Source organism: Podarcis pityusensis (genome assembly GCF_964106645.2).
Source record: "Podarcis pityusensis genome assembly, chromosome: 7".
Lineage (NCBI taxonomy): Eukaryota > Metazoa > Chordata > Lepidosauria > Squamata > Lacertidae > Podarcis > Podarcis pityusensis.
In genome coordinates this window covers 23,733,095-24,309,810 of record NC_138031.1, presented here as the reverse complement: position 1 = coordinate 24,309,810, position 576,716 = coordinate 23,733,095, and the positions used below count along the sequence as shown (strand labels likewise).

General features: G+C 40.6%; 4 protein-coding genes and 1 long non-coding RNA gene across 17 annotated transcripts; 3 read left to right on the top strand and 2 right to left on the bottom strand.

The window, feature by feature from the left end:
• Positions 1-9,197: 9,197 nt before the first annotated feature.
• Positions 9,198-116,601, bottom strand: STK3 (serine/threonine kinase 3). Of its 3 annotated transcripts, none has more exons than XM_081013868.1 (11): positions 116,362-116,599; positions 109,409-109,489; positions 108,094-108,222; positions 103,883-103,997; positions 101,035-101,199; positions 99,912-100,079; positions 78,419-78,556; positions 75,237-75,362; positions 65,816-66,017; positions 55,223-55,398; positions 9,198-14,033 (listed from the first exon to the last, which is right to left on the bottom strand). In XM_081013868.1, exons 1-11 carry the CDS (start codon positions 116,382-116,384, stop codon positions 13,875-13,877), a joined length of 1,482 nt encoding a protein of 493 aa, XP_080869994.1. In that variant the 5' UTR covers positions 116,385-116,599; the 3' UTR covers positions 9,198-13,874. The 3 variants fall into 3 exon arrangements, with proteins under 3 accessions (XP_080869994.1, XP_080869995.1, XP_080869996.1); XM_081013869.1 differs by lacking the exon at positions 9,198-14,033 and adding an exon at positions 45,507-45,545 and having other exon boundaries at positions 116,362-116,601; XM_081013870.1 differs by lacking the exon at positions 9,198-14,033 and adding an exon at positions 45,889-45,921 and having other exon boundaries at positions 116,362-116,600.
• Positions 116,602-122,140: 5,539 nt separating this feature from the next.
• Positions 122,141-123,399, top strand: LOC308481514. Its single transcript, XR_013988729.1, has 3 exons — positions 122,141-122,235; positions 122,532-122,604; positions 123,077-123,399. It is a non-coding gene; the product is annotated as an uncharacterized lncRNA (long non-coding RNA).
• Positions 123,400-138,778: 15,379 nt separating this feature from the next.
• OSR2 (odd-skipped related transciption factor 2) lies at positions 138,779-150,324 on the top strand. 2 transcript variants are annotated; one of them, XM_081013214.1, is made up of 4 exons: positions 138,779-139,188; positions 145,664-146,448; positions 148,047-148,146; positions 149,853-150,324. In XM_081013214.1, the coding sequence occupies exons 2-4, from the start codon at positions 145,742-145,744 to the stop codon at positions 149,925-149,927; spliced, it is 882 nt and encodes a 293-aa protein (XP_080869340.1). In that variant the 5' UTR covers positions 138,779-139,188; positions 145,664-145,741; the 3' UTR covers positions 149,928-150,324. The 2 variants fall into 2 exon arrangements, with proteins under 2 accessions (XP_080869340.1, XP_080869339.1); XM_081013213.1 differs by having other exon boundaries at positions 138,781-139,188; positions 149,771-150,324.
• A 58,375-nt stretch (positions 150,325-208,699) lies between these two features.
• On the top strand, positions 208,700-559,538 carry VPS13B (vacuolar protein sorting 13 homolog B). Of its 7 annotated transcripts, none has more exons than XM_081013853.1 (62): positions 208,737-208,985; positions 210,298-210,464; positions 217,672-217,815; positions 243,065-243,182; positions 243,393-243,560; positions 243,972-244,153; positions 246,825-246,999; positions 251,580-251,836; positions 254,175-254,270; positions 255,125-255,247; positions 255,714-255,851; positions 258,702-258,789; positions 261,430-261,627; positions 263,229-263,398; positions 263,981-264,175; positions 265,251-265,375; positions 276,099-276,280; positions 312,892-313,026; positions 315,776-315,949; positions 345,367-345,476; positions 360,659-360,800; positions 366,156-366,286; positions 374,256-374,490; positions 378,660-378,880; positions 385,749-385,955; positions 391,659-391,830; positions 395,756-395,870; positions 398,555-398,696; positions 401,251-401,659; positions 405,562-405,673; positions 424,075-424,278; positions 428,826-428,952; positions 430,584-430,727; positions 448,936-449,638; positions 457,353-457,490; positions 462,862-463,266; positions 479,759-479,961; positions 482,432-482,639; positions 482,941-483,125; positions 492,148-492,344; positions 496,733-496,914; positions 502,300-502,649; positions 514,109-514,270; positions 522,184-522,339; positions 523,730-523,993; positions 524,623-524,706; positions 524,870-525,045; positions 525,516-525,686; positions 526,310-526,511; positions 528,252-528,440; positions 529,211-529,357; positions 531,118-531,401; positions 533,137-533,264; positions 533,579-533,778; positions 538,789-538,904; positions 540,010-540,833; positions 544,722-544,898; positions 545,674-545,844; positions 551,950-552,126; positions 556,024-556,126; positions 556,750-556,999; positions 557,092-559,538. In XM_081013853.1, exons 2-62 carry the CDS (start codon positions 210,318-210,320, stop codon positions 557,338-557,340), a joined length of 12,087 nt encoding a protein of 4,028 aa, XP_080869979.1. In that variant the 5' UTR covers positions 208,737-208,985; positions 210,298-210,317; the 3' UTR covers positions 557,341-559,538. The 7 variants fall into 7 exon arrangements, with proteins under 7 accessions (XP_080869982.1, XP_080869983.1, XP_080869979.1 ...); XM_081013855.1 differs by lacking the exon at positions 398,555-398,696 and adding an exon at positions 397,962-398,028; XM_081013851.1 differs by having other exon boundaries at positions 360,656-360,800.
• A 2,415-nt stretch (positions 559,539-561,953) lies between these two features.
• COX6C (cytochrome c oxidase subunit 6C) lies at positions 561,954-570,146 on the bottom strand. 4 transcript variants are annotated; one of them, XM_081013901.1, is made up of 5 exons: positions 569,996-570,124; positions 567,896-568,068; positions 562,964-563,091; positions 562,720-562,845; positions 561,954-562,072 (listed from the first exon to the last, which is right to left on the bottom strand). In XM_081013901.1, the coding sequence occupies exons 3-4, from the start codon at positions 563,075-563,077 to the stop codon at positions 562,726-562,728; spliced, it is 234 nt and encodes a 77-aa protein (XP_080870027.1). In that variant the 5' UTR covers positions 563,078-563,091; positions 567,896-568,068; positions 569,996-570,124; the 3' UTR covers positions 561,954-562,072; positions 562,720-562,725. The 4 variants fall into 4 exon arrangements, with proteins under 4 accessions (XP_080870027.1, XP_080870026.1, XP_080870028.1 ...); XM_081013900.1 differs by lacking the exon at positions 567,896-568,068 and having other exon boundaries at positions 569,996-570,146; XM_081013902.1 differs by lacking the exon at positions 567,896-568,068 and having other exon boundaries at positions 570,003-570,121.
• Between the last annotated feature and the right edge of the window lie 6,570 nt (positions 570,147-576,716).

The following is a 576,716-nucleotide window of genomic DNA, read 5'->3' as shown; positions in this document are numbered from 1 at the left end:
AGCTAGTTTGCTAGCAGATTGGTTGGGAGGCAAGTCTGAGTTATAGCAGAGGTGGACAAATTGTGGCCTTCCAGATCTTGCTGCACTACAACTGCTCCCATCCCTCCCTATTGGCCAAGCAGGTAGGCGCTCATGGGAAATGGAGTCCAACAACATTGTTTTGTGTGTGTTACTATGTTGTGTGTTCTTTCCCAGCCAGCCAGATGGGCGGGGTAGAAATTAATAATAATAATAATAATAAGAATAAGAATAATAATAATAATAAATAATAATAATAATAATAATTTCTGTTTATATTGTAAAATGCCCTGTGATCCTTGGATGAAGGGCAGCACCTCAAGGACCAATATCTGCCCACCTCTGAGCTTCATGGAGCTTTCTGTCTTTCTGTATATGCAAGTTTGGTTTTTCCCTTTTCCTCCAGTACTGGAAATACTTATTACCTTATTTAAGGGACCTGGGCCTGACACTGAATAGAAGCAACAAACTCATTTATACTTGCAGGAAGCTACTGTAATGGAGCAAACACTAGAAATGTGTTCTCTATAATCAGTTATGGCGGACCGTGGACTCCACAGTCGCAGAATAAAGTCTTACCCAGGCCCAGATATAGTCACAAGGGGCAGACAGTAAGCACACTTTCCTATGCAAAGAATCCCATACCTTGAAATCTGCTATCGTCTAGAGAGTGAAGTAGTTGGATAATGGTTCAGAGGAGATGAATTCATGGTGGAACAACCCAATGCTACTGAAAGTGACATGTAGCAACCCAAAATTGTAATAGATACAAAAATAAAAATAATTATCACCACCCACCCCTCACTTGCACATCCCAGGGCAGGTTAAAACAATTTAAAATTCAGTACAGTGGTACTTCGGGTTAAGAATTTAATTCGTTCTGGAGGTCCGTTCTTAACCTGAAACTGTTCTTAACCTGAAGACCACTTTAGCTAATGGGGCTTCCCACTGCCTGAGCACCGCTGCCACACAATTTCTGTTCTTATCCTGAACAAAATTCTTAACCCAAGGTACTATTTCTGGATTAGCAGAGTCTATAACCTGAAGCATCTGTAACCCAAGGTACCACTGCATTAAAACAGTTAAAACAGATTACATTAACGGGAATAGGGTGGGTCCTGAACATACTAGTATTCTAACATATATTAATGTTCAATAAACATGCTAATTTGCCAGGATGTGGACAGGCGGAGCCAACAATGGGAAAAAACCCAAGTTTTATACATGGGTATAGCCAGGATTAGGGACGCGGGTGGTGCTGTGGGTTAAACCACAGAGCCTAGGACTTGCTGATCAGAAGGTCGGCGGTTCAAATTCCCGCGACGGGGTGAGCTCCCTTTGCTCGGTCCCTGCTCCTGCCAACCTAGTAGTTCAAAAGCACGTCAAAGTGCAAGTAGATAAATAGGTACTGCTCCAGCGGGAAGATAAACAGCGTTTCCGTGTGCTGCTCTGGTTCGCCAGAACCGGCTTAGTCATGCTGGCCACATGACCCGGAAGCTGTACGCCGGCTCCCTTGGCCAATAAAGCAAGATGAGCGCTGCAACCCCAGATTCGGTCAAGACTGGACCTCATGGTCAGGGGTCCCTTTACCTTTATAGCCAGGATTTATTGGGGGGGACAGAACCGAGTTGTCTGTGATGCAGTTGGTCAGTTAAGCTGGCATTTCCATTTATTTACTTGATTTGGGGGGGGGCAGCTACGGCCATGGCACTTCCTGATTGCTGAGGGATAACAGTGTGAATGAGCTAATGGCCTCATGTCCAGCTTGTGGACTTCCCATAGGCATTTGGTCAACCAATGTAAGAACAGAATGCTAGACTCATTTACCGGCAACAGCAAAGAACTCCAGCAGAATCTTAACTAAGTTGTCTTTCTGGAGGGGGGTTGTATTTTATTAAGCTGAGTATTAATGAAAAGTGGTCCCTTCTGTTCCACATCCTCCCCCCTTGCCAGTAAACAGAAGGCACAGAGTTCTCATTTTCTGTTTGGTAGATTGGGGACTCGGCAAAGCAGCAATAATACTCAGAGGTGCTAAATCAATATGACATGACCTTTCGGCTCTTGCACAACAAGTCCTCTCCCCCCAGGCCCAGCTGTGCAACTGCTCCTAGTGACGTGCTTCTCAAACTGACTGTCCTTTACTGTATCGGTTATTTACTTTCATTCACAACAGGCTTTGTGGTCGTTGTTGTTTTAAGTTTCCTAACTTTGTCTAACGGCACTTGGATAGCATTCATCTTGCTGTCACCATTTCTGTTCCTTGGAAAGCTCTCACACCACAGCTCTTCCTTTGGTTAGCTTGCCTGACTTTCAACAGAATTTCACCTGGGGCGAATTTGGTCCAGTGTTTCTACTTTCCAGCTGTGTGCAAGGAGGCAGGGATGTAATGACATCCCCACCAGGCTTTTAGAAGTATCTTAAGCAAAACGTATCCTAAAGAGAGAACAAGTATTTTCCATCAGAGAATAATAAGGTACTGTATCAAGAAAAGAAACAGCACATAAAGAATTATATAGAACAAATTGCTGGCTTCTTTTCTATCTAAGAGTCTCCCCTAAGCCTTCTATTGTTTTGTTTTAAACACTGGATTCTGTGCTGGTCCAGAAGAAACTTTTCATAATCCACAGACAGGCAAGAGCAACCAAAATATCACAAAAATAGCGAGCCAGCTTTTGAGTTCTCTGCAAACCTTATGTTAAGCAAAATGGGGGAGGTGTTGGGTTGATGTTGAAACCTCAAAGACTTCACTTAATACAAGGCTGAAGGTGGCATATGAGAGGAGATCATATACTTAGGGTGCAGTCCTACATCCACTAGCCTGCGAGTAAACCCACGAAACTCCATAGAACTTACAGCTAGGCAGACACCAAAAGATCTGCACTGTTAATTGAACTACAGTGGAACCTTGGTTGTCGAACGTAATCCGTTCTGGAAGACTGTTCGACTTCCGAAATGTTCAACAACCGAGACGCAAAGTGCTGTCAGCAATTTCCATTGAGAAAATTGAGAAAAGCGCCTCGGAAGCCATTCGACGTCCGACCGTGTTCAAAAACAGAAGCAATTACTTCCGGATTTTCAGGATTCGGGTTCCAAAACGTTCAGCTTTCAAGATGCTCGAAAACCGAGGTTCCATTGTAGTTTCTACTATAAGAATGGGGAACCTGTGGTGTTCTGGAAGCTGTTGGGCATTGACCACGGTCATATAGAATCAAATTCTATTTCAGCCAGGAAGCTCACACAGGAGCATGGTTGAAACAGCCACTTTTGCACCACATTGAGGTGCCTCTTTGGAGCTCAGTGTTGTCTGGCTTTCAATTTCATCTGGATATTTAAAAAAAAAATGTTTCTTGAATATATTTACAAACAGAAGCATTCTGCTGGGTAACAGCTTGTAATACAGTCCTTGTGGCCTGGATGAGATATATATCAACTAAGCTACATATACTCAAATCCCTAAATAGTTTGGTTATAAATTCTGCAGTTTTAAAGAGGAATAATACCCTCTATATCTATTACACAAACACTCATATACACATTCCTGTTAACATTCCTGATTATTTCCCCTCCACATTTGACCATGGAACACCTGACAGCTTTGGGTATATAAACAGAGCTGATCATTTCATTTACCAGTTGAACAAGGTTTAGGTTCAGCAAATCCTTGCACAGAACAATCGAGTAGCTACCAGTAACTTAAGGAATATTGCATTATGGAACATAAACAAACCCGGATGCCATCGGATTTCCCTTAAAGTAGAGCAATCAAGTCTTCAATATCCTTGACTAATAGAAGGGACCACTACGAAAACAGCCTATGGTTACATTCAGTCAACAATTTGTATCATATGTGCACAACCACAATCATCACACTTAAAACTTTTCTCCTGTTCAGAAGGATTTTCTACCAACAGGGCAGACATTTCTCATGCCCAAGGACAAATGAAAGCTTATAGTCACAACAAGATATTCAATTTTTATTGATTACTAATTAATTATGACTATTGTTTTTTATTTGCTAAGCAGCAGATCCTCAGCAAGCATTGCATTGGGCCTCCTGTTACCCTTCACACTAGCATAAAGGCAGGTATCTGAAAGAATTACCATCAAATGGCATTAAGTTGTTTCAACTTTACAAATGTATCCTGAGAAGTATATGGTGCACAGTGGCTCTTTCCCATCTCTTCATAAAGGTAAAGGTAAAGGTAAAGGGACCCCTGACCATTAGGTCCAGTCGTGGCCGACTCTGGGGTTGCAGCGCTCATCTCGCTTTATTGGCCGAGGGAGCCAGCGTACAGCTTCCAGGTCATGTGGCCAGCATGACTAAGCCGCTTCTGGCGAACCAGAGCAGCGCACAGAAATGCCGTTTACCTTCCCACTGGAGCAGTACCTATTTATCTACTTGCACTTTGACGTGCTTTCGAACTGCTAGGTTGGCAGGAGCAGGGACCGAGCAATGGGAGCTCAGCCTGTCGCAGGGATTCAAACCACCAACCTTCTGATCAGCAAGTCCTAGGATCTTGTGGTTTAACCCACAGCGCCACCGTTGTAGAAATGCTCAGTCCAGCATTCCTTGCTGAGCTAGGAAACAGAAAACAGTTTAAGGAAATCCAAGAAGCACTGCAAGTATGTGGTGGGAATCTACAAAAAGCCATACAAAAGAATGGTACCCTTTGGTTGTATCATTTTATACCCCCTGAGTGTTTAAAATAACTAACAGAAGGCTGTAGATATAGTGCAACAATGGTGTACAGTCGTACCTTGGAAGTTGAATAGAATCTGTTCCGGAAGTCAATGTATGTGGTGGACATGTGGGAATGGGCTCCATTCTGAGAGGAAATATTTGTTGAAATGAAAATAAGTACCAGACAAAACCCTTTTACATGTGCAGATATGCTCTGCTCAACCTTTTTACGGGAGAGAACACCTTAACTTGCAGTTCAAACCCCTAATAAGTTCTCTTTCACTAGCGGCCAGGCTTGTACTAATGAGATACTGGGAGGGTGCTTCTTTGACAAATTGGTGTAATAAAGGATGGCAAATAGCACTTGAGGAAAAATGGACTAATAAATAAAATTAGCACAAGGTTTGAACCATAAAGACTCTTGAACTAGATTAGAACAGCTTTATTACATTCATGGCTAAAAATGGAGGACTCCCCATTATAAAAAAAATTGTTTAGCATAAACTTTATATTACCTGCTCTACAAATGGTTGTCTGGGATAGGAACTTACTATCTTACTTGGATGTTGTTTTTGATGTATTGCCAAAACTTCATCTTCTGCCTCAGTATGGGGTATTTTATTGTATGTTTGTACAATGTTGTAATATGATGTCATAATTTAACAACACCATTTATATATGTAAAAAAAAAAAGACGCTATTTCAGGGATGATCGAATTGTAAAGCAAGAATGTTTGGAAGGCCACAGATTCCCCACCCCAACCTATCGTTGACTAAAGTGAAAATGGGCCAGCTTTTTGAGAGCACTTCAGAAAAGGAACATTTCGTTCCCTGTTTTACTTCATTTTTTTTAAAAAAAATGATGTTCCAAATTACCATTTCCCTGCTTTTACGTTTAGCTGTTAACTGGTATACAAATAAGCACCGACAATTCTGTTTTGTACTAGGGGGGAAAAGAGAAAAGGCAACACAAATTATCTCTGAAAGAAAAATGTAGGCTCTCAAACTTCCAACATGTATACTGTTAAAATGTCACAGTATTCTCGATGGTAGATTGCATTTTTAATACAGGCAGTCTTGTGCAAAAAGGTATAATAGTTATCTGAAGGGAACAGGCACACCAAATAAACTATAAATCATCCACCTACTTCCACATGTTGCAATGTAATTTAACTACTAAAATCATCATAAAAACTTGATCAGACAATGTAATCACAGCTTCTTTCACTTTGCAGAATAGGTTTTTGGAATAGGTGCTTCTGACTTGATTTTGCTTCAAATTCAGGATAGAAAATGAGCTTCAGAAGTAGTTGTTGGGTGGTTTAAAGGCCACACAAATTCCCTGTATATTGTAGCATGCAGTTCTACCGTGCAGTTACACCTAAGGAAATTATTCTCAAACAATACTTTAAAAACAGGGCAGTAACCCAAATTCATAAGCTTTAATAGCAACTGAGTGAGATCCAACAGAGCACAAGGTGGTGTCCACTCATCCAACATAGCTTCTCCTTACTCTCTGCCCCCACCCACCCACCTGCAGCTCCCTGCATGCCCCAAAGAGGTGGGGCTAGAGGATTTCCTTTTGCTGTCACCCACTGTGTGACAGAATTCATGATCACACCTGAACTCCACTATCAATTTCCCTCCTCCTCAAGTTGAATGGAATTGACTTTCTCACCAGTATGTTTTCCAAGTCATATTTTGGCTTTGTATTACCAAGCCTCTGCCTTTTGTAAGATGGGCAAACTAAGAATAGAGGAAATGTGTTATTTTTCTGATCATTATAGTCTCACTTTTTGCATAGGTCTATTTAAGGAAATTAACCAAGGTAGCAGAACATTCCTATCCAGAGAGAAAATAAATATTTCTAATTTCCAGCCGCTATGTACAAATTACAAGGGATGGTTCTACTGGGCCCTTCTGGTCTGAAGGCACAGTATATCACCTTGAGTTCTACTGAAGAAAAGGGTAACACATACATATGAGCTTCCCAGGAACATTTCATTGACTGTGGCAGATGTTGGAATAAATGTTGGAATAGATGTTTGATCTGATCCACCAAAGCCATTCCTATGTTTTTAGGCTGGGACATCCCCTTACTCAAGACATGCCTTCACTTCCAGGGTTGTGTTATGAATTCAGAACCAAAATCAACTACCCAGTGACGGTCCATCTTTCTGGCTTGTCCAATGTGTCTGACAACTTTAGATAAATAAGGTTTTATTACAGAATACACAAAACAATGAGTACATCATTTTAAGCATTTTTCAAAAGAAAGTGCTTATGTCCAGTGTTGTTTTAGACTTTGTGCAAACTATTCAAGGTCCTTGTGACTGAAAATTATTACAGGGTGGGGTGGTTTTGTTCACAACACTAGGCTGGATTCCTCTGTTCAGGAGATATTTCCCTGATGAGTGGTTAGATAAATTACTGTGGAAGAAGTTTTAAATGGCTGCAGCACATTTTGTAAGATAATCCATCATGCTATATTGTGTTAGCAACCTATAATTATGTTTTCCATTGTTAATCAAGTCAGTCTTATTCTGGGATCTGTTTTCATCAGCTTAATAAATAATCATGTTATTGAAACTAGTATGTGTAAGAATAAAACTGCATTGTTGTACAAAGTAGTTAGTTGGCAAGCAAGATATATGTCTGGAAATCCAGTAGTCTCTTGTTCTTCTAAATGACTTGCCGATGTTGAACAACAAATTGGGACATAGGCAGCTGCCATATGCTGAGTCAGACCAATGGATCCATCTAGCTGAATATTGTGTAAATCAACAGTAGCCAACATGCCACTCTCCAGCTGTTGTTGGTATACAACTCCCATACAATCTTTCCACAAGGGCAGACATTGATGCCGAAATCCAGCATTGCCTGAGCTCTGCGAGTGCAGCTTTATCCCGATTGAAGCACAAAGTGTTTGAGGACAGGGACATTCACAGGGAAACCAAAATGCTTGTTTACAAAGCTATTGTACTTACCAACCTCACTGTATGCTTGTGAAACATGGACCACTTATAAACGCCATCTTCAACTCCTTGAAAGATTCCATCAATGGTGTCTCTGAAAAAAATTACGTATCACTTGGGAAAACAGGTAAACTAATGCTAGTGTACTGGAAGAAGCAAAGATAACCAGTGTTGAAGCAATGATTCTTCAACATCAACTTTGTTGGACTGGTCATGTTGTGCGGATGCCTGATTATCGTCTTCCAAAGCAACTACCCTATTCCGAACTTTAAAATGGAAAGCATAATGCTGGTGGACAAGAAAAGAGGTTTAAAGACTCTCTCAAGGCAAATCTTTTAAAATGTAGTATAAACACTGACAATTGGGAAACACTGGCCTGCAAGTGCTCCAATAGAAGAACATCCTTTACCATAGATGTCATGGACTTTGAAGACACTTGAACTCAGGATGAAAGGGAGAAACTTGTTAAGAGGAAGGCACGCTTGGCAAATCCTCACCATGATCAACTCTTGCCTAGAAACCTATGTCCCCACTGTGGAAGGACGTGTGGATCCAGAATTGGCCTCCACAGTCACTTACAGACTCACTTATAAGACCATTTTCATGGAAGACAATCTTACTTGGCTACGTGTAATCACCAAAGAAGAAGAAGACAAAAACCACCATTATTCCTGATCATTGGCTGCAGCAGATGGGAGTTGGGAGTTCAACAACATCTAGAGAGTACTGCATAAGCTACTCCTGGGTACACTGACTGGTAGCAGTTTTTCAGGGATTCTGGCAAGAAACAGCCCTGCCTGGAGACTATGGTGACTGAACCAGCAAATTTTTGCATGTGGAGTATGAACTCTACCTCTAAGCTATGCTCTTCCCCTTGAACATGCATTTATTGTGCCCGTTCACTGTGTAATTTCCCTCTTTCAACTTTTTGTTTGAAGGGGTCTTTCAGCTCATGTATCTTTTCTACACAACATTCTTCAAAAATGTTGTGAAGTGTGTCCAAGAAATATCACAGCCTACTAAATGGCCAAAGAAGAATTTCTGGAAGTCTCAGATGGACATCTACCTCCAGACTGATCTGTCTAGTACTTGGTATGGGATAAATGGACACCATAAGAGCAATTTCTGGAGTCAGGCAGTACAACCACGAGGCTACTAAAAAATAAGCCATACTCTGATTAATCTGGAAGAGAATTCTTAATCTGATTTTCAGAATAGCAGCTAAACAGGCCTTCCACTGATGTCTATTAGAGAAAACTTTTAATTCAAGACTTAACAGTCAAGCAAATAAAGAAAACAGAGACAACAGAGTGTGTTAATTCCAAGACACACACACACACACACACACACACACACACACATATACATACATGAGTGGAAGACTGCTGAAGACTGTAGCCACAATCCTAGGCATAGTTACTCAAAAGTAAACCCCCTCCAAGTTCAGTAGGACATTATCTAGTAAGTGAGTTTAGAAATGCAACCTAGCAAAGCTAGAATGAATAGTATGACAAATTGAGGCATAGATGGAAAATAACTTTTATTCAAAATGTTTGGTAACAAACAATTGTTTTTTCCAGAGTTTAGGGCAATTGTACTTTAAAACTTTTATATACAAGACAGGAAACAAACCATAAACCAAGCTGGGTTAAAATTTCACTAAAGTTAATAATAATCAACTCTACTAGATTTATTGCAAGTTTTAGTAAAATAAATACTTTACCAAATATGTATGTCTTCAGTGGAAATAAAAGTTAAGGACATTAATAGTATATGATTCAGTAAATATTAATAAATATGAACTAATAAAAGGCCAATTGCATATAAATTCTAACCCCAAATTCAGTTTGTAGCACATAGCTTGTTGTTTGATCCAATAAACAACATTTCAAAGTTGCTATATTCATTTCTGTACATATACAATTCCAATGGCATGTTTTGTGTGCCACTTTGCAGTCTGATTTAAAGGTGTATTAACTGTAGTTTAGTTTAACAAAATAAAATAAAACTGAGAGATTCAATTCAGTTCCATCTTTCTGGAGGAAAAGGCTATTGTGAAACTGAGTGGTTGAGTGTGGACATATATATCCTCGCTTCATAAACTGTGATGTATACACAAGCCCTATGCTTGCATATTCCATCTTCATATCTCCCATTCCTTCTTTGGTACACCATGATTAACCTGAGAAGTCTTCCATGAAACTCAGTCCCATTATTTCCAAACTGAGAATCTATAGTTAACTGGTTTGGAACAAGTCATGATCTGAAACCACAGTTTGTAGTAGATTTAACATACTGGCTTGTTCCAAGCCTGGAAATCATATGTTCTCAAACTGGACAGAGCAAGAAACTATGGTTAACTTCCTGGATTAATCAAGGAATGCTGAAAAGCGAGGAACAAAGGGGCAATATAAGGCAGTACTATGTTTGTTTATTATGCAGATCTTTGTACATTCAAAATGGGCCAGTATGTGAACATAGATTTTACAGATTCTTTGCATGTGTATTGACCTGCTCACTGGTTCTTTAATACTGTCTTTCCGGGTTACAATGTGCAACAGTGATCAAAGCAACATCAAGCGAGGAAGTCAGAGAATGTCCTATTGGTCAAAGTCAATTATGCATAAGGCACACCAGAGGAAGAAAAGGCTGATCTTTTTAGTAATTCACTTTGCTTAATTGAAAAAGGTGTGACTTATAAATTCATTAAAAACTTTAAGACTTTGGTGCTGCTCTGAAAAACTGATGGGGGCCTCTCTTGACACCCCTTGATATAATGATGCCGAGTAACAGAGGCACTCACCTTTTTAGTAAACCCAGTGGAGGACAAGTATCTTGCTGTTAGTGGCGGGGGTTCTCACGGAACTAAAGCAGAAGCAATAAATAGTGCTGCTATTTCAGTATGGAAAAGCCTTTCTCAGGGCAGAAGCACAACTGGACCCATGCATTCCATTCCCAATGCCCACAGCCTCCTAGCTTTTGTACAGCCATGCATTAGCTAGGAGCTGCATCAAGGAATTATTCTTTACTGTAAATATATCTGTGCAGCTCTGCACTGTTCATCTCATACAGGATGTTGCAACCACATGCTAGCTGCTATAGTGGAGGATGATCATACTGCCAATGAAGCAGTGTGCATGATTCTTCTTTACTGTAGATTATTATAAAGCGTATAAAAAGAACGGTTCTGGAAGTCATGCCGTAATTACCTATAATTAACAACAAATCTGTATTTTATTTAACAAAAGGTTTTAGAAATCTGATTTACAACTAAATGACCAACTATACTTTCACAGAACATCACAACAGCTCTGATGTGATGAAAAATAGTGGCATACCAGGAGCGCACATTTCCAATCAAGGTATCTATTCCAATCAAGGTTTGCAACCACAACTTTCCCCGCCTCCTTCACAAAAGCAGTTCAGGGTTTGCAAGAGCATTTCAGGAGAATATAAATTATATTATATTATTTTAAGGACAGGTACACAGAGCATGTGTTAAGATCATACTCAGCTGAAACTTAAAGATATGGTCTCTCTCTCTCTGCTGATCATTTCTTTTGACTGCTTAAAGGCTTTTCGGAATGTGTGCTGTATGGTTTGTACTGTCATGTGTGCTGTATGGTTTGCACGGTACATATGGAGCATCTGGTGTAAAGCCCAGAAATATTTGCAGAATAATATCTACATAGTGGTCACTATTAAAATCTTTACCAGCACTGTGTACAAGTCATTGTCAATTATAGCAAATGTTCCGGGAGGTATAGAAACACTACAGCTACATTAATTGTTAGTCAGGGGGAAAAGTCAAGATGAAATAAACCTGTGATCAATATGAAAGTAATTGTACAATGACTTATGAAATGGATTGCACAGTTGTACAGAAGGAGCTTACTATACTGATTGCAATAGGATACTTCTCCCCTACCGTATATAAGCACAAATCAAGGACTGAAAAAAGTAATAGCAACTTATTAAGAGGCAAACAGCCTGGTTTCCTGGCTGGCTAAGAAAAGCTCCTGCTGCCACAGTGAAAACTCTAGCTGCTATGGGACCTCACACATGTGGGTTACATGAGAAGTGCTTCTTCACAAAGCCCATGGTTAAACTATGGAATTCGCCAGCTATGAGATGTGGTGATGCTACCACCTTAGATGGCTTCAAAAGGAGCTTTGACAAACTGATAGGAGGGTAAGGCTGTCAATGGCTACCAATCATGATGGCTAGATGCTGTCTCCAGAATCAGAGGCAGAGAAGCCAGTTGCAGTTGACCTCGCTTGTGGGTGTCTAATGGGCATATGGTTGGCCACTGAGAGAAACAGGATGTTGGACTAGGGCTCTACTTGCACTAAGCAAAACCCGTTGAGGTTGCACTGTTCCAAGAAAACCCCAGACAACAGGGCTGCAGTACCTGTGCTGGTAGCAAACCTGTTACTTTGCAAAAGCCAGATTGCCTAACAGTTACAGGAATTTTGCTGTGCTTTTTATCGTCACACACACACTGTTATGAAAGGCTACCTGTCTCTTAGGATACTGCATTTTTCTCACAGTGGTACTTCCCTACAGAAAATGTATTTCTTATAAGAAAATACAACTGCATATATGCAGTTAGGATATTTAAAAGGTACTGATATGCTCTGTCTCCTTAGGGGGATTATTAAATTAGGATTCCTATTTATTGCTCACAATGCAGCAAGGTAATTAAGGCCACAACCCTATGACCACTTCCATGGGATTAAGACCCACTGAACTCAATGGGACTTACTTCTGAGTAGACATGGATAGGATTGCGCTGTAAGACACATACTTGCCTGGGAGTTTTCCCACAGCTATTTCCTTTGCTTGAACAGCAAAATGCAAAATGCATTTTAAAACTAAGCAGTTTTTTTTTTTAAATGGCTTTGGCATTTGTCGTGAAAAGCTGCCAAAAAGGAGAAATACTAAGGGGGGGAAGCCACCTGTGCATGCTTGTAGCTATGGACCAAAATAATTTTCTTTGGCTTTTCAATTAGTGTTTCTTAACGTATGTTTATAATAAAAATATTTCCAATACAAGGAGGAAAAAATGAGTGAGGATATTGAAAAAATAAGAAAGGGTTCAAAATGGTCCATTTAGTGTAACAGTATTTTTTTAAAAAAACTGTGGAACCAAGTAGGATATTAAAATAGCGTTTGTAAATGAAAAGCAAAGGCAGGCAAAAATGTGAAACAAGAATGAGTGACCTGAATTTTTCCTGCATAATGTTGGCGGGGGGGGGGGGGGAGAGAGAGAGAGAGAGACAGAGAGAGAGAGAAAACTACCTAGGCACTTGTCCCTTATTTTGTAGGATCCTTTTCAACAAAAAGCGAAAGTGGCAAGCTTAGGGGGAAACCTGCTGGGGACGTTTCATATTCAAATCTTTGGGTGATGAATGGAAGTTGTTTAAGAGTGCATAAGTCCCATTCATATAAAAAAAAAATTGCACAGGAAAACCTTTTAGTGGATTGTGCCCTATGTTCCTATGTGAGCATTTTCTCTAGCACTGCCAGTGTTATCACTAACCCCCCAAAATCTCCACAGTGCTTAAAACGCATGAACTTCAAGCTCAAAGAAAAGAAGAAGCAAAAACAAAACCAGGAATCCCAAGTGTGCACTTACAAGCCAAGTAGAGCTAACACTCGAAACCTGAGCCGGATCTTAATATATAGCTGTAACTTTTGTTTAGAGTGTGGCCGCACACATACATTTTACTTACTCTATCACGGCTTCCACTATTAGTATCTGCAATCACTATTTATAGCTAAGAAGCACCAAGCATAAAAATAAATAAGATCACCTACGTGTACACAATAAATATGCTTTTAAATGGAGGAAAATATATTGCAACTTAAGGCCCTGCATTATTGTGCAATTAGGAGATAGTTTTAGGTCTTACCAGGAACTAGACACTACTCCTTATTGTACAACACAACACACATCATTACTGCAACATAGCCAAGTAAAATATCAGGAAGTGGAATGTGAAATTTCTATTGTATTAAAACATAAAAATAGGACAGGGTTTTCATTCAGGCTGCCAAACATACAATGTGCCTTCTTTAAGGACTTCAGCTTAAGTTGTTGTGGAGCTCAAAGTCGCAAATTTTCAAGACTTGTAGTTATGTACAGTTTTCACCAGTGTCCACTTCGCTTTGCTGCATTATCTTGCAATGTAGGAAGATCAGAAGTTCTGTTGCCTTCGTTTTTTTGCATCCATAGCATCCAGAATCGGCTGCCTCTTGGCTGTGTATCTTTGACGAAGTTCTTCAATTTCTCGTTCCATCATTGGATCCAAAGCTTTTAACCTCATCTGCAGCTCTTCCAAACTCAGGTTTTTCAGCTATCCAGATAGGAAAACAAAAACAAAAGTCATAAAGCTTATTTAAAATAAGAGTAAGACTGAGCAATAAATAAAATAAGGGTAAGACTGAGCAATAGCTGTGCACAATGCAGCAAAATGCATAACAAATAACCTAAAACTTAACAACATATGAGCCTATGAGGTTCCCCTGTATCTTAGCTTGTTTTTAGCTCCAGTTTTCATATAGTTTAATGGTTAACAAACCATGAGTTAACCACAAGTTGTCCTACAGTAGATCAAACAAACCATGGCTTTTTTGCCATTTGGTTTGGTTTGCAGTTTCTCTCACCTCGAGCCTTTGTAGTTTCATGAGTATATGGCAGGGACATCCAACTCCCAAGAGACTGCGATCTACTCCCAGGGAGGGGGAAATGGCAGTGGGGGGGCAGGTCAAAGTTGTGAGCTTTTTTTAAGGGGGCACATCAAAGTTATTTACCGTTTGGGGGGTGCCAAATTTGCAGTCCTAATTTGATAACGGGAACACCGAATAATGCTCACCAAAAAAAGAGCAGGGCAGCAATTTTTGTGATCCTGCACGAATGAACGACACAGCAAGGGGGCAGGACTGGAAATGAGCAGCGGTTGACCGCGATCAACCAATATCACCCGGGGATCGACCTGTCGATCGCAGTCGACCGGTTGGACATCCCTGGTATATGGGATGGGGTGCTCAAACAAAGCATGGTTAAGTAAGGGTTTTGAGTTTACCCTAAATCTCAGTTGGAACAAACCAAGGTTTGTTAACCAACAACAAACCATGGTTTCATACTGCGGTTTGTTGATAGTGTACAAACAACAGTTCAGCTTCTGGGTTAGGTTCACATGCTATCTAAAAATTTGGGAGCTTGTCATGCCTAGTTTGGCCCTAAGGCAGCTCCGTATGTTAGGAGGCAGGAACTTCTAACTTTATTGTGATGCAGAAAGCAACTATTTACTCTTGCCTTACTCCTAATTTGTTTCCTATTATCTTTGTTAGCAGGGAATGGTCTACTCACTGCTATACAGAAACAGCAAGCTATTTTCAACATGCTCATATGGGCCTTCTGACAAAAATTCAGATCCTTCACTGGGTCACTGTTGCACCTACTCAAGGCAAGTTGCCTTGGATGATCAACACTGCCTAAAAACAATGGTCTGGATTCAGAAAAAGGAGACTGTTAAAATCAACTTCCTTCCTCTCAGGGCAGTAGTACATTAGCATTTTTGCAAAAGGAGTGCTTGATTAATTTCTCAGGAGCTATCCAAACATTAATAATAACGAGGGCTATTTGCAAAGAAATGGCTTATTTGCATGCCGGCTAGCTGCAGTGAAGGTTGAAGCGGGATTCTTGCCAGCAAGTGGGGGGGTGCTTTAAGTGGGGGCTCCTCCACCTGTACTTGCAGGAAATAGTACAGTTTCCAAACGGGAAATGAACCCTGGGGTTCATATTTATTACATCATCCGTCAGAGCTGTTGCTGTGTGTGCAGGCATGCCAATCAAGTTTCACTGGTGGTAAAATTTTGTCTATTTTAGGGGAAACAAACCATCTAAAAGAATCAAGACAAAATCATACCCTTATATGGGGGAAAAACAACAAAAGTTTGATTTTGCAGTAAATTCCCTGACATTTTGAACACATGGGCCTAAGAAAGAAGCAAATGAATAAAAGCATGGTATCTGAATTGACCTGGTTGTGAATCAATATTGAATTCAGTGTATTTTTCCATCATCAAAGTCGAACCTCTTTCTGTTGAGGATATAAATATTATCTTCAACCTTTACTTCTATTGTCATCTGCAGCATACAGATTCACAAGAACCATGAGTGTTGGGCAAGCAAAATACCATGTGGTCCTGTAGTACAGCAATGTACACAAGAGTGCTTTAGGATTGGGTACAAGTACCCTACCCAGTAGATCTCGGAAATTTGCCACTGGCAGGCACTCCTGGCGCATTTCCAGAGATTCACCAGTCTATGCCTACTACAATGAAAAGGGCCAAAACGAGCCATATCAGGGACATGTCAAGAGAGGAGGGGTAACAATATGACATGAACAACTGTAGTACACAATGATTAAAATATTTTAAAACAGAACAGCTAAAATAATAACATTATATAGAGGTTCGACAATAATGCTAGTTAAGACCCGGGGCAAAACTCATGTCCCCAAAGTCAGGGTGAACAAAAATGTTTTCAGTTGACAACCGAAACTTAGCAGCATGTAGAAGGATCACCCTTCCCCAGGGATTGCAGTGCTGTTTTTGACCTCTGAGAAGGTCCTGTCTTTAGTCACCACATCATGGGCCACTCCTGTTGGTAGGAGCACATGTGGGACCTACCCAGTCAATCGCAAAGCACAGGCTGGGAAGGTGATCGTTCAAGTTCTTGGATCCTGAGCCATGAAGGGCTTTGTGTACTAATACCTACACCATGAACACCGATCACAGACAGGGAGCCAGTGCAGTGTTTTAAGGATCAGTGTTATATGACCCCATTTAGCTGCTTTACTTAATAGTCAATAAGCGGCATTCGGCATAAGCTGCAACTTCTAGATATTCTTCAAGGGTTGCCCAACATAGAGGGCATTGCAGGAACTGAGCATAGGCATTCCTCACCACCAAGGATGGTTGTGTTTCCTTTTAAGAACCCCCAAGCGATGTATAACCTGTTCCTTCAGGGGAAGTAAAACACCACCCAGGATAGGCCAACTTCCCAATTCCTGGACTTGAGAACCACCCACCCACAACATTGGGTAGATAGAAATAAAAAATAGCTAATGTTCATGCTTTGATTTGTGCATACCTCATTTCAAAGGGCCAGTCAAAATATGTGCTTTGCCTCAACAGAATGTTTTTTGGCTTGATGTGCACATGTGTGTGTGTGTGTGTGTGTGTGTGTGTGTGCATACATGTGTGTGTACACCTGAAACAATGTTATTGTTAACAGGCACTCTCAGAAACGACAACCTTCCATGAATAAAGGATTGAGCAGAATGCACGAACAAATCGACTTTACTAAAGGCTCTCATGCAGAAAATGTACAAACATTTATTAAAACATTCAAGCTCATAGCTCATTCGCTTCCACTTTCCGTTTGCTATTAATTAAGTAAAAGCTACAAATAAAAACCCATAAAACCCTTGGTTCAGCTTGGGAAGGGTAGGCTAAAGCTATTGATTTGATTATTTTCGTCATGATTACTTAGGAAGGATTAAACAGAAACTCTGTTTCCTGCAGAACAAAACTCTCTGGCATCGAATACGCCATTGCTTCATCAGATAAAAACAATTTCCTGGTGAAGCTACTCTGTAGTCCAAAAATATCCTTTGTCTACAAAATTGAAAACACATATCATACTTTAATTATGTTGTTACACTAGAAAACAATTCTGGAATGCCAAAAAGTCCTTTGTTTTTGTAAAATATCAATTGAAACAATGAAATTGCTGTTGAGAATCTCCTAGGGCTATCAACTTCTGCTACAAGAAGAGAGTGTAGAAGCATTCTCTTCCTGTGAAGGCCGCGGGAAATAGAAAAGTTCTTTAAATGACATTTTTATAGCTTTTTTAAAAACCTGACTAACCACAACAACTCACACAGACCCATGTATCTTTCTAAATCAGACAACAGCACTTGGTGCTACCTATCCCAGCTATGAAACCATTTTCCCTTTCAATATTTTTCAGGACTGAAAGTCCACAATCCAATAATCCAGTGGTAGGGCAATGTAAACTACTGGCCAATGTGAAGAAAACAGCAAGCACAGCACAGAGCAATGTTCAGTACTATTCTGTAAGAAGACATGTAAATCTTGCACATAGGCCTGCAAGGCTTTTGTGTACCTCCCATCAGAACTTTTTTTTGGTCTTATCTGCAGACAGCACACTAAATTTAGGCAGCGGTCTTCCCCCACGTGCATGTTCTTTGGGTTACAGCGACCAAGTCCACCTAGTTAAGGTTCATCTCATTTTGCCTTCAATGGCAGTCCCTAGAAGATCATTATATTACATGCTTATTTGCTCCCCTTTTTCAAAATCTGCAGAAGGACAGACATTACTATTTTCTGGTTAAAATGGTCTGTGGCCTAAATAGGTAACTTCCCTTGATATAGCTGATGGCCGTTTCTGGTCTCTCTCCTGCTGCTTTTATAAAGCAGATGCTTTCCTTTAGGGCCACTACTGTTTCTCCTTCTTCTGCATTAAAGGGTAGAGAAAGGGGAAATTACATAAACATTCATTTGTCATTTGTTGCTGGAAGCTAACTAGTGTAGTTCATAATATTAATGCCGCACGTTTTGAAAGTAAATGCTAGCTGGGAAGAGACAGAATTGTGGAAATGAGTCATTTTCCTATTTGGAATCAGCAATATGTGTTTTCAAAAAACCCTCCAAAGCAACGCTTGTAGTATTCAAGTGCCAGGGAGGTGGGCAGAACGAAAACACAAGGGAAGCCAACATTTGAGTGAAAAGTGGCACAATGTGATGCACACAGATAGACTGTTTTGTTAACAGCAGCAATGGATTTATGAAATTAAACATGGAGCTCCATAGCCAAGAGCAGATTGTTAAAAATGACATTTAAAAAATGTTAGATTCCAAGTAGAGCAATATACCCCAACTCATCCTGACATGGTTTGAAAATTTCCCAAGACACTGCTCATGAAAAACCCATCCCCGGTACTGCATTTTTTTCTTGTGATAACGAACACAGGATTCTAAAATTTAAAATGAACAGAATTATCCACAGTTGAGAGGTTGGCTGAATATTGTATTTAAGAATAGCACTGTGATCCCCATTTTCACCATCTATTTTGCATCTTGCAACAATCCTGCCTTCTATATGTTGCCCCTTCCAGCACAATGAGACGGTAGTCAATTAATTACTTACATGAAACAAACCAAGTTATGAATTAAATATTGCATCTTATATGCAAACTATTTAAAGAAATTTCCATGCCTGGAACCCCAATGGAAGAGTTGAATGATATTAAAATTACAATATACTTAACAGTAATAACCTTTGCTTATAAGCAGAAATCTCTTCATTATCTAAATGATCCAATTTGCCCTGCCTTCAAGAGCCAACTTGTTTCTTCTGCAAAACACTATTAGGAAGGTGATACCAACTAGCATCTCCCTGGTAGCCTCTAGCAGAGAAAGCACGTGAAGTTACATCAACACATTCTTAATTTATCTGCCATCTGCAAGCAACAGCCAATGAACTGGGAAGATGATAGGGAAATGCTGGAACATAATTATGTTTTTGTCATGATTTTATATTGATAGACATTACTAGGTAGATGTGGGATTTGGTAGTAGTCATGGCTAGCACAACATCCCATTAGGTCTTCATTTCATCCACAGCGGGTAGCGCTATGGTCTAAACCACAGAGCCTAGGGCTTGCCGATCAGAAGGACGGCAGTTCGAATCCCTGGAACGGGGTGAGCTCCCATTGCTCAGCCCCTGCTCCTGCCAACCTAGCAGTTCGAAAGCACGTCAAAGTGCAAGTAGATAAATAGGTACCGCTCCGGCGGGAAGGTAAACGGCATTTCCGTGCGCTGCTCTGGTTCGCCAGAAGCAGCTTAGTCATGCTAGCCACATGACCCGGAAGCTGTACGCTGGCTCCCTTGGCCAATAAAGCAAGATGAGCGCTGCAACCCCAGAGTCGGTCATGACTGGACCTAACAGTCAGGGGTCCCTTTACCTTTACCTCATCCTCAAAACTATCCTGAAAGTTATGTTAAGGCCAAGACACTAAGTGAGTTTCATGGCTGAATGGGGATTGGATCCCACAGTTCCCTTGTTCAGCACATAATGGTTGCCAAAGCTTCCGTGTCTGAAAAACATTCAAAACCTTGAACAAATTATTCAAGTTTAGGACATTTGTCTAGGTAGTTAGAAAACGTAACAGTTGTATACCATCTCAGCATATCAGAATAGTTTTTTACTTACCATCATAGCTTTAACCAAACAAAGCTAAAGTCATCCAGAATTCAGCTAGGATTGGGTTTTAAAGTTTTATATACAAGGTGGTTAGCATGGTCTCATAGAAAAAAAGGGGGGGCTGTAATAACTAGTCAGTGATAAATTAAGTAGACTCTGATTGGAGTTGTATACTATTTGCCTCTATTCATCCATGTTACAGCCAATTTCCAGGGAAAGAAAGGGGGGGGGGGGAATAAATAAATAAATGCTGAGTTAGAGAGGCAGTTCACTCTTCCAGAGATTAGTAAAATGTACTGAAGAAAAATTGGTGCAACTCCTATTTTTGGATCAGCTTGGATCAGATCAGGAAATAAAATGTCCATAGTGCTACTAGTTTTATCTATATATTTTGAACCCACTTATGAATGCCTTGTTAAAGAAAGTTCTTTAACTCTAAGATGACATTTCTTTCTGGTCAGTTAGGCAGAAGGTTGGGTATTCACCCTTCCCAGCATGCAAACAAGTATTGAGGTCTTTTGCACTGCATCTTTATTACAAAACTTTTGAGAAATTTCTTATTAAAATCTGAGTACCGTAGTTTTCGCTCCATAACACACGTTTTTTTTCCTCCTAGAAAGTAAGGGGAAATGTCTGTGCATGTTACGGAGCGAATGCTTCCCTCCTCCGTGGTTTCCAGAGGGAGAAGAGCTGCTGAATGGGGAGGAGAGAGGGACAGAGTGCCTGCTTCTTTAAAGGAGCAAAGCGGGAGGGGAGAGGAGCCGCTTACACGAGTGTAAGCGGCTCCTGTCCGGTTGGCTCCTTTAAAGCAAGCAGGTTCTGCTTCTCTCCCTCCTCCCCACTCAGCGGCTCTTCTCCCGCTTTGCTGGAAATAGCAGGAAAGATTTTCAGCTCGCTAAGGGGGGGGGGGATAGAAGCAGAACCTGCTTGCTTTAAAGGAGCAAAGCGGACAGGAGCCGCTTACACTCATGTAAGCGGCTCTTGTCCGGTAGGCTCCTTTAAAGCAAGCAGGCTCTCTGTCCCTCCAGCAAAGTTTTTCAGCTCGCTAAGGGGGGGGGGGGGGAGGGAGAGAAGCAGAGCCTGCTCCATGCGTGCTCCTTGTCCCTTGAGTGCTTTTCCTTCCCTCCCCACTTAAAACGTGGTTACAAAGCACAGATCCACATGGATCCTCAGGATTTTTGCACTGGGTCACCCCAAATTCACCATCAGATCACATAGCATGTCCATGGCTACAGTTTGCACCAAAAAAATCACGCACCCACTGTTACCTGGGGCTGCAGTGGTGCAAAAACATGGTTACAAACATGGATCCACATGGATCCTCAGGATTTTTGCACTGGGTCATCCCAAATTCACCATCAGATCACATAGCATATCCATGGCTACAGTTTGCACCAAAAAAATCACGCACCCACTGTTACCTGGGGCTGCAGTGGTGCAAAAACATGGTTACAAACATGGATCCACATGGATCCTCAGGATTTTTGCTTTGGGCTACCCCAAACTCACTGTCAGATCACATGTCTGTGGCCACAGCATGAACCACAAAAATCATACATCCACTGTTTCGTTTAGAATATTTTTTTTCTTGTTTTCCTCCTCTAAAAACTACATGCGTGTTATGGTCGGGTGTGTGTTATCGAGCGAAAAATACGGTATGTTATACTTTTACTTCAAAGGAAGCAAGGCATTCTCTATGATATAAAATACCGTTTGATTAGATGTGGCTAGTTACCAAGTAAGAAATCAGATCAATTTTGAGTTAGACAGCTATGAATCAAAGCAAAGCAATTGCCATCTCCAGCAACACAAATACTGGTTAATTCTCGTCAATCCTACAACTTTTTGATTTGATTCATTCAGTCCAACCAACATAAAGATACTGGGAGGCAGAGCCCAGAAATTGTTTGAACCTCTTTGTTTGCAGTCTTGAAACACACTTACTTGGAAGTAAGCCTCAGTGAATCCAGTGGGATTGATCTCTGAGTAACCATGCGCATAGGATCACATTGGCAATCAATACACCAATTGTCACTGAGGAATAGTTTTTAACATGTTGCTCACTTATTGCTTAAAACAACAATGGCAGGAATGCACAGAAGCTCCAGTCCATTTCAGCAACATTCACAAATAATCGATGTTCTGATTTTAGATTAGATACTGTTATTAAATGGAAGACATGGAAGGCATCAGTTAACATTTCCAAAATAACTGGTGTTTCAATTTTTAAACAAAACAGACATTCACTAAGAAACAAATTATATAGACAGTGTTTTGTTTGCTTCAAACACAATTTCTTCCTAGCAACTGTTTAAATGAATCTCACAGATGCTACAGGCTTTATTAGAGGCCTTTGATTTAAAAAATATGGATAGCTAATACTGTATTTCTGAGTCATCTATTTTCCCATCTGCTAGTAATTCCAACAATGTGAACTATCAACATAACGACTAACAATAATTTTCTATGGCAATTGCAATGGTGGGTTGCCTGTAGCACTTTCTAAGATTTAACTAGTGCATGCCTCAGATTGTTTTGAGTTGTTAATAGATTCAAGTAACAGGCAGCCTTTTCTTTCTTTCCAAATCTCCATTCTAGTTCATTCCTTTGCTGCTTGTAAGAAGAATATGGTTTTATTTTATGGAGTTTAGTCCATCAAGGAGCTCATTTTATTAAAAACTGTGCTTGAAACAAGAAAAAGCAAGTTAAAGGTCAAGCAGTTTATTTCTTGATCTGAGGTCAAAAGCCTACAGCCAGAATCTGCTTATTTATAATGCCATTAGTCTCATCCAGCCAAGGACATTTCTACAAGAGTTCACACAATAATAGCTAACTGTGGCTGAGGTGACAGGGATAATGATGTAAATAAAAGCATGGCGCTATTAGATCTTTTAAAAAGCAGTATGTTCTAAAGATTTGCTGACAATAGGGAAGCACAGTACTAGCATTAACTGCAGCTGCAACCCAGAAACACAGGCACCCCACAAAGAAGCCACCCACACAATTCTGCCAGGATGTGTCCAATGCACCTATTCACCTGAAAGATGTTTGGGGCTGTCTATCTGCTTTGATAACAACTATTTCCTGTTAGGAACGGATGGAAGGCTGACCTCTGTCAACGGTGCACAGTAGGGGCAAGGGATAAATTTAGTTAATCCTCATATATACAGTGGTACCTCGGGTTACAGACGCTTCAGGTTACAGATGCTTCAGGTTACAGACTCCACTAACCCAGAAATAGTACCTCGGGTTAAGAACTTTGCTTCAGGATGAGAACAGAAATCGTGCGGCGGCAGCGCAGCAGCAGCGGGAGGCCCCATTAGCTAAAGTGGTACCTCAGCTTAAGAACAGTTTCAGGTTAAGAACGGACCTCCGGAACAAATTAAGTTCTTAACTCGAGGTACCACTGTAAGATTTACACTGATCTGTTACTTTCCTCAGTATATTGTGCATGGTTCCTAATTTGCTATCAGGAACTCCATCCAGCCTCAAGTGTTGGCTGCAGATCTAGTATTGCAAACCCTGCACATTACTTTTTGGACCATGCATAGGGCACATCTTCCATGCGTTCTAATATGTAAAATGGCTTTAACTGCAACCAGGAATGAAGCTGCAACTATGGCAGGAAAACCATGTGAATTCTGGAGGAGTCCAGTAAATTGGTGAGAAAAGGGGATGGAAAGCAAAGGCATTCGACTTCAAAGACAAAACCCAAGATGAATTAGTAGAGCAAGTTGCTGCAATAAAAATCTTTTCATTAGCAAATTGAGCACATTAATCTGCAAGCTAAATCAACACCAGTCTCTGTGATGGCCTTGATCCCAAAATCAAGGCCACCGATCCCAAAATCACATTATAATAGACATTGCTCTTTCTAAATCCTTCCCACGTTCAATAAATATACTGAGTAGTGTAAGATATTCAACTGGATTATACTGAAATATGTATTAAGGCTAAGCTTTCACTCCAAAACTATAGCAAAAAGAAGAGAGACTTGCCTAAGGCCACTTAATAAAGAGAGATTCAAACCAGTGACTTCCAGATTCACAGCTCAGTTAGCACACACTTAGGAGATTAATAGTTAGAAATAACTAGGTAAGCAAGCCTTGCATTATGGAGACTGTATTTCAATAATCATCAAGTTAGCTTGCAGCTTGGCTCAGCATAAAGTTGTCACTGTATAATTTTCAAAATTATAGTTTACTACTATACTGTTATTTCTCCAAGTAGAAATTCAAGATTTGTTAAGTTTCTCAAACATAAAATGGAGGGGTGTCAATAATATTACAGATCAACAGAGAAATAGTAATGCTTACAGAACAGAGTGTTCTGAAATAGGTGGCTAAAATTCCTGTTCTATGTTGCATTTCTTAATCCTGTTAAAGTTTGTTTGAAATTCCAGCCCAGTTGATACCTCAGCATACAGCTGTCAACACCTGAAGTCGATCTGAAAGCAAATAATTTTGTCTCAGATATGTTCAAAAATGTCTAATAAGGCTTTCTTCAAAAGAAAGCTTTAGGGCAGGGATGGGTCACCTTTTGCAGTCCAAGAGTATCATTCCCTCCTGGGCGACCTTCCAAGAGCCATGTGCCATGTGGTGGGCAGAGGCAGAGAAACAAAACGGGCAGAGATACCGCTTGCCCGAGAAACTTTTTTTTAAAAAAAATCACAACAGAAATTAAATGCCAAGACAGTCCTACAACTGAAATGTTACTTAAAGACTTTTGAAAATAGCCATACATTCAGTCTTTACTGACATAATTTAGACAATAAAATCATAAAAAACATCAATAAAACATTCACTTAGATAGTCAATTGTTATGCCTGAACAATCTGTGATTAGCATTAACTATGGTTTACTGAAACAAACCAACTTCAATCCTTGCCTTTTTAAAAAAACACCAACCACGTAATTAATATTAGCCACAGCTGAACGTTAAGACATGACAAATGGCAATTAGTTAAAAATGGAAGTGGATGATTACAATCTCCTCCTTGTGACTACATCAGCAGAGAAGATAGGAGAGGGCTGGAATGCATGAGGCCAAGACTGCTACACAACACTAAATTATGGTCTAGTGTTATGTGTGAACTAGGCCATTAAAAGGGATGCCATTTAAACTGCCTTAAAAATTCTGAAACAACCAGTATTAGAGGCACGTAGTATTGCATGGGTGGTATTCAACTAAATTTTACTCGGCAAAGATCCACTAAAATTAATTGACCTAAATTATTAATGCTCATTAATTTCAATGACTCTACTCTGAGTAAAACTTAAGTTGAATAGCACCCCGTATTTTCACTTCATTGTCATTAAGAACTTCTTCAAAAACCCATGGTGATGGTCCTCTATTAAGACGTATGTTGTATTTGCATGGTCTATGTAGAAATTATGCAATCAGGGCTGCCTATTCTGAATGTGGAATAAGTGAACCAACAACCATAGATGAGTATTAGGTTACATCAGTTCTCTAGCTGTGAACAACAGAAGTTTGATTTTGAAAGCACAAAATGTTCATCTCCAAAAATGGTTAACAAAAATTGTTACAGTAAATCTCCCTCATCCTAACTAGGAATGTTTGCTGGAGATCTCTCTCAAGTTCTTCTGAAAACTATTTGAATATACGAATGTATCTTAGTTACTATGACAAATCTTGACTTATATGGAAGTAGGAAAAATCAGCAGTTTAAAATCTGCCAATTTCAGAAGGGTCTAGGAAAACAAAACTTAATTTAGGCAATATTATCTACATATTGTTTGTTAACTGCACTTTATACAGGTGGTCCCTTAGAATATGATCTTCTGTAATAAATATTCCAGATGCCTACACAGGTCAGTCTACTACTCCTGGATCGTTTTAAGCACAAAAGATGAGGGAGAAGGATAGAGGGAAATGAACAGATGAGATGGAGGGGTGAGTACAGCAGCAAAGACAGTTAAATGGAAGGAGTGGGAAGGATGAAAGAAAGGCAGGGGATGAGATAAGAGGGGATGGTGAGCAGGCCAACAAGACATGGAGAAGACAGGAGTAATCGTGATGGTGACAAGTGTATGGACTCCGTAAGCAAAACAGGGAACAAGCTAGTCAACTACAAAACTAAGCTATGCTAGGGAATACAACATAGCTAGAAGCATTACACTTCAATGGGACAAGGTCTATGGCTTCTGATGACTTCTGTTTCTATTGTATCTTATTGCGTTTTTATTGACTTGATTGTATGTTTTTAGATTATAGCCTTATTCTCTATTTTGTTCACCATCCAGAGAGCTCAGTGGCTGAAAGTAAAGAATAATAAATAAATCCATTTTCCTTCAGAAAAATAAACTTATGGGTAGAGTGGAAATTCAAATGCAGATATGCAATCATTGTGTACAGCCCAAGTTCATCCTCCGACTGCCTAAGGAGCCCAATCTTTCTTTGCCCTCACTAATAAATGACTTGATGCTGATTTCCAAATGACTTCAGGATGGCAAAATGCCCCCAGTGCTGCACCTGGTATGCTTCTTCCCTTCCCAATTCTGTGCTATGTTACAATTCTCATCACTCACTGGTATGTTACTTCTGACAAGACAGAAGTACTGTTTTGGGGGGACAGGAGGCGGGCAGGTGTGGAGAATTCCCTGGTCCTGAACCCGCTGAAGGACCAGGTGCACAGTCTGGGAGTCATTTTGGACTCACAGCTGTCCATGGAGGCACAGGTCAAATCTGTGTCCAGGGCAGCTGTTTACCAGCTCCATCTGGTACGTAGGCTGAGACCCTACCTGCCCGCGGACTGCCTCGCCAGAGTGGTGCATGCTCTGGTTATCTCCCGCTTGGAATACTGCAATGCGCTCTACGTGGGGCTTTGAAGGTGACTCGGAAACTACAACTAATCCAGAATGCAGCAGCTAGACTGGTGACTGGGAGCGGCCGCCGAGACCATATAACACCGGTCTTGAAAGACCTACATTGGCTCCCAGTACGTTTCCGAGCACAATTCAAAGTGTTGGTGCTGACCTTTAAAGCCCTAAACGGCCTCGGTCCAGTATATCTGAAGGAGCGTCTCCACCCCCGTCATTCTACCCGGACACTGAGGTCCAGCACTGAGGGCCTTCTGGCGGTTCCCTCACTGCGAGAAGCCAAGTTACAGGGAACCAGGCAGAGGGCCTTCTCAGTTGTGGCGCCCTCCCTGTGGAACGCCCTCCCACCAGATGTCAAAGAGAACAACAACTACCAGACTTTTAGAAGACATCTGAAGGCAGCCCTGTTTAGGGAAGCTTTTAATGTTTGATGTATTACAGTATTTTAATATTTTTTTTGGAAGCCGCCCAGAGTGGCAGGGTATAAATAATAAATTATTATTATTATTATTATTATTATTATTATTATTATTATTATAAATCTTAATTGTGCCCATGGTCAGCGGAATGGCACCTATTAATCTTGTTGCACACTGCACATTTGATTGCTTATTTGGTATTTTAATGGACAACAAGAACAAAGGATGCATAAGGTGAAGAAAATGCTAAACTATTAATATAAACTGTTATTATAAACTGTTATAATAAACTGTTATTATAAAATAACCCCTCAATCAGTTTATACAATAATTTCCATGGAACAAAGTAAGAATGCACTGCTTGCAACTGTTGCTAAATGAAAACAATAGTATTTAACATTTTAGCACAATTATTTAATTAAAATATAATATATGTTGGGATAGACATTTACATATAGGGTTGTGGGGGAAGGGTTCCAAATCCAGAATTAGAATACCATTATTATCTGTTATATTTGTCTCTGACTTAAACCCAAATGAGCAATCCTTTCACAAGCTGGTAATTGTGATGCTTTATTTAGAATTAATTCTTTGAAAGCGCCATAGTCTATCTGACAACTTATTCAATGAAGTACAAAATAACATCACTTTGTTTGATTAGCTCCTTTAGATTAAATTCTGTAGATACATTAGTTACTTGGAAGGATGGGGCAGGAATAATACTCAGCTGAAACAAGTGTAATACAGGCAAAGCCAGTTTTTGTTTTTCTACATAAAAGCATGAATCATAAGAATATAAAAATGAAGAGAACATAAATATCTTCATTTTCCTGTAGCATTATTGCTCATGAATTGATACACTGATAAAGTTATAAAGGTTTACTTCAAGTCTATAAAACTGGACAGGAGGCAGGTTTATGCCCTACCTAGATAACTGACTGCAACACCCCTCTCATATGTAACCCTGTCATTTCATTTCTCTCTCTCTCTCTCTCTCTCTCTCTCTCTCTCTGTGTGTGTGTGTGTGTGTGTGTGTATGCACACTATTCTTTCAAAATGATTGTGGATGTTTTAAAGGAAGAAGAAGAAGAAATATTCCTCTCCTGCCACTTTTGGATCTTGCACAAAAGCAAGCAATTAGGGGTCTCCCAACACAGGGACACAATGCATTTCTCCCCAAGAAGCCACAATACAGTAAGTGATGGGGGGGAATCATCAACATATACAGATTACTTGCAGCTAGGGATGAAAAAGAATTTGATTTGGTTAACACTTTTAAGCAATCTAATTCACGCCTCCCACACTAATACGTGGCTCAAAACATCTTTTGGATTTCACAGTTCTCTGAATTTTAGAATATAATTCTTAGCTCAAAAAAGTACCAAAATGCATATTTTAGGGTAAAATATGTTTACAAATGCATTTACTGAGACGAAATACATATCTAAATAAGTATTTTGTATTAAAATAACATTTAAATAGGAATTTTGAATAGATTAATATGGAAATGGGATGGAATGGTCTTATGAATGTGAAACTGACATAGACAGGAATTAGACTGACCAGTCCATCCCTAGCCTGATGATGAACTTAATGTGGAAACAACTCAGTGGATGACAAGAGGACATTTTGTGGTTCCATCTCAGGCATATCAAGTCAAAAGGCTCTCAGGTAGCAGGCTAGGAAAGGTTTGTCTGAGAATTTGAGAAGCCATTTCTAGTTGGCCATTGTCCAATAGTCTGACTTGTTATTAGGCATTCATATGGCCCTCACTGATGACCCTACTAGCAAATGCCTTAGTTGGAGGTATTTAAGCAAAGGCTGGGGGAGGGGGGTGTCATCCGTATGAGATGCTGCAGTTCCAAGATTTCTGGACTGAGCAGAGGATTGGACTAGATCACTTCCATTGTCCCCTTTCAACTCTAGCACTGGATGATAATATTCTCAAGTAGGTATTGTAGGGAAAAGCTGGGAACAAGGATCATGTCACAGCAAGGACTGAAACTTGGATCTCCCCTGTTCAACATTTTCAGTACTATACTACAGGTGAGCAACACTGGGGGGGACCCAATTCTCCTCTTCAAGTAATTTTATTTCTCTTTTTAAAATTTTAATCTGGCAAAACTCATACCTTCCCAACTTAACAGTTTCATGCCCCCGCCCCAGGGCATGAAACGTGAAGAAAACAGCTCATGTCTACCTTTTGGAGAAATAGGTCCATAGCTTTCAGAACTGACAAACAAAAGGAAAAGGAAAGGAAAGATGCTCTGCTTCTACACTAAGAATTACCTTTGCCTCTATTTTTAGCTTCCAAGCACCTGATTAAGGATGACTCATCTTTCACCTTCCTATAACAGCCATAGAGAACCTCAAAGCTCCAAAACAAAAAGCAAACCCTCTTCACCTTTTCATCCAGAGGGACCACCGTATCCATCTTCATCACAAACTCAGGCTATCTAGATCTTGGGTATTTCACAGTATCAAACCCTTCCTCAGGCAAATCAAGCACCATGGCATCAAGTCACCAAACTGTGTCTACCACTTGGGAAACTTCAAACAGCTGTCTGGGGGAAACGGAGGCATCTTCTGAGATGTACGTCCTTGGAAAAAGGCAAGTATGCACCCACGCCTCTGGTTTTCAGCTTTAATTATTCAACTCCACAGTGTGTGAGGCAAACTGAGCATCATTCACCAGTCTGAAAATGATATTAGAACCTGAGGAGTGATTTAGCCTATTTACAGTTGCTATAGAAACAAAAAGGCAGCTATCTGTCTATGGCAATAAAGCAGCAAAAGGAGCTTGACACAACAGTTAAAATGACAGGAACAGAACAGGTTGAACCAGGAGCCTCTTCAGTTCTGCATCAAAATGTTGTGTAGAAATACATCGTGAATTACAGATCTTACAACAACTGCATATGTTAAACCAAGAGTGTTCTTTATGTGTCTGTTTCTGTCTGTGCTGGAGGATATCGACACAGGGAGTACATAGAAAACTGCACCAAGGAACAGCTTCCAAACACATTCTTTTCCTTCAGTTCTAGACCTTGTTTAATCTAGATGTCCCAAGGGTAGAATATTGGCACAATCCAAGTAGTCAGAAGTTGGATGGTATGAAGGAGGAGAAGCTGCAATGTGCATGACTCCTATAACAACAAGGCCAGGTCTACAGAAACCCAGAAACAAGCAAATTCCTTCCTCACCAGTCATCCCCAGTATGGGTGATGGCAGCAGAACAGTCATGAACTGGTGTCATTGGAGATGAGGAAAGAAAACAAATCAAATATAAAATGCATAAATTGAAAAACACAAAGAAAGAATGCTGTGAGAACAGGGCCTTTGGCAGAATACTATGTACTATCTTCCCCTGTTGAATGCCACTGTAAACAAAAACGGCTTACTCAGCCTAGTCACAGTCCATCTTGGTAAATCTTGTTTCCTATAAACTCATAAGAGAGCTGTTCTTTGGAATCCATTTCTCCTCCAACTTAATTTGTTCATCTGCTTTTCTGAGGCTGTGCCTGTACATTTAGTTAAGACATCAAGTAATCTGCTTACGCCTGGCTCAGAGATTCAGAAGTCCCTGCTGACCTGCGCATATCCTACTGCTGTGTATTTCAAATGACAATGATCATATGTACAAATTACCGTTGAACGTGAACCAACATAGTTTCTCCCCAAAGTAAGAGCTGGGATGAGTGTCAAGGTTGTATAGTTCTTTCACACCTCCGTGTATTGTGTATAGAAAGTAACATTTAAAGAGAGAGGGAGATATCCCACATTTATCTGAATGCAGAATTTTACTTGCAATATACGTAGAACCTTCTAATAAGGTAAATACTGAGATCTGACGGCTGGTATGTTTTCTATGTGCCATCACACTCTGCCCTCATATGATGCAGAAGGAGAAACAAGCTGTATCAGTGAGGTGCCGATACAGATTGTTCCTCCCTCTGCATCTTTAAACTGCTATACTGAGGAGTGTGCAGCTGCCCTTACCTCAGCCGAGCAGTTACAGGAGCCCACAGATTGGTTCTGGCTCCTGTGAGCTGGTGGCAGGGTGGGAGCTCTGTGAAACTGCTAAGCAGAGGGGAATGCGGTTGGCACTCCCCACAGTGAGCAGTTAAAGGAGCCCGATGCTCTGCCCGTGAGCGGGGGGAGCACTGGGGCTATCTCAGCTGGGGAGGGGGAACCTTCCCAATCCCCAACTGAGCTGCGCAAACAAGCTGCGCTGTCCCAGCCCACTAGCGCATGGGTGAAACTGCTTCAGTTCCCGAGGTGAGAGCTGGGGCAGTTTCACCAGGTGCAGAGGCCAATACAACTTGTTTTTTCAACATCGAGGTATATCACCAAACCGCGATGTTTAGCTGGCGATGCACTGTGATGTTGAAAAACTGATATCGCCCAGCCCTATCAAGTGGAGGCCATGGAGGTGTGTGCAGTTCCAGCATTGTGACCGTCTACAAGAAAAAAGGTGACTGCTATGGCTGGAACAACTTCCATGGAATGCCAAGAGCAGAAATGCTTGGACATTGGACATTGCCTTCATAGACCTGACAAAGGCCTTTGACCTCGTCAGCCAAAAAGCAGCCTAACTGTATTAGAAATCAATTTATCTGTATGCAAAACAAATAAGATATACCCTAATAATCTTTCTCTGAGTTCCTTCGTTAGAGCAAACTCTCTCAAACTCTCTGAAGACTAAACACTTGGGGTGGCAATGTTGCTCAATGATACAGCACATGATTGACATACAGAAAGTCCCAGGTTTAACTGCTGGCATCTCGACTTTAAAGGATGAACAGCAACTGATTGGAAAGACTTTGGCCCAATACCCTTCAAAGCTCCTACAAGCTGCTAATAGTCTAGATGGACAATTAGTCATAAGGCAGCTTCCTAAGCGCCACATTATGCATTCATCATCTTTTTTATAATCATCTGGCTTGATTCATATGTGACATGTTGTTGCTGAGTCTTTCTTAGCTCTCTTTCATAGGCTAATTCCATAACAAACTGCATAGGACAACTGCTCCACGTGGCTAACCATTTGTGTTCATGTTGCCATACTGTTGCTGTTGAGCCGAGGTGCCAGCTTGCAAAGATGATGGGGGGGGGGAGACAACATGTTCAGGACATTGGGAGGAGCTGGGGTCAGAACTGAGCATGGCAGCTGTGCAGCTCAATGGCCGGCAGCTCCTCCTCTACCTCCTCTTGGCGCTACCACTGACAGGAGGCTGCTTCAACCCTTCTTCCCCTCCACAGGAGGAGGAGAAGAAAGAGCCGGGCCCTGGAAGCACGCCACACTCTGCTTTGCTCTTTGGCTCCATGCTTTTGGGGCATGGGGAGCCCAGCCCCTACGCCAAAAATATAGGGACCCTAGGAGCCAGCGCCCTGCTGCAAAGGATTCCTCTAGATAGTCATGCAATATGTATGGAGAAATATATGTATTACAGACTGAGGTGTGGCAAAACTGCCATGTGGAATTAATGCAAAGCAGCCTCCATGCTGATTGTTGTTTGTGTGAAATGAGACTCGCCCTATGAAATCATAAGCTTCTCCTCGTGTTTCACCTTCACTTTCCATCTCAGACTTCACAAGCTTTGGCTTCCATGTGAGGCCTACCAAACTGATAAATGCTAGAGAGCTTCATTCAGCCAATCAAGATTATTAATGGCAAAGATCACCAGCTGGTTGTTATTTGACATAACTGTGCTACAGAATGATTCTGTAAAAGAAAATTATTTCTTATGATCCTTAAACTTGCTTGCAACAGCATAAAGCCAACCGTTGCTGAAGAAAGCAGAATTGTGATGCAGCAAGCCATGGAAATCCCAGGCAAGAATCAGCTCTGAACTTACTTTTTCCTAAAAAAACAAAAACCCACTGTATTTTGTCTTCAGCAACATCCTTCCTGCTGCAGAATGATACATATAGCTAATGGCATTCAAAAACACAGCAAAGGAATAAACTGCTGACAGTTCAGCATGGTTCTCTACAATTCCCTCCCGCTGAACGAACCAACAAGTGGCTTAGGAAGTTATGAGGAAATCCAAATGAAGTGATTTTTCCAGGTTGCCCCACTACTAACACTGTATAATAAATGTAAACATGAAGAGCGATATCATTTCATCTCTGCTGTTCACCTTTCCAATGACCTTTAAGAAAATACCCTACAGCCAAATTTGGAAGGGAAAAAAAGCATACGAATCATGCAGGCGGGATAATATTACATCCTTACCTACCAGCGGAACACCTTTAATACATTAATCTCTCCTGAAATAAAAATAAATATAGTAATATGTGAAAGATGGAACTAATACATAGCCATATTAATTAAAACAGAACTTGTGCATGCAAGCATTTTGAATTTTATTTATTTAAGCATCGTTGCTGAGGCAATTATAATCTATTAGAAGGATAATTTTTAATTTCATTGCATTTATTAGTAGCTAGAGATGGGTAGAACATTTTGAAAAGAATGGTGAAATCAAAACTAAATGGGTAGCATCCACAACTCTGAAGATAAGCAACTGTAATTCAAAGAAAAGCAATTGTAGCTACAAAAAATAGGATTGATAATCCAAGAGGCTAAACAAGCTAGTACTATGGAAACAAAGAAAGACACGCTTTGCCAGTATCAAGCAAGAGAAGCAAACTATATCAGAGAGATAATACAGCTTTGGATCCTACCCCCCCCCCCACCAACAGCATTTAGACATCCTCTCCAAAATTAGTGCTGTTATGTAGCTCCAAGGACGAAAAACAGTCTACAAAGAAATTTGTATATTATTCATAGCAGAAGTGACAGCTAAGAAGGTACAGAGCAGCAGACCACTCACCTATAACCACAGTTTGCAGACAATCTTTATGAATTATTTTCATTCATGATTTTTAAAATAATTTTATAAAGAGAGCCAGTGTGGTGTAGTGGTTAAGAGCGGTAGTCACGTAATCTGGGGAACCGGGTTCGCTTCCCAGCTCCTCCACATGCAGCTGCTGGGTGACCTTGGGCCAGTCACACTTCTTTGAAGTCTTTCAGCCCCACTCACCTCACAGAGTGTTTGTTGTGGGGGAGGAAGGGAAAGGAGAATGTTAGCCGCTTTGAGACTCCTTAAAGGGAGTGAAAGGCGGGATATCAAATCCAAACTCTTCTTCTTCTTCTAAAGGTGCTGCCTACTATCCTGACATAACTGTTTCTTATTTCTGAATTTATTTATTTTTTGGAAAAATTGGTCACAGCCATGCCAGCTCCCTCGTCCAATAAAGCGAGATGAGCACTGCAACCCCAGGTCACGACTGGACCTAATGGTCAGGGGTCCCTTTACCTTTATGTCTTATCTACCTATCATTTGCTGACAATGTTTTTATGTGTTGCTTATGTGTATCTTAAGTATTATAACACTTACAACACTGTCTGGAATGTTGGCGGGCACAAAATCTGTTTTACATGAGTGTACATGAAGTACACTCTGGGTATTTTCTTTTCTATCATGTTTGATGCTGTTAAATCAAATAAGGGGGGGATGAAGGTTTTATGGTCATATTTGCAGGGGTTGGAGTAGATTACCTTTGGGGATCCCTTCCAACTCTACCATTCTATGGTTCTGTGGTTCTATAATATTTGGGGGGGGGTTAATCCTGGTGTTTATTTTGCTCTAGGAGGCTTAGTTTGGTCAAAATAGAGTATAAACTTCCAGAGTTAATGCAAATTACATTACTTTTGTTAAATGAGTCACCATAGATGCTAGAGGGCTGTGAAAATTTGTGTCCCAGGCTTTTTAGACTTGTCTACCCATGTACTATCTGGAACCAAAGTGTTGCATTGGTTTCCAGATGTGAAATATTTTGGCATTATTTTCAGCTCTCCCACCTCACTAAAGTACCTGCTGAGAGAACTAGTCACAAAGTGGGAGCTCTCCAAGGTCCTGCAGGCACTTTGGGTGCCAGGAACACTCAATGGGACACAGCTGGGCTTCTGCTGTAAGCCTTAGAGCAGGGCAATAGCAGATGTTCTTGCACAAACTTGTGCACTTTCCTCATTTGTCAAGGTCAGACTTTCATATCTCTCTGTCATAAAAAATTGTTTTGTTATTGTCTCTATTCCAAACCAGAGTCCACCTGGCAGTGTGCTACCAATCATCCTTGTCTCTGATCCCACTCAGAACTTTGTTTGAAATAAAATATTGTCAATTTTTGTTTACACATAAGCCTATATCCATACATTAAAAAAGCATGTGATACCCCTTCTAGAACAAATTCTCAGAGCGCTATATACTATTGAAGTTATTATCATTTTGATAAAGATGAAATCTAAAAAACTATAGGGCCAAAGCATGGTTGTGGAAGCTAGCCAATGACAAAAACCTGACAATTTAATCAACTCTCATTACCCCAATGTATACAATGTATGTCAGATGACGTTTGCCACTCTTAAAGGTCAAGCTACAATTGACAAATATTTATAGCTTCAAAAGGAATGTGGTTTCACTAGAAAGGAGTTAAGAAGTCTGTTTCTTACTTTGTAGACTTGTTACACTTTTTCAAATTCATTTTATTATTTTCAAATGGCACACATATGTCTTGATTAAAATTTTAACAAATTGCGACACACACTGATATTATATACATTTAACGAGCCACCCAACAAGATGATGTGCCGAAAGTTTTATCTGTTACAGATTTTCTATTTGTGGCTTGAAACTAATTGAGCTTTTAGAACTGAACTGTCAATTTTTGAACTTTAACTGGGTTGTTCTTGTTCTCTGAGAAGTTATTAATATAGCAACATATAACAGAGGCCATGTTCTCAAGTAATGTGCTAGTAAAGGTAAAGGGACCCCTGACCATTAGGTCCAGTCGTGGCCGACTCTGGGGTTGCGGCACTCATCTCACTTTACTGGCCGAGGGAGCCGGCGTACAGCTTCCGGGTCATGTGGCCAGCATGACTAAGCCGCTTCTGGCGAACCAGAGCAGCGCACAGAAATGCCATTTACCTTCCCGCCGGAGCAGTACCTATTTATCTACTTGCACTTTGACTGCTTTCGAACTGCTAGGTTGGCAGAAGAAGGAACCGAGCAACGGGAGCTCACCCTGTCACAGGGATTCGAACCGCCGACCTTCTGATCGGCAAGTCCTAGGCTCTGTGGTTTAACCCACAGTGCCACCCGCGCCCTCAAGTAATGTGCTAGAACTAAATTATTTGGGATGAACTTACTGCACTGTCATTTCCATGTCAAAGTTATACTCAATTATATCAATTTAAACATTGCTTTAAATTAGTTCATTCACCTAACTTGAATGAACTAAAATTTCAAAGATTATTAGTTGAAGACAGAGGGTGGGAATTACAGCATCTTATCTAAAAGAATGTTTTAATGCAATACAAGTGCATGTTTTAGTAAACTGCTATTATGATTATTACCCATTTAGATATGGCTGAAAACTACATGGTCTCCAGCTTATGTTCAAGAAGAGATACAAGAACATCATTTTTCCAGGTATGCTTATAAAAATCTGTGAGTAGTTTAATTTGGAAGTCCTGGACAGTAACTCCAAGCAATCCTTGACCATGTAAAATGTATTATAAATAGTTCCATGTGCAACATTCATTTGGAAGCTCACTGGAGACGAATAATGACCTTGTATTTTGTTCTCATTTACTCTGAATTAGCCAAACCTCCTGTTTCCAATACACCTGGCATGGTTTAATTACAGCAAACAAAACATCATTTAAACAAAAGGTGACCTTGAACATAATCTATCAAAACACTAGTTAGCTTTAAAAGTTCGCAGTTTTTAACAAACTGCCAAGACATGCAAGAGCAATTTTCTATATAAGTTCATACATCTTTTAAAGCAACAGATTTACCACATTTAAGAAACATCTGTATATGCTTTTTAAAACTGCAAGGGTTTCTTCTTTATTAATTCAAACCCTTAGATTTCAATAGCCATATAAAATACAGCTTGTGTGTAAATATTAAGGTCATACTAAATACGGTTCAAAATGTTGTAGAGTGATGGTTTGTTAACCTTGGTAACCCCTTAAATAGCTTTAGGGTTTTTGTTTTTTATAAAAAGGCAGTCATGCCCCTTACCCACATACTGGAATCCCTGTTCTCCAATGAGACATTAAAACTTAAAGGAAGTAACCAACATTATTTCGGGAATATATCTACTTTGGCTCAATGCATGAGCAACAAACAGTGATGTTAACAATGTCTCAGCCCTTAACAAAAGTAAACAAAACAGATCCCTGCTGAAAGTTTGTATATGGAACCTAGACAAGGAAAACACAACAGAGGGGAATGGGGGTCAGAGAAGCAAAGGGAAATTTGCACAGGGTTATGACAGTGCAGTTGTACCACCTGAAGGTAAGTTTACAGTGAACAAAGATCAGTACTTCTGTAATAGCTACCTCACTTGAGTACTGCGTACATGTTCTAAATTACATCAATAATATCATGGCAATCCATGGTGAGCTATTTATTTGCATGGTGGGCTATTTATTTGCATCTGCACAATGGGAAACTACTCATGCATGTCTACACCTTAATTCTGCATATTCTGACAGATGCATATAGGATTTGGCCATATGTGGCCAGTTTAAATCAGTGGGAAGTGCAGCAGCCAATCTGAATGTACATACTAAGGCAACTTAAGGGCATTTTAAAATCACTGGTCATGCTCCTGGAGTGTGTGATGGCTGTAGGCAGATCATTGCCCATATTATGTACTGTATGTCTGAACTTTGCAGATAAAATGGGTCACATTCACTTCCAATGTAAATGGCTCATTAACTGTAAATCCTAGGCAGGAGATGGCCATCGCCTCCAGCAGTCTGATTTGCTTGGTTGAGCTTTTGTCATTGCTTAAGGGTGCAGACAAGGCCCTTAGGATTTGATCAACTACCTGTTCACTTGATCTTTACCTTTTGTGGCTGGTTCATGCTAGGCTAGGAAGCTTGCCTGAGATGGTACACAGGTAAACACCTCTCCAAGATCAAAGGAATGGCAATACCGCTACTGAAAAGATCACTGTTAAACTCTGACCCAAAATAACTATCAGTAAATTTCCAACCTACTTTTTTAAAGCAAGGTAGTGAAGTTTTCATAGTCAATCGTTCTCCTCTCCTCCCTCCACATCATAATTGTTCACAGCACTTTAACTATGTGGTCTTTATTACTGCTACATGGAAATCCATTGGTGCTGGCATAGACTAGTTGGTTTATTCTGCACATATATTTGTCTCCAAGTTTGGCTCAAAGTATTACTTGGAGCTGCAAAGACTAAAATTCAAGCTAAATTATGAGAGACAGTTTCAAGGCAGCTCTTAGATTCTGCTATTCCAGGCACTACCAGCAGCTGCCAATCTCAAACAGTTCCCAGGAGCAGTTGGAGGGGGGCTTTCTGTCCATTGAAGTCCTGGGACAATTGCTGTTTACATGCTATTGGGCTCTCATGTTTACGGTTAATTAGTACAGCAGATTTGAAGCATTAAAGCTTCTAAACAACCACGGGTATGTTTCCGTGGGAAATCTACCCATATGCCATGTGACTTGCAGGGATCAGGTAGACATCTAATCCTCACACATGACATGGTGCCCATTTCCTAGCCATGGTAGAGCCAATATGGATAGTAGCATCATGGGACTTTGTCAGGCACAGCAACCTCCTCCTCTACCTGGAGTGCTTGAACACGCAAGAAAAGTACTCTACGCATGCTAAGCATCAATATACCACCTTTGCTTCTTCCTTTCTAATAAATGGGACTTCTACCGCATTTCCTGTGGAGTACTGGAGTGCAACCTGGGAACCCACAATTCTTCTATGTAGATGATCGTTAGAAATGCAACAAAGCCACATGCCCCACAGCAGGAAGCTGTGAAAGGGGTTCAAACAGATTGCAGCAATATGGCAGAAGGGCTAAGAGCTGTTATTCAGTTCCTCGCTCTCCCCACCCTACACCGCCCCCGCGGAAAAAAGCAGGCTTCAACTTGAATAGTTTCCAACTTCTAACAGTTAAATGTTATGAAAATAATTCTGAGCTGGAATCATTAGGAAATATGATAGAGCAAGATTTGGACTGGGCATTACTCAGACAGGACATTACTATCTCACTATAGAAAAACTAATTGCCCCACTGTAGGTGTTCACTGCTTTCTATCTCACTGCTCTAATCTGTCACCAGTAATCACCGGTTGGAGAATGAAAGTAAGCCATGCCCACTCCAAGTGAGTGGCCAAACAAATCATAGTTTTAAAGCAAAGCTGCTGGGTTCGGGCATAATGCCAACCCATAGTTCATAAGCCTAACAACAACCTATGTCTTCACATCATGGTATTGTTTCCAGAAAACAAACTATGGCTTAGCATTATGTGTAAACTAGACCAATGTACACAAATTCATGAGGTTAAGAAGAAGAGAGGGGGGAATTCAACAGGCTCACAAAAGTATATTCACATACGGATTCTCCTCCTCTCTCTGGAAATGTTAACACATTTTATAAAATGCAACTCATTGGTTACCTAATAAATTAAAATGTGACAGAAAAGGTAGGTCACTGATATTTTAATTAATGTTGTGAATACCATTTGATTAGCTGCCTCTTCAAACAGTAATCAGCCTGGCAGGTTTGAAAGCGATATTTTTGACAAGCGATTATACAACACTAATAGAAGACAATTACCTGTCACAGAACAGAGTACCAGGGTGCTGTCGAGAAGTACCTGCAAGCCTTCAGGTACATTTCAGATTAAGGAACTTGTGGTCCTTAAAAATACTAGCAGAAAAAGTAGCTCAGTGCTATCAAAACTTTGTTTCCATTGAAGAATTTAGAATCCTTGGGGAAGTCATTTAATTAGAAATACTGAAAACAGTTTTCAGCTGATGGCTTATTAGCAAGCTACCTGAGCCTGGATTAGAAAGCAAAGATCTTTCTAGTGGAACTTGTTTAAATAGTTTTCTTACTCTCAAGCATGAAAGCAAGGGAGCCAATTTAAAATTTTATTTATTATAGAATTTATATCTATACAGCATATCCTTATACCTTATTGTCACTAAGCCAAAGTACATGTAATTGAAATAATTGTATATTCTTCTCCTGCCTCCCCATTCCTCCATTTCCCCCTTTTTCTGTTTTGTTTCCTTATAGCTATTTTAATCTGTAAACACAGGCCTGTCATAACTGTTATTTGTAAAGCACCAGGCACATGGGTGGCCCTGAATAAATAAATAAATGCAATTTTCAATCATTCCCCAACTTAAGAGAAAAAGGCAGCTAAATTTGACAAGTAATTTAAACAAAGACAAGGTCTAAGAAAGGATCCACGTTGCAGTCTTTATTTCAGGTTCAATGCTACAATTTCTTTTTGTGCAGTACAACAGATGGATAATGTAATTAGTTCTCTCAATCAGTGCAGATTATCACAGCAAATCATTGCAGTGGTTAGTAATTTTTGCCCAATCAGCATCTGCTGCAATCACAAAAATACACCGTTTCATGAAGTGCCTTGTATTAGGGCTTGCTTACACCTCCATTTTCAAATCAGCTGCCATTTGCAATTCAGGACAAGTAGATTGATCTTCAAGGTTCTTCCTATACAGTGGTACCTCGGGTTAAGTACTTAATTCGTTCCGGAGGTCCGTTCTTAACCTGAAACTGTTCTTAACCTGAAGCACCACTTTAGCTAATGGGGCCTCCTGGTGCCGCCACGCCACTGGAGCACAATTTCCGTTCTCATCTAAAGCAAAGTTCTTAACCCAAGGTACTATTTCTGGGTTAGCGGAGTCTGTAACCTGAAGCGTATGTAACCTGAAGTGTATGTAACCCGAGGTACCACTGTACTGGACCTTTTTCTTTAAATTCTTAATATGGTGTGAGAAGCTTTACTCCAAAGGCGGGTTACCTCCACTCTGCAGGCCTAATTAGGCGCTGATCCCAAAGGCCATTTTCCCCAAACCACACCTACTTTTCCCTCACCAGATGTCACATGGGAAATCGAATGTGGACCAGGTAAACTCGTGACTCTGAAGGATAAATCAAGAGCTTAAAGCAAGCTCCCAGTTGTTCATTTGCAAGTGACAATCTCAAACAACTAACAATGAGCCCCACTGGGATTGGCTGCAGAAGCAAATTCCCTGCCCAGTTCATTCTGGGCCAATTATTCAACTGGTGCTGACAGTGTGCCTTCAAAGGGGCCCCTTCGAAGTTGTCACCTGGTTGTTGTCCCTGGGGTGTTAGAGGAAAGGATCCTGCCCACCCACCCACTGGATCCCATTCCCCTCCCTGCTTCACACATTGGGCTTCTGCACAGGAAGAGTGAAAACCAATATAGCTCAGCCCAAAACAAACAACTGAGCTTGCCTGCGACGTGGCTCCAAACTGCCATGCCACATAGATTCTCTGACATGGCTGATATATATACACACACACACACACACACACACACAAGCTAGAATTTTACTATAGCAAGCAAATAGGCTGACAGAGCTACTGAATAATGTGTTTCAGATATTCTGCTAAGCAAGAATTAAACTGAATCAGGTACAAAATATTGGTAAAGGGAGCTAGAAAGAAAACAGCCTAGCAGTGGGCACCACTTCGAAATCAACTCCCTTCTTATCTCTGCTAACCAAGAAGATGAGTCCAGAAACTTCATTCTCTTTGCTCTGCTGGAAATGGAAGATAGAAAACCCTGTTAAATTCTGCTAAATTTTAAAACGGCAAACTCACTCTTAATCTCTGTACTCAACAAGAGCACAGATAGAAAAAAATTGTCCTGCCTCCCCCTGGATTAGGCACACCACCCCAGGTGCTGTTTGTTTCCAGAAGCTTTAATGCTCAATCAGTACCAGACATATGCAAATCACCAGTCAAAGCAGGCCATACACATCTCTACTCAAAGGCATAGGTATACAAGGGCACAAGCAAAGAAGCTGATCCAGCAACACATCCCTTGCTTTCCTGTTAGGCACAACTTAGCACAGCAATTTAGCACTGCCCCTTGAAAGCTGTTCTGTTCATGTCTGCACTAGTGTCGCCGGGAACTGGGTGATGGGGGCGCTGTTCCCACTTCCAGAGAGGCAGAGGGGTCAAGCACAGCATTCCCCTCTGGAGAGACAGGGGCAGACCCTGTATCTGACTCCAAAGGTAGGGTGGTCAGGGCAAAAGGCACAGTAAGAGCTTCAGAACAGGACTCTTGAAAACCGTGGGGCTCGCAGCTCTCCACTCTGATTGACAGGGCATGACAGCAAGTTGAGGGGAATTCCCACCCACCCACCCACCCACTTTGGGCCTCCCTAGGATTCTCAGCATCGAGCTCCTCTGGGTCAGAACCTCCCAAGCCCACTGGAGCCTTCCCTGGGGTCCATAGCAAACCACCCCTTTGCAATATCCTGACTTGACCAATCAGTGATGTCTTATGTTCTGTTTGGTGAAAAGACTTTTACAGATTGCTCAGTGGTGTAAGATTCTACAAAAATAAACCCCAAAGCACCCAAAATACTTGGAGTTCCTTTAAAAAAAAAGTTTGTGTGCTTTTCTTTTCTTAAAAAACCCAAAACTTTATAAGGGTTATAAGCATGATGAGATATGTACCGTATTTTTCGCTCTATAACACGCACCAGACCATAACACGCACATAGTTTTTAGAGGAAGAAAACAAGAAAAAAAATATTCTAAACGAAATAGTGGATATATGATTTTTGTGGTTCATGCTGTGGCCACAGACATGTGATCTGATAGTGAGTTTGGAGTAGCCCAATGCAAAAATCCTGAGGATCCATGTGGATCCATGCTTTGTAACCATGGAGGAGGGAAGGAAGGGGAACCATGGATCCTCTGCTCACGACTGCAGCAGATCCCCCCTGCCACCCGCAGGCATTCGCTCCATAACACGCACAGACATTTCCCCTTACTTTCTAGGAGGAAAAAAGTGAGTGTTATGGTGCAAAAAATACGGTATATATATAAAGTACAGTGACTGTGATGGAGTCTGCAAAACAAACATTTTTCCTAGCTCTCCAGTTTAGAAATGAATTTAAACAGATTTTTAAATAGATTTTGAGCTATTCTTCTCTGAAACGCCTCAAGCAAAAAAGCAGCTCTAGGTGTATTTGGCCCCTTGTATGGATTTGAGATAAAACAGTTCCGAAAATTCCTGGCAACGGCAAAAATATATGCACAATGAAGTTTTATCCTTACAACACCCCCAACTTTTGAAAAGAATACATTTTAAGTGCTTGGTCCTAAGTATTTTAATAAGAAAGCTGTTCACCTACACCATTGTAGAATTCAGGAAGACATAGTAATCAGCACTTTTTCCCTCTCTCCGACAGGAGTGAATGAGGAAATAAGAGTACTGTTGAACACAAATTCCAAAGGAGGGAGAGGCTGAAACAGTTACTTGGGTGCAGGACCAGTTATCTTTGCTAATCAGGGATTCCAGGCTAAAAGGGAAGGTGCTGAGAACGTGACCAAGAAAATACTTGTATACCACAATTTCATAAAAATATCAAAGCAGTTTACAGCAATCATATATATACACAATAAAACCACATAAAAATCTTACAGGGCTGGATATCTCTTCCCTTCCTTTGATGGTAGCTCCTTCAGCTTGCTTACAGCAATTCAAAGGATGAACTGCAGCTAGTAAAAGAGCTTTTCTTAAGTAAATGTCCACTGCGCTTTACATCCTAGCCAGAAGTAAGCCCCGGAGTTCAAAAGAGCTTACTCCCATGGAAGTATGCATAGGATAGTAGTCTTAGAGGAATATGGTGAAGAGCCAAAATTTGTAATCAATCAGTACTATAATGAGAATGCAGCAACTTTTCAAAAACAGGCTTTTAATCGTTTTACTTGAATTTCTGGAGTATTCTGAAAACCCTAAATGATCCCTAAATGAAGGATTTTACGTGCCAAAGGGTTAATCATAAATTCTGATTTTTAAAAAAGTCTAGAAGAGCTTTTACAAGCACTGTGGAAGCAGAGTTTCACAGTGATCTAACTTTAAAAGCTGCAGCTATAGACTATAGCATAGCCTGTGAAAATTCACAGGAGTTTTTCTTTAAGGTGTTGCAGGACTTTCACTTCTTCAAAAACTCATCATTAGCTGGTCCAGAACAGAGCCGCAAGATTATTAATGGGGCCAGGGCATTATGTCTGAGTTTTGTCAGCTACTCCAGCTCTTAGTCCGTCTCCTGGTCCAATTTACAATGTTGGCTTTAACTTTAAGAGCCCTAAATGGCTTGGGATTTAGTTACCAGAAGGGCACCTACTCAGTCCTGATCATCATCTTTTCAAACACAGCTCTGAATGTCGCCATCAAACGATTTTTGGTAGAGGCACTCTTCTTCCCGGAATGGTTGCCTGGCACCATCTTTGTGGTCTTCTGAGCCTTTTAAATAACATGCATCTGATTGTCTGGCCTCATTTTAAAATATGTTTTGTTGTTGTTTACTTTTAATAAAGTTTATTGCTTTATGTTGTATTTTTATTGTTGTATCTGTTTTGTGAGCCACCTATAAAACATATTTAAATACAATACATAAATATTTGAGCCTAATATAATATATTTGCAAAAGCAACAAAAAGCCATAAAAATAGAAATAACAGTTAAAAGCTAAAAAAATGAATCATGGTTTCAAAGTTTTTAGAAAGTCATATGCTCATTAACATAGATAAAGCCTATGTTATTAATATATCCATACAGTCAGAAGAAACTGGAATCTATTCTGAAAATGCATATACCGTATTTTTCGCTCTATAACACGCACCAGACCATAACACGCATGTAGTTTTTAGGAGGAAAATCCGTAGGCATGCCACCCGTAGGCATTCCCTCCATAACATGCACAGACATTTCCCCTTACTTTCTAGGAGGAAAAAAGTGAGTGTTATGGTGCAAAAAATACGGTAAATGTTTTGGCAGTGTCATGGTGGAATTGGACATCACAGATAATAAATGTTGACTACCAGGGGCAGCCAGTATTTTCTGGAATGCTGTAGATATAGCTATATAGATGCTGTGCATTGTTTCTCTTGATACACATGATTAGGACAGTCAAGCAAAAATTCAAAATAAATCTCAACTTGCAGTGCCAAATTAATGTGGCAACTCCCCTATGACTCTGCAAAGCCTGTGAAAACTTAAACTAGAATTCTGTTCTCTTCTGGCTGCTGTTCCCATGACAACAGCTCTCTAAATCACAGAAAACAGGTCAGGTTTTTAAAACTACCCACAGTTTCCCCCACTAGTTTTATACTAACCAACCTGTTTAAGATCATCAGAGGACTTGTTGCCATAGCAGCTGCGGGAGACAGTGGAAAAAAGAAGACCATTATGTATTCAGAGGGACAACAGAGAGAGGCAGCTGCCTATATATTTGCCACTTCCTCCCTCATCATCTTTTCCCCCACCCTCATCTGTAAACCTCTCTAGGCTCTTCATTACTTTTCAATTTTAAATCCAGTATCCAAAGCACGCCGAGGAAAGGTGTAGACTCCCATACCCTAAATTTAGCCTGGAGATGAGGATCCCAGTGCTATTAAAACAAATTTACAAGCCATGGTCCCTCACGAATCATTTTTGTGTATATATACTGAAGAATGCTAAATATAAGTTACTTTCCATACCATTTGCACTAGAGCTGGTCTACTTTCTCACTGTCAGTTGGTTTTGGAACCCTAAAATGGGAGAAGGGTGTCAGCAAAATGTGAATTCTTCCATTTCATTTTGGGAGCAGAGGGGTGGGAAGGGAAGCTTCTTAATTTACTTCACTTAAAATCTACAGACTGTGCAGCACAGCAGCAGATAAGCTCTGGTCCACCACAGTCACAGTCTTTCCTTCTCAGAGTGTCACCTAATGATATATAAATTATTTTAAAGATGAAATAAATAAAGTGTTATTCCTTTAGCATCTTTCCCAGAGGCACCCGAGGAAGACAAGATGGCAAGCAGTTCTAACTGCTACTGCCATAGTACCAAAGTTGCCAGTATAGTGACACCTTTTATTTAAAGACAGAGAGAAATATAAGCATCCTCCCCACACCTTGAAACTATTTTAAGCTCAATTTATGGTCTCCAAAATGCCCACCACCAGTTAACTACCTGTGGGTAAGAGTGGCAAAGGGGGGCAACCATTTTGATCCATCCAAAATACTGCAACACAGAGAATGGGATTCGCCTCTCACCTGAATAACTTTAAAAAGATCTGGAGCCATAATCTTTTACATTTGGTGACAGAGTATGGTCTGAAGGTACATGAGGATACCACCTTGATGAAGCTAAGCAGGCCAGGGTCTGGGTAGTTCTACTTTGGGTTCCATGACAGAAGAAAGGTGAGATATTAATGTAATACAATACAAATCAAGTGGGGACTACTAGCTTCTGGGAGCCAAGAGGAGGGAAGCAAATTCAGGCAAATGCCGAGGGCCTTCTGGGTGGGGGGCCGCCCTGTGGAGCGGCCTCCCATCAGATGTCAAGGAAATAAACAATACCTGACTTTTAGAAAACATCTGAAGACAGCCCTGTTTAGGGAAGCTTTTACTGTTTGATGTTTTATCGTGTTTTTAATATTCTATTGGGAGCTACCCAAAGTGGCTGAGAAAAACCAGTAAAATGGGCGGGGTATAAATAATAATAAATTGTTGTTGTTGTTGTTGTTTGCAAAGCTACATTAAAGAATGGTTAGAGAATAATGTTGCTTCCAAGCTCCCAATGCATTCTTATGTAAGACATGGTGATTCTGATCCAAGCCTTTAACGGTGTAAGAACTATGTATTAGCAACCACTAAACTGGTACTATACTGGTATAGTAATTCATATTATTATAAACCTTTTAAACTGGGGTGGTATTGTTTTTGTTTGTTACTATGTATTAATATTTTTGTGTTTTTATATTGTAAACCGCCCTGTGATCCTCGGATGAAGGGTGGTAAATGAATGAATGAATGAATGGTTGGGCTACAGATTCTATGCTACGTGGATTCATAATATGTTTTTAAATGTGAAAATATATATATAAAAACTTGAAGACAACAAAGTAACACACGCACAGCAACAATTAAAAAAAGCAAAACTAATTCAGCTAGAACACATCCAATGATGTACATAATTAAACTTAAAAAGCACAAGTTCATTTAAGATGTAAATTACAGTGGTGCCCCGCAAGACGAATGCCTCGCAAGACGGAAAACCCGCTAGACGAAAGGGTTTTCCGTTTTTGAGTTGCTTCGCAGGACGAATTTCCCTATGGGCTTGCTTCGCAAGACGAAAATGTCTTGCGAGTCTAGAGATTTTTTTTTCGCTTCCCCCCCCCCTTTATCTAATCTGCTAAGCCTTTAATAGCCTTTAATAGCCTTTTAGCAGCTAATCCCCTAAGCCTTTAAGCCTTTAATAGCCGCTAAACCTCTAATAGCGCTAATCAAGCCGCTAATAGGGTTGCTTCGCAAGACGAAAAAACCGCTAGACGAAGACTCTCGCGGAACGGATTAATTTCGTCTTGCGAGGCACCACTGTATCTCAGAACTAGGCTCATGATAGTCAAATTGCCTGAAGTCCAAAACCCAAATCACACTGATGTGTAGGGGGTGGGGGCGGCTATGAAATATCTGGTCTGGTCTAGTTACAAACATTTCAAAGCTGTCCCTGAACTCAGAAGGCTACTGAGCTATGTGCATGAGATGTATTAATATGAACAATTAGTTACCAAGGCAACGAAGACAAATATAACTGCTGCTTCATCACACTATTCTCACCATTTTATTTTATTCATTAGAGTCCTCAAACTATTCATGAATTATGAACCTGTTATGCAACTAAACAGATGTTAACAGAGCTGGCCAGCAACCTTCACAACCTACCGATTCTCCTAAGAGTCAATTCACTACAAAAACCATTCTAGCTTGTCTTATGCGCCCAAGGCCTTGTTTTCATTTAATCTTGATGTTCTAGGAAAGATAGCATTTCTGAACTTTGTGTTGAATCTTAAAAGAAGCAGGAAAGGACTGTGAAATTTGTTGCAGGAAAACCTGCCTTATCTCATAAGTGAGGAAGGAAACACATGAGATGGAGTGAAAAAGGAATCCAAAGTTTATTTCTGAGCAGAAACACATGAGATGGAGTGAATAAGGAATCCAAAGTTTATTTCTGAGCAGAAGATCCAGCGGGATCACTCCTCAAAGACTGGACCCTGAACACACCTACAAGCCATCTTTTATAAACATCCCAATCAGAACGCATGAGTCCTGTCTTTCCCTTATACGGTAAGAAAGCTTAGGCTATGCTGTCGGCCTGTGATTGGTTCCCTTTTGCCACATAGCAGAGCGTGCGCACTGAGTCGTGGCCTCTATGTCTACATATCAAATGCCTAGCTTTCCTGTACTTTCAAGCTATGGTGCAAACAAATCATCACCTATAGCTTGATCCTCCGTAGGAAAGCTTTTATACATCAAAAGCAATTTTCTAGACATTGTAGCTTCTACGGTAGATTCTATCATGAGCCTAAGGGCCTGCAGAAACAAAGGTATAATACATGGCAGAATCAACAACAACAAAAACATAACCAATAATCCTCCTATCAAGGTTTTAGGCCTCCCATCTGGGGAAGCCATGAAGACAACCAATCCAGATTCCAACTCTCCCAAGTCTGTACTGGAACATGGGCTACTGCTTCCATATGATCAGCTAGAGTACGAATAGCCTCACCATTATGAGATATGTTGAAACAACAAACATCTTTTGTTAAATTCAGTGCGTTACACATCCTGCCCTGTTTGACCAGGACATAATCCAGGCCCATTTTGAGTTGCAGAATGGCAGTTCTACTTTCATCTAATTGTGGAGCCACCACCCGCAGAGCCTGAGCGGTTGTGTTGGTGACTAGTTCCACTACAGCCTGCAGCCTAATGATGCAGTTCAGATTATAAATAGGCTCCTGGAGCCCCGCCACCAATTCATGAGGGTTTCATGTAGCCAGGCCATAATGTTGTATTATCCTTTCTGGAAGCCAACCATTAGTCCCATACCAACTTTGAGCCGAGCCTCCAGCTACCGTCACTATGGTCCCTGCCACATTCTGGATAGTTCTCCTCCTTCGGTGGGTCAGATAAGGGAGAACCCACATGGGGGGGGGGGAAGGGTGGCTAGATAACAAGCCCCGTGCCAACTGGAAGGAACTTCCTTATATGTTCAATGTCTGTACACCCACCACAGAAAGGAGGCATTCCCTCGGAAGGTAACTCTGGCTTCAAATATGACCTTGTGGGTGACGCTGCCTCCTGGTAGTGCTCCACTAGGATTCCAAACGTGGCTCAATAATTTTGAACATCTACAATAATCAAATGTCTTTTGGGTCTGGTTCCCACATGTCCAGTTGTTAACATCATGGCGCCACCAATTGTGGGTGCATGACAAAACTCCCACCCCAGTGCTGTTTTGAGTCTTCTTCTGGCACACACACAGCCCACCTTTTAAAGGCACCACTTTAATTCTTTGCCTTGTTATACATTGGGGGCCATTCTTTGAGGTTCCCTTTGGTGAATCCCACATCCAATACTAATCCAGTGGTGTTTAAAGGATATAGTAGGAGAGGCACACCTCCCAACAAATCACAGAGTCCTAGGGAGCAAACTAGACACTTTCCCCCATTTGTTGCTACCTCTTCTGCCATTGCTGCTCATTTATGATATTTTGCCAACTTTCCCCACTGCTCATCTTCTCCACTTCCTTCCTTCCACCTTACAGAGAAGAATAAAACTACAATACAGAGTAAAATGAAAATGAGGAGACAAGCATCTTGCTTCCAATCTTCCCCTGTGCATTGATAGCCAGCGTCTGGAGCAGCTACTGCAGAGGGTCGTCACTCTCACGGTGCACGTGACCCAGTCAGCTCCCGGTGTGACTAGGTACAGGGGGTTTCCTTGTCAAGATTACCTTTAAATCAGTTTCTGGATGTTGGGCACATGACCACATGCCTTCAGCTCTCTTGATACATGTGTGGTGGATCAAGGGCGCAATCCCCTCCACCCTTACTGCTGTTGGTGAGGTCAATAAGACAACGCATGGGCCACACCATTGTAGTTCAAATGGGTTTTCTCTCCACTCTTTGACCCACACTTCGTCACCAGGCTGGAACGGGTGCACAGGCTCCGTTAGGCTAATGGGGGTGTGCTCAATGGTCCACCTGTGGAGAGAATACATGACACGAAAGAGAGACTACACTTGCTTCTTTAGCACATGGTCACCCCATTCCATTAATCCATGGTATAAGGGCTGAATAACAGGTGGCGGCCCGCCATACATCAATTCAAGTGGTGAGACTTTTAATTTTCCCTTAGGGGAACACCTAATGCAGAATAGGGCAAAGGGCAACACTTCAGTCCATTTTAAATGAGTTTCTTTGCACAGTTAGGCTAGTTGAATCTTTATAGTCTGATTCATATGTTCGCTTCTTCTCGAACTCTGGGACCTCCAGGCCAATCACATCTCCCAGTGGGGTCCCATCCACCTTCTCTCTAGTTGGTTAGTATCCAACCTCCACACCACTGGCCTTGTCCTCTTCTTCTTCCTCTCACTACAATTCCTCTATCTCTCACTGAGCCACGTCCTCCTCTTCCTCCGCATTCCACTCTCGGGCATTCATTCTTCCAGTGTCCTTCTTCTCGGCATATAGCGCTTTGGTTCGGGCCTAAGCCCCCACTTCGCCAACCTCCTTTTGCTCCCCAGCCTCCTTGGTATGTGGGAAGTCTGGCTGCTATGGCCGCGGTCAATAAATCCACTTCCCTTTTAAACTTCCTTTTTGCTTCCCTTTTCTCTTCCAAATCTCTATTCGTATATACTTTCCTAGCTACTGCCACCAACTGTTCTGGATTCATTCCAGCGAATCCTTCCAGCTTCTGAAGCTTCCTTCTAATGTCTGGTGCACTTTGCTCCACAAACTCATATTCACCATTCTGCGGTTTTCAGGAGCCTCTGGGTCTAATGGCCTTTAGTTCCTATAGACTTCATGAAGTTTCTCCAGGAAGGTGCCCGGAGACTCATCTGTTCTCTGTATGATTTCCTTCACCTTGCTAATATTCAGTGCTCCAGCTTTCAAGCCTTCTATTATGGCCTGGTGGTGTCGCTCAAGCTTCCTTCTTTCCCCCCCTTCGTTGGGGTCCCAATGGGGGTCTTGATCTGGATAATTCTCCGCCACCCAGGCCTGTGTGTTGGCTGCCCCATGCCTCTCTGCTTCTCGCCTGAGCCATTCCTGTGCTTGTTGATCGACCCTTTGCCTTTCCTCAGTACTGACAAAGGTCATCAGTAATTGCCTGCAGACCGCCCAAGTGGGATAATGTATTTCCATAATTGAACTAATCAAATCCGTTATGGCTTTGGGCTTTTCAGAATAGGGTGGGCTATGTGTTTTCCAGTTCAATAGATCCATGTATGAGAATGGCACATACGTCCATATCCTAGGGTTATATTTTTCCTTATCATCTAGAGGAGTTGTTAGATTAGGCACTTCCTTTAAGGGGAAGATTCTTGCCCCTGGTATCTTGTTGCATGGACTGCCCAAGGATTCCAGTGCCACAGCACTTGGTTTGGGATCTGGGTGGAGACCATATTCTGAATTTTCTCGTCACCCTTCCTTTTCAGTTTGCTCTGCCGCCCCTGTAGTCCCAGCCTCTTTTTGTTCGTTATCATCCGATCCTTCCTTTCCTTTAAATAGTTTTGGATAAATGAGGGCATAGGGAGGGGGTTGCTTCCAGTGTTCCTGGTCAGGGTGAGCTAGGATAGCAGGGGCTATAGGCTGTAAGAAGGATTAAGGATTAAGCACATAGCAGGTAACTTCAGAAATGTGTGTTGCTAAATAGCCATCAAACCCTGTGAAGCTTACTTCTGAATATATCTGCATAGAACTGGGAATATGGCCCCACAAGGGAAGGCAACTATCAACAGAAAAAGTTGCCCACCCCTTGTATAGTGTTAGGTGTGTAAGCCTATATATACCCTGGACCTGCACACACACACACACACGTACACACACACACACACACACACACACAGAGTGCAACATGGCTATAAGATCAGAAGCTTTTGCTTCTGCTTTTAAACTAAATTTATCTACCACAGATTTATTTTTTTTAAGTTGTGCAGAAACGTGTTTACAGAAATCATTGCATTTTTAATTTCATTAGGGTAACGGCAGCTAAGCTATAATACAGTAAGACTCTAATAAAATACCAATTTACATTGTTTCTGAGATTTCTATCTAAATGCTGTATATTATCCTTAATCTTTTCAATGATTAAATCATGTTATTCTATTACCTAATCAGCTGTCACATTTAACATTTGTAGCACTAATTAAATACTTGCTATTTGCAATGTCATCGTTTTGCAGCGATTGTTATGTTTTAATGTATTTGTTGTTCTAAGAATACATTAAAGAATCATGCCTTTTAGTAACAGATGGCTTTAAAAAAAAATGCTCAAGGCATCAAAAGTGTACTTAAACAACAGTGTAATGCCAACACATGATATGCACGTTCAGTGTTTAATGTTAAACAATCTGGATACCAGACCTGTTTGGTAGTAAGTTTAGCAAAGGCAGGAATCTTTCCTTTGGCACTGATGTAAAATGCATTTGCCTTCTCTATTTGAATTATTCTACCCAGGGAGAAAAAGAGGCACTTCACTTAACATGTAGATGCAGTTAAGATAATTGATTCAATCAGCACTGATGAGACTTTTAACAGTTATCTTTCTAAATTAAATCAATTCCTAATACTAATGCCTGCATTTTGAGCCATTAGGAAAACTTATCTCTTTTGGAGAATGTAGACTCTCATTCATCTGTTAGAAAAATAATGCAAAATTTAATAACTTTTATTAAAGAATGTGCTTTTAAAATAATACTATACTAATTCATGATCTAGCTAGCATGTTGACTGTTTTATTTTTCAGCAGATTTTAGAGTATAGATTAGGTGGTATTCCTTTATCATTTTAAAGCAGTAAGCAGATGGGGAGACAATCTCTGCTAGCCAACTACAATCCTAAAAGGCAGGCAAAAGAACATCAAGATACTTGCAATTAAGTTTTCTTTCAACCTCCGTACTGCTATCACTGATGTCCAATCCTCTGAACTGACTCTCATGCTTGCACTCAGAGGTGCCAGCTTCTCTGGATGATTGAGGGGGCCCAATGCAATGTCCTGATGTCACATGCACGACATTGTGTGACATTGCAAGGAGCCAGGGGGCAGAGCCCAACACCCTCTGAACACTGAGGGGGCCCAGTACCCTAAAAAAATAATAATAATGAGGTCCCCAAGTGTCTTGACCGTCAGGAGCTGGTGCCTATTCTTTCACTTAGGTGATCCTGGGTGAAACTCAATCCTTCATTTTTAGAAAGAATGAGGATATTGACCCCTGTAATGGTCTGACAAGAATTAAACTTGTATCTTGCTAAGAGCAGCTACATTGTCCTAAAATAACACTGGGTGCTGATTCATTTTTTACATTTTGGAGTTTAAACTGCTACCCTATTCTTTTAGAACACACAAAATTAGTCATTCCTGATTGCATTCACTGATAAAATCCTTAACTAGATCCCATTAAGGCAAAATCCAACAGAGATAGAACAGAGTTCCTTAGAACTGAAAGTTATCCATTATTTACAATTTTCATGAATTACTTAAAGACTGTATGTCAGCAATCTAAAAAATTGATGTCAATTTTAGAAAAGCATGAAATGCATGCTCCACAATGAGTTATCCTTTAACAAGTGTCAGTATCTATAGCCACTAATATGAGTAAAGCAAACAACTAGAGAAAATAATTGAATTTTCCACATACTGTACTACTCAGAACACCTACAACGATTATTACAATCTGTCAGCTCATAGGAAGAGCTACAAAGTGTGATGGTTAAAATAACTGATAACAAAATCTATATACTTAATGCATGACTACTGCTATCACAAAAAAATAGATAATACTTCTTACACAAGTTTAACTCAATTTTCTAATGGGTGGCCTTAATGTATACTCCCATACAGTTAAGGTGGACAATACAAGTAAAATATTGATCAATTAAGTTAGCTTAAAGATGTATATACAACAAACATTTGCCTGGTTAACACACTGAAAAGTGGGCGTTTGTTTTTACACTACAAAGTGTGTACAGAAAACATTCAGCAGGATAGAAGGAACAGACCTATGATTGAGTACAAGTGAAACTGAAACAGGGTCTAATAAGCAGCTAGTCATAGGATGTTCACAAACTTCCTAAATGGCTGAGAATGTAGAGTCAGATTCATTAGTTATTTCAGTGGTGATAGAGAGAGAGAAAACTGATGGATCACAAAGGTTTCACATGCCAAATAAAGAATTTTATCAAAAAACTGCAGTTTGCTATTCAGAGAAGATGGGAGATGCTGTCAGAGACAAGAAACCAAAAAGATAAACTAGGCCACTTCTACATTGCTAGGTTCAAGTTCATTTGACAATATGTAATTTTGCATGCACATTGGGAGAATGCACACAGTGGCTGAGATAAGTCTCTAATAGTACAGAAAACGATGAAGAGAAGGGACCACTAAACTGCAGAACACGGAATTCACAGTCTGAAAAACCCTACAATGCATCCTGGATCAGTGTTTGAAACTCCCATTGTTCTAAGCACATTTTGCAACAGGGAATTTCATTAGGGAACCAGTTTCTGAGCTCTGGGCACAGCACTGCACCTAAGATTTCAGATTAAAACAGCAGAGTGGAAGGAAAGGTGGACTTTTTTCTGCCTCCCCGCTTCCAGCTACTCTATGAAGACTGGAGAAGAGACCCTCTAATACTGTCCTGGATTATGCTATGTAGGTGGCCATATTCCTAAGCGATTGCTACACTGCTAAGAATTCTGTATAGTGTTCATGTTCGCTGAACCTCAGTTAGAATTACTACACCATGCAAAGATACCAGGAAAGCAAACTGTACAGCAGTACTTACAAAATCAAAATCGCCATCTTGAGGAACCTTCCAGTTATCGGGAAAGACATTCTTTGATATATGGTAAGATTCATGCATATTCTGGTTGCAGTTTTCATGGCTTTTATTCTTGGAATCCTGTTTATCAAAGTAGTCCATAAAAGAAGGTCGTTGAGCCTGTGGTGATGTTGCATTTCCTAGTATGAAAATTAGAAGGCTGTGGTTAAAATTTAAAAGAGAAAAGCAGTAAGTTCCAAGTAAATTGTGTTTATAACGGAGCTGCTCAAAAGATACCAATAGGCAGAGTTAATGTTTGTTTCCTAGAAATTGGGTTCCCAGGATAGGGTGACAGGGCAAACAAGAAAGAGGCATGTAATCAGAGCGACAGAAACCTAATGAAATACCACTGTGATGCAAATGAGTGCAAAAAGTGGCTTATGGCTCAGTTAACTCAGGATACATCTACAGAATTAAACAAAGTTGAACTACAGTGGTACCTCTGGATACAAATGGGATCCGTTCCGGAGCCCCGTTCGCATCCAGAAGCGAACGCAACCCGCGACTGCGCGTCTCACAATTCGCCGCTTCTGCGCATGCACGTGATGTCATTTTGACCGTCTGCGCATGCGCAAGTGGCGAAACCCAGAAGTAACACACTCCATTACTTCCAGGTCGCCACGGAGCACAACCCAAAAGCACTCAACCTGAAGCACATTTAACCCAAGGTATGACTGTAATATAACTTTTGCAAATCCTGCAACTGGAGTCCAATATTTCTTTTCAGTTTTTCACATTGACACTGATATAAATGTTCCTCACATGAACAGAAACCCTCCAGCTTCACCCATAGCATATAAAGATTCTGGCAAAACAGTGCCTCCAACTCCCATCCCAGCAAGGGTAGTACAGAAGGATACCATGGTTGATGGTATCAAAAATTGCTGAGAGGTCCAGGAGAACCAACAGGGACATACTCCCCTAGTCCAGTTCCTGGCACAAGTCACCCACCAAGGTGACCAAATCCATCTCTGTCCCATAATCAGGCCTGAAACAAGATTGAAATGGATCTAGATAATCAGTCTCCTCTAGAAACCCTTGGAGCTGAAATACCACCACCATGCCCAAAAATGGGATATTGAAGCAATCATCCAATACGGTGGGATTCAGGGATGGATTTTTCCATGGTGGTCTTATAACTGCCTCCTTTAGGCATGCTGGCACCCTGCCTTGTTGTAAGGAGAGGCATTGACCTCTCCCTTCACCCACTCAGCCAGTCCGCTGCTGACTCTTTTGATGAGCCAGAAAGGGCAAGGATCAAGCACACATGTGGTAGCTCTCACATTTCCAAGGTTCCTGTCCACATCCTCAGGCTGTACAAATTGAAAAGTATCCATTAACTCTGGACTAAGGTTGTATCCAACAGCGTGTGAGGGAAGTTCCATTCATGCAATGGGTCTTCTATTTCCTCTACTCTACTCCATATGCCTCCCCAAATCTGCTCTAGAGGGGCTCCCAATCCCCCAGAGCAGATTTTAAGGGCATGCCCGGAACAGGGAGAGTGGAGGCGGCTTTCACGTCATTCCCAGAAGTATGTTGTATTAGCAGAGCTGCAGCATTGGATACACCCCTAATATCCCCTCTTACAAGTGGGACAACTCAATGACAACATTCTAAGAAATGCAGAGGTGCAGATCAACCACATTCCATTTATGCTGAAAATTTACAATTCAGTGTTTGTAAATAACTGCATTGCCAGGATTTTTGCTTCTTATAGTTAAGTTTATGGCTTTACAAGCTGATCTTTAAGAAACTATTCACGGGACAAAAAAAATGTCTACTTTACCTAAAGAAAAAGAACCAACTAAGAATCTCAAATTTGTGTATCAAACCATATAGCAAAGTCAAGAAGACCATAGAAAGCAGGAACCAATAGCAGCATCGTCCATATGTTGTGAACTACAACTTCCATAATTCCTGATCTTTGATTGTGTTGCCAGAGCATGATGGGAGCTGATAGCCCACAACAGCTGTAGGACACTACATTAGCTACCCTTCCATAGAGTAAGGGCAATTATCTCTTAAAGAAAGGGAATCATAGGCTCATGAGGAAACTGTAATAAATTGGTCTGACACATGTTATAAGGTAATCTTACAAACTATTTAAGCGATCGTTTGGAATACAGCTTTGGTAGGAACAGCTAAACATTGCTGCAGGAAAGGAAAGTCATGCCTCACTAACTTCTTGATATTCATTCCTATTACTACAATAATCCACAAGAGAATTGCACTGACATCACTTGATTAGATGCTCAGAAAATGCAGAAGTTCCACATTAAAGGATAATCTCTAACTTGCAGAGTTTCACAATCATTTGCAGAATTGGCTGATTACTATCTTAAGCATAGCTTGGGAGAAAGATTAAGCATTTTCAACTCCAAAGAAGCTTCCAGATACAAAGTTTTTCAGAAAGAAAGAAAGAAAGAAAGAAAGAAAGAAAGAAAGAAAGAAAACCAACATTTACAGAGAGTCCCTACCTGCACCCTGAAACTGTATTGCTAATTTCCCCAAAATGTGTTAAATTGTTGCTACACTTTGCTAGATATAATGGTTTAGGTTCTCTCTCTAACACAGGGGTTGTCAACCTGGTCCCTACCGCCCACTAGTGGGCATTTCAGGATTCTAGGTGGGTGGTAGGGGGTTCTACGGCACAAGTTGAATCCTCCTTCCATCAAGCACTGGTGGGCGGTAAGGAAATTTTACCATAAAGAAAGATGCATTAGTGGGCGGTAGGTATAAAAAGGTTGACTACCCCTGCTCTAGCATTTCCATTTAAAAGGACTGCAGGGATGGGAAAGATCACCACTGCAGACCTTAGAGAGCCACTCAAGGTCAGAATAGTCTGTACTGTGCTAGATGGGCAAATGGATGGACTCAAAATAAAAATGCAAAATCAACTAACACAATTCTTGTTGCCAGAGATGTCACCTTGACATGACCTTAATCCTATGCCCTTGAAGAAGGCCATCATCAACTGAAAACACACTGGATATTTTATCAAGACTATATGAATTTTATAAAGGTTTGCCTTTTAGTGCTGTTGTGAGATTTCCCCTCAATTTTCTCTCACACACAAAAGCAGTCACTTTGGGGGAAACTGGGGGGGGGGGGCCACAAAAGACCCTAACCCTAAAAGGTGGGAGAATGAAAATCATTGTGGAAAAATGCCTTATGAAAACATAAACTTGTATAAGCGAACTAGCAAGCGTATTTAGTAAGGATGTGGGCTTTCCAAATTAAAGCCAGATGAAACTGTAGAAAAGCAAGCGCAGGTCAGTCAAACTGTACCACCATAGAAGGACTCTAGTGCCTACTTGATTTTCCAGTCTTCCAGGTTCTGTTTTCTTGTATTGATATAGTGCATCCCTTTCTCACCAACAGCTTACCCACACAAGCCCCTACTCCTGAAAAAATATAAGGCCAGAAAACACAATGCTATTTATTGCTAGGCTGTGTATTAAAATGTTAGGTTAGAATGTCAAGCTTTGTTTTGTTCCAGATCTCAGCTTTATTTGGGCACAAGTCCCTATTTGTTGGGGGGAAAATATGTTTTTACTTATTTTTTTGTCATAGCGCCCAGGGGCCTCCAAGCATGGGCGCCTATAAATAAAAAACTTATTATTGTTACTTATTTTGTCCTTGAGCAGGAAAATAGAAAGTTGAGGGAAATATATATACAAAATCTAATGTTAGCAAAGTTTTAAAAGATGTCCAATAGTTTTGCATTGCTAGGAGAGGAAGAAAATTCCCCCTCTGTCGAAACACATTTATTTCTGCAGTTGTGTGGCTTGCTGCAAAAAAACCATCTGAGAATGCATCACCCAAAAATCTACACATTTTAAGCAATCTGAAAGGGAGATCTGACCCAAACTAAATCCCAGTATGTCTGGGGCTACTCCTCCCTTAGTAACATTGGAAACCATTGTTGTAAAGCTCTCTGATAATTTTTATGATAGAGCAGTATACAAAGACCACCAGATCATAGGTCCCTCCAAATGCATCATCTATAGATTGCCTTTTGCTTCTACTAGAATACAATTAATTCCAACATGAGGAATAAAAATGCTTTCCTCCACTCATTTCTGAACCCACCCTATTCCTGTGATTGTGGTTTGTTTTAATGTTGCATTTTTTATTATTTCAACATGCCCAGGGACCTGCTGGTGAAGGGTGGAAAATAGGTTTAACAACAACAACACACAGTACTGGGCTGAGAAAAAGCAATCCTGCATCACTGGTGGAGTAGAATGAATGATTTTTAGGAATATTTAGGGTTAGCGACTCTGCAGATTTATCAGTCACAGCGTTTCACATCTTCATTGCATCCTAAAAGAGCTACATTAAGAGACAGAGAACAAACAGATACAGAGGGCTGCCAGTGAAGGGATCACAGCAACTTTGCTTCTACCCAGTCATTTTTCACCTCAAGCCAGACCTCATGGCTTTGTTCTCTCCAGACTAACTATGAGCCATAGCCAATAACAAACCTTGGTCACAACATGATTAGTCTGGAGAGAGCTAAACCATGAGCCTGGTTCAGAGGAGACAATGAGCCAAGCAAACTATGAGGGAGAAATGAAGAAGCTGCATGAAACAGGCCAATGAAATCATCTAAAAACATCCTGGGGTTCTCATCTCATGCTCTGGGAATAGTCTTTCAGCTTACGGTGGGCAGACACACTGTGGGAAGACACGGGAAAGTTCCTTCCTCGTAACATGCACAAGACCAAACAGATCACATGTTAAGAGAATGTACGAATTCCTCTCTCAAACTCAATTCACACATAACTCATGAGCCATGCTTACAACCAAGACCCAAACTGCATGAATGCAGGAGGCAATGCCCACATGTGCTGGTATAATTTTTAACGTATTTAAGAGAACCATCTGAAAATAAGATATTTCACAGTCGTTTAAAAAAAAAAAAAACTGCACCAAACCAATCCTAAGAGCTGCTTTACTGAACTGCTTCCCCGGCCTTTTAGCATCTAAATCATATTTCAGCATCATTATTAATATTTTAGCCTCTACTTTTATGGCAGCTGGGATAAATTTTAGCCCTTATGGGGTTGTTTTTGTTCTCTCTTGATTAAGACATGTTTGTGGCTCGTATTGTGTTTATTTTCTATTTTGGTACTGGCCTCTGTCTTAATGGACTTGAGTGTTGAACTCTGATTGTTTTATGTGGATTTTATGCTTTTAAATTTTTTAAATAACTGTCATCTAGAGAACTTGGGTTTTGGAGTGACTGGTAAATATGTTAAATAAATAAATAAGTTCCAATATAACACAACTTAAAATGTGGTGGCTTCAAAACAGAACACATGTCAAAAGATGCATCAATAATTTGTGAAGTTGAAGTAACATCCACGTTCCTTGGACACAATTTGTTATTAGGGGCAGATCATTTCTTTCCAGAGCAATGACATAGTTTAATGATTAACACAGAAACCAAGTATACTGCTGAAACAGCACAAAACTATTAAAGAATTTCACATATGACCACACTGCATTATGTGGAAGAAATTTATCACATACTGGGAGGAGATAAAAGGGTAACACTAATTGAGGACACACCAAAATCACAACGATGACTCATTCCAGTTTTTCTACACAGAACAGAGTCCTCTTTTCAAATAGGCAGAACAAAATCATATTTCCAAAAGCTGGAGAACTACCTCATCAAGTTTCATTATTGAAGCTAAGCAGTTTTGAGCCTGGTCAGTACCTGACTGGGAGAATGTCTAGCAACAAGATGTTGGTAGCTTCAAGTTCAGTGTAGGAAGTAAAAGATGCATATGTAAATAATAGGAAAATTAAATAATTCCTTATACTATATAATAGTGAAATTAAGCATTTTATGACAAAGCTGCATGATCAGTCCAGTTCACTACTTTTTATACTTTCAACAGAATCTGGTGTCACCTCTTAACTGAGGAGGCAACAGTCCTCCATAAAGTATGGTTGGTAGCTATCTGAAGGGTAGATTTCCTTTGGCTTAGGCAGGGATGGTATGTTGGGTTATGGCTGCACATTCTGGGCAAGGCAGGAAGTAGGAGGGTGCTCCCATGATGCTCTAGTTTGCAGACTCGCCAAGCTTGATACAAGAATCATGAGCCCATGAACTTAAAGAGAAACTTAAGAAAAACAAGCACCAGAAAATAAACAGTAGTGGAAAACCTGCTTCCAATACTATCAGCAAAATAGCTTAAAAGATCAGTGGATGTATGGTCCCTATAAAAATATGTGTAGTCAAATATGACAGGGTGCAGCCATACCATCCGTGCTAAAGCGAAGGAAATCTACTGTTCAGGTAGGTACCAATCAAACTATTTATCTTCAGCTATCAGGGATGGTATGTTGGGATACACCAAAGCTAATCTTCTTCTTTGGAGATCAATCGTAGTCGAGTAAAATTGTCTTCCATGAAAAATAGGGCAGGTCCCTGGACTGCATCCAGCTGTGCAATGTTCTATGGAAGGACCTGCTGAATGGCATATGAAATTATTTGGCAACGCCCATGCAGTCACTTCACAAACATCAGGAAGAGGCCTATTAGCAGTGAAAGCTGAAGAAGAAGCAGCCATCATGGAATGAGTAGTCAGTCTCAAAGGCGCTGGTATCTTTAACACCTCATAAGCCATCCATTTAGACAAAGTGTGCACACAAACCTTTCTACCCAGAGGTGCTGGATGGAAAGACACAAAAAGAGAATCTGCTTGTATGAGCAATTGGTTCTGGCTATGTACATTTTAATGGCTCTCCGTACATCCAAGAGATGTACCATGATCAATTAGATCCATTAGATCCTCAAAGATGAAGCTGAGGGAGGAGAGGAAGAACACTCAAGATGAAAGTCTGAATACAAGACAGAAGAAAGATCAATAGCAACTAGCCTGAGAAGATTACACAGGTGCCAACAGTGATCATAATTGAATTCATCATAACAAAGGCAGGAAATGAACTAGAGCATCATAGGAGCCTCAGTCTGTTTCCAAAACCTTCTTTCCTGCCCTGAGGCATAATCCAACACACATCCCCTGCTATTTGGAGGGAACTTTTCCAGCCTAAATAATATAAACAGAGTACCGATTAAAGAAGGGCTCTGTGTTCAGTGAAATGTAGTGATGATCTACAGGATAACTAGTAAGTGACACTCAGTGCAAAAGGGGGGCTGTTTTAAAGCCTGTTTCAACAAAATGTAAGCGTGGGCAGGTTTGAGGCATCCAAGTGGCAGGCTCTGTTCCTGACTTTATTAAAACAATTACAGAGAGCATCCGCTTACACTGTTATATGTGCAGAGTCTTCTATCCAAGCCAGAGGTCAGTAATATGGCACCCATAGGGGCACCTGCACCCATAGAGACCTTCCCTGGTGCCCACAGGATCCTCTCCCCCAATGAAATTCAGCATGAAATAAGCTTTCTATTGTAGCAAATAAAATAGGTTGTAGTGTGCAAATATGCACATGGGTCCAAAGGACTGCTGAACCCTGGTCTATGCTATCAGGAACACTGCTTTTCAGTTATGCCCAAATGCCCAGAGAGAATCCTAAGACTTCCTAAGATGTACAGCTACATGCAGGGCAGCATTCTACAGAAATCTCATGAAAGTGCAGAAGTTCAGAGGTAGACGGACTACTTGAAAAGTATTTGTGAAGATCAGACAACATTTGTAGGTTTGCAAGAAGTTTTGTGAGGAAGTTTTATTGGAAGTACTGCAAAAATGGAGAAGGGGAAGGATGATTTGTTAAGAGATGTAAAAGCAATATAAAGTTAAGAAATGCATAAGAAGTGGTTAAAACGGTGGATCATGAGAGGTGCTGATGGAAGTCTAAAAAGATTGTATAAGTGATAAGTTTTGTGGTACGTTTTATAATTTATGTGTGTGTATGTATATATATATATATATATGTACGTGTGTGTGTGTGTGTGTGTGTGTGTGTGTATATATATATATATATATATATATGAAGTTCAGAGGTAGAACCTGCCACCACAATACCAGACTTTACAGACTTTTACAAGTCTGTAAAAGGTTATAATGGACCACAAACCCATGGCGTTGTATATTTTCAAAAAATAAGAGAAGCTAGAGTATGTATGGGAAACTTAACATTAAAAGAGGGTACTCATTCTGCAATTAAAAGAAATGTTTTCTTAAGAGTTGCACAGCGCATCTTGCACATAAAAGATAAAGGTAAAAGGTAAAGAACCCCTGGACTGTTAAGTCCAGTCAACGGTGACTATGGAGTGCAGCGCTCATCTCGTTTCAGGCCAAGGGAGCTGGCGTTTGTCCGCAGACAGCATTTGCGGGTCATGTGGCCAACATGACTAAACCGCTACTGGCACACGGAAGACCATGACGAGTGCCAGAGCGCACAGAAACAGTGTTTACCTTCCTGTTGCAGCAGGAACTATTTATCTACTTGCACTGGTATGCTTTCAAACTGCTAGGTTGGCAGAAGTTGGGACACAACAGCGGGAGCTCACCCTGTCACATGGATTCAAACCGCCAACCTTCCGACTGGCAAGCCCAAGAGGCTCAGTGGTTTAGACCTTCTCTTTCACATATACCATGGACTGGAAAGTTGTGCCTGTCTCTTTGTGAATATATTTCCATCCAGAATAATTCATCCATTATTCTTCTTGGAAATCTTACATTTGCTTTACATAACATTATCTTCATGATGTTTTATAATACCCTTCTACCATATGTTAAATATTAGTTCAAGATTTTGATAATAAATCTCTCCATTATCCACAGAAGTTTATAAAGCAAATACCTATTTCAGCATCGTACACAAATTAAAATGTGTATTAAGTGTTTTATGGATTGAATCATTCTACTCAAGAGTCATCACTCATCAACAGAACTGTTTATTATCTTTTAGCTGGAGATAAAAATCCCTGGTCTACTGTACATAAGCACTGCAAAATAAACAAAATCCTGTCTTAAATTGCCAGCTCCACTTCTACAAGTCACAACAAGCATGTTTCTAACATTCAAAGAAGTTAAATCTTTTCAGACTTTAATATGGCACATAAAGCTGCTTCAGTTCATCCTAGCAATGGATTATATTAGGCTAATTTTGTCATATGTGTATGGCAAGATAGCCATCAGATGGGCAACTGATGTTTCTTCTGCATTTCTGGAGAGAAAATATTAAGACACTTTACATTGCCAGGAGTTATGACTGAACAGTCATACCACCAATGTTTTAACTAACTTCCAGCAGTGCTTTTGCAAAACTTAATTCATTCAGCTGAATGTGTTGGGAGAGACGAAATGCTTTTGGAAACCTCAGTTAATATTTGAAGGCACTGGGCAAAAGGCAAGCAGTTATAATAGCAAAAGACAGAAAGTTTGTGACAAGGAGTTAGATTAATGCCAACATTGTACATTTACCTTTTGAACAGATAGTGAACACATTACACATCTCACGACACATTAAGCCATAAGCTATAATAAAATGTGTTTTTTCACCAACTGGCAGCATGCTAATGCATACTGCTCCATTCTAAGTTTTAATTTATATATTTTTTAACTGTTGCTATATCTCTATTGTCCCTGTTATACCTAACTGCAAATTCAAATGTATCCCTATTGTGTTTTATGACTTCCTTGATACTGTATGTAGGCTGGAACTACATACTGCTCCATTGTGCCTCTTTTGCTCCTCCCCGCACCTCCTTTTCCTCAGCCAGACTCCTTTCCCTTATTTCTTCTCAGCATTGCAGGACAACCAGCACTTGTGGTTTGTTTCTCTTCAAACAAATCACAAGCGGAAACCAAAGTGGCCAAGCCAACATCCTGGTTTGTTTCCTCCCAACTGCAGAAAAGGAGGGAAAGGGGAGGATTGAAGCGAGCATGATTGAGCAGCGTGCACCAACACACTTTTTTGCTTGCGGTAAACCATAGTTTATTTTTAACCATGGCATAACAAGATGTGCAAACCAGGCCAATGCTTTATGACATCATTTTTAAAAATATACCCTTTACAACCATTAACTCCTGGCTATAAATCTATATGACTATCATAGAACTGGCTCCAAATGGCTCTGGATTTGACTGATGTGCCCTTAATGAAAAGTGTTCTATAGTTCTAAAATATATTTTAATTTTTCCAGTTATCCTACGTGAAATGTTATGTGAATGACTTAAATAAAAATGAAATCACACTTAAAACTTATATTTAGTTCCATAATATAGCATGAAGTAAGCACAGTATTTATAACTAATATTACTAATAAAGGCAATCCAGAGGTCGTAAGCCATCTTGCAGAAGAGATCTGTGAGTTCATGAAATTTTCTGCCCAAGGGCAGACATGTTGTCAGGGAAAACTAGCTCAAGTACACATGTGAATCTCATCTGCACAAACCACAAGAATGTAGCCAATATCTACATGGACAACTTCCTTTCCCAAGGTTTTAACTCCAACATTCTTTTGTAGAATCCATAACATAACTGATTTTAAGTGTGTATTTATTGATAACAATTTATATATCTAGAGGGAAAACAGAACATGCTTTAAACAGAAAGGAAAATTAAACATACTTTTCATAGTTCCGTCTTCATCTTCATCATCATCATCATCATCACTATTTATCACCATGGTCCCCAAATCGGATTCAAGCATGGTGCTATTATGTTCAATCATTGTCTGAGCACTGTCACTCATAGTACTTGTGGCTCTCATTGTGCCGGCACTTTCTGAATTTGTCTTCACCATGGTATGGGAGTCCAGCTCATCCTCATCCTGTAAAAATGTTTAAATAGAAATTACTTCCAAACATATACTGATCTTGAGGACAAAAGAATTTCCAATCACACACTCTGAATGCCTTAGTTCTTTCTTCACATCATGGCTTGTCACATTTAAATTCTGGGTGATACCCAACTAAGTCCTGCTTAGAATAGACTCATGGAAATCAATGGACTTGTGCTCTATAACACTGTGAAACACTGTAACATTTCTTGTTTCTCATATTGAATTTTGGGGCATGTCAGACTTAAGATTTATGGTCATTTTCATGGATAGGAGAAGGGCTGTAGCTCAGTGGTAGAGCATCTGCTTTGCATGCAGACGGTCCCAGGTCCAAACCCCAGCATCTCCAGGAAAGACAAGGAGAGAATGCCGTCTAGAATCATAGAGAGATGTTGCCTAGAACTGTAGACAGTGCTGAGCTAGATGGACCAATGCTTTGACTTGGTATGTGGCAGATTCCAATGTTCATCATTTCCATTCTTCTCCTTCCCCATCCCCACTCCACAACTTGAAGCCAAATAAATGTTTAGTTGTTTTGCTTGGTACACCTTTTAATTCTCACTTTCTCTCTCTCAACTATTAAAGGAGCTCAGAGCAGCAAACACACAAGCAGTAAAAAACCTAAAAACCATTCCAGTACAGATGCAGTAGGGAAAGATCTCTACTTAAAAGGCTTGTCACTACTCCAACATTGTTGCTCCTTCCTCATTGCTCCTCGATAAATTAGGCTTGGTTAAATGTTACACGGGTGGCGCTGTGGGTTAAACCACAGAGCCTAGGACTTGCCGAGCGGAAGGTCGGCGGTTTGAATCCCCGCGACGGGGTGAGCTCCCGTTGCTCAGTCCCTGCTCCTGCCAACCTAGCAGTTTGAAAGCACACCAAAAAGTGCAAGTAGATAAATAGGTACCACTCCGGCGGGAAGGTAAACGGCGTTTCCATGCGCTGCTCTGGTTCGCCAGAAGCGGCTTAGTCATGCTGGCCAGATGACCCAGAAGCTGTATGCTGGCTCCCTCGGTCAATAAAGCGAGATGAGTGCCGAAACCCCAGAGTCGGCCACGACTGGACCTAATGATCAGGAGTCCCTTTACCTTTACTTTAAATGTTACACAGAGAGAACTAACATGGTAGTTGGGGACAACGAGCAACGTTAAGGAAAAATTTAACGCTTTCCCCTTTTTTGTAATAGCTACCTGAAATATAACCTACAAGGATTTTTTAAAAATATGTCATGTTTTCCACTGTATTTTATTGTCCTATCTACCTAGATAATTCTTCAAAACTTTCCCTAGTAAGCACACTTGGTTATGCCCCACACTGCCCTGCAGCCCCCAGTGCATCCTCAAAAGGGGGAGCCCCCAGGTGCAGATCAGGGGGAGTACAGTGGTACCTCGGGTTACATACGCTTCAGGTTACACACCCCACTAACCCAGAAATAGTGCTTCAGGTCAAGAACTTTGCTTCAGGATAAGAACAGAAATCGGGCTCCGGCAGCACGGCAGCAGCAGGAGGCCCCATTAGCTAAAGTGGTGCTTCAGGTTAAGAACAGTTTCAGGTCAAGAACGGACCTCCGGAACGAATTAAATACTAAACCCGAGGTACCACTGTACTTGATACAACCCAGTTTTTACACATCACCAGCAACACGACAAAAACAACTGGAAAGCATTCTGTGAAAGAAGAATCTCAAAAACAGAAAGAGGATATATGCATCTCCCTTACTGTTAATTCACATGACTTGCCCACCTTGCCTGTTGTTTACTCTCACTAACACTAGCTCTTCAATGCCTCAGGCAGCAGCCCTTTCCCAGTCCTGTTACCCAATGTAGTTTTAACAGAAATTTAACAAGAACTTAGAAAGCTGCCTTATAGAGTCAGGATGTTGCTCCATCTAGCTCAGCACTGCCTTCACTGAGTGGTAGCAGCTCTGCAGGATTTCAGACAGGGGTCTGCCCCACTCCTACCTGAAGATGCCAGGGACTCAACTGCAGCCTTCTCCATGATAAGCAGTTGCTCTACAAGTGACCTAAGGCTCCACCCCTAGGGACATGTATAAAAACCTCAATAGAAATGAGTCCAGGAGATCAAAAGGGCATTGCATATCATGTAAAAAAAATTTTTTTTTAAAAAAAATAAAATCTCAATGGGCAAAGGCAATTCCTTTCATTTGTATGTACTTAAAGGGTTTGTTAAGCTATGATAAAAGGGGGAAGAAGAAAACCCGTTGATACTTTGTAGAGAAGTATCTGCTGAGCAGATGCTTCGGGACCGTGGAACAGAGTTAATTCCAGCAAAGGATACAAAAGCATTTCCAATCAGTGGCAGTAATGTGCCAGGAATGTAAAACAGAGAACTGATGATAATCCAGTTCATGAATCATAAAACCCATATGGAATAGAAGTATTTGAAAACATTATTAGGAAATCCTACTCTCTTTCTGAAGTCAGATTTAGAGGATGTGCACAATATCCCAGCTATTTAAGGACTAACATGCTGTTCTATGCCTCAAGTCCTGTTACAAGGGCACATTCTACAACCCACAAAAAAACATCAGAATGCAAAAGAGCTGCTTGTTGATTGTATAAAAGCTTCCAATTAAGTGTTTAATTTTAGGTGACTCAATAAAAAGCAAATTCTTTGATTTGTAGCCCTCTATGAGGGCCAAATAATACCAGCCAGATACGCTTCAAAAGTCTATCCTAACACTGAGTTTACAAAATAGCCCTACGGATTTCAATGGCTAATGAAAAAGCCACGTACCACTAATCAGTGCCATCGTGAAGAAAACGATCCTGCTGTCCTTATGAAGCACTGACTGTGTCTGATGATACCCATGACACAGACTAAAACTATAAAAATCAGGGTTGCTGGCATTATTGTATTTACTTTTTTTTAAAAGTTGCAAGTTAGTAAGATAAATTCAGCTTAAAGTGCACTGGCTGTCTTTCAGGAATAGTTATTTTTCTCTTGCCTATTTACAGACAGATAGACAAATATTTTCATATGCAAAAAATATATGTGGAGTGTAATTCAAATGCCTAAATGTGTGTTCTACTGATTTATAAATCAATAAAATCACAACCTTGTTTCGGGGTGGGGGGGACCCTAAATACCACATTGTTAACGAAGTTTCTTTTAAAATAAGTGATTAAGTGAGCCACAGTTTCAGAGATAAGTCTCAGTTTATTGGCCATAATGAAAATCAGCAATTAACAACAGCACCACAAGAAGAAATTCATGGGAACAATTTGCTACTATTCACAATTCCCTGCTGAGTTTGTCTTATAAATCAAATTTCTACCTTTTGCCCCTTGCTGTATATGTTAGTCCTCTAACATAAGATCTCTTTCAAATGTCTCCTTCCACACTTTTTAATATCTCTACCTCCATTTCTTCAGATTCAAATACCTTCAGGAGTTGTATACTCTCCTTTATATAAACAATAATCAGAGTTTTCTATTTCACGTCCACGGAATAGCACTAATACAATTTGTCATTCGAATTTGGATCTAAATCCATAAATTCAAGCAAATTTATTTACAGGTAATTAAAAAGAACAACTCAGGACTATTGTAACCAATGGAAATCCCTAAATTCCTCTCATTTCATGTTTCACTATAGAAAGGTTGGCAGAACCCTCTAGGTCAGGGGTCAGCAACCTTTTTCAGCCGCGGGCCGGTTCACCACCCCTCAGACCATGTGGTGGGTCGGACTATATTTTGAAAAAAAATATGAACGAATTCCTATGCCCCACAAATAACCCAGAGATGCATTTTAAATAAAAGCACACATTCTACTCATATAAAAACACGCCAATTCCCGGACCGTCTGCAGGGCGGATTGAGAAGGCGATTGGGCCACATCTGGCCCCTGGGCCTTAGGTTGCCTACCCCTGCTCTAGGTTTTCGCTCCATCATGAATGTAAGGGGCTTCTGTTCAGTGCAGTATCACTCACAAAGGGGGCCTTCCATGAATGCAACTCTCCTTCAGCTCAATGAGTGAAAGCTGTATTACTGAACTATGCTAAATTATATTAATCTTGCCTATCCTCTCCAAAAGAAACATGGAATCAACAAGAAATATTGGTTGAGTGAGCAAGAAAGCAATGGGTTTTACGGGCCTCCTTGCTGATGGATTATTTCTGTTGAGTGCTCCAAAAACAAAACTTTTTGTTTCCAATTTGTTTCTACTCAAAATAAATATGTTCACAAGCCTATGTGTTTGTGCTCTTCCCAAGGGCAAGTCTGCAAGACTGGCAAGCCAGAAAATTACATGGAACCATGCACAGTCCATAATGCACTGTTAATCGCACAGTGAAATCCACGCCTTGTCAACCAGAATACCTACATTTCAGATGAAGTGAAGAAGGTAAGGACGACAACAATACCACCTACAGAAATCAATTAAGTCTCCCATTTATCCTAACATAGCTCCTCATTACAGGATCAACATGCTGCACCCCTTAGTATTCGAGTTCCTTCCATTTTAAGCAAGGAACGGATAGCATTTCTAAAAGAAAATTCAGTTGCTTCAGATCTTTTGGAGAAGCCTTGTCTTTTTGTCCAGGCTTTCTCTGACCCATAAGATTGGTACATGTTTGAGTCCTCTGAATTTCTATTTTATTTGCTTTCATCTACTTTTATGTGTTTTTATACTCCTGTTTTATTAGTTTTAGGTTGTGCTTTTGTTTTAATAATACAGTGTTTGTTTTTTAGACTGTACACAGCTTACAGATTTTTGAAATATGTAGCAGCCTATAAATGCTTTCAAATGAATTAATGAATCAATATGGAACTCTTTACATACTAATAAACAGAATATCATGTCATAAAAAAACAAGTTTGGACATTCCCTCAAGACATGTTTAATGCCTCAGTACTACACCAGGTAGGGCCACGATATTCCTTATACAAGGAATGTATATGCACTCCTCCTGATGGGAGAAAAATTAAAAATATAATTGTAAGTTCCCATTGAAGTTCCCTTAAGAACAGTTTCAGGTTAAGAACAGACCTCTGGAACAAATTAAGTACAGTGGTACCTCAGGTTAAGTACTTAATTCGTTCCGGAGGTCCGTTCTTAACCTGAAACTGTTCTTAACCTGAAGCACCACTTTAGCTAATGGGGCCTCCTGCTGCTGCCACGCCGCCGGAGCACGATTTCTGTTCTCATCCTGAAGCAAAGTTCTTAACCCAAGGTAATATTTCTGGGTTAACAGAGTCTGTAACCTGAAGCGTATGTAACCTGAAGCGTATGTAACCCGAGGTAACACTGTACTTAACCCAAGGTACCACTGTATAAGGCAGCTTCCTATATTCTTCCTGCACATTCTTTAAAAACAATTGTGTTCTGTAACTTAAAGTAATTAACAGTTAATGGATTGGATGAACTTGTGCTTTTTAAAAACACACACATACACAGACATGTATTCTAGGAGAGATTTCAATAAATTTGTGTTGTGTTCATTATTAGGGTCTGGCATATTTTCCAGTCAGGAAAATGTTTGAATAGGTTAGCTTGGCTACCGATAGCCTTTATCTTCCCCTACAGTATGTTCATTCTATTAGTTCAACAGGCAGAACCTTGCTTTGTAAATATCTGAAGATTCTCAGAAGATGTAATGCAGAGCACAATTTAACAAAATGTATCTCTCCCCACCCACCCCTTATCGCTAGTAAAGAGAAAAGAATTTGTGATCCATCTTGGATCTCAGTATCAATTTTAACTAATCTCTGTCTTATATACGCAAGATCACTAGAGGGCAGCAAAGACAAGTAGAGTGTAATGCACAACTTTGCGGACTTAAAAGAACTAAATTTAATACTCTATACAATAAACACCTCATCACTGCTTTGGGGTGGGGAAAATGTGAATATAATTACAGTTTGCTTTTTAAAAAATTACTAGAGTAGCCTATGATCGCATAAAAGATGAGGAAATTCAGGAGCTCTAAAAACTGAGCATTTGAGCAAGTTTTTCAACAAATAGGACAACGTGTACAAATACTGTAAAGTGAAAGAGAACTATATATCAGATTCACTACTTCTGTGGGTTAATCATTATTGTCAATTAGCACATAAAAAGTTATTGTGCTATTTTACAAGCTATCGTAATAATGGGCACACTTCAGTGCTAGCTAAAATTGTATTGATTTCTCTCTCTTCTTCAAGAAGTCATAGGGATCCAATTATTTGATTAACATTTAGAATAACTTAAATGAATGGAGCCATAAAATGTATATGGCATTACAGCAAAGGTGTGGAGGGGGGGGACTACTGCTCTTTATTAAAAATAAAAATTAATTCCTGGCTCTAAGAAAATATTTCATAAGAAAAGGCTGCCTTAAACAACAACTGGACAGCATATTTACCCACATCTTTTGAAAGGCACACAAAATTCAAAGAATCCTGGCCTGACTTAAAAATAAGTAGGTTTCCAGCTATAATAGTTTCAGAAACACTTTTGAAATACATGATGGCAAAACAAGAAGGCTAGAAACAGGAAGGTGATTCAGCTCTTTTTAAACTTCCCTGATTTCTAACTCTCTCAAGAGTTAATATCAAGTAATTAGATATATAAGGAAGTTGAACTGTAGGAATTAGTAACATAGAAGCAAGCATACTACACCAATAAATCTAACTGCTTTTTTGTTCTTAGTTATTACCATAAAAAGCACAGCATTTTATTTTTGTCATTAGGAAGTGTTTTCAAACAATCTTGTGGTAATGTAGATATTGAAATGTGAAGCAAAAAGATACACTAAGAGTTGACTATTAGTTCATTTCTTTAAAGATCCTTTGAAATAAATATTTGGACATGTTTCTTGGGCGCTGCCAGGCAACGAGTTGCTTTACGTTTCCATAATACAGCTGCCTGACATCAGAATCAAATTTGCATCACACTTCAAAAATGCATAAAAGAAGAGATAGATCATGTTTAGTAATGCTTAAACCAACATTTAAACTTTGATATTGGGATTAACCTTCTGTAGAGTACTCAGCTTGGACTTTTTACTTAATTAAAAAAATCTGTAAAGTTACCTCAACACCTATCAAAACATGTCAGTTTGTCAGAATACATTCTCATCAGACAAGCTATTCTTGTAACATGCCTAAACTCAACTTCATGAGCTCTATTATTGACCATATTCCACATAGCTTTCAAAGAAGGTAGACACTGCTACTTGTTTATAAAAGTTGCCCAGACTACAGGTGTGCCAGTTGAACTTTTGAGGATATACGATATGCTGAAAACAACAGGCTTGTGGCACTAACAAATGAAGTGTTATCTGATGAAGTGGATTGCAGTCCCAGAAATAATATGCCATAATGAATGTGTTACTCTGTAAGGTCTGCAAGACTGTTGTTTTTGCTGCAAGAAACTAATGCAGCTATACCTCTGGGTAAATAATTACCACGGGTTATTTTTCTCTAATAAAATTCTAAAGGGCAATAGATCATTTCATTTTATTTATGAAACCTGACATCAAGCAGCTCAAAATTTGGCAGCCTTTTCTTCAACCAAGGTACTAGTTTTAAGTAACTTTGCAGCTGGTTTGTCATAACTGTTTCTTTAAAGGTGTCTAATAAGAGAGGCACAACAAGCTAACTTTTCATAAAATCCAGTATCTCAATAGCGATTATCTCTCAGTATTACATGGACAGAAGTGCTAAGAAAGATTTAGCGTGTCTGATAGATGAAGAAACGGTTCTAAACTCTGCCCTCAAGGAAAAGATGTCCAGTGAAGGAAAAAATGACCACTGATCATGCTACTTGAATTTCTCTCTCTAGATAGAACGACAACTGGTGAGAATGCTGTGTGTCACAATAAATATTCTTGTCTATATAAGCAGTCCAATAATATAGGATACAGTGGTGTCCAAACTTTTTTCAATGAGGGCCAGATTTGGTGAAATGAAGGGCTGTGAGGGCTGACCAAAGGGCCAACTAAAGTTGTTAAACTTTTTTTAGGGTTGAAGTTGATGAGGTTTTTTTAGGATTTTACCCTAGGAAATAAACTGCCACAGGGGCTGGATTAAACCAATCAGCGGGCCGGATTAGGCCCCCGAAACAGACTTTGAACATGCCTGGGATATAGGAGCAGGGAAGCAAATCCCTTTTACTTGACAAATTGAAGAATGCACACATTTTCAATTTTTTGCAGAAGTCTCTGTCAAGCCAAAAGGGAATGCAGATACCAGGAGAAATCTATTTACTAATGTAAATGCTTTGAGTCACCTCGGTAAGATTAGTCACCTAGTCACAAAAGACACAGCACGAAACACTGATAGAGAGACATTCACAAACTGCTGCTATACTCCCATTAGATATCTACTCAAATTATTGCTTGTATTTGGCAAGATTATAAATTTAATTCTCTAACATGTTCTTTAAAGGTTGTATGGCCAATTATTATTAAAACAAGGGCCAGAACAGGTAAGATGGTCATACCAGAGTTACTACATGTCCACACACACCATGCCTTTGTTTATTGTAGTTTTTCTATGAGAAAGAATATATTTACAATCTCAAGCACGTTTATGTTTTGGCCATGAGAAACTGAGCAATCACTTTTTCCCCATAGTCTTGATTCTATCTGCTCCCGAATGCAGGTAAAATATCAAGACTGCATTCCCACTAAAATGGAGGGAGCCAGACTGCTTTTGAGCCAACTGCCCACCCCTTTCTAATAATTAAAAACTTACAACAAACCTACAAACGGCTTTTGCAATCTGGGGTTTTACGTGGCACTTGCCAGGAATAAAACTCAGAAAAACCCAGGGGCAACTCTCTTGATCACAACTGATCATTTAAATATGTTGATACTGGCTGGTTCATATGCAACACTAAACCATGACTTAGCGTGGCATGACCAACCTCAGCAAGCCTGAGCAAGCATCAGCTTGTGTATTCCATCTCCTGAACAGCTGGGAGGAGTGCTGGTGAGATTATTTTCATTTTGGAAGAAAAAACTAGAATGGTTTTTTAAACAAGCTAGCTTCATAAACCATGGCTTGAAGATGGCTCATTTAGCAACCACTGGCTTGTTTTAAAGCAGGATTTCCAATGCTAAGCCACAAGGGGGAAAAGCAAGAGGGCGGAGCACAATGCTTCGCTCAGGCTAATCTCTATAGCATTATACCATGGTTTAGTACCACGTGAAACCAGCTCCATGGAACTGGCTACAAAATACATAATTAAATTCTCACACACCGAGTTTTCGTCTTCTTCTTCAAGTTCCCTCTGCTGTTCTTCATGTCTTTTCGCCTTAATTTCCATAGCTTCAGTAATCAAGTCTCTCAGGATTGAAACTGGTTTTGCATTCTTAATAAAAGGATGCTAGAAAATAAAATTATATAGTTATACAAAACGGAGCCCACAGACACTGTACATATAGTATAAATATGGTGTAACATGTTAAAACAACATGTCAATCAACTTCACAGACCAGTGCATGAAAGAACATTTCCCTTTGGACAGCAATTAAAATTTGGAATAAAAGAACATATGATCTATTTAACCGCTTTGCAGCTAAATAGGATTTTCCATTTTGTTTGTTTAGGTAAACAGCAACCATGAGGAGAATGTTACTACAAATCACAACTGCTTTACAGTTAAGGATATAATTGTCCAAAGGAAATGTGAATTAGGTGGTAAATAAACAAAGAGAAGATAGCCTGACATAGAAAAATAAACTTTTTAATGCATTCAGTTACAGTATTTATTTCATCTTAACAAGCTGACAATGCAAGTTAGTGGCCATAAGCAGAGCAGGCAATATAATGATCCACATAAATTGAATCACTGAGCCACTGAACTGGTTCACACCAGCCATGGTTTGGCTTAGCATTCCATCAAAACCCAGGCTAGTGGCTTGTTTTGCTCCAGGCAAACCATAAGCTGTAACCAAAGTTTGTTCCTGGTTTACCACCTGTGATTTGTCTGGGGAAAACAAACTACAAGTCAAGGTTAAGTTGTGACATTACGCCAAACCATGGTTAGCCATGGGTAGCAGAACTGGAGGGAAAGTGCTACAACCACAATGTGTAATCTGGGAACCTCCATGTTTTATCATTCTTGCTAAGCCACAGTTACATGAGCGCTGGGCCACCTACAATGATGAAATAAAAATGAAGTAAAATTAAAACCCTCAGACTGTCCAAATGATATTGAAGAAATCAAGAAAACCCACCTATTTTGATATAATTTACACTCCTGTTTAAGAACTGGCATGTATTCTGTCACTAGTGTGAATATGGCTGTTTACGATACGATACGATATCTTTATTGTCATTGTCCCATACAGAACAATGAAACTGAAAAATCTACAGAAGATATTCAAGACATTCATTATAGATCACCTGCTTTCCTATTCTTTCTATTAACATTTGTACATTAAAATTCCAACTGGAATTTTAAACCACTTTATCTAATAAAAACCCAAGAGAGAAATTCAGTGTTGCATTATGTCAATTATACCACCCATCAGGGCAAGCATGTCACCTTGCCAGATTGAATGGTCCCCCTCTCCTACCCCTGCACACTGTTCTGGGGTTTTTCCCAACCCCCAACAGCCAATTTCAGGAGCTTGCAGAGAGAAGATGGAGGAAGTCCCCTTGTGCTAGTTTCCACTGATGGGACTTTATTAGTGGACTCCTGCCCCATAGGGTTTGGTGCTTGTTTGTTTTCTGGTGTGTTTTTTTTAAAGGAGAAAGCTCATAAATTGTGCTCTTGACTCTTGATATGTCCTAATGGTCCTTGATATGTCCTAATAGGCTATGCTCTCAAAAATATATTTTGCTTCGCTATTAAAAGTTGCTAAAAATATTGCTGATTTTTTCTCTTACAAAAGTCAGAGCAAACTCTTTGTAACTTCAGCACAGGAACTTCCCACACAATCACATTTTAGTGCAAGTAATGCACCATTATCCATTTTCTGCACAAAGCCTGGATGTCTCTCCTCAAGGCTGTGTTTTTATTGCACAGATATCACCTTATTCCCAGCATCAGATTTGTAAACTATAAAATGAAGTTCTTCCCCCATATCCCATGCCACATGGAACATGGTTGCAGGACTATTGTGGTCACAAGGTGGTAATAAGAGAGATGACCTTTTTCAGTGGCGGCATCTCTCCTCTTTAACTGCTGGTTTTTATTGCTGTGGTTGAAAGTGGGGGGTGAATTTTAGCTGAATAATTTATAGCAAGCATGTCTGTGTCGTTGGGAAGAGGATTTGGATCAATGAATTGTGCCTTATTTATACATATGATCATTGACGTTATTTTACTCTGTTTTAGTATTTTAACCTTTATATGTTTTAAAGTGTGGGACACGGATGGTGCTGTGGTCTAAACTACAGAGCCTCTTGGGCTTGCAGATTGGAAGGTCAGCAGTTCGAATCCCTGTGACGGGGTGAGATCCTGTTGTTCGGTCCCAGCTCTTGCCCACCTAGCAGTTCAAAAGCACATCAAGTGCAAGTAGATAAATAGGTACCGCTCCGGCAGGAAGGTAAACAGCATTTCCGTGCGCTGCTCTGGTTTGCCAGAAGCGGCTTAGTCATGCTGGCCACATGACCCAGAAGCTGTATGCCGGCTCCCTTGGCCTATAGAGCGAGATGAGCGCGCAACCCCAGAGTCGTCCGCGACTGGACCTAACGGTCAGGGGTACTTTTACCTTTACCTATGTTTTACAGTACTGTTGTAATTTTGTCTTGATTATCTTGTTTTATCTTTTTGTAAACCACTTTAAGGCTTTTTTTTACAATCAAGCAGTGCATAATTTTTATGAAATAAATAAGTTTCTAGCGGATTGTTGTAATTGTGTTTTTAATCTTTAAACCAGGTAAGCATGGTTACAATTAGAGTCTTAATATCCATCAACAAAGCTGCATGAGGACAGGACAGTGTGCTTCCTACCTGTGTAGAAACACAGTACTAAAATGAAGTTGGGCCACACTTGGATTTGCATTTTTTGCCCACTGTCACAAAAGAAAAGAACTAAAACCCAAAATTATACTGCAACAAAAGTATTCAAGAATGACAAAGGTAAGTAGGAAAATAAGGAACGATGGAAAGCAGAGGGTTGGAGAGGACAAGGAGGGAGAAACAGTTCAAATAAAGCAGACTCAGATTTGCTAGCTGATAGAAATGGTTTGGGGAGTTCCAGAATGAGGGCAGGAAGAATGAAGGAGGGAGCAACATGCAAAATTCAACAGTGACTAAAACCAATACCAAATATTTTAAGTTTTTAAGAAAGCTGGGTAAGTGGAAAAGGTTTCCCAGAACTGTCTCTCTGGATCAGGGAATAGCCAATATGGTGCCATCCAGACTATGTTGGATTACATCTGCTGGGGGCATAAATCCAAGCTTCCCTAGGGAACACAGCTGAATACTGACCTGCAAAAGTTGGGTTGCAGTTGCTCTCTGCTCAGGATTCTTCACCAAACATTTTTTCACAAAATCAGTGAATTCATCAGACCAAAGCTCTGGCTTCCGGAATGTTGGAGGGGGGTTCGTAGGAATCATAAAAATTGCCTGTTTTTTTAAGGGTGAAAGAAAAGGTAAGGATATCAGTATTTCAGCAAATTAAAACAACTTTGTTCCTTTTATCCTTATTTTTCAAGTGGAAACTGGAAGGGGGTGAGGGGAGTTTAGCTAGTCTTGAATTTCCAGTATCACCAAGATAAAGGAACCAAATCCATCTGCTACCAATGTAGCTACTTCCCATTACAATTTCCTCTATTTAAACCGTACCTCATTGTGCACATCATTCTTTATTTTATCTATTATTGCTAATCAGTCTCAAGAGAAGATTTTGTATTTCACAGTCTTTTGGCTGAGAAGCAAAAGCACTTCCTGGTTAAGCACATAAAATGTGATCTTGCAGCTATTATATGCCACTTTCATACATACAAAACAGTTAACTGGGTAAATCAAATGGGTAATATTTTAGAGCACATAACAAACTGATTAGGTTTCTGTTAATCTGCCAATGCAATAAAACTCTCGATACATAAAAATAGATAAAGAATGAGAGGTTAATTGTTAAAGCAGGTAAGCTTGGAACCAAACTATATATTTATCAGAATGAAGTGGTATGCCAAGTCCCTCTGTCTTATATTATATTGTGGGAGCTCCTTTTGCATGACTCCTTCAGAGGCTAAAAAAGAAGGTAGCACAGGGCCATTTCCCCCGCAAGTTTTGTCTTTCCTGGAAACGGAAATAACAATGGGAGGGGAGAAGCCACAACCTGGATTCCTCCCATACGTCTAGGGCTCCTCAGTTTATTCCAAAGGCAGAGGAAAGAATTGTGCTAATACTGCAGCTTCCACATCACCACCTTAATGGGTGTGGGGGAATGGGGGAATAATGCAATAATAAAATGACTGTAATATGCAAAATTGCAGGGTGTGTGCTTTTACTACTTCCCAATGTAAGAATCTCCCAGAAGCTGCCAAACTTTCCTAGAGATAAAGATTTAGCAAAACACTCTCCCTAAAGTGCTAGTTTATTGAACTTCTATGTGGGCATGCATAGAAAACACACATGCACTGCAAAAAAGGAAGTACTTATTTGTGTAGTGCACAGTTATGGGACTTTCTCCCATAGTAGGCAGTGACGGTCAACAACTCAGATGACTTTAAAAGAGGATTGGATAAATTCATGGTGGAGAACAGTACTGAAAGCTACTGGTCATTATGGCTATTGCTCTGACCCCACAGCTGGAGGCAGTAATGCTTCCTAATACCAGCTGCTGGAAACCACAGGAAAGGAGAGGGCTCTTGCACTTGGATTCCGCTTGCAGGTTTCCCACAGGCATAAGGACTGCCTCTCCCCATATGAACTGACCTGGACGCTGCAATCATCATCTGAGGCCCTTCTTCATGTGCCACCACCACAAGAGGTCCAGAGGGTGGCAACATGAGAACAGGTCTTTTCTGCAGTGGCTCCCCATTTGTGGAATGCTCTCCCCAGGAAGACTTGCCTGGCACCTTCATTACACATCTTTAGGTGCTAGGTGAAAACATTTCTCTTTAAGCCAGGCTTTGGGCTCTTTAACATTCCATGGCCTTTTAAATGTGTTTGGGGGAGAGGGATTATTGGATTGTTCTTGTTTCTATTATGTATTTTGTGTTCTCATTTTGTATTTTCATCCTGTGAACCAGCCTGTGATCTTTGGAGGAATGGCTGTATACAAATTTAATTAATATAATCATTGTTGTCATCATAATCATCTGGTGGGACACTGTGAGAACAGGATGCTGGCCTAGATGTGGCAGGTTCTTCTTGTGTTCTGATGTTACACCCAAAATGTACTTACATTGTGCACAGTATGTAGTGCGACCCTGAGCCTTAAGCATAACAACTGTGAAAAGGTCTCAGAAAAATTGTGACTATTATAACAGTCACAACATTTTCACAAATGGGAAAAGCTGCCATCAACATAAAATGTAATATTCTTTCCCAAACTCCATTCAAGTATTTATTTTTCATGAATAATTCAGATAAACTATTAACTTGAGAGAAATCTGGCAACAAGCCAAGCTGTTCATCTGGTGTAACATAATAATCCCTTCTACAATGATTTTCTTTATCAGGTTTAATAAAGATACTCTAATTTAAGGCATAGTATCTTCCAGTCAGAATTTCAGAACAGGCTTAGCAATGATCAACAGATTCATCTTAGAAAGTCTGCAAATCCAAACTAATTGTTTAGCAGCATACTTGAATTTAAAATTAAGGACATGCCAAGATAAAGTATTTGCTTGTGACCTTGACAATAACCAACATTTGAACCTGGAAAGTTGGAAAGTTGTCACATAATGTTCAAGTTAGAATGGCAGTTTTGCAGTAGCTTAAAAAAAAAACTAAAGGGAGAAAATGGTCTAACTACTGTTTTCTTTAGTATCATCATCATCACAGAGTCAGCTGAAGTTCCATATAGTAATTAACAGTGACCTATGACACAACGACTCACTATAAAACTTATTATATAAACCACTATATACAGGATAATTAGAGTATATTCCAACCCTTCAGAGTTTATTTCACTTTACAAGGTTGTTTGAGAATCAGCTCCAAAGCAGCTCAGAACCACACTACAAAATTGCTTTGGCCATGTGAAGGAAACAAACATTCATTACAGTTAAATGCTCAATATACATTGCTCAGTTTACTACAGAAGATAGCTGAGTTACTAAGCTCGCACATAAAAGTTGATAAAAACAAATCCCGTTGCTAGACTGGAAGCGGAGTTGGGGCCAAAGCTTTCCTCTCGCCGTAAATAACCAGTGTGGGGTAAGAAGGAAGATTCTGAACAGGAATGCAGCAGACTCAAAGGATTAAAAAGCCCACCTCTCTCCACACCAGTGATGATCCCACTTATCCCCCAGCCCACATAAAGTGTGTGTGTGAGAGAGAGAGAGAGAGAGAGAGAAACACATACAGTGGTACCTCAGGTTAAGTACTTAATTCGTTCCAGAGGTCCGTTCTTAACCTGAAATGGTTCTTAACCTGAAGCACCACTTTAGCTAAAGGGGCCTCCTGCTGCCGCTGCGCTGCCGGAGCACGATTTCTGTTCTCATCCTGAAGCAAAGTTCTTAACCTGAAGCACTATTTCTGGGTTAGCGGAGTGTGTAACCTGAAGCGTATGTAACCCGAGGTACCACTGTATATACACACGCTATAAGACGAGGGGCTGTAGCTCTGCATGCAAAATGTCCCAAAATAAATTCCTAGCAATTCCAGATAGGTTGGGGGGGGGATCCTTGCATGAAAACATGGGAGAGCTGCTGCCAGTCAGTGTACACCAGAGAAAGCTAACATTGTGCCTCCAAATGTTGCTTAACTCCCCCTCCCCCATTAGCCCATCAGCATACCCAATTATCGGGGATGATGGGAGTTGTAATCTACCAACATCGAGGTGGATAACTTATTGGCTATCTATGCTGCAGACAGTACTGAAGCAAGAGACATCTCTCAGTCTGGCTCACAAGGCAGCTTCCTTGTACAGTGGTACCTCGGGTTACATACGCTTCAGGTTACAGACTCCGCTAACCCAGAAATAGTACCTCGGGTTAAGAACTTTGCTTCAGGATGAGAACAGAAATCGTGCTCCGGCGGCGTGGCAGCAGCAGGAGGCCCCATTAGCTAAAGTGGTGCTTCAGGTTAAGAACAGTTTCAGGTTAAGAATGGACCTCCGGAACGAATTAAGTACTTAACCCGTGGTACCACTGTACATCTCTTTTGACCCTTAGCAACCTGGCCATCCCAACAAGTGTGGAACATGTATTATGTGGCACCTGTAACAGCGAGAGTTCTGCCAATCAAAGTGGCTGAAAGGGCTTATATAGGGTAAGTAAGGCAATCTCATATGTAAACTGGTCCCAAGTTGTTATGGCCTTTATATACTAATAGTAACACCTTGAACTTGGCCCGGTAGCAAATCGGCAACCACTGCAGATCTCTGAGAACAGGTGTTATATGCTGACAAGGCCTCACTCCTATCATTGCACCAGTAGTTTAGCTGTCCATAATTTGCACCCATAAACTGCAAATACTCTTAAAATTATGACCTTTGGATATTATTTAATGCAAACTATGATAGGATGGTACAGCAGAAAATGTCACAGGAGGAGGAAAAAGATAAGGGAACAATTGTCACATGATTAAGAGCAAAGATTACCAAAGGATAGGCATTTTATCTTCAACTACAAGATTATTCTGCAGTTTTGCACATGCTATGATAACAATTCAAGAGGTCAAATGTGTAAAAGTAGCTTTCTAGCACTTTTCAAGCATGATACTTTCAAAGAAGCTCAATTTGATTAACTTTAGTTATACATGCTAGCCACAATGGACATGTTCTACCTCTGTGTGCTAATTGTTGGTAATTACCTGAGACCTCCGGATATAGGGTGGTATATAAATTCTAACAACAACAACAACAACAACAACAACAACAACAACAACAACAAGTGGGGAGAGTGTAAGATGCACTCAGGTACATATTGCAGATGTCCTATAGAAATCTGGCTGGCCACTATGAGAACAGGATGCTAGACTAGATGGGCCTCTGGTGTGAGCCAGAACGACTTTTTAAAAGTTTACACTAATGAAGCTGTCTAGAGACGGGTTTGAATCAAACTATATGTGAAGGCAAAAGAGCCATTCTTTGAAAATGGATTTCCCCTGATCATATGTAAAGCAGAGGGTAAGAGTACAGAAAGGGCCCACAGGTTGAGGGTGTTGAATTTTTGCCACTTTTTCATATCTGGCTCACTCACCTGCCCAACCCCTGGGACATCTATTCTGCAACTAGACTCCAATACCAGAAATGAGCCTGCAATAAAGGAAGTGCTATGGGGAAGAACAGTGTGTGGGGTCTGTCACAATCACACATTGTCTGGCCCACAGTTTCTGCATTATTTCTTGCATATCAAGAACAACAGTTTTCTTTTCTCTCTCTTTTATTCTTAACTGAATGATCTAGCTTCCATAATAACTGCAAATAGAAACCTAAGCACCTGTGTGTAAATATTCCCCATGTGATCTTTAATAACACCTAAACAAGCCTGTCGCATGTTGGCTACAACATACAAAAGATCCCTAGGGATCAGTGTACTTAACTTTTTGTGGATTGTACATGGATCAATTGCTATTAGTGGGTTTCAAATAATTACAGAATTACAACATTCTATCCCGGATCTCTGCAGAGATTCCCTGCACCAGTGACTGTTCAGGCTTCATATAACCAGAACTATAGAACCAAAAAGCCAGAAAAAGACACTGTTTCTCTCTCTCTTCTGCCCCTACCTTCTTCTGGCAAAGTCAATATAAACTGCACATGAAGATAAAACATGCCACTTGTATTTGTACTAGTCTTCTTAAAACTACCAACAGTATTCACCTGGCTCTGGTCTAATTTATCTCTCAAATTGACCATTTCTTGATCACCTGCCTATCGCTCCTAGGGGGGCACTGCCTAGGACTGAGCCTCTTGCATAGGTAACAGACCCTTCTTGCAGGTGTTTGCCACACTCCAACCTACAAGTCCATTTTAAAAAGGATTAAATTGGCTAAAATAACCCTATACTGATGTGAGACAGTCAAGTGAGTTTGAGGGAGGAAATGTTATTTTCCAATAGTAAAGAATAAAAAGTAAAAATTTAGTATTTTAAAGAGTCCCAAACAGGTAAAACAGATGTCTAAACCTGTTTCATATCTCAGATTTTATTTATCAAACAGGGAATTTTTTCCAACTTTCTCCTTTCCTGTATGAGACCCAAACTATGTGATATTTTGTTTGTGTTACAATTATACTAATTCAATGCAGGTCATTTGCTTTTTACTGAGTCCAGATGACATTTAGTAAACTAAACATGGAACAATTAGCTTTGAAAAAGTAAGGATTGCAATTGCCGTTGGGTAGGTCATACAGTGGCTACAGAACACTATTGCCTTGGATAACACCAAAACAAAAGAATTAAGAGCAACTAATATTTCTGCATTGTTTTCCTGTTTCTCATCTTCAAACTGACATTTAAACTGAAATTGCTTAATCGCTTGACAGGCAAGAACAGTAGCTTTATACAATATTTTCTTTTATATATCTTGGCTTAAACATGGATTGTTGGTACCTCTAGGACACGAATAATGTAATTTGCACTTCTGTTTAAATGTCAGATGACTACCTAATTTTCAAGCTACTCTAATAAAAGGGGGGGTGCAGATTCAGTGACCATTAAAAACAACAATAGTCTAAAGCTTGCGCCCTGCTTTTCCAATAACATTTGTACTTTTAAGTCAACCTAAACAACTGTATTAAATAATTAGGAATCTAGTCAGTTTTAGTGACATCACTGGCTATCAACGTGGGAGGGTGATATTCAAGCTTATAAGCTTTGAATGAAATGACGTAAGTAGCCTGGAAGTTGAAACTTAAAATAACACTAGCAAAGGCTAGCACGCTAGCTTAGGAGGCACACAGAAGGTTGGGTGACACACAGTTCTGTCTGCTGCCATTCTTCCCACATCTGCTGTCTGAGGCAGCTGCCTCACTTTACCTAACAGTAAGGGGAGCCTTGAACAGAATGCAAAAACAAATGAGATTGTAAAGTAAGGCACTTTGGGGCAGCAGCAGTAATCATAATTTTACATATAATCTGAAGTAACTCTTGGTCATTCAAATAAAAATTGGTCAGCTGTGAAGGAAGACAGTCACAGCGTATTTTGATTTGAATACACAAATCAACTTTCAGGTTGTGCTACAATTACAATTACAATTACAATTACATATATAATCTTGCAGGAAAACATCAACACAGATAGCAACTATTTGGAAACAATTAAGAAGCATGTTCTTGACCAAGAAGCCTTCCTGCTGACCAACACCTTTACATACCAACTTAAGATCCAGGTAAAGAGCTATCTACTCTAAATAAGTTTAGCAAAAATCATCCAGTTTCCATTACTTTCCAAATATATCTTTAACCAGTACAAAGTCTCTTCACTTCTGAAGAAAAAGTTAGAAAAACCACTCTTATCTTTATAATCAAACACAATAGGAAAGAGTGTGTTTTATATAAACACCAATTTCTTAAGAACAACTGTTTCAGCATCCTGCAAGTCTTGTGCCAGCTTTTGAGTAAGGTTGAAGCCATCCAAGTTCAGAAATAAGAGTTTCACTATCAAACAACATATGCAGTATAGCAAAGAATTATAAATCTAGAGCCACCCATCATATGCAGTTTTTAAAAATGTGTTAAATACAAATCTATATCATAGAAAGAAGATTTCAAAATGTGTTTAACTGAACTACCTCAGCAAAGTTGCATTAAATTATAAATTGAATAAAATTAAATTTAACCTTAATGCTAAATTCAAGGAGCACTCATTTTACAATTCTGCTGATTATATTTCAGTATGTCTTACTGGCAGATCTCTGCCATTTGGACTTAATAACATCTCATAAATGATCCTCAAAAAAGGAAGGAAAAGACATCTTTAGTTGACTGTCATTGAAATGGTTATTTAAACCTAAGCAATCACACAGTTCTTTCAAATTCTTATCATATTACCAAAATTTCATCAGAAGCATATGTTAGCAGCACAATTTAGCTAGAATTATTGAACAACTTTTCTTTCACTTTCATAACAAATTAGGCAATGCATAGTTGATGCATCTGAAAAAAGTTACAGAATCACAGCCGTAAGGCAAAGCACTGGGTGTCATAATCTAAACCATCTCTGGCTAAAATTCAAAGGGAAAGAAAATCAACATATTACTTCGTACACTAAATTACTTTTATTGATTATCTTCTTTATTTGCTAATCCCCAATGGGAAACCATAGGCTGCCATTGAAGCATTAAAAGCTTAAAGGAATTCTGAAAATCTAATGCAAGACTCAGTAAGATTCATAAGCGAAGGGAAAACCAGAATCTACATAGCAGCTCAGTTTACACACAGTGTTAACCCAAACCGTGGGTAAATGTGAATGTGTCAATGTACAGGTACTCTCAGTAAAAAAAAAAATCACAGCCACTTCACTCTTCTCTGCTGCTGTTGTACCACCCAGAATTAAGCCATGGCTTAATGTGCCACAAGAACACTGAGTATGTTGTTATTCCATTAAATTTCAAAGCAAAGCTTATGGGTCAACCAAGAAATTCCAACACCCATCATATGACACCTTGTATACACACAAATAAATGCAATGCCTGACCATACCAGAGACAAAATGAATGCAAGTTTTGATTTAGATGCCTGGACACCACTTTACTACCTCAGCAAGGGAATTTTGTAACTGATGCAAAGCTTTGAAGAGGCTTGCAGCACTCTTAACAACTCTCATAATTAACCCAAAGTAGAAGCAGATACCATACGTATGTTGCAATGAGATGCTGATCAGTTTGAAACAAATGGGTATACTTTTCAAGTTAAGGCATCCTACAGAAAACATAACTTTCTATCAAAATACAAGAGCAGTCTCTCATACAAATGTGGTTTTAAAACTAGTATCAAATTTATGTTTTGAGAATGTGATTAGGCTTGAAGGTAGGTGCAACATTGCCCATAGAAAACCTTTTTATGTGTGTCCAGTGCAAAAATTATGGACAATTAGTATTGCTACTGCTAAAACCCTGCTTTTCAAAGCAAAAGCCTTACAGCCTAGATTACAATATAAATAAAATAAATGCAGACCTACTACAAGCTAAGAGCATAACCCAGCCAAATGTTGGCTGGATGACACACAATATGAGATCTAGTTGGAGAAACTATTTGAATTGTTTTGCTTGTTTCCAACAGATAAAATTAGATATATAATATAATTAGGTGGGCCTGGCTATCAATGCATTTATTTACCATTTAATATTTCTAAACTTTCCCCATTGCAAAGGAAAACAAATGCTACAAAAATGTAACAGCAGCAGATACAATGTGACATACTATACCAATATTTTATTTAATGCAAATAACCTGCTAGAAATTTTTTTAGACACAAACTCTGCTCCAAGTACTACACATCAGAAATAGACCATTAGGATATCAGCAGAATTCAGAAAGGTGGTCAAACCACTCTTTGTGACATAGGAACCTTTTATTCAGAGTTAGGGCTAGCAACTGGAAAAACAACTCCGTGGCAGTATCTTCCTTTGTCTCGAAATTAGAAAATGGGTAGAAAAAAATTGGAAAACACTGGCTGCCAGTTTACTACCGTGCTGAGTTCAATGTGGTATTATTGAATTAGGACCAGTTTACTTAAGGGATCACCTTAAGCCAACATGCTGACTCGATCACTTAAATCTGCAGAACTGGCACTTCTATAAGTGCCACACATTGTCCATCCCGCAATTTGGAACTCTCTACCTATTTACATTAGGCAGGCACCACAACTGTATTCCTTTGTAGTCCTTTATTGATGTTTCTATGGATACTTTTTGCTGATTTTATTCTTCTGTGTTATATACTGCCTTGATATGTTCTTTTATGAAAGTGTGGGTTATAAATATGCAAATAAACAAAATAGATGCCTGCTGAAAACTTTTACTCTTTTGCTGCAAGTATCCAGACTATTTCGTTGCATCAGTCTTTAAATTCGCTTCAGGTGTTTTATTGTTTTTATCAGTTTTTAAATGTTCTAAGTATGTGGGGGTTTTTTATTCTTAATTGTATTTTTATCACCAAAGTACTTACTGCCCTGGGCTCCCTTAGGACAGAGGGCAGGATATGAATTAAATAAATAATTTGTGTAGCCAAGCAAGACCATATGCCCTCTGCCTTCAATATGCAGATTGTAGGGGCTGGATCGTGCCCAAAATTCACTGGGCCAGGCTTCCCCAACATGGTGCCTTCCAGTTGTTTTAGACTGTAACTCTCACCAGCCCCATCTGGCATGACCAAGGGTCAGGAATTGTAATAGGTAACATCTGGAGTGCACCAGGATAGGGAAGGCTGTTCTGGGCCAAGTAACGCCTGAAAATGCTTGCTCCTTAATATAACTGGGTAGCCTGGAACAAAACTGGAGAGCAAAAATGGTCCTGAGCCAGGCGCAGCAAGTGTTTTACACATGATGGAATCAGAGCAGATCTGCTCCAGACCAAGCAAGGGAGTAGCTAACTTGGCTGATTTGGGAAAGTAGCAAGAGCAAATTACATTAGCAGAGAACTATTCTTCCCAAAGGGAAGGGAAAAACCCAACACATACTATACAAGAGATCAGTTCACCCATGACTGCTATTTTTTAAGGGACAATTCTGGTGTTATTTAATACTGCAGAAGAGTAATAATTATTTTAAAAAGGAATAATCCCCTGTCCAATTTCCCTTTGGCCACCAGCATACACTTAGATACCATTTTTAAGGAGGGGAAGCATATGCTATACAAAATCCGTGTGGCCTTTAAGACAGCGTGGCATTTTCCATTTTACTAGTTTATCACCATCGTTGCAAAGAGAATTCTTCAACAACAACAAAAATGGTACCTGGAATGGCAGCCAAGGTTTTCCAGGTTTTACTGTCCTTCCCTGCCCCTGCCTTTTCTAACATACCACCCAAAAAACAAAGCTAGGGACTCATAATGCTTAAAATTCCATACACATCTTTAAACATTTTAACCCATGCTCATAGTCAATGTAAACTTACTGACACTGTCAAAAAGGCACAAGAGCAAAACTCTGGAGGTAACATTTGTGTTGGCTCTCTCTCTTTCCCATGGGAACCTCAATAATGAAAACTAACTCACATCTGGAAGCAACCTTGGATTCATACAATGTTAAAAATAGACCATGCAAGCTAAAAATATGAACTTTTAGGTTTATTTCTCAGGACAAGAGCTGCTTATTGCTTTAAAACACACATTCTTACTTCTTGCCTTGTAAAATGTAAATCATAGTTTAATTCTCTTTTCATTTAGAGTGCTAAACATGAAGACAATTTTAAGATTAATCTGTGTTTTAAAAAAATTGCAAATTATGCACCACAAAGTCTTGCTCTACAGCTATGTCACAAACTATAACAGATGTGTTATACCTCTGTTTAAATATTTAGTCAGCAAACTAAAGGAATAAAAAGAAAAGGCCAGAGTGATTTCATCCTTTGCTTAAACCAGGGTGGTCTGCTGGTAACTTTTGGTACCAGTGGTGTTGCTGGGGGAACAAAAATGAAACCAGGTGCCATCAAATTCAAATTAAAGATTTTGTGTTCTTTTAAACAATCCTAAACCAAGTTTCCATAAACTCCTTAACTGATACTACTACAAAATTTGACTATTTTATAACAAGAAAGGAATGATAAGTTATCCTTAGACCATCAAATTCTAGCTACAACAAATTTAGATTGATTGGCACCTCTTTTTAAATAAGACTCTTACATTTAATATGCATCATATCCAACAAAACATAACTTGGAATTATGTTGTCTTTGAATAAGCACAGACATTACATGTGTACAAATTTTAAATAGACTTTATCCCAGTCTTATATTTTAACCAACTTGCAGTCCAAATAACCTTAACATTTCAGCAAAGTCAATCATTATATTAAGTTTCGTAAAGAAAATGCGGGATGGAAGCTTTAGATATTCTTTTGACTATAGTTTTTTCTCCTTTGAAATTTTACAATCTTAGGGGGTAAATAAGTGTACTGCTACATTTTAAAAGCATAGTGTTTTGAATGTGGATGTTTGCTAGTCAGGTCTCTGTACTTTGCTTTCCCAAATAATCAGTTATTCTGACAGAAATACTTAAAATGCATAATGAAAACACTGAAGAATCTCACTTTTGATCTACGTTTTCTGTGATATTGATCACAGAAATCTCGGCACTCTATCTCCTAACAATGAAATGCCATGTTGTTCAACAGAGTTCATATAACAAGAGCACCTGGGCAATTGTGAATCAATGAAATGTTATTAACAAAACACATATATAAAAGGTTACAGAGAGTAAATACACATAAACACTAGCTGGGAGAGCAATCCTATAAACAAGAAGATGGCATAAAGCAAGCCAAGGTAAGCTGGCATAAATTTACAGTGGATCCAAACCAAATTCAGCAGGATAGAGGGAAATCAAGCCTTTAAAAATAATGTTCTGCGCTGGATTGTCAGGTGACATAATCAAGCTTAGCATCCAACCACTTTGTTCCCCATGCCACACCCCTGGAATGCCCCTTTTGCTGGCTGGGCAAGTTGTGCCAGCATATCATTGGCTGAGCCACAGTTAAGAGACTTAACACCAGCTGAGTCAGGAATCATCTGGCTAAGCTGGAGATCAGCTGCATTCTAAGCTGCTCATCCTGGTGAATCTTGCCATAGGATTTCACAGTCTATCACAGAACAGTCTACTCCAGAACAATAGGCAGCAGAGTCCTCAACTGTGAGTTGAAAGAGGGGCAAACAGCTGATTCACACATGTATATATGTGCATGCACACCTGCTGTTTCTTAATTATCTTCAGAGAATTCCGTGTTCCATGTTGGTCCCTTTCCATGAAAATAATAAAAGATCTTGTGCCATCTTAAAGACCAACACATTTATTACAGCATAACTGTTTTGTGGACTCAAGCCCACTTTGTCAGATGAATGAAGTGGAATCTTAGCTGGCATGTACGTAAAGGAGAAACTTGTAAAGGTGCAAGTATACTGGCAATGAGATGCAAAAACTGAAGTCAGTGATCATTACAGCTGAAACTTATGTTAAATATCACACCTTTTATGGTCTCAGATTAGCAATAATTTATTCAGCTGAGTAAACTGCCATGTTGCAATGAGCGAAGTGTGCTTGAGTCCACAAATGCTTATGCTATTATAAATATTTTAGCCTTTAAGGTGCCACAATGGCTAAATGTTTCAGCCAACAGGGGTGATATAGAATCTTTATCTGTAGTGTTTTGTTTGCAATGACTATTTTACAATTGCAAGTAATAATAGGATAGGGAGGCATGATAGGGAGGGGTCTCTACTGACTTCTGACGGAAGCAGAATGAACTGCATCTTTGCTCCAGAAATCAAGGAAAGCAACCCACCTTTCAATCATCTTAAAGGCATGCCAATCACACCAGAAGAAGAAGAAATTGAAATGTAAGTTAATGGGACTCCCTATCAGTACTGCAGGGTGAGCAATGGACTGTTTGCTTTCTTGATTTTCCAGTTGGCCTCCAACCCCCAGCCCAGTCAGATTTTCTGCACCATCAGGAGTTCCCAAGATTACAGATTACCTTGAAGGTGTAAGCAAGCAGGCAAGGACATCTGCTATAGCCTTACCAATCCATGAGATCAAAAAGTTACACCTTGGAAATGGCCAAGCTGAAGAGCACAATGTGGCAGAAGATCCTGGTCACAAGCACCTGTGGCCCATTTTGACCTTCATGTTGCAGAACAGTTTTGTCTTGCACTTTGATCCAAAGGGAGACTTAACTCTTTCTCATTACAAGCAATCATGCTCTGTAGCAGTTTTAAATTCTTTCAGCTTGTTCAGAGTTTTATTTATAACTTTTCTCTTGGGAAAAGGAAACTCTTGCATTACCATACAATAATAATTCACAATGAGCAAGATTTGTTGAATACTTTAACCACAATGACTGTTCCATCAAATATATCTTCAACAAAGCTTAAAAGTTGTAGGTCCTGATCCAATGTGTATAGAAGACCAAAGCAGACATCTATCGACATCAATGGAGGTTGAATAAGCTCTTAACTATTGCTACAGTGCCTTTGAAATTAATATTCCCATCTCAAACAATTTCCTATTAAAACATCCTGAAAATAAATGAATAGAACCATGGAACTGCTCTTTTTTCAGATTAGCACTTGTAAGTATTTGAATTATGTAACAAAAATATACAGCATCACATGAAACTAACCAACATCATACTTCCTTTACAGTTATTTTAGTTAAGGTTTCAAGTTAACTCACTGGCGTGTAATTATGAAATTATTGTTCTGATCCTCTGCTTACTTTGAAAGTGATTAATCAAAGTCAGAGAAAGCCAACCATCAAGTCAAGTATGTTTCAAATTTCCTATTCAAGGATAAAACTAAAAAGATGAGCTAATTTTACTTTAATTAAATCCTCATTTAGATGTCTGAAATAAATGTTTTCTATTTAAGTTTCAATTAGACTCAAGCTGTAGTCCAAATTTCATATATTCTTTCCTTCTGCTACTTTATTACACATTCCCAATTAAGTTTTCCTACTTATGCACTCAACGACATAAAAGGTTTAAAATATTTTTCCTTGACTTTGTAACAATACAGAAACACATTTTGAAATCCTGCAATAAGGTCTTTTTTCTATTCTACTCACTACCTGTGGATGGTTGCATGAAGTCTCCTCTAAAAGGAATTCAGTGGGAAATTCCTGCCCATAGTTTGTCATACCCTAGTTCAGCCTAGCATGCACTTCCCCACTATGGACAGGAAATGGGGAGGGGAGCATAGTAGTGAATGGAACCCCAAACAAATCAAGAGTTACAGATTCAGGAGAGAAAATGGTCGCTTGTTGGTAAGTCTGATTTGCTCAGAACAATCTTCCTTGAAGCTGTTACAGTTTATACATAGTATAATACACTAGAGAAAGACTGCACTTTAGAGAATGGGATTCTTTCATCCTTTTTCCAGTGTCATTTGTTAAAAGAAAAAAACACTCTGCATGGAATCTGGGGGAAAGACCATGGGTGAAAAAAACATAATCTCATGTTAAACAATTTCTGCAAAACTGTAGAAAAAGAAATGTTGGAACATTAATATGGGAATGTTCACTATACTTACTAGACTACAAGCACAAACTGTATGTCTGTATTGGCCCACTTGGCTGGTTGTATTAAGCCAGGGGTAGGCAACCTAAGGCCAGGGGGCCAGATGTGGCCCAATCGCCTTCTCAATCCGGCCCACGGACGGTCCGGGAATCAGCGTGTTTTTACATGAGTAGAATGTGTGCTTTTATTTAAAAGCTTTTATTTATGCATCTCTGGGTTATTTGTGGGGCATATAAATTCGTTCATATTTTTCCCCAAAAAATATAGTCCAGCCCACCCCATGGTCTGAGGGGCGGTGGACCAGCCCATGGCTGGAAAAGGTTGCTGACCCCTGTATTAAGCCATAGATAAAAACAGTGATTTAATGTGAATGAAAAGTTCTTGCTCTGCTATTCTCCCACTTCTGCTGCTGCTGCACTGCCAGGAAACAAGCCAGCATCTGGCTTGCTGTGATGTTCAAACCCAGGCTTGTGATTTGTTTCTCTCCAAACCATGAACAGCAAGCCAAGAGCAAACCTTGGTTTCTGCTCATAATTTGTTGGGGTTTGTTTTTCAGTGCCATGGCAATTGCCTGTGTTGCACCTTCTTGTAAGCTGTCTACTTACATATATCAGGCACCTACTCTTTGGAATTCTTTTGCTTTAAAAATCAAACAGGTGCTTTTTCTGTTCTTTTTGTCACCTACTGAAGGCCTTTATCTTCCATCAAGCTTCAGGGGGTCTTTCCCAGTCAGAAGTGAAACATTTATTTAATTAGAATAGAATAGAATAGAATAGAATAGAATAGAATAGAATAGAATGTTGAATTTTGTAACATGGTAGTAACTGTTCCTAATCAATTCAGCAACACTTACATCTCACACCAGCTCATGGGCACCACTTAACATTAAGTCCAGGGTTGCTGTCTTTGGTCGGTTCCATGCCCAGCTTTTCGTGGGCACAGTCATTTAGGGTTTCCAGACATGTTACCTCTTTGTCACAATTGGAAGATATACCCAACTAGCCTATGTGAGGGTAACTGAAGGCACTCATAACTAAGAAACTTTCTCCTTTGGATGCCTGCTTTATTTTGTTCTTCATCTCAAGAAGACCCTGGATGTTTTGGCCAGAGGGGCAATAGTGTATCACCAATACAAAATTACTTTGGGGACCTGGTATTGCCACTAACAGTGTTTCCATGGAGGAGTATGCCCTGTTTGGGATTTCTAGCTACTTGGGCTGTGCACTCTATAATGTAGAGTTGCACACCACCTCCAGAGTACATTCTTCTCTATATTTCCTATAGAGTTTGCATCCAGAGATAACTGTGTCCAACTTAATTTCTCCATTCCACCAGGTTTCCATTATGCTCACTATATATCCGCACTCCAGCTTACCCATCTTGGTATGAAAGCTTCTAGTGTTAGTATATCAACTAATCAAGGGAATGTGGCCATGAGAGAAGAACATTTGTCCACCCTTGTTTTAGGCAATCATGTAACAGACATGATCCAAAACCACCTTGGGGATGTTGAAGTGTATTTAGTTGCCAGGTGCTGTCTTGCTTGTTGAAAAAAGGAAAGGGCAACATTCAATAGCTAATAATGTTCAAAGTAAAATAAAAAAAATAAAAAGTTAACTTTTCAGTTTATACAGACACTGATCCCCAGCAGAATGCCCAAATCTAGACTAAGGCTATATGGCAATATAAACAGCATCAAGAGTTCTGTGGCAAAAGGCAGCTGCTTATAAGATACATTGGAAAGAAACTGATCACAAGCAGATTAGTCCATGGTGGCAGTGACACAAGCTAAGCAGGAGGTATGGATAATCTGGGTAAGTGCCATGGAAAAATAAATATCATGATTGGACTTAAGGCAAATGGAAACATTTCAAATTGGCTTCCTACGGTATTTTGTGGAACATATGATGTCCACATGTCCATTACCAACAACTTCAGCATAGAAAACAATAAAGGCAAACGCTGGATATGTTTTCAAGAGCTTACATTACTAGCCTCTCCCAAGACAAAACAGCATAAATTAGAGGGGGGGGCAAATTTGCAATGCTAGATTGCTTATACAAAAGGTTGGCAATGTTTTCTTGGAGTGCCACCAGGGCTGAAGCCTTCTTGGAAAGCTTATGTGGGTGTATTCTAAAGGATAAAGGAAGGAAAAGGAAAGTAAGCCCAGGGTTAGGTTCCAGCTGGGCTTCAGAGGCCTCCACGGTGTTCCTCACTTTCCAAGAGATTTGCTGGGTGACACTAGGTAAAGCACAAATGCCATTCTCTAGACAATATATGTGAAGTACCTACTTCAGAGTGTAAGATATACAGAAATAATTATCTTGGGACTATATACATAGAATCACCAAGGCTTCAAAAGAGGATTTGGAGATCATGTTTTATATTTTTATTGCAAATTTGTTTATCAGATCTAATCCCCCAAACCATGAAAAGCAAGTAAGGTAAAGGTAAAGGGACCCCTGACCATCAGGTCCAGTCGTGGCCGACTCTGGGGTTGCGGCGCTCATCTCGCTTTACTGGCCGAGGGAGCCAGCGTACAGCTTCCAGGCCATGTGGCCAGCATGACTAAGCTGCTTCTGGCGAACCAAAGCAGCGCACGGAAACGCTGTTTACCTTCCCGCCAGAGCGGTACCTATTTAGCAAGTACTCATCATGAAAAGGCATAAACTATATTGTAAGAAAAGTGAGAGCTAAGTAAAATACTAAGGAAGCAGTTCTGGGTGTAGAAACATAGAACCGGCCGAAGCACAGAAGAAGTGTAGGAAGGGGGTTCAATTTTAAAAGCAAAATGTGGGTACTCCAGAAAGAGTAGGAAAGGGCAACATTCAATAGCTAATAATGTTCAAAGTAAAATAAAAAAAATAAAAAGTTAACTTTTCAGTTTATACAGACACTGATCCCCACTGATCCCCTGTTGAAATGTTGAAAGTTTTTTTGCTCTATCACAAGTTTTGACACACTGGACATTTCCACATTCTACAAGTCACAGAACCATACAATTGGAGGGAGGCATTGGAGGTCATCCAACAGCCTGCTTGATACTAGAAATTCAGAGCTAGAGAGCATCCCCAACAGAAGGCTGTCTAACTTCAGCCTGAAGACCTCCAGTGAAGGATAGCCCAACAGTCCTTTAGGTAACTGGTTACACTGTTGAGCTGATATAACTACAAAGAAGTTCTCCCAATATTCATTCATTCATTCATCCTGCCCTTCCTCTCAAAGAAGCCCAGTGTGGCAAACACATCAATATATATTTAAGTATTCTAAAAAGTGTTAAAAACATTATCTCAATCAGTGATCTGACGCTTGCCAGGAACAGTGTATTTCAGACATCAAGTGCCTAGGGTAAACAGAAATGTTTTTTAATTCCTCTTGAAAGTTAATGAAGAGGGAGACAGAAACACCTCACCAAGGATGGCATTCTGTGAATGGGGAACTGCCACTGAAAAGGCCCTGTCACAGGTCAATTCCAACTGGGCAGCCCCCATTGGTGACAGCACCAACAATATTCAACCAATGTAATTAAAGCAATCCAAGTTGGCAGCTATCAAGAATAAGACAAATTCTTAGACTATAAAGCTGTCAACAGCTACTAGCTACAATGGTTATGTTCTCCCCTCCACTGTATATGTGTATGTCTGAATACCAGTTTCTCAGAATAACAAACATAGAGAGTGCTATGGCACTCAGGTCCTGCTTGTGGGCTTCTCATAAGCATGTGGTTGGCCAGTGTGAGAGCAGGATGCTGACCTAAATGGCCCTTTGACCTGATCCAACAGGCTCTTCTTATGAAACGGACCGTCTTGTAACTGAAGTCTTGATAGATCTAGTTTTGCCCTATAAGGCAGCAGAGAATGAGACTTTGCCCTCTTCTGCATGAGAGGCCTTCAGATATATGAAAATAACTGTCTTCTCCAGGCTAAACAGATCCTTCAGTCTTTCCTCACAGAGTTTGTTTTCCATACTGTAGACCATCTTCATTGTCCTACTCTGACCCATTCCTATTAGTCTATAATTTTATTAAAGTGCAGGGACCAGAACTCATAACACTATCTCAGATTTAATAGGACAAATTTACCCTGCCCTATTTCACTGGCTATCATTTGTGGGAGCAGGGGAAATTGCAGTCTGGTGATGTCAAGCTGTATGTTTGGTCATACTAAACCATGGTGATGAAACTGTGAGGCTCTTCAGATGCTGTTGAACTACCAAACAGCATGGCCAATGGACAAGGACGATGTAAACCATAGTCCAACCATATCTGGAAGGCCGCAAGTTCCCTACCCCTGTACAAGAAATGCTGGTTTTTGGTGGCAGGCCACCACACAGAGTTGCCACAATACTGGAACAGAAACATTTATGCAATGTCCCCATTATAGCCATCTTTCATATTTCAATCTGTTTCACCATTACTTCAACTCTGATATATGAACAGGAACTCTGAAGCACTTCCACTAGAGATTGCAATCTACTACTTACACCAAGTAAATCTTTTCCCCTTTGAGACTTCCTGCCACAAAAAGTTGATACTTTAAAGGTTTTTAACATCTAAAAAGAACATTCACTGATGCCAACAAAGCAGGTGGCCCTTACATCTGACATTCCTAAAACTACTAGTAACATTAGATCAAGTGTGGAAAGTAGCCCCAGGCATACTGCACAGATTTTAAAATATAGTAAATAGCCTACTGCATTGGCTGATTGTCAACACCTTTCCAACCGCGGCAAGAATGGGTTAGTTTTTGACAAAGATCTGATATATATTCCCAAATACTGAGCCCTAAAGTACTTTTATTGCCATCTTTCAACCTGAAATCCTTTCCTTACCTTCGCACTCTCACAAGATTTAGTACAACTCCTTGAGTAGCTAGTGTGTGGTTAGGGAGAGGAAGCTATGCTTGTTTGCTTGGAATCTGCCATTTCCGCCCCTGCCAAAACACTTGTTTAAAAAGTCATGTAATATCTCTATTAGATTGTAAATGCAATTGACAAGGAAATGGCCTACTGGCAATGCATTACCTTTGTGGCAGTGCCAACGAGCCTACAGCAAAATAGCATAAGGAATAACTTCAGCATGCATTCCCAAGTAACAAAACAGTGTTTTACATAAATACCACAGAATCTAAGCAAGATCCAGAAAAAGCAATGAAAATTTGCCCGAGCTTTCATGCTTGCCTATATCAATTGAATGTCTTAACGAAAACAAAATAGAAAAGCATCTACATATGTCCAGGAATCTTGTGAAGTTGGATCATATAACACTGGGAAAACTATCACAACTGAAATCTGTGTATTTCTTCTCAACCACTGTAACAACTCTCTAATAAAAATTAAGAAGAACTGTAGGGTATCAAATATACAAAAGAGTATTAACTGCTTACAAGCCCTTAAAAACCAGAACACAAATTATTAACAAGAACATGTGCACCATGTAAGCCAGAATTGTTATTTTTAAAATGAATTTGCCCTTTTGATTTAATACGACTGATTACAAGCATTACAAATATTCACATTCTGTCAAGTTAAAACACTAACCCTTAGTTTAAAAGCAGCTATTATGCTTAGAAAATACTCTCCAATAATTTAAGCTCTTACCTTTCATTACCAAGTGCAACTACAAGCAATTATGTCAAAGTTATCCCAGATGTAAAGAGGATGATATCATTAAATTTTAAGAAACCATTGTAGTCATCACTAATCATTATGTCTCCAAGAATAAGGGTACATATTTCTTTAAGATTCAAAAAATCATTAAAAAAATATGTTTCCTTTTCACCCTAAACATAAGACCAAAATAGCTTCATTATATAAGAAAAATCAGCTGCTTCTGTAAGATAATTAATAGTTCAAGTTCCAAACTCAGTTCACGCACTACAAAATACACACCATTACCCTTTAACAAGACACATGAGTGATGGAATATCCTTTTTCACAGCTGATCCCTTGACAAGCCAGAATGATCAAGGGTATCACCAAAAAGCCAGAAATACAGATTGCCTATGCATTTTCAGTGCCATCAAAAGTAGCAGCTGGACTGCCTTTTTCACATTCCGTGCACACATAAATAATAACAGACAATAAATAAAGGTTTACAATTAATTATATCATGCATAGTATGTCCAAAGTTACAGCTTTGTTTGTTTCCTATTGGAACAAAAGAGGTGACATCGCATAGATATATCTAATCCAACAACATCTGGAGAGAAACAGGTTCTCCACCCCTGTGCAAAGTGATTAACTCCTAAAATGCCCAAAAGAGCAGAATCATTAGATAAGCAAACATCAAAATATCCTTGGTGACAGTAGCTGTCTTTTTGGGGGAAATCAAAGCAGCAGGTGTAATTAAACTTAAGATTTTAAACCATGTCATTAACAGCAACAGCTGCCTATTAAATGACATGAAGTAAAGGATCACTTTTGGACTATATTAACTGTTGTGTAGCATATTTTAGTGCCTTCTACCACTATAAAATTTACACTTTACTTGCAGCAGTTTAGTTTTAAATCTCCAATCAAAGTAGCAACTGGACATTCAACTCAAGATGACCAATGTAACCACTTGTTCCACTTTTCCAATGAGCAACATTATACAGCGTGTAATTAATAACAAAGTCACAGTGTATGATTCTTACCCGCATTGGGTGTATATCAGCATACGGAGGCTTTCCTTCTGCCATTTCTATTGAGGTAATGCCAAGGGACCAGATGTCTGCCACACAATTATAACCAATCTCTTGTATTACCTCTGGAGCCATCCAAAATGGAGTACCTATGACAGTGTTGCGTTTTGCCATTGTATCCTGTAATGACATTATTAAGAAGCTTAACATCTCTCAATGTATTTTCATCTCTCTCTCCCATTATAATATCACATGGAATCTGTGCAACTGAACTTTAACACTTGTGCCTCAAGAAAGCTCAACAATGCGCTTTCTCCTAAAAGGCATATTTCCAAGAAAAACAGCCTTATTTTAGATAGGTACAAAAGAGTCTAATACAATGTTCTGGAGGCCATGTTTGTGCCTTTAATAATTAAACAATATTTGAAGCCGCAAAGACATGCATAGTTTTTTCATACATTACACATGTTTGTGTGTGTGTGTGTGTGTGTGTGTGTGTGTGTAAATGTATATAAATATATATATATATATACACACACACACACAAACACACATATACACAACCTCTGTGTGTAATTGCAATATGTGCTTACAGAAAATGTGCATCTAAGCACAAATAAATTACAGTCATATGCACCAGGGCATTGGGACCGGCCACAGCTCTCTACACAAATACATCTGCCACCATATAATGTATGAAGCACCCTAAATATCTAATCCCACATTCAACTTCAACAGTCCATAATCCAGTGTATTTTTCAGTACATGGTCTATTTGCAACTTGGATAGAGAAAGTATTGTCAGAAGTTAGGCCTCCATCTCTAAAGGCAAACCATTGTTCACATTACTTTCCCAGCCAAGTGACACATGCGGGACTGGTTCTGTGAATGGTTCAACACATGCTCTGAGCATAACAAAAAGTCTGGGCTCAACCCACTGTTCAAAAGCTCTGCAGGACACTGTTTGGACAAGATTCAAAAGGCACACACAAGAAAAGCTGACTTCAGTAAGCAAAGACTGCCAAATTAACTGCACCTTTCAAATGGGAAAAAGCTCCATCTCTCCCTACAACAGACTGTAGGAAGTGAAGTGCATATATATAAAATATGACTCTACCCATACACTTTATACTTACAGTTAACTGTCCAGCCACTCCAAAGTCAGCTAATTTAGCATGCCCTTCGGTGTTTAAGAGAATGTTTCCAGCCTTTATATCTCTATGTATTTTTCTCATGAAATGCAAATATTCAAGTCCTTTAAGCGTAGATTTAAGAATGGTTGCAATTTCATCTTCTGTAAGCTATGGAGAAACATAAATAACATTTTCTTCTTCTGTGTGTACACACACTGATTACACACTTACGTAAACAATTTGAAAGACTGAGAAACTGTAACACAAAATTATGCAAACTGCCTTATAATTACTACTTATACGGCACGCATAAGGTTATGCAAAATGTTTTACAAATACAGAAAGCAAGACCCCCAATTAAGGTCCCACTCCTGCAATCCAATCCACATGGCTTGACCTCCTCGAACATGAATTAGATCCCACAAAAATCAACAAGCATCAAACAGGAGCAGAGGTCCCACAAAAAAAGACTGTGGACGGAGGACCTAAACAAACAGGACATGAAAAGTGAGTGTAAGAGTTTATAATGTACTCAAAGCCTGGCTTGTGTTTTATTTTGTTATAGATACAATTCTCCCTGTCTTTCCAATTTATCAAAACAGGATTGTATTACAAACTTTTCTGACCATATGCCCTTTGGGTTGTGTATTTACTGACTGCAGTAGAGTTTGAATTGCTGGTTTTGATCTTTAAGGTCCTTTATTGCTTAGGGCTGGGGTACCTGAAGGATCAGCTTTCTCTATACACCTACCTAAACTTTAGGATCTACTTAAGGTAGATAATAAGAGCCTTGAACACATTCAGCACTAAGCAAGTAATTTTTTATTCCCACCCACCCCAAAAATTTAAATATATTGCTGCTTTAAGTTTCATATGGCCCGTGTTTTTTATGCATTTTTAATGTGTTTTGTTGATTTATTGTACATAGCTTTAATATTTTTATCTCTGTTGTAAACTGCCCTGAGAATATGGTTACAGGGCAGCAAACGAATAGATAAAACAGGGCCCAAATACGCAAATTCATGTGCATCATTAAAATACAAGTAATGCCATTTTCATCAGTCTAGATTGTTGAACTACTCCATCTCTGATTACAGAATTCATGGTCTAGCTATGACGGCCCACATTTTCAGGACATCTTACTTCAGCCTTAGGATGCTTCCATCAGAAGTCAGACTGTGAAAATCTAAGTAAATGCTATGTTGCTGGGATTCTGACTAACACACAGCCTCCAAGACACAGGAGCACAGGACTGAGCTCACAACCACACTGATTCTGGTGACTGCACTTAGGAAACACTAGTCTGTGAGGACATATCCATGGACAGCTCTATAGAAGAAATATGACTGGAAATGTGAGAAGAGGCTCAGTCCTTCCTAGTCATATGTATGCTGCAAGGCTAGTCTGACTTCTAAGCTCCAATTCCTTGTGATGGATATAATACATGTGCTTCTAAATATGAAATAATAAACCAGTCAGTCCATCATTTTCTCTCTTTCTTCCCACAACACTCAAGCATGTCTCAAGTGGACTCTCCATCCTTATAGGATTTTAAACAGAGGTTGGGGGCATCTATCATGGATGCTTTAGCTGAGATTCCTGCATTGCCCGGGGTTGGACTAGATGACCCTCAGGACCCCTTCCAACTCTATGATTCTATGAAATTCTTGACTAAACTAAAATTGTTGACACTGAGTTTACTTCTACTAGGTATTTTCTAGTGGCTTCATTATTTCCTTCATGGATAATTAGCAATAGGAAAGAAAGGAGGACAAACTGATTTTGTATTTTACCATATCAAATAATTTTAAAGAGAATAAAGAGAGGAGAAAAGGTAAAACTATCATTCTGAACCAGATACAGGTCTGATTTATGTATAACAATAAGTCATTGTTTTAAATAAACCATGGTTTAATGGTAGATAGCAGGTCCTGACAGAGGAACCTACACCCGTGGTTTGTTTTTCTCCAAACTGTGACTGGAACTCAAGAACAAGCACTGACATCCAAATGTAATGTGTGTGTGTTTTCCAGTGAATTTCACATTTAAAAACAAAGGTCTAAGAGCCAAATAGCTTATGAACTACAGTCAGAATCTGTTCATTGAAAGTTTATGATCTTTAAACTTTTAAACTATCAGCCTGGCAATAAATATAAATATTAATGTTAATAATGAACATCAGCTTATAAATACAACTGAATTTGCACCCTCATCCTAGCAGCCAGCAAAGGGTTTCCTCTCTTGCCAGTCTGCCCCTTCCATGACCCTCCTGAGTCAGGATGACAACCACTGACTGAGCATCAGCTTCTCAGACTCAAATTCCTACTTTATGCATCCCAGTTCATGTTCCTACCAGCCCACAAATATGGTTTTTTACTTTAATGTCCTCTACAGCTTGAACACCACATAAAAGAGAGAGAATATCTTCTTCCTTATAAACAGCCATGAAGATTGGTTGATGCAGGCCTGCTTCACATTCCAGCAACCCAAGAGACTCAGCCTTACTCCTCTGACATGTTGGTATATACTAGTAATATGATTTGCCAAGGTTAAGTCTGTGGTTCTCTGAAAAAACAGTGGATAAGTCTTATTTCCCTTTCATAAAATTCTTACATTTTTATTAGACATGGTCTGAAAAGATTATTAGACTCTGTCATGGCATGTTATTGTACTTTAAACAGCAGCAGGAGAATCACTATCACTAACAACTAATATAAAAGTAAACAGGGAAAGTATGGGGCCCTTATGAACATCCTCCTCAAGTAAATAAATCTTTGTTGGGAACACTTTTTTATGCATGCAAACAACTGCAAAAGTAACAATATTTTATAAAAAATAATTAAACACTTACCGTTTTATTACGTAATCTAATTATGTCCGAGACGGAACCAGCTCCACAGTACTCCATAACAATCCACAGGTCTGTGTTCTTAAAATAGCTGCCATAGTACTTGACAACATAAGGGCTAAACACAAAAACATGGGTTATCAACATACAGATGTGAACCGTCAAGAATATTAAGAAGCAGTAGTGTCCAGGATAAATTTTGCTAGAATCAGAGCTTGGTATCATTTTTCCAAGCAGCTGCCTGAGTTTTATGATAGGATTTAGAAAACAGAACTAAAGATGTTGGTGCACGTGCTAATAATTAAGAGTGCAAAATAGATAGGTAAAGGTAAAGGGACCCCTGACCATTAGGTCCAGTCGTGGCCGACTCTGGGGTTGCGGTGCTCATCTCGCTTTATTGGCCGAGGGAGCCAGTGTACAGCTTCCGGGTCATGTGACCAGCATGACTAAGCGGCTTCCGGCGAACCAGAGCAGTGCACGGAAACGCCGTTTACCTTCCCATCGGAGCAGTACCTATTTATCTACTTGCACTTTGACATGCTTTCGAACTGCTAGGTTGGCAGGAGCTGGGACCATCGCGGGGATTCGAACCGCCAACCTTCTGATCGGTAAGTCCTAGGCTCTGTGGTTTAGACCACAGCGCCACCTGCGTCCTTTGCAAAATAGATAACCGCTCGCCATTTTTGTCTATGAATAAAAAAGTCACACACTCAGGCCTCCTAGGCCTCTCTATAAGCATTTCTCGAGGCCTCAGGATTTTCTCCAGAGGCCACACACCTCACAAGCCTCCTTCAGTGTTTCTGCCTGGCCAGAATGAATCCTTGAATTCTGATAAAGTTGCCTACTTGCCTGCCTGCCTGCCTAGATGACGAACAGAGAGGGTCATGTGACTGTAGAAACTAGCCTATGGTAGAAGCAGTGCTTTTTTTCTTTAAAAATGTTTAGGGGTACTCTCATTTTGACTCAAGAAAATCACCATTTTATAGTTCAAATCAGGAAAAATAAATACTGGACAAAAGGACAAAGATTCAATAAATGTTTAGGGGTATGCGTACACCTGCTTACCCCCAGAAAAAAGCACTGGGTAGAAGGTACAAGTCATATTCATTGCTCTACCCACTTTCTCCCCCAGCTCCATTCTCCAAGGCCCCCAGAAGGGAATGTGGCCCTCAAGCTGAAAAATGTTCCCCACCCATGTCACATACCAAACTAGAAGAGAAGAAAAAGAATCCTAATTCTGGTTTCCCCAGCAGATCCCCGAAAAATCTGTTCTGGTTGGTCCCCCAACCCTTCATAACAAATTTTCAGGGACAATGGAGGCTACAAGGGGAGGGGGAAATTAGCAAAAATCACCTCCCAAGCCTCTTCCATCAATGGACACCTTCACTGGATCAAAAGCCCTTGAGCTCACAAAACACCAATGGTTAGATACAAGCCAATATGTTCCTGCCCCCAATCTACATCTTACTGCTCATGCTTGCCAGCCAAATTGTTGGTTAAAAGCATGAGCATGGATAATGGCAACCATTTGCTTGGCGCTACATATTCATTCCCAGGGGAACTTCATATGTAACCCCTCTTTTTTATTCATACTCCGAAGCAGCAAGCGATCCACTTAGACAGCTGCTTCTGCACTATATTAAATGTCACCTGATTAAGGTAACTGTATCTAAAAAGCCCCATAAAATATGTATTTGAACATACAAGACAATACTACAATCTATTCATACGGAAATTATCTCCATTAATTAGGAATTTTAAATACATAGTGCCACCACGCTGCATTAGTCTCTTTGCTTAAGAGAGTTTAAGACTTTGCTTAAGAGAGTTTAAGACTTCCTTTTCTCCCTAGGTCAAGGAGCTCTCGTTGCCTCTAGATTTTAGTGCTTAACTTTTATCTCTCACCACTACTGAGTTAAGCACAACTACTACTACTGACATATCAGTGTCAACAGGACATCTCCATCCAAATCCAACCCGGAGATCTACCAAACTCTGAATAAATACATCATAAAATCCCATTTCATCCTTATCAGCGATATATGACAGACTTTAAACCTTGCCCCTTACAATTGTGCTATTCCTAGGATACAATATTTTGGGACAATCTCCATAACAAATTCTGAAGACCTTACACTAAAGATTAACAAACTGCAATAAAAACAAATGATAAAAGCCTGCCGAAGTATATATGATATTTAAATATTTAGAGCTGAGCAACATTCTTGCAATCTTCTAATTCAGGTCAGTTAGTCTTACTTTAACTACTGTGTGTTTTGGGGCATTTGCATTTGTCCATAAAGATCTTCACTGATAAAAAAGCAAGCCTCTAAAGAAAGAGAGGTATTCTCCACACAAATATTTTACAAGGGAGTGATTCACAAATATTTTACTAAGGGCACACCCTTATCTACCTATCACTGCCAACCTTCTGCATGGATGGAAACCCCACTTAATCCCTCTTACTGCCTCATCTGAAGAACCAAGGCTCTCATCACCAGTGAATAACTGCAGTATAGTTTAAAGGAGTTCCAGCATCTTGATGCTTGGCTCCTCTGCCTTGCCCTTGCTAGCTAAATAGAAAGCAGCTCAAAGCAGCTGAAGAAAAATTCAAACACAGAAGCCTACACCAAGATACGACCTGCTCTCAATCCATGAGATAGGGCAGACTGTAAACATTTATTTGAAGAAGGATATCCTCTTTGCTCAAACTACTCCAGACATAGTTCCAGCTTCTTAGTCCAAGGAAATCTATTCAATGCCATCTCAAAAACAGAAACACCCATGCACTAAGGAAGACCACAAATGAGGTGTAGTGGACCCCACTATATCATTGATGAATGGAAAGGGAGATTGGGATTTTTTGTTGACCACCCTACATGCAAGTTTCCTAGACAGCATTTACCGTATTTTTCGCCCTATAGGATGCACTTTTTCCCCTCCAAAAATGAAGGGGAAATCTGTGTGCGTCCTATGGGGCGAATACAGGCTTTCGCTGAAGCTTGGAGAGCGAGAGGGGTCGGTGGGCACCGACCCCTCTCGCTCTCCAGGCTTCAGGAAGCTATCAGCAAGCCTGAGGAGCCCGCGGGAGTTCCCACAGGGCTCCCTAGGCTGCGGATAGCAGCCTGCCGCCCGGCGCGCAGGGCGCCCTGAAGCAGAGCACCCCGCGCGCCGGGCAGACATCTGCAGCGTAGGGAGCCCTGCGGGAGTTCCCGCAGGGCTCCCCACACTGTGGATAGCAGCCTGGCGCGCGGGGCGCCCTGAAGCAGAGTTCCCGCAGGGCTCCCTAGGCTGCGGATAGCAGCCTGCTGCACGGAGCGCGGGGCACGCTGAAGCAGAGCGCCCCGCGCTTCGGGCAGACATCGGCCAGCCCCACAAGCTCGGGGGACAGCGGGGAGGCGCAGCGCCGCCATCCCGCTGTTCCCCGACCTGGTTTGGGGGGGGAAATAAAGGGGGGGAATTTCCTTTATTTCCCCCCCCCAAAAAACTAGGTGCGTCCTATGGGACGGAGCGTCCTATGGGACGAAAAATACGGTATGTATTCATACATCACCATATTTGCTGTGCTAAACAGCATTCTTCAATGAAACCTTTCTTTAAATAAAAACAAATTGGTCCACTATTTGTTTCATTCCAATATTTACCTTGCATCTAACCTGAACTGTAACTACCTGATGTCAATTCTGAGATAAACTGTGGAATTCATTGCTTTTGTATATTAGACAGGGGTCCTCTGTGTTCAGCCTTAGAAGTCAGCTTAAAACAATTTTGTTTACACAGTACTACCCTACCATGCAACCTTGTTCTATGTTCTTTTGATCTTTGCACTTTTGTGCGTATAGCATTTGAGAATATTTTTCCTTCATTCAGCAGTAATTTATGCATAAATAAATAACGAACATGAAACATGATCAAGCTTTGTCAGGGCACCAGAGTCAGCACCAAGGCATAAAAATACTTCAAAGAAAGAAGAAAGGATGCATCAGTCCTCTTCCACTCACCCAACTGCATTAGCCAGTAGGTAGGAAAGGCGTGTAGCAAGATTAAAAACCCAATAAAACATCCACATTTCTCATAACTGAACTGTGAAGACTTTAAAGGAGACTTTGAACTTCAGCTTGAAATTCTCAGCAGATTCAAACTTACACTATCAAATACTTTAGGCATTAAAAAAAAAAAGACAGAAGAGCTCACAATAAGTATGTACTTCATACCTGTCACATTGTTGCATTATAGAAATTTCCTTAATAATTTCTTGCAGATCTGATTCAACAGGGACTTGCTTAATTGCCACTACTTGACCAGATTCTTTATGAATGGCTTTAAATACACTCCCATAAGACCTAGAAAAGAAAACAGTTTCCAACTAATTTAAGCTCTGAATAATAAAATTGCAGTTCATTCAAACCAACCTATAAATAGTTAATGCAAAAGCCACGTTTGTTCATTGTAGAGGCTTCATTTTCACATGCCTCTAAAACAGGATGCCCTGGCTTTAAATGTTTGTTTGTTTGTTTGTTTGTTTGTTTGTTTGTTTTCTTTACTGCCTTTTATCTGAGGATCACAGGGTGGCTTACAATATAAAAACATAAAAATGCTCAGCATAGTAACAAACAAAAGCAATAACCGGGGGGGTTTAAGAGGCCATAGATTGTTTAATTAGCCAAAGGCCTGGGAGAAGAGCCTCCACAGGGAGAGGACTCCACAAATGGAGAGCAACCACAGAATTGTGCAATAGAAGTAATGAATATAAAGATCTCAATAGTATTCCCTGATTTTAGGAAGTACATCGTTTTCTTAGATGGAACCGACACCCACATAGCAAATTGCTGCCAGTGAAACAGGCCTCAGTCAATGCTTTTTTCAGTAGAGCAGGCTTCCTCAAACTTGGCCCTCCAGATGTTTTGGGGCTACAACTCCCATCATCCCTACCTAACACGACCAGTGGTCAGAGATGATGGGAATTGTAGTCTCAAAACATCTGGAGGGCAGAGTTTGCCTATGCCTGCAGTAGAGTGTGAGCATTAACATATTTCCTTGCTCTGTGAAAAATGCTAGTTAACCTGCATTAGGTCTTGTTGATGTTTCAAAGAGAAAGGAGGATAGGGAGGTCACATAGTGGCAGCTTCAGCTATGACAGCAACAGAAGTTGACTTAAGGGGCAAAACACCTGTTTAGAAGCATGCAAAGGAAAAGAGTTGTGGGGATGAAGAAGAAATGCAATCTGGAACATAAGAATGGCTAACAGGAGAAAAGATAACTAGCCCCTTCTCCACTCAAAATCACCAAATCGTGTTTTCATTTCATTTTTTATTTTTAAATCTCTATCAGAGCATTGTTAGACTCACATGGGTAATATGGAGCTTTCCCACAGCTCCAAAATATTTCTTGGCTGTGGGCACTAGTCCAAATAAAGAAGCTTTTCCAGCTCTAGGTCACTTGTACTATTCTTGCCTGTGTTTGTGCGATGTTTTGTTTAGAGTCTTCCCAACCATCCCACCTCTCTGCAGCACATAAAGTAATACATACCCTTCACCGAGCTTCTCCAATACATCAAATACTTCTTCAGGCTGTTTAGTCAAGCTGTCTTCGCTTAGCTTTTTCAGTTTGCTATCAAAAATATTTCAAATAAACAAAAATTAGTGATTTGCTATTTCTTATTGTAGACTCATTGGGTCGTATTCAACAAAGCACTGTGCAAATATGCAAGGATTTTTCCTTGTGCAACAGAACATTTTCTCCTTCTCCTCCCCTGCACACCCCCTAGATCCATGGTTCCCAACGTGGGGCACACAGGAATGTGTGGGTGGGTTGGGGGAATGTATAGGCTAGTGAAATGTTGGAACCTGCTTGCAATGCTGCTTAATGATTTGATTCCTACTGTTTAATTCTAAGTTCTTATCAGCACACCAATGCATGCCAGCCTCATGAGACTTTCATGTATGACATGTGCTCCTGCTGATTACTAGACAACAGTTAAGAACCACAATACAGTCATACCTCATGTTATGTCCGCTTCCTGTTATGTTCTTTCAGGATACGTCCTGCGGTGATGTACCAGAAGTACCAGAAAGGGTTACTTCCGGGTTTCGCGGCTCGCGCATGCGCAGATGCACAAAATGACATCCCGCGCATGCGCAGATGTGCCGCTCCGGGTTGCGTTCTGCTCATGTTACGAACGGGCCTCCGGAACGGATCCCGTTTGCAAACAGAGGTACCACTGTATCCCCTACAGAAAGGCATTATACTGAGTCCCCAGAAGTTCCCAGAAGTTCTAGACCCTCCTCTGCTCTTTAATTCTTACAAAAGATTCATGTTCTGGACACGCAGGACAGAACAGTTCAATCTCAATATTTTCTCCAGCCCTGTTCTGTGAGTATCTTAACGCTATACTTCCAGTCCCAGAAAAGGTGAGAGCCTATTTTGTAAAATGATTAAACTGAACACTTGAAGCAGCTGCCAGATGAGTCTTAGTTGCCACCAGAAATTCAAATTCAAATGTTTGGAGTGGGGAGACCCTCCCAGTCGAAGATGAGGAAATTGTAGTCTGCTTTCGTGCTTCATAAGAGCAGGGGGCGGGGGAGATGACAACTAAAAAACTAGTACAATAATAGTATAGAGCTACAGAGTTGCACCACAACTTTGTTTACAGATGACCAGAAACTAGCTAGCTCTAAATGTGTATATCCAGTTAATCTTTTATGTTGGTTTTAAAATGAGAACTAGGGTTTTCAAGTGTTAAGGAGTTGAATGAGGGCCAAACATGGAAAGGGGAACTGTACAGTAGGGGTCTTGGTTTGAGGAGGCAGCAGTGGAGGAAGAAACATCTGTCCAAGGAAAAAGCAAGGACAGAAGAACAGTCATCCCATTGGTATCATTTCCCTTTCATGTACATGCACCACTAAGTCACCAAAGCAGATATTTGTCTTCTGTATTGCAAGTTCCCTCATGAAATCAGGAAGCTAAGTTGATCAAAAATGAAGCTAATTGAAGAAATCAACCAATGAAAATTTTGCCTGAAATCCCCTTGCAAGTTGTATAAGATGTATGAACATTCAGAAAAAGTACAAAGAGCTGAGATGCTTCTTCTATAATACAGTACTACCCAGTCCTGCCCACATAACAATGCAATCTTATCACAACATGGTGCTTTGATTTTAAAAAAGGAAAAGGATGCTATTTACTTTGCCGTTTTATTTAAGGAACACTATTTCCGTTCATTCACATGTGTGATATGTAGTAATGGACATAAAAATTAAAATAATTCATGAGAGCCTGTGTGGTCTAGTGGACATCAGATCAGGGCTTCACAATTAACTTCACAATTAAGTTGGTGATAAATAGAGCTCTTCACCAAAGCACATGCTTTGCATGCATCAAGTCAATCCCTGCCATTTCCAGGTGGTGATGGAAGAGTCACTACTATGCATAGTACAGTGGTACCTCAGGTTACATATGCTTCAGGTTACATACACTTCAGGTTACAGACTCCACTAACCCAGAAATAGTACCTCGGGTTAAGAACTTTGCTTCAGGATGAGAACAGAAATCGTGAGGCGGCTGCGCAGCGGCAGCGGGAGGTGCCATTAGCTAAAGTGGTACCTCAGGTTAAGAACAGTTTCAGATTAAGAACGGACCTCAGGAACGAATTAAGTACGTAACCAGAGGTACCACTGTACAAGGGCTATGTGGACAAATAAACTGGACCTCATATAAGGCAGCTTCCTAAAAACCATGGTTGTCCTCAGTTTTATACTTTTTGGGAGCTGCAAAAACCAATCACAGCTCTTTAATCAGTATGCCATATAACACATTTCACAAACAAATCTTTGCTATATTCACATATTAATATTCTATAAGCATATGTAGAGGATTTTACATGTAAAAAAGTAACATGATCGGGGCCCAAATCCCACATCTGGGTGCTTTTATAATTGTTACTGAACTGAATTTCTGCATTCTTTAATAAATTTTATTGCGTTTTGTTGTATTATATATATTGTAAATAGCTTTGGGACTTTTAATATATAAAATTACATGCAGGTCTGGAAAATCACTATATTGACTTGAAGAAATTCCTTTGTCACAGATTCAATACCTCATCTCTTCAAAAAGAAGAAAATATACTTATCTCTTACTACAAAAGCACCACACATAGGGACTATACAGCACTGTACCTATTTTAACAATCTGCATTATTTTACCAGTGGAAGCGGTGGTTCTGAAACCTTGCACCTCTTGGGAAGCAGCAGATTCAAATTCACAGAAAAAAAATTCCAGCTGAGTTACAGTGGTACCTTGGTTCCCAAATGGCTTAGTTGATGAACAAATTAGCTCCCAAATGCCGCAAACTCAGAAGTAAGTGTTCCGGTTTACAAACGTTTTTTGGAAGCCGAACATCCGTTTTGGCTGTTAGCATTGTTTCCGGGGCCAATCAGCCAATGAGCAGCCGTGCCTTGGTTTTTCAATGTTTTGGAAGTTGAACGTACTTCCAGAACGAATTGAGTTCGAGAACCAAGGTAAAAAGGTAAAGGTAAAGGACCCTTGACAGTTAAGTCCAGTCGCGAACAACTCTGGGGTTGCAGCGCACATCTTGCTTTACTGGCCAAGGGAGCCGACGTTTGTCCGCAGGAGGTTTTTCTGGGTCATGTGGCCAGCATGACTAAGCCGCTTCTGGTGAAACCAGAGCAGCGCATGGAAACGCCGTTTACCTTCTTGCCAGAGCAGTACCTATTTATCTACTTGCACTTTGACGTGCTTTCGAACTGCTAGGTTGGCAGGAGCTGGGACAGAGCAACGGGAGCTCACCCCGTTGCAGGGATTCGAACCGTCGACCTTCCGATCGGCAAGCCCTGGGCTCTATGTTTAGACCACAGCGCCACCCGCATCTATTTTATGAAGTTGCAATATATTTGATGCAGTTCATACAGAACTGGGTCCAATGTAGCATTGATTTCCCCATTTTTCTGTCAGGCTTACGGAATGACTTGCCAGATGACTAGTGCCCAAGGAATCATTCTAGACCTCTTCTTACAACCCAACGTCATTCTTCTTACTTGCTTGGGGGAATCATTTTGTATATTTGATCCTTTGAATCTGCTTTGGCCAAACTGTGTTTTATACAGCACATGAAAGTATGCAAACCGGGAGAAGTTTTTAACATAGCCTACATGCCAAAGTTAGTCTAAAATAAACTGTATTTAGTTTCTAAATGAAGCTGGGGAATTTCCATTAATTGCTGTGTTGTCTCTATGCTCACTACAAGGATCTGTTGCAGACATTTGTTGGCCCATGTTCATTTTAAATTAAAAGTGGCATCTGACCCAAGAAATGGAGTTAAGAAAACTAGTCTACAGCAGAACAAATTGCTTATGGATACTTGAATATTTATAACCACATGTAAAAACAAACAGCTTCCTTAATTTAAAAACATAGGAAGAGAAGAGAATATATATGGAAATCATAGGCAGTTCTCATGTTTACAAAAGCCAGGAATGAATATTTTCTTCCTAAATGTAAAAAAAAAAACCTTGAATCGAAGTTTATATAAGCTTATGGATGAAAAAAGGCATGAACTACAAAAAAACCTCTTGATGATTAATAATTTAAGCATTGCAATTGTAAAATAACACAACACATTGAAAGGTAAAGACAATTTAAAGAGGTGCAATCTCAAAAAAGCATATTATGTTTTGCCATTGTTAGAAATGCTCAAATTCTACCCCAAATAAAATAAAAATACTTTATACTGCATATAATTCTAACCACATCTACCATTCCTATGTAAGCCAGTAACAAATCTTGGTGCATGGTTTCTTTACAGAGAGGCAAACCACAAGCCCAGGTTCAGACATAAAGCTAAGCCTAGCCATGGCTTAGCATAGGAGTGGAAGAGAAGCAGCTGTGATTTCTCCCCATGCACCAACATGCTGCTCATTTACTTTTAACCATAGCAAGCTTAACTGCCAAGAGGCTAGTAATATTCCATGAAAGGGCTTTTCTTCTTCCATGGCTAGCACAGAAACCAAGTACAATGGTACCTCAGGTTAAGAACTTAATTCGTTCCGGAGGTCCATTCTTAACCTGAAACTGTTCTTAACCTGAGGTACCACTTTAGCTGATGGGGCCTCCCAGTGCAGCCGCGCCACGCCGCTGCCGCGTGATTTCTGTTCTCATCCTGAAGCAAAGTTCTTAACCTGAGGTACTATTTCTGGGTTAGCGGTGTCTGTAACCTGAAGCGTCTGTAACCCAAGGTACCACTGTATGAAAAGGGAAGGGGAAACAAAGTGTTCCATCTCTCCTCTGTCAGTCTGCTCCACGCCTGCATAAAACTTCTAGTCACCAATGGCTACCAAGCAAGTTGCTGCTAAATAAAAGGCTGCCTTCTCACAATAACAGCATCAATGCTGGCAGCCCTAACATACCTTACTATGATTGCAAAGTGGGTTTGCTAGCCATGTGTGGATCACAGCACCAGCCATCACTGAACCTCTTTCCGCTGCAAGTTACTTTAAGCTTGCAGCTGTTACTTTAATGTTGGGGAAAGAACATAGCTCAATAGTAGAGCACATACTTTGCATGCAGAAGGTTCTAGCGCCAATCCCTAGCATTAAAGAGATCAGGAAGCAGGTGATGGGAAATACTATCTGTGGACAGCAACCAGCCATCCAAGTAGCCAATACTGGACTAAAAAAACAGCTAGGAAATTGTCTGAATACAGTTTAAAATCAGCATCTCCCCAACCCAAAAATACGGCAGACGTTTATTATCTATCAATTACAGGAAAAAATACATAATCTGTTTTTAGTCCTGGTCAACTTGAAGATTCAATACATCCTAAGAAAGTGCACATAACAGGGCATACAGAACACCTACAGTCTGCTTCCTATGTAGATGCTGGAAAGGGAAGCTTGAGATCACTATCTAACCAACCCAACAGATCACCACAGATACAATGAGGTAAAATATACAGTAATATACCAATAAACATAGCTTTTAGGGTATGTATGTTTTTACCTCCTATAATCTTTCAAATATAAAATAAGATGTGTGTATTACAAGATTCCCAAAATCATGTTTTTTTTTAAATAGATGCTGTCCCTTCAGGGATTTCATTTCTCACAATTTAGCACTCTCTCCTAAATCCATAACTTGAGTAAACGAAATCCAATAGCCTAAATTGAAGCATGTTCTTGACAATGAGCCAGAACCTACTGTCGTTGTCTGTTTCAAACATACACTTCCAGAAAGATTTGTAATAATGCAGACAGGCCGTAATTCCCCAAACTTCTATTCCCACACCCCTTCACTAAGATACAGGTCAGATGTTTCAGCAGGCCTCTTCCAAGGGGACCAAAGGAAGGACATTCAGAAAAATGCAACATTCTCTATGCCCCATGGGAAGAACCGGCAGGGAGGTCTAAAGTGGGTGGCGTACATGCAAGTATGAGAGAGAAATTAATTTCTGCCCCACTCCTACATGGACTACAGATGGGACCACGTGTGGGGTCTTTATCCCTCCGTTGGGACTATGAAGACTATATACACCGAGGGGGCATGTTATCAGACTGACCCAAAGCAAACCAGTCATGTCTTAATGTCCTCTAACAAAACTGTCAAACCCACAAGCATCATAGTACAGTGGTACCTCGGGTTATATACGCTTCAGGTTACAGACTCCGCTAACCCAGAAATATTACCTCAGGTTAAGAACTTTGCTTTCAGGATGAGAACAGAAATTGTGCTCCGGCAGCGCGGCAGCAGCAGGAGGCCCCATTAGCTAAAGTGGTGCTTCAGGTTAAGAACAGTTTCAGGTTAAGAATGGACCGACAGAACGGACCTTACAGTGAGGTACCACTGTAAAAGAATGGCAAAGGGGGGAGATGCCACAATTCCTGCTATGAAAGGCAAGCAGTACACATCCCACGTTACTAGTGCCTACCTGGAAATATTAGCCCAAACCTGTGCCACTCTGAGGCACAGAGATCTGGGGAAGGCATGATCCAGGCCATCATGTCTGTCTGTGTGTGTGTGTATGTGTGTATTTAACAGACATGATGGGGCATCCCCTGCTTTCCCACATGGGGCATCGGCTTGGTGGAGGGGGAAATGTACACGTGTATTTACACGCATTCACACAGCAAAACTGTGACAATGATGGGGCGTCCATCGACGCTTAGCTAACGCTATAATAGATGTCTTTAAGAGGTGGGAAGTGTACATTTGAAACACACACACACATTCAGGATCCCTCCTCAGAGGGAGGCCTGGAGCAGGGGGATGCGGGGAGGAAATGGTGGCCAGAGGGGACGAATCCACAGGGAAGCCTCCCTGGGAACCAGGAGCCGGAGCGCTCAAGGGAGGCGCCCGGAAGCTGCGCGGTGCGGCCTAGCCTGGCCTCCTCCTCCCTTGCGCCCAAAATACACCTCGCCCCCGCCCGCTCCCGCGGCCTCTCGGGAACCGGGGAGGCCCTCGGCCGTTACCTTTTGGGCGCTGCCTGCTCCATGGCTGCGGCCGGCGGCTCCTGTGATTATTCCCGCCCCCCTTCCCCACAGCCCACCAAAGGCGAGGCGCCGTTTATCCACCCCTCTGACAGGACCTAACAGAAACTCTCCGCACAACTTTCCTTCCGCAGCTGGCCCTTTAAAAGCGACCCTCCCCTCCCCTCGCGCCGCGTCCGCTGCCTGACTTCAGCGCTACGCACAGGACGGGGCCTTTGCTGCTTGGGACGGAACGCGCCGCCCACCCAGCCTCTCTATTGGCTGAGGCATAAGAGATGCGAAGCGGCCATTGGCCTGCCCGAAAATCAATCGGGAAACCCAGAAGACGGAAGAGAAAGTTACACTTTACGTCGGCTGGAAGCGAAGCGGGAGCGTTTGCTATAGTGGCACGCAAGGGGAGTGGGCGGGGGGTGGCGAGCAGAGTGCGTCATGACGGAGGCACGCAAGTGGGGAACGTCCCCTTTGCGTCGCTAGGGTCCCTGCGTGAACCGGTGCATGTTGGATTATGTAGTATTCTGGGCCACATGTGTTCCACTGCCTCCCGCAGTTTGGTCAAACTCTTGCTGGTAGCTTCGAGAAGACTGTCCAACCATCTCGTCCTCTGTCGTCCCCTTCTCCTTGTGCCCTCCATCTTTCCCAACATCAGGGTCTTTTCCAGGGAGTCTTCTCTTCTCATGAGGTGGCCAAAGTATTGGAGCCTCAGCTTCAGGATCTGTCCTTCCAGTGAGCACTCAGGGCTGATTTCCTTAAGAATGGAGAGGTTTCATCTTCTTGCAGTCCATGGGACTCTCAAGAGTCTCCTTTGTTGTTGCTTAGTCGTTTAGTCGTGTCCGACTCTTCATGACCCCATGGACCAGAGCACGCCAGGCACTTCTGTCCTCCACTGCCTCCCGCAGTTTGGTCAAACTCATGCTGGTAGCTTCGAGAACACTGTCCAACCATCTCGTCCTCATCCCCTTCTCCTTGTGTACTCCATCTTTCCTAACATCAGGGGCTTTTCCAGGGAGTTTTCTCTTCTCATGAGGTGGCCAAAGTATTGGAGCCTCAGCTTCAGGTTCTGTCCTTCCAATGAGCACTCAGGGCTGATTTCCTTAAGAATGGAGAGGTTTGATCTTCTTGCAGTCCATGGGACTCTCAAGAGTCTCCTCCAGCACCATAATTCAAAAGCATCCATTCTTCTGTGATCAGCCTTCTTTATCGTCCAGCTCTCACTTCCATACATCACTACTGGGAAAACCATAGCTTTAACTATACAGACCTTTGTCAACAAGGTGATGTTTCTGCTTTTTAAGATGCTGTCTAGGTTTGTCATCACTTTTCTCCCAAGAAGCAGGCGTCTTTTAATTTCATGACTGCTGTCACCATCTGCAGTGATCATGGAACCCAAGAAAGTAAAATCTCTCACTGCCTCCATTTCTTCCCCTTCTATTTGCCAGGAGGTGATGGGACCAGTGGCCATGATATTATTGGTGGGTTAATCCTTAGTTATGGCTACCATCGGACACTTGCTGGAAAGTTAAGCTTCATTGAATGTAGTGGCCCTTCTGCGAGTAAATAAGACTTAGGATAGTGCTAGAAAGATTCTGTTTCATAAAGGTGCTAGACCAGCAGGCATGGCCAAACTCAGCCCTCCAGATGTTTTGGGAGTACAACTCCCATCATCCCTAGCTAACAGGACCAGTGGTCAGGGATGATGGAGATTGTAGTCCCAAAACATCTGGCGGGCCAAGTTTGGCCATGCCTGTAAGAGCAAAGGGGTCTTCCACTTTTTCTCCGGGGGGAATTTGGCACAGAACTTTTCCTGGCATCTTGTGTAAACAGTGCAATGCTACACTTCTACTCCAATGTAAGCCCCACTGAGTTCAGTGCATGTATAGCTGCTGCCTAAGTGATGAAATGAGCTTCTGCTTGCCAACAGGGAACTTACTCTGAAGTTGTGTCCTACCTTTAAACAAAATAATCCCTAAGCATCTTAACGATTTGTACAGTACAACATATGATCAGTTTTTTGCATTTCTTCTTCATTTTTTAATGCCTGTGCCAATTTCATCCTGTTTTAGGGCTCCATGGTTGCAATCTGGAAAACCTTGCTTTTCCAAGAGGAATAATGGAAGCAAGTGTGGCTTCCTCCCCACCTCATTCCTCACCCCACTGCACCCATATAGCAAAATTATATTCAGCTTGATTTTCAGGAAATGAGATGGGAGGATGAGCAAAGAAAACTGGTCAAGAAGTTACTGCCACATCCTCTTGCAGGGTTGCAGGGCTATTTGACAAAAGCATTCTTCCTATCTTCACAGATATTGCAGTGACTCCAAGTATCACACTGGAAAACTTAATTATTTGGGGGGGGGTTAATCTCTCCAGGGGATTGGAGTGTGTATGGAAACCTCTGTTACAGGAGTCATCTGAAATACTCCGAAGCAAAACTTTGAGAATATACAAGTGCTGACATAAATTTTAAATATCACGTGAAAAGCTGTGATCCTGAACACTTGACATGAATGGATGGGCTAGAGAGGGTTGTCAAAACTAGCCTACTGAGCCTGAAGGATAAATTTTACATTCATTGTTTTGCCTCTGGCATCATGTGCTACTGACACATAGCCCTCAGAAGGGAATGCAGTGTTGGGAATCTGAGGGGAGATACCCATGTAGCAAAAGTTGCCCCAAGTTTCAATCACCACACAAAGGCAGCTTAAGGTCCAAAATAGTTTACTGCTATAGAAGATACAGTTCCAGACACGCGGAGAGAGAGAGAGAGAGAGAGAGAGAGAGAGAGCTTGTCGGCTTTTGACTTTGGCAGATGCAAGCAGAAAGTATTTCTGTTGCTCCAGCTTTAAGACGTAACACAGACTCCGACTCCCAGACTCCCACGGGGAGGGGGCTCACTGACTGACCCCAACACACAGCGCAAGACCACAGATGCTATTGAAATGACATGCCTTAATTACTTATGTAGACAACACTAGGTTGTTACTACAGTGGTACCTCTAGTTACGATCTTAATTCGTTCTGCAGGTCCATTCTTTCCTGCTGCCACTGTGCCGCGGGCAAACGATTTCCGTTCTCATCCTGGGGCGAAGTTCTCAACTCGAGGTAACTCTTCCAGGTTAGCAGGGTTTGTAACCTGAAGCGTTTGTAACTCAAGGTACCCCTGTATAGCAACTGACTTGGCTGATCTTGCACCTGTTGACTTATATCAGACCATGGGGTGAGTTATGCTCATTAAGGAAATTAACCCCTTCCTCCATGTCCGGTTCCTCCAACATGCAGCCCTCGGTTTGAAAAGGTTACTCCACCCCTACAGGAAATACTGCCAAGAAGAAAATTAGCGGTTATAATATGAGATAGGTAACCACAGGAGGGAAGAGTAATATTGCACTCAGGTCTTGCCTACACTGTTCCCATAGGCCTATGGTTGGCCCCAGTGAGAACACAATGCTGGAATAGATGGGCTACCTGCCTGATTCATCAGGCTCTTCATATGTTCTTAACTGCCTTTCAATTATATTTAATGTATATAGATTGTGAATTATACATGGTTTGATGTCAAGTTAATATTTCAGGTTTTTGTATTTCCAAATAGTCAGTAGAGCTGAAGATAAGCTGTTGGCATTTTATTCAAGGTTTTATCTTGGAGATAAGAGAAGCATATTTCTTCCTCTCTTTTGTATTTCTCCTCAGAGGGGGTAAATTCCAACCATCCTGTCAAACAAAAAATAACCTTGCAAGCTTATCTTAACATGTACATCCTTAACCCTGGTTATAAATAATACTGTTGCAATCAGAATCTGAAGGCTCTTCAGGGAACAGATTGCCCTTCAATATTTCACACAAAAATTAGGTTTGATTGAAACAAACTGTTGAAGAACCTTAGGATTATATTGAAACTGATCCATATAATTTGTACTTGGCTGTCCCTTACTTTCACATTGGCCATTATGACTGATAGAATGGCTGCTGATTCAGGATTAATCCAGCTCTAAAGCAGTAACAGCCACAGGTTGCATATAGCACACACTGATTTGCAGTGTACAAGCAGCCTGCAATCCATGGGGAGAAACAAGTTTTATTTTAAAATATTTTTAAAATTATACACTTTTTTTAGTCCCATCATGGATATGTTGTGCAGATTTTTGTTCTTAATTATCACACATTAATGGTGGTTGGACTATTAAGGTAAGTGTAAAATTTGGAGGAGAGGGAATCCTAATTTAGAATGCAGACCTAACCCCAGTTAGCTATGACTAGCCATTCTATTCCAACTTGTTGTTATAAGAACTCTGTAACTAAGAGCTAGTGTCTGAGCTTGCTGTTTTACTCCTTCTCCCTCACAATTCCCTTTCCTTCTGAGTTGTGTCTTTTATATTGTAAGCCTATGAGAAGGGTTTGTCTCACCACTGACATTCGTAAGGTGCTCTGGCAGCTTTGCTTGGCTAAAGACCAGAGTTAAAATGTTTGAAATAAATTAAGAGCTATGGTGGAAAGCTCAGCTAAAATGCAGTCCACAGTGCAATACATGTGGAAAAGATTAATTCCATTCTGGGAGTCTTTAGGAAAGGGAACAAATATGTAACTGCTGATATAATGTTTTCATACAAATCTGTGGTGTGGCCACACTTAACAAATACTATGTCCAGTTAGATGCCTCTTCTCAAAAAGGTTATTGTAGAGCTAGGAAAAGTCCATAAAAAGTCAGCCAATGTTATCAGGGACCAGAGCATCTTCCACAAGAGGAAAAGCTACGTAAATCATGGGAGGCTTTTTAGTCTATTTAAGAAAATGCAACAAAGTAGAGACATTATAAATTTATGCATAGTGAAAGTGGAGAAAGAGAGAGGTCTTTCAGACCTTCTCATTATAATAGAACCTGGGTGTTGGGAGTGTCAGGTGTGCAACTCTGCTTGCACTGTTGGGTGATATACCTGCTTGGGGAGGGCTTCTTAGACTGTCCTTCCCATGCTGATCTCTTGATCTTCCTTCAGTGTTAAACTGACACTCTTAGGGTTGCTGATCTGACCACCTTTCTTCACTTCCTCTTTCTTCTTCATCATGCCTTCCTCATGAGAGGAGACATACTTGAATCTCTCCAGCCTAATGCGCAAGAGCAAGCATGGCTTTAGGCATCTCCAAGAACTGGATAACTTTCCTATCAACCATGTACAGTGGTACCTCGGGTTAAGTACTTAATTTGTTCTGGAGGTCTGTTCTTAACCTGAAACTGTTCTTAACCTGAAGCACCACTTCAGCTAATGGGGCCTTCTGCTGCCGCTGCATGATTTCTGTTCTCATCCTGAAGCAAAGTTCTTAACCCGAGGTAATATTTCTGGGTTAGCAGAGTCTGTAACCTGAAGCATATGTAACCGGAGGTACCACTGTATTTCCGGTAATAAACATTGCTTTCTTATTTAACAAACTCAGAGTTCCAGTGTGATTGTATGTAGCGTACGGTGTGTTCCTTCTGCAGGGATTTCGTAGCAAGTTTATGTCTGCTTATAATGTAAACTCAAAATATCATCACTGGGATCATCCAGTTAATCTGACTGTGTTTCATGACATGGCACATAATTCGTTTATGGAATGCTGTGCCACAAGATCTCACATCCAAGATGTACATCACTACATCTTAAAAGGGGAATAGACAAATTAATGGAGAATCAGGGCATCAGTAACTATTTGTCATGATAGCTGTAGAGCACCTCCTTGTTCAGAGGCACTGTCTTGTTTGGTTGGTCACTGCAGAAAAGAGGATGCTGGACTAGATAGACCTTGGGTCTGATGGTGTTGCAGGGCTCCCCTTACACTCTTAAGCCTGTGGATCATCCATACAAGGAATTCAGGAAGAAGAAGCAGGTGGGAAATGGTGTCCAAAAAGTTAATATTTGTGTGCAATCTATGTATGCAGGAAGTGGGGGTGCTGGTTACATGTCTTTAAGTAATTCCTGATCAATTATGTTGCTGATTGTGCATCTTCCTTTCATCCCAGTTCTGTGTTCCTTCCAGTTTTATTCTTCTTTGTATTTCTTTGTACAAGCAGGCTGGAATAACTAGCCACAGTTATTTTCAGTTTAAATCAAGACACTGCTGTAATGATTGGTCCGTTCTCCTTTCATACAAAATATTTAAACTTCTTCTTCTTCTTCTTTAAGGGGATGGAGTTACTTTATCTGAGAACTGGAGTTTGACTTCAATGTCAGAAACCTGCAGCTGCAACAATAAGAGGTAGAAATTTGACCCCCTCCAGGTTGAAGGTGATGTGGATTAGAAAAATAGTGTTAGAGAACCTTGCCCTGTGAAATTGTAGCCACCGCATAAATCAGCCAATAGCCTTGGCTAGCTTTTCCACAAATAACATGAAGATCTGCAGTCTCCCTGCTACTATCAGTACTGGTCATCTTGTTCACTCATACTGAGACACCAGATGTAACTAAGGGGCCCAGAGGGAAAGTAGGAGATGAGTTAAAATTAATAATTGCAGTGGCAACAAACATGTGCTATTCTGATATGAAACGGAAACCTCTGTGATATTTGGGGGCACATTAAAAGCTCCGATATTGCAGAAAACCTGCTGCCGACTTCAAAACAACCCCACTTTCAAACACTGCTGATAACAAGAGAGCAGATGAAAATTTGACTGGATTTATGTTTTCTTCTGCTTGTTCATTCCTAGATCACTTTTTCTTTTTTTTTGCAGCCGCTTTGATCTACACTTCAGAAGTCCTTGTACATCTAACTGGGGGGGGGGGGGAGAAGAATTAGCAATACATATCAGCCCTATTCGCTTCCTAGACGTGGTGTTTCTGTCACTGTGAGTGGATGGCATTTTAATGAATGAAAAGGATGGGGGTTTTCTTACATTTCAGTGTTAAGCCAGTTCAGGTTGTTGTGAGAGGTTTCATTTCCTGCTTCTGCATACTGAATGAAAGAGCCAGGTAGAACCAGAGTGGAAATTATAATCCTCACTACCACTCGGGATAATGCCTTGTGCATCTGATGAAATCTGTTCCACAAAAGTTTATGCCGCAATGTGTTTGTTGCTCTTTAAAGAGCCAAAAGACTCTGCTGTTTATGCATTTATAAATATATCCCTGCATCCAGAAGAAACAAGACTGAAACATATGATAATGTGGATTCTAGCCCATGAAAGCTTATGCCATGGTAAATTTACTAGTCTTTAAACTAGTGTCCCAAGATTCTGTTGGTTTTGCTGAAACAAGCTAACAGTGCAGTCCACAGGAGCCAACCCCTAGGGGCCAAGGTCCCTTTGCCCCCCCATAAAATATTTGAGGGGGCCTGGGGCCCCCAAAGTTGATGGGCGTTGCCATTCAAATGGTGTTTGTGTGCCAAATCTTGTGATTGATTACCTGCCTCCTTCTAAAATATATTATTCAAGTTGACACCCCGGTGCAGTCCTAATCCCATCTACTCAGAAGTACCGTATTTTTTGCTCTATAAGACTCACTTTTTCCCTCCTAAAAAGTAAGGGGAAATGTGTGTGTGTCTTATGGAGCGAATGCAAGCTGCGCAGCTATCCCAGAAGCCAGAACAGCAAGAGGGATCCCTCTTACTGTTCTGGCTTCTGAGATTCAGAATATTTTTTTTCTTGTTTTCCTCCTCCAAAAACTAGGTGCGTCTTGTGGTCTTGTACGTCTTATAAAGCGAAAAATACAGTAAGTCCTTTTGAATTCAGTGAGGCTTGCTCCCATTTAAGTGAGTCTAGGATTGCAGCCTAACAGGGCTACCCCTCTGGAAACTAAGATTAAAAGGCATACTTAGCCTCCACTGAGAAATCAATAAGTATTCATGACCAACTAAGGCTTAGTCCTACTAATATTATTTTTAGACTGAAAGCTTAGAAGGAATAACTGTGCTATTAGAGCTATTAAAAATGCTCACTCATAAACCACAGTAGGGTAATACTTTCATTAGGACCAACCAAAATGTCACAGCAAGGTTTCACCTTTTCCATAACTTTACTTCAGCCTTGTATGTTAAGCAAAAGTTTCAGCCCTTATACACCCAGTCAATCACAGTAACTCTGTGGGTGAGGGCCTCTTGCAGATATCACCTTATTAGGAGGTCCATTCTGATGATACAGGGATTAGGAGTTGAGTGTGGAGACACCTACACTTTACACATTGGAATTCCCTCCTGTTATATATTAGACAGGTGCCGTCTCTGTGGTCTTTTCAATGTCTAGTGAAAGCCTTCCTCTTTCAGCAAGCCTTTCAAGTGGAGATCTTTATCCCATACCTTATTCATATTGGAACTATTTTTAACTTTTTTAATGTGGAAGTGGTTTTAAGGATTGTTTTTTTATATATGGATTGTTCTTAATTGTTATATATATGGATTTTAAATTATTTTAACACTTGGTTTTATGGTTGTATATGTTTTCATTTCATCTTATTATACATCTGTGTATTCTGTTTATTGTTTTAACCTGCCCAGGAACCTTATGGTAAAGGGCAGGTAAGAAATCTAATAAATAAAGATATAAATAAAAGTTTGTTCACCATTCCACAACATTTGGATCAGCTCTAAATACTTAATAATGGACCAACATGACTACTTTTGTTGACCATACCTACTCTTCATGATAATCCTGTTTCTCTTCAACTGAGGAGATTTCAAACCTTTCTCTCTTGGAATGCAAATTCACAGTATGACCATGGCTGCTCTCAGGAGGTGCATAGCACAGCAGAATCAGAGTCTGGGAACTAGGAAATAAGAACTAGGAAAGCTTGGGAATACCATGTGGGAAGCTGCTCTAGGTGATCATATAAGAATAAACAGTAGGTGGAGACAGTAGTGTCACCAAGGCAGGACTTTGAGGCAGATGTTGAGGACCTCTAAAAAAAAAAACAAAAAAAAAACAAAACAAAACAACCAAGAAGAAAGGCCCTCAAATTTAGTACTGGATTATTTTATTTTATTTTATTATTTTATTATATTTTTTATTATTTTTTAAATTTTATACACTGTTTGATTGTACAAAAGCCTCAAAGAGGTTTACAAAGAAGATGAAATTATCAATTAAAAATTACAATAATTTAAAGCCAATGCATGCAGAAAATGAACAGCTGCTTTCAGAGTAATTTCTGAAGTAAGTGGAATAATAGACACTATCATTAAAAGAGGCCCCTCCCGTAAATGCATTAGGTCTAAAAGTAGTCCACAGTAGTCTAACTGCACCACTGGGTGGAGAAAGCAACCCTGTCTACTTCAATTCCCCTTTCTAAAGCTTCATTCTCGAAGGAAAAGCAATCATTAGTCCCGCACAGTGGGAGAGAAGTCCTGAGTTCCCTCTTCAGATGTTATTATATGCACACACAAAAAAGCAATTTCATATGTTAGCCACTCATACTTTTGCTTTCCCCCATAACATTTAAAGTCACTTAAAATACCATAGTTACATTTGCACAGCACTTATAAATTTCCTACATTGGAATCACTACTCTCTAGAAGAGAAGCACGCAAAACATATGTAGGTTGTCATGTATGATTACTACACAAGCGCAGAGTTTGCAAGATGCACATGGAGGGCACACATGCTGAAAAGCTGAGACCAAAGGTGGTTTCTGGTGTGTGCATATTCAGAAAAAAATAGATGTGAGTGGAGGTGATTGTACACAGGAAGCAGAAAACTTGTAACATATGAGTGGCGCTTGGATGCAGTTGTTGGGGGGGGGTGATGCTTAAAAAATAATAATTAAGCCACATCCTATGCACCAGCTATCCGACTTCTGAGGATTTAAAAAAATAATTTAGGAAATGTAGCTGTGACATGACTCCAGTACCTCAAGCTTTTTACATCTTTACTTGACGTTGCTTGAAACTGGCATTGGTTCCCATTGAAGTTACTTCCAGGAGGACATGATAAAAATGACATAAAAACTATTCCACCATATACCCAATCAAACGGTAAACCTAACAAACCAAGTGTCTAAGCAAACAAATAATCAGAGGCTTCCACGCTGCATGATGTTACCCAACTTTTCTTTTTGTTTAATTCTAGTACAGTATGTTGAATTGTGGGGGGTGGCATAAATTCAGACAGGGCGCGCGCTGAAACTTGCAACGATTTCCTTGGCAACATTGTTTTTGCTGAGCGATTCCACTTCCCGCTGCAGAATGAAAAACTTTAACCCAAATGGCAACAGTGGAGAGACTCGCCTTGCCCCAGCCATGTGCTGTGGAACATGGAACAAGCGGTATCCCCTGCCTTGTTAGACTGTTCAAAACAAAATTTGTGCGCAACGCGGACAAAATTCTACCGGATCTCCTCGCCGTGTATAAGAGCTGGACACAGGAGGACCAGGGAATGTGGACTTTTTGCATCTCCCAGCTGGAGTTGTGGGCTCTGCACATCCGAATATAATAACCAAAGCGCGGGTGCATAAGGTGTACACTGATCAGCGTTGCCTCCTGCAACATCTCTGCAACCCCAAGAGCAGAAGCCAGGAAGCCTGGAGAACTTGAGACGTCTCACGCGATTGGCTGCGCGCCCCTTTCTATACGTCCAATGCTACGTCCTCAACTTGTTTCTCTTGGTGAAAGTCGCTTAAGCGAATAACAGGAGGCGTGCAGAGGCTCGCAGGGCTTCCATCAGATAAGGTGCCCCAATACTTCGCTCCTCCTCATCCCATACACGCATAACCTTCATCTCGGCTCGTTTGTCCTGGGATGGATCCGTAGCCGCCCAGCTGATTATGGGCCGAGATTAAGATGGCAATTAATCAGCTGATCGGTTAAGATTCATATAGCATATTTGAAGTGATTTAGCAACGTGTGGAGCAAAGGAAGGTCGTGGCTACCAAATGCCGATCGTTTTTATTGTCTCCATAATTCATAAACGCTGGGGAGGAGAGCATCAGTCCAGTGATTGGAAGCATTGATTCCTTAACGCCTAAATTAACATTTTGATCTGAACTGTTTTACCCCATTTAGAAAGTTTTGTTACGTTCGCTCTCTTTTTCTCCTCTTCAGATCGGATTCCTCTTTCCACTGCTGTGGTTGTGGACTCCGTAATAAAAAAATCTTGAAATAGTCAGGTGCTTTGGCGTCCCGTGGCCATTTTAATTGGCTAATCCACCAGGCAAAAACTAGATCCTTAATCTCCGAACATCTTAAGGGATAGGTAGAACTGTAGTAGTAGTAGTAGTAGTAGTAGTAATATAATAATAATAATAATAATAATAATAATAATAATAGCAACAGCAGCAGCAAATCAGCAGCCTAACAAAGTTAAATAGTTGCATCGCCTTGTTCTTGCATAAAACAAGTATTTCTCCATCAAGGATTTATTTTTTGTATCTTCTCCTTTTCTTAGTTATGCGCACAGACCACTTAAGGGCAACTACAGTCTGGGTTTCCGCTCTCTCAAATCCCAGCCGTCCCGTTTAACTACTTTGTGGCTCTCTGTCTGCAAGGGTGTTCAAAGATTAAATTCCTAGTGTTCTCCGTATTCAACCTGCTTGCAGATTCTCTTTTCCTCGACTCTTAAAGGAGAGAAAATAGAAGGTGGGATCGGACGAGATAAAAACTGCGGAGCCTCGGTTCGCTTTTCCCATTTCCCACATCGACTTGTTTCCAGGCTGGGCCTTTCTGAAGTCCAGACCCAGGCAAATTCCTACCTGAGCGCAAAAAGCGCAAGGCTCCTGGAGCCCAATTCTCGTAAAGCAATGCTACCAGAATGTATGGATTATGATTCTTAAACGGATCTCACATTCGCCCTCGGCTGTGTTTTCCCCCTGAGCCAAGACGCAGCTGCAGGTTCGGGAGGGCTGCGCTCCTGGAACTCTGCCCTAAATCTACTTGCAGGTCGCTCCCTGCTAAGTTTACTCAGAAGAAATCCCATGGATTTCCATGGGACTTGCTTAGGTTTGCAGTATATTTAGGAAACAAATCCCACTGAACTCGGTGAAAATCTATTTAGGAATGGTCTGTGGGTGATCTTGGTCCGAATGGTACGTTCAGAAGGATTAACAGCGCACAGCTATCCAAATGGTTAGTGTAGAATTAGGGGCGCGGAGGGGGTGCTAATCAAATCCATGCCTTTTGCGAGTATGGGGGGCGGGGGTTGGCGGAGGAGTTAGAAGAGACTTGCTTCGAATTCATGGTTCACGGTAAAAGAAAGCAGCCCTTTCCATGTCTTCCTTTCCCAATAGGAATAAATAAACCTAAAATATTTTCGTGCTTCTGGGACGAGGTCCAGAGATTATACAAATGTTGTTTAGAAAACTCAATAAATTGAATTAAAGTAACAAAGCTCTCTTGCAGCCTGTAACGCACGTTTCGCAATGTAAAGCCTGCATTCTTAGGTTTTGCTCTCGAAGGACGTGGGAAGCAACTTAAAGGCGAGAGATTCGTTTTAACCGGGTCTGACGTCGATCTGGATTGTTCAGTGGAGTGGTACGTTAGGAGCAACAAGCGCGGAAAGGCAAGTAACTACAAAGTTCCCGGGATTTGACTTCACCAGAAACTCGAACGCAGGAAATACGTGTAAATCCAGATACTCCGCCTGGACTCATTTGGGGATCAAAGGATGAGTTATATAGGGAAGCTGCGGGCTGTTCCGGGAGCCTTTTTCCTCTCGGGAAGGAGGCGGCCAGGTGGGCGAGGATTTTAGCTGTAGTGACAGATTCTGCAGCGCAGGAGCTTATTTACATTCGCCATAACCACGCCCCTTCTAAGACTATATAGAGCAAAAGTTAACTTCCAGCCACGTAGACATGAAGGCTTCAAGATCAAGCCAAACCTTTTCTCATCGCCATCCCTCCTCCAGCTTTACTGAGCATCACCCCGCCTAGCGAAGAGTTCTGATAGTCTCAGAAGCTTGCTCCCTGTTTTGTTACATTTTCATTGGTGGTAATAAAGGCGCTGGGGATTTCCCAGAGTAAAAGTAGCAGTTTAGCTGGGGACCAAGAGCAATCTGCAGTCGCTCCTCTTCTTCCCGTGGGGGTGTCTCGACTGAAGTCGAGCATTTTGAATATCCCGGGGGAAATTGTGGTCTCCTTTCCGGGTGAAGAAGGTGTTAGTCCTGCTTGTTCCTAACTCAATCCCATCCCGAGACCACATAACACCGGTCTTGAAAGACCTACATTGGCTCCCAGTACCTTTCCTAGCACAATTCAAAGTGTTGGTGCTGACTTTTAAAGCCCTAAATAGCCTCAGTCCAGTATACCTGAAGGAGCGTCTCCACCCCCATCATTCTACCCGGACACTGAGGTCCAGTGCCGAGGGCCTTCTGCCATATCCCTCGCTGGGAGAAGCCAAGTTACAGGGAACCAGGCAGAGGGCCTTCTCCGTAGTGGCACCCGCCCTGTGGAACGCCCTCCCACCAGATGTCAGAGAGAACAACAACAACTACCAGACTTTTAGAAGACATCTGAAGGCAGCCCTGTTTAGGGAAGCTTTTAATGTTTAATAGGTTACTGTATTTTAATATTTTGTTGGAAGCCACCCAGAGTGGCTGGGGAAGCCCAGCCAGATGGGTGGGGTATAAATACAGAAGAAGAAGAAGAAGAAGAAGAAGGAGATGGAAGAAGATGGAAGAAGCCCTACAGACACTGGCCTGATGTTATCACAGCCCCATCTTTTATTTCTTCATCGTCCGGGATGGAGACACTCCTTGTGTTTTTGTTTTTGTTTTTTACTTTGAAAACGTTTTATTATTTTCTACAACAGATTGGTGCTGCCACCTAAGAGACCCAGGTTCAAATTCCCCACTCAGCCATAAAGCTCTCTAGGCGGCCTCTCCACAGTCTCTCTCCGCTTCGGCTTCCTCGCAGGGCTGTGGTTGTGAGAATAAAACTGGAGAGCGGGCATTCCGTGTGTCGGCCACCTTTGAGCTCCTGGGAGGAAAGACGGGAGTATTAAGAGAAATAATAAATGTGCTTAGCCTCGGGGCAGCAGAAGCAACTCAGTTCTATTCCTCTAGTCTACAGAGTGCGATGATTTATGCGAGAGCAAAAGGAGAAGCTGTGTGTGCGCTCAGAGTGCGCTTTTTTAGCAATTTCGGGAACGAAGAAGCAGTGGAACGGCTGGGGAGAAATAAATGTTAACGGTGTGCTTCGCAAGTGAAGTAATGCACATGGGTCACCTTTAAGGGAGGAGCCGTCAAACCACTAAACCCAGAATTACCTATATGCGCCACGGATGGGATTGGGTCCCGTTGTGCTAAGGACCGCAGCCTGCATCAGACACGCCTCTCGGTTTTTTGCTCTCTCATCTCTGAATCGCCGACGCTTCTGCAAGCTAAATGTGTGAACCTTCCCCCTGAAAAGCACAGCAATGATTTCATGAAAAAGGCTACACGTGGTGTTTGACCCTTAAGAGGTATTTCGCCCTGTATCACCGGGCGACTTGCAAGCCGTCTGGGCATGTGTGAATCAGCTCGTGTAAGTTGAAAGAAGGGCACCGCTTCTTACAAGCTCTGAATCCCTCGTTTCCTTTTGATTTCACGACACACACAGGTCTATGAGAACTGTAATGCACTTAAGTAATTTTAGACTGGGGGCTTAAAGGTCTAAAAGCCCCCTCCCATCTTAATATGGCAACGGATATTGTTTCTCTTGCTTCAAAACTTAACCAGACAGCCCTGCTGCGGGGCAGAGACCTGAGACGCAAATCGAGTTCCTTCAGAAAAGTCTCAGTTGGGTAAATGAAGCTGCCTCAAAAATTATTAGGTGTCAAAGGGCTTGATTTGTACCAGCGCCCAACCACATAATCTGTTTTCCGCATGAGAGCCCAGTTCTGGGATATATGAAGAGCGTATCTGAGCATGGGCAGAGAGCACTTGTGACCACCATACTGGCTTAAAATCGTCTAACTCTGCGCAAGTCCTGATGGGAAAATCTAAACCCTATTTAGTGACCTAACACGGGTGTTTAAGCCACGAGCAAATGTGGTTGAATGTTGTTTTTCCTTGGGCAAGTAGTTTGAGAGTTTTTATTCAAACGCAGCTTGGCAGCGCTATGAAATCGAAAGCGTGGAGATTCTTCTAATAATCTCCGTTTGAGTTGCAGCAGAAGCCGGGAATCTGGATTAAATGTACCAGAAGCAGGTTAGGCAGCAGATGGGACCTCTGCTGTTTGCTGGTTCCCAGGCTGTCGCGCTGGGAGTTTTTGCCGGAAGCGCGAACTTTTGAGGTCTGCGCAGGAGAGGCTTCAGCGGAGCTCCACGCGCTGAGACCTAGATCCAACCTCCCAAGCAGAAACGCATCTGGGAAACGCGCAAAGCTTCAGCGGAGACAACAGGTCCATTCAAAAGACAACGTGGGATGAACTGAGCTGCAGTCCACGGGTGTCCCTCTGGGCAAATGAGCCGAGGCCATTTTGCCTTCAGTCATTACAGCTTTATACATTTTGACACTTATTCAAACCCACGCATAAACTAGCCCCGAATAATGTTGCTATAGGGAAAAATTGGTAGCAAAAAACGGGATAACAGACACCAGAGCATCTATACTGCATTGGATTGTTGCTACAGCGCCATCAAAGTAGGACAGGGCAGTCAGATTAATTTGTTTGCTTTCACACGTGTATATGTAATGGTTATTTCTTCACAGTTCTTTTCTATGCGTGTTTATTTCGAATTCAGGTCGCTGTGTATAATGGGATTAATTCCTAAGGGAGTAAGCCTTGTGTGGCGACTTTTATTTCTACGGGTATTTACTTGGGAGTAAGCCCTCTCGAGCTCAGTAGGGCCTGCTTCTGAGTAGGCACGTTTAGCGTTTAGCCCATTGAAACCAATTGCCTTAATTTAGTCATGGCTAACTTGATTTCAGTGGGTATGAGTATGGCTTAGTCGGATACCACACTATATGTGGAACGGTCCTGCTCCTGTTGTACTGAAAAACAGCCACGTGTGTTTATCATATTTAACCGTTTCCAAATATTTTAAAAATACATTTTTATTTGTATTATAAAGAGAGTAAAAGAGCTGTCACGACACCCCTTTTAGAAAGGAACTCAGGGGGGTTAATAAGACCCAACTCGGAAAGTGAAGTTCAGGTCACCAGAGTTTGGTTTTAAACCTGAAGGGGGCTGGAGTTCAGCCAGAGGTGCGACCTTGCTCTTGATTCCAGGTGTCTGAGGAGGACCGGGTTTGTAGAAAGAGAGAAGCACTCTGCACATGCCTGGATGCACGCCCATCTTTCTTAGGCCCTCACGTCTCCCTCCAACTCAAAAGGCGTTCTAATCTGAGGGCTGTGCTCTGGGTCCTTACCTGGAGACGAGTTCACCTGCTGTAGGAATTGCCACACCTTTGTCCCGGGTTGGCTAGCGAGAAATAGCATTTGCGTCATTGGCTGCAGGGCAAGGAGCTACTACAGTACTGTATATAACCGGGCACACCCAGTTGGTGCCCTCGCTCTGTCCTTAGGGCTTGTTTCCCCCCCATCTGTCCTTCAATCCGCTCATCAGTCCCCATGGAAAGTCTTGTGGTACCTTAAGAACGTGGAACAGAAGAAAAGCCCGCTGGATTGGGCCAATGGCCCTCCTCCTCCAGCGTCGTGGTAGCGCAGTGGCCAAGCAGATGCCGGTGGGAAAACCCGCAAGAAGACTTCGAGCGCAAGAGCCCTCTCTCCTCCTGTGGTTCCCATTTTATTTATTAGATTTATATACCGCTGTTCATCATAACATCTCAGGGCATTGCTGCCTCCCAGCTAATAGTAATCGATAGCCCCCCTCTTCCTTGGATGTACCTAAGCATCTTGTAAAGTCATTTAGGTTGTGGGCCATCACTGCCTCCCATATAGTTTAACTATGAGCTGCCCTGAAGAAATATACTGTACCGCCTTTTACTAGTTCTAGGGTTATGAGAGAGGGAATAAAGCTTTTCTCTAACCGCTTTCTCCATGCAATGCATACTTTTGCAAGCTTCTATCCCTTCACCTATTTCACAGTAGGCGTCGATCCTTGCAGAGCATCCTTTGGGGGCTGCTTCAGAACAGCGTTTTTGTCTTGTCTCAGATATGCCATCCTATTGTCTATTCAGAAGTAAGTCGCTCCGAACTCAATGGCTGCAATCCTAACCCCACTCTACCAGAGAGTAAGCACCATTGAATTCGGTAGGATTAACTTCTGAGTAGACATGTCTAGGATTTTGCGCTTGGCACGTCAACTCTATGCCCTGCCAGCGTCCAAACGAAGAAGTGTTTACTCAAGAAGTAATTAAGTGGCACTGAAATCAATGGGCCTTATTGCTCCCGGAGAAGCAAGCACAGCAAAGCAAGGCGCACTCAGCTCAGTCTGCAACCCCAAATGCACTTTATTGGGAGTAAGATCCAGCGAGCTCTGTGGGGCTTACTTCTGAGTAGGCATTTATTGGAGCGCGCTGTCCGAGTCAGCCCTTTTGAATTCCATAGGATTTATTTCGGAGGGGATCGCACTGTCCCATAGTCCTGCGAAATGCTGGTCCCGAGCCCTTCTTTATCAATATCTATGTAGATAAAAGTCTCTATAGAGTGGCTCGATTCTCTCTGCTTTGGATCCTTAGTCTTTCGTGCTGTGGTTTTAAATGCACACAACTCCCCGCGCCGCAAGGGGCACAAAATAACCTAAATACAGTGACCGGGGATCCTCAACCATAGTATCCTTTAGCGAGGAAGCTCAAGAGTGAGCCGGAGCTCCGCCCAGCCGCTTCTTTCTCGCGTGTTGCGGAAGCATCCTGAGCCTTTTTCTGCCCCTTCCGCGAGCCGCAAAGCAAACAGATGCCTCCAGGGGGCGCTGGAGCTCTTCGTTTCCCTGCTGCTGCCGCTGCTTCCTAAGCAGACCTGGACCGCCGCTCACCTCCCCGCTTCCCTGCCTTGGCCCCCCAGCCGAGCGCCCGCAGGCATTTCGTGTCCCCCAGCCCACCCTGCGGACTCCGTCCCCGGTGCTCAGGAGTCGTCCTGCTCCCCTCGCCGGCTTCCTCTGGTCCTGCCTGAACCCCTGCAGAGGAGGGCAGGGGCGTGAGGAAGGGGGCGGGCGCGCCGGCTCTGTGCAAAGCAGGCAAGTAAGTGGCCGCGTTGCGCGCGCCCGCCGCACCAGGCAGCTTGGCAAGCCGGGGAAACCACGCACCGGGAAACTGCCCAAGCGCCGGGTGATTCCGCCTGAGACTTTTTATTTTATTTTATTTTATTTTATTTTATTTTATTTTATTTTATTTTATTTTATTTTATTTTATTTTATTTTATTTTATTTTGTCGGAGGCTGATGTCCCTAGCCACGATCTATTTGGGCCTAACCGCCTTGGGCAGCTGCCTACTCGCTGCCTGCCTCTACAGCCGTCCTCCTCTCCCTACCTGGTGTCCCACCCACCCGGCTCAGCCAGCATGCCTAGTGGTCAGGGATAATCGTCGTCAGTGGAGCCCAGCAGAAAAGGTCTTGGAAGGTCACGCAGGTTTCCCCACGGCTGGTCTCGCAAACGGTGAGCTTCCGAGGCCTAGAGCGCGTCGCTCCGACCCAGTGTCTCCTAGCTTTTAAGAAAAGCGTAGCGGCGAGAGAGCTTCTGAGCATGGGCAGAGCGCCTTCCGCTCGTCGGGTGCGAATCCCACACCGCACTCCCCATCTAGGAGATCAGGGCAGAAAGTGGAGCGAGGAAAAGGGCCCAGAGCGCGCCTTCTTGATCTTGCAAAACGAAGCAGGGCGCTTTTCAGTTTGAAACCCCCCTCCCTCCCAGCTTCCCTGCAGGACTCCGGATCGGGCTTCCTGGGTGGCATCACCAAAGGGGAAACACCGGCTCGGCGAGAAGGGGGTCCCGCTGCGCTTGCTTTGCTGCCCCCAGGCTCGCGGGGGGGGGGGGAGGGAGGGAGAAGAGGGCTGGAGGCGAGCAAGGGGTGTGCGCGCTGCTTGGATGGGAAAAGTCAGCCCCAGCGAGCGAAAGCGGCGGGTTTAGAATGGGATGCCCTTCCCACCTCTTTGCCCTTGGAAAGGAACGCAGCCAAGGCCAGATCCGCTCCCGGCGGGTCTCATCCGGCTCCTGATTCCCTGACAGCGGCCACCGGTGAGGACTTGCAGCCGCTTCCCCAGCGCGCGGACTCGGCTTCGGGAGCGCCTTCTTGCTTGGAAGTAGAAAGCTCTGCTGCAGCCAGAGCGAGCAGTTGATTCCTGGTCCTGGGTTCCAATCCTGGGCACATGAAGTTCCTCGGGTGGCCCGGGGCCCCTCTCTCTCTCTCTCCCACCCCCGCCGCAATCCCCTCGGCCTAACCTACCTCACAAATTTGTTGTGAAGATAACACCGAGACACACACCGCTTCTCTGCCATCACCAGCAGCTCCCTTGCGCACTCAAATGCCCTGCAGAGATTGCGCACCGAGAGAGTGCGGAGTCTTCCTCCCAAGGTGTAGGATGCCGCCGGTCTCGACTGCGCCCAATGGGGCTTCCTCGCAAGTAAGTGTGCGGGCTCAAGCTTCGTCCATTCAGAACCAACAGGACAGGTCCCAAATCAACTCTACAGTATTTAGGGACTGGGAGGCCGAAGCAGTCGTGCATTTGTTTGCGTGTTTGTATATTTGCTTGTGTTTGTCTGTTGTCGTTGCTATTCAGCGGCAGGCCGTAGGAGACACACATCCAACACCAGTTCAAACGTCGAATGGATTCGACCCGACTTTGCACCAGATGCTGGGATTCGCTCTGAGGGTCTGAAAGAGTGAGCGGAAAGTCTCTGTTTGGCAAACCAGAGCGAAGGAAAAGCAAAATTTGTTAGCTCTCGCCCAGCTTCTGCCCCGCAGAGGCACCTGTTGTGCCTTGTAAATTAAAACAGTCTAAGCCCAAGGATTGGGGCCCAAAACATTGTGCTCTCATCGTCGCCGTTGCTCTCTACTACTTGCGACTTTGATAGTGGCATATAGGCAACGGCAGATTATTATTATTATTATTATTATTATTATTATTAGCCTCAGCAGCAGCAGCAGGAGCAACCTCGTGAATTGTTTTGCAGATTCCTTCTTTCACTCCAGTGCCAATACCTTACCCAGCCACCGCAATCCGTGGGTGATTTTGCTTTCTATTATTGCTGAACCTACATAATATAGAATCTAGAAAAAACAGCGGGGAAAGATGGTCAATATATTTTCCCCCTCTTTTCATTGGGGGGGGGGGATCCCAACCAGCATGGAGCGCCGATGGGAATTTAATTTATTATGGATAAGGGAGTCAATATTGCGCGGGGTGCGGGGCAGAGACATTTGCCGGCGACGGGAATTTCGCTCAGATCCTGCTGCTCTCCGGACATGGGTCATATTTTTAAAATGATAAAAGGTAGGGATTGTTCTTCCTAACTTACGTAGCCATGCCAACACATTGCAGCTATGGCCACGCATGCATTTATCGAATAAATATAGCGTAGCCTCGCCCGGTGGGTCGCTCCTGTTTCTCCGCGCAGTCCTCCGTTCACCTTTGGAGTCAGCCGTCGAGGGAAGAAGTCTCACTCTGCGCCCACGGTGCTTTTGCTAAAGGCCGCTGGCGCGCAGGAGCAGAGCCACCAAGTCCCACTGCTCTCCATGGAACTGAATTAGAAGGTTCCTTAGGACTGCAGCCATTGGGGTCAAGGGGCCAAGATGATGGCCAGGGAGTCCCTTTAACCCCGAAGTTGGGGACGATAAAATTGTCTCGCTGCCTGCCCTGATCGTGCATTCACATCCATTATTATTTTTCTTCCCACCCCTTATTTTCCTGCTCATTGCTATTCTCCCCCTACCGCCCCTGCTCCCCCCGCCCTCGGCATCTTCCTTCTCAGTTTCTAATCATCTCCTGTTTTCTTTTCTGTGCAGGGAAATTCAGGAATCCTAACTGCTCTAGGACAGGAACGGATCCTTCACTGCCCACTCAGTTCCTTATCAATAGGAGGCTGGAATCAGAGAGATCTGACTTTTTTTCGTTGCCTCACTCAGCATCTCACATTTTCCAAAGTTTCCATCGCTTGGCGTGTTTGTTGAGAGTATTTGTTTCGCGCTCATCGTTTGAACCAAACGCGCTTTCTCATCTGGCCCATTTGCCCGAGATCTCCCTTTCTCTCTCTCCCCTAGCTCTTAAGCAGCACGATCTTGCTCCAAGTCCCGAGAGGTGGAGGGTGATGCGTGTGTGTGTGTGTGTGTGTGTGTGTGTGTGCCTTTTAACGTCATTTCGCCATGTGGATTGTTTTAGGTTTCAGGGAGCCGGTCCTGCACGGTTCCGTCTGGGGGGCATAATCAGCCCTCCGCGCTGCGCTCCGTGCCATTAATGAGTAGTTAACAAATATTCGTCTAAAACGCCGCTTGCATGCAGGGAAAAAGGAGCCCGACCGCAACTTAACCACGAACAGTAATGTGTTTCTATTTATCCAGGGGCTCAAGTTAAACAACCTGTGATTGGTCACTTGGGATAAGTAAAAACAACAACAACATAAAAATCCCTCTTAAACTGAAAAGGAGGAAAAGTGGTAGCAAAAGCCCCCGAGGTCCCTATAATCTGCATGCATATGCTTCCAACAATTAAATGTATATAAAATATATTTTTATGTATATATATTTGGGGGAACTTTCTCATCTAACAGAGGAAAAGCATTTCCGAATTATAGTCACTCGGGAAGTTTAAAAACTACCTTTCAAGATTTTCCTAGATGCCAGATATTTTTATTTATTTCGCCCGGGTAATGTTGGCGGTTCCTTGGGATTCACCTGTTTCGGGTAGAAGAAAATCGTTTGCTCACGAAAGCCAGGTTTTGAGAGAGGATTTCTTCAGCTGGGAGATGATGATGATGATGATGACACTAATACTTTGAAATGGCTATGACAAAGTGGCGCCCTATAATTTTGTTTTAAAAACACGATTCTCTCGGGAACCTTACAGTCTAACAAATTAAATAAAGAAGAGGCAAAGGGGGGGGGGAGAAACAAGGGGAGGGAAAATATAAGATTAGAGAATTCAAAGAAGCCTTCTAAACTATCGCGTTCACACTGATCTGCTTCACACGAAGCAGGAAAAAACCGTTAATGGTCTGAAGGTATTACTCGGAGTGTATAGAGAACATATATTTAGTCCATGAAAACGGTGTGTTGGACACGTTCAACTTCTAGGGCTTAGCCTGAGGGACAGCTACCGAAGTTTCTGCAGTTGGAGTAGCCAGAAGCATTAAGGAAGGAAGATCTTGATTTATGCACTGATCGTGTTTTCTCAAAGGGGAAAAAGTCACCTTAGGTAACGTTGGGGGTGGGGAGGGAAAGTGTGGGGCGGGAGGGTGTAGGGGGATAGAGAAAGGAGCTCTGCCCCTTTAAAGCCAAGTTGCTATCCAAACAGAAGTAAACAGTGGTGGTGGTGGAACGGAGAGGCGGGGCTTCGAGGGGCGGCCCTCGGAACGTTCGCAACCTCTCGAGCGTTCGGAGGGGGGCGTGGCTTCGAACGCTGGGGCGGCGAGCGTTCGAATTGCTGGGGCTCGGGGAGGGACTGCGGGCGGGGACAGAGCCCGCGCCGCGGCGAGCGCTGAAATGCGATGGACCCGCGAGGGGGAGGTCCAGACTCGCGCCGAGCTCCGCCGGAGCCGAAGGCAGGACGGGGCTCCCGGGGAAGCTCTATGCCGGCACTTGACTCACTGCCTCCCAGCCGCCGGAGGAGCCTGAAAGCCCGGGCCGGAGGCCTCCTGGAGCCGCCCCTCTGACTCCTCGGAAGCCGCCCCTCGGAACATGCCCGGAGCCCCCGGGACTCGACGGCTCCACTGAGCGAGCTCCTCTCTCGAGTGGATCTAATGACACCGTCAAGGCACTTGCTGGCCTGAGGAGCGCCGGGAGGACGTGGGTCAGGGGACGAGGCGGAGGCCCCGTCGGAAGAAATTGGCAAGGGGGAGGTAGGTAGTAGAGTGGCAGCTCCGGAATGGTCGCCCTGCTTGGGAACGGGGCACCTGCGGGTGGGAAGTGAGGGATCTGGGCAGGAAGGGGCTTTAGCGGGGCAGAACAGGGAAAGGACCCGATTCTAAGCTCCGCAGGGAACCCCAACCCGGAGAATTGCCCTCGGAACCGTCCAGGAACGGGCTTCCCCAACAACCAGAACCTTCTAGCCCTTAGTAATGTGACTGTTAGGATCATTTGCGCGTTTTACCTGAGAGTAAGGCTCGCTGAGCGCAGGGAGACTTCCTTCCGAGTAAGCGCGCGTGTAGAGCTCGGGCTGGCCGCAGAGGGCTTTGTCAGCCAGCTCGGTCTCTCGCTGAGGAGGAGCGAGCAACTCCTCGCCTTTACTTTCGGTTTGAATCCCGGCGGCTCACACCAGAACAGGGGCAGACCTGTCTTTCGGTGCACAGAGCTGGCTGTGTTCTGCGCGCTCCATAACGCTCCGGGCAAGTGGAAGGGCCTCCAGACCCCCCCCTTAGAAAGTTCGCACTCCAAAGGCTTCCAGGAAAGCCAGGTGAAGTCGCATTGCTAGTTCAACAAATCTTGGGCGAAAGATTTCCTTTCCTCCTCTTGATTTGTTCGAGATAGCCCTTGGGAACGCCGGAGCGGGACGGAGGTCTTGGTTTTGGCGAGGATAAACAAATACAAATCTGTGGGATCTGGCAGAGATAGTTTCCCCTAACTTCAGCCGGCGTTTGCCTACCTGATAGCTGAGACCCTCGGCGGGCTCTTAGCCTTCTCCCACCAAGGGCGGTTATTTATTTCCCTCTGACATCCAAGCAAAAACTCCTTTCAAGTCCTTAGCCGTCGGAAGCCCTTGAAAAAGCAAGGGAGAGCCAGCCAAAGATCACGCCGGGAAGACTCTTGTTTCTGCAGACACTGGCCTTAATTAAATTAAGGATTCGGAGTGGAAAGGGAAGTGACAGTGTGTCTAAATAACATCCGTGTTTGATTCGCACCCTGACTACCAGTGGGCTCTCAAAGGAAAACACTGCACTTTCTGGCCTAATTTCTCCCCCCATCCCACCCCCACACTTTCTCATTGTCAAGTTTGGCACCTAAACGTATTTACTTTGTACTGCGCTGCTTGCTTTCCGTGGAAGGAAGGTTGTGAATATAGGACTGCAGCCTGCAAGATGGCTCAGAGGGCAGTAAAGTCTATATCTAACGTTGTTCGGGGTGCAATCCTCCGCCTTGTTTTCATTCGATTCTGTGAAATACTGCCTTATGCAGGGTCAAATAATTACATCAGTATGGATACAGCAGGTAGAGCAATTCTGATATGTCTTATTTTAAAAAGACACCACCTTTGGGTTGTGCTGAAGCAAATACAAGATCGGTGTGAATATTACACAACTTAAACACGTGGTTTTGAAAGTAAACTTTAGCATTTTTTAAAAAACTTATAGGCTGTAATGGATATCCCATTGAATCAAAGAGCAAACGTGTGCAAAATCTTGTTGTAGAGAGGCGATCCCATGTAAATGAGCAAGTTCTTCTAAAACCTGCGCCACTATTTCCCACGTAAATTTATAAAATGTACGCCTAAAGATCAAAGTTGTATGAACACTTACTAGGGAATGAAGTTGCAGTGGTTTAACTAGTATCAAGCCCCATTGAATTCAACAGAACTCATTTCTGAGTAGCAATGGTTAGGATTGTGCTGAAATAAATGGAACCTACTTCCAAATAAACATTAATCGAATTGTCTTTTTTTCTTGCAATGGGAAACTCTGAATATATTTGCTTTTTTTAATAAAAAAACTAAAATTATATTCGAAAAGTGACGTATTTTTTCATCATATGCCTTTAATCAGAAACGAAAATGTCGGTGTTAAACAAAAAACCCTCAACTTTGTTGAGAACAATTAATATAAAATAAACCATAACTGGATTTTTATGTGAGCGGCCTAATCCCCGAGTCCTGGCCCTCGGTCTTAAAACAGGTTAACATTAAAAGTAACTCTCGCTTGATTCATTGGGATTGTTTCACTTAATGTGTGTTAAGCAGCACAGCAGCAGGAAGTAAACTCTGATTAGATCAGTAGCACTTAAGTTTCTGATGGATGTGTTTTTAGGATCTGTGAGGGAATCATTTAAACCGACTCAAATTTTCAAGCCGCTTTGGAAGGAAAATGCCAAAACGAAATTGGAGTCTCTATCCTTAGCACATTTGCTTGGAAACAAGGACCATCGAAATCCACAGGACTTCTAAAAAATGTGTGCGGTGAAAGTGTTTGGGGGCAAATTGCGTCGTGGGCGTGTAAAAGCTGCACATCTGAAATATAAATACCTAGGCATAATACTAGTACTTTGGTGCTATGCATTACAGCTATTTTAATACAGAACAGAAATAGTTTTTTTAAATTAAAAAATCACGTGCTTTCTGGGTGCCCCCCCTTTTAATCTCCGATAAAACATCTTTTTTTTGTCGAGCGTACATTTCAATTTTTTGTGTCAAGGTCCTGCAGCATGATGTTTTATCTAAATCAAGCAGTCCAGCCCAGATGGAGAGGGGATCCCCTCCCCCCCTCGTTAGGAAAGGACCCCCTTGAGTAAGTCTGGAAGCCCCTTGACCCTGGCACGATGGGAACTCCAGCAGGAAAAAGTAAACGAACCTCTTTCCTTTTTGCTTCCCATCTCTGCGTGGCGATGTCTCTTATCAGGATAGCCAGCCCTTGTGCGGTCGCGTTGCAGTGTCGAGGGGGTGGTGGTGTGGGCGCCATGATTGTGCATTTATTTATTTATTTGCAAAAGGGAAAGTGATGAGTGGTGGGAAAGTCGTCGGGGGGGAACGGGAGTTAATAGTTTCGGTTGAACGGGCTGAGTGAAACCCTCTGACTGTCACACACCTCTCATTAACTCCCTTCCCTGCGCACTCGGATCGCATACCAGAGGCAAGGAAGAGGCTGCGTGTTTTGTTTGGGGTTTTTTTTGCTACCCCTTTTTAGCGTTGCATTAATTTAGAAATGGTCCGTCCCTTCCTCCAACCCCCAGAAGCAAAGCTCTGCTCGGCCTGGGCGCGAGCGGGAAACCGGGCGAAGGCAACCAGGGCACTTCGGCCCCTTTCGCCCATCAGATGTTGATGCAAGAGAGGAAAATAATGCACGATCAAGTGCGCTTTACGTTGGCACACGAATAAGACCCTGATGGTCTCTCCTCCTCCTTCCTTCTTTGCAAACTGGCGGTGCAGAGGCCTACAGCTGCCATTGGAGAAACCAATGAAGCCTTTTGCGCCCAGGAGCGCTTCTATCCAAACTCATAATCCAGGTTCACGATCCTCTATTTTTTTAAATACAAAAACAAAAGACGATGCCTTTAAAGAAGGGGGGGGGGGTCAGATTATTTCCACTTCCCGCCCCGGGTTTGTTAATGGGTCGCAAGGCGCAATTCGGGGATAGAGAACCGGTAGCTTTTTTCCGACCAGGCATTTGAAATAAAGCTCAGTTAAGCTCCTGTGACCATCTTCCAACCGGATTATTATTGCGTTTTTTTAGAGAAAAGTATCTGGGGATGCCTAGAAAGAAGCATCTGAAGGCTTTATTTCTTTTCTTTCGAAAATGGCCTTGTGAGAGCGAGCGGGACTAACAGATGTGGCCGAGCCCAGCCCGTCCCAGAAGCCCGTTTAAATGCTTAACTCCCAATTGGATTTTAGGGCCGCTTTTATTTTTCTCGAAGTATCACATTTCCCACACTCCTTTCGGGAGGCTGCAGGGACGTTCCAAATGCAATAAGAAAGCGGAGCAAGGAAGAGCCGCCAAGATCCTGGGGCAGGAATGGCCGCGAAACTGCAGTGCTGGATGAGAGAAGGGCGGGGGGCGAAAGAGTAAGCCTCGCCCGCCTCCTCGAGCGAGCAGGGCAGTGCTTGCCAACGCTGCTTCTGCGGGGCTACAGCACCCCCCAAAAATAACCTCGACCCCAGATTAAGGTCCGGCTGCCTGCTGGAAGCCTGGGAGCTGAATCCCATGTGGGAGATCCTCGGGGCAGCGCCCTGGTGCGCTTGCCTGTCGCAGAAAACCATCCCCGAGCGAGGTGGCTCTTCCTAAGGACTCCCAATGGAGGGGGCGGGTGTTTCCCCTTGCAAAGAAGCGCCCAGCTGGGCTACTACTCTCCTTTCCCTGAAGGCCGTCTGGGAGAGACCCTGGGGGTGTCCCTCTTGGGTGGCGCCTTGGCCAGCTGAAAGGGATCTGCGAGAGAGGAGGAGGGAGAGGGGGTATTCCGAGCCTGGAGCGCTTGGCGTCGAGGGGCGACGGGGGAAGTGTTGCTTTTCTCTCTTTCAATTATCTTGATTAATGAGTTGTCGCTGAGGGAAGAAAAATAAGCGCAGCAGCACCGGGGAGGGCCAAGGCGGGCAGCGCGGGCAGCCCCACCGCGGAGAGCCACCAGCCCCTCCTATCCAAACGCCCCCGCCTTTCCTCGCCTCCCGCGTCGAACCTTTGCTTCCCCGCCCATGGAGACCCCTCTGCTCCCCTCCCCCTGACTTAACCCCGCCAGGCCAACCTCAGCCGACGACTTCCAAGGCCCGGGAAAAGGCGCTATACCAGTTCAGGGCCTCGCCATTGAAACCTCGTGGACACTTCCGACGGAGCCGGTGGAACTGGCTTCCATCGGCGAGGAGGATCCCAGGCGCTGACCCCCCCCCCATATAATCTGTAGATGCGACGAAAGAAACAGCCCCCAACGTGTGAAGCGCGTTGTAATTGTTCTGGCCCTTTCATTCAGCATCGGCCGGCCCTGATCGGTTGGCGTTTTATACCCCCTTTGCCCTCCTGAGATGATGGGGGTCTCGGGCAAGCGCGCCAATTCGAGGCCCAGGCTGTGATCCTGGGTCCACCTGCTTAAAAGCAAGCTCCGCCAAGGCGAGCGAGCCCTCTACCTATGTTTCCTCGGAAGTCACGTCCATTCATTTGAACCGGATTTCTCTTCCATGAAAGCATGGGCCAGGTCATCGGCCTTACCCGTAGGTGGAGTTGCTTACTTGGGAGCAAGCCCCCTTGTAGTCAATGAGACCCCTATTTATTACATAATAGGATTCTTTGGTGGGAAATGCACTGGATCGGGCTGCGCGCGTTTGGAAGTGTTTCAAGATGGGGCATCGGCTTCTTCATTCAGTCTTACAACCCAGGCCAGCTTCCCAAAGGATTGCTGGTAGTAGGTAGCTGTGATCCATAATACAGCCAAATTCAAAGTAGCAGCCGTCGTACCGGTTGGACCTCGTGTGCCCTTTGCATGGTGGAAGGAAGTTAAATCGACCCAACTGAGCCTTACTCTCGTGTAATGTGTTTGGGATCGGGGGCCCCTCCGTTTTCACTGGTTAAATGCGTCGGGAGCCATGTTAGATGCACTGTGCTCGCCCTTATTTCCCTGTGAAGCGAGGGAATCAGCGAGTATTTATCACTTTCCCCTCTCCGCCCCCTCCCCCGCAAGCCCCTGACATGACTTATCGCTTCTTCAGACATCATGAGCTCTTAAAGAGCCTCCTGCTCCCCACCTAGGCGCATAAAAAGCCCATTCGAACAAGCAGGATCGCAGCCAAACGCCTTAAAAAAAATCTATTTGTGAAGCTCGCTCATGTTGGACGGGAGTCAGTAGCTCGCTTGTAAGGGCGCGCGAACTTCCCTGCTTACACCACCACTGTGTGCGCTATGGCAAGGACGCAGAAACCGCACACCAAAGCAGCCCCCGCTTCCAAACGGCTCCTGTCCTGAGCCTCCAGCCTTGCAGGACATCCGCTTCGAGGGTTAAGTGGCCGGCACATCGCGCTCCTCCTGGGTCCTTTCAAAAATATGGACTTTGTAGTCAGTTCTGCCATCAGTACAACTCGCATTCAGAGGGGGCGTTCTGAAGAAGTCGATGAAATGCTGGATCTGGGATCCCCCCGCCGCCGCCGTTTTCAAAGATTCTAGTCCTCGTGACCTTGCCCGCAGACGCAGCCCTTGCCAGGGAACGCGGCTTTGATTTCTTGATCCATCTACGATATTGGAAAGAAAGAGTCACTCTGCCTAAACGAATTGCTGAGTGTGTGTGTTGCAGGGATCCGTGCGCTTAATTGCTATTTGATATTTTCAGGTGATATTTTATTTGGGTCGGCCTCTTCCAGGTAATGCCGTTCGCTCCCAACTTTGCTTGCATCTCTCAACTTTATATATGATTCCGCCGGTTTGGGGCCCGCTTCACCAGCGAGATCAATTCGGAGTCTGAATTATTCGCCGCTCTAACGACAGCCCTCTCATTCGGGTCCCCTAATTATTTATCCTGGTTGCGCATTATTATTGCTGTGAAGGTTGTTTAATTCTACTGTACTTCGTCTTAAGGGGACCTGCAACTGTATTAGAACCAGGCCCCTCTTGTCAAAGCCACGTGTAGACGCTGCCCTTGCAATAACCTGCCTCTTGTTTTGTTTCTGTCCCCCTCCCTCCCTCTGTCCCTGCTCAGGACCTGCGCCCGTGCGTGCGCCCCGAGGAGCCGCGGGTCGCCTCCGGCCCTCCACGGCCAGGCCCGGCCGCTGGGACGATGGGGAGCAAAGCGCTGCCGGCGCCGATCCCGCTGCACCCGTCTCTGCAGCTGACCAACTACTCCTTCCTCCAGGCCGTCAACACCTTCCCGGCCGCCGTGGACCACCTGCAAGGCCTGTACGGCCTGAGCGCCGTGCACACGATGCACATGAACCACTGGACGCTGGGCTGCTACGCCGCGGCCGCCGCCACGGCCGGAGGCGGCGGCCCGGCCGAGATCAGCCGCTGCTCGGCGCTGAGCGAGATGGCGGCGGCGCAGGGCCTGGTGGAGCGCTTCCCCTTCCCGGCGCTGCCCTTCGCCACGCACCTCTTCCACCCCAAGCAGGCGGCCGCCATCGCGCACGTCCTGCCGGCGCTGCGCAAGGAGCGCCCGCGCTTTGACTTCGCCAACCTGGCGGCGGCGGCCACGCAGGAGGACCCGCCCAAGGCGCACCAGGCCGCGGCGGCGGCGGCGCACGGCGAGCTGGCCAAGCTGAGCGGCCCCCTGTCGGCGGCGCTGGGCAAGCTCTCCCCGGACCGGAAGCCGGCGCGCGGCAGGCTGCCTTCCAAGACCAAGAAGGAGTTCATCTGCAAGTTCTGCGGGCGCCACTTCACCAAGTCCTACAACCTGCTCATCCACGAGAGGACCCACACGGACGAGCGGCCCTACACCTGCGACATCTGCCACAAGGCCTTCCGGAGGCAGGACCACCTCCGCGACCACAGGTCAGCTCCGCTGGAGATGCAAAAGGGGGACTGTTTGGCTATTGCCCTCGCTCCAGCCTCTTTGGAGAAAAGGGTGCCCACGGGGTTTTGCCATGCAGGATCCAGCCCACTCCCCAACCCTCCATTTCCCTTGGAAATTAAGCCTTATGATGGATGGCCTAGTGGTGGTTCTGAGGTTGAGCCGCATAGCTGTCAACTTTTCCCTTTCCTTGCGAGGAATCCTATTCGGAATAAGGGAATTTCCCTTTAAAAAAGGGAAACGTTGACAGCTATGGGTTGAGGTGCCAACCAGCAAGTCCTGGGCTCCAGTTTTTCCCAAAACCCACTTAGATAGGCCTAGAGGAGAAATGACTGTGTTTCTCAGCCTCTTGTCAGCAATAGGGAGGTGGTTGGTGTTATTAGTATATCGCCCTAACTAACAGTGCAGTTCTCAATACGTAGGATGGGCGCCGGTAGGATTTATTTCCAAGGGAACAAGGTTGGGACTGGGAGTGTTGGGTTGATTTGCATAGAAGCAAGTGACATTGATGAGAAGCAAGTCATCTTCCACTTCAGTGGGCCCAACTGAGGGTGAGGGGTGGCTTCAGGGTGGTTGGCTTTCATGACACTTCTTTCCAGGGTTCTGCATCTGATCCGTACCTCCCGATGGGCTTTCCAATATTTTCCCTTTTGCTTTCTTTTCTAGTCTGTAGGATTTGATAAAGGCTTGGTGATCCCAGCAAAAAAGCAACAACAAACTACATTACCTCTGTAGGAATAGCACTTGATAGAAGTCCAGTAAGGAAGCTGCAGAAAAAATTCAGTAGATTTATAGCCTAGCAAATGTGGATCAAAACTCGAAGGGGGAGGGGCAGAGAGAAGGCAGTATGTTCCTTGAAATGAATATTTCCTAACACTAATGGGATGTTTGTTCTTTTCTGTCCCATACATGCCAGAGAAACAACATTTACAATGTGTTTGTAACAATGTACAAATGGCCCTTTTCCTCTGTTTCTTGCTCTGAGAAGCTCAAGGGCTTTCTGCCTTTTCTCATCTCATCAAACGATAATGAACTGTGGGCCAGATCCTGTGGGGCTCTATAAACTTAGTAAGGCAAAGTTCCAGCTGACCTCAGCTGGAACAAGTGGGACCACAGCCTTTACATGTTCACCTGAAAGCAAGTCCCAGTGCACGCATGTGAAAGATTGCATACTTACATAGGACTTTTGTGCATTGCTACTCAGAAGTAAGTTCCACTGTTCTCAGTAGAACATACACTGTAGTAAGTGTGTTTAGGATTGTCTCCTTAAGTTGTTAGCAGAAAAGGGCAATGAAGCCCTTTGGAGAAACTACTGTCAAGTCGCTGTGGAAAAAAACCTATGAAAAGAAAATTGGAAAAGTAGATTTCAGTGTTGAGTTAGGCTTAGGCTGCAACCGTGTACCCTTACCTGGAAGCAAGCTTCATTGACCTCAGTGAGACTTCTGAGTCAACATTTATAGCATTGTCCCATTAGTATAATTTCCCTCCAGATATTGAGCTACATAGAGACTACTTTTAACTGTTATGGCTCTTTCTGTGTCTACACATACTGATTCCAAATGCCTGTATTGGCTTTTAGGTATATCCATTCCAAAGAAAAACCGTTCAAATGTCAGGAATGTGGGAAAGGATTTTGCCAGTCCAGGACTCTAGCAGTTCATAAAACTTTACACATGCAGGTAAGGTTAGATCCATATTGCTTTAGACAGTTTATTTTTATCTTAATTCTGTTTCAACTCTTTATACATAGCAATATTCATAATGAATAAGTAAAGACATGTAACTGTACCAGAGGAGTGGTGTTGATGGTTATTTAAATTAGATAATTTATCCACTACTGACCTCCACTTCGCTTCATTGTGCAGAAAATATGACACAGTCGGAACTTTTATTTCAGTTGTTCAGAGTCATTTAATTCATTTTTGGGGGGTGTAAATTGTCTTGACTCATTCTTTATGGTAAAGAAAAAAAGCACACTGGGATCTTAGAAGGATTAAAGAAGCCTGCAGAAGTTGTTTATGGTTGTGATCCAATGCACAATTACTTGAGAGTAAGTCACATTGAGTTTAACAGGATTTTATTCTGAGTAAACGTGTGTTGGCTTGAACATCATTTCATTTAAGACTTGCATATTCCATAGCTGGAAAAGATTCATTGGGAAGTCTGACACTTCTGAAGCAGATGAAATGTATGCTTTTTTTTTTAACAGCTCAGATTAAAAAAGACTTGCTTTGTGGAAAGCTTTTCACTGATAGAGATGATGCAAGTATCCCTGGGAAGCTGGGTGGATTAGCAAGAAGCATTTTTCAGTAGATCCTAGAGATGGGGAAATGTGATGAAGTGAGGATTGTCCTTGACAGGCAAGAAGATATATCCACACTGTTAAGGCTGTAATCTTAAACACATTTACCCGGGAGTTAGTTCCAGTGAGCTCAGCTGGACTGACTTCCGACTAAATGTCTATAAGGATCAGGCTGCAAAGAATTGTGATCTTGTACCTACAGCAGATACATGAGCTACCCCTGCCCCCCCCAATGCATTTACTGGGAAGTAAACTGTTAATAAGTTCAGTAGAACTTGTCTTCAAGTAGGGCTGAACTCCTAAGCATACTTGTTTCCTCCCTCTTTGTTTATTTTTATCTTCATAACAACCTTGTGCAGTAGGTTAGCTAGAGATATAGGGGATTGGCAGAAGTTCACCTGGTGAGCTTTCTGGCCAAAAAAGAATACGAATCCACATCTCCCTGGTCCAATCCAAGCTTATATGTACTATCCCTGACAAGCTCTTTAATTTATTTTTAGGGACTTACTTCCAGTTAAATGTGCTTATGACTGGGCAGCAAGCATGCTAGGATCCTCACCTTACTTTCAAGACTCTAATCATCATCAAACTTACGGATATTTACTTTGGAGTAAATCCCACTGAATGCCATAGGATTTACCTCTAAGTAAACACACATAGGATCAGGCTACAAATGCACATACAGCCTAATCCTGTTTTGGGTTTATTTGTTGTTGTTTTTTAAAATAACTAAGAAGTAAACATTGTTTTCCGTGGTGTTTACTGCCCATTTAAATGTGCCTAGAATTGCAGCCTTATGTGGAAACCACTTCCATGGCATTTAGGCCTGAGAAGGGGCACTTAGGATTTGTGAAGATTTATTTCCCACTATGGCATTGGTGTTTTGAAGGGTAACAAAACTGGGGAGGGTGTGTGCATATAACGAGAGAAGTTTTGAGAAACTCAGTAAACCAGGTAGTTTGTAAAGGGTTTAATCCTTTGCTTGCTTCAAATCTGAACAGGAATCTCCACACAAATGCCCCACATGTGGAAGAACCTTTAATCAAAGAAGTAACCTGAAAACTCACCTTCTCACCCATACAGACATCAAGCCCTACAACTGTGAGCAGTGCGGCAAAGTGTTCAGGCGAAACTGTGATCTGCGGAGGCACAGTCTAACTCACACCCCGCGGCAGGACTTCTAGAACCCTCCACAGGGAGCTAACTCTGGCTCAAAGGACTTGAACTGTAGAGAAATCTTTAAGCCCATGCACATGTGGACAGATGTATGCAGGGCCCCATCCTCTCTCCCTTGGCTCCTGCCAAAAGCAGCTGGGGTGGGCAGCACAGGGGAAGTGACAGCAGCCCCAAGCTGCTTTCCTCGGCCCAAGAGCACCTCTTGTAGATAATAACATCGCAGCTCATTTTAGAGCTCTGTACAGAAACTGTGGCGTCATGTGTGTTTGTGTACTTCCTTTTTTTTTTGTCTTACCAAATGCACATTGGTAACAAGGACAACGAGAGTGAAAAACTATTTTTAAAAATGTATTGCAAAGTAAACCAGTTTTCCCCCCAACTCTCACGTTTGATAATTAATGATTCCACGGACAGTGTGGTTATTCAGTCCTTCTTTCCGTGTCAGTTAAAAAGAAGGAGAGTACAGTAACTGAAAGGTAAATGGCGTTTCTACTTAAGCTGGGTTGTTGGTTTCTTTTTTTTGTAAGAACGGTTTTGATTTCTAAATATCGTCTGTACGTTTGTAAAAGGGATTTACATTTTCAAGTGTTTTAATGGTGCAATCCTTTGCATGTTTATTCAGAAGTGAACTATTATTAAGAACAGTTAGACCTCAAGATCAGTTTAATAGTACACCTCAAGACATGACTCCTCTTGAGTAAGCTCACTTGTGTTATATAGGATTTACTTTTAGGTAATGGATTTAAAGGTGCATATTGGGCACTAAGCCTTATTGAGCAAATATACAGGGGAAAATGCTGCAGAACTGCCGTTTCTTTACTTGAGAAGACATTTTACAAGCATGCATACGCACAGAACATTTAAAGTACACCCCAAAGAATTCTGGGGACTGTAGCTTTTAAGGGTGCTGGACTTTGTAGCCCTGTGAAGGGCTAAACTACAGTTCCCATGAGTCTTATTTTTTTGGGGGGGGCGTAAAATGTATGGTATGAATGGCACGCATAGGGCCAGGCTGCATTAAATCTGTAATGCAAAAAGCAAGCAAGCCGGGTATCTTTCCATAAAACATTAGCACGTTTACCTATATATTTCCTCTCCTACGATTCCCCATGCAAAGCTTTGAAAGAAAGAGAAACGGCAGGACGGGTGGTGGGCTGGCTGGGAAAGGCTTCAGAATCCTAAACCCTGAAGTTATTTATTAGTAACTTATTGGCAATCGAGCCTCAGAAGCAATAATCAGCTCTTCTCTACAGATTGCCTGAGATAGCGCCCCTGCTTAGACTTTGAACGCGGGCGGCGATTTGCCCGGTTTGAGACAGGGACTTTACACCGCCCAAGACGAGGCTGCGGGCCTGGCAGCTCCCTCGAAAACAAATACAGCGCGGTGGGGTGGGGAGAAAGGACCCTGCCCCCTCCAACCCTCCCGGCAGCCGAGCGGGGCTCCGCGGGGCCGCATCCGACGAGGCTGCCCAGGGGGAGCGCGCGGGAGCCGCACCATCGCCAAGGCGCAGCAGCGGTGCTCACGCAGAGCGCACGGGGCTGCTGTGGGGAAGGGGAGCCCATTTCCAAAAACGAGGATCGGGGCGGAGGGAATCGGCGATCACGAAGCGGAGGAAGGGATGCAAAGCGAGCACAGCGGCAGCCGCCGAGGGAAGCCAAGCTGACAGCTCCGGGCAAACGCCTCTAGGCGGAAGGCTGCCAAGACGCGCTCTGGCCGGCTTCCCGCGCTGGGAAACACGCGGCGGGGGTGGAGAGCGAGCTCGAGGGAGCCTCGGCTCTGCCCGGGAAAGGCGGGGAGGTGGAGGGTTTGGTTGCTATTGGGTAGAACTGGGTTGTTATCGAAGGTGAGTTTTCTGAGGTGGGTCCTTCTATATTCTTAAGAATAGATTCGGTTGCACTGCATACCATTTTCCCCTAAAACATGTGCTGCGGTTACTTGTTTCAGCAACTATAGTATAGCAAAGTTATCAATGCAGGCCTAGACATGGGCGCAGCCAGGATTTTTGTAAGGGGGAGCAGTCCTTTTGTTAGAGGGGGAGAGCCTCAGTTAGCTATTTATTTTTTAATATATATATTGGGAGGGGCAGCTGCTCCTCCCTGCCTCCCCCCCCCTTTGGTTACACTTATGGGCCTAGAAGCCCCCTGTGGAAGGGAGGGGTAACCAAAACAGCTGTGTGCCAAATTTAATGGCCTCACAGCCTGGATGTCCCCAAATGACCGCCCAGAGAGCGACCAATGTTGGGGGCAGAAGCATCCAGGCCCCACATAAGTACCTGGACTGGCATCTGGGCACATGGGATCCAGCAGGGCCTACGCTGATTGGCGCAGCATCTTTTTTCTAAAAAATAAATAAATCCCACATTTTATAGTTCGGTGGGTTTGATGGCCATGTCTCACTCTGACCAGGCACATACATGCTAATGGATGCCTATTTTATAATTTTTATTTTAAATCCGCACTATCATTTTCTACAAAGTGGTTATTACTCCCAAGTGAATGTGCTTTTTACCAGATGCAGAAGCAAACCCCATTTTGTTCAGGATGGTGCTATGATTTAAGCGAGTTTAAAATGAGAAACTCCATGTGTTCAGAGTATTCCCCCCCCCATCACGGTTGGCAAACTTTTTTATTTGCTCTAATGTATCAGGAATGCAGAAGCAGCTGTAAAACATGAAGTGATGGAGGAAGTAGAGTAATGTTAATTTTGTGCTTCACAACCAAAACAATACACGTAAAGGAGGGAAAGGTTGTAAGACCACTGAGTCTGGGGACTAAAATTTTTGAGCTGTATGGGAGGGTGGGGATTTGGGCCTTTGACATGCATATGTAAACTCATCTGACATATGTATAACCATATAGGTCTACTCTACGCATTCTGAAGTGGTAGCAAGAAGGGATTGCTACCTATATATACGAAGCTGCCTCATATTGAGTCATACTGAATTGTCTACACTGAAAATTGAAACTGGAGTTTTTTCCAATCCCACCTGGACATGCTGGCTAAAAAACCAGGGACCTTCTGCACACAAATTATGCATTCTCCCACTGAGCCAATGCTTATCTGTTTTTTTCCTTAAAAAAAAATTCTCTGAAACTCGAAATCTCGCACAACAAAGAAGCAGGATAGAATACATGTCTCCCTAGTCTGATATGTTTTTGCTTTCAGATTTTTAGTGTGTGGTGGTGGTCATGTAAAGTATGGGAGCATATAAAAATGGCACACACACAACTGCAGTCTCAAAAAGTGGTAACAGTGTTCTGCCACCTCATTCTGCTGCAGGTGTAGACCAGGGCCCAGTGTGAAGAACCATTAAGTTGTCCCAAGATCTAGGTGCTTCTGTGAAACAATGCCATGAGATCTGAAAGACATCTGTGTGTGACATTGCTGCAAATCGGTGAGGACAAGATGTGGTTACTCAGTAATGAGGGGGCAGGCTATTCACGTGCTCAGAATACTGTATTATGACTTCACATGCTCCAAAGCTGAGCCATAGTGTGGAAAAAGAAAGGCTGTCTTGGAGCCCTGTCTCAGATTAAGTATAATAGTCACAGGGTCAGTAAAATATTACAAGCCAATGTTTCCAAAGTCAGCTTTGGCGTGACAAACTCAGAAGCTCATATACTAGCTGCATAACTGACACTGCTTTCTCCCTGTAAGTGCATTATTTCACAGAGTGACCCTGCAAACACTACCACTGTTGCCAGTGAAGATGTTTGCCATATCTCCATATTATAGATTTAACCCAAACATGTGAAGCATTTTACATTTACACTTTAAAAACTTAAGCAGGAACCCCAAGGCAACTCTTTCCCTCCACACCCAACATTTCAAACCACACTTACTTATTTCTTAGGTACTATATATAAGACATTAAAGGTAAGCACAACAATATCACTTAAAATGCAATATGTTGGGACTGTTTAATCCTGGATATAGTCAGCCTTTGAACGCTGGCCATTGAAATCTCTTCTTCGCCCATCAAAACATCAAAGAATATCGTTGCATCCAAACTAAGCTGCTCTGTAGTTCCACTGAAATCAACAGAATAAAGACTCTGTGACAGCTAAATTGTCAGAAAGCGTGATGAACAATCTGGATCCAACAGATTTCTCCTCCTTCACTAATCTAGTTCTCTCCCTCTCTGTAGATACTGATTCCTATGTTCAGCCTGCATTTGAGGAGTTAATAAATATAATGGTATAAAAGAGAAGGAACATTTGTGCTCAATATCTTCTTTAGCGTGGGTATTATGTAATAGCCTTGAGGACAGACTTGTATACTTGGCAAAGCACCTTGACATGAGCAGAATGGAGCTGTCTTTGCTGTTTCATTTACAACACTAGGTTTACAAGGCTTATGTTTGTAATGCTGACCTAAACATTTAAAACTCACATAAGACCATTCAAGTGCCCTTTGCTAAAAATATTCACACAGCTGGGAGCAGCAGTTCTATGAAGTGCGAAGAATAAGCCACTCATCCCCCTGTAAAATATTTTTTTTGCGTAATCCTAAAATATGGACCTTTAGGATAAAAGGTAAGGGGACCCTTGACCATTAGGTCCAGTTGTGGCCGACTCTGGGGTTACGGCGCCGGAGCGGTACCTATTTATCTATTCGCACTTTGACGTGTTTTCGAACTGCTAGGTTGGCAGGAGCAGGGACTGAGCAACGGGAGCTCACCCCGTTACGGGGATTCGAACCACCGACCTTCTGATCGGCAAGTCCTAGGCTCTGTGGTTTAAGCCACAGCGCCACCCACGTCCCTTATGGACCTTCATGATACATGTTACCAATTTTAATCACAAATGTATGCTATATGGGGAGACAGATAGCAGAGCGTTCAGCATCCCTGGTAAAAATGGAGGGCAGGACCCAAATCTGATGATTGAAAATTATTACTGTTATTTTCCCACACTTTACACTAAGATCCCCGGATAGGTTACAACATCTTGGGGGGGGGGGGATATTTTTAGCCCCAGAAACGGGTGAGAAATGTTGGTTGGACCTGGAATGTTTTGAATTTGGAAGAGGGAAGGGGAGTCTTACTACGGGAACGAACAGCAGTGGTTTCCTCTCTCTGCCTAAAAAAAATGTATAAAATATATATTTGTTGCTCCCTGTGATAGTGGCAGCTGAAGAGTTCTTCTCAGTAGTCACCAAGAAAAGCTATGCAAAAAATGCATTTTAACATTTTTTTTCAAGAAAGGAAAGCACTGTCGCCTATTGCTAAAATTTCCCACAAAACTAGCGGGGTAGTCCCATTCCTTGGCAATCTACAAATCCCACCCCTCAAGTCTGCCACTTTTTAGCATAGTGGTGTGATGGAGTAATTAATTTCAGCCCTAGTACAGTCAGGGGGATTCCAGAGGAGTATTGGTACAGATTATGAAACATTTCAAGGTGCTCCCCCTTTCTATTCTAATGTTCCATGAAAGTAACACATAGGGGAGCAGCTAGAACTCTTTAAGAAAAAGCAGTCTGAAACTGACAAGTTTTAAAGGCATCCTTAAATGCTTATAAATAAGAGGCTAAGCACAATTAAGTGGAGAGGGGATTCCATAGCTATGGGGCCACCACAGGGAAGCTCCTGTCTCTCAGGCCTGCAAACTTCATCGATCTTACTAAATGTTGCATTGTCTTCAACAGGCAAGGAAGAGCAGATATTTCACAGCACATATGACAATGGAATCCTTATATATTCACTCAGGGTTCAGTCTAAACCACTTTAGAATGTAGGTAGGATGGCTGTCTTCCATGAAAGAAAACATCCTTGCACATAGAAAACTAATGTGTCACAGAGAGGGCTGGAGGGGGAGAGTGACTCAAACCTCTCTAGTTGATGTTTTGTGTTCTGAGGAGTTAGTCAGTTATAGGAAACAGTATTCCATCAGGGAGCCACCACCTTCGATCTGAAATAGTACAGCCTAGACCCACGTTTGCTATTTCAGTGGGCTCAAGGATAGGACTGCACTAAGTCATGCTGTTTGAAAAATGCAGAGCAATTTGTCCTTGACAATCACTCCATAACCATGGAGAGCAGTCATCCGGGATGAATAGTGCACCCTGCCTTAACAAGTGCTTCCAGCTAATGGATGAAGCTAATTTTCTGTGTCCTGAAAGAGAGAGGTTAAAAATTAAGAACCAGAACAGCAGGCCTGTGGCTTTATCACACTGAAGTGAAAAAGAATAGCAGTGACACAGGCTATCTCATAGCTGGATATAGAGTGCCTAAACAGTGCAACTACACATGACAAGGAACCAAATCAGTCTCAAAAAGAATATATTGAACCAGTGGTCTATTGAATGAATTATCCAAACAGAGAAGCAGGCAGCATATCCACTTTAAATGTGAATTCAATACTATGAATTCTAGAGTGAGAAAGATTAGCAGCTGTAGCAGAATCATACTTCTGCCAAATTATAAAAAAATTAAAGGTATGAATATCAAGGACCTTTAAAGCCTCCTGCTGCTACAATTACAGCCCTACTAGACAATTTTCAAAAGAGATTTAGTTGGCCTCAAATCTGCTATCGGGCAAGTCAAGATTTCTTGCAGCAGATCTGGGGCACAATTAAAGGAGATAATGGTTCTCTGTGTGGAGTTGGTTAGATTTTCTGTCCCTGGAGATGAAGCACCTCCTGCTTGGCCCTTTTGGAATGTCACATTCTTTGAGCTGGAAGCCTTCCTCTGTCTTCTGAAGCGTGCTGCAAGCTGTGGTTGCTCAGTGATGATAGGAAATGCATTCTGCCTATGTTTAGAAACACACTTTTCTGAACTACCGCTGTGTAGTCTGGTATCTAGTTTTCAGCCTAAAAGTTTCTTCTCTTCCCTGCTCCACTGAAACACACATTTAACAGCAGGCATTCTGAACCAGCAGGCCAAGTGAAGTTATATTTTTTCCTCCAAATTCTTCACATCTCTTTGGACCAAACTCTCTTACAATTCAGTGGATCAAAACATGAGTTTGATAGCTTACTCAGCATGATGCCTGTGTCATTTTAGATCGCTTCTCACACTGTGGGCAATATAAATGACATGAATTTGTTAGGACAGTGGTTTTCAGTCTCTGGTCAATGGATCAGGGCCAGCCCACAGACTGCTTGTTGCTGGCAGTAGAGGACTCACAGTTTTTTGCTGCCAGATGGAAACTTCACTTCTCTCTCATTTCTGTATTCTAGTACCAGAGATCAAGCACTCAATATCCTAGCACTGGGAATCTGAACCAGCCTCGATTGATTGACTGGACTGGAGCAACATGTTTTCTCTCATTAAAAAGGACCACTGCTGTATGGGGAGAGTGTCTAAGATAGGGATGGTTGACTATGTCAATTTCAGTTTCTCATTATTCTACACTTAAGTTCAGAATAATTTTTGCATCAGTTTGTGATTTTTATACCAAAAAAGAGAACTGGCACAAAAGTTCATACACATTTTACTGTGCATTTCTCAGCAGACCAATAAGTGCGGGAAGGATTCACTGAGGCCAGGAAGTCTGAAAAGACAGTCATATTTCAGTGCCAATGAAGAATCATATCCAGTCCTCGTCCTACTCAGACTAGACCCACTGAAATGAATGAACATGACTACCTTAGCTCAATTAAACTTAGTAAGTCTACTCTAAGTGAGACTTAGTTGGATATAATCCAAAGTCATTATGGCTGCAACCCTATCCTCCTTTACCTGGGAGAAAGTCCCCCTGAACTCAATGGGGATTGCTTCCAAGTAGCCATTATAGGATTGGACTGTTTAAGGCTCACAGAGATAACCACTGGAACTTGGCTGTGTCCCCCCCCCCTTAAATTTCCCCAACCACAAACATAAAACAAAGGGAAATATTTTAATTAAAAATCAATAGAATACTGGAATAGGATACTAACACCTTTTGCCTACTGTCATTTTACACTGAGACCTCAATAAAACTCCACTGCTTAAGCACCACCATTTAGAGCAATGCTTTTTTGACATTGAATGCACTGGGTTGCAAAAATATGGCAATATCCTTGTTGCTCATTTAGAGAAAATGGCTTCTGTCTCAAGCTTCAGTAGCTCTTAATTATGAGGTTAAAAGGTCTCGTCATTTTCCAGTAGTGGGAAACCTTTAATGTTTTGTATGTACACATAAGTGAATGGGGCTGAGTGATTTTACTAAAAAAAGAGAGGAAAGGTAGCATTTTTCTTAAGAAAAAATAATCTGCAGTGGTTTACAAGGTGCAATCACTTGACATGTCAACCGACATCCTTTGGAGCATTACTCGCTTGGTGAAAGGGTCAGGATCATTGCCCGGGGTGTTTGGAAGGTGCTTCAAGGTGTGTCAGCATATTCATGTCAATTCTGCACCTCTCTGGCATGGATTGAAAAGTACAGTTTCGAAATCTCCCCGTGACCCATTATCTATGGATCACTGATAAGAGAGAATGCAATTGCTCTTGTCTGTCATATTCATACAAGTTTGCCTCTGTGCAAAGCAATGCAGCTGCATTTCAACCTTGTATCTGGAGCTTCAAAGCTAGGGCAGAAACGTGTGAATTTATTTACAGACTGTGCATTAAGCAGTTTCACTTACATTATGCAATGTTTAGACTAGATGTTGCATAAGTAAGTAAAACAGACTCCAGCTCTAATCCTAAACATATAATTTATTTCTTACATGTGCCTCTGCCCTTTTTCCAGTGAACTCTGGGTGCTGCACACTTCGTTAATTTGTCTTATACTCTCAACACCTCAGGGAAGTAGGTTAACGAGAAAAAGTAATAGTCACTTGCCCAAAGCAATCTAGATTGCTCACAGTGTAGTAGGGATTTCCCAACTTCCTGGTTTCCAGGTTTACCCCTTCCTGGTCTAATGCTTTAACCTAAGGTTGGCCATATGTTGTTGGTTCCAGGTGCTGCAGAACTACAGCTCCCATCATCCCCCACCATTGGCCATGCTGTCTTAGGCTAATGGGAACTGGAGTGTGATGAATCTGGAGGATGCCATGTTGGTTATCCCTGCTGTCACCAGTACTGTACACCACACTAGCATCAAATACTCACTTACTTGAAAATCTTATTCAATGGAATTGGGGCTGGATCACATGACCACCTCTGGCATGGTTACTACCTGTGTATGCTCACGGGCACCATGCGCTAAGATGGTCATGTAACTCCATGCACACAGAATTCTGTGCAAATTGGATTTTTGCACATGCTTACAAGAGCTTTTAAAGTCTTGTTGAACAGCACAGGTGTCAACAGAATTTTCTGGACCCAGCACACTCTATTATACGGATTAGGCCTTGAAACCCACTTGCAAACAAGGGCACAAATTTGCATTTGTTTTGTGCAGTATTCAAATTTATGTCCTCTTCTGCAGGCGGATTGGAGGAGCAAAAGATAAATCAGTGGCAACACATGTAATATATTGTCTGACAGACAGAATGTGAAGCTTTTCCTTTAACATGTTAAACTTCTGCCTGCCACATACGTACTGTAGGTGTTAGAGGCATAAGAACCCTGCTTTCCCCCAATGCCAACCCTAAACTAAAGTTTAGGTTGCAATCTTGTGGCTACTTACCTGGGACTAATCCTCATTAAACACAAAGAAACTTACTTCAGGGTAAACATGTTTAACAGTGTACTGTATTAACTATACAGTGAATTCTTAATGAGTGTTTGATCTTTAGCTCCTACCTGGGAACTATTATAGCAGGAAATATGCCTGAGCCTTATTGCAAAGTTTTGATATTTTGTACTTACTATTGGAGGGAAGGATTCTTTAACATCCCCCCACAGTTGCTGTATAGCAGTATTTGAAGAAAATAACTTTTATGGAGATCTCGGATGAACTCACCACGGGAAAGAGGTATATTGGTTGCTATAAAAAAAGGAACTGCAAATTATGCAGCTTCCAATGGCTAGAAAATAAGACAGAAGCAGGAAACATTCACTAAAGGAAAGGTGGGAAAAGACATCTCTTTGGATCCCAGGGATTCCTGTTGGGTAGCTGATGGTTCTCAAACCCTCTGGCAGATTGAGATGATGAGACCAATAGTGGATCCAATGGTCAAGAAGGTGGTTTCTGCACATGCTATAGAGGGAGGTGAGGGGCCGATGGGACTCGTCAACCTAGGAAGATAGACCATCTAGGAAAAGGAAAACTCCGATCCTAAGCCTCCACTGCCTTGCAGGACATATTTGGGAAAAGAAAAGGAATAAACCCTGCAGAAATCTGGAGCAGAGTTCCTATGATGTTTGGATGGTGTTTTGTACAGTGTGTCTCCTTCCAGCAATTCCTGCAGCCAAGCTGGTGCCAAATGTCTCGCTCTGCTTTCCTTCGGACCACAAAGCCCAGGACCTCCACACACACTGCCTGGGTTTGTGCTCTGGGGAGGTCACTTTGGTGCTGCGAATGCAGTGGTTTGACTTCACTCCCAAAGGCGCACTCCATTTTCTCTAGACAAAGATGGACGCCAGCAACAACTGGTGTCTGAACAACTCACTTATCGTTGACAGCTCTGCCTTCACTCATTGGCTAAAAACGCAGACAGGTGACAGTAGTCAGGCTGGCTCGTCTCGCAGTAATCACTTAGAATAGTATCTACATTATACCCGCCTTTCAGCAGCCCTGCTCAATAGTAGCATTAAGAAGGCTTTTCCGTGGGAATTCCTGAGCCACCTCCCTGCGCAGTACCAGGAAATATATTCAGTGCTTACCATGCCAATGATGTTTGTGTGGCCCATCTCTTCTTCCCATGCAGTTAGTTAGGATCTAGCTATTGTTCTAGAGTGCCAACCGTCTATGATCATGCGTCACTGCTTCCTTTGAGAGATTGAACCACTGATAAGCTGCACTTGTTACAGTAGTGTTGACAAGCCTCTTCCTTCAGCCCCATGCTAGTAGTGAACAAAATTCAAGCCCACTTTTGATCAACTTGTTTGGTGGCTCCACCTCTTCAAGACTGCTGATATGAGCATTTTTCTTTTACCCGGCTTTTTTTCCACACTTTCCATGACTCTGAAAGGTCTTGTTTTATTTGTTGCTACTCCTTTTGCTGCACACTGCTATTTTGCATTTTGCCTTATAGTGACACATCTTGATTTATTGCTCTTGATTGTCGTCAGGCACCTTGTGCACCTCTGATTGGAATAACAGCCTCTAGACATGTAAGAAAAATAAAAAATAAAAAGTTGTCTAAGGATGAAATGGCAGCAACAGCAGGTAATTGCCTTCAAGCTTCATAACCGGAACACTTCTACTCTGTGGATAAAAAGTCATATCACTGAATACCTTGCTCTTCTGACAGTGCATATAGAAACTCTGGCCACATCTAAGCAAGGTCCATTGAATCACTCAGCTTCTTTGGTCTCTCCACTACAAGGTGCCAAGTTGCCCCACTCTGGCTGCAATCCTGTGCACACTTACCTGGGAGTAAGCACCACTGAACACCCAGCGGGACTTACTTTCAAGTAAGCATTCAAAATATTGGACTGCACAACTTGATTGCTGGTAGCATTAAAGAGCCATTCTGTCAGTGTACAGATCTATGTAAGCATCTGCCTTTTAAAAGTCAGACTCCTTGTCAATTTCTCCATATTGTGTGCTTTCTTTGTGTGCCTCCTTTGCAAGAGGTCAGGAGGACAGCAGTATGAGAACAGGTCTTTTCTGCAGTGGCACCCTGCTTGTGGAATGCTCTCCCCAGGGAGGCTTGCCTGGTGCCTTTGTTCCATATCTTTAGGTGCCAGGTGAAAACATTCCTCTTCTCTGAGATCTTTGGCTATTTAAACCATTGATGGCTTTTTAAAGTGTGTGTGTGAGGGGTATTGTTTTTGTTTGTTACTATGGTATGCATTTTTGCATTTTTATATTGTAAATTGTCCTATGATCCTCGGAATAAGGGTGGTATAGAAATTTAAACAACAATGATGATGCTTACTCTGACAGGCAGCATGTCTCTGTTGTCTTAGGCAACACCTGTAACCGTATCCTTTTAACTGGAGACACATGAAAGGGTGTGCTCCACCACAAAGCAATGGTCTCTCCTCAGCTTAACATAGGGGTTAGAATCCTCATTGTAATAATAATAATAATAATAATAATAATAATTTATTATTTATACCCCGCCCATCTGGCTGGGCTTCCCCGGCCACTCTGGGCGGCTTCCAAAAGAATATTAAAATACTATAATACATCAAACATTAAAAGCTTCCCGAAACAGGGCTGCCTTCAGATGTCTTCTAAAAGCCTGGTAGTTGTTGTTCTCTTTGACATCTGGTGGGAGGGTGTTCCACAGGGAAGGCGCCACTACCGAGAAGGCCCTCTGCCTGGTTCCCTGTAACTTGGCTTCTCGCAGTGAGGGAACCGCCAGAAGGCCCTCAGTGCTGGACCTCAGTGTCCGGGTAGAACGATGGGGGAGGAGACGCTCCTTCAGATATACTGGACCAAGGCCGTGTATTTGTATTTGTTCTACCCGCCCTGCATGGCAATCCTTGCTCTGATCCAGTACGATTCCTCATGGTGGGTGAATGGAGGTGGAACACTCACAGATATGTTGAGACCTGTGCTTTCAAAGCAATGTGTCTTGTATCAAAGGTGAAGTAGCTGAGGGCTAGACAGCAAACCTGGTGGGCCTCTTCTGTCAAGCCCTTGCTGCAGGTGGATGAAACACGGCCCCGTGCTTCCATTCTCACCTTTTTACCTATTGTTTTTCATCCTATCTCTGCAGATCAGCTTTGATCAAATGTCCTAACATATTACTATAACACCTGCCTCTTCATCAACTCTTTTTACATATTTCGCTGTGATTTGCCCCCCGCTCACTAGAATGAAAGCATTTAATTTTAGCAGATACTAATGAATGCACAGTGTGATTAACAGTGCAATCCTATGTGTGTATACTCAGAAGTAAGTTCCATTGTTTTCAGTGCAGCTTGCTTCCCGGTTAAGTGTTCAATTTACAGGAGGTCAACTTGCAATCCTGCAGATGCTCATCAGGGAATAAACCTCAGTGAAAATATGGCAGAAATTACTTCCAAGCATCGGTCATACTGTGCGGAGGCTTTCTCTAGCAAGGATTTTCTTTTCTTTTAAAGCACCTTTAGGGCTGATTTTTATCATCTGAGGTCCATCTCTATGTGCCCTCAGCAAGGGAAATGTGTAGGGTGGCAACAAGAGAATGGGCCTTTTCAGTGGTGACTCCCTGCTTAAGAAATGTTCTCCTCAGGGAGGCATGCTTGGTGCCATCACTGGCTACTTTTAGACACCACCACCACCAACACCACCACAACTTTATTATTTGTACCCTGCCCATCTGGGTTTCCCTAGCTACTCTGGGCGGCTTCCAACAGAATATAAAAACACAGTAAAACATCAAACATGAAAAGCTTCCCTTCAGGTGTCTTTTGAGGCAGAAACATTTATCCAGGCAAAAGCATTCTCTTCAGCCAGGCTTTTGGCCTTTAACATAGAGGGTTTTAGATATTATGATTCCTTTAATATGTAGGATGTGTTAGACAGACTTTATGCATTGTTGTAGTTTTTATTTCGTTTTATGTTTTATATTATAACTCTGAGTTTACTCTTTGAAAATATGTGACTAATACTATATGAAAGAGAAGTAAGCATAACTGTCAATGTTTCCCTTTTCTTGCGAGGAATCCTATTCGGAATAAGGGAATTTCCCTTTAAAAAAAGGGAAACGTTGACAGCTATGGAAGTAAATGAGATGGATTGAAGAGTGGCAGCACTAGTGCTAGACCACCAGGAACAGGTCTGGACCCCCCGCAAACCCTGAGAGCCATTGACATCATAATAAACAGCAACCTTTGGGGTTGACTATGCGGCTTCAATTAGAGGAAAGCTTCTGGAAGTCATTGTCTGCCATATTTTATTCCCCAGGGAGCTCCTGGGTCCCATTTGGGTCCCCTGGCACTCTGAGAAAGAGACATATAGGGGGCAAAGCATCTAGAGCTTTGCTCCACTTGATACAGCAAATATACTCTCTAAAGGACTTTTTAAAAAGGAAAATGAGTTGTGGGGCCCCCCTTAATCACCATTCCCATCACCTGATAAACAGGAGGGGAAAGAGAGACTAGGGAGACCGACCAGGCAAGTTTTGAGGTGAAGTGAGGTAATGAGTAGGTCAGCTGGGACTTCCAGGAATTTGGAGTCAACATGTAGACCACACCTAATTCTATCTCTTTGTTCTGTCAGAGCTGGGAGAGGCATGGCTGAGGCTCTTGGAGGCAGTCCTTGGAGATGGTGATGGGCTGCATGTGGGACAATAAATTGAAGCTGAATCCTGAAATGACAGAGGTGTTATATTTCCTGAATTCTCAAGTCAGGGAGGTGGGGAGATGGCCTGTCCTGGAAGAATCAGGTCTGCAGATTGGGAAAAGTTCTGGATTCACTGGAGTCTCAGGTGTCCTCAGTGGCTAAGAGTGCCTTTTTCAGCTGTGTCCAGTTTGCCAGTTACAGTCCCTTTTGGACAAAAATGACTTCAAGTGGTTACTGGCTGAGGGTTCTGTTTAGTACAGTACTAGCATAACCTTTGGCTGCATTGGTTGCCAATTAGTTTCTGGAGCCCAAATTAGTGTTTAAAGCTCTAAGCATCTGAAAAACCACTTATTTCCCTACAGAACCTCTCAGGTGTTAAGATAGAGAGAGGTGGGCCCTCCTAGTAGTTCCACCATGCTCAGAAGCTCAAGGTGTGTAAGTGTGTGTGGCCTAGGAGAGGGCATCTGTGGCAGACATTGGGCTCTCAAATTTCAGCATTGCCTAATAATAATAATAATGATAATAATAATAATAATAATATATTTATACCCCACCCTCTCCAGCCAAGACCGGGCTCAGGGCGGCTAATACCAGGTATAAAAACAATTGATTACAATACAACATTAAAATGCAGCCTCATTTCAGTAGAAACTCAAATCAAAAACTTTTGGGGGATGAAAACGTCAAATCTTCACCAAAGCCAGCTATCCAGACTGGTCCTACGTGGGCCAGAAAAAAGCCAGGGAAGTCCCCATTTAGGAGTTCCATCACAGAAGGAGAAAGGAAAAAGGAAAGAGGGGGAGGGGATCAAGTTGATTCCAAGACAAAGGCCAGGCGGAACAACTCTTGTCTTACAGGCCCTGCAGAAAGAAATCAGATCCTGCAGGGCCCTGGTCTCATGAGACAGAGCGTTCCACCAGGCCAGAGCCAGTGTTGAAAAGGCCCTGGCTCTGGTTGAGGCTAATCTAACTTCCTTAGGTCCCGGGACCTCTAGGGTGTTACTATTTATGGACCTTAAGGTCCTCCGTGGGGCATACCGGGAGAGGTGGTCTCGTAGGTACGAGGGTCCTGGGCCGTGAAGGGCTTTAAAGGTCAAAACCAGCACCTTAAATCTGACCCTGTACTCTACCGGGAGCCAGTGCAGCTGGAAAAGCACTGGATGAATACGCTCCCATGGCAGGGACCCCGTGAGGAGGCTTGCTGCAGGATTCTGCACCCGCTGCAGTTTCTGGGACAGCTTCAAGGGCAGCCCCATGTAGAGCGAATTACAGTAGTCAAACCTGGAGGTGACCGTCGCATGGATCACTGTGGCCAGGTTGGGGCGGGAAAGGTAAGGGACCAACTGCAATAGTGAAATTACTTTCCCCACCCCGGCTTCCACTTGTGCTCCATTCTACAGCATTGTTTACTGCCCCTTGCAGTGTGGTGCCCTGTGTAACCACACTAGTCACATTACCCTAAAACCACTTCTGAGGGTATTCCCTGTGGGAGCCCCTAAATTGTGAGACTCCCTCTGTATGGTTGTACATCTGGCACCTTCACTAAACAACTTTTACCTTTGCCTTCCTGCCATTTGCTCTCACAAAATAACCCCTCCTGAGCTGTATTGTCCCCACAGGTGAATAAATTACGAGGTTTCAGTCAGGTAAGTAGGAAGTTATAAAGGGGGGGGGAGGGAAGGGTATATTTTGAATGAGCAAGGAAATGGTTAAACAGATCCTTACTTCTACCATTATGAATTCAGCATCTCACAAGTAATTTCAATTTTTATTTTTATTTTAAAGAAAACCACAAATCTTGACAGGAGGAAAAACCACTGAACTGCCCATCACATGAAGTTCAGCCCTACATTTTTAGTTTTTATTGGCTTGCTCCATGTGCGTTTGTGTGGAACTTCAATTCCAGATAATCATGATACAAATAAAACATTTCCTCACTGGAGTGAGGAAAATGAGTCAACTGAGATTTGAGGCAGCCTGTCTAACGTTATTTTGATATGCAACAGGCCCAGAGTCCCTGTTTTTATTACCTGCAAAAGACTATCAGAGAAAGCATCAGCTATTCTTACACTTCTGAGGTTTGGCCTGTTCATTTGCTATTCTAGAAAAAGCAGTTAGATTGCAATTTCTCAATCACTACCTTCGCAAGATGCTGCTTCAGAGGACTGTTTAGTCTTGTATGGGTTCCATCTTGGAAACATCTACACACGCTTTGCTGATGAGACCAAGGAAATACAAGGAACAATTTGCATGACGAACAGTAGCTAGACACGTGTACATGGAACCAGGATAAGACCATGTCAAAATTCTAATGCATTTTTAAGAACAGGTGGTTGGGCTCCTACCTAAATTATCACAAGACCAAACTAGGCAGAACTTTAGCTCCATATTTGTGCCCTAAAGTCAGTGCTTTTTTTCCTTTTCTAAAAAAATGTTTAGGGGTACTCTCATTTTCCTACACATATTGAAATACTGCCCCTCAGTGAGGCCAAACTTAGATTCACAAAATGTTTAGGGGTATGCGTACCCCTGTGTCCCCCCAGGAAAAAGCCCTAAAGTGCAGGATTTTTAGAAACATAGATTGCCTGTGTGTGTGTGTGAGAGAGAGAGAGAGAGCGAGTGAGCGAGCGAGCGAGAGATCTGGATTAGGGGAGACTCTAGTATATGGCTCTAGTGTATGGCTACGTAGTTCCAATCTAGATCACACCTTTTGCACAGAAGAATAAAGGTAAATGACCCCTGACAGTTAAGTCCAGTCGCAAACTACTCTGGGGTTGTGGCGCTCATCTCGCTTTACTGGCCAAGGGAGCTGACATTTGTCTGCAAACAGTTTTCCTGGGTCATGTGGCCAGCATGACTAAACCGCTTCTGGTGGAACCAGAGCAGTGCACAGAAATGCCGTTTACCTTCCTGACAGAGCAGTACCTATTTATCTACTTGCACTTTGACGTGCTTTCAAACTGCTAGGTTGGCAGGAGCTGGGACAGAGCAAAGGGAGCTCATGCCGTTGCGGGGACTCGAACTACCGACCTTTCGATCAGCAAGTCCTAGGCTCAGTGGTTTAGACCACAGTGCCACCCGCGTCCCTTGCACAGAAGAATAAGCTCCTGTTAAAGAGAATGGGGCTTCCCCTCCTCCGTGCTTGCCAGTATTTGAAGTACAGTGGTACCTTGGTTTTTGAACGTAATCCGTTCCGGAAGACTGTTTGACTTCCGAAACATTTGAAAACCGAGGTGCAAAGGGTGGTCTGCAGAAAACTGAAAAAAATAACAGGTGCATTCGAAAACAGAAGCATTTCCTTCTGGGTTTTCTGTATTCGAAAACTGAAACGTTCAGCTTCCGATATGTTTGAAAACTGAGGTACCATTGTATTCTGAACTAATATTAAAGGGGAGACAAAGGATTAAAGTCCCATTACTGACATCCAGATAAGGCATCCTGTGTAGCCAAATTGTGTGTTTTAGAAACCAAACAATCCCTGTAGTTAAGGAGCTAACATTATCAGCTAGTGTGGCCCTTGGCTTTGGGGCCCTGATTTTTAAAAATTTCATGCTGACAAGCACAACTTAATAATTAGATAATAAGGCAGCACACCATGTTGTTATTGCTGGGTATAAGCAACCTTGCATACCCCCGGCCAGTAGAGGGCAGGCTTGAGACTAACAGACAGTCAGGGGAAAATACACTTTGTGGTTTCCCACTAGCTCCGCCCCTTCCTCCCGTCTCTATCCTTGAAGAAACAGCCAAGAAACTCACTCCCACTTGTAGGCTAAGAATAGGAACTCATCCTTGTAAATATGAAGAAACAGTAAGTAAAGAACCTTTCTTCTTCTTCTTCAGTGGGACTTCTATGTGTTTTCTTTTACTTTTTTAAGCAGTGCTGGTGAATTAAATAGAATGTGAGATACACTGCCATTTTGGCAGCAGAACAGCTGCCATCTCTTAAACCAGTACATCTAAAAAGGCGGGGAAATGGCAGATATGCTCACAGCATCTATGGGAACACAGCCAAAGCCCACCAGTCAGGGACTGTGTTGGTGACAACACCCACACATAGTGAGAGCCAATGAACCCACAAGAGCAAGGGACATGCCCCCTAGCCCAAACTACAAAATGACACCACAGCACCACAAGTCCATCAACCTTAATAGTACGTGAGCGAGCGATCCGGTGTGGTGTAGTGGTTAAGAGTGGTAGACTCGTAATCTGGTGAACCGGGTTTGCTTCCCCGCTCCTCCACATGCAGCTGCTGGGTGACCTTGGGCTAGTCACACTTCTCTGAAGTCTCTCAGCTCCACTCACCTCACAGAATATTTGTTGTGGGGGAGGAAGGCAAAGGAGATTGTTGGCCGCTTTGAGACTCCTTAGGGTAGTGATAAAGCGGGATCTCAAATCCAAACTCCTCCTCCTCCTCTTCTTCTACCAGCCACAAGCTAGCTACATCTGAAGGCAACCCTGTATCTGGAAATTTTTAATGTCTAATGTTTTACTATTTTTTATGTGCTGTAAGCCACCCAGAGTGGCTGGGGAGTGGCAGGTGTGCTTCTTCCCTGGGCCAAACCTATCTCACCCACAGCTCCACCCTATTTTAGCTGTGTCACCAGCACATCTTTGCCAGTAGAATCACTATGTTTTTAGAGCGTTCCACCAATGCATCTGTCATGATGTCCAGGGATAAATGTGATGGCCACTAGATTTTGTTGGACTACAACTCCCATCAGTCCCAACTAACATTGCCAATGAGCAGACATGATTCAGCAGCATCTGGAGGTCTCCACACTGCCTTGGCATATTTGTGTTCTGTCGGCATAGCGGACATTCTGCCAAATCGTAGAGCCCTTTAACCAGCAGAATTTGAGCATAGGACTGTAACCTAATTCATTTTTGTGGATTCTGAACATGCCTTATCGCTGATTGCTCATCAAAGACCAGTATAATTTTTCCACAACTATAGCTACTCATGACACCAGAAAATTAAACCTGAGAATATGACACATTTTCACAAAACGAAGTAAAAGCAAATAAATGGATTTATATTTGTATTTTTTAACTCTGATGTCTCCTGTGGGTTAAATTATCAGAGCTTGATCTGGCTCCCATTGGAAAGAAAGGCAAAGCTCACATACATTTTCAATGTTTTGCTTGTAGAACTATGAACAACTTTGCCTACGGTCTCAGGAAGGCAGGGATTACACATGATTGGAATGCTGTTGTTTATACTTCCACATGAACATAACAGGAATGTGAGGAATGCATGGTTTCATTAATCATGCCCAATCAAACCTATCACTTTTTTAGCATTTTAATTGCAGAATTATTCCAACCACAGAGTTATTTTGTTTTTATCTACTGAGAATACACATTTCTTTTCTAACAGTCTGCCTCTTTTTATTGGCTCTGACCTAAAAGCCTGTCAGTGAAAATAGAAACTACTGTGAGGGTGTGATCCTATGGGATGGATTAGTTTGCTGAGCGGCAGAAGGACGCTTGGGAAGGCCTCGAGATGCCCAGGTTTTGAAACCACTCAGTCTGCCTGTAGGGCAGCTGTGGGGCAGGAAATGCCTTGCTGTCTAACTAGTGGATATACAGGGCCCAGAATTTGAGTACGCCATGGGCAAGGTGGAGGCAGATATCCATAGTGGATACATGGCTGTTGGGGGGTTGAATTCAATGCTAGTACTACCCAGCGTAGACACACTGAAATTCATGACCACGGTCAACTCCGTTCCATTAATTTCAATGAGTCAGCTCTGAGTAGCACTTAGCTACAACCATAGGCAGTACAGTACTACTCAGGGAAAGTTTTACAAACAAGAAACAGGGATCCTGCATCAAAAAGAGAAAACTGAATTGCTATCATTTTATTGCTGTCATTTGATTTAATTTATACGTTGCTTCTTTCCCTACTGTAAGATGCTCAACACCTTACTAAAATAACAGCATTATAAACCCCACAGTTATCTGAATCCAACATAAAATTGATAAGCGTGTGTCAGGGAACTGCCATCGGAAGGAAGGGAAGTGAAAGGGCTCACACAGGTTGGGAGAGACTCAGCAGCTGAAGAGGGAACCAGTAGGGGGAGAGGAGCTGGGCTGAGGGAAAGGGAGCTGGAGGGATGGCTCAGAGACACTTCCAGCGAAAACAGTGGGGAGGTTTCAGGACCTCCTGTAGGGACACCCACTCCTCGCCGGAAACTGTCACGCAGAGAGTCCAGAAGACGTGTTTCCGTTAAGGAGCTTTTATGTTGGAAGCGATTCCGAAAGCAACCACTGTCGGAATCTGCCAGCGACTGACGGAGCCATGTTTAAGGGGCTCCGTTACAGACAGAGGTTTGCAAACTTGACCAAACTCTGAGGGACTAGGATTTTACACACAAGCAGCTCATCGTCCCATCACAGCATTCCGACAGTCTTCGTGAGCAGCTTGTGCAGGAGAAGGCATCATGAGCAACCCAGCCGGAAACGGAGAAGCAGGAGCTGGAGCGGGTCCAAGCCTGGAAGAAAGGTACCGGGTGTTGGAGGTCCAGCTAGCGCTGCAGACGGCGAGGCTTGAGGAGAGGAGGGCTCAGGATGCAGACAAAAAGGGGAAAGACACCCAGCTCGTCAGAAAGGTACCAGGATTGGTGCAGAAGTTTGGGGGGGAGCCCAAAGACTATCATGGCTTTCGGACAGAGATGCAATATGCCCTCAATCTGCAGTTTGATGAATTCCCTGACGAGGAATCACGAGTGGCTTTCGTGATTGGGCATCTTGAAAAGGGGGCGAGAGACTGGGTTAGACCCCTGATGGCAGCGAATAGTGACGTCCTAAAGGACACGATGAAGTTCTTTCGCGCCATGGATCTGATGTTTTCCAGCGATATTGAACAGGGAGTGGTCCGCAGACAGTTAATGGCTTGCAAACAGGGGAGCCGATCTGTCCGTGAGTACTGGACTGAGTTCACCATGTTGATCCATAAATTGGGGTGGGATCTATCGGCGGAACCCATTCAAATGCTCTTTGAAGAAGGGCTTTCTTCGGCTGTGAAAGACGAACTTTCCCGGGCGCCCAGGGCGGAGTCTATGGACCAGCTGACCAAATCAGCGCTGACCATAGGAGCGCGCCAGGAGGCGAGAGCATTGGAGAGGCGGGAAGGGAAGGGGGAACGTTGGAAGGAGTTCCGCATTCCAGACATTCCAGAGCCAACTTTCCCGCCGGCAGAGCCGATGGAAATCGGAACAGCGCGCGCGCGCGCAGTTTCAAAGCCCAGTGAGGGGGGAAAGAAGGAGGGAAAAGGCGCCCGGAAATGCTATCTCTGCCAACAGCCAGGTCACTTTGCCAGAGTCTGCCCCCAGAGGAAGGAATGGCAAGGGATGGTAGGAGCTGTGGAGGGAAGAGAGGAAGAAATACCGAAGCAAGTAAAAGCCAACGCCTGGCTGCCACCGTCGGGGCACAGCAGCCAGGCCAAAGAGCAGTGAAAGTGCCCACGCCAGAACCTCCTAAACCCGCCCTAGTGATAGAAGTGGCGCTAGAGCTGCCAAACGGACACCCTCTAAAGATAAAGGCGCTGTTGGACTCAGGCAGCTCCTGCAATTTCATGAGCAAAGAGTTTGCAGCTGAACACCAGATACAGACGATCCCTTTAAGCAACCCCCTGCAGGTGACCACGATCGATGGCAGGGAGCTGTTGGGAGGAGAAGTCAGCTTGCAGACCGTCCCAATGATAATGAAGGTGGCAAGGCACACCGAACTGATAGCGTTTAATGTGGCCACCTTGGGAGGAGCTCCCATTATATTGGGGATGAGCTGGCTAGCGTTACATGATCCGCTGGTGGGCTGGCATCAGAGAGTGGTTTCTTTGGTTCAGCACATTGCTTAGAACACTGCAAAGAGGGAAAGGGTTTGGCAGGGGCCCAAGCCACCCTAGCAGGGACTGAAGTAACGGAGAACGTGAAGGTACCACGACAATACGCAGATCTCCGCGACGTCTTCAGCGAAAGGGAAGCTGACCAATTACCCCCGCATAGACCCTTTGACTGTCAAATCAATTTACTCCCTGGGGCACAGCTCCCTGTAGGCAAGCTGTACGCCATGTCAGACAGAGAGATGCAGGAGCTAAGAGAGTTCATTGACAAGAACCTGAAGAGAGGGTTCATCAGAGAGTCCAGGGCGGTGGGGGGCAGCCCAGTGTTTTTTGTGGATAAAAAAAACACGAACAAGCCGAGGCTTGTGTGTGACTTCAGGGCCTTAAATGCAGTGTCAGAACCAGTGGCTTTCCCTATGCCCAGGATTGACGACATTTTGACAAGGGTCAGGAAGGGAAAGATTTTTACTAAACTGGACCTAAGGGGGGCGTACAACCTGATACGAATAAGGAAGGGGGATGAATGGAAAACCACCATGTTCACCCCTTTGGGGGCATTTGAATATTTAGTTATGCCCTTCGGCCTACAAGGAGGCTCCGCGTGCTTTCAATCGTTTATGAACCACGTCCTGGGGCCTTTGCTTTACAAGAATTGTGTGGCCTTCTTAGACGACGTGTTGGTGTATTCTGAGAATGAGGAGCAGCATGTGAGAGACGTCAGAGAAGTGTTGAGCAGGCTGCAAGCCAACCAGCTGTGGGTGAAACTGGAGAAGTGTCAGTTTCATACCAAGGAGGTGGAATTCCTGGGGTATCGCCTGTCAGACAAGGGATTGGCCATGGATCCCGGCAAGGTCCAGGCGGTGCTGGAATGGAAAACACCCAAAACAAGGAAGGATGTGCAGAGGTTCCTAGGATTTGGGAACTTCTATCGTAAGTTCATCCGAAACTTTGCCCACCTGACGGCGCCCATTACGGACTGTCTCAGCAGTAAGAAGAAGTTCGTTTGGACTGAGGAGGCGGAGCGAGCATTTGAGGAACTAAAAAGGGCCTTCGCCTCGGAACAACAACTCCTGCATGTGGATTTACAAAAACCGATGAGAGTGGAAACTGACGCATCAGACAGAGCTATTGGGGCGGTGCTTCTGCAGCCAGGGAAGGAGGAGTCAGAGTGGAGACCGTGTGCCTTTTTTTCGCGAAAGCTGAACAAATCCGAGAGGAACTACACGGTGTATGACCGAGAACTACTAGCCATTCATGAGGCGTTCCGGAGATGGAGGCACCTGCTAATTGGCGCACAACATAAGGTGCAAGTGTGCACTGACCACAAGAACCTAGAGTATTGGAGGACGGCACGAGTGCTCAACCAACGGCAAGTGAGATGGGCCCAGGAGTTCTCCAAATTTAACTTTGAGATTTGTTACGTGCCAGGCCCAGAGAACATTAGGGCGGACGCTCTCTCACGCAAACCTGAATATTTGGAGGGGGAGGGAGCACCCGAAGAGAGACATGTCATTCCAGAGGACCGCTGGGTGTGTGGGGCGGCATTGGTGGGACAAAGAGAACTGGTAGAGGAAACAGAGAATGATGAATACGCCCAGAATAAGCTCAGAGGTCTTAGGGGTGAGGGAGAGGAACCAGGGGGTTTCGAGGAAAGAAATGGAGCTTTGTATTACAAAGGGGCACTGTATATCCCTGAAGGAGACTTAAGGGGGAGGGTACTCAAGCAGTTGCACGACAGCCCCACGGCGGGGCATTTTGGACAACACAAAACCATGTGGTTGGTCACCAGGGAATTTTGGTGGCCTAAGGTGAGGGAAGATGTACGGGAGTATGTAAGAGGGTGTGAGCAATGCCAGCGAGCCAAAGGGGAGAGGCGGGCACCGGCGGGGCTATTAGAACCCTTACCAACCCCAGAACGACCTTGGGAGGCAGTGTCGATAGATTTTATGACTGATCTGCCGAAGTCCAAGGGGAAAACAGCCATCATGGTGGTGGTAGACCTACTAACAAAGATGTGCCACTTTGTAGCCTGCTCGCATGCAGTCACGGCGGAAGAGACAGCGAAGTTATTTGTAGAACACATTTTTAGGTTGCACGGGGTGCCATTGAGGGTGGTCTCAGACCGAGGAAAACAATTTACTTCCAGGTTCTGGAGGAAGCTCATGAGCTTACTGCAGGTGGAGGTCAACTTTTCGACTGCCCGGCACCCTGAAACCAACGGGCAGGCGGAAAGAGCAAACGGGGTCCTCCAGCAATACCTGAGGTGTTATGTCAATGACAGAGAGAATGACTGGGTAGAAAAGTTGGCGCTGGCGGAATTTGCCTACAACAATGCCGAGAATGTGTCCACAGGGATGAGCCCCTTCTTGGCTAATTATGGGTGTCATCCCAGGGCTTTCCCAGGGGGAGAAGGGGAGAGATGGGGTGTCCCGGCAGCCGAGCATTTTGTAGAAGAAATGGAAGCAATCCATCGTCAGCTCCAACTCAACTTAGAAAGGGCGAAGGAAGAATACAAGAGGCAGGCAGACAAGAACCGAAGGGAAGGTGAAACCATAAGGGTGGGAGATAGGGTGTGGCTGTCAACCCAAGGGTTGCCGTTCAAAGGAGGTTGTAAGAAATTAAGACCCAGGAGATTGGGTCCCTTTGAGGTCATTCAACAGGTCAACCCAGTGGCTTTCAGGCTCCGGTTACCCAACCACATGAAACTGCACCCAGTATTTCACAGGTCGTTACTGTCACCGTATGAGGGGGGACGAGAAGGGATGGCCACTCGGGGACCGGTCATAGAAGAAAGGGAATGCAGCAGCCATGTGGCAGAAATCCTCGACGCCAGATGGAAGGGGGATCAGGTGGAGTATTTGGTAGCGTGGGAAGGAGAACCGGAGTCAGAAAACACTTGGGTAATGGCAGAAGATATCAATGACGAGGTATTGATAGAAACGTTCCATCAAAGGTTCCCAAGGAAACCTCAGCCTGTGGAGAGGTTCCGGAGGGAATACTTTGGGACCACCGATGAGGAGGAGGAGTTGGAAGGATTCTCGGAATCGGAAGGGGAAGGGGAGATGGACTCTGAGGAGGAGGAGTACTTCGAGACCAGGAACCGCAACAGGTGGAGAGAAGTGTTCGGGACATCGGAAGATGAAGGAAGTTCATTCCGGGGTTTTGCCTCCTCACCGCCCGTAGAGGAGGGGGCGAGAGGGGATGAAGGGGGCCCTGGAGGGGAGGTGGATGTCAGGGAACTGCCATCGGAAGGAAGGGAAGTGAAAGGGCTCACACAGGTTGGGAGAGACTCAGCAGCTGAAGAGGGAACCAGTAGGGGGAGAGGAGCTGGGCTGAGGGAAAGGGAGCTGGAGGGATGGCTCAGAGACACTTCCAGCGAAAACAGTGGGGAGGTTTCAGGACCTCCTGTAGGGACACCCACTCCTCGCCGGAAACTGTCACGCAGAGAGTCCAGAAGACGTGTTTCCGTTAAGGAGCTTTTATGTTGGAAGCGATTCCGAAAGCAACCACTGTCGGAATCTGCCAGCGACTGACGGAGCCATGTTTAAGAGGCTCCGTTACAGACAGAGGTTTGCAAACTTGACCAAACTCTGAGGGACTAGGATTTTACACACAAGCAGCTCATCGTCCCATCACAGCGTGGATAAATAACACTGCATGGATCCTGCTGTGATGCTTCCATAGAATTACAGGGGGAAATGTTTCAGGGCAGCTTCTCCTGTTCCTGTCAATGGAGCATATCTTGGTAATTTCCCTCTGGAGTTTTTCCAGAACTTCCTGCCTATATATCTGGGTGCTGAAAATGCACCATTTGCCATATGCTGGACGTCTATTGTCACAGGCAACAGTAACTGTAAATTTGCATTGGCATAATAAATAATGTTATCCTTTACTTGGTTGACTCCAAACTCCCCCCTGCTACACAAGCACATACAGTGGTGCCCCGCAAGACGAATGCCTCGCAAGACGGAAAACCCGCTAGACGAAAGGGTTTTCCGTTTTTGAGTTGCTTCGCAGGACGAATTTCCCTATGGGCTTGCTTCGCAAGACGAAAATGTCTTGCGAGTCTTGAGATTTTTTTTTTGCTTCCCCCCCCCTTTATCTAAGCCGCTAAGCCTTTAATAGCCTTTTAGCAGCTAATCCGCTAAGCCGATAAGCCTTTAATAGCCGCTAAACCTCTAATAGCGCTAATCCGTTAAGCCGCTAATAGGGTTGCTTCGCAAGACGAAAAAACTGCTAGACGAAGACACTCGCGGAACGGATTAATTTCGTCTTTCGAGGCACCACTGTACACACTTTCACACATCTCTGTTAATATCAGATAGGATCCTAGGTCAGTTCTTTTTTATCATAATGTGTCTGTTGGGGCCACTTTTCCACCCTGTCCAGTTTGGTGTACAGAGAGGATTTGTCAATGTATGTATATTTTAAAACAGGGGTCAGCAAACTTTTTCAGCAGGGGTCCTTCAGACCTTGTGGGGGGCTGGTCTATATTTTGGGGGGTGGGAAAGAACGAATTCCTATGCCCCACAAATAACTCAGAGATGAATTTTAAATAAAAGAACACATTCTACTCATGTAAAACACAGTGATTCCCAGACCGTCCGCGGGCCGGATTGAGAAGCTAATTGGGCCGGATCCGGCCCCCGGGCCTTAGTTTGCCTACCCATGTTTTAAAATAACACCAACAGTACAGTATCTTACTTTCATTCAGCTAAGCTTCCTGCTGATGTCATTCTTACATTACAAAGGTCTTAATTTAAACCATGACATAAATGCTTTTCATCAGTTTAATTCTTTCTTCCTTCCCTCCCCCCCCCCCTTTTTGGTTCTTTGTGCCAAAGTCTTGCATTTTTAAAAATAAAGGGTATGCTGTGTAATAATTGCTGCAGGACAGGCGGCTTTATTCTTAAATATGAAAGACAAATGGGGTGTGACATGCATGTGTTTCAACATGCAGAAGTTATTTCTACAGGACCTCACGTTTTTCCATTCTTCCCCCCCCCCCCCCATAGAATATTCAACTTCCTTTGAATTTGACCTAATAATAACACTAGATTTCAAGCACAATTCCCAGAAATGATTGGACCGGGAGGTGAAAACTAGTTTGCCTTTTGAATTCTCCGTCTCACTGTCACACATACTCACACATGCACACACTTCCACACAGGTACTTTTGGATTATATTTAATGACAGCCTTTTAAAAGAAGAGATGAGATGTTTCATTACACATACATATTCTCCTTTGTGTGATGCCAATAAAGGCCCTTTGCAGCAATGTCAGGAATAATATAAGTGGTTTCTTTTGCTTTGTTTGACGTACGACAGACATACAGCACTGATTACCGCCTTTCAAAGGTAACACTCCCCACCCCCCACAGAATGGACCCTAATTCAGCTTATGTACTGCAACACTTTATGGATGTTTCCCAGGAGTTTTAGAACTCATGAATATAAATTATGAAATGTACTTTGCGTTAACACCCAGATGAGGACACCATTCAGCACTTTCATTTTAAACCAATCTTTACGTTTCTTTTTAGACAAAAATTGATAGCCGTGGAGTTAGATGTATACTAGACGTTGATTTAAAATTTATCTGAGATATTGATTTTGTTTATCCTAATTTATTATATTGTCTTTCATTTTGTCTGTCTGTGTACACACACATGCAAACATATAATGGTTTTAATTGCTTTTTGTTCTTCTGAATATTAGTGATCTACTGTGTTTCTGTGAATCTTTAACATTTTTAATTGTATTAGTTATTTTATAATCTTAAAGGCTTAGATTACCTTGGGAATGTGTGCATATAAACGGACTCACAATCATAATATGCCAGGGCTTGTCATGACTTTTAGTCTTTGTAAGGGACCTGGCTTTGCCATGCCGTAACTTTCTAAGAATGTGTCTCAGATTGTTTTGTCTCTGTCCTTCCTTCACTACACTGAATTTGGAATCTTGTTGCCTTCCCTTGGAAACAACAAGGTCTGAAAAGAATATCAGATTATTAATTCACTTACAAAAACAAATAAGGCGGAATTAAAGCACAGAGGAGGAGACTGAATGCTTGCCTCAAGACAGAGCAGGATGGGAGACAAGTTGCTTGTGCTTACAGTTCTCTTTGGCAAATAGGAATGATTAGGGCAGCAGTGACTCAGTTGGTTCCATTTAACTTGGAATTGTAGAGTTGGAAGGGGAGCTAAGGATCATCTAGTCCAATTCAATGAAGCAATCATAGCTCAATAATGCCAAGGGAGTGTGTTCCACTGTCAAGCAGCTCTTACCATCACAAAGTTCTTCCTGATGTTTAGTTGGAATCTCCCTTCTTGTAACTTGAATCCATTGGCTTGGGTCCTACCCTCCAGAGCGGGAGAAAGCAAACTTGCTCCAACCTCCATGTGACAGCCCTTTAGAGATTTGAACATGGCTATCATATCTCCTCTTAGTGTCTCCTCTTATCCAGGCTAAACATACCCAGCTCCCTCAACCATTCCTCATAAGGCTTGGTTTCCAGACCCTTGATCATTTTGGTTGCCTTCCTCTGCACACCTTCCAGTGTCTCAATGCACATCTTAAACTGCGGTGCCGTTAATGGACAGGCAAAGAGAGACAAATGTTTAGCCACGTGGTCTTAGTTTATTGACCACATCAATAAGTCAGCACAGTTATTGCAAACTCCTATAACATATGTACCCCGTATCTTTATGGAGAGCACTAATTAATGTCAGGGACTGGCAGGGCTCCAAGGAAGGGCTGAAGAGGCAGGCACTGCGACCACGTCCATTTATGAGAAGTTGCAGGTTTTTTGCATGCGCCCCATCAGATGAGGTTACTTAAGCTTGTGGGTGGGGAGACGTAGTGATGCTGTTGCTCCAACAGTCTAGCTTGGAGTGCAAACCTGGGGACGGAATGCCAGATACTTTGTCGCCCGGAATGTGTGTGCATGTTCTGTGCACCTTTGGAGCTATTGTAAATGTGTGCTTTGCCAATGAAGAAGCAAACTACTGGCTGTTTGTCCTCCCTGGGTTGGGTGGCCTCAGGACAATTAATCAGTGATCCTACTATGTATGTACCTTACTGTTACTTTTTGTAACTGACAATCGAATAATATGTATGTTACGTTTATGGTGTTGCTGCTGAAAAATTTAATACAAGTTAAAAACAAAACAAAACTGTGAAGCCCAGAACTAGAAATAGTACTCCAGTTGGGGTCTGACCAAAGGAGAATAGAGTGATACTATTATTTCTTCTGATCTGGACACCATCTTTCTGCTGATTCAGCCTAGAATTGCATTAGTTTTTTTTGCAGCTGCATCACATTGCTGACTCACATTCAGTTTGTGGTCTATTAGGATCCTTTTCACATGTAATGTTGTCAAGCCAGATGTTCCCCATATTATATTTGTGCATCTGATTATTCCTGCCTAAGGATAGAAGCTTATATTTGTCCCTGCTGAAATTCATTTTCTTAGTTTTGGCTCAGTTCTCCAATCAAGACAGTAGACTGTTCTCCCATCACCCTTGATTTATGATAGTGATCTAATTCATTATTTAAATTGATTTTAACAATAGTGAAATTTCCAGTTTCACCACTTTTGCTTTGAGCAATTTGTATTTGTACTCTTGCTGCTCACTTTAGGAAGAAGCAAAGCATACAAAAATTCAAATTATTTCCCCCTTTTTAGAAGAAAAAAAAAGATTCCCTCCACAAAATAAAAGTGGCATCAAAATCTTCTACCCTGAGGTTTATCTCTTGAGGTTTAAATAGGGTAGGTAGGAACCTGTGTGGAATACTTAACAGGTACTGGAGAGTCTTATGTTTAAGATACAACCTTATCTTGTTCCAGAAAAGGAAACAACCACAATGCTCCTGAATACCACAGATTATTAAGTTTCTATCTCACTCACAACATAATGAAATCCACATCTATCGCTGGATGGCAAAAGAGGACAACAATTGCCCTAACAGTCACAAGTTGATCTCGTTTGGGCAGATATTTCTTCATGATCTCAGGGATGGCAGTTAGAGGAAAGGAAATTTCAGGAATGCATCCCTATAGTGAATTACTCTTGGGTAGAGCTATTTCACACATTACAACAGTGGCCCTCGGTCTGGGCCTCTTGGGAGTGTAGGACACTTGGATGGGGGCATGAACTTCTAGGAATAGATACAAATGTGGTAGATTGAGCCTTTGTTTGCCCCAGTGCCTAGAGCTGGGTGGTTAAATGCCCTTGGCAGAGAACCTACACTAATCAATGTTGGATTTCAAGGCATGACTATACCTGTGTAGCCCCATCATGCCATGGGAAGAAGAGAAACTTGCAATGTATTCCTGGGCATAATTTTAAGGGGGGTGTCAGAGAGACAGAACCTGTTTTATTCCTTTTCTTATGCCAGTGTTTGTTGGTGCCCCAGTCTGAACACAGCAGCAACCTGGATATATTGCCCTTTGCAGCCTCTCAGTATTCAGGTACTCTGTCATGCAGCCAAATCTTTTGTTTATGTCTTGTGGTTATCAGAAAATACATTTCTCGCCTTTATTTTGAGCAAGATTTTCACTCTGTGTTCATTAGATCTTACCACAGATCTTTGGCAGACACTCTTAAGTCACAATAAGATATAGAGAGAGTGTGGCGGGGGGTGGGGGGTGGGCTGATCCCTGACAGTTAAGTATCTTCTATGAATGCCCTCATAATACTGGCATTCTCATGTTTCAAAGAAGCGCTAATTTCCATGGTTCTTGACAAGCCATCTCTTTAGATCCACTATCACATTCTGATAGGAAGCTACAGGGTGTAATGTCATAAGAGAGATAATAATTCAAAGGCCTTTTCTCCCGTTATGAAGGGAAAGGAAGAAGCCCATAAATCTAAGAAGCAGGCATGTACATGCAAAGTATCTGTAACTGCACCGATGCTTGTGTGATGTCAGCCACTCGACTCATTCAAGTGTAGAAACTATAAGCTCAGTTGAGCAGCATTTGTTTACATTACTGAGGTGCAATGGAAGGGCTGGAGCCGGTTTTACTCCTCTGTCAAGACCAGAAGAGGCCTAATTTGGTTCGTAATAACAGAAGAGATGTGCGGCACCAGGCTCAAGGACTTACCTAGTCCAGCTCCTATTTCCCACAGTGGCCAGTCAGATGTTTATGGGAAACCCAAAGCAAAGCAAATATTTAATAAAAACTAATTAAAAACAAAAGAGATCCCAGCAACTTGTATTTGGAGGCAGGCTGCCTCAGATCCTGGAGGCAGGATATAACCATCATGACTAGTAGACGTTGACGGCCTTATCCTTTATGGGTTTGTTTGATCTCCCTGTAAAGCCATATAATCAGCAGAAGTGTGTCTGCATTCTCAGTGTCTACCCAGTCTCCAGTCTAAGCGATTTGTCTTGAAAACCAGTACACAAAGTTATGCAAATAAAAAAACAAAAACACTCAACAAGTCACTCTGGGTAAAAGGTGCTGTTTCCTGTATCTATCCAATACTGTAGGCTTAGATTTCTTAGGTGAGGAATTCTGTCTGCAGACCAGAAGATCGACTGTAGTTCTCAAGGAGGTGGAACCCAGGAGAGCTGGTCTGGAGGCAGAGGCTCAAAAGGCCTCTAGACTTCATTGGAGCAAGTTGCTCACTCCATGGTGCTGCCATGTGTTGTGGGCTTCTCTGCATGGCAGAACAGGGTACTGGTTATTTATTCTCTGGTCCTGTCTTTGGGTTTGCCTTGGATTCCCCCGGCTCACTCCAGACCTCTGCCCATGACTGAGTCCTGGTAAACACCCAGCAGACTAGCAATACAACTTATGAGTTCCTTTGTGTCTGACCATTTGCTGAAGAAACATCTGCCTTCATTGGGAGCTCTCCTTGGTCCTGAAAATCGTGACCATGACCTTCTACATGGAAACCACTCCCTACTATCTGATTATTCCAGCTTAAAGGCCTGCTCTCTTGCTGAGTGTCCTGGAGGATATTATGGGCCAGGAGTTGGCTTCACCTGCAGAGCAGCAGCCTGAAGGAGCAGAGGCAGGAGATCAGTAGGGGGAAAACGCCTCCCACTTCACTTTCCCAGGGCCTTCTGTTGTTCCACAGTCTGAAAAACAGCCACTAGGTTGTTCTACGGTGTCTGGACTGGATCCACCCTTCTGTATATTCTGCCTACTTTTTTTATTCTGCTGTTGGTTTCTGTTCACCATTGCTCTATTTGTCCTTGCCTTGCTGAGTCAATGGCACTGAGTCCACGAGAGTCCCTGACTTTTTCACAGCGCAGGTTCTGTGCATTCTACATTTCCTAAGAGATTGAGCTGTGAACCAGAAAGTCTGTGCCTCAGACCTCGTCTATATCAGGGATTAGGTGGAAGCCTTAGGCAAGCCACTATCTCTGTCACACTTTCCATCAGCAATATGGCAATAATAATAACCTACCTTGTAGGTGTGGTGTAAGGGTTATTGAGAAAACTTATGTGGAACACTCTGAAAATAGCTGCTACCATCATCATCTCATCTACATAACTGTGTTGCAAGAGCTCATATTTATCTAGGTGGTTTTTTAAAAAAATTAGTCAATGTGTCTGGAACCCAGTCCTTTAAAATGCCACAAATCCCAGAACCAGAATGCTGAAATAACTAAAATACATTTTGTCAATTAATCAAACTTCCATTTGCTTTCGAAATTTGGAGTTTATTTACGTGAAAGTTTTAGAATATGGTGGAAATGAGGCTTTGTATTTAGCAGAGCAATTTCCACAGTTGTGATGTATTGAAAGTCAGCCCCCAAGTCCTAAGGCAGCATTCTTCAGATAGGTAATTGCATTTTTAATATTCTATGGAGGGAAGGATCCTGCAAGTAGAAAACTAGCAGAACAGGGAGTTGGTACAGTAAGAATCTTGCTTTTAGATGGGCTAGTGTTTTTAGGGAGTTTAAAAATAAAAATAAAGAGAAAATTATTCAGAAGTAGCTTACAATGTCTGCAGACTGAAATTAGAGTCCACTATAGCACCAAAGGATGCTACCATCTCTTTCTGCTGGGAATAATGTTGTATTTTCCAACTCATTGAAAACTTTTTTTTAAAAAAGTGGTTTCAGAAACAGAGAGACTTAAGTGGAGAGCCTCAACAAAACATCACAAGTTATTCAGATTCATCAACAGAAGAGAAAACACCAATCTGTGACCTATTCATGTTAGTTGTGAGAAACTTGTGTGGGGGAAAAGGCTTAAAGATCTGTTGCATGCAGAAGCTCAATCCCTCAGTGCTTCTAAACTTTTAAGAAAAACACCACATACATTTTTAGTGTTAATAATCAGGACTAGAAACTTGCTTTTTAAAAACCTGATGTTCCCCGAATTCTTCAGGAACTGTTTTGTGATATGCCACTTTTAGGGGCATGTCTGTATGGGAGCGTCCCTCAATAGAAGTTTGGTAAACACCACAGTGCTTGAAGCATGGGAATGAATCCCTGAGAAAAGTAGGGTAGGCTGTAGCGTGGGGATTAATATGCCAACACGGCTCCTTCCTATTTGTGAATTATGATTAATGTTACTGAAACGGAACAACCCACCCCCATGTGGGGACATGTCACCAGGCACTTTGATGTGAAGATACCCTGAGGCTCATCAGTCCTGATTCATAGATGGTTTTCTGTATTCCAAGTTACAATATGTGCATCTGATAAGGCTGTATCTTGGAGATGTTTGTCCCTAACATTGGAAGCTGTCAATACCCAGGGCAAAATAAACAATTTAAAACATGAACAGACTACGGTGTTTAGTAATCATGGAATGTTTCTAGTTCATGCAGGGATTGTCCTCAGGCAATTCAATCATCATAATTGCAGTTTCACATTGTCTTCTGACATATACTTCTCTGTGTACTCCAGAATCTGGGATACTTTATTTTGAATAATCATGGTTGTCTCCTTCAGGGTCTAAAGAAGCAAAAAAACCCATCAACTACATTCCAAAATAAACTCTCATAAATGAAAAATGACTGCTTGCAGCACTACTTCTCAACATCCTCTTTTTTTTAAAAGTGTTTACAAAATGTCCTCCTCTTCAGAAGCAGTGAGGCACAAAGGTGATCACCATTAGGCTTATAATCAATTTTATATTTGGATATTTGCTAGTGTTGCTGAAGTCAATGGGAGATTTCCCATTCAATGTCACAGAAAGTAGCTTTTCACCATTAATGTGCTGATTTAGCAATTTATTATGACGCACAGGCCAGTTAGTTGCAGCAGGCTGCAGGTAAACAGAGACATTTAAAGATTGGGTTACAGGAGCAGGCATTAGTGTCTGCTTGTCAACACGCTCAACAATTGAAAGCTCCCTGGCAGCCAATAAATTGTTAGGAAAGTGGCCACAGGAAAACTGATGGCTGGGGGCTGCTGCTGACATTATTATTATTTTCCTAGGGAGTAGAGGGAATAAAACATCCAAAATGTGCAAGCTACTTTGCAGATTGCATTCAGTTAAACTACAAAATTCTCTAGCACCACAAGGTGTAGTAATGGCTGTCAAGATGGATGGTTTTAAAAGAGGATTAGACATGTTCATGGAAGACAAAGATATATGCCATCTGTAGGGTTAGAGGTAGCATGTTTCCGAATACGAGTTGCAGGGGAATAGCAGCACCTGTGTCCTGTTTCTGGGTTTCCCCATAGGCATAGCTATGAACTTCCTGGACTTGGGTGGACTTTTGGTATAACTGGGCAGGGCTGTACTTATGGAAGATTAACAGGATATAATATATCACTTCAGATACATACCAATAGTTTGAAAAGTACACAGGTAAGCATTGAGTGTTTCCTCCCAATTTATTTTTTACTCACATGTGTGAGACCTCACGTGTACAACTCACGTAGCAAGCAGCCCCCAGCTGACTTTAGAACAGTGTTTCCCAAATGGTGGGTCCTGGTGTGTACCTGGGTATGTTGCACAATGTGGAACCCCTACCTGCATTTCCAGCAGCTTTTCAGACTCTGGACACACATGCTTTGGTCGAGAAAGGATTTTTGAATTATACGAATAGAAAGACTGGAATTGTCCCAGCGCAAGCATCATCCTGGATTCAAACAACTTCACAGCAGTTCCACATGCCCAAGGGGCCCCTGAGCTTAGGTCTGGCTGCATGCCAAAGCTTTTTTTTAAACTACTGAGAGAAGTTTCTCAAAAGCAGCTTGTGATAGGGCATGAAAGTCTGTCATTCAAAGAGCAGGGGAGTCAAAAGTCCCACAGGGGATGCCGAAAACCATGGGCACACCCAAAATCCAAAACAGATTGTTGGCCATACAATGCAGGAATATTAGACCTACATCTTCTGCCCCTTCTATTTTCCTTCTTATCTCACAACTATTCAGTTTTTAGGGCATAAGGATTATCTACTTACTTTTCTTTCTCAGCTCTCTCGTTACTTCTGTTTTTCTGTCGTTCTCATGACTGGGCCAGTGGGCTAGGAAGAGTTGAGTACAGTGGTACCTCGGGTTAAGTACTTAATTCGTTCCGGAGGTCCGTTCTTAACCTGAAACTGTTCTTAACTTGGAGCACCACTTTAGCTAATGGAGCCTCCTGCTGCTGCCGCACTGCTGGAGCACGATTTCTGTTCTTATCCTGAAACAAAGTTCTTAACCTGAAGCACTATTTCTGGGTTAGCGGAGTCTGTAACCTGAAGCGTATGTAACCTAAAGCGTATGTAACCTGAAGCGTATGTAACCCAAGGTACCACTGTAATTCATTCCTTGTTGGCAGTAAGCCTTCTTTTGTATGATATTGCTGAAAAATAAAATAAGATTACAGATATGTGGCCCAGGACCTTAATACCTCAAGGACCACCATTCCTCACGTAAACCAACCCAGACACTGAATTCATCATCTGAGGGAGATGCAGAGGGAGGTAACACAAGAACAGACCTTTTTAGGGATGACTTCCCATTTGTGGAATGAATTCCCCAGGAAATAACACCTGGCACAATCACTGCCTGCTTTTAGGCAACAGGCAAAAACATCAGTATTTACTCAGGCTTATGTTTTTTAATTGAGAAGGTGGTTGCATAATGTCAGTGGATTTTGTTATGACCGTCCTTTAAGTGGGGTGGGTAAGAATTGTTCCTTTAAAATATGTTGTTGGAAGAGTACTTTAGTTTATGTTTATTGTTGTTTTTGTCTGATTTTAATGCCGTCGTTATTTTATTTTTACTATGCGCAAGTCATTTTGAGGCACTTGAGTGCAAAAATGCAACTAATAAAAACAAACAATTTGGACTGAGCAACAGCAGCACACATACAATCACAGCAGCTTTTAGCCACAAGTTCATGTGGGTTTGACTAAAAAAACAACCCACACAATTCTGTGCCATAAGCCTAGAAGTTTGTGCAAATTGGCATTGAAATTATATGTCACATGTACAGGATATCTACAATGTATACTGGAATAGATAAAGATAGAAGCTTCACCATGATGCTAATTTGCTCATTGCACCCCTGCAATTCCCATTAACCACATCTGCAGATTATAGGTTGCCAGTCTTCTTAGTCATTTTTGTCCCTTCCAAGGGAGTGTCCTTGGCAGATAGCATGAATACATACTACCAACACACAAACATGATGGGTGGATCTGTTTACCTTATTATTGAGGACAAACAGATGAGCTTGAATAACAGCCCCAATGCCCAAGACATATTTTTATTTAAAAGTGAACTGAAACTAAGGAGCTTTGCAATATTTAAAGATGCTAGGAACCTAGGTTTCAACCTTGAGTTTCATGTTTTGCCAATGAGATCACATATTGAATAGCATTGAAGCTGAAAGTACAGTAAAATGTTAACAGACAAAGAATGGGTGGGAACTGATTAAATACCTACCTACCTACCTACCTACCTACCCCCCCCCACAAAATTATAATATAATGTTGCAGTTTCTGTACAATTGGACTTTGTAGGAAGCAAAAAAGGGACTGACAGCTAAAATGATAAAAGTGAAGTATAGGCAGAAGCCACACGTATTTGCAAAGAGAGAGACTCGATAGCTGAGTTGGTTAGAGCGTGGTGCTGATAATGGCAAGGTTGCAGGTTTGATCCCTGTATAGGACAGCTGTATATTCCTGCATTTCAGGGGGTTGGACTAGATGATTCTCAGGGTTCCTTCCAATTCTATGACCTTTTTTTTTTTTTTGCAGTTATGGAATATATATTTTTAAATAATAGTTTTTATTAATTTTAACATATAAATTATAATACATACCACAAAACTTCATCACTTAAATAATCTTTTTTTTTGGGGGGGGGACTTCCATCAGCACCTCTGATGATCTACCGTTTTGACCACTTCTTATGCATTTCTTAAATTCATATTGCCTTTAATTATTTTGATTAATGATTCTATGAACTTCTAGTGGTATCTGTTCCCTGGTAGGCTATTGAATAAACTCAGCATTTGGTCCTGGAGTTACATTCTCTGCTGATGCTCTTAGGCCTTCATTCAATCAAAATGTTCAGAAGTATAGGAGAAAATCTTGTTCTTCAAGGGGTACCAAAATTACTTGGGAGCTGGAGCAACTGCCCTGTGTATATAAATTTTTATTAGTTTTACAAAATTTTTAAGACAATACAAACATACAAAAAGACATACAGACACGTATAGTTTCATGACCTTTTTTTCATAAACCTTCTTTCTCGGACTCCCCCATACCTCCCCTTTCTGGAGCAACTGCCCTGTGAGGAAAGGCTGCAACACATGGGACTTTTTAGTTTAGAAAAAAGGTGAGTTTTGGGAGGACATGATAGAGGTATACAAAATTACACATGGTATGGAGAAAGTGGTTTAAAAGTTTTTCTTCCTCTCTTATAACACTGGAATTTGGGGTCTTCCAACATTCAGCTTCATTGAATGATTCACTAGTCTTCTTCACCCCTAATCTTTAGCACTTCTGAGAAGATATACATGCACTTGGGCTGTTAGTACCTCTTTTTGTCTGTCCTGAATCATCCAATGAAGTCCCATTGGGTTGAATGGGCTTACTTCAAGGTAAATTCATATAAGATTGCAGCATAAATGATTCAAAGATGTCTCATTTACAAAATCTAGCGTACCTATATCTATAAAAATATATGTGCCTGGCAGTGTATTCACACAGCTTAAGCAGAAGAAAGAATAATAATTTTGTATTATATTTGTTCATCACTATTTATGAAACATCTCAAAGTGAGTTACAAGACAATTAAAATACAGTACAACTTGCAATTGTTCCTTATCAAAACTTGCACTAAGTATGGAAGTAAAATTCAGACCCAATTTGAGACACATGGCTCTACACCTGCTAGAGTTTACACAGAGGGCAGTGACTGCCCTCATTCCTTGTGTCCTGCCGCCTAATGAGACTGATGCTGGTTCCTAGTTCTCAGTTCCTTATTCAACACGAGCTGCATAAGCTGCCTGAATAGGAAACTCAAGCTTCCTCAACTTTGCATCTCAAAATCCTTGGGGACATACCAAATTGTATATCCCTATTTCTGGAGACAGTCCCCTTAAAGAATTCCCAGTATTATTTTTTAGCTTTAATATGTCCAAGCCACTGAAGGGTTTGTGCCACAAATCCAGCTTCAACATCATCCCATCCTAGCACCTTTATTATAACTGTTTGGGTGAGTCTCCCTCCTTCCATGCCACCACTGCAGTTTCACAGCTCTGGGCTGTGAAAGGTGCCTGTTCTGTGCCTAATGTCAAGATGACAAAGTTAACTCTCCAGTTCCTTGGGGGTGAGGGGAGTTTTGGTTCTGCATAAATCAACCTGTCCCCCTGTGTGTCTGCATGCGCTTCCCAGCCTTGGGGTTTACTTGCGCTGCCTTTGACAAGCGCTTTCATCAGTCTTGTGGTTCTGTTTTCTGACCTGTTCAGTGGGAACAATGGAATGCTCTTGCGATGAATTTGTGATGTTTGTGCGGCTCTCCTGGGAATGCATTGTCAAGCATGGCACAGGGTGGCATTTAGGTCTTTTTACCTCATCATTATTTGCCTGAAATCAAATAATATTGGCAAGGAAACAAAGAAACAGATCGGGCGGGGTGAAGACAGTGCAGCGATTTGCTTTTCACAAACCAGAGGAGCTCTTGAGAAGCCCTTGTAATTTCTCTCTATCATCATTCATTCATTCATTCATTCAGCCTGCCTCTCAAAGTCAAGCACCACCATTCCATACCTGTATTTACACTTCTCAAGTATCCTTTACCCTCAGCTTTTCATCACTTTACAACATTATGTAAGATGGAACAGTGAGTACTCATTTCTCTTATTAGGGAAGGACATCATACTCAAACGTTACAGGCATAATTGCAAAGCTGTTATAAATCATGGACTGTCACTGAATCTTAGCCTCCCATGGTGCCATATCCCTTTTGTGTGCTTGTTACTTTAGTGCCTTCTTCTGTGTTGGAAAACTATAAGGCTCTCTTTGCTCTTCTTTTCCACATTAACGAAATGCATTTCTCCCATTTGTACAACACAACGGCATTGCTGACAGCTGTGAACCCGTCCTGATCCACACCCACACACTTGTCAATCAGGCGTAATATTGCAAAAAAGGAAAAAAGTTTGTGTTGCAACATTAATCAACATTAATCAATGGCTAATGCAGTCATGGTATGACGTTAATGTTATAATATATTTACTTTGAATTTGCTTTGATTAAGCAGCAGCTACAAGCTGAACACAAAGTATGTTGCCACTCCTGTTTGATATGCTGTAGAAACGGGGCTTCAAATATGACCTATCTTGAATAGACAACATAAGAAGAGTGTGCTGGATCAGGCCAGTGGCCCATCTAGTCCAGCAGCCTTTTCTCACAGTGGCCAATCAGATGCCTATGGGAAGACCAAAACCAGGACTTGTGTACAAAGGCACTTTCCCCACATGTGATTCACGGTAAGTGTTATTGAGGGGCATAGTTTTGAGATACCTTCTGGTTCTCTAAGCCAGAGGTAGACATCTTGGTGCCCTCCACATGTTTTGGACTCCATCTCTCATTAGGTCCAGCCAGCATGGCCAACGATCAGGGAAGAATTGGAGCCCATGACATCTGCTCTAAGCTGTCATTTCACACCCATCCTCATCTTCCTTTGCATTTACACAATATGCACCATAGCAGACATCTTTCCCCTTTGCTGTTGAACATTCCAGTGCCATGCCAGGCTATGCCTGGTCATTTGCTACCAGTGTTTTAAATTTCTGCAGAACTGGGGACTTGGCATGGCCCTCCATCATGCAGTAAAGGAGCAGCTGAAGTTTTAAATAAGCTTGGTTTTAAGCTTCACTTTTTTGGCTTTAAGTATCTCTCACAAATACAGGCATGGAAATGAATTGATTGGGATGAAGAAGGAACAGATCTAAAATCTGTCTCCTAGCCCAGTGTGGATATATATACATCTTGAGTTTGAGATAAAGAGGTTTCAGAAGAAGCTGACATATTTCCCTAACTCAGCTAGGGAGATGCATATCCAGCTTTTGGAACTGTGGATTTTTTAGTGCCTACATAACTGTTAGCTTGCATAATGATTTTATTCAAGGCAATTAGCTTTTAATGTTCCTCAAAATAGAAGCAGAACTATAAAATGTGCAACCTTACGAAGGTAGAATGCTTTACCTGGACAATTCACAATGCAGGTATGTCTTTGGAGGACTGAACCCAATGAAGGAAAAGGCATACTGGACAAATGCACTTTACTTAAAAAACAGTATTTTGTTTTAGCTTTTAAAAAAGTCATCTTAATTAAGCATAGCTCAGAGATAGTTAAGCTTGCTATCAGGAAGAAAATATGAAATAACTGGGAACTCCCAAGTTGAACTGTATACCGCTGTCACCTGTGTGATAACTTCATGTATGGTATTCACACCTTGATCTTTGCACAATATTATTGCATTCCTGGCACAGATAATACATGGTTTTTAGGATATATATTATAAATCAATTCAAGATAAACTCAGCCTATGGACAAGGACTGATAGAGTAAGCAAATACTGTGTGTGTGTGTGTATATATATATATTGTTACATTTCTTACTAGTCAAAGTTGAGTAATCTCATATCTTTGTAAAATGCTATCTTCACTTAGATCTTCTTTAGTAGGCCATCCGTCAATCACAGAACAACAGGGTTCCAACTAAACTTTTTTTACCAACAACACTCTTATGTCAACGCACCACTGGATTCTGTGTTCATTAGTGACTTCATCTGAGTTACAGGAATACACGATCTTGTGCAAACAGGAAGTAAAGGAAATCATCAGCATAAGTACTTCCCCTTTTCACACGGCAGTCCTTCCTTCCTTCCTTCCTTCCTTCCTTCCTTCCTTCCTTCCTTCGTGGCACTTGCCACTTTTACCTTTCCTCTTAGTGAAATTGACAACCTGCTTCAAGGTACTTCCTCAATCTGTTTTCCATCATTAGAATGTATTCATATGAGGCAGGCAACTTGCAGCGTAAACTTAAACACATTAAACTTGTGTGTATTCAGCTTTACATGCATGACAAGATTTTTTTAACTTTTAAAAATAGGGTGGAAAGGGAGGGGGCATACCCCTGGGGGGACTTTGGTAACCCCACCTGCCATTGCACCCAATGTGTTTTGACTATATGCAATTTTGGGTTTATGTGCTATCTCCAGAATATAATCCCCTGCATACAGTAAGAGTTGCCTGTATGCAGAATCGCAGAGTGATTCTGCAAAGACCAAAATGTGGTAAACCCATACTTTCAAGTTATCATCTGGATAAGCTGCCAAGGTTGATAGTACTGGGCCAGATGAAACACTGATTTTTTCAGTATAAGACAGTCTATACTCTATAGCATCCGGTTATCAGTATATATTTTAGCTACTGCACAGACTTCCTTGGTGTGGACCAATGTTTGCTGGCATAACATCTGAGCGAGTCCTGGAAATGGGGAATGGTGTCACTGTGGATGTTGTTGGACTCAAACTCCCATCAGCTTCGGACAGCAATTCCAATGGCCAGGGAGAATGGGTTTGTAGATCAACAATATTTGAAGGGCCACATTCCCCATTTCTACTTTAAGCACAATACAGCCTATGCAGTAAGTGGCATCTTGCACGTGCAAAACTATATTAATGGGGTTTAATGCAATAGAAACAGCTGTATGGAACTTTACCTCCATTCTAGCATGGGCAGCAATTTGTCTTCTCTTTTTTGTTTGTTTCATTCTTTTTTGCTTGGTTGGTACTCTCTTTTTCTCCCCCCACCCCTGTAGTTCATATTTATGGCACATAAAGTGGATTGCTTAAAACGCTTACAAGAGCAAGTCAGGCAACAGTTTAACCTTTGACAAAGGGAGCATTTTTAGATTTAACTGAAAGCACTTAGTTAAGAAAAATCTGTTTCCACTTTGCTGATGAGATATTTTTAAACAAATGGCAGGTTACAGCTACATGTGGCAAAGCTATGGTTTTTCTAAAAGCCTGAACTTCCATTCTTTATTCCTGAGAAGTTCGGGGATGTAATCAGAGTCATATGACCAAGGGTACAGATTACATTTCCAAACAAGTTCAGAAATGGTACTTCATCACAATGCATGCCCTACAAACCCATTAAGTGTCCTCTGATTCTTTGCCAGTGAGACTATGAATGCAATCCTATGCATACCTAAACAGAAGTATATTCCATTAAGTTCAACAAGATTTTTGCCCAGGTACGTTAAGTGTGCCTAAGGCAGCAATCCTGTACCCACTTACATGGAAGAAAGCACCACTGAACTCAATTTGGACTTTTGAGTAGACATTAACAAGATTGGGCTATAACTCTCATAAGATTGATGCTTAGTAATCCAGCACATGAGTCATAATGTAGTCGTAATATACTAATATAAAACCCTGCATGGTGGATTATATGTATGTTTGATATAGGTGTTCTTGTAAACCTGTTGAAAAGTCAAGAAAATAAAGATATTACCTGTCAAACAGGTCAGATCTGGAAAATGCAGCACATCCAATTTGCATGCCCAGATCACTCTCAAAGCTGGAGAAACAGAAGTAACTCATTGTTTCGGCTAGCTATTTTACATCTGAGTTCAGGCACAGGCTTTCCTGGATATGAAGGCTTCTGGGATTATTTTTTTCTTACCCACCTTTTTTTTAAGAGATACAGCACTGCTATAACATAGATGTCTTCAGAATTTTTATCCACATTGTTCTGAATTCCTGTGCAGTTTCTACTCTACATACGAATGCAGTCAGATTTGGCATTTGGAAGGCATATGTTCCAAGTTATTTGAGAAGCACCAGCTTACTCCATTGGAAGACAACATGGCCACCACCCTGGTTAAACCAACATGCTCTGGCATATCTGCCTTGTAGGAAGTGTGGGAGCGGGTAGGGGGGTTATTGGTTTTGTTCGTTCGTTTATTATGTATTATGTATTTTGTATTTTTATCTTGCATTTTTATGCTGTGAACTGCCCTGAGATTTTTGGATGGTGATAATAATAGTAATAATAGAAGCATTATTTACAGTGGTGCTGTAAGGGGATAGCTGGGGTGGGGGGTGTTGAGCCATGGGTCTCTTGCAGTGGGTCCCAAAACTACTGCAGGAGATTTGCTTTCTCACATTGTCCCAGTCCATGGATTTTCCTTGTAAAATCCAACTACAGTGGTACCTCGCGTTAAGAACTTAATTCATTCTGGAGGTCTGTTCTTAACCTGAAACTGTTCTTAGCCTGAGGTACCACTTTAGCTAATGGGGCCTCCTGCTGCCGCCGCCGCAAAATTTCTATTCTCCTCCTGAACCAAAGATCTTAACCTGAGGTACTATTTCTGAGTTAGCAAAATCTGTAACCTGAAGCGTCTGTAACCTGAAGCGTCTGTAACCCGAGGTACCACTGTAGACATGGAAACACCCCCCTCCCAGTGCAGTGTTGTTGATGTTGTTTTTAACTTGCAATGATCTTTCAATGAATATGACTTATACTGAGGGAAAACATTACATCAGAATCTATTCTGAGCTGCTGATTCCCTTTGAAACATATCATCTTTGTGTCTCCATTTGCACATGCAGCAAAAGCAGCTGAAGACACATCTCTTAACACAGAAATGTTTCAAAAGATGCTGGGAGTGGAATGGAAGGAAAATCTGTGTTACTGTCATGCTAAGCTGGAGTGTGCAACAAATGATCCCATCCATATTGGTATTTGGGATTCAGAACAGGCAGAGCCAGCTGTTTAGGAGTGTTGACTTTTTGAGTGTTAAAAGACACATTATGCCTTCTTCTGTGACCTCCTTTCAAAACTGTTCTTACTGTTCTTAATATATCCAAACCGATAGCGCTTAGGGAATTTGAGGAAACTATTCTACTGCTTTGCATCATCAAGCAAAAATGTATTACAATGCAATCCAGTGTGTGCCTATGCAGAAGTAAACTTCTAGGTGTGTGTTTATTTATTTAAATTTTTTTTATTAAAAAAACACATTTCTAAACTGCACCTTCATCCAAAACATGGATTCCGATACAGTAGCAAATGTAGCAATACATTTTTTTAAAAATCAAATCAATATATCTGAGAAATAATAGGATGTACAGAATTGCAACTTTAGTTTAATTGTTGTGGAATCTTTATTTTGAATGCTGACAAGAACTAGAAAAAGGGTACTGGGCATGAAGTTACAGAATTAAGTGGTATATAAATGATTAAAGCAAAACAAGTAAAAATATGGGAAGTTCTGGCCTTCGCGTTCAAGCCTCTGCCTGCCGTGCAGCTCACTGTCTTGCAATTGGATTTCAGCCCAACCTGCCTCGAACGGTTGCTTTTGCGATGAGAAAATGAGATAAATATGACAAAGTGCTTTAAAAGGATTATAGAAGCAATTAATAATAATCCCCCCAAAGTTAGATTATATTCACAAACCTGTAGAGCAATTCTATGAATGTTTTCTCAAAAAGTAAGCAGAAGTAATTCACTTCAGTTAAACAATACACTGTAAAACATAAAACATGCACCGAATTCTTCATACTCTTAAGGTGAGGATTGGGGCAGCGGGGTGGGGGTTCTGCTGCCAAGAGCAGTGGTGACAATGACAGCCGCTTGTCATTTGGATGGTGGCAGAAGTCACCTGCCTTTTCACAAGAGCTAAATGTTACTAGGAAAATAACCTGGGGGATGTAGTAAACCAGACTTTTCTGCGTAAATTTAAAACTGGAGACCATTAAACAAATGCATATCCAAACAAGCAGAAAAATGAGTCTGTGATGTCTGGTGGTGTAGAATTGTGTTGTTCTCTTTTAACAGGAAATTGTCTTTTTAAATAATGAAGAGTTAACCTGGAATGAACAAAATCTAGATTTCATGTTCAATGCCGCTGACTTGAAAATGGTTTAAATAAAAATTACAGATTGTAGCCAAGTAAATTTTACTCAGAGTACACTTATTGAAATCAGTTAACCTAATGTACTCCCTCATTGTCTCCTGAGGTGGATGGATGTCAATAACAACAAGTAAATCATGTCCAGTATTTTCAAGGGGCCCGCTTTGAGTAGGACTACACAGATACAGCCGTGTATTCCTCCACATTAACCTATATATTGGTCCTCGTGACGCTTACATTAATGCAACTACAGCTATTAAAGCTTCAAAAATAACCAAATATAAAAAGGCTATTAACATCACCAGCAAATAAAAAAAGAACGGAAGAAAGAAAGAAAGAAAGTGGGGGGAGGGAAGAGGGGGGAAAACTCTACTAAACAGAACTATCTTTGCCTAAGAATTGACCAAACGGGTCTCCCTTGGCATGGAATTCCACAAAAAAGTCTCTACAACTTGAGGGGCCTTGCCACCAAACATATACTGTACCTTACATGCAAACAGTCCCAGCAACTCCAAGTAAGGCTGAGCCTAGGAAAGACTCTCTGAGGCCCTTGGAGAGCTGTTGCCGGTCAGAGTGGGCAGCACAACAGCTGATGAACCATGTTCTGACTCAGTATAAGGCAGCCTCCTATGTTCTTAACTGACTTAGAGACTGTTCACATTCTTCTGTTTTTCCTAATGTAAGAAGTCATTGGCTGTGTGCATGTGGTCACAGGGATAAATGTTAAGTGTGATACAGGGAGAACGTGGATGCAGTCAGACTTTTATCCAGCTGCATTGATCACAGGAAATGCTACTGGCTGTGTTCATGCAGATCAAAGACCATCTAGCTGTGAGACCTGCTCCCTGTTTTCAGTCCGACTCATCTTCCACCTGGCCGGGAAGGGCCCTCACTGACTCCAGCTATGAAGTCTCCTCCTGCTGCTGAAGGTCCTTAAGGACCATCTAGCCGTCAACCCTTCAAGATCTGGTCCCTGCTCTCTGGCTCATTTCCTTCCAACCTAACCAGGTGGGGCCCCAATCTGATGTAGGTGTTGTTGCTTGAGGCAGTGTTTACTTTCGTTTTAAGGTTTATGGTTTTTGTTGCTATTTAGATTTCATTTTTCTATTTCTGTTATTGAGTCTTAGTATGAATGATCAGTGGGTTTCATTGTGTAACAGCTCCGTCAATATAACATGAGACTCTTAATCTCAAGGTTGTGGGTTGAGCCCCACACCGGTCGAAAGATTCCTGCATTGCAGGGGATTGGACTAGATGATCCTCACTGCCCCTTCCAACTCTACAATTATATGATTCTGTGATCTTAGTGCACATTTGTTAACATGAGACTGTTTTTGTAACGGTTAGTGGATTATCTTGAAATATTGCTAGGTTTTATTATGTGAGCTTTTCTAATGCTGTGAACTGCTTTGAGCATGTTTTACCCTGGAAAAGTAATACACAGTACGCTGGTGGTAGTGATGTGTTGTTTTTAGTGATGATTTGCTCATACATATAAAAAATGTCACGAGACACTGGAGTTTCTGCTGCAGTTAGTCTCATGCTGTATCATCCAATGCCACTTGACATGAAGACATATTAAGGTTCATGTTTGGTTTAAGATTAAAATCTGCTGATACTGGTATCCAGTACACAGCACTCTCTTCCCAGTCTACCACAGACCTTACGTAATCCTATCTTCAGGTAAGCAGAAATCAGCAAATAATTAGCATAAATATTCCCAGCTTTGTAACACACAGAGACCTGTGTCCCTTTCACAGGATTTCCTTACCTCTACACACAACAAATAAAAACTACTCGAAGCACAGTTGTAATATTATTTATATATAAACCAGAAACTTAACTTTCCATCCAGGACAGAAGCAATGAAAGCAAGCAGACATCTTACTTGCTACTAGTGTTAAACAAGAGCAAGTCCCCAGCTGCCACATTGCATTGTATGGGGATATTTTTGGAGTTTGTTTTGTATGGGAACCCAGGTTTTATAGCCAGATTTCCTGGCAGCACGCTGTGCAGGTTGCATGTGAAATCTGATTGAGGTGAGTGAATTAATGTGGTGGCGGTTTGGAATGTCGTCCAGCTGCCAGTTAGAATTATGTTTGTTTGCCTTTGGCATAAGTGTGAACGGAGCAGCCATACATTTCAGAAGTGTGAGCGTACATTTTTACATCTCACACTAATGAATACATTTTTTTGTATCCTTCTCACTTGGGAGAATGCATTTGTGGCTGTTGTTTACCACTTGTGTGGTACGGGGTGGGGGACTTTGACCTCAGATTTAATGCGGCAAATACAGCACTAGATAGATGAACAAACTTAATTATGTCTGCAATTAAAAACATAAACGTGGCCATAAGATTTAGGGCAAATTTTGGATGGCTGAAAGGCAGTGTTATAAGAATAACAAATCTTTAGAGACAAGGTTATTGAAAGATTTATTTATTTATTTAGCGCAAAAAATGTATTTTCTTTAGAGGGATTTTTAAAAATAAAATAAAAAATCACCACTTTCACATGCACACCCTGTGTCTCATCCTCATGCACAACCTCTTTCATCAACAAGCTGATGGTAATACAATTTACAGCGTGTTTTTCATGTGGAAGGTACTATATAAAATTAAATTGCTGTTGCTGCTGATATGGCCAGAATTTTCCCCCCAACCAAAGCTGTCAATAACTGACACTAAACCAATAAGTTACAAAGTACACTGCAATAGTGTCAGACACCATTGGCTTCGCTCTTTATCCTAGATAAACTATTTTCTTTCTTTCTTTAAACAGATTGGAGGGTCAGTAGGAGAGATTACATTTATATACGGTGTAACCCATTTTTATCACCTTCTAATTAATGCATACAAAATCCCCTCTTTTTATGTGTTTTGTTGACATGATTTTTCTAATATAATGTAGATGTGTCTGCCTGGCCCTGTCTAAATTACTTCAGGACATGAACTTGGGGATTTGAATATGTAACTCACTTTCACAACAGCTGACATGCCAAATTGTGTAATAACAATTACAATTGGAAATAAACTCTCTTTGCTTGCAGTTCTTTACGCTGAGCAATTATATGCAGTGTTTTCTTTATTTGTTTTTAATCAGGATATTTCCTGCGTACAGTGTGTCAAATACTTGCAATCTAATCAGTTGTGAAGGACACATTAATGTGTAAATCAGCAGGAGAGGATCATGCCCTGGCCTTCATACATTTTGATTTTAGAGAATGTACAAATCTTCAGATATTACGTAGGGCACATGTGTTTTGGTACTCAGACTTGTAGTACAAGACTATAAAATGTAGAAAGTCCCGTTCAGACTGTTGCAGTATGAATGCTTTCCAAGATGAAAAGAGGGTTTGCAATGGTAAAATATACAGCATTCAATTTAAAACAAAATGTGTTCAGTACCTACTAGAAGAATGGGTAAATCAATCACAACAGATATAAACAGAGGCAATTTTGACAAACATGTTCTATAAAATATGTACAAAGTTCATTGCTTCTCTGATGTAACTATAGTTCTGGAATTTTTGGCACTTTACCCATCATTCTGTTTTCATACACAGAATAAGTCAGGGGGGGGAAATATCTCCAGATATTTGTCTTTGACCATCTCACCCCACCCCCCACCCCAATCCATTTTGGACCAAATGTGGACTGTTGACCTATGAAAGAAAGCTAAAGTTGCTTTAATATGAAAATAGGGACATTTGATTGATTTGGAACAGAGTGTCTTCATTTTCATGCAGTGTTGGAGAGTGTGTGATTGAGTGATAGCCAAGAGGTATATATGCAGATCCTGTTAATTCACAGGCCTGTGGAAACACAATTTAAGGACTGTAGGATCACATGATAATAGATTCATCTTTCCACAATGAGCTCATTCCAAGTCCCAGATATGAAAGCACTTGGAACTGAGGTTCGAAATCAGAATGCAATGTTTCCAAAAATTCGTAGTATATGGAACTGGTATTGAGATTTGATAGGTAAGTCTCAAAATGCTAACACTGTGGATTCCATTTCCCCCCTTTTCACTTTTCCCCTTGTAAGTTCAAGAACATTGCGATTATAGTGTGTCTCATGAACATGGGAACTCCTCCTACGTATCCTTTCTTTAAATTTAAACTTAGACCAATCCACCTCTCCTTGGGTACTTCCTTGTTTTTGCCAAAATGGCTGCATTTGTCAGCAGCAAAACCTGAACAGAATTTTTAGCTGACCTGCTCCCTCTTCTGGCTGGCATCTAGCTTTGCAGCACCAGTAGGAAAAATAAACAGACTACACAGGCATACTCCAGTGTATCTGAAGAAGTGTGCTTGCACACGAAAGCTCATACCAAGAACTAACTTAGTTGGTCTTAAAGGTGCTACTGGAAGGATTTTTTTTATTTTTTTGACTATGGCAGACCAACACGGCTACCTATCTGTACACAGGCATAGGTTTATTTAAAATAATGTTTTGTGTTTATTTCTTCTGATTATCCGTAAGTTTAGTGGTTGGTTTTATTTTTTTTTAATGAGAGATATTAATCTTGAGTGTGACAAGAGAGGACACTGGTGTATAGGTTGGAGTAGCTTAATGTACCGTTGGGTATATGATATTTAGTTTCATTTTTTGAAACAGTGAATAAGTTGAGGTGTGGTGTGATAGCACCACAGGAGTGCAAGATGAGAAGTCACAACTACTGAGGACCTGTGACCAGTAGTGGCCAATTTATCCTTGTTCTTTGCGGGTCTCTGTTTGGGTTCCCTCATCAAAAACTCCCTTTCAAAGATGGCAGATTTCAGTCCCACTGTGTTTTAAGGACACAATAGACGCTACAGTGTCAGGCTTCCTGGACACCCAGTCAGCTGGCCCCCAAGGACCATTCTCAGGACACCAGGCCCTATACACCCTTCTGCTTCAAAGCTAGCTCCTCAGTCTAAGGAACTAAGCTCTGGAATTGGACTTTTGCCTAGCCCATGCTCCGTATTCCGGGTTGCTGCTCTGTCTGAGCCCACTCCTGCTTCTGGTCCATTTGGGTGGATAGTCAACTCCTGAAACCTGATGGGCCAGATCCAACTGAGGCCAGAAACACATCAGACCATGTACGCTTTTTGCTCAACTTGAGATTAAATTATCAATATTTCACAGCTGATTCAATTCTGTCAATAGAGCTAATAGGAGTTTGGATTTGATATCCCGCTTTATCAATACCCGAAGGAGTCTCAAAGCAGCTAACGTTCTCCTTTCCCTTCCTCCCCCACAACAAACACTCTGTGAGGTGAGTGGGGCTGAGAGACTTCAAAGAAGTGTGACTAGCCCAAGGTCACCCAGCAGCTGCATGTGGAGGAGCGGAGACGCGAACCCGGTTCACCAGATTACGAGTCTACCGCTCTTAACCACTACACCACACTGGCTCTCTACTCTAATAGAGAGTAATTACCTGTGCCCAGGGTGGTGAACCACCAAGCCTGCAATCCTTAGGCAGAAGATGAGAAAGAAAAGACTGTCTTGCCTCTTCCAGTGCTCTGCTGGAAGTAAGAGAGAATGAGCACTCTTGTGCTTCTCTGTAGTTTCCCTGGTTTTTATATATATAATTATTCTCTACCGTTGGGAAGACTCAATATACTCAATGCCCAGCTATTTGAATATATTGAACACTTTTCATACAATTTATATTGTTTAATTATGCAGTGACTGAATACTTAGGATTTCTTCCCACCCCTTCATCCTCACTTATACTTGGAAGCTAAACAGTAAAGAAATTCTTGGAAGTCAGCATAACAGTAAGTTAAAAAAAACACACCAGAAGTTGAACAATACATGCAAACCAATGTACTGAATCTGCATAACTCAAAGAACAAATTAATACAATTGCACTCAGACAGAAGTGTACTCTTGTGTATATATGGGCCAAATTAGGATCCCTGTTCATATTAAGCATATTAAGGCAACAGGAAAATACTTACTGCTAGTCACTGTTGTTTTCCATAATTATTGTATTTCCTACAGCGTGCTAAGTTTGCAGATTACTAGGATCAGTCCCAACCCATGCTTTTGTAAAAATAAAAACTCTTCCCATGTATTTGACTGTAGTCTCCATATTTTATGTTTTTAGTGAAATAACATTTATTGAAACTGTCCATGTTCCAATGGGATCCAATGGGATTCCAAAGTGCACAATTAAGCAGATGGAAAACAAAGATATTGCTGTTGTGTCAGCGTGAAATAAATCTGCTTAACTTCTTCACCAATCTTGTGAGATACAAGTAGCCCTTTACTTCTGTTTTCCAAGGTGTCAAATGCACTTACTGCCTTTTTCAAAGAAGCTTGATGTTTCTCCACAAAGCTCATTACATTGTTTTTGGATAAACTTGGGTGGTATCAGTCATACTACAAAAAGACATTAAGTACCTCCCTGGAAAGCAACAGAATCATGCACATCATGGAGTAAAAAACTCTTTTCAGATATTTATATTGCAGTAGGATAGGAGGAGGAGGTGCTGCTCTGATTAGAAAGGAGTAGGAGGAGAGCAAACCATCAGGATGTCAAGTCCATTGAAGAAGAAAAGGGAAAAAAGAACACATCTGTTCTCCATTCTCCTTCTCCCAGTGTCTGGAAACACACAGATCTAATTTCTCATTGCAGCTGGCCACAGGGAGGTCAATTTGAGTGTATTCCTATTCTCTGAAGATTATCTCTAGAATTCTTTGGTTCCAGTCCCAATTTCTAGCTGTCTTCTGCTTTCAGCCCGGTTTGCAGAGTACATTTTGCTCAAATGCACTTTGTTGAAATTTGTATGTGATTCTTGAATCCACTACAAAGTTGACTCCTGAGTTCCGCAGAGAGGAATCTACTTCCCCCTTGTTGGTTCACATGTGGCTGTTGTTTCGTATGATTGCCTTTAAGCTCTCATCCCATGCGATTCTCCATGAATCACTGCCCACTTAGTTGCTCTCAACTTCCTCTGCTTTATGTTTAGATTTTAATCATTTTCCTTAGAATGTTACAAGGGGTTCATCTGTGCTCCTGAAAAGGAACTCTCCAAGGCTATTGACAGGATGTTTTGGTATTTGGTCAATAGGTTGCATTTCAGAAACAGGCAGAAAGAACTCTTGTCCAAATAGCACATGCTCTGAGCTGATTGGGTAACGTCCCAAAGCTCCCCTTGTTGAGGGGGAGAAGGTTCAGCAACGGACCAAATGACTTTAGCGTGCATGTATTGCTCCTTTGGGGTTCCGATTATTTTTAGACTTTCAGGTTCAGATTACGCATACTGGAAGATGATTAATGAAACTTTGGAAGGATGGTGCAGAAGATGATTTGCTCCTGAATACTTGTTGGAATTATGTGGCCTCAATAGTTCTTTCCAGAGTGATTTCTATATATTCGGCTGCTTATATTCCAAAAGTAGTTGAATAGACATTTCCTGGTTGAAAGGATAGGCTCACCAGCACAACCAAATACTTTGCTGCCCCAGCCAGTATGGCCAATGATCAGGGATGATGTCAGTTGTAGTGCAGCAACATCTGGAGGGCATCATATTGGCTTACCCCTGCTCTCTACCCGTGGGCTCTAAGTAGTAGAAATGCATGCTGAAAAATCATTAAAAAATAAATAAATTCTGGAACACCAAAGTGGAAATTCTTCTTTTTTTGAGATTCTAGTTTGATCAATCATATGTAGCCAGAGCTTCTTGGCTCTACTTTAATCCATTTAAAAACAATATAACCTATAAATTGATTCAGCTGGATAAAGAATGGCTGGGTGGTGGGGAGACAAAATGTGTTAATGGATGGATTTGTCTAGTTTAAACAATATTTTCGAATTGTTTGGCATTAGGGTGAAAGAATAAGAGCCGGTAGATGTACGGTGGGAATAAAGGTTTTAATTCTTTTTGGGTATCAATTTATGATACTGTCAGGCTGTTCTTAGCACTTTTGGCTCAGGAGAGGAAATGGACTTTAGTCTAACCTTAAAGACTTGAGATTTGGAAAAGTCAGCAGTTCCTTAATGTTTGCTGCTCACACGGGAGTTTTAACTGTTTGCCAAATTAGTGAAGCAACCTTTCCATCTCCTTCTCTAAAGATGGCAGAAAGTGTTTTGTTTCTGGAAGAAGGAAATGGGGATGTTGACCCTATGCATTGGAAGCATTTTCCTTCATCTCCTCTTGAGACATACATTTACATATGAGCAGGATTTACACAGCATTGTAGGAGGAAATGGTCATGCAAAAGCAGCATTTTTGAATAAACACAAATAAAAATGTGAGATCACTGCATATGTAGTATTTCAATAAGAAATCTACTATTTCTAACATCTATGTGATACACTTTGAAAACAAATGGTTTCTCAGAAATAAGTTGTCATTCATATTTCACTCTGCAATAACGTTGTCCAACTTTAAAAAACAGAATGAATATTTAATACTGGTAGAAATGTTTCATTCAAAATGCCAATTTCCATTTGGGAATAATATTCATTTGTTGTAGCTCAAATCTTCCCAGAATATCTAAATGAGTATGTATTTGATTAAAAACAGGGTAAAGCTGCTTTTGCAAGTTCACAGATTTTATTTCTTGTAAGACCAAGGGCATAAATCTGAGGACATCTGGAGGTTACAATAAATCATGGACCGTTTCTTTAAAAAAAATATTTTAAGGCTATTTATCATATTTGTACATCGTATACTGCAACCAGAAACACTTTTGGGTGGATGCTTCTTGGTTTCAGAAGTATTCACTCATGAGATGTTCAAGTGAAAGATTTTTTTTTTGTCCAACGGAACAATAAAACACAAAATGGAAAATTGCAAAATAACTTCAAACATTTTGGTCACAAATCTGATAAGAAGGTTGAGAATTACTGTGCATATCCTTAATCCTCACAATCAGTTTTATGTTCAAGATTATTTTGCCAGCAACACATTGAAGCCTAGCCCCTGGAATACTTTTTTTTATTAAAAAAGTTTGATTAAGGATAAAGATGTTTATGATGTTTGTTATAACATCATAAAACACCCCAGTAGAATTGTGATTCCCCCTTCTCTTTCCACTGCATTCATGGATAGAAGACTGAAGGTTGTAAAGATATCAATAAATTTCCAAAGTTTAAAGCTTCAAATGTCTGTCAAAGGGAGTCATATCTGATAATAACTTTTAATAGTCTGTTATGACGTCCAAATGTCCAATGTAGTTTGAAGATAAGCTCCCTGTCCGTGATATTAGGTGCAGAAAATAAAGGACCACTATCTTGTGTGAAATGTCTCTGGTTTTTCTTTTCCATGGGAAACCTTAATATTATGGGTAATCTGGAATACTTTACTGCATTTCTAATCAAAGGTGCAATATAAGAAATGACTGTTTATTGCTGGCAAAATCTAAAAGATTTAAGTTCAAGATACACAGCCTAAATTATAAGTTATGTACAGTACTACTTTTCTGTAGTGTGGAGGAATCATATTATTTCCTCCACACTAATAATGTGGTTTTTTTTATTCTGCGTAGAATGTAAGGATTAACAGTTCTGTAAGATGTCTTGTGTTCCTGCTAATAAATGTGGAGATACATTATGTCAGCAGGAGGCCAAGAAGTTGACTCAGTGACACTTAACTTGCCATTGCCTACAATTGTTTTAAATATTAGATTGTTATATCTTCTTATTCCTCTTCCTCAAGTTACAATGGCGTTTCAAGGCCAAAAGAAGATACCCTATTATTGCCACCTACTGGCTATAACATAATACTTCTCAATTATAATTGCCCATAAACTATTATCTTCTAAGAACTTCCACAAAATTGGCAGCACTTGACCCTAAAGATTTTTGTCCTGAAAGATATGACCCAAAGCTAAATTTAAATGCTGAAGTTATTCATCTTGTGGAAAAGAAGCTCCCTCTCATCCCTGCATTTCAAATAACCCTATACTTTACTTGATTATCAACTCATTCTTCTACCCTGAAAACTTCGCAAAGTGCCAACCTATCCAACAGTGAGATAGCTATATGAGGTTATATAAAGGCACCAAGACATCAGAAGCTGGTAAATTCTAGTTGGCCAGTTGGTATACATCCTATTGGATCATAGTTCTAGGCCAATGATGTGACAGAATCCAACCAAAAATTGAAATGATTGGCTGTGGGGACCATGGCTGGAGACAATAAAAGAGCAAGCCTTGGGCAAGGAAAAAGTGCTACTGGTGTGCAACTGTTGGGTAGCTGAAGGAAGAGTTGGAAGTCAGGTAGTGGGTATTGAGGAACTTCAGAAGTGGCTTGGACAGGCTTGGGAACCAAGAGCTATCATCACTAGACTAGGACTGAGAATGTTCATAGGGAAGAGTTTATGACTGTAGAGACAAACCTCAGAAGAATTCTGTAGCCAATTGTCAGCAAGATTGCTGAAATATTGAGACAGAAGTGTTGGCTGGACCAGGGTAGAGACGGAAGCAGAAGTCCTGTGAGAAGTATGAGAGAATCTGGAAGGAATAGGGCATTAATCAGTTTGAAGACTTCATAGTCCTGAGTTCAGAACTGTTATAGGGAAACTGGCTTATGTTTGGATAGGGGGAGGAACTGAAGTGCAAGTGGCAGGAACCCTATATTGTGTTGGTTATACTGCTTAAAGTTATAGTAACATATTACTGTAGTGTATACATACTTATTTAAAGTAATTGTAGCAAAGTAAAGTTTACTAGCAGCTGATTAAGTAACCAAACATACATACATCACAATCTGTTTATGTTAAGAATTTTAAATAAAATGTAGTATACTCTGTATTTATATTTGGATAGCTGTGCTGTTTTGCCCTGTGCTTAACCATAGCTACTGATGGATAAACATATTAAAGTGAGATAACATGGTGGGTAGCAATAACAAAGGGCGAAGAAAGAAATTGATGGGTCATAGCAGGGAAAACTAAAAGTGTGAAATAACCCCCTCAATAATAAATGAGTGAGGTATTTTCCACGAGGACAAGTACATGGATTGGTTTAAAACTATAACGTGAATAATATTCCAAATTCCTTTGTCTCAGAACCCAGAAAAGGATTTTCATCAGAATTTTTTATGTTACATTAAAATTAAATGTATGCTATGCAGTTTCTTATAATCCTTGCATTTGGCCCTGAACATTGTTGCATCTGCACATCTATACTTCAGCCCAGGATTTCTATCCCCCCCCAGAAAGATTTTAACCCTTTTCAAGAGTTTCCTAGGGCAGCTTACAAAAAAAGTTTAAATTACAATAAGATTAAATCAAAACAAAACATAGCAGTATAAATGAAAATATACCCACACACCAGCATAAAAGCAGTGTACAAATTATAAACCCTGGGAAAATAAAAAGGTCTCTGCATAGTGCCAAATTTACATCAAGGTATTTGCCAGGTGAGCCACCCTGGGAAAAGCTTTCGACAGCCAGAATGCCATTCCACTGAAGCTACCCGCCACACCTTAGAATCTTACGTAACTGTAGATTACACGAATACTGAAACACAGTTGTAGTTAATGACAAAATAAAAACTGACAAATCACTAGGTCTGGATGGCATCCAGGTGAAAATTCTTAAAATGAACTGACCTGGGCTCTGCGATCATCATCTGAGGCCTTTCTTTGTGTGCCTTCTCCATGAGAGGTCCAGAGGTTGGCAACGTAAGAACAGGCCTTTTCTGTGGTGGCTCCATTTGTGGAATGCTCTCTCCCCAGAGTGCCTTAATTACATATATTTAGGCATCAGGTGAAAATGTTTCTCTTTAACCAGGCCTTTGGCTATGTCCTTCTAAATGTGTTTGTGCCAGGGAGGTTATTGGTTTGTTTTTGTTATGTATTTTGTGTTCTCACTTTGTATTTTTATGTTGTGAACTGGCCTGTGATCTTCAGATGAAGGGCAGAATACAAATTTAATAATAGTAATAAAATTAAAAGAATGTGAATGTGAGAATATTCAAAAATATGCAACTTGCTTCTAAGACCAGGCTCCATACCATAGAACTGGAAAGTGGCCAACATAACACCAATGATAAAAGGCAGATTTACTGGGATTCATGAAAGTGAGACCAATTCGCTTATTATCTATACTGGGAAAAATCCCATTTTGTTTTAACTACCTGGTATTGGGGCCTGTGCTTTTTAACTTGTCAATGTATTCATTATGATCTAGAGTTAGGGGTGAGTAGTGAGGAAGCCAAATTTGCCTATGATATCAAATGGTTCAGGGTAGTTTAAACAAAATGGGATTTTTCATACCAAGTGAATAGATAGCACAAAGGCAAACACAATTTAATAAACACAAATGTAAAGTGATGCACCTTGGGGATCTTTAGGCAAAAGGTGCACAAGGAGGAACATGACTGAGGTGTATAGAACTATGTATGTTGTGGAGACTCACTCCTAAACTTCCTTCCTTCCTAAAACCCTCATCAGCGAACAAGCCAAAAGCCAGTGCAAAACTGCATAAAATCAAGATAAACAAACCAGCACATGGAAAAGTAGTGCGGGTCAATTACTTAATAATAATAATAATAATAATTTATTTATATCCTGCCCTCCCCAGCCGAAGCGGGTTCAGAGCGGCTAACAGTAAAAATAACAATTTACATAAAATCACAATCAATTAATTGAAATACATTCTAAAATCAATTCAGGATCAAATCAATTCAGGATCAAATTAATGGCAACCATTGGGCTAGAGTTCTATGAGGATTACCAAAAGGAGGTACGTAAATGCACGTAATCAAAAATGACTGGGTGTGTGTATGTGTACAGTGGTACCTCGGGTTAAGTACTTAATTCGTTCCGGGGTCCGTTCTTAACCTGAAACTGTTCTCAACCTGAAGCACCACTTTAGATAATGGGGCCTCCTGCTGCTGCCACGCCGCTGGAGCACAATTTCTGTTTTCATCCTGAAGCAAAGTTCTTAACCTGAAGCACTATTTCTGGGTTAGTGGAGTCTGTAACCTGAAGCGTAACCCGAGGTACCACTGTATTTCAAGAGTCTTCCCGCGGCTCTAGGCAGACCACAGTGCAGCGGCCAGGAGAGCCTCTTCAGGAAGGCCCTTCCACCACCGGAGCCTTTTATGTTCCCCGAGGCTGTGCGGGCAGCGCGTGGGAAAAGCGGACAAAAGGCGCTAGCGAGGGAGCCCAGGGCACATCCAAGAGATATGAAGAAGTAGTTAAGAGAGGTGGCCAACGAATACAGCACTTTCCCCCCTTTCCCTCCCGCCTTGCACAGCCTCAGGTCCGGGCAGGAAGCCGTCGCCGGGAGCTCCGCGCGCCTCCTCTCCCTTCCTTCCTCCCTCTCTCTCTTCAGCCCTTCGCGTCGCCGGCTGAAGCCTCTCTCGGAAGCTTCCCGCCGGATGGTGTCACCGCCAAATGCGTCCGGCGAAACGGAGGCGGCGGCGGTTGTTGTGAGGCTGGAACCCGGAACTGCCTCGGCGGCCGACCAAACAAACCAACCTCAGGCTCTCTTGGCCCTTGGCGACGCCTTCTGGGCTGCTGAGCATGAAGGGCCGGGCTGCGGACGACGGGGCTCCTCGCGGGGAGTGAACCACCGCCGGCGAGCCGCGAGCCGCGTTCCGGGCAGGAGGAGAAGCCCCATGAGGAAGCCGAGGCCGCGGTAGGGTGAGGGGCGTCTCGGTGGGGGGCGGCGAAGGGCGGCGCGCGCGCTCAGCTTGAGGGGGTCTCGGGGTGCCTCGCGGGGGGCGTTGAAGCAGGAGGAAGGCGGCGGGGAGAAGTTGCTGAAGAGGCGTGTTGGAGAGAGTCAAGGGTCCTGAGCCTGGGGGGCAGGAGAATCAAGGGTTGGGTTCCCCGTGGCAGAATACGCACAGGGCGACTTGCCCTCCCGGAGCCCACGTGGAAGAAACTGCTAAAAGTTTACACCTGGTTGGTTGGTTGGACGCTTCCTTGGTTTGGGTCGCGTTTCAACTAGGACGAAGTTTGTGTGGTGGCGTTGGCCTTAAGAGAGAATAGGAAAATAGCTTACAGCTGTCACCTGTGACGCTGTGTGCCGAATGCATTTGGTTGTGCATTTGGACATTACAGTAATCCCATATGTTCTTCATCCTAAACAGAACCAATGCATTATTATTGTAATAACCTGCAGTTTGAGTATTTATTTAAAGTTGGTGAATAAATGAGGAAATTAAGTCATTTCGGATATGCAGAAGATATTAAAAATAAATTTAAGGAACCGCAGAAAGGGGGGGGGGGAGGAAGTCAAGTTTTGAAATGTTAAAATGATTGTAAAATTGGTGAAATGTATAAACCTGAAAAGCATAAATATTTTAAAAAAGAAAAAGAACATTTGGGACAGAAATGCCACCTCCCACAGCAAAAACCCATATATGTTTGCATGTGTTGCTTCAGATTTGTTCCCTCCTACTGGGCACTTTAAAAGGAGTTGTTTTAAATTGATACAATAGATGCTTTGGTTTTTTATTATGGGTCGCATACAAAACTTATATTATTATATTATATTTGGGCTGCAAATTGTCATTGGAAGTGATACACAAACAGGTGGTGAGATTACATGAGCTACAAAATTTACAGCTTTTGGAATTGCCTGTGCTGCAAACCAGTTAAGAGAGAGTATAACATTATTTAAGTGAATATTGTGTTCAGTCATCTGTAGGTATACTTTAGTGCTGAGATACAAAGTTTAAAGGGGCCTGCTACGATAGTCTAAGCCTGTGAATGCTTACTGGAAGTCTGTATTTGCTGTTCTTAGTATAAACCTTACTGAATTCAGTGGGACTTCTCAGTTGAAATGTATATGATTTGAATGATGCATGGCTGTTAAACTGCATCAGTTTAAATCCAAGTACAGTACTCTGATTTGAAAGTTTCTGGCAGTGGCAGTAGGTTTGCTTTCTACAGTATTTTTATGCATACTAGGAAGATAAAACATGAGTTTCTTTTCTTTTTTAAAGGTTCCATCAACAAAGACACAATGCTTGAGTCGTATGTGACTCCTATTCTAATGAGCTATGTGAATCGCTACATTAAGAACTTGAAGCCTTCTGATCTACAGCTATCACTTTGGGGAGGAGATGTCGTTCTTAGCAAGCTTGAGTTAAAACTTGATGTACTTGAACAGGTATGTTGTTCTTTGTGCATAACTCAAATAAATTAATGTAACTTTAAATAAGCTGTCCTCAATTTACTTTGGGTGAATGATACCCTTTTTTAGCATTATTGAGACGTATATATTCCATGTTTCTCAGGAGTAAAATCATGTGAATTTAGGGTGCAAACGGTGCCTTACTACTCTGGCATACTTTTCTATGTTAATGCATGAAGGTATTATATATATATATATATATATATATATATTTCTTCCATGTTTGTGAAGCCTGGTCTCCATTCCTCTCTCAAGGCCCTCCGTTGCTTAGCTCAGGCTGCCTAATTCTATATTGGTGGCATTTCTTTCCCACAAACATCAAGCACCTTTGTACTTACATCTTCTGTTGCTCAGTACGCAAGAAGCCTTGCGGTACAGCACTACAGGCCAATTGAAGTTGTCTTCCTTGCAGTGAGTTGTTTGAAAAGACACACTTTATATTCCCCTGCATATTTCCAGCTGAATCTGGCTAATTTAAGCTGTTTCTCTTCTGACTATTGTGTTGAAAAGATAAAATGGATTTTCTACAGAAAAGACTTGCACAATATAGCAACAGTCTTGTGTTGAATGTCTGTAACATCTTGTTTCTGTAACTGATGTTGCATCTTGTTGACTTGGGGAAAATAACTTTGGTTGGGATCCAGTGATGCAGTGTATGTATACCATAGCTGTCAACTTTTCCTTTTTTTAGGGGAAATTCCCTTATTCCAAATAGGATTCCTCGCAAGAAAAGGGAAAAGTTGACAGCTATGATGTATACAGGGAAGAACCATACCTGCACCTGTTGCTTGCTTTGGTACAGCAGTTCTGTTGCTGAAGAGACAAGTTGCAAATCCTCAGATGTGGGAATTGTTGCATCATAACACAGAATTGTAGGGATGACTGTGTGTGGTTCTCCTGCTATGTGTGCAAATCTTGAACTTTATGTCTTTCCTCTGGAGCAGTGTTAGAAACTGATATATGAAAGCTAGAAGCTAAATGGCATCTTAAACCTAGGTTATGGGCGCAACAATGGATTGTCTAGGCACACTTTTTTATAACAAGAATACAAAGCTGACAATGAATGAACTGAGGCTAAAAACGTATGTTCATTTTTCACATGATCTAGTCCTTATCTGAAGCCTGCAAAAAACAAAGCCATGCTTCCCCTGCCCGTCTCCCTAATAGGGTCTCTTCTCCAGTATTCAGAGAGTGGCTAGAAGTGGGGAGGAAAAAAATGGTCCTCCTTTTCTCCCACTCTGCAGACAAACTCTGGATTCTCCATATGCCCCCTTTCCTTCATATAAATATATCTTTTTTTGGCACCACAAACAACACATATTAAAAGCTTATACAACTGATGGCAGAGACACCCACCTTGATAGTCCAGTTCGCAAACCTAAGACCTATCATATTTTTCCGTGTATAAGACGACCCCTAGATCTATCGGAAGCCTAGCGAGGAAGAATTTCTCCTCCCACACTCTCAGCGCCAACAGTGGCAGTTTTGATCTGAAATCTTAGGTGCAGTACTGCACCCAGAGCTCAGAAATTCCCTGACGCAAAATGTGCCTAGAACAATGGGAGTGTTGAACACTGCTCTGGAGAATAAACTCTGTTCGTCAGTGGATATTACTTCTGCCTCACTGTGCATTTTTATAATTGTCCTTTATAATATAAAAACACTTGCTTTGGCATACTTTCCTTGTACATTTATCTAATTACTGTTAGGTTTTTTTTCCTGTTGCCAAGTGTGTATTTTTTTGAGAATTAATTTGATTCAGTGTTGTTGGTCATGTGTTCTGTGTTTTATGATTTTTAGAATTTTATGATTTTTAATTATTTTTTAATACAGAACCATAATAGATAGATAATTTATTATGGTCAGAGACCAGCTTATAAAACACACTTGGGGGGTACAATCCCAGAAGGAAAACAAACATTTAAAACAATGTACAACAGTAAATTTAAAATTTATAAATGTGATAAGCGTATAGATGTTTATAAACTGTAAGATAAGCTACCGCCGAGAAATGACCCAGAATCACCCATGGAACCGAGTTTGGGGATTTTCTTAACAAACTAGTTTGAATCGGGGGGTGGTCTGCGCCTACAGATCTGTACACAGAATCTGGTGGCCATCCGAGTCGTCTTATGATCTTTGCCTAACAGGAAAAGGTCAAATTTTTGCTTTTCCAGGAGGTCAGTGAGCCTCACCAGCAGGGGATCAATGGTCTCACTACGTACCTCTTCATAAAAGGGACATCTAAAAAATAAGTGCTCTGGACTTCCTATATTCCCCAATGAACAGGCGCAAAGTCTCTGAGCATATGGGACTTTTTTAAAGGATCCTTCCAGGACCAGTGAGGGCAGAACCGAGCTTCTGGCGAATGTAAAAGCCCTTCTTGCATTTTTGGATATGAGAAAGAAGAGATATGCTGCTGGTGCGGCTATATATCTCTCGATTTATCTAATTTTATAGTCTGTGCACCTTGAGCAGTCCTGTTGTCTCTCGGTGTCTATGATTCTTTGCCTAACTGTAGCTTTTGCTTGGTCCAACACCAGTCTTAGAAAGGCTTGAGGGGCAAAACCCACTTTCTGAAGGGTGTTCAGGACTGTTGTCTGCCAGCCTGACTGGAACTGGTCGCAGAGGATCAGTGGGGCTATTCCTCAGGGAAGCAGATTCAATGACAGCCATTTGTAGATTGATGTTAGGCAGATATAAGCCTCCCCTCTCATCATCCCCGTTTCTAGTCTGACCCATGCGTTTGAAACACATCTAGGGACTTGTAGGAGAGCTCTAACAGAACCACGATACATTTTTATGAGCTAGAAGTTTATAAATGGTCTTATAAATAATATATATATATGTCTACATCATATTCATGTGATTAAAATGAGGAATTTTTTAATCTCATATGGAAGTAAAAAAGATTAGTAGATGAAAATGACCTTTGTTGATCAATGTTTATGAAGTTTAAAATTGCCACACATTGGTGTATCTGAAACACAATATAAAGAGCTACAGTAGAGCTACATTATAGAAAGGCTTTTGAAATTGAGAAAAGATTCAAGATCAAGTGTCACACATGGTGTGGAGGAGGCTAAGGAGGAGGCTGCTTTTTGAGGAATATGTTCTGTGTTCTAGCATAAACATTAAAATAATAACTTCTGAAGGATTCTCAAATTGCTTGGCTAAATTGAACATATTTCTAGACCTAGAAATGAGTTTTAGAAAGAATGTGGGTATGATGTATCTGTTTAAATTTGCTTGTCATTAAAATGGATGTACACATTTGTTCTCTGTAGCATCAATCAACATACTTAATAAAGATAAATTCTAGTGTAAGATGTTGGACTATATTCTTTTTTGACATATGTATTCTTGGCAATCTTGCACTTTCGGTCAGCATATTAAAGAAGCTCTCTTCATCTAAACAAAACAGAGCATACAAAACAGATGTTTTGCTTACTCAGGAGTAAGTTGTTGTTCAGTGGACTTGCTCTCAAAAAAGTGCATTGGATTGCAGCTTTAAGTGGTGTCTCCTGGGTTGTCAGCTTTTGACATCTGACTTGATTCTACATTTTGACAACTTCACTTTGTTAAGTTGAAAACGTTTGTTGGAAAAAACACCAACCTGTATTTATACAACAAAGAGTGAGTCAGGCAGCTGTCATAAAAGGCAAACAAGTTGTTTTCAAACTTTCAGCAGCTTTCTATTATCCACTTTTATGTTTTCTTCACTTCTATTCTCTACCCTGATGAAGGCTGAGCACCTGTGTTTCCTCTTGAAGCATTAGGACAGTGGCATTGAATCTTCTATCTTTTCAAAAGTTGTGAAATCGCTGTACACAATAGTAGTAGTTCATGGGAACCTGTATACCTTAAAACCTAGCTTATAAACACAGTGGACCTGAACCTGATCTCGAGAAACAGTTGCACATCTTTCCATAAAAACAGAATTGAACAGTAGCCCCTAAAGTAACTTCTGTCCCCTGCACCATGGTGCTATCTCACAAACTGCTGCTGTAATACTGTGCAAGGGAGTTGGTGTGTGTTTGTGTATGTGTGTGTGTACACACACACACACACACACACACACACTGGCCTGTGCATGTGTACACTCACACCCTTGCCTGAATGGTTGCAAGTCTATGTGTAAGAACATATGACCTTGATGGATTATCAGGCAGGTTCCTTCGATATACTCTTTTTGGTGCCTGCTTAAATCATTTTTGTTTAGGCAAGCCTGCCCAGTCCCTAACATATAGATGTTAACATGTTTTAAATTATTTTAACTGGTTTTATGTAGAAGTAGATCCCATTTCTCATTGGCATTGTATCTTGAGTACATGCATGGTGATTCCTTGTTCATTCAGCCTCTTGTTACTCAATTCAACAAACAGCAGTTCATGTATATGCCAGAGTGCTTATGGATCAAGGCAATTTTATGTAGGATCAGAATATAATGTTTCCCCTAGGCTTGGCTAAACAGTAGCTTCTAATGTCTGATGTTAGTGACTTGTCTGGAGTTCCTTTTATATGTCAAAAGTGAACTGCAAATGTCCCATGCAATTCACAGTGCAACATCCCTTATTCATGACACAGTTGTGGAATAAGGGGCTGACTTGTTATACATTATTGAAACCTATTGGGTGAGCTAACTGGGCCTCACCTGACTCAGATTGGCCTGCCTGAGTATTTGGTGTGGCACCAATCCAGAGGGTGGAGGGCGTTGCTCCTGGGGGGGTGTTCTTTAATATTCAAACTGAGTCCACCTTGTTAGGACCACCTCAGAACTTTATGGCCACCTTAACAATTGTGGGGCTGTCGCAGTATACCATTGACCCAGCACATATTGCATGTCTGACAACTGATCTGGAATTTGCTACAGAGTGAATTTGGAATGATCCAGTGGCACTGCAGAGTTTGACCCTATGGTGGGTGGAATCACTCACTGGTGAGGTTTGGATTGGCTGTGGCTGTCTCCCCCTGTGGAGGTGTGGGACCTATTAAGATGGATCTTTGAGCAATAAATCAGCCCAGTTCATGGCTAGGTCTCAGGCGGTACACATCTCAGAGCAGCTACAGCCAGGCAGAGGTGAAGGTGTATAATCATGCCTACCATGTGGCAACATTGAAAACACTTATTCCACAACTGTTGCCTCCTCAGTGAACTTTTTTTAGTGGCAAATGGTCTGGTTAAATCATGTTTGGTAATAAAGACAGATAATTGTGGAGGATGCTGAATGCTGTTTGTGCTGACTAGTAAGGAGGAGACAGACTACTGCCGAAGCCATAGGTATATTGTATAAAGCTTTCCAAGGAGGAGCATGATGGAAAGTTGGATTTAATTACCTCTGAAGTTTTATTTTAGTCACTGGAGAGTAGAGCATACAGGAAAAGGTTGCCTCTCTTCTGCAAGGCAGGGTTAAAACTGGAACAAACTGTTAAAGGTGGCAAGACTGACAAAGAGGGAATCTTCTTAGCAGCCTTACAGGCCTCAAGGCCTGTGAGTTTTGTCAGGACCTCGGAAAGAGGAGAGAAACACCAGCTGTGGCATATTGCCACCTTTCTCTTTTGTGTGTGTTCTGTTTCTACTATGGAAAAGGAGTGGGAGATCTTTGCTGTTTATACTTGTGGGCGATGATTCATACCACTCAGGATAAGGTCCTGGATGAGTTGGAGAGAGGGGTGAAAGTTGTTAAGTTGCGCAAAGGTCACAAAGTAGAGTGGGGACTTCTTGCTGGGTTTTACCCAAGTTATTTTATTAAATTGACATTTGTAATTGCTGCCCTTATTGCAGTTGCTTTGTTTGCATTATCATGGAACTGTTTGTTGTTTACTGGGCCTGTTGATATGATTTTGTAACTGCTGTACATGGTTATATTTTTCTGTATGTCCTTTCTACTTTGTTCTTTTGCTTATGCACTCTTGGATTGGAAATATTCAAAGAATAGCAGGTTATAAATATTTTAATAAAAAGTAAGTCACTCAGAAGCTCATTGTGGTTTATGTAGCACAAAATTGCTCATATTTGCTTCAAACTTGTTGTCATAATTGTAGCAAGCCCATGCTTTTAAAATCTGGAAGGAAGGCCCTGCATTTCCCGTTGATGGGGATGAACCCATGTGCTGATTATACGGGGCAAGGACTACTCTGTGGCAAATGCCCTGTATGTGGAACTCCGTTCCTGGGGATGTTTGGTGGTTCCCTTCCCTTAATGGCTTTCAAATGCCAATGAAAGATGTGCATCTCATCTTTAGCACATGGTTGAGGAAGTTGTGTTATGTTTTTATATTTCTACTTCGATACAGAATTTTAATTGATCTTCTAATTATGATTTTGAGTATATTTTTGAATTTTTTAAAGCATTCTGAGCTCCTTGGGGAGGAAGGGTGGCATAGATATTTGATAATAAGTGTTTATTTGAAGGCAACCTCAGGATCCACTTCCTAGCTTGAGAATTCCTATTCAAGTTTACTTTAAGCCTTTGAGTCTTGTGTGTGTGGGGGGGGGGGTGGATTGGCAGTGTAAGACCATTTCATTCATTCATTTATTTTTGTTGGATTTTAGTGGCCATTGATAATTAGGCAGAGGGCCTTCTCGGTGATGGCGCCCACCCTGTGGAATGCCCTCCGATCAGGTGTCAAGGAAATAAATAACTATCTGACTTTTAGAAGACATCTGAAGGCAGCCTTGTTTAGGGAAGTTTTTAATGTTTGATGCTTTATTCTGTTTTTAATCTGTTGGGAGTTGCCCAGAGTGGCTGGGGAAACTCAGCCGGATGGGTGGGGTATAAATAATAAATTATTATTTTTATTATTAGAAGTTTGAATTAACTGTATATAGTTTAAGGATTTTATGTTTTATAAGTTGTGCTTGTTTTTTTAATGAGTCTTCAAGCTCAGAACTGAATAAAAGCCAAATGAATGAATGCTGTTTGTGTGTGTGTGATGTGTCAGAATAGATACAACTTAACACACATCGGTTATGTTCTTGGTTTATTTATATGAATGAAGTAGTTCCCCATTATCTGGGAAACTATTTTGAAATGCACCAAAATTTATGTCAGATAGCTTGCAGCCGAAAAACTTCTTAAATTGCATTTGGATAACTGTAACTACATGCTCAAGCCGCTCATTTTATTTCATTTTGTTTTTAATAGCTAGCTTGGTAATTTGATGTGACTTTTGTTTTCAAGGAGCTGAAACTACCATTTACATTTTTAAGTGGACACATTCATGAACTGCGCATCCACGTACCATGGACAAAGCTTGGTTCCGAGCCAGTTGTGATTACAATAAATACAATGGAGTGCATTTTGAAGCTGAAGGATGGAGTCCAGGTAAGAAAACAACATGCAATCTTTAAAAAGACAATATATATATGAACTTATTGGATTTTACAGGAACTTGGATACATGGTTAGTTTCCCTAGCAAAAGGCTACCTTGATGCTCATCTTATCCTTATGGGGTTTCCTCCTGAAAGTCACTTTTTATTGCTGTCAAGTTGTGATTGGAAGCTCACTTTCTTCTTGATTCCACTGAATCTTTGAAGAAGGTGAAATGTGTTTCTTGCTGTAGCGATCTTTTGGACTAGCTATAATTGTTCCAGTTTTCTACTAACTAAAAATCTGGATCTCATTCCTGGAGTTGAGTACTGGCATCCTTCCAAAATGAGGAAGTGATGTAGGGAAAAACTAGCAGTTTTTTATTATTGTGCTTCAATATTTTCATACCAGTGCACTTACCACATTTAAATTTTGCTTTTAATTTTTATTTCAATTTTCTTCTTTGTCATCCTGAAATTGATCTTCGTAGTTGAGTTTTTTCCTTTAAAAAAAACAACTTTCCCATCAGTAAGATGTTGAATGTGCAGAAGGGATGGGAGGGATGTTGAGATGGAACAACAACAAGAACTTTATTATTTGTACCCCGCCCATCCGTCTGGGTTGCCCCAGCCACCCAGGGCGGCTTCCAGTACAGTGGTACCTTGGGTTAAGAACTTAATTCATTCTGGAGGTCTGTTCTTAACCTGAAACTGTTCTTAATCTGAAGCACCACTTTAGTTAATGGGGCCTCCCACTGCTGCTGCACCGCCACCGCACAATTTCTGTTCTCATCCTGAAGCAAAGTTCTTAACCCGAGGTACTATTTCTGGGTTAGCGGAGTCTGTAACCTGAAGTGTCTGTAACCTGAAGCGTCTGTTACCTGAGGTACCACTGTATAGTGAAATAGATTCCGGTGTTGTGTAGTAGCCCAAGTTTTACTTTCTCCTAGCTGCTAAACTTTTGAACATGTGCTTTGGCACAATGGTAAACAATTATTAAAGGGTTTAAAAAATAAAAATAATACTGATTATGAAAGAAGGTGGCCAAGGAGTAGAGCCACACGTGAGCTTGGTTTAAACCAGTAATGCACAAAATTGTGTTTATTTAATGAAGTTTAAGATAGAGGTCTCTGGTACATTCCAAAAGTGGGAAAGTACCTTTCTCCTAATATCTTTCTTCAGTTCTGCTATGCAAAGCTCCTTCTACCTGTTCTGCCCACACAATCCATTTTTGTAACCCACAATAGTAAAGGGAAACTTAGTGTTGAGACGCAGTACATCTCTGAATGCAAGACATGGAGTGGGGCTGTGGAGGGAAGACTCTTGGCTTCATTCCCTTCTTGTAAGCATCCCAGAGATGCTGGGTGGTATCCAACTAACTTGTCCCATCAGCAGAAGGAATTATGCTCATGCAATGGAACGTCTACCCTCTCCTCCCCGCACCTCTCATTTCCCCCCTGCGCAGACTTGCCAATAATCTCTGGAATTCACCATCATAAGGTGTAACAATGGCCACTAGCTTTGATTACATTAATTATCTCCCCACCCCCTGATTTATGGAAGATAAAAAACTGCTAACAGGGAGTTTCAAGGTGGAACACCACAAAAAAACAGATGCTAGGAACTAATGGAGAAAGACCATTGCTTTCATGCTCTGCCTTTGAGCTTCCACCAGCCAGACACTGTTGGGAGCAGAACCCCAAATCACTCTTAATGCCTCATACGCACTGAAAAATACTTTTTTCTTTGAAGATTACCTTTCCACACAGATTTACTTAGAACATTTTTACTCTGCCTTTCAATGCAATAGTCTCAAGACAGATAATAAAAACAAAAATAAATGTTCATTCATTTGTAGTGGTGGTTCTCCACCCCAAGGGAGTTTTGAGTATATTCTGAAATGGATGCAGTGATAAGGCAAAAAGTGGAAGCATTCAGGTGCTTAAAGTCTTGCACAAAGACTTGCATTCCTTCCATGCAGCAAGCTCTACAATAGCAACCAACTGGAAAGGCTTATAAAATTCCAGTATTTCCGGGAAGTTTAAACACCTCTGGAGCCACTTAATGTGGAAATCTGGCTAATCAATGAAATCAATGAAAAGCAAAGGGATGGGTTAAGCCAGAAACAGTTTGAATCCTTTTTCTAAATTATGCTATTCACTTATACATCGTGGCACATAGAAAAACACCAGGTTGTTGCAGTATCTTCAGTGACACATGGATTTCTTACTAGATTGATATAATTGTGTCCAAGTTTGTTTTATAGCTGTTTCTGTCTTAGATACATATATATTGCAAAAAAACAAAACAACCCCCAGTGAAATAAAAAGTAACCATTTGAAGCAGCAATGACAAGCAGTGATTGCAGCTATAACTGGTATATTTAGTGGTCAATAGTTAATCTGAATGAAAATATTTTAAGTCCCTGAAATGGACTGTGCTGCTAGATTTGGCAATTTCTTGTGGGAGATGGTTCTATAATCTCAGGGCAACATTCTCAGCTGTTGCCACTAATTTTTAGAAGGCAGTTGAAATACTATTCTTCAAATATTCTACACCTAGGCTTTAAAACTAACTCTCAGCATCTAGAATCAACCTGGCATCTAGTTGATTGTGTACTTAAATAATTGGTTTATTAAATCTCTTTACTCCATTATATTCTCTATTCTTCTGAAGCGTCTGTAACCTGAGGCTGGAAATTGCCCACATTTGTATGCTATGTGAGAACTGGTACTTCTTTTGGTTGGGTTGGCACATTGTGTACATTGATTAAGAAATTGCCACCGCGTTCCCTCTTGAACTGTAAAACCAAAATGATCACATGACTAGGAAGGGAATTTCTCCAGTTAGAGTTCTCCTCCATTGCATGAGTTTAGTGTATAAAATTGATATGTCCTGTCCTTCATACTGAGAACTGTAAAAGTGCAGAAAGTTCAGCATAGAGTTGCTATTATTTTTCCTAGAGATGAATTGATTTCAGAAATGATATTCATACTTGGACAAAAATATCTATTGTGTGCCCATCTTTTAGCAAATAAGTTATTTGCTCTTGTAGCAAATAGGTTCTTCTCACCTTCTGCAGAATAATTTATGTAGGTAGATTATATGAAAGGTATGAAGATGTATCACCATAAAACTCTACTACAAATGGGCTGATGATACCTGATGTGCTTGTGATGGCTCTGAAATGCTTTGATATGCTTATGATTTGTGCTGAGATACAGGAAAGCACATATCTTCATCTAAGTGCTTATGCACTAGTATATTTGGAGCAGATAGCACAGTGCCTTCATTTTCTTACAGTGAAAAATGTATTGCACTACTAGGCACAACAGCATTTTGCTCTCCGTTTTAAAAATTAGGAGCACTACTAAATAAATACATCTATACGTACTATATATGTGTACATTTTATTCATTTTGTATTTGGATTATCTACAAAGTACCAGTGCTGCTGCATACAATGCTCTAATCTCCTTAACAGGCTTCTGTTTAATAATTAGCCTGGAAAAATCTGACTACCTCTGAAACATTATTTGCATACATTTAGATTATTTAATATTTCTGCATAATGATATAAATCTCTGTTTAAGAAGTCTGGTCCTAGTTATGCCACCCATGCAGTGACACAAACACACGTATATGTATGTATTTAAAATATTCAGAACACTAAGTGTTTTTTTCAATGCAAAAGGTAGACGTTTCAAGGCCAGATGTCCCATAAGAAACACATTTTAGAAGCAGCAAATTACAACTAATTATAGAAGCTGCAGAAACAGATTTGTAACACATGACTTTGTGCAACCCAGAACTAATATTTGATATTGGACCATGCAGATGGCTACTGCTGGAATGATCATATTTCCTGCTTGCATGGTATTTGAAACTTGAATTTTGTGGTGCATACGGCAAAAGGTCAAATGTCACAAATGTAAAGCACTCTCAAAACAAGTATTTGTTACAGATGTTTAAGAATCTATAGTAAGAGGGGGATTTTGAAAATTACAACTGACATTTGGACAAATTATTCCATGGTATGTACAACCTTAGAGAATAACATTTGGATTTTTGCCAATGATAGGATTTATCTTTGTAATAATAAGAATGTAAATGAAAGCAATCTCTTCTCTTTTTTGAACATGTATTTAGGAAGTTATAAATTCACTTCATTTCATGACAAATAACTCCTTTTGGATTTCTGGTTCCCAAGCTCCCCCCGCCCCCCGCCCCCCACCCCAAGCTGCCTTTAAGAACTTCAGGTACCAGCTTAAGCCCCTTCTTTGTATTTTATAATATAATATATCTTAAATTTGTAAAGGTTTTGTAAAAGTTGATTTATGCATATGGCTTCCATGTAGCCCTTTACCCTGATAAGAGATGTAATATCTCCAAATCCACTTCCATATTATTTATTTATTGTATTTCCCTGTTGGAGAATAAATCTGATAAGTTCATAGGTTTAAACATCTGCACCAACAGATTTTTTAAAACCTGCACTTCTGTTTTATAGTTAATCGACATTTGACTTTAAGTCACCTTTTGACTATAAATTAACTTTTGAGTATATAATATAGCAAATAGCATTGTGTCAAGAACCTTGTGGAAAATTACAGTAAGTAGTTAATTGGCATGAACTTAGTTCAAATTTGGCTAATTTTGAATAAGGCTATCATATCATAATACTTTATTCTGCATTTTTCTAGTTGTTCATGAAGCATATTGTTGTCATAGTAAAGTCATAGTATGCAGTATAGAAGAAGAAGAAAGAAGATAAGAGTATAACTAGATCAGAGGTGGAGAACTGGGTCTGGTCTGTGTCAGAGTTTTATTTTCCCCAGCACTCACAGGCCATGGTTGACAGGTGGAAAGGGCCATCCACTTGTTAATCACATGATGTCACAATGTCATCAGATGACTTGGTTTTGACCAAGTAAAGTACTGCAGATCCTGATTGATTGTTGGCAAAGTGCTGTGCACAGAGTTTTTCAGGTGTCATTGATCACCTTCAAACCCCATTTGACACTGCCATGTCTTTACCTGCTTCACACTTGCAGGGCAGGTAGGTGTGGCTTGGCCAAAATGGCACCCCTGGCCAAATTGGGAGGTGTGGACTGAAGGTTCTTGTGATCTATATATCAGTATAGATCAGGACCATATGGACAAGCAGTGAGAGTGTGTACTTGTTTTCTAAATAGATGGCTTCTTGTCTCTTTATTTTTCAAGCCTAATGTTGTGCAGAAAAATACTCAAGGGTTGGGGGAAATAATATTTAAAAATGGGTTGGGATCACAAATGCTCTGTGACCTGTAGATATGACAGTGGTTTGCTTTGGTCTTCAGTTGCCTGCAGGTTTTCCCATTATTGTTAGTGACAGTTCCTCAACCACAAAGTTTAGGGTGGGTATCTTGGGAACAAATGGAAGAGAGCCGAAATCTTCATAGTGTCATTTATTAATGTGTACACACACCCTTACTTCAGACCATTTCCCCAGGATTTGAGTGGGGTCATGTGTGTACTTTCACCAGTTTTATTGATGACCTTTTTGCTGGGAAGTAGAATATGGAAAGAGAGTGAAGGAGTGTTCCCAAGCGAGGTGGACCTGCAGAAACCTTACAGATTTCAGCTAACTAGCATGCCAGTCATTGCAATCCAACCTTAAAACCTTCTCCTGTATACAGTATACCTACTATGATTATACTTCCTGCATCTGAAGAAGTGGGCATGTCCAGAAGAACTTATGCCATATTAGTGCCATAAGACTCCTTGATTGTATATGTGTTGTGAGTAATAAATGTGACATTTCTCAAGTCCTCATTTCTCTGTTCTGTTACTAAACTTACTAAATTGCGTGCAGTTATGATGTTGGAGCACAGACTTGGTTCGAGTTCCAAATGAAATGAGTACTTCTGTAACATCCATCTCCAGTTGTTCAATTTGCTTTGAAATTGTTTTAATATGTTGACCTAGTAAACAGTGATGAAAGTTGTTGTAGACATTGTAATAATAATCAAAATGCATACTTTATGGCAAAACACTGATTCCTTCTCCCAAGTTCTTTGGTAAAAGCTTTCAGAGTAAGCAGTGCTGTCAGGAGAGGACAAGAGGAGCAACCATTTAAAAAGCAATCAGCTAAACTAGTATGTCCATTTGCAGCAACGTAGATGTTTTGGAAGAGAAAGTAACCTGCATGTTGCAAAACACATTTATCAGTTCCTAACACATGAAGGGTGTGTGGTTCCCATTTATGGGGAGGGGAATGCTATCTCTGCCTACAGCTCTGGAACCAGTCTGCCTCAAGCCATTACACCAGGCAGCTGAATTCCTCCATCCCTGTTTCTTTTCTCCTCTGCCCCAGCCAGCTTTTAAAATGCTATTTTTTTCCTGTTTAGTTTCAGAGTGGCAGGAGCAACCAAGTTAGATAGGTGGGGTACAAATGATAAAATTATTAAAATTATTATTATAAGAATGTAAGAAGGGCAATATTTTAGTTGCTAAGATAAAGGGTAATACCCAGTGATGTCATACTCCAGGTAGACTCCTTGAAATCAGTGGATTTGTCTTTGAATTTCATTGAGTGTACTCTTGAGTATGACTCAGTTGGATATAATCCAAATCAATGCTTTATAGAATTTTATTCTGGTTGTGTTGCTTAGGGGCAAAGAAAGTCACTTGCTGAAGTGAAACAGGACTGGGCACTGTCAGTACCAAGTTGGGAGATGGTTTGGGAACCCCTTGTATGCTGTTTTGAGCTTCATGAGTGAAGAAAGGACGGGAACATGAATGTAAATAAGTAAATAAGTACATCTAAGTTGTCATATCTGCATAGCTAATAAGAGCAAGAGATGTAATGCCCCCAATACCTTGGCATGTTACAATGTATAATACTAGGACTGAGTCTTGCCCATCCTTTTGCTGTGCGAAAACTCATACATGAACATATGCTATCAATGATTTAAGGCTATATTTAAGTGAGTGCACAAAGTGACATTAGAAGCAAGCCTATTCCTTTTCTTATCAATATAGTCAGGTTACTAGAAGTAATGGGAGGACTGTTCAGAATTAGACCTAATCCTTTTCAAGCTTAAACTTTTAAGATGACTCTCCTTTTTTTAGCATGCTACGAGGCATGAAAGTAGGAAGATGCTTCCAGAGGAAAAAAGAGAACTTCATCAGGAGTTCAACTATAAAGGAAAAGAATTAATTCGCTACAGTAATAAAAGAAAAAAGATTGCCTCAAATAATTATTGTAAATTTGCAATGGGTAACTCAGAGGGGAACAAAATATGGTCCAAGAAAAGAAAAACAAACAAAATCAGCAACAGAAAGTGAACAAAATTAAGGAAGGAGGAGGGAACAATTCAGAGTATAATTACATGCTTAAGTCTTTACAAACAAACAAAATCTGAAACACATGTAAAAAATGAATTTTGTAAGAATATAACTTGGCTTGAAGAAGTGAGGGAATTGTGTATCATAAAAGCAATGTGAAAGAAAAAAGTCCCAAGGACCCTTAAAACATTAACACACTTTGGTTATGTAATTTTTCCAAGAAATCTTAAACGTCAACCAGTATGGGATGCACCAATTTAAACTACACATTTAGCCTTCATTTGCATGTAAAAGTTAAGCAAAGTTAGTATGACTGTAGTGCTAAGATTGATAGCATTTTAATAATACTTACATATATATTTCTTTATTTTTGAGGTACTATTGTATTTTGTAATCATGTTCACTTAAGAAGGATTATGTACTATTTCTTTCTCTTTGGGTCTGTGCAGACAGAATGCTGCTGATTGCTTTTGGTCATGGCTAAACACTAAATACATGGATTGAATGTATGGGAATGGTTAAAACTCTCTCTCCTTGTTTGCTTTTGATCCTAATAGTGAATTCCCAATACTTTGGCAGCAGTGTTAATCACAGTAAGGGCAATCAGGAGCACTATTCAGGTGTTAACTACAATTGCACCTAAGCAGATCTGGGATGGGGAGTATATTATCAAGTCTCGCTCCTCTGGCTTATTGTCCCCATTCTGTGTACAGCTGCCCACAAGTCTGATGTAGGTCTTCATCTGCAAACATGGAACCAAAATAATGTGACAGAGTAGGGGGTTGGCAGTGCACCCCCTTGTGTTATTGCTCACATGCAAGTGCAGTCAACGCTTGAATCGGCTAGGATTTCCTCTTACAATGAATTCAAAAACCCAGGTTAAAGCTGCTTTTAAAAAACCCACTGTTCAGTGGAAATCTGGGTTAGAGCTAGGTGGGATTTCAGTTTCACTGAGGACAATGTTACTACCAATGTGGTGGTTAACCCAAGTTAGGTCTGGTAGGAGGGCATTCACATCCAGAGGGGAGAGAATGGGAGAAAGAAGGGCATATGTTTTTGTAGCTTGCTTTCTATTCCTTAAACATGAGTTGGCCCTTTCCATTTTGCTGGTTCAATAAGTTCCCATTAAAGGGACTGATGTGGTCCACCCCTTCTTAGCTTCAGTAGTTCTCTGCATCAAGGATTCCCATTTGGCTCTTCTTAATCACATACCAGCAATCTATCATTTTACTTCTTTCCTGTGCCATAGACTCTGCTGTCCAAAAACCCATAACATTCTAAAACGATGAACTTACCAATAAACCTGTGGTATTTTATAGCAGTTCAGCCAAAAATATATATACTGCATTGCTTTATTTTTTTAAAAAAATGTTCTTCTAAAGAAGAAGATTTTTTTTTTGCCCAATATGCATTTGAGAAGGAAGACTATTAAAAGAAAAAAATAAATTCTAAATAAAGTTTCCTTGACTTGATAGCTTCATTTTCTTGTCACTTGCCTAGCCATAACTTTGTGCAGTTGTTCCATACATTAAAAGCTGAATCATGTCAATCTGTTATTTCCTGCAGTGCTTACATAGTTCAGTTTCCACGTATTTACTTGCTTTGTAGGCTCTACTAAATCTTGGGTGTATTTCCTTTTATTGGTTTTAGGAAGCCGCCCTTGGGAAAGAATGTATAGAATCTTCTTAAAATTTAAATTTATTTCTCTTGCTGGAGAACATTTTATCAAAGAGGAAGGTTTTGCCATATGCCCTAAAGTTGCTTAAATTCCAAGTGTTTGAGTTCCTAGGGGAGAGCATTCTGTAGCTAGATCCTCTCAACCGATAATGCTTTAGCTCCGGATCGCATGCATTTGTCAGGAATTCATAAATGTCATTGTCCCACAAGAGTGCAGCTGTCTTGATGGGTCATGGGGATGTATTTGCAGATGTATTGGAGCCCTAATTAGTGTGTGTTATTTTATGTAGCAATTTTAAATCTTAAATGGAATACGTTGCAAACTGTTTATGTTGAGCTGATTTGTTCATGAAATAATGATTGCACTAAAGGGAATGTATTTAATGTTGGCATTAGTTTTAGCAGTTCAGTGGAAAGCAACATAATGCATCTTATTTAAATAACTGATTGGTGATTAATAGCATAATGACCTTTTTTTTTTTTAAAAAAAAGGAGCATGACAACCTCCTTATATGGATCAGATTCTTAACAATTTTGTTGATTGTTAAAATAACCTTATTTGCAGTCCCATTGATTTTCAGTAGGACTTAAGGCTGCAGTCCTAAACATAATTGCTAATGAATAGTTCCCATTGAACAAAGTAGAACTTAAATGTTTACTCAGAAATATGGAATTGCACTGTAAGCATTCCAACTTCTGCGCTGAACTGAGTCTGCACAGTCCTTTCAGCTTTGTGTCTGATCCAACCAGTTGCAGGTTTTTATGCCCTTGCTATGGGAGACAGGTGTTCCCAGATCCTTTCTCTTGTAATAAATTTTATTAGTTTTCAATTAGAGTCCAATAATAGCCTCATTATAACAATACCAATTTATAATAAAATTATTAATACCAAACATTCAAATACTGAATTACATAATTTAGTTAAAGTGCCTGCTAGATTTGATGGTTTGATGATTTTCTTTATTTCTGCGTTCCAAAATATTACTAGTTTCAATTACATTCCAGTCATAATAATAATCCCTTATACAGCAACTCCAATACTAATAGCTTCTATTTGTATTGACACATTAAATGGTTTATAAAACTGCAAGTGAATAACTCAAACTATATCCTTGTTCATCCTATGTGTGGCAATTATTCCGTCCGTGGTGTTTCTTCCTGTCCTTGTAAGATGTTATGTCTTTCTTTCCCCTGATTGTTGCTGTTATCTGTCATGCCTTGGGCAGAGCTGATATCCCATTGCTGTTCCAGAAATTTATCCATGTTCCTAGATCCTTTCTGCCGTTTTCCTGCCCTTCCACCTTATCAAAGTCCACTATCCACAAATGAGCTAGCGGGACCTACTCACAAATAGGAGGGAGAGGGAGGCAGATATGTTATCACTGTGGACAAGAGGAATTGGAAACAAGTGGTGGCATCTTCAAGTAGGAAGGGCAGCAGCAAGGCTGGGCTTGCCTATGACACAGTTCTGTGTTTGCCACATATTACTTTAGCTCATAGCTGTCAACTTGCCCCTTTTTTAAAGGGAAATTCCCTTACTCCGAATAGGATTCCTCGCAAGAAAAGGGAAAAGTTGACAGCTATGCTTTAGCCGGTTAATGTTCATGGTGCTCTAGAACCTGTTTCTTCCAAGTTTAATTAGTGCCAGATGCAGGGAGCATGGAGACAGCAGTGAAGGAAATCCAAGGGCATTGTCTGCTATCCAGCTTTTAACTTTGACCCACTTTGGGTGGATAGTTGGAAGCGGAGGGCCAGATCTACCCACTTTTGTTGCCCTCGTATGCTAAGTTATGCGGCCTAACTACTAATACATTGTGCTGGAAAAATATATGACACCAGATGCTGAAAGTTGGTATCAATGTATTTCTCCCTATGTGTTACAATATAATAGATTGTCTTTAAAGTAAACAAATCAATTGATAGCAGTCAAAAGCGTTAGTGCATCTGCTTTGCATGCCGAAGGTCTGTGGTTCAATTCCTGGTATCTCCACGTAGGGCTAGGAAATCCCCTGCTTGAAACCCTGGAGAGCCACTGCCAGTCTTTGCTCTGACTTGGTATAAAGCAGCTTCCCGTGCTACTAAATCCTTGTGCTTCCTTAACTTACACCAGGCATCCCCAAACTTGGCCCTCCATCTGTTTTTGGACTACAACTCCCATCATCCCCTAGCTAACAGGACCAGTGGTCAGGGCTGATGGGAACTGTAGTCCCAAAACAGCTGGAGGGCCAAGTTTGGGGATGCCTGACTTACACAAAGGAGAAAGGAGAACTATGCCAGAGGTTTCATATTTGGTAGTTGGAACAAAAGCTGCAACTAAACATTTGCATCTTAACCAAAAATTTAAGTGTTTCGGTAAATATGAGTGCTTATTGGCAAATTGTAAAATGTTCTGAAAAGGAGAGCTGACATTCTGCTTTGATTGAATGTAATCTACATAATATATTTCCAGGCTGAACATTTTTTTGGCATGCCAATCATCAAAAAGTAGGTGGGATAAAATAAGAATTGGAAAAGGCAAAATAACAGCACTTTAGTCCTTCACAAAGTAGGTTGGCAACAGCAGGAGCCACATTTTTCATCTGTTTCCTACTTTGAAGAGGCAATAAAGTACACATTGCTGCCCCTTCAGCCTTGCAATCTCTTTAGAGACATTGCCATTTGTCCTTACTGATTTTCTTTCCTTTTTTGGCTGGGTATAGAACTTGCAGAGCTGAAGTTTGCAGAGGATGGTAGAACTAGGCACCCTTCTTGACTGAATCCTAATTTCATGCTTGATTTTGAGGATCCCATTAATCATGTAACTTTGGAAATTGCTTTATTTGTATGTGTTTTTGAATGATAGTGTATCTTAAGATCACTCCAAGGAAAGAAGTGAGTGTCTATTTACTGGCAGATTTTGAAGGGGCTTAATTTACTCTCTTGGCATGCTTACAAGAATTTCATTCCAAGATTAATGCCTATTATTCTTGTGTATATCTTCAGTGATTTATACTGGAATTATTCCAGATTTACATTAGTTCAGGACAGATCAAATTCTGGCCCTTAGTGTCCCATTATATTTTGCAAATGCCTTAGATTGGTGCAGTTTAACATTGAAAAGGTGAGGTAATGCATTTAAAATTTTACCTCTGAGAGGAAGTGGGTTTTCCTTATTTGATGATAGATTAAGGAAGAGTTAAATTTCTGGGAGTGTGTTTTTAACATGTTTCTATAGCAGAAGTGGTAGTTGTGCATTAGGTATAACCACAGATTTTTGTAGTGGGGAAAAAGTGTAATGTGCCTTAGTTTAATTCTTTAAGTGCCTTCTACAGGTCTTGTTACAGGTCTAAATATAATTTCCTTATACTTGAGAATAAAGTGGGTAATGACTCATTTCTATACCAGGCCAATATGATTCCTTCTTTCAATTATAGTCTCTTAAGACGGTAGGGTGGTGTTCTCTTAACCATTGTTAAGAGATTGGGTGGAAGGAAGTGCTTATATTGTATTTGGTTTAATTTCCTATTAGATCTATTTCAGGGCATGCAACTGGTGCTCTTTAACTCATGGTAGAGCTTTTGATTCAGTGGATGCTTTCGCTAACAGAAGTGGAGTGCAGGTCATTTTTGCTGATGCACCCTGCCACCAAGTTCCCCTAGAAAATCAGCTCTGGATAAACAGTGGGGAGGGTGGTGTGGGGCTTCAGAACCAAGGGAAACAAGCAAAAATTGGCACCCATCTTCTGTTCATGGATCAGAGCCTTTCAGTGAATAGAAGGGCATCAGTTGTAGTCCACTGTCATTGTATTTTTCCTTGTTAGGAGATGGTAGCCTGGCTAATAATTAATACTGTATTGGCCTGAATATAAGCCACACCTTTAAAATTCAAGGGGGGGGGGGAGACAATACCCGAATATAAGCTGCTCCCTTAAAATTCTGCAGGCACTCACACCCGTTTTACCATATGTCTGTTTCAGCAGTGATAATGTAAAAGCCAATTTTTGTAAGGTCATAAATTTAAGCCACACCTTAACTCTTAACGGTCAGAGGGGGGGTGAGTGAGGCTTATATTCAGGCCAATAGGGTAATTTGTTTACTGGCAACACTTTGGTAGGTACTTGATGGAGCACAGTAGATCATAGAATTGTAGAGTTAGAAGGGACCATGACAGTCACCTAGTGTAATCCCCTGCAATGTAGGAATCTTTTGCTCAACGCAGGGCTCAAACCCACAAGCCTGAGATTAAGAGTCCCATGCTCTACTGACTGAGTTATTCCAGCTCCAGTCTGTCCCAGTCAGTCATAACATTTAAAGTAGAAAGGTCATGGAACGTGGAATAAACATAAAAATGAATCCCACTCTCTCCATAAGCATGCATTGAAAGGGTGAGGGGAAAGTTCAAAAAATAGTAAAACAACAGGAAAGTTTTATTTCCCAGTCTTAGAATGGTATGGCTAATTCATGATCCTTGTCTGCCAAATGCCCATTAATCATCTGCTATCACAATGATGTCAGGTGATTGGTTGCTTTGAAGTCCCCACTATTTGCAGTTAAGTGATTAGATGCAGAAGGGGGTTCCTTGTGCAGAACTCCCTCATGCAGGGCGCTTTGGGCAGACATTATGTATCCGAGGGAGTTCCTTTGGGAAGCCAGTGGGTGCTCTCCCCTGCAAATACACAACCAGGAGAGCACTTTAAGGCTCCCAGTTTTTATCGACAACCATGTATCTACCCGCCCCATACTGACATCACATATATACATCCACTATACATTTTTCACTGTATGCTGAAGATGCACCTCTTTACCCTGGCCCATGACACTTGAAATGTATATTTTTTTAAATGACCCACCCAGTTATTGTGATTGCAATTTGTTTTTAATTGCTTTTAATCTTGAATTTTAAATTGTTGTGACCTGCCCTGGAACCTTAAGTCAGGTAATAAATAAATAATGCCGGTTAGGTGACTGTGGAATTTGAATCCCTGGCAGACCTGGTTTAGCCTGTGGGCCAGAGCGCCGCCCCCCCCACCTCTGGTTTATTGGAAGCGAAACAAGCCTTGTTCCAGCATGCTTCCTTTTTGGCATGCCTAGATTCAGCATTGATATAGGCAGGCACGTCCTACAGGTAGATCGTGATCTACCGGTAGATCACTGGATGTCTGTGGTAGATCACTGGTAGATCACCGCCAGTTTTTAACTCTGTTTTTGACCTGAACCCCAAAAAAGGGGTAGATCACTCCTAGTTTTTAACTCTGTGAGTAGATTGCAGTCTCTTGGGAGTTGGCCACCCCTGATAGTGGTTTATTAACCGTAGTTCTCCATGATACCCAAACCAGGAAACTTTGTTTTAACCAATCCTCACAGAGCAAGATATCTGCCAGATAATACCGTAATAATAATAACTTTTACTTCTATCATAGTCTAGCTGCTTCATGAATGTTGCACATACGCATGCATACACAGTCTTCTATTCTGGACTACACCTGTGATAGACTTAGCGCAGGAACTTAATATCAGGACTTAATGCAGGAACCTGTTTCCATTGCTGGAAATTGATTTTAGAACACTGTAGGAAAGAAAAAATAAGTTTGTAGCTGGTTGTGTGCAGAATATTCTAATTTTATTACTGAATAAAAGTAACTATTCACGTAAGACATTTTAAATTACTGGTTCCTTTGAGAGTGAACAGTTTACGTTTCTTAATATGTTCTGCTTGCTTAGAAAACTGTGGTTTAACAAACCACCATATGTGGGCAAAAGCTAGGTGTGAAAGACAGCACATGAGAACAAGGCTTGTTCTGTATTCCGTGGTGAAATTTAAGAGCTATTTAAGTAGCACTTCAGTGCTAGCGAAAGATATAAAACAACAGAGGTGTAACATACTAAGGGAATTTTCTCTTTGCAACTGAATTGGCTAAGAAATTTAAGAATCAATATAGATAGATGCAAAAATATGTTAGGGAACAGTGATTTTCCTTGAGATTAAGTGTATACGGCTTTGGAAAACGTTTCAGCAAACGTAATAGGGTTTTCTATGCTGTTTAAACATTGTGGAATCTATTTTTCATGAGCCTAATAAACTTTACTTTTATTTGCCACACAGAAATTATTGTAACCACTGCTTTGTCCTCAATAAATCAAAAACCAAAAACTCTGCATTCTTTTTGAGGCTGTGGTAACTAACAGAGACCCACATCATTGTGAATAACATGGTAATGGCCTAATTCAAACCAACTTTTGAGAAAGAAGCCAGTGTGTGCTAAGTGAGGTATTTGGAGACAGTAAATGAAGTGACTTAATGATTCACGGCTTTAGAAAATGAATCCTTTCCCACCAGTAGTGTCAGGATTCAATTAATATATTGCTAAAGTGGGCCTGTGGTGTTCATAGAAGCATGTGATTTATTCAGACTCAGATATGTTACTTTAACATTTCTAGTTTCGACGCATGGGTTCCATTCCTGATAAACACAGAAGATTAATTCTATGGGCAAGGAGAAACCCTTGAATCCCATGGCGTTTTGGCAGGTGGAGTGCAGCTCATCAAGGATTTTTGAAATGAAGAATTCCAGCCCAAACTGGATAACTCACTGGAGATCTGCAATGGGAGCTCCTGTCTCTCTTATGCTGAGGGCTGATAATGAGCTGAAAAGCAGGATAGATATGATAAAATTAAAATAAAATTGAAGCAATGCCATGTCTTAAATTTCTTTTAGAAATCTAATGTAATGACTCATTCTGTGGCTATTGGTGGTTCTACGTCTTAACTTTCTAGCAGTGTTGGCCTTATGTGTTCTCAGATTATTTTTCTGCCTTTACTGGTAACAATCTTTGCTGGTAATAGTGATCAGTAAGCATTGTACAAAACTTAACCTTTTTACAGAGAAGAATGAGAGGCTAAATCTGCTCTGCGCTATGGGGGCCTAGGAGATCTTGCAGCTCTGGAGTTCACAAGGCCTAGAGCAGGGGTCAGCAACCTTTTTCAACCGTGGGTTGGTCCACTGTCCCTCAGACCATGTGGTGGGCCAGATTATATTTCTTTTTGGGGGGGGGATGAAGGAATTCCTATGCCCCAGAAATAACCCAGAGATGCGTTTTAAATAAAAGGACACATTCTACTCATGTAAAAACACGCTGATTCCTGGACTGTCCATGGGCTGGATTGAGAAGGCGATTGGGCCACATCCAGCCCATGGGCCTTAGGTTGCCTACCCCTGGCCTAAAGTCTAAAAGGAATTTCAAGAGAGAGAAAATATATGGAAAAAGAACAGTTACCAGAATCCAAATTTTGTAGAAATTTTACACTTTTTCGGCAAGGAGTCTGAACCCACCTACACACTACCCATAATTTGAGGCCATTCATTTTCATGGTAGTACAGATCTTCAGGCCAAAGCAGTGTCCTTATATAGTCCCTGTAAATCCACTTGGGAGTCATTAGGACCTGCTTGGTGAATAAAAGGGCTTAAGGCTGCAATCTAGACCTTCCTTATGCTCTCTGCTCACTTCAGCTGGCCTCCTGCTGGCTGATCATATCTCACTGAGATGTGGACTCAGAAGCAGATAGCATATTCCAAAGGGATATTTGCAAATATATGGGAACTGCACATGAAATAAGAATAGCGCATGAAATATCTCGCCCTCCAGGAAATAATATTGTCAATGCCAACTGAAATAAGCAAGGTATATGACATCCTTTAGCTTTAAAGTTGAGACTTTCAATATTTTGGCAATTATTTGATGTGTAGGAGAATAATTCATTAATGTTTGTTCCTGCCTTTGATTTAGAGATCTGCCAATGGAACTATTTGATTTCTGGCAACTCTGCAATAGAGTTGAGCTTTACAGCGCCGCATATATAATTGACTGAAACGCTGCCATGGGATGCCTGTGGGAGTTCTTTTCATACTAGTTGGTTTGGCTGTCGCTCAGGGAGTTGCTTTCAAAACTGTTTCAAAACTATTTTGGTAAACTTAAGGATCATATGAATAATGAGTCACATTGTAAAACCGAGAGCCCTGAGCTCTTGCAGTCAGGGGATCACTTCAAAAGTGGACAGGAGAGCGTTAAAGGATTCGAGATCACTTGTATTCTTGAATCCAATGTTTTGATTACCTTCATAAAACACATTTTCTTAACTGAACAAAAGTTTCTGCTTTAAGTGGCTTGGCCTTCTAATTGTAAACTTGTTTATATTTCTCTAGTTTTTTGTGAGACACTGAATGCCACAGTCCCTCTCACAAAGTAGTTGCTAAAGGTTATCATTTAGATTTTTAAAAAGAGTTTGGTGACTGTATATTAAAACGTAGGGTTGCAGTCCTTCTCACACATTGAATTCAATAGGACTTACTTCTGAATAGATGTGTAGGCTAGCACTAATAGCTACAAAAATTCCCAGATATTGCAATTCTTACATGTTTGGTACTGTACACATTTTAGATCATCAGTTAATTTTATAATAGCATTTAGCATGTCTGTTTGCTACACGTTGCTGTTACAGTAGATCATAGAAAACTGTCAAGCAAAATTATTTTGCAACATATTTAATGCTACTATTTCCTTTATAAATTGCTTCCCATGAAGTATTCTGAAGCAATTTACAATATAATAAAACACAAACACACACACTGGTTATAGCTCATGGATTGTTTGGAGTGAGACAAACCACGAGCCTGGTTTGAATAGTGTGTTAAGACAAATCATGACTTTGCTCATGGCAGCGAAGCAGCAACAGGACAGGAGGAAGAGCAAAACCGCTGCAGTCTCCCATCAGGGAGTCTGTGTGTTTGCATGTTCACACCAAGACATAGGTTGACTTTGCATTCTGTGCCAATCAGCTCACTGTGTTCTATCATTTAAGGCTTTCCCCTCTCAAATTATATTTTTATAAACTAGAAGAAAGAGGTTCCTAAATCTTTACTCCACACTTAATGTGCTGTTATATCCTGCAGTATCTTCACATAGTCTCCCTGCAGATGTAAGCACTATTAACTTAAAATTCTTTTGATCCAAGTCATCCTCCAGAGTCATTTTTAAAGCACATTTTTACTACTCGCTGTTGCTAAATCTAGCAAAATATTTATTTCTGGGTAGAGAAACATGATCCGGCATCTCCAGGAATATTTTGGGTTTATCAAGATTCGCAGGATTTGCTTTTCTGTCTTTTTTGGGGAAAGTTCTCCATACCTATACACTACTGATTAATTTTCCATGGCATTAAAGATATCCCTGACTGTGACAACCTAGAAATATAGAAAGGCCAAAGCTGAGGTTCAGTAACTCATAATGGTGTAAAGTGATACAGATTTTAAATTATTTTGGTATCCAATTAAGTCAGGAGTAGACCCATTGAAGTTAATGGACTTAAGATCATCATGACATACCACCTTTTGTTTGGGCTTTTGTCATCTTTTGATACTGCATATTCTCATTTAAAATATCCTGGTAAATGTTCTAGGTATATGTTATGTCTTTAGTAGCTGTTATAGCCGTCCTAATTCCAAAGTCCATGATCCTAATTTCTCCATTTTGTTGCTCCAGTATCAATACTCTGATTGGTCCCTCTTTAACCATACGTACCAGTACATATTATTTTAAACTCCATGAGCTATGACTTACCTGTTAAGACCCAAAATATTTTATTATTATTATTCAGTGTGTTTGTTTCCACTCCAAATTATTTTAAAGCTCTCCTGGGGTACATTATGAAGACTTCCATAGACATTTCACCTTGCTTTTAACTAGGTGTGCTGTATTCCTTTCCAACATAGCTTGGGATCTGTGTAGTCTACATGCCTATCAAATTGCACCTGGTTTTCATACATCATTATCTCCTTCCGACTTGTGAGAATATTACTTCTTAAGGTCGTGTCATTGAGTTTGTGGCCTTATCCTTCCATTTCTACATCAACTGTATTTGTCTGAGGAATTAAGTGACACCAAAGGATATGAGCCATGCATTTGCATGCTCAGCAGAATGTTTGCTTTTCTTTTGTTTCTTCCTTTAAACATGTGGCTCTGTTGTTGCCTTGTAGAACCTAGAAAGCAGGAAGCTATTCCTCCCCTTGATTTACATACAATGGGAAATCTAAATTAGATTCTTAATCTGGACCATGGAGAACTTTGTGGTACCCCTAAAAAGATGTATGTGGGAGGAGTCAGTCATGCGGCAGAATGTCAGTATATAACATGAATTAAAGCAATTTTAACATATATAATGACAGAATAATACTATAATAGTAAAATTTGACTCTACCTTTGCTATAGACTATTACTATGGTTTGCTTTAATTTGAAACATTATATTCTCTGTAAACACTCAGTACTCCCCAAGCTGCTTCTATCTGGCATTATGTACGAAAAATGGAAGATGCACCCAAAATTTTACTTTCCCACACTTCCCTTTTCCCCTATGTTACTTGTAAATCTTTCTTACTCCATTCTGTTCACTCTGCTTTCCATATTTTTAGTAAACCTAGTTGAATACTGGAAAGCAACTCTTTGTTTTTTCCTTTTCCCAAAGTTTGAAGATTCCCCACACCCATTCTTCTTCTTGGTTCATCTGAAATAAGTACTTAATAAAAGAAATTTTTTATTTGCTGTAATTATGGCAAAATAATCCGGATAATTCAGTAGCAGAGAGAGAGACATGTGAATATTGCTTTTCATGTATGCTGTAAAATCTTGCAACCTTGTGCATAACTTTTCAAATGAAATTATTTACAGTTAATGGATGATTATGTATCTATTCAAATTATGTAGCATCCAAAAATAAATATTGTAACTTTTAACAATTTAGAGTGCAGTAATCAAGACTGGGTTGGATCCAGAGGAGAACAAGCAAACTTATCTAATGCAACTGTGTTTTCCTGGCTCCTCCTCCCAGTGAACCCTCCCCAAACTCCTATTTTGCCTGACTGACACAATTCCAGAAGTATATTGGCAAACCGAATTCAGAGAAAGGTTATAAGGATGGCTAAATATCTGACCATCAACTTATATCAGAAAAGTCTGAGGGAATTGGCTTGGGCGTTAAAAAAAATAATGGATCAGGTTCTTATCTCAGTGCTTTGCCACACCTCAAAAAACTGAACAAGGACAGCACAGGAAGCTTTCAGCAGGTGGCTACAAATGTTGGCTAGGCTTGGTAAGCAAGTGTTGGTTTCTGCAGGTCAGCTTGTAACGTCCAGTCCCACCATAATAGCACAACATTACATGAATTTATTAACACAGATATTCATTGAATGAAGTGATGTAACTGTTGATATTTTTAAACAAAACTTTTTATCTAAGATTATTTCCACCGCTTTTGACATGGTTTTCCCCTTTCCAATTGTACAACTATTTTTCCTTCTGCCCCCCACCCCCAAATAAGCCCTCCACATGTTTTACACAAGTTAAAATACTGAACAACATTTTTGTTCCTTTTTTTGATACAGTCACAAGTAACGTGGGGAAAGTGTAGCATGAATTAAGGTAGAATACAGAGGATTTCTCCCATTCACCCCTTTTTGAACTGAGCTCTACATTGATTTGTTTTAAATAAAAATGTGTGCTGTTATGAATGTTAATAAATGGAAATATAGTTGATTCAAGCTACAATGCAATATAGCTTTTCTAAGTTGCATGGACAGAGAGTTTCAGTGATACAATCAGGGAAAATCTGCATCTAGAAGTAAACTCTAGCCTTAGCCTGTGAACATTCATGCTATAAAAGTGTTTGCTTGGCAATTCTAAACACAACTCCTAAGAAGTAAGCTACACTGGAGAAATTAGAACTTACTTCCAAATAAACATGCACAGGACTCCTTTTTCAAATGCATCTCATTCTAATGGTGAAGCATTGCCAGGATTACAGGATTGGACTTGCTTCCCTTTACTTTTTTAATAAACAAAACCTAGGAGCACTTATTGCACTAGTAAAAACTGCTTGTAACCAGTTTGAAACCAGAGTTTCAGATATTAAATGGGGTGTGCATCCTCTGGGTATGTATTAAACATGGTTCATGCTGGTGCAAACCATGATGAACCATGGCTAAGGACAGTGGGAGGAAATTCCTGGGGGGTGGATAGGGGTTGCAGAAGTGAATTCATGACCCTGGGACCAGCTTCTAAACTTTAATGACATTACATCTTTATTTCACTCGATGCTGATCTGTATTCATGGGACAGTGCTATTTGAAATTGGTGTGTTTAATGTGCCTCCTTGTGATTTATATTTTTAGCATAGCATCAAAATGTTTAAGCCTTTTAAAGTACTGATGATTATTTTTCCAAATGTCTATGTTTTCATTAGTGTGCCTTAGCTTTTGGTGTTATTTTTGGCAGCAACTGAGCAGAAATAATCTTGTTTTCAGTTATTTGATTTGTATGTAATCCAGGACATTTTATTTAATGTTAAGCCACTTTAAAATGCTACTTGTCTCTGCTTACGACTTATGAAGGAAGTACCAAGGCCTGGCTCTATCAACTTGGGATTGAGGCCCTTTGGATCTTAGGCCAAATTGATCCACTGAGGATACAGCCCATTGGTTGCCCTTTCCTTATCGAAACCACTTTCTGTCTCAGGAAACATGGAGGAGGGGAATAATCACAGAGGATGCAATAGGAAAGAGAAAGGGGGGGTACACGTGTATGAAGAGGGGTTGCTTCTTTAATGCATATATATTGCTGTTTTTCCTGCTCCTGCCTCGAATCTACAGAATCATTTTAGAAACTTACTGGGACCTGTGCTAACAAATACAGGATAAGATGCTGGCATGTATGGACATAACACTAAGTTAGCTGGCATATTGTCATCAGATCACCTTGCAGCCCCCGACTCTTATTCACTGACATCTGTCTCAGGAGAGCACTTTGAAGATGCAGAAACAAATAAATATATAAAAATATACAGTGTTACCATATTTTTCTGTGTATAAGACACCCCCGTGTATAAGACAACCCCTGGTTTTTTAAACCCAAAATTAAGAAATTAAGTTGTTTAGCTTTTTTGGGGGGTGGGGGAGGTCACTTCTACTAATTGCTCACCTGCCTGCCACTGCCAGTCACATACCTCGCTGCAGCCACCAAATGTCTGCTTGCTCACCGCCACCAACAGCCCCCCGCCCATTTGCCGCAGCCGCCAATCGCCTCCCCGCCTTGCCACAGCTGCCAATCGCCTGCCCAATTGCCGCAGCCGCAGCCGCAGCCAGTCACCAGCAGGCCTTGCTGCAGCCACCAATCACCTGCCCAATCGCCGCTGCCAATCTCCTGCTTGCTGCTGCCGTTAATCACACGTTCCCCCCCTCTGCATTTATTATCTGTGTATAAGTTGGCACCCAATTTTTGCCTTTTTTTTTAGCAAAAAGCATCTACTTATACACGGAAAAATACGGTATATTGTGTGCTTATAATATATATGTAAATATATACAAGCGTAATATATGTAAATAAATAGTGGGCAAAGTAGCATTATTCACCTCAGAAACCAGCTTTTCTCCTTTGTGAGCTGTCCCTCAAATACTGGAAGCACTGACATCCCCTTTATCTTCTCTGTATTTCCAATAATAGTCATGCAGACAGAGAAACCTTCCATTTTACTTACTAGCCACCTTTCATCAGGTGGCAGTCCCAGAAGTGTCAACGCAAAAAGACTCTTAAATATTTATAAAATTAAAGTTTGTCTTTTTTTTTTTTTTTTAAATAAAACCTGCTTCATCATGAATGCCATAGTTACAGGGGGAAGCTCGGCAAAAGTAAATATGAGAGAGGTGGATTGTGAAACGATTATAGAGAAAATTAGAGTTCTTTCAGATTTAGGCACCTACAATCACGACTAAAGTTTTTTTGGAATAATTCCTACAGTTATTGAAACCTTTTCTTTTATGAAATCCTCTATTTGAATTCAAGCTAATAAAATGGGAAAATATCATTTACATTTCTTAAAGTTTAAAATGTTTGTCATATGCTGTGACCTAGATTTATTAGACTGTAGTAGTTTTAGTGCATTTTGGCTGGGAAGTGTGTCATGACATCAGTGTAATCTATGCAGTATGTGATTTCAGTTGGTCCCAGTGTTAAATATTTTCATAATTATGCTGGTTTTGGCAGTTAACTTGGAACTTTTAATGAACATGTTTTATTTCTGGGCTTGTGAGCAGCCACATATGTTTCAAAAATTAATTGTGTGTTTTCAGAGTTAACATTGAGCAAAAATATGTATGACTGCAGATTGCTTTGACATAAAAGGTCTAAAATAGCAAAATAGTTCTTGTAAGGTCATGGCCACATGAGTTGTCTTGTAATAATTAGGGTTTACATATTGTGTTAAAGATATCATTAGCCGTTGTTCACTTAAAAATAATATTTTGAGAGCTTCGCTTTGGGGTGATTCCCCCCCCCCCATGTTGATAAGAGCAAGCATAACTTGGTCTGCATGTCACATGAGCCAACATATCAAACAGGTGGGAAAGTAGATCTGGCTAGTGGGTCCCGTTTTGCCAGGTGGCAAGCTGTGCTATAGAAGAAAAGCCAAGCCAAGCAAGGCTTGAAGTTACCGCCTGTGGTGGTGACTCAAGCCTGCTTTCTGCAGGGATCGGCTGTGCGACTGAGTTCTTCATGGGAATCTTGGTAGCACGGCTGACCCAGTGGGCTTGGAATCGCTGCCCCTTAGCTGATAGTTGGTGACTTCAAGCCCTCGTTGGGCAGAGGTCAGCTGTGCTACCCAGCAGTCTTGTTCTCACTGCCAGTCAGCCGATCAGCCGTGACAGCAAGTCTTCTTTGCCAGTGAACCATCAGGAGTACGGCTTGAGGCTTTTGATTTTCTGTTGACAGCCACATCTGTGCTTGCCCCACATATGACATCCAGTTTGGGGCAGATGTGCATGGTTTGTGGGAAGACTGTCTCACATACTAAATTGGGATCCGTGCTGCGCCTTATTAGGTCTGTGGGTCAGAGTGCTACTACAGCATTCCGTAGAAGCCAGTACTTTTGATTTCTTTCTCTCCCAAACAAACCACAAGGACAAACCTTAGCTGCCTCTCATGGATTGCTTTGAGAGAACTAAAGCGTGAATGCTTTTTTGCACAGAACGCTAAGCTAGTTCTGCGGTTAGTTTTCTCCTGGTTTGGCAAAAGTAGGTGTGGCGTGGCTACACTTTGAGCAGCATGCACTTGTATGCTGCTCTTGCATGGAAAGCTATAATGTATTTTAGGCTATAGCTTCCTATGATGTGCAAACAGGGCCAGAATTTGATAACCTTAAGATACTCCTTTTGAATCCCACATTATTCAAATATTAATTAAATAAAGATACAGTGGTACCTCAGGTTACATATGCTTCAGGTTACATACGCTTTAGGTTACAGACTCCGCTAAGCCAGAAATAGTGCTTCAGGTTAAGAACTTTGCTTCAGGATGAGAACAGAAATTGTGCTCTGGCGGGCGGCAGCAGCAGGCGGCACCATTAGCTAAAGTGGTGCTTCAGGTTAAGAACAGTTTCAGGTTAAGAACGGACCTCCGGAACGAATTAAGTACTTAACCCGAGGTACCACTGTAAACATAAATGCAGGGTTTTTTTTAAAGCTGGAACTCAAAGGAACTCAGTTCTGGCACCTCTCAGGTGGGTGCCATTGACATTCTAAGAGAACGAGGGAGTCATTCATGGTGAGTTCTGAGCTCCTCTTTTTCTAGAAAAATAGCACTGCATAAATGACTTTTTCACATCAACAAATACAAAGAATTGAAAGAGGTGTCAAAATACCAAGGTTCTTTGTTTATTACATTAAATAATTTTATATTAAAAAGAGATATTTCCGTTGAAAGGGAGAATTCTAGGCATCTTACACTGTACAGATGTAGTATCCTTTCGTATTGTTGTAAACAAGTACAAATGGCCATTGTGGCGGTCGTGTAACTGTAGTCTGAGAAATTTAAGCCGTAACCCCCTCTGAGCATGCATATATGGTTCTTTGAAACTGTTCTGACCAATCCAAGTATTATAAAATGTTTAAAATGAGATAAACAATTATAGAGCACAGTTGTCAAATTGTTAGCACTTTTGTTTGTTTTCATTATCTCGTGGTCAACAGCTTTTGTTTCTATCTAAGGTATTAGACCCCAGCTTATCCATTCTGCTGTTCATTCTTTCTCCTATTACATATTTAATTAGTTTATATCTTTCTTACCTTTGTTACTTTTCACCAGCAATCTGTTTTTTATTCTTTATTTTCTTTTTAGTTTTTTTTTTAAATTCCACCTTTTTTTCCGTTGTGAATTCAGTATGAACATTTGTTAACTTTTATAGGATGATCATGAAAGCTGTGGTTCAAGTTCAACAAATCGTAGTACCACGGAAAGTGCAAAAGCAGCAGTGAAACCAAGAAGAATTCAACAGACCACTCCTGACCCAGATTTACCACCAGGTACTTTGTGATAAAAAATAATATAGTTATTTTTAGGACTCTGTTCTTTTGGCGGTTGTTAGTTTGCTTGAAGCGCAGGAAGCCTGATGTTTTGTTTTATTTAAACACTTGATATCTCTTCAACTGGCAATTTTATTTTTTTCTGTATTTGGTAACTTGTTAGTAAGGTTCCCAAGCAAAGGGTTTAATAAAACCATGATTTCTTTTTAGGCTATGTACAGAGTTTGATCTGGCGGGTTATAAACAATGTCAACATTGTCATCAATAATCTCATACTCAAATACGTGGAGGATGACATCGTTCTGTCAGTCAATATCACTTCAGCAGAATGTTACACCGTGGATGAATTTTGGGATCGAGCATTCATGGACATATCTGGTAGGCAGACTATTGAATTTTTAAATGACATTGGACTTTTTTTTAAAGATAATGTTCTAAAATAATTTTGCAGAAAAAGTGACCAGAGAGACAAATATTGATCTATTTTAGAAGTGAGCTTTATTCTCTGAGTTTCCCCATTGATTTCTTACAACACAATGCATTGTACACCTTCAAGCTTTTCAGATTCTGCACAGACTTGAAGCAGATACCAAGTAGGAAGCATTTGAAACTTCCTCACTCCTGCAGTCTCTCCAGTGTTTCGAATAAAACTTTGGATATGTTAAACATGTGAAAGGTCCTTTAAAAATGTTTCTATGTATTAAGTAGTGCGAAAATACGAGCGTTTGCATAGTATTTACTTTGCTTTATCTGCTAAGAACTGAGCAACATTTTTCTTCCTTTTGAAAGCAACTGATTTGGTCCTAAGGAAGGTGATAAATTTTTCTGACTGCACGGTTTGCCTAGACAAAAGGAACGCTAGCGGCAAGATTGAATTTTATCAAGATCCCCTGCTTTACAAGTGTTCGTTCAGAACTCGTCTACATTTCACTTACGATAATCTTAATTCTAAGATGCCATCCACTATTAAAGTAAGTACTTTTCTAGATCTTTTAAATTTGATGTATGAATTGTTTTTCACCATGTACTCCTAAGAAAAATGAAAATCGACCACCTAAAACAGATTAATTTCTGCTCTGCCTTTGGGGACCACTCATTTTTGAGCCTCCAGATGTGAACATTGGGTGGCTATAGCCATACCAGGACTTTGTGTCCCAGGAAGAGTAGTTTGGCTGTTAACAGGTTACTTCAACCATTCTATACATTTTTTGAGATACAGCTTCTAGCATTCATCTTACTTAATTTAGCTACTTCTTCATAGTGTGAGCTTAAGGATACTTAATTCTGGTACTTGTATGGATAATAAAAAGGCTTACTGGGGTAATAGATAAGTGAGAATTCAAAAATATTATGATGTAATTCAAGGTACTTAATAGTCTTTAATGAGATTGTGTATTCTAATCTACTTCAAGAGAGGATGCACATACTGTATGTGGGAACAGTGGTGCCAGAGCAATCTGAAAGCCTATAACAGCATGTACTGTGGGTGTTTTGTGAATTTTTGAAATTAGATTGAGAAAGCGAAGTATTGTCTGTTCTGAACATGTTTCCAGATGTGTCCATGAGTACTGTAGTTTATCTGTCCCTGTGTGCAGCTAATTATCCTGATACTATTGATGCCAGATGCCACATAGGAGTTGTTTTGCACATACATTTATCCAGTAGCATGTGGCTGTAGGGTCTTAATTCAGACTAACAATTCATTATTAGGTACTTAAAGCTATTCAGTTTAGTTTCAGTTTGTTTAACTGTAACAAACTTTCTCCTGTTTCTAAGCCAAGGATTGGAAGCAGATATCCAGAGCTTTCAGGATCTATATGGCTCTTTCTAATCAATACACTTATCAGTCTGGCATTCTCTGTGGCATTTATCCGAGCTTAATGTTCTCTTAGATCAGGCATAGGCAAACTCCGGCCCTCCAGATGTTTGGGACTACAATTCCCATCATCCCTGACCACTAGTCCTGTTAGCTAGGGGATGATGGGAATTGTAGTCCCAAACATCTGGAGGGCCGGAATTTGTCTATGCCTGTTTTAGATGTTCACAGTTTGCACTGCATGCTTTAGTTTCTAAATACAGTGGTACCTCGGGTTAAGAACTTAATTCGTTCTGGAGGTCTGTTCTTAACCTGAAACTGTTCTTAACCTGAAGCACCACTTTGGCTAATGGGGCCTCCCGCTGCTGCCGCGCCACTGCTGCACAATTTCTGTTCTCATCCTGAAGCAAAGTTCTTAACCCGAGGTACTATTTCTGGGTTAGCGGAGTCTGTAACCTGAAGCGTCTGTAACCCAAGGTACCACTGTACTAAAACGGCGATAGGGAACCTTGTGCAGTCCAAGGGCTGCATTGCCTCAAGAGCAACTTTCTGGGGCTTCATCTTGGCAGGCAAGAACCATTATCACAGCTCAGTGACACATTCCAGCCTGGCAAAAACACTCAAGGAGGGAATTAAGCTGGCCTAGGGAGCAGTGTTGAGTGGTGAGAGTATCAAGGACCAGGCACTCAGCCTCCAGCCTGAGTTCCCCACACCTGTCCTAAAGTCTATGACAAGCACTGTAGACAAAATTACTTGTCAGATTCTGGAATTGATATTTTCTCAACTTGTCTACAACTTTGCTATGCATACTGTAACACTAGATGGAAAGAGATGACAGCTAAAGTCATTTTGAGATATTTGTGCTCAGCAGCTTCTGAAACATAAACAGGTTCTTGTCTTCTATTAATCATAATAAACTCTGACATGCTAAATGCACTTCACTGCAGTACTATGTGGCTATTGTAGGTAAGCAGAATATTAAATCTTGGCCTTCTCTCTCTCTGAATCTTAAAGTTTGCCAAATTTTTGTTTTTGATCGAGGAATGAAGTTCAGTTGTGGGCTTGATCATTAACTTTCATGCCAGGTTTTAGCAGAGGGGATATTTTAATGGCAGAATCACAAACTTCTGACAGCATATAATGGAAATTTTGACACAGTCTTCACTAATGTCAATTGGTGCTGTGGTTCTAATAAGGAATTCTGTGTTTTCTATTCCTTCATTACTTACATAGATGGTTTTAATGAATTCTGAGTTACCATAAAAAGCATGCCAGGGAACATAGATTAGTGTGAGCATAATTATAATTACGTTTATAAATAACTTGCCTGGTTATCTCTGTTGGTGGCCACAGTTCCTCATCAGGGTACCCTGGAATATCTGTCATTAAAAATGAAATTAACACAATGTTTAACATACTTCATAATTACAATCTTCATTTGCCTTAGATGTATGTTAACATTTACTTTTAAAATCTGAATTTTGTCTCTTGTTGCTTATGTGGAACCTGGTCCTATATGCGTGTTTAAGTCTGACTGTGTTCAACAGAATTTATCCCTTATTATGCACAGGTCACCATCTAAGACTGCAGGAGAAAGGCACTACTGCTTGTGCAAGGCAGTTCAGCTGAATTCTTATAATTTCCCTGTCCTACTGCAACTCGGGTAGCCCACTTATGCTGTTCCAGAGGATCCATTGTTGCACAATTGGAGTTCCATTCATTCTTCCTTTCACGTATTGTAGGGGATTGGGCCAGATGACCCTAGCCCCCCCCCCCAGCTCTACATTTCTTCAGATCCAACTCAATGCTTTTCTCTGTACTTGCAGATCCACACTTTAGTAGAAACCCTGAAGCTCTCCATTACTGATCAACAACTTCCTATGTTTATTCGAATAATGCAACTTGGAATTTCACTCTACTATGGAGAAATAGGCAACTTTAAAGATGGAGAAAATGAAGACTTGGTTTGTCACACTAAGGATGTTTTGGGGAACATCTCAGGTAAGACAGACTGAATTTGTTCACAATCCTCCAAAAGGATCAGAGAAATTACAGTTCAAGTGCAGATAATGCAAAACTAGTTGTTACCTAGGTTCTTGGGCAATTTTGTAGATTGGTTTGAGACGATTTAAAGACATAATCACAACTTCATGTTTAATTCTCCTATTATGGTTTAAATAACAAGTAATTATTCTGTTAGCTTCCTAAGGAAGCTAGATGTAAGATTGTGAAGGCAGGTCTTCTATGGAACAATTTTTCCAAGGTTAAATTGGAACTTTGTAAACCATTCAAAGGGACGCGGGTGGCGCTGTGGGTAAAACCTCAGCGCCTAGGACTTGCCGATCGCATGGTCGGCGGTTCGAATCCCCGCGGCGGGGTGAGCTCCCGTTCTTCAGTCCCAGCTCCTGCCCACCTAGCAGTTCGAAAGCACCCTTAAGTGCAAGTAGATAAATAGGTACCGCTTTCTAGCGGGAAGGTAAACAGTGTTCCGTGTGCTGCTCTGGTGCCGGTTCGCCGGAGCAGCTTCGTCACGCTGGCCACGTGACCCGGAAGTGTCTGCGGACAGCGCTGGCTCCCGGCCTATAGAGTGAGATGAACGCACAACCCTAGAGTCTGTCAAGACTGGCCCGTACGGGCAGGGTATCTTTACCTTTAATCCATTCAAACAATAACATTGTGTATTATTTTTAGGGCAATGACAAATATTTCAAATTGATTGCAATCTGTGTTGTATTAAGGGCTTGATTCTTTTCTTGGGTTGGTTAAAAGAGCTCTGTAACTGAGTTTGAGGGCCTCTGTACTAAAGGATTGCCACCAGTCATTTTCAAAATATGTACCAAAACATGAAGTAAACAGTTCAAAATTCTTTCTTATTCTTACCTTAAAAGTACCTGGAATAATTTTACTCTGATACTCTAGATTATTCTGTAAATCCCATATTTTAATTTATTTAGAAGTAGTCAGTCCTCAAGTCACATCAACTAACTTTATTAAAGAATTTATTTAATAAGTCAATAGAGCAGTTTGCATCAGAAACTATGTACTAAGTATTCTTTTTCATTATTTATGGCACCTCATTAGTATTAATTATCTAAAATGCAACATGACTATTTAGGCATAGTTGTTTGCCGCAACCTGCCATTTTTTGTGTGAAAAAATAGATATTTGCAAGAAATAATGTAGTTACAGATTGGTGTGGTATCCCATGGTGCTGCTTCTGCTAACAGAAAGCATCTCTCAATGGAATGGGGAAGGAGGTGGTTTTTTATGACGATCCCTGCAGCCCCATACAGAAGCCCAAATTTATTTAACAACGCTTATATACCCTTTGATTGTAGTAAAACCTCTTAAGTAGTTTACACGAAATGTCAAGATTATTAATAAAAAAAAATCAAAACATTTTGAAATAATTAAAATTAACAGCAAAAGAGATTAAAACACATCAGCAGCTACATGCCTGGATAGGTTTGCCTAAACAAAAATGTTTTAAGCAGGTGCCAAAAAGAGTACAGTTGTACCTTGGTTGTCAAACACCTTGCAACTTGAAAGTTTTGGCTCCTGAACTCCGCAAGTGAGTGTTCTGGTTTGCGAACGTTCTTTGGAACCTGAACGTCCGATGTTGCCTCCGTGGCTTCCAATTAAGTGAAGGAAGCTCCTGCAGCCAATTGGAAGCCGCATCTTGGTTTTCAAACATTTTTGGAAGTCGAACGGACTTCCGGAACGGATTCCGTTTGAGACCCAAGGTACGACTGTACAAAGAAGATGCCTGTCTGCTGTCAAGAAGCTGTGAGTTCTAAAGTGTAGGTGTCATCACACTAAAATATTGATTTTATACAACAGTGGAATGAGTATTATGTGATACTTGTATCAGTTCTGCAGATCAAAGCAGCTGAGAGAGCACATAATGGGGTAAAGTTATCCTGTAAGTAAACTGGTCCCAAGCTACTCAGGGCTTACTGAAGAGGGTTGAGGAAATCCCTTGGGACAGATTCTTGAGGCACTACCAGTCAGAGAACACAATCCTGACCTCGATGGTCTGACTCACTGTAAGGAGCCCTTATATGTTTGATTTCATTGTCCTAGTAACTAGGTTAGGCTGGCTGCTTTCACAGTTTACATTGCCTTTATTTTCATTGGTCTTTCTTATAGGCTCTTTAAAAAGCACAAGATTCTGGAGGCACAGTACTTTTAAAGGGTTTACACATCTTGCAGAAAAATTATGGCCTGAGGCATCAGTTTGTCCGATTAATATGCCATGTCACTCTTGACATAGGAATCAAAAATAATCCCTACAGTTCCTATCATGTTCGGCTATGAGACCACCAGCTAATTCAGACTAATATAGCGATGTTTTATTTGCGAGGAAAGGCCATTTATAACAATGTGAGCTTTTTCCTTTTAAAAATATGCATCTCGACCATAGCTCTGAGCAATGCTTTCACTGCAGTGGTAGAAAAGCCAAAAGCATCTACTCTGGTTGCTACTCATGTAGGAATGTGTTGTTGAAGACTTTGTCTGCTTTTATTATGACCTATATTAAATCCAATATAAATATGTATAGACAGGACCTGTGCCTAGGCAACATATCACATACCATTCAGTCTGTACAGCCTCTACTTTTTGCATTGTTTGTACTGCCTTTCTCATGAAATAGAATAATGAGTAGAACAAAAATGATAACAAAGGAGATATTAAGATGCATAACTGATTGTGCCATTTGTTCCAAATTAATAAAGTGTGCAAAAAAGTTGCTGCATGTATCTGTATGGTGATGGTTAGTAGATATTTTCTTGTTGTGCTACATATTCTATGTTTACTCAAGTGTTTCATTTTCATATTAATTATAATTGCCTAATTTGATAAGCTTTGTGGTGTCTAGTTTGTATTGGTTAATGTTAGGGGAAGAAGCCAACTCTACTTCACTCTTACTCAAGTGGAACTACTGGTATCTGTGGTTTGTGTATATGCTGGTTCAGGCTCAAATGCAAGCAGGACCCCCTACCCAAGCCATCTCCTGTTCTAAAATGTTCAGGATAAACTCTGCCTTTTATGTAAATGATGGGGAAGATATTACAACATTCAGATGGTACTGCTGACTGTCCCATCTCAAAATGCGCAGTCCCAAAGTGTCTGCATTAAATTCCCACCATCCCCTTCCTGACCTACTTCCAGATGAAAAAGATACCCCAACTGTGGTGAATTTGGGAAAATGGCACCCACTACCCACAGTTTTCCAGGCTCTTCTGCATCATCTCTGCTACAAACCATAGTTAATTAAAAGTTCACACAGGTTTCTGAAGGTATGGATTTGATAACTTTATCCATCAGCAAAAGGTGACATAAATGAAACCTAGCATTTTCCTGCTAGTCACAGATGTCAATACCTTTAAAGGGATAAATATTGGGAACATTTCTGCTGTTGAAGGAGGCCTGTTTGGACATAATATACTTGAAATTGTTCAAGAACAGTTAATCCTTGCGTTAAGACTGTGCTGGTGATGCTGCCAAGGCCGGGGTCCAGCTTGTGTTAACAGCCATCTAAGCACTGATTGCATAAGTTTAGGGATTTTGCCTGATGTTTGATATCAAAGAACCTTTTAAGCATTTGCAGCTCATTCGTTTACTTTTTCTGTTCATCAGCTCTGGAAACTGAGTAAACATTATCAGCTAAATTAGGCAGGGATTTTAAAAAATATTTCTAAATTGGTATAAAACACAGTATTTTTTGCCGTGTCTCCTCTGAAGAGAGTTTAATGTGAATCGCTCAAGTTCACTATGAGAATTCTGACAAGGAATGCATTTCATGACTTACGGAAGAGTGTATAGGGTCTTGTAATTTGCTGCTAATTTAATTGTGCAGTTTTTTATTATCCTGGTTATTGTGTTCAGTAGTACATTTCTTTTTTGTAGTCCATACCCTCCAACATTTCTCCAATGAAAATAGGGACATTTCATTCCATAATGATAATTTTACTGTTTATACGCTGCACACATTACTGGGTTGCCGCAGCCACTCTGGGCAGCTCCCAACATATACAAAAACATAAAACATTAAACATTAAATAAAACTTCCCTATACAGGATTGCCTTCAGACAGCTCGGGGGTGTGTGTTGGATAACTCCATACCCTCCAATATTTCTCCAATGAAAACAGGGATACCCTAAGGAAAAGTGGGACATTCTGGGATCAAATCAGAAACCGAGGCAGCTTCCCTAAATCAGGTGTACCTTTATAGTTTGGATCAAAGCAGATGATTTAGGACAAAATGAAAGCCAGATTTCATAATTTTAATTAGAGTTTTAAATGTAAATTATTTAGTGTTCATCAAATATGACTTGGTTTTAAATGATTCCAGGAATGTAATATAAAAAATATATTATAAATGCAGGGCGCCCAATCCACATACAGTGTACTGGGCCCAGGAAATATTGTTGGCATTCCTGTTCATACCACAAGGTATAGTATATATTGTTTAAAATACATGTTGTATGTAAGTATAAAATAAAATGCCTCTTGTTTCTAGTTTGTGGCTAATATTGTATTTCAAGCTGAATAATCCTTGCTTTCCTTTTTTTTAAAGGTGCAGAAGATGAAATAGGCCATGATATGCAATATATTTCTCCAGAATCTTATGTTCAACAAGATGATGATCAACAGCAGGGATGGGTGTCGTGGGCCTGGTCGTTTGTACCTGCTATTGTGGGTAATGATGATGAAGAGGGAGACTTTCTTGGAATAGATGATGGAACAACAATGAATCAGCATAAATCGCCAGCAGTTAAAGATCCCATTGTTTCTATAGGATTTTACTGTACAAAGGCTACTATTACCTTCAAGGTAACATTAAAAACAAACAAACAAACAAACAAAAAACAAACCATAAGTATATTTCTAGTCATTTTTGCAAAGTGCTTGGACAACAAAAATAGATGGCAATATATAGTCATTTGTTCTCATTGAGGAAAACAATGTATGCTGGTTCACATATAGTTGAATACCTTTAACAGTGCAATCCTACATATGTCTATCCCCCTGTCCCCCATGATTCCTACACATGTGTGGATCATCTGAAAGCTAAATTGGTTAGTTTTCAGATGATCCAAATGTGTAGGCATCAACTTTAATGCTTCCAGTCAAGGAAGCTGATTGATCATTGGGTGCTCACAGCAGATCTATGTTCTACTCGGGGGATATGAAGAAGGGAGCAAGTATATTTTCTCCCAGAGTACCAGTCTCAAAGCAATGGTTCTTCAACATCAACTTTGTTGGACTGTTCATGTTGTGCGGATGCCTGATCATCGTCTTCCAAAGCATCGTCTTCCAAAGCAACTACTCTATTCCAAACTTAAAAATAGAAAGTGTAATGCTGGTGGTCAACAAAAGAAGTTTAAAGACTCTCTCAAGGCAAATCTTAAAAAATGTAGTATAAACACCAAAAAATGGGAAACACTTGCCTATGAGAGCTCCAATTGGAGAAAAGCCTTTACCAAAGGTGTCATGCGCTTTGAAGACACTTGAACTCAGGACGCAAGGGACAAATGTGCTAAGAGGAAGGCAGGCTTGGCAAATCCACACCGTGATCAGCTCCCGCCCGGAAACCTATGTCTCCACTGTGGAAGAATGTGTGGATTCAGAATTGGCCTCCACAGTCACTCACGGACTTATTGTTAAAACCGTGTTTATGGAAGACAATCTTACTCGACTGCGAATGATCACCAAAGAAAGAAGAAGAATGTTCTACTCTGGGGCTATGAAGAAAGGAGGGAGTATATTTTCTCCCAGAGCACTCACATTCTTCACTATCCATGCATTTGTTCATACCTTTGTTATTTTGTACAGTAGTTGCCTGATCCTGTCAGTCACTTCTTACAGCAGACTTGTAGGATGAGCCTGCCCAGTTCAAGAGGAAAAGGGCACTGCAGCACTGTAAAAATATGTTTTATTTGTAATCTAACATGGAACCCAGTGGCCTCAACTCTAGTTCGGATATTATTCCCACTAAATCTCATAATAAACTGCTAGTGTATACAGCGTCCTTTGCTGAAGTAGGTAAAACCCATTAAGAGACTTTGTTTTTATTCTTGTGCATTTAGCATTATACATTACAATAATTTTACCACATCCTAACATCTTGAATGTTATATTTTTTACACTATAAAATGGTATGCATAAGAGAATTATGCTGGCACTTAGAAGGAAAACATTAGAATTCATTGTTCTGCTTGAATGCTAAGAATGTATGGAATTAATTTGTGGTTCATATTTTGGTCAAAAACAAGCTCAGGTTTCTGCATTAGCATTCTGAATAGCTGATACCACTCCAGCTTAAAAAAAACCCCATGCCAAATTAAATGTTGCATTTTCCTAATAATGTCGAAAATTGTTCTTGCAATGTTTGAGTTCTTTTAATCAATTAATTGCTTTTCCTCTACAATGATTGCAGACAGCTGAAGGGCGGGTTTTTAAATCCTGTTTTCCTTGAGCATTTGCTTTATAGAACTTAGCTTCAAAACAGCAACCATGTGTACACCCAGTTGGAAATAGCTAAGTAATGAGAGCTTCTAGGAATTTTATGTTATAAGAAAATTAGAAGGAATTATTTCAGCAGTTAAAGATGCCAGAGTTAGGAGCTGTTAGGGCTAAACATTTAAATGTTTCATTATTTTGCCCTTGTTTAATGAATGATGTTGAATAGTCAAAAGTACACTATTGATCTCTTTTTGCTGCTTTATTCATGGTGATCAGAGCATAGACAAAAAGGTAGTATATTTACTTATGATTGAGGTTTGCAAGGGTTGCTTAAGTACATCCATCTTGTGAATTACTTCCTATGCTATTATAACAAACTGTCAAGTTTATTCTGTCAAGTTCATAAACTGAGTTGCACCTGCGTATCTGTTAGATTACCTTTTTATTCATTGTTTATGTAACCGAGAAACTAAAAATGTTTCAGTGTTGTTGTTTTTTTAAATTGTGCCAGTACATAGATTAAAGTTGTTATTTTCTAGTGTGGATAATATATTGCAGCTGTTTTAGTACACCTGTTTCCTGCCCAATCATAATCACCAATAGTAAAATTTAATTTGTCATCATCTTTTCTACACAGTAATAATAACTTATATGCAGCTAATACTAATGTTGACTAATGGTAAGTGTTTGGCATATTGTTACACAGCTCACAGAAATGCAAGCTGAAAGTAGCTATTACAGCCCACAGAAAGTAAAATCCAAAGAAGTAATATGCTGGGAGCAAGAAGGAACTACAGTAGAGGTAATTTTCCATTACTTCTGTATATTTATAGTAGATTTCTTGGCATCAGTATTTATTTCATCAGAATCATTACTTTGTACTGGCAGTTGCAGTATTGATTTTATATTCACTCATTATTGGATGGCTATAATAAAAACATAACTGAAATAGAGCCATTCTTGGACTTTAGCTGTAGTACACTAGGCAGTAAATAATAAGCTCTCAAATCTGGTGTACATTATTATTGTGCTTTTACTTCATTTGTTTCTTAATTAAGTGCAAAAAATGACCACAATATTCCTGCTTATACATTCATCCACATAAATATTAATTTTGGATAGATAGGTGTGCATTTATTTATGTATTAGATTCAGACCCTGCCTTTCGTTCCAAAGGTGCCTAGGGTGGCAAACAAGGCATAAGATGATAAAAACATATTTAAAAAATCTTAAAAAACAATTCCAGACTGGGAAAATCTCAACTTAGAAGCTTTGTTGATAGATGAGAATCTTCAGTAGGGGCCGGAGAGACAACTTAGACAGTGCCTGTCTAATATTCAAGGGGAGAGAATTCCAAAGGATAGGCTTGGAATAGCCTTGATTCTCATTTTTCTCTTCTGTCCTTGTCCCTTGTCCTGTTTGTTTTCTTTTCGTTTAGATTGTAAGCCTGTGGGTAGGAAATGTCTTGTTTTGATTTTATGTAAGCCTCTCTTGGAGTGGAGTGCAAATGCTATAAAAAAATTTAAAAAATAAGAATAAAGGCAACAACATGAAAGTTAGATAGGTGAACCCAACAATGTGTTGGTTCTTGGCTAGAAGCTTAACTCTCTTCCAGTTTCCTTATACACACTCAGCATGTTAACATTTTTTCCCCAGGTCCTCATGAGTGGAGAACCTTTCTTTGATTGCCAAATAGGCTTTGTTGGTTGCCAAGCTCTTTGTCTCAAAGGAATTATGGGAATTAAAGATTTTGAGGAGAATATGAATAGAAGTGATGCGGTAAGTACAAGTTACGCTTTGCTAGCTTGCAGACATGCTTTGTTAAAAGAGGGCATAAAATATTTTTACAATTTTTCAGAAGAACCCCAAAAGCCACATGACTGGCTCACACAAAAAAGACAGGTAGCCGTGTTAGCCGAATTAGACAAATCATGAGCCTCGGCTCACATGTAATACTAAGCCAAATCATGGCTTAGCCCTTGGTAGTGTGGCAACAGCAGAAGCGGGGTGGTGTGGTAAGGAGTGAAGAAGCTGCAATTTCCAGCTGTCTACCAGCAAACTTGCTTGTTCATGCTTAGCTGCGGTTTGGCTTATCATTGTGCAAAGACCATGGTGGGGAGGGGGGAACAGTTTCTTCAAGTACCATGTTTATAAAGAAGAAATCAAATAACATGTTCTTTTGTTTGTTATGTTTTGTTACTATCTTTCTATTCCCACTGATATATTTTTTCCCCTTTTATAAAAGGAGGCCTACTTTTTCAACTGTGGTGAAAATCTGAGCACAAAAGGGATGACATACCTCACCAATTCACTATTTGATTACAGAAGCCCTGAGAACAATGGTGTCCGTGCAGAATTCATTTTGGATGCAGCCGCTCATAAGGTCTTAAATAAGTTTTCTTTTAAAATTTTGGATTTGTGCTCAGTGTTCATATCCTGTTGCTTATTTTGTCCACATCTATGTTCAGCAGCTCTGATTATGGAGTCAGTGTTAACACCTTATTTCTACTAAAGTATTTTGTCACTTAATGAGTAGATGAGTTATGTCACAATGAGCTGCTTGATTTTACTTTTCTTGCACATTTTACTTGAATGCCTAGAGGCCATAACTAATTTAGACCTTAGTCTTCTTAGATTAAGCCTTATTGAGCTAAGTTGGAAAATGATTATTCGATAGCTGGGATAGCTCAGTTTGTAGAGCATGAGACCCTTAATCTTAGGGTCATGGGTTTTGAGCCCCACGTTGGGCAAAAGATTCCTGCATTGCTGGGGGGTTGGACTAGATGGCCCTCGTGGTACCTTCCAACTCTAAAATTCTATGATTCTATGAATGAACCACTTTTAGGGCTTCCACTGGGATAGAAATTTGAAGAGTAAATAGATAAGAGTCAGTCTTTAGTAGTGGGCAAAGGCACAGAGTGTTCAGTCTGGAGAAGAGAGACCATGGTTCAGATCTCCTTCAGCTATGAAGCTCACTGGCTAATTATTGAAGAGTTTATCTCTTTCAGCATACGCTACCTTTAAAAAGTTGTTGTGAGTAAAAAGGAGAGCACTGAGAAAGCTGCCTTGAGCTTCTTGTAAGCAGGGCAGGCACCTGATAAAAATGAACATAGCCTTAAGGCTTATTCCCCCCTATAAGTTTTTGTACTCGGGCATGTGTATCAGAGTACAAATTGCTCAGGGTCGTATTCAGCTATGTTTTACTCAGAGTAAACCCATTGAAATGTATTAATATTGACTAAGGTCCATAAATTTCAATGGACTCTGAGTAAAACAGCCTCCAAGTTTTCACTCAAATATAAAGAGGTAGCAGAGGTAAAATTAGATACCTCTTCTTTTAAAATATTCAGTAGTATGGCTCAGATCCATTCCTAGTTGCCGCTTGCAAGTACTTTAGAGAGCTGCAGTTGATAGGAAACTGTGAATCTATACTCAAGTCTAAAATGCTGAAATTAATACATTAAAAAGAGATCAACTCTTTAATCCTTAGTGTGTCTGCACGTTGAACTGGATTGTCCTTCATATTTGGTTTCTCTGTTTTTGTTTTTTAATGAGATGTGCCCTTGTGAATTGGACTAAAGGTCCATTAAGTCTAGCTTCATTCAGTGGTAAACCACAACAGCACAAGCAGGGCAAAAGCTTGTAAACCGCAGCCTTCTTTTGCTGTGGATCCCCAGCAACTAGAATTCAGTAGCATACTTCCTTTGAACATGAAAGTTCTATATAGCCACTGATAGATTTATCCTCTGTGAATTTGTCTAATCCCTTTTTCAAGCCCTCTAAGCTTGTGACCATTACCACATCTAATTGAAGTGAATTCCATAAATGAATGATGTGAATAAATACATTATTTTGTCTGACTTGAATCTATCAATTTCATTGGATGATCCTGAGTTATAGTTCTATGAAAGGGAGACAGACTAAACTTTTCCCACACCATACATCACAACATTATGCTGTCCCTTTAATTGCTTTCTCCTGAAACAAAAAAGCTCAATCTTGTAATAAAAGTGTTCAGCTCCTGAGTATTCTGGTTGCCTTTTCTGTGCCTTTTATAGCTCTATGATGCCTTCTTTGAGTTGCGGCAGTCAAAACCACACACAATTTTCCAAATGTGGCTGCACCATAGATTTCTACAAGGGCATTATGATATGGGCACTTTTATTTTTAACCCCTTCTTAATGACATCTAACACAAAATGTACCCTTTTCACAGGTGTTGTAGTGGTTGATGTTTTGACTGAGCTGCCTGCCACACAGCTCAAATTGTTTGCTGGTTAGTCATCACCTATTTGCGAAGTTAGGATTTTTTTGCTGCCTTGTTCATCGTTTTACACTTTTTCATATTGAGCTGCAATTCCCATTTTGCTGCCCATTCACCTAGTTCACATAGATTCTTTCAGAGCTCTTTATAGTCTGGTTGGGATAAATTGGTATTATTCATTAATCTGGCCTCAACTCACTGCTCATTCTTAAATCCAAACCATTTCTGAGCAAGTTAAAAAGCACTGGTCCCAATACACATCCTTGTGGGGCATCACTCTGTTTTTTTTAATGTGTTTATATTATATACTTCTTTTTAGTTTCCTCATCCTTCATAGAGCAGGAAAAAAGAGAAACACTGAGAATTCCATGTATCTCATTACTGCCCAATAAACTCATTTTGTTAAAGCTGCAAATTCTCCTTTTATTGGTAGTAATAATAGATTCCATTTACTTAAATGTCAACCTTCATGTCTAATGACGTGATTAGAATGTTACTTACGACTCACTGCTTCCTATGGAGACAAGAGCAAACAAATACCTACTGAGTCCAAATAAATCTGATTGTTTTCTAGCTAGATGTCCTAAAATGTTTCGGAAGTAGCAAATGTTAGATATGAAGTTTGCCCTAGTTAGCTGGTTTACTAGTGAGTGAGAGGTCAAGCTGAAATAATTGACTCCGCTAAAGATACTAATTAACTAGCTGCTTTGGAAAAGTGGACAAAACATCCAGAAGAGTTATAGATGTCCTTTTGTGTGGTCTAGTCTAGATGTTGCATTAGCTATCTGAAGGATGAATTCTTTGGCTAACCTCTGTCCTTTGTTTTGATAAGGTTTACCAAGTATTCATGCACAAACCCAAACAAGTATATCTCTCTAGTACTTGACTATAGCCCTGATACCATTGGGTTGTAATCTCAAGATTCTTTCTTAAGAGAACATTAGTTGTATGTACTTTGCTTTGTTGGTAGGAGATGTACACAGAGATAGCTGGAATGCAGAGGTTTGGGGCTTTCTACATGGATTATCTGTACACAATGGAAAGCACCAGTGGCAAAGGTACTTCATTGCTTTGTTTGCTTACTTTTTGAATAACAGAAACAAAGGCTTCTTCAGAGGCACCTGACAGTCCTTGACCGACTGTCCTCAGATTTACCTTTTTGACCTATTTTAAAATCTGGATAGACTTGCTGAAAATTTTGAATTCTAGCGTGCTTGTTTGCTTATATACCCCTTTTCCTGATTTTGCCCTAAGAAATACAGCAATGTACAATTTGATATGACTGCTTTGCCCATGTGCTTTGTTATCGTACAACGATTTAGCTTGAGAAAATCTGGGTTCAAATTGCTGTTCAGCAGGGTTGTTATGAAGGCAAATCTGGAGGTGGACAGAAGAAGATCCTTGCTGATTCCCTTAACCCCTGTGCTACACCTTACTGTTCAGCAAATGTGTTTTAAGGCAGCTTTGCAAACTTTATGCTGGCTTAAAGGAAATAATCCAGCCTGCAAAGGAATAAACTGTGATGATTATGGTGATGATCAATTAAATTTGTATACTGTCCATTTAAGATGATAGGGCAGTTTACAGCGTTAAAATGCAGAATGAGAACGCAAAATACCTAACGAAAACAAACTAGTAACTCTCTGAGAGAGCATTCCATAAACAGGTGATGATCAGAGAGTTTGGGTTGGTTCATATGGGGAGATTACATTAGAGAAAGACAAAAGCTTCTCTTCTGTGTGTTTATATTATAGTTACAACCAGTGCTTTTTTTCTAGAAAAATAGGTGTCGGTACTCACCGTGAAGTTGTTACAGTGAGTGCCACACTTTTTAACAACAAAAAAGAGGTGCGAGTACTGCGTACCCTTGAGTACCCCCTGAAAAAAAAGCACGGGTTACAATATTACTTACAGTGGCATCCTATGCATGTGTAAGCAGCAATAAATAATAGATGCCTTCACAGTATTAGGGCAGATGAATATGATCTGCTTTATATTAAGGGCAGGAGTCTAATAATTTCTCCAAAGTCAAGGTCCTTCAAAGTGAAGGATATGAACAAGCCTTGGGCTTCCTTGCTTGCTTTCCGCTTCCCTCTATGAGGAGGAGACTGGAAGCTCCCATTTCTGTTTTAGGTTAACCAGAATTTAGAGCCCTATCTGAACTATGCTCTTAGTCCACCTCAGTGTGCAAGGGCTCTGCGTGATCAGAGCACTCATGCTTATGGGTGTTCTAGTTATGTGGAGTCCCTGCACATGAACAGGGGTTTGCATGCTGGGTCTTCTTTGTAGACAACTGTGTTCAACGTGAAGCTGAAGGAGGAGACTTGATATGTTTGGGGCAGTACTAAAGGCATGGCCCTGCTACCAATTAAGTACAGCATTGCCCTATATCTGAGTAACATAAATAGGGTGGGAACATACAGTGGTGGGAAACTTTTCCTAGCTCAAGGGCTGCATTTCTTCCAGGGGTTGCATGCCACTGGTGTGCAGAGCAAGTCCTTCCAGGGGCAGAGCAACAGATGTGTCTTCTAACTTTGTACTGTAGGATACATTCCACCCATGCAGAAGTTAGAGATTTCTGTGCCCCCCCCCCCATTTCTTTGTCTTCCAACAAAGCAAATGAGGCATTTTCACAGCTTGAAAGCACATTCCGGCCAGGCAGAAGCACTAAGGAGGGTACTGAGCAGAGCCTGGAGACAGCCTCAAGAGTTAGAGGTAGAGGCCTGGAGGATCTACATTTGACTCCCAAGCCTGAGGTTTCCCAACCCTGACTTAAACATGTTGTAAATTGTGGTTAATCTTGACTGTGACCAAAGTTCTAATGAACTTGAAATCAAAGCAGCTTTCTCATCCCATTAAGTGGTTATTTAAAAACACAGCTGAGTTGGAGTTGGCAAAAAAGCATGTGCACTATGGATATGGGTGGTTTAAAACCCTGTCTCCAATTTTGAGTATATAGTGTAGTACAGTTGTTGAGAGCATGTGATTTGAGCTTTAAGCCTCCAGTTTAGTTTTCAGCTCAATATTGCTATTCACCACCTACTTCATCTTTCCTTCTGTAATGGACATGAAGAAGGAAAAGTGGGCCTCCCTGTGAAAATGCATTGGTGATCTTGCTTGTATTAGTTTATCCTGAAGAAACAAAGTGCAGTTAAGGCTATTGTGTGAGTGTTTATAGCTAACCACTGATAATTGCAAGAAATGTTTTTTCATAGGTAGTTTTTTCTGTCTCTACCATTGTCCCAATGAGTGTTAGAAACTGAGATATGAAAGCTAGGAGTTAAATTACCTTAAACCTATATCATGGGTGCAACAACGGAATGTCTAGGCACACTTTTTAAAAATAACAATAATACAAAGCTGAAAATGAATGAACTGCTGCTAAAATCTTATATTCATTTTTCACATGGTCTAGTTCTCATCAGAAGTCTGCAAAAAGCAAAGCCGTGCTTCCCTTGCCCACCCTGCTAATGTTCTTAGAGAGGGTCTAGAAGTGGGAAGGCAGAAGAAGGTCCTCCTTTCCTTCCACTCTGCAGTTTTTATCTGAAATCTTAGGCACAGTACTGAGGCCAGACCTCAGAAACTGTTTGCGTTAATGAAATTCCATGTAGCAAAACACACCTAGAACAATGGGAGTTTCAAACGCTGGTCCTAATGCATGTATTAACTATATGTAAATATATATATATATATTGTAGTTTTAGTGTCTGGAAACCAGCCAGATGTGACTTCAGTAAAGAGTGAAGACTTTGGCCACGTTCAGGAGATGTCTACGAAAACCCTTATTGTGGGCCCTCTCAGTCTTCGGCTTGATAGCAGTGCAGTGCACAGGATTATGAAAATGATTGTTTGTGCTCTGGAACATGAATATGAACCATATAGCAAGTCTAAGCAAGGTATGTCGTGATTTAATTCTTTATTCTTTCCTTTTTTTTTACAAATAAAGTAGGAGAGCTTCAGTGGAAAAATGTTAACTGCAAATAATGTGTCTGTGAAAAAAGGAAAGTTTGGTAGTGGTTTATTAGAATCTTTTCATTGTTGTCTGTGATAAGAGCCCAAACAGAATCTGTTTGTGGCACTGCTGATCTGTCCAATGCGGTGTTCAATTATAGTAGCCATTTGCAGCATTTTTGAGAGGGAAACTTGGCATGGGGTCAGCGGATTGGGCTCCGACTCCACTCTGATCAAGTGCAAAGACTTCTTGGGAAAGTGGGTGGCTCCCAATCAGATTTTTGCTCCTGCCTGATTGAAGCAGTCATGTCACCTTTAGCTCCCATTTCCCCAACTCCCACTCAGGCTAGTTTCCCGAATCTTTTCTTTATCTGTTTCCTGTTTGCCTTCCCTCCCTCCCTCGTTAGCTATCCCTACTAAAAAATACTTTACATAAAAAGGTTTCCTTTTCCACCCACCCCACTCCTCTGTTAGTTCTGTTAGTTTTCGTAGTTCCATTGGTTGTTACTATATTTGGGGAAAGTGGATTCCTGTTATTTCCTTAATTATGCTGTCTCCATGGGCTGTTTGAACTTGGCAAGTCTGCAAAACTTTCTCAAAGAATCTTTGTTCCTGCCTCATGATCATGGTGGAGTCAGAGCCCAGTCGGGTGACCCCCATGATGCCATTCATGATCTGCACTTCAGATGAGTACCAGTTGTACTTTTTTAGGAAACTGGAGAACAAGCAATCGCTAACATAGGAATATCTTATTTACTTATTTAGCTAGTGCTATCACACTTTACAACAAATAAGAGGTCCTTTCCCCAAGAGCTTGCAGTCAATCTAAGAACTGTCACACAGGGGATAACCAAAAAGCAAACAACAACAACCCAGAACATCTGAAGAAGTGTGCATGCACACAAAAGCTCATACCAATAACAAACTTAGTTGATCTCTAAGGTGCTACTGGAAGGAATTTTGTTTCGACTACGGCAGACCAACACAGCTACCTACCTGTATCTAACCCAGAACTAAGACAGTCTCACAGTCTAAAAGGATGTGGCACATGAGGAAAAATGGTGGTAGAAGGGAAAAGCAAGCTCAAGCAGAAGTTCTTCCAAGTTATAGTTCTTATAACATAGTTATGGAGTTCTGTGCATGTGGAGTCTGGCTGTCTAGAAGGGCAGCAACTCCTCACCAATAGCAATGGCAATTCTGTCTGTCCTGCCCATTCTTCTTCCAGATCAGATTTAGGAACAGAGCAGGTGACAATGTCCAGGCCAGAAGGACAGGAGAGCTCCTGCCGCACAGTTCTTCCCTCATACAGGTGACTTGAAGACAGCTAAAATGAACTGTGGTGACAATTTAAAGGCAAATATGTAAAGAGAGCCAGTTTGATATTCCTTGTGAGAAATGCAACAATGGAAATCTTTTTGCCCTTTTGACATTTAGAGGAGCAGAGAGTGATCAAAAAAATAATAATAGTTATAGTAGTAATTATGGAAGGCTATGTACATTCCCATTGATAATTATGTTAAATTTGAGTAATTATAATTTATTACAGATTCTGTAGATGGAACTAAAGCTATGCCAAGCGCAGAAGAAGTAGCAGCTTTGGAAGAATATATTCCAACTCGGATCACAAACTTCACAATTCTGAAATGCACTGTGACAATACCTATGGCTGAATTCAACTTGCTGGGCCACTTGTTGCCTGTTATTATGGGTCAAAAGGTATTATAATGTAGTCTGTCATGAACTATATTTGGAATGAAAACATATGCACCCAGTAAGTTACATACAGTGGTGCCTCGCAAGACGAAATTAATCCGTTCCGCGAGTCTCTTCGTCTTGCGGTTTTTTCATCTTGCGAAGCACGGCTATTAGCGGCTTAGCGGCTATTAGCGGCTTAGCAGCTATTAACGGCTTAGCGGCTATTAGCGGCTTAGAGGCTTTAAGAAAAAGGAAACAAACTCGCAAGAACTCGCAAGACGTTTCGTCTTGCGAAGCAAGCCCATAGGGAAATTCATCTTGCGGAACGACTCAAAAAACGGAAAACTCTTTTGTCTAGCGAGTTTTTCGTCTTGCGAGGCATTCGTCTTGCGGGGCACCACTGTATGCTTATTTCATATAGGTTAATTTAGTGTGTATGTATTTGCATACATGATAGACTGATTTTAAAAAAACCAGACTGTGCAAACATTTAGAATGAAACTTTTTTAAAAGTTAGATTTGGAAATGTTGGGCTGTATTTTTAAATGTATGGGGTGTTACATTAATTTGGCTTGTATTTTCCCCCTACTATATTCCCTGAAGAGTTCAAGCAGCCTCTTAAATACTACAAATCTTCAGCCTTTGCGTCCTCTGCCTTGTATCCAAATACTGGTGGACAAAATGGCCCTGGAACACTCCATGCCAATGTATGCTGAACAGCTTGTGCAGACCGTCAGCAGACTTAGCCAGCCATCTGATAACTTACTTCACTATTGTTACTCACACTGCTATCTTAAGGTAAAACATTTTCAATACTTCTTTTTAGTTCATTGAAAATTGCTAAGACTTCTCAGAAACATTATTACAGAGCTATCCTAATTCTGGCAGGGAAGCAGCAGAGTGGGAAGGAGTGGCAGATCATCCACCACATTCCAAGTCCTGATGGACGGGTGGTTCTGGTTTTCTGTTCACTGTTCGCTGTACCATTTCTAAGCTTGTGCAACCGAGGACCCAAGGATCAGGCCTCTCGGGTTAACAGCAGGGCTTTGGATACAGTAAATTCAAAGGCTCTGGCATCCGAGACCTGACCTTAGGATGCCCTTCTTTGTGTGCCCCTTCCACTAGAGGTCTGGAGGGAAGTAACACACTAAAAAGCCTTTTCCGCAGTGGCTCCGTTTGTGGAATGCCTCTCCCCAGGTAGACTTACCTGGTGCCTTCATTACATAACTTTAGGCACCATGCAAAAACTTTCCTCTTCTCCCAGGCCTTTGGCTAATTAAGCAATCTATTTGGGGGAGGGGGTTATTTTTGTTTTGTTACTATGGTATATACTTTTGTGTTTTTATATTACCAGCTGCCCTGTGATCTTCTGATGAAGGGTGGTGTAGAAAATGTTGTTGTTGATGATGATGATCACCATCATCGTCATCCCAGGCAGAAGCCCCCCTGTTTTGCAGCTACTATTGGCAGTAGCCCTCTGTCTGCTAGGACAAACCTGGTGCCTCCACTATGGTGGAAAACTGCCATGGCACTCCTTTCTACCAGCAGAGGTTTATACTGCTGCCCCCCACAAGCCATCAATGTGGGTTGTTAGGATTGCGCTGTTATACTGACACCATGATAATATCATGTAATTGCAATATTCATTGTGGTTTAGATTTGTTAATGTTTAGTCAGTTGTTTTAAGTCAGTAGGGCATACTGTTCCTGTGATATAAATTGTGTGTGTTTTTATAGAAACATGATTTTCTATCTTACATTTTTCTTGGGGATAAAAAAAATGGCTTAAAATTGACATTGGTTTATATTAAAGTAAAATAATTTGTAGTGATATTTTTTGTTACTGTACAGCTTGATGTTTTGGTTTGTTTCAGATATTTGGTTTTCAGGCAGGGCTGTCATCACTGGATATTAATGGATCTTACAACTCACCAGTTTCAGTTGTTTCTCCATTCAGTACTGCTGTTTATGGCAAAATGCTTAAGCTTCCTAACTACTGGTGAGTATTAAATGCTTTATATTCACAAGCACTCTATGTGTGGGTGCATCATGGGTACATTTTTATTTTTACTGTACTGTACTGTACTGCATTATATTATACACCTCTCCCTTTCTCTAGATACAGATACATGCACACATACACATATACAATTTCTGTTTATTAATTTTCTGCATTAATATGTTTTAAATATTGCTGTCTCTGACCATATTGCTTAGACTGCCATTACCAAAAGTATTCTTTTTCTTGTTGGAATTTTAGACCAAAATGTTTGCTACTAATGCATGGATATTGCTATAGATTTGTTTTCATTTGTTCTGAAATGAATACCATAACTTATAGGTTGACACCAAGAAAAATGTGTTGAAGATGTCTCTTCTCATTCAACAGAGTATCCCTTAGCCCTGAGGGCTGATGCCAGCTGCAGCAATATCTTAAGTAATCTAGAGAGATGAGATGTGTGTGTTCCTTACTCACAGCATCTGTGAATGATATTTTAATCCAGATATTACTAGTACTTTGCCATATTTTCATAACTGTCACAAAAATCTTGCAATGTACTCATTGGCCGCAACCTCATTTTCTTCATATTTTGTATGAGTCTTGTCATATTTTGCTTCATTGGATAGTTCTTCTTGTTTTATTGAGTAAAACCTTTGTCCATTCAGGTCTGTGGACAAATTCTGCTGTAAGTTCTGTTACAATATCAGATATTCAATGGACTATTTCTGTATAATGATTAATAATCACATTTGAACTTGAACAAATGGTAGCAGTTTACACTTGAACAAATACTGCCTATTTAATTTTCTTGCTCATCTGTTTCATTGGAAACAATTAATTAATTCAAAGTGATTGCTTTCCATTCAGCTACTTTTCTTAGTAAAGGAAATGCTTCATGCATTCAAGTTTTGAAATTATGTCAAAGCTGAAAATAGTATTTATCTTTCTTGTGATGTGTATGAATACAAAAACTACTTTCCAGTGGATTTCAGATCACTGCACATACATGGATCTGTGTGTGCATGTGTCATCTTTGTTTGCCCAGGTGTTTATAGATTGCTGGCTTGTTTTGCCAATCTTTACTGTACTAAGTGATTTCTTACTTCTATTTTGATTGTTTTAATATAATAGTGTTTTAGTCATGTTGTACACTGCTTTGGTATGCACATGAAAAGTCACATAGAAATCTGTTTTTATAAATCAATAATATATGTATATGAGTGATTAATTCATATTGGTTACTGGTATTTTAAAGTTAGTAGGAGCAGTTCAATGGAGAAAAACATTCCCAAGCTGTAACAGATGCATTAGTTAAGCAGAGGGAGAAATTAATATAAAAAAGGTTTAACCTGACATTTGTAGCTAGTGCAGTGATCAAACTGGATTAAATCATTGCCTTTTAATATGTGCATGTACAAATGTGTGTGTGCATGCACACAAACACACATACAAACATTAAATTGTACTAAGACCAAAATATAATAATTTGAGTATAATGAAGTAGAAACAAATGAATACTGCAGCCACATTGTTAAATGAAGTGCAGTATGAAGTGAATAAAACACCAGATGAAATACATCAAATAGCACTTGAACTAAATCGAAATCAGCATGCGGACTGAGAGCTTCATTGAAGTCATGAAATGAGTGGGAACTAGTCTGGTAGAATAACCTGGTAATGTCATTAAACTTCCACTCTTTTTTTCTCCAAAAAAATTATAGCACCTGCTTTATTTGGATTTTGAGATTTCGCATTCCAGAGTTGCCTAAAGTGCACACATCTGATGATACATATGTTCTATATACACAACAGGTCATAGTTTTTGAAAACAAAGACACTTTATGAACTGTTATAGAATCCCCTAGGTAGTATGTTTTGAATTAGCAGTGAAAATCTCAACTTTATTTCTGACATAAATCTGCAAAATAGCTTTCATTTTTCTTGTTTAAAAATAATTCCAAGCGATATACATCCAATATATGGTATTACTGTAATATTTGCGCTTTTCAAACTGTATTTGAAAAACTTGGATAACATACTTCATTGCCTGGATGAAATAGCGTCATTAGAAAGGAGCAATATTAACTTGTTTTTAAAATCAGCAAAGAAAAAAATAGTTCTGTAAAGTGTACAACTTGCTACTATAGCTTTCAGTGCTAAGATATACTGAATATCTCAGAACAATAAATAATGTTTACAGATATGACTTCATTGTCAGAATGATAACACTTGCCTTACTAATTCCACATTTTATATATTTGAATTTTCAAACACTAAGTTCATATTTTGCAGGCAAGAGAGTTGCTCCCCCATAAGCCATTTGAGTGCTGCTGCTTAAGAGAAGTAAAGTACCACCATGAGAATTGTTTTCCCAGAGAGAACTAATTTTCAAGATACTGTATTGTTCCATGTATAAGACTATATTTCCCCCCAAATTTTTTAAGGTTAAAATTGGGGGCTGTCTTATACATGGAATGTTTAAAATACTTATTTCTTAATTTTGGGCTAAAAAAATAGGAGTCGTCTTATACATGGGGGGTCTTATACACGAAAAAATACGGTACATTACACTTACCAATACATAATGGCAAGGGAACATGTGAGTAAAAAATTGGATTATTTTTTGTTTCTCCAAGGAAACATTCTCAATTCTCCCAGGGAAGAGACATGTCCAGGATGCTTAATAGGCCATTGGCTCTCTTGAAATGAAGCTTGGGTCTTTCCAAAATAGAACGTCTTTTGACTAAACTTTTAAAAGATGCAGCCTAGGTTCATCACAGTGATGCCAACTGCGGTTGAGAAGTGATCCCCACACCTTTTTACATATCAGTCTTATTCAGCTTTAGTTCCACATGCTGAGGAATGCTGGATTAAACATTCCAGGGCCAGAAGCATTTGGTCTTTCAAGATGCTACTGCATACCTATGTCACATTAAAGACTCCATTACTATTCAGTATCATATAATTAATCAAATACATTTTTTCATTCCATTCCAGGCTCTCTCACTGATCTGAGGAATTGTTTGGTAGTATACCTTCCATAAAGAAATTACCATAAGTTTATATTTATTATTTTATTCGTTTTTGACACTTATAAATACTTCTACACCATTTTCTACTGCAAATTCAATATTGATAAACAATATATCAACACACTTAAAGTAATTATGGAATCCTCCAAAATCAGTAAGGACCATCAGTTAAAATTAGTTGGTCTTATGTTATTTTTCTTAACGTTTGGAAAGCTAAGAGTGCATGTTTCTTAGGTTCATTCACAAATTTTAGCTCAGTGAGTAGTCATCTTCTGCTTGCTGTTGCTGGACTGAAGCCCAGAAAAGAGAGACTACTTCCTCATCCTCAGATTCCAGGTTTTTGTTTTTCTGTGCAGCCTTGAACATTTTCTCCTGGTCTCACATAGCAGATAGAGTTACAGTAATTTTTCCTCTGAGACTACAGCTTCTGGCTTTACTGTGCATTGTTATTGTGTAGTATTATTCTTTGAAATAAGGAATCTGAATGTCAAGGTCTGATAATTTGAATATTTTTGACAAAACCAAATATTCCAGTTGTTATAGCCAAATGATCATATCATTTCTTAGGATTATGCCGTATGTTAGGTTTTTAATGTTTTGTTTGTAAGGTAAAACAAGCTTGGCGTTGCAAAATATATTTTTGGTACTGGTGTACACAGTTGGAAGGTCAGCAGTTCGAATCCATGTGACGGGTTGAGCTCCTGTTGATCTGTCCCAGCTCCTGCCAAACTAGCCGTTTGAAAGCATGCCAGTGCCAGTAGATAAATAGGTACCACTGCGGCAGAAAGGTAAATGGCGTTTCCATGTGCTCTGGTTTCCATCATGGTGTTCCGTTGCGCCAGAAGTGGTTTAGTCATGCTGACCACATGACCCAGAAAGCTGTATGTGGACAAATGCCAGCTCCCTTGGCCTGAAGCGAGATGAGTGCCTCACCCTATAGTCGCCATTGACTGGACTTATCCATCCAGGAGTCATTTACCTTTTAACCTTTTATGTTTACACAGTTGGAAAAATGTTTTTTGGTCTCCCTGACATGTCTCCCCATGTTAAATGTGAAGCTGCTCTCACACCAGATTCCTAAAACCATTTTTATTTCATAGTGGTAGTATAATATAAATCAGTATATTCATAGTGGCACACAGTTTTTCATAAAACTAATTGGTTGAATGATAGCATATTCTACTGCATTCCCTTTTTTAGTTTGAGTTGCTTCCTTATCCAAAATCTATTTAGTTAGAAATGTGTCTCACTTATGTTTTTGCTGATCTTGTCTAATCCTCTTTTAAAGCCCTTCAAGTTGGTGGCCATCACTGCCTCTTTTGGGATTGAATTTCATAGCTTAATTTTATACTGTGTGAAGAAGTATTTTCTATTGTCTCTCCTGAATCTTCCAACATGCAGCTTCACTGAATGCCCCTGAGCTTTACTACTGTGAGAGAGGGATAAAAATTCCGTATTTACCTTCTCTGCTAAATATAAGCACCAATTCTGTGAATTGGCCATACTTTTGCTGTTGCTTGTGGCACAGCGCTGCTCTTAATGTCATATTTTGTGAATTGCTTCCTGGTCACTGACCGTATTAAAGATATTTGAATTTTTTACCTTCTCTGCTCCATGTATAATTTTACACCTTCATCATGTATTTTCCTCTTTTAAACCAAAAAGCAACCAAACTTTGTAGCCTTTCCTAATAGGGGAGTTGCTACATCCCCTTTATTATTTTGGTTGCCCTTTTCTGAACCTTTTCCAGCTTTATAATATCTCATTTTCAGGTGAGGCAACCAGAACCATGCACAATATTTCATGTACAGTTGCACCATAGATTTCTATAGCAGCATTATCATAATGTTTTCAGTCGTTTTCTGAATGATCCCTAGCATTGAATTTACCTTTTTCACAGCTGCCACATACTGGGTAGACATCTTAATCAAGCTATACATTACAATCCCAAGGTCTTGTTCCAGGTCAGATACCATTAGCTTCAGACCCCATGGGTGTATATGTGAAATTTATATAGTTTTGCCCCAGTGTGTATCATATTACATTTCCTTTCTTTGAACTGCTTTTACCATTTTCTTATTTCATTAAAAATGCTGCCCATTCACTCAATTTTGAGAGATCCTTTCAGAGCTCTTCACAATCTATTTTTGTTTTAACTATGCCAAACAATTTGGTATCATAGGCAAGCTTCTTACTTCTCAGCCCTAACTCTAGATCATTAATAAACAAGTTAAAAAGCACAGGTTGCAATACTGATCCTTGAGGGACTCCACTTTCTACACCATTGTATTGGGAGAACTGTAATATATAATAGATTTGTGAGCCAGAAGCAATAGCCCCTTTCATGAAATATCCATGTGGATTTTCAATTGTGGACATGTATTTTAGTTAACTTACCCATCAAGCTCCTCTAACAGCCAAACCATATTAGTTCCTCATGAAACAGCATTAGAAATGGTGTTGTGCCTGCCTTAAACAACAAGAGAAATATGTTGGGAAGTGTTCAGCATCTTTTCCCCACCTTAAGTGTTTGCCTCCCTACAGCATCTCTGCCTGAATGCTTTTCTCCTTAGCCAGGCTGAGCCACTAAAAGACTGGGCCTAAACCATTTGGGATATTTGCTGTGGAATGAAATTGGCACTATGCACCCCTCCTTTACACATGCCTTCTGCTGTTAAAATTTGATCTCTTCCTGCTCTTTCTATATTAGCCTTTGCTAAACTGAGGGCCTCCACATATTTTGTACTACAGTTCCCATCAGCCCTAGCCAGCACAGACTAGGACTAATGCAAGTTGTAATCCAAAACATGCAGAGGGCACCACCTGGTGAAGGCTGTTCTGTATGGTTGGGGAAGTTCTTTGTTTAAATGAATTGAACTGTTCCCACCACACCTAGTTGACACCATTCAGTAAGTATTCTTGCGAACAAATATTTCATCTAGGGAGCACTGCACCCTCTCTCTTACAACACTGCAGTACTACTAATAACGATACAATGTTATAATTTTATTAATTGGCATTGGTATTTAATAGTTGGATCCTACATCAGCCAATAATCAATCAATCCGTCTGCTTAATTGGCATAGAAAAAGTGCATCGTATACATGGATCAGTCTTTAATACCAGTTTGTTACCCTGAATGAACAGATTTATATGGAAAGTAGATAAGAAGTGCATATATACATGTATATTTAATTTAAAGACATGGTGTTCTGTCCATAATTTCTATGTTACAAAATCATGAGCATGTTTCTTCTTGTAACAAAAGAACCTGTTCACTAGTGATCCTTGAAAACTGTAAGGTACATGATGTTTGAAAGTGGTAAGGGAAATTGTGATTGGATTTACAAAGTTAAGTGTGACATTCATATTCCAAAGTGTTGGTCTATCCATATGTGCTTGGGTATAAGTAAAAAATGGCAGACCTGCATATCTCTCTTTATCATCACCACCACTACCATTATTAAATTTAAATTAATATTATTTCAAAGATGGCAAGGAAAAACAAACGGCCTTGTGACTGTAATGCACATTATTTGGCTGCTGACATGTGTTAAATGAAGTTGGTGTTTTAACTAAATGATCAATACCACTATCAGTATACTTGCAAATATTTCTTTTTCCAAAGAGCTAAGCACGTTAAAAATTTTTTTTAATCAATTGTGTAAGTGCCAACTGAAATGTATCCATTTTTTTAAAAAAAGCAACACACACACACACCCTGGCCCCAAGTCATCACTAGGTTCTGGTAGCAGGTTACTGGTCTTGTGTTGGAAAAAATGAACTAATCTTATTTTACTGTACAGGATATGAGTAATAAAAAAAATTAATTTTTGGAAATACTTGGCAGGTTCCAGTCTTACATTTAGGGACTCTGTATAAACTTTTGGAGCCAGCTGTTCGCTGCTATGTTCATTCAATCACTATGAGGTGTTGATTTTAAAGGAATGGGTTGCTGTTTCTAAAGGTACACATTGCTAATATTTCACAGCGAGCCTGTGGACTTGCATGGCTTGGTTACATTAGTCCCTTCACATAGAGGGTCAATTCATTTTCACATTCAAGAACAGGGATTAGAATTGCTTTAGCAATATGTCAGATTTATCTAAACTCTTTAAGGCAACTTGCATCAGGGTAAGCAAGTTAGAGAGAAAAACAAATGAATTTTAAAGTAATTCACTTAGGACAGAACCTTTTTTTAAAAGAAATTCCATGCCAAAGCATGGCAAACATTGTGTGTTCTTCTTTCCTTAAATTTATACTGGAAATGTTCCAACTTCAGCTTTAATGAGTGGCAGATTCCCTTAGCTCTACTAAGGTTTATTTCACCCTAAAGAATAATAATTGGATTGATAGTTTTTTAATCTGTTCTGCTAAATAGGCATATGTTGAAGGTCCATTTTTAAGGACAGAAGTTGTGGAGCAGATGCTTTATAGACAATAAATGGAAATACCTTTTAAAACAATTTGGTGTTACAACAAATTCATAGCAAAACATTACCAAAACTAAAGATAAAAAGATGAGAGATCTGTTTGACATGATGATGATCATTCTTACATTCATTTGCATTTTACTCTGACTACAGGAAAATGTTTTCAAAACTTTATATTTCAAAACAGCTATAATAAAATTATAAAATAGCTTTTCATCTAAAGGCAGTTGAAGCTAAAAAAAAATCCTCTCAGAAACATTTGCTGCACATATGGTACAGTAGAATGTACTGATTTTTTGTGTGTGTCCTGCTTTTGAGTGTGTAATATTTTCTTTAAGTTCCCCCCATTCACTGAAAATCAGTATCTTTCTCCCAAAGGAAGTATTAAAAATACAGTAAGTTTTAAAATTTGCATATTGTTAATTTTTTTTATTTAATACAGTGTTACTAGCCATCAGGGAACTTTTTATGTGAAAGCTGTAAGTGTAAACGTCACTGTAGTTCAGTACAGTAGCTGTATTTCACATCAAACCAGAGGCTTGTTCTAAAATAAAGTTACTCAAAGATTCTGCATTATGAATAGTTGTTATTGCTACTGATGTTAAAACCCACATGCGTTTATTTTCATGAAAATGCTTCTTTGGAATTTGGAGATTCTCTGTCAATGCTTACGTCCATGCTTAGTTCATGACACTTTACATTCCCACTATGTGGTCTGCTCACAAATTACATGTAGTATTCAATATTCAGAAGAGCAATTTGGTCCAATAAAACACAACTACGTAAAATATTTAAATTAGAATAATAGATTAGAATCAAATAATTGTAGAGTTGGAAGGAATCCTGCCTTGCAGGAATCTTTTGCCCAACGTGGAGCTCGAACTGACAACCCTGAGATTAGGAATCTAAAGTTGTTACACTTCAGATATGGTATTGTTGTTGTTGTTTAGTCGTGTCTGACTCTTCGTGACCCCATGGACCAGAGCACGCCAGGCGCTTCTGTCTTCCACTGCCTCCTGCAGTTTAGTCAAACTCATGCTGGTAGCCTCGAGAACACTATCCAACCATCTCATCCTCTGTCGTCCCCTTCTCCTTGTGCCCTCCATCTTTCCCAACATCAGGGTCTTTTCCAGGGAGTCTTCTCTTCTCATGAGGTGGCCAAAGTATTGGAGCCTCAGCTTTAGGATCTGTCCTTCCAGTGAGCACTCAGGGCTGATTTCCTTAAGAATGGATACGTTTGATCCTCTTGCAGTCCATGGGACTCTCAAGAGTCTCCTCCAGCACCATAATTCAAACAGATATGGTATAGATTCTTAATAACAACAACAAAAATCTGCCCTTCAGCAGCAGCTGCCAGGGCAAGTTACAACAATATAAAAATTTAAACAGTCCAAACAGAACAGAATCACAGGAATAAGGTGGAACCTGAAAACACGTGTCAGGTGTCAAAGTGCACGGTAAGGGCTGCGTCTTTAACATTTGCCGAAAGCTCTATAGCGAGGAAGCCACAGACACTTCTACGATCAGTTTATACCAAGATCTGCTTGTTCCAGAAGTAATAATTAATGATAAATAAATAGCGTTTGTATGACTTTCAAGTATTCAAAGCACTTCACATACTTTATCTCTTTGTATGGGAATCCTTGCAAAACGTTGTAAGGCAAGTCAGTATTATTACTGACAAGTTAAAAGACACTGGCCACCTAGGGAGTTCATGGCAGATGCAAGATTCATTCTAGGACTTCCTGATTTGGAGTTCAGCCTCTTAGCAATCAGCTCTCTGTTTCATGACTTTGGCATGGGCCTTCTAAAATCCTCACTAACTTACCTTAAAACAAGCTTTTTGCAGACAGGCCCCGAAGCAACTAACAACATGGTGGCTAGGTTTTAGTCCATGAAATTGGCATCTTGGGGCCAATTTTCTGAGAACTTCTGATGAACTAGAGGTAGAAGTACACATTTTGATAAATACAAACACGCTGGAGGAAAGGGCAGCCCTCTGTTGAGTTGTACCTTTCCCTTCTCTCCATAATGTATCATAACACTTAATACTTCTCATTGGGCCAGTTCGGATGTAACAACCCCATGGTTTAGCAAACCGGGAATAAACACCAAGTTGGACCCACATGCTCTTGCCTCAGTTCTCTCATCCTCCCATTGCAAGCTGGCTTCAACTCCATGATCTTAGTTTGTTTAGAACAGAGTTCCCTGTTAGATCCCAGTGGGGATACCTGGCTTTAACATCACTTTACAGAGTTCTCAACCAGAATTTATTCCTGTCTCTCTCAATGAACAATCTACATCAGTGGCTGTTGGGGCCAGAGAAGGCAGAAAATGAGAACACAGTAAGTTTAATATGTGTTACAGAGAGGGAGAACTTGACTTAGGTTTATGCTTTTTGGCAACAGCTCCATGTTGCTTGTAGTGTGAACCCTTGTACAAGTTGACGTCCTTCTGCCTTAGTACGTGTTATTGTCTTAGTATGTGTAGAACTTTTGAATTGTTGAAGAAGTGTCTAAATTGTTATATGCTGTTCTCCTTGTCTACATCAGGGGAAGAGGTGAATATTGTAAAAAGGTAAAGGGACCCCTGACCGTTAGGTCCAGTTGTGAACGACTCTGGGGTTGTGGTGCTCATCTCGCTTTACTGGCCAAGGGAGCCGGTGTACAGCTTCCGGGTCATGTGGCCAGCATGACTAAACTGCTTCTGGCGAACCAGAGCAGCGCACGGAAACGCCGTTTACCTTCCCGCCAGAGCGGTACCTATTTATCTACTTGCACTTTGATGTGCTTTTGAATTGCTAGGTTGGCAGGAGCTGGGACCAAGCAATGGGAGCTCACCCCATCGCTGGGATTCAAACCGCCAATCTTCTGATCGGCAAGCCCTAGGCTCTGTGGTTTAGACCACAGCGCCACCCGCATCTCTGTGAATATTGTAGACTGGTTATAAACATGGAAGTTCTGTGGAATTCAAATACAAACTAGCTATAGGTTTTGTGAGAATGTGAGGTTCGGAGATTCATTTTTGGAACATGTTCACATTCAGTGTATAATCTTTAGCAAAATAATTGTACTATTGCCTTATGTTTGTTGTAAACCACTAATTTTTTTAAGTTCACATAAAATGAACATGAACTAGCCACGTTTTCAGTGAGCTTTTCCAGTGTTGCCTCTCCTAGGATTTGCCATTTGGCATTTCTGCCAATAAGCCTGTATACAGATTTAATCATATTTTTGTTTCTGTTGTATTTTCTAGGTCCAAGCGTTCTCATGTTGCAGTTAAAGAATGTATATTTGAGCTTCCAAGTCTGACAATTCAAGCAACAAGAGCCCAGACCTTCCTAATGCAAGCTATTTGGCAGAGTTGGGCTTATACTGGAAATGTTAGCTCACCAGTTGTGAATGAAGCTTTAGTGAATGAAGTCTTTCAACCATCAGGTAAATACAATTTTTTTTCTTACCAGTATACTTAACTGATATCTCTGCCCCAGTACAGTATTGCTTTTAGTTGGAAAATCAGTTTGAATGTAGTATCAATGAAACTTTCTGCTTATAGATTAAGAAGTCACCAGGCTTCACTCTTTGCAAAAGCTTCTACATGCTTTTAAAATTGCTTTTCTTCATTTTGGATGTGTCATAATATAGTAACCTAAGGAAATTTACATGTAAACCTTTGGAATAAAACGTATAGATCTTGGTTCAGTGTGTTTCAACCAGGAGTGACTTGAACCAGGACAGAGTATATATTTTACTGTATTATACTGGTTGCAGAATTGTAAATGTTTAGAGGTTGCAATGTTTGGAGGGAGGGTATGATGTCTTGTCTTTAAAGTATGAAGACAGGCTTCTGTAACAGCTTTATATGCTGTAATGAATGTTTATGTCTGTCTTATAAATGTGTTTCTATCTTGCTCTGTTGTTATGCCTGGGAAAAATGCATAACAACTTTTAGTGTAAAGAAAAATATGGAAGATACTCTGTTCCTTTCACTACATGCGCCATTGCACCCACTCTACCTTGGACTTTTATGGGTTGTGAATGGTGGTTGGGGCAGGTATTAAATTGAATGAATGAGTAAATAAATACGGGCACCCCCCTCACTTACGTGTGACCGTGTATACGCATGGCACCAGGAATAGAATCATATCAGGAAATGGCGGGAGCTGGAGAGCCCTTGTAGCTTACGGGGAGAACCTCTGCAGAGCCCAAAGGGGACCCTAGTGAGGGCATAGGAAGCCCCAGATAGAGGGGACTTCCGGGTTGGTGCCTCTGGCAATGGCGGATTTCCACCGATCGGGAGGAACCCGCTCTGTGGAAAACAGGGTCTGAACCGCCACGGCGAGGCGGAGACCCATCAAAAACCACAGGCGGGAGAAGCCTGTGGACGTGGGATTCGGCTGGCACCTTTGCGCCCCCTCCACTCGCGGGGAAACCCGGTTTTGGGGATCCGGAGCGACGTGGGGTGAGTGGCGCGGTGCTTTGAATCAACTGCTTCTTTCACGGAGTGAAGCTGCATTGCTGTTGCCGGAGAGCGCTGACTTTTTCCTGTGGACAGTTGGATTTCAAACAACTGCCCGTGAGTAGAACGGAAAATTGGACTGTGAAATTTTTTAATTAGGCACCGAAAGCGGGAAGGTCTAAACAGGAAGTCCGCCTTCCGCTTTTGTAGATAGATTGAAGCAAAGACATGGCAAGCTAGAGTTCAGAAAGTCTTTTGTAAAGGACTAAACTTTCATCATTTAAAATTACTGAACCCCCCTTGGAAGCAGGAGAAGAGGGGGAAACCTTTTTTAGACTGTTTAAACCTGCAGAAGAGAGAGTAAAGAAAGGTAATTTTCCACCGTCTTGAACCTGGGAGCGGGGTGTCAGGACAGACGTTTTGGAGAAGCTCATTGACTATGGACAAACGTCTTTGACAGATAGTTAAAAGAACCAGAAACATATTGATTCCATTGTTCCCTTTCGCTTTTAAAAGGAACAAAATATCCGAAAAAGGAAAACTTTGTTGCTAAATCTGCCTTTAAAAAAAAAAAAGGAAAAAAAGATGGATACAAATAGAAATTGTTTCCCCTAGAGGGAGCTTGTGAAACTTATTAAAGTCGAACTGGGGAGTTTTGCAGCTGTAAAAGATTAAGATCGTGGGACCAGACTTCGACCTTGAATAAGAATGTGCTCAGAAGCTCTGGTGCTTGCCTTTTGCAAGACAAGTGCTTTATTGGAACAGTTACATGAGAAAATGGATTTGATGACAGTTGCGATAGGAAATTTTGGACAGGCAGTGCGTACCTATATAGAACCCACTCAGGAATCAATCCAGGAATGTGCTTTGACAGATGAGATGAAGGGGGAGGCTGTTGTTGGACCTCGGGTGGCAGAGATGGAGGGAGCTGTGGCCCAGCAGGAACATGAGTCGTTGGATTTGATGAATGAGCCTGGAAAAAGACAGATTTGGAAAGACGGCATTCTGCTTGGTTTGGAGATGGGGGGCTGGATGGACCCCCCTATGAAGAGATGTTTTGATTTTCCAAGTCTGGCTTCAGGCCGGGGGGAGCTCGGAGTTGTGGGGGCCCCTAATTTTGGAGGGGCCTTGAAACATGCCTTTAAATACCACATGGATTTCAGTGTTGACTATGGAAAAGGGGCTGACTTGTCGAGAAGGGACAAAAATATTGTCAAGCTGGAGTCTCCCAGAGTGAAAGGAGCAGAAGACAAAGTAAAGTACAGGTATAAACATGAAGAAGACCTGTGGAAGGGACATGGAAAAGACTTAAGAGCCTCAGATTTAAGGTCACCAGGTTGATGGACTAGATGGATGGGATAGAAAGGACTGATAAAACCCGAGACCAGGAGAAGAGACGATGGATGAAGATTGGAAGAAAGTTTTAAAAATTTATTTAGAAAAGTATCGTAAAATTAATGAGTATCAGAAAAATGATGGAATGAAATTAATTGGCTTTAGCAGAAATGTTAAAAAGAATTATGTAAGAATATGTTATGGTTAAAAGAATTCGGTATAAATAAGATTTAAGTTTTAAGTTTTAAGGTTTTTTATGGTAAGATAAGGTTAAAATAGATTAAGGTAATTTAATGACAGAATATTGTGAAAGATGGAAAGGATTTGCTGAGATAATTAACAACTAGAATACAAAAAAGGGAGGTGTGAGGAGGTCGATGAAATAAGTTAATGAAAGTTAAGGATTTGGGAATATTGGATTTGTTTTTAAATTTGTTGTATATTTTTGTTTTTTGATTATGTTGCATTGTGTGTTTTTTTTCTTTTTGATTTTGGTTCTTATTGATTTGTATTGTTTAATTGTTACTCTTATCTACTTTTTTCTTTCTCTTTCTCTTTTTCTTATTTCTTCCTTCTTTTTTTCTTTGTAACTTTAAAATTCTCAATAAATATCATTTAAAAAAAAAAAAAAAAAAAAGGAAGCCCCAGATAGACCTCAGGAGCACCAGAACTTTATTTAGGCTGCTCAGCCTCCCTGCCTAACAGCTGACACGCAAGTTAGCACAGCAGCAGCAGCAGCATTCCTGCACATCCTCAGCTGACTTTAGAGCTTCAACTCTAGATATTTTAGTCTGGATTGGAGAGAGAGCTGGAGAGCAGGGGAAAATAGGCATTTTCAGGCTTTTTAGAGGGTGCTGCCCACTTTATGTGATTTCGCTTATGCACACTGGATGCAGAATGTAACCTCCACATAAGTGGGGAGTACACTTTAAAAGCGTGAGAAGAAAACAGCATTCATCAGGAGAGATTACCTTCTGCCCCGTGGCTTACCTGGCTTGGTTTTGCGCACTTGTGCGCAGAGCAGAAATACACCCATTGTGCTGAATCAAAGAGGCTAGTTAGAACCATTGGGGGGGGGGCTGTGCATAATTACTGTTCTTTATTAATTTATATACTGTTTAATGCCAAAATAGGTTTCAAAGTAGTTTACTTCAGAGGTTTATTTTTTCCTCTCTGCTTTCCACCTGCTTGGGAGTAAGTGTTAAGTTGTGGGTGAACATATCAGACGACACAGCGATTCTTCAAACAGCTCTTGTTTATTCACAGGCCAGAACAGAACTGACCTGAAGGGTTCAGTCAGCCTGCGTATATAGAGCTCCAGTACAACGTAACTGTAACAATTTTCTAAAACTATCCAATCACTGAATGTCACTTTCGATCCCTTATTTGCATAACTATCTACAGTATCCCCCTGCTAGCCCAGGGTGAGAACTTCAGTACATAGCAGTCAGGGCTGAGCAATAGAGCAGCATCACGGCACCCCCTGCAGTTGTTCCCTCACAGAGTGAGCCCTTTCCTCTCCTCCTTTGGGGGAGAGAGATGAAGGGACCACCCAAGATCCATGGCTGTGGTGTGACCCACCCAGCTGCCACGCTCCCACAAGCGTGCTCCAAGATTTCCCGTGGTTGAGGAAGGAGAGTTGGCATGCCAATTCTGGTCCAGCAGCTTCCAGAAGCCTTAAAGTGGCACCCAGCAGCAGCAACTAGAGCTCACAGATGCCAAGAGAAGCAGTAAAGGTGCTGCAATTAAGACCCCCCAAAATAATACTCCTGGGAATCTCACCTATTTTCTCACCCTTTTTAACCTCAAGAATTTTACCAACAGCATCCAGTCTGTTTTTTCCCTTTCAGTGTCTCAGAGCAGGCATATGGGAGAAGCATTGCTCCTATTAGCGTTTTCTCTTTTGAAGCAGTTGCTCCCCCTTCCCCTCATCTGTGGGGAAAGTGCCTAACTGCAGTACTGAGGCCTAGCAAATTTGATGGGAAATGGGTAAGCAGTACTGTTCTGTTAGTGAATTGAGGGTTAGTATGTTTCTTAATGGAGTGTAGGCTGCAGCACCTTGTGGTGGGTGCTTAAAATGGCTGCTGGATTTAAGCGTCATGAGAAGCTCAGGGTAGTTTCCCATCCAGGACAGGCAGGATGTTACCAGAAAGCTGGTGTCTCTCCTTTGGTGGAAGCTTGGCAACCCTCTTAAACTCCATTGCAGCTTTGTGAGGAAATGAATGGGTCATCTCGCTCCTTATTCGCTCCAGAAAACAGTACAGTGGTGCCTCGCAAGACGAAATTAATCCGTTCCGCGAGTCTCTTCGTCTTGCGGTTTTTTCGTCTTGCGAAGCACGGCTATTAGCGGCTTAGCGGCTATTAACGGCTTAGCAGCTTTAAGAAAAAGGAAACAAACTCGCAAGAACTCGCAAGACGTTTTGTCTTGCGAAGCAAGCCCATAGGGAAATTCGTCTTGTGGAACGACTCAAAAAACGCAAAACCCTTTCGTCTAGCGAGTTTTTCGTTTTGCGAGGCATTCGTCTTGCGGGGCACCACTGTACATTTTTCCTTTCAATCTTGAGACACAAAGGTAAGAACAGCATGTAACAGAAGGTAGCTCTTTGTTACTCCTCTCATGAGCAGATAAACCGCCCCCACCGCCTTTTTGTCCTTATGTGGTGCAGGGTGTAGTACAAAAAGGGGGGAAATGGCAACTCTGAGGGGATAGCCTTTGAGGAAAGGAATGGTGGGTCCTAGACTTAGACTCCCTTCTTCCCTCAGCAAAGCTGACCACCTCCCTCTGAAAAATTAGCACAATGTTGTCAAGGAGCTCAGGCACACGCTGGAAACAGGCACACAAAGGGACGTCTCTCATTCTCTCCCTCTCCCTCTGTGTCTGTCTGTCTGCCTGCGCGCGCGCTTGTGTGTGTGTGTGTGTGTGTGTGTGTGTGTGTGTAAATCCAAGGACCATGCTGTGCTCTTTCTCTCTCCCCCCTCCCTCTCCCTTCTCCCCCCCCCCCTCTGTGTGTGCAGGGTAAACTACTCCCCCTGCAGACTCCCATGTCCCCTATTTGTGTTGCTTTTCCATGTTCAGGCATCATGCTATAGGGCGATTGTTGTGTTGTGAATGGAATAGAATGCTAAAAAGAACGTTCCTTCAGAATGGTGGGATGCTCGTGGGGATGGTCTTATTTGTTTAAAGTTAGGCTAGCCCTCTCCAGATAGGAGGAGCGTAACTGGGCCACCAGCCGAGGCTAGTGTCCCCGAGAGGCCACTTGAGCCTCAAGTGACGCTGGTGGAGCCGTAAGTATTCCCAGCCTAGTTACCTTCTCCTTCAGAGGGAGTGTAACTCCATCAAGAACAGGATACTTCCCACCCATCTGGTCTAGGGAACCACTCTAAACAGTGCCTTAGTCTTGTCTGGATTAAGTTTCAGTTTATTGGCTCTCATTCAGTTTTCCCCCAACCAATTTATTCTAAAGAAAAATTAAAAGTAGTTGAATTCTCTTTAATACTCTTTCTAAGGACCATTCAAAATCAATGAATGATTTTTGCCCAGGGAATGCTAATTGGCTGTTGAAGGACATACGTTTCATAAATAAATAAATAAATAAATAAATAAATACAATGGGATATAAATATATTGCCAGAGTTACAAGAACTACTCATGAACATTTATGTTTCATAATCAACTGTTATTGTTAAAATACGTTTGGGTAGAAAATGGAAATTTATTTTTTTGCCTAAGTAAAAATCAATTTATCTCGGGAAAGTTATTAAAGTATATTGAATTAGTAGAGTGTGAAGTGGTCAAGCTTTTGTTTCAGCCCTGAACTTCTTAGGTGACTTTAGGCAAGACACTATATTTTGGTTTGCCTGTAATAATTATATTAGTAGCATAATTTTATTTGTATAACTGGGAAGAAAGCTTAGCAAAAAAAATACTTGCTGCATACATTGCACAACAGAATGAGTTTACCAGCGAAAGATTGCCAGTGGCAATTCAAGACCTTTCAGTATGCATTATGCATTATGTTTTCAAATTTCTGTTTACCACAAACCTACTTTACTTTTTATGTGTATCCTAGAATAATCTGTACTAGAAAGGTACTAGATAAAGATGTCTGAAGTGAAGATCTAGGTTTAATATTATTTGTTTTAAACTGAATAACTACATTAATAAAAGCTATCATCTCCTGTTTTAGAGTTCTCATTAAATGGTTATATTTAGTGCACCTAAAATGTCTGGCAATAGGCCTGCTAGAATGCTAGAAAACCATAGATGCAGTTGCACATGCTTTGGTTTTCTCAGGAAACTGGAATTGCTGCTGCACTCTCCTTGTACTGCTCAGGTAGTTCATAATTTTGTTGACAGTCCAGTTCCATTAATCTGGTATTTTTAGGAAAATTGCTTGCAGACCTTAAATTTCTCTGCTTAAGGTGATCAAATAGGCATTTGCATCCTTCATGTAAATGATGTATTAAAGTTAAAATAAAATCTACTTTCCAGAAAGTAACTGCAAAACTATTTTATGCAAGACTTCATGTGGGATACCTTAATGGTTGAATAATAAATTTTACCTCATAAAAATGAAATTCAATAATACAGTAGCTTTCTCAGCGCAGTAGCATCTGGTTAAATCTCAGGAGAGCCAATATTTTCCAACTCATTAGGATCATGTCATTCTGTATGTCGTCAACATTGACTTAGCCAAGCTACCTTTACTTACATAACCACCAAACTATTAAATAGGTCTCTTGTGGAGTGAAGTCAAATATTCCTCTTATTTTCCTTTTGCCTTAGAAGAAGAGAAGAAAATGTACATGTTGTAACATTTAAACATCTGGTCGAAACCACATCAGGGTAATGCTGAGGAAAGTAACAGGATTCAGAATTCTTCCCAGGTGTGCATATAAAAAGGGTTTTGGAGTTGCTGCATAGTTCTTTAACCACTTAGGAAAAAGATTGAAATATAGTGATTTGCTGTTCTAATGCCCCTGTTTGAAATCTGCTTTCCCCCTCTTTCTCCTCTTTTTAAAAAACATTTCTGAGTTCAGTTGTAATGCAGGTTGTTGAGCTTTAATCATTTCCTTCCAATGTACTGGTTGGAATGTGTGTTCCACATAATACAGCCAAGACTGGTGCTTATTTTGGGCGCTGCAAGTTTTGATTTTAAGCAGTGTGCAATCTGTGTTCAGGGTTGTGTTTTCATGAGTAATTGCTTGGTTGTGTTCAGAGCACATATGGAAGAGCCTTGCAATGTGTAAATGTTTCGTTGTCTCCTGTAGATCATTGTACTTCCAAGAGTTTTGATCCCTGAATAGGCTCCTGTGCTCAGAGCTATTGTGCTGTCTTAAATCTGCGTTTCACTGATGGGTTTAGCATGCCATTCCAGAGAAACTCATGTTTTGCCTGTGGCTTGCTAGAAGTTGGTATGGGTTGATATCTGTCACCATAAGGACTCTTGGCATTCCCTAGCCTCTTAGAAGCAGATTTTTTGCTGCTGGCTGAGCAGCAAAGAGGTGATCAGAATAGCTTGTAGCAGGGGTGCCAACTTGAATAAAATATTGTGGGGTCCCAGGTAAGCCCTTCCCCACATAATTGATCACATGATGCAGTGCACACGCTCCATTTGAATGGGAATGCCCATCAACTTTGCGGGGGCCCAGCCCCTCAAATATTTTATTGCGGGGGCCAGAGCCCTCACGCCCCCTAGGAGTTGGCTGCTATGGTTTGTAGGGATACCTCAGAGTGATTTAAATGGATCTTCTACCTGGTCATGAACTTGGATGAACACTTCAGGTATTTTTTCAGAATTGGGTTGCAGGTAGGGGAGGAAGTGGGAGAGATAGGCAACACTGCACAAGCAAGATAGATTCAGAAAGAAATATAGGGAATTACAGTGGTACCTCGGGTTACATATGCTTCAGTTTACATACTTTTCAGGTTACAGACTCTGCTAACCTTGGGTTAGTACCTTGGGTTAAGAACTTTGCTTCAGGATGAGAACAGAAATCGTGCTCCGGAGGCGCGGCAGCAGTGGGAGGCCCCCTTAGCTAAAGTGGTGCTTCAGGTTAAGAACAGTTTCAGGTTAAGAACGGACCTCCAGAACGAATTAAGTACTTAACCCGAGTTACCACTGTACATAGAATACGTGTGGTAAGCCTGCTCAGTTTTGCTATTGGATGAGACCATGTCTCATGTAACCTAGTTCTTAAGCATTTAAAGGGCTTATGCTTAAAAAGTTTTCTTCAGTTTCTGTAGAAGAAAGGCAGGATATAAATTTTAAAAAATTAAATTAAATTACATTATTGAGAACCCAGCTTCTTCACTGATCACTTTGGTAGCTACCCACTTTGAACGCAAACTGCCTGCCTTTTTTTCTACTGTAAAGCCATTGTAAATGTTGTTTATTTCATTTAGTTCTTGGAAGTCTAGGTGTTTTGTTAGCTATCCAGGATATTAATGCCCCAGAAAAGTGAAGTGTAAATATTGTAATTAGCAATCTGAAGATAGCACAGCTGATTTAAGATGACTGCAACAAGAAAATGACAGTCAAGCACAACTTCCTTGCAAATCTGTGCAAGAAATACACACTGTGTAGTCTTGAGCCAAGATAGATGCTGACAGCTGAGATAGCTTCAAAGAGTTGCTGTTCCAAATGCTCGCAGTAGAAAGAGCTTCAAAGGCAAACTGACTCAGCTGCCCCCCCCCCCAAAAAAACGTATTCTCACACTCTTAATCCTGTGCTTTCATTACCTGTCACCTTTTCCCATGCAAAGTTGAGTAGTTAGTGTGTGCTATCACTTAAATTGGTAGAAGTAAGCTCTGAGATTGTTGAATTGTGTGGTACGTTGTGGTGAAAGAGAGAAACAGGGTGCTTTGTTAAGCAAATAGTTCTGCAGTTCTGGTCATTCTACTAGGTACCCCACTGGTTATGTAGCATTGTGTGTTTTCCTGTGCTCCTTGAACCATTAATTCATTTTGCTGTTTCCCAGCATCCCCTACCCCAGTGGATTTTTCATTTTCATTTCAATTCATTTTGCTGTTTCCCAGCATCCCCTACCCCAGTGGATTTTTGATTGCCTCAGTGTTAAGAACTGGATGAGAGCAGCAGTGGGTCTCGTGCACAGGAGGCATAGAAGGCAACAGAGAGAGGCCATCCTAGCCTTCATTGAAACTGCTCTACTTGGTGCTTTTCATGGGCAGTGGGCAGGATTCCCTCTCAAAGTTATAATCCTAAGTTTAATTATGTATGTGTAGCTCCTAATTTTTGGCCGCCTCATGAGAAGAAAAGACTCTGTGGAAAAAACTGATGTTGGATAAGATTGAGGGCACAAGGAGAAGGGGACGACAGAGGACAAGATGGTTGGACAGTGTTATAGAAGTGACCAGCATGAATTTGACAAAACTCCGGGAGGCAATGGAAGACAGGAGTGTCTGGCGTGCTCTGGTCCATGGGGTCACGAAGAGTCAGACACGACTAATCGACTAAACAGCAAAAGCTCCTAATTTAAATTCATTAGCTTCATACCTGTAAGCAGGAATACTGTTTTTGTTGTGATGATGATGATGATGCAATATTCAAAACATCAGTGATCAAATCACAATAATCAATAAATACAAGTAATCTTGCCTGAATTTCAGCAGTGCATGATTCCACAGCTAACAGTATTGTTATTATAGGCGACCAACTTGATTATGAGTCCTGGAATACCTGCTCCCTGCCTTGCAGGCCTTTTCCCACCTGGCCTGGGAGGGTGGGGTTCTGGCTGACTCCAGCTACAAAAGCAGAAGCAGCTGAACAGAATCTTGGGCTGGGGTATTGTTCAGCAGTTTTTGTTGGAGGTGAGCAGTTGTTGCCTATGTCAATGTTTTGTAGCTTCACTTTGGATCTTAAGATTTATGTGTAAATTGTTCAGTGTGGCTGTGTACATTTTATGTTTTGTTTATTGTTTGACTCCTTTCGTTATGCTTGTAGCCAGTGCTTTCTTTCTTTAAAAAAATGTTTAGAGGTGCTCTCATTTTGACTCAAGAAAATCACCATTTTATAGTTCAAATTGGGAAAAATAAATACAGTAAATGGATAAAAGTACAAAGATTCACAAAATGTTTAGGCGTATGCGTACCCCTGTGTCCCCCCAGAAAAAAAGCGCTGCTTGTAGCTATGTAATTTTTTAGTGCTAGAAGCCGCCTTGAAGATGGTTTTAACTTTGGCAAGGTGGCATACAAATAAAATGATTGATTTCCAAACCTCAAAAAGTTTGTACCTCCAAATACTTGGGCTAATGTCAGTCTGGATCTGTGTACTTTGTTGCTGAGTCGTAAACAATAAATAACCCCAGCTTTCTGATAGATAGTTTATATTGAATTTGCTGGCTTCAACGAAGATAATTTTGGCCAGGCCTTCGAAACTTGCTAACAGTACTATCTATAAAGGAATGGAAGACTAAAACTTGAGATAGGTTGGTTTTTACAGCCAGAGTGTAGGAATCAAAATACAGGATCTGTTGCTCATCAGAATTTCCAAGCTCTTACTACCAAAACACTTTAAGTTTATTCTTGAACCCGAGTTTCATCAGTATTGCTAAGGGCTGTTTAATGCTGTTACTTTGTACATTTCGGCACCTGTTTCACAGAAAAGAGTCTTCTTTCTAGGATTTATGTGCACAATAGAGTTGTCTTCTAGATTGTTTTCATCTGTGTTAGGAACTGTTTGATATTTAAGTTGCACAACTGTTTCCCAACAAAAGTCATGTGACATCAGCACTGAGGTGCAATAAGAGCTCTCTTAGGATTACATTAAACAGAATGGAAGACTTTGAGTATGTAAGGTTGTGTGGCCTTGAGTACAGTTTATATTTGATATATGAGCTGTCACATAGCTGTTGCATGACTGAGATGTGCCTGTAAGCAATGTACTATGCAGATGGGTTTTCTCTGAAACAAAGCCAGAGACTAAATCTGAATGTGTTCATTTGGAGAGTAGAGAAGACTTCATAAAACATATGGAAGCATTTCTATGTTTTTATTAAATAGGCCTTTTAGTATTTAAGTGGTTTTGATAATAAGGTTGATGCCAGTTACCTGAAATTTCAATGTCTGAATCTAGATGTGGGGGATATAGTTAGAATAATATGGTGAGGAATTAATTTCTTTATCAGTTTTTTTAAAAGTATGGTTAGTTATTAAGTATTAAGTATTGCAGTTAGTAAATGCCTCAAACGAGTTATTTTTTGTCTTCACTAAGCATATTTATCCAAGGACTTCCTAGGTAAATTTCTTCCTACTATTTTTGCTTTGGATGTAATCCTTTGGGGTCCTATGTAATTTATGGACCAAATTCCACCCATGCATTGTGTTTCACTGTGGTTCCCAAGACTGACTGGACAAGGCTTTCTTTCATGTTTCTCAACTGTTTTAATCTGTAATCTGATCTCTGATAAATTTCCACTCTGACTTGCATAAGCCCTTCAAGCTTCCACATGTCCTCACCCCTTTTCCTCTTTATTTTCTAATTGTACTGTGGCTTGCTCATGTTCTTTATACTTTCAATTTCCCCTCAGTATTATATTGGACTAGTCCTCAGTTTCCTAGAATGTGCTCTATTATACATGATGGCCTCTTCTTTACACTTGGCACCAGTCCTCATCCCTTTCCTGCTTCATCCAATATTTATTGGTTAGTTTTCCTTTCTCAACTCACTTTACACATTTTTCTCTAGCACCTCCATCCTTCTTCCCTTTTTGGGTTTCCCCCTAAAGCTTAAGTTATTTCTCTTTTCAACATAGATTGATTTTTAATGTCTTTTACCATACATACTCTGTTTTTGATTTCTGCTCTATATCTTCCAACCTCTGTTAAAGTGAGCCCCAGGTATATCCATTGCAACAGACAATTTCTTATCTTTTATTTCCTCTTTATTTCTGTTTAATAGATCATGCAGCTTTTATTCTGTGTCTACCATTACCTTTTGTTTGAATGTAAAATATTCAAACCATTATGAGATCTTGATTAGTTGCGGCTCCCATTTTTATAGCAGTGCTATACTGCTTACTGGCGGGAAGGTAAACGGCATTTCCGTGTGCTGCGCTGGCTCGCCAGATGCAGCTTTGTCACGCTGGCCACGTGACCCGGAAGTGTCTCCAGACAGCGCTGGCCCCCGGCCTCTTAAGTGAGATGGGCGCACAACCCTAGAGTCTGTCAAGACTGGCCCGTACGGGCAGGGGTACCTTTACCTTTTTACCTCCCTATTAATCCAGCCTAACGTACCTGAATAGAATTTTGTTTTCTTTCCTAAAGCTCTGCCTCAAGCCGGAGATTACATCCTTTTTGAGGACTCTCAGTCCTTGTCCATATCAAATAGCAGTGCTCTAGGGCTACTCACCTAACATCTTATGGATGTCAGTGAAGGTGTGGAGCATGCAGGAAAGGGTTAACTCCTCTTCTGGAAGGCAGGGTCAAAACTGGCCAGTCTGAAGAGGAGTGAACCAGCCTGGACTCTGCCTTTGTTGGAAGAACAGGTTTAATTCGTGGCTTCTACATGCCATTTCTGAGGGTGCAGGGCAGCTGCTTTTTCTTGAAAGATGTAGGGAAAGGGGTTGTTTTTGTTTGTGGTTTGTCCTATTGCCTCCTTCACTTCTGGTATTCCAGTTACTGATGTTGTTAGGAAAGGCAAAGAAGGGTGTTTGAGTGGGAATAGCAGGTATTTACGCGTGGAAAATGGGGCCCACAAAGTCACAGAGGTAGACAGCAGCATGTTTCTAAAAAGTGGCATGCCGCAAACCAGCACCACAAAGCAGGTCCAAGGAGGAGAACAGTAGAGCGGCTTGGCACCCTTACTGCTCACATGGCAGCAATTATTTTCCCAAAGCAAGCAAGGTAGCAGGAAAACAGCTTAACACACTTCTTGCTACCCTGCCAATGCTTGTTTCCCTATCACTCCTTGGAGGGGGTTGATCTCCTCCTGCTTCTGTAGCCCACCCTCATGCTCACTGGGATTCAGGTGGGGGTTTCTGAGGAGAATCAGGCACGAGGACAGTCTCTCTCATCTCTTCCTCCACTTTAAAGGCTTCTATTACCTGCACACCCCTGCTTTGACTAAAACGTTGGGCTGCTACAACTTCTTGCTAAGTCATGTCCATGAGGGAAAGAGTAGGCTATGTGTGGTAGGCATGTGTCAAACTGGCTTTTGTCATGGGCACCATTTTGCTTCCCACTTCAGGGAATGAAGGAGGCATGGACAAGGACTGAGAGTCCTCAAAAAGGATGTAATCTCCGGCTTGAGGCAGAGCTTTAGGAAAGTAAACAAAATTCTCTTCAGATACGTTAGGCTGGATTAATAGGGAGGTAAAAAGGTAAAGGTACCCCTGCCCGTACGGGCCAGTCTTGACAGACTCTAGGGTTGTGCGCCCATCTCACTTAAGAGGCCGGGGGCCAGCGCTGTCTGGAGACACTTCCGGGTAAGTGGCCAGCGTGACAAAGCTGCATCTGGCGAACCAGCGCAGCACACGGAAATGCCGTTTACCTTCCCGCCAGTAAGCGGTCCCTATTTATCTACTTGCACCCGGGGGTGCTTTCGAACTGCTAGGTTGGCAGGCGCTGGGACCGAGCAACGGGAGCGCACCCCGCCGTGGGGATTCGAACCGCCGACCTTTTGATCGGCAAGCCCTAGGCGCTGAGGCTTTTACCCACAGCGCCACCCGCGTCCCAATAGGGAGGTAGTTTTCATGTAATACCTCAGGCCCCAGTAAGTGATGTAGAAATAAAAGGTGTAGAGGTCATGGCTCCATTTCATCCTTTGTACTCTTCCAGTTTCTCATCTAGGAGTGTCACAGTAACGCGAAGGGGTAAAGCTACGTGGCACAGAAGTCATAGAAACAGCTGTTCCATGGGGACTGGGAATAGGAGTTCTTCTCCTTCCAAGTCCAGATGTTGTCTTTATGCCAAGGACTTAAACACTAATTCACGAGGAGAGGATATTTTTCCATTCCCTGAACAGCCACTATCAGCTCCAGTTCCACCCTCTATCTCAGGAGGGGGTGAGGAAGAGACTTCTCCGTAAAAGTTTGCTTCAGGGAGAGAAGGGTGCAAACTGTCAAGTGAACCATTATCTCCCCCTGCCATTACAAAAGCATCTTTTCCACACTGAATTTTATCTATTTCTACTCAGTAAAGCTATAAAGGCCTTGCTGATAGAGCCATATAAGTAGGCCACCAGTATTCCTGAAGGCGGAGGAGATAAGGCTTGGGGAATCACTCAAGGTTTTTCTTAGAACAAGTCTTTTAGACCCAGTAGTTTATTAATGTCCTCAACTCATTCATAGCATTTTGTCTCAGGAATGGGGAGAACCAGACAAACTCAATATGCCTTCCACTTTCACAGAAACTTTTTGTATCTTACCCAAAGCAGTTATGGACATTCTGAATGCGTTTCCTGTTTCAATTCCTAAATCTGTGATTTCACAAAATGGTGTCGAATTTCTATTTGCTAGGCCATAGAATGCACAATGTTGTTTATAGATATCTTCATGACTGGCCATTAGGCCAATTTCATCATGACAAGGACTTCTTTCCTCTGTGAATTGCTGTTCTACTGAAGTGCCAGCTGAAGCATCTTTCAAACTCGTGTCTGCAACACCTCAACTAGCTCCATCCATGGGGCAGCTGCCACAGTCAACCCACACACTGGTGCTTCTATAAAGCACTGTATGGCACCTATTTTGACTCACCAGTCCACCAGTTAATGTTTGTCAAACACTATTCCTCCGCTTTTGGCAGAAGGGTCCTTCAACAGGTAACAGAAAGTTCTCCCTTTCTTCTGGGCATCCCTTTCTTTTATCATCTTCCTGTTCCACTGACCAAGAATGGCAACTTCGATTTACAGTGAAGTGTTTTTCCGGTCAGTGGAGAGTGGATAGTTAGGAGCAGCAACAGCAACCCTCCTGTTTAGTTCTGTCTACCTGTTTGGTTCCTTGTTTTGTAATTAAATTGGTCTGAGTTACAAGGTTCTTTGAATTGCAACTATGTTCTTTGTTGAGGCTTAATCTGGAGACTGGTGGAAGGTTGCTACCTCTTTGGGTTGGTCACCACGCTTGAGATGGTAGACAATTTTGTCTGCCTGGGTTCCTCCATAACCAACAACCTCTCCATCGATGCTGAGCTGGATAAGCATATTGGCAAGGCAGCTACGGCAATGACTCACCTCTCCAAAATGATATGGGAAAATGTGATGCTAATGTCCAATACCAAGATGGAAATCTACCAGACTTGCATGCTAAACATGTTGCTTTATGGAAGTGAGTTGTGGGCAGCTTACAACTGCTAGGAGCAGCACCTCAGTGCCTTTCAAATGCACTGCGTCAGGAGGATTTTGGCCATCACATGGCAGGAGAGTCTCAAACAAAGAAGTGCTCTCGCAAGCCCACATTCCCAGCATGTTTGCACTCCTGTCTCAGCGACGTCTACGCTGGCTTGCTCATGTCCACAGAATGGAAGATGGCAGGCTCCCCAATGACTTGCTCTATAGGAAGTTGGCTTCAGGAACGAGGCCAGTTGGCAGACCAACTCTGCATTACAAAGATAACCTGCAAGGGCTGGCATCATGAAGCCTGCTGTGTAGAAATCCCTTGCAGACAACTGCAGTGCCTGGAGACAGGCAGCCTGGTCATGTATCCATAGCAGTGAGCAGAGGAGGAATGACTGCTGGGAGAAGTGCAGAGAAACACCATGGTGCATCTGCAGCAGCACAACCAGGCACCTTCATCTGCCCCTGCTGCAACAAAACATGTCTCTCCTGTAGGTGCTGTAACCTTCAACAGTTTGACTTCACCCTGAAAGGCGCACTGTTCCATTGTCTCCCAAGACAGACAGATGTCAACCAAGTACAAATTCAAGTCCTCCCAGATGGCCTGGCATTTTGCACCTGGGAAGCGCATTTGTTGCTCTTTGTAAAAAGAAAAAGAAAAGAAAAGAATTCTATCAGTTCTGAAATGAGCTGGGAATGATGTTATGATTCTCTTAATCCCCTATTTTTCTTTCAGTGTAAGAATCATCATATTTCCTTGCATATGCAATGAACATAGGAACTCTTTGTAATAATTGGTGTGTGGTATAGATTTGTAAATAAAGTGTATTTGTGTAAGTAAAGGTAATTCCCCCAGCTCTTAATCAGCTCTAACTCCCCCAGTGCTTAAACATCTCATACTGCTGTTGTTGCGGCTCAGGGGGCTTTCTTTGTAATGCATACTTTAGTCATTTTGGGGGTGTTGAGCCAAACAGATTTTTTCTCTTTGTTTGATTTCCACTTTTAATTTCCCCTGATATTTTTTATTTCCTATGGCAGGGTTAACCTTTATTTCAAATGCTTGCATATTTAGATTTCCCACATACTGTGTAGTCACTGGGGTGGAACAGTAACAACTGTTTTCTATTGTTCCCATCTCCTCCCCCACCCCTTTTCTCTCTACAGTCAGTGTGGGCACCACAATGGAGTGTCTAGGCACACTTTTTCAATAGCAAGAATACAAAGCTGAAAATGAATGAACTGCAACTAAAAATGTATGTTCATTTTTCACATGGTCCACTCCCGTAATATTCTCGTGAGGGTCCCTTTTCCAGTCTTCAGAGAGTGGCTGGAAGTGAGGAGGCAGAAAAAGGTCCTCATTTTCTTCCAGAAGTGGCAGTTTTAATTTGAAATCTTAGGCTCAGTACTGCGCCCGGAGCTCAGAAACTGCTTGCATTAATGAAATTCCCTGTCGCAAAACGCACCTAGAACAATGGGAGTTTCGAACACTGTCTACAATATATCTTTTAATTTATAGATCCTGGTATGCTCATTTTAAAATACCAAGATAATGGCACAAAACTGATAGTTCAGGTTGTAAAAATGGACACAATGCCTGTTATATCTTAAGCACATTTTCTCTAAATTCTTTTGTCATATGTTCTGGTCCTGTTTAACAAAACTGCTTTCTGTTTCTTTGAAAAGTTAGAAGAACTGCACACTCTTGATTTTTATGTTGCTTATTGATCAATGTGTCATCTAAAGATGAAATATTTGGAATAAGTGTTAGTATCTAGGCCTCCATGGTTGCAGTCCTGTACACACTTAGATGCTAATAAGTCTCATTCAAATTAGTATATCAAAGAGTGTCCAACAAGTTAAAATCTTCAAAGAGAGCAGACTCTTCCACATAATCACCGTGGGTGTTACTATTGGACCACAGTAGTAAGTTAGTACTGGGGGCTTACTGTTGTTCCCCTAAACAAAATGTCTAGGGTAATAGACATTCTGTTTTTGATAGAATTATATGCTGGATGGATCAGGGGGATGCTGTGGATGTAGTGTATGTCAGTATGGTGTTTGACAAAGCAAAGTCCCTCATCATATTCTTGTGGAGAATATGGTAAAATGTGGGCTTGTTGATGTTACTGTTGGTGTATTTGTAGCTGGATGACTGACTGAATCCTGCATCATTCTGGAAAAAAGTAACAAGTAGAGTGCTTCAGGGTTCTGTCCTGTGCCTATAGATGTTTAATGTCTTTATAAATGTATTGGATGAAGGAATTGAGAGGATTCAAATGACCGTAACAGATTGGAGAACTAGGCCAAAACTAACAAAATGAATTTCAATAGGGACAAATGTAAGGTTCTACACTTTGACTGGAATAATCAGTTACAAAAATGTAAAACGAAGGGCACCTGGTTTGCCAGTAGTATATGTGGAAAGAATCTTAACATGAGTCAGCAGTGTGATGCAGCAGCAAAAAAAGCTAATGCAATTCTAGGTTTCATCAACAGAAGTATAGTGTCCAGATCAAGGGAAGTCATAGTACTGCTGTATTCTGCCTTAGTCATACCAACTCCTGGAGTAGGATATCGACAATCTCGAACATGTGCAGAGGAGGGCAACCAAGATGATCAAGGGTCTGGAAACTAAGCCTTATGAGGACGCTTGAAGAAGCTGGGCATGTTTAGCCTGGAAAAGAGGAGACTGAGAGGAAATAAGATCGCCATCTTCTAATAACTAAAGGGCTGTCACATGGGAGAAGGGGCAAGCTTGTTTACTCCTACTCCGGAAGGTAGGACCCGAACCAATGGATTCAAGGTACAAGGAGGGAGATTCTGACTAAACATCAGAAAGAAATTTCTGACAGTAAGAGCTGATTGACAGTCGAACTGAATCCCTCAGGAGGTGGTGGACTCTCCTTTATTGGAGGTTTTTATGCAGAGGTTAGATGGCCATTTGTCATGGATTCTTTAGTTGAGATTCCTGCATTGCAGGGGGTTGGACTAGATGACCCTTGGAGTCCCAACTCTATCATTCTGTGATTCTATACTGTGTTTAAACTTTGTCGTTGCCTACCTGGGTTACAGTAAACCTGCATACCGTACTAAATGCTCTTGATAACTGGATTCTAAATGCAAGTTTAGATGTGTAACATTCTGCTTAGTATTTTTGCTTTGAGGAATTTGTATGTGAACGGACTCATACAAATAGCCCTAGTTTTAAGAAGTGGTACAGTTGCATGTTTTAAGATAGTAAAGTTATACACTGGTTGTGCATCACTCAAATTGTAGGCCTCTTTTTGCCAGACAGAATGGAGACCTTGGAAGTGACACTACAAGTTCTGAATGTAGTGGTCTCATTGCAAGTGTTCCTGAGAGAAATGTGGGTAAAACTCTTAGTGTGATGCATTTCAATATTGAATTAATTTCTAAAAGAATGTCTGCTTCTTATTTTGAAGATAATGCCATATTAATGTATGCTTGGCATATGAAAATGATTATGGAAATAAGGGTGTGAGATCTGAGCTGCATTTTCAGTTGGAATGTAATACAGCTTCTGTTAAAGACCCATGTAATTCAACACCTCTGCTAATAGAAATATTAATGTTTCTTGTTAAGGGTAATGATCTCTTCCATCTTTATATGTCTCTCTTGTTGTTGCTGGGAGAGGTATTATCGTACATAGGCATAGATAAATTGCAATTTGATTTTGACACATTTCCTCCATTTATTGTAATTAGGATAAAATGGATTCAATTTTGCTTCCCTTTGAAATGTATCTTGTAGACCTTCCTTTGAATGGAGAACTGGTGGCTCTTTCTACAAAGCAAGATATTAAAAGCATTATATATCATAAGAATTTCACTTTCCCAGTATACTGAAGAGCAAAAAAAGTACAGTGATTAGGTTTAACTGGGTGACCTTGAGCCAGTAGTAACTGTCTCTCAGCCTAACTTACATCACAGGGTGGTTGTGAAGATAAAATGTACACCACCTTGAGCTCTTTGGAGGAAAAGGTGATATATAAATGTAAGAAAGAAAGAAAAATTGAGATTGTTACTTCTTTTTCAACTCACTAAATGATCCAGGGTGGCATGTATGTACCTTTGCACTAGAAAAGCACCATGAAAGTTTACATTGTTTAGAAGACATCCGCCCAAATATTTATCTATAAATATATCTTAGACCTGTGTCTCAAGTGACAGGATCCCAGTGCTAAAAGAGGAAGGGAGCCTCCCAAGTCTCAATCCTGAATCTGCAGCTTTTTCCCTTGTACCTACCTATGTAGCGAAATACTGGCGTCGCCCCCCCCCTTATGTGTGATTGACTTGCATGTGACCTCATGTGCACATGGTGCTGGGATAAAAATAGATTCAAAACAGGAAATGGAGAGGAAGAGAGTTCTCGTGGCTCGTGAGGAGACCCTTCCCGGAGCCCAAAGAGGACTTTATTGAAGGCGGAGGAAGCCCCAAAGAGACCGGAGGCACAGTGGGGCTTTGTTTAAGCTGCTCAGCTTCCTGCCTGGCAGCTGACACGTATGGTAGCGCAGAAGCTGATGCTGCTTTTCCATGCATCCCCCAGCCTCTATCCAACCCCAGAGCTTCAACTCTAGTTGAAAAGGGAGTGTGAGACCAGGATAAAACTGGTGTCTATTGGCTTTTTAGAGAGTGCTCCCCACTTACGTGATTTTTGTTTATGGGGGTGTGACTGCATAAGTGCGGGGGGACACCTGTAATGTGCTCTTGTTTATGAGGCAGAGCAAGGGTCAGGGTGTCTCAGACCCTTTCACATTCAAGCTCAAGGAGTATCAGAGTAATACAAGAGCGCCAGCTTCTCCATAAAATTTCCCAACATAGTGCCCTCCAGATGATTTTAACTATAGTTCCCAGCAGACCCAACTGGGTTGGGAAGGCTGATTTAGGAAGTGGAGGCAATACGTGTCAGCCTCTAGTGTAGCTGAGGGCAGGAAGGGGGCAAAGGTGTAGTGGGAGTAAGTGTCTGTAGCTAACACGACCAGATCTTCTCATTGCCCAGATTAGGAAGCATCCTAGAAATTTTTACAGGAGGTTGGGGAATATTTCCTGAGCTGCTCTTGTCTGTTGGTGTGTGAAAGCGTCCTTGTCAGCACAAATGGGATTGGGTGGTGGTTGTTGTTGTTTAGTCGTTTAGTCGTGTCCGACTCTTCGTGACCCCATGGACCAGAACGTGCCAGGCACTCCTGTCTTCCACTGCCTCCTGCAGTTTGGTCAGACTCATGTTTGTAGCTTCGAGAACACTGTCCAACCATCTCGTCCTCTGTCGTCCCCTTCTCCTTGTGCCCTCCATCTTTCCCAGCATCAGGGTCTTTTCCAGAGAGTCTTCTCTTCTCATGAGGTGGCCAAAGTATTGGAGCCTCAGCTTCACGATCTGTCCTTCCAGTGAGCACTCAGGGCTGATTTCCTTAAGAATGGATAGGTTTGATCTTCTTGCAGTCCATGGGACTCTCAAGAGTCTCCTCCAGCACCATAATTCAAAAGCATCAATTCTTCGGCGATCAGCCTTCTTGATGGTCCAGCTCTCACTTCCATACATCACTACTGGGAAAACCATGGCTTTAACTATACGGACCTTTGTTGGTAAGGTGATGTGTCTGCTTTTTAAGAGACAGAGTGGGTGGTGGTACACAGGCTAAATTCCCACCTGAGTGATTTATGTCACCAGTTCAAGACCTGCTACGTGCTTGAATCCTGAAAATAGGTTGGGTTTAGGTGACAGTAATCAGAGGTGAAACATAATTACATCACCTCACTCTGTAGTTCTCTGTGTGTGATTTACCCTTAAATTAAGTTCAGACCTGAGAGCTTGAGATCAGGCCTATAATAAGGTAGTTACTTTAATTAAATTCACTGTGTTCACTTTTGTCTCTTGGATGAATTCTGCTGATATAATCCTGGAGTGGAAACAAATACTCAACACATAATTTTGCATACCAACAGGCAGGAGCAGCACTATTTCCTGAACACCTGCAAAATTTTCTGTGATGTTTCTTGCTGATCTGGGCAGTGAGGAAATCTGATCCTTTGTGATATATTATAGGAAGCCAGAAATGGAATGAATGAATAAATAAATAAATAAATAAAAACGTGCTAGAGAAAATGAGGTTCAAGCCATGTTTTAGGTTTCACCAAGTTTGAAAACCATGGTTATGACTAAGGTTATTTAAATTCTACCTAAATTTAGAACTAAAGGTGTTTCATAGAGCTCACCTCTTAGTTTTTAAGTATTTCAGTATATGCATGAGAAATTCTATGGATGAGATTCCCCTAACTAGCCCCATTAGTGGAAGCCCTAGTCCAGGCATAGGCAAACTCTGCTGTCCAGCTGTTTTGGGACTACAGCTCCCATCATCCCTAGCTAACAGGGCCAGTGGTCAGGGATGATGGGAGTTGTAGTCCCAAAACATCTAGAGGGCTGAGTTTGTCTATGCCTGCCCTAGTCAATAACCTTTCCCTGTTTAACAGGACTTTCTGCTGTCTGCTCCCCCTACAAAGCCCCCTGCACACCCCAAAATTGACTCTGGGGGGTCTGTACTGTATGCAGGGGGAGGAGAGGGAGGATGTTCTGTCTGTTAAACTGAAATGCTTGTGCATATGGGATGGTTGTATGAGCATAGCATTGAATTCCATCCTGTCTGACTAGTATTGGTAGATAATGTATTAACATGGACGTTTCATATATATTTTTAGTGACAACAGACAATTGGAGATTTTCAGCAAAGTGATAAGTGCAAATTGAGTCACAGTGTCTGCTGAAAGAATATACTGTACTTGGATGTGAGACTGCATACCAGTTTCTGCTGTATCCAGCAGAATCTGTATCCAGATTTTCAAAAAAAGAAAGAAAAGATAACCATTTTATATCTCATTGATCTTCCCTCCACATCCATGAACCTATTCAAGACAGATCCATGAATATATAAACTAAGTCTGTAGAAACAAAAAAACCCTCAACCCATTTGTATTGTTCTTTCGCATTATAATAATGCAAACTCAAAACAGTGGTAGTCCACTGATTTAATTATGAAGAGATGCAAGAGATAGTATTTACTGGAGGCGAAGGAGTTCTTGAAGATTAGGCAGTTGTGTAGGTTCCAAACAAGTAACAGAGCACACATTTTGCTAACTTAAGACATGGCTTAATTTCATTAACTGTGGTCTAATATGTTGTGCATCCCACTCTTGGTAAACCACAGTGGCATTTACTGGCTATTGCTTCAAAGCACTACTGTTTTTCATCCATTTTCATTGACGAAATGTGTCATAGCAACATTAACTAAAGTCTGGAAAATAGTTCTCAAGGCTTTTGCTTTAATGAAAAATCTAACATGTACTGCACTTGCTGATATAATCAAGTCAATGGAATTTCCAAAATCTTGACTTAATGTCTTCTGAGTATGAAGCAATAATGTTTTTATGAAGTAGCTTTTAAAAAGCATTTGTTAAAGCAGAGAGCAGATGGATTAGAAGGGTCTGTTTGTAACAGCAATCAGCAATGATCATGGTATACTATTACAATCACCCTATAAAATAGCCCGTATTAAAAAAAAAAGTGGAAAAGGAAAAGAGAGGTTGTGGGAGAAGGGGAAACATCCATATATGTGAAGCCTGTGAGGGATCTGGAGCTCCTTATATTTTGAGATTGTTTCTCCAGCTGTCTTGATGAACATTAGTTTTCGGTCTGCAAACTTCTATGACTTTAGCTTTCATTTTAACTTTGTTTATAGTAATTATGGTTATGGTGACTAGAGAGATATTTAATTATAATGTTTCCCAGACCCCTGTTCTCAAAGAAAAAATGCAAAAGCTAAGTTGTGTTTTAAAATGCTTCCATTTTTTTTGCCTACACGGTCATGACAGGGTAAAATATGTTTGCCGGTTTCTGACTCTATATCTACTGCCAGTTTCTAGAATCATCGGGCCCTTTCTGAATTGTCTGGTCTGTTTAGCTCAGGTTTGCATACTGCCTTTCCTCTGTTATTTCTTCTGTTGTGTCTAATAAGATAATCAAGCAATCCTATGCTCTATTTAAGCTGTGGGGGCACCTATTCCAGTGCAGTGTGTGTGTGTGTGTGTGTGTGTGAGAGAGAGAGAGAGAGAGAGAGAGAGAGAGAGATGCCACAGCAGAAAACAATGTTAAGGAACATTATCAGCCACACTTGGTGTTGGCACAAACCACTGTCCCACACCAGTTATGGGGTTCATGAGTGACAGTACCCCATGTCATTCTATCAAGGAAGGAACTAGTCAACTCACAGAGATAGAGACACACTCTCCAACACCTCTCTATTTCACCTCACACACAACCCAGCTTGCATGACTAGGTCTCTGGCACAAGGAAGAGTGACCCATTCTGTCAGAGTTCCTGGCAAGCCCTGAACGCAGTGGCTCAAATGCACAGGTGCATTTGACACGTGTACACTCCTCAGAAATATCTTTTTGACAGATGGATTTAGGGCAGCACAACCTGTTTCCCTGCACAGGGCTCAGAGCCAAGAGGGGTGCCTTCATGCCTTCTTCCCAAAGCCTAGTATGTGCCTGCTTCAGGAAGGAGGTGTGAAGGCTCTGACAGGGTCCTAGAGTCCTTCCCAATGGGGTAACTCTGGTCCCCAAGAGGTTGTTGCTCCCACGTAATCCAGCTAGTCCCTTTGGCTCACCCCTCACCTAGCAAGCCATGTGACCATTCCCTTCCCTACTATTTTGTCTGACAGGCCGCTGTATTATCAGTGCAATTGTGCTGTCCTTGGAATGTGGTTGGCTTCTGAAGGGATATAGGATTTGACATGTCTGCTTCTTCCCTATTACATCCCTGTATGTACCCCATTTTGGGATTCAGACAGGTAGAGCAAACACTCCATGTATTGCTGTGGTTGTGTTGGCATAATTTATTTCTGCTGGCACAATGGGGCTTCCGCTATATCCTTTTGTATCTGACTCTCTTATTTCTGTTTAGGCAAATGGATCTTTTCTGTCATGCCAGTACTAATTTAAATGGCCTCTTTCTAATTTATTCAGACAGTAATGAATGCCTATTAGGTTGCAATTTTAGGGGTAATTTCCAGTGTTCTTTCTTAGATTGCCACATTCATTTTATTGAAATGTTTTTAGTTTCTGTCTATTAAATAATATCAGGTCCCCCCTCAAAAAATTTGAATTTTCATGAACACATTTTGTACAGATGAAATGTGATCTCTGAAGAGCAATTGTATTAAAGTGTGTATTAAAAGCGCCAATGCAGACATAATCCTAAATTACTGGGGTGGGTGGAGAATCTCAAGTTACTTTATTGGGCCTTCTTTTAATTAGGATTTATTTGTATGTGATGAAATCACTGATGCAGTTAGAAAATGCACAGCAAAAAGGTTCACTGTTTCAAAAACTCACACAGAAAAAACCCTGAAAACTCAAATAGTAATAAAGCAGTATAGTTTGGGAGAGACATCTCAAGTGATTGTAGCTGTGAATGTTGAGTTTTGCATCTTTTAAAATTATTAATTAAGCAGACTGAATGTAAGAGAAAGCAAATATAGGCTCCGAAATGTTACAAATAACAGCACCAAATAAAATTAGTATTTCATTGTGTAATGCATTTAGCCTTATAGAGGAACAGTAAAACTAAGTGGGAGGTAAAGCTCTTGTAAATAACTTAACATTTGTAGTTGTGATCACCATACACCCCTCTAACTTAGCCTAGGATTGCTTGTGCTGGGCACATTCCTAAAAATGTTTCCTACTCAGTAGAAATAATGATTTGATTGAAATACCAGAAAGCAGGATCCAACTATAGTGACTCACTAGCAGACTTGCTTGCTAACTTTTATTTCCAAGAAAGGCCACTAACCCCATTGCTTCAATAATCCTCTGTGTATGTTCTGGCAGGAAGGTGAGCCCCACAGCTGTTTAGCCCTCCGTAGGGCAGTCCTGCTCTGAACAAGCTGCTACTTACACATTCCGGTTGGGCATTTGTCTTGCATTTTCACACATCACACCCTTAAAGGATCTTATGACTTAGACTGGGGAAGGTTGGCTTTCATATTCTTAATAGATTTGTTCAGAGTGGTGAAAAACAACACAAGGTTATGTAGACGCAAGGAAACATCTTTCACCCAGATGACCTCACCCTTTACAGAAATGTGGTGGTCTAATGATAAATGGATAGACAGATAAATACATAGTGGTGTTTACTTCTTGGTAAGTGTGTTTTGGATTGCTGCTAAATGGGAGTTAGTTCTACTGAGCACAGTGAAGATTACAGTATTGCTGAATACCAAATTTGGCTCTTTATTATTGTATTGCTACATTTCTTCTATTCTGGATACACTGGGTTCAGGTTCCATCTTTAGAAGGACATTTGAAGAAGTAACACACACCACCTCCCCTGTGTAGCTTAATTTATATGATAGAATAAAGCAAAGATTCAGAGAACTTGCTCAACAACATCCTTTTATGTTGTCTCCTTAGAAAACATTTAAGTAAAATCATTTCCCTTAAAAAAAATCATTTCCCTTAAAAAAATTCAGATTATATTTTCAAAGTAAAGTATGTTAAAAGCCTAACTCCAGGGAGAGTTTTCACAGTACAACTTAATATATTATTAACTAAGCCTTTAAGTCTCCACATAAGGATCACAATATTTAAAACATGCTTGCAATTGAGATCCATCACACAGAGAGATTCACATTGCCAGGCATGATCAGTGCTGTCTTGGGATTTCATCTCCATGCATCTTGTTATGGCGTCCTATGAAACCATCATTGTCATACAGATATGTTCTTGACAGGCGCCTCATGACAGTTTTAATGTGTAAAGCAACCCAGTGTCTCCCTATGTCATCTCTCTGGAGATGGTATAGCCTATTATGGTGATTTGTTAGAGATCAAGGACATCAGATTCTAAAGCTGTTCTGACTTCACTGTCCTTCTCTTCATATGGTAAGCAAGCTATATTCCACCAGTTAAGGAGAAACCTGTTGACTCAGCTGCCTACCCTTAAAATGTATCCTTAATTTTTGGCCTTGGACGCTGGAAATTTTTGGGTGATTTTGTAATTGCCAGATTCAAGCCAAAATCAAAGCTGTCAAAAAATTTGCATAAACACATGATACTAATATGACATTTTACAAGAGAAATCTTTTCTCCATAATTTTATGTAAGGCTCAGAACTCTGAAATATTTGTGCTCACCAAAAATATGTACAAACCTCTGAAGTCGATTGATCTTAAAAATCCATAGAGCAGAAAACTTTGTATAATTATGGCAAAATAAAATATATACCAACAGGAAGTTTCACAATATACTAATTTGAGTTGATTCCAATGATCCTGCTAAAGCCAATGCAAACAATTGTAACATCTGTCAAAAACCACCTCTAGCGTAAAACCCTTTTAACATTTTACACATAATAAACTATTTTATATATAAACTACCTTATTGTTTATATTGCAAACTAAAAAATAGCCACTCTTTTTCCAGCATTCAAACAAAAACTTTAGTAAGTAGACATTGCATAAAAATGACACAATCCAGCAGTTATTTCGTAAGGCCGGCATAATCATAAATTTGCCATCCATGCTTTTCCAAAAATACTAACCCATATTGTTCTCTCTGGACCTGTTGCAGAGATGATTAATCCAGCTGCTGAGGTCTCCCTTTATGCGTTTGATGGAACACTTGGCTTGCTAGGCTACAGCTGTGTGTTTATGTGCAGTGCACACCTGCAGGGGCCTGACAAATAGCTGTAGTATGCACAGTATACAAAATTACCCTGGCAGTGCTGCAAATAAGGAAGTTTCTGTTTTGAAGTCCATATGTGTGAGAGCTTGAGATGCCAGCTGGGGTATTTTTGTTGCGTTGCACAGATGTAAAACTGCCAACTGATTTTATACCAAATAAAGGCTAATCTTTTTATACATACTTGGTGTCAGAGTTATGAAGTGGTACGTAAGAATGTTCTCACGACTTAAGCGTCTTTTAAAATAAAAGCTGATGTTTAAAAAGGCTCTAACTTAGAATGTGAGTAGAAAAATAGAAACAAAAATAGACTGCATTTGTTTAGATAAATGCTACATTAAAGTTCCCTAAAGGGGTTATTATCAATGATGTATAGTTATTAGGTGCAAATCATGATAAGGATTTGATTTATTGTATGCATATCCACTATATTACAGAACCCTTTTTCCTGTAGGTCACTTCATCTCTGTGTTGAATCCATTTTATGGGCTCTGAAATGTGAAAGCCAAATGTATATTGCTACTTAACTTGAAAGCTTTGCCTTCCTGTTTTCAGGAGTATAATTTGTAACAGACTGAAATGTATAAAACCAGACACTGTGTACATGTTTAGCATTTATTTTAGTAAATCAAACTTATTAAATATATTTTATTTTTCACAGAATAGAACCTGGCGCATTTCTTTTGAATGTGTGCTTAAAACAAATAAGTGTAAAGGTAGTAAATATTAGTCAAGCTTCTGTAGATGTTAACAGCCAAATTCTTGTTAGATATATGATTAGGGCATATAGCAATAAAGAAGATAAAATATATCAAGTGGCTTGTTAAATGGGGGGGGGGGGGACTTGCCTCTTGTAAATGGTTCTGTGCTGAATCTTGAGAGCATGTGCTCTAAGGTTCTGACTTCAGTGGAGAAGTTAAAAGTTTGAGGTCATATGAATTCCAGTGGAAGGCAAGGTACATATACAACCCAAAAGGTTCTATTGAGCAACAGAAGAAGAGTGCACCATTTTTCTATGCAGAAACAGAAACTAGGGAGTAAGGATCAGAGCAAAGTTTGAAAAAAGGGGAAGCAAGTCTGGAAAGCAAGAAAACTAAGTCTAATGTAGCTTTGATGGGTTGTTCAGATAGAGAGGGTAGTATTCAGCTAACACAGGATTCTCATTTCCTGTTGGCTGGTGGTGTGCAAAGAGGGAGAAAGGCAGCTTGGATAGGAACGTACCCCTTATTACAGCCATCTACTGTGATCTACAACCTGTCCCCCAACTGTTTTCCCCACCTACCGTTACGGGACATGCATAAGTGGGGATTTCCCTCTTTGGCCCTGCCCCCTTTCAGTGCCATTTTGGGCGAGTGTGTGAGTGCATGTGTCAATGGGAACTCAAGCAATGCCACTGCTCTGCAGGGCCAACCTAAGGCACTCCACATGGGCGCCCCCGCTCCTGAATCTAGTGTGTGCATGGTGGGTGGGGGGTGGAGAGGGCAAAACAAGATTAAGATCAGAAGCAGAAATATTTCATTGTTATGGGGAAGGAAAGTAGAAACACAGCACAGGACACACATGCAGACATGGTCCTTTCCTGCAACATTCTCCCTGTCCCCATAAAGCTGGATGACTGTTAAGGAAGAGGAAGGTTGCCTGCGGGGAGAGGTAGTGAAGAAGAGGGTAGACGGATGTTGGGGGTAGAAGGAGAGAAAAACACAGAAGACACTGCTCACTTTCAGAGTTATTTTTAAATCCCTACTTATAGCGCACACATACATCCAGGTACACACACCATCAAGCTGATTTGCTATTTTTTTGCATTTCTCAAGCCCTCTGTGTAAAACTAAGGAACTGTTAGTTACGAAGCAGGGGAGGATTTTTGTTTGTGTGTGGGGAAGAAGATTTTAAGAAAATGCAAAAGTGTTTCCCCACTTTTTTGCCACTGTTTTATTTCGGGAAGATGATGGGCTGCAAGTTTAAGCTGCTGGCTCCCCTGAATGTTTCTCGGAGAGAAAAGAGAGAAAGAGAGATAGATAATCCAGAAAGTTGTGGTCTGCAAGTTAATGAAAGGACAGCCCCACTCCCCTGGGGCTCCCCTGAATGGTCATCAGGTCACCCCAAGTGCCATGGCACTCTGCTTGAAAACCAATGTCTTCGTTATTTTGATGGTTACTTGAACAAAAGCCACCTTTTAGCATATTTTGTTTTCTCATTATCGGCAGATTTAGAAAACAAATATTTGTATTTGATACACAGCATGGGGCTCACTTAAAGTCAGGAGACTGAGGGTAGATGGTGAGTTTAAAAATTGTGAAATGAAATTCTGTTGGACTGTGATGCTGGACTCAATTAGGCATTATTTCCTTTATTGAGAATACTTTATTAATCCATTTAACATAGGTTATTTAAACAGAATATTGGACCTCCTGTGAGAGGCAATACTACAAAGATGGCCATTTTACTTAGTGACAACTTCAACACTTCTAAGAAGGTTTTCACTTCAAACAGCTTGCCGCCACTGCAGGTTGCATGTATACAGTTGAGAGTTTCTAGTTCTTGGCTCATGCACAGATGTCTTTCAATAATGCTGGCCTGTAATTTCGTCAAATTGCTTGGTTTATCAGCAGCACATGTCATCAATCCTAGAGTGCTTGCTCAAGTCAAGCCTCAGAATTCTTAGCTTACAGATGCAGCTGCAAACAGGTGAACTGGCAGAAAGTAATTTGTGCAGCTTGGTGGCTGTCAGACAAAAGACAGACAATCTGTGTTTTAAACAGATTGCAGGCCTTGCATGAGCCAGACAAAAGGGATTTCTACAACTGCAAATAATTCCAAGGTTGACATATTTTCCTTTCTGCCATTAGGTGATTTGTTAAAATTGGAAACAATGAATGTAATAAATCTACACAGAAACCGGAGATAAGATGAAAGAAAAAAGGAGATCACTAAATAAGTTTACATTGCTTTGTTGAAAAGGATACAACTGACATTCATATAGCTTATTCTCTTGCCAAGTTACGGAGTTAGTCTTTGTAACTCACAAAGCTACTTATAGGCACATGCAGATGTTACACAAAGGCAAAACATCAAATAACAAGAATTATTTGTGCATTATATTTATGAGACACCTCATAAAATAAATTCTCTCGGCATCATACAAATAAAAAACCACACACCTTACAACAAAGGTGGTTATCTTATACCCATTTACCTTGTAGCAAACCTATTGAACTCATTAGGTCTTACTTTAAAGTAGACACATATGGGATTACACAGTAAATGAGTTTAAACAACAACAACTAATAACAGGTGATAAAAAATTAAAGAGCTTTTGTGAGGCAAATAGTGAGCTGCTCTATTTTCCAAGCTGCAAAAAGAAAAAAGAAAAAAAATGGGGGTTTACTTCCGAACTTTATTTAGATATTATTTCTTCTGATAGCTAATTGTGTCAGATGAACATTTTATACCCATGGGTATGATACAGTGTGCTGTGTGATCTGTGCCCAAAGGCTTGCATTGCATACATTTGCAGAGAAGGTGAGATCATCATCTAATAAAGAATGGTTTCAATTTGTCTTAGTGAATCAAATGGATACCGTATTTAAGGGGGGGGGGGGAATGCACTCCTACAGGTTGCTGTCTGCAGTCCAAATCGCTGATCAGAGAGTCTTTATACACATTGGTAATGTGCTGTGCAACATAAGCTGAAATATATTCCACAAGGGAGGAAAACGGAATAGTTTACATACACTGTTCCTAAGTGTAATGAATATAAAACTCCATTACTCACTTTAAGCAGGTGCTTTTTATATGAGGCTTAAAAAAAAAAAAGACTTCTGGTGAAATTATTGGTTTCTACAGGCACTTAACTTCCAGTGGTCTGACCAGATAAAGAGGCTAAAAATACTATCAAATACATTTGTTTAATGCTTTATGGGATGAAAGGTTAATATCTTTTTGATAGAAGGAATTGTCATTTTGGACAGTAAAGTCAAAAATCCAAAAACACTACTGTTGTGTACTTCTGTGGCTCAGCAGGTGTATAGATCTCTGATAGGATGGGGTAAACGGAAACACTTTAAGCTTTTTTTGGATTAAATTCTAGTAGTGATTTCAGATACTCCTTTATATTAACATCCATGCCAATGACTGAGGAACAGGGATAATCTGTATGTGTTTTACTTGTTTTCATAAGTGTATATTATATTGTTGTGTTGTGCTGTGGGATCTTACGGTGAAGGCCATGGAAGAAGTCGTAACCAAATTAGAGCTGCTGAAGTAATAGAGCAGCTATGACCCTGTTTAATGGCATCTTGGACCATTTGCTCACTCCTCTTTTCCTTACCTTCCACAGAAGATCATGTGTTTCTGTGGGGGTAGCAGGGGAGGAGTGCTTCCCCCTTTGGCTGGGTATGTATTTAATGCCTTTACGTCTGCATACCTTGGGGTTCCCTCTTGTTTATGGGTGGAACAATTTTGACTGCAGTGTTGTAGGTACAGCCAACCTGAATTCAGTATTAGAGGGAGTTTGTTCCTGTTTCCTATTACCTGTATTAACAAAAACACTGCACAGGACTGTGCATATGAAAGGGCCAGTACTAGGTAGATAAGGACTCCTTTGGGTCTCAGTGCTCCTGTTCGGCTTCTGTGTGACTGCCTGTGTAGGTTGCAATCAAAGGCATAGCCGAGGCATAAAACTCTGTCATTTCCTTATACTCTGAAAGATCAAGGACGTATTTAGTCTCTGTTCCATTATTTTTCCCATTTATTTTCTCCTGTATGAGCAATTAGATGAGCATTTGCCCTCATTGGAGGAAAGCAAAGCACTGGACATAGCACTGTAGTGGGGGCAAACCTTTTCCACCACCCTTTTCTATTGTGTGGTTCACAGACACATCACCACTCCTAAATGAACATCTTACTAGAGCCAGTGGGGTGTAGTGGGCAGAGTGTTGTGCTAGGACCTCAGAGACAAGGGTTCAAATCCCCTCCCAGCCATGCAGCTCATGGTGGGACTTTGAAAAAGAATAAGACAGATTCAGGGAGAACCCCTGTGGCTATTAGTTGTGATAAGTAGAAACAAAAACTCACAGGCAAGTGAGACGAGCTGTTCCCATCATGACTCATTTCTGAGCTTACTTGATGCATTTGTTGAGGATAGTATGCTACGTCATACTTTTTGATTGACCGAATGTTATTATGATAGAATACTTTAAAGTAATAGAGATGACAGAGTCAAAGCAAACCTACCCTGCCAGCAGGGTGTTTTAATATAGGATTCTGAAAGCTAATTTAGTGTCCTGGCCCTCATCCCTGGGTTTGTATTTCTTTTCTTTGACCCAACTCTTTCTAATTTGTGATAGTGTTCAATTCTCCAAGAAGTCCATAAATAATTATAGAAATTTATAACTGCTGTAACAGGGTGTGGTGTGTTGTTAGGTATTGCTGCCAAATCAGTATTTTTTCCTGTTATTTTTGATTGCAAATTCAGCAATCCACTCTCCACTATAATTATTCATTTTTATAGACCTTCTTTGATCTATTTTCTCTTATATTTTCAGTATCAACATTTTGTTCTCCATTGAATCCATAGGGTTGAATTCAACACTGAACTATGACAGACGTTATGTTGGCGCAAGCATTTCACATTGTTAGATGGAATGACACCCACTCCCTCTCCTGCTCCTGTACATTGTTCTAGAGGATCTCCTGACATCCTCCAGAATCAATTTTGGGGGTTGTAGGAGGAGAGTGAGGAGAAGGAGAGGGGGAAAGCTGTGTTGCTCAAGCTGAAGTTTTTGCATGGATGGGGCTCATTAGATTAATCCCACCCATAATTATTACTATCTTATGATTTTGTTATGATAATTCCACATGCCCAGACATCTCAGTGAATCCAGACTTCTATTCAGCAAAGCACTATTGCTTTATACATACATGGAAGCCAGTTGTGGGATTTTGTCATCATCTAGATCAACCTTTCTCCCTAGATGTTGTTGGACTACAACTTCCATCATTCATAGCAAGTACGGCTGATGGTGAGGGATCGTGTGAGTTGTGCTTCAAGAACATCTGGGGACCTAGGGTTGAGAAAGGCTGATTTAGGTCCTAGATCAGGCATCCCCGAACTCAGCCCTCCAGATGTTTTGGCACTACAATTCCCATCATCCCTGATCACTGGTCCTGTTAGTTAGGGATGATGGGAGTTGTAGTCCCAAAACATCTGGAGGGCTGAGTTTGGGGATGCCTGTCCTAAATGCTGGGAAGGTCAAGATCTGGAGCACAGAGCTGAAGATAGGGAGATGAGGTGCGCTTTGTTCTCAGTGTCATATCAAGTCTTATGGGACAAAGTAAGCAACCTCCAATCACTAAGCATATATGTACATGGGAGAGTATTCACAAAATGCAAGGGCAGATTCCTCTTCCATCCTTGAGAACACCAGAAGAGTCGCACCCTTTTGATGTCCTTCATACAAATAAATGGTTGTTATTCATTCCAAGTAAAGCCTTGAGCTTGAGGATTCTGGAGCAGTGGAAGCAGCATATGGACATGCTTGACATTAGATGGCCCATCCTCCATTGAGAAAAGGGACTTGACTCAGTGGTAGAACACACATGTTCAGCTTGCAGAAGTTCCCAAATGAAGTCCACAGCATCTCCAGAATGTCTTGGAGAAACCCCAGTCTGAAACCCTGGAAGGCTGTTGTCAGTCAGTCTAGATAATACTGAGCGAAATGAACCAGTGGTCTCACTCAGTATAAGGTAGCTAGCTTCCTGTGTGCTTTTTATCCAATCCTTGGGAGGCTTTAGAATGTTTTTTGTGTGCAGAGCTTTACACACACACACACACGGGCATTTTACTTCTACTTGGTGTTGAGATCAAGGTTTATTCTGGTTACGGCATTTGTATCTTGCTGTTTCACAGAGGAGTTCAAAGAATGTCAAATAGTTCTCTCACCTCTCCCAGTTTATCATACCCTATGAGGTAGGCAAGGCTGAGAGATAGTGACTGACCCAAGATCACTCATGGTCAAGTGGAAATTTGAACCTGCGTCTCTCCGCATGGGCTCTAAATACAGTCATACTTCGGAACTTGAATGCCCTGGTACACATATTTTTCGGCTCCCAAACAATAAAAACCCGGAAGTGACTGGTTTCCGAACATTTTTCAGAAGCTGAACGTCCGACGTGGCTTCCGCTTGACTGCAGGAAGCTCCTGCAGCCATTTGGAAGCCACGTCTTGGTTTCTGAATATTTCGGAAGTCAAATGGACTTCCGGAATGGATTCCGTTTCAGTTTCGAGGTACAACTGTTTTAGTTTCCATGATGATGTCCCCTCCACCTTCTGAAAGCATTGAATTGCAAACAAAAACTGATCACTTAATTTTATTTTGTCTCTGCTACTGAAATGGGATTTGATTCATAAAAATGGTATCTGTACAGTAGTGCAGCCTTATAACTGCTCCCTTGGGCCTTGTAACAGTGTTTGATTACATTGTCTCATGCTATTTTTCCACAGCAGGGATGGCTCTCTTGAAAAAGCACTGTTCTCATCTTTCGGTATGTGGCCCCATAGCTTTTAAATACCAGCTGGCCACAAGAGTTTATAGTGGAAAGAGGCCCACTCATTTATTATATAGCAATCAGTGCAAACTCACCAGATTTGGTGTGCATGAATCTGCTACAACACCAATTAAGCAATTGGGAAGATATGGCCTGGAGAACCATGTGAAAGGAAAACCAACATTTGGTATTAGTGGTGTTGACCAAGTAGTAAGTTGGTGTGTGTTAATGCAAAAAGTGTTGCACACTGTGCAAATACTGCAGCCTACTTTAGCTAATGTGAGGGGTGTAGGCTTCTCTAACGGGTTTCATCTATGCTCTGCAGTATGCAGCTAGAGACTTTGTATCTAAATTTTAAAAGGCGTACTTTCCGGTTAGGGAATCTGTTCCTGTGCAGCATGCAGCTTAACAGAGCAATTATTTTATGTGGTTAATGGATGATAAGGTGCATCATTTGAATATAACAGTCAGCCATGACGACTTCAAAGAGTCAAGCAGATTTCATTCATTTGGATTTTTGAACGTTATTCAACACCCTTCTTTTGTTTTGTTTTCCTGGTACATAACACGGAATATGATCTGCACCCCTTATTTCAGACAATGCACAACTTGTGGATCGTATTCAGTGGGTGGATGAGCAGAAGGCTACCTGTGCAATCAGTCTCTCTCTCCTACCACTGCAACCTCCTGTACCCCCAAAAAGCGAGTCCAGAGGGTGTGGGAACCCGCTGTGCCATGTCATAAGGGGCTGCAGAAAGAAGGGGGCATTGCTCAAGATTGGGCTCTGCTGTGTTTGGAATTCCCACTTTTGTACAATGGATATTTTCCCTCCTTCCCTCAACTCACTTTTTCTCACAGGTGCCCAAGCTAACTTTTCCAGATACTGTGAGTTAATGCAGCTTTCCTGAATATTGCAGTTTATGAAATAATAGCAATGGATACAGCCAAATGTAATGTGGGTGGGTGTTCAGTTAGCTTTCCTGTGTGACTGCCAGAGTTGTGCACTCGTGACCTGTTACATCCCCCACCGTTGCAGTTCTAGGTCTCTCTTCAGAAACAGCTGCCAGTAAGTGCTGAGTTGTGCCAAACTGTGTGGTAGCCTCCTTCAGTGTACAAATGGAGACAGAAGAGACCACCAAACCAATTTCCACTTCTGACCTGAAGCAAAGTTTGAACTTTGGTTTCCGTAAAAAGATGACACGTGTAGTTACCTGCTGTGCAACTCAGCTGCATAAGTTTAATTTTTATTTTGCTACTGAACCAAATGGTTTTAAGTGAAATCTTAGACTTTTTTTTTTTTTTTAAAAAAACCTCGTTTTAACACTTTGAAATTACAGGATTAAAAAGAGGAGCTAGAGGAGCCTGGCTTGCCTTTATATGACAATGAAAGCAAAGTTTAATTCATATATGAATATGACTAGCTAATTAATTTAATGCAACGTTCTGTGTTTTTATGTATAATAAAGAACTGTATTCTTGTGTAGAAGAGATATTTGTATAGATCTAAGCATATAATAATTGTATACTATAAATAAATTATCTTTAGAATCCAAACAAAAATATTGTAAAGCAGATAATTAAAGTATAATTAAATTTAAATGGCTTGGTGAAAGAATATAAAAATATTTAAATTCAGCAGGCTAGTACATTTGCAGTTTTCTTTTATTAGGTGTGAAATCTAAGAATCCCCTGCCAACTCTTGAGGGCTCAATCCAGAATGTTGAATTGAAGTACTGCAGCACATCATTGGTCAAATGTGCCTCTGGGACCATGGGATCAATAAAAATTTGTGCCAAAGCCCCAGGTATGTGCAGCTGGACCATGTAAAAGTTTATAGCCTGTGTAGGAGAATTGGCCTTGCTTTTTACAAGGAGAGTTACTGAAACAAGAATTTATTCATTGTTCCTATGAATCAGATGTATTTTTAATTTTTTTGTTTTTAGAAACAGGATAGGATGATGTAGCATGGCATCGTCAAAGGTAAAAAATAAGAAACTATGTTAAGGTGTTTTGGTCACTACAATTTTAAAGGCATTCAAAATCAACACAGGTCAAAATCAAGAGTCTGTTTGATAATACTGTGAATGTGAGTGTAGAAACTGAATTCTGCATCTCCATAATGATTACGTTTTTGGGGGAAGAAATGAAACATTGTTTCCTCGAACGTTACGTAATGCCAGATACATGAAGTGTACAACATTTAAACTGTTTCGCATATGAATGTAAGATCTTTGCTGAGTATTACCTATATCTAAAATTGGATGGATTCTGTACCTGTGCTTAAATATATTGAATGCTGGTTTTCCTGTGGTTTTTTTGGACTAAGAATCACAAAATGTCAGGTAAGAGCTTCCAATTTATGCATATGGAGAAAATGACAACTAGATAAATTTAAGTGCCCTAACAGAATATGATTGTAGTCTTAGAATTAATGATCCATAAATAAGATTCAGTTAAATAATAGAAAAAATAGGGGCAGGGAATCAATTGCTAAAGCCTATTTTGGATCCAGTTAAGAGAAAACAACATGGCTACTTGAAAGTGTACCACCTGCTATAATTTACTCCTTAGGTAGATTTGTTGCTGCTGGACAAAAAAGGAAAGAAAAAGCCCTGCTTCTGATTTCTCCCTAAGGCCCCTATAAATGAGTCCAGTACTATAATTGCAACCAGAAGGAGTGCAACACCACACAGCAGAAAGATGACAAAAAGGCCAAAGCCAATTTGTGCAAAAGGAGATAATTGAAGTATTAGCTTCAGTCTTTTATGGCAAATCAAGAAAACTGATTTATAGCATATTAACAAATGTTCCTGTAAATTCGCAACAATATATTTGACTTACACACATTTCAACTATTAATCAAGTATAATAATTATTCCTTCAGACTAATAACTTATTATTCACCATTTGTGATCAAAACTAAGTTGCACCCACTGCAAATAATACTACCTTATAAGTCGCTATATTATTAATATCATGCAGACAAAACCAGTATAAATTTTGTTGTTTATCTCACCATTTTGATTCAATACACATTAAATAAGGAGCCCTAATTTTGGCAGCTCATTTTCACCTGCTGGCTAGACATGCCAGCGTCCTTTGGCTATTCAATGGCCATAGTAATTCCATATTTAATAAAGAGGATACAACCAGTCTGGCCATCTATTCCCTAGGGATATCCATGCTAAATTATACATACAGCATCTCTTAAACAAATGAGGTATAGACAATTCTGTATTAGCAGCCCAAAAAGTGAGCGGTAAAATCTACAAATAATCACTGTTTCATACTGAAAACATATGCCAAAGAGAGAACAATGTATTCAGATTTTATGTCTTTGACCTCAGTTTGACCATATTGATAAATCAGATTTATGTCAGAAAATTGAAAAACTGGTTTTAAAATGTTCAGCATTCCTATGTTCTTCCTCAGGACACTGGATATAGAGTAGTTTAGTCATGGAAAAAGCTGTTTTCTTCTAGTTAGTTTATGTTGCCATGGTTACACACCGTGTCAACCCTCACGGTTTGCCGCTTACCACCCAGTTACAATATTGAAATGGCAAAACTGCAAAATCAGCCTAAGTTGGGGAGAACAGTGTTTTCTATGACCTGTCACTGTGAAACAGCAGTACAGTGTCCTCTGAGGAAGGCATTTCAAATGTGTTGGGAATTCAGATACATTTTAAAGCTAATCTTTCAATAAATCTGGAGTCTTTGCGCTGATTGGCCTTGCCCTTCACTTGTTTTCCGTATTGTTCAGGTATGTAGCTGATCAGGAGAGCAATGTATTGGACAGTCTCTCAGTCCTCTCAAAATATTTTTCTCCTGGTTTTGGGGCAGTTTCTCTAGTTTTTGACAAGTGGGTGCGGCAGCCAGCAGCTGTCTTATCCAGTTTGTCCCATATGCAAAAGAAGCAGTCATAATAATTATTTGGAGCAAGTGAATATTTTCTCTCTGATCTTTCAAGAGAAATTGCCTTCCACCTTACAAAGTCAGTAAGGCTGAGGTATGTCCAACCTACCACAGCATAGTGGACGGCTGGCAGATTAGTCCTAAACTTGATTCACTTATCTTTGTCCTTTAGTCTTCATAATAGGGAGGCAGTAACCTCCTCACGAACTTTTGCTCTCTTTCCAAAAACTGATTTTGAGGAGGCTTCTATTATAAGTGAGCATATGTATGACTGGAGCTCATATGTTCAAGTAACACCGAGAAGTAAACATTTTAAGATGTTTATTTTATATGTTGAACTCTGAAATGTAATGAATTTAATGCTTCTGTAGAACGTAGCCCTGAAATACTTTGAATATACTTAAAATGTTTGCAGGTAAACTACTGATATCAACTTTTAACCTATGCAAATTATTTAATACATTTCTGACCATTTTTTTGGAAATTATTATTTGCAGATTATTTCTGTCCTTAGTAATAGAAAAGGCAGTGTTATCTGGCTTCTTCAATACAATAAATGCCATTGTGATTATATAGTTCTCTGAGGTTCACTGAACATCTATTCACTAAACCACAATGTTGTTGTTATAATACACTTAGGAGATGGTGGAAAGGAGAAGCTGATCCCTTTAATTCAAGGCCCATCTGATACCAGAGATTTATACAGCAGCAAATGGCTTAATGAAAGCAGAAAGCCAGAGTCAATCCTTGCTCCAGATTTGTTTGCCTTCACAATTCAGATCCCTCAACATAAAGACTACAGCTACAGTTCTGGTGAGTGCAGAAATTATGAAAAATATTCGTTATGTTATCTTCCTGTATTTAATATAGTATTCAGAAGGATGGTAAAGAGTGTTAAGGGAACCCATGGAAGCCAATGGAAACTACATGTTTCTCACATTGTTTGTGAAATACATTGAGAGGCACTGCAGTCTCATTTGGAAAGCTGAAATTCAAGCCAGCTGTTGGAATCTTCTTGTGTTCTGCTAAGGTATAGTATCTTAACACGGTCCAGGGTTGCTTTGCATATATATTGTCCTTGTGCTACTTTTATTTTTTAAAGGCATATGATTCATGCTTTACTGTAGGGGTTGCCAGCCCATTGCCTGGCAGGTTCCAATGTGCCTTCCAGTCCCTTTTATGAAGCCTGTGAAATGTTTGAATAAATCTCCTTTGAAACCCATAATGCACATGAGTTTCTGTTTGCACTGGTTGACCTCTCCTATGCTGACCCCTACACATGCCCGCATTTCATTGGATGCCAGGATTGGGCACCTACCCTCCTTCTTTTCTGAACTGAGTAGGGATGCAAAAAGCTTCTCTCTTTCAGTGAGCACAGTGGTGGCTGACCTAGGTGCCTTTTTTTCCTTTTCTTTTTGTGGCCATTCCCATGCAATTTTGTGTTTCTCTCTCTTTTTCTGCTCTCTTAAATGTGGCAGAAACTCCTGCAATGGCTGTTTTGTGTCTGGTGCCTATGACACTTTCACAAAATTCCAGGTGGACCTACTGGCCCCAAAAGATTGGCAGCTACTTTAATGCTATGTGGACAAGCCTGAGCCAAATGTTGAGCTCTCATGCTGCCCCTTCTTCTCTAATCGATTCCATAGCAAGTCAACTTCAAACCGTAGGTCGTAACGATGACTTGTTAAATTAACCAGGATTTCTGGTTCAGACATGACATTAAGAAAGTGATCTGTAAGAGTCAGAATAAACCAGAATAAATAAATAAATAAACCAGAACAGTCAGAATAAACCAGAATGAGTCCTCCTCCCAACTGGGGGGGGGAGGTGAAAGAGGAATGGGGAGCAAGTTAGCTTGATATTTCACTCAGGCTTGCTCAGGCAGCGCTAAACAATGGTTTAGCATAAAATGTGAACCCAGTCTAAGTGTTTTGCTACATTAAATGACTGAAATGTTATTAGGAGCTCTTTAGAATTCTGTGCAAACTAGGTATTTAGCTTTTAGTCTTGCTTTTAGCTGTACACATTTTGAATGTTGTGTGGCAACTCTGAGCCATTCCTTGCCGCTTTCCATCATTTTGTTTATTTAATTTAACAAAATTTATATACCGCTTGATTGTAATGAAACCTCTAAGCAGTTTACAAGAAATCATACCTGTTTGCAGGATGTCATGGAGACCCCTTAATTGGGCAAGCATGAAAAATGAGGATGGAATCCAAGAATTTTAATTGGCTGAAAAAAGCCAGGCTTTGGTTTTAACTCTCATGCTCAGCATATTTTGTTAGTAATTCAATATATTCTTTAAACATTGAGAGCTGCCTCCAGTTTTTGAAAGAAGGCCCCCCCCCCCTTTAGATCAGACCAAGAGGCATGATGAGAGGAAGTGCTCCCTTGTCATTTCATTTAACCATCTGAAGTGGTTTCAGGCTAGTGATATGCAGTATACATACTCAGACATAATGCTGCATTTCATATTTGCAAATTAGCCTGATTTGTCCACCTGTTTTCAGAGGGCAAAAGCAATCAGGAAGGTTGTAACAAGTTTTGAATGTGAAGACTCAGAAACTGTTTTACTTGCAGAAAGAATGAGACAGTAAAAGTAATAAATGAGTTGGGAAAGCAGATTGAAATAAAACAAATCAAACCATAAGATACTAAAACACAAGTTTCTTATTTTTACTTACGTAGTTTGGAAAATTTGTTCACCACCCCGAGGTGGCTATTGTTCCTAGTTACTGGAGTCCATTGCATGGGAATCTCCCAATTGTGCATATATAATGTAATAAGAAATCACTTGATTTTGCATTAATATTAAACTATATGCCATATTTCCTTAGTAATGTTGAAGTTTGATCTTGTTTGCTTTTGTTAATCCTGTAGAAGTCATGCAAAAAACAACACTATAAATTTGTTTCAAGTATTTGCAATGCAGCAGGTCATACTTTTCAAAGCAATAACTTCTTTTTCTTTCTTAAATTTTTATGGGAAAATCTAGGCCTTTCTGCATCCTAATAATGTTTGGTGTGGTAGGATATTTCACATATTACCTTTTTTACTTCTCCCCCAAAGTAGAAGGAACAAGTCCCATACTGCAATCTGCAGAAACACAAATTATAGCAGCAACAACAATGTTACTTGATACTTCCATACTTTGTAAAGGTTAATTTTGTTCAGTGGGGTTAATTGGAAAGGAAGGGATGGGCATAAAATCCAGGTTTGCTGCCTCACTTTTTTTTTCCATTCAGGAGAGGGCAAAATGAAGTTGCCCATATTTCTCATTCGTAATTCAGGTCCAAGATGCCATCAACTCTAAAAGGGTCTAGACTTCAAACAGTGTTGGTTTAAAAAATATATATATTAGGTAAACACACATGATCAAAATATTTAATACATTAACTGATGGGCTTTTAAAATGTATAATAAATGCATTAAAACATTGTAGTAATTAAAGACAATTCACGTTTATGATTTGGGCATAAAAGCATAAAAATGATACCCATCTATCTTGTTACATTTCCTCTTCTCTCCCTGAGGACTTAACAATGTATTTTATCTGTAATTGTTGCCAGTTTTCTATCACGTTCCCACTGGATTTCTGGTGCAAAAAAAATCTTATCCTCCTGCTGACAGAGCTTGCTTGAATGATTTCATGCTCTTAGCATTTTTGTTCACGGGAATTAGGAGCAAAATGTAACTGCAGCTGAACATAGCATCTATTTTTGTAATTTTGAAGTTTATATGCCATTATTGGAACTAAATGAAGAGATACAGGTGTTCTCCAGCTCTAGTCTGTTGGGATTTCTTGATGGCCGAAGCTTGAAAAGAAAATGCATGTGTTTTCAGAGTCAAACAGCAGCTGTGAGACAAGGATTTATGCTTTTCTCAGAACTTTGGGATTTCAAAATGTTACATTTAATCACAGGCACAGAAAGAGAGCAAATGTTAAAGATGTTACATCTGAAAGTAGGGATTGATCTCTTTACCATACCAGTCAGTTGTGGGAATAGAGGAACAAAATAGTCTTTAATCTTAATATGAATAATTTCAAAAGTATTATGATAGCTGCCAGTACTCCGTAGTCAAGGTACTTTCACTGGGGCACGGAATAATTTAATCTTTCCCACAGAATTTGATATATTTTCATTACTTTATCTTTGAATGCTTGGTAAGAGTCCTGTAAAGTTTGATGAAGCCAACAGTAATTATTTTAAAGTCTCATTGAATTTAAGTCCCTCTGAAATCAGTTGGACTTAAAAATGTCCTAAAGTAATTTTGAAGAGCAGATTTAAAATAGTTTAAATTCTTACATAGGGTTTGCTTAGGTAAAAATAATATCAAGATGAGTATTTGATAGTTCATTGTCCATAATCTCCATGAGGAATGAGAGCCATTTACAATTTCTAAATTGCTTCTGTCTCTCTTAGGGAGATTTCCAGATGGCACTGTGTGGAAATATATCATAATATTTTGTGTGAAACTAATAATAAAAAAATGTACATAATATAACAGAATACACTGGCAATAACAGAAAGTTGACCACATAAATGCTAAATAAAATGGCTGTGGCACCATTTACTTTCCTTGGAGGTGTGGCAGAACAGATAGAGTTTAACCTGTGCTCTATTATTGATGGTGTTTCTTGATAGGCTTTTTTTTGGAAAAGAAATTTCACAGCTTTGTCAACCAATGTGCATGCACACACATGCAGCCCAGCTCCAAACCAATACAGAATGAGTCTGTCTAGAGCAGAGTTTAGGAAAAGAGCCCCATCTGATTATGTCAGTTGCCCAAGGGAAAGTAATCTCTAAGGTACTTGGTGTCCAGGCCATTTCACACTATATAGCACCTGATGATAGTAATAGACACACACACATATGCTTAACCTTTTTAAAGGGACGACAACATTCCAACAGCAGTCATTGAATTAGTACATGCTTTGCTGTGGTATGTTTCTGAATTAGGCTCTGTGTTTCATAGTTGCTATTAGATACTTTTATGGGTTGAAGAAATTGTTTTTTCTGATGCTATGCAGGTTCTCCTCCTGCCAGATCCTGTGGTGAAGTCATAGTTCTGTATTTATGATGTCATGTTCTGTTCCTATGGAAATTGTGATACCGCAAATTCAGCATTTCAGATTTATAAAGATTAAATAGGAGAAACAGAAGGGATATGAGCAAATGCAGTACTTTAAAAATGAAATCTTGCTGATTTAGAAACAATAGCAGCCATAAGAATTAAATTATAGCTATTCGAAAGGTTTAGCTAATGTAAATAGCTATAATCTCCTTTAAGTTGTTTCTACAAGTGTAAGTGATTTCTTTTGTACTCTGTAAAGGGGCTTTGGATACTTCAGAGAACCTTGTTCAGCCCCAAATCACTTCTGCATCTGCTAGCTTATAAAAATCTGTGACAGTTTTAGGGTTATGAAATGTTGTGATCTAGCTACCTATAGCAAGTGAGAAACAATGCATTTCCTGTGTTGCTCCTGTTGCAATTTCAGATTATGTTAGGGGCATGTTGTTGTTGTTGTTGTTTCGTCGTTTTGTCGTGTCCGATTCTTCATGACCCCATGGACCAGATTACGCCAGGCACTCCTGTCTTCCACTGCCTCCCGCAGCTTGGTCAAACTCATGCTGGTAGCTTCGAGAACGCTGTCCAACCATCTCGTCCTCTGTCATCCCCTTCTCCTTGTGCCCTCAATCTTTCCCAACACCAGGGTCTTTTCCAGGGAGTCTTCTCTTCTCATGAGGTGGCCAAAGTATTGGAGCCTCAGCTTTAGGATCTGTCCTTCCATTGAGCACTCAGGGCTGATTTCCTTAAGAATGGAGAGGTTTTATCTTCTTGCAGTCCATGGGACTCTCAAGAGTCTCCTCCAGCACCGTAATTCAAAAGCATCAATTCTTCGGTGATCAGCCTTCTTTATGGTCCAGCTCTCACTTCCATACATTACTACTGGGAAAACCATAGCTTTAACTATACGGACCTTTGTTGGCAAGGTGATGTCTCTGCTTTTTAAGATGCTGTCTAGGTTTGTAATTGATTTTCTCCCAAGAAGCAGGCGTCTTTTAATTTCGTGACTGCTGTCACCATCTGCAGTGATCATGGAGCCCAAGAAAGTAAAATCTCTCACTGCCTCCATTTCTTCCCCTTCTGTTTGCCAGCAGGTGATGGGATGATCTTAGTTTTTTTGATGTTGAGCTTCAGACCATATTTTGCGCTCTCCTCTTTCACCCTCATTAGAAGGTTGTTTTAATTCCTCCTCACTTTCTGCCATCAAGGTTGTGTCATCTGCATATCTGAGGTTGTTGATATTTCTTATGGCAATCTTAATTCCGTCTTGGGATTCATTCAGCCCAGCCTTTCTGTGAATTCTGCATATGTTAAATAAACAGGGAGACAATATACAGCATTGTCGTACTCCTTTTCCAGTTTTGAACCAATCAGTTGCTCCTGTAGTATCCAGTTCTAACTGTAGCTTCTTGTCCCACATAGAGATTTCTCAGGAGACAGATGAGGTGATCAGGCACTCCCATTTCTTTAAGAACTTGCCATAGTTTGCTGTGGTCAACACAGTCAAAGGCTTTTGCATAGTCAATGAAGCAAAAGTAGATGTTTTTCTGGAACTCTTTAGCTTTTTCCATAATCCAGCGCATTTTTGCAATTTGGTCTTTGGTTCCTCTGCCCCTTTGAAATCCAGCTTGCACTTCTGAGAGTTCTCGGTCCACATACTGCTTAAGCCTGCCTTGTAGAATTTTAAGCATAACCATGCTAGCGTGTGAAATGAGTGCAATTGTGCGGTAGTTGGAGCATTCTTTGGCATTGCCCTTCTTTGGAATTAGGATGTAGACTGATCTTCTCCAGTCCTCTGGCCACTGCTGAGTTTTCCAAACTTGCTGCCATATTGAGTGTAGCACCTTATGTTAGGGGCATATTATAGTGCAAGTCCAAAGTTTTCTCCATAGGCACAACTGTTGGTTAATCAGGGAATAGTGGTGGTTTTATAGACAAAGGAAGTTAGTTCCATGCACTGCAGTTCTGTGTATGTAGTTCTATGCTTTATGGAATGTACCTGTATTTTTGTCCCTGTTCAGTGTAGTGGCTGTAGCCTCAATAATCTGCCAGGACCAGGTCTACTACCCATACACTGAAATGTACAAACCCTTCCCTTGTTGTGCTTTTTATTTACTTGATTTATTTCTCAAATTTCTATCCTGCTTCATGATACATAAGGACCTACAGGGCACTTTATGTATGAAATAATACAGTGCAATTACACTAAGGCAATTTTTACCATCTCTAACAAATAGCATAGCTCTGAGGTAGCATATCCTCTCCACCTCACCCCACCCCATGCAGCTTTCATTAGGTCATTGAGGCTTTTTCCACTGCTATTTCATTCCCTCAATTGCTGGCAATGGCTGTGTGTTCCTTACTGCCTTCCCCTGTGGACTGCTGATCTTTTTGCTATCTAAGTGCAGGGAAGGAGAAGCCTATGCAACTACTGTGAACTGCAGAATGATGGCAGCTAGAAGTTCTCTTGCCTTTCTGTTTCCTCGTTAGTCCCTTCCTGAAGGATTTCAGGTCCTTTTGCCATTCAAGTGTAGAGGACAATTTTAGCTTGACTCCATGAGCTAGTAGTGGTGACAGGGAGGGAACTACAGTCATACCTTGGTTTTCAAATGCCTTGGGAGTCCAGCGTTTTGGCTCCCAAACAAAAACCAGAAGTGATTGTTCCATTTTTCGAATGTTATTTGGAACTCCAACGTCCACCACGACTTCCACGGCTTCCAATTGGCTGCAGGAGCTTCCTGCAGCCAATCAGAAGCTGCGCCTTGGTTCCCTAATGTTTTGGAAGTTGAACGGATTCTGTTTGACTTCCAAGGTACCACTGTAGTTTGGACTGGTGGGAAATTTAGGACAGGAGTGGGGAACCTGATAAAATGTTAGCAGTGTTGTCTCCAGTTCCGTGCCTGCTATTAAATATATTGTATCCTCTACATCTGGATTCTCAGTTCTGTTTGGATACATTCCCTTGTCTGCTTTTTGGTCAATGCTACAAAGTACTACACTAAGGGTAGCTCCTATCTTTTGGTTAGTTTACACCAGATCTCTTTTGATATAGACTTCCTACTACAGAAGTGAGATGGTGGCAACAAGAAACAGGCACATTCATTCCTTACGCATATTAATTGGAGTGGCAGATAAATAGCTCACATTCCAAACATTGCACATGTTTACTACTTTCAGGAAGAAGGTCAGGTGGACTAAAACTCAGAATGAGCTCAGGGAGAATGACCTTCAGGGAGGGAGGGAGTTGGCTATGTTTAGCTTGGAGTAGACTGAGAGGTGATGTGATGGCCATCTTCAAATATCTGAAGGGCTGTCACATGGAAGATGGAGCAAGCTTGTTTTCTCCTGCTCCAGAGTGTCATACCCAAATCAATGGATTCAAATTATCAGAAAAGAGTTTCCAACTAAACATGTTTGGACCCATGTTTGGTTATAATGAAGGTTCTTACGCCCTTAATACCAAACCGACTGGGACTGCACAGCTGCTTTTTCTCTAAAATAAAAATGGCCAGGTTGGACTCCTCTTGTGAAGCAAGAGTTCATCCAGCTCAGGCTGTGGAAGTGACAAAGCAGGAACGAACACTTAACACACTGCTCATTCACAGTAAACTACAATAAGGCACAAAGTCTGGCTATTTTTTGCATGTAAATACAGTGGCTGCATTCAGGCATATCCATGTGCTATGACCTAGTGTTAGGATCCAGCCTTAGCAAGCCTTGGTATTGTGGACTCTCCCCTCCACTAGCATGGCTGTGATTAGGAATTCAGAAGCTTTCATTTCCTTTTCCCAATTAATCAGTGTTTGCCATTCTATCCAAACACTAACTCTGAATGGTCTTCATGACAGTTTATTGAAACAAACCAGCTTTTTAAACCTAGGGTTGAAGATAGCTTGTTTTAATAATCTATAGTTAAGACTAACCAAAGTTGGTCTAGGTTTGCATGAAACGTAAAACTTGGTTAGTCAACAGCAGATGTGAAAGCTTCTGCCCGGGTGGGGGGTATATGAGCCTTAGACTCATTCCTGTAATGATAAACTCTAATTTATTATTATGTCCAAATGCAGGTATTGGCACAGTTACTTTTCGGTGTTACTCTCCAGCCCTTGGGTTCTTTTGGCTTTGAACCTCCAGTAAGGCAAAGTAAAATATATGTGAGAGGCAGAAATATTTGAGAGGGAGCTGAGGATGTAGCTGCTTTCAAATTCCCGTGCCTCTTTCTGCTTGTTAATAATTACTGCTATATTTGGGTATTAATGATTGTTTTAGAACATGTTTGTATGTGAACTGGTATCCAAGCAGCTGCATATGAATTGTATGTGTTATAATTTGCCTTCAAGCTGTGATTGTATAATAGATACTTGATTATTTCCATTGAGAGAACAAGGAAATCCTCAAGGCAAACTGCTGAGAGTATGAACATTTTATATCCCTCTAACCTAAACATTTTCTAGTCATTGGACAGACGAGGGAAGCCCTCCATTCTACCTCTTTTTCACTCATTTTGAGGACCTCAAAAAGCACATTTAGTGCTGAAGTCCATGCTTCTCATTTACTTAAATGGTGAATATTTTGTCAGTGTGGTCCAGCAATAATATATTCCTTTTTTATGCTGCTGACTGAAATGTAGTAATTTGTTTGCATGCAACAAGTAATTTAGCACATATTTGGCAACTTGCATTCTAATTTTTGATGGTTTATATATTGGGCAATATTTGCAGAAGAAAATAGTACTCTTGTTAAGTGTTTTGGATATTTTGGTAATGCATTTAAACATATGAAATTATCAAATAATTTTATATCTTAAGTCTAAAATTAATAAAGAATTAAAAATAATTTATCTTAATTTCTCCCACTATTAGTAAAATATGGTATAAGGCAAACAGACCCTCGAACAGGGATGGCTAAACACAAATGTTAATGCATTTGGAGTGAAACATCTTTATTAAGTTAATACAAGATGTAGTCGTGCCCTACGTGAATTACTCATTTATAATAGCTGAGCAGCAGCCTGCATGTGGACTTTGAAATCCTGGGAAAATAAGATGCATGCATGCATTCTGAAGTCTTTGCTTTAAACAGCTGGAAAATGTTCCAGTGAGTAGTCAGCTACTAGCTGGTGTCTATTGTTTCTGTCTTCAGGGAGACATGATCAGTTTAATTACTGACTAGCTTCATTATTCCTTAGTCACATTCTGAGTTGTGAACTTGGTCAGTTTATATAACTTCAAGGTTTAATTGGCCGTATTACATAATTATTCTTCTCCTTTGTCTCTTCTTTGTGACTGTCTACAAACATAAGCAAGTCCTTCAGTAACTTGAACTCAATTACAGTTAAGTTTGACAAGTGAGTTGTCATTTTTGACATGTGCAACCAAGATAATATCCAGAGCCAATGTTTTGGCAGCTAGAAAGCCAAATAAAAGAGCAAAAAAAGGTTGTTCAATGTTTTTTATTGTACTGTGGCACATAATTTTAATAATGATACAAGTTGAGGAAAATATGTACCTATTCTATATCCAACAGTGTGCTTCGTGTGGTGCAAAATACAATCTTTTCCCCAAAGGGATTTATTTAAGAAAATTGGCCCTAAAGTGGGAAAGCAGAAGAAGGGAAAACAATTCAAAGAAGTTATCCAAATAGTAGTTGGCCAACTGTTTGGTCTTTGCTTCAGAAGCAAATTTTCTTCCTTCTTTTGCATCTCCAGAGAGCCAGTGTCATGGAATTTGACTGGAAGTACTCAGGCTGTTCCAAGTCTGTCCATTTCCTCAAGCAAAGCAGAATGAGAATATTTGATTTGTTGTTTTGAGTTGTAGAGCAATTTTGACAATTCTTGGTGTTTTGTGAGGTAGAACAATGTGTTGGGTTCCATGACATACCACAGTGATTTCCATTCCTGATATTTATTATCTATTATTTTTGGCGTTTTCTACCTGAGGGAGAGCCCTGAAGGAAACTGAATGTGATGGTTTAGTTTCTCTGTGCTTATTCTTTTTACACCATACCAAATAATTTCAGCCTTTAAAGGCGTTAGAGTTATAGCTTTATGGATATCATAGTACACATAGTGGATGCAGAAAGACAGAAGCAACTGTGTTACGTTCAAGGATTTCTAGACAGATAAGGATTTTTAGACTTCAGCTGTTCATATGTATTCTGTATTCTCATCTGTTCAAAGTGGGGCTAAAGCTCAATGAATGAGCATCTGCTTATCACACTTAAGGTCCTTCTCACTGTTCTCTAGGCAGCAATAATGGGATTTTTGAGACTAAGGGTTATCTACAGTGGGAATATTTCGTCTCTGCAAGGATAGGCTTGTGCAACATAATGTTCTCTCTCTCTTCTTTGCCCGGGTGCCCCCTAATTCTGTTCTAGGGGTTTCCCCTGGAGCAGATTTGGGCTGCACATGTAGGGGAGGGGGAGGTTCAGTAGTGCAAAAGGAGGTCCTTGCACTGATGGAATTGGTTAGTTGAATAATTTACTTAGAGCTTTTTGAAGTGGTTCTGTGAGTGTTACTGTATTATCAAACAATTAAGTATGAGTGGTTAGGTCTCTGCTTCAAGAGAGTTACGATATACAATTCAGTACGGGGGAGACAAATAGAAAGAAGATGGAAATGGAGGAAAGAGTAAATGGGAAGAGATGTTGCCACTACAGCTCAAGTTTCCAAGGTGCCAACATTAAAAAACAAACACACACCAGTCCATACTCACATGCTTACAGTTAAATAGATGTGGTACCAAAGGGAAAAGGAACAGTGAGGAAACAGGAAAACAAGCAAATTCAGGAGCTAATTCTTCATAAAGTTTCATACTACATATAAATATTAAAAGTATTGATGAAAGCTCTTAGTGATGAAAAAGGTACATTTTGAAGCCTTAGATGTGGTTGAAGCAGCTGCTATGGCCGTTCCAGTGTTTGCTCATTGAAGGTCCCGTGGTCAGGAATATATAGTTATTTCAATTACATGCACTTAGGCTTATTTACATTAGGGTGAGGACACTGTGATCACCTCAGTTCACTGCCCATTAACTGCAGAACACCTTGTATCCAATTATAGGAATTAAAATGAGGTTATCCAAGGGTACTAAAAGAATATGTAATCTCAGAGCCTCTGTCTATAATCTTTGAGAATTCTTGAAGAACAGGTAAGGTCCCTACACACTGGAGATGGTCAAAATTTGTCTCCATCTTCAGAAAGGGTAAAAAGGAAGATCCAGGCAACTACTGACCTGTTGGCTTGATGTCTATATCAGGAAAGGTCCTAAAACTTATAATAAAACACTTGGTCTGTGACCATTCAGAAAAGAATGCCGTGATTTATATGGGTTTCTCAGAAAGAAGTCTGGCCAGACAAATATCATTTCTTTTTTTTTATAGAATTGCAAGCTTGATGGACCAGGGGAATTCTGTGGACATAGTGTATCTTGATTTCAGTAAGGCTTTTGACAAAATCCACTGTGGTACTCTTGTGGAGAAGCTGGTAAAATGTGTTCTGGATGAGGTAACCTTTTGGTGGATTTGTAGCTGGTTGACTTGCTGAACCCAAAAAGTACTCATTAATGGTTCCTCATTATCCTGGAAAAAGGTATAAGTGCGGTGCTGCAGGGTTCTGTCTTAGGCCCATTGTTGTTCAACATCTTTATAAACAACTTGGATGAAGAAATTGAGGGGGTGCTCATCAAATCTGCAGATGAATATAAGATGAGGGGCACCTGGCTTGCAGGTAAAAAGGATAATGTGAAAAGGAAAGGATAATGTGAAAAGGATCTAAGGGTCTTAGTAGACCACAAGCGTAACACAAGTCAGCAGTGTGAAGCAGTAGCAAAAAAAAGAAAAAAGAAAAAAAAGAAAGCAAATTCAATCCTAGGGTGCAGCAACAGAACTATGGTGTCCAGATCAAGGGAAATAATAGTACCACTCTATTCTGCCTTGGTCAGATCCCACCTGGAGTACTGTCTCTAGTTCTGGACACCACACATTAAGAAGCTTATGGACAACCTGGAATGTGTGTAGAGGAGGGCTACCAAGATGATAGAATCTGGAAACTAAGCCTTATGGGGGTGGGCTGAGGGAATTAGCTTTGTTTAGCTTGGAGAAGTCTGAGAGGTGATATGATAGCCACCTTTAAATATCTGAAGGGCTGTCACATGGAAGATGGAGCAAGCTTGTTTTCTCCTGCTCCTGAGGGTCTGACCTGAACCAATGGATTGAAATTACAAGAAAGGAGTTTCCTACAAAACATTAGGAATAACTTTCCAATGGTAAGAGCTGTTTGAAAGTGGAATAGGCTACCTCAGAAGGTGGTGCACCATAAGCAGGAGTTGGATGGCCATCAGTCATGAATGCTTTAGCTGAGATTCCTGCATTTCAGAGGGGTTGGCCTGCATAATACTCGGGGTCCCTTCCAACTCTTCAGTTCTGCTTCATGACACTTCAAATAGAGGACTGTCCTCTGTAGAGTGGCAGACCTGGCAACACAAATGAATGAGCTAGCACAAAAACCAAATGAATGAGCTAGCCACAAAAACCAAACTCCTTTTCTGGCTCAGCAGGGAAACCTCAAACACACCAACAGACAAGTATCTGAAGCAGCTCTTTAGTCACCAATCTAGCTAAAACAGAGTAGGGCCTTATCCTTGTATTCCCCAGTAGTTTCTCTCCCCTCACAAGGGATTGTGGCAGCAAACAGCAGGATAATTCAGAGATGTCCCACTATTATTGCCTTTTATATGTGGGTTTTAAGGGCAGTTAGACACTGCCTGGGCATGGTAGGTATGCATCTTCTCTGGATGTTAATCTTTTTTTTCATTATTGGATGCCACTGAGTAGAGCAAGCTCCTCCATGGAATTTCTAGACATAAGAAAGATTATTAAGACCTTTACGAATTTAGAAAAGACTGCAGGAAAGTGATCAGCATTCCTGCCTAAAATTTCAGAGAATGCAGAAGGGGAAAACAATTTATTGCCAGCAGCTGAACCCCGTTTTCCTCTTGAATTATTCTAGCTGTTTGTTCAAGTAGCACGTATACAAGTTGACCCTATAAAATAGCCTGCCACAGTGTCAAGGAAATTACTAACAGCCTGATCATATCTAGAGCTTAAAGTGATGTGCCCAAAATATACAAAGGAAAGTGGCACATCTGTACAGAGCTTTGTTCCACTTGACTCCCCAAATTGTTTTTATTTCTGCTACAACTATGACAGCATTAGATGGACGGAAATATCCCCAGGCCTTTCTGGAACCAACCAATGGGCAATGTGTGACCCTTGTTTTGACAGGGATCCCTCTCCATGTTACTGCTAATTATGACTGCTGTCTTCTTGGTACAAGGGAAGGGGACAGCTCCCAGTTCACGTGGCAGATTTTTAACTTTGCTAAAAATCTTAGCATATGCATCATTCTGTTATGGGGAAAAATGCTTTTAATGAGCGCCATTCAGGGCTTATTTTCAGCCATAACTCACTGGAACTGAATTCCGGCACCTCTGCAGAATTGCGGCACGTTGGCACATCGCTCAGTGCTGCACGACGGAGGCTGCTGGTGGCACTGCGATAAGTTCAGTGTGGCAGGTGGTGGTGGTGGCGTAAGCAGAGAAGCTTTTTAAGGGGAGATCTCCAAAGCTCAACAGCTTCAGCTGGGTGCAAATTTCTGTACGCTAGCGATTACAGAAAACAAACATGCAACTTTGCAACTAACAGAAAATAACCCAACTTAAAATATTCTCTTAATTGGATACATGGAAAAAATAAGCATTCAAGACTCAATTGTGTTGAGTGATACATTTTAAAAGGACATTTGCTACTATAAGTTTAATTTACTATTATATTCCATTTGCCATATACGTTCATTTGAATGCACTTAGATCTGATACAAATGGTATACCTAATGTTTTGTTTGCTCAAAATCAACATTTAAATATACGTTACCACTTTAGAAATTAAAAAATATATAAAAAGGCTTTATATATTTTGAGTCCAAGGAGATACTAGTTTCTTTCAATGCGTTTTGTGTATCGTAATTGTTTTTGCTAGTAGGTGCAATTCAATCTGCGTTATCTGTAGTGCTCATTATATTTGTTATGCTTTGGATCAAAAGAAAGATAAAACAGATTCAGTTACCAAGCACAGAATGATTTAGGATTTTGTCCGTACGATAGAAGGGAGCTGAAGTTTAGACTTACAGTGAATAATTCTGAGTAGTTTTCTGTGCCATTAGCGGAACAAATTAAACTTTCACTGGTTGACTGCATATACCAAAACAGTGCAGTGTGGGAGGATTATCAGCCAGTTAGTCTTATTGGTTTATTGGCAGCAGAGCAGATTTAAACCAAATTTTCCCATGGCAGAGGTACTGTACTCAAAATTCCAAAAGTTGTACTAAGAAATTTATGAAGTGGTATGAAAGTAAATTACTGAAGAGCCATCAAAGTAAGCATGTTATTAATTGACAATTTATTGACTTCATCCTCAGTGCCAGTTTTTTTTTTAAAAAAAAGAGGATTAGCTTACAGACTCTGCTTTGAAAGCTGTGTGAGGTCTTCAGTTTAAAATACTTCAGTTAAGCTGTAATTAATTAACTTAATTAAACAAATATTAGTAAAAAAACAAAAGCACACTTATTCTTATAGATCTGGAAAAGCAGTAGTCACGAAATCAGCATAAATACCTAATCGAAAGTGTGAATCTGGATCTGGTTAGGATTGAATGCAACACTGGCTATCTTTGATCTTCTGAGAAACTTGGGACTCACTCAAGTGAATCTTTTGCTGACAGCACTTGACTAATTGCCTTAAATTGCATGATACGTAGCCCCCTAGTTGCTTATGGTTAATAATGTATAACTTGTTCAAACTGCTGAGCTTGCAATTTATGTTGGCAAATTGTTGGAACATGTATAGCAGTAAAAATACAAAATCTGCTTTCCCAGCTAAGAGGCTTGTATGACTTCATTGTGGCATACGTTTTGGTAGGCAATAGTCTACTTGGTCGGTAAGACTGAGCTGCCAGCTGAGACCGTTACCATGCAGTGATAAGCTTCATGTTGTGAAGGAGCTACGACATCTCCACCATGCACCATACATCCTCTCTACCATACACCTGAAGTAGCACATTGTGCAGGTGCTGTATATGGAGGCTAATATGTGCAGCCACATAGTTAGCATATTAATTTGCTAGGGGAAGGATTGTGCAAATTGGGCAACAACACCTTGAGACCTTCATGGTGGGCATATCATATGTTATGTCAGGTGCCTGCTGAAGAAGAGGGCTGTCATTGCCATTTATCCACCACACAAAATTCTGTTGCTACTTTTTAAACATCAAAACATCACCTATGTTGAAATGAGTTCATTAGATGCAAGTAGCAGTTTTCATAGAAGCATAGAATTCTGGAGTTGGAAGGGATCCCTGCAGTGCAGGAATCTCAGCTAAACTATCCATGACAGATGCTCATCCAACCTCTGCTTAAAAACCTCAAAGGAAGGAGAGTCCACCACCTTCTGAGGGAGTCGGTTCCACTGCATACCTGAAGGAGCGTCTCCATCCCCATTGTTCAGCCCGGACAATGAGATCCAGCTCTGAGGGCCTTCTGGTGGTTCCCTCATTGCGGGAAGTGAGGTTACAGGGAACCTGGCAGAGGGCCTTCTTGATAGTCAGGCCCACCCTGTGGAATGCCCTCCCATTAGATGTCAAGGAAACAAACACCAGACTTTTAGAAGACATCTGAAGGCAGCCCTGTTTAGGGAGGTTTCTAACGTTTGAGTTTTTTGTGTGTGTTTTAATATTTTGTTGGAAGCCACCCAGAGTGGCTGAGGCAACCCAGTCAGATTTTCGGCATATAAATAATAAAAATATCATCATCATCATCATCACAATCACCGTCAAAGAGTTCTTACTGTCAGAAAGTTCTTCATGTTGTTTAGTTGGAATCTCCTTTCTTGAAACTTGAATCCAGTGGTTCAGGTCCTACCCTGGAGAGCAGGAGACAGCAAGCTTGCTCCATCTTCCTTGCGACGTTTCATAGTTCAAGTACTTAGTTCCTTATTACAGTATAGGTTGGATGTCTCAGCATATACTGGCCTGTTATGTATTTTATTAATAGTATTTATAATCCTCCCTTCACTCAAAAGTCCCAGGATAGAAATATGTGCAGTCTAAACCAAGATTAAAGGGACGCAGGTGGCGCTGTGGGTTAAACCATAGACCCTAGGGTTTGCTGATCAGAAGGTTGGTGGTTCGAATCCCCGCAACGGGGTGAGCTCCCGTTGCTCGGTCCCAGCTCCTGCCAACCTAGCAGTTCAAAAGCACGTCAAAATGCAAGTAGATAAATAGGTACCGCTCCGGCAGGAAGGTAAACGGCGTTTCCGTGTGCTGCTCTGGTTCGCCAGAAGCAGCTTAGTCATGCTGGCCACATGACCCGGAAGCTGTACGCTGGCTCCCTCGGCCAATAAAGTGAGATGAGTGCTGCAACGCCAGAGTCGGCCACGACTGGACCGAATGGTCAGGGGTCCCGTTTACCTTAAACCAAGATTAAACAATGAGATCAAAACAGCTTTACACAAAATTCATACTTCAGTTACATATAAAACCAGCAGTACAATCATCATCATCATCAAACAGCTCCCCCTCTCCAGAAGTGTGGCCAAAGAGGTATATCTCCACTTTCCACCAAAATCACTTTCTAATGTATTCAAGTGATATTGTGACACCTCCACCAGATCATTATGTGTTTTTCCATTCTTTTTAATACTTCTTCTTCTTTGGCGATCACTCGTAGCCAAGTAAGTTTGTCTTCCATGAACACGGTCTTAACAGTGTGTCGATAAGTGACTGTGGAGGCCAATTCTATTTCATTTGGGGCTGATGATGATCTCCTCAAGTTCTAGGCAATTTCATATTAATGGGAAATACATTAAAATGATATGCCTTTTTCTGTAACATCAGACTACATGAAATGATTTGAGAGGTCATTGCAGTCATTACTTAGGAAAACTATGATAGTGTGGGTTAGGTTTTTCTTTTGGAGTTTTGAGATCAAGAAGTTTTCCAAAATATTGCAATAAATAAAAACTAAAAATGGAAGAAATCACTAACTAGACAAAAGTAAAAGAAAGAACTGGACTTCTTTTGTTGAGTTTTGTAATAAATAAACTGTTGTATTCAGGGTGGGGTTAGTTTTTAATAAAAATAAATCTTGAAAGATATTTTCAAAATCTATAGTTTTCCAAAATTTCTACATGGCTAGATATAGATACAGATATAGAAGATTATCCACCCAGTTTTCTAATCATCAGCAAGTAATTGGGAATGATCCTCATTATCTGTTCTCATTCTCTACCTTCTAGAGTGAAATGTTATGTTGTCAGAAATATTAGGAATGATTAAAGATAATTGCTGGTCCCATATTTAGCATTTGAAATCAAGTTTGAAGGTACTTGTAAGTGCTGATCAACTGTGACCGCCGTTTAGCCTGAATTGTGGTTAACATTGTTGCTGGTATAATGTTTAACCATGATTGAGGCCTTTAGTGGGAATTTGTGCTCCAGAAGATAACCTGTAGAAAAGGAGGTGTATTATCCCATGCCCTACTCACATGGTGCACTGTGAAGAAAGACCCAGAAATGTCCAGAGAAGCAAAACAAGGGGTTAATTGGTTCTTGGCCTTGTATTTCACTATATATGTGTACAACTTACAGCACAATTCTATATATGTTTATTATATTCAAAAGGAAGTCCCATGGAGTTTACTCCTAAGAAAGTGTACACAGAATTACAGCCTTGGTCTTTCAAGCTGTGTTGATGTTAACAGGTCTTGATCCTTTCAACTTTTATACCAAAGGAAACATTTAGCAGCGTAAACTTACTATCTATTTAATTTCAAGGAATTGGATATTTTATAGGATACAGAGATCCACTTTGGTTTCTGAATCAAATATTAAAATGTTCACACTCCTAAGCAGTTTCAATCTTTAGAGTTATCAAAGCATGCCTTAAACTTTGAAGCAGATGACCGTGGCTAATTTTTCTGCCTTACAGACCTTTTGAGAAACAAAAATCACCAAAAGGGGAAACTAGCCCACCATTTTTAAATGGACTACCAAGGTTCTCCTTTGAAGTTACAGAGCAAGTAAAAAATACACTTTTCTCAGTAATTATGTTAAAGAAAGGTTGGTAGGATACAGTTTAAACTGTTTATCAATTCCACTTTCGACAACAAGTTGCTGAAAGCAATTCCTACAGCTTGACTTAATGATTTTCTGATGTTCACAGCACTGTTTTGTTTCAGAGCCTGGGTCTCAGCAAAAAACTTCCCCCTGCTTTTATCTGTTAATGAAGCTACTGTGTACTATGTGCCCTTCTCCCTCTTTATGACAGTCTATTCTATCGCACCCAGCCCAGATTCATTACTTCACCCCATTAACAATCCGTGCAGAGTCCTCTGCTAGTTTTATGAGGCAAAACCACAAAATGTCAGGTTAAGAAAACCCTCTCCCAAACTTCTCTCATAAAATACTGACACATAATACATTACCTGTCAAGTATCTGTTTACACAGATTCTCACCGAACTAGCAACATGAAGTTTAATATTAGAAAAGGTAAATAATGAATTGCCTACTACTTTTTTTTTTTTTTAAAGGCAACTGGATGTAAAATATTTGGTAACTTTCTAATCATAATGCTGCAGCGATCCTTACTTTAATTAAAGGAAATAAAAAACACCCTCAACACACAGCAGCATGATATGGTCTAGGATTGTGTTCTTCAGTTTGGATTCCTAGGTAGTTTTGGAATTATCCTTGACCATTGAGATAAGCTGGCTAGAGATGATAGTTGCAGTCCAACAAATCTAGGGACCCAAGGCTGAAGAACACTAGCCTAGGACACTTTATTCAGAAACAGATGTCTTGTAGGAAGGTACTTTAATCATCAGCATTATTCTGAGGAAAAACCAAATGAATTTCATTTTCTTTTGGAAAGCAGCTTTGCCACACGTAAGTGAGAAGAGAAACGTAAGTCACATATGTACACTTTTAATGGATTGGCTGGATAAAAATATTGATATCCCACCGCTTGGGCCTGAAGAAACATTTGAAGTGGTTCACAGTATAAATGAAAAACAATACTAAGTACACATACAGGTATACCCTTATATAAGATATAAAACTAAAATGTCTGGTGTTCTGTGTGGCTATGATACATCAAGAGATGCCGAAAGGTTTTTACAGAGCTGTACTGAAGATGATGTGATGTGTGTGCAGATTAAAATTTTTAAAAATAAAGTTGGAAAGATGTAAAATGAATCTTCATTTTTAGTTGCTTGCGGCATTACCTGTGCAAGTGAGGCATACAAAGCAGCATCACTCACTCGGAACAACCTGCTGTCTAAAGGCACCTAAGGCCATCAGCTTGCTGAATCCGAGTCTGTCTGTCTCTGAATGGGTGACTCTGCCTAGGAAACACCTGTGAGCTGCCTTGGGTTCTATGATGGAAGAAAGGTGGGACAGAAACACACTTCAGCTTTGGTTAAATCTGTGAGACTGGACAATTCTAGGAGTCATTTCTCAAGCCAATTACTGCCCTGGTTCCAGAATTTAGTACTCCCCCCCCTTTTTTTTGCAAAAGGTACTAAAAAAAGTATTTGCCTTTACTTCTCCAGGCAGTCATATGGTCTAGAATTTATTAATTCCTCAATGTCCATTTCAGTAGAGCAGAATGTGACTGACCTGGGAGTAACACAGTGGTCTCCCTGTAGGTGTGAAGCATGCCAACAAATTGTCTCAGATCCCCCTGTGAGGGGAGTGGAGGGGAATAAAGGCAGTGGTTGCCATGGGACAGAGCAAGGTTGCAGGAGAAACTGATGGACAAGATCTGAAAGTGTTCTCTAAACAGGGTTTAAAAAGGCTCAGTCATGAGAGTGGAGCATTCAGCCATATGATGCCAGGAAATTTCAGTAGATGCTAGATGGTGTCTTCTGAGGTGTGTGTCTTAGAGGGTGGGGCTGTGCTTGCTAGCCTTACCTTCTGTTGCACCCTCTGCTCCCCCTCCACCAGGTTTTGTGTGGGAAAGTCCAAAGAGGGCACCTTGCTCTACATGCATAGGCTCCGCATGTGATTTTGAATGTTGGTTGCGTATGGAGCCCATGGATGAATATGGGAGCCTATTCCTGCTTCAGACTTCACCCACCCACTACCCATGCATAGATGGGGATGGGGACTGGGCTGGCTGGCAAAAGCAGCAAGAGGAACATTGGAAGTTGTCTTCTATGGAGTCAGATCCATCTAGGTCAGTATTGTCTACTCTGACCGACCATAGCCCTCCAGGGTTTCAGACAGGGTTCTCTCCCAGCCCTTCCTGGAGAATCCAAGGATTGAACCTGGAACCTTCTGCATCCAAATCAGATGCTCTGCTACAGAGCCAAGGCCCCTCTCCATCTCAGGGATAGGCTAGCAAGCATGGCCCTGCTTTTCTTGCCATACGATTGTAACCACATGGGACATGTTTGCAAATCTGTTTAACCAGTTAAAGCCGGCAGTGGAAATTTACAATCCAGAAGGGAGGGCCTGAAAAGAAGGGAAATTTTATCTTATGTCTCACTCCCAATTAACTTAAGGATAATAATGAAAAACAAAAACAAAAAACCAGCAACCTTTACAACCATCTTATCTCTGGTCATCAAAAATTGACATAATTTTAAAAATGTCCTTCTGTATTTTAGGAGTGCCACAAACAATTTATGTACAATCCCATAACATTTTGGAGAAATTATATGAGAGGATGGCTAGGCAACATTTATTTCTAATGATGGTCCTGATGAAAGGCCTTCTCCAAAATGTGTCAGTCTTTGAAATACATTATTTGTGGCATTCCTGAGAACTTTTTTCTCTTTGTTTTGCTGGCTGGTGTAGTTCCCTCCCCACCCCCCTTTTTGATTTCTTCTGTATTTAAAAAACAGCAACCATGCTTCCAGTTTTTTCCCTGGAACAAAACAGAGGAAAGGCTCTTGCAAAAACAAAAAACACCTGATCCTAGTTACATATGTTTAATCTTGCTTTAATGTAATTTGTAACTGTGAGCAGGATTATAATAAAAATTTGCAAAGGTTGCAAATATGGAACAACAGGTTCATAGAACAGAGGGTTGTGAATGTCTGAGTTGATCTTACTGGTTATTTTGATATTCTAGATTATTCCTGGATCAGATTTGCAATTGAGAGAATTGTCAGCTTTCTGTTTCTGTGACTATACTTAGCTTCAACTGTTAAGGTCCTGCTCCAGTAGGCAGAGAAAATCCATCTGCCATAGAGGAAACTCCTTATTAGTTCCAAATTATGAAGAAAACTGATATCTTTTCAGTCTTTAAGGCAACTTCCATCTGTAATGAACCCTACAGTTCCTTCTGGCAGTCAGCTGGAGTTATAGCTATCAGCTTAATCACCAGATATGCTCCATAGCTTTGACCCTCTTCAGCCCTGGATAGGGCAGTGTCTGTTCTTTGAGCTAACAACCTGACACAGATAAACTTTTCCTTTCTCTGCACCGGAAATCTGCATTAGTCTTAGTCTTAGCCAAGTCAGGTTGTGATTTAGTCATAGTACTCTTCTGTGACTTAGAGCAAACAAATCTTTCCCATCTTTGACTTGCGTGCAAACCAAACTTTTTGCGCCATACCTTTTAAAAAAAACAAAACACAAAAAAAATTCTGTGGTTGACTCCTAGTTATAATGCTTCCTGGCTTTTTGTACACCCCAATAAATTTGACTAGTGGGTCTTTTTAATACATAATACATTTTCATCACATCCATGAGTAAACTAACTTTCTTTCTTTCTTTCTTTCTTTCTTTCTTTCTTTCTTTCTTTCTTTCTTTCCATTTTAGGTACAGTGATCATCACAACTTAATGCAAAGATTGCAGATTTGATCCCCTTAAGGGACAGCTGCATATTCTTGCATTGCAGGGCGTTTGACTAGATGATCCTCAGGGTTCCTTCTAACAGTACGATTCTATGACTTAGAGGCTTTGCGTGTGGAATTGACATAGGTCCTGAGTTAAGATTGTGAAGTAATATGGAAATATCTCACCATCTCTGTGCTAATGGACCTTTGAACTCTTGAGAATCCAAACAGGGAGATTTGAGCACTGTCTCCTGATTTTGAATTCCCCTGATCCTACTAACTGACCCATCAGTGTATATAATGACATAAACAGCAGGCCTCCATTTGCAAATTACAGATGGGAACTTAACTTACCTGGTGGCAAGGATTATTAATGTGGTTAAGAAAGGAAAAAATTATTATCTTAGAATAAAATGTGCATACCTAGCCATTTTAGCTGTTAAATTGTATGTATGGAAAATGAAAAACAGCTCTGTACATGATTTATGTAAAAATAATTTGTAAGCATTATTCTCAGGTTCCATCGCTGCCCCTATTCCAGCCATCCGTTAATGGTATCTTGTCAGTTTGGGATGCAGCACTCAGATAACTGGTTCTATCGCTTTCAAGGGACACCATATGCAGTCCAGTGTTTTTTGATGATTTGGGACTTGCTTAGTCTTGTTGATAAGGCATGCATTATATCTTACCATGACCAATCAATACAGGTTCATATACTTGGCAGTATTTCATGGTAGAAAAGTAGAGAGAACTGGAGAAAAAGATGGTAGAATCTCTTAACCATCTACTGTGATGTTTTTATGTTGCCTTATAGAACAGTTGCAAACACACACAGCAGTGGCTAATCCCAGGAACATACTTCATCAGGATAACATCATGACTGAAGCTCTGAGGTAGACATTAAGATGTGAAACTGCCAATATATTTTGTTGAGAGGAAAATCCTATACACACTGGAGACATAGCTGGACACTGGGTGGTCTTAAATATAATTCTTCAGCGGCATTTTAAAAGAGGGCTGTTTGGTAGGCCATAACCTTAATGTTTTATATTTACTTCTTTCTGATGAGCAGCTTTATATATTTTTTTCATTGAGAAAACCCAAGGCAGTTTTCTGAACAAATAATTAAGGTAACTATAGTACAGTTATTATTTTTCTTAAACGTTACTGCCCCCATATGGACACAATGATGAACATACGCTAGCATTGTAGGTAAAGCTTCTCCCTAGGTTGCATGGCTTTAAAATGTCTACTTTAAAGTTTTAATCCAGACAGATATAAATTAAGTTTGCGTGATTAATGGTTAAATCAAGTTGATCATGTCTCCAGACTTTGAATTCGTGTTTGCCGTAATTACTTGTTTTCTGACATACCAAATATACTTCAGTACTCACCTAAACTGATTGCACCTGCAATTGCTTAGTGTAGTTTACTTTCCATAAAACTTACTCATTTTTGTGTACTGACCATCTTTCCTTTCTGAGGATAAATTTATAATGGGTTTTGAGGTGTTTAAGGTTTGGTAAATGCTTTTCATGGTAACTTGGACCCACAATAACTACTGCGTTACTTTCATAACCTGTAAAGCCCAATTAGAGGTGGCTTCATAAACCCCTGAAATTGCAAAGTCTACCCATCCTTATCTTTAAAAACATTTGTAGCTGCATCCATAGAATAGAATTGCTGACAATTGCCAGACATTTCTGAATGAGGCACACACAGTTTGCACCTCCCATTATTTTCTGGGATTCGCTAGATTGTTATAAAATTTCCAGGTTTGAAATAGGTGGGGTTTAAAGATTTTTAACAAGCTATGTGTGCGTGCAGGGATTATAAGGTTTTAATAACATTAAAATTTACTGCTACTACCACAGCATTTTTAAAGTGGAAAGCTACAGAACAGTCATACTTATTTTTAATCAGTTAGAAGTACTGCATGCCAAGTCAAGTGTTCTTTATTTATTTCAAGTAGTTCATTCACTGAATTCTTTGACTGTCCCAGAGGGCTCAGTGTGGAAAGGATGTTTACAAGTACAAAGTCAGAGTTATACACACTGCCTGCTCAACTCCGGTTTGTTTCATGTGCTGTGGAATTGGCTGTTCTTTTAAACTTCATAGCTGCATTTTCGAAGACAAAAAGCACAGCTGCATTTCAGAATAGGCAAATAGTTACAAATTCTATATTTTCGCATACTTTTTGCTGTGATCAATACATTTCAGTACAGAAATATGGCATTAACAAATGTAGCCTATATGTTCAGTCTTGGCAGAAAAGAGTTTGCTCCATCTCTAGCTGTGTCTGTTAATGCACCAGAACTATAATCTTCTTAAAGCCCACTTGGAAATGATAATGTGTGTGCCACCTTCTACATTTATAATGTTTAATGACAGTAGAATTCTGTTTGTGCCACTGTTTAGAAATTTGTCCATAATCATCCAGCATAGGAGGTATTCACATTGATAGGTGCATACATGCATCTAGATTAATGTGTATATCACATTGATGTCTCCGTTTGATCATGGCCAGCTTTAGGTCTGGTGCCTAAAGGTATACAATGAAGGTGCCAGTCAAACCTCCTTGGGCAGAGCATTCCACAAACAGAGAGCTACTGAGATCTTGTGAACTGCCCTGAGATCTTTTGATGAGTGGTGGTATATAAATATAACACATAAATAACAAGTAGTAAATAAATACTTGTGTTGCCACCATCCAGACCTCTCATGGAGGAGGCGCATGAAGAAGGGCCTCAGATTATGAGGGTCCAAGTGTGAGTAGGTTTATATGGAGAGAGGTGGTCCTTAAGGGTATGGTGGCCCTGAGCCATTTAGGGCTTTATAGGTCAAAGCCAGCACCTTGAATTGGACCCAGCAACTAATTGGCAGGGAGTGCAGTTGGGCCACGATTGGTATAATAGGCTCAAACTGTCTTGCCCCATTGAACAACCTAGCTGCTGAATTCTGTACCAGCTGAAGTTTCCGAAACGTCTTCAGAGGCAGCCCCACATATAACACATTGCAGTAATTTAACACAGAGGTTACCAGAGCATAGACAACAGCTGGGTCACCAGCTGAAGCTGGTGGAAAGCACTTTGCATCACTGAGGCCACCTGAGCTCAAGCGACAGCAAAGGATCCAGGAGTATCCCCAAGCCGCATACCTCTCCTTCAGTGTAACCTCATTGAGAGCAGGCAGATGGTAAGGAGTGAGTTGTGTGTCATCCATATACTGGTGAAACTGCACTCCAAACCTTCCAATAGTTTTGTATATAGTGGTACCTCGGGTTAAGTACTTAATTCGTTCCGGAGGTCTGTTCTTAACCTGAAACTGTTCTTAACCTGAAGCACCACTTTAGCTAATGGGGCCTTTTGTTGCCGCCGCGCCGCTGGAGCATGATTTCTGTTCTCATCCTGAAGCAAAGTTCTTAACCTGAAGCACTATTTCTGGGTTAGTGGAGTCTGTAACCTGAAGCGTATGTAACCTGAAGCGTCTGTAACCTGAGGTACCACTGTAAATGTTTAAAAGCATGGGAGACAAATAGAACCTTGTGTGGACCCTACAGCATAGCCACCATGGGGCCCGCAGAAGTCCCCCAGTGTTACTCTCTAGAAGCGGCTCTGCAACCAAGACTGAAGCCAGGCTGAAATGGGTTTAGATAACCCATTTCATCCAGGAGAATTTCACTGAACTAGCACCACTCTCTAGATCACTTTCATGGATGATATGTCTAAAACCATTTGGACTTGTCAAAGACATTTTGATGTCTGAAGTGAAGCAACAGACAATGTCCCCTAGCCAGTCAAGGTGCATAGTAACTGGAACATGACATTTTCTGTAAGTTAGAGCAAACATAATCTACATTACTCTGCCTCTTGCTTTTCTTTCCAGAGGACTGAAAGCATGGCTTTACAAAACCTACATATAAAAAAGTTCCACCTATCACTGTGTCTGGCCAGCTTGTGCAAGGCAGCCCATGAGGGAAGGTGGTCATTGGGCTGAAAAGGTTTTAACCACCCTTGATTTAAAGCATTTATACTCTTATCTTTTCTTAATAGAGCGCAAGGCAGCTAACAATAATTAAAATAACGAAAAACTAAAAAGCCGCACACTTAACGAAAAAGATAGGAAGTGGAAACAGCCATATAAAGCAAATTAACCAAACTTGTTACAGTAAGTTAAAAGCAGTTCAGTGAGAAAGCTGTTATTGCTCATGGCCCAAAGCCCAAAACGGAAGGTTTCTACAATCCATCTGAAGGACATTAAAGAGGGGACAAGATGAGCGCCTTTGTAGGGGAGTTCCAAAGCCTGAGTACAACCAGTGGAAAGGCCTTATTGGTCCAACTTGACATACTGGTATGCCAGTACCTACAGCGCAAGGGCATCCTTGAAAGTAGTCTTTAGAGAGCAGCAGGGATATCAGATTTCTTTTTTCACAGAAAACTTTATTATTGCAGAAAATAATTTAGTTTCTTATATTACGCATAGATGCTTAACAGGAGAATTGTTGATTTCTGGGAGTTCATGGTTTCAGAATGAAATGCAGGCACATTCCATTGAAGTCTATGGCAAAACCTCATGGAATTTTGATTCTTACGTGATAAAACTTGTGTGTGTGTGTGTGTGTTTGAATTTTCATGCTGTATAAGAGACTCTTTAGCCTCTGCTTCAGCTATAACTGAAAATTATCACAGTACTCTGGAGTATCCAATTGGAAAAGTATGCTTGGAATGTCAGTGTTTTGGCAGTATGCAGTAGCATCAAAACACCAAATGTTGTCTGCTATACTAAAATTAGAGACAGTTGGATATTTCCTTTTAGTGATTTATAGATCTGTTATGTACCAGATGGTCTTGTATACAAAATGAATTTTGTTTGCTCACATTCATACGGGATAAGTTGTGCTATTTATAGGCTCATGTGCATTAAAATCACACTCAGACATGCACCCACCCATACCCTTTCTGTGTTACATAGAGAGCCACCTTAGTTTTTCCATTGGATATTACAGGCATGGGCAAATTCGGCCTTCCAGATGTTTTGGGACTACAACTCCCATCATCCCTAGCTAACAGGACCGATGGTCAGGGATGATGGGAGTTGTAGTTCCAAAACATCTGGAGGGCCGAGTTTGCCTATGCCTGAACTGTATTCACCTCTCCTCCAGTGGATCAAGGTTCCTTCCAGTTTGACTATGCCAAGGATATTAGAAGCTGAATATGTTTGATTAGCCATATCAACTTGTGTAATACTAATAGACTATGATTGTTTAGAATGCTTCTTATTAGTTTACTGGAGTCTCTCGCTGCCACTTCCATTACTAAAATATATGCTTGCCAGAATCATATTCTTAGCTACAGAAACCTTTCACGTTATCAGAACAGCAAAGTTTGCTATGCTGTGTAGAAGACAAATGCCATGTAGTTTCATACTGAATATTTATACTGAGTATTAGATTACAAAAAAATGCATTACTATTTTAGCTTTAAGAAGGTTAAATGCTTGGGAGTCATTTAAACTCTAATTAATTTCTCTTAATAGCTGTCTACTTGCAAAGGACAGCAGTATGATAATTGTTTTATGATGGTTAGTGTTTTACTTAGAAGCCTCCTCCCCTGGATCACGTGAGCATGAAAGAATATGACACTTCATATGAGAAAAACCCAGGACTTCTGTATACATGAAATAGATAAACATTTGCAAAAATATTTTCAAGTCTTAATATTTTTTTAAGTAAATGGGTTTTTTATTCACATGTATATTTATATACTGCCTTATTCAACACAGTATGGATTTTGTGGTTGCAATAATGTTTCCAATATCTCTTTAATAAAAAATGTGGAAGGTTTCTGAGCTGGTATATGTATGGCTACTTCTGCACCAGAGGCAAGTGGTTTTAGCCCTGTATATTCCATTATTTGCCAGATACAAGAGTGGCCAAAAAATCGACAACAAAGGCTGACTTGCTACTTGTTTGGAAACTGCAGTAAATTAAGGGCCATTGCACTCATACTACAATCATACATTGGTTTATTGCGAAAAAATCCTATTGAAATCCATGTAAGATTTATTAATAATTAAATATGCTTAAGACATTTTGGAATGCATTTCAATAAATTTGAGTTACTATAATTATTTCTAAAAAAGAAAAGGCATTTGTCTAACACCTGTCTCTAAAAATCTTCTGCAAATTTATGATGAGACCCTGATACCAGTAGAGCTGATAGAATTTTTTTCTTCTTCTTTTACTAACTTTTAGGAGAACAAGATCAACTCTTCAGTTTTTGGTATTTTAATTGAATTAGATACTATGTAACCATGACCTAGAAGTCTTTTATGTTTTAATCTTTTGATGTAGTATTCCCATGGCAATGTATAAGGGCTCTCACTAAGTGTTGCTCTCACTAACACACACACACACACAGAGAGAGAGAGAGAGAGAGAAGAGAGAGAGAGAGAAGCCAGTGCTGTTGTAAAATAAACTTGCCAGCTCATTATTATAGGAAGTACCTTACTTTTCCATCTATAAGACACCCCCATGTATAATACGCCCCCTATTTTTAGGGACTCAAATTTAAGAAAATTGGGGGAGATGGCACAGAGTTGTTGAGCTTGGGGGGGGATTGCTCACCCGCACGCATCACAAAATCTGTGTCCCATCACTGGTAGAAGCTGCCTATCGCCCGCCCAACTGCCAGAGCGTCAGCCAATCAACACCACCCACTGATGCAGCAACCAATAACACACACAATAGCCACTGACAGCCGCAGCAGCAACTAATCAAATGTCTACCCTATGCACTACCCATGTATAAGACGACCTCCACTTTTTAGCATGATTTTTAAAGAAAGAAACATAGTCTTATACACGGAAAAATGTGGTGACTGGTGTGCATGTAAAACCACCTGATGCTCTAACTCAGTAATTCAGTTTTCAAAGTGTATTCTGCCTGTGGCTACTCAATGGAAAATAATTGGAATTTTTGAACTCAAAACCATGGAATGGGTCCCTACAAAATGTACTATATAATGATAGAGTACCCAGCATTGCAGCTGCCACTCCTCAACCTTCCTTCTAATGTTGACTTTTATACTGTTTGTTTTGTATTGTAAACTGCCCCAGAGTTATATATGGGGTTCTGTAGAAAATAACGAGTATAGGTGTTTGGGGTATTGCTACCCACGGTGTGTCCAAGATGAAAGGGATTTTTTAAACCACTTTTTCCCCATGTGTGTAATCTGTACATCTTTGTTTTTTCTGTTGTTATGTAGGAGCCGTGCTTTTGGCCAGCATGCAGGGATTAACAGTCAATATTGATCCGATTTTATATACTTGGCTCACGTACCAGCCTCAGAAGCGAAGCAGCAGACCAATGCAGCAGGTGAGAAATACTGAAATGCCTTCTCTTTGTGTGTACTTAAGTAGAATGTCTTGTCTACATTAGTGGGAGAGAAAATGAATGCCATCATCCTGCATCTCTTATAAGTATCTTGCTGTTCTTCAATAGTAGAAGCACAGCTGTGCTTATTGTTAAAAATAGGAGTCTTCTGTTTTGTTTGTTGTTGCCTTATTTTATGTTCACTGTATAAGTGTGTGCTTCTATCTATCTATCATCTATCTATCTATCTATCTATCTATTATCTATCTATTTTAGTTTACCCCCTTTAAGGACAACATCATTGAAAATGTAACTAATAAAATCAACAGAACAAAATCCCCTTTAATGTAAAAAATGTATCTTTAAACAGGTAATTTGTGTGAAAACTGACTTCATTTTAATTATTTATGCCCAGATTAAAAGAAAAGGTTACATTATTTTTAGAAGATAGCCAGATATATCTTTGGCTGTTCTCTAGGGGGTAAGCATGCCACCATTGAATGGCAGCCACAAAGAACAGTTTTCTGACTGTGTGAAGTTATGTTTTCTGATCCCTGGGAAGTAAGGAATGAGGTCCACACACATAATTTGACTCTCCATCCTACTTTCCCTTCATGCCTCCTAAATCTTCTCTACAGAGTTGGGGGAACTCCCATAACAGGTTTAGGGGGTGCAGGGGGTGAAGTCCTTACCCTGCTTAGTGATACATTGATAGTCACACTAAGTTTTCTGACCCATGTGTAATAATATACTGTATAGGTAGCATACTCTGCAGCAGGAGAGGGTAACCTGTGGCTGTCCATATGTTGTTGGACTCCCAATTCCTATCAGCCCTAGAGAGAATGGCCAATAGCCAGGGAAGATGAGAGTTACACTTCAGCAACATCTGAATGATATATTTGCAAATAGGATTAATAAGTGTTTTAAATCAAACTGGTAATATGTTAAGCTGCTTCTTTAATGGGTAGCTAAAAGTTGAACGTGGCATGTATTGTTCATGAACATTCTTCTTTAAACGTAACTTTAGTTAGGAGCCTTATGCTTTCAGAATATAGCAACATATGTCATATTTGTGCTTTTCCCACTGCAAATGAAAATGCAAGCCAAATCGTAGCGGCTGTTACATATTTCAATAAGGATCTATGTAGTTCCTGTTGCAACTATGTGGTTAGTGCTTTAGGGGCAAAAGAGGATGTTTTCCCATATCTGCATTTGGCTTCCGCATGTATCTGAACATTTCTCCCCATTTTGAATAGTGAACAATGTGGACATTCAGCTTTTTAAAAAAATAGTAAAGGTCCATGAAAAAGTTTATGAATGCCTGCATAAATCTGCATAATACATTCTGACTTTTTTTACTGATCACTAGTAAAATACAGTATTTCTTTCTTTTTTAAAAAGGAAAAACAGATAAAACTTAAACTCAGCTAAAAGTGTTGATTTATGGAAAACCAGGTTCATAATCATCCAGTATATCATCCAGTTATGATTATTACCCAGGCTGTCCAGAGTCTAAGCTGTGCTGCTGATGCCAGAACACCTGGGGACGCACCCTATCTTTAAACAGTATATTCATTAACAAAGGGGAAGATTCAAGGGGAATATAAAGTTAGTGGAAAAAGTTTGGACGTTGATGTCGTTGCACAAACTTAACCGTCACAGAATGTAACAATAACAACTGCTGCCCTAGTGGCTGTGTAGCATCTGTCACAAGCAAAAAACACTTGACAGATTGGGCTGTTGCACTGTGCTGAGAGCAATGTTCCCAATAGTGAAATGGTGGTTGTGCTTGTGGGCTGCAAAAACAGGAGATGACCCAGTGTGAAATATGCCTTCAAAGTATAATATACTTATTTAATGGGGTGGCCAGTGCCACCCCATTAGTGGGGCTGCTAGGAGGTCATGGACGCATGGGCAGCGAGTTAGTGGGGCTGCTAGGAGGTCATGGACGCATGGGCAGCGAGTGGCCAAGTTGTTCTGGTTCCCTACCCCCGCCTTGCAAATCACTGTGGACACTTCAAGCATTGCAATTTGACTGAAAGCGCCTAACTAAAAGTGTCTTACTTTGGTTCAGAAGGGGTCTCTGCTGTCACAATTTTTGAGTAACGTACATTACTCAGAAGTAAGCCACACTGAATTCTATGGGGATTACTTCTTGGTAAGTATGTACAGGATTGCATCCTGAATTGGTTAATCTTAAAGGTACTACACAGGACTGTTAATAAGGGGCCCCCATAATTTTCCAGGCCTACGTGAATAGATTATTTCCTTCTCTAGCTTATTCACTTCTATATCCCACCCCCCACCCCCGAATGCAGGATATGGTGGAAGGATATTTAAGTGGAGTAGGACCTAGGAGACCAGGATTAAAATCAGCCATGAGACTCACCATGTGACTTAGCGCCAGTCACCATCTCTCAGGCTAACCTACCTCACAGGGTTGCTTTGAGGATAGCATGGGGAAAAGAAGACTCATGAATGTCACCTTGAGCTCCCAGGAAGAAAAGTGGGATGGATATAAACGTAATACGGATACATAAGAAACAAATAAAATAAGTTTCTCTCCAGCCATCTTGCCCCTGATTTTGAACTGGGGTAGGGGGTCAGGTTCAAAATAAGGAAAAAAGCCTATCCTGAAAATCAAAGGAAAAGTAATCAGAGACACACTCAAGATACTCAGGCCTTGTAGGCCCTCAGCAAATCCAATTTGTCTGCTGGGACAAGCTTGCCTAAGTGTGTAAGTCATGATCCCATACGACATATGGGCACTGCCGCCAGAGTTCTCATCGCAACTGTCCTATTTTTTGTAATAGCATTTTAAGTTTGCCAAGGTGTCTTTTTATCCTCACAACAACCCTGTAAAGTGGACTATAGTCCAATTTTAGCAAAACAAAAACTGCAGCGCTATCAAATTTATTTTATTTTATTTTAAAATTATGGTATAAGCTTGGGGAGGGGGCCAAAGTCCACTTTATCATGTGCAGTAGGCTTGGCAATCCATGAAAGTTCATGGAATAAAACATTTTCTAACCTCTAACGTGCTGCTTCACTATTTCATTTCCACTGTAAGCCATGGTTAGTTGGCTGCCCCTTTGACTGAAAGAGTACAAGAGTAATGCTCCCAACACTGCAAAATGAGCCAGTGACAGAGAGGAACATTAAGTTCAGTCCCCAGATCCTCTGGTGTGGCTCTTTGTTAAAGTTATGAGGACAAGGAGGCACTTGCCAATAGGCTTATTGAGAAGGAAAATGTGTAGGCAATATTCTACCCAATCAAAATGCTGTCTAAGTGGTTTAACGATTAGCACCACTGATTCCTCCTCTTCTCAAACCACATCTTCCTCTCTCAGAGGAGACAGCATTAGGAAGTATAAGTCCCAGAAATAAATGCCACGAACATGTACAGAATTCACCAGCATCACCAGTGAGGAACCTCTGCTGCTATGTAATAAGATGATTCCACAACAGGTATCCTGTGCATACATCATATAAGCACCACAGTATAAAATCCTGCAGGATAGACAAAAAGCCCGTCTAGTCCAGCATCCTGTTCTTCTTGTTGTTTAGTCGTTTAGTCGTGTCCGACTCTTCGTGACCCCATGGACCAGAGCATGCCAGGCACTCCTGTCTTCCACCGCCTCCCGCAGTTTGGTCAGGCTCATGTTTGTAGCTTCGAGAACACTGTCCAACCATCTTGTCCTCTGTCGTCCCCTTCTCCTGTTCTTACAGTAGCTTAATATACAACCCCCATGTAGCATTTTTAAACCTAAAACACAGGAATGCAGAACCTCAGAACCTGTCTCAAACCTAAACACACATGGACAAAACCTGTAGTTCCAATTACCCACAAGTGTTAAAACTTACAGCACACACAGAAGCCACCCACCATTTCTTCTCCATATCCTTCTCCCCCAGTCACAAAATATTTGCAAAGTATAAATTGAAAAGTTGATAATATTGAAAGATATTCACACACCTCACCATTGTTCTCTTCCTAACAAATACTAACGAAAAGCTAGCTGCTCTAAACTTGCAACCACACCGTTCGCCATTCTAGCTAAAACGAATGTGCTTTGAGGTCTGGGCATTGCCCTAAGGCAGCCATGAGCATGCTTGGACTGCCCTTCAAGGCAGCCCTCCTAGGCCAATACTGAGACTGAGTTAGCCTCATACTGAGTTGTTATAATAATAATAATAATTTATAATAATAATAAGTTATTATTTATACCCCGCCCATCTGGCTGGGCCTCCCCAGCCACTCTGGGCGGCTTCCATAGAAACCAAAAATACACCAAAATATCACATGTTAAAAACTTCCCTGAACAGGGCTGCCTTAAGATGTCTTCTGCATGTCAGGTAGTTGTTTATCGCTTTGACATCTGAAGGGAGGGCGTTCCACAGGGCAGGCGCCACTACCGAGAAGGCCCTCTGCCTGGTTCCCTGTAGCTTTGCTTCTCGCAATGAGGGAACCACCAGAAGTTAGCCTCATAACAACAGATAGAATATAGTGTGGCTGACTTTCAGACCATCCAGTCACATGGTTTCCTGTTTAGAGACACAGGGGAGGGACCTGTGTGCCCTCTGTACTTTCATAGAGACCTGATTGGCTAGAGAACTGTAGATTGACAGAAATGCTTGCAGAACTTCTCCACGTCCAAACAGAAGTATAAAATGTGTCTGGGACAGGAAAGGGTGTGTGATGTTGACATTTTGTGGGGGATATGTTTTTTTAATTGCTTGACATTTTCCTTGGGAGGGCTGTACCATAGTGGACCTGCCTCCACCAAATGTTTTTGATATTGCTTTTGTTATATAATTAATAACATCAATTTTTCTAATATACTCCTTTATAAATCCACTTGGTTACTTTTGTACTTTTACATGCTGATTGCAGCATCTGGGCTTGATGAGGCATGTGGCCCTCACCTGTTCTGTACCTCCTCCAGTTGAGGAATCACACACCTCCTCCCACAGCTAGCGAGCCTCACCTGGCCAGCTAGAGAGCTGGGCCATGGGCCTTTGCCTGACTTAGCCAACTAAAGCACCCCTCCTGTTGTTCCCTATGCCTCAGAGCCTGCCGTGTTTGTGGGGACAGGGGCCCCTCTGGTGATGGGTCCTGCTACTCTGGTTTCTGTGAATTGACCCCCATTGCCTCGCCATCCTCCATCACCCTGTGAGTACTTCCTTCCCCATCCCCAGCTTGCTCTGGTATGTCGTAGTCCCGGCTGCACCCCTCATGAGATCCTCTTCCTTCTTCCCATCATCCTGCCAATTCATGACAGATATTGGAGTTGAAAAGAAATAATAATTAGTTTAAATGCCGTTGCTGAGGTATAAAGAAGCTTTTTAAAAAAAATTATGAAGGAAACCATCAATAGTATTGCGTTAATTTTATACCATGTGGTGAACCACGAGGTAGGAAAATACTATTTTTATTCATACCAGTCTTCAAGGAGCTTAGAATGGCAAATTTGTCTTCTATCCAAAGTACCAGCAAGGCCCAGACTTCATTTATTCCCTTTAAACATCCTTAGACTGGTCTCTGATGTGCTATGTGTAATATACAATCTGTATACCAAACACTTAACATACATACATACATACATACATACATACGTATGGCACATGTTTCCTCCAAGGAGCTCAAGGTGGCACATGTCTCTCCCCTATGCATTTCCCCCCCTCAAAACAACTGTTTGAGGCAAATAAGGCCAGAGATGGTAGCAGGCCCAAGTTCACCAAATAGCCTTCACAGTTGTGTTGAGATTTGAAATTTGGTCCTCCTAGTCCTGCGGTGACACTCTAGCCACCACACCAGCTCTCTCTCAGCATATGTCTTTTTTAGCATAAATAAATAGTTTATTGATCTATGGCTGGATACTTTAATTTAGGACTTAAAATAGTTAACATTCATTCAGGGGAAATGTCAAATTGAGTACCCTTGATAAAGCTCACTTTTGAGGGTCAGTCTACTATTTGCTACATTTTAGTTAAAACAAACACATGTGGGTTTGGCCGCATTAATCCCATTGACTTCAACAAATAGAAAGCCTCTTCCACAGCTTTGAAAATATACCCCGATAGCTTGCTCTGTGGCTTTAGCTATTTTCCACAGTGATGCATTAAAAGGTTAGGTAAAAGCCATGTAATTATTGTGCATTCTATACAATCTTGCGACTGTTCAAGAGAGGGGGAAAAGCATATGTCCACATGTGTTCTCCTCTAACCATCTGGTCTACATCAAGACAATATCTGCATTAAAAATAACTGTAGTGTTCTATATTTGTCAGCCTTCCTTGAAATACAGTTTTCTACTGGAGATCAATTTAGACACAAAATTAAGACACGTGTGCATTGCGTGAAGGGGAATTGTGAGTGGAAGGAGGCTGCAGGGCTGTGCAGCGTTAGGTGTAGATGTCTGCTAGAGAAAGGCTTTCCTTTGCAAATGTCTGTGCCTGACGCGTTGCTGTCAGAAACAGAGTCAGACACACCTCATTACCTTGGGGCAGACCAGAGTTCTCCACTCACATCCCTTTGTTTGTGCGATTCCTCTTCATGCAGCATACAGTGTAGTGAAATGTCCTGTATATACTTGCAACTACCATAACACTTTTGTTTGCACAAAGAAATGAGAACAGTGAGAGTTAATAGTTTATAGACATGGAAGGTTTATTTGTTTGTATGAGGACCAGTTATAAATCATCTCCATACTATTGGTGATTCTGTGGTTCTCAACAACAACAGATGACTCTTGCTGTTCTTTATTAAGCTTTGTCTTAGGGTCATCCAGAGAGGAGGAGGAGGCTTCATGTCACAAAAAAGGTCATTCAGGTCCCACTTTTCTGTGTGTGCAATTGGCACACAAACACTCAACCACTCTATGGGTAGATAATCTGGACAGTAGTGTTGAAGGACTATGGCCCACTTCAGATGTTAGGTACTCCAGTCAATGAACCATGACTAGGAAATAGTTTCAGTCTCTTGTCTGAGAGCCAACAATGGTTACATTGGTTCAGACATACAGTGGTACCTCAGGTTAAGTACTTAATTTGTTCCGGAGGTCCGTACTTAACCTGAAACTGTTCTTAACCTGAAGCACCACTTTAGCTAATGGGGCCTTCTGCTGCTGCTGCGCCGCCGGAGCACAATTTCTGTTCTCATCCTGAAGCAAAGTTCTTAACCTGAAGCACTATTTCTGGGTTAGCGGACTCTGTAACCTGAAGCGTATGTAACCTAAGGTACCACTGTATTGTAAACCATACATATGAGTGAGACCCAGGGTGTGAGCTCTATAGAAGAGGGATCTGTGCCAAAAATGTGTCAGACATTTGCCCTACTTCCCCTTAAGACAATTCCAATGCTACACACCCGTTCTCCTATCGCTGGGAATTGGTAATAATGGTGGACTTGGCCCCTTGGCTCCAACTTGAGGCACCAAATAAATATGTAAAAATATGCAATTTAATTCTGAAATAAATGCTAATTCGTGCTCCGGTGGATGTTGTACAAAGGATACGTGCAGAATCAAAACAGAAAACGTGAAAAGCTGTTCTTATAATAAATATGCTATTGGATATTTTGCCGTTTCTTTATTGCTGTTTACTTTGCTATTAATTAGGTGAGTCACCCAATTATATTCTCTCTCTCTCCCCCTCCCTCCCATTTATATTCCATCTTCCTTCTATAGAACTCAGAGTGGTATAAATAGGATTTCTTTTTGGTCTCCCATTCAGGCATTGACCAAACCAGTCCTGCTTAGCATTAACAAAGTTGCTGTATCATGTGTCTTCAGATCATGTCCATTATAGTGGCTGAGTCTAGATTTTTAATGTAAAAACCCCGTAAATTGCCTTTGAAGAAAATGTAGCATCAGTAACTGCAGCTTGATAGTTGGCACGCATCCATTTCTTTGTATACCAGGAAATGGCTGTGACTTTATATTGAAAAGTATAAGGTTTTATTTTTATTGTTGTGTGACTCTCTTTTATTGCCGTCATGTCAGTTCCAAAGTGGTAATGTAATAAAGGTAACAGTGTATTATTCTATGTAAGTAGAACTGTTTTTGAAATATGGAGCTATTCATTATATTTTGCTCAGTTGTAGTAGCCTCCAGTAGAAAAGTGTTTCCAATAATGATGTTGAATAAGTAAGCTGAAATCTCACTTCATTCATTGCTTTTGTTTTTATTCAGTTCATTTTGGATTTCAGAAATAGTGCACTAGTCTTTGTTATTTTAACTCATTTGCAACTACTCATTCTACATGCATATTTTATGGCTTTGTTTTTCATCTGGTAATTTTTGCCTGCTGTAATTGTTACCTCTGTTTTATATACATTATAAAATGAAAGAATAATACAAAAATACAAAAAAGAAATAATGCATTAGTAAAACACACTGCATTGTTCAGGTGCCTAATTCAATTCTCTCCCTTCTGGGGAACAAAATAGCATAAATCCGTCATCACAACCCTTTCTGAGCCATGAAATTAGTTTTTTTTTTCATGTGGGTCATACATCCTTAGCATTCCAGAGATGAGAATTTGAAATTTTTAATACTTCATACACGGTGCCATGGCACAGATGTTTTCAGAGCCCTAAAAATAACCGAGCACTTCTTTTAAATGATGCATTCTTTCAGAAAGCTCATGTGGCTTATTGAAGCAGAATGTTGTGACTGAGTCAGTCCAAAGTGCACATGCCAGATCTTCCTGTGTCCTCTGGCTTTTCCTTTCCTTTTGCTTCACAGCTCCTGTTGTTGAAGTCGCAGAACCTACTTTCCAAACTTGGAGAATTTTAAAAACAGTTTGTGGTGTGGTGTGTGGTGAGGAGAGCTGCTGAAGAAAACGAACGCATGCAAAAGCCATTGCATGCTTCCCCTCCATTTCACTTTGTGTTATTGGCTTGCCAGAATAGCAGTCTAATATGTTTGTGTTTTAATGTGGATTTAGATTTTGTTTTTATGGGCCTTTGCCCCGCCCCCCATTTCAATGCTGATCCTAAAGTTTCTGCATGGAACTAAGTCAGGGACAGCCCACCCATGAAGTAGGGTGAAGCAGCTGCCTCAGGCAACACCCATGTGGGGCCCACCCCCAGCCTGCTGCTTCCACCACTGGCACCAGCATTGATTTCCGGAGAGAATTTCCAAAATACTGCAATAATAATAATAATAATAATAATAATAATAATAATAATTTATTATTTGTACCCCGCCCATCTGGCTGGGTTTCCCCAGCCACTCTGGGCGGCTTCCACAGAAACCAAAAATATACTAAAGTCATTCATTAAAAACTTCCCTGAACAGGGCTGCCTTAAGATGTCTTCTGAATGTCAGGTAGTTGTTTATCGCTTTGACATCTGATGGGAGGGCGTTCCACAGGGCGGGCGCCACTACCGAGAAGGCCCTCTGCCTGGTTCCCTGTAGCTTTGCTTCTCGCAATGAGGGAACCGCCAGAAGACCCTCGGCGCTGGATCTCAGCGTCTGGGCAGAACGATGGGGGTGGAGACGCTCCTTCAGGTATACTGGGCCGAGGCCGTTTAGGGCTTTAAACGTCAACACCATCACTTTGAATTGTGCTCGGAAACGTACTGGGAGCCAATGTAGGTCTTTCAAGACTGGTGTTATGTGGTCTCGGCGGCCGCCCCCAGTCACCAGTCTAGCTGCCGCATTCTGGATTAGTTGTAGTTTCCGGGTCACCTTCAGAGGTAGCCCCACGTAGAGCGCATTGCAGTAGCCCAAGCGGGAGATAACCAGAGCATCCACCACTGGCGAGACAGTCCGCGGGTATGTAGGGTCTCAGCCTGCATACCAGGTGGAGTTGGTAAACAGCTGCCCTGGATACAGAATTGACCTGCTCCTCCATGGACAGCTGTGAGTCCAAAATGACTCCCAGGCTGCGCACCTGGTCCTTCAGGGGCACAGTTACCCCATTCAGGACCAGGGAGTCCTCCACACCAGCCCGCCCCCCTGTCCCCCAAAAACAGTACTTCTGTCTTGTCAGGATTCAACCTCAATCCATTAGCCGCCATCCATCCTCCAACCGCCTCCAGGCACTCACACAGGACCTTCACCGCCTTCACTGGTTCTGATTTGAAAGAGAGGTAGAGCTGGGTATCATCTGCATATTGATGGACACCCAGCCCAAACCCCCTGATGATCTCTCCCAGTGGCTTCATATAGATGTTAAAAAGCATGGGGGAGAGGACGGAACCCTGAGGCACCCCACAAGTGAGGGTCCAGGGGTCTGAACACTCATCCCCCCCCCTTTCTGAACACGGCCCAGGAGGAAGGAGCGAAACCACTGTATAACAGTGCTCCCAGCCCCTCTAGACGGTCCAGAAGGATGTTATGGTCGATTGTATCAAAGGCCGCTGAGAGATCCAGTAGAACTAGGAAACAGCTCTCACCTTTGTCCCTAGCTCGCCGGAGATCATCAACCAGTGCGACCAAGGCAGTTTCAGTCCCATGATGAGGCCTGAATCTTGATTGGAAGGGATCCAAATGGTCCGCATCCTCCAGGTGTGCCTGGAGTTGTTCAGCAACCACTCGCTCAATCACCTTGCCCAAGAATGGAAGATTTGAGACCGGGCGATAGTTGGCCATACTGGCTGGGTCTAAAGATGGTTTTTTAAGAAGCGGTTTAATGACCGCCTCTTTCAGCGGATCTGGGAATGTTCCCCAACAGAGGGAAGCATTCACCACACCGCAGAGCCCATCGCCCAGCCCTTCCCGGCTTGCTTTTATTAGCCAGGATGGGCAAGGATCAAGGAGACAGGTGGTTGGTTTCATGCGTCCAAGCAGCCTGTCCACATCCTTGGAGGTAACGGATTGAAATTGATTCCATGCAACTTGACCAGACAGGGCTCTAGCACTCTCCCGCCCCAGCCCTGCTCCCACGGTGGTGTCTAGCTCCTTCCGAATATGAGTGATTTTATCTGCAAAAAACTTTGCAAAATCATTGCAGGAGATCTTGGGGTCTTTACAAGGCCCCGGTGGTAAAGGTGGTTCCGTTAAATTGCGGACCACCTGAAAGAGTCTCCTGCTACTATTTTCTGCAGATGCAATAGAGGCGGTGAAGAAAGTCTTCTTTGCCGTCGCTATCGCCACTTGTTAGGCTCAACGTTGAGCTCTAACCTGTGTCCGGTCAGATTCGGAATGAGTTTTCTGCCACCGAGGCTCTAGCCGTCTCAGCAATTGTTTCATTGCCCTCAGCTCCGAAGAAAACCACGGGGCTGTCCGGGCTCCATGCAATCGGAGAGGGCGCTTCGGAGCCAGACAGTCGATAGCCCTGGTTAACTCCGCATTCCAGCGGGCCACCAGGGAATCAGCTGAAAGGCCATCAACATGGGATAAAGCATCCCCTACCACTCTCTGGAAACCATTTGGATCCATTAAGTGGTGGGGGCGGACCATCCGAATTGGTCCCACCTCCCTGCAGAGGGGAAGGGTCGCGGAGAAGTCCAGTTGCACCAGGAAGTGATCTGACCATGGCACTTCTTTTGTTTCACTTTTACTTAGTGTCAGATCACCCATGTCACTAGAGGTGAACACCAGGTCTAAGGCATGTCCATGACTATGAGTTGGGCCAAACTTATTCAGGGACAGCCCCATGGAGGCCATGCTTTCCACGAAGTCCCGAGCGGCCCCTTGTAAGGTCGTGTCGGCATGGATGTTAAAATCCCCTAGGACAACCAAACTAGGTGTCTCCAGGAGAACATCCGCCACGACCTGAAGCAGCTCGGACAGGGAATCCTTGGTGCAGCAGGAAGGTCGGTACACCAGTAGGAATCCTGTACTGCCCCTATTGCCCAACTTCCAGAACATGCACTCAGAAAACTGGGTCTTCCCAATAGGACGCCTGGCGCAAGCTAATGACTCCCTAAAAATCACTGCAACCCCCCCTCCCCGCCCACATGACCTGGGTTGCTGTGCGTAAGAGAAATCTGGTTGGGCAAGCAGCGGCAAGGACAGGCCCATCTGCTTCTTCCAACCAGGTCTCTGTCACACATGCTAAGTCAAATCCTCCATCCACAATCAGGTCGTGGATGGCAGTGGTTTTATTCATCATTGACCTGGCATTACACAGCAATACCTTCAGGTCATGTGGGTTTCCCCTGTTGATTCCAGTATCCATCCGGTCAAGGCCAGACCCGGAGGCAGGGATAGTCTTCAAACAACGACTAAACCTGCTTCCTCGGTAATGGCATGGTCTGGTCTTAGCGTAACTCCTCCTCCTGCCCATGATCACCGAGATCGGATGTCCCAGTGCTTCCCCCCCTGTGGAACTTGTCCCAGCCATCTCACTGATGCCGCTTCTCTGTGGTTGGTGCTGTTGGCAGAGGAGGGGGCAGAGGTGGCTACACGGCAGAGTAGGAACAGTACTTTGCAGCAAAATGGGATGTGCCATCCCTTAAGTAAGTGTCATTTATTCCACTTGATCTTGCTCTATTCACATTCAATAGTCTTGTAGCAAAATTACTAATTTTCTTTTTTTTACAGAAAAGAGACATGTAAAAGTAGGTGGACTAAAAAGACTCAACTATTTCTCAGTATTGAAAAACAGGGAATTGTCGCTGAAGCAACTGCTAGGCAACTGTAGTGTATATTTTGTTCAAAGGACACTAGCAGCCTCGTACTTGGTGTTGCTAGGGGATTCTAAGAAACAAAAAAAAGTTTTGAAATCAGATTGTCCTGCCATGTGGATGCGAAAGATGGATCCTGATCTAGTTCACTTGATCTAGTGAAGTATGTCAGGATCTACTTTGGGTGTTTGTTTGTCTGGCAGTTTTATGTGATGCAACTAACCAAAGAGGTGACAAGATTTAAACAGTAACTTAAAATTTAAAATGAAACCCTATTGATCATATCAGTGAAATGAGATGTTGTTAATTTTGTAAGACATTTCTGGCATCAATTAAATGTATATCAATACAGTTGAGTATCTTCATATGTTTATCAATTATTGTCAGATACGGTACATCATTTTCAAAATTAGCAGGAACTTTGGTGTGGATCTTTTTATTTGCCACATGCAAATTGCCATATTACCTCCTCATAATGCAGAACAATTCTGACTGAATGTATTTTCTCATTATTAAGCAGTTTTCTAGAGATAATTGACATAATTAGCATAGTTATATTTGAATAATTGAAATCTTTAATTCTCATAAATACACTCCAGTTGCTTAGTTTTCTGTTAACTGGTGAGTGTTTTCTTCTTCTAACGTTAAGGTGGCTGTACAGAAGTGATAGAGATAACAAATCAATGTTGTATCACTTGCATAAGAATCCTTCTCATGTTCTCCAGCTGTGGTGCAGTTGTCATTTGCTATTTTTTCCAACTGCAATTTCCTTGCTGGTTTGTGGCTAAAACCCAACATCTTGATCATTTTCCACCCAGTTTAAGATTGATCTTTCATTTACTTTATAGTTACAGCCAGCAGTGCCAAAAAGCTGGCAAAATTGTATTGGGTGTCATCAGCTTCAGCTTCAAGCCTGAGTACAGTGAGCAAAGATGAAACAGCTGTTTCATTGTCCAGATCAGCACCCAGTACATGGCCATAATTTTTTCCATCTTTCTCTGGCTGTGATCATTTTTATTTCTCCCTCATTTCAAATAGCATAGTGTACAATATTTACCCTTCTCTACTGTTATACCAAACTGACTATATTTTCAAGTCATATTTTTGCATCAAACTAGTTGTACTGTCTCCAGCTTTTGTTTTGCCAGGTTTTCACCTTTCTTTTATATTTGACATAGTAGCATCTTGGCAACAGTATGGTCAGTAGTTGAGAAAGGAGGGAAACACCTTGTTTCGTACTTTTTTTTAAGAGGACAGTTGTATGTGGGGTTTTTTAGAATTGTAACTCAGAATTAAAATGACATGTAGCAATCCTATCTTCTGTATATTGGCATCCAATCATAGAATTAGGAGCTAGACTTCAGGTGTCACTCCAATCCTCTAGTCTTAGTATGAAGAACTGGCTGCATACATAACTGCCCAAGAGGAGAGCTACTGTTATGGATCAGGAAATGGTTAAGCAAGTGCGAAGCAGACAGTAGGAGTAAATTGACATCTTTCCAAACAGAGGGATGTACAGCGTTGAGTTCGCCAAGGATCGGTATTGGGAACTGTGCTTTTTAACTTGTTCACAAATGATCTAGAGTTAGGGGTGAGCATGAGGTGGCCAAGTCTGCTGATGATACTAAATTGTTCAGGGTCATTAAAACAAAAAGAGATCGTGAAATGCTCTAAAAGGACTTCTCCAAACTAAGAGAATGAGTGGGAAAATGGCAAATGCAATTCAATGTAAACAAATGTAAAGTGATGTGTGTTGGGTCAAAAAATAAAAATCTTAATTTCACATTTATGCTAGTGAGGTTTGAAGCGGCAGTGAATGAGAGCTTGGGATCATAGCGAGTATCTTGAGGAAGATGTTGATCCTGTGTTTGGCAGCTGTGAAAAAGGAAAATTTTGTGCTAGGGATTATTAGTAAAGTTTTTCTTCCTCTCTCATAATGTTAGAACATCCAATGAATATGAATGCTGGAAGATTCAGGACAGATAAAAGGAAGTATGGGAAAGTTAAACTGTGGGACTTGCTCAGATAGCTGCCATCTTGAATGGCTGTACAAATGCATTAGATAAACACATGGATAAACACTGTTTATCTGGGAGCCTGTAGGCTTACACATTTGCACTAAGCCATGGTTTGTCTTAGCATCTTAGCATGATGTGCAAACCAGGTTTCTGACTCCCATAGCTGTAACTCTGCTCTACAATATGGGGATAATAATCCTTTGGGACAAATTCTTAGACTGGCATCCAAAACAACTGCAGGGCTACCAAAACTGTTGACAGTGACTAACATTACAATGATGTGTAATGTTAGGGCTCTTTCAGTGGAAACTTAGTAAAAGCTTGTTTTCTGTAATTGTTAGGAAGAACAAATGGAGTGGAGTTGTATACAAGAATGTGACTATTAAAGCTTTTCATCATTCCATTTTCACAATTTGCTTTTGCATTCTACTGTATATGCTTTAGTTATTAAGTCAAAGCTTTTCCCTAGGAACTTATGGTGATAAAAGTACTGCTTATAGTGCCCTTCCTATTATATGAAGTATCTTTTCCTACGTACTGCTCATAGTTTCTGAGTAAGTCACTGTACTTTTCTTCTTTTTCTAGCAGTCTGGATCTGTTTCTCTGGGGACACCAGTGGCTAGGAAAAAAGAGGATGAGGTATCAGTTGGAAGTACGCCTTTGGCTAAACAGCAATCAAATCAGGCCTCTGAATATGCCAGCAGCCCTGTCAAAACAAAAACTGTAACAGGTATGTTTTGTTTTCAGTTAAATCAACCAATTCTCCAGGAACTTTTTTCCCCCTTGACATGTGTACATTCCTGCAGGGTCAGGTGTACGTATCGGGACACATTTCTGCAGTTAATTTAGAAAGCTTCATATACAATTTCTGCAGTTTTAATGGATATATTTTCAGTTCAGTTCTACAATGTTAGATCGCATTTTCTAACTTTAATCCCAAATTATTTTTATAGTACTTCATTTTAATACATCATTGGGTCAGCTCAAGTTTGCTGGCCTCTCCAAAAAGATAGCTGTTCAGAGAATGCTTTAGTGAACATAGTGTATCTTAATTTTTTCAATGCTGTTGTATAAACAAGACACAATGTGGTATAATGGCAAAGAGTGCTGTGTTTGGTTGCAGGAAACTTGAGCTGAAATCCACACTTTGCACTGAGGCTTGCAAGATGGGTTTTTTGCAAGTGTAGAGGGAGATAACATATTGTAAATAATAGGTCACCTGGTACATAATGCAGGAGGGTTATTATATAGCATGCCATTCTTTTGGGCTTCTTGGAGGCACCTCTGGGAAATAGGATGCTGGACTAGATAGACCTTTGGTCTAAAGCAACAGGGCTGCTTTATTTCCTTTCCATTTACATTAACATCCCTTGCAGTGGAGGCTTCTCTGTTGGACGAAGTGGAGCATAGCCCGCCTGAGATTCTGAGCCACCCCAAACTCCAAAGCCATAGTCCAGTTTTTCTCCTGTCTCCCACAATCATTATTAATGTGTTATCTACTGATTTAGAGGCTTCCTATATACTTTTGCCCATCTCTTCTGGTTTGTCAATCAAAACAATCACCACCAGCAGGTTCTATCCCTTCCCTAGCAGCTCTTTCCCACAGAAATGACTTCAGTAGGGCAGTTGATTCTTTTGATGCTACTTAAGGAGTGGTCAGTGACTTAATTTCTCTTTATTTCTCAAGAACAGTCTCAGAGAACCAAAGTGTTGATGGCTGCATTAGCGGAAGGGAATGCCCTGGGTTTTATGCCCTGCTGCTGTATTTTAGCACAGCTAAGGGTTTGGCCACTCATCTCTTTTAATTCAGCTATGAAGAGAAAAGGCCACAACAAGTGTCTTTAATTTGCTGTCTCATCTTTTGAGGAATAGCTGTATCTTAAATCAACCCTAGAGATGGATGGAATCAGTTTCAAATTATTTAATGAAATTAATATTTGCTCATGAAGAAGGAAACTTTTCTTGGTGGGACTGATACATTTTAAAAACGTTTCCGTTATAATAACATACTTTCTTTTACCAGCTCAACTTAAATCTGTTTCTTTTTCTGTTAATTGGATCTTTAGTTTTATTGTAAAATAATTCTGTGGAACTGAAACTTGCAATTAATGAACAGCATATGGTAGATTTTATTCTCTTAGGAGATTGTTTGGTTTGATAGCTGTTAGACTTTATTGTAATTTTTTGGACTGTTTGCATTTGTTGATTTAAAAGTCTGCTGCTACCTATCAAACCTTAAAATTAAGGTAGCAAAGATTTTTGGAGCCCATTTTTATGCATGCTAACTTGAAAGCCCCAGTGAGTTCAATGGGGAAATATTCCCAAGTGAGTGGGCATAAATTGCAGCCTTAATTTCACAAAAATTGTATATTTTAGAAAACTTTTGAGTGATTAACAAAATGTCCTGTGCACTGTCTTAAAAATCCTTTATGACTTTCAGTTACAACATGAGTCTTAGGGAGCTGTCTTGAGAACTGCTAGAAACTGATATTGTATATTGTGCTCTGTGATGGCAACTTTGGTCACAGCTGGTATATAGCTTAAACTCCTGTTCTTTGATTCTAGTAGTTTGGGAAGTAATGGCAACTGAAACCTTGTTAGAAATAAAGGGTGGGAAAATATGATTTACTCGGGAAATAATAATACAAAGCCCAATGTTTTACAAACACACAGAGACACACAGCTCTTGCCCTTGCTCTCAAAATAAATGGCCTTGTCTCTTCTGAATTCCCAATAATTTTCTCAGCTGACATTTTCTTGTCCCTCTGCTGTTTGGAGACAAACAAAGGTTATGTCATCTTGAGGTCAAGACTTGCCACTTTGAAAATATTCCCTAGTTCCATGTTTCCATTACTGAGCATTCAGCAGAGAGCCTTCCATCCAGACATATATCACTTTTTAAATATGGTAGAGCTTTTTATAAGTTCAGCTAAAGTTTTTGTGCCCGTAAACTATTTTTATTGTTTGATCACTATACAACAAGAGTTGAACATTTTCACAAAAAGGAGTTTTAACAAAATGACTCACTATAGTCCTTAGGTATCTAAATTTATTTTGACATTTTTGCAATGTGATTTCTCAGAATGAAAAATGTATAAGGATAAGAAAAAGGGAAACTACTTCCCTTCATTTCAAGAGATACTAGAAATGACCACCACCTCCAGTATGCAGTTTTCAGTCCATGGCTAGAATTTGTCAGTGGCTGAACAGAATATGTGAATTCTTATCTTCTTCTTTTTAATTTTGCTGGACTTCTGCCATCCTTCTCCATTGGCCATGCAGGCTGCGGCTGATGGGGGATGTAATCCAGTATTGCAACCATCATGTTGGCTGTTCCTTGGATTAGAAAATTGGCTATGGAGAGGGACCCTTTAACTCTTTCCCTTGCCTGCTCTGCCCTGAATCCTTTAGCGTGCACGAGGACATCCTAACTGGAAGCTATTTGAGGAAATTTAAAAAGTGCTGCTGGCATTTTAACCTCCATATCTTATGTATCATTAACTATGTGCTATCATGGTCATGAGGGAATAAAATGTGGACACTTCAGGAGGCTAATTAGATGGTGAGACTTTTATAGTCTTTCTGCAACACTCAGTGGGGTTTGAGGTGTCTTAGAGTATGGTGTGTAAGTGTATGAGTTAAGTCTGAGCCCTGAAAGTGACATGTTCAGTCCAGCCCTGACCGATGGAGGCAGTGATATATTGAAATAATTCAAAGTTTCATCCATGCTTTGTAATGCGATATTTAATGTTATTTTTCTGTACTATAAAATTTATTCATGATAAAATTGCACCATTATGTTAAGCTCCTCCTTTAAGCTTTTTTTATAAATCACAATTGATTTATATTCCCTCTCACCTTTGTCAGTGACATTCCCACACCTCCACTTCACCTCTGTGACTAAATCCTACCCTCTTTCTTTCCTTGCTGGGTTTGTCACAATCTTAAAAGGATTTCACATCCTAATTAAGAGGAAAGCCTAGTTTGTGTTAGGTTTGTTTAACATTGGGGTTGATGTAATACTTAATTGCAGAAGTGAACAGTACATGCAGTCCTGTGACCCTCTAGCAACTGAAAGACCCCTAGCCATTACATCTACACCACGTCTTTGAATGGAGGAAGGGTGTTGCAGAAGTAATTAGAGTGAGCACTAATAAGTTGGGGCAACTGGAGCATTAAAACTAGCTGGAAAATATCCAGAAAATTCGGGGATTCAGTGTTGGGCATTTGATCCTTCATAATTATTTTTTCTTAGTTTTGTTTTGTATAAACCTAGCAAGCAGACACAATTTGAATACAAAACTGGATTCATTCTTAAACTTAAATGGTAAGACTTTGGTAGGCTGTGAAATCTTTTGGCAGAAGGGAAGCACTTAAATTGGGAGATCACACATTTCCGTTTAGTTAACTGAAGGGCTATTGTTTGTGTGTCCCTGCTGTGCAGTGGATGCTTGAACAAGGATGCTTTAGGTGGGTGAAGAATGTTAACTAGACATGAAAGAGCGCAATATTTTTATTTAAATCTGATATTTCCCACAAGATTTGGAGTGGGGGAAGAACTTTTTTCGGTGTATTTTTCACATGCTGGCAGTAATCCATCAAAACAAGCCCAACTATGCTGTTTTGTAAAGATTCTGTTTTTGTCCTGCATACTGGTGACCACAAGTTTTTATTCATATTGATGCGGAGCACATTGTACTGCTTTCTCTTTTGTGTATCAACATCTTCATCCTTGGGAGCTGGTGAAAGGCACCATCAGTGATTAAAAGCAGAAGTATTTCTCTTACACAAAACTTATGCAAAATAACTTTTAGCAAAGGCAGCTTTTACAACTCAATAAAGTATGGAAACCATAAGATGCTTGGTTCAGGAAAAAAAGGGGGGAGGTGTACCAGAAATTCAGGGATCTTGTTGGGGTTGTTCTGTCAGCAGTTTGCATACATAATAAAATCTACCCATTCACCACAGAAAATGTCTACTTTGCTCCCAAGGCAGTCAGACCTTTCGTGCTGTCTTTTCATGCATTGTGAAGACACAGAGCTTATCATACCATCTATCATTGTGCCTTCCAAGGTTTTCCAAAACCGTATGATTACAAGTCTGCCCCTTACTTTTAAGATTTTTGTTTTGTCCATCTGAGATGTTTAGCAAAGTCAGCGTAGAAATAGAAAAAGAGCTGGCTTAGTGATCATGTTAATTTCCAAGAACTCTTTCCCCACAAGTTTGCCACACAAGGGTATTTCAATCCCAACAAAGTTAGTAATATGGCAACACGAGCAAATCGCAAACAGGTTTTTATTTATGTAAGATAACGTACATAATTACTGGGGTGTAATGCCAATGATACACAGTTTTTTACATAGTTCCCTTTAGTTACGTGGAGATCAATGTTAACTGCCTACTACCCCAAGCTTGTTCCACGCTGCAAAAGTTAAGCAATTGATTTAAACATAGTGCACAATTACTCTGTCATTGTAATTTATCTTGATATTTATTGAAATTTCCTATTGTCTTTTAATTTTGTTGTCCTCATTCTTTGATAAAAGATACTTGGAAGATATGATGTCGTAATTGTAGAGGATCTGTAAATGTGATATCCTGCTTGTTATGTGCTTGGAAGAGTGATGCTATTTATAAATAAGCAAATAATAAAATTATGAATAAAATGCGTGTACAGATAGCATCAATTTTTAAGGAATGTGGTATAAATTGAAGATACTTCCTAGATTTGATAACCAAACTGCTGAATTGCTAATTCAGGTTCTTTGGCACAATCGAAGCCAAAATCTCCCTCTTATTTGCCAAATGTTTTTGTACTAAATTATTTGAATGTAACCACTAGCTTTATGAAATGGTGGAATTCTATTGGAATATTTTTAAAATCTGACTTTTCCCCAATTGCTCATTTAGTTCAATTCAACTAAGGCCTGTTGAAACTAATGGAATAAGTTACTTCTGATTAATCAGAGTTACATAGGTTTCAGTAGAACTTGTGGTGACTAACTTTGGTTAGATTATGCTACTATGCACCATGTAAAACAAACTTAAGTTCTCAAATGTATTCTATTGCCCTTTTATTTTTAAGAATCACGACCTTTATCAGTTCCAGTGAAAGCCATGCTGAGCTCATCTGAAAGCTGTAGCAGAAGTCCTGAGGAAAAGATGAAAGAATTTATTGGGGTATTGTGGAATGCAGTCAAGCGCCTTACACTTCAGGTAAGATGCTGGGGGGGGGGTGAGAGAAAGAATGGAATATTTGAAATACTTGATACTTTCTAGGATTTTAGCTTATTTTGAAACTCTTGTAAGATAAGTTCCCTGCGTTTGTTTATATAAGAAATGATGAAGCCAGTCTTAAGCACTTTAAGCCCCTTTGGTTGAAACAAGAGAAGAGTTAAGTATGGTCTTCTGTACATTGTCTTGTGTGTGGTCACATGTAGCAATAGTGATGCATTGACTGTGAGCTTTCTGCAGTGCCTTGTTTGTTTGTATATTTTGCACAATATCTCACGGTCATTTACAAGCAGCAGATTAGCGCTGCTTTTAAGAACTCCCATCATCCAAATATCCAGTCAGACTGCAACCTGTGACTATCTTTTGATTTAAAAAAGGAAATTAAACTTACAGGTTGTTGTGGGAACCAGGCAAACAGTGTTCCAACTCCAGTGTATGACAGACTTTTGCTCCATTGCATTTCCTGTTCACTTGTATTTGAAAAGCACAGATTTCCAACTACTACAGATTGCCTTGTTTATCTGTATGCTGTTTGAATGGGATGATTTGGACATTTAAGTCATAGGTTCCTCTATTCTCAGCAGATATTCTTGTCAAGTGATAACAGGGTGCTTTTCCCCCCTGTTGGGATTGTTGGTCAGGGAGATTTGAGCTCATGGCACTTGGATGCCTTTTATCATTAATTTCAATTTGAAACGAACAATGCATTTGTACTTGGGGGGCAATAAAGTTATAAATCTAGCTCCTGGTAAAGCAAATTGGTAGTCGGCCTCAGGAATGCATCCCTCCTTAGGCTTAAAATCTAGAGGACAGGATGCATGAGGAAAAAGGAATGGGAGGAGAGAAAAAGCCAGCTGAGGCAGCAATTATTAAAGTTTTACATTCCTATAGTACAGCTATACAGTTCTGCCTATGCAACTTCTGGCTGTCTTGGAGAGCAACCCCTTCCCCAGAAGAACTCCCTGCCCCACAACCAGATCTATGAGCAAAGCATGTAACAGCACCCAGGCCAGGAGTTCAGGGCTGCTCGTGCTACACAATTCTTTCCTCCAACTGCTGACTTGATGCTAGTTGGGATCATCAGCAGAGCGGGCTCGATAAAGTCCTCCTCTCTCATTGATGTCTACGGCAGTTCATTGTTTTAAATACGGTTTTAAGGGACTCCATTGCTAACCATGTTTCAGGCTAACAGCAGTACTGTCAAAGTGCTTAACTGCAATTGAGGAGGGATTTGCTTGAGGGCAGTGGGGTGCAGTTGAGGTGTACCCAATGTTCCTGATGTGCTAATCACATTTGCAGTGTTGTTGTGGAGCCAGTGTTGCATCTGTTCTGGCCCTTATTATAATGCCCAAGGTATCTTTTCTATTCCAACAATGGTATAGCATTCTTGGAGTTCCACCATCACTAAATATAGAACAACAATCTGAGAAAACTTGAAAGCTGCCCTTCTCATTGTAGTCAGCCAGGGCTTATGTGGATGTATTTTGGCAGTATGGTTTGGGGATAGTGATTTACAGCAGATTGATTTTATAGGATGACAAATATAGACTGAAAAGTAGTCCTGAGTTGTCAGCAGACTGTTGTCTTCATAATTTGAAAGCATGAAAGGGTTGTTCTTTGTATTTATAAATAAATAAATACATAAATGCTTAGAACAGAAACACCTGGAAAATTTACTTTGGATCCAAGGCTAGTGTCTGCTTGGCTGTTTTGCTCACAGTAGTGTCCAGCATGACAACTCCGTGAACTAGGCTTGTTGTAAGAAGTTATGATGTAATTTTAAAAATGCTGTTATGCAAGGGCTTTTTTCTATAGCTTCTAACAATTTCAGCATAAACTTTGCAGTGTCTTTTGGCAACTATAGCATGAGGGAGGGAAGTGTTCACTTTGCATGTGTTCCTGGTACTAATAGCTGCTCAACTTATGAAGTAATGTAAGCACAATTATTTTTAAATGGTTGTTAATGCTTGATTTCATTGAGAATAACAAGGGTTCCACATTTTGGCATGAGTTAATAATGAGTAATAGTATGTTGAGCACTGACCAAATAACTCCACATTTTTACTATGTTTCACATAAATACACTATTATCAAAATGTTCCTTAAGTACTTTATAAAATGAATCCTTAGTTACTTTAAAATATTTAAATCAGTATTTTAAGTCAACATGATTTGTATTAAATGACATATTGAAAACAAAATGAATTGGAGTTGGAAATATGTTGATGGTGTGGTGAGTGCAGTATGGAAGGCTCTTAGCATCGAATGAAAAGATAGCCGGAACTGGTGCACACAGAGTCCTGTACTCTTAAGTGCTGTTTCCTGAACTGTCCATGTGTGAGTAGAATAGACTGCTGCTCATGCAAAGGGACTTCCCCTTCCCCTCACCCCTTGCAGCGCTCCCCCTACAGCCTTAAAATCAATTCTGAAAGTTGGGAGTCCCTCTTGAGCAGATTTTGGTAGTACACAGGAGGCTGCAGGTGGAAGAAAGGAAGGTGGAATTCTGTGGCATAAGCAGAAGTTCACTTGTGCAGTTAGACTCCATTTTAACTGGCTATTCTATACACTTTGATAAATTATTCTCTTGGGTTCCCTCACCTGCTTTCTGATTGTGACACAATTCTACTTCATTTGCACTCATAGTTGTTCTAGTAGAATGTCTAAACCCATGAAGTCAACCTGACAGGGATCTTTGCTGCAGTACAGTATAATATTTCCAAAGGAAACATTCCCATTTCCTCTGTGTGTGTTCATAAGATCACCACAGAAAGCAAAAACATATGCACAAAAGGTGACCTTGGAATCAACTCTTTGCTTCACCCTTTGGCCTCGTTCCTTCCTTCCTTCTGCCTTGCATTACTTGCTGCTTACCTTGGTCCTTCCATACCTGCGTTCATTGATCTCCAGACTTTTGATAACTGGTGCTGAATTCTTCTTGTTGGAGTTGCTGAAGATTATGGTGTGGATCATCTTAGGATCTCTTGTGAACACCATCCAGCAACTAGTTCTTGCTAATTTCTAGGCTGTACAGTGTCATAAAATCATAGAGTCGTAGAATTGTAGAGTCAGAAGAGGACCCCAAGGATCGACTGGTTCAACCCCCTGGAATGCAGGAATCTCAACTGAAGCAGATGGTCATCCAACCTCTGCTTAAAAACATCTAATGAAGGAGAATCCACAACTACCCAATAATACTCCTGGGTCCTCCCTCACCCCCACCCCCCAAAAGCCCCAGCATAGATTTGTTTGAGGCTGAAAGCTTAGACGTTAAGGTGTTGGAGTTGATGATGGGGTTGTATAATAGATTGGAAGGGGGGGGGAGGGAATTGGTCCAAGGACCATGTTCCTTTACAGCCAATCTTCCAGGAGCCATATACCAGGGGTGGGTGTGGCCAGAGGCAAAAAAGTGGGAGGAGCAACAGATGTGTCTCTTTACCTTTTTAGTGAAGGATGTATTGAAGCCATGCACCATTCAGAGGTTTCTATGCATACATCTCTCCATCCTGGCAAGTAAAACATATTATCACTGTTGATGGACACATCCCATCCAGGCAAAGACACTTAAGCAAGAGATGTAGTAGGGCTGATGAGGAGTGTGGTGTAGTCAGAGGGGGTGGAGCCTGGTGAAGGGAGCATGGCTGGGGCAGGTGGACTGAGGGCCAGACAGGGATCCCTGCAAGGCTGCATTTGGCCCCCAGGTGTGAAGTTTCCCACCCCTGTTATAGATGATACATATCTCCCGCAATGTCACCTCCAGTATTTCACAAATTTTAAATATTATATTTGTCATAGATTAATATATACAGTCATTACAATTCAAAGTGTTTGAGAACATCCCTATTTTACAGTACACAATTTAACATTTAAATCATGTGGACATATGAAGTACAATTCTTATAAATATGAACCAGTGCAATAATTTTCTGGAAAGATCTTGTTCAAATCTTAGATGAGAGATGACTCATAAAATTACTGTGTTTTTAATATTCTGTTGGGAGCTGCCCAGAGTGGCTGGGTCTACCCAGTCAAATGGGCAGCATACAAATGATAATATTACTATTACTATATTAAAATTATTAGTGAGGGCACTTTTTCTCAGACTGTATATGAATTATGGAGACTGTAATTCTAGTCTCCTTTGCAGGTTTGCTGTAAAGATTGCTTAGAAAATGTAAGTGAAATATTTTGAAAACGTTCCATATCAATATGGATATTACCATTTTACTATATTGTTCTTTTCTCTAATAGAAAACTAAAACTTCCCTGTTGTGTAGCTTAAAATTCTTATTTGGTTCAATTTGAAGTTATACAACAGGAGAATTTTAGTTTCTTACTAAAGACTGATTTTATTAGTGTGGAAATTGACACATATTGAGACTTATGCATTTATTTTGTGTTCCTGATAAAATGCATATTTTGAACACATATTAGCTGCCCTTTGTTGTTCTGTTATTAGGGAGTGTTGCGTAGCAAGCACAATCCTTAACATAATCAAAAAGGAGGTGATTTTGTTTCAAGAATTTGTAATAATTCCTTGTCTTTAACACACAAGTATGTTCGGTATTGGCAAAAGAACACGTTGCTACCAAAACTGAAATACGATCCTTGAAACAGAAAGGATGTTGCCATGGAAAAATGAAGTAACACTCAGTGCAGCTGTGATGCATTAATGAATAGGATATTTTTTTAAAAGATCATTTGTGTTTGGTGTGGCTTAGAGGGTCCCAACCAGATGGTTTCCATGAATAGGATCTGACCCCCAGCTTGAGGACTTCTTACTGGCAGATTACTTCATTTTCTTTCCCTTGGATTGTCAGATCCTTACATTAATGTAAGATTTACTGCTGCAGATTTATATTCAGTTATATAAATCAGTCACATTTCACATTAAATTCACAATTTTAGACACACAGTTTAATAGTTATTTTTAAAGTGTAAAAAGATTTATTTGATAGCTTTAATATAAGCTATTGATGTAACTTTAAGAGTACAGGAATTTTAAGATATTTGGATTACATATATTTTTAAGCACTATTTCTATCAATAAAGTGATACGTGATACATTCTTGTTTAATCAAACAACTAATAAATTTTTAGAAGTACTCTTCCTTTTCTTTTACTCTCTCTCTCTCTCTCTATGTATGTGCAGAGCACACACAGTTACACATCTGTGGTATCTGAAGAAGCTTTCATGCACATGAAAGCTCATACCAATAGCAAACTTAGTTGGTCTCTAAGGTGCTACTGGAAGGATTTTTTTAAATTTTGTTTCGACTACAGCAGACCAACACAGCTATCTACCTGTATCTACATACACATGCACGTGCAGTTAGTTGGTGTCCCCAACATATAAATTTGTCCAGGTGTGAATCAAGATCTTACATATTCATATATTTTGCAGGAGTGCACATGCCAGCTGATTCTTTTTCATACGAATACCAATTTATTGTGAATAAATTGTTTTTTTTTTGGAGGGGCAGCAGTTTCGTAATGTCAAAGCATGGGCTTATACATATGCACAAAGAAATGATCACTAATTGGGGGCGAGATTCTAATTTGCATATGCCCCTGTCTTATTCTTTGACAGAACTGGTTAAAAAGCCGTCACGGCTTCAATTTCTGTTGAGATGGCCAACTTCTAAAGAATGCAGAGAAATGTTGTTGCTGTTTTTTTGCATATTCTTATAAGGGACGATTGAGTTGTCCTGGAGTAAGAGCCTGGCAGAAGGAGGGGAGTTTCCTTAATATGGGTCTGAAAGTAGCTTCCCTAATATGGGTTTGAGAACTTAAAAGCATCAAGCCTTAAAACCAACCAACAAACAAGAAAAAATGTGAGGATGTCTGTGATTCAGCCATCTAACAACATTCTAACAATGCATAGTGCTGGATCCTTATGATAGCAGCATATGGTACAGCATGGTTAGGTAGAATGAAATGCAGATGAATGCTATGCAAAGATTATAGCTTGTGACTTTCTAGTGCTTGCCTCCCTTGGTGAAGTACAGCAATACCAGAGGACATGCAAAGTTCACTCCGTCTTCGCCATTCGATTGCCAGTAGAGATCCTTCTGATCGCTCATCACCCGATAGCCATTCTTAAGCTGTAACTTTGGTGCTGCTAACGCAGTGATTTGACTTCAACTCCAGAGGCGCACTCCATTGTTTCTCGAGACAGACGTATGCCAGCAATTGTTTCCCTATACATACCTATGTAATATCTAGATTCATTTAGGCTGAATTCTTAGCCCACTTAAAAAGGTAAAGGTAAAGGACCCCTGACAGTTAAGTCCAGTCGCGAACGATTCTGGGGTTGCGGCGCTCATTCTCGCTTTACTGGCCGTGGGAGCCAATGTTTGTCCACAGACAGTTTTTCCGGGTCATGTGGCCAGCATGACTAAGCCGCTTCTGGCGAACCAGAGCAGCGCACGGAAACACTGTCTACCTTCCCGCCGGAGCGGTACCTATTTATCTACTTGCACTTTGACGTGCTTTCGAACTGCTAGGTTGGCAAGAACAGGGACTGAGCAACGGGAGCTCACTCCATCGCGGGGATTCGAACCGCCGACCTTCTGATTGGGAAGCGCTAGGCTCAGTGGTTTAGACCACAGCGCCACCAGTGTCCACTTACCTCGGAGTAAATCCATTGAATTCGGTAGGGCTTCTCAGACATGTAAGGAATGCAGCCTTACTATATCTTACTAGTTTTTGTGTAAATGGTATATATAAAAATTGATTTCAAACGTTAGTATTATTTCTAGAAAATGTTACTGATTGGCAAGTTTATATTTCAACTGGTTTTTTGTCATGTAATTTTCTGCGTATACACACAGAGAAATTATTGTATTGACTATATATATATATATATATATATATATATATATATTTCTCATTTTTAAATTATAGGGCTGCATGTGCTTCTATATTATTTAAGTTCCTTTACCAACGCAAATTATAATGATCGGTTACATGAATAGTTTGCCTTTTTTGTGTACAAAACTACTTAAATTGTGATCTTTTATTCTAAATGTGATGATTTCAGTTATGCAATAGATAGTTTTTATTTCATGGGGGGTGCAAAGGAGAACTATATTTGTAATGGCAGATAAGGTAAGATGCAGTGAATGAGTAAGGTTTGCATGACTGATAGTACAGGGAAGGAGCATCTGGTCATAATTGAAGCCTATGAATACTATATTCTTTTTGGCACACTGTGTGCACACTTTCCCTTCTAAACATGGACAACATGCACATTTTCAGACCTATTTCTTGTTCAATGAAGGCAAGAAACCTTTTGATCCCCCCCCCCCCCGAACATAAACACAAAGGCTAAATTTCCCAAGTTTCTGTGCCAGTTATCACATTCCATGTACACATAACTGCAGAAGACAGATCATACTAGTAGTATGTGGTTTTGGCAATAATGAGCAATATTTGGCGAAATAATGAAAGTTGTACTTTCATTACATTTGTTGAGAACGATGCAGGCTTCACAAAGCACGAGCGTCTCAAACTACAAAGAAAACAAAAAGTAGCAATATATGAGCTACTAGTCAAATCTGAAGCTTTAGCTAGTGCTAACAAAAAGGTAATAAATGGCAAATGGAGCAGGATTTTCTTCCTCACTCTTTTGTGAGTTCACTTTCCAAATCAATCACCTCTCTTGGAAAGAGGTGTGGAAAGGTAGATATATATTCAGCTTTTTGTACAAACGGTTTTCTGAACAAGTTTATAGGCTAAAAAGACACCTCTTTAGGTGTGACTTCTTTCTAAAAGATTTCCAAAATACAAACCACCTGCAGCTTGGGGGCCTTCACTTGAAATTCAGTTCATAAGTTGTAGAAATATTTGTAGCTGATTTTGATTCTTGCTATTGTGCGATGCTTAGATACAGTAAACACATCTTAAGGTCTGTTTATGAGATTCCCTTTATGGATTTGTTTTTGTTTTTCAGCTTGAAGTTCAGTCCTGCTGTGTGTTCATTCCAAATGACAGCCTGCCATCTCCTAGTACAATTGTGTCTGGAGATATTCCTGGGACAGTCCGCAGCTGGTATCATGGGCAGGCTAGCATGCCGGGAACTCTTATTCTTTGCTTGCCTCAGATAAAGGTTATGAGTGCTGGCCACAAGTACATGGAGCCCTTGCAAGAAATTCCCTTTGTTGTGCAAAGACCTATTCTCGAAGAAGGTAGAGTATAACATATTCTAAAAGAGAAAAGTTCATTCTATGGTCATCATTTTCCCTGTGTACATTTTCAACATGCTGAAACCTTTATGTTGAAAAATGTCCTTCAAAATGCTTACATACGACAAAAAAAATTATTCTGTGATTTTGCTTATGAAATTGTGTTACTTGTTCTTCTCACTTCTCAATCTTTCATATTTTTGAAGGCCATCGTTCTTTCTATTGCTGTGGTTAAGTTGCCTGTAACATCCAGGCTTATCTTGTTTATTGCAACAACTTATTTATTTATTTATTTATTTATTCTTTCATACATTCTCTTCCTCTTGCAAACTTTCCCCATCAGACTCATTTGTTTAATATTTGATCATATTGTACCCTCTTTTATAGTTATCTTAACTTGATGTTCCTTTTAGTGATACAATTTGAATGATTCTTTTGAAACCCTGCATGAATGAGGTGGTTGCTGTTGAGAGCTCCTCTTTGTTGACTTTTTGTAGCCTGAGGACCTGCTGTTCCGTTACATGTGCTTGCCCTGTTTTCGTTGGCTTGAAATGCCCTTCTAAGATGCATTGAATCTCTTTGTAGAAAATGTAAAGCTTGTTCCTTATTCTCTTTCTACTACTGGCAGTCCCCCCCCCCCAATATATGAAGGGGTTTTGTTCTGAGGAACTGTACACACTGGTGAAATCAAGTATAATTGAAATCCACTGAGCCTGCAAACGTCCTTCCCCGCCCTGCTCCACCCCTGCCCTGCCTTGCCCTTTTAGCGACATTTCAGTAACATCTTTATGATGTTTCCAGGTCATTTCTGGGTTCGGTGTGATGCGTATATACACGGTCACACACATATTAGATGCACGTAAATGTGGGGCTGCCTGTACTTGTTCTTTAACACATGAAATTATTCATGAAAACTTGTGTTTAAGTAAACCTGTTTCAGAGGGACGCTGGTGGCGCTGTTGGTTAAACCACAGAGCCTAGGACTTGCTGATCAGAAGGTCGGCGGGTCAAATCCCCACGACGGGGTGAGCTCCCGTTGCTCGGTCCCTGCTCCTGCCAACCTAGCAGTTCAAAAGCACACCAAAAAGTGCAAGTAGATAAATAGGTACCTCTCTGGCGGGAAGGTAAACGGCGTTTCCGTGTGCTGCTCTGGTTCGCCAGAAGTGGCTTAGTCATGCTGGCCACATGACCCGGAAGCTGTACACCGGCTTCCTCGGCCAGTAAGGCGAGATGAGCACCGCAACCCCAGAGTCGGCCACAACTGGACCAACTGGACCTAATAGTCAGGGGTCCCTTTACCTTTACCCTTAAGCCTGTTTCTATCTATTGGTTCATCCAGCCAATAATCATTTATCAAACAGTCAATTATGGATGCTTTCAGCTGAATATATATTGGGGGGGGGGGGGAGGTGTGAGTGAGTTCATGGCAGCCAGTGTTAGGTATCTTCATGATTTTCATCTTCATCTGTTAGAGGAATAAAATACAGTGGTCATGTTTAAGCGGCTATGAAAATTGCCACTGATAATTGTCATTCAAGTATGCTTCATATACATTATCGTAGTAATCCTCAGAGTTAGGCCAATGCTAATATTTTCATATTGCAGCAGTGGGTCTGAGACAGCAAAGGTGATGGGGGGGTGTTATGTTTTTTAACTGAGATTTGAGCCAGGACTTCCCAGTACATAGCTCATGGTTTAGTGGTTCCCAGTAGCCATCTGTTTAGTTTGTAACTGAGGTAAGACTTCCCCCATGTCCTTTACAGGCCTTGCACTTGGCCTCTCTACTAGACAGTAGTTGTGAGAACAGTCAACATTTATAGTTGCTGTTTTTCAAATGTGTAGTTTGCCAATTTCATGTCATAACATGGCAACATTTGGGAAAGAGCTATGTTTGCTATTATGCTCTAAATGGAACGTTCCTGACAATTGTGGTAGGTTTAAAGAATGACATGTGTATATTATTTATTTTTGTTAGAATAGGAAATACATGCTATCCATATTTTAGGACGTACACTATATGAATTTCTTAAACCAGCTTATATTAACCATAGACGTAAGTTTCATCTGTATTTGTTCAGTGTTGTTTAAAATGATAGTTTAGGCTGCAGTCCTAATCTCATTTACCTGGGAGTAAGATCTATCAAATTCAGATTTACTCAGATTTAGGTAGGGACATAGGTAGGGCTCGAACTGCCATGCCTATTTTACTGCCATTGGCCTTTCTTAGTGCACAAAATCTCATACAACGTTTCCATTCTATGACTTTCCTTAAAATGTGGATTGGATGTATCAGAAGGTACAGTATATTAAAAGATGCATTCAATATTAATGAAATCCAGTGTTTTTGCAAATAAATAAATAAAATGCTTCACATGTTCTTTCTAAACTCTCAAGTAAAACTAGCTGTGTCCATTTAATTCTGTCTCTACCCCTGCCTTTTGTATTATGAAGTATTATTCACCAAACCACAGTAAATGTTACCTATGTTATGCTAGTGCTAATCTGTGTACATGGATCAAAACAAAAGTTGAACCCAACTGTGGCCATACACCTCATCATTTGAAACACTACTACCTAATGTTCTCGGAACTCGCTCAGCTGAATTTGTACAAATACCGTAAGTCTGGATGAAAGCAAAACCATTTGGCTAGGTAGACTTTCAGCACAGGAACTCCCCATAGGTTACATTTTGGATAAAGCTACAGTGCACATGTTTGTAATGAGTGGAATCTTCATTCAGCCCAGTTCCCAATGAAAAACCTCAGTGTTCTTCTGATAAACATAATTTTTTGCTTTTCAATGCTGATGCCACCCTGCCTGATATAAATAGAAGCATGTGTAGGCATATATATCTGTATGTGTATTATAGACATAATGGGTGACATCCAATGCTGGCTGTGCAGCGAACTGCCCCTCATGCAATGGGGCTTCTCTTTCCTGTTCTCTCCCCTCAGCATCCTGCATCCCCCACAAAAATATATTCTCTGGAGGCTTAGGGGATCCTCCAGAGGCAATCAGCATTTTAAAAACAGATTCTAGGTCATTAAAGCATTAGAAATATATTTGTCTTTTTACTTACCCATATGAAGAAGCATAAACATTCCTTTAACAGAGTTCTTGCTCTCAGCAGTTTCCATTGTTGGTAGGGAGGGAAATATTTAATTCATGGTACATTTGTAACAATGTAAATGATAGTGTTGATCAAGATTTCAGCTCTTTAGAACAGGCTGTAAAATGTTAAGAAGGTTTTGCCAAGAGCCAAACAAAGTAAATGGAGTGAAATTCTACTTGGGGACTACTGAGAGTGTTCTTAGCCCACAGCTACCACTGTTATTGGTCTGGAAGGTTGCCATGCTTGGACTCTCCAGTTGCATAGTAGCTCTCAATGTTAGGGAAATACATTTCCCAAACTTGAGGTAGGTGGATAGCAAACACATTTGCACTGATAGAATCATCTCCTTAGTGGTATGCCAACTTCTGCTTAATGGAACTAAGTTAGTTATATCCATTAATTCCAATGGGTCTACTCTGAGGAGGATTATAATTGCGACAGCCCTAAAATCTGTTCAATTATCTCAAAATGAACGATTACCCAGAACTGCCATGCCCTCTTCTCATATTCATGTATTTGTTCTCTTTAAAAACTTTGCTGTCAATGATGTGGCATTTTAAGCAATTTTTAGATGTTTTATCTATTTTTGAACCCCAGTAATCAGAATTCTTCACTGCAGGAGATGTTTTAAATTGGAGAATAATCCAAATTATTCTAAGTCCCATTGAAGGGGAGAGCATAGTCTTAAATCTATCCTACTGAAATCAATAGAAATTAAAAGTACCTATGTTGGCAGAGTCATGGGTGATTGCTATAAAAACAATATGACAATATAGGGGTTCATTACGTGGACAGGTGCAAAATATGGAATATAATAACAGATATTCTTCATATGTGTATTATATGTAACAGGAGATGATATGGGCTTTGTTAATTCTAAGTTCCACACAACACAATGTGGTTGCTGGTGATCATTATTTGATTTGAGCGTTTGTTTGTTTTTTATTAATTTGGTACAGGAATCGTCCAGTCATGAGGTGGGTTAATTTATTTAATGTATTAAGCTTTTGATATTTTCTTTATGTATTGAATATTTTGCTTTTTTTTCTTGATCCACTAGGTGATGCCTTTCCTTGGACAATTAATCTGAATCATTTCAGCATATATACTCTTCTTGGGCAGCAAATGACCCTGAATATAATAGAACCAATGGGCTGCACTTCTACTCTAGCAGTTACGTCACAGGCACTACCTGCTGCAGGATCTGAATCCAGGCACTCATTCGTTGTGTGTCTTCATGTTGACCTTGAATCTCTTGAAGTAAAATGCTCAAATCCTCAGGTTGGTGCATTTATTTGATTTATTGGGGCAAATAAAAAATGGTTGATTTAAGAATTACTATTCTGGGTTTTGTAAAAGAAATACCTTTTTTTAAAGCTCTCTCTCCCCCTCCCCCCAGCCTCAGAAAAAAGGAGCCATCAAGATCACTGTACTTAGATTAGATTACAATTTGCTTTGAAGCTCTTTTAACTTTCGTAATTTAAATTCGTCTCAAAGTGTAATAGCTACAGCACATAAATGCATCTTTTGGCTGATGGAGTGAAATGACTTGCAGATGTACTGTTCAGTGTTGGGGCCCAGCTTTGCTGTCACTGTGGATGCATCTGTTGAAATGATCTAATGTAGTCTTTGTGCAAATTAGCACATACCTGTTCTCGTTCAGCATAACATACCGTCCATTAAGGCGAAAGGCTATTTATTCCTTTATGTATTTATATACTTTCACTCTGGCTTTCCATCCATGCAGACCCCAAGGTGACTAACCACAACTGGAGCATAAAACAGATTTAAAATATACGTAATTATTACATTTTTTAAAAGCCAGTAAAATTCAAAAAGGGAAGCAGGAAAATAAGTCTCCAGTCACTGCCCACACCAAAAGCACATTGAAATAACAGCATCTTCATCTTTTGTCTGAAGCAGGGATGGAAGGAGGAAACAAAAACAAAACAGGCCCCAATCTGGCTGTTGTATTCTGTATTCTGCACCAACTCAAATTCCAAGGCTCTTCAAAGACAGTTCCTTGTAGAGCAGATTGCAATAATCTAATCTGGATGTAATCAAGGCGTGTCTAACAGCGACCAGATTGTATTTGATTGCATGGGTGGAGCACAACACCTCCTCCCTGTTCTTCACCTCATTAGCAAGGTGCTGAGTTGGAGACAGTCATGTTAGGGGTTGCAGTTCAATCCCAAAATGGTTTTGGTAAAGAGGGTTTCTAACGGTAGTAGCATGCTGCCCCCCCTCTTCTTCCTCTTATTTTTTTTTCTTCTTTAGCTAATAAAAGCTGTCAGCTTGGGCAGCGTAGCAGAGCTCTGGCCACTGTTCTTCTCATGCAAAACCAGCTCCTTTTAAAAAGAAAGAGGGAGAAAATGATCAAGGAATATATGATGATGCAATTAATGCATGCCTACAGAGGACAGACATGTAATTAAATTCCTATGAATAATGATTTGCTAAATTATGATATGCATAATAGCTATTTTAAAGGGTTACTCTCTTGCATTTACATCACTTCTCTGTCATCTGTTTGCAACCACCTGTGCCACATCACATATGCTTCTGGAGGGTTACCTAAACTTCAGAAACACCTCTGCAGTAGCTGGCGTGGAAGGCAGGGAAATGTTACTGTTATGTTTTCAAGAGGTTGCTCGAGAGCAAGCAGGCAAATACCTTCCTGCTCAGCTGTGAAGGCTTGCTTTTGCTGCAAAAATAAACTTTATCTGTCCGGAGCGCCACTCTCCCGTGGCTGACTCATTCACTGGCAGAATCCGTGAGTGGGCAGGGCTTAAACTTTCCCCAGCAAAGTAATTTCTTGACGCCCAGTCTGCACCTCCCCTCTCTGTGCGGAAACTTACTGCACAAGTAGGGCGTGGGTAAAAGTGGACCGCTCCCCTCCCCGCTTTGCCCAGGCAAGGTGTCCTGGCAACGCCTCGCCTCCTCCGAACCCTGCAGCTCCTCTCCACTGGAGGCGTGGTTACTCTCCCCCGCCAAGGAGGAGCTGCATTCCACGACCTTTGGGGGCTCTCTGTAATCCATCCGGCTTTTCCTCTCTCCCTCCTGCACTGATGGCAGTTCCCTGACAGTTACAAATTCAGATACAAATTGATGAGATTTTTCCTATGTATTTTTATATGTAAAGAGCACAGTTTATAGCAAAATAGCACAGTCCAGAAAACTGCTAATTGCACATCTGTGGGTCTGGTGTGCGATGTGATTTCCCCTCTTTCATCAGCATGGTACTATGTGACTTTCTCCGGCTGCTTTTCTCTCTTGCATTGCCTCATGCATCTCTCTCTGTCTATTGTTGACACATTGCCAACAATTCATTGTACCTAGAACTTGCTCTAGTGGATAACCTCCATCGCCGAACAAGCCACTGCCACCCTCAAGCTTCTCAGACAGAGGCAGTGAGGCAAAAGCCAGATATTTGTCTGGCCTGTATTTCACAGATCAACTTACTGTTTCTTGCGTGGAACCGTTACTCTGCTTGTTGCTAAGCAGTACACCTGAAAATGCCCTCCAGGATAGGATAACCTGTATCTTGAACATTCTGTGGAAAGGCAGGACTTAAATAACTTAAATGCCTGTTCTTCCTAATTTTCCCATTCCCAGGTCAGCAGGATGGGTTGTTGGCTCCGCCTCTTTGGTTGAAGGCAGGGCTCCCACCGTGCATATTTTCATCAGTTCCTGAGTGTTTTCATCAGTTCCCTTTGAGCACCCACTTTGATGACAAAGGGTTTAACAGGGGTTAGTGTTGCTGTCACAAGCCTGGTCGGTCCCCGGAAATTCCTGTTGGTAGTGGGAGGCACAGTAGATTACTCTGAATGACAGCTCATAGAAAGACCCAACAGCTGCTAGTCTCCTTAGCTTGAGAACGCCTTGTTTTTCTGGGGTAGAGGCAATAGTCTCTTTCTGTCTTCAGAAGTGAGAGTGACGCATAGAGCAGGGGACTTAAGCCTGTTCCCCAGCTCAGAACATTTAGGTTCTAGGTTTAGCTGGTGTAGGTTGCCTCAGTTGCCACAGGAGAGCTGTGTGCTCAGGCTGGCGCAAGCATGCACTAACTCGTGATTTGGAGCTAATAGGATCTGCACTGTGTCTAGCATGATTCTCAAAACAGCGCTCTCTCTTGTGCTGAGGTCCCTATTATAAGATTTGAATAGGGTGTGTACATTGTTAAAAAGAGATTTGCTCATCTCTGGATTGTCAGTCTTGCTTTTAATTATACTATACTTCTAATTTTGAAGATAAGTTTCCAAAGCTACCACAACATTTAAGTAGTATTGCCAGAGTTGGGAATGAAAGGGACCTCACACCAGTACTGTCTCTCTTTAAATTATTATCTGCATATATGGGAATGATCAAACAGCTCACTTCAGAGTTGCCACCAACATGCTAAATAGAAACCACCACCTTCTTTATAATCAAATGCAGTTAATAAAATATAATCAGATACATTTATAACCAGCAAGTGAAACCTTAGTTCTTCTGCAGGGTTGTTTAGTGTTTCTTTCATATTACAGAAATGGTATATTTCCGTGTCTTGTGTGCAAACGACACATAGGGTATTTTAGTTTTTTGTGTTCTTCCCATGGGAAATTAGGCCATTCATACATCCATGGTGTACGTTATAGATTTAGGTTCAATACAGCTTGCAAAAGCTTGCAACTATTCTGAATCATAGAATCATAAAATTGTAGAGTTGGAAGGGATCCCGAGTGTCATGTAGTCCAACCCCCAGCAATTCAGGAATCTCAACACATGTTGGTGACATCTCTGTTTCAGAATACATTTCTCAGCAGGGGTGTGAGATCTCGAATTTAACACCACCTTCAGGCTTCACAACAAGATAAAAAGGAGCCAGGAGCCAGAGTGATGTGTATATTTTCTTGATTGCTTATTTATTTGTGCCTTAAGAAAGTGTTATGAAAAAGCACCATCAAAAGCTGCCATAATACAATAACAAGGCACAGAAATGGACAGATGCTGCAACTGAAAGACAATTGATGGTTTTTATCTTCTTTTACTTTGCCTTGCAAATATTTGGCTAAACCCTGAAGAAGAATTGTTAGGTATATGGTTTTACTGTTACATTGTATTTTTGTTTTAGAAAGAGCACTCTGCTACGGCCTCTACAAGTGTAACACTGGCTCCTTGTTATTCAATCTAATTTATTAATTGTGATGTTTAATGCTGTTCTTGGTTAGGGTGCTTTTGAAACATTTGTATTGAGTTTCATTATATTGATTTGTCTTGCAAGCTGGCTTGAATGCCCTATGTAAACAGAAAGGCAGAATAGAAATATTTTGATAAATATATACATAAATCTGGAGCCTGCTTTGGATACTTGTATTCCCTCCTCGTCCCTCCACTCACTTTCCTTCTCTCTTCTTCTGTAACCACAATTAAGCAGTTTATTGGCAAATGGTTTCAGATACTCTTTAAAATGTTTTCTTACCAAAAATGTGGTTGAAAACCTCCAAGTATACTTTCCATTGAAGAGCTTAGCACAGAAATAAATGTATGCCATAGCCCTTCTAGGATAGTGTCATTTCCATAGTTACAGTGTTCCCAAATTTTGGCCACAATTTTCTTTCTGTAAAGAAAAGTGTCTGGGGCAAGATAGATCCCACAAAATCTATTGATTTTTGTGAATTATTGTGTTTTCTTGTCCCAATCAATTTTAACCTAATAATAATAATAATAATAATAATAAATTTTAATTATACCCCGCCCTCCCCAGCCAAGGCCGGGCTCAGGGCGGCTAACAAGCAATAATAAAAACAATTTGAATGAATACAACTTAAAAACAAGATTAAAATACAACATTAAAATATTGAAACATTAAAATATTGAAATGCAGCCTCATCACAGGAGGAGAAAGGAAAAAGAAAAGAGGGGGAGGGAATCAAATTGGCTCCGAGCCAAAGGCCAGGCAGAACAACTCTGTCTTACAGGCCCTGCGGAAAGAAATCAGATCCTGCAGGGCCCTGGTTTCATGAGGCAGAGCGTTCCACCAGGCCGGAGCCAGAGTTGAAAAGGCCCTGGCTCTGGTTGAAGCTAATCTAACTTCCTTAGGGCCTGGGACCACTAGGGTGTTGCTGTTTATGGACCTTGAGGCTCTCCGTGGGGCATACCCGGAGAGGCGGTCTCGTAGGTACGAGGGTCCTAGGCTGTGAAGGGCTTTAAAGGTGAAAACCAGCACCTTAAATCTGACCCTGTACTCCACCGGGAGCCAGTGGAGCTGGAAAAGCACTGGGTGAATACGCTCCCATGGCAGAGACCCCGTGAGGAGCCTCGCTGCAGGATTCTGCACCCGCTGGAGTTTCTGGGACAGCTTCAAGGGCAGCCCCGTGTAGAGCGAATTACAGTAGTCAAGCCTGGAGGTGACCGTCGTATGGAGTCTCACATGGTTTATCATGCAAAAACTGGTCAAGGGAACAGGTTATATATAGTTTTGTCTTCTCCTGACACAACTCACATGGTTTTGTTTGGGACAGTCTTGTGCTCCAAGGTACATTGGAATTTGGCTTGAGGTAACAAAATCCTCCACAAAATCATCTCTGTCAGTTTCTAAGTTTTTGTCAGTGAAGGTTAGGAAACCATTACTTGCAGTAACATTGGTGCTGAAAGAGGATTTTTACCAGGAAGGAGCTTTCATTCTTCAGGCTAGGATCCTATTTGTTAGTAGCTTTCAGCAGGAAGTCCTTGCATTATGTGATATTCACATTGCCATAATACAGTGAAGATTTTAAGAAGTACAGCGGTGCCTTGGTTCTAGAACGGCTTAGTTGATGAACAAATTGGCTCCCGAATGCCGAAAACCCAGAAGTAAGTGTTCCGGTTTTTGAACATCTTTCAGAAGCCAAACATCTGGCGCGGCTTCCGCTTGAGTGCAGCCAATTAGAAGCCATGCCTTGGTTTTTGAACATTTCGGGAGTTGAACAGACTTCCAGAACAGATTAAATTCGAGAACCAAGGTATCACTGTATCTTTTCTGTGGCCTAATAATGAAATTTCAGAAAGTATTTTCACTCCACAGGGGACTGGGAGAGAGGGCTTGCATGAATCATTGACACTTGATCAGCTTATCAAAGTATACTAGAAATAAGTCAGATATTTTTCAATGTTAACAATATTAGATTTATGCTGTACTGCCATCCATATGTGCCATAATCAATTTCCTTATGACAGTTACCTATGTAAATACTGAAAGTGTTAAATGTATAAATTTTAAAAAGTACCCCTCTTTACAAAAAGCTGTATGACAAATTGCATGAGGACTGCTTTCTATCAATGTTTGATTTAAATATTAAACATTAAAATATTAATTGAGAGGAATTTTGGGCTCTTACGAAAAACAAATACCTCCAGCGCTGTAGCTATATAAAGACAGTGAAACCAAAACCTGAGGATAAATCATATTCTCAGATGTACAAAATTAAGTCCTGTTTTCTATCAAATTTAAACTGACAACAGTGTTTTTCTGCATCTGTTCTGCCCACATTAGAAGCCAACGTCATTCTCTGGATATGTCCCGAGGCTGAAGCTTCTTTATAATATATGAACATTTTGATTCCCCTCACCCTCAAATAATGGCAAGCTGGGTATGGTGTCCAGCTGTGCATCTGCTTATGTATTGTGTTTGCAGATTCCCTGTTCTTTTAAAAATACAGTATGTGGCAAACTGTTGTCATACAGATTCTATGATTAATGCTTATTTGTGAAGCCTTGTGTAAATACCTTAGAACTGAGTCAGACAATGCACAGTTATACAGAGTGTTTTGTGAATACTGAAAAGACACATTCCAAGAGATTTCCCCCCCTGCATACTGAGAACAGCTTCATATCTACCATGAACAAATAATTTCACATTTTGCAAGCTATATTGCCTTTGTTTTTAGAATTTGAGATTGTGTGAGTCCACTGAATGGGATGAGCATTTGTAAGAGCCTGTGAAAAAGTGTATTTTTTTAAAAAAGTATTTATTAAAACTCTACCTTGCATAGGGCTTGCATTTTTATACTGTACTTTTACATTTGTTACATGCTTTTTACCATAGCAAAAATGCTGAGGTTGGGATTTTTACATTATAAAATCTTGAAGTTTTAATGATTTGCTGAACCTTATTACCTTTTTCCCATTTAAGGTGCAGCTGCTGTATGAACTAGCAGATATAATGAACAAAGTCTGGAATAAAATTCAGAAGAAGGGTATTTTGCACCACCCTCCAGCCTATACAGAATCCACTTCGGGACCTGCGCCTCCAGGCTCCCCTGTCAAAAGTAGTGTTGGGACAGCTCCACCAGATACCAGCACATGTAGCCCATCTGCTGACATTGGGACAACTACAGAGGTAATTAAAAATTATATTGACATGCTATGGTAATTGGCTAAGAGTCTGAGCAAGTGACCAAATAGGAATCAATAGGATAAAAGATGTAAATAAATGAACATGGGTAGATATTCATTGAGGTTTAATGAATCATGCTCAACATCAAACCTTCACAAGACAGAAAGAAGTGATACAAATAAGAACATTATGAATGCGTTCATAGTTTCTTGTCACTTAAATGAGCTGCAGTGAGCCTTAGGCTTGTCCTTCCCCACCCCCTCACTCTCCAGGTGCAGCAGCGAGGAGGAGATTGGAAGCTGTTGCTTCTGCCTTTGATTAACCACAGTTCTCCTCTTGGTATCATAAGGTCACTGGTTTGGTCACGAGGCAAGAGAAGAAGCTCTTTGGGAATGTGGGCAGCTCCCAATCAGCTTTTTGCTCCTGCCTGAAAGAAGCAGCCGCGTTGCTCTTGGCTCCCACTGTCTAGTGGAGCATGCTTTTAGTTTGCACTTTCTGGATAGAGTTGCAAATTATATTGACTATCATCCTGAAACATGAAGAGCCATCTTGTGCTGCTGCAGATAGAATGCCATTCCCTGTCTCTTTTAGGTGGATCTATATATAACCATCTCATTTGTTTTCATATTAACTCAACCAAGTCCAATCTAACTATCCTACTTAAGCCAATGGCAAAACCTATATGTTATTTGTAAGCTTTGCCCACGGGGGAAACAAAGCAAAATTCTAAAGGAATGCCTGTCCGATAATGATTTTCCTTTTCCTTTTCCTTTTCCTTTTCCTTTTTTCCTTTTCCCCTTCCTTCCTTCCTTCCTTCCTTCCTTCCTTCCTTCCTTCCTTCCTTCTCCTTCCTTCCTTCTTTCCTTGAAACACTTTCGGCCCCGATTGGGGGATCTGTGGCCCTCCTAGATGTTGTTGAACTCCAGTTCCCATCATTTCTGACCCACAGGATTGAAGAGAGTTGGAGTTCAACAACATCTGGAGGGTCATAGGTTCAGCAAAACTGCTTTAGGCAATTTCTACTTTAAGCAAAAAACCCACCCAACAACCTAGATTTTTATTGTATTTTGGTAGTTATCCATTATACTTCGTTACTCATAAATTACCTCATTTTAGCTTCAGCTAGCTTTCTTCCAACATCAGATCTGACTCAATAGGTTTCCATGAACACCTAGCCAATTGCTCTGCAAATTGATAGTAAAAATATACTATGTTTTGTAATGATTTGTTTGAGTAGGCCATATTAGCAAGCTATGTTTCAGTCTCTCTCATGGCATTCTAATTCCAGGGTGCTTCAGCATGTGGTAGCTTTATTTAAAAAGGGAGCAAGGAATAAACTTTTCCCCTGCTCTCTTAGAGAAGCATTTTCCTGGTTACATTAGAGCAAATATATTAGTTGATAGCTGATGGGAAAACCAAACAAGGGATAAGGTCTTTCTTGACTCCACCAAAAGTTCCTTTTGGATTATCTTTTGGTATGGACCAGGATTTACTTTCAAAGGATTCACTTGGTGGAGAATAGTGCTAGGGACACCAGTAGATTCTGCCCCCTTGAAGAGGCTGTGATGGTGCTTGACTTGGACTGTACCACCTACCTTGAACACAGCAGTTTATAGCACCTACATCGCTCTTAGGCTGGGGAGGCAACAAGAGCAACAACAGCAGAGGTTCAGAATTTGATTGCAGAAATTATTAAAGAAAATGAGTCCATGAGAAAATAGGTTAGATTTAGAGACCATAAATCTCTGAATCAGGGATCATCTGAGATCTGAATATAGTTTCTCAGATATTATTAACTTCTTCTTTTACTCTGTATTGTGAACAGTAGTAGTATAGTAAACTCATTAAGTTTAAAAGAGTTTGTTTCATCAGGGTTTATAATATTTTAGCTATGTTTCAATTACTGAAACATGGTACGGTATAACATTTCCTGGATATATTTAGATTATTGTTGGAAGGGGGACTGCTCTGAAATTTGTTACTGTTTTGTTTATACATCCAGTACAATTTATGTTTAAAGCCTTGAACGTTGTCAAATAAAAATACGCTTGCATCCTTTGTATGAATTTTTGACTTCAGACATTTCACAGTTAAAGCATACTACTTCTCTTCTGGACCAGAATGATTATTTTGAAATGTTTCACCCCTCAAAGTTCTTTCAAGTATACAAATCTTTCCATAAATGAATTGGTGCGGGGGGGGGGGGAGTTGGGGTGGTATGACCCACTCCAACAATTGTTTGTATTAAATAGCATATGAAGTATTTATTTATACTATCCATAGATGATTTATACATTTAAGCTGTGAGTAATTCTTTTCATGCTGACAGGTTGATAGGGAGTGCTGCTCTCTTATGTGTGCAAAGCTATCAGGATTCCTGACTTTCAAACTGGGTGGTGGCTAAGATGGAAACATGAGTGAGAGGCTTAAGCACCAGAGCTTAGAAACAGTTAATCATTTTTACCACCCCTGTATTGGAGCGAAGGTAGTATAGAGTACAACAGGCCACTTGTTACTGTTTACTTAAGTACAAACAGTTGAGGAAGTGTTTAGTCCTTGGGGAAGCTGTATGATTGAACAGAAACACAGAAGTTATTTTGATAAGGCAGAGCAGTAATTTGCCCAAAACTCTGATCATCCCTGAGCTTTAATGCGGGCCAAGGATGAAGGTCCTATATGTTTGGTTCCTCCAGATGAATAAAGATAAATTCTCCTAGAAAAATAAACTCACTATTTTGGGTCAATTTGCAAGAACCGGCAAAAGAATTAAACTTTGTACTTTAGGGCTTGGCATGAGGAGGGGTGGGAAAATAGTTCAGCCTTCTAGATTCTGGCATTTTTATGGATTTGGCAGCAAAGTGGAAAATTGAGGCATAGATTTACTTAAGTATGCATGTGAGAGATTAGGAATTCAAAATAAAGTGGAATGAGAAATAAAAATGTTTCTTGTCATTATTCCTAACATTTTGATTGGAACCTAATATTTCAAAAATAAAAAATGAAATTTATTTTTAAAAATAGTATTAGAATTTATAGCAATAAATTATTCCCCAGTCTGTCCAAAAGTGTCTAGACAGCTTTCAATTTTGTGGTTGGAAGAGCTAGTTTGGCACCCATCATGGGACCCATTGTTATGATGGCCTCCAAAAACACAAACTGCATGCAAAGCTGTTTGTGTGAAACATGATTTTAGACAGTTCTAATCAGGACATTAAAATCCTTCTCTGTGCAGTTTTTCTTGTGTTGTCTTAATTGCACAACCAGTTTTCTATGCAGTTTACATTCTCAGCTAAAGTCACACCAGCAGTTGCTCATTTCTTCCCTCGACTTGGATTAAGCCATAAAATGGGAGATGCTTTGAGCAATCATCTTTGAGCATTTCCCCCTTTTCTTATATTTGACAAGGAATGAGAAAAACATTGAACAATTTACATTTCTGTATACTTCAGAAGCAAGGGCATGATGACCCATGCATCTGTGATAGATTTTCTGTAATGTTTGGTTCATACAATGAGATATTATGTGATATTTTCATGCAGTTATTACCTAAGAAGTGTTGTCGGCTCAGATAACATTTGTAGTGTACTTCTGAGAATTTGCTAGGTTTGCTATTGTATTCACTGGAACACAGATTTGAGTCCTTGAAAGTTAAACATGTGGTAGATAATTACATACTCATTCCTTCTGTAGAGTATGATTGAATATTTCTGAAATGCTTAATTTATGTTAGGCTCCATGGATTTAATTAATGCTACCACAGGTGAAGTTATGCCCTAATTAATAACCAGTTGATTATCTGTGGAGAGTGATTGAATTTCTAATATATTCAGAATATATTTTGAAGCCTTTTCCCACACTTGTTTTTTTTCTTCAAACATTGCAAAGAGATCTGTAACTTCCAGCTGCTAAACACAAAACAGATTTCTCTGGAAGGAAGTCCTACATCTCAGATTAAAGTCTGAAACAGCTGAATGCAAAAGGTTTTTTAAAATCCAATTTATAAATATCAAATCTTGCCATGACCTTGTTATTTTCTTCTTTCTATAACTTTTTGTTTACTATTGTTAGGATAGATCTTTTGTCATGAAAATGAATCATTTTTGCAATTAGGTCAGTAAAAAAATCATATATATGCGATGAGGGTAGGAGCCTCCTCAGCTGCTGCCATATATATATATATATATATATATATATATATATATATATAGTCTATAAACTATAGTTTGGCAGACATAACTCTGAAAATGATCAACAAAGAAGTTCTGCAATGCTGCTGCTTTCAAGCACATGGAAAAGTATTCTTTTATTAAAATTAAATCACTTGGGAGCAGCAAACCTATCCAGAGAACATCAAAACTGACTTGAACTTCACTTTTGGACCAACAGAGAACACGTTTTCATGTTTTAAACAAGTAATACTTTGACTCCTAATAAGATACATTTGTTTACTTCTGTTATGGTAAATCCATACATTCCTCTTGCAGGAGGGAGATTCTGACTCTTCGTCACTTTTAATTTTTAGTGTTCACCCCAACTTATTTGTCTGTTACGTGCTTTTGTGCCTGACCAAATCAAATGCATTGTAACTGGTTTTCAAAAGTTTGTGTGAAATTTAGATGAATTTTTTGAGGAAAAACTTGATGCAAGAAGGTGAAAATATAATGATGGATGTAGGTTGTTTAGTTACAAAAGAGTGGTGGGAAGGAGGGGGGGACTTGTTAAGTAGCACTATATCAGGGACGTCCAACTCCCAAGAGACTGCGATCTACTCCCGGGGGGGAAAAGTGGCAGTGATCTACCCATTTTTGAGGGGAAGGGAGTTCAGAGTTGTTGAGCTATTTTTAGAGGAGCAGGTCTAAGTTGCTGAGCTTTTTTTAGGGGGGAGCTTCCCAAAGTTGGGTACCTTTTTTTAAATCGCTCACCAACAACACAGCCACTAACAGACGGACGTAGCATTGCAGCAGACAAGGATCTCTCACTAAACAACCGTTTGGACATCCCTGCACTATATCTTGAATTGGGCTCAGTAGCATGTAGGCAGCCCGTACAAACTCTTCAGAAGTAGTATTATATTGTTCTGGACAACTGAACCTGACAATATTCTAGCAATTGCATTTTGCACCAACAGCATCTTCAAGGGCAGCTCAATTTAGAGTGCATTATAGTAATCTTGCCAGGAGGTCACCAATGCATGGGTTACTGTGGCCAGAGTTTCTCCATCTAGGAATGGCAGTAGCTGATGAACCAGAATAGGCACTCCATGACACTGACACTACTTCAAACTCCGTTGACAAAATAGGATCAGGGGGTACCCTGAAGCTAAGTACCTGTTGTCTCAAAAGAAATACAACCCCATCCAAAACAGGCCACTTACTCTGTTATTAGACCTGAGAACCATCAACTCACAACACCTTTGCCTTGTTGGGATTCAACTTCAGTGTCTTGTGTCTCATCCAGCCCATTACCACCACCAGGCATACTCAGCCAAAATCCCACTCTTTTCTGCCTCTGCATTGTAATTCTGTTGAATCTTCCATGGTCTTTTTTATATCTAAGGGAGCAGGAGAAAGAGATATAAACACAACAAAAATGAACAAGATCATACAGAAAAGCATATTAAGGATGTATTTTATATAGATTGGATCTGAATATGATACATTTATGTTAGGTTTCTACTAATGTTTTGGGGTTTGGGTTTCTTGGCAGGGTGAATCTCTACAAGGTGGCGATGATTCTCCGTTCTCAGATTCTGTTACCTTAGAACAAACAACAAGCAATATTGGCGTATCAAGTGGACGTGTTAGCTTATGGATGCAATGGATGTTGCCAAAACTCACTGTAAAGTTATTTGCACCAGATCCAGAAAGTAAAGGAACAGGTATTGCATACAGAATTTATAAAACAAAACTAGTAATTTGAAGTTAACTGGCAGTTTTGCTCCAACAAGTCTTCTAGTATTAACAGAGATGGCATTTGGGAGTCCTAAATCTTTTTTTTTTTTTTTATTTAAATGATATTTATTACTTTTTTAACATTTCCAACACAAACAAAAAAAGAAAAAAGAAAAAAACGAAGAAAACAATACCAATACAATACACAAACGCTACATGAACTAAAAAAACAAATAAAAACAAGCAAAAACAGTTTAAAATCACCTCAAACATTTTCAATATCTTATATTTCATTCCCTTATTTCCAGCGACCTCCTCCCACCTCCCTTTTTGTATTCCACTTCTATTATTTGTTTCAGCAATTCCTTTCCATCTTACTCTGTTTTCTGTTCTATAATTATCTTAACACATTCTTGCCATACTTTTCCTTTAATTTTCTATTAATCTATTTATACCTAATTCCTTATGACATTTCTACTAAAGCCATATAATTTCATTCCAACATTTTTCTAACATTCCTTAATTTTAATCTGTAACTTAATTTTACAATATCTCTATAAATGGTCTTTAAACTTTTTCCAATCTTCTTCCACTGACTCTTCACCCTGGTCTCGGATCTTGCCAGTCATTTCCACCAATTCCATATAGTCCATCAATTTCATCTGCCATTGTCCAACGCTTCAATGTTTTCAAAAAGCAACCATTCTCTCAACCAGCAAAAAGCAGATGGTTCACAGCAAAATTTAAAGGTCTAGCAGGGCAGGTCCTCCTCCTTTGGCATCCATCAATATCTTAAGTTTTACTCGAGGCTTCCTGCCCTGCCAAACAACTCTAGGAGCATCCCTCTGCCACCTCCTGAAACCCTCCATCCCATCCAAAGCTTGCAGTGTTTGAAACAAAAGCAACATCCCCAACAACACAGCAGCCCTCATCCCCACCACAATAACTCGGCCCAACAGTGACAACTTCTGATTTGTCCATATTTCCAAATCCCCCTTCTCTTCAATCCAACATCCTTCACAGTTATCCTTAAGCAGATTCACATTTTTGGCAATCATATCAACCCCCAAATACCTCTCTTTCTCAACCAATGTTAGTATCGCCTCCTGAAACTCTGTCAGGCTTTCCTTTTCCAATTCAGATGGGGCGCTGGTCCTCAAATTCCATCTGTTCTTCTTTAAGTTCAATCATAACGAATGTCAGTTGTCTTTGTATGGATGGGACTCTCCTCTCCAGTTGTATTATTTTAGATTCAGCAGCAAGGGTTTTTCCCCTGACTTCATCTGCAGTTTGCCATATCAAAGTAGATTCCTGTGTCAGTTTCTGAGTGGTTTCTGAATTGGTATTCACCTTTTGTCTCAAGTTGTTCAAGCTTTCTACAGTTGAATCAATTTCAATACTTGCAACATCCAATTTCACATTTCTCGCATCTATTTTCTTGTGGGGTTGTTCCAGTGAATCGTTTATTTTCAATAATGCAGCCACTAAGGCCTCCTCTGTCGACATCCCGTCTGTTTTTTCCTTTCCGTTTGCCATAACACTTAAAGAATTCAAGGTCAATTCCAAAGTCTCACACTTTCTTATCTTGCAGCTGGAAAATCCCCTAGCCCAGCTCCTATCAAGTAAATTTCAAAAGCTTCCACTAGGGGAAAGCGAGTTGTATTTGTATCGGTCAGTATGTCCTCTTTTGAACACAGTTTCAATAATCCAAAATTAGTGTCATGGAACTGACATCGGAGCCAGAGGTGGAGGCAAGGCTCCCAAGCGATGCTGGAGAAGGGCCCAGCAGGGAGAGAGGCAGCTCATCAGCTGGGGAAGGAAATCAGCGTAACACCAGGGATAAAGGGGGGCAGATGGGGGAATCGGCGAGGGGGCTCCAGGACTCCTCGCCGGAGACCAGCGGGGAGAGCACGGGTCCTCCGCTACCCACACCCTCCCTGCGCAGAAGACTTCCGCGCAGGGAGAGTAGGAGGAGACTTGGGGTCAAACAGCTTTTATGCTGGAAAAGGTTTAAGAAACGCCCACTGACGGATTCTGCTAGCGACTGAAACAGCCACGAAGTGAAGGGCTGTCCAGACAGAAAAGGTTTAACAAGGCAACCTAGCCAGGAGTGGCGGCAAATTACGCACGAGCAACCCCTATATTTATTACAATTAGTTTCAATTTTCAGTTACTTTCCTCCTTTTTTAATAAAGTTCAGTAAGATTGTTTCAATTTTTCGTTACTTTACTCCTTTTTAAGTGCAGACGAAGACAATGGAAACAATGTATCTCTCTTATGCTAGCTGTCACCGAACGTTCTATTCGCTGTCAATGAACCTTCCAAAGCACGTCAGTTTTACTGGCAGCCCGTTTCCAGGTTCGGAACGGTGGTATTTTAACTTCCTTACTCACTCCTGCAGGAATATACAATCCAAAGCCTCCCCCCTCTTCTCCTGCTTCCAAGGGGGGGTTTAATATTTTTTACTGATGAGAATTTAGTCCTTTACAATGGGCTTTCCAAGACTTTAGCTTGCAGCCTCTTTGCCTCAGTCTTATTTACAAAAAGGGGAGGTAGACTTCCTGTTTTGAACCTCCCCTGTTTCGGTGCCAAATTAAAACGTTTAAAAATCCAATTCTTCACTCTACTCACGGGTAGTTGCTTTAAGATCAAATTGTCGACAGGAAAAAGTCAGCACTCTCCGGCAACAGCTATGCGGCTTCGCTTCGTGGAAGAAGCAGTCGATCCAAAGCACCGCGCCGCTCACCCCGCGAGTAGGGGTTTCCCCGCGAGTAGGGGAGGCGCAAAAGGTGCCCGCCGAATCCCACGTTCACAGGCTTCAACCGCCTGTGATTTTTAGTGGGTCTCCACCTTCGCCGTGGCGGCCAGACCCGAATTTCCATGAGGCAAATTCCTCCCGGTCAGAGGAATTCCGCCATTGCCGGTGGCGCCAACCCGGAAGTTGGGAGCCCTAAATCTACAGTCTTCAGACTTATTTATTTGAATATTTAAGTCAAACTCAACAAGAAAAGCTCAGGGTACATTACAGTTAAAATGACAAAACAAATATAGAATCCCATCCACTTAAATATTAAGATAAGCTCAGAAAGATTAAAATCTTAACTTGCTACTCTCCATCCCCAGTGCATCTGTGACTAACTTCTTTTTCCAGGCAATACATCCAACCTTTGCAACAGATTACTATTTGGCAAATGCTGCTTTTTTATGGCTGTTTGGAGATTGCTTATATATTTGGGGTTGGATCCAGAATTGCCTTTCTACAAATGAAAGAGCTCCTTGTGTTCACAGAAAGATCTGAGATCAATCAGGGACTCCTATCAGAATAAGGACTTTTAAGATTCCACTTTTCCATTACAGCCCCCCCTGCCTGCAGTGTCACCTCCCATAATGCTCCACTGAATTCCATAACCACCTGGAGTAGTTTTTCAGAGGGCAGAAGGCACTGCAGAGAGGAGGCCTCAAAGTATGGTCTCAGTTGTTCCTTGACAAGCAGGGCTTGTATTTGACGCCCTTCAAACTTGGTACCAAATGCAAGCTCCCCTCGTGTTGATCTCACTCAGGAACTCCAGAGTTCAGTCTATCCCTGGCAGAAGCTTATCAGCACTGACTGCAATCCCTGCATGGATCAGCTGCACTTTGGAATTCCCAGTTGAAAGCCCCCAAATGCAACTGATCCCTGCTAAATGCAGGGTGTGCAGTCAAGCGCCAAGCAGCCGGAATTAGCTGCAGAGCTATTCCTTTGCAATCCAACTTGCCGCCTTTTATGGAATACCTGCAATAGCTGTATAGGAAGACTTCATTTTTGGGGTAGAGAACTTCGAATAAAATGTGGTTGATGCATATCTAAAATGACAACTTCTTAAGGGTTCAAACTCATGGCTTATTTTCATTGGATATTTATTTATATTGCAGAAATATGTGTTGTTGGTGAATTAGAAGACCTCAGTGCCTCAGTAGATGTACAAGATGTCTACACTAAAGTCAAATGTAAAATAGAAAGCTTCAATATTGATCATTACAGAAACAGGTAGCAACCACACCTTATGTGCATTATTATTATTATTATTATTATTATTATTATTAGTTAGTGCTCATGTAGAAACATTTTACTCTTCTTTTTTATCGGGGTGGCGAACCTCTTTTAGGCATTGACTCATGATCAACATTTCAGGGGCTGCATCTTAAAGTGGGCACGGCTGAAGTCTGAAAGTGGGTGTGAGGATAACTGCAGCTCTGAGTTGAGCATTAGAGGTGTCAGTGGGTTCCTTCTACCACTTAGAAAGCAGAGAATGAGATTAACTCCTTTTTGCCAGCAGCTCCTCCCTCTGCTGAACCTCCGTTTCATTTCCTGCATTGCCTGGAATAGTACCCACATGCCCCTTTCCAATGCATACTTCTCTTTTTAACCTCAGTGCCACTATCCAACAGCACATTCCACTAGAGCAGCCACATCCTCACCTGCCTTTTCTACCATACATCTCTGGGAGACAATTGCTGTAGTAGACCATACACGGCCACCTATCAGAGGTTAGCTGGGGTATATCTCACTGAGGCACCTCCCATGCTCATCTTAGAACACAGTGTTGGGAACTTACCATGAACATTATTCTGAGCTGAGTCCCTTAGTGGTGTCCAGGGCCACACTCTGCTAGGTGGTTGCGACTAATCACATATAGATGCTACTCTTCTCTTAACTGGGTCTCCACACTCCCCCCTTCCTTACAGAGTCTGTGTTCTGGGGTGTTCTTTGTTTCTTTCATTCTCCTTCCCTTTATTGTACATTATGCTCAGCATTGGCATGAAACACAACTGAGGTTCAGCAGAGGGAGAGGCTGTCAGCAATGGTGATCTAATTTCTTGCCTTCTGAAAAGTTAAGAGGAATTACAACTCATTTAGAAGCAGTGAGCTTCCATCTTCCCATTCTCAAAGCTTCCAAAGGTCTTTCCCATCAGCTATTCTACACAATTTTAAATAAAATATTTTTATCACTCCATTACTCATCCAGCAAATAAAATAAAAAATAATGGAAAATTTTTAGATGGGGAGGCATGGGGTGCCCCACAAAAAGCCTATTGGCACCATGGCATCATAGCATTGTGTGTGTGTGTGTGTGTGTGTGTGTGTGTAAATAGAAATCTTTAATATTTTAACGTGCTTTTTGAAATTACACATTTTGGCAGGCTACAAAAACAGATTGGATTCTCAAATGTGGCCAGTGGGCTGCTGATTAGTCACCTGTCTTTAGTGGTAGTAATAATAATACAAATAAAAAAGAGATGATTTGAAGTGATATTGCTTTGCCGCAATTTGCACTTGGAAGAAAGCAGCATTAGTTGTAATAAGAAGAATATACTCCGTGTGACAAAGAACATGCCTCTGCTAATATCTGTAGGTTTGATACAAATGTTTACCTTCATAGTCTCTGGAGAGAAATATGTAGTCTTATGGTACAAACTGAAGATTATTTAAGGTTACCTTTCTAATCATTTTATAATGGTGGTTAGCTTAAGACACGAAGCTGGATTTCATAACTATGAAACCAGAAGCTGATGTTTTGTATTTCACATTAATTATACTTTAACTATCACCTTCTGGAGTTATTGTGTTTATGACAATACTTGTGTGAAATTTTGCAGCAATAACAAGCAGCCTGTGGAATTAGGAAATATCTGTGCACTGAAACCTTAGCATGCTCTAGTGAAAAAAGGCTTGCAATCTGACAGTAAACAATTTTCTTAGTTTTTTCTTCTTATTCTTCCAATAGTGTAACTTTTTTAAAAAAAAATACCCCACATGTATTATAGTAATTAATTCAGCATGCTTTTCATATATCTATCCAAATTATTAAAATACTCTTTCTGTCTACAGATTTAGTGCAAATGCTGAGGGGTTTCAGTTGGCTAAATTCCGTATTAAAAATAGTAGTATTCTTTTCTTGATGCTAATCTTTCAATGTAAAATGGTTTAACACTGGTGGGTTTGTACAGTTTGGTTTGCAAATCAGAATGATTACTATATATTTTTTTAAAAATATTCAAAATATAGTTTCATGTAGTTTAAATGTATAGATTCTGACCAGCTGCAGAGAACAGATAAGGTGAATGTTATGTTTTCCAGACCAGGAGAAGGTTGGCAGTCTGGACTTTTTGAAGGCATATTCCTACAATGCAAAGAAAAACTTGTGGTGAGATTTTTGTAGCAGAATAAGATATTTAACCAAATAACTATCCTAAAATCTAAACATTTTTTTTCTCATGCAGAAGGGGGAAGGACTGCAAGAATTATGGTATAAACCACCAATAGCTTTTAAAAAGTCAATTTGTTCTTGTGGCAAAGGAGAAAATACAATTTCCAACTTTTAAAAAGTCCATTAGTACTTGCACTCCATCTCTTTCCATTCTAATAAAGCTTCTGTTCCCTTTTTATAATTAATTGCAAATCAAATTACACTTAGTCATTACCTAGGGAGAGTCCTGCTCTACTTTAATTCCTGATAATTTTTTATTCTCCTGCCAAATAATTAGACTGTGGCAAGTTTCAAGTTTATGATTTCCTTCTTTTGATTAAATTGAATTGTGATTTTTGAGGTGAAGGACTTGCAAAGCCTGCAATGGATATTGGCCGAATTCAGCTTAGTTTTGAAACATATGATTCCCCCCCCCTTATGGCTTTATATTTGTTTTTTGCTTTTTTGCCTGCATCACCTCAAGCTTTGGGGAAGACTCTTGGTCTCTGGGGAAATGTGGAGGTGTCTTCCTTTCCTGTACTGACAAGCTGAACAGACGTACATTGTTGGTTCGACCCGTCAGCAAGCAGGACCCTTTCAGTAACTTCTCTGGCTTCTTTCCCTCTGTAAGAAATCAATGCAATATGTATATTACAGAACTTCCATTAACAAACAGTAGTTTAGAACGATGAACAGCTACTCATGCAAAAGCTTATTTATCAAGCTGGTGGGTTTTTTTTGTTCTAAAATCGCCTCTCTCCCCCAGTAATGTTCTGGCAACAAGTGTGGTCTGTCTACACAGTTGGGAAATAGGACGGCTGCAGAGCAAAGGAAGAATATTCACTTGAGCATCTTTGTGTGTTACAAATGTGACCCTAAAGGACAGGTCACTTTGATGTTTTACGCTATCATGCATAGGTTCTGGATAACTCCTGAAATATTTAAGTCCATTGATTTTGGTGGCTCTGCTCTGAGCATGGCTTAAGCAAGCATATTACTAAAATTCAAAGCTGCAGATAATTGGTTTTATTAGGTCCAGCTAAAATGCCACAAACTAGTGATGAGGCTTTAAAGTTGTCCAGAACTCTTCTTCAGACACTGTGGATTAAGCAGCCAAAAAAAGTGACGTGGGTGGAGAGAACTACTCTCAGCTTTAAAGATACATAGACTACCAAATTTTTGTGACTTTGGATACCAACAATTGGTCTGGGAAAAATGGGTTATTCTACTGTAGCCAGCGCTTTTTTCCTTAAAAATAATAATAATAAAATGTTTACTCTCATTTTGCCTCAAGAAAATCACCATTTTATAGTTCAAATCTGGAAAAATAAATACAGTAAATGGACAAAAGTACAAAGATTCACAAAATGTTTAGGGGTATGCGTACTCCTGTGTCCCCCCCAGAAAAAAAACACTGACTGTGGCTTTAGGGGTTTTTTCCCTAATGGACCAGTGCATCTACGTATGCCATGTAGATTTTTACAAAGGGTCCAGATTTCAGACATCCACATATGCATTATTTATATTTGTATATTTAAGATGTGAATCTTAAGATGTTCCATTTATTGGGAGTAAATCACATGTTACTTTCCAGTGAGAAATTTCAACTTGGTGTTAACCTGTGGTGTGTGATCACACCTTCCTCTCCCGTGGCAGAAAAAAAAATCTGACTATTTGATTACAGCGTCTCCCTGACCACCTAACTGAAAATGTACTTATCATTCAGCAGATCAAATAGCCAGGGAGACACTGCATTCAGATAAACACAGTACAGTCTGGGTCCCCTTGTTACTTTTTCAAGGGTTCGAGGTGAGAAAGAGCCTGAGATTTTAACTAAGTTGAGATCCGCCCCCCCCCCATGGAATGTAATGAATGAACAGACCCAGCATCAGTTAAGAAACCCAGCAAGGGAGGTTATTATTATTATTATTATTATTAGTTAGTGGAAGTTCTGTTCTCCATGATTATTTTCTGTCAAGAACATGTACATGCAAAATTACTGTTGCTACTTATCCGAGTAACTTCATTCTAACACAAATGAAGCTAATTTACTAATTCTTTACCATTTAAAAAAAATTGCATAAATGTAACTAAATAATCAAGTGTATCTGAATGACATTGTTTGAAAATGTATAAAGAGCCATTTGTGCTATTAGCTAAATTGGGCTGAGATACATGTGTCTTAGTAGAACATTAAAAGAATATGTCCAAATTCACTGAACGTACAGGAACATTATTGTATTTGCAAAGGTCCTGTTTAAATAAGGATTTCCCCATTGATTTCACACAAAGGGTTGCACATTCTCATTTCCATTGTATGAATGGAAATTCCACTGTTAATGAAATGAATGGGGTTCCTGAAGAAATTTGGATTAGACCTCATAGAGTCAATTCGTTGACTATTCTGCTATTGGCTTTGGTGGGATTTTGGTTGTGTTGGGGTCCAGTGTGCAAGCACAGAAAGTCAAACTTCCCACCATTGCCATTTCCAGTAAGATTAGCACTACTCTGTTTTGCACCAAAATAGATGCATTTTTCACATTTGTCTTTTCAAACTAGTAGGAACATAATAGATAGATATTAGGTCAAATCTTCATTCAGAAGGTCTGGTTCAGACAAAATGCTATGACAGTGACTTGTAGTGAGCGCTGCCTCCTTCTTTGTGTGCAAAGGGGAAATCAAAGCTTCCATTCTTGGTTTTGAATACATCCATACTTCCAAGTCCAGTTTATTTTAACTGTGGCTTGTTGGCAAATCAAGATTAAACCATAGTTTTCAGAGTTTGGATGTAATAGAAAACAGCTGTATATTGAAAACTAAAAGGGGAAACTTTCATTCTGCTCTTGCACACAAATGAGGTCAATGAGGCATGTGAGCCTGAAGCTTGCTATAGTTCATTGCATCTGAACAGAAAGATGTCAAAGTCCGCATACCCTGATCTGAAACAAATGCATTTTAAAATATCAATTGTATGTATATTTGTATTTGAATCAGTTCTAAGAGTAGCCATGGCAGTTAACATGTACTACATATTCACAGAAACCTTTTCATCTGATGTTCAGGGAAGTGTATAGCTGAAAAGAAATAAAAAATGAAAGGGTTGTTTGACAAAAGTTCTCATAATTTTTACACAGTGCAAATGGATTACTTATTTCTCACAATTTCTGTTTCCTGATACAGGCAACTGCAAAACTTTTGGATGGTTCTCATCAGCAACATGGATTTCTGTCACTGACATACACAAAGGCAGTTACAAAAAATGTCCGTCACAAATTGATTTCAAGAAATGAGCGAAGAACTTTGCATAAATTATCTGAAAGTTTCACTGATGGTTCTCCTCATTTCCTTCATGAGATTCTTCTCTCGGCTCAGGCATTTGATGTTGTCCTCTGTTTTCCTTTTCTCAATGCAATTGCAAGTATATTTCAGGCAAAACTGCCAAGAAGCCAAAAAGAGAAAAGAAAATCGCCAGGCCAACCTATGAGGACTCATATTCTCACATCTCGGAACTTGCCGCTTATTTATATCAATACTGGGGTAATCAGAATCTTTTCCCCCAAAATGGAGGAATTGCAGCACAATATTGAAGGTACGATATTCTCCACCTTATATTAATACAATAAACATATTTTTCTTGGATACTGTTGTTCATGAAAATGCTGTTTCCACTATATATATATGAAGGGTCCCCACTGGCTTGTTCTCCAGTCTTACTGATTTGCAAATTTTAGAGAAAATCCTTTAGAAGTCCAAAAAAGCCTTGCCTGCCTTTCCGGTCATAGAATACATGTCAGCTCAGGGTAGCTACCTCTGCAGTGACCTCTCCAGGTTTCCTCTAATTAACCTTTCCAGGGAAACACTTGTGGCAAAGGACTACTGTGCTTTTGTTATGTGTGTATATTTTTGGCCTTTCGTTCAGTGCTCAGCTCTACTGTGTCAAATCAGTGGTTGAAGTGGATTCATACACCACCTGGATCTAGTATGCTTAATTAAATCTAAGGTTTTGACATAATAATGGGCAGTAAACCTCAACTTGCCCTTTGTATTCTACATAACATACGAGTTTCAGGCATGCATAAAGATACAAGCAGTTGTTAAAGGATGTACAGTTGAACTTCGGTTTTCGAGCATCTCAGAAGCCGAATGTTTCGGAACCCAAATGCCGAAAACCCAGAAGTAATTGCTTCCGTTTTCGAACGCGCCTCGGAACTCGAACGGCTTCCGAGGTGCGTTTCTCAATTTTCACCATTGAAATTGCTGACAGCCCTTTGCGCCTTGGCTGTCGAACGTTTCGGAAGTTGAACGGTCTTCCGGAACAGATTATGTTTGACAGCCAAGGTTCCACTGTACAGTTGCTTTCTAGAGTGCTCAACTATCCCTCCCCTTCCAAGGGCTATGTCTTGATTGCTCCAGGGAGTTTTTTATTGTCAGAGATTGAAGTGGGAGAAGAAAGCTAGTGAGATGGCTTCGTTTCAAATTCACTAAGTCATGTCCATTGAAAAGTAACAGGAAGGCATCCCATCCCACTTTATACCATTTTGAGTGCTGTCCACTTCTCATTATTTTACCTGGCAGCCACCTGCCTTCTTACTTCCTGTCTTGATGGAACATGTTGAAAGACAGCAAAGAAGCATTCTAATACAGGGGTAGGAAACTTGTGGCCCTCCAGAAGTTGCTAGACTCCAATTTCAGCACAGCCAGTAGTCAGAAATAGATAGGATCTGTCGTCCCTCGTCTTCTGGAAGGCCAAAGATGTCTCCCCTTTGCAAGCTCTTATTACCTACAGAGATTATATTGAGCTCTTCCAGCCCTAACCCAGTTTCTATTAGGGACCTCTAGAAGACTAGCTTGTTTTCTGCATCTTCTTCCAAGGATTTGCTTAGTCTTCTGTATGGGTAAAATTGTTTTCTGCCAGGTAATTAATAATTGGTGCTTTTTGGACAAATCAATTTATTGCGTTTTGATCTAGAGTAGTTTTCCGTGATCTTGAAAGTGGCTTCACACAGAGCAAAAGATCCTAAATGGAAATTTCATTTGAAATTTCCCAAAAAGGAAATCATGTCAGACTCGTTTGCTAAATGTGACAAATGTGCTAATGCCTATTTTGTGGTGGGAGGCAGACAAATAGACAGATGTCCACTTCATTGATGTTCAAAATTCAGTAGATTTGCTTTGTGTTCCTACTGTCAAAGCCCAAATTAGTCAGTTTGCCTATTGTTGGGCTACATACTACAGGAAGATTTTTATTTTTTTTAATGCTGTTCATAGGATTATCATTCTGCACATGCTTCTTCACAAAAGCTGTAGCAATGTTAGTTCATTTGGGTGTTGCTGAATAATAATTTATTTGATCATCAGTTTAAAGCATGCATGAAATATGATGCTTAGAGCTACATTTATTTAACTGACTTACTTTAAAAGTCTACAGATGAATTAGAGGGAGCCCCAGGAGTCAAATCAGCACCACTAAGAAGCTAGGTTTGATGATTTAGAAGTTGTGTAAAGTTGATAGCATAAATGTCCTGTAGTTTAAAAAGAAAATGTTATTGAGGTTAGCTTAGACATCTACCAAAGTATTTGTAACTGGAAAAAACCTGAGCATCTATTTAGCCTGATTAAAATACAAATGCTTTGTCCACTTAACTTCCCACATAACCATGGCCTCCCAACCCTATTTTCCCAAATAGTTTATTATACCTTCTCTTCAGTGCAGTTCCTTAATTATTTTTGATGTATTTCATAAGTATTTGATAGCATTACCTGACACACCCACACCCCTGCCTTGGTTTATTCATTAGCTGTGTGTCCAGATTGTTAATCATAGCCTCAGTATGACTGTCTGATTCATCCTGGACGCATCTCAGTGGTGTTGCAGAAGCCAGTTTTTATATACACAACACACATACACATGAGTCTTCTGAGCTGCATGTGAAGTTTGCTTGTTCTTTCCACATCAAGCAATGTGTTATTTAGTAAAGTACTTAGCACTCACCACACTCTTAGCATCTGTAGCTGAAAGCTTAGCTTTCAAAACAAGTTGTCTGGGATATCTCACTGGGTGGCCACAGATGGGGAAATGGGATTGAAAGCTTACGTACATCCTCAAAGCATAGGCTTGTGGAGAACACTAGGCCCAACTGCATGTATATATATCAGATGTCACTGTCAGCTTCTAAAATGTCATAAAATCCTTCATGGGCAAAAAGAAATGTTACAGGATATAGAGTGCAGGTCTCTGTACTGAAATACATGTTCACTTCTTTATTTCTTCACAGTATACCTTGTATTTTTTTAGTAGCTATGTTAAAAGTAATTGCAATGATGGCATAGGTACAATATTTAATAGGAGCTAAAACAGTTAAGATCTCTAAAAAACAATTAAACACTTATTAGGTAATCAGTAAGCTTTCATATGTCAATACCCAACATTCTTTTCCATTCTTCCAGCAGCCAGTCCAAGAATCAGGACTTAGGGCATAGCTTTGCCAGTAGGGAAATACTTGTTTGTTTCCCATTCAGCTTTGTGGGGGAAAGTATATAGATTGTAGATTAGGACACCATTGGAGAAAAATATTGTTTCTTACTCCAGACACTGAGAGAGGTGTAGGGAGCAATTTTAGCTGCCCACACCCCAGCATAGTGTACCTGAGTCCATCCCTTTCCTTTCCTCTCATATAAATGGGTGCCCCACACAAAGGCTGCATACACACTATATATTTAAAGCACACGACCCCCCCCATCATAAGAACCGTAGTTTACCCCCCACAGAGTTACAGTTCCCAGCACCCTTCACTACAGTTCCCTTGATTCTTTTGGGGAAGTCATATGCTTTAAACATACAGTATACGCAAAACCAAAGATGCACAAAGAAGCATTCATTCTCCCTTTTCTCTCTCTGTCTGTCAGAAACAGATACATAAACACACACATTTCTCTGTCCCTGTAATATTCCCAGGGACACTGCACTTATAATAATTACAGGCATTTCACTAGTCAATACTAGTCAATTTAAATATATTCTCATGTTATCCTGATGGTGTTAGGAATGAGGGAAGCTACATCAGCCAAAATAGCATGAATACCAGGCCTAGGGATGGGCAGGGGAACTATATCTGTCTATCTGCCTGCCTGTCTGACTGTCGTATCTGTCTATTTTGTTTGGTATTAATTGGTTTACCAGTAATTTGATTTGAATTAATTTTATAATGAAATGATTTTAGAGTGTTGTATTATTTTATTGTTGTTAGCCGCCCTGAGCCCGGCTTCGGCTGGGGAGGGCGGGATATAAATAAAAAATTATTATTATTATTATTATTATTATTATTATTATTCATTGCAGAAGTTAATAATAATAATACAGTAATGATGATGATGATGATATGGTTGCTCCACTGAAAAGTCACCTCACTCATTGCATTGGAAATACCTTCATTAATACATCTGGCTCTGTATGTATCCACAAATGTTGTTTGTTTCCTACTTCAATTGCAGATAATAAGACGAATAAGGAAGATACTTTGGTACTTAAAATTGGCTCTGTGTCGATGGCTCCTCAGGCTGACAATCCTCTTAGTAGAGCTGTGCTGAGGAAAGACATTTACCAGTAAGTGTTTTTTATTTGACAAATTAGAATGAGAAAAATGTTTGAAAAATCCAGAAATGTTTTTAAAAATCAAAACACGATATTATCTTGAGAGAGAAGATATGAAATCATTGATCTGGCATTCATGGTTGACGACTGGGATTGCATTGTTTTATCCTTGCCTGCACATTGCACATTGTACATTGAATAGTATTTGCCTAGCCCAGTGTGCCGAGTTCTATCAGCACAATCTGTACTCTTGATTTTGTATTCAAGACATAGTGTTCATGTAGTTTGAGCAATGCATGTTGGGTTCTGCATATATAAGCTCACATGCAAAAATAAAGTTGAATACACAAAGAACTGGCAGGCAAAGTAAACTTGCATGATCCTGAGCCCCTCGCTAATTACACAGTTTAAACGTCATCACAGGGCTGGAATAAAAGTTATCCAGTAAAACATGTATTCTGATGAAAATCTTTTTGTATAGAATTTTCCTTTTTTACATTGATTACTGAATTATCGTGCGTGCTTTCATATTTTTTCAGACACTTCAACAGTCTGTGAAGCACTGATGAACGATAAATTAATTTTCAGTTACGTTATCATGATCTTAAGGGCTCCCCCACCTCTGCAAGGAAAAAAAAATCAGTCAGGAAAGGGATCTCTCTTTTTTTTGCAAATACCTTCTCTCTCAGTAGCTGCCTAGTGTGAAAGTGATTTTCATAATGTTAAATGGTTAGCAGACATTCAAAATGCTGGACTGTTGATGTCATGTGGATCAAAGCTGTGAAAGAAAGCAAACTTCTAAGGCAAAGTTTCACAGTAAACACATTCTTTGTGTGAATGTCGTGCTCTGGATTGTGTCACTGACTTTCTGCAAACCACACTAATCATATGTAGGCAGCAAAACTGGAGAACATATGTAATCAACATGATAAAAATAATATATGATTCTTAGTAGAGTTGGCACTGCTGAGAAACATGAAAGTATAGTTGCAAATAATACCAAGTGAGAAAAGTCACAGAAATACAGATGAACAAGTGTCTTATGCTTCCTGTTGGTCTGTTTCTCAGATGTGGCATTTTCGAACTGTACTTCAATAGAAGTATGTTACAAACATCAAAATCCTTTCCCAGCAGTAAAATGTTTTACGGCTTTAAAAATGACAGATATTACTTTGTCAAGCATAGGAATTCCTCAACTGGTTCAGGCTCCTTGCAACTTACCAGTTTCTATCCAAGGGGGTGGGGTGGGGGGAGAAACTTTGTCATAGTGCACTTAAAGGTGGGTTTGCCTCTGAATACCATTTTCACATATTCAGAAAAATGTGATATATGAAGTGGTGTCATGGGTTTGACTTGGAAATAGACCCATAAAAATCAGGAATGTTTTCCTTGAGCATGCAAGCACACCAAGAAAGCAATTGTGTCATCTTCTTTAGGAAAACGAAGATTAGATGTAGTGATAGGATTGAAAGGTTTTCTAGGAAGCTTACAGATGAGAAAGTAAGAATAAACACCCAGGGTACCAGAAGTGCATATCCCCCCAATATACCTTAACGTGCTTGAGAAAGGTGTGCCAGGGTAGGGCAAAATGTGCGTCCATGTGAGGTTGTATTCTGTGAATGTCTTGTTTGGCAAAAGTGTTTGGGATGTATTGCTTTTGGTACAGTGGTACCTCGAGTTACATACGCTTCAGGTAACATATGCTTCAGGTTACAGACTCCGCTAACCCAGAAATAGTACCTCGGATTAAGAACTTTACCTCAGGATGAGAACAGAAATTGCATGCCAGTGGCATGGCGACAGCGGGAGGCCCCATTAGCTAAAGTGGTGCTTCAGGTCAAGAACAGTTTCAGGTTAAGAACGGACCTCCGGAACGAATTAAGTACTTAACCCGAGGTACCACTATACTGTGAAAGCTGTGAGGTTGTACAAAGAATCTTGTGAAATCTTAAGAGACCTCTCTGGAAACTGAGGTTATGATAGTACTGTTGTAATCAAAACACTATGTAGGGTATTTTATATTGTGTACTGTTCAGAGGTACAGTGGTGCCCCGCAAGACGAATGCCTCGCAAGACGGAAAACCCGCTAGACGAAAGGGTTTTCCGTTTTTGAGTTGCTTCGCAGGACGAATTTCCCTATGGGCTTGCTTCGCAAGACGAAAATGTCTTGCGAGTCTTGAGATTTTTTTTTGCTTCCCCCCCCTTTTTCTAAGCCGCTAAGCCGCTAATAGCCTTTTAGCAGCTAAGCCGCTAAGCCTTTAATAGCCGCTAAACCGCTAATAGCGCTAATCCGCTAAGCCGCTAATAGGGTTGCTTTGCAAGACGAAAAAACCGCTAGACGAAGACACTCGCGGAACGGATTAATTTCGTCTTGCGAGGCACCACTGTACATTGTGCAGTTTGGGGATGGAAGCATTATAGACTAACTTCCTTCATCAGTTCAAGCTTAATTTATTTTTAAGAGACCTAGTTCCATGTGAATTTCAGTGTGTAATGTGTGGAGCAGCCCTCAATACATGATTATAGTGCTGCATTGTGGTATGAAATTCTATAACCTTTCTGTAAAGAAGACTAGATGGCTTCATGCATTTGTGGCAGGGGATGGGGAACCTGCGCCTCAAGACATTGCTGGACTATAGATCCCATTATCCCTGACAATTGGCTATGCTGGCTGAGGGAGTTAGGAGTTGGAGTCCAGTAACATCTACAGGGCTACAAATTTCCATCTCTGCTTTATTGTCTCTCAGTTAACACAGTTTATCATTCTCACTTTGATACAGCAATCACTTACAGCTGTACTTGACTTCCATTTTTTCACTGGGACATATTTCTGTCAGATGAAAAGCTGAAGGGCTGCACAGAACTTTGTTCCATAGAAGCCAAGAAACAAGAACTAAATGTATTTTCGTCTGAAACAGGCAGATGAACCTTTTCTTAGTTGCTTGAATATTTATTGTACTACTCTTTGGTGCCCCAAAATTCTTCCAGGATAGTTTACAACAAGGTGCAAAAACACAATGCACAATTAAAAACAAAACAACAAACAAACAAACAAACAAACAAACATAAAACAGCAGTATTTACCAAATAAAGATGGGGATAAAAGCTAACAAGTCACAGATCGAAGAGGTCTGGGCAAATAAAAAGGACTTTGCTCAGGTGTCAAAAAGATGCCAGACTCTGCACCAGGCAGAGGAGAGTCCCAGAGCTGGGGTGTCACAGCAGAAAAGACCCAATTCCTGATTCATACCTGCCTTACTTCCAAAGGCATAAAAAACAGGGGAAAGCTTCTCAGGAAGATCTTTGTGAAGTTCATATGAAATAAAGGGATCCTTTTGGGGGCAAGCCATTCAGGGTTTTGACTGTTAATTAATTAAACAACGAATTGTGCTCAGAAGCAGTATAGAAGCTGATACTGCTGTTTTAAGACTAGAAAGATACATTCTGTATTTCCAGAATGTATTCTAGTCTGTTTTGGCCCAAATACATTCTTAACAATGTTCAACAACAGCCCAATGTACGTATCATGCAGGATGGTGGTTAAAACAGCTCCTTCCCTGTGTCTCCATATGATAAAATGTGGTCAGGGTGTATAACATGGTATACGTGGGGTGTTATTGTTGGGATCAGAGGATATACTGGAGGCTAGATGGAAACCTTTGAGGTGTTGACCTGCGTGCATCCAGCTGCTCACCCTTAACTATTAATAAGCCGTTTCCTTTGTGAGAAAACTTGAAGTTTGTTAGAATGTGGAAGCAGTTTGTAGGGAACCAAATTCTCAGCTTAACGTAGCTGAAAGATGACTGAAAACATGAAGTTGGAAGTTGGAAGAATATCCCACTATATTGTCTTACTTGAATTTCGAAGCACTTATTTCACCTTGTCTAAAAGCAGCAGACATGTCACCATTTAAGTACATTGAGCTGCCCTTTTCACCTCCTGTTACATCATGACTGGTGTTCATGGAGGCTACTTTATCTTTAATGGCTGGTAGAAGAATCTGTACTCTAAGATGAGGCTCCCCTTAACTTCACTTAGGTTGGAAATCCTGCCTGGTAGTAGTGTGCCTGGTTCAATTTAGCAGATAATGTGAGTCTCCCTTGTGCACAAGCACTGTTAGTATTAATCACAATTAAATCCATATTTAACATGTCAGATCATTTACTCAAGTTTTCTGCAGCCTCTATGGTTTTGCTGCTGAACCTTGATATTCACAACATCATACTGTTTTTGTATGCTTTACAGGAAAAAAGATTTGTACAGAGCACTAGAAAATGAAGTCAGGGTTCATAATGATCTAGGGCAGGCTTCCTCAGCCTCGACCCTCCAGATGTTTTGAGACTACAGTTCCCATCATCCCTGACCACTGGTCCTGCTAGCTAGGGATCATGGGAGTTGTAGGCCAAAAACATTGGAGGGCCCAGGTTGAGGAAGCCTGGTCTAGGGAGATTATTCTTAGGTGCATAACCATAGGTATCAGGGCGGAAAAACATATTTGGGAATAGTGGTGAACTATTGGCTCTCAAATTTCAGCAGTGGCCTGTGCAACACTAAAATCCGATGCCCCTTGCCTCTCACGCTCTGTTTTACAGCACTGTTGTGCCCCCCGCCCCCAGCAGCACGGCACCCAGTGCAGCTGAACCAGTTGTGCTATCCTAAAACCGCCTCTTTGGGGAAGATTATTACACCAGAGCACTGTTATAACTAAGTAGCTTCATGATATTAATAAATCTATGAAAATGTGGGGAGCTGTTTTCTAAAAAAAATTCCAGACTCTGTGATTTGGATCTGAGAAGTGGTCTTCAGGATTTGGAAGAACAGTTTTCTACTGGTAATTAAATTATATGATTTCAGGTCTTTTCTCCTGTATGTCAAGCTTTAGAGAGCCTGACATGCATTCTTTTTTGGACCAAAGCAGTAAAATGCCCTAGTGTGCATTTTGCTGATGTTGCCTGTTAGCATTCGATTGTATTTGTATTTAAATCAAATTCCAGTTGGGCAAATAGTTGACTTTCCACAAAACGTTTCATTGTCCCTTGGGCTCTTCCTGCTGATTTCAAAAATATGTTTTTGAACAGTCATTTCAAGGATACTTTGCTGCCATATATGTTTAACATTGACATATAAAATCCTTGGTTGTGGTAAACAGTGTTACTGTAAAATAATTCAGAAAAGCTTCAGAAAGCTTACTGTTACCATTTTTTATTAATGGCTTGTGAGTAAATATAATTTACATTGTATTTGGTTTCAACAAATGTTTTGTTTGTTTGGAAAGTATTCTCTAGTAATATTTAAAACAGATTATTTTCTTTCTTTTAATTATGGTGGAATTTTAAGTTGAATATAATGTGAAGGCTATGCTTCTGTTACTAAGGTAACCATATCCTTGTTGTAATGAGACATTTGTTAACTTCTGTATACAGCTTGTGGTTCATTCCATAAATACTTGTGGGTTCTCTGATGTCCTTCACAAGGTTTTATCTATGACAAATTTTTACCACAGCTCTTGAAGTGCTTTGTGAAAATGGGTGTGGGTTTCTTTCTTCTTAAAATTATTCTCTAAAATCTTAGCACATTTTTAAAAAAATCTCCCTCTTCAGCTTTGTTGCTATTTAACGTATTCCATCCTTTTTTTTACCGTGTGGAATCTTCACCCAGTGAAATAAATTTATCAGTAGCCCTTCATTGAGTTAAGGGGAGACGACTTCTGTTTATTCATTAGGTAAATTTATTTTACACCAGTATTGTGGGACCAATACCTTATCCCAGGTTTACTTTTTATTGCAAAATTTACACTAAGGATGGGGAACTTGTTGCCTTCTAGGCTACATCTTCTATTTTTCTTGACTATTGGCCATCTTGGCGGGGACTGATTGGAATTGTACTTCAGCGACATCTAGAGGAGCATAAGTCCCCACCTTTCACAATCCTTTTAGTATTAGCTAACATGGTGTCCTTTGACTCCCAATTTCCTTTAGCCACAGCTGGCATGGCCAGTGGTTCAGAATGATAGGGGTCGAATTTCAACACCATCTGAAGAACACCACTTTAACTCCTCCTGTTTTAGGGCTGGGTGCTGTTTTCCCAGTGAGTTCCATGTGTGGAAGACACTGGCAGAGCAGACCCCGGCTGCCTTTAGGACAGAATCCTCTGGAAGATCCAATCCTGCTGGGATCTGCTTCCAGCTGGGGAGCAAATGTCTCAGTCCTGCTGAATTTGACTGTACATGTGTGCTCCCCTGCAGAACAGGCATGTGCAGGAAAACTTATTTTACTCTATTTTACCTATCGCCATGCCCCAGATCACATGGGATGTCCATCCCAGTGCAATCTGGGGCTGTCTCCATCTGACTAGCCTGGTTCTGCCCAAACCAGCCCAATACGATTGGGGCTTCAACTGAATCCAGCGTGCTGCTCTATCAGATACATTAACTGATGGGAGTGCCAACATTGGTATTAATATAAAGTAACCCTGGAACTCACTAGCAGACACCTAAAAACAACTCTCTTATTTAATGATAACTGATTTGATATAAATAACATTTTCTCACAAGTGGAAACTAGTGCGACAGTGCGAAGAACCGTAGCTGGCATAAAACCACCATTCAAAAATGTCTTTGGCATATGTCTCCTGTATATTGTGTGCATTGATGTTTAGCTGATTTAACTTGAAGGCTTTGTGTTTGGCTTTGGCAGTCACAAAAGCAATGGTGTACACTGTGGCTTCCTGCAGCAGGAAATAAGTTTCAAGGAATACTTTCCCTCTTGCTGCCAAAATTTACCATAACAATACGGTTGGAAAGGACTGAATAGTTTACTGTTTGCCATTTTACTACATTTTAACTCTTACGGTTTAAAAAGTTTGTTTTCTATATGTTTTCTTGTTTTGCTTGATATTTCATGGGAATCTGTCCTCCTATTTTACTCGTTAAAAAAGCTCTTTTTCATTCAGGTGGTATCTGCTACTTTTCAAATAGTTGCATGTTTGCAACCAGGGCTGTAGTCCTAAGCACAGTTACCAAGAACTCTATCTAATTGAACGCAGTAGGGCTTAAAGGTAAAGGTAAAGGGACCCCTGACCATTAGGTCCAGTCGTGGCCGACTGGGGTCGCGGTGCTCATCTCGCTCTATAGGCCAAGGGAGCCGGCGTACAGCTTCCGGGTCATGTGGCCAGCGTAACTAAGCCGCTTCTGGCGATCCAGAGCAGCGCACGGAAATGCCGTTTACCTTCCCGCTGGAGCGGTACCTATTTATCGACTTGCACTTTGGCGTGCTTTCAAACTGCTAGGTTGGCAGGAACAGGGACCAAGCAATGGGAGCTCACCCTGTCGCGGGGATTCGAACCGCTGACCTTCTGATCGGCAAGTCCTAGGCTCTGTGGTTTAACCCACAATACCACCCACGTCCCAGTAGGGCTTAAATTTGAGTAAATATGCATTGGATCACACTGAGTTCTTTGGTCCCCTTGATATCAATGGAATTTTAATCATGCTTTACTGTCAATAATGCCTGACCCAGTAGCAGCTGGGAGGGTGAGTAGGACTGTGTTGCTCTCCCATCTTCTCAACAACTTGTGTCACTGCTGGTACTAACAGGGAGAAGGTGAGAGGTAAGGCAGCAAGGAGTTTAGCATTGTATGGGCACAGTGTCACATAGGCACCACTGCTGCACCCGCATCACACTGAGCTCTGTGCTGCCTTGCCGCTCCTTCTTGATACTAGCAGAGATGAGAGAACAACAGAGACCCACCCATCTCATCCCACTGGCCAGTCCAGTTTATGTTTACAGAGAAAACATCCCTATGCATATTCTTTGCTGGATAGGAATTTTATATATATGCATGATGCCTGTATCTAGAATTCCTTTTCCTTATCAAGCTGCTGAGTCTCTGCATGTATAGCCTGATAAACAGAGTTGAAATCCTGTCTATAGATATTCAAACAATTAGAAGTGGGTGTAGTGTCCCAGTTTTCTTGCTTCTGCTAAACAGCCAAGTGGCATAATCTCTTGGGTCACAGCCATTATCTGTAAGAAATTTAAACAACTGATGTCAAGGGTATTTAAGTATTATGCATGCATGTTACAAATTAGGAAAGAACAAATGGCCATAGGAATGATGTAAAATTGGTTGGGGAAACCACTTCCATGAGCCTCTTTGCAAGTGAGACCAGGCCTCCTGAGGCATGAGGATAATGCATCCTTAGAGCCCTGGAAAATAGCATTGGGTCTCGTCAAGGATCAGAGTGAAGAGCTTGCCTTCCTCTTCAGCCCAGTGCCATTGCAAAGACATGCATGACCTCAGGATGAATGCAGCAAGCTACAGTCATCTCCTAAACTGAAGGCTCTTCAAGGCTGTATGTGCAGGGGATGAGCAACTTAACTTTCTGCTTTGACCTAAAACACATTGCTGCAGTTTTGCTGGTTTGAAAGAAAGCCTAAACACTGAGCCCCAGAAGCCAAGAGCTGAACTTGTGGGCTGCTTTTTTTGCTGCTAGATACTTAATCTGGCAACAAATGTGCAGTCATTACTCAGTAGTAATTTTGGAGGGATTGGTGGACAGCAGCGGGATAGTCATACTAAGATTGGTGTTGACAAATAGATGATGGAATACTAGCGGATTACTGTTGTAGTTAAATGTGCATAAATTTGTATCCAAATAAAATGAGTTGTAAGGATTTTTTGTGTGAGAGGAGTTAGAGGTGCCTTTTAAAATGTCACCCACCATCCATGGTTTTTGTAAATACATGTATTAAACATTCTCAAATCTACTGCCCAGAATAATTGGAAATAACTTTACATACATATAGCTTATCAGTCAGAAAAGGCAGAGGTGTTATGTGGCTTCATGCTTGGGAGGTGGGGAGGCCACCTGCCCCGGATGAGATTGCACTCCCCTGGAAGCAGCAGGTCCACACTTTGTGGGTGCTCCTAGATTCAACACTATCACTGGAGGCTCAGATGGCCTTAGTGGCCAAGAGTTCCTTTCTTCAGCTACAGCTATTTCATCAGCTACTGTTTGACAGAGATGACATAGCCATTGTATTCCATTGTCTGGTTTGGATTATTGTAATGTGCTCTACATGGGGCTGCCTTTGAAAACAACTTGGAAACTTCAATTGGTCCAAAATGCAATGGCCAGATTACTGGCTTGGGTTCCCTTCAGATGTCCCGTTTTGAAACAGCTGCACTGCTTGCCAGTTCGTTCCTGGGCCCAATTCAAGGTGCTTCTGTCAGAGTTTAAAGCCCTAAACAACTGAGGCCCCAAATACCTGAAAGATGATCTGCTTCTCTACAGGCCCTCCCAGGGGCTGAGATTGGCAGAGGGAGCCCTCTTGGTTGTTCCACCGCCATCAGAATCTTTGTGGGCGGTGGCCTGGGGGATGGTGTTTTCTGTGGCAGCCCCTAAGTTGTGGAAGTGTCCAGGGCCTTCATTATGCACCTTTCAGGAAATGCTGAAGATGCATCTTTTTACCCTGGCTTTGGACACTTGAGATGTATGTTCTGTAATGTAGTTTTAAACTCTTTTTTATATTGTGTTCTAATTGTACAGTGATTTGTGGCAGTATATATTATTATTTTGTGTATTACTCTGCAAAAGCAATTGGTACAGCCAAAGCGATCACTTCAGTTTCCTCTCCTTCACCCATGCGCCCCCAGAACTTCTTCAGAGAGTCCCCAGTCCTCTGGAGCTGATTTTGAGGGGGTTGCAGATGAAAGGAGAGAAGGGGGACATTCCATTCCACTAGTACAGTGGAACCTCGGGTTGCGGACGTAATCCGTGATGGAGGCGCGTCCGCAACCCGCAGCGTTCGCATCCTGAAGCGCTGCACCTGTGCGCAAGTGGCAAAACCCAGAAGTAACCTGTTCTGGCACTTCCGGGTTTCCCTCAGTCCACAACCCGAAAACACGTAACCTGAAGCGTCCGTAACATGAGGTATGACTGTACAAGTCTCTTGTGTTAGCAGAATTGGAGCTTTGGATACCATCCAATTAAATTATATAGCAATATTTCTAAACATGTAATATTTCTAAATGCAATCTGATTATCAAAAGCTGCAGTTGATATGAGTTTAAGAACTCTCAAGAAATTTTAAACAGCTCTGAAAGGCACAAAAACTGCTTAGTTATGCATAGCAAATCTTGACAACTAAAAGTTTTAAATATGATTCAAACACCTACATGAGCTCTCCGCCAGACCCCATCAGCAATATTGAAATGTAATGAGGTAAAAATTAAAAATGCAGATCACAAGTTCAAAGGCAAGTATATATACCATATTCAAGAGACTTAAAAAAAACACTAACTGCCCAAATTTGTAGTTTATTACACATAAATTTAGGGTAACTTGCCACAATGCATTGATTTCGTAATCGCTTTAAAGAGCTTTATCCATGATTGTAAAAGGAGGAATTCAATAGACAGTATAAATTTGTCTTATTTTGTTTCTTAACTTGAGAAGCAAGTGGCAGTTGGGAGGGGCACTTTGTGGAAAATTAATAATTCTGACCTGCTTTGTAGGTTTCTTGTAAGCTTTACTGAAATAATATATGAACAGTTCTTCAAGTACTCAGAAAGGCTGAGATGAATGACTATTGCCTTCTGGTTTCTTGCCTCAGGCTCTTTATTGCCAGTTCACTCATTCATCATAAGGAAGATTTTTGGCTTTCATTTCTTTCTCCCTGCCTTCTCTTCTAGACTAACCCGCTTGCCCATACCTTTTCAGAGAATATTAATGTGCAGATTTCATTGAGGGCCTATATCCCTAAACCTTTGCAGTCTTTCCCAGGGCTTGGTAACTTTTAATATTTTTATTACTGATTGTTTGTCTCTGAAAGCAGACAGCTTTTACTCGAAATCAAAGGAATATAATGTTTTACAGACGTATATCAAATGCTTTACATACATTATTTCTCTGAAATGACTGTGATTCTGTACACCTTGGCACCCTCCTGGCTTCTTTGGGTATATTATAATTTCCCACAGATTTTTACATTTAATAGTCAAAAGCACAACATATGCATTCTACTGAATTCTGACACTAAGGCTAGCATACCAGTATAGAACTCGCAAAACAAACATACACTTCTATCTTACTAAAAGTTATCATCTCTAAAACATGTGAATTAGAATAAGAATAGAGTATCTTACTTAGTTACTGTTACTTCTTTGTCAATGCAGTCTTCCGTGGTTAATATTTCACTGATTCATTAGAACAAGCATTAGCTGAAGACAAGACTTTGAAGAAAGAGCAAATGTTAGTTTTGTTAATGTAGCAGAGTATTGCATTTCAACTTTGGGAAAGGATAGTTGATTGATGCAGCTTGGCAGGAGGGTAAGGCCCCACATGCCGCTGAAGCAGGGTGAAAAAACTGTAGATTATAATATACCTCAGGATGGGTGTTTTAATATGTTTACATTTTTTCTGCTTTATTTGAGATGCTGATAACATGGTAAAATTCCACATTTGTTATTAACCTGGCTTGTATCACATTTAATATCGAAATACCACATTGGGTATTTCTATGGAAACTCTGACATGCATGCTGTTCAACAGATAATACAATAAAAGTGTGAAACTATAGCAACTTGGGTTTCTCCCCCCCCCCCCCCGAATATAGTTCACATCATAAACTCCGGTCCTCCTTATGATTGCAGTTATTATGAATGCAGTTATTAACTAATGTGGACCCCCCCCTTACATTAATTTCCCCCACTATATACTGTATAAACAATTGCATAAGAAATTGGAATGGTACAGATATAATGTGTGTAACATATTTTTTTCTGTTTCTATAGAGAGCACAGTACATATCATATATATAAGTTATCTATTCAAATAATTTCCGTGTGGTTATTAGAGGATTTGACCGATATCCACGTATGGGTTTGATAAACTGACACAACAGCGAAAAAAGAACTCCTGTCCCATGTCAGCTTATCAAACACACTATGGATGTTCTGTCTTTCATCCGACATCAAAATAACATCCACAGAGTAAATAGGAAGCTTGTGTTCAGTGAAACTCAACCTCAGTACTTCCAGGTGAATATATACAGCACCTGATAAGGCTGAGGTATTGTACCACTAAACAAAGAGAACCTTGAGCAACCAATGAGTACCAGGTATGACAAAATGAAAATGGGTGTAGAATCCGAAAGAGGTTGCTTGCCTCAGTTTAGTGTTAAGCCAAATATTTATGTAATATTTTAGAAAGCCAAAACCTAGTGTCCTGTTACAGACAAGCAATGTTGAGTTTTGAGCTAAAATTATTTAACCCGTAAAACAAATCAATAAAGAATGTGTTATGTTCTTACATCTGGTTTTAGCACCAGTTATTTCTTCTTGCTGCTGACATTACTCCCTGTTCTTTGTCATCCTTTCTGAGTCTATTTAGAAAAGTTATGTTCCTCTTGTGACTGGTGGAAATGTTTTATCATCCAAACATATCACGAAACCTCCATTTAGAATTATGCATCTGCATCATTTGCACAGCTATCAAATCAACATTTAGAATAAGTCCTGCAGTAAAAGTAAATCAACATTATTCTCTCTGAGCACAAAAAAGTATTAAAATGTTCACTCTCACTTTAATTTTTTTGTTGAAGCGTTTAAACAAGAAACAGATACTTTTTAAAATTACCAGGCAGAATACACATTAACACAGTAAAGCTGAAACTTAGTTGACTTTTACATTTCCCCGCATTTAGCCTGAAAAGATATAGTTGCCATACTTTACCTTTTCCCCCTCCCTATTGTGCTCCAGATATACGTGTAAGAGACAACTGCAGTGGGAAACGGTCTTCTGCTTATTTGTGGTAAATTACTGTGCACAGAGCTTTTTGGAACAAGGCACTACTTTTAAATGTCTGGTCACCTCACGGGATATGTAGTGCATTTCCTGCCACTAGGATAAGAGGAAGGAAGCACAAGGCCAAAACGTTTGATGTGTGGTCTACTGTAATTCCTTTCATGTGTTCAGTGGCTTTTGTAGGATCCATGTACTACAATCAATTCTGACCATGCTGTGGTCCATTTCATTAAAGCTGACCTTCCTAAATGGAAAACAAATTCACATTATAGTGGCATTCACCTGCCATCATTACAGGGGAAAGAGTTATCATATTTTGCCCTCAAGCTGATTCTTTTATAAGTTTTATGAGAAGATTTCCTTTGGCTTATAAAGTTCATTTGAGTGTGGAGATAAAAATGCAAAGAAGAGGCTCAAAATTATTTTTCAAAGATTAATATATTAATATCCTAAGTAAACTGAGAGTGAGAGGCCTCTTAGACCAGTACAGCTGCCATGTGCAACCCTTTTGGAACTCTCTGTGTTTTGATTGCTGCCAGCTTCCATTCATTTAATGTAAATCAACCAGCCATGAAGATCAGTTCCCATCACAAGAATTTAGATCAATCTATTTTTGCTCCATGTCAATTTCACATAGTGTGCTTATTCATAATGCCCTTTCTGTCACATTTCTGCATTAATCTGTGGGGTGGGGTGGTTTTTGTTTTTTAAAAGAATCTATGAAAAGTATTTTAAATAATACTTAAATATTTCTTTGATTATTTTGTCACAAAATGTACCTTTACCTTCCCCCCCTCAACATACACATTTCTAAATGGATGTTCATACGCATTTTGGTACAATTTTTGAGCTGAGCACTATATTGCAAAATTCAGGGAAGCGCAAAATGTAAAAGATAATTACGTCCTAATTCATGCATTAATCTGGGAGGTGCAAATTTAGGTCAGTTAAAAATATGGATCAGATAAAATTCTCCACCCCTAATTGGATGCTGCATGGACACAAACTGTGTAGTGTGGGCTAGTCTATACGTTGAATAGATACACATAATATTGACTTGTGGCACGAGGCAGCTGCTGTGTAGACTCAGATGAATGAGACCTCCATGCCAAAACTGTATCATGAGAGGTGGCTTGGAATATGGCTTTATACCAACAATAACAATTGTGTACCATTTCCACTTCTGTGTAAAATGCTGATGCAAATTCAGTTGGTGGCTCATTTGCCTCTCCCTGTTTAGGGAAGCTTTTCATATTTGATGAATCATCGTATTTCAATATTCTGCTGGAAGCCGCCCAGAGTGGCTGGGGAAACCCATCCAGATGGGCAGGGTATAAATGATAAATTATTATTATTTGCCAGACAAGATGCAACCTAGGCCATCTATGAATAAGACGTTTCATTTTTCAATAGTGTTAACAAGTAGCAGGAGGTGCGCCTAATTTGTATCAATACTGTAACACTAGGATAGGATCTTAAAGATGTCGTCGTCATCCCCTCACCATTTTCCTGATTAAAATTACTTCACCACCATAACTCACACACCCTAATTTTTTCCATGGAAGAAATTCAAATATCAAAGTGGTACCTCTATCTGTTGTTTCCCTGACTGAGAAAATAGCAAGTGGTAGAGGGGGAAATGGGTGACAAACCCTCCCCAGTGCCATGGACCTTATTCAAAGGGGCTGCTAATGCAACTTTAAAATGACTATTAATGTACGGTATTTAAAAGGAATGGGGGGGGGGGAGTCTAATTACTATTAATAGTACTTCTACCTCATGTCCAGTTCTGACCAAAGTATAGCACTGACACTCTTTGATGGTTGAATGAAATTTTCTTTCATTTACAATTTTACAAATGGAAACTGAGAACAAGAAGTTGATGTCTCAGCTTGTTCCTTGATTATTATCTTTTTTAAAGTAATTATTAACATTTAGACCTATACACAGGGCAAAGCAAGTCCACAATTTTGACAACTGCACCAAAATAAATTATTTTGCTAAAGCAACAGTTGTTGATTAACTTAACCAGTGGTGGTCTTCCACTAAATTTCACTTGTTTTTGGTGGAAGATGGCAGAGTGCTCCATGTGTACTTCTCAAGAGGATGGGGAATGTTGTCATGTATAGAATAAGCATATGACATTTTTGTTGAAAAGTAATTGGTTTTAGTGAACATTATAAAAATGTATAATTCTTCAATCTGCTCCCCCCCCAAACAGCCAGAATACAAAAGGCAGTTTGTGCAGTTAACACTTTTAAAGGGCTTGCCGATCAGAAGGTCGGCGGTTCAAATCCCCACGACGGGGTCAGCTCCAGTTGCTCGGTCCCTGCTCCTGCCAAGCTAGCAGTTCGAAAGCATGTCAAAGTGCAAGTAGGGTCATGCAAGTAGCGTTTCCATGCACTGCTCTGGTTCGCCAGAAGCGGTATAGTCATGCTGGCCACATGACCCGGAAGCTGTATGCCGGCTCCCTCGGCCAGTAAAGCAAGATGAGCGCCGCAACCCCAGAGTCGGACACGACTGGACCTAATGGGTCAGGGGTCCCTTTACCTTATTGCCATAGACACCTTCTCAAGCTTCTGAATTGCTCTTCAAATTGCCCTGAGTTCATTTTGGTTCTTGGGCACAAGCAAGAACATTTCAAATACAGGATGGGAAACACAGCACATGGAAGCTAGCATTTGTCCTCTTTTTGAAAAGTGCTTGCACCAGATTATTTTTTGCTTTTTGAATTTGAGGGCAGTAATCCATTGGGGAGAGGAAAAGCACATGACCCTAAAGAATGTGCGTACACGGTCTCTGGAGCCTGGTTAAGGGCAGGTTACAGTGCATCCATATTCCATGTTTTAGCTTTACAACCCTGTGTAAAGTATGCTGACTGAGGCAGGTGGGAGTGTGGCTTTCCCAGTCACCCAGGAAACCAAAGCTTCCGAACAATAACCTTCAGAGCCAGACATTCCCAATATATAATATGAATATTCCCCTAGTTTTGGACTGAAGAGAAATGTGTGAAAGTAAGGCTTCCTTTAATAAATACGATTAAGCCATACATCACTATTATTTATATCCTTTTTCAAAACTTCTATTTTTTATTTTTGGTTTCTGCAGTCTTTTATAAGTCTCAACTGACCTGTAAGGGAATACATTTGACTTTCTTACAATGAACCTCTGAATTATGCCTATTCAGCAGTGAGTAATAACTGATTCAACATGAGCTGTGTCTTATATAAACATACAAAATGCCTGACCCAGACTAAATCAATTTAAAAAGGAAAACATCAAAGTTATGTTTCCTGTTACATGCTTAAGGTCTTCTTTGGGTGTATTACATTAGTATATTATTTACCAACTATAGTAGGCTTTTAGTTTATTCTCTGATGCCACCTGCAAAGAGAACAGTAGAGAACGTATTGGATACAATAAATTGTACGTCTAATGTAATATGTCACAGTGATTAAGAGAAGCTTTTACAACAGGGATCAGGAAGTCTTTAGCATACCTTACAGTCCAGTTTGTAGTTTCTATAATGTTTTTGTGCTGCAGAATGTGACCAGGGTAAAGTTCAGAGGGGCCACTGATTGCCTTGGGTCATGCCTCACCTGGATTTTAAAGTCCCAAGAAAATCTCCAGGGTCTTGGAACAGGGGTGAGAGACAGAAACATCTACGCTTGTACCCCTGAGAACATTAGCTCAATTCTCTGAGCTGTCCCGGTGTGTTTATGGCCTGAACTGTGTAGCAGAAGGAAAATGAACTTGTACATCATCTATGAACATCATCATAGGCCCTAATCTGTTTCACTGCCAAGGGGAGTGTGTTGGTAATATGAGATGGGGATCTGTAATCCTCCCCCACGAGAGATTTGACTGGACTGTTCCATTATGCTTTTAAAATGAGCAGTCAAGCACTTTTATTTTTCACCCGGCTTTTAATTTATTTTAATTGTAAATTAATTTTGCTGTTGGTTGGGTTGTTTAACTCTGTTTTGGGGTGGCTGGCATGGGATCCTTCAGATGTTGTTGGACTCCAGCTTCCATCGGCCCCAGCCAGCATTGCCAGTAGTCAGGGATGATGAGACCTGTAGTCCAACAATATCTGGAGGACTACATGCCAGCCATCCCTTGCTTTATTCTCACTCTTATTGCATCATGACTGTGTTTTATTGTTGTAAACATGTGCGTTAGGGTATTGATGAAGAGTAATCTGCATAGCTGTCAACCGTCCCTTATTTGGTGGGAAACTCCCTTATCCCAGCGCCGTGTCCTGCTGCTGTCCCTTATTGATGATGTCCCTTAAATTTCCCGGGTTTCATGCTCGCCCGGCTCCGGAGGGGAGCAGCAGCTTGGGGTCCTCCACCACGAGAGAGGGAGCTTCTGGCGCCGTTGTCCTGGCGCAAGGAGTTCCATCGGCCCTTCCCCGCCTGAGGGGGGGGAGGGAGAGATACTCTCGCCACCGCCGCCCACGAGCCCGGAGGCGACAGCGGTGGTGGCAGCTGAGGAGGCGGCCTGAGGGAGGAGGAAGAGGAGGGGATGGGGAGGGACACAGAAGGGTGGCGCTTCAGCGACCGCCGTGGCGCCGCAACCGCCTCATACCGGCATTGACAGCATCTGTCAATCCTACCAATGTATGTAACTCTTTACAATAGCAAAATCCCTTATTTTGGCTGCTGATCCCTTATTTTTGAGGCTGTTGGTTCCTTATTTTCAAATCTGTAAGTTGACAGCTATGGTCATCTGATGTTTAGAGGTGAGCTCCCCACTTCAATTCTGCCCCCTCTTGCTCCTGTTTTGCAGCAATTTAAAATGCACCCCAGGTCTCCGAACTCAACTTTTCTCTGTTACACTGGGTACAAATGGGGCAGCTGTTTCATTCTACTCTGATACAGGGCTGGGCATTGTCTGTGGCTAACATGTAAAGGGTGGTCCAGATGGCAATTTCCCCTCGTTAATTTTGAGATGTGTCAGAGTAGAGGGTTAGCATGCAAACTCTGGATCCAAGTATTTGTTCTCATGCACATACTGACCTCAACACGGGCAAGATGAGGCGGATAAGGCAAAACAAGGGTACTCTAGCTGTGCAGGACTCAGGCTGAATGCTACATGAGAGCAGTGCTCACACAATGTTTCTACAGCAATTGCTCTCCAGCTGAGCCTTTTGTAGGAGCTGCAGATTTGTCTCTGTAGCTGGCTCCACCTTCACTAGATGCTTCTTCATTTAAAGGGATGCAGTGGAACAGAGGAGAATTTGGTTGTACTGGGGCTTCTGAGATGAGTCAGAGAAGACCATATGACATCCTTAGTCCAGAGGCCTTTTCAATAGAGAAGGTGCTTCTGAGGGTGACTTTAAAGCCATTTACACCTCCCACTCTGAATCACCAACCTCATCCTCCAAAGAAGGAGAGTCTAGCCCCAGGGCCATAACATCCATTGACCTAATAATTAACCCTATTGTTAAGTTACTGTTTGTTTAGACTTTCTGCCCACACTATGGCCTTGAGACTTGCTCCAGTCCATAATCTCAGAGATGAAAACAATGCAACCTCTCTCTATTCTTTCTTTCTTTCTTTCTTTCTTTCTTTCTTTCTTTCTTTCTTTCTTTTCATTATAGGAGAGCACTGAATCTGGGGATTCTTCGTGATCCTGGATCAGAGGTGGAAGACAGACAGTATCAAATAGACCTCCAGTCCATCAACATTGGTACTGCTCAGTGGGATCAATTGAAGCCAGAGAAGGAGAATGGTAAAGGGAGGACAGTGCCAGAGAATGAAAGGAATTCTCAGAATCCAGCCCTTGAGTGGAATATGGCTAGTAGGTAAGAAAGCAGTGCGAAAATAGCGCCTCGTATTCTTTAGCAAAAAAAACTTTATGATAATAACACCCCACATATTTCAGCTGAGCATGCTGTTGTTTGTACATTCAAGTGTGTTTGCATTCCCTAGCAAGCATGTTTCCTGTGAGCTAGAGATCTGGACAGTTTTTGTTTTGTAGCACTGTTGCACTGTAATTTCCGTGCAGATAAAGTTATGGCTATATTTCCATAATAGCTTATAATATGGCCATAAAATATAACTCCAGGCTGAAACCTGGCATTCACATTTCCAGTCTATGAACAACAGAGTTGTTACCCTTTTGTTCTTTTACAAAGTTTGAACAAAACCAGTTTAGACATTTTTAAGCCGGTGGAGGACAAAAAGAGTCCCCCCCCCTTTGTTGGCTGCAAACCAGTTTCTGTGCTTCTGTAAATGAAAACAGCTGCAATTTCTGAAATGACAAATTTCTGCTGATTTGTTGATATGCAAAAGAGGGCTTCCAGCTCAAGTCTACTTATAAATGTTACTTTGACATCTTCCATTTTTAGTGTTCCATTTTGATTATATTGCTACAGTAGACTTTGATGCTTTTTTCCAGTTAGAGGTCGCAGTAGCCCTGTGCAGCTAACATGCTTTTCAGAATGAGTACAGGGGGAGGGAGTTGGGATTGTGCCTGGTGAACACAGTTTATGCCAGGCCTGTCTGTCTGCACAATCTCTACCCTGCAAAAATGTACAGTATGGATAACACCAACATAACCTGCATGTTTACATTCACAGCAGAATACTGAATTGTTGTGCTAAGGTTTAAGGGTGGAGCTTTGCTCCCAAATCCATTCATTGTACAAGTATATGGTACACACAGGGCTATAGTGTGACAAATAGATGGTGACATTTTGTTACATCTGCATGGGAGATATAACATGGTAGACTTGGGATAAATGCTTTTTGTTGTTGTTGTTGCATTAAACTAAAGCACTACATTTTGATTCCTGAATTATAGTTAGTGTTGTTTAGTTATGTTTCTGTTTTCTTTATCATGGCTATCCAAGCTGTTCACACTGTCTTGAACAATCTCCTACATATTCAGGATTCTGAGTTAGCCCAGCAATATAAATATGCAGAGATAAGGCAACAGAGTAGACGTCGGAAGACATGAAGGATCCAACCCAGTGGAAGCATACACTAGGAAACTACAAGATGTCTAACACCCTATTTAACAGACTTTAGAATATCACACTGACTCTTATAAATCATAAATGTTAACTGTAATTTTGTTTTAAAATGATATAATTTTTAATGACTTTTTAGAGCTGGAGACTTTGTTTCAACTTTCAGTCTGCAACAAGTCTTCTATAAACCCCAAAAAGTGCAGTTTGCAAAGGAAATGCTGATTCTACAGTAACTTTAGCTATGATCATGATAACTGTATAGCATGTACGTTTGTAAAAACAAACCACAGGTGGGGCCCCTATCAGATGTTCTGAAAAATTAAAGAGCCTTTAAAAGCTTTGCAAATGATTCACTGCTCTTATCTATTAGATGAAGTAAAATGTGCTGATATTTATAACTGAAACTTTTGATGTAAAACATCAAAAACTCCTTTCGTGCCTTCAGTTGAAGCACTTAAGGACTGGATCAATGACAGTCGTTTAAACGATTTAGGCAGATTTGAGCTTTTAGCTGTTATCAGAAAGACTAGATAATGGTCAAAATGTAAGAAAATTAGAACATGGTGTATTCCTCTATACACATTTCTTAAAGGGAGGGGAACATGGATCACCTTTCCTTCTTTGCAGAATGCCATTGTCTTTGTTTCAGGTTTCAAAACACAGTGTATGGGCTTTACTAAGGTCCCTGTGTGTCTTATTTCAATGGGTGCCAAATTTATAATGGAGCGTTCTAAATATTCCTCTGGGATGTAGTGGTAGAGAACCTATTCAAACATGCTTTCCCCTCCCCCCACCGCCATGGGAATGTGCAACATGTGGAAAACATATGGCTGGAATGGAAAATCCAAGTGGATTTCACAGGACAGCTATGATAAAAGGATAGCATCAGCTCCTGTGCCCTGATAATTCCTGCAAAATCCATGTGGATGTTTAATTGTGCAGGTCTTCATGGGATTCAGCATAGAGGCTTGAATGTACTAAGATAAGCTAATCAACAGGAAACATGTATTTAATTTCTCTTACTGTAAAAGTGTTTGTCAGACTTCTCTGATAACCCCCCCCCCCCGCATTAGTGCTTCCCAATAACTAAAATGATTGTTGCATCAATGATATTAGGAGAGATCTAGTTTCCATTCTCCTTCTTTAGAATGGCTGTATGGCTAAGTGACCTGTATCTTTTGCAGCACAGTAGTCAGCTGCACTGTTATAGTGTGCATGAATGGAAAGGCCCAACTAATATACTTATGTAACCCAACTTGTGATTGCTGGTATTTCTCCATTATTTCTCCTTATAATTATTTTGTGTGGACATGCAACAGCTTTCTTGTTTTCTCTATTACTCTAAACAGATGTTCTTTAAGGTATACTAAGATGGTCAGCTACTTTAATATTTCTGAAAGTCTTGTCTTTGAAAAAGGTATAAATATGCAACAGATGCCTAAGTGGATCCTGGAGTGAACATAGTGTGGTCATAGTACCATCATTACACCGTTCCTTATTGAGGATGCTCATATAGTACCCAGCTGTGTCAAGTTAGCAGAACACTTAAGGATAGTACAGTGTGGAAGACTTAATAAAGAAAGTGCAGGTTTATTTCATATTATTTCCTTGGGATCACTGAAATGGACACTTCACTTTTGAACACAACGTTGTCCTCAGTTTCTCTTTATAGTTGCATTAATTCTAATACCTGCTTCTGCCATCTTCCTAGATTAAGCCATTAAAAAAAACTTAAAAGACCATTTTAATGATTAGGAAATTGGTACTGATGTGTAATAAAATAGTGAACGATCTTTCCTTTCTCCAATGTGATGATACTAGAGGGCTGAAAATGTCAACTCTATAATAGATTTATGCAAAGATGATATTAATCCTTATGTTATTATATTTTCTTCCACTATTATTTTTTTCATAAACCATTAATTGCCTCATGACTTCATTTTTAACCTGGGAATTTGTTTAAAAAGTCCTTAAATGATGGCCTAATAGCTATTATATTCCAATTGATTTTGCATCTCATTAACGGTAAGCGGTAGTCCATTTTTGTAAACCTCTTTCAAATAATACAGTTGTTTTTCTTTCCACACATCTATATTTAAGGCTCTATATTTATTTTTGAAAACCCAGTGGAACTGTAATGGAATAATGGGTGAGAGGCCATTGAACCATTTTGTCCAAATTTTGAAAGTTTGTAAATGTGAATGGATTTGTAAGCCACCGTAAAGAGCATAATTTGCTTTTTGAAAGTTATTACTTTTATAGGGACACCACCTATTACCAAGTTCTCTAATGTGCTCCATATATTTCTCTTATTGCCAGACATTAGGTCGGTCATGTTGCAAAGTTGGCATGCATTGTAATAGCTGTTTAGATTTGGGGGCCCCGATCGCCCAACAGTTGGGTGATGGTACAAGCAAAGATTTTTAAATGTGTGGTCTGTCGGATTGAAATATGAATTTGTTTTAATTGCAGGCGCTTGGTCCATAATAGAACGTTTCATTTTGTTCAAGCGTTGCATGTCCATATTTATTATATTCCAGACTTTGCTATAATTTGTCCGATAAAAATTGTTTAATCAGTTATGGGCAACCTGAATGCCGAAGTATCTGAAGCTTTCTTCATAGCTATTGGGCTTTGTAATATTTTGGAGAAGGTTGCAGGGGAATATGAAAGAACGTTACTTCCAATTTTTGAAATTTTACCTTAAGTCCAGAGACATTTAAAAAGGTATCCAACTGTATACTCAATAACCTTCCAGCATTAATTGAGTCCTATAAGCAATACATAAAACAGTATCATCAGCATGGAGTCCCAGAATGTATTCCATTCCATTGATAGTTACAACCTTTCCTGCTAGAATTTGGTGTAATCTCATTGCCAGGGGTTCTATAATTAGAGCAAATAATACAAGTGATAATGGGCAATTTGGTTTTGTCCTGAGGCTAAGTTAATATTTTTGTGAATTTGTATTACTTATCCTAATTGTAGGAGATGTAATATCATAAATATTTTCCAATAGTCTTACCAGTTTAGGGCCAAATCCAAAAAAAGTTATCACTCCGATTAAGTGCTTTAGTTCTACACAGTCAAATGCTTTAAATATATCTAATGATAAACACACTACTGCTGAGGCAGTCTGTTAATATGGTATGTTATGTTTAATAATTTCCTACTTGGGTCTGCAATTTTATGCCCCAGGACAAACTGAGCTTCATCCAGATGAATATATTTCCCAATAAAAGTTTTCATTCTGTTAACCCTCACTGTTGTGAAAATCGTGTAATCTAAGTTGAGTAGAGAAATTGGGTGATATGATTCCACTAATGAAAGTTCTTTTTTAAGGTTTGGGAATTAATATAAATTTTCTTTTTCTTTTAGTATCAAGCGGCATCAAGAACGAAGAGCTATTTTAACTCCAATTTTAACAGACTTTACAGTGCGAATAACTGCAGCTCCTGCCATCATTTTCACAAAAGTAATCTCACCAGAGAATTTGCATACAGAGGTTGGTATTTGACTTGAGATGTACTCACATGGCTTTCAGATTCATGTATCTTTCTGAATGCAGATATTTGCAATAGTTAAAATTCTACATTAAGTTGAGTTTAATTATAAAACAAAAACCCGCATTAGCTATCAAAATGTTTTTTGAAAGGCTCTGTCTTCTGTAAATCCTTGTGTGTAGGTCAGAAATAGTGATTATTGCATGTATGCTAAGAAGAGCAATAGATGGTAATTGTATGCATGTTAGCCTGTGTTTCTGTGTTTCTTAATTACATTTATAACACACATGAACACTGTTTAATTAACAGATAAACTCTGTGAGGTGGATTAGGCTGGCAGCAGGGATGGACAAATTAGTTTATTTCTGCTCCGTGTCAGTTTCACATGTGTCTAGTCATATGCCTGGTTCATCCTTTCCAACACACACACACACACACACACGCATTTGAATTTTATACATTTCTCCCTAAAATACATATCTTTGATTTAAGACACAGCTCCAGACCAGAATGCCACCTCTACATTTCCTTGCAGCTTTCTTGATTTTTGCTTCATCCAGTTGCTTCCTTCCTTTCCGTTCTCATCAGTTCCTTACAGACACCACACAGCACCCTCTTTGCTCTCAGCCCAGTTGGAAGAGGAACCTATCCTTGCTATCCTTTCACTGTAAATGCCAGGGGTTAAATATGGGGGTTGTGGGGCATTCTATGTTCAAGGGATATTGTGTGTTGATGAGCTGTGGCCCATCCTCACAATGCTGACTTGCTACTGCAAATGTGCTGGAAATGAAATCTAAAGGAAAATGTTAAATGACCTAGGGAATTGCTGTGCTGTAGAGAAGGCATTCCATGAAAAGTAACAGATGAATTTTACTGTAGCTCTTGTTAAAGAATGTAAATGTTTCGGTTATTTATTTATTTTTGAATCAATTCCCTTGATGAAATTCAGTGAGGAAGGGAGAGGCCTACTACAGATTACTAATAAATACTTATGCACATGTCATGATAAGGGTTATGAGCATCTGCTTAGTAAGCAAACCTGCTCATTTTCTTCTTTCCGTCTCGGAAGTAATTTGCCAGAAATGGTCAAAAGCTTTTCCTATGTGTTTAACAACAGCCATAAAATAATGGTCATCTAACTATAATTCTGCCAAGATGTCAACAGTAGTTTCCAGGCAGCTACAAATCAATTAAGTCGGTTATTTGTGGGTTGCAATGTACAATTTCATTATAAACCAAGATGTGTTTGTATTCCACAATGTATATCTGTCATTGAGAGCAAGGAAAGGGGAAGTGTAGTCCTCTGCCAAGAACATGAATAGAGTCTCTGACAGCCCAGAATTTGATGCAACAAAGAAACAGGACCTCACACATGAAACAAACAAAATGTATCTTAATCATCAAATATCCTGTTGGAAGCCTAGTGGTATGCTATTCCACCACTCCTCCACCTGATTTCCTTTTACAGATGGTACACAGTGCTTTTCTGCCTGAAGAGATAAGAAAATGTTAATAGTCCCAATTTGGAGAGTATAAATAGTCTACATTGTGTTTGGTTAGAAAAGAAAATTACATAATTGTCTTGAAACAGCTGGTATCCATTGACATAGTTTTACAAACTTGTTTTTCACAGGAGATTTTAGTATGTGGCCATTCTTTGGAAGTGAATATGACAACAAGCCTGGACTTCTTCCTCAGTGTGGCTCAAGTACAACTCCTACAGCAGTTAATACAGACTAATATGGTTGGACTGGAACCATCCAATAAAGCTGCAGAGGTAACTTCATTCTTTCAGAGTTACTATGGTTCATATACTGCTATCCCCCCACCCCCATGTACTCTTCAGCATGTTTTGGCTGGGAATGTGTGTTACCGTTTCACTGCTACTGAAAACATCACCTCAGTGTTGGGGTCTCTCCTTCATGCTATCTATGCAGGGACAAAACCCTGTATATCTTTGTGGTACATATTTCCTTGGTCTCCTTATGGTGTCCAGATCATTTGAGGGGTGAGGGTATACCTTTTCTCTTCTTCCAATTATTGGCAACAGTAAAACTGCCAAAATCACATTGACACAATCCTTCTGATGGGCCTGCTGGGTGATCCGTACCTCTGGTGTTCAGATAGGCAGGCTTGCATGTCTAGTCCTTGAAGTCTTTAGTTTTAACCCCAGTCCCTAAACACATGAATGAATTAATGTTTATTATTACGGCCAAACAGCCAGCATAAGTCCCTAAACACATTTCTTAGGTATTTCATTTATTGTATTATTTATCTTCCTTTTAAGATACTTAAGAGTAGTTTACCTGGTGTTCCAAGTGGTTTCCCATCTAGGTCTGGTCTACGCTGGCTTTAGCTACAGTAATAACAAAATAAATACTAAAAAGCTACAGTATTCACCGGAATTTCAAGAGAAACTAGTCCCTGCCCTATGCCATGGGATTGATTGGGGGTTGTGGGCTTAATCTTAATCACACAGTGACGTTGGTTCACTTTGCTGAATATCAATTTGACATTTATTTATTTATTTATTTATTTATTTATTTATTTCATAAAGTGTGTACACCGCTTGATTGTAAAAGAAACCCCCTCAAAGCAGTTTAGAAAGCATAAAACAGTAAAATCAAGAAAAAATAACAAGCTTACTTTAAAACATACGAAAGTTAGAATACAAAATACAAAATAAAAAAATTACCTCAACTTTCTAACCATCAGGGTAGGCTTGCCTAAACAGGAAAGTTTTTAGCGGTGTCTATTAGAAGCATGTTAAGTGTCAAGAGAAAAGGGCAATTGTGACACTTGACTTGCCACAACTGTCCAGCAGTGGAGGCCAGTTGTGCAGTATCATTCTTATCCTTTCTACCACCACCTTCTACCTCTGGCCAGTAATGGATTCCAGAACTATGAATCAGTTATCTGCCTTGGTAAGGTAGCACCTTCCCATCTCCATGCATTTTCTTTTCGGAAAGACAGATCATTCAGTGGATGGTTGAATGTGTTGACAAAGGGATATGTGCATCATTTTACCATATTCATGTTTGCATCCAGGTGGCCTTGACTGACTGGCTGTTTGACACAGTCAATGGACTGAGTTGTTCATAAGCAACACCTTTCTTGGGGGCCAGGAGAATTAGCTGGAGAAGTGTTAATTGAAAAGTGGACTGCCCTGTCTGCTTCCTATATACAGGATATATCAAATGATGTAACATTTACTAGAGTTGCATGACTTGGTTGCTTGGAAGGGATGAGGACCGGAGAGGCTGTATGTGAGAAAGAGACATACCCTGGTATGGCAGGTCTGTGTCACAGCAATGTTTCTATTTTTGTTGAAATGCTGAATACAAGACATACTGTTTTGCTTTTTCTTGGATACTTTGCAATCATGGGGCCTCTTTTGGAAGTTAGCTTTCAGAGCAAGCATACTATGGGAATATTTGCAATAAATAACTTACAAGGCAATGTTTCCCATCTTGGTGGAATGGATAGAATCATAAAGTTGAGTGTGTGCCCAGAATTTTAATTTAGGGACGGTGCTGCTCAGAAATCCGGCACTTTGTCCATAGACCGTACAAACTTTGACAATGAAAACCACTTAAAATATATATAGCACTTTTATCATGTCCAGAGAATGACACACACTCTCTAGTTCATGCACTTCTTAATTAATGTAGGCCTTTTCAGGTAAAACACTTATAATTTTGTATTCTGCTATAGAAACAACTGGTCAGTCAGGACATAGCTATATAATGCCTTTGCATGAAGTGATTCATTCCATACCCACTTCCACAACCAATCCACTGTAAGGATTTCAAAATATTCACCCCAGTTTTACTGTGGTTGGTGTCTGCTGAGGTTCTGTTCTGAGAGGGAGGAGCTTAGCCAACACAGCACTTCAGAGACTGGGTGGGAAGCAGCAGAAAGAGCAAACAAGTTGTGTTGCTTTAAATTAGGGAACCGTGTCAAGGTTGTTTGGTTTCTCTGCTGTAGAGAAAGGAGAGGACTTATTTTCTTGTAACTTGTCACAGAAAAAGTAATCCCACGCCCCTTAGATTCTATATCTACTCTTCCTAGCCTTGCTATTTCTTCCCTTACTCACTATTTAACCTTTCTGTTTATTCCCCCGCCCAGACCCTTGCCCTTGCTGTTTCTTCCCATCAGTTCCAGATTTACATAAAGGCTGAGTGGGCTACAGCCCAGGGCCTTGTACAGTAATCTGGGGCGGGGGGGGGGGGGGCTCAGTCTCTTGCCAAAATAAAAAACAAAAAAGGCAGATTTTACTATCTAGGGCCCGTTGCTGAGTAACATTAAACATGTGATGTATGAGTCTGTGACTGTATAACAGTTACACAAGTGCGTACTTACAGTTTAGTAAAGTTCATGGGGGCTTTAAAGCTACTCAGAACCAACTGATAATGTCAGCTATGAAGCGATACAAGTGTTCAGATCATGGTATATAATTATAAGGTGCATTTTGAGAACAAGTGAGGATTCTTTTATGTCATTGTGAATCACAATAAAATTTAATTTTGACTTTTCGTGAAAATAATGAGTAAATGATATGAAAATGGTGCTACCCCTAGCTTCAGCTGTTCCTAGCTATCCTGACCTTTTCTCCTTCAGCTGCAGTGGGCTGCTGCTGACCCTGCTATGATGGACCTATAACTGGAACTTTGCTTTGTTTCCTCTCTAATCCTCAAGTGTCAGACTTGAAGTCTCAAACTTCTCTGTCACATACAGGCAGAATTACACTTGTCCAGCACTTCTAATGGGGCTGACTTCTGACCACATGGCATGCCCAACAGTGTAGGGGTGGAGAGATGTGGGGGGGGGGTTGCAATTTGGGTACTGCATTTTTTTCTCATGGCAAGAGTGATGGTGTCATCTGCCAAAGCGGTGTTTGCCAGCCTTCTTAATATGTGTTATTGAAGGACAGGTCTCGCCTGGCACATGATCTCTTTATCTGGAAGGCTTTGCTCAGAAAGTCACTCAGTAAAGCTTCATGGCTTATCAAGGATGTGAGCCCAGGTCTCCGCAGCCAAAGTTTCACATGCTATACACCACAGCACCCTTTTGACTCTTTGTGTGCCTGGGGAGTGGCAGTGGGAAAGGTCCTGAACTTCAAAACTTACCACTGTCTTCCTGCAAATGTCCTGACACAGCTATTCTTTTACAAGAGATCCAGGAGCAAACACAATGATGTGTGTTTATTGGAAGCTTCCTTGCAGTGCCCATTTAAAAACCCTCCATGCCTAACTAACCCTCAGACTGCATTTTAAACTTTCATATCAGCATAAAGACTGTGTAATAGCTCCAGCCTTTAGGAATTTTGATCGTTTCTTTTATCTTTCTCTGGGAGTTGTTATAAATTATTTTATGGCAGAGGGCTTTTGTTTTCCCTTGCCTCCCTCTCACAACCATGTTTTTCTTCTCTGAGGAATGAACAGCCAGAAGAAGAAATAAAGAGCCAAACATTTGTTCCCCTTGCTATATGCTTTCCAGCTCCCGCTAGAAGCTCTCTCACATTTCCTTCACCAGTAAAGGAAGGCCGTCTTCTGTTATCTAAGCTGCAAACACCTCCTCCAGCAGGCAGCCCTTTGAAGCATCTACAAACTAAAAGTTCAAAGAAAACCAACAAAAAATATCCAACTTTAGGCTGATTTATTATCAAGGTTTCTGAAGCTAAATATATATAGTTTGACTAAGAAATGACAAATGGAAAAGAAAAGCCATAAATCTGCAAATATTTGCAGGATGTAAACACAAGGGAAAGGGGGAAATGTTAGTGTTTCGCAAGAGATCACTACTAGAAATCAGATGTTGACATTCAGAATGGAATTGTTTTAGAGGGAGACCAGGAAGCCTATTGCCTGTGTTAATGCATAATGCCATAAAATTATTTTGCAAGGAATCATGTTGAATTGTTTAAATTAAACTGAATTAAACACTAGAAACACCAGGCCAACCTATCTTTCCCTCCTCCAGCAACTGTTCTTCACTCTCCAATCCTGCAACTTCTCTTGCCTCTGCCTCTTGTTTCCTGGCTGTTACAGGTTCTCCCTGTTCACTGATCACTTCTTCCAAGTCAGTCTCCAACCCCTCCATCCTTTGCTGCCCAGAATCCAGCCACCACTGCTCAGTGTCCAGCCAGTCCCTAACACTTCTCTGTGGTCACCCCCAGGTTGTGGAATGACCACACCTCTGAAATGCATCTTGCTGCATCACAGTATGTTTTTCTGTGATTGTTGCAGCTGTGCCTCTTAACCCAGAACTTTTTTTGAAGCAATGTCTTCCCTTCCTCTGTATTTATATACACTGCTATTCTGTTATTTTGTGGTTTGTTTTATGATTTTAAGGTAATCCTTATGTATTTTTTAAATTGTATTTTTATTATCCATCTTGAGACCATTTGGTGAAGGGTTGGCTTATAGGTTCAGATTATCACTGAATGCCTAGCTGTAGTTACAGGTAGGTAGCTATGTTGGTCTGCCGTAGCCGAAAGAAAATAAAAAAATTCATTCCAGTAGCACCTTAGAGACCAACTAAGTTTGTTAATGGTATGAGCTTTCGTGTGCATGCAGGGACAGTGTTCTCAAAGCTACTAACATGAGTTTGACCAAACTGCAGGAGGCAGTGGAAGACAGGAGTGACTGGCATGCTCTGGTCCATGGGCTCACGAAGAGTCGGACACAACAAATGACTAAACAACAAAGTATCTATCTTGAGAATTTTCCCTGTTTTTAAACTTTGCTTAAGGCCCAAGCTCACTTGCAGTGGTGCAAAGTTCTCTAGGGGTAGCCTCCCATCCCGTGCTGGCCATGATTCCTGGGATGATTTAACACAAGTTAAATTCACAATTTGGTTGAAGTTAAACACAGGTAGGGTTGGGATGGAGAAGAGACAGATGTTTGTGGAGGTTAATCCTAAACTAAAGCCTCAACATCTTCTGTCTCCTATCACCTACACACACTGAAGGGGACAAAGGAGGCATCATGAGGGTTCTTTTGCTCTGAGGGAAGCGTCAGGGACTGACATGCTTTGCTGGCTTCCCCTAGTCCTTCTCTGATGCAGCTGTACATGTATAGCCCTTTGAGGATCGGCAGAAGCTAGCATGGTGCAATGTGGCTGGAAACAGGGGACTGTCAGCCCAGCATGCTCCACGGGAGACGGGTGGATTCGCAGGAAGTGGCAGGACTTTATGCAGTTCAGGCCCAGAGCAGCCATACCATTCTTACCACCCTACCCCCACCCCGTCAGCAGCCATGCTTCTTCTATGTAATTTTGTTTTCATCTGAATTTTAAATATTGACTTGGAGGCTATATGATATAAAAGGAACCCTCCAAAAGTACAAAAGCAAAATGCTACTGCTACATTACAATAATTGAATAACAAGGTGGTTTTAGAATGTGGGCAGCAAAAGCTGAGTGTATCAAGACTGCGTGGACTACATGGATTTGGAAGCAGTAATTACTTCGTTCACAAATATCAAGTAATCATCAAATTAAACCCACTTCCAAAAGAACCATATGTAAGGAATAACATATGTATACTTCTGAAACCAGTGTTATAGAGTAAATTAAATGTTTATATTTTAACAAAACAAAAAACATATTGTGTGGAGGCTAAAGAGGAACCACATAATGAAGGCCAAAAATGGTTGCTCTTTGATCTAGGTAGGTGCTAAAGGACAAGGCATTATTTTATGCTAATGCCACATTCTGAATTTGTTGATACCTCATGCTACAGTTCTCAGATCCTAATTCATACACAGTTGCCTTATTCTGGTAGAACTTGCTTCCTTAACATTGCCATTCTTTTTAGAGTTTTCATTTTACTTGTTTATCTGTCGTTGAGATTAAAGCACTTAAGACAAATATAGAAGCTTCTGTGGGATTCTTTAGTTTTGGTTAACATAACAAAGATCTCGCAGCTCTTTTATGTTAAAACTTGTTTTGCAAAAGTTAACTTTACATTACTTAAGGTAATGGAGAAGCAACCTAAATCATCTGGCATGTTACTTCACAGAAGAAATATTTGTAGACAAAGCACTGTTGAAGGAATCAGACACATTTGCTAGTTTAGAAAAAAAAATCTTAATTTTGAAAGAAGAATGAAGCTGAAACTTTTCTGTAGTTCACTAAAGATACTTCATGACCTCCAACAGTGGTCACCTACCAATGGAAGAGGCTTCTTCTTGAGTGACCAGACAGCCTTTCCTCCATACTTCAGTGCCTTGCGCACTCCCAAAATATGTTCCAAAGGGTTGTGAGACCCTTTGGAACATATTTTGCTCCAAAGGCTCCAATCTGAAGAAGATTTGGTGAACACACAGGAGGGATGACAAAGCCCCACTGCGTGAATGAAAGTCCACTCACATAACATTGAATGTTGCCTTATCCTTTCTTTGGGGTCTTCTGTGTATAAATCTGCAAACAAGTGAGCAAGCTTTCTTTCATGTTCATCAAAATTCTTTATCAGGCTGGAAGCAAAAAAGCAATGGAGAGACAATCAAATGCTGCTGTGTCTGACGGAAACCCCAAGCAGGCAGTTCATATTCATAACAAATGAAGTAGCAGGTTAGGTTGTTCGTTGTGCAAAAGGATCTAATTTTGTGCCAAACGCTTCAGAGAAAATAAAAATGATGGCATTTATATAGATACGTATTTGCACCCAAGGGCCCCTGTTTCAATTAGTAGTAGGGGTAGGTCTGAATAACTTCTAACTTTTATATTTTAAAAGGGACATTCTTTTGAATCACATTTTCTCCTGTAATTACTACTCCATTTGCTTTCTTATTATTTACAAGCACTTCTGTCCCCTTTTCCATTAAACATAACCAAGATGGCTGACAGCAACAACAATAGTATAGTCCACAATAAACATATGAACAGAAAACAACAATCGACATTGAAAGAAGTTTTAAAGAATGGCAGCAACTAAATAGAGGGTTAAAATGTTTTTAAATGGTAAGTTCTTAAAGGTCAGATAAAAATAAAAGGTAGACATGTTGAAAATAAGATTTTGTATGGGTACATTGGACAGACACAAGTCCAGTGTCAAATTCTGTTGCTGGATAAGTATATAAATATTTGTTTCTGAGAGTGCAGATAACCATTAATAACTATCAGGGAGGATTGACCCAGGGCTTCATTTCATTTCATTTATTCGTCAATTTAAGGAATTTATACTCTACCCTTCATCAGGGCAGATTACAAAAAAGTTATGGGCAATATCCAATTGAAGTTGTACTCAGATTAGACCCACTGAAATGAATCTCATCCCATAATTATAATAAAGCAAGAATATCAAAATACAAGATCAATATAAAAACGCACCAATATTTGGGGGGGCCTCCAATGTTCAGAATGATTAGGGGTGGAGGAGGCTGAGTGTGGAGCCAAGCGTGGCACAGCTTCAGTGACCAGCTCCTGCTGCTGCTCCTGCTGCTGCTGCTGGGAAGGAGCGGGAAAACAGCCCCTAGCTGGTGATGGCAGAAAGAAGAGGAGGCCAGTTGTGGAACTGAGGGTAGCACACCTTGGCTTGGCTTCAGTGGCTGGTGGCTCCTCCCCCTCCTGTTGCATAATGGAAAGATGGGAAGCAGCCCCTGGCTGGTGGTGGCAAGAAGAAGAGGCTGCACATGAAAGAGAAGGACCCACTGGTCATTGAAGGTGTGCTGCTGCTGCTGCTGCTGCTGCTGCGTTTGGCTCCTCCCTCTGGCTCCTCCCGACATCACATGTGCATTATGCCCCCCCCCAATCTTCTGCTCAAGAGGATTCTGCACAGTCCTCTGTTGTAGAACACCCCATTAAAAGAAACCTTGGTATTCTCCAAGACAGTAGCAGAAGGGGAGTATAAGGAGTGTTAAGTATAAAGCTACCTTTTTCTGAGTCAGACTATTGTTCTACCTACCCCACTGTTCTGATCTGATTGGCAGTGGCTCTCCAAGGTCTCAGGCAAGCGTCATTCTCAGATCTTTTAAACGGAAATGTTGTGGATTAACCTGGGGCCATATGCCTGCAAAACATGTAGTTGCCACCAAGCTATGACCCCTCCACATAGCAGGGGGAAGAAGGAAAAGGCATTTGTTAAACTTGTCTGTGGTGCAGCCAATTCAAGGAGAATTCTAGTTTGCACACACACAGAGTCCTTATATGAATTCAGGGGGTTGTGGGAGGGGGTATTTCCAGTAGAGGGTTATTTGGTGCATGTACATGGAGGGAAGTGTGTGTGGACTGTCTAGACTGTGTGTGTGTATCAAATGGACAGATAATTCAATTTATTTTAAATCTCATGGTATAAACTTGGGATGCACTTCTGCTAAAATGCACTCCACACTGCAGCATTAAAAGACTACAGTCCACTTAAACCTGATATGGACAAATGACTTGTCCATTATTATTTTTTACTAATTTGAATTTGAAGTTACAATCCAAATATTCTTGTCGTCAATTATAAAGTGCTGCCTTTTTGTTTCAAGTAAATTTAAGGCTACTTTGCCATTTGTATTTCATGTGAAAAAAACCATAAATATTGATAACACAGATTCCAGAAAGCCGTATACAAGAAGCCAGGCAGCTTAAATGTAAAGTGGCTGATACACATGCTGTGCAGATGCCATTGATTTGTTACCATCCCTGATGAAAAATCTGTACACACACACACACACACACACACACACATATATATATACACAGAGAGAGATTATTTCTGAAAATCCCTACATTTTTCATACAGTTTTACACGCTTCCATTAATCTGTGAGACGCTAACTGTATTTTGTATCAAAAAGTTAAAATGTATATGGTAAAGGTAATCAATGTAATGCAAATGTACTGCTGCTTTTTCTGAAAATTCGTACTTCAGGTGCCCTAGCAACGTTCCCTTCTCACAATATAGCCACCATGTGGAGGCCACATGAAGCTATCTCAGCTGAGTGGCTGCTCCATGCAACAAATTGTTTATGTTTACTGGCTCCCACCCATGTGTCTTATTTCTGCACTGTCAGAAACAGCTTGGAAATTGTGTGGACAGAAGCCATGTGGTTAGCGAATGCTGAGGGCCACTGAGTACAACATGGCCACCACATAGACACTGTTAGAAACAGTGAAACTACTTGGCAACTGTTCCCACATAGCACACCATGATCTATAAAATGGCTTGCCATGCAGAGTCTGTTTGAAGCAGGAATGTTTGGGGCTGCGTGCAGAGAAACCACATGGCAAGGTACATACCACACAATGAGTTGGCATATACACATGAAGCATCACCACCACATGGAGACAGTTTCAGGCAACCAGCCTAAGAGGTCCATATCATGAGAAGCAGCTCACACAGATATCTGCCCACCCTGCGGTCCAAGCTACCATACAGAGGCAGTTTCTGGCAGCACCATGTGGCAACTGTGTGCCGTTTCTTAGTAACTAAGGTGTCAGAGTTTGTTGTAATGTGTATTAGTGTGCGCATTAGTATGAAACAAATTATAATGTCATGGGACCAGACAGCACAAATGGCAGCTTTTCCTATCTTAATTCCCGTTTATCCAGTGTAGCATATAGATTTTTTAAAAACCCCAAGAATTGGAGTAACAATTACTGGTTTATGGCATGCTACATTTTCTTCTTTTTGTATTAGCAAATGCTTATATAATTAGGTTTTAGGAAAGTTTCATTGGAAACATTGCCTCCCTTAATAAAGAAATGGAAAGTTATTTGTAAGCCAATGCTCTCCTTGACACTAGTGGTGCATTCACATGCCATGTGATGTTTTTCTTTAGTACTTTTACAAGAAATAGTATGTAATTCATGTATTGTTTACAGATAGAAGAGCACACACATTCATGGGCAAAGGAACTAGGATTTAATCATCCTCTAAAAATGATTATGGATCGGAGCAGCATGCAAGCAGTTCTGGGTTTTTCTCACTTTAAATAGCACCCTGAGCAATGTCAGAGCAATGCTTCTTGGCAGTCTGCTGTGATTGAATTCACAGGTAGCCAACATGGCGCCCCCTAGATGTTTTTGGACTGCAACTTCCACCAGCCCCAGCAAATATAGCCAACAGTCAATGGTGATAGGAGTTGTAGTCCAGTGAGATCTGGAGTGCACCACATTGGTTCCCCTTGATTTAAACAAATTCCTGAGAACTCTAGAGATGTGATGCTGGGCTTCCTCAAGTCCTCTCACAGAGTTTTGCACTCTTTTGGTAGCAGGTAGTACAGTCAAGGTGGCACTTGCAGTTGATCTCAACCATTGTTCTAGTACAAAGGAGTAGAAGCCGTTTTTGAGGTTTCTGGCGCCCAAGTCGTTAATCATCTGCCCTGCCATCTTAAATATCTAGCCTACTTCACCCTAAGCATTTTTTGCTGGCAGAGAAGGTAATGGGAGTTTAACATGGTATCTTTATTTTTCTTTTATTTCTTGTAAAAATCAGATGTGATTCTATCCTTAGCATACAGTTTCCAGAATATACCGTAAGTGCCCCACTCACATGACCTTAACTTCATATGTTATTCCAAAGGATAAACATTTGTTGCAATGGATTATGTAATCCTCTGTTGATAAAGTCTTAACATTTACTTTTTCCCCCTAGTAAAATTCAGCATGCTGGCCCATTACCAAGATGATAATTGCCCCCAAGAAGTTGATTTTCCCTAAGAAAAATCATGAAAAATTGTGCAATCAAAAACATAAAAGATAAATCATGTACTTGAACCAAAATAGATTTCTGCCCTCGTTTTTAAAAAAAAGTTAATCTTAATTAATTTTATTTATTTTTCAATGTGTTTGAGAACTAACCCTTATGGATCAAGCAGTTTAACCTGAGTGTTAAGTGCAAGATTGGGTTCAGTCCAGATTTTAAGGTCTATGTTATTTGGTTATCTGAAACAGACCTCTTTGTTATTGGGATTATATTTCTTTTTTCTTTGTCTTACCTTATTTTAGTGGTCTAAAAGAGATGAATGTTCTAGCTAGTCCCTTTCAAGGTCTATCAAAATATTGGATAAAATGTGTCAGACCCTTTTTAATGTCTCATGTATAGCTTAAATAAATTTTACTAAAACTTCACAAACCTAGCTTGGTAGCGAAATGGATTGTGTTTTGTTTTAACTGTTTAAATTTTAAATAGTTATTTAGACCTTGAACAGCTAACTATTCTCCTGTTTTATATTGCAAAGCACACAAATACTACATCTTAGCTATTTATTTCAAATATGTTTTTAAAAGCTTCTCCTTATCTAAATAGAATGCTGTCAACTTAAGAAATTTGTTTAAAAGTGTTACACCAAACTGGCTTTCATATTAAATCACAGTATGTTGAGAGTGCTGGATTAGGATTTTGGAGCTCTTGGCACAAATCCCCATTTAGCTATGAAACTCACTTTCTTATCGTGAATTTCTTCATGCCAATCACCCCCTCCCCTTCTCAACCTATTCTATCTCATAGGGTTAGTAGGAGGATAAAATGAGGTGACCACAGTTTTCCTCCACTTATGTTCAAGCTGTCTCCCAGCTTGTTCTCTCGCCCTAAGCTCTGGGCAATCGTGCTAGCAGCCCAAGCCATTTGGATGTTCAAGAGTTTGGCCAGGGCTTCAACAAGAGTGCCAGTATGGCACCTAAAAAAATTCCACAGAGCTGTCAGGAAACCCATCAACCTCTGAGGGCAGATCATCCTAATTGGTCCCCTGCCTCTGCAGAGGGGAAAAGTTTCCGAAAGCCTCAATCCCAACAGAAAATGATCTAACCATGACAAAGGACTGATGCCAGTATCTCCTACTTTCTTATCACCCTCTTCCTGCCCTGCTGAGAAAACAAAGTCCAGTGTGTGGCCTGCCACATGCATTGGGCCAGTGACATGTTGAAACAGCCCCATGGTTGTCATGGCAGCCATGAAGTCTTGAGCCACCCCAGAACCAGTCACCTCAGTAGGATGCTGAAGTCTTCCAAAACCAGCAGTCTGGGAATCCTTGGCACTGCCTACGAGACCAGTTCTGTCAGCTCAGGCAGGGAGACTGCTGGGCAGCGAGGCAGGCAGTAAACCACCAGAATTCCTAATCTGTCTCTACTGCTCAATGCCAGGAACACCACCACCATTGTGAGTTAGGTTAGACTGAGAGTTGCTCTTAATGGCTGAATAAGAATTTAAACCTGGGTCTCATAGGTCCTATTCTAACACACTTAATGATGCCACAACACTGGCTCCATAATCCCCACACTGTTCTGTAATTATTTATGGGTGGGTTTTTTTTCATATTTTGAGCTAATGTGGACTCGAAAGGATAGGAATAGAAAAAAATGAATCCCCTGTCTAAAATTCTGATAGAAGAAATTAGAATTAATGTTCATGCTCTAGTCATGATATTCTTGCCCACAAAAAACATTTAACTTTTAGCTGGAGCACAAAATTGGGTCAGACGTCATAATGAAGAAGAAGATATGATTGGCACGTTTACTCTGTGGTTTCACACTTGCAATTTGTTCCATATTTTATGTGATGTGAAAAATGAGCTCATGATTGGCTAAAGATGTTTAGATGAGAGTTTGAAAATGACTATGATGCAAGTTGGAAAGAGGACTTAAATAGTCCTGTTACATAATCATAACTAAAATAAAATGGAATTGCTTCATGCAGACGTATAGCATTCTTCATTCAACGCACCCACTTCAGAAGTATATTCTGTCTTGACTATGTGACCTGAGGAGTTTTCTCTGTTGTTAAAATATAGTACCAGAGCCAGTAAATCCCTGAAATATATTTTTGCCACCACTATATATATATTTTTTCACACAATTTAATCAAGCATTTCAAACATTAAAACAAGCTTTGTGTTAATTCAATGTTTCCAATTGGTTAAATGATATATTAAACTACTGGTAGCAGGAAATGCACTCATTATTTTAAGTTGTTCACTTTTGGAGCAGTCTTTTTGACCATCAAGAAGAGATGATGGCTCAAGCAAGGAGAAGGTCAGTAGTTCCTGGTTCCCTTGGCAGAGCAGATGAGCAAGGCAAAAATCAGCACCTGGCTAGGAGACCAGGGTGTGGGTCTAAGACCATGGATACCACTCCTGCAGCTGAGGGAAAGCAGATAAGTTGTCTTAGTAAAATACTGGAGCAAATAGTTGAGTTGTGTAACAGGAGTATGTAGTCATGGATTAGAGGCCCCATCTCCAGAGTGTTGCATCGTGGCTAGTTAAAGTACGGATGCTGCCTTCTTCAGCTTTTGGCTCATTCAAGATCGTGAAGTTTGCAACTATGGGTTCAGCGTTGTGGAGGTGGTCTCCAGTGTCAACGAACCCACAGGGGATGGGCAAAGGCATGGATCCATCTCTTCCTTAAAATTGCAGTTGTTGGAAGATGTTGCCTCTAAGGAATCCTAGTCTGGGACTTCCCTGCCACAAATAAGCATATTACAATTGTGTGTGTGTTCATAAAGCAAGAAAAGGTATGCAAGAGAACTGGATTTTCTTCCAGGCTATGTGTTTAAGAAAGTTCTTCGGTTAAAGCAGGAAAGAATAGCCGAATAATTTTATACCAAACCTATTTGTGATTGTAAAGAAGTCAGGTCTGTTTCAGTCATTATTTCAAAGTTGCCAACTGATTTTTAATCTATATACTGTAAAGGAAGCAACCCACTGCAGTGTTAACAAACTGTAATTGCAAGCCATCCACCTCTCACTTGAACAGCTTGAACCATGAGGTTTTACAGAAAATAGTCCACGATCCAAAGAACATCTTAGAATCATGTAATGGGGCTAGTGTTAGCCTACTGTGATTTTTAAACTTGAATAACTAGTACCAGGCCATATTACAAAATGCTTTTGAAACACTCCTCCATTAAAAAAAGAAGAAGAGTTTAACCTGCAACACAGGAAGCTTCTGTTAGTAAGACAGGTCTAACCTTAATGGGGTCACTGTAATTGTCCCAAATTCTGTCTGGCATAAAATGATTTTGAAGCTGGCTTTTCCTTGAGTCCCTTGGAGATTTTAGTTTCCATATTAATACATTGGACTGACAGTCCTTGCCAACTATTAAGGTAATACGGCTGCTTAAACAGGAAGATTCATGACATATCATGGCTTTAGTAATAAAAAGCACCTGAGCATATTTACAACAATGCTTGAGGATGCCCAGCAACAGCAGCGTGTGTCCGTGAAGTGGACACGTCCTGTAGCAGCTATAGTTAAGCCTTATCTCTCTATCTTCCCTAAATGCTTTTGAATTCAAGGGGTTAAGCTAGTAAAGTCACTTATCTCAACACATGACAAGGAAGAATTTGCCACAGTTCCCTAGCTACTAGCATAGCTTTCATCACCTTCTCTATAGAGACTGCCATGAAGTGAAAGGATGGAGAAAATGCACTGAAGCAATCTAATAAGTAAACTATCAACTTGACATTTTTCAGCGATTGAAAACTTTTTCACGTAGCAATTCATTCAGACAGAGAAACTGTAGAATCCCTCTGATTTAAGGCCCATCTGGTTATGCTCAAAGTTTTAAAGCTATTCTATCAACATAAAAAAAAAAATCCAAGTTGTATACTACTTTTCTTCGCCAAACTATCCATTTTTAAGCCACAAATATTTTTCCAGTACTTTTAGATTTTATCTAAAAAGTATATTTTAACAGTATTTTAAATAGTTTTTAAAACAATAACAATTTATCTTGATAGATGACATGCTGTGTTTTTTCATTTTATTTTAATTAGCCATTGTGAAACCAAATTCCCCTTTGTTTTATTCCTTTGAATACTGTTTAATTACGGTTATCATGCCAGATATCTTAAAGGTTATTTTACCAATACAGTTTCATTTAACATAAGCCATATGGAATCAATAGTGCTGTTTCCTAAAGTAAATGCTTGGAAAATCTTACATTCATATGTTAAGAGTGCACATCCTTTCCTCATTAGTTGGAAAGTACAGGGATTTTGGCACAGGTTCTGTGTGGAAGCATTGTGCAGCTTTTATATGGATTTTGTTTTTAGCCTTTGATGACACTGTTTAGAATAGGAAGTATCTAATAAGTAAAGCATTTTGTCTAATGTGCTGCCAGTGTGTTTAATATATGCCTGGAGGTCTGAAACATTATCTTCTCCACTGCAGTAATATGCATTTAATTCTCTGAAAGCAGAAGGTCGAACTTTTAAAAGGGACTCAAAGTACATTTTCAACTAAAATAATTTAAAACACATGTGATAGGGGACCTGAGTAATGTACAGTTGGTTTTTATGGTTTAATCATGATCATGTTAATGCACACCAGTAGCTAATTAAAGAAAACTTTTATTGTTCATTTTAAATGGGTTATGTAAAGAGTAAGTGAACTGATATAAATGCAGCTCAGCGATAAACGTTGCCATTACATTTGCTATCAGGAAGCCGATATTGGTGCTTTTGACATCTTTAAAATATTGGCCCATTTCTTCCATAACAAAGCATGGAACGTTTTTAGAGTTCTTGCATTTGGAATTGTTCACCAGTATAAAAGGATATTCCATTTGATGCCCAGATTTATTGCCAAGCTTGCCTTTTAAAGTTAATAGCTGCAAATCCCAACTCAGTAACTGGCTAAGTGACATATAACGATATATATCCTCCCAGAGATCATCCCCAGCAGATCTGTGTGTCTTGCCATAGCCCTTAAGGTCTGCTGGATATACTTTCCTGGAGGCATTGCCTGTGCGCCAAGTCAGAACATCAAAAGGTGATAATGCTGGTGTACTTTCTAGCTATGCAACTCCCTCCCCGCAGAAGCCTGTTTAATTCCAAGTCTGGCTGCTTTCTAGAGACAGTACTGGCCTGTTGTGACTAGTGATTGATGGCTTTATCAAGCTTTTCTTATATATTGCTTTATTGGGTTTTTTTTGGGGGGGGTGGATTTTATGGTTTGGTTTAATATATTCTACTATTTTGTGCAACAGCTTGCACTTCTGGATTCACATGATAAAAAAATTGTATACAATGCTTCAATACAATTCTTACTAATTTATTAGTGAGACACATATTCAAACCAATGTTCTATTTTGCATAATATTTTGAAAAATAAGGCTGCTGTTCTGTTTTGTACAATACTTTTTTTAGAAGCAAAAACCATGCGACAGTGCGTTAATAGAAAATGCCTGTTCAAGATAGAACCAGGGATTTGGGCATTGAAAAGCAGGGTGGGGAATCATGCTTCTCTGTCATTAATTGATAGTGCCTGCTGTATACTGTGCAGTATCAGTACAGGACTCACCACTCCTACTTAGTTCAGCCTGCGTCTAATATAAAGACTTTTCCAGGCTGCTTCAAAAGCCGTTCCAGGATATTTAAATATCATGGGTTTGTCAGGGTTACGGTAATCAGTGCAGAAGTTTAAGAAATAGGTATTGAATTCAAGTTGGAAAATCTGTAACTAGAAAACAAAAATTTATAGTATTAATGTTTCTCTTTGCAGAGCTATGCTTCAGTAAATTGATAGGTCTAAGGAAATAGTTGTTTCCTTTGACTCATGTGGACACATTTCAGTGGGATTTTTTTCTTATATATTTTATCCTGAACATCTTCTAAGTAGACCATATTGCCTTTTCTTTAGCAACAGGCCTGTTGGGAAGACAGTGGCATTAGTCCCAATTCTTTGCTTAACCGCTCAACAGTTCTTGTGGTACACAGCAATGTATTGAGTGGGAACAAAGTCAGCAGGACTTGTTTGTCGTCATGACTTCAACACACAACATCCTGTTAGCGACCAAGATGGTTTAAAGATGTGAAAGGCAAACAAGTGGCTTGCTGAAGGAACTGGTCATATTTTCTCTACAGCAGGGGTGACTAAACTTTTTCAGGTTGAGGACCATACTGACTCATGCTCCACTCTCTCCTCCTGGGGCCAAACTGGGTGTAACAGAAATGTATAAGTGGGCATAGAATCATAAAATGGTGGAGCTGGAAGGAACCTTGAGGGTCATCTAGTCCAAACTGCAATGCAGGAATCTCAACATGTGGCCCCCTCCAATCTACTTTGAAACCATACTGGACCCTGCATGGCCTTGCAAATGTGCTAGCAGAACAGCCAGTGTTAATTTTGTTAAGAATGAGTTTTCAGGGGTGGGGCTCAGAAGAGTCTTTTGGCTCCACAGAATCACGGCTGCGGGGCGGGGAGGCTATGAAGCAGTCAGTAACAAAGATTGTTTTATTTTTATTTATTGTGATAATAATTGACAATTTTGGAAGCTTTGGGGGATGACAAAAAAATATTTTGGCATCACAACAGGGGCCTATAGCAACAATTGAGTTATAGAAGTTCTAATAATATTTTTTTTTAAAATGAAGAATTTTGTGGGTCATCATGGTGTCACAGCAGCAGATCAGTAATCCAGCCAGCAATTTTAAATACTATATACTACTGGTAAGCCAGGTGCCCCCCCCCCCCATCTTATATTTGTGTAGCTGGTTCTTCCTGCCTAAGTGTAGAACCTTACCTTTGTCCCTATTGAAATTCATTCTATTAGTTTGGGCCCAGTTTTCCAATCTGTTAAGATCATCATGAATCCTAAGTCTGTCTTCTGTGGCAATAACTACCCCTCCCAGTTTGATGTCCTCTGCAGATTTGATGAGCATCCCCTCAATACCTTCACCCAGGTCTGTAATTTAAATATAATTAATTACTTAAAAGGCAGCTGATCAGTTAAAACATCTTTAATTGGCTGACACACTATCTTTTGAATTCCTAAATGGTCTGAAAAACAAATTAGTTTGAACGGAGGAAACATGTATTCCTCCTGCCACATCTTTCACTAGCATGTCATTAAATATGAGTCACCATTTCTCTGGAACAGACACCTGCTGAGTTTTCATGAGTGATTCCTATTTTAAAAGTTAACTTGGCAAGTTCCTTTTTTTATAGAATTCTCTCTCTCTTGACCTCATGTTTATATAGCAATTGTTTTATGTTGTGAAATGGAAATACTTAGGATATGACTATTTTAAGTTAATATGCTATTTTTCTTCCCAGGTTTCCAAACAGGAACAGAAAAAAATGGATACGTGTGATGGAGGCATGACTGAAACATCTTCACGTTACAGTGGAGCCCAAGACAGTGGCATTGGCAGTGACAGTGTTAAAATCAGAATAGTCCAAATAGAACAACACAGTGGTACCAGCCATCACCGCATTGCCCGTCCTTCTCGGCAGTCTTCTATCGTGAAGAACCTGAACTTCATTCCCTTTGATATTTTTATTACAGCAAGCCGAATATCCTTCATGACTTACTCATGTGCCACTTTACCTAAATCAAAATCGATGGAAGATCAGAAAGATGGAGAGAAAGCAGCCAAAACTTCATTAAACCTTCCTGAAGCAAACTTGAGAGTTGAGCATGATTTCAAGAAGCCCAGTGGAGCGGGCATTTCATCTGTAACAGCAGATGACCTATTGAATGCTAACAGTTCACTGCCTTCTGGGAAAAAAGCAGGTCTTCTATCTCTTGAAAGTCTTCATGCTTCTACAAGATCATCCGCTAGGCAAGCCTTGGGCATAACTATCGTTCGACAGCCTGGTCGCAGGGGAACTAGTGACTTGCAGTTGGAACCATTTTTGCACCTTGTCGTATCCCAACCTTCTTTGATCTTAAGCTGTCATCATAGAAAGCAGAGAGTGGAAATATCTGTGTTTGATGCTGTCCTTAAAGGTGTAGCTTCAGACTACAAGTGCACAGGTAAGACCATTTAATGTCTGGCAGAATGATAATTCTTTTGTTCAGAGATTACCTTGATGTACAGTGGACAGCTTTCCTTCATGACCACATAATCTGGCCTCTGCTCAAGTTCAGAATCATTTTTTTAAAAAAATCTTAAGAAAGCAGTACTGTATAGCTAAACATTTCAGTTTGAAGTGTTTTCCCCTTTTCTCGCACAAACCAGTACATGAATGTCATTGTTGTTTAGTCGTGTCCGACTCTTCGTGACCCCATGGACCAGAGCACGCCAGGCACTCCTGTCTTCCACTGCCTCCCGCAGTTTGGTCAGACTCATGTTTGTAGCTTCAAGAACACTGTCCAACCATCTCGTCTTTTGTCATCCCCTTCTCTTTGTGCCCTCCATCTTTCCCAACATCAGGGTCTTTTCCAGGGAGTCTTCTCTTCTCATGAGGTGGCCAAAGTATTGGAGCCTCAGCTTCACGATCTATCCTTCCAGTGAGCACTCAGGGCTGATTTCCTTCAGAATGGAGAGGTTTGATCTTCTTGCAGTCCATGGGACTCTCCAGTACCATAATTCAAAAGCATCAATTCTTTGGCGATCAGCCTTCTTTATGGTCCAGCTCTCACTTCCATACATCACTACTCGGAAAACCATAGCTTTAACTATGTCATTATTAACCTTTAAAACATCTAAATTGCTCCATATAAAATGGAGTGCTTGCTATGGAGCAGTACGGTTGTTCCTATGACATCTTTCTTTTAAGCAGCACTGCCTTAGGAGTACTGCCTTTGTAAGTACTGCTTTAAAAACCTTTGGGCCCATGAAAAGCCTTCTAGTCGGCTTATCAGATCCAAGTATTAAAGGGAATCTGGATCTGCTGGTTTTTCTCTGGGGGCTTTACTTGAGCAATGCACATTTGGCTGGGGTTCCCCAATGATTTTTAAAAAGATATGATTGCATATCAGTGTTGTTTTGAAGGGTCTGTTCTATGCTGCTATCTCAACCCCATTTTCACTCCTGAAAATGTCATGTCAGCCACTTGTCCACTTGGTAACATCAGGGTTTTGATTTCAAAGGGTGATATGAATACTGCACAGACATTTGTGGGGAAGTGGCCACAACTAAGAGGACCTTTGCACAGAAGGGAAGGACCGTGCAGGAACTATCAACCACCCTGCTGCCTGGGACACTTAGAAAGAGCTGCTACCTAACGATTTTCTCCTACTCTCTGAGATCGGGCAGGGGTGGTGGTGGGGAGATCCCTTGCCTTTTTGGCAGAAACCTGAGTGTGTTTGAATGTTACTGGTTTTCAAAATGTATTAGAATTTTGTATTTGTGTGGCATCCTTTCTGAGCCACTTTGGCGGCCTTTTTAGTTGGCACTTAAATAGGCAAGAACAAAAGATCCCAGGTTCCATCCCCAACCTCTCCAAGTAGAGTAGGGAAATAAGGTAAAGGGACCCCTGACCATTAGGTCCAGTCGTGACCGACTCTGGGGTTGCAGCGCTCATCTCGCTTTATTGGCCGAGGGAGCCAGTGTACAGCTTCCGGGTCATGTGGCCAGCATAACTAAGCCACTTCTGGCGAACCAGAGCAACACACGGAAATGCCGTTTACCTTTCCACCGGAGAGGTACCTATTTATCTACTTGCACTTTGACATGCTTTTGAACTGCTAGGTTGGCAGGAGCAGGGACGGAGCAACGGGAGCTCACCCCGTTGCGGGGATTCGAACCGCCGACCTACTGATCGGCAAGTCCTAGGCTCTGTGGTTTAAACCAAAGCGCCACCTGCGTCGCAGAGTAGGGAAATACTCCTGCCTAAAACACTGGAGAGTCAGCCAGCATAGACAAAACTGGGCTAGATGGACTAGCTAGCTTCCTAGCTTGTTGTGGCTGATCGTGTACAGAAGTAAGGACTACCATATTGGTATGTATGTGCATCATTTGCAGAAAAGGATGAAAAGGAAATGACCAGAAACAGAATGATTTTCTACTTTAGTCCATTGCCAGTAACAAGCATTAAATAGGAAAGAAAAGACCAATCTTCTTGCTGACAAAACTGACAAATAGCAGAATTTTGATCCGAGATACTGTTTCTCTATCGCTCCAAAATATGCATATTCATATTTGAAATCGTTGGCCTAGATTTACTTTAACTTCTTCAGCATGTGATGGCTTTAAGATTAACAGCAGCAATCCTTCTCCTCTTGCCAAACTTTGGGCAATCCATTTCATTTTCAGAAAAGAAATACATTGTTAGATTTAGATGTAATACACCACATTTTTATTCTCCAAATTTCTGCCTAAAGATATTAACAAGTTTGTTAAATGTTTTGAGCAAAAAGGAGGGTAAAATCATAGTGAGAATAAATGCCATCTGTACTAAAGCTATCTGTAGAATAAAATACTGAAGAAACTGAACTGATACCTTGGCTGGGATCCAAAGAGCTACTTTAGATGTACCCAGCAAGTGCAAAGTTTTCACCTTGCCTCTAAAATCCCCTCTCTTTTTGTGTAGTTTATACTTTGAACATGTGGGCAAGGCCTGTGTGCTGTATTGGTGTATAGCACCAAGTATCTTTTTAATACTTTTATAAGGAATAAATGGTGATGACAACAATGGGGACCATACACACTTTTCTTTCTCTATTCTGAGATGTAACAGGAGCATTATAAAGCAGCATCACTAGTATGTGTAATAGCACATGTTCCTCAGATGGGTCTAGTGTGTGGTCGTCAGGTAGGTCATTTTCCCTGTTTGCAGGACTTTACTAGCATCTAGAATCTAGATTAATGAATAAATTGAATGCTTCAGCCATGAACTATTCCATTTTAGAATACTTTCTGTTCATGAAAGTTTCTGAATTTTGAGTTCCACTGTAAAGAGGGCTACTGGTGATTCTAGCAACCAGACACAGACACTTACTTATTGTGCTACTGTTTGGCCACTTGCTCGAATGGTGTCAGCTTTGTATCTACCTGTAGTCCATCTGCCCACTGCCATCTCTCTCCTCTTTGTGCCCATGTCTGTGGTGCCTCTTAACTATTTAAACCTATAAACAAACAACCAGATTTAAATAAATTAAGGTATTTTATCAAGTAACCAGTGTCGCATCAAAGCCGTTGTTGTGGTGGCTTATTTAGCAGGATTTCATTGGCTTATTTTCAAAACCCTTAAAACACAGACTACTAAGAAAAATCAATGTGGCTTTACTTTGATCAAACAAAGCAACGATGTGGCTCCAAGAAGTTTTAATTGTCTCATAATTGTCAGGATTTGTGGTCAAAACTCACTATTCCATCACTCATGAGGAATGTGGTCATCCTATCGTGTCAGCGTCATTGTTTGGCGGTTTTAAAAAATAAATAAATTAGATTTGCCACACACATCTCAAGGATATTTGGCATGTATTATTTATTACCAGAAAATATGTCATTGGGAACTGTGCATGACATTGTTTAAACCATTTAATTCAGTTAGTAACATTAATATTCAAGCCAATTCCTGCAGCTCGGGTCTGATGGATCATCTGTTAGTACTTTGTGGGGGAAAGTGGTATCTTCCAAAGAAAATGTAGGGTTCTGAAAGAAGAAAATTAGTGTGTGTGTGTGTGTGTGTGTGTGTGTGTATAGCTTGTGGGCAGAGCTCCCCTGAAGCTGAAGACAGCAAAGAAGCTCCTCATATGGAAGTGTGATAATACATACACCACAGATGTTCTATAAAGAAGCCATTGCAGCCTGTTCCTGATCTGGCGTAATCATAGCTGTCAAGCGTCCCTTATTTGGCGGGACAGTCCCTTATATCAGCGCCATGTCCCGCTGCTGTCCCTTATTGATGATGTCCCTAAAATAAGCTACTGAAGGTAATGGGGCCCTTTCTATGTCCAGCTGTGCATTGTTAACAACAAATTGTTGCTGTTTTTTTCTGTTGAATATATGCTATATGGTAATTTATGGACCTAATAGGTATCTAAAGCCATTTGCACGCAACAAAATATGTATTTTATCAAAGTAATTGTTGATCCCTTATTTTGGCTGCTGGTCCCTTATTTTCAAATCTGTAAATTGACAGCTATGGGCGTAATAGGTTGGGACACTGGAGGAAGAAGTTACTATTTCTTTCTCTCTGCTAATATGATAGGAAATGCTACCTTTCTCCATTGTCAATTTATTCCTAATCTCTGCTTCTTAATTCTGTCATACTAATGCATCAGCATGTCTTCCTGCCTTTATGACTGCTAATATTTTCCCCCCTTAAGAATCTGAATGACTTTTGTCAAAAGCTTTTTGAAAGTTTTAATATAGAATACCTACTTACTTATAGACTGCACCAGCTGCATAGAAAGCTGCCTTATATCGGGTTGGACTTCTCCCATCTGCCCCAGTTTTGTCTACTTTGGCTGGTAGTGGATCTCTCCCAGCGGTGAACTTTCATGAAACCTGCTACATGATCCTGTTAACTTAGGTGTGCCAGGGATTGAACCTGGGATCTTCTGTATACAGAACATGAGCTGTACTACTAAGATGCCATTCCTCCTCTATATTACTTTTTGAATTTTTTGATATAACAATTCTAAGTGGTTGGTGAGGCAAGACTTCCCTGTGCTGAAATCACAGCACATTGACATGTTCTGTAATTCTAGTTTTAATCGTGCTTTTCACTAGTTTATCCGTGAGTCATTAGGATGATGGTTTTTATATAACACAAATCATCAGGTTATTCAGATTATGTGCCCTCCGCGTAATCTTTTTCTTTATCTAAATTTACAAAATTGTGAAGCATATTTCATTAGAAAATAAATGGAATATGTTTCTCAGACAGAATCAGTGAACGTATGCAATTTCTCCTTCAGACATAGTTTGCAATCTCATTTTATCCATTTTAGCAATCTCAAAATTTTTGTTAGGGATTGGCAGGTCTAATGGATACTGTCCTTTAATTAATGTTACATCTGCTGTATTCTGTAGGGTTATGGGGGGGGGGGGTTGTGGGGTTTTTTTTTTTACAAAAACACAATTTTTTGATTGATACAGGATAAAACGCCACCTTTCAGAAATTCCCCCAGGAAATCAATTCTGCCTTTGAAATCCCAAGTGTTAAGTTGTGGGTGAACATATCAGACGACACAGTGATTCTTCAAACAGCTCTTGTTTATTCACAGGCCAGAACAGAACTAAACTGAAGGGTTCATCCAGCCTGCTTATATAGAGCTCCACTAGAACACAACAGTAACCATTTTCTGTAACTATCCAATCACTGAACATCACTTTCGATCCCTTATTTGCATATGTGGACCTGAACTATCTACAGTATCCCCCTGCTGGCCCAGGGTGAGAAGTACATAACACCAATAATGTCCAGGCGTAATGTCTGGGCGTATGGCAGCCCTATTTTAAGGCAGTACTGCTTAAAAGAAAGATGCCCTAAGAACAATTTTGCTGCTCCACAGCAAGCACACCATTTTACATGGAGCAAATCAGATGTTTTAAAGGTTAAGAACAACATGCATGTACTGTTATGAAACATACATTTGTTGAAAAATCAATAGTTTCGGTTTGAGTTATTTAAGAACTCTCAGGTGAATATTAATGAGTTGCTATTTTTTAATTTGTCAGTTAAACAGATACACTTGGTTTTATAGGCACACAGAGGGAGAATGAGAATTTGAATTTAAGGACTCATAAAAAGTAACCTAGCATAATTGGATTGCAGTATGACAAATTTAATTTTAGTGCATGAGAATCAATAGTACCTGATGATCAATTATAATCTCATTGACACCTTTAAAAAGGCAAAAGTAGTTGGATGTTTTATATATTATTTCTGGATTTTAAAGTTTTCAATGCAGTACTGTTTTACATATGCATTTTTGCTTTTTCTTTGCTTTGTGGTCTATTCTGATGAAAATTGTATACAAATATTGGAAATAAATAAAATGAACTTGAAGGGTTGGTTTTACAAAAAAACAACACTGCCCAATCTTGGTGCTGAAGGGCATTCTATGCAGAAAATGCCTTTAAGCTATCCAGTATTGTGTTCTTTTGTAATTACCAGTGGAGCAGGCAGTAATTTTAAGTGAAAGAAAAGGAAGAGCTTATTGTAAAATATATAGTGCAAGCTTGCACAGTGTTGTAAAATCAAGACCTGAATATTGATCAAATAATGATATTGAAAAACCGACAGAGGAATCTGCTAACTTTTAGTTTAACCTTTGACTTCCCATGTAGAACTAAAGTCACAGTTACTTGGTTTCAGTATGTTATTTGAAATTACACAAGGTTCAATATCTGCCAGGTTATATAGCAATCCTTTGATTAAGTCAAGAAATGCATTCCAAAACAGACTTTTATATGTCCATACCACACTGCCATATGTTGACTATAAGCAAAAGTATGAAACTACCGTACTTGAAAAGAAAGCACCGCATCCTACTTGTTAATAAAGCCATTGGTAACATATTTAAATTATCTAACTATCAGGGAGCAGTATTCTCTGCAAGCATCACTATAGAACAAAAGAGGATTAAGGGTCGTGGTGGTAATGCAGTGTGGGATTAAGCCAGAATGAAACAATTTTGTGGCTAAAATTCTTAAAGCAGTTCTTTTTAATGCTTAAGCACTGCAGCTACTTAAGAACAGAAAACAAAACACCCAATAGAAATATTATAACAAAGACTGTGGGTTGCCATAGATTTTACAAGTTTTACGCAGTGCTGATTTCTCATATACATTGTCCAGGACATGAAGAAAGACAGAGAACTGAAAAGTACCAAATGTGAACTTTTAGTCACAATTGGGAATATTAAGGATTGAGCAAAGGGGTTTCATTAAAGAGGGCCAAGAGGAAAAGCTACTGAAGTTAACTTCAAAAGCCTAGTAGTAAAAGGGGATTGCAATGTCAGTGAAACTGCAAACTGTATCAAATAACCCATAAGTAGAACCACTCTACTGCATTTCCAAACATGTGGTTTTCTGATCTCTAAGGCTTGTTTATAGTTTATTCCTTTTCTTATTTGCTTGCTTTTACTTTTGTGCTTATCGTTTGAAAAGAATGCTACAAAATTTTGAATGCATTGCTAATAGAGTTAGAAATTAGATCATAGACCTATTTTGAATGCGCGGTTAATAGGCACCTATTAGTTACACTGAACTTAACTGTTTATACATGGCACCTTTAAACATTTGTTGGTAGTATCTGATGATTTGCAGCCATTTCTATAATTATCATATTATAGTACTTATATGAGATATATGTGTACACTGTGGCCCGGTTTGCAAGACAAAGTAAGCCAAACCATGGTTTACCAGGGCTGGGTGAATGTGTGGGCTCAAAGACAGATCCCATACTTCTGGTTTAGTTCTCTCCTCCCTAACCATGAGCTGTTGTAAAGGTTTGTTCTTGGCTACAGTTTGTGGTTGGTGAGTAGATACCATAATCACAAGCCTGGTTTGGACACATAGTGTTGCACTGGAGCAGAAAGGACCAGGGAGGAGAAAAGCAGTTGTGAGTTCCTTTCCAGGAGGCCACCACTTCCCACTCTCCCATCAACCTGCAATTTTCCTTACTGTGTCACATGAACCAGGACTTTATCTATATAAACTAGATGGTATATGAACCAGCCATAGATATTTAAAAGCTATGAATGCACATTACTTCCCTTCACTACTTTATTACATTGTTGGCTGTCGTATTAGCAACATGTCATAACCAGACTCTTCTCACTGTGGTAGACCCTGGAAAAACTCTCCCAGAAACTCTGGACTATTGCAAGACATGGTTACAGACAGTGGCAGGGGAAATCGATGCTAAAAGCGGCATCCCACCTCCTCTCATCTCATTGCAGATTAAAGACTTCCTCAACGGACCAGGTAAGCATACCGTTATGATTACTCTTGCAAAGCAAGAGGCGCAAACAACAGTTAGACAAGGTTCAAAGCCCCCCTCTTTCTCTTAACCGGTAGTGTTCACTGGGTAACCAAGTCTGTGCTTCCCAGTTTCATGTCCGATTGTGGGCTTTTTGTCCATCAGTTTCCCCAAGGATTGCTGTTTGTTCCAATTCTGCAGTAAACAGCGAGTTTTCCCAGAGAAAGCGGCAGGAGGAGAGGAAAAAAACCCCACTCAGACATGGACATGGAAATCACAGACCTGTGCTCGGAAAGCAGATTGCAAAAGGAAGTCTAGATAAGCCCTTAGTGTGGTTTTTGACAAAATGGTGTCAGTAGTAATTCACAGTAAACAGGTATGGGACCCTCAGCCAGGAGTTGATCTGGGCTGTTTGAAAACCCGCATGGAACAAGTTTAAAATGACCTAAACAAAATAATCTAGGTGGCACTCCACACATAGGGCAACATGACCATATAAATAGTCAATAAAGAGAGTAAATATATCCCTACAGATGCTGGTATTTAAGTTGTGTGCCATTCTATAAATATGTGGGCTGATGGTTTATGTTAAATAATTACTTAAAATTATATCACAACTATAAATATTCCAAGGTGTATACATTTATTATTGATTACTGTAGAGACAACTAAACTAATTTTGTTTTACAGCACTTTTATTTCAACTCTTACAATGCTAGCAAAATAAATTCCAATTATCTCAAAATTTATAGAGTGAATAAATGTCAAGCTATACTTTTAAACCAGCTCTTTCCATTCATTTGTAAAATACTTAGGAGAAAATTATTCAAGATTTCAGTTTTTATACCGTAGGCTAGCATGTAACTCACTTTATTTTTTTTATTTTTTTTTATTTTAAAAAATATTTTATTAAGGATTTTCTTGTTTTACAGCATGTAACTCACTTTATGTGACATTTTATACTAATAAATGCAAATGTGTCTACGAAAGAGTTGCCTCCTTAAATTTACACTACCTGTTTGTAATGAGAGAGAGAACTTCCCTGAGGTCTCCTTCCCCCTCCCCCCCTCTCTCCACACCTATACTAAGTACATTTGCACACACTGAGAAGGGACTTGCATGCTGCTAGGTTAATGTATGAAAGAGAGAGAGAAAGAAGGAGGCCTCAGTCACCAAACTGTAGTTTATTTTTAAACAAACATCCTTAAATTTAGCACATCCACAAGAGTTGTTCTTTTGTACATGAGCTGGTAGCTTTTAAAGTTCTACTTTAACATGCACCATCTTGTTCTCTATTTGCAGACTAATAGTTGTGAACTGCATTTGAAAATATGCAAAGTTATATTAAGCCTTTGTTGGTCAGCTAATTGTTACTGGCCATGATGGCGATTATCATATTGTTTTATTACCTCACTGTTCTTTCTAATAGATAACTTAATATTTTTCAAAGATGAAAACAACAAATATGAGAATGTTTTGGCTTCCCGACATACTTTATCCCAGTCTTTGTGAAAATATATTACAAAAACTCAGCAATTCATAAAGTTTAATATACCTAATAGTTACTAATTCCAAGTCTAAGAAAAATGCAAGCTTTCTTCTGCCAAAATGCATGCCCTTGTCGTTTTCTTGGAATGACCTGTATGTATGAAATTATTAAGTTCATCAAATTTTAGCTGTATGAGTTATTTTTATGTACAACATTTTATCCAGTCAAATTAAGGAATATGGTAGACTCTGTTTTATCTTTCAGCAAAGAGGCTGAAAGAGGTTTGTTTGTCTAGGTTTCCCCCTCCCCCATTTCTGTTGGTTGCATGTTGTGATGAATAACATACCTCTCGCCATACATAAAAAAGCACTTTGTAGGGTTCCCTCCCCCTTTACCTCCAAAGGCAACAATTGTACCCATTAGCAAGGTCAGTGGTTTGGAGAAACCTGGAAAATAGCAGCTACCAGAAACCCACTACAATAATATCTCCAGCAGGTGATAGATTAGTTGGAACAAATTGGAACCATTGCACTTCGACAATCCTGGTTTCTTTCAAGCTGTTTTAAAATGTCGTCATTTTAATACACAGCCTCAGCCCTGCGGAACAGTCCACAGCAGGTTAATTTGAATCGTATGATGTGTCACTGCCCTCAGTTGACATGAGCTCCATTCCATGTGTGAAGCCATAATAAATCCATTCCCAACCGAGGCAAATTCCCTGTGAGAAGGTGAACTAATCCAGGCCTCACACTGGCATGTTAGCCCTCCATAATTGAAAGCAGGGCCACCTGTTCCCAGCGCAGTTAGCCTATAGAGAGAGAATTAGCATTAGATCAGATACTTACTATATTGAAAAATCATTCATATTTTTGCGAGTTCAGCTGTGGGCTGCTTAGCATGACATCATATATAAACCTAGGAATGTGCCCACTTGATCCCAGTTTAACAGTTTTGTTAACCATGGTGTTGGTTAACTTTGAAATGAGAATTTTTTGATTTAATGAGAGCTGACATGTGAGAAGGGGAACTGACCGGGGTGCAGACTTTTCTAATTAACTTAGGGTCATTTGCAAAAACACTCGAACACTCCGGTAGGGTTTTTTTTTCATTGCTTTGTTACAAATAGGTTTTTGAAATAGTGACGTAATTGGATAGCTGCATTTCTTAATAGAATGAAGAAAACTGTGCCAGATAGTAAATATTCATTAACACAGGTATGGTTTTAGTTGTTGCAAAGCATAGTTCTAGGAAATGCTTCAAACAGCAAGAAATAGTACCTTCTCCATCCATATGAGATATCACAATCTTCATAGTCTTGCTTTTGTTTTCATCAAGTATCTCTCTTCACACCCCAAAAGCCCTTGAGCTTTTAGGTTTTCACTTTATGTCTTAATTTTGGATAGATTAATTGTTGCTGAATTATGGATGAGGGTCTTAATTGTATTCCTTGGGTGTTTCAGTCTGTGAACTGAAGGGCTTTTGATCCAGTAGATGACTCAGCTGACAGAGGGAAAGGGAGATAGTTTTCACCAATTCATACTCCACCGCTACAGCTACCTTAGCCCCCAGAATATCTATCCAAGAAGGAGCAAATCATGATTGTAATGGATCATGATTGTGATGGAAATGGTACACACTGCTTTTTCCATATGTACTTGGCTAAGTAGGATAATGAAAATAGCAACAGTGGGAAGCGAAAAGAACGAGTTTCTGTCCTCTTCTGTTCCCTTGCTCCTCTGCCATTCTGATAGATTTCACAGTGACCTGGATATGCTAATCTAAATCATGGCTAATAATGAACCTTTGGTGTAAAGTGTTATATAAATTATATTCAATAAATAAATGAACACATGAGTGTACAGCTTCCTGAAGAGGAGTTAGAGGCTGCTTCACTCTCCCCTGGTAATTTTGCTGCTGCACCATGCTGAATGTAGACACTGCTTGGCTTAGCATGTCATCAGAGCATAGGCTTGTGGTTTAGCGCTCTCCAGATTAAGCACATGCTGCAACCAAGGTTTGTCCTACAGTTTATGGCTTGAGGTTGGTCTGGGAGAGCTAAACCCTGGTCTGGGGGACTCTTAAGTGAAACTATGGATTAACTCAGTGCAGCACAGCTGCAAAAAGATCTCAATCTCCTTTCCCTGAGCCTGCATAATGCTAAGCAATGGTTTGGCTTAGTGCAGTGTTTCTCAATCTTGGGTCCCCAGCTGTTGTTGGACTACAACTCCCATCATTCCTAGCTAGCAGGACAGTGGTCAGGGATGGTGGAAGCTGTAGTCCAACAATAGCTGGGGACCCAAGTTTGAGAAATACTGAATTTGAGAAATATTTGAGAAATACTGACATATGACTTGAACAATGGAGGAAGCTGAACTAAAATGAACAGAGAAATTGTTTTAATGAATGGGAGCATCAAGAGCCGGACAATTAAAGTGGAGATTCAGGGCTTGGAGAAGAATAATGGCCAAGAAAAGAAATGAAATAAAAGTATAGGATAGGTCGTTTGTTCATTGTATCGTTATTCCGGCATCATGTACAAGCAATAGGAAAGGCTGGGCAAGATTGTTAGCTTTAACATTTGGATCAAAAAGAAAAGGAGAAAAGAGACAAGCTTTTCACATTATACACTTTTAAAGATATCGTTAAGTAACATACCTCTCAGATAGCATCAAGTGAACAACTAGAACGACCTACCTACAGACACTACATTGGAAGCAAGTTCAGCTGGCATCAGATAAACTTCCAAGTATGCCTGTTCCAGTTCCAATTTGGCAAAAAGATTATGAAGAACTGAGATTTTGAATTCAATAGTTAAATGGGAATAATGTCTACAATCCAGTAAGGAGCATGAGCACACTGAAGATTTTCAGCAGTCCCTCAGGAAAGCTTAAAAGGCTGTTTGGCAGTTTAGTAACATGAACTTCCAGAAAGGAAACCTTTGGTCCAGCCTGTGGTCCAGTTCACACATAAAGTTAAACTAAACCATGGCCAAGTGTGACTATGGGAGCGTGTGGATAGTCCTAGGAAAAACTTGTGCTGTGATGCTTCTCTGGTCCTGTTGTTGCGATGTTACCTGGGGCTAAGGCATAGTTTGGTTTAGCATTACGGCTGAGTTCAGGTTCATGGTTCCTCTCCCCTACCACAAGCCATACATCAAGAACCAACTTTGGCTAAAGCTCATGGGTTGTTTGAAGCAGGTGTGGGGAACCCTTGGCTCTGTAAATGTAGCTGAACTACAACTCCAGTCAGCCCCAGCAAGCATGTCCAGTGGCCAGGAATGACAGGAGTTGTTGTTCATCACCATCTGGAGGGCCAAAGCTTCTCCACACTTGGTCTAAAGTGAAATAAACCATGAACTCAGGTTTAGATGTAATTCTAAGCCAAACCATTGCTTACCTCTGGGTAGCAGGATTGCAGCAGGACTGGAGGAGAAGCAGCATAACCACAGTTTTTCCTTTGCATAGCTTTACTTTAAGGATTCCCAACACTTTTACTACATAATTCCCCCCCCCCCCCATCTGTAAAACAAATGTTCTTCTCATTATGTGTTTTGTTAAAACATTTGCTGGAAGGGCTGCACTTTGAATATTTATGAAATTATAAATGCAATTATCCAAGAACAGATTGCTGAAGAATTTGGGTTGTATTCAACTATGTTTTACTCAGAGTAGGTCCATTGAAATTAATAAACATGACGAAGTGAAGTCCACTAGTTAATTAACTTGGAAGTAGGAAGCCAGTTTATTTCCTTCTTTGAAAAGCAGTTGGATTGAACTTTCACTTTACAGTAAATTAAGTAATTGTTTGAGGATGCATAATTTTTATAGGGGGGAAAATGGTTAAGACAGATTTCTCTCTCCACCCCTACTTTCCTATTTGTCCCACAGCGGAGATAAATGTGGATATATCAAAGCCTCTGAAAGCAAATTTGAGCTTCGTCAAGTTGGATCAAATAAAACAATTTCTGAAAAAGATCAGAAGCAAAAGTGATGATGAGACTCAGGAGGAAAATGCTTCAGCAGCTGATAGCCTTCCAAAGAAGGATGACACATTAACATCCCAGTGTTACAAAAGCCAGATTTCTGACTCTGAAGACCATGGTGATGGAGGACAAAAGGCATCCCAAGAAAACTTATGGATGGGCATTTCCTTTTGTCAGAAGGTTTCTATCCACACCACTCAGATTGTCATTTCTATGGAAACTCGTCCAGATCCTAGGAAACCCTGCCTATTAACATCTTTATCAAATCTCAGTGGAAATTTGAGTGTCAAAGCTACCTCAAAGAGCAAAGGTAAGAACATTTTAAGTCCTACTTGTTTATCACAATGGTATCATGAGAACACTGAAATAGAAACAACTTGAATTAGACACAAGGCACTGGTAGTACCAGTGGATTGACATGCCTGTCTGTTGCTCCCATTTCCAGTACTTAAATGCAAGAGATCTCTAGAAACAATTTTATTCCATGGCTCACCTGTGGTTTATGTAATTTTGCTTAGATTTGATCCCTGAAAACAGAACTTTAATTCTGCTTATTATTGAATTTGCATGTCAGAATATGTGTGAATTTGCATGTCAGAATATGTGTATGGTTTAGTTAAACTGAGGTAACTGCTAAAATAATTTAAGTTAAAATAATATATGTGCTTGAAACAAAAATAATGCAACAGTTATAATATGCTTTGGACTCTGAGCTAGAATACAATTTGTTTATATTGATTAATTTGCAAGCTATCAACTAGAGTAAAGCATTGGCTCCATAAGATGCAATAGCATATAAAAGTACCAAATGATTTATTGAATATGCTCCTGCATTATATGTGTATGAATGACACCCATGACTGTGTTCTAAGAAACTTTGTGGTATCTACTATGTGCTCAGAGGATCAGTACAATTCGCCATCATAGGCCCAGTTCAGATAAACCAAGGTTTAGAACTCGGAAGATTGGTCCATGTGATCTTGTGCCTCCCCTCTTGCACATATTAATTGTTACCACCACCACCTTTCTACCTAGGTTTGGCGTTAGTTGTTAGTACTAACCCAGTGCAAAAATTAACCAGATAATTTAAGTGAGTTTCTGGATCAGTTCAGACAAAATGTGAAACCATGGTTTAGCATTTGAAGAACAATAGGACATTTCAGTGTTGAATAAATCAGTTTCTTGTGATGTCCAGACACAGGAAACCACAATCTATTCTACCTGTGGTTATTTAAACCAACTAGTTCAAATCCTCTAGCTGTAGTTTCAGAGCCTGAATTATTCAGACTAACCACAGCTAAAATAAACATGTGTGCCCCCAGATTCAGATATAATGGTAAACTGTGGTTAGTTCAAAACTAAACGTGGAAGCTTTCAATTGTCCCCCTTGATGCATAAAGAGAAGAATGAAGAGATGAACATGTATGCCTGAGGCTCACTGCAGGATGTTCTCACAGTGTTAAGCCATGAGGGCTGGGGAACTTGTGACCCTCCAGAGGTTGTTAGACTCCATCTCTCAACAGTCAGTATTGCCAATCATCAGATTTGATGTTAGTTTTTATCTGGAAGGCCTCACTTCCTTCATTCTAGCGTTACACGATTACACATGAATTGGGCTTATGAGTGTACTAGGTTTCATTCTGATCTGGTTCGCTGATGTCAAATATACAAGAGTATATCGCTCTGAGCCCGGCCTTGGCTGGGGAGGGCGGGGTATAAATAAAAAATTATTATTATTATTATTATTATTATTATTATTATTATTATTAAGAGTGAGTGCGGAGTGCTTTGAGGAGTGTGCACAATTCTGTGGTCTTTCCCTTTTTTCTGTGACCTGGTTTTCCTGGAGCCTAATGGGTGGCTTGTGAATATCACCCAACAGAATTTGAGACATCTGTCCCTTTTGTTCGATAAAACAATGGACTATGATTGCCATTATGGGAACAACACTAGGCAAACCTTGAGCTCATATACTCCGCTGCCACTTCTCCTATTGTGGCACAACCACAAAGAGAAGATCAGAGAGCTTTGGCTTCCAATTTTGACTAATAGCAGCTTGTCATTTTGTCCAAACCAGGACAAACTATGGTTAATCTTAACTATAGTTTATTAAGGCAAGCTGGCTGTGTAAGCAAAGGTTCGGTGTTGACTTGTTTACATAAAACACAGATAAGACAAATTGCAGTTTGTCTTTATTCCAACAAAACAACAAACTGCAGTTAGTCAAAAGCAGAAGCAAAAACTTCCAGTTCCTTTGCAAAAATGCTCAAAGGGGGGGGGGAGGTCACATGAGATGGAGACTCATCAAGGGTCATTCCCATAATAATAAACCATAGCTGTTAAGTCTGAACAACTGTAGAACATTTGGTGTTTTATTGAAATATTGAAAGTGTACTGAACTGGGGATGAAATACTACTTAGCATATACTAAATCAATATGCCATAGATTTATTTTTTTAAAAAATGATAATTTAACCATCCTTTGGTTTGAAGTGGGGGGGGCACGGAATCCATGATGAAATTATGAAATCAAGTTCCAAATTTTCTCCACTAATTCCATTAATTATTGGAAGAACACAAAGTTTAACTGAAAAGCATGGATTATAAGTGGTTTATCATTCAGCGTTTGGATTTAGTCCTATTTTTTAATGCTATGTTGGGGAATCTCATAATAAAAGTCATTTAAATTGTACATTTTCCTCACTGGATTTAGTTTTAGTGAGTTGGCATAAGTAGCTTAAGAGATAAAGATAGCTTTTTGTAGCTGAGAAATATAAGTTCCAGGCCAAGCGAGGTGATTTATAGCTTTTTCATCAGGAATCTTCCTTCTCGGGCCAATAAATCTTAGCACTTTTTATTGTTTTAAAAGTTAAAAATGAAAAATTTAAGGTTCATAGAACATGAAAGACTGTGGAAGTGCTAGAGGCCAAAATAATTTTTATCCATTAATAAACTGCTGTACAGACAAGAGGAGCTAAGGCATTCCCACCCTTTTCCAGTTGTGTCTCAATTGTAGTATGAAAGACCACCGGCAGGAAAGAATACACGGCATTCTTAACATATTTACGTACTTATGAGCCCATCTTGTCAGTTCCGATCGTCCTTTTCAAACGCTTTCCCTCAGCTTCTCTTGCGTTATTGCTTGTCTGGTATGTTTCAGTTTCTACAAGAAGTCCCTATATCTCCAAGCCCAGGGTCCTTCCTGTTCTGTATGAGGCTGTAAAGAGCAATTTGGCAGGATGAGCAGTAGGTATCGCTGTTTCTTGAACTTCATCCATCTGTTTCAGCAACATAATCCTAGTGGGTGGGTGGGTTGTACCCAGACCTGGTTCCGGGTCTTGAAGGCACATCCTCATCTGCAAGACTTAAGCACAAGTGACTGCAGCTTGACAGTCACCCTCACTCACGTGCCCACTCACCCAAGTTGGCAGGTGGCAGTGGTGACCAAGAGCAACAGGCATGGCCCAGAGAATCAGACAGAGGAGCACGAGGCGGCTTCTTTTCCTAGCCACCATTACCACTCGCTCAGTGGCTTGCTTGGGAAAGCAAACAAACTGTGCCCCTTTCCTCATGAGTTGTGGTGGCTGCTCCTAACAGATGTTGCCACTCACCATTTCATTTCTTTGGGCAGGCAAAAGAAGATCAATGGCAAGTAGCAGCTGCCGCCACCATCTGCCTTCTGCCCCTGCCTGGAAGAGAAATGTGAGGTGGTGGTGGTGCTATGCAGTGTGGGGTAAAGGATTGGTAGCTGTCAGGGGACTGCCATCGGAACAGGGGAGGGGGGCAGGGGAATACAGAGAGCCTCCTACACTGCTGAGGAGCAGCTCCTCGTCCAGCGGTGAGGGAAGCCACACCTCCAGTGGAGCAGAGGGGGAAGGGGGTAGCCAGGCGAGGAGAGGGCTCGAAGATGCGACTGAGAGCCCAAGTGCCTCACCTAGCCTGGCTGGCCAGGAAACAGACATGCCATTTCCGTCGCCCAGCTTGCGCAGAGGGGTGAAACGTAAGGAGAGGAGGCGGAGATTTGGGGTGTCTAAGTTCTTATGTTGGAGGAGAAACCGGAAGGGGCAGCTCCCGGAACCTGCAAGTGACTAAGACGGACATGAACTTTGGGGTTCTGCACTGTAAATAGTTTGCACCAATAAAACCTGTGAAAGACAGATCGGAGCCCTGCCTGGTTACTCGCGAGCAACCACTTCCACACCGGACAGAAGCCCTCGCTCCTGTAGCTGTAGTGGGACTTCACAGTAGCTCACAAACCATTGATTCCCATTGATGATGGCATATTCCTCCATTCTAGAAATCTCCTCCACATAGTTTTCTGATATGCAAGCGAGAAGCATTATAATCTGCCCTTCTCCCTGACGTGCTAGGTTTTTGTTTTGTTTTGGGTTTTTTTTGGCAGATGGGGAAGGGTCCAGGTGGGAGGAACCCATCATGTGAGTAGCTGCCCACCTGCAGTCTGAAGTGGCACGGCCCAAATGCAGGTTGAACATTTCAGTGAGAACTAGCACATTCTTCTGCAGTCAGTTATGCTCATACACATACATGGTGAGGGAGGAAAGCAAGACTGTGAATTTAAAAGCAAACTGCATGCAAATCTCAAGAATGTTTTTAATTCAGTAAGAACGCGTAATAAAGTCATAGCAGTGTCAGACCTAATTAAAATGAAAATTAATCATTGAAGGGGAAGAACATCACTAACCAGATTGTGAAGAGGCAAAGTGATTTCATATTTCTCTTACTGTAGCAATAATGAATTTCAAGTTGATCAAAAAACAAACAAATAAACCCAAAAACCTCCCAGCAGTTTCTTGATCTGACTGTAATAATTAATGAAATGAATACTTTCTTGTTTTTAATCGGTAGCAAAGCATGTTTCATGTGTTTTAATCTCAGGCATTTCGTGTAATTTTAAAAATAGAAAATACTCATAGGGACAATAGGATAAATGCATTGATTTTCATTCAGTTATACATTACTGATAAAAAATTCAGATAGGACTGCCATAGAATATATATTTTTATTAAAGTTTTACTGTGGAAATATATAGTTCCACAGGTAAGCGTAGTTTGCCTGAACATAAAATTGCAGTAGCTACGTCTAAAAAAAGAGAGAGTATAATATTAAAAATATGTCAGTCGGCCCCTTTTTATTTTTCAAGTTTTATGGATATACCTTTTGAGCTGAATAGAGCTGATGTTGGCATATGAAACTAATAGACAAATACTTCACTGTGTTTCGGGTTTTTACAATCGCATAACTATGGTGACCATCTGCAGCAGCTGCATTTTACGAATTATTTGCTGAAGCAAATGGCGTACAATGACAAAAAGTAGTCATCTCAGATGGACTGTTAAAACAGACAAAATAGCATTGCTTGCCTTTTATACAGAATGGCCATCTGCTGTACAGATGTTATAATAAGGAATGACTTCAGATTCAATAATTGTAGAAAATGTTCATTAAAACCTCAACAATTTGCACTTGTTTACTTGAATCTGCATAATTCTCCCATGAGACAACACAACACACTTGGTTTTTTATTTTAGTTCTCACTAGCATTGGCTTTGATCCTTTTTGATGTGCTGACTTTAATAAACATAGTCAAAAGGCGCTGTTCAGAAAACATCATGGAAAAAACTACAAAGGAACAATTATAGCAGCAGAAACTACTCTAATCCCTTACTTACGCAAGCTATTTTTAGTGAAATATGTTTTTTTACAAATTTTATTTGACAGTATTTTATAAACAGTGTAAAAGGCCTCTTTTCCAGATGAGTCTTTGTGTAAGAGATGGAAGTTGGTTTGTAATGTAAGAAGAATCTTATGTGCCGAGAACCATTTTTAAAACCCTCACTTGGGAATGTGTTGTAGGCATGTTTCCTCCTTCGTGGAGGCAAAAACAAGAGCTTATGACCTCAACTAATGACTTTAAAAGAGTTTTGATTAACTGATAACCTTGCATTAAAATATTTTCCCCCAGATATTACTAATTAGGACCTTTTAATCAGGAATTTTAATAGCTAGGTTTTTGTCCTACTTTGTACTTTCATAATTCTGAAAAATGTGGTTTCCTTTTACTAGTTGTAACTTATATATTTTTTCTTTAAAAACGACAACAACACCTCATTCCATGTAGAGAAATTCCACCCGCAGAACATGCTCTGAGGGATCCTGCTTGCAGAGCCACTGCTTGAGTCTTCTGTGTGCAGAAACTCGAGCTAGCAGAATTCCACATGTTTAAACAGACACATTGGTGACGCATGCCTTGTGGTTAGGTAGTCTGTTCTTCCGCTTGGAGCTAATCACGTTTCATATTTATGTGTGAAATGTTTATAATGCTTAATGTAATAATAAAAAATAAGTGGTTTACATAAAAACAATAACATTCCTAAAAGCTAGATGAAAATAAGATTAAAAACAACACAACTGTATATTGCAAACTGAGCAACACACAAAACAAAAAACAAAATGTTAAAAGTTGCCCCGCTATGCACCCTAGCATTTTGCACAGGCTGTAACTTCCAGGCTAGGTGCAAGTGGAGCTCCACAGATAGCACATTAAAGTAATCTAATCATAATGCTCCCAATGCATGGGCCACCATGGCAAGACAGTCCCTGTCCAGGAACAGTCATAGTTGGTGTTGTGCACTCTGAACCACTGAGGTCACCTGAGTCCCTAGAGACAGCAATAACTGGCTATAGGAGTGTCCTCAGACTATGCACCTATAGAGGAAATGCAACGCCATTCAGAGCTGGTGCACAATCAACTCCTGGACCTGGAACTAACTACCCATCCATAGGATATTTGCCTTGTCTAGATTCAGCCCACGACTGCATCCAGGCAGCAGTTTAGCACCTGCTCAGCCTCTTCTGAATCCAGATGTTACTGAGCAAAAGAGTTGGAATCATCAGTATGCTGGTAACACCTCACCCCAAATCTCCTTGAGATCTCCCCTGGAGACCTCATACAGATATTTAATAAGATTGGAGTTATTAAATGGAATTGGGTCTTGAGTTCTATACCAAGCTTTTAAAAATGTATATTCTGTTTAAAATTATTATTTAACTTTTCAATGCAAACAAGGGGTATCTACGTCAAATAGATGTGTGTATTGTATGGCTCCAACTTACAATGCATTAGTATTATTATCTCATTTTCTAATATTCTTCAAAAACTCCTGTTATCCTTTTCCCTCAGAGGAGGGAGACCTCCTCCTCCTCCACCCCCCCCTAAAAACTCTGTAATCCAACCAGCTTTACTCAGCATGCAAGCAGTAGCTGGTTCTGGCAGTGGTCTAACCAAAAATACCATGGCACAGCTAGGACATGGAGCAGGCTAGTGAAGAAGAGGCCCATGACGGGCTACGACACTGAAGCCCATAGCCCACTCGTGGGTCCTAGGCCACTTCCACTATGAGGAAAGGTTGTAGCATTTTGGAACTTTTCCCTTTTTAGTTTAGAGTAGAGGCAAGTAAGATACGTCACGATAAAAGAAAATTAAGGTGTTGCTTATAACCAGTTTGTGGTTAAAGTTAGGTGTTTGTTTATAAAAATATTTATACGGTATAAACCTTCTAAAAATGGCGGGGTTTTTTTTTAGTTTCCTTTGGTGCACCTCAAAATTATGCAAGCAAAGCTATAAATACATTTTGCAAACAGTTAGTCGCTAAATGGTCTTGAGGTGGAAGGAAAGAGTAGTGATATATGCATTCTGCAAAGTGAAAGGATCCATTTAAAACAACAAACCTCTTTAGCTAAGAAGGACTTCAGTGCCTTGGGCTAGAGAAGGAAATGCAGTGAACTGTATAGCTGCACTTCAGAATAGCATCTGTTGTGGTTTTTATTGTGTGTGATATTTCATCTTTAAATATTCAACAACACAAACAAAAGAATAGTCTGAATTTCTTCAAAATTCTTCAAAATGTAGTGCAGTTGAAATATTTGCAAAATATTAGAAAGCAGAGTGGTTAATGATGAGTATTGAGCAGAAAACATTCTTCCCCAACTGAGAATTAGCTGGTTCTCATAAGAGAACTCTACTAAGATGTTGCAATGGCCCTTGGATGCTTCAGATCTATAAGTTAGCCTAAGGAGAAATAAAACATCAAATTAATTTTGACTACCTAAAATAATATGCTAGAGTAACAATCCATTTACAGCACCCAGAAGACCTTTGTTACTTTTAGAAAGAACTGTAAACTCTTTCCAACACTTGAACAATAGGAAATGAATTCTTTGTCAGTAAAAGCCAGAGGACAAACTAAACATTTTAATGGCCACCGAGGATTGAAGTGGAAGTTCAGCCTGTAGACAGCTATACAAATCACTAACGAACCGTAATGAATATTGGGTGTAGGCATCAGGGTCCTGTCAGTTTTGACACTGTGTCCCAAGTAGCTTAAACACAACACTCAAGGAAAGGTGGAGACCTCATCAGGTCTCTAACATCTGGGATTTTATTTGTCATTTTGGCATACCCTACAAGCGCAAAAGAAAGAGTAAAAGGGGATTATCCTGACAATGAAATGAGTTACTGAATCTTGTGATAATGAAAAGCAGAACAATTCTAATTCCTTTCTATAGTCCCTGAGGTAGAGGTGCGTTTATAGTTCTGCAGAACTAAATGTAGGAGGGAAGAACAGATGGCCTAAAATCCATGAAATCAGACACCACCTAATCCCAGGACTGAGTACCACTATTAATCCTGGTCAGGTTCCCTACTGTTACTTTATAATAGAGTTCAGAGTTGCTACTGATGAACTGGCATGTCCTATCCCCCCCCCCCCCAAATAAATACAAATTAACTGTAGCTTGCTGATTTTGGGAAAGAAAGCGCTCAAAAGATATATGCCCATTAAAACTGTGGTTCCACCTGCCAGTTCACTTAGGAAAGTGCAAAGCAGGGATGACATTCAGATGGACTGATCTTAAACTATTTTGTTCCTTTCAAAACGTTTCCCCCCCTTACTGTTACATTCATAATGGATGTAATCGCATATCCTCTGAGAAAGGAACATTTTGTTTATTAAATTGATGTATGTGCTGTGCATGACATCGGTAGGTTGGAGTCCTGGACCTGACACATTATATTTTACTATTATAAAACTACTATCAGAATATTGTTAGCTGTAAAGTTATACTTTCCTGGAACAGCTGGGATCTAGTAAATAGAAGATGGAAGGGAGACTCCCGAGATTAGGGACACAATCTTCCAGAAACTTATTCTGCACAAGCTTTAAGAGGGGTTTGCCCTACAGAAAAATGGAAAGTGTACTTAGGAGTACTGCTACTTTAAAATGTTCTGTCTGAACTGAATTTATTTTAACAGCCACTCCTATATTGTCATTTCCTTACTTCCCAGTTGGGTAGTAATAAACTACTATACTATTTTCAAGCATAAGGCTTAATTGTTTTGAACTGCATTCTTGTAGTCATTTATTTAGTAGATCATTTTATGCATAAAATAGTAGTTGACTGAAGGTGAAAAAGTGTCCAGAATTAGGGTAGTATTTGCTGTGAACCATGTTGCTGAAACAATAAATAAATCAAAAATTATCAAATCACTGGCTATCTTGTGATTTCCAGGCTGTTTAGCGTTCAGTATTGAACATGATGTACCTGCTTAGCCTTGCTTAAATGGAGATGAGCTCATTTCATAAAGATAACCATCTTTGACTTTGCTTCTGATTCATCACTGGCCTGAACTCCACTTGAACCTTGTTAGACACAAAACAAGCAGGACTCCTGGCCCAGGCTATAAAATATAATTAAGCCCTTTTGAAAAGATGCGTAAGAGAGCATTGCTGTCTGCCCCTCAATATATATCCCACTACCGCCAGCACAGCCAATAAAGTTAAATCAAGCACTGCCTGCAATGGATTAAAGTAATAGATGTTCCTGAATTCTTTGTGTTTGAAGTACTTGAAGAAAATACATGCTCAAGCTGCCAGAGCTGCTGTAATGCAGGAGGGACATACATTAATGATGAATTCAAGGATTTGGTCTGTTCAAGGTCATTAATTTCTGTTTACCATTGGTAACACATCTTGTGTTTTTACAGAGCCCACATGTGGCCATATACAATGCTGAAAAACTCTCTCGGTGAAGAATGGTTAATTGGTAATGCAGAAATATAGTACTCTTGGGGAGAATGAACCATCACAAGACTCTGTTTCACACTAATGAGAAATCCAGTAGTCTAATTCATTGTACTCAATCATTGCTAGCATTTTCACTTAACTTGATGTCTTCTGTTTCTTTGCTGATGGTGTTGGTCTGGTCATTCCATTTAGCACACAATTTCTGTTAACTGGTGTACCTGCTCAACAGCTCTGTTCTTTCATCTTTTAATATTCAAGTGTGTGAGTCTCTGCATAATCTTTTGAAACCCCATTGACCATTTAAAATTGGACAGTGGGAGGATCTGAGAAAGAACACATCTATATGGGGACAGCACTTCCTTTGAGCACTTGCAGTGGCCAGAGACCCTTTCAGGGAGTAAATAACTGCATCAGAAGGTCGGCGGTTCGAATCCTCGCGACGGGGTGAGCTCCCGTTGCTCGGTCCCTGCTCCTGCCAACCTAGCAGTTTGAAAGCACGGCAAAGTGCAAGTCAATAAATAGGTACCGCTCCAGCAGGAAGGTAAACGGCGTTTCTGTGCGCTGCTCTGGTTCGCCAGAAGCGGCTTAGTCATGCTGGCTACATGACCCGGAAGCTGTACGCCGGCTCCCTCGGCCAATAAAGCAAGATGAGCGCCGCAACCCCAGAGTTGGCCATGACTGGACCTAATGGTCAGGGGTACCTTTACCTTTACCTTACCCCTCATTAGTTTTAAGAGCATAAGCCCATTAGAGATGTCCTGCTGGGTCAGGCCAATGGCCAATGTAGTCCAACACCCTGTTCTTATCGTGGCCAACTATGGAAAGCCTGCAAGCAGGAATTGAACACAACAGCAGTCTCCCCGTGTGGTCCCCATTAACTGGGATTCACAGGCAGTGGCGGCTAGTATTGGCTGTGGAATGGGAATGAAGCAGGCTTACTTTTCGTCTTGCTTGTGGACCAAAAACAAGCAGGATGTAGCTTGAAGGCATTATAGATTTTGTGGAAGAGTTGCAAGAGAATGAAATGGAAAGGCGAAGGGTGCTCTAAGATTTCCTCCTCCTTACAGTATAACATACAAATATAATTATGTATGTATGTATGTATACTCAAATACCCTGGGGAAAATACAAAATACATGAACCACTGGAATTTTGCTGTTTGCAAATAGAAGACCCTTGCCCTTACTTATTTGCTCCTCTCAACTATCACTGTGCAACATGTTTTAGTATCTCATTTTCAACAAAGATAAATAAGTCAAATGGTGGAGGGCAGCCTTTGGTTTTATAGGATTTTAATAATTCAGTCTTGATGTAATTGTCATGCAAATCAGCTTCTGGATAGTATCCATCCACAGACTTGCGGATTTGTCAAGTGGTCCTAAATCATTTCCAGCTGTATAAAGAATACCTGGATATTCTTTGCTAACATATGTCATCCCAGACTAATCTTTATAATGACATACAGAAGCCTCGTTGTAAAGAAGCCCGATTGTCTCTTGCTCCATCAGCACGGTGGTACATCCGAGTGCTATTATAGATCAAAGCAGAGCCTGACAATGTAAGGCTGGCAGCATTTTGTAAACATCATCCAAACCAAGTGCTTCATTTTTACTAGTCTCCTGAAGGGCTATTTTTAAAAGTCGTGAAACTGCTTGCTCCTCGTGCTAAATTATTGCGCTCCCTGAAAAGTATGCGAGGGCACAGCGAGCGGCGATGCGAGCCGAGCGTGTTAACTTCTGGATATCACAACAGTCGTTTGCGAAGATACATTGATTCAGTGAGCTGCCATATCAGGTTGAGTTGAAATTGTTGCCATGATTTAATCTGTTTAAAGGGAAGAACAAATTCTACAGTCGGTTTTTGAGGGAGGCGGGAGGAAGCTTCTATAAACTCCTTTGGGTGAGTGGGAAGGGGAATTTTACTTCATTTCATCTTTTCAAGTGGAGCTATTCAGTCCTAGGAAAGTAACCTTATAAGTTCAGCTCATACTTTGTAATTCAACCAGGTGCTTAGAAATCCTAAAATAAGACTCTGGGCACACTGATATATGTTCCATTGGTGCTTCTGCGCTTCTTTCCTTTAGGATGCAAATTCCGTTTGTCCACACATGGCAACCTATTGAGATTTCTCTGAATGTGATGCTCCACTGAAAGAAGCTTTACTAAAGCCCATGCCTTATTTCACTCACCATTATTCTTGTTGTATGTTCATAGCTGTCTGTCTTCAGCTGTTTTTAAAGTACTTACTCCGTTAACCCTCTCATGATTGCACTTTGTGTGACTTCTGACTGAATATTCCCCTTCATTAGGTGCACTGTGATTTATATAGCAAGATTTATTTCACCTCAAAGACGGAACAGAACAGCTGAAGAAGAAAGTTATAATGTCCTTGAGGAAAATTCTGGCTCTTAGTAAGATTAAAATAAAAGAATACATTTCAAAATTGTCCTGCATCCCAGTGCAGTTCTTTTGCACAATGTAAATCATCATCGGTTGAAATTCATAGAGCCTTTTTCTTTTATAGATCATTGGGGCTTGAATGAAATTCATACCACTTGGAATGTCTCTTTATCACTATCCCACCTAATTGAAAATACAGTATACTCCAGCACTGATGCTGTTGTAGGCTTCTAGATATGCCCTTTGGTGCAAAGTATACAAGGCTTTTCTTGGATCAGGCTTTGTGGTATAATATTTTTACAGGGCCAAGCAAGCCAAGTGACAATTTAAGCTATGCCAAGGAAGCAGAATGTGCCCTGGGATCCCTTTCAACATCAGAGAACAGTTTGGGAACATCACAAGGGATTGTGGGCACACCCATCTGGTCACACGTGTTGATGTTTAGAGCAGTTGAAAAGTTTTGGGGTGGTTCTGTGGCTCAACAGTGATTTAAATAATAGGTAATAGGCCTCAGCTTTTATGGCCCACTCCCATTTATGTTTAGTGATGGTAGGACTTGGTTAACCAGGATCCCTGGATAGCCATAGCTGCATTTATTACAAGCAGTGAAACTAACTTTGGAGATGTTAGCTCAGTGAAAGGGTGCTTGGGTTGCATTACGTAATTCTGCATTGCAAAAAATGCTTCTGGTCCTCAGAAATAAACCTTTCAGAAGTAGATGTGGACCGAAAGGGGATGAAGAGGAAGGTCCTTATCTCTGGAACATTGCATTGCTCTATCTTAGTAGCTTTCTGCTATTAGCTAAAGACACATGCAGGTTGCATCTTGATATTAAAGGGTTGCATGTTCATGGGCAACAGCCGAACGACCTGGTAACAATTTTGTTGCAATGAGTACTGCACCTAGGGAAGGAAATGGGGGTAATTTCCCTCTCTCATTTCTCTTTCTTCAGATACCTCATTAGAGTCCTAATGAGATCTTAAAAGGGGAAGTACTGAGGGAGGAAGCTTTATTAGAAGCAAGGAACAAAGGATATATGTATCCCTTTGTGACATGATTTTAAGAGGGCAATGACATAGAAGAGCAGGGAAGTGAGGGAGCATGGCTCCAGTACTTTTTTCATTGCAGGAGTGGTTATGTCACTTGCAGGAGCACTAGTTGCCAGAGCTGAAAACTTTGAGTTTCATTCATTTACCCGGCAAAAGCCTCTTCCGCACTATTTTAAAAGACCTAAAGGTTTATTGGTTCTTTACTTTTAGAAAGTAGCATTTTTAGTCCCTCTTTGGTGGTGTTTTCATGGAAGTTGTCACCATGAGCTCCTGCACTTCAAAATTTACCACTAGCCCAGTGTGTGGAGAAATCCATTCAGGTAGGCAGCAATAGGTTGGCATAATAGAATTCTGACCTCCTGCCTGCTTCCTTCTCTGAACATGCATAGTCAAGAACCTGCTTCCAAATCTCTTTTATGACAGAGGACCTGAGTGAGTCAGGTATGTACTGCACTTGTGCACAGTTGTGTTTTAGCTGTGGGTAGAGGAAGGTAGCTTCCATTGCATTTCCTACTATTTTTATTTATATCAGCCTCTTACACGTTGATGGTGCTGTTTTCCCTACACGAGAATTGGCACTTACACCTGTACAGCGGAGGGATGATCGCACTGGCCAATGGTCAGTTAGAGTATAGGGCAGCTTCTTGTGTTATGTGAACTTGTGGTCCACTCTGGGTCTCTTAACCGCGGTTTAAAAGAAGTCCCCTATTAGGATTGCACTGTCTCTGTGAAGAGTGTGAATCCGGTGCCTGTGTGGCTTTGCTTTGGCATGTGCGCCATTTTGTAATCCATGTACAGATGTTCTTTGACAGAGGCACCTGAGCAACACTTGGTTTGGGGCCTGAGATTTTTCCATTCTTGCTATCAAATTCAATAAAAGCTTTGTGCAAATATTCATTGCCAAAAAATAAAAAAATGGCTTGTGCACATTATTGTTCTGTAACATAAACCTTATTCTTAAGGAGCAATAACTCAATACATTTATGAAATTATTCTTGGCATGATAGTTACATTTGGAAATTTACATTAAGGAAGCAGACCCATTTTTCCTAATTTCTAAAAAAGATTCATAAGCAAATCCTTCTGCTTCTTCCTCCCCCAGCACATATTTGACACAGGTGTGTCTACATTATACATGGGATAGAGTTTTGACTTATTAGAGTTCATTTTTTTAGCAGACATTTGAAAATCCCATTCTCTAAAACAGCTGTCTGTTGTAGGCCCTAGGTGTTTTCTTAATCTTTCATCTTTTATAAATATTAAATTACGTTAGAAAAATAAGCCTTAAGCGTTACAAATTAAGTATGCCGAAATTTAATATTCACAATGATAATTCAAAATATGAATAGCAAAGTTGGTAGTGGAGGGGAAGACTCCCTGATCCTTAAGTCCAGTGTTACACAATTTAATCTCCTAAAGTGTGGATGGATGGATGGGTGGGAAATAGGTGCGGGACTTCAAACTACAATAGAAGTATATGGAATTATAGGCAATCTTTTGCTCAGATAAAATAATTTTGGGACATTATATCTAGCAGTGTAATCACTTCAAGGTGTTAGAAACATTAATTGAAAATAGTTATGTTACTTTTTTTACAAATAGCAATTTATTTTGATAGTAGAAATATGCAAAAGTGGCAAAATATATTCAGTGAAGAGAAGGTAGAGAATGGTCTATTGGCTTATGTAAATTGTATGCAACTGTATGTTCTCTTTCATTTTCTTTCTTTCTTTCTTGACAATGCGAAAGTGCCTAGGTAATGAAAGCATCCGTTTTCTGCTTTAAACTAGTTAATGTCGATGGCTATGTAGAAATTGGGAGGAACTCTGGTTAAGAATTTCAAGATATGGTTTATTGAAAGAAGCCAGGATCGTGCTATTATTTGTGATCCTGGTTGTTACTGAAGTTAGTAAACACATGGTTTAAATGAAGCTGAGTTTGCTCTAGTTTGTTTTTAAACCAGAAGTTGCTTCACTGAGGGCAGAGAGCAAGGAGCATTTGAGCCTTCTTCTTACCTTCTTGCTTGTTCATGTTTTTGGACGAGGAATAAGAACTTGAATTCACATTATTGTTCTAAGGTACTTTAATCACCGAGTAATAATTTACAGAACAATCCACATCGCAGCTGCTGCCCAGCAATGTGCGATGGAGCAGCAGAGCCGCCATCACATCTGTAGCCCAGAAAGAATATATGGGGCAGGCAGATTGCTGTGACAGCCTAGTTTGGGCCCAGTGCCATTAAATGACAGCCGTGGGGTTGGCTTGGGATCCAGTGGGATCCAAGAACAAAGCTTTGTACAGCTTGTGGTTTGTCTAGAGTGAAACAAACGGCAAGCTTGGCTTCAGATATAAGATAAAGTCAAACCATGGCTTTGCTCCGGGTAGTTGCAGCAACAGTAGAGCAGGGGAGAAGCTAAATGGCTGAGAATTTACTCTGAGTACCCACACTCCTGCTTTCATGTTTAACCATGGTTTTGGCTTAGTGTTGTTACATGTGAACTGACCTCTGTCTTTCAACCTGTAGTGTTATGCATTGTATTAACCATTTGGCAGACAAAATCACATTTCTTAAGCTCCCTCTCAGCTGGAAAGGCTGAATCCTTAGCTCTTTCTAGTCACAGTTCAAGGACATACAGTAGATGACTTGAGTATGTAAGTGCCTGAAAAACCTTTCAAGATAAGTGAAGTGGTTTTGCCGCAGAATCGTTTGCATTTGATGCCTAGTTTTTTCTCCAGTCAAGTAATATTTTCATAAATATTACACTTGTGTTTTTAAATATACAGAATGAGAAGTTCTCTTTGTAAGTTGCCTTGTGTTTTCATATAATATGAATTAGTTGCTCATGGAATAAAACAAATGGTAAAAATTACTGTTTTATGCACAGCTATGGATGGACCTACAGTGGTACCTCGGTTTAGGAACTTAATCCGTTCTGGAAGTCCGTTCTTAAACCGAAACTGTTCTTAAACCGAGGCACTCTTTCCCTAATGAGGCCTCCCGCTGCCGGTGCCCTTCCACTGTTCAGATTCCATTCTTTGACCAAGGTAAAGTTCTCAAACCAGGACACTGCTTCCGGTTTTGTGGAGTTCGTAAACCAAATCGTTCGTAAACAGGACTGTTCTTAAACCGAGGTACCACTGTATATTGACCTTTCTTTCTATGAAGGAAAATGATACCAATGTATTTAAGAAATGGGTTTGTACACACAACGAACTGTAATGATATATTTTTTTGTCCATTTGAACATTAGGATTAATTAATGGATCGTCATTTATGCTTGACATCAGTGATATCCTAATTAAGACAAGTGTCCAAGAAAAAAGCAGAACTCTGGTTGGACCTGTTTGCTGCTCTGTCGCTGTAGAAGCCAAATGGTGTAAACACAGTGGTAATCCTGGTCCAGAGCTGTCAGTTCCAAAAGTCTATGTTGATGTGAGAGGTGGACTGATGCAGGTTTGTATATGGATCATGTTGAGTAATTCTTATTTGTTTAGCTGTGGACAGTGTTAAGTTGAGGAGCATGAAGAAAAAAAAACCCCCACCAGATTACAGAACATTTTAAACCATGTGTATCCTCCCAAGTGTGTGTGTGTGTGTGTGTGTGTGTGTGTGTGTGAAAACTGACATTCAGCTTTGAGTGCCCCTTAGGAAGTATCCAGTTGCTAGCAAAACCCTCTTCAGCACTCTGTGCTATGTAAGCATGATCCTGGTTTGCAGCTCTAATAAGTAAACACCAGTCTTATAGCAGTATTGGAAACATTCACAGGAATCACTTTGTAGTGTTAATTGTGACAGGTTTTTAATATTCATTTTACAAAACCTCCCCTAACTTGAAAAGAATCCAGTGTTTAGTGACTAAACATGGCAGATTGGCAGATGTTCCAGAGCCTAGTTGCTGTCTGTTGTTAAAAAGTGCCAACCACCAGAAGCAGACATTCCATGGTTCTTAAGAGCCTCCTGGTATCTGGCATTTGATAGAACCTGAACCACAGATCAGTCTCCAGAGAAAAGGGGCAGGAGCTGCAGAGGGGCAGAGGCTGGGTGTTGGTAAAGACGTCAACCCACGGAAGAAGCCCTTGGGGGAGATTACATGACCTATTTGCTCAAATACTTTCTGCAACCTGTAGCTACCTTAGGTATTTTGGGAGAGAGGAGGAGGAACATGAAGACTACCACATGCTCAAGCAAACCTTGCATAGCAGGACTGTGCAAGTATGTACCTCCTGCCTTGCTCTTCTCTGGTCCTTTCGACTCCTGCCAAGTTGGGACTTGTGCTTATGCTCTCAACGCCACTAACCACAAGATGCAGCCAAGTGAAGGGAGAGTTTTGCCATGAGCCTCAGTTTGAATGTCGCTGCTCTGGGGAGAAAAGCATGGAGTAGAATTGGTGTAATGTGGCAGCTAAGACACTGAGCCTGGAAGTCTCCTGTTCAATTCTTACCTCAGCCATGTATTCTTAAGGGGACCTCACTCTCTGCTCCCCATTCTTTTGCTATATTGGGGGTAAAAGTGACTTCCTTTGCAAGATTGTTGGTGTGTGGGTTGTTTGTTTCTTTATATAGCACCATCTGTTGTAGATGGTGCTTTACAAAGAATGAGAAAGCAAATCCATGTGCCAATGAGTTTGCAGTCTAAGAATAGACACAAGAGAAATAAACAGGGCAATAAACCTCTCCCTCTGTTGACCTCCAATAGCTGGTTTTTCAGAGGCCTGCTCCCTATGAACCTGGAGGCAGCATATATGCAGAGTAAAAGAGAAGTAGTATGTATGATTTGCTGGGATTTATTATACACAGTACGACTGATGTAAGGATTACAGAAAGAATTTACGTGATGAGCTTTGAACACCAGAAAAATAATTACATTTCTGTAATGCCTTCTGTCCTCTTGCTCCTCATCTTTAGAGTCCCTTGAAGCAAATTGCAGGTGCTGGTCAACTGTACATGACCTTGATAAATTGGGCATGTTCTCTGTCTCATATGGAAGCCACGTTTACAGCAGGTTTTCTTATTACACCACCCTAATTCCCACAGGCATCTAGGCGGCCACTGTGAGAACAGGATGCTGGACCAGAAAGACCTTTGGTCTGATCCAGCAGGCTCTTCCTGAATTCTTAATCTTATTCCTTTCAATTTCCTTTTCTTACCCACCATTTCTAAAAAGTGGCCAATGACAGCAACCATACCCTTAGGCCAGACCCCACTATCCTCCTGTAGATTTACCTGTGCAATCTAAGCCACATAGTGTCATGTACAGAGCAGGGGTGCCTACTTGAATAATATATTTCACAAAACAGCAGAGGTATTACTACTATGGTGTAAGTTTTCCTGAATTCCCCAACATCCCATCTTCTTTCTTTTTTGTACATAGCAGAGGATCAGCTTGCCCCTACTCACCTTCCCCAAACATATACCATAAGGAAGATCCCAGTGTCTTCTCTATATCTGTATTCCATTAAGTTGATTGACAAAAGGCTATGCCTATTTTATTTTTCTTCTTCTCTGGGGGTTCTCTGATTAATTTTAAAGGGTATTACATCCCATCATAGACCTCTGTCTCTTTTTACTTGACCTCTGCTTTGTGCAGAGGAGCAAAGCCAAGAATCCTGTCTTTTCTGCTTGCTACTACTGGAGGGTATAAGTTTTATTTTTCTTTGATTTAAGGAAGTTCACTGTGAGCTGTCATAAGAAACCCTGCTGCTAGTTCCTTGCACTCAAAATCTTTGCCACTATAAATAGCTTCTGCTTTTTTAAATATTTCAGGGCCAGGGTCTAAACTTCTAAACCCTTCAAGATGCTCGAGCCTGTTTATCTGATAAGTCTGGAGAATTCCTAGAATAAACTTGCTAGCAATTAAGCTGGCTTCATGAATGGCTGAACACAAAGTGCTTAAATGTTGCTAAATTTAGCTTTCTTTTTATAAGGTTTTTTGGGGACAAGAGCATTTGAACTGCTTACTTCTTCTGCATGAACTTCTGCAAAGTTACCTTGTCCAAGAAGGCAAGATGCACGGGCAGAGCACCGATCAAGCACATTTGGTGCAGAGTCCTACAGACAGGAGCCAGAGTTCTAAAACAGAGCATACGTCAGACGATCTGCGAACAGGCCTGTTTCAATACATACAAGATACAGGTACAAATAGCATTTTGAAAACGCACATCAATAACAAAATAATTTCAGTAGTAGGCTATTAAGGATCACTTTCCTTTAACAGCATTTTTTTGGTAATTAAAGAAGCATCTGGTAGAAAACTACCTTTTGATTTCTTTCCATTTTACTATGACCTTTGAAAACTCAGGGAAACTGCTTTTTTATTTTCCCTCTGTTTGATCCTAAGAGATTTGTTTTTAACTGTTTTGGTCTCATAAACCAGCATGCTCCCTTTTTAGGAATTATATAACCAATTACAGCTTTTCCCCTCCTAATTTGATAGATGCACAGAAACTACCCATTGCCTATGAAGTTGTGTTTTACAATGAAACAGAGGATAACCCAGGAATGATGTTATGGAGATACCCAGAACCCAGAGTGCTTACGCTTGTGAGAATCACTCCTGTTCCCTTTAACACCACTGAAGATCCTGATATCAGTACTGCAGACCTGGGAGATGTTCTTCAGGTGGGTAGGGTTTTTGTTATTTTGGAAAGTATATTTTCACAGTGCTGGTGGGAGGTCATTTATTATATATATTTTAACACGTCTCTGGTTTATAAGGGTACAAGGGACTTAGGATGAGTGAAACTGTTGATTCTCGATTGCTTAAAGTTTACTTTAAGCTTCTGATTTGAATAGACCTGAGAAAAGAATAAGAAAAACTCTAGCTCTCTACAGACATAATGTTACAGGGATCACATACTTCCCACCCCATGGCCTGGACCAGATTTGTTATTCAACCTGCTTACAATTAACCTAGAGACAATCCTAAACATCCAGAATCCTGGATTAAAGCCTGAGTTCCAAAGGGGTGCTTGCTAACAAATATTAGTGTATTTATTTCATCTGTTCATACATATGAAATATTTCCATGGAGATTGGGGGTCCACATAGATCCACCGTTGTCACTCTGCTTAGGGTCTTTTGGGGCCATCAGCCTATCTAGACAGGAAAAACCTGGCTGCAGTAATCTATGATCTGGAAACCTCATGAATGGGCTAGTGCAAGACTGTTTGGAAACTGCAGCTAGTGCAGAATGCAGCTGCTGATTGTTGCAGACGTGAAGCAGGCTAATCATATAACATCAATTCGGCCACAGCTTCACAGGCTACTTGTATGTTTCCAAACCAAGTCAAAGCCCTAAGCTTTGGAAACCAATTCAAAGCCCTAATATATTGGAGCCCAGTATCTTTTGGAGCCTCTCACCCTTGGACCCTTTGGTCTTTGTCTGAGGCCCACCTCCAAATGCCCCCTCTGAGGAAGGTTCAGTGGATGATAAGGGCTCTTTCAGTTGTGGAAAGTTCTTCCCAGTGAGGTTCACTTACACTATCATTAACATCCTTTCGGCATCAGGTAGAAATATATCTCTTCTCCCAGGCATTTGATGGATTATTATGTCTTTGCTGCTGTTTCATTGAGTCTGTTCTGTGAGTTGGCATCTGTCTGTCTTCAGAGACAATGGAGTGCGCCTCTGGGGGTGTGGTCAAACTGCTGTGTTAGCAGCACTGAAGTTATCTCCCCGGGACAAGCCTGGGCCGTGTGTATAGCAGTCTTGGGCTGCCCAGACAACAAAGTTCTTGTATGGCTTTTATTGAAGAATATTGTTTTTTTTCCCTTTTATGTTATGCTTTATTCTCTTACAATTTTGTAAGTCACTTAGAGACTCATTGTGAGTCACTTAGAGCATCAAACAACTGATAAATCTAGTAATCACAATAGTAGCGTTTCCTGAGAGGTCCAGGGTTGTTCCCATTTCAGCAAGGACAAAGAAGCCCATGTTCTTCCAGTATTAGGTGGGCTGTCCTAGCAAGAAGCAAGGAACTGCTATGGAAATTATCAGTTTTTATTTGTTCTCACATAGGCAACTCCATGTATGACATGGCTGGACCCAGATTTGCGGGGGGGGGGGGGTCTGTTCAGAATGTTGCAAATGAAATATAAAAACCAGAAAATATTTTTAACTTTTTTTTGCTTTTTGTCCAATGTAGGTTTAACATTAAAGTTGCAAGCTTAGGCTGCAACTTAGTCACATGACATGTAAATTGCTTTTGTTGGTCCCAAGTCACTTCTCTCCAGCTAGACTATCTTTGAGTTTTTATATTTGAAATGGCTTGAACTTTTTCTCCCTTTTTGGGGGACTGTTCATTTTAACAAATGTCAGGAACTCTTTGATTTAGCCAGATTTCATCAATTCGAAAAAGTGTCTGTTAGGAAGAAGAAAAAAGCAAAACATTATATGATTATCAGAAGAGCATAAGAGTTTTGCTGAGACTCAGTAGAGGGAAAACCTAGTTAATCAGCCCAAACTTTGGAAGTAAATGCAAGAATCCAGCAATATTTGTTTTCTTTTTTATATTTGATTCCAGCAATATGTATAATACAGAACAGTAGGGTAGTTGCTTACCTTGAAGAGCTTAAGGTCTAAAATTCAACACAGGGGAATCTAGAGGAAGGGGAGGGGAAAGGAAACTTGGTAAACAAAAGTTAAATGTGTCAGAGCTATAAAATAAAGAGTTTGGATCCCAATGTGGTTTTGCATGAGCAGAAAATGATCTACCATTTCCCACCCTTCCACAGTATAAATCCATGCTGTTTTGAAAGGTTACCTGATCTCAAGTGGTTTGAGGGGGGCGGTGTAGAATGGAAAGCCCCACTGGATCTTCAGGTCCAACCAAATATGTGCTACATTTCATTATATGTATCACTGGAATTTTTAGGTTTAAATGAATGGATCACATTTAGGGTAGATTTAATGTCTAAGTGCATCAATAAGCCTGTGCTTGTCTAAAGTATTCTTGCACTAAGAGTTTATGAGTTCGGTATTTTCAACACTATGTTACCCTATAAATAGACCGCTTTTTAAATACTTAGTTGCTCCTTAAAACAGTGGCTAAAGGAAGTATGGGCTTTAGAGCAATTGGCTTGAGATTTACTATAAGTCATAACTTCAGGAAATATTTGACATGGCAGTCAACAGGAAACTAATTATGATCAACGTCAAAGGCATTAATTTTTCCTTTTAACAGAGAATACCTCATATTTGGCTGATTCCATTTCCTTTTTGTTTTGCATTCCCCATTGAGACTGCAAGTTTGAGCTGGCATTTGAGAGGCTGGGAAAAGGGCTTTTTGAAAAACCACAATTTTTACTGATGTTTGACTCATTTCTCAAATTTCAGAAGCAAGAATTTGGGAAATCCAAATATTTTGGGCATGACAAGGTAGTGAGTTAAGTTCATAGCATTAGCAAGGGAAGATACAAAAGTTTTGCCACAATTATCGACAGCAAAGAGTAACACTAGCCTGTTCTAAATGCTAGTTATAGCAAACTGGTTGAACAGAGATTTTTTTGACTATGTATTCTCTTTCTCTTGGCATTTTAATTGGTAAATAAAATGGCCACAGCTTCTTATAGGTAAATGAAATGAACACAGCTTTTTCAATCTTAAGGGTGTGATCCCATGGCCTTTGGGTGGGCATCTCAGGGACCATAGAATATATTAGGTCTCCCTCTTTAGTATCCAAGAGGAGCTCTGGTGTCACCTTAAAAACCTCCTAACACCCCAGCACAACTGCTGTCAGATCTCCAGTGTCGCTGGGCCCCCGAAGGGAAGAGTGAGGGAGACTGTGGGAAGAGTGAGAATTGCTTGGATCCAAGACCTTCTCAGTTCCCCAATGCCCCCCCCCCCCCCAGACAGTGATTTCCCTCCTACAGTATTGTTCCCAATGGGGGTGGGGGGGTGGTAAGAGTGACCTCCAAGCCCAACAGAGCTTAGGGTATGGATGTTAAAACTGCCTTCATTTCTCACCAACATAACCACCTTAGGACTGCGGCCTAAGTTCTGTCTGCTGCAAGGTCCCCAACCTCTGATGTCCGAACATCAAGATGTTTTCTTAGATGAATTTGTGATTTTTTCCATACATGGAGATGGAATGCAGGCAGTATTTGTATGTCTGTGGGAGCTCTCAAGCTTGCAAGCAACTGCTGGATCGGAGTATCTGCCAATGATAATTAGAGCTATGTGCTTGAAGCCCCTGTGGTTATATCTTGAATGCTATCATTTTAGCCTCAAAGTGCTAAAATTATAATTTAGCAGCACTGTTATTGCTGGGTGCAATCCCAGAACCACTAGTTAAAGGATCTCTGGTAACAGGGCTGGGAAAGAGGAAACTCTTGCCTGATATGATGGAGAACTGCTGCCTGTCAGAGGACTAGGCTAGATGGAGCAATGGACTGATTTGCTATAGAGCAATTTATAGCGATAGAGATAGAGGCAGAGATAGAGATAGAATATCCATACAGAGAGTCCACAAAGCACTACTGCTGTCTGACCTCAATCCGTTATGTACCAATTTGTCTTTCTTAAAGTGCCTTTCTTATTTGTTTGCACAGCACATGATGTTCTCTTCCCCAAAGTTAGTTGAGAGCTAAATAAACAAGCAAATTCCTACTAGCATGTTGGATCTGCATTTCAAGGTGAAATACCTATGAAAGCAGTTCAGTATGAGATGTGCTTCCATAGCTCTGTATGATACATAGCTCTGCATCCATCAGTTGCAAAGCCAAGCAGTACATATTAAGAGGAGAATACTTGTACATCGCCTTTCTGTCTGTCTTTGCAGTCAAACTTTTAAGTGACCTCCAAGGGTATTTGTACAACAAAAGACAGGAGAGGCATTCCTCATATGAAATTGGTTTGAGTCTTATCAGCATATTATTATATATATATAAATATATATTTATATATATGCACACATGTTTCATGCATTGTTCTCTCTGTGTTTTCATGAAACCAATATTTTAAATATCTGTTTGTTTGTTTCCTTTTTAATGAGAATAAATCCAGTCTTTGTAGCACATTGCAGTCCACAGCACACCTGCATTTGCTCTAAAACCTAGTAGCTTGATGAACTGATAAGATAAGCTGGCCACATGCTTTCCCTAAAAATAAAGGAATGCCGCATATTTCTTCATAAAGGTTAAAAAAGTATTTCTCAGGGCTCTTGAATTACCATATTCTGATACCAAGGGAAAATAAAACCTCAGCTTAGAGTCTTGTTTGTACTTAGAGGGCTTTCCGGACAGGAAGGCAATCTTGATGCAATGCAGCAAAGCCACAATACCAGTGGGGCATTACAGGTGAAAAGTGTGCAGCTGTACCCCGTACCACAATGTATTACAACTGTACAGTGGAATATTTCCTGAACAGAAATAGGGCTTGGTTAACTTTGTTTCCCAAGAGTAGATCACATTAAAATGTTATAAAATCATGATTTCCTGCATTTGAATACTTGTGGTTTCTCAACTGGTTCCAATATTACAAAGGGGGTTTTATGGCTTCTATTAGTTGAAAATGTATAGAAGCCTCTTTCTAAAGTCATCTAAAAGGCGGGGAGATAATGTAAAAAGAGAAGTATATTTTCCCCCCATGCAAACATGACTTCTCTGGCATTTCAACTATATAACTGAGTGTCTATGGTTTATTTTATAGAACATAATATGTACTCAAGTGTAGTGGAATGGGTATAGAGTATATACTAGCTGCTTGATGCATGTAACGGTCATGACTTGGAAGCAAAATGCAGGAGGTGGTTGTTGTTTTATTTTAATTTTTAACATTAGAGGAGAACATTTTTAACATTAGAGTTTATTTAAGGCAGAGGTCCTGTTCTTAATTATATGTGAACAACTCCCACTGAAGCCAAGTTCACCAAGGCGTCTAGTTTGTAGGAACGTATCATGTCTTCCATTGGGTCATGTCACCTCCATAACTAGAATAAAGAAATGCATGGCAATATATAGTTTTACATGGGTTTTTTTCATTGAGTTTCAGAATTTGTTGGAGAAATTTAGTGGCTTTGCATTGTGTCATAAATTATGCTGAGTGCGCTCTCTCTCTCTCTCTTTCTCTTTCTCCTTCTCTCTCTCTCTCTCAACCAAACATGCATATTCAAGGATTAAAGAGTAAAGCTTTCAGATAAGAGATAGACAGTCATGGAACTAGGCACATCTCATTTTACAAATTAATCACTGACTGTGAGGTATGTTAGTTGAACTCAAGTGATGTTCAGATGGCACATTCACTTGAGGGAAATACTGTGGATTTTTTAAAAAGAACATTGGCTTCTAGGGGACACACAAAATGACACTTATGAAATGTAGATCAAATAGTTTCCTTTACATTTATGTACATGTGTGTGTGTATGCGAAAGGGGGAGAGAGAGAAATGTATAAGGGAATTGGCAATAAACGGGGGGGGGGGGGGCATTGTGATATCATTATTACCAGCAGCTTTCTCTTTTCAGCAAGAAGCTTGGGTTAAAACAAAATTGTAGTTCGACTTCTTGCAGATAATACTCCCCCCCAACCCCCTAAATTCAGCTGTCAGTCCAAGAGGCATGACGGGGAAGTGAAGCCGACCAGCAGCTGGAGGCCAGAGCTTTCCTTTGCAGTGCAGGTGACAACTGGAAATACACTATGGCTGATGATATCAAAAGCTGTGAAGAGATCCAGCAAAATAAAAAGGGTCTCAGACCTCCTATTGTCCTAGCTTCCATCAGGATGACCAGAGCTGTTTTGGTGCCAAACTCAGGCACTGAGGGCTCATCCACACAAAAGGTGGCCTGTTTAGCATTCCAGGGAGCTACATACAGTCAGGACTCTCAGGCCACCCAACTTACTTAGACTTTAGCACCCACTGTCCCCTCATGCAAGAGCATGTAGGCTTCAGTAGCAGCTGCTTGGCCCACTTTTGTAGTAGGAGCCCAAGTCATTGTTGTCATTGCCCTGCCCTGCCTTTGACTACTTCTGTTCAGCTTCATTCATAATCTTGGGTCCCATGCAACACATGGAGAACTGAGGTGTGTGAAATTCAGAGAGCTGCTCTGTTCTGGCTGTGTGTGTGTGTGTGTGTGTTTGTGTGTGTTAATGGCACAATGCCAGGGTACTTTCCTTGCTTTTATTGTGGAAATGGTAGGAGCAACATCCCAGGAGGTGAGCATTATTTGAAATGTAGGTAGAGTATTAATCATTTTGAAGACAAAAGGAATACAATTTTATTTTTCTTATGGGACACTTTCTAGTGCAACTAATATCCTCACTTCCCTTGCCCATGAGTCATTTTGTGGGATATACTTGATATCCAAGTTTCAAACTATTATTTTTGGCAGCTGCTACTGCACAAAACAGTCATCTTCCTTTATATTTACCAAGCCGGGCCATTAGTAATAGCCCCCATCCACCCACAAGGACAAATAATGTGATATGCTTAGAAATGTAGAGTTTAAATCAGTTTAAATTGCCAAATCCAGTTTCCAAAGCTCTGAGCCACTGTAAACCCCATGCATTTCAGTGGGACTTTCCTCCTTGCTAGGCCTTTGGGTGTCAGGCTATAAATCACTCTTAAATATTTCACACTGCAAATTTTGATATTTTTCCGACTCCCAGAATCTAACTAGCATTCCTAAAGGGGATCACTAAAGGATGAATGTGCAGTTTTTATTTTACAGCATATTACATTTTCACTGTATCTTGTATATTTGTTAACATATGAGGGCTTTTATGTTTCACACTTATTAAAATTAAAGATTATGTGAAAATAAATCTTTGCTTTGCTTTTTTAATAGCTGTGTGTTTGGGTTGGGTTTTTTTTTTTTTTTAAGGCCTTCTTCTAGTTAGCCTTCCATAAAGACATTAGAAGAGCTCTGCTGGAACAGACCAAAGTCTCGTCTAGTTCAGCATTCTGTTCTCAGCAGGGGCGCCAGGTCCAGAAGACCAAGCCCTTTTGCACCCCCCTATATTTTCAGAGTTGGGGCTGCCCCCTATCCCAAAAGTGCAGAGGTGAATAACAGAGCTGACCATGTTACAGCCGTGGAGGGGAATGAGGGTCGAAGCAGCAGCCTCCAGCTAGTGGCAACATTAGGAGGATGAGCTACCAGCCATTGAAGCTGTGCAGATGCAGCGTTTGGCTCTAACCCAGCTCCTCCCAACGTCCTGACGTCATGCGTGTGCCCCCTAATCGCCCTTTGGTTTTCACAGTGGCTAACTAGACGCTTATGGGAAGCCCAAAAGCAGAGCCTGAGTGCAGTAACAGTCTGCCCAATTGTTATTTGACTGATTTCTCGTGTGTGCAATCACATGAGCTTGAGAGAGGAAGGTGGTGTTCCAGGCAATGCCCTGGCTTGGTAGGAAGCTTAAAGGTAAAGGTACCCCTGACTGTTAGGTCCAGTCACAGACGACTCTGGGGTTGCGGCGCTCATCTCGCTCTATAGGCCAAGGGAGCCAGCATTTGTCCGCAGACAGCTTCCAGGTCATGTGGCCAGCATCACTAAGCCGCTTCTGGCGAACCAGAGCATGGAAACGGCGTTTCCCTTCCCACTGGAGCGGTACCTATTTATCTACTTGCGCTTTTTGGCATGCTTTTGAACTGCTAGGTGTGCAAGAGCTGGGACCGAGCAACAGGAGCTCACCCCATCACAGGGATTCGAACCGCCGACCTTCTGATCGGCAGGCCCTAGGCTCTGTGTTTTAGACCACAGCGCCACCTGTGTCCCGGTAGGAAGCTTAGCCTGTACTTTTTCACTGGCCTCCAGTCTTCCAGTCAAGTAATCAAAATTTTACAATTTATTAATTTATAGTGTTTAGGGGGAGGGAAATCCCCTGCAAATCTATAACAATATTGGATCACTTGGTGAAATATTTGGTGGGTGATATTTGCCCTTTCCATAGGATTGAATATGTAGAGCTTAACAGGACTGTGTTTTGCCACTTCCCTTGCTTAATAGCAATTTTGAAATTGGTGGAGTTTTGGAGTTTAGTGTTGTCAATATGTTCTACTTTTCATAATCTGCATTGGTAGTAGCTGTGACATTTCTAAACTGGTGCTTAGATACAGTAGGGGGCTGTACAGCAGTTAACAAACTTTTGATGGTTGGTTTCCACTGTGGCTTAAGAGAGGTGGAATATCCTTTCTTGGATGGATCACACCCTTTCTGAAAAGGGCCCAAGTGGATAATTAGCTGCTTACTGTAATAGGTTCTGATCACTAACATATGTACATTGGGAAATAATACTTTCTGTCTCCAACTGTATTTATACTATACAGAAAATTTAAGTCACTTAATCAATGTCTTAGGAAAATATATTCTTGATGCATGGTGGAATTCACAATTCAGTTGTGTTTTAGAGTCTTTAATATCTGTTCATAATGTGTTTTTGTGTGATCCTGGGGTGTTTGTACAAATTGCCTGGTAGTAACTGGAGATGTATCCTAACCCCATTGAATTGAATAAAAACCTATATCAATGCCAGCTATATTAACATGAAACTTCTAAAAGAAATCTGTTAAGGATATGACTGAAGAGATGGCAGCAAACAAAATATCTTGGCTATTTACCATTAAAATAAACCAGTAGTGTAGCTACAAACGCATGTTTTTATATTTCTCAAGAAATGTTAAGCAACTAAGATTTGTTTGCTAACTTTACAGATTCCCTGCAGTTTGGAATACTGGGATGAGCTCCAGAAGTCATTTGTTGCTTTCAGAGAATTCAGCCTATCAGAAAGCAAAGTTTGTGAGCTGCCACTGCCTAATATCAACTTTATGGTTGACCAAAAAGAGCTTGTCGCCTCAGATCTTTGGAGGATTGTCCTGAACAGCAGCCAGAATGCAGGGGATGACCAAAGGTAATCAAAACTGCAGTTGTTTGATGGAAATGCATAACTTATGGTATCAGGTCACAGAAGTAGGTCACCAAAGCAAAGAAAGCCATTGACTCTTCCCACAGTATATTATTTGTGGCAAGAAAGCTTGCTAGCCTGACAGTTGACTAATACACCAAACACTTCAGTATGCCGGTTTGCAAGACTAGAAGAATGCTAAAATCTGCATGGTCAAAACACATAACTGGGCAAAGATATTCCAAAATACCAATTTAGACATAGAATCATAGAATTGTAGAGTTGGAAGCAACCCTTAGGATCATCTAGTCCAAACCCCTGCAATGAGAGCCAGTGTGGTGTAGTGGTTAAGAGCGGTAGACTCGTAATCTGGTGAACTGGGTTCGCGTCTCCGCTCCTCCACATGCAGCTTGGGCCAGTCACACTTCTCTGAAGTCTCTCAGCCCCACTCACCTCACAGAGTGTTTGTTGTGGGGGAGGAAGGGAAAGGAGAATGTTAGCCATTTTGAGACTCCTTTGGGTAGTGATAAAGCGGGATGTCAAATCCAAACTCTTCAATGCAGGAATATGCAACTGTCCCATACAGGGACTGAACCTCACAACAGAGCAGCCACACAGAAAACACCCCTGATAAATACCTGTCCAACCTAATTACTTTGTTTCTGGTACTTATTTGTTTGCTTGCTCGTTATAATATAATCTTGTTCTTTTTCCAGTGACTTCAGGGTTCTCCCCCCCCCCCCCCGCTTTTATCCCCAAAACAACTTGTTAGTCTGAAAGCACAGGCTCATCCTACATGCCCTAAGGAGGATTTAAACCCAGGTCTCCCCAGGCTTGGCTGACATTTTAACCACTACACCACATTGGATCTTAGAATGGACACAGAAACACAGAAGTTGTGTTTTTTTATTAATCTCTCCCACTGAGGTGTCATGAATACCTTTAAAGTCCTAAATGTGTTGGGCACAGGATACATTAGGGACTGCCACCTCCTGTACCAGCCTACCTGTATCCTTTTCTGTGTCCTGACTATGGCAACAAAGGTCTTTTCAGTGGTTGCACTGAAATTATATTATTCTTTGCTCCACAAGGCTTGATTGATCCTCCCTTATGCTGTTGTTTTGTGAAATGGTAAATACTTTTTAATTGCAGCATACCCTTGTTTTACTAGTAGGTAATTTCCTGTTCTATGTCTTTATTTTATTTGCTGAATCTCTCTCTCTCTGTAGGTGTGTCATATTTTTACTTCTATAAAAAATTGTACTTTCTAAATGTTTCTAAGTGTAAGCCTCCTTGAATGGTGTGTAGAAGGGGGGATATAAATCATTACATATAAGTAAATATACATACATACATACATACATACATACATACATATCTATCTATCTGTTCATCCATCCACACATTCTCACACAAAAAATAACAAAGCAGTTGAATTAGGAGAGTGGAGTTTGCATATTTTTTTGTCTGTGTGTGTGTGTGTGAATAATTCAGGGAAGAAAACGGATAACAAATCAATAAAAAGTATTAAACATCTGGTTTCCATTGATCATACTAGGTTGAAATGATTTCTTGATGTTAATTGTGAAGGAATGCATTTTCATCACTGAGAAGTTAAGTGTTTCAGACAAGGTTAATTCCTCTGAATGTGGGACCTTCGCAAAATTACCTTCGTGGTCAGCTTAGTACCACAGAAATGTGAACTCTGTGAGAATTGAGCAAAAAACTTGTGGAATTCAGTAGTGCTCCCCCAACCCCTTGCCCTTATCAAAGCAGTTAGAATTGCAGTCACAATTCTTGTTCATTTGGGATTTAACACTGTGCCTGAGATTTCATTAAAAAGTGTTATCTGAAAGGGTTTTTTGACAGTGATAGCCCTGCTATAATTTCTTATTTCTAGGTGGAATATTATGATGTGGAAAATATTCATTGTTCCCTAAATTGTAAAATAAAAGCATAAATGTTTACTTCCATCGACAAAAGAATAATATGACTCAGAAGGTATATTCAAGGCATTAGGAGATGGTGCTGGATAAGTATAGGGACTCTGGAGTGTGACTATAATTTTAGTCCCTAAACAGCTATACCCTAAACAGCTATACCTAAACAGTTTGTAATGTAAGAAAGCCAGTGTGATTTAACCAGCAAGAAGACAGGCTGATAAATAGTAAGGGAGGGGAGCAGCAAGGAAACTGAGGGTAGCCTCTGCATGAGGTGGAGGGGAGGGGATTTCATTGTAGCTCTGGGGAGAGGGATTTCAGGTTAGACTTGCTTAGAACTATGAAAAGAGAGATTGCATGTGGTTTTGCTAACTTAAAATTGGAAAGAGGAAATGCAGCGTATCAATTTATCAGGTTAGCTGTATTATACTTGCAGGCCTAGGAATTAGGAAGCCAGTTACGGGTATCCTTTTATGCCTTCGCAAAGTGTCAAAAATTTCCTCTTGCCTCTCCATGTATACTTTGATATATTTTGAAGTCCCCCAATACTGTAGCCCTCCATATGTTATTGAACTGCAACTTCAGTCTTCACTGAGCATTGGCCATGTTAATGAAAGTTGAATTGTAACAGCATCTGGAGGGCCACAGACTCCCCATCCCTGACCTAGCACAAGTAAAAGGTAAATACAGATGCCCTAAGACAAAGATAATTAGATACTGGGTCTACCGTTTAGATGCCACTCCTGCTGGTAGTCAACCGCTAATGCTATTCCTCTGGGTTTTCTTTCTACTGTCAAAAGTAAACTAGCTCCAAGTGGAGCTGAGCTACTGGGCTTTGCACTGTGAAAGTTCATCCTATCCTACTCTCTGCAGTTGAAAGGAAAGGGTTGGTTAAGGTAGCATTCACACCATTAAAGCATTTGTATGCGACTTTCATAGTCATGGCATCCTCCAAAGAACCCACAAAACCCAAATTTATGGGTAGTATGAGTGCTTTAAGTTTATGGTGTCAATGTGACCCAGGTTTTACCAGACTTCTTTTCATTTTGCCACTAAAAGCCAAAAAGTTTCTAAGATGCCACATAGCGTATCAATAACCCTACCTCTGTCTGTCCTTATGCATAAATGCCCTTGTATGGCATTGCTCTTCTTTATTGTATACTGTAATGGTGTTCCAGTTGTGCACATCCTTGGCAGTCCTAAGGCGCTGTGGTCTAAAACACTGAGCCTCTTGGGCTTGCCGATCGGAAGGTCAGCGGTTCGAATCCGTACGGCGGGGTGAGCTTCCGTTGCTCTGTCCCAGCTTCTGCCAAGCTAGCAGTTTGAAAGGACACCAGTGCAAGTAGATAAATAGCTATCGCTGTGGCGAGAAGGTAAACAGCATTTTCATGCGCTCTAGCACACGTCACAGTGTCCCATTGTGCCAGAACCACACATACTGGCCACATGACCTGGAAAGCTGCCTGTGGACAAATGCTGGCTCTCTTGGCCTGAAGCGAGATGAGCGCCTTTGACTGGACTTAACTGTCCAGGAGTCATTTACCTTTACCTTATCCTTGCTTTTATTAAGTCACAAATTTAAATCTCCAAACAAAAAGAACAGGGATGATTGCTACCAATTAGAATGAATTAATATGTGTGTGTATGTCACACCATGATGTTAACCTATATAACAGATGATGGTGTTGAACTCCAACTCCCATCAGCCTCAGCCAGCATTGCTAATCATGAGCATTGATAGGATTTGTAGTCCAAAAACATCTGGAGAGCCACAGGTTAGCTACCCCTGCTATATAACATTTACAGTGGAATCCTATACCTGACTACTTAGAAATAAGCCCCATTGAGGGGATTTGTGGATGTTTGAAAATGGTTGCTGAATAATTTTTGGAAGCATTTCATGGCACTGCAAATAGTTACTGAGAGGCAATGTAATGGGATAGTATGTTAATGGTAAAATTACAGCTTTAGATTTCTATCTTAAAATCTAGGTCTTTCCACATTTGGGGAAGTCATTTTTAGAGGACAATTTAAGTGCAAATAGGAAGGAGAGCAGTATTGCTTGAGAAGTGTTCAGTGCGTTTGTACTTAAGTGATAGGCTCTGGTTACATTTTTAAAACTCCTGTATTGTGGTGTTGAAATAAATGTTCAGACATTTATGAAAAAGTGTTTAATAATTGCTGAAAGGTTGTTCCCCTCACCCTTTTCTCCTCAAGAGTACTTTCCTTGTTCAGATATGCTAGCATTTTAGAAAACTTTGCAAACTCTTCCCTAGAAATGATGCGTGCCCCAGTTGTGTTGCTATGGTTGTCCAAAATAATCACGGTCTGCTCAGTGTTTGTGCCCCAGACACAGCATTGCAAATGGTCAATCCCATGATAAGCACCAGGATATATTGAAATAATACTCTTGCATGTTTTGTTTTGTTTTGTTTTGTTTTGCTTTTGCCACAGCTCCGAAAGCGAATCGGGCTCTCAAAGTGCTTGTGATCAGCTTGTAACTCCTACTGCACTAGCAGCCTGTACCAGGGTGGACTCCTGTTTCACTCCTTGGTTTGTTCCTGCCCTTGGCGTTTCAATTCAGTTTGCTCATTTGGAACTTCACCTTTGCCACCATCTGGATCAGTTGGGCACAGGTACGTATAGTACACTCACAAGAAGAAAACTGTAACTGTTGTTTTTACATTTCCTCATCATCACCCCACCTGCTTTATATTTGCAGTTTCTTGGTTCCTGGAACCATATGCTCAGATAACTTGCAACCATTTATCGGAAGCAAGAATGCGTAGGAAAGAGTGTTTTGGGATCCAGTATCTGCAGAAGGTGCTGCTGCCTTTTCGAAGTCCTGGCTAATGGTCACAAGTGCCCCCTTCACTTTATTTTGGGCCATCTGATAGAACAAATTCAGCCACTTGCCAGCATACTTGCACTGATGCTGGAAGTTTTTACATCCACCTTTATCAAAGAAATTATGAAGCAAACTCCAAGCAATGGAAGCTCATTTGTTACTCTAAAAAGAAGGGGAAGGGGAGTCCCATCTGTTTTTGTTCAGTAACTATGTGCTGCTGTGTTAATGTCAAATTTATTCCAAGAAATTTGGTTAGATGGTCTGATATCAAATAATGCTTTCCAGGAAAGATGAGCAAATAACTAAGCACACTTCAAAAATAGACTTTCTTAGTGAAGTTGTTGAGCCTTTTAAAAAGAAAAACACAACCTAACAACTCAATATTGGAAAAACAAGTTTTGCTAATGTTAATATGTACAGTCTTGAAGATAGTAATGTATGCCTTATCAGCTGTGCACGCACTTCCATATTTTTGACTTTTCAAATGGTAAATAATAAAAAGGCAGAAGCTGCTTGAACCAAATATAGTTCCTGTCAGTATATAAATTTTCCTTTTTCAGAACGAACTTTCCTTAGGCAGCTATTATCACTGTATTCTCTGCTTGTTTATTCATAGTGGGACAATTAAATATACAAAGCTGTGGTTACTTCAGACTTGCTATAGGACACATAATTTCTAGGATGTTGGCTTTCTGCAAGTTAAAATCCCATTGTTCTGGATTGGTGACATCCATTTACTTAAAATAGCATCTACATTTTTAAAATACTGTATGATTTCATTTACCTAGGATAGTTCTGTTTCCTTTCTACTTTGCTAATTGTAGATATTTTAACCAGTTTTACTTTTCTGTGTCCCTTATGTGTTCACCAGATGTTGAGGCCATTACTGTTAATAATTGCATTTTTTCTCCAAAGTGCACATCAGCGCTGTATCGAAACAGATAATCATATGAGTTTATCTGCATTAATCTCTCAGTCCTAATTTGGTCTCCAGTTTTTACTTTCCAACATCTTTTGTTGGCTCTGATCTGTAGTACATATTTCTATTACTATTGGGCTAATTCTTGATTAGCTCAATTTGTTGTGTAGGGGAATTATTTCTGCTGATTCTGTTATTGTTGTCATCGTAATTGCAATGGTAGTTAGGGGAAACTAGTGTTTCTACTTAGTGTGGGGCCTTAGTGTACTAAATTTTGCCCAACACAAAAAAGACTTCATTGTATTACATTTATATCCCACCTTTTTCCATTGTGGAACTCAAAGGAGTTGTATGTGGGATTCCCAGGCTGTTTCCCATTCAAGCAGTGGCCCAACTCAGATTTGGTTAGCTCCCGCAAGAATTCTATAATGTGCCTTTAGACCATGTTTCAAGCCTATTCTTAAATATGCACATACAGAGCAGAAACCACAAGCTTTTGAAAAAATAAATATGGCTCAGCTCAGACCCAATCCAGTCAGATAGGTAAATGTACATGTACATACTTAACTGTTTTGATTTAGAAGAAAGTATTTTTTTTTTTAAAGCAATTTATTAGGTTTTACAATAAAAATAAACATAATAAGCAATATAACATTGATCTTAACATATTTTCACATTTTCTTTGGACTTCCTCACATCTCCCGCTCCCACTTTCATCGTTGTAACGTTTTATCAGCAATTTATCATCTTATTTAAAATTCTTATATCCCTTCTATATTTCATAATCTTATAATTTTCAAAAGGAGCTAAATTTCACAATCTTACTTATTTTCTTAAAAACTTCTAGATTTAGTGGTGCTCAGTTATTTTGATCTAGCATCTTGTTTAGCATTCACTCAAATTACAGTACTTTTGTAAATAGTTCTTAAATTTCTTCCAGTCCTCCTCAATCCTCTCTTCTCCCAGGTCACGGATTCTGCCGGTCATTTCAGCCAGTTCCATGTAGTCTATCAGTTGTGTCTGCCATTCTTCCAGTGTGGGTAGATCTTGAGTTTTCCAATGTTTTGCGAGAAGTATCCTTGCTGCTGTTGTTGCATACATAAAAAATGTCTGGTCCTTCTTTGCCACCCCTTGGCCGACAATACCCAAAAGGAAAGCCTCTGGTTTCTTAGTGAAGGTATATTTAAATACCTTTTTCAGTTCATTATAAATCATTTCCCAGAACGCCTTCACTTTAGGGCAAGTCCACCAGAGGTGGAAGAACGTTCCCTCACACTCTTTACATTTCCAACACTTATTATCAGACAGGTGGTAAATTTTGGCAAGTTTGACTGGGGTCATATACCATCTATAAATCATTTTCATTACATTTTCTTTCAGAGCGTTACATGCAGTAAATTTCAATCCATTACTCCACAACCTCTCCCAGTCCTCAAACATGATATTATGCCCAATGTCCTGTGCCCACCTTATCATAGCCGATTTAACCGTTTCGTCTTGTGTATTCCATTTCAACAGCAAGTTATACATCCTTGAAAGTACCTTAATCTTTGGTTCTAACAATTCTGTTTCTAATTTCGATTTCTCCACCTGGAACCCTAGTTTCTTATCATTTTTAAAAACTTCTTTAATCTGAGCGTAATGTAACCAATCTCGCACTTTGTCTTTCATTTTCTCCAAACTCTGCAATTTCCAATTGTCTCCATCCTTTTCTAGTATTTCCCAATATTTTGGCCATTTAGCCTCCATATTGGGTCTTTTTCGGGCCTTGGCTTCCAAAGGTGAAAGCCACCTTGGTGTTTTATTTTCCAGCAAGTCTTTATATTTTGTCCAGACATTAAACAATGATTTTCTGACAATATGGTTCTTAAAGGCCTTGTTTGCTTTAACCTTGTCATACCATAAGTATGCATGCCATCCAAAGGCATTGTTAAACCCTTCCAAATCTAACACATCAGTGTCTTCAAGAAGTAGCCAGTCTTTTAGCCAGCAGAACGCTGCGGCTTCATAATACAACTTTAAGTCTGGCAGGGCAAAGCCCCCTCTTTGTTTTGCATCGGTTAATATCTTAAACTTAATTCTGGGCTTTTTGCCCTGCCAGACAAACTTAGAAATGTCTCTCTGCCACTTCTGAAAGCACTCCGTTTTGTCCAAGACCTGAAGTGTTTGAAATAAAAACAACATCCTTGGCAATACATTCATCTTGATAGCAGCAATTCGGCCTAACAAAGAAAGTTTCAGTTTTGACCAACTATCTAAGTCTCTCTTAATTTCTATCCAGCATTTTTCATAATTGTCCTTAAATAGACTTAGATTTTTTGCTGTTATGTTTACCCCTAGGTATTTTACTTTTTTAACCACATTAAGTTCCGTCTCTTTCTGAAACCGTTCTGACTCTGTATCAGTCAAATTTTTCCCCAAAACCTTAGTTTTCTGTTTATTTAATTTAAATCCAGCCACCCGACCAAAGTCATTAATCAGTTGTAATACTCTTTTCGTACTGGGCTCTGGCTTCTGCAAGGTCAAAACCAGGTCATCTGCAAAAGCTTTTAATTTATATTGTTTCTGACCGACCTGAATTCCTTCCACCAACCGATCCCCTCTAATCATGTTCAATAGCACTTCCAGAACCGAAATAAATAACAAAGGGGAAATAGGGCAGCCTTGTCGTGTCCCTTTTTCAATTTTAAACTCTTCTGTAACCACATTATTGACTATCAGTTTAGCTTTCTGTTCTGAATATATCGCCTCAATCCCATTCTCAAAACCCCGTCCCACTCCCATCTCTTTTAAATTTCCCATCATAAATTTCCAGGAGATATTGTCAAAGGCCTTCTCCGCGTCTATAAAAATTAAAACTGCTTTTGTATTTATGTCTGTTTGCAAAAGTTCCAAAATGTCAATAATGTTCCTTGTATTGGCAAACAGATGTCTTCCTGGGAGAAAGCCGGCCTGGTCCTTATGAATTACTTCATTTAAAACTTTTTTAAATCTATTTGCCAAAATGTCTGCAAATATTTTGTAATCCACATTTAAAAGAGAGATGGGACGGTAGTTCTTAAGTTGTGTCTTTTCAGCTTCCGACTTTGGTATTAATGTGATGAACGCTTCCTTCCACGACTCCGGTGCCCTCCTCCCCTCCATAATTTCATTGCTGACCTCCATCAAAGGTTGTATCAAATAGTCTTTTAATGTCTTATAGTACTTGGAGGTCAGCCCATCTGGTCCTGGAGATTTGCCAAGTTGCATGTTCTGGATGGCTTGTTCGATCTCCTGTCGTGTTATTTTAGAATTCAGGATTGTCCTATTTTCTTGTGACAATTTAGATAGTCCGTTTTTTGCCAAAAATTGTTTAATCTCAACATCATCTTGCGGCCCTTGGGTGTATAATTTTTTGAAATATCTCTGGAAACACTTTCTGATGTCCACTGGATTCTGGATGTTTTTTCCATCAACCTCTAAGTTTGTAACAGTATTTAATCTTTGTCTTCTCTTCAGCTGCCAAGCTAGCAGTTTTCCACATTTATTCGCCGACTCAAACGTTTTTTGTTTCATTAATTTAACCTTCCATTCAATTTCCTGATTTATCAATTTAGAATATTGTGTTTGATAAAGTTTAATTTCTCTCAGAGTTGGCTGTGACTTCGGATTCACTCTTAATTTCTTCTCTAATTCTTTTATTTTATCCAAGATCTTATCTTTTTTCTCATTTTGTGTTCTTTTCTTTACTGCATTCTGTTGTATCAAGAATCCCCTCATTACAGCTTTACTTGCGTCCCAGATTATTCTTTTTTCCACCATAGTATTCATATTTATCTCAAAATAGTCCTTCAAAACTTTTTGGGCCTTCTTGGTAATTTCCTGATCTCTAAACAAATTGTCATTCATCTTCCATCTAAAGGATCCAGTTGGTAATAGTGTCATATCCATCTTTACTGCATTATGGTCGGAGCGATTTAGAAGAAAGTAAATAATATAAAGTTCCTGACAGCACTGAGTCTTTGAATAACAAAATTTTTATTCTTTATTATTTGTCAGTATTTAAATTTAAGGTTTCATTTTCATCCCCTGTGTGCTTATTCTGGTTTCAAATAAGATGGGATTTCTATATAATAGTGGCTACTTAACTGAGCTGAACAAATACATAGATTTTTCCCTTGTAAAGTGTTCTGCATATATTGATCTACTGAACACACTCATTCCCAGTCTGCATTTGCAACATTGTACTATTGATTTCCCCCCTTTATTTCACAGTGCCACCAAAGTTCCTTCATCCATTTATCTCTGATAAAAATGTGCCATCCGAACTAGAATATTTGATCATTTCTTTCAAAGAACCACACATCTATCTAAGGCAATGGAGTGATGGGGCCATCTTCAAGGAGATCCAGTTTTCTACTAGGATTGACTGCAAACTGTTGGAATACCGAAATGTAACAATGCAGGCTGTTGTGAAGCCCTTTGGTGTCCTTGGACAGATTGCTATTTCTGGCAATTTAGCGGAAAAGATACTGGATGGAAATGTGATGGTGGATCCCATATTTATAAGCTTCGGGCAACATGCTATTCACTCCCTGCATAAAACCGTCCAAGCTTGGCAACAGGTAAGGCCAACAGCTAAACGTTAAATGAAAATGTTAATCTGGATACCCTTATTCAGGATTTCTGAAAATGGGGGTTACCAATAGGCTAGTAGGGTGAAGGGAGACGGAAGATAGGGCACACTGTTACCTGCCCTTTTTGCAGAACCAGAAACTTGATTGAAAGTAAATGAAATTAATAGGCAAAGTGATAGCATACAACATCATAAACACATAGAACCATAGAATCATAGAATCATAGAGCTGGAAGAGACCACAAGGGCCATCGAGTCCAACCCCCTGCCAAGCAGGAAACACCATCAGAGCACTACTGACATATGGTTGTCAAGCCTCTGCTTAAAGACCTCTAAAGAAGGAGACTCCAAAGAACCAGTTCACATATAATGCCAAACCAAGTTTCAGTATATTTTACATGAGTTGGCAGAACATAAACACTTCTAGAAATGAATAAAATACATTTGCAAGCATCAGACTCATGTGCACCTTCCTCCTTCGCACAGTCAGATTCAGTTGTTACTTCCTTTTTAGCAGAAACCATACTTTGCCATTATAACCAAATTGGCAAGCAGTGGTTCACACCTGCTGTTTGCATCAGCAGTGCAAGCTATTGTTTAATGGTGGTTTGCATTCTGACAAGCCATAATTTGCTGGTTTGGTGTAACGTCCAAGTATGGTTTACTGCAGACAGGAAGCAACTAACTGATCCTCAGTATATGGGAAGAAAAGCAAAGGGACCTTGTGGGCCCACAGCTAGTTCCTGATTTTCCAAACCATTGGGATAATTCAAAGCTGCCATGCATGACTAAATGGCACTTCCACTCTCACAAAGTGGTCCCCTAAATTCTGCCAACTCTCTGCTTCCACTACAGCCCCTCATGCCCATTTCATGCCATTTCAGAGGGCGCACTGACCCTCCAAAATATCATTTTCTGTGGTGGAGAAGGTTTCATTGGTTTGGGGCAGAAGCCCCATTGCATTAGCAGAAATCCACTCGCAACTCCCTGGATGCAATTCAGTGGAGTGGAACAGTACTTTTCTTCTAGAAAAAAAGGTGCCATTACTCACCATGGTTGTTACAGCAAGTGCCATACTTTTAACCAGTGCTTTTCTTCTAGGAAAAAAAGGTGCCGGTACTTCGGGGTGGGGGAGCACGGGTTTGGAGGATCAAAATCTTACATCTGAGTTGAGCCATGTCAGAATGGGCAGGGGCTGTGATACTGAGTTTCTGTCTCTTCGGTGAGCAGAGAGCTAACTGTGCAGGGCATGTGTGAACTTCTGAAGGTTTGGCAAAAGCTTTGGGAAATCTAGCCTGTCACTTTATTGTCAGATTTCCCCACATTTTAAAGTAAAAGTCTTTTTATTATCACATAAAACATGTTTTCAAAGGAAATTAAAGCTCCTTGGGCCATTTTGGGTGGGTTTAAGTCTATGCCAGTGAGATCAGGATCTGACCTGGTGAAGTATTTCATTGTACAGTGGTACCTCAGGTTACATATGCTTCAGGTTACGTACACTTCAGGTTACAGACTCTGCTAACCCAGAAATAGTACCTCAGGTTAAGAACTTTGCTTCAGGATGAGAACAGAAATCACGCGGTGGCGGCGCGGCGGCAGCAGGAGCCCCCATTAGCTAAAGTGGTGCTTCAGGTTAAGAACAGTTTCAGGTTAAGAATGGGCCTCCTGAACAAATTAAGTACTTAACCCGAGGTACCACTGTATGTGTTTTAGAAAGTCAGTGATGTTGGGATAAGCAACTATGAGGACCAAACGCCATGTGAGATGGAGATGTGGTCACAGATCTTCTGGGTTGTTTTCAGTATTAAGCCTACAAAGAGTAAATTTATTGAAATTATTTTACATGACTTATTTAGATTCATTAATTTCAGTAGGGCAACTTGGAGTAAAACTTAGTCAAATAAAGCCCTCTGTCAGGTATCACTAGCTATTTCCCCCTCGTTATATCATTGAAAGCATTTGTTACATCTTGCATCCTATTCTGTTCATACAAAAATAATGGTACAAGGCAATCCAAATATATATGTAGATTATTTTCCCCTGCAATTGTTCAAAATGCCTTGAGTTGTCCTAAGTTATCCAGGCCTGCAAGAAAATAATTTTCTTTACCAATCTAAATACCAAAACAAAGTACTGTGCATTAATTACCCATCGCAGAACTACAATAGCAAAGCTAGAAAAGATAAAAACATCTGTTTCGTATCAAGAGTTTCTTTTTTTCAAGCCATTCCATGGTTTTCTTATTGTAAAAGGACGTTCATAAAACAAGAGCTAGTGTGATTTAAATCTTTACAGCTGGTTCAAATATCACTGTGAAAAAAGAGTCTTTGTAGCTCCAATTTCTGCTTTTTGTCATATTTTGAGCAATGTGCTTAACAGAAAACAAGCAAACAGAGTTTTGGATGAGGCCCGTTACGCATGGGCTGGCAGGGCAGCAACTACTGCAAAATGGCCTTCAGAAAGGTCAGTTGCTTTTGCTGTTAAGGAGTATCAGACATCGTATACACATAAATAAAATGTAGTGTATAAATATTTAAATGTCTGAGACCACATCAGAGTGTGAATGACTGACTTGGACTACAGGGTGCCTTACAGGAATACTCTTGAGTTGAAAATAACAGAATTGTATATTTGATTAAGTAGAGCCATATGTTGCAGAGCAGCATACTCCTGACAGGTACATTCTAGGAATAGTTGGGTCTGATTTATACACGGGGGTGGCAATGTTCAAATGACCCACAGGAGGATATGCTTCTGTAATTGTTGTTGTAATTTTCTCGTTTCCTCTCATGTCAAGGGTTCTTGCCACCATCTTCTGATGTGGTGGGTGGGTCTCCAACCCAGGGTGCACTTGATTAAAAACTCGGCCTACTTTTAAATTAGGGGACATCAGACACAGAAGTGGACCCAGAGCTGCTTATTAACGTTAATTGTTAACAACATGTTCCTTATGTGGCTTCTCCTCTTCCACATACCGAAAATTAGCTTCCCACTAAGTGTTGTTTGGTGTGCAGCGCTCATAATCAACACATTATTCTGCTGGACAAAGTCAAGAGCACCACCGTTAGTTGAGTTTTTCACATTTTCTAGCTGAATTATTAGAGACAAGTAATTTTGTACACATTGTAGATGGGAGCTGACATATGAAGCATAAAGCAATTTGGCCTTGCACCTTTAGGTCAAGAGTTCAAGATTAACAGAAGCCTCTGTCAGTATTTGTTTCTGCCAATATGCAGACTAATTTCCCCCCCTAAATAATGATGGTAGTTTTAGAAGAAGAATTAGGCTTTAAAGACATCATCGGCCTCTTTGCTTGTAATTCTAGGTCACATGTTCAAATCCCAAGATGATGAATCTTTCCCTCCCCTCCCCCCCCCAGCATTGTTTCACTTTTGTAGGTAACAGTCTTAAGAGTCTAATATCTTACAGTGGAAAATGTCTTCTAAAACACCAGGGACACAATTTAGCCAAAATGATTTAGCTTAATTTTAAGCACCTGCTTAACTCTCCCATTGAAATTAAGGGAACAGAAACGTTTTTAACTTCAGTCAGGTGATTGATCAACTGATTGTTAATAAGGTACATTTAAATGCCAGTCTTGAATCGTTTATTATTGAAAGCAGTTCTAGAAGTCTTGAAAATGTGCACTTTTTTGGCAACAAAAGATTGGCCCAAAAAAACTATCCCCTCATCAGATTTGTGTTTGAACTGTAGTAAGATTCATTTAAAAATAACCAATTTATAGAGCATATAGGTAAATGAAAATATGTGAAAATGTATTATTTGCTTTAATTGCATAATTCCTTATTGCTTTAAAAATAGTTCTTTGAAATGAAATATAGTGGAGACGCTCCACATATTCCATAGTATTTCATTATTGCAAAGGGCTACATATTTAGGGATAATGAATTCTGTGGTGAATGGATCAGTTAAGTAAGAAAGCCCCGGATATTTCATTAGGGAAATGTAAACCATCCCACCAGACACATTCTTGTTAAAATAATTTCTAAAGGCCACAGAATTTATTACAGGCCACTTTTTAAATATGAGAAATCCATGTGTTTAAATCCGACAAGTTTCATTTGATGGTTTACCCTGGAAGACAGTGATTGGGAAGACTCACCCAATGAGCTTATTGCATGTGCAATATAAGACACAGATGGGATTGTGGTGAGTGGTATATTTTACCATGCTCTGCAACCTCTTGAACCAGCAGACAAATCCTACAATGATATACAGTGGTACCTCGGTTTAAGAATAGCCCTGTTTACGAACGATTTGGTTTACGAACTCCGCAAAACCGGAAGTAGTGTTCCAGTTTGCGAACTTTACCTCAGTCTAAGAACAGAATCCAAACCGTGGAAGGGCACCGGCGGTGGGAGGCCTCATTAGGGAAAGCGCGCCTTGGTTTAAGAACGGTTTCGGTTTAAGAACGGACTTCAAGAACGGATTAAGTTCGTAAACCGATGGACCACTGTACATGTGGCCATCAGGACATTTCCTGTCTTCTAGGAAGTTCCAAAACATAGCTACTTAATCAACCCTGCCTTAAAATTAGATCAAACAAAAGTGCAACCTCAACTACACATACGTAGTTTTACAGAGTTTTTACACAAAGGGTGAGTGGGCAAGAAAGGAATCAGGTACTATGAAGAGATATGCTGTTTTATCTCTGGGTTCAGAGAAAGGAGGAAGCAGGAAGAGAAAGTTAACACAATGGATACATTGCAGAGGAACAAACCATGTATCTGCCCTTCTAATTGGGTAAAAGCCTATATTGTGGAACTTCCCCATTTGAAAGGAAATATGTTTATTCCTAAATATTCTTCTTGTCTGATATAGTAATTGACAAGTACAAATAAAAGGGTTATAGATTTAAGGAGGCTGTGACAGGTCTAAGTCCTCCAAAACTACATACATGGATAGCTCTAATACTCATTCCAAGAAACTGACGAGTGGTGTACATAGAATTATTTATTTACAATAGCCCTGTAAGATAGATAGAGTGGAAGACAGTGATTGGGTGGACTCACCCAATGAGCTTTGTGACAGAAGGTGGCCTTGAATATGGGTTTCTCATTGCATTGCATTGCACTGCTCCACATTACCAGGAAAATTTCTTTAACTGGAAACAAATAAATTAGAGCTATATGTTGGTGAAAGTCTGTAGTTCAGGAGTATATTAGGCTTGTTTTTCTCCTTTTCTTTTTTCATGATACTCCCCAGATTTCCCAAAGGGAAAATAGAGGTCCAGGAATCTAGTCTAGATGACATTGGTGCCTTTTCTCTTTAAAGTGCTCTGCCCATAGACAGCTTGGGGTGTTGAAGTGCTGTTGAATCTTTTGCTTTTCAAAGCCCCCCCCCCCCAATGTCTTATTCTATAAATGTTTATTTCAGACTCCTGTTTTCTTCTTGTGCATCCAATCACTTGGCCCAGTTTGGTTAAGTTTAGCCTCTTTGTACGCAATCCTGACTGAGATTCAGTGTACGCATGCAACTACGTTACTGTGGCCATACTAAACATGTTCCCATACCTATCTAAATTGCAATCCAGTTATGCCTAATTAAATACATCAGACTCAATCAGCCTAAGCTGATGTGTTAAAATCATGGAATGCTGGGATTTCTAGTGACCATCACCATGCCTAGGAATTTCAGTGAATGTCTCAGGGGCTGTGAACACCAAAATTCTTCTGAGACTTTTCATACTTCTCTTTTCCAAGAGCTCAGAAATACATGCTGAGAATATATCAGGCTTAGCCTGCCCCACTTCCTTCAATTTCATATGTCTCACTCTCTTTTTTTAAAAAAATGATATTTATTGGGAATTTAAAGTTACCAAAAAGAGAGAAGAAAGAAAAACAAAGAAAAAAGAGATTAAGCAGTACAGATCAATAAAAAGAAAATAAAAAATACCAAACATACAATACACCAAAATCCAAAACAAAAACAATAAAAATAAATTTATGTCTCACTCTCATTGCTAAAGGGATACACCTTGGTCACAATTTCTCTTGGACTGGATGTGGATGGAACAAAGTGGTGAAATCCTTGTCCTTCCCTTGATCGCTTTCACTCTTTCAAAGTGTCATTTTAGGAACATTTCTTCTTTTCTATACTCCTCATTTGTTGAAAATAATAACTATATATGGCACCAGTTAAAGAGTTCCAGCAGTGTCATAATTTTGTTTGAAATGTATTTTGTTATAATGTTCATGAAATGAAGTACTAACAAAAATTATTTCAAAGCATTAATTCTATCATTCAACAGCAAGCTATCACTGTTTTGGAACACATTTTTTTTTAAAAAAAGCCTGACTAGCTTTTCAGATAATCTTTAAATTGAATAACTTTCTAAAGAAATGCATGAAATAGCTGATGTTATAGTTTGAAGTCTTGTTTATTCTATTATATTTTACTCCAACAAGACCCATTACTCCTAAATAGAACCCAATAAGGCAGAGGTATGTACAAAATATTTTTGTTTAATGTGCTCTCGTTCAGATCCCAATATGATATTTTGCAGGTAGCTCTTAGAAATATTAAATAATCACTACAATTTTGGACATATCATTTGACATATATTAAGACCCATGAAGTTCTGAAGAGATTGGCATTTTTAGTTTTGAAATATCTTAATTCTGGCTAAGCTTTTATGGTTTTTGTGTAATCAGGCAAGTCCAAAAGTATCAATTTTTTGAAATTTCAAACCCTCATAACTCTAAAACGGGATGAGATAAAAGAAATTAAAATTTAAAATTTAAACTTGGTTCTGATCATTCCACAAGTGTACAAAATATTAAGAAAATTGGATGACATGAGGTGAAAAATGGATCACTTGATTTGGAATGACCCTTCAATCCTTCAGTTAATATAACCAGTAAAATACAAGAATTCTTGTATGGAAAAAGTAGCTCTATTTTAGCTGGTCCTATTTGAATATTACATTATATCTTAAGTCTCAACTGGACAAATATATATTTATAACTTTATAGTGCATAAAGTGATATTTAATCACTTCAAATGCAGTTTCTAAATCTGTGGAGCTTATTCTGGGCTGCTGTATCTATGCTAGTAACTAGAAGATAAATATACTGACATTACAGTGTAGACTAGAACTTTGATTTGCACAGTGATGATCCAGTCTGTTGCAGATGCTTAGCTTCTTGGAGACCATCCTGTTTCCATTCTTTTAGATTAGGGATGGCCAGCTGCTGTATATCTGGAACCACTCTTTTCTCCAGGTGGTGGTCCTGGGCCAGAAGTGTATTATGCTTTATGTACTGACCCCCTCATAAGTGGGCAGGCTCCATATACCATTTGGCACCATCTAGCAGTAAGGGCTTTGCAGACATGCAACCAATGCACTGGGGCATAGTATTACATATAAATGTGTACATTTATGTATTACATACATATTAATACAAATAGAATGCACAAACATTTCTATCAGCTACACAGGTTTTAAAAGTATGATTGTTTCTCTTGGACTCCACTGAAGGTAATAACCGAGTGCATAGATTTCCAATAACAAGCAAATTCATTAACAAAAGCTGCATATCTATTTGGGGGTAAATCCCATTCAACTCAGCGGAACTTAGTTTGAAGAATGCATGCATATGATTGTCCTGTAAATCTGGGCTGATTGTTAGAGTGCAAGCCAAACCTGTTACCTCTAACCCCATGAGGTTTTACATCTGAGTATGGTAAGATGTCACCGACAAATTCATGCATAAGGAAAAGAAAAACGCTTTCAAATAGTATAAGGAGTTTGATATTACTCATCTGTTCTCTACATGGGTTTTCTGCTCATAGGCTTAAGCCCATAACCATGCAAAAATATTCACTTCAGTAAACTGACAATAAAACTTCAAATTATCTTATTCCACTAAGATGAATTTTAAACATGTTGCATTGCTAAGCTTTCAGTCGTTCTGGGTACAGATTTAACAAGAAAATCCAGTAGATACTTCCTTGAGGGGGAAATGCTTTATATATTCCTATCTGTACTGGATAGCAACATACTCAGTTCTTTAGATTTTAAATCCTTCCTTTAAAGAAGAACATTTCATAAATCTGTAACAAGGAAATCCATGTTTGTGGGTAGATTTCTGAGCATGTGGGTATGGCAGCTTGACAGTATAAAGTAATAGATCCACCATTGTAGAGTGCCAAAACAAACTGTGTGCTCTGAAGTGGCACCAGGAATGTCAGCCTTACTTTCCTCAGATACACTGTACATCCAGATGCTCTGTAGTAGTCTTCCCTGCTTACAAAATGCGAGTCTTTGGCTGTTCTGCTGATCTTTTCTGTATAGAATATGTTGATGAGAACAGGGCCAAATTAAACACCGAGATTTATACTGTAGCGTGGAGCCCATGGCTTTGGAACTCCCAAAGGAAAATCCCCTTAAATCTAGTTCTATCCCAGCTACCTCTGGTACCCTTCCCTGCATTCACCCATTTTTTGCCCTACTTAACTGGTTACACCTCTTTCACCTGCCACCTTGGGGGACAGCATTTAAATCAGCATCCCCATATTCTCTAGAATTGGATATTTTTTGTTATCTTTTGCTGGATGTCAGCATGTGTTAATACGTGTGTGGATGGACGGCCATCAACAGATAAATTTTGGAGAAAGCAAAAGGTGGGTATATAAGCAGCCTATATAGAGTGAGCACATGGCCAAAAAAGTGGAAGTGTATCATCCAAAATGAGAATATGGATTTGAATAAAATTTGCATATGCATAGATGCATATTTAGTAATATTATAATTTAAATAGATACACAATGCATCTCACTATCGCAGGAAAGATTGTAACAAGGTGACCCGTGTGCTTTCTCATTCCCTTTTCTAGGCGCTGCTCTCTGTTGATGGGCAACTTCTCTCTTATGATTATTGAATTTTAAACGGTACTTTTAAATGCACAGCCCTTCACATAGAGTACTTTTCTCTGTAAAATCGTATGCCTTGTCACCCTAGACTTATGTGGGAAGGGTGCAAGAAATATGTCTTAACATTACTCCTGCCATTCCTCCAATATTTTATTCCTTCTCTAGAAAAGAAAGCACTAAAGCCAAGGGGAGATGTTTTTGAAATGCAGGAATGCAGTAAGAACATAGTTACTCATAACAGAAAATGAAGTACTGTATACACATTTGAATAACTGGTCACCATAGAAACCAAGTTCTGCTTTGTGTGTGATAATGGGGGGGCGTTCATTTAATGTGTGGAAATTTTGTACACCCAAGAACTCAAAATTTCTTTTTCTTTTTTCTTTTGGTCAAAATGAGGTGTTGACAACAGCAGCTACCAGACTGAGCTCTGTGAAAAACTAGTGGCCAAAAAGGAGTTGGCTGGCTAGAGAGACCTGGCTATCTTCCTTGTTTTTATATGCTTCTACGCATTCTCTGGCATTTTGCTGACAGAATCTTGAAGCAGCTGTAATCAGCAAGGGAAGAGCCTGTGTTGGTACTGGTGCCAGGAGAAGATGCTACTATGGAAGAAAAGGACAATGGGAAATCCAGCTCTCTAACAGACTGAAGGCCATCTTGAAGCTGCCAAGCCAACCAGGGGTGGGGCGGTGGTGGAGGAATGGTTAGGGAAAGTCAAAATGGTTGAGGGGAAAGGCAACAAAAAGGGAAAGGAAACATTGCTTGGATTATATTGACTCAAACGGAATGTGTGAAACCAAAATAGAGTTCTTCATAATGTGGTATACAGTATTACATTGTTGGAAAAGAGACTGCTGTGAGTTGGAAGGTAGCTTCAAGCTGATGGAAGGACTGGATAGGAATATTTTAAGTCAATGATACAGATCTCCTTGAAGGACTTATATTGCCATATTCTGCTGGCATCAAATCATTCCCATAATTCAGTGAGTTACAGGGATTAATGAATCCCTGAGACATTGGTAATTTATATCAACCGTCAAGTAAGCCTATCATTCATACAATATTACCAGCGGAAAATGCCCAATTTGCTCGTAGCTCATCTGATCACTCAGAGCATCAAAGATGATACACGAGGATGTTGAGGAAGGATGATCACTATACTGAGGGAGGATCGTGAGATATTTTCTACAATCTAAAACAAACTTTGAAAGTACACTGAGCAGTGTAATACTTCAAATGCCAGAAGCTGTCTGTGTGCATTAAAAAATATATAAAAAAATCCAAGTGGATTTGCCATGCTGTGGTCCAGGTTTCATGTCCACACCTGTCCTTCTGTATATACAAATTAATACAGGGACCTTGCTCTAGAATACTGAAGCATTTCAGAGTGAATACTGAAGCATTTCAGGACACTTGTGAGTTGACATGGCATCAAATTACTCTTTTACTCCACAGAACCTTTGCACAAAGTGGACTTGAGTAAGTTGAATTTGCTTAAGTCAATGCAACAGAGCATTCTGGAAGCTAAAGGTGAACAGTGGGGCTAAGACCAGGTTAGAGAACTGAAGTAAATTTAAAAACAAAAAATCCAATCTCGGTATTTTGATATTTGTCATTTCTGCTTTAAAAAAGGAGAGCATGTTTGAGTGTGTATATGCAATCAAACATCAATTGTAGGAAAGTGCAGACTTTGATGCTATTTTACTTTTTGCTCCAGAAAGTATTAAAAATACATTTTATTTTTCAGAAACCTCACACTAAATCCTAAATATCAGTTCAGATGTCTTTGAACTAGTGGTTTTATTGTCAAAACCCAGGCATCTCAAATACGTGTGGATGCAGAGGGTCATTTGGAAATCTAAGAAACTGTAATGGGTCCCACAGGATATGCATTTCACAAAAGAAAGAAAGACAGTGCTCAGAAACACTCCACCCCTGCAAATACAAAACACTACAGCCCCCAAAACTAAATTGGGGGGGGGGGAATCAGGTAACACCTCCCCCCACAAAACAAGCAACTCCCTCCCAACCAAACAACCATCTCAAAAGCATAAAACTATCCCTTAATTATAAAGAAATACAGAAAGTTGGAACAGGCAGGGGGGTCTTAGCAAGCACTGTGGGGGGTGTCTGAGGACACCAGGTTGCCCATAGTTAGTATGTTGGGAACCCCAGGCATAATGGCTCATGAGTAGGTTTTGTATTGCTATGTAGAATCTCCTTGGGCTGTTCTGTACACTACTCTGCAGTAGTCTCTGGTGTTAATTTGGCTCAGATAATCTTTTAAAAGTTGTTATTTCATTGTCTTTTTGCTTGTGGTTTACAGTTCAAGGAATATAAATATATTTGGGGGGTACCCATAAAAATATATTTCAGGGTACCCATAAATTGCTTTGTGATTTTATGATATAGAAATAAAGTTATGTAGGAAAAGCTTGTGACAAGGGAGGGGTTTTTTTTGTGTGTAGAAACATTCGCCACTGGGCAGGCAGCTGCCAAACATATTGCAATTAATCTGACCCTTGTTTGGCTTTCATATTCTTTTCCTTTCAGAACCAGTGCCCTGAGGCAGAAGAATTGGTCTTCAGCCATTTTGTAATCTGTAATGACACACAGGAGACACTGCGGTTTGGCCAGGTGGATACTGATGAAAATGTTTTGCTGGCTAGCCTCCACAGTCACCAGTACAGCTGGCGCTCTCACAAGTCCCCTCAGGTATGAAAGAAAAAAGCATTACAAGTGCAGCGATTGTTAAAATTGGGTGGTGTTTTAATCATTGATTCTGGTTTTTTATTCAAGCATTCAGCTATCTTTAGCTTTCCAGATTCCAGCTGGAGTCACACGCTTTAGCTGCAAGAGACACAAGAGATAAACAAAATGGATGAGGAAACCCAGAAGTGTTTAGATTTCATTCAAGTTTGGAACTGAACACCCACACCCTTTCCAAATGAAACGAGAGAGAGAGAGAAACAGAGAAAACTGCAAGCTTCTGAACCCAAAGTACAGCAGTAATTTGTCAGGTTTAAGAGAGAGAATTTAGTCTTCAGGTTTTGGTATTTTAATCCTAACTGTGTGGACACAAAGCTCCCATTGAAAATAAAATTGCCGCTGTCATAATGCCTTCATGCAAATCTATGGTGTTGACCACACTTGGAATACATGCTGTGTGTGGTTTTGCTCTCTGCATGTCCAAAGGAGCAGAAAAAAGGACACTAAAATGATCAAGGGGCTGGAGCAATTCCCATGTGAGGGAAATTTATAATACTTCTGGCTTTTTAGTTTAGAAAAATGGTAAAAAAGACAGGGTAGAGGTGTGTAAAATCATGCATGGTGTTGAGAAAGTTGATAGAGAAAGGTTTTTCTCCCTAACTTTAATAGTTTCAGGGATCATTCAATGCAACTGGGTGTTGGGAGATTCAGGAGAGACAAAAGGAAGTTCTTCACATAGCTAAACTGATGTGATGGCCACCAGCTTGGATGGCTTTAGAAGGCCACAAATTGATGGAGGATAAGGCTATACCTTTTATATGCCACCTCCAGTACCAGAGACAGTATGCTTCAGATGCTGTGGAACAACTGCAGGAGAGCACTATCATATTCATGTTCTGCTTGTGGGTTTTTCATAGACATCTGGTTGGCCACTGAGAGAAGAGAATGCTGAACATGATAGGATTTTCCTCTGATTCATCTTATGTTTTAATGGTTAACAGTCCCTCAGTCTCATATTGTATTGCTGCTGTTGCTGCTGCTTCTGCTGTTTTCCCAGAATAACCTGCAGCCCCTAATGAGGAAGGATTGCAGCTTTGACTTCTGCTTAGGCAAAATCAGCTTGCAGGCAACTTATTTAAGTGCTTGAAGTTATTCAACATTTCTTTAAAATTCTTCATTTTAATTACCCTTTATTCCTTTGGCAACTGGTGCATGCTTTTTTATTTTTCAACTTTTCTCCAGCAGTGGAATGTTCATAAGAAACGTACATGAAAATCATTGTGAGGATACACAATGTGAGGATACAAAACTATATTCTTCCATGAAGGAAAACTGCTACATCAGAATTAGTTTTAATGGAAGTTGCATCTAAGAAGGGAGGGCTCCTTGCTTCACCTTTTTACTATGCTTTACCTCTGGTCAAGCCAAATAGAGAGGCAGTGAGATGCTATAGAAGCCTGCTTCATTTGCCATTTGTCTCCCAGCTGTAAATTTTGCAAGCATTTACAAGCAATTGAATCAGAATGAGGAACATTCAGTTATGACAAAATCCTACACAAAATATATTTCTTTGGTGAATATAGCAGGTAGCCTGCTTGTGATTTTTGCCCCTGTGTTATTTCAGTGTAAGCATGATGGCAGGCTGCCGCCCAGCGTTTATATCTGTGATACAATGCACATACTTGTTAAGTATATGTATTGTGACCTGCTCTTTCCTGCAAAGAAGTGCCTTCTAGGTACATGATGATGTGAATATCAGCCCACAGTGCTGTAGCATATGATAACTCATTTGTGAATATTCATGAAGACAGTTATCTGATTCTCTCTCTCTCTCTCTCTCTCTCACACACACACACACACACACACACACACACACACAACCATAGCACCTAAAAACAGCCAGGGTCACAATTTGTTCTGGGTTTTTGTGGGAACTGAAAGTAGAATACTTGTTCCATAACTAATGTAATTTATACTGCCACAAGAGTGATGGCTACTGGTTTATAGGTGGCTGTAAGAGACAATTGGGAAACAATGTAAAAAGTCAGAAATGATATATTATAGGGCTTTTTTTCTCTGTTTGCTTACACATATTTTATGTTTATGTGTAAGCAAATTGAGATTTCAAAATGGTCTTTAAAATATAAAGATTATTTACACAATTTTATCCTTACTGCAAGACAGTTACAGATACAAATTTGTCAGTAATGATGCTGGGAAGCAGGATGATGTACTCAGTGGGCATATACTCTGATCCAAGATGTTCTTAGGCCACATAAATGTATAGGTAGATGAGTCCTTTACCTGCAGGAGTACCAGTTTTGCTTTATGCTAAGATGTGAATTCTTCTACTTCTAATCACACGGTTGCCTATGAGATGCAGCTACAATATCTGGATGACAGTGTTATCCTGTATATTAAGGACTAGGATCTAGGAGCCTTGAAGTCCAGTTTCTGTTCTAGACTTGTTTATGTGTCCTCCATTCCCAAACTACAGGAATAATCAACCTGCCTCACAGGGTTGCTCTGAAGTTACAAGTGATAGCTCAGAAAAAAAGAATAAAAATGAAATACACACAATTTACGTTTGAGGTTTTTTTTTCTTGTATTGTTAGTTATCAGGTCTGTGAAATTCAGGTTGCTGTGCTATTCTTTGGAAGGGGACAGAACAAGTCAGCTGACTACATTGGCTCTTGTTATATGAGGAATGAATGGTGTGCCAGAACGAATGGGCATACAGTGTGAAGCAGAGCAAGGGAGAGACATGGAAAGCAGGTCAGCCGTGGAGCAGCTTATCCTACCACTGGCTGGAGAGCAGTTCTTGATTCTCTGAAAAGTTAGATTATTGGGATGTTTTCTGGCAAGAACTGAACTAAATGAGTAACTCTGTTGAATGGCCCCCAAGCCTTGTAATATTTTCTGTGTTATTATTGTTCTGCTGACACTTTATCGCCTCTCCCATGTCACCAGAATGTTGAGATCTCAGAAATGAACCATTTGGGTAATTTAACATACCAGGAGCGTGGGGCGCTTTTCGTGCATAAGTTGATTCCGTTCGTTAAATGCTGCAAAATCCCCACACCCAGATCTGGGTGTAGTTTGTATTGTGAATTTTAAACAAGAACTCACGATGCTATGTTCTCTGGAAAGAACTCTGGACATATTAATACCTTGTCATCTCAGATAAGCAAAGTTTTATTTTTAACACCGTGTCCTAATTTTTCAAAGTGGGGTGTGTAAGTCTACAAAATTAATAATGCAACTTAATTAGGACTTCAGATTGTTGTGCATATTTTATTGTGGCATATTCCAAATTTCTTTATTGCTGGAGACGTTCTTGAGGAACTCATTATCCAGAGGTCAGAATGGTGCCCAAGCATGGACAAGCCACTCGAGTGTCAGATTAATGGAATGCTAGATTACTTCATAGTTTTGAAGTTATTTCATTCCTCATGATAATTCTCATCTTGCCAAGTTAGTGAATTTTAAGAACTCTGAGAGCAGATTGTGAGATAAATGTGAAATATGAAATAATCCATACTTTTGGAGTCAGGGACTTTCCTCTAGGCATTAGTTCATACTTGACTTTCTTGACTCACACTTGGGGATAAAAATGAGTTAGGACAAGGTCTCAGATACCACATTCCCTTACTGGGAAAGAAAATCCACTTGCACAACTTTGGACAGCTCATGTTTCTTGTTACACAGGCACTAAGCAGCAGCGGTTGCCATAAAATACTTTATTTAACCTTTGCAAAAATGTTTTTTTTAGTATGGCAAGGCAGCTCAGTTAAATGAAAATAAATAGTTTTCAAAGGATTGGGTTTCATTAAAATTCATATCATTTAAAGTATTAATTTTTCTTTCACTGATTAAAGTTGAGGAGAGGTGTTGTAATTGACTGTTTAGAATAGATAATATAAATAAATGAAAGGAGTTTTAAGATTCCTTTGGTTTTGCTGTGGCGGTACAAAGCTAAAATCTCAAAACACATTTGCTTCAGAAGTAAATGCATATAAATAATTGAATCATTGGATTTAAAGTAAACAATTTATTTAATAGTCACTATGCACAGGCAATATATATATTCTATTTTATTTTCTCATATTTTGAAAAACCTCTGCAAATCCCAGTAAGTATGAGGGACTTCTCTTTTTTTAACCTGGAATTTCTCAAAATTATCCACTCCCCAGCATTCTTCCAGCTCCATAAAAGTTCATTTTTTTAATGCTTCATTGATGTAATGTAGTTAAGATTTTACTTCATTGGGAGACACTAGATCTCTCTCTCTCACACATACACATATATATATTAGATTTGAATCGTGCATTTGCTCTAAAGTTCTTGACCTTGCATTGGGTTCAAGGCATTTCTGATACGGTTCTGCACAACTTTGTATGTAGGAAACTGGTGAAATGTCTTTACTTTAACAATAACTTAGTGGCAGTATTTGCATGCAACAATAAGCCAATAACCTTGGTTTAGTAACCCATAATGTACACACAGCCCAATTGCTTCCTCTTCCCTCCTCCTCTGGCACAAGTAGGTAAACAAATAGTTAAGCATAACAACCGAACCCAGGATAGTGGTTTGCTTCTCACTCATAGGCCAATATTTGTAAGCCAGCAACAAACCTTGGGTTAAGTCTTGCCAGAGATCTCTGTTTATTAGAGAAAAAAGCCATAATCCCAGAATTGGAATGTTATGCTAGGTTGTTTTGTTTAGCTGCTCATGCCAAGAGAGGGGCAAAGAGGTAGTGATCAAACTGCATGCACTAGCTGGCAGCTTTTACACACTATGGTTTATTAAAGGTTCTTGACTTCTTGTTAAGGGAAATGCAACTAATGGTCTCATGGAAATCTAACTTTAACGTTTAGAAAAGTAAGAGCTCTTCTGAAGGCCTATTTTTCCGGACTGATAAGCAACATGAGCTGCTGAATGTCATAGTAAGCAGCAGCCCATCATTAGAGCCATTCCTTTAATTGTGATTCAAGCTACGGCGGAAGCCATACTGCTCTACAAAGCAACAAGATGTTTGGGCCCCATTGAACTTAAGTGAAACTCTTCTGTTCAGAGGTATCTTTCCAGTAGCTGCTTCACAACCATGGAGTCTATTACTGTGGCACAGTAGTGTGTCCAGAGGTCTTCAATAATAAACCCAATGCAGAAAAATAATGTGGAAATGAATCTAGGAAACTGCCTTACAGTACACGAGACAGGGTAGTGACTGTCCAAAATTTCAAACTAGGATCTTTGTACTGTTGTGCTCATGAACTGCTTGTGGGCATCTCATTGGCCACTGTGAGAACAGGATGCTGACTTTTGGTCTGATCCAGCAGGATTTTCCTGATGTTCTTAACCCTGTGTCCAGAGATCCCTTAGCTGTGTTATACCACTAACAGACAGCATCTTCCCTCAAACCCTGAGTTCTGTTATGGTTCTTAATAGGTCCAGTAATTTTTGTAAAGCAACTCTACAGAAGATCCATTGTATATAGGGAAGATCTTATCCCTGTTCTTTATACTATTTGTGGCTTCTTGATGTAAAATACAATAGTGGTCAAATTGCTTTTCACTTAAATCCTCTCCTGTCTGTTATCACCAGTCCACATATCCCAGACTGGCTTTCCCTTTCCCTGCTTTATCACTCTGCAACCAGGAGTTTTAATTTAGCAGCACCTCGTGGCATTGATGCCTGGTTCCTTAGCCAGCCTCCTTTGTTGCAGCATCATGAATTCCATGTCTGTGCCAGCCTTGCTAGAACTCACAAACTTTCCCACTTCTGATGATTGGCGTACAACGTTGATGACTTAATGATTCTGAATGGCAACATTTAGTAGCTGAAAATAGAAATCATGCAGGCAATTCAAATTAAATATTGAAGGAGAACAAATTGCAGTGGACTCTGTAACTAAGGCCAAAAATGATATGTGAGTCTTAAATGTTCCCTGTTCCTTCTTGTCTCTCAGTCTTGTAATTCAATTTAAACATTTCCATGAAGGCCTTGTGGCTCCTACATCTGTAAATTAGGTGGGTGGTTCTGAATTGGGTTGCACACCCACTAGATGAACATAGTCTGGGGATGCTCCATCATCCATCATTGTTGCTGGAGGCACAAGCAGCCAAGGCATCTCAGCAAACACCTTTCACCAGCTTGGCCACTTTGTTCTGTTTCATACCTTCCAACACAACGCAGCCCAAATCTGGCATGCCTTCTTCCAGGTCTGCTCTCCCACACCAGTCACGTGACCCACGTGAGCTAAATTCTCAACAGTTCTCAAAATGTGTGGGGTAAAACTTAAAAGGCAGCAAAGGTATCCCCTAAAGCAGTGGTTTAACTTAATTGGCTGAGTATGATGTTTGCTTATGTGTGCTCAGGCTGCTCATTCTGACTGCCATCTTGGAGTCCTTAGGATGCCCATTTAAATCATAAGGCACCCAACAAGGTGGTAGTAGAATCAGTGCTCGAGTTTTGTGGGGGGAAATAAGGAACCCTTTATGAAATTCTTAACCCTGGCTGTTGAATAGTACCCATGCCCCAGGAGAAGCAGGTTCCATTGGACACCTGGTGATGTATGAAGCAGCAGTGGGAGCATGGAGTCGTGAAGCTCCCACAAATCAGTGAGATATAAATAGGAATTATTTCCGTAGTACAGAGCTTACAATGTTATCAGATACTCGCTCCCAAGAGTACGGTTTTCCTAGCCTTTTCATGCATTTAACATGAAATGCGCATCAATCTCCGTGGTGCATTGTTAGAAAATAATCAGCCAATGTTTGTAAAACTTTCGATGTAAACTGATAGCATATTTCTGGGTGATATGAGCTGGCTGTTCATACAAGATGGGAGGAGATGCTCCAGAAGGGAAGTTCTGTGTTCAGACTCATCATTATCTATCACAGAGCATTTGTTTTCAATAATTTTTGAGCACATAGGGCCAGCTTTTGTATAGCATACCTACGTTTGTTTGTTTGTTTGTTTGTTTGTTTGTTTGTTTTCCCTGCTACCATTCTCTCTCAACAGTCAGCAGCCTTCTCATTTCTTTCATTTTGGGTATGCAGCTTCTCCTCCATCCCCACCACCACACACACAGGAGGCTGTGAGCAACTTGGTTTCAGCCACAGCAGTTGTTTCTCTTTATTCTGTGACTAAGATTTAAATATCAAAGCCATTAGGAGCTTTTATGTCCCAGAGTACATTTTCCCCTTAGGGTATACTTATTATCTTGTATATTTGTGTTAGTAGTCAAGGCCTAACTTTTGTAATTCAAAAGCCACCCACTGTATTGAATGTGTTTGTTTTACAAGCAGTTTTGTGCTGAGGGGACCAAAAATTGCCAGCAGGCTACTGAGTTGTAACATCTTAGCCGTTTGTTATTGTGGCTCCTTCTTAAAGGTCAAAGTCAAACTTCACTGGAAAAAGCATAATTTCAGTCCATTAGCCTTGATTCATTGCCCTTGATGTGTGGGGGCCTTCATTATCTCCTTTTTCTAGACCTTGATGTAACTTTTTTTTAGTACTGTATTCATAAATCAGAAAATTTGTGACTTTTTTTTCCTGGGCAGCAGTTTCATACTGAATAACTATATGATAAACCGGCTTCATTTGGCCTCTATTAAAATAGAGAAATGTACTTAGAAATTCACCTTTAAAGACTGGAAGTTGATTTGTTTAGTTTATTAAATATAAAGCACATGATTACCAAGGCCTATGTTGCTTTAGTACACTGGGTAACAAGGGTCATACGGCTTTGTTTGTTTTTAAAGAAAGGTATTAAACATGTTCAAATCTTATAATGAGAACTTTTGCAGTGATGGGACTTGGGTTTTGCTGTAAGGTTAGCTGATTAGTACAGGTCATCAATTAATGTGCTGCTTGTTTGCTTTTGGTTAGTTATTATTATTTTTTATCTTTTTCAGCTGCTACATATCTGTATTGAAGGTTGGGGAAACTGGCGGTGGTCTGAGCCATTCAGTGTAGATAATGCAGGAACATTTATCAGGACTATTCAGTACAAGGGAAGGACTGCATCACTTATTATCAAGGTCCTGCAGCTCAATGGAGTACAGAAACAAGTGAGTGTTCTTATGCATGTGCATTTTGCTGAGGAATTCTTTTTCCAACAAACATTAAGTTGTCCAAGAGGATGCCACTAACGAAGTAATTAAGTATTACTTACCGTATTTTTTGCTCCATAAGACACACTTTTTTCCTCCTAAAAAGTAAGGGGAAATGTGAGTGCGTCTTATGGAGCAAACGGCGCTGCGCAGAGAGGGAGAGCTGCGCAGCGCCCCTTCAGCGAAGTGCCTCTCCTGCGAAGCGGGAGGAAGAACAGAGCCCCTTCTGTTCCTCCTCCTGCTTCGCTGAAGGGGCTTCGCAGCTCTCACTCTCTGTGAAGGAGAGGCGCTGCAAAGTGCCTCTCTTGCGAAGCGGGAGGAGGAACAGAAGGGGCTCCGTTCTTCCTCCTGCTTTGCAGGAGAGCCACTTCACAGGAGAGGCGCTGCGCAGAGACAGTGGCCAGCTTGAACAGAGCCCCTTCTGTTTCTCCTCCTGCTTCGCTGAAGGGGCGCTGCGCAGCTCTCCCTCTCTGCACAGCGCCCCTTCAGCGAAGTGCCTCTCCTGCGAAGCGGGAGGAGGAATGGAGCCCCTTGATAAGTTCCATCAGAGTTCTTAGGCACTTAACATCACATAGAGTCTTAATTGATTTTAGTGAGCAGCTAAATTCTTGTATGACCGCGGGTGGCGCTGTGGGTTAAACCACGGAGCCTAGGACTTGCTGATCGGAAGGTCGGCGGTTTGAATCCCCGCAACAGGGTGAGCTCCTGTTGTTCGGTCCCTGCTCCTGTCAACCTAGCAGTTCGAAAGCACCTCAAGTGCAAGTAGATAAATAGGGACCGCTCTCCAGCGGGAAGGTAAACGGTGTTTCTGTGTGCTGCTCTGGTCCGCCAGAAGCGGCTTAGTCACGCTGGCCACATGACCCGGAAGCTGTCTGTGGACAAGCGCCGGCTCTCGGCCTCTTGAGCGAGATGAGCACGCAACCCCAGAGTCGGTCACGACTGGACCTGATGGTCAGGGGTACCTTTACCTTTACCTTTAAATTCTTGTATCTCCAAAATTGCTTAAATTGAAAGCATTCACTGTGACGATGCAATTGAATTTAGTATTTAGTTGAATATTAAATTATTGGTATCTGGTCAAAATAATATTTTACTGATGATACTTTTTCATTAAAACTTTATTATTTAGATGGTTACATTTGTGAATTTGTGCCAGCAGCAGTTCAGTAATATACTGGTTCAAATGTAACGTGAAAACATGATTTGGTGGACCAAGATTGTTATAGCTGAACTAGTATTATGTCTCTTTATCTCCATAAAATAGACATTTTTCAGCTTAAACTTTATTGTAAAAATCAATTCATATAAACTATTTATTTGTGTTTGTGTCTCATTGTCCCTGATTTAGATAATTATTTCTGGAAGACAGATTGTGTGTAGTTACCTCTCTGAAAGCATTGAAATGAAAGTTGTTCAGCATTACACTGGGCAGGATGGACAAGCAGTTGTAAAGGAACATTTTGACTGCCTTACACCCAAGCAGAAGCTGCCATCGTATGTCCTAGAAAACCATGAACTAACAGAGCTGAGTGTGAAGGCTAAAGGAGATGAAGACTGGTCAAGAGATGTCTCTCTTGAGTCTAAAGACACTGAATATAGCACAGTCATCCAGGTACACAGACAAATAGTTTGCAGATCAGAAGTTTGTAATTTTCTTAAAAAAACCTGATGTGTTTTCCAAGATAGCGATTCACTTAATATGAACGTGGATTTTGGATGAGCATAAGGATACTAATCACCCTCAAACCCATCTGCTAGAAAGAGTGCTTGTTTTCAGGATCAGGTGGGGGGAGTAGGATTAACCCTTTGTCTCCTGCTACAGTCCATATTGGACCTATCCACCCACCCACTGGGAATTTGCATTGGGGAAAACTCTCATTGATGCCAATAGGAACTTTACTCCTGGTGTCAGTAGGTGGGTGTAGAACCCCTGATCCAGAATGGAACCACAGTTGAAGCCATAGGGTAAAAGCCCCCCTATAACTGCCGTCTAGGTCCTTATCCAGACTTGGGCACCTTCTGTTTATTTAAATAAAAATGTGAAATTGCTAAGTGTGCAAATGGTTTCATGCATAGTTTAGCCCTATCTAAAATAGTGTGCAAAAAAAGAGAGATGGATTTTCTTTGAAAACTGGTCTTCTTTTGACTTGCCGTGTGTTGCTACATCAGATGATACAAAATATTTAGCTCCACAAGGCTACCGTAACCTCCGGCAATACCTATCTTTTTTCTTGTCTGCAGGTGCCATCATCAAACAATTCCATTATTTATGTATGGTGCATGGTTTTGACATTAGAGGCCAATTCTCAAGTACAACAACGAATTGTGAGTACATTCCCCATTGCCCAAATTAATATGACCTCACATGTTCTGAAACAAATTAAGGTCAAACTGACCCACAGCAGAGATTTAGTGACAGTCTGTTAGAGCTGGAATGCTGGATCCACCATTAAAAAGCTGAAACTGTTCTACTGCTTTGATTTTGTAGATTGTTTTCAGCCCTCTTTTTATCATGAGGAGCCATCTTCCGGATCCCATCATCATACATTTGGAGAAAAGGAGCCTGGGACTAAATGAAATGCAAATTATTCCTGGGAAAGGGCAAGAAAAACCATTGCAAAATATAGAACCTGATTTAACCCATCACCTCACCTTCCAAGCCAGGTATAGTATCTATACCTAAGCATGCTGGGCTGCAGGATGAGTTTAGCGTCGGAACAAAAGTTTACTAAAACCACCCGTTTCTCTGGTGGGTAATGGAAATGCCATTGTGCAGTGTAGACTCGAGACTGATTTTTGTGTGTGAATGGACTGTGAGCTCCACCATGGTGCTGAAAGCATGTGCTCAGATGTGCTCTTTTCCTGAATTTTTCTTACAGATATTATTTTATGTATACCACTTAGAGAGCTTTTTTAATTAAGTGGCATATAAACGTTAATAAGCAAATAGGCTAAACAAATTCCAGTTGTGTCTACCACCACCTCTGCCACTGTCTGCAGCTGGCTTCTGTTGGTGGGTCCACATGTCTATTAAAAAAAAATCCCACAAGCCTGAAGTCTGGTGTAGAGCACACACTCAGTTTCTCTGATTAACCCATGCAATGAATTACATCCTTGCTTTATTCTCGTGGCAGGGAAGAAGATGATCCTTCTGAATGTGCAGTCCCCATCTCGACAGCACTCATTAAGCAGATTGCCACCAAATCAAATGCAGGAGGCACTGCAAATGAAATACTTGCCGATTTCTATGGGTGCTGCAGCTCCCCCCAGTCTGTGTGGCCTTATACTAAGAAGGATTTTGTCAGGTACTGGTGTTTTGCTATTTCCCTTTGGAGTTGCACTACTTGCAATGAAATAAATACATTTGCAAATGGTAGGATCCTAAAACAACTTTTATTTCATTGGAAGAGCATAATATTTTCAGCATTTACAATAATTTTTCAAGGTATATCAGCTCCACCTGCCTCCTGGATAGAAAAGACACATCTTATTTTGTTAGCTCCTTAGCTTAAGCAAATTCCAAAGCAGAGAGTGGCTTTTCATATTGCAACATACTGAAAATATTTTTAAAAATCAGAATCATATTTTCAGGGGATCATTTGCTATCATATTTGTAGGACTAAGAAACTGCCAAGGAGACTGAATGCCAGGTGTTGTCCTGAGACTACTTTTAATTCAATTATTTCAAAATGTGACTTGCTTTTTGATCCTTGAATAAAAGCCTATTTCAATCAAAGAAGAAAACCAGCCTAAATCAGGGACAGATTTGCCCTGGCAGAATCTCTTTGTATTTCAGAATCATATCTGTTATCAGGAGGCACTCCAGTGTAACAAAAGCTTTATGAATGGCTAGGATGATAAACTGCAAATCTTACCAATGAATTAACCATTTTCTTTTATCTCTCCTTTGATACGTTACTTGGAAAAGCAGCGAACAGCTCACTCAGTGGGATAGCCCAATGCGAGTGAAACTGTCAGTGTGGAAGCCATGTGTGAAAACGCTGCTGATAGAACTCCTGCCATGGGCTCTGCTGATCAATCACTCCAAGTGGGATCTTTGGCTGTTTGAAGGCGAGAAGATTGTCCTGCAGATACCTTCTGGGAAAACAATGATACCTCCAAACTTTCAGGCAGGCATACTATCCAAAACAATATGCATTGTTTTATTTTAACCATTCTCTTTTCATTTGTGTACAGGGACAGATCAAAGGTTGCAAGGCCCACAACACATCCTACACAATATGTTTTTTATTTGTCAGTACGTGCAAACATAGACAAACATGCAAACAGTGGCAGGCTTCTTCCCCATATGGAGTCTGGGTACATCTGGTCAGTTGTTTTGTTCCTAATGTGGGGCAAGCAGTGAATATTGCAAATTCCTCCTTGGATCATAGTCAGCACATCATTGCTGTGAAAAATGAGAATAGCTACCACTTTTTAAGCTATGAAGAATTGTAAAGGGAGTCTTTAATCAGGAAACGGAAAATATGGTCATTGCATTTGGAGCCCCTAAATAAACTGCACCAAGACCCTTTGAAACATCTTACCCATTTCCTAGTTTATAGTAATAAATGGCAGCCATCTACTGTGGATTATTTCAGTGTCTTAATTTTTTTCCTATGAACCATTTGACCACAGGACCTCAAGATGGGCAATTCATGTACAGATTTAATTTTATACTGTACTACCTTGAATATATGTACTACCTTGAATATGAGGGATGCAGGTGGCGCTGTGGGTTAAACCACAGAGCCTAGGACTTGCCGATCAGAAGGTCGGTGTTTCGAATCCCCACAATGGGGTGAGCTCCCGTTGCTCAGTCCCTGCTCCTGCCAACCTAGCAGTTCGAAAGCACGTCAAAGTGCAAGTAGATAAATAGGAACCACTCCCGGGGGGAAGGTAAACGGCGTTTCTGTGCGCTGCTCTGGTTCGCCAGAAGCGGCTTAGTCACACTGGCCACATGACCCGGAAGCTGTACGCCTGCTCCCTCAGCCAATAAAGTGAGATGAGCGCCGCAACCCCAGAGTCGTCCGCGACTGGACCTAATTGTCAGGGGTCCCTTTACCTTTACCTTGAATATACGAAAAGTAATCTCAGCCTTGGCTTATACATTTAGCCAGTTAGGCACTAAGGTAGCATGATGGAGGAGTGGCTTAAGTCCCTGTCTCCTACAAACAGCCTCTGGTGTCAACTAGGACCTGATAACCAAATGCACTCAGGCCAAGTCTGGGCCTCCCCCTGTGTTTTTTTAAGAGTGTGTATGAATAGAATGCCTGCATCCAGACTGTTCTTAGCCTTGAGTACAAGTGCAAACCTACAGGGTGCCAGGAGAGTTTTGTATGCAGAAACTGAATGTGATAGCCGTTGAAATAGGTCATTTGCAAACATCAGAAGTGCTTGCTCCTCCCCAACAATGGAAATAAGTTTATCTTCTGTGAATGATCTTACCAAATGTATGTCTGTTGTGCTCGCAAGAGTGCATCCTCTGTGCAGTCACCTATAGAGTGAACCTAAAGGAGTTAAAGGTCATGCTTAGGGCACCAGCTAAACTGGGTACTTGGGTAACACAGTTGTTCTACCACATTACTGCTGCACCACCCACTAAATATATAGACAGACTGTGGCTTAAGGATACGGAATAGGAATATGGAACATAGAATAGGACCATGAAATCTTGTGATGAAATGCAATTCAGCATACACATTTGGCAACACTGCTTGATATCGCACAAGCACATTGCTGGGAAAAATATATAGAATTTAAATGTGATCAGATTTATGTTTGTGATCTCCTCTTGTCTTATATTGAGTGGAAGTATTGAAAACAGGAAGTACTGAACATGGCCCCCAATTTATTTATTTTTGTTTTAGGAAGCTTTTCAAATTGGCATATACTGGGCAAACACTAACACTGTGCACAAGTCAGCAGCAGTCAAGCTGGTCCACAATATGACATCACCCAAGTGGAAGGATGGAGACAACGAGGAGGTGGTGACACTGGATGAGGAAGGATTTGTTGAAGCTGAGATAAGACTTGGAGCCTTTCCAGGACACCAAAAGGTTAGAAATATTTAAGAGATTATTTCCTAATGTTGAAAGGAGAAAAAATATTATGTCATTCAGAAATATGGTAAACTAAGAACATTTACAAGATGAACTGATCAAGCATACCCAGAAGAAAACTGTAATTGGGAATGGTCTGTTCATATGGATTTGTTTAAAAAGGTAGAATAACCTTAGCTGCCTTCCCCTGGACAGAGTGATTGCAAAAGGAACATCAAAATCATGTCATTCAGGTGTCTTTTCAGACTCAGGACCCACTTTTAACATTTGGGGACTCATTTCTGAATCCTTCACCGTATATTTGCATGGTAGTAGTGCTCTTGTTACAACCCACTAGTGGATCCCAAGCCATCGGTGATGTAGTTCAGCTGCCTGCCAATGACAAAAATCCACTCTTGCCACATGCTGCAGAACCTCTAACAAAGGGAAGCCTGCCACCTTCCAGGATAGTTTGTTCCACTTCCAAGCAGCTTGTACCATCCTAATGTATGGTTTAAATTCTTTATTTATAAAATAAATAAAGAAATATAAAATAAATATAATAATTATAAAATAAATATAAAATTCTTTAACTGAGGGTTAAAGTGGCAGCAGACAGTGATTTGCTAATAGATTTTCTTCCTTGAAATAGTGCTTAAGGTGGTGTACACAATAGGGTTCCTATAGTTTTGAGCATCAAAATGAATTATTTATTTAGCGGTTCTTACGTTGTTGGAAAATATTTGTCCTTTACCTACTAATTTTCTGTTCCTGATATTATCCTGCAGCTGTGTCAGTTCTGCATTTCTTCTATTGTTCAACGTGGTATTCAGATCCTGCAGATTGAAGACAAGAGCATCATCATCAATAACACCCCATACCAAATATACTATAAGCCACAGCTATCTATTATGAAGTCTCAACTAAAAGAGGAGGTAAAATATTAACACTGTATTTTTTGTTTTAGCTTCTACAGTGGGTATAAATTACTATTTATATAAAGGCTAAACTTCTTATTGAAAGGAAAACACTGGATCAGGACTTAATAAAAGTCACTCATTTAGATTGTTTTAATTGAGAACATAGATGCCACAATACAGTTGACCATGGTAATTAACTTGTGATCTCTGCATAGTTGCGGATCTTGATACTGTGTAGAATTAGTTCTGCTTGGTCCCCATATGTTCAGAAGCTGAAGGCTGCTGTTGAAACAGAGGCAGCATAATCCATCATAGCTATTGAAACAGTTCTAAGAATTCCCATATAGAAAAGGTGTATCTGGTTTATAAGCACTGGGAAAAAAGCCTCATTGAATTCACTGGGTCTTACTTCTGAGTAGGTAGTGTACTGTCAGGGACTTAAATCAACTGTACTTACTGATAATAGCAAAAATGAACAATAGCTATATTTACTTACTTAAATTATTTTATAATCCAGTCTTCATTGTTCACCCAATCCCAGAATCAGGAAAAACATAAAAAATCAGTAAGGCAATATTTCATTTAAATACAAAATGTAACATCAAAATATGTTGTTGTTGTTGCTGCTGCTGCTGTAGTTGTTGTTAACTTTTTATACTACAACATAGCCAAGAGAGGGGCACCACTTTAACCAAATGCTCGGATGAGTAACTACATTTTTACCTGACGGCGAAACTCCATTCATATTGTTGCGAACGGCACCTGAAAGCGATGCCACTATTGAGAATACCCTCTCACAAGTTGCCGCAGGCCATATCGCAGAGAGCTGAGGTGCCATAAGGAGTCTGGGCAGTTGTATAAGGGAATAGGGGTGTTTCATGTATACGTACAAGAAATGCATGTATAAAATAAACTAATCAGATGATATTCACGAACAGATACCACTGCAATTGTAAAATGCTGTAATTTCAGAAATCTAAAAAGCAAGTAATGTAAAGTTCATGGTAGTTTGCAAGCGTCAGTATAAAAACCGGAAGCAGCAGTCATGTGTGAGACGCTAGCAGGACAGTCCACCGGGAGCAGGGAGGAGAATGGGAGCAAGAGGCAGCATTTGCTGATCCACTTTAGGTAGCAGAATATCTTGGTGCAGCCCTGCATAGGTCTTATCAGGGAGAAAAATGCACATCCTAGATTGCAGTTGTTCACAACTCTTTAGAGATGCTTCACAGTTCTTTGAGTACTATTGCCCTGGATTATCTGGGAAATACATCTTTCATTGGTGTATTAAATGACAGGCAGACTGTTCTGGATGCAAAGGAATGCTTTGGCTTTAATTAAAAAAAAATCAATGCAAACTTATTTAAAACGTACGTTATAAAAGCTCACATTACTTCCTTTTTTGGATTTATGGAACTAATGTTTTACACTGCTTCTCCTACAAGTTTTTGGCATTACCACTCAGTGCCTGACTATAAGGACATCCTACTATACCAGTGCTTTTTTCTGGGGGGGGGGGGACACAGGGGGGCGCATACCCCTAAACATTTTGTGAATCTAAGTTTGGCCTCGTTGAGGGGCACTATTTCAGTATGAGTAGGAAAATGAGAGTACTCCTAAACATTTTTTTAAGAAAAAAAAGCATTGTACCATACCAAAGAGAAGTGGATACAGGCAAGATGTTTATGAATATTCTGAATTGTGCCCCTTACAAATTCTGCAGAAACTGAAGACTTGCATTAAATAGCTATGTACTCCCTTCCTTGTTTCCTTCCTAGTACTTGCAAGTTCCAGACAGCAGTACATTCAGCATCTGCTCAGCTACAGAGACTGACACTGCCAAAGCAAGTTCTGTTGTTTTTTGGGACTTGATGCCTGATATTACCCAGCCAGTTTCTGATATGCTCCCTCTTCAAAAGTACATGTTGCTAAGCTTCAAACATAGCATTAATTGCCACGCCATTTCATGTTGGAGCTCGCCAGCTGTCATCCGGCAGGAATTCCCAAGGCAGAGTATAGCTGTACCTCTTGGAAGTAGAGCTGAAAATGGATTCTGCACCAGGTATGTAGAATGCATGTGAAGGAGCTTTATATTGACAGGCAGAGGGCAATGCCAGTCTTCAAAAATGCAAGGGGTTTATTTAAAAGTTAAAATAGTGAGGCTGGTCCTCAGTAATGTTATAGGCCAGGCACCCCCAAACTCGGCCCTCCAGATGTTTTGGGACTACAGTTCCCATCATCCCTGACCACTGTTCCTGTTAACTAGGGATGATGGGAATTGTAGTTCCAAAACATCTGGAGGGCCGAGTTTGGGGATGCCTGTTATAGGCTCTTAAATACAAATACAGTGTTCTGCTTTTAATTGCTTAAACTTTGCAATTTTTGATATGAAAAATGATTTTGTTCTCTGTTCATCTACTTTAGTAGCATCTTGATAGCTTGAGAAATAAATGTGCTCTCAAACAGCTTGTGAACAATTATACTTTTAATAATCCAGTTGTATGTGTCTCTGTCTTCTACAGCAGTTTGGGAAGAAAGTTAGCTATTTAAAATGGCACAGTATATGTTACAAGAAGAGGGGGTGGGGAAACTTGTCTGGGAACAATACTGAGAAGTCGGTAGGAAATATAGAAAACTTTCCAAGTCTAAAAGGTTCCCTGTATCTAAAATTGCATCCTCTTTTGAAAATAAGCCACTCCGTGTAGTAAAAATTCCACAGCTTCATAGAAGAGATGATTTCCGTTTCCTGCCTCCCAAACTGATGTTGTTCTTACTGTATGATGCAGATCTAAATAAAGAGCTATACAGAGCCACGTAAGATCAGAATCAGCCATATGGTATTGCCCTTGCTGTGAGCTGTGTGGGAGATGCTTTGAAGACAATGTGTGCTTCAATCTCTGAGCATTGAGGAGGGAATACCTATATCAATTCAATTACTCAGCAGTGACTCTTCTGGGTGATTTATGAATGATGTGGCTGGACTCAAAGAGATTCCAATATGGGCCTTAGAAGAAAGGATGCTGACAAAATACAGTGATCCTAACAGGCGAGAGCAGGAGTCAAAAGCAGGATTATGAGAAAGAAGAAACTGTTCCCTCTTCCAAACGGACACATTTTTATCTTTACATATTCTTGGGGGGGAAATCACTCTAATAGAATAAAGGTGAACAGGCAGCTTTAAAAAGAATATGTGGGAACAGGAATTTGTCTGTGAACCCAATGGTGTAGGCATCACTGTCAATGGGCATGATGCATGATGCATGATGCAGTGGCCATCAACCCCAACCAGGTTCAGGGATGTTGGGAGTTGTAGTCCCACATCCAGAAGAGACCCATTGGCGGGAGGTATCTTTCTGCTTCCTTGGATTTTTATTGCGTTTCTTTCGTACCAGCAGCATTCGAGTTGCTTTACAGTGTATGCTGGTTTTCTATGCAAGAAGGCTATTTAATAGAATTACCATCAAAAGTTACTTAGAAAATAAAGTTTCTTTTAAAATCCATGAAAACCGAGGCCACCATCATGCAAACTTTTGTATGTGAACTTAAATATGTTCGTAGGAAGTTTGATCCTTTGTTGACATAGTTCCCTTCTCTTTCTTTCTTTTGAACTTCGTGTTGCTGGACACACAGCCACTTTTTTTTTAAGTGGGCAAGTATTCATGAAATCTTGGTTTTAAGAGTGGAGAAACTTCCCATAACTGGTTGTTCTTTCATACATTACTAGGTTGGTATGAAATTTGTAACAGTAAATTAAGTTGACTTTCAGATGTCTAATGTTACAATCTTGTTCGCTTTAGAGCTATTGCGCTGACTTATCAGGAACATCTTGGGGTGACGTACTTAACTCTATCAGAAGATCCTAGTCCTCGCATAATTATCCACAACAGGTGTCCTGTCTCATTGCTTGTGAAAGAGAACATCAAAGGTATGTTATTTATCCTGCTTCGACATAAAGTTTAAGCCTTTGAATTAATTGGCTTGCTTGCCTCTTAAATTCTTAATTTAAGAAGTGTGCTCAGAATTAACATATTTAATTCAAGAGGCAGTTTGTGTATGAAGAGGGTATGAAAGGGGGGTCTGGAAAATAAGCAAAAAGCAATAATTGTATTTCCTGATAATTTTTTGGGCAGAGCTTGTTACAGTCTGGCTTGTGTGTGTGCATTGAAATCAGATGAAACTGTGTTATAAATACAAACATCTTTCCTTAAAGAGCTTTCTGGATCTTTTATTAAATTCCAGACACGCCAAAGTTTGATATTTACTGCAAGCACGTTCCAGCTGAAAGTTCAGTACACCATGAACTTTATCATCAAGTTTCCGGCTATCCAGATTGCAAAACCAAAGACCTGGTTCCCAGCATCCTTTTGAAAGTTGTATCATCAGAGGAATTAACAAATGAATGGAGTGATTTTGTGGATATTAATAACCAAGGCACACAGGTTAGTTCTTTGTTTTAATTCTGCATTTCCAGTGTGGCAAAATGATAATGTGAGCATAGAGTGAAATAAATTTAACATCCTCATCTTAAAACACAGGAGTTGGTTGGAAGTAAATGTGTTTTAGAATTAGGTCCAAACACAACCATAATTAGTAAATGTGGAAAAATTCATGTGCAACCCCCATTAAAATGATTAGAAATTGAACTTAAGATGTTTGTGGGGGACTCCCACTCATTTACATGGTGGTTTGTGCAAGGAGGGAAATGTAATACCTAATGGAATTTATGTTTCCCTTGCACCAGAAATTTGTTGCCATTGTTGTGACCTTTGCTTTGGCTCCGAATGTACACAGCTCTAATCTCACAGGATCACAGGACATTTGCTTTTTCAGTCTAGGCATTAATTTAAATCAGTGGTTTCAACCAGTGTGCTGGGGTGCCTCGAATGACGATCGGGGGTGCCATGGGCAACACTGGCCTCTGTCCCTCTTTCCTTCCCTCCCACCTCTGATGCCCTCTCGCATCTCTGCCTCCCAAAGGCTTGCACAGCTGTTTATTGCAGCAGCCCTGGCTACAAGCTCCCCGAGCGAATGGTGCCTCTGGCAGGCAACTCTCTTGGTGGGGGGCGCAGCTCAGAGACCAGGGTTGGCAGCTGTGGCTGCACAGAGGACTCCCAAGGAGAGAGAAGTTGAGAGGAGACTGAGGGAACATTCCACAAGGAAGGGTGTTTGAAAAAAGGTGAGAGGCTGCCAGCTCTGCAGGCAAAAGGGGTGACATAACTGGGCTCCAGGGCTCCACAGGGGTACCACAGAAATAATATAGTTGGTTAAGGGAGCTATGGACTCAAGAAGGTTGAAAACCTCTGATTTAAGCTAAGTGCTCTTTCTTTGTCTAGTAAGAAAGCTATGTATGTATTTACTGAAATTCACATCTGCCATCCACGATCAGAGGCAGCTCTGGCTCAGATTCCAAAGTTATTTGATTGAAGTGTTCAGAAAGAGGCAAGAGTTGCAAGGGGTGGGGGAGCACTTTCCACAATGCGAGATTAAAAGGATACTTGGTGAAAAGAATGTCTCTAAATGTAAAGAAACGAAAGAGAAATACTTCCTCCGCTGTGTTTATTTGACCTGTAGAATTAATTGCCATCAGGAAATCTTCAAAGAAATAATTTAGCAAGATGTTATTTCATATATCACAGCAGTGCTGTGGCCGCTAATAACATTTGTAAGCCAAGATAAGGGTAGTACGGAAACAAAAACTAATTTATCTAGCTTTTAATAACATGGTTAGTTTTGGAATGGGTCCTTCCTCTCTGCTGTGAAGTTAGTGCATTCCAGGGTTATTCACCTGACTCGAAAGCAAATGAACATGGGTCACTGGGAGGGATATTGTTAGATGGCTCCAGCCAATGGCGTTATGATGCAGTTACAGTAAATGAATTCTGGACCATTTAGATATAGCAATGTTTCTACTATCAGTAAACCTAGGAAATAGAAAGTGGGTCTGACTGCTGTAATTTTTCTTTAAGAAATGCACATTCTTTTGGTGGAATGTGTAGATTCTTCAGTTTCCAAAGCCAACTAGACTGCCCAATTTTTCTTCTGCCTTAATCAGTCGGGGATTCAGATTATTACTTATTAGTAAGATTGTGCGTTCTCCCCATTTCTTCTGCAGCTTTGGCTTTATCAGTGCCTTTGTCAGGTCTCACCAATAAACTACCTCAGTAGGAGCACCATATTTATACTGGTGTTTGTTACTGTGGGTGGCAACTGGTGTTTCCCCCCTATTGCAGTCAGATTTTTTTCTGCCCTGTCCTGTTCCATTCAAGGTGGTTCTCTCTCACCAGATCATCTCTACCCTTCTCTTATTCTCACTTAGCAGAAGCAGACTGGATGGCTTTACAACTGCATTTTAAACTATGCTAAGAGTCCCAGTCTACATTCACATGGTACCAGGAGTGTTGCATGACTACTTGTGCTGCTACTGGAGTGGAAACCATCACTGCTTTTCCATCAAGGCATTCAAGGGAAAGCTTGGCCAGGGCTCCTAATCTGACCCCACTATACACACACAAATGCACACAGCCCATGAGCAAATGTTTGCCTCCCATTTCCCTGTCTAGCACCCCACCCCTTGTTCTTTGCCCACATTCTTTGATCCAAGTGAAGAAGTGAAGACTTGACAGGAATAGGAGAGATGTGCTCAGGCCTTACATTTTCCATATCTCCATAATGATTTGGTTTTCTGAGAATATTATTACATAATCCTCTTGAAGAAGAGAACTTGTTTGGTTGCCAGGCTTTGTAATGCCACATATTGGGCATGAAGACCCTCCAGATGTTGGATTCCAACTCCCATCAGCTCCATCCATCTTGGTCAGTGGGCAAGGATAATGGGGGTTGTAGTCCAGCAGCATCTGGAAAGCCGCACTCTGCCATATGAAGATACCTCCACATGTGGGTGCTGTGTCCATGGTGGGCTGGATTGGGACCATAATATTTTGCGCCTGGAAAAATGTATGTTTCCCAGATAAATGTATTCATAACCATTGTGGTTGTTCATCTGTTGGGCGTAGCTTATTTCTGAGAGGGGTTAGTGCCATTCCTCTTCTGTGTTCAGTTACATTCTGCTAGCTGCTCAATCTTGCCATGTCATACTGTAAACATTTTTTCCATAGGTAGTGCATATGAAAGTTGGCATTGATTTTCTGCATTCTTAACAGAGACTTGCATTTTATTGCTATTGCACCATTTAGCTCTTGGCTTTCCTTTAGATATTTTCTATTTCATAAATAGAACCTTCTTGGCTTGTGTGTTCAACCTGCCTTGGTGTAGCTCCATAAAATCCACTCTGCATGCTGCCGTTTGGTTTCTTCTTCCATAAAAAAACAAAAACCCAAGCATTGCACTCTTGACTATGGAAAAAGTAGATCAGACTACAGCTATAACAACATTTCCAAGTTGTCAGAGCTGTTTAAACCAAGAGAGCTACCCCCAAAACTGTATGTCTTGCAAACCACTGCATGTTACATAATGTTCCTGCTGATACAGATTCTGCACTCCCCTTTGATTGGCTCCTTTGATTTCTCAAAAATAGCATTGGGGGGAAAATGAAAATCGTTCTATATTTAATGTTGCCTCTATGTAATTTCCTGAGAAATAAGCTTTTCTAAGTGTTAATCCAACAACCCCATACTTGAGGTGTTTGGAATCATGCTGAGTTCTTCCTTCCCAAAGCGGCATCAACAGCAATAAGATTCTCTAGGGCAGATTATTGCTTCATGAACAAATATGCTACTGCCCAAACTGTGCTGTCTTCTCTGCTTTTATTTTCACCTGAAATAAAGAGATGGTGTTACCTTCACCATAACAAACGATAGAAAGAAATGTCGGTGTTCTGGAAAAAATTGTTAATACAATCCTGATCTGTTTGCTTTGGTATTGAGACAAAAAGGAGGGCCACACTGAAAATTGCCAGAGAAGAAAAAAGAGAGGTGAACCTTAAGCAAGAGCGTGAAAGAGAAGCTACTGGCTCAAATACACTGCCCCCCCCCCAAAAAAACCCCTACCTTCCTCAGGGACAATTGTTTCTCCTATTTAATTTTTTAAAATGATTCCTCAGAATGCTCTTTAACATAAGATATTCTCCTGGAACATTTCTTTAGACTCCTTTTTTAAAGGATTACCTCCCTTCTTGCTTCACTACCCATTTAGACCCACAGCCTAAATTTGAATGTCTGCCCATCTGAGTCTTTATTTTGGTAGGCCAGGGGACCTGCTCCACAGTAAAGCCAGAGATCAGGGGTAGGGAATCTTTTTCAGCCCAAGGGGCCACATTCCCCCATAGGCAACTTTTCAGGAGCCATATGCTACTGATGGGCAGGGGTCAGAAACAAAAGTGGGTGGCAGAACGATGGATATGGCTCTCCTGTAGTAGGCCACATGGCTAGCTGCACCTCAGTGGGGAGAACCTTTCACAGACGTTGAACTGCCACTGAAAGTTCCTTTTCCATGGGCCCCAGTGCTGTGCACTCAGTCATGTATAGGGTTGACCAGTTTGGCTGTGAAGTAGACACAGTGCTAAAATGTCCATAACAAGCATGCCAGAGCTGGAAGAGTTGCCAGACGGGAGTGCCTGTGTAACTTAATCCAATATTGTGCTAACTTCTGAGGTATTCCCGTCTTCGCGCCAGTTTTATGTGAAATGTGAAATAGTTCTGAAAAGTTACATATGAAACATCAAAAATGAATCACGTTGAAGAGAACGCTTCCCTTTTCCATGCAGTGGAAGCATTTTTACACTGGAGACTTTTAAACACTTTTCCACGCTACTAGGCCATAGTAGTACTGAGATTATGAACGTCTTGGTGGCGTGATGAAGTGAATGATACTTCAAATAGCAGCCTGCAAATGGATATCAGTGGTCAAAGTACAAGATATTTTAGGCCATAGTTTCACATAAAGGTTAGTCAAATTATGTAGAACTCTGTCATTAGCCTCCTGTTTCTCCCCTCTTTCCCCTACTGCTAATAGGAAATTCTGCTGTTTTGAGGAGTGTGGTAATGTATGTTTATATGCTGCCTTGCTTGTGCAGTAATATACATACTACAAGCCTTTTTTGAGTTTCTGCCTCACAGAAATGATTGCAGGACTGTGTGACATACAACATGTGGCAGTGTGCACAAGCATGCAAAACAAATGGCAAGAGTGAGGTAAAGAAAAAACGTCTTGTGCCATGTCCAGTTCTGGTGGCTTTTAAAGAAACCAGATGTTTGAATTGTTGGATCTTTGTGTCTGATGCTGTAGGAAATCTGCTTTTATTATTTCACTTGAAACAGGAAGTTAAAACTAAAAGCTGCAATTTCCAAACAAGTTGTGTCACTATATTTGTACAGATGTCTATAGAACTACGTTGGAGTAAGTGTTTTTAGTCCAAAGAGTATTAACATTAATTGGCTCAAGGTGTAGCTGTGTTTCATAAATTTCTAAGTAAGCGTTTTCTCCGCTTCCAGATTGTGTTCTTAACTGGCTTTGGCTACGTTTATGTGGATATTGCTCATCAGTGTGGAACAATAATTGTCACTTTAGCGCCTGAAGGAAGACCAGGACAACAGATCAGTTTGAACAGGTATGCTAAAACTGCTTTAGAAGGTCATAAAAGAGAATTTTCCCGTGTTCAGTCCTTTAGGTGTGAAGTGACTTATTAAATCTAGCACAACTGTTTGTTTTGTCTAGTGTTGCTGCGTATGTGTTGCGTATGTTTAGACCACATGTTAACTTTTTGTATATCACAGTAAAACATGACAATCTTAACATCTGAGGTCATGTCACCCTAGGATAAACACGAAATGCCTGGTACAATAAACAAGGCTAAGAGAGGACACACAAGTTTAAAGTTTATTTGGCCAGATTGGCAGTCCTTACTTGCATAGAACTCCCATTGAGATCTGTGGGAGTTCTCACTCATGATGCAGGGCAGAAGAATGGTCCTAGGCAAACTAGGTAGTCGATCATCTTTATTACAGCTCCTTATGCCCCAAAGTTACAAAACCTTTGTTGCAAGCCACACTCAGCTTGAATTATAACATCACCTTTTTATAACAGTTGAAGTTCTTGGCTTCCAGAGGTGCATCACAGAAAGAGCAGGGTGCGTTTTTGTGGATTTTGCTTATATGCCCTATAATGGAAGTATTAATACCCATGAAATTAGTGATTCCCCGTGCTTAGTAGCCCACTTATTAGTTAAGTTTTGCCAAGAGTAGTTAACGCTATAAAGCAAGCAACCCATCATCAGTTTAAAATAGTTACAGTGATTTAATAAGGGAATATATTGCTTCCATAATGTGAAGTTAATGATCCATATTAGAAACGCTCTGTTTTGTCTGCTGCAAAAGAGCCAAAAACGTAACATGTGACAACGTGTGAGGATATTTTACGTTGTCTTTTTTAGCTTCATGCTACATTGCAAGTACGACCAAGAACTACTGTGCATAAAATGTTATAGTGAAGGTCAAATATATCTTTATGTTAAATGGGTGGGGAGGATGTAACTTGGCATAGACAAGCAATAATACCTCTTTGTATGCTTTGGCTGTAAGTATTTTGATCTCTAAATCTGGTTCCTATTTATAACATTTGCACATTGACGTACCCGATTATCATTTTTTCCCTTGGCTAATTTCATTTGAAATTGGAGGAAACTAGTTGCTGTTGTTTCTCCCCACCCCCCACAGAACTCAAGAGCAGAGCCTCCTTCTTAAAATGTTCATCAGCCAGCTGAGCCTCACTGTATATGATGACATCACGAGCCCAAAAACATCGTCTGAACTTTTGCGGTTCACAGTCGACCACATTTACCTTCATATGGTTCCAGTTGCCAGCTACCTTAGGCCTCTCTCTCATGAATTTCACGGAGAGGCCACCAGTGGCCTTCAGCAGTTTTATACTCTCCATATCTATTGTGGAGACCTGCAGCTGGACAATCAGCTTTACAGCAAATCCAATTTCCATTTTCCTGTCTTGCTGTGCCAGGGAGAGAAAAACGAAACCACACAGTGGACCAAAGTGCACAACCTCATGGTATCCAACAAAGATCTGGAAGAATATAATGAAAATTCCTTCATCAAACTCTGCCTCACTCTGTCGGAAGAGCAGAATTTGCTGTTTCATGTGAATGACCTCAGCTTTGAAATGAAACCAGCCAGGTTATATGTAGAAGACACATTTGTTTATTACATCAAAACTTTATTTGAGACCTACCTGCCAGACAGCAAAGGCATTTGCCATTCTGCAGAAGCCTCGGCTATTAGCCGGATACTTCCTGAACCAGTAAGGCAGCATGCAAATGCTTTAGCCAATCCAGTGAAATTAAGGAAGTTAGCAATCCAGCCAGTGAGCCTCTTGGTCAGCGTCCATGCTTCCCTGAAGCTCTATATTGCTTCAGATCACACTCCTCTCTCCTTCTCTGTGTTTGAACGAGGACCCATTTTTACAACAGCCAGGCAGCTCATTCATGCGTTGGCCATGCATTATGCTGCAGGAGCATTATTCAGAGCAGGTATGTTTGTTCCATAACATATTTGTACCTTTTTGACATAGCCCAATGTTTGCCACATGCGACTAAGTGTGTGAAAGCAGACAATTCAGGGTACACTTGATTACACACTGATGATGATCAACAAGCTTAAATCCACATAACTATGATTAGGCTGCCTGTTGGTTTTTGTTGGGGAAATCAAAGATGACCAAGGCTTGGACATCACATTGAGTAAAATGATAGATCTAAAAATGCTATGAATGCGAAATAGTAGAGATCAACATTCTCTTGCAGGCTATTTTCAAAGCCCGTGAGAAATATGGGAATAGTATTCTGATTTTCTTTCTTTTGTCCTAGCCAGCCTGCACAACTCAGAATTCATAGCAACTAATTCCTAACATGAACTCAACAAAAGGAATTTCTTTCATGAAATTATTCAATCTGTCTCGATACATTTGAGGCAAATTATGCCATTGAACACTGTTTTCTTGTTCAATCTCCTTTTGGCTGCCGTTTATGATTAGCAATCTGTCTTTCTTCACAGAATCCTCATGCTAGACTGGCACACAGATGTTTATTGTCCTTTGATCTGAAGAGTGTGTTTGTTTTACTGATTCTTTCCCATACAAGATCAATAGTGAGCAAACAGTCTATTAGATTAATGGATACCTTGTCTCACTTCCATACATGTGCATTCATAAAGTGACTCCATCTCTGCTGTACCTTTGCTATATAGGAACATGTACGTTGCAGTGGAAAAGGAGACTAGCCTTTGATCACCCACAGCCAATGCACAATTGCTTTTGCTGAAACATGATCATTATCTTTCTCCATGCCAGTTGCTGTTGGGCCCTGTACCATTCAACAGTCTGTGAACCACTTTTATTGTGTGTTATGTGCAATTAAGAAAGTCCTGCTTATTCAACAGTCACATGCACATTACAACACCATAGCCGGATAGGCTACTTGTAGGAACTTGGAGTGCTCTTTGATCATACCTGATTCTCTTGTAGTGCAAGCCCATGCAGGAGCACATTCATCTACATCAGGGTTTCCTAAACTTGGGTCTCCAGCTGTTTTTGGACTACAGTTCCCATCATCCTTGACCAGCAGACCTGCTAGCTAGGGATGATGGGAGTTGTAGTCCAAAAACAGCTGGAGACCCAAGTTTAGGAAACCCTGGTCTACATGGACTGGCACACAAGTGACATGCTATGCATAAAGAAGATTCTGGCTTGAGTTCCTGGCATCTCCCAGAGCTCTAAGAAAGACCTATGCCTGAGACCATGGAAAGCTACTATCAGAGTTGAAAATACTGGGCTACAATAGCATATAGGACGAATAGACTGACTTGGTATAAAGCAGTGCTATATGTTCATTTGTCATTCATTCATTTATTTATTTAAGTTGTATAGTCAATAATGATAGCTTTCCTCATGACAGTCCCATCACTTGGTTGTGCAAATTGGATACAGGGTCAATTCAAACAGTCTAACAGATCAGACGTCTTAGGATAACAGTAAAGTGGTATGCAATCTGAAAGGTGAGCCTCAGAATCCCTTACGGCAGGGATGATTCACCTGTGACCCTCCATCATCCCTGATCATAGGCCATACTGGCTGGGGCTAATGAGAGCTGGAGTCTCATAACAACCAGAGGGCCACAGGTAAACTACACCTGCCTTACAATGTTACAGGGGATGTTAGGGCGCAAAGCTTGCTATAAATGTGATTTGTATATTGCACTCAAGTATCTTCTGCAACATTTGCATCCTGGTGTGCATATGCAGCTATTTGGGATGGTGCCTGATGAGACACTGCCATTTGGCTGAGTCCCAAGAGCGAAGAAAACTCTTCAAGTGGTTTTTGTAGTTTCACATATTTGCAGCAGGATCAGATAAACCCCAAAGGCACAAGTCTTGCTATATATGCACATGTTGGCAGAAGCAGCAGCCAGTCAGCAAGTCTCTATGGAATGTACCCACACATATTTTTTAATGTAAATCCTAGTATTTAATAGACAGGTTTGTGATGGTGATGATGATGATGATGATAATTTGAATTGATACACCGCCCTATACCTTGAGCCCTTACTAGCGTTTGGTTGCATTCATTTGTATCTTTCCTCCACTTGTCTCCCAGCTTGTTTCCTCGCCCTAAGCTCTGGAGTATACAAACTTGAGCTATGCTACTCAAACCACTGAAACCAAACTCCATAAGCATTGACCGTTTTTCTAAAGAGGCCTATCTTTTGGACTCCTCCATTCTAGGGCTCTGAACAAACTGCACAGCACAGAGGAACTGATTTTGCCCTCAAACAGGCGCCAGCTTAGGCCTTAGGGTGCCAGGACGAAGGAGAGGAGCAGGTTTTTGGGGGGAGGGGGTGTTTGGTAGCCTGTTTGCGAATTAGCTATTCAGACTCACTGTAGAGTCAGTGAAAAGGCATAGCTCTTAGTATATGAGACTTTTTCAGAAAGGAGAAGTCAAAAGGAGACTTTTAAGTTTCAGTATATGCAGAATCAAAGTTTCTGCTATTGAGGGGTCTGATTCATGTAAGTGCATGCTTAACAATGTATTTATTAGTTTGCAAAATTTAATTCGGAGAACAATTCCTTGTGATGAACATCATCAATAGAAGTAGATTTTGCCCACCTGCTAACGAATCAGGCAGCGTACCAAGTTACTCCTGGATTTTCCACATAACCTTGTTTGACTCATTAATTAATAGATATAAATCCCTCTCACATTATGGTTTGTTACAGAAGTACGTTACTGAGGCATACCATTGACCAAAAAGTACAGATGTGGGAAGGGGAATTGTCTGTCTGCTCTGCCGGTACCTACTATAATTGGCAGCTCAGTTGATCATTAGCTGCATGATTAAATGTCTTTGTTTTACTTGTACAGCCAATGCACAACCAAACCTGCAGGCAGAGACCACTCCTGTAGTTTTCTGAGGTCACGGGCTCTCTCCAGGTAGCCTCATGGGGCTATGGTGTTGGGTGCTGCAAACATCCAACAGTTGTGTGACCTTACAATCCCTTTTGACAGTTCTTTTCTGGCTTCCAAGTCAGCATAGCAGCACAGCTTGTAGCAAACAAAGGACAATGCGCTTGGACATCAGGCTACCTGCCAGCAACTGTAATTTTATGGAGGAAACTAAATCCTAGGAATCCTCCATACTCATCCCCTTGTGGGGAACTCATAAGGGATCCTCCTTCTGAGTAACATAATCAGCATGCAAATGTCATTGCTGTTTACACAACTGCACTGAGCAAAAAGCCATTTATCTGGCTATAACTAGACTCTGCAAGAAAGTGATCAGCACAGAGCTGTTGGGGTGGATTAAAATAATTCCTTGCGCACTTGTCAAAAATCTGCATCCCCTTTCCCAACACCCCATCAAGCAGTTTGACCTTCACACTCCCCCAAGGCTGTACACTGCATCACTGTAAACTAGCTGTCATGATTCTTTCACTGTGAGGACGTGAAATAACAAAGTTGCTTTACAAGATGTAAAGCCTTCTAAGCAAAATAAGCCTCTGCTCCTATTACTTTGAGCTATTTGAATGCAGCATCCATCTCTCCACACGCAGTTTTAGCAGAAATACGGGAGGCTCATGGAAGGAAGTCATTTTAAAGCTATTTGTGTTTTTGCCAAAGGGATTTCTTTGATTTAGAAAGCATGAAAGATTGCCATTGCTGAATCCGTAGTGGATGAGCTATTTCCCGTGTTTTTCTCAAAGGAAGTTCGTGATGTGATAAATTTTTGTGTAAAAGTGGGATGGAGGGAGGGAGAGTAGAGGGGGTTCCCCTCCCTTCCTTTTTGGTTAAACTGCTTTTTCTGTAGTTTTTGTGAGCATCAACTCCTCCCCCCCCCCCTTTCTCTCTCTCCTTTTTCCTTATGTAGGATGGGTTGTTGGATCTCTGGAGATTCTTGGCAGCCCAGCAAGCTTGGTAAGAAGCATAGGGAATGGAATCGCCGATTTCTTCAGGCTCCCATACGAAGGGCTGACCCGTGGTCCTGGAGCCTTTGTTAGCGGAGTATCCAGAGGAACAACATCGTTTGTAAAACACATTTCCAAAGGTAGATACCCTGCTGCGTTTTTTCTAAGGGTTTTCAAAGATAGTGCTGAAGCTCTTAGATTTGCCGTCCTCATCTTAGTTCTAGCTTGTTGGGTTTCAGCAAAATGCTGGGAGGGTAAGAAACCTCATCTCTGTGTTTTTAAAGCAAGCCGTTCCCTTTAACATTATGCTAGAAACACTCGCGGTTTAAGCTTTCCCGCATGGCCACTTTGTCATGCAGCAACTGAACGGAGATGTTAAAGAAGTTCAGTACTTTTGCTGCACCTTGGAAATCCTACACCACATTGCCTCATCATATGTAGCCTTTTAAAGAAGGAAAGTAGGCACCATCGCGAAGTATTTCTGAACATGTTTTTGGAGAAAGCGTACATCTGGATTTTCCTGGGCTTGGACACAGACATAGTGCCATCTTGTGGCTTCAAAACCCAGCTGCAAAATGCAGAGGATTCAAAGCAAGAACTGTTGCTCTTCCAGCATTGCAGAGCAATATAAAAGGTCCCTATGTGGACTCATTTTTCTGTATCTGTGTGGCATTAGATTAGCTGAGCAATTATCGCTAGAAGGCTTGGCGGGTTACAGTTATGCCAGGCCTCATAACAAGGAAGACTGAAGGGCTGTGGTAAAACCTGCACTGTACACCAATAAAATGCATTATTGATCCTTAACATAACAGAACTACTGTATAGATTTTGTGCCTTGATTGAATGGACAAAATGGACAAAATGCCATGGTTTCAGCAATTTGTTGATTTGACTTCCTAATCTGTTTGCACTTAGGTACACTGACATCAATTACGAACCTGGCAACAAGCCTTGCTCGGAATATGGATCGGCTGTCCCTGGATGAGGAGCATTACAACCGGCAAGAAGAATGGAGAAGGCAACTCCCTGAGAATCTGGGAGAAGGACTGAGACAAGGCCTCTCTCGGTTAGGCATCAGCCTTCTAGGTAATGGTTGTATGATTTCATGATCACTATACCCAGTCTTGGGGAGGATGGGCTCCAAAAATAGTTACAAAAAATATTTTCTTATTTTTAGGATGTTCATTTGGGGATAGTGTGTCCCCCCCCCCCCCGATTCTTGTGGGTTGAAAGACAAGAGTGAGACAGGCTTTCACAGTATATTTGGTCTCATGGGGCAATAGGTGCATAGCTGTTGGAGGCAAGGGTGGGAAGAGAGCAGACTGCACTGAGCAAAGCACACGTCCTCAGCTGCAGTTAGCTTTGCTGCTTTTTTCCCCTTAGCAGAAACTGACTGGTATGTTCTTAGGTTTTGTTCTCCACATTCATGCAGACCAAAGACTGTTGAAATGAAGGCTTATGTCAGATCCAGCCAACTGCCAAGTGAAGGGCATGGGGTCTAGGGAAGAAATCCAGGCAATGCTGACAAGGCAAAGGCAGAAGGTCCATCTGTTATGGGGTAGCAGCAAGCTGAGTTCTCAAACTGTGGGGTAGCTGCTGCTGGTGGTTGTGATGTCCCAATGAAAGTTATAATTCTGAAGAAGATGGAGCCTTCCTCTTCCTAATCAGGGGGTAGGTAGATAGATTGTCTTCAGCAGAAAGCTCTCACTGGCTTATATCCTCAAACAGAAAGCTCAAGGATATGAGCTGCTTTGTTTATTTGTGCACAGCTTTACTTACAGGAGGAAACCGGGGTTCCTTGTTCCGGTCCTCTTGTTATGCCAGTGTTGAGTTAGTGTTTCACATAAAGCAGCAGCCTGTAATCAGTTGCATATGAAAATTGTCTTTACCTGTGGAACAGGTAGTTAGAGGCTGAGCATCGCAGGGTAGAGTAAATTCAGAAGAAGGAGGCAATTTCATGAGAAACAGTGGTTCAGATCAAGTCTGACCTGCAACCTTCTGTGGAAGTGAGGTTTTGCAACATGGCCTGCCTTTGCTTATCAGTGTTGCAAATTCAGATCGGTATGTTCTAGCTCCCCGCCTGTGGTTAGCCTGTGTATACAGCATGGGGATAAATCCCTGGCCATATATATCCTGATGAGGAACTGCTGCAGTCTCGAGTTCCCGACTGAACAGGTTATCCTGCTCTTTAATCCAGCATTAAATATTAGATTCAGTGTTCTGTTCCATTGCAGCTAGACAGGTTACAAAACATTTTCTGATGACCCTGTTAGATGAGAAGGGAGTTTAATGCACATTTTAAAAACAAGCAAAAGCCAGCTGCATTTAAAATAGTGGCTGCAAGGGAATACATTTTTATTGTTAATAGTAATTGTGGATATTTAGAAGTACAGTTATCCTTTAATTTAGATGTGGCAAAAGATGCAGGGTGGAATGAATGTCATCACATAAACAATATAGATACAAAGACATGCTCATTCCAGTGTTTCCTTTTAATGAGCTACAGGAAAACCTTTCAGACTGATTATTTCCTTTGCATCATAGATAACTTAGATGCTTGTTTTTGTTTGAAAAACACTTGAGTATAGTTCAAATGTCAAGTAAATGTTGACAAAAAATATTTCTGCGGCAGAAACAGTCACATCACATCAACGTTGTATAATAATATTAAAACTCCAGCCAAAAGACTTAGCTAGGGGACAAGATCACCATGGGTGTTTTAAACTATTACTTGCAAGTTTAAAAATTAACCACTTCATAGTAATTTGTGAAATGCAAGTAGGATTTAAAACTGAACTGTTTAGAAGCATGTGCATTGCAGAGCGTGCATGCATCCATTTATTAAAAAGAACACAGTTTATATTGCTCAGTAAAATGGTTTTGTGCATACTTGGGAGTATGTATCACTCTAAAAGATCAAAATGCTTAGAAATCAGCAGGCTTAGAAATTTAGAGGCTAACTTCAAAAAAATACTCACTTTTAAAATTTTCAGTTGCTATACAATTCAACCGAACAGCAGAACTTTACATAAGAAACCATCAAGCTGTCATAAACAACAGCAGCACCATCTCAAGCTCTCTTTGCTTCTTTCCAGTAACCTGTACTACAATTTAGCTCCTTTCTGACATTGTTGTATTTCACTGTGTATTTCACTGTCCACACCAACAATATTTATTTACTTCTAGGCTACCTTTTAGGGAAAGCCCTCAAAGCAGCTTGCATAAAAACAATTGAAGAAATCAATAGCCTGTCCCAACCTGGTACCTTCTGGTGTTATTATAACCAAGTCCCATGTTCCCTGGCCATTGGCTCTGCTGGGAATTGTAGTCCAGAATATCCAGAGGGCACCAGGTTGGAGAAGATTAGACTCCAGTATCATGTTTCAAGGCAAATGGGCAGCATCTGGACACAAAGTAAGTTCAAGTAGCTATTATAGAGAGAGAGATTCAACACAGAGCTGCCAGCTTCAGTGGTAGATTCATATTTCTTTTAATGTATTGCCAAGGAATTGGTGAAATGTTGGAAATTAGGTTAGGGCTGCTGGAAATTATTTCATAGCATGACATAACAGGGGCTTTGAAAAATGCAGGATGATGCAACAAGATTTTTTAAAATTCCCTAACAGTGGGTGAGTGCCATTTCCTTCAGGTGCAAAATATCATAGTCTATTAATAAAAATGTCCATGCAGCAGAAAGCAGGTTTCCTGAGAGTGGGGAATGCAGATATAAAAGAAGTATATCTACAGGAGTTAGGATCTAAAATACTGAAGAGCAGAATCTTCAACAAAGATCTCCACTAAAATGAACCGGAGCAATTAAAGATCTATCATATTGTCCTGCTAAGTTGCCTGTTGTATACTCAGCTCACAGCAGTGAAGAAATGTTGATCTAAAGGGTGTCAGTTTTAAAGAAGCATTGTTTTCTGTTTTAGCTATGATAGGAAGCAGAAACTGGAGTGTTCTTAATACACATCCAGAGTGTCCACCACTTAGTGGGGCTACTGGGATCTACACCACCATATAACTCTGCGGAAATGTTCCTCAGCAGTTCTTCTAATTTTTGGGAAGTTAGTAAAGTCCACAGTGTGGTAGAAGTCATGGCATCAGCAAATTGCTCTTAGCTTAAGCATATATGAGATCTACTTAATTTATCTTTCTCTAAAGATTTCCACTCTTGACTTTGTCTGGTTGTGGAAGTGACAGTTGTTGTTGTTGTTGCTGCTGCTGCTGCTGCTATTGTTATTGTTATTGTTATTATTAACCCTACACCAGCAGGTCTCAGGGTGGGTTACTAAAATTTAAGATTCAATATTAAAAACAATTAAAACACAGGTAGGTAGCCATGTTGGTCTGACACAGTTGAAATAAAAAATAAATTTAAAAAATGTCCAGTAGCACCTTATAGACCAACTAAGTTTGTTCTGGTATAAGCTTTCGTGTGCATGCACACTTCTTCAGTGCTTCTTAAAAACTGCACATGAACACTTATACCAGAACAAACCGAGTTGGTCTATAAGGTGCTACTGGACACTTTATTTTTTTCAGTTAAAACACAGTCACAGGGTGAGCCCTGAAAACACATCTCAGGTGTCAAAGGCCAGGATAAACTGGTACATCTTCAGCATTTGCCAAAAGCTTTATGGTGAAGGTGCCAGGCTTTGACAAGAGAGTTGCACAATTTAGGAGCTGCCACGAAGAATGCCCTCTCCTGGGCCACGACCACCCAAAACTTCTTAGGGCAGTGGAACTAACAAAAGAGCCCCTCTGCTGATCTTAATACCCAAGAGGGTCTTTAGGGTAGCAGGTGGTCTCCCAGATATTTGGGACCTAAATTGTTTACGACTTTAAACACTAGTGTCAGCTCCTTAAATTTTGGCCCAGTAAGGGACTAGCAGCCAGTGCAGCTGTTTTCAAACAGGGGTTATGCGAGTTCTAAAGGCAACCTCAGCCGGTAATTTTGGCCAGTTGAGTTAAATTGGAACAGTAGAACCCCTGTTTTTCAAGCAGGTTAGACATTGTGCTGGAAATCTGAAGTTATTGCTGTTATATTTAAGCATACCAGACTGCTTCTTTTTCTTTGTTGCTGCCTTTACTCAAGATATGGACGACAAACTTTAGTTTATAAATTGGCTTAGACTGCAGTTGCCTGCACTGTTTTACTTACACAGAACGAGGAACTTAACCCATCTCTCTGATTCTGTTTACAAATTCTTTATTGCTGAAATAATGCCCACTGTTCTTAGTCACAGAAGAAATTAACCACCCAAATAAATATATGCACGTGCATTGTAATGTGAACAAGCAAGTGCCCAGATTGTATCTTACAAGTGAGAGATTAGCAGGCACAGTTGTTCACGGGGCATCAAATTTCATAGTTTGCTGTGCAATCCAGCATGCTTGTATAGTTCTGTAAACAATTGGCCCATCAGCACCCAGGCCATTAGTGTCATTCTTGCAATCTCTGCTTTGTCTCTCGATAGGCTGGTAGGTTGTGATATGTCATGGCTCTTCTAGCTTCCACTGGCTTATCTGATGTCATAAACAGGAGTTTCAAAAAGTCCCAGTGCAGCTATAATTTGAATGCAAAGCACCCACAATGAGAAATATTCAGAAGCATTGCAGAACATAACCATATTGACTAGTAGCCATCAAGAGCCCTCTCCTCCATGAATTTGTCTAATCCTCTTTTAAAGCTATCAAGGCTAGTGGCCATCAGGAACAACAACATTTTAATGAGACTGAATTAACTGAAAAGCAAGATTCTTTCCTCAAAAAAATAGAAAGCAATGAGGGGCAAACTACATGTTGCATGATGGCTGCAAACTACATGTGAAACACTGATGGCCCCTTCTGTTATCCCTTACACATTAGGGAACTTCACCCACCTTCACTATTCTGTGTTTTTGGAGGCAGCCAAAATCGCTGAACAGTAACATTTGATTTCATGTGCACATAGTGAACTGCAATTGACCAAGGTGCCCATTTTTGTTGTCCACATGGAACCAAATAGATGTCCCTTCCAGGGCAGCTGTTTGATCTCTCTGTTTGTACAAAGAGGTCTAAAGACTTTACCCAGTGATTTCCTCTGTGCTGAACAACCGTGGCCTATTGCTCAGGCAGCTAAGCTTCAAATTGTTGTCACGTAACACCTTGTCACTTTGTTCAATCATTGTCCTTTTAGTGAGTTCCAAATAGCTTATCCATCAAAGTTACAACAACTAGAGACATCTCTGTGGTAAGTGGCTTGAGTAAACTCGAGATCAAAGAGAGATCCCACCTTACATACCTGTTTACATTTAAGAAGATTTAAACTGCAGTCCTCTGTTGATACTAAAAGCCGGAGGGGTCATTAAGGCACTTGTAAAAGTTTGACCCATGTACATTAAAGTAAAATATGGTTGTGTTCACAAAGATAGTAACAAAAAGTCCCAAAGCCTAATTCTACTAAGCTTGGTAATATATCAGAGGTTGCATTAGTTTATGAGCATTTCTGGCAATAGAAGGGGATATTAAAATGATATATGGAATGCAGGTCTTTTTTTTTCTTATGAAGTCCATCTTAGGCTTACGTGAAAATCTCATTTCCATAGCAGCTAAAGAACTCTGAATGTTAGCAGACATTTATTCCAATCTAAAATACATATAGATAAACAGTATCCTAAATCCTTTCCAGTCAACAAATGCACTTGGAAAGAAAACACCCAGAATAAATGCATTATGAAGCCACCAAGCGGCCTGGTTTGCACAAACCTCAGCTTAGTGAGAACATACTAGCTTCCAGGAGTTTCTTCTTAGTTATAGCTCATGGTTAGTTGGAAAGAGCTTAACCAGGAGCCCAGGCCTGGACAACTTGCTCAGCCAAACCTTGGCTCAGCTCCGCTCAGCGTAGCAGGGGGAAAGGGCTGGGAAGGAGCAAATTGTGTAAGCTCCTCTCTGGAAGCCCACACATTTATGCTCCGCCAGGGTTTGGCTTCGCATGAAGTATGAACCAGGCCAATGTAAATGTTTATATGAAAAAGAGAAACACAAGAAGGGACAAGCGGAGAACTGAATTCAGTGTATTCCTCAGGTTAATTGGTATTCCTTATTTCTATATTAGGCAGGTGATAACTCAGATTCTCAGTCCAATATTCTCTGTTAATATTTATTCTTGTTCTGGGAGTTTATCCTTCTGTCATGCTCTCGTTACAGGTGCGATTGCTGGTATTGTAGACCAGCCAATGCAGAACTTCCAAAAAACGTCAGAGGCCCAGGGTTCAGCTGGACTCAAGGCCAAAGGTGTTATCTCTGGTGTGGGGAAGGGAATCATGGGAGTTCTCGCTAAACCCATTGGGGGAGCAGCTGAGCTAGTGTCACAGACCGGCTATGGTAGGTTTCAATGAATCTGTGAAACTCTTTGTGTTCTTTATTAATTGCCAGTTTTTTTCTTCCATAATTTGTTTTTATTGGTATAATATACACACACAAAAAAGATAAGAGATTACAACAAACCCCCAAGTCCCCATGCCCCCAGTCATCATCCTTATACCCCCATTGATATCTGGTTGGATAGCCACATAATTGCCTTTTTGATCAGTGGAGGATAAATATATGTATAAAGTTTAATGTCCAGGGCGCTATTTGGAAACAGGTCCTATGAACCATTCTAGCCAAGGAAGTTGACAATACCCTAAGTCACAAGGTCATTGTCAATTTTCAAATTTTGTTTTAATTGTAGCATGCTGTGTTCCTGCAGATTTAAAATAGTATGTGTTTTCATAGAATCCTAGAGTTAGAGAAGACCCAGAGTCATCTAGTCCTATCCCCTACAATGCAGGACAGATGGCCATCCAACCTCTGGTTAAAAACCTCCAAGGAAGGAGAGTCCACTACCTCTCTTGGGAGTCCGTTCCGCTGTCAAACAGCTCTTACTTTCAGAAAGTTCTTCCTGATGCTTAGTCAGAATCTGCTTTCTTGTCACTTGAAGCTAAGGGTTTGGGTCCTACATTCCAGAGCAGGAGAAAACAAGCTTGCTCCATCCTCCATGTGTAACAGCCCTTGAAATATTCGAAGATGGCTATCATATCTCCTCTCAGTCTCTACCAGACTAAACATACCCAAATCCCTCAACTATTCCTCATGGGATTGTTTCCAGACTCTTTATAATATTGGTTGCCCTCCTTTGCACATTCCAGCTTGTCAGTATCTTTCTTAAATTGTGGTGCCCAGAACTGGACACAGGTGTGGTCTCACCAAGGCAGAATAGTATGGTATTATATGCTGTGAGCTAACAGGGGAGGACATGTGACGCGGGTGGCGCTGTGGTCTAAACCACAGAGCTTAGGACTTGCCGATCAGAAGGTGGGCAGTTGGAATCCCTGCGACGGGGTGAGCTCCCGTTGCTCCTGCCAACCTAGCAGTTCAAAAGCACGTCAAAGTGCAAGTAGATAAATAGGTACCGCTCCGGCGGGAAGGTAAACGGCATTTCCGTGCACTGCTCTGGTTTGCGGCTTAGTCATGCTGGCCCCACGACCCGAAACTGTACGCTGGCACCCTCGGACAATAAAGCGAGATGAGCGCCACAACCAGAGTCGGTCACGACTGGACCTAATAATGGTCAGGGGTCCCTTTACCTTTACATTTTAACAGGGGAGAACAACCCCTACACACACACACACATTTCTGGATAGCTCAGTTGGTTAGATCATGGTGCTGACAATGCCAAGGTTGCAGGTTTGATCCTTGTATGGAATAGCTACATATTCCTCCATTGCAGGGAGTTGGATTAGATGGTCCTCAGGGTCCTTCCAACTCTAAAATTCTATGATTCAAGGTACGTCTGGCTACATTGCTCAGACTCTGCCTGGCAATTCTTATGCTGGCAGTTAGATCTGCCCTCCTGCATTGTGCAAAGCTTCCATTTACCAAACTGAGTGAGGATGCTTCCTGCTGTTTTTGATCAAGAGGACCTGTACTGGGGAGAGTGGAGAATAACTGCCAAAGATAATGTGAGTCCTGCTGTAGCATGTTAACCACTTACTCCAGCACAACCCCACAGGTATAGTTGTTCCATTGATTGTTAAATCAAAAAATCTAAGGACTTGCAAATACTTTACTTTTTACTCATATAATGTGAAAGTCCCTTTTTCTTTAATGGGCTCAAGGTTTCCCTTCATAAAAGATGAGTCACTGACCACTTACACTGGCAAAGCCCCACTGAAGCTTTTAGATTTCCATTAACTAAATCTGTGGACATCATTTTTCGCCCAAAAGGTTGTTGAAAGTCTGACCGTGAAGTCTCTCTGTTAGGCTCTCCAATGCTCTTTCAAACATTTTGAGGTAACAATCATGTCTGTGAAAGACCTAAAATGAAAGGCTCATGGGTTCCGTTTATTTGCAAAAAAATAAATTTGTGTTTGTGTCCAGCAGTTATGCCTGTGGAATGGGACTTTCTGGCCCCAACCACCTCCCTCCTGTGACACCCCCCCCCCAAAGCATCTCCTGGAGGATGGGAGACCATCAGGAAAGGCTGGACTGCGACAAAGGGGGGGATTTGGATGCAAATATTGCCTCTGTGTATTTGTACTTGTCTTTAGACTGTTGGGCAATTAGAAGTCTGGTGTACAGATTATTTTCCCATCATGACCATATAAGCTTGGGATAGCTTGCTTTTAGTGAAAACTAAGCCTTTGTGGGATGGGGGGTGGCATAGAAAATAAAAATACAGGTAAGTTCAATTCTTTTGAAACCCACAAGGAAGCAGTACAAAGCTGGGAGATGCTGTGCGTAATAGGCTTCCCATGTATTATTTTTAAAATGTTAGCAAGTGGTAAACAACCCAAAATAATATAGAGATGCAAACAGTGACTTGGATCCAGAGAGTTACTTTAAGGGAGGTCCACAAGGTTACAAGCACTCAGTAGGATTCACCTTTCCCTGCTTTTGCAGTGGCCACACACACACACACGGTGGCTGCTGTCCAGAAAGCACAAATTCAGAGTTACCTTGGTTGCACAGAGTCCCCCCCCCCTTTTTTTTTGGATGCTAGCCAGTGTCTGTAACATATTTTACTTTCTATATCCATTGAACAATAGTGCTAGGAGAGGATACACAAGTGGCTTCAGATCATAATAGATGGTACTGCATGGTTGAGTACCCTCATCCCACCTAGACTGCAAATGGGATTATGCCCAATAAAGAGGATGGGAGACCACACAGAAGTCAACACATGTTCTTTCTTTCTCCACTGCAAATGACATTTTCATTCGCATAACACTGTAAAACCTCAATCAGCTAATTGTTACAACTGGAATGCATCTTTTAAGCATTTCCATAAGCAGTTAAATATTAAACTATACCACCCCCCTTGCCCAACATAACCAGTGCATTACTTAATCTGGGCATTAGTTATTAGTTTTATGAAATAGACTCTTGAGTTGCTTACACCCCAGTGCAAAAACGTCTGCTTTGCCATGGAGTTACTTGACTGGTCCAAGTCATTCCTGCCTCCCCTCCCCAAATGCTTACATCTTAGTGCTCAGTTCTTTGCTGCATCAGGCTTAGCCTAGCTTCGATCAGCCTTGTAAAACTTTTATTATATCTGTGAAGTTTTTACACCCCGCTAATTCTCCGTCTAATGACCATGCCTTCGTTTATAAAAATTTACAAGCCATCAGAAACCGCACATGCCAGGTCACCCCTTAGCTCTGGCAGTTCTGCTCAGAACAAACAGGAAAAGAAGCTGCTCCGCAGAGCTCTACCTTGGCACAATGAAGCACTCCTCATATTTTGGATGCCCCAGGAGAACCCATAAACGTTTGGGATCCATGTTTAACAGCTGGATTAAGTAACCTCTATTGAAACGCAGTATCTATGGCAAGCTTGCCTTCTAATGTTTACTAATCATGACATATACATGGAAGAATCTGAATATGAAGCAAGAAAGTTAACAGTGGCCTTGACTTTTTATGCATACATTGTTAAATGACGTTTTCAGTCCCATTCTGGACTGATGGCTCTCAAGAGCATTATGTTTCCCCTAATTGCTCGTATGTGACTGACATTCTGTCTTTTGTTTATTTCTAGCTAATGCTAAAATCCACCAGGGTTAAGTGTACGATTATTGTATTCTAATGTTGAATGAATTATCTCCGCTAGAGTGTCCAAAGATGTGACATCACTTTGGATCTGCACTGTTTTATGGACTACTCTAAGAAGATGACATCACTACATGTTCCTGTTTTCTGAAAAAACAACTAGTAAAAATCTTAACTTCTCTTACCACAGGTATTTTGCATGGAGCTGGACTTTCTCAGCATCCCAAACAGCGTTATCCTCCAAGCGATCAACATGCTGAGCAGGCACCAAACAGCCACGTCAAATACGTCTGGTAAAATTATTGAGACACTTGCTCATTTTTCTGTCCACATTGTTGATTAATAGATTTTGGCCCGTGGTCAAGTTAACAGGCTATTGACCTAGGAAGAGGTTGAGTTACAACAGTTTATTTAGGAACGCTAAGCAGAGTTACTGCACAGAGGCCCATTTTGCAAATGATAAGCGGTTGATCTCCTTTGAGCTTTCTAACTCCGATGCTACTCTGTGTTTGTTTATCTAAGCTTTTACTTAGTTGCCTTTGCAGTGGACCCAAGTTCTGCACATTTCCAGAAATAGCTGCTGGTTTCTTTCTGCTCTGTGTTTGGTTCCAGCTTCTTGGGGTGGATTCTCCACGGGGAAAAGAAATGAGTTGGAAAAAGAGAATGCAATTATGAGCATCGATTAGGTCAGCTTTGCTGCAGATGATTAAGGAGTTTTGATAATGTTACAAAATAAGCATGACATCCTTTTGATTTAAAACTGAAATGGGATTTGCAAAAACTGTGGTGCTTAGTATCCTTCCAGCTTGCTGTGATTCTTTTTATATATTTTTTAATGGCAGCTTCACTGAGAAACGATGCAATTGACCGTATCCTTTGAGCACAAGTTCCTAATCTTGAATTATTCTTTTAACAGGAAAATGCTTCAGTCTCTAGGGAGGCCAGAGGCCCACATGGCCTTGGATGTGGTAATTGTGAGTGGATCAGGCCAAGAACACGAAGGATGTTTGCTGCTTACCTCAGAGGTGCTGTTTGTGGTTAGTGTCAGTGAAGACACACAGCAACAGGCATTTCCAGTGACAGAAATCGAATGTCTACAAGACAGCGAACAAAGCAACCTGCTGAAGGTGCAACTCAAGCAGCAAAGAGTCCCTTCTGATTTGGAGGTAAAGCTTCCTAAACACCGATTTGTAGCCTTTATTTAAATTTGCAGCATGAGTGCTGTACATTTCAATAAATCTGCGTTGTCTCATTTCAGGCAGATGGAGTAAGAGAGAGATTGTCTGAACAGCAGTACAACAGACTTTTGGACTACATCACAAAATCATCGTATCACTTTGTTCCCAGCACTTTATCTGTGCAAACCACAGCACAAGTGGTAGCTGCCGAACCCATTCCGACAACAGTTAAGACTTACCAGTACCTTGTTGATCCTGTTTTTGCCCAAGTATTCATCAGTAAATTTACTATGGTAAAAAATAAAGCCTTGAGAAAGGGATTTAATTGAGAACACCCAGTGGCAAGACTTGTTTTCAATTTTTAAAGTAACATCTATGCAGTTGCCTAATGTGAACTTTTAATTTCACATTGTGTCAAACACATGTGTTTAAACTTTGTGGGCTGGTGTAGTAAAGTAGCACTTAAAAAACAAACAAACCCACAATAGTCTTATTTTTTGCCCAGCCTATATGAAATGTGCTGATTCTCAATCTCTGTGCATGAGGCAAAAATTCAGGAAATATTAGTGATGCAAACCTTGTTATAAGCTAAGCTGTCTAGTAAAGGGAAATGTAGCAGCCCTATAGAATGACAGTGAACACATTCAGTCCATTCTTTTAACTGGAAATCAGACAGGCAAGGGTAAGCAAAACTCTGCATGTTGCAGTGTTCTTGTCCCAGAAAGAATATCCGTGTTCTCTGTTGTCCTATTTTAGGGTCTGCCAGTTTCTATTATAAGCAGAGTTTATAACTCAGCTGTAAAAACTAGCTCAGGGCTGAAACTTTTACCCTAAGTTTTCCATCCAATAGCAAAACATTTCCTCCCACTCCAACTGAAAGCATTGAAGTGGCTGTTTTAAGTTACTAGTGACAGCTGGGTTTTAGCACTGCTCTAACCTTATAATAGCCTTCTTTATTTGACTGAAATTCTGCAGGACTTTAGTCCTTAATATAAACTAGTGCCTTTGTGTAGTTTGGAGAGCAAAATGGTAACTACGGCATTAATTTATTTTTGAAACTTCCTGTCTGTAGTAATCTTATTCCCCAGTCAGATTTTTCTTAAGACTTTTGAATGTATATGATGTTGTGGATTGTTGGGCAATACATAATTATGCAAGGTACGTCATCTCTTATTATTGTGGGACCAGTAATATGCATCGTATCAATTTTAGGAGTGGTGTTCAGTCAAGTGTACCAAAAAAAAACTAGACAAAACTCAGTCTCCAATCCAAGCTGCATTACTCAGAGGTCAGTCCCACTGTAAGTAGTATGATTTACTGCCAAGGATATTGTTTAGGGCTGTTCTGTCAGTCTTGTTACACATTTCAACCTAAATGCTAATTGTATGCATTAACTAATCCTGAGGCCTATATCTGTGCTCTTCAAAGAGTTTATGTAATTTGAATATTTTATTCTTGGTCTCAAACTTACCTATCCAATATTTAAAGGTTAAGAAATGGAGATTTAAAACTAACAAATGTTAGTTTTACTATATCTCTGTGGATACGATTTAATGAAGATAGATGAATCTTGTACTAAAACGATCTAAGAACTGAACAATCTGGAAGCAAATAGATCATTCCTTTTGACATCTTTGTCACCACTTTCTACACTGAAAAACTCACTTTAATTGGGAAGGACTTGTTAAACCATAAAACTAAATTCCAGTAGTTTGGGGTTCTGCTCCTAATGCTGTCCCTATTGTGTTTAAGAAGCCTTATCTTAACCTCTGCATAGAGAACAATTAAAATTATGCCTGATGGGGACTCAATCCCATATTGGGGCTATGAGTCACATCACATTTACATTTACATTTAGCCTGATTTGATGGCCTCTCACACCCTTAAAGGAGCTCCCATTTGATTGTCTGTGGAGTTCTTCTTGCACATTTAGGATTTTAGTGTTTTGATTGAGTTTTGTTATAGGCGATTCAAATTCTGTTTTCCTCTTTTATTTTAGAAAAATCACTGTTGCCATAAGAGCTATTATATTTGTGGATTGCAATGAGATCAGCAGTCTTAGGTTTGAGAAAATCTATTTAATGTGGGTTCTTAGCTATTATCTGTTTCTGCTTCAAAACTTTTGTTCCAAATGATACTCCTGGCTCAACCTCTCAGGGCAAGAACTCAACATTATTCTCTGGAGATTCTTCCTATACATCAAAACTATGCCCAAGACAGGAACTGAAATGAAACCAAGTCATTACCGTAATAATGATCTATTTGTTGTTGTTGCTGACATCTCCTTTGCATTCTTGGTACAAACTACAAGAACATTTTGATTTAAATGCTTCTCTTGTAACCCACTTTGGTATGAGTTACTTCTGGAAGCCATTTTTCTTATTTATTGATCATGATGAGCGTGAAGTGAACACAGCCATTGTTAACATCTCATATGTTGACTTGTCAAACTGGTCATTGTTTACCTTTGAAAATGTATACATTTTATTCTTGAATCTTTTATGGGAAATAAAGAGTTATATTGCCAGTGTTGCATGCTGACTGCATATATTAGAACAAATTTATTCAAGGAAAACAATTTTTGTGACCCACACACAGATAGCTGAGGCAGGCAGGCAAGCCACCATATTGGTTTACAGGACTTTTTACGACTCATCTTTGAGTGAACTGAACTATTCAAATATTTTAGCACCTTCCCTCCAAAAACACCTTCCCTGCTGTCGCCCAATTCCTGCAGACACAAAGGAATGGTGGGAGGCACCAACAGGGCAACCTCTCAAGGGAAGATGGCTGGGAGGCAGTGTCAGAAGCTGAAAAGGTAACAGTGTTTAGGGAGCAGGCAGAGGCTGTGGCAGAGAGAAGTCTAGAAGCAGAATCAGGAGAAAGGAGAGGCAGAGATGAGTCAGCCTGGTGAAGAAGGCATACTGTCTCTTCCTCCTGCTGCAACAAGCTCCCCTCCCCACTGGGCTCCCAGGACCCGAAACCTGGGAGAGGAGGAGACTTAAGTCAGCTGTGGACTTTCAGTCTATACAACTGACTCATAGAGGCAAGACCTACTGAGAAGAGTTGCTGTGCTCATTAAGCCTGGTGCTCCTGAGCAGGCCTTATTTCTTCTAATAAGGTGTTAACTTCACTAACAGTGACTTACTGCTAGCTGGCTCACTGACACACGCAGTCCTTGCTTACAATGACAGCATAATTTTGCTGCAGCTACACTACTTATATCAAGAAGCTGCTTGAAATGAATAGTGCCTTTCCATGGTCCCTGCACAACCCTGAAGCAAAACACAACTTTTATAGGAATTTTCCAAAATCTATCTACGCTGCCCCAAATGTTCAATGAAGCGACAAATTAATCTCCATAATTCTGCAAGCATTTTGGTCCATCCTCTGTAGACCAGTTTAAAGTAGTACCTCATATGCTCTCACTGATGGCAAAACTACTCTTTAGAATAGAGTTTCATTAGTTTTAATGGTTTCAACCTAGTCCTGCAGTTTATCTATATGAATAACACAATCACCCATCAAAAGGTTGCTGCTTGTGATCTTTTGAGCTGGCTATAAAATCTTCACATAAAGTAGGATGCCAAATTAAGCCATCTGTAATGTATTTTCAAGCTTGTAAATTCAAATCCCGATAGCAAAACATCTACTTCAAATGGACCATTAACATCAACACTTTGTATATATACACATTCTCCAAAACCATTCACTCTAGTAAGCTACTTAGTAACTTCTTCGTTGATTCAAAACACAAAGTTGCAGTAACAAGGGACTTTCAGACTTTCCAGGCACTAGACTCTTGCCTTAAATTAGGGAATACATTTTTACTGGCATTTTTACATCAGTATTTGGAAGACCTCTAATGGACAAACTCACTCACACACTGTTCCATTAAACATCAGCTGGAGAGCTGTGTACCGTTGGAAGCAACACTATAGGATACTAGCGGACAAAGTTCAAGAGTGTGCAAGAATGCAAGAGCTAAGGAAAGCTAAATGATCAATAAGCCAGTCACGATGAGATGTTTTAAGGACTTACTGGGAATATCTGAAAATACAATTACATAAGTTGGCTGCTAGTTGTACAAACTAGACAGATATTAGGGGAACATAAAGGCTGGCATGCCTGTGAAAACAGATGTCAAGCCTGCACAATACAGATACTGCTATGTCTGCAAATGTGCATCGTTATCCACAACTAATCACACAACTACATATATCCTCCCTTATCGTAAGGCAAATTGTTAACTGATCTTTGCTGAAGCATGTTCTAGTACCCATTGGGTATTTAATCAGCTTTTTTAGAGGCAGGTGTGCCCATTATGGACCTAGCAATCATCCAACACAGCCCAGCCATACCTCTCTTCCTGCCTGGCTCCTTTACAGCAGTGGTGGCCAAACTTGACCCTCCACTGTTTTTGGACTACAACTCCCATTATCCCTAGCTAACAGGACCAGTGGCCAGGGATGATGGGAACTGTAGTCCCCAAGCAGCTGGAGGGCCAAGTTTGGCCACCATTGCTTTAGAGCAACAATGACCTGCAGCCCTATAAAGTTGCAGAACTACAGCTCCTATCTTCCTATCAACGATGCTGGCTGAAGTCCAACATCTGGAAGGCCGCATACTTCCCACACCTTAGAGAGACAAGTGTTAATAAACAAAAGACCAGGATAAACCAGATAGAAGGCTTTTGTTCTCGATCTCCCTACCCAGTTTCAGTGAAAGGAAGATGTAATTAATCAAACATAGAATCCAGCAGATTTTTCCTCTCATTCATCAATCATTCTCCAAAAGCTTTCTAAGAAAACTTGAAATGATGACTGGCAGCTAGTACCTCAACAATAGTACATAAGGGGGGAAAAAACAATCGTACATAAGCATTCTGGAACAGATATTACTACCTCCTCGCTATCCAGTTTGAAATAAGTCCAAACATCACTTAACTGAAGTACTTAATTTAATGATCAACGTTACAGCATGATCAACACCAAAGTGGATCACAAGGAATAGTTCACTGAAACAGTGATGTTCAGTTGTCAGGTATCTGGAGAGGAGAGTCTGAAAAGGAAGAAACAACAAGTTATAAAATGAATCTGTTTTTAATCTCAAGGCCACTTATGTAAAGGTTTTTGTCTAAAATGAGCAACAGGATGCTTTCACCTATATATTTACGCCCCATGAAAACCAGTATTGTGTAATAGATATAGGAGTTTACAGACCAAGTTGAACAAACCAATGTGAACAGAGACAAATGTGTAATACACATATGCAGATAAACACCTCACTGCAGGCATGGTTAACAGTTCTACCACTAGGGGGCTTTGAATAAAACAGGTTTTGAAAAGTGGGTAGGAAGGCAAAAGCAGCAATACAGCATAGGTATTCCAGAAAAAGAGGTCAAATATTTTAAAAAGTAAGGGGGCTAGGCCAAGGGACAGGGAAAGATAGCAGGCCCCATCATGGGGACTGAAAAGACGATATATAAATGTTTCTATAAATAAATAGGTTCAGATGAGTAAGTCTTTAGTAGAGATGCAATCAAACACAAAAGCTAAAAAGTAGAACATTGCAGGGCTATCTATTGATAATAAGTACATAAGATGGGTCTGGTGGATACAGAGCTAAGACAAAACATCCACCATACCTAGTCAAAAAGTAATATTCTTCTGCCAAGGTTAGACAACGGAAAGTTTTCAGATACCTACTCATGATCATTTGGGTGGTGCACTTTCAAACACCCCAGCTTTTCTCATGGCCTCAAACTCCTTCATGGCATCATAGGTTTTATAGAACTCAGCATATGCTCTTTTCCTTGGTTCAGCCACACCAAACTAAAGAGAAAGAGATAAGACCGCAAGTTATTACTGGAAAAAGTTGCATCCTCTCACTAAGACAGTCTTAATAAAGAACTAACTCACAAACTAACTTCTTAATGCACCACATTCTGACCTTGTATCCAGCTGCACATCCCATCGAAAAAAGGAAAGCCACTACAATGTGTTTTCTTAGACGACTGGCCAGGAGGCCTCTCATCTGGGGCTTGGGTAGCAAAGCAGCAGACATGGTGATGTTTTCTCCTAAAAAAGGCAAATCAAAGAAAATTTAGCAAGGGCGTGCTGTCACAAAAGCATCTCTACGACCAACAGTGAAAAGAAGCAGCAACAAAGATGTGGTTATTCAAATCTCTAAACCCTATGCAGCTGAGCCAAGCTTCATAGGCAAGGAAGTCACTTATATAGCTCCCCAAATTACTCAGAAATTCCTGTTTCTTAGATTTTCAATAAATATCTAATGAGGCATGCATAGAAGCTCTACAACCTTTATCACTTCAATAATATGTCTTACTTGTAGACTTAATTTTTGCCTTACACTTTTGGATGCAAGGCATCATTTGCCCACACAATAGGAACAAATGGGTGTGTGGAGCAGGGGGAAGACCAAGGGCGATTAAGCAGCCTTTTTTATTTATTTATAGGATTTATAACCCTTTTCAGCCAAAAAGACTCCCAGAGTGGCTTACATACAGTCAGTTAAAATAAGACAGTCCATGCCCACAGGCTTGCAATGTAAAAAAACACAATATACAAGGGGAAAGGGACAGTGACAGAAGGAACTCAAACTCAGGCGCCAATTATTAAACATTTGTTGTTATAGTGACCACTAGGCTCCATTCGGGTAGGAGGTGCCTGATGGAGCTAAGCTTTTGACCAAACTGATGGAACAAACTGCGCTTCCTATCTCTCCCCCAGAGGTAGTCTGATGGAGTGCCTTCCCACCTAAGTAACAGTTGAGAGAGGCAGCCTAACAGAGCTGGCCAATTACAGCAGAGCTTATGGGAGTGCTCTGCTTCCCATCTCTCCCACTAATAGAATGGCTGCTTCCAAATGAGAGTTAAGGGAGGAGGCCTGATGGAGCTGGCTATATACAAGCTATCCCAGTTATGGTTCATAGAGGACAAAAAGTTACCGTGTCTGCCCTGTTTAACCATCATTTTGCATATGGTTCCACCCCCAAAGACATTACACATACCTTGGTTTTCAAACAGCTTAGTTCTTGAACATTTTGGCTCCCAAACGCTGCAAACCCGGAAGTGACTGTTCCGGTTTGTGAACTATTTTTGGAAGCTGAACGTCTGACGGGGCTTCCACAGCTTCCAATTGACTACAGGAGCTTCCTGGAGTCAATCAGAACCAACGCTTTGGTTTCCAAACATTTTGGAAGTCGAACAGACTTCCAGAACAGATTCCGTTTGACTTCCAAGGTATGACTGTATTTTATGTTCTGTTGCTAAAGGTGCCTTCAGTATCCTAATTCTGGACACATTTTCTTACAATATTGTACATGCTGTTGTCATATGGAAACATAACACCTGAGAGCAGCACTCGAAATTAATCACTCGCCAGCTGTTTTCTGTGACACAGGAGCACCACCTAGTGACCAAGTTTAGATTTCCAGTCACATAGTTTGTGACCGGCTGTGCAGGAGAACCACAGCATCAGTTTTCCCTTTCTGCCTGATCCCCAGGAAGCCTTTTGATGTGCTAAAAGGTTGTGGTTTGCAAACAAACAGATAAGCAATTGGGGGGAGGAGCAGCAGGAGAGATCCAGCTGTTTTGCCTCTGGTCACAGAAAAACAGATAAATTGGTGCAAATTCTATAAATTAGAATCTTTTAGAAACGGAAGTGGGGTCCATTTGTATGAACTTTTAAGTGCAAGTGATGCCAGTAAATCCTAGTTATCAATACGGAACGGTTATCTCTTTTTTTCTTTTTAAGTGCAAACATTCCCCACAGACTTCCTCTCATCCACACTCAGTTCATACACTACAGCTGCAATGGTAATTTGGGATGGGGGCAAACCAACAAAGAAACTAATGGTCTTGAAAGAGTGGAGCATCACCTACTTTTTAAAGATTTGCATGAGTGCTCCTGTACCATTTACAGGGAAGTGCTTTACAGAAATTAAAACATTAGAACTTTGAAAATAATCACATTACATGAGCACGAATGGAGAAAATGTCCCTCACTGGTAGCTCCATCTATCACAGAAACTGTGGCTTTGCAAACTGAAAAATAGAGTTTCAACCCAGTGAGAGCAAGTGTGTGTAGTAGATTGTCTGTAGGACCAGGACCTGGGAGAGCTGGGTTCAAATCCCCACACTATGTTACTGTCCTATACATGTCTAAACTTAAGTCTCACTGTTAACCTCTGTATGACTTGTTTTGCTGTGGCTGGTTATAACCCTCCAAACACCACAAATTACAAAAAAAGACCAAGTAAATTCTCTATGAAAAAATAAATAGAAAGTGCTGTTGCATTGAGGGGAAGGGTGATTAGCCATTGTTTTTGCACCTGTAACCCAGGTTCCACAAGCCATGTAGGCAGTTTCTAACACTGCTAGGAGTGATGCGCCAACGTGAGGAGCAGTCACACCTCAGAGCTGCCAACTCTGAATAATGTAAACCTAATGTCTTGGATGCTAACAAAGAGCTCTTTCCTCTCCTACTTTTGGGGCCCATGCAAGTTTCTTTTGCCAGTCTTGACTTTTCTACTTGACTCACTCATGGGGTCACAGTGGATCAATATTCCACTGATAATAGCTTTCCTCTGAGTAGATGAAAGGAATCATAGAATCATAGAGTTGGAAGAGACCACAAGGGCCATCGAGTCCAACCCCCTGCCAAGCAGGAAACACCATCAGAGCACTCCTGACATATGGTTGTCAAGCCTCTGCTTAAAGACCTCCAAAGAAGGAGACTCCACCACACTCCTTGGCAGCAAATTCCACTGTCGAACAGCTCTTACTGTCAGGAAGTTCTTCCTAATGTTTAGGTGGAATCTTCTTTCTTGTAGTTTGGATCCATTGCTCCGTGTCCGCTTCTCTGGAGCAGCAGAAAACAACCTTTCTCCCTCCTCTATGTGACATCCTTTTATATATTTGAACATGGCTATCATATCACCCCTTAACCTCCTCTTCTCCAGGCTAAACATGCCCAGCTCCCTTAGCCGTTCCTCATAAGGCATCGTTTCCAGGCCTTTGACCATTTTGGTTGCCCTCCTCTGGACACGTTCCAGTTTGTCAGTGTCCTTCTTGAACTGTGGTGCCCAGAACTGGACACAGTACTCCAGGTGAGGTCTGACCAGAGCAGAATACAGTGGCACTATTACTTCCCTTGATCTAGATGCTATACTCCTATTGATGAGGCCCAGAATTGCATTGGCTTTTTTAGCTGCCGCGTCACACTTTTGGCTCATGTCAAGTTTGTGGTCAACCAAGACTCCTTGATCCTTTTCACATGTACTGCTCTCAAGCCAGGTGTCACCCATCTTGTATTTGTGCCTCTCATTTTTTTTGCCCAAGTGCAATACTTTACATTTCTCCCTGTTAAAATTCATCTTGTCTGTTTTGGCCCAGTTCTCTAATCTGTCAAGGTCGTTTTGAAGTGTGATCCTGTCCTCTGGGGTGTTAGCCACCCCTCCCAGTTTGGTGTCATCTGCAAATTTGATCAGGATGCCCTTGAGTCCATCATCCAAGTCGTTGATAAAGATGTTGAATAAGACCGGGCCCAAGACAGAACCCTGTGGCACCCCACTAGTCACTCTTCTCCAGCATGAAGAGGAACCATTGATGAGCACCCTTTGGGTTTGGTCAGTCAGCCAGTTACAAATCCACTGAGTGGTAGCAAACATTTCATAGCATCACAGCAGCTTAGCCAATGACAGACTACAGGTGAGTTTGGCTACAGCCAATCAGATACAAAACTATCCAGTGGGCTATATCCGTAAATATGGAACCTGATGAGCTCTACATTTAAGTAAGCAAACAAAACCTCTTCCAACACCTCCAATTCACATAATATTTACTTATTTTTATCCACACATCTTTGCCCAATAAGTAAGATTCTCAATGGTTGAAAGAACTTAGACATGCCCCATTGGTCTTTGGAAACTGAGCACCAACCCAGCCTCCAACAAGATACCCTTGTAAAACATGATCAGGTTTTTGCCAAGTTCTTTCAGCTACTACAGATCAGCTTACCTCAATGAAGCTAGCTATGTTTAAAGACTCCTCCATGCCAGAGATATCAAGCTGGATCATCTGCAGGTCTTTGCATTTGATAACAATGGTGCCAACAAAACATTTTTCAATGGAAAAACCATTGAAAACCTTTACCCTATGCCCTGCCAGGCTTATGCTGGCAGGGTGGGAGAATGGTCCATTTTCTGTTTTAACTTTTTTCCTTTTACGCTTAAGTTTCCACTCCCATTAAAAACAGTGGTAGGGAAAGCAGAGGGAGAGATTTAGTCACACTCAAAAGCATCTCTAAGTTTCTCGCTGGGCTGCAGATTGAAGCCACTTGCTGGAATGCCCCATTTTTAGCTCTTCTGATGTCACAGCTTTGACAATAGTTGGGCTAGGACTTTGGAAGAGCCAAAGGTGGCTGGGAGGCAAACTCCAACTTCTGACATCAGAGGAATCGATCTGATGTATCCGATGCCCTCACATATAACTGCATCCTAACTATCACATGCTCACATAATTACATTACACAATTGTGCCCTAGAAGAGTTGGTCATGGAACCGACCAATCCTTGACTTCATCTTAAGTGGCACCCAGGACCTGGTGCAAGATGTAACTGTTGTCTAACCAATTGGGAGCAGTGGCCATAGTACCATTAAATTAAATATACATGGATATGGCCAAGAAAATCCAACATGGCCACATCAGACTTCAGCAGAGGAAACTTCCCAAAAATGAGAGGTGTGGTAAAAAGGAAGTTGAAAGGCAGAGTCAAGGTCAAACCACTTCAACATGCTTGAAAGTTAAAATTACTTAAATATGACTGTAGCAGAAGGGTGGCTAGAGAGGCAGTTGGTACCTTGGATGACAATTGAGCCAAAGGTATGCTAAAGGAGGATGAGATTGCAGAGAAGATTGCAGAGATTCACAGCAGAAGATATAGGGCAGATCTCTGTTCCTCAGGTAACTTTTGCAGGAAGGAAGTATGAGGAACTGAGGCATATAGTAGTGATGAGGGATGAAGTTCTCGGCCTAATAATAGAAAAACTGACTAATAACCAGGTCTGGATAGCATCAACCTGAGAGCTCTCAAAGGTGAGAAGCAGTTGCACCCTTGGTGGCTTTTTAGTTTAGAGGAAATGTGCACAAGAGGTGGTATGACTAATGAAAACAGTGGATAGAGAAAGGTTTCTCTCTCTCATAACTCAAAAAATCATGGATATTCAATGAGGCTGAATGGAGGATTCAGGGCAGATAAAGGGAAGTACTTCACACAGCACACAGTAAAACTGTGGAATTCGCTCCCACAGGAGGTAGTGATGGCCATCAACTTGGATGGATTTAAATGAGGATTAGGGAAGTTCATAGAGGTAAGGGCTCTCAGGAAACTGCAGGATGAGAGTGCTTCTCATAGGCATCATGTTGGTCACACTGAAAATGGGATACTGAAATAGGCCAGTGGCCTGACCCAGCAGGCTCTTAAGTACAATTTTAACCTGCTCTTCCTGTTTCATTCAATGTGGTGTACAAGGTCCCACTCCCCTTTATCCCCAATATTCACCCTAGGAAAAAAGTTAGGCTAACTTAAAAAGACTGGGCCCAAGGTCACCCAGTAAACTTTGTGGCTCAGGGTGGAACTAAAGTCAAGTCTCCCAACGTTATCTACCACACCGTATGGACAATTTATATATATATATATACTCAGTTTTATGCACAAGCCTAAAAAAACGGAGGGTCCTGACAAACTACCACTTAGCTACTCAAAGTTTAGTTTCATGCTTTTGAGAACCAGCACAGCTCAACACAATTCTTTTCCATTCACAATTTTGTTAAAGGGATTTGCGGCCGCAAGTGCCCATGTTCCAGGAGACAACAACTAAGAATTTACTCCTACAGCTTTCAGCGTTTTCCTAGGCTACAAGAATTGTGAGGGCGTGATACATACATATACAGTGGTACCTCGGGTTAAGTATGCTTAATTCATTCTGGAGGTCCATTCTTAACCTGAAACTGTTCTTAACCTGAAGCACCACTTTAGCTAATGGGGCCTCCTGCTGCCACTGCGCTGCCAGAGCACGATTTCTGTTCTCATCCTGAAGCAAAGTTCTTAACCCGAGGTAATATTTCTGGGTTAGTGGAGTCTGTAACCTGAAGTGTATGTAACCTGAAGCATATGTAACCCAAGGTGCCACTGTACATATATATACACACACACACACACACACACCATGAAGGCCTGCAGCCTCCTCTTTGTTTTTAAAAATGTAACATTGTCTCTCCATGCACACACATGCTGCAACCATGTATGGAGAGGGGAACAAAAGCGACGAGGAGCCAATTTCTCGCCTTGGGCCTCCTAAGCGCAAGTGTGCCCGCGCCTGTTGACGCGGGAAATTAAGTCCCCGAAGGCCTTCAGAGGCTCCGCCCCGCCTGGGCGTCTGGTAGCCAAGCAGCTCGCCTTCCGTGCACCTGAGGAGCCTAATTTCGAGCACCTGAGGAGCCTACATATGCTTCAGGTTACATACACTTCAGGTTACTGACGCAACTCCAGCACGTCCTTTGCAAGGAAGTGGGAGGGCGGCGAACAACTCCTGTCCGGGCCAGGGGCAGCTTCCTTGCCTGGTGGCGGGGTGGGCGCAGCTGCCCTCACAAGTACCTCCCGTTAGCGCCATTGCGACGGGACGGGCCCCTCCCAAGGCAACAAGGCCGAGGAGAGAGGAGACGGGCCTGGCCGCAGGGTAGCCAAGGACCAAGGCCCAAGCCTCCCCCTCAGGCGCTTCTTCGTCCCTTCCCCTCCTCCGAATCCAAGGCAGCCGAGTCCTCCGCGCCCCCCCCCCCCGCCAACGGCCCAACGGTAGCACCAATAACGCGCCGCTCTCTGGAACGCGCGGGAGGAGGGGGAGGGCTGAGGAAACAGGCACGGGCGGGCCCACCAACCAACCCCCTGCAAAGCACTCACGTCTCACGGAAAGCTCTGGAACCGCAAGGTCCTCCTCGCACACGCAAGTATCCTGCGCTGTCCTTCCTCGTTCACCTTCCGAACCGCAGCTCCCGCCTGCGCACGCGCGTTACGATCGACGGCTACGGGAAGGAGCACGGGTCAAATTTAATAGGGCGCGGAACGCGGAAAGGTCTCTCCTCCCGCAGTCTGATTCTGCATGTTTAAATTTGACTTCCTTCAGTAATGTTTTGTTCTGGGTTGTTTTATTTGATGTTTTAATGTGTTGTAAACCAGGTTGAGATTTTTTTTTTTAAGGCATAGAAATGAAGTGAATAATAATAATCACAGAATCGTAGAATTGCGGCGTTGGGATTCCCCGGACTCATCTATTCCAACCCCCAGCCTTCTGGGTAATAGCCACACACACTGACCCAGAAACGGGCTAGCAACTCTTCCATCATGTTTGTTATAATAGCCACTGCTTCATATTAAATTGAAAAATAAATCTAGCTGTGAATGTGTCACAATCAAAATCAGATTTCTTCTTCTTACTGTCTGAGGCCAACTCTTGCTTTAGGACCAACAGATGTCAGGCCCAAGACAGTATACCACCATTATGAATCTGGGATGTTAAAGTGGCCATTAAATAAAATTATCAAAATTGTATCAAAGTTAGAGACATATCTGTTAAGATTTGTTGATTCAACACCACAAATACTATGCAGTAATACAGTTCTAGTAACAGCACACTACAAATCTGCCATCTCACATTTGTGTGATTCTTCTTATTTTCCAGTATACCAATTAATTTTTCTATTACTAAACTTGTGTGCTATATCCACAACATTTTTGGGTCACTTCTAGACTAATAGTATATTGCGCAAACCTCCTGATTTGTTTACACAACATTTGTGCAGAGGTTATATGATATGGCCATCACATGGTTGTTATCCTCTTATTTTTTAACTGCATAAAGTTCATTTTCTTCCTTTTTTTCCTTTTTCTTGGAAGCAATTGCACGAAAGCACTATTTAGCTGTTCCCATTTATTACAGGCTGCCCACTTTGTGGTAGGTTATGAAGATGCACTCTTTATTGTGCTTACAGCATGTACCTGGATGTGCAAAAGTGAGACAGTCTGAAAGCACCCCTGGTGCCATGGTTCAGTTTTAAGATTTAGATAACTCTTATCTAAATCTAGACAAGGTTCCAATTTACAAACCTCCAGTGAATCAAGCTTTTTAAAGCTTAGACTATGCTTGGCATCAGTGTTTTCATTGCAAAATGGCCTGTTTCTACTTTATTGTTTCGTTAGAAAAGAATCTAATTAAGAAATAGGGGATCTCATGTTTCTTCTGCGTTGACATGTTTGAGCTTAGTGATTAACAGAACTGGCAATAGATAGCAGCGTAAACAATCCCACTTAAACGTATTTTGATTAAATGAATTTGGTGCACATTTTCGCAAAGCACATTTGGCCATGTTCAGCATGGTACGCTATGTATACATAATGGAAAAAATTGTGGCGGCCTCCAATTCCCACCCCCAAGCAGAAGGTATGCAATTGCTACAATTCATAGCCTCCCATCCCGGTATTAATTAGCTTGTCTCACCAACCCGAGCTGTAATATATATAAATGAAATTCTAGAAAGGCATCGGCAAGAACAAGATGTTGAAGCCAAATGGAAAACATGAACCAATAAAAAGGCTGAGCTAGTAGAAGGGCAAGCGTAGCCTTTGAAGTTGTTTCAAGTACTGCATGCTTTAATTTTGGGGTAATCGTATGACGATAGATACAAACAAGAAATGCAGGAACAGCTTTTGTAACTTTGGGGCCAACTGGAGACAAATCAATGTGTTGAAGGTTACCAACAATTGCCACAGCCATTGAAAGCATTAGTTATTGTTAAGTTGGATTTTTAATCACTGGCTTGAAAAAGATTTGTGAAGGTGGCGTGAGCACAAATTTCCAGTGCCAGCACTTTTTAAAAATAGGAGTAAAGCACCACAGTTCTTAAGAACCTAGAGAAAGAGATGATCTTAGTAGTTTGGCAAACAATAAGAAGCCTGCATTTCTTCATATCTGATGTTTACATTGACTTGTTCAACTTAATGGACCTGTTTGGGGTTAATTTACCATGGCAATAAATTAATGATGAGTGCTCAAGAAACATGTAAGTTGCTTGCCATCATTATTTTAGATCATACTCTTTTGGGTTATGTTTATATGGTTTTAAAACAAAATTGTTGTTGTTGTTGTTGTTGTTGTTATTGCTTTTTTAAGAAAAAAAGGTGCCTGTACTCACCATGAAATTGTTACAGTAAGTGCCACATTTTTAACATTTGGCGGGGAAAGGTGCTGGTACTGTGTACCCTTAAGGACCCCCAGAAAAAAGCACCGATGATGATGATTATCATCCCCCAAGCTTCACCCTAAGGTGAAGGGGCAGGTTGCATCAAGTGAAACACAATATTAAAAACAGTTTTAAACAACTAAACAATCATAGAAATAAGGTGGATCATTGTTGTTGCTGTTGTTACTATTAAATGCTATATCACCTGGTGTCCCCATGGCCACACACTGAGCCCCACTGAGCTGTGGGGTGTAACAACTCTTCCCAACCATCCCCAAATTTGGTCAACTGGGAGTGGGAGACTGGCTTGGCATGATGTGTTTTTTACTTTTACACAGGGCACCAGAAAAACAAGAGTCAAGGCTATCCCCTTCCCAGAAGAAAATCCTTTATATATAAAAAATGCTGTTCATCATCTTAGATTAGCCAATGCCAACCTGATGCCCACCAGATGTTTTGAGCTACAACTCCCATCAGCTCCAGCCAGCACAGCTTTTAGCGCAAAGTTGGTAAACCTTTGGTCCTTCAATTGTTAGACTACAGCTCTCATCAGCCCCAGCTAGCATGGCCAACAGCCAGAGATTAGAGTCCAACATCTGGAAGGCCCCAGGTCTGTCATCCCTGCCTCAGAGGCTCAGCACTCTTATGCTGTACTGATCCAGTATTGGGCCCTTGTCTAGTGTCCCCCCCTTACTTTTCCACGTAGAAAGCACTCTCCAGCCTCCTTCTCAACCTCTGCATCCTGCTCTGGCAGCAACAGCGGATTGCTTAATGAAGTTTTACTTTCACTTGGTTTAATTATTTGAGGGCTGTGTGCTCCCTGATCTATCCCAGTTTCCCCCAAATATATGTTTTTATTAATAGTGGGGGTGTCCCTCCCCCCTCCCCATTTTAACAACATTATAAAAGAAGAGTGAATGAGAACAGCTTTAAAAAGTGTTTATAGGGTTAGAAAATACAAGGTTTGCCAGGTGTGTAAGCTTCAAAGCATACTACTGTGTTATGTTTTTACATAAGATCAGACTAGAATGATTTAGGCCTACCTAACAGAAGGTTCTCCATTTACAGAATAAATGAAAGGGTTCCATTTTGCATTTAAAAAGGATCTGGTTGGCCAAATCTCTGGATGAGTGTACTTTGTGAGTCAGTTTTTCCATTTGAAGGGAGGACTCCTAGATAGCGTTGATAGTATAAATGTAAAGGGAAAGTGCCATGCCTTTCCAGTGCCTCAGAAATTTCCAAATGTGCAGCAAGGATGAGCCAATGTGATAAAGATCTGTAGGAAGCAGATTTTTTAGCTCTTCTGGGAAGATGCCCAGTTGAGATGGCCTAGGAACTGGGCAAATGGTTTGGCCTGCTGTTTTGTTGATTGCTTGATACGTCTAATCCAAGAATTTAAAGATTACCTCACAAGCCCACATGTGATAGAAGAAGCTTTGAGTTCTTCTGCAACCCCACCAAGCATAGTGAAGAATGAATGGTGGAGTTTAACAGTGAAATGACAAGAACAAAGCATGAGTTTTAAAAAGCTTTCTGAATTTCTAACCAGCTTTTTTTAAACAAAGGGATAAAGAACAATGTTTATTCCCACACCCCAATATATTTCTTGAAGATTACATTAGGTTAGGATCCTTATTTCTCCCTGATCATGCTTTAAACTCTTAGCTGGATGCCATCTTGGCTTCCCTGTTAATAATTTACCTTGGACACCCAAAAATCACTCCTGTCTGGGGGCAGAGGGTCCCAAGGAGGTGTCATGGCATCGTATATAGCTTTGGATATGACTGAGCTACCTCAAGAGGCAGTTGTGGAAGGAAGGGGGAAGCAGGTTTTTTGCGTCTCTCTCCCACCATATTTGAAAGTACCAGATACGAAAAAAGAATTTGTTCTAATAAACAGTATAAACCCCAAACAAGCCACATGCTAGCGCTTTCTGTTAATATAACATTCTAAAATGGGCTTAACGTTGCATCAGAGAAACTGAAAAGCTTGTTAGAACTGCATTCTGTTATTGCAGCTGCAGAAGTATTTGATCCATGCTAGGGATCATTTGGAAAGGGACTGAAAATAAAAGTGCCAATATAATAACTCCACTATATAAATCTATGGTGCGACTGCATTTGAAATACTGTATACAGCTCTGCTCACCTCATTTCAAAAGGGACACAGTGGTACCTTGGTAGTCGAACAGCTTGGCTCCCGAACAAATCAGTTCCCAAATGCCACAAACCCAGAAGTCAGTGTCCTGGGTTGCAAACGTTTTCCAGAAGCCAAACATCCAACGCAGCTTCCGCTTGAGTGCAGGAAGCTCCTGCAGCCAATCGGAAGCCACGCCTTGGTTTTCGAACCGTTTCGGACTCCTGGAACGGCTTAAATTCGAGAACCAAAGTACCACTGTATTTTGGAGTTGGAAATGGTTCAGAAAAGAGCAACGAAAATGGTCAAGGGGATGGAGCAACTTTCCTTTAATGAAAGGTTACAACATTTGGCACTTTTCAGTTTGGAGAAAAGGTGAGTAAGGACTTGAACACAATTTATTGACAGCTGCACGAATTATGATAGCTAGGAAGTGGAAGGGGCAAGCAGAATATGAAACGGAAGAATGGTATAAAGAGGTGTGGGATATATCTATTAATGATAAATTAACACGTGCCATTAAGGTTAGACAGGGTATATGCAGGAGAAATGATTTTGAGGAGATCTGCAAGGTGTTTTGTAGAATTTGTACTGTTAAAACAGAAAGGGATCAAACCACTACATGAGGTGTTGAAATTTTGGGAGGTTGGATAGTTACAATGGAATGGTCTCAGTCATCGGGTGCACATTTTTATTCTTATTTATTTATGATTATTACTTTGTCAAAATAAACTAATTAAATTTAATTAAAAATTTTAAAAGGTGATTAAGAGGAGCTATGATAGAAGTACCCAGTTACTTAAATGTACTGTGTATCCCACATGTAAGTTTACCCCACTAACAAAGTCACGGAAAGGATGAAGTGAAGATATTGCTAATACTGGATCTAAAGGGGAAAAGAATCATTGTTCATTCAAATGCACATTAAAGACAATGCAAAATTTTCCAGATGTGGGAAATGCAAATAGCAATTTAAGAGCTGCTTGTAGAAACTGCTTAGGTAAACAGACAATTTAGATTAGTAGAATGACCTAGCATCAGGTATCATTGAGAGAAATGTCAGCAGAGTGCAACACATTAAGAACATTTAATAGGAAAGAACTGATTACCAAACGTTTGATTCCTCTCGACATCCACCTCTGCTCCTGCAAACACTTTTTTAAAAAACCAATGCATCAAAACACATCAAAAATACAACTAGGTAATAGTACTATTTCATGACATTAACATAAAATCATTTCTTTAAATAGTCACAAAGAGTGGTATCAAATGGTGTCCGTCCACTGATCTCTGGAATTAGTGCAGAGTGAAATCAGTGCAGAGTAACAGGGAGAGGGAAGTTTCAGTGGTACCCCCTGCAGCTGTGCACCCATCAGAAACTGCACCATGGGGCCCCCAGTCTTCTGAAGCAGATTTGGGGAGGCACAGAGGGCTGCACGGGGGAAGAATGGATTGTCCAAGGAGGGGCTGGTAGCTCGGTGGTAAAGAATCTGCTTTGCATGCAAAAGACCCCAGGTTCAATCCCTGGCGTCTCCAGGCAGGGGTGGGAGAGAATCCCATCTGAAATTCTCGACAGCTGCTGCCTGTCAGTGTAGGTACCGTATTTTTCGCTCTATAGGACGCACCGGACCAAAAGACGCACCTAGTTTTCAGAGGGGGAAATCAAGGGGGGGAAATATTTCCCACACCCCAAAGAGCAAAGAAGCCAAGACAGCCAGCGGGATCCATCCCGCTGGCTGTCTTGGCTTCTGCCATAGCCGCGCAACCTCTCCAGCCGGGAGCTAAACCTCTCCAGCGAGGCTAAAGAAGCCAAGGCAGCGAGCGCAATCCATCCCGCTCGCTGCCTTGGCTTCTTCTTTAGCCTTGCGCAGCCTCTCCCGGCTGGAGAGGCTGCGCACAGCTATGGCAATTCCCCCACCTCCCACAAAAGCCCACAGGAGCTGCGCACCCTTTAAGGAGCGCGCGGCTCCTGCAGGCTTTTCTACGAGGAGGGAGAAGGGACTGACTGGCCGCGTCAGTCCCTTCTCCCTCCTGGGGAAAAGCCCACAAGAGCCACGCGAAGCTTGTGTGCGGCTCTTGGGGGCTTTTCCTGCCTGCCTCCCCCCTGCATTCGCTCCATAGGACGCACAGACCTTTCCCCTTAGTTTTTAAGAGGGAAAAGTGCGTCCTATGAAGTGAAAAATACAGTAATTCTGAGCTAGTTGGACCAGTGGCCAGACTCAGTATAATGCAGCTTCCAATGATCCTCT

Coding starts and splice junctions, on each gene's coding strand:
- VPS13B (XM_081013851.1), top strand. CDS start 210,318: ATGCTTGAGTCGTATGTGACTCCTATTCTAATGAGCTATGTGAATCGC. Junction 360,801..366,155: donor CAAAACAAAAACTGTAACAG/GTATGTTTTGTT, acceptor TTTATTTTTAAG/AATCACGACCTTTATCAGTT. Junction 533,265..533,578: donor TGTGAAAGAGAACATCAAAG/GTATGTTATTTA, acceptor ATTAAATTCCAG/ACACGCCAAAGTTTGATATT.
- OSR2 (XM_081013213.1), top strand. CDS start 145,742: ATGGGGAGCAAAGCGCTGCCGGCGCCGATCCCGCTGCACCCGTCTCTG. Junction 146,449..148,046: donor GACCACCTCCGCGACCACAG/GTCAGCTCCGCT, acceptor ATTGGCTTTTAG/GTATATCCATTCCAAAGAAA. Junction 148,147..149,770: donor ATAAAACTTTACACATGCAG/GTAAGGTTAGAT, acceptor AAATCTGAACAG/GAATCTCCACACAAATGCCC.
- COX6C (XM_081013900.1), bottom strand. CDS start 563,077: ATGTCTGCTGCTTTGCTACCCAAGCCCCAGATGAGAGGCCTCCTGGCC. Junction 562,846..562,963: donor GATGTGCAGCTGGATACAAG/GTCAGAATGTGG, acceptor CTTTCTCTTTAG/TTTGGTGTGGCTGAACCAAG.
- STK3 (XM_081013868.1), bottom strand. CDS start 116,384: ATGGAGCAGGCAGCGCCCAAAAG. Junction 101,200..103,882: donor TTAGATTACGTAATAAAACG/GTAAGTGTTTAA, acceptor GTTTCTCCATAG/CTTACAGAAGATGAAATTGC. Junction 100,080..101,034: donor GAGTGGCTGGACAGTTAACT/GTAAGTATAAAG, acceptor ATGTCATTACAG/GATACAATGGCAAAACGCAA.